Below are 576,716 nucleotides of genomic sequence, written 5' to 3'. Positions count from 1 at the left end.
AAAAACTATTCATTTTTTAATTTGGCTTGTTTTTCTATCTGTAATGATCAATTCCAAATGTGTACTACTGGAATTGTTGGTGCTAATCCTCTCTATGTTGGTGTAGGCAGTGGGTGGGCCTGAGAGTTAGGAGTAGATTGATGTGGGGGGACTTGGGACTTCTTTTCATCTGTTCGGTAGCGTATTAAGTGTGCAACAATTCACATTATCTCCTCAGTTCCAGCCCTCCTCAGTACATGTGCCTTGACCAAACAGTGACAAGAACATGATCCCTCAACCAATTGGGAGATGTTTTGCCTTGTCATTACTCAGGCACCCATTAGAAAACAATCCCTTAAAAAATCCTCACTGTGCAAAGGTGGCCTACATTACAAATAACCATCTATCTCATTTAAATTTCTGGTCTTTAAAAAATATCTTTATCAGTTCTATTCCCCTCTCTCTAAAATTAAAATTCCTAGTTGGATTTCTGTTTGAATTAATGGTACTGCAAAGTAAAGTGCCAGCCATATCAACATAAAGCTGCCCTGTGAAATGTTGCTCCATGGAGATATTATTGTGTGAGCTGTTGTGTGCATGAACTGTCAGTGGCGGGTGTCCTCTGTAGCAGGAAACCCAGACAATATGTTGAGATGGGTGGAAGAGGGGGCACATGTTTACCTTCTCCATCCTCATCTTGTGGCTCGATGGCTTCAATGGCTTCAATGGTGGCTGAAGGGGGAGGAGGGGAGCAGGTTACTCCTGATGAAGCCATGCAAATGTAAAATGCAGCCCCAGCAAAAAGCCGGCTCATGTTAGGCCAGATGACATACAGTATACATGGTCAATGGCAATGCAGCCCAACTCAAGAGCAGTGCCATGCGTTAATACTGAGAGAATTAGTGTCAATATAGAATAGTGTCAAGATAGAGCAATAGAGAGAGAGAGTGAGAGAGTGACAGATATACTGAGATGAAAAAAATGATAGGTTGATATCTTAAAAAGATTTTACAATTTCAAAAATCTTTCGAAAAGTTTTCTGTTAGCTAAATGGTGTTCTTGCTGTCAGCACAACAGCAGTGACACAATCATGGACACGCACAAACACAATGACTTCTGCCTCCTATTACTGATGTGCGGAAGTATCAATATTTCTGATCCCAACGTTTCCTGCTCTAGGATTGATTCTCATATTAAAGGATCAATATCTAAACTCAGTAATTTGGAGCGAGTGTGTATTTTATCATAAGTAACTTACTGTGACCAGGATGGTCTAATTATACCTGGTTGACAGGAACTACTTCTTCTTCCGCCTGTCAAAGTCATGTGTGCACTATGGCTCTGTGACATTGCTTATTTGAAGTGAACCACTACAGCCTTTTACGTAAAAAGTATCTGTATTGGTATCGGCAATACCAGCCTGGGTATTACTTGGTATCGGATTGTGAAGGAGGCAAGTGGTCTCGCACATCACTACCACCTATAGGTAAAAATGGCTTAATGCAAAACTTCAGTCTTTGTCTGGTACTAGGATGGGATCTATGATGCAGCAGCAGTGACAGATTTTAGTAAATATTGTGATGTTACACTGTGTAATGTGTTACAGTAGACAGAAATATTGAAAAACTGTTGGTTGTATCTGAAACATTAAGTTCTTATAATGTGATCAGATCATCGGGAAGGAGAGAGAGAAAGAGAGAGTTAAGACCGACAGCAGGACTGAGAATGGTGATGAAGACGAAGATGGAGTAAAGGCTAGAGAAAAGGCTTATGCTGAGCCTTGTACTCACCACTCTGCAGTGTCTGTCTGCCTCCAGAGAGAACCCCGCTTGGCAGCATGCCAGTGGGCGTCAGGCCCTTAAGCGTCAACACATTTTCACTCTCCTCTCTGCAGGAAAGACAGAGACAGGCAAACAGGTCAGAAAACTTCAGTGAACCCTGATCATAGTAGGGGGAAAAATGTATGCCTCCACATTAACAACAGTGTATACACATACAATGTGACACACACTAACTCTACACACACATACACATGCAAACACCTAATACAGTTTCAAATTTAGAAAATATACACTCACACTTAACATTCACACACACACACAAATAGTCTACCTGAGAACTGAGAACATTTTGGCCATTTTCCCAATAGCACGGATCTTGTTTTTGATCACCTCCTTGCGTGCTGCAGCTGCATTGGCTGCAAAGAAATATATTTGCATACTGTTATTATAGGCTAAACAATAGATGTTGCCATTATAAGCCTGTAGAAACTGTGTGTATGCGAATGCATGTATGTGTTTGTTGATGGCGGATTTAAAATTATAATTTAACACCTGCTTTTCTATTAAACCTGTTGGTGAGAGACAGACACACACTTTTCAAAGAGAGAGAAAGAAACAACTTTCAAACAAATTTAGCCTAAAAGCCCAAAATCCATAGTGTGAATACTTCAGATGTAAACAGCATGTGCAGATCTCATTCCATGAAATATCTAGTTCAGTGTGTGGATATTATTTTCAAAACGTGTTACCATCAAAGATCTCATCTTCATCATTCATGAGTTCATCATCAGAGCAGATGCTCAGCACATTCACCAGCATTTCTGTGACTGGTTGAAGAAACAGAGTGTAGGAAACAGAGCCACAGAGATAACAGATTAGGACGTGGCATTGTATTAAAAAACACCTGACATATATCAGAAGACTTTGCTCTAGAAACACTTAATACCTTTCTCTCCAACAAATGGCAGAGACCAGGTGAAGACATCCATGAAGTTGGGGAGCCAGTAGGGATGGGGTGAGCAGTTGAACTGTCGGATGTTCATGACATTGTTTTCATATTTTAGTACAGCAGCTGTTGGGAAAGCAGAAAAGAGACAGCGTATTATCATTCTTCTCTTAAATCTTGTCGAATCTGATGCATCTTACATACATACAAAAAGTATTTATTAATTATAATTATGTAATGTATAATAAAGTGACCTGCTCAGCAGGCCAAACAATAGTAAGTAATTCTACATTTGTTTATCCAGAGTTTCATTGTTGTCTCTGATAAACTCAAGGAAAGAGTTCTAAAGTGAGTCTGCTCGGCACATGAAAGCATCAGTAAGTATACGATGCAGGTGATAAATGAAGCCTTTCTTTAAGGTAAAGAGAACACTGACATGTTATGAAGTTTTGTATACCGGCAGTACATCATTACAATACGGCAGTATGTACCCTATGCAGAGAGATAGGGTTGCAAAGCGTCAGTCCTTCATGTGCAAAGGCACATGCAAACACTCATACACACCAAGTGTATACAATAACTGAATAATGAAGTACTTGTGATGAGAACAACATATCTTAACTGTACAATTGTAACTGGCCCATTTGATTTGGAGCATGTTTCTCTTTTCAATTGAATTTGTAGCCCTTAGTGACATTTAATATAAATAACCCTCTGTTGCAGCTACATTTACACTAGCTACAAGTAGGTACATTTTTAGTTAATAGCCTGCTCTAAAATGATTATGTTACTGTTAGAAATGTTTAATGAAATCTGATGTTATTGCTTAAAGGAAAAGTTATAATGTAGTATACCAATCTATACTTACGTAACAAAAACATTCAGAGCAATGGCAGACTGCACAGTACACAAACTGTCATTTTGTTTAATAGCGTGCACTGTGCAGGATCTTTCTATTGCATACTGCCAAAACCATATACAGAACATATGCTCTCTTCAAATGTATTCATGTTCAGTGATGTTACCCCCCTGAATATGTTTTCAAACGGCTCCCTCTGTACATCCAGTGTGTGTGACAACAGGGACAGAGCTGCGGAAATGAGACATTCAACCACTAGATGGCCTAGCTGAGGCCAGGGAATGCTGACACTGTTATATCAAGAGGGATAAAGCCACATGGAGATAGTCAGCAATGCCGACAGTCCCTCCCACGCTCCCCATCTCCCATAGCCCATAGCAACCAAGACACAGATCTGAGAACACAAGCAAACGGGGGCTCCCTGATGCATTCTTATGCCTGCTCACAAGCTATATGCAGGTTATTTAACCCATACACTCCAGTTCATGCTGCTAAAACCATCTTAATGGGAACGGCTCAAGGTAGTCATTTTGTCAGAATTGTTTTTCATATAATCTAACCCAGATGCAGTACCACAGCAACACTGGAATTGGGGAACAAATTTAACAGTTAATTAATTTCTCAAGGCCTGCCTGCCTACTTTAGCCATAGAAAAACATGATATATTGGAATAATACATTTGTTTCAAAAGGATGTGTTTATTTTACACATGCCATTTCTGTGATTAAAAAAAAATTATATTCTTGTGCAAAAAATGATACAAGTATAAACAGATTACAGAACTGCAAACAAAACTGTAAACTCACACAAAGATGGGTATAAAGCAAACAAAGAAGGATTTTCTGACCTTTGTTGTTGTAAACATCCAGGTAGTTTGGTGCTGAGAAGATGGTAATGAGGGATGGGAATCCAGTGGTCTGACTTTTACGGTACATCCGGTAGCTTAAGGCGGTCAGGTAGAGGTAAAGAAAAGGCAGAACTTGTTCTTATATATGTAAACATGTATCTATGTTTAGTTTGTGTGGTTATGTGTGTCTTTTATGTGTGTTGTATTGATAACATACCCTGCATCTTGTGCTTCATGCGCTCGGATAATTGATAATAGGTTATTGCTCTGTAGGAACTCACATACAGCTGGATAACTGGAAAAGAGTGAATAAAAAAATTGGGTTTAAAGACATCACTGAAAAGTCTTTTAATGTACTGTAAAATAAAAGAGCAGACCTAGCAACAGAGTTATCATAACAGAATAAAAAAAATCCATCACACAACAGAATTTAAGCTGCAGGTTACTATTTTCACTTACAGATTCATTGACCAGAAAATGAACAAAGATGTATCGCTCATAAATGTATTTATGAAAGCCTTGCTGTGGATGATGCAAGGATGTGAAAAACCAATCCAACAGCTACCTGTTGCAGTAATAAACAAACTAACCCAGTACGCTGCAGTCACAGCTTCCTGCCCCCCAGCTCTAACCTGATAGGAAAATGCCTGAAAGGAAGTGAAGCCTGCGAGCAAGCTCCAGCAGACAACTGAGTGCGCTGCTACACTCACACACGGTATAAAGTAGCTGCTATCATGTATATTCAATGCACCCCAGTGGTCTGTTTAAGTGCTCCCCCCATACTTTTGTTCTGTTACTGCTGAAAAAACACGTGCTGCAAACTTGCTTAAACTGTCTGATTATTTTCCCTCAGGACAACCTTTAGGAGGAATAATTTTGTTCCTGTTTCCCACTGCCCAAATTTGCTAGCTCCAAGGCAGATTTTTGCCTGTGCTGTTGACAATTTTGGGAACACAGCGAGTCTTATCAAAGGGTTTACTGCCCACTAAGATGCTGGCGATCACTGATTATTTTACTACCAAGTATTTGCTGCTGCTGAGTGATGTCTTGGTGGCTGCTAATTTCTCCTCCTATGCTCTAGCCATTACCCATGTCCGGTAACTGCATTTCTATTATAGTATTTTTGAATTAATTTCTTGTAGTGAGTTAACTTATATTTCTTTTGGTTGTTGATACATTGCTGCAATTGTTTTGGGACTTCTTATGATTTAAATCCTTTTGATCTTCTCCGTTTCATAAAATCTTTTATTGTGGAATTTTTTATTGTAATTTTCCACCTCTCATATTGGGGTACATTCATTTGTTTATTTATTCAACTATGAATAAATGAATTTGTGTGTTAATGTCTGTGTCTGAGTTTTACAAATCCAACATGTCTAACCACCATACACACAAACACACTTTTATTACCTACCTGCTTCAAACACTGACTCAATTGTACATCCTCTCTAGTGCTGCGTATAAACGAATCATTTCCAAACACTAATTCAAATTGTGGCATTGTCATCTCTCTACTGGCTGCACGCCGAAGTCATCCTCCATGTTTTTCTGGACAGATGGACAATGAGCTGTCTCACAGAGAAAGATGATAAAAACCACATGACTTCCTTTGTGACAGTTCAGGCTAGAGTTCATGGATCAGATATGGAGCAGGTTTTGGACCAGAACATGAAAACACAAGATTGCAAAGTGCATGGGAAGCATCAGGCCTGTGTCACACAGGAGGGACAAATAATCAGCTGCAGTGTGAATGCAGCCTACCATTTACCAGCTCTCACCACAGTTATGTAATACCTAGAAGGTTGTGTTATGTCATCCAGAAACAGTATCACCCCATCAAACTGTGTCTCATGGGTTAGGAAAAAAGAATAGAGATTACAGCGTGATTAGCTCTTTTAAAATGCAACAATCAATGCCCTCAATTCAGTACAACCTCAATCTGTCACCACCCCACGGGGTCATGAGTTTTGAAAAGTCTTTTGTGATTCCTTTATTTCTTCCACTTCTGTATTCCAAACATATACCTGATACAAAAACCAACCTGAATTTATTTTTTTTCAAAAGTTTGCTTGATGGATATTTAATCTAACTATCGTAGTAATCGTGAGTAATTTCTTCCTTATTGACTTTGATAATTGCAGGCAAAGTCAAATGAACAAGGTATAATATGTCCACAAACGGCTGCGCATCCAATCAAAATAGTGCTGAACAAAGCAGTAATGCAGATGCTCGGGGGGGAAATCATTAGCCAAAAGCACCAACGTCCCTGACTTTACTGCATACACCCGAGATTTTGTTGTTGCAAGCCTTTCGTACACCTCTGTTCACCCAAATGAGTTCAATGGGACACATCTCAACATATTATTGCTCTTTTAGAAGTTTCTACTTTGTTATAGTCTCATTCTGCTAATTACTGATTGCAATGATCCATATTCACTGTATCCAGTTTCAAAGAGTAGAACCTATTAGCACAGACTGCATGAAGCCCAGTAGCAAATGTAAACCTAGATTTTGTTATCAATTAATCCACCAATATTTTTTAATTAATCCATTCTGCTTTTAGCTGATACACTGTTAGATAATAGTGAAAATATCCATCACAATTTCCAAGAGCCCACGGTCACGTCTTTAAATTGTTTGTTTCACCAGATCAACTGCCCGAAAAGGGATAAATTCCATTCAGATCAATTCAATTTTATTTATATAGCACCAATTCATAACAAATGTTTTCTCATTGCACTTTTGATATAGAGCAGGTCTAGCCCATACTCTTTGTAATTTTATTTACAGAGACCCAACATTTCCCACTGTGAGCAAGCACTTGGCGACGTGGTGCTAACTAGAGAAAATCACCAAATTTGAGAAAGGCAGATGAAAGGCTTTTTTCTTGTATAAATTGTCAAAACATTTATTTTTTCCAGACCTACGGTAACATACAGTACATCCTCCCCGGCAACAGTCACTGCCATCCATGAACCCATCAAACTTGCAGAAGTGTTATATAAAATATTTAAGCGCTCAAAGGTTTGCGCCGGAAGAAAAACACAGAGACTACTGGTGCCCTGAGCACCTGGCGAAACTGTGCCATCCTCATATATCTAGGTCACATGGCTAACATTCCCTTGGTGGCCACTATATAAATTACAGGAATAGCTGTGTTACACATTAACATGAAAATGTTGGAACTCTTTCCACTTTGGCAGAGAGTGCTCCCTAATAGAACTGCAAAATGCTGGTCTCAAAAATGGTTATATAACTGATTCTATTAAAAACCTCTACAATGCATTTCTAACTTAGAAATAAGTCACAATTATTAAAGATTGCAGTATGTTTTCATTTCACAATCTGGCTCATGTGTCCTGTAATAACATAAGAAAAAGGATCCAAACGTACACTATGTATTAATTTATTTTTTGTCCACTCCAACGGTATATATTGATTACTGCGAGGGAACACAGTACACACACATTGCTCGCCTCCGGCTCACATTCCTTCTCTCTCCTTTGTGAAAACACACAATTATGTGTCGGTGAGCCTGTGAGTGAGAGAGCGCGAGAAATCTGACAAGTGAGTATGAGCGAAAGAGACAGAGAGAGATGGCAGTGCCGTGTTGTGAGTGTGAAACTGAGAGTTTTTTTTCTTTCCCTTAAGAAAATCCATCTGTCGGGCTGGTGGTCATCCCATTCACTTGCCCCAATATAAAAACTCACGTTTGTAACCGTATTCCTAATCACTGAACAGAATCACATTTTTCTAATTACAATCAGTTGCTGCTTCGATATTATAATAATACAGTACTGACGGTTTAGAGCAAAATGCAACAGAACTTAACATGTAGTGTAAGCAGTATTGAGCTCGTTCTAAGCTGTTTAGATTGTGCATACCGTTATAAATGTAATTTTTGTCAATATGGACATGTTACACATCATTAGATCAGTTAGATTCTCCACAATTTAGTAGTTTAGTCCAGTTTACAGAAACAATGAGCACCAAAGTATTATTCATTCAGATTTCCTGGCATGGTTAAGGAATTAAAGGTCTGTCTCATATAGACACCTGTACCAAATAGGCAGGGTGTTAACTATTAACAAGCTATTAACTGAAGTTTTATGGTATCTCACACAATCAAAATGGATGAGTCTGCAGTTGTGCTGTATATATTATATATAATATATGAAAGCAATATATAAAACCTCTCTAAAATACTGGAGGATTTGTTTAAGATTGTTTAATGGGTAGTAATTTCATACTTTCCTCAAAAGAGGGGGCACGGAAACTTCACCTTCTGACAAAGTCTTCTATTGATTTAATATAAAAGGAGAACCAAGAGCAGGCAAGAGCAGCCACGAGCAGCCACAGCTTGGAGGATCAAGCAATGCATTCATTCATTTCATTTAAAGGAAAAGTTTAAGAGCAACAATTTAGTTACAGTAAACGGACCTGACTCAGTTTAAAAAGCAGATTCTGTTCTGCAGCAACATAGAACAATGAACACAATTTCAACACATTTATACAGGACATTATTATTGACTAGACAGATACAAACAAGTAAAACATTAAATAGGGGGAAACAAGACTAAAAACAAAACATGAACAATCAGTGTGTACAAGTATGACTGTTAAGAAGAAACAGTTTATATGACTTTTTGAAATATGTGATGGATGATAATGTTCGAATGTGATGGGGAATGTCATTCCAAATTTTAGTGTAAAAAAGATTTCTGACCGTAGTTGTTTTTGTATGATGGAACTGGACTGAGTGCCTGTGAGACTGACCTAGTGAAGCGTAGTGGTCTCATATTGTATGTCAGAAGAAGACCTTTAAGTGCCGGTGAAGAGCTATTTTGAATCTGAAAAGTAAAATGCAATAGCATGACTGTTTATGTAGTTATGATAAGTCAAAGCATTTGTGCGTGTGAGCGCACTGCAATGATGAGACCACTTTGGAAGATTACTGTGGATCTTAAGTGCTCGGTAATATAGTTGTGCTATTGGTTCAGTGATGTCCTTAGTGGTAAGAGACCAGATTGGAAGACAGTAGGACATTGTTGAAAACACAATGGCATGTAGATAAGTTTCAGAAACCGAAAAGGAAAGACATGACCTAATCTTGTTATACACATAGAGTTTCTGATTCAACTTTTTTGTTAATCTAGAAATGTTTTCCCGATATGTAAGGTGTGAATCAAGTAGCACACCAAGGTAGTTGTAGGTCTTTGTGACAACAAGTTCTTGGTTTGCAAAAGTAATAAAATTAGTAAAAGAAAGATTTTTTCTGGGTGAATGAAAATACATACACTCAGTTTTCTTTAGATTAATGGTCAGATGGTTCTTTTTCAGCCAATCATGTAGCAAGTGAAGATCAATTGGTAGTTTGGAATTTATGACATTAAGATTGACATTGAATCAGAGAGAAAAATCACGGTATCATCAGCGTACAGTAAGCATTTTGAGTGTTTACACACTCGAGGGAAATCATTGATATATAAAAGAAAAAGTAAGGGTCCAAGAATGCTGCCTTGTGGAACACCCATGTCACAAACTAAAGGTTGAGATATGACATGATTAATTTTGACTGTCTGCAACCTGTTTGTTAAATAAGAAGAGAGCATTTCTATCACAGATGAAGACCTTTCAAATGAGTGAAGTTCATTTAGCAAGATCTGGTGGTTCACTGTATCGAAAGCTTTACGGAAATCAATAAAAATAGCTCCAGTGATGTGACCTTTGTTAAGAGAGTTATGCAATTGCTCAGTAAAGAGTAGTAACGCCGACATGGTTGATCTCTTAGCACGAAAACTGTGTTGACAATCACTGAGCCAGTTATTAGTTTCAAGGTAAGAGCTTAGCTGATTATGCAAGACTTTTTCCAGCAACTTAGACATTTCTGGAAGTATTGCAATAGGTCTGTAATTTGAAAGAAGAGTGTGATCATCAGATTTAAAAATTGGAGTAATTTGTGCTGTTTTCCAGTCAGTAGGAAAAATAGAAAGCCTGATACAAAGATTAGTTAAATGCAGAAAGAGAGGTATGAGGCTATTAAACCATAAATATCATGGACATGAGAACTTTTTAGCAGATGTAATATTTGTATCACCTCTTTCTGTGAAATCTAAGAAAATGAGAACTGATCAGATGTTAAGGGGAGATCAGGTGAGGACAAAAAGGGAATGGCAAAATGCATAGCCAATTCTTTAACAGATGATACAAAATAATCATTGAAAGCATTTGCAATCTTTTCTGAATCTGAGATAAGAGTACCCCGTAGGGAAATTTGAATATTAACATTATTTTTCTTCTCATTTTCATTATCACCGGTGATGGCCTTAAGGGTCTGCCATAGTGTCTTTGGGTTGTTAGCAGATTGGGTAATTTGCTGTTGAAAATAGACCGCCTTAGCCTTACGCAGTTCCAATTACATTTATTTCTAATTTGTATAAAATTATTTTTACTCTCAGATGTTCAATTTAACCTATACAATTTAAGAAGAGAGTCCTTCAATTTAAGGAGTTGAAGTATTTCAGAATTTATCGAAGGTAATTTATTTTTTCTTGGTCGAACCTTGCAGGCAGTAGTATATTTATTTTGTATTTTATGTAGTTCAGTATGAAATTGCGTTAGGATTTGTTCTGGATCTTCTAATGACAGCTCATCACTCCAATCAGTAGCACTAAAATCAGCACTGAATTGTGATAGTTTTGAAATTGGTATTTTTGATACAGAGTGGGGAGAGCATGAGTTTTTTTGGATTTTAAGATTTTTCTAACTGCATAGATGAGTGAATGATCTGAAATAGCCACATCTAAGACACCAGACATTGCATGTTGCATGTTTTGCCAATTCTTGTTGGATCCTTAATTAATTGATACAATCCGAGTTTCAAATTTTGATGAGCTATCATTCCAGTCAAGGTTGATATCACCCTGAATTACAAGCTCCTTTGATGTAACAGATTTAAATTATGTCAGAAAGCTGAGATAGATAAAAAACTTTCACTGACATTAGGAGGCTTGTAGGTGACAATAATAGTAATTGCATGTTGAGGTGAAAATTGTATGATCAATTTCAATGTTTCAGTATCGGTTTCAACTTTTGATATTAAGTGTGCATATTTCCGACTCACATAGAAAGCCACTCTTGTCCATCCAGTCTTGCTAATGCGATCTTTACGATACAATTCATAATTTTCAATTGAAAGAAAAGAATCAGGAATATTGAAAGTTAACCATGATTCTGAGATTGCCATTACATGTGCTTTTGACTGCGCAAGCAAGATAAATTCGTCTAGTTTGGAAACAATGCTTCGGGTGTTTAAATAGCACATTTTAAAGCCTCTGGTGCTACCAAGTTGACTTAGATTAGTTGGACTTTTTCTTAGATGAGGTGTTCTTCTTTGTAATTTAACTGTTTTGACTAAAGGACTAAGAGAAGATAGGCCTACTTCAGAGGGTAAAATGGAGGAGTGAAGGTAATGACTGAAAATCTAGGATGGGGAAAATAATCGCGAGTTATAGGTAAAAACATACGGCTGCGGAACAGCAATAAAAAATATGGTACAGTTTGCATATGCATAGGCCTATAATCCCCACAAATGCAATATGCCTAAAGTTGTCATGAAAGTATCTGAGTCAGGCCCGGGATTAAGCTCAACATTTCCGATAAACAGGAGAATAGTTATTAAAAGTCTTGATGAACTTATATATTTGCACTTATTTTCATTTTCATTTGGATTAACATCAGTTACCCATCGGTGAAAAATAATAGCTCGGATGGAAAAGGACAAAGGCTGATGAGAAACTGGTTGGCCAGAATTTTTAAATACAGACCTCTGGACAGAATGTAATGTTAACCTGTTGTTAATGTTAATCTGGGCCGTGGTGCAGTAAACTCCGTTAGCACAGGAAACTCCGCCGACGACCGGGCACTTGGCAATCGGGCACACCCGCACAGAGCAGCCGCCCCGGGGGGCCAACAACTGTCCATCCTGGAGGGCCCACCGCACCCCGAGGCAGGTCTCAGCATAGCGCAGTTCCAGAAACGTCCGCAGCGCACCGACTGTACTCTACTTGTGAAAAATGCTCAGTATTGATTTGATAGAAAACACGTTTACGGAGTAGAATACCGCTGCTGCCTAATGCATCAATGTGTATCTGCGGATACAGTTCATGTATCGCAACTGTCAGTCATTGTCAGTATGTAAAAGTCAAATAACCGCACTATATTTGATTGAATTGTAATGTAGCCTACCTCTTTTTTCCCCTCAATCTGCCTATACCTACTTATATTTCAGATTGAGATTTTCTTGCATTTTCCATAAATCCCCAGGAGAATGTGGCTCTCTGTGCTGCATACATACTGTATAGCTGGCAAGAGTCATAATGATGGAGAAGTAAGTTTGAGAGTGACAAAGCCATGGGGAGATAGATGATTATTATAGTAGCATCCTCCACACATCTACCGAATAATCCTCACTAAGCTCCTCTCTCACTGTGAATAGATGGTTTCTTAATGATGATGGTTTCTCTGTGACCATTTAAGAGCAGTGAAAGGGGAGGTTAAGACTCATCACCTATTTCCTTTTTCTGTGTCAGATACTCTCCATGGGTCCTGGTAAAGTTTACCAATACACCATTCATCTTTTCATTAGTGTCAATCAGGTGCCACTTGTGGTTTTCACTTGTTTTAAGTCAATACTTCAAAGTACTGCTGACCATTTCCCAAAGAATATGGTATATGTTTCAGGCAATCACTGGTTTCATTTCATTACAGGGTGATATCAGAAACTTAAAGGCAATCCACCATAATGATGTTTGTTGCTTTTATTGTAGGAAAGTTGTATAGATGGTTAAATGGCCTTGAGATGACCAACAAGAAGTTTTCAAAAAGTCCTTGCTCGAGGTGGCATTTATTCCACAAAAATAACAACTTGGATCAAATATAAATACTAAATTAGCTACATTTTCACTGTGTTCTCAAGCAAGCTTCATGTCTTTGTAAGCTGATTTCTGGCGGAGAAACCAATGGCCTTGAAGCACAAAAGATATTTAAAACTAAAAACTTTGGAATCTAAAAACCTGCCATGCTTTGGGAAAAGATCAGCAGCAATGTAAACCATGTGCACAGTGGCAGTTAACAGGCTAAAGCATGCAAAAATGTCCGGTTTTAAGCTTGGGCTTAAAGTAACAAGGTGATCTTGCCTATGTAGACATGTCTGCACTTAACGCTTCAGTGTGAACTATTTCTTCTGACATCGTTTGAAGCAAATGACACCTTTGACACTTCTCCATGTACTTCCCAGATACATGAAAAAGAGAATTACAGTTGGGTTATACTGTGAATCTGAACTGCAATTATGCTGCACGCACTGTCCAGAATGTCATTTCCTCTTCGTTGGAGGAATAAGTCTTCCCTGACTTTACTTTCTGTGATTTGAGCAGAAGTGCAGCTCCCACGCAGGGGTCTGTACTGTTCAGAACCTTCATTAAGAAAACTCTCACCACAACCGCCACCTAATCTCCTCTCCTCATCACCACCTACTTCCACAGCTTTCTTCCATCTCACAACATTATTAGGACAATGCTCACTCCTCCTTTTTTTACATGCTCGGTCGCAGAGGTTGCAACAGTTGCATAACAAACCCATTCTCAATTTGCCTCGCTATTATGTTTTAGATTTGATTCCTCTCCCTCTATTTTTATTTGACTCCAGATTCATTCAGCGAACCCTATGTCTGTAACAATCTGTTCTGTAAGTCAAAAAGACAACCTCTTATCAAAAGCAGTTGTTAACCACAAGGCAGTATGGCCCATTTACTCACAGACATAGACACTATCTCTAGGCTTTAAGGATATGTGTTTACCTACTCACTCATTCTATCATTCATTTGCATTAATCACAGTCTCCTTCCCATGTTATTCCCATTATGGGTCTATGGTTTGTTTGTTCTTTTTGATTTTGCTCAGGTAGCAGTAAATGTTTGATATCTATTAATAATTTATGATCCTATCATCTATTTTTGATATTAAGAGTTCAGTTGCAAGGCTTCCGTGTAGTCAAATACCATCCTCCACTCAAACAATTCCCCTGAAAGATTAAATTAGATCAACCAACACTGGCTAAAAAGAATGTTTTTTGACCCTGTATATATGAGCCAGGATTTAGTGTTGAAGGATTCACAGTGTGAGTCGCAACCTTTTATTCTTTTAAAACTAAAGCGTAATTAGAGACCTTCAACGAGCCACATGGGTGAAGCTAATGGAATCTGTGCAGCACGTGATATGCACTTGATAAAGGTGATTGCTCGCAATGCAGGATGGCACCCACACATAGTTTCAGACTATTGATGCATGAAAGCACCACCGCACCGTATTCTTTATGGATGCACAACAACAGTGTTCAAGTTATGATAACCCAGATGGTCTAGACGGCTGCAGCTGCTGCAGGCAAGACAAAGAAACTCCTCACCTGTAGAAGTAGGAGCAGCCTCGCACTGTGTTGTGGCTGAAATATTCCTGGGTTTTCTCATTGCCAAAATCCTCCAGAGGATCAGCCCACAACAGGTCACACATGGGCCCAAAAGCCGGCGGCTCCTTGAACCGATCCAACTTAACATAAAGAAGCAGAAATTTAGGTTGTAAAAGCTCATATGCACAAACACAAACAACTAAGTAAGACCTGGTAGTGCTGAGGCAGGAGGTTATTACCTTTTTTATGTCTTCTAAGGTGTGAATTTCAGGTGAGAGTCCACCATGGACACACAGAAACTGTTGGTTCATGAGTGCAGCCAGGGGAAGGCAGTCAAATGCATCCATACATGAGTCATACACCTGCTCCGAGTACTTGATTTTACCTGACCGAAGACAGAAATGTAATTAGCTGCATCGTTTGCAAAATTAATATGATGTGTTGGTTTGTTCCTGTGAGTCACCTTTGATAAGTAAACAGATAGAAATAGTGTTTGATTATACAGTGCATACATAGTATGTACCACAATATTAATATTAAAACGAAACTTTTTTTAATTAATCCATGTACACAATTAAGGCTGTACTCATACAGCTATAAATTTTCATTTGTTGACAGACAATTTCATCCCCTTTTTGCGCTGTCATACAGAATTAACAGTCAGGTGCACCAAAAGTGCTACCGGCTACACATGAAATTAGCAACACAAACAGAGGGGGAAGAAAATACAAACAATATGAAATACACTGAGAGGTACTCACATTCTTGTTTGAAGGTGAAATATTCTGTCAAATGTCTACATTCATGATTTCCACGAAGTAAAAATAGTGTCTTTGGATAGAGGATTTTCAGCGACCAGAGGTATAAAACACACTGTCAAAACAAACACATAAACAAAGTGTTATTCCACGCTTTCTGCTGTTTGTTTACCCCATGACATACTTAATGCTATTCCGATGGTTTTACCTCAATACTGAAGTAGCCGCGGTCAACGTAGTCCCCAAGGAACAGGTACCGTGTTGTGGCTGGTGATCCTCCCACTTCAAACAGCTTCATAAGATCAAAGAATTGCCCATGAATGTCGCCACACACTGGAACAGAAAGCAAAGCGCAGCAAACGTTACCAAATGAATGAATCTGACTGAATATCTTTGTCTGCATATTTGTGTTTTTCCTGTATGTGTGCACATCCATATTTTCTTTGCAACAGACAAAAAACACACACTCCTCATGTTCAGCACAGGTCATTTTGGAAAATTCCATTCAGTTTAACAGCTACAGTAGCCTCGCCACTGGTTTACAAAACTCTCAAACCTGTTGTAACTTCTGAAACCCCCTCAAAAATGATTGGATACAGTTGTAAATGTACTGTCACGATGCTAGAAAGATTTTGGAGATCTTTCCAAATGACAGCGATAATGTGTGAGTTTACATGGATGTGTAACGCCGGCATTTGTATTGGTTCTGATTGCCTGAAGAGCTGGTCGAGAATATTCTGGCAGGATATCATGGAAGTACTGAGTAGTGCTCTTTGTGTCAGAGGTGTGTATCTTCGTTTTCTGCTCATAGGTTAACATAAATAGACAGACAGGTGGGCAAGCAGGCAGAGCAACCTCATGGAGGCGCTACAGTTTGTGTTCATATCTGCATCTCAACTGTTTCAATAATTTGATAAATTTAAGATATCAAAGCAATAAACTTACATTGGGCTCCTTGTTAATAATGATGTTTAATGTATGTACAATAAATGTACAACAATTTGACCCCTCTCAAATGTCAGTATTAAAACAGTTGTGACATGCGCCATTAGCTCTTACTCGTATTTATTAGTGCTCTTACTAATATGTATTGTCAGTTGATGATATCTTACTGTATTGATACTTTGTTGATGCTGGTATGTTGTTTCTCAAATGTAAGTCGCTTTGGATAAAAGCGTCTGCCAAATGAGTAAAGGTAAATGTAATTGTAATGATATTGAAAGTACATTTGATAGTAATTTCTCGTCCTTAGGTCGTCATCGTGTTGAGATATTTCTACGGCCTTTGGCTGAAAGGCCTCTGTTATCGGCAGAGAAATAAGAAGCTCTCACCTCAAAAAGGTAGGAAAAGCTCAAGGCCCCAGGGACATACATACTTTTTTTGCAGTGAATGCTATGGCTCTGGAGTGCAACCCTATATCTCATTTCCTCACTGCCTTCAATTTTTCATTATCATCTTCCTCTGTCTCCTCTCCTACTCATCCTCCATCTCCTCTCTCTTTTCTGTCTCCCCTATCAGCTCCACAGTGGCCTTCGCCCACTCAAAGCTTAGAGCAATGTGAGTGGGAGACTGCTTGTGTGACTAAAGCAATCAAACACACACATGCGCACATACATAACACGCGCATACACAAACACCAGAAGAACACATCCATGCAAGTAAAGACTCACAAGTGCCTAACTGCTTCATAATATAAGACTATACACACACACACACACACAGCTGCAGAGACATCCAAACGTAACTCAAGCTCACAAAGATATAAAACAGATCTCCACAGTCACAAATGCCTGTACACAATACTCACTTCATCATCCATATTTCATGCTTAATACATAAAGCCTCCATTTTCCTGATGCCAGTCAAGATGAGGAGCAGGAGACTTCTCCTCAACTCAATGTGCATTTCAGCCATTTGCCACCGTCTTTTCAGCTAAACAATGTCCTTGCTTTCAAGTAAGACAATTAAGACAATTACATGTATATTTAATGTCACGTAATTTTGGGTGATACTGAATGACTATAAATAAACAGAACATAAGAATGTGGCCTTATAATGCACCAAAATCAAATGTCTTTGACCTAGACTGCTCTATAGTTAGTCCACTTGTTTGATGATACTAAGGTGAGCGCCTTTAGGTTTGTCAATTTTCTGAATTCATATGTGTATTAATACATTCATTGGCTAAATGTTGGCTAATATCTCCGTTCAGGTTTTAAAGGTGTAAAGTAAAAAAGCATTTATTTTAGATGCAAAGAACAAAACTTGACGAACAGCTTGAAGAAAAAGTCTTGATTAATTTCTCTTGATGGGAAACTGTAAACACACAAGATAAAAATATTTTTTGTCTGGTTCAGACTAAAAACTATTCACATAACAAAGACACACTGCACGTTGATCAGAAGGAGAGACTAAAAATGAATGTTATCTGCAAACATGTCAGATTCAGATTCACTTTATTAGCCATCTGCAGTATAAAACCACATTGGAAAAGAATATGCAAGAAGCTCAAAGTGCAACAACACAACAGACACGCAAATGCCACATAAAACTCAGTAATAAAACACTGTACAATAAAATCCATACATAAGATGTAAAGTGCCTAATTTAAAGTGCTTTGTTTAAAGTGATCACAGCTTGGGGAAAGAAACTGTTGAAATGGCGATTAGTAGAACATTTGACAGAGCGATACCTTCTCCCTGAGGGAAGCATCTCAAAGAAGGCCCCTGCAGGATGGCCTAAAGCATCATTAGCAAGTTTTAAAGCTCGATTCAAAAGTCTAGCTTTATATGTAACCTCCAGGAGCGGCAAAGTACAGCCAATGATCCTGCTGGCTGAGTGAACCACTTTGTTCAAAGCCACCTTCTTCAAGGTGAGATTACCAAACCACACAGTAATACAACTAGTTAGGACACTCTCAATTACACAATAATAAAAGTTCAAAAGAATCTTAGTATTTTGAGTGAACTCTCGAAGCCTACGTAAAAAGAAGAGGCGCTGTCTCGCTTTCTTAGCAATATTAGTCGTATTAGTGCTCCAGTCCAAATCATGCGAAAGAGTCACACCCAAAAATTTACATTTCTCAGTAATCTGCACAACGGAATCATGGATAGTAATAGGTACTTGATTTCTATTGTGACAAAAATCAATAACAAGTTCACACGTTTTTGAGTGTTCAAAAGCAAGTTATTTTCCTTGCTCCATTGAACAACATTCTCCACCTCCTCGCAATAATGAGATTCATCGTTTGAACTAATCAGCCCAGTGATAGTTGTATCATCGGCATTTTTGATTATCACATTATTAGCATTGGATGCTTCAAGGTCATGAGTATACAATGTGAACAATAGGGGGCAAGATACACCCCTGCGGTGAACCAGTGCTAACATACAACTCATCTTAAATACAACCATTGATTTTGACCCTTTGTGGTCGACAAGTGAGGAAATTAAAAATCCATTTACAAATGGCACCATCGAGTCCAAGACATTTCAATTTGTGAGAGAGCTTTGTTGGGACCATTGAATTAAAAGCCGAACTGTAGTCTATAAATAGCATTCTAGCATATGATTTATGTACATCTAGATGCTTGTAGACAGAGTTCAAAGCAAAAGAAATGGCGTCCTCAACACTTTTCTTTTTCCTATATGCAAATTGTAGTGGGTCCACAGACACAGGGATTTGATCTTTGATAAAGTCCAACACCAACCGCTCAAAGGTTTTCATCAGGACAGATGTGAGGGTCACTGGCCAATAGTCATTCAGACTCGTCACAGGTGTCTTCTTTGGCACTGGAATTATAAATGATCTTGAACTGGAACAGTGCACCTTGCAAGTTACATTTTGAAAAGATCAGTCAGAACAGGACTAAGTTGCTCGGCGCACAATTTAAGGACACGAGGAGGTCCAGGTGCCTTCTTGACCTTTGTCCTGGACAAAATCCTGTGAACGTCCTCCTGAATGATGGTAAAACTCTGCTCATTACAAGCAGGAAAAACAACAGGTTCAACATTTCCAATTTCAAAACAACAATAAAACTCATTTAATTTGTTTGGCAAGGATAGGATAGATCATCTTTAGTAATGGGTCCTCCTTTAGGTTTCCAAGCGGTGATAGAATTTAACCCTTGCCACCTACATCGTGGGTCCGCCTCCATGAAATGTCCCTCTATCTTAGCTCCATAGGCTCGTTTAGCAGCTTTAATTGCCCGCTCCAAAGAATATCTGGACAACTTGTAAGCAGCAGCGTTACCAGATTTAAAAGCCACGGCCCGCTGTTGTATTTTCCTATTCACATCACCATTGTACCACGGGTTCTGACTAGCATACCGTTTTATTACCTTTTTTGGAACACAGCAATCAATGCAAAAGTCAATGTACCCAGTCACTGCATCACAATACTCATCCAAATTATCTGAATGGAACACAGACCAGTCAGTAGCATCAAAGCATCCTTGTAGTTTCACTTCACTCTCCTTCGTCCAGCACTGAACAATACATGACGAAGGTTTTGATTGTTTACTCCTCTGTATATATGCAGGAAGAAGTAATACAGAGTAGTGATCTGATTTTCCAAAGGCTGGTCTGAGACTAGATTGATAAGCAGATTTTACATTACTGTAACAGTGATCCAGGACATGTGCTCTCCTAGTTGGATATATAACATGCTGATAGTAGTTGGGAGAAACATCCAACGAAGGTTAAAATCAAGGGCAACTGGACTTGGTTGAAGATACTGGAAGACGTTTCGTCCCTCATCCAAAGGACTTCTTCAGTTCTGACTGACTGGCAGGGAAACTCAGCTATTTAACCTCAGTGGGGTCGTTGGCCCGGGTCATCGATACCGCTGGTTCGTTAGTGTTCCTTGTTGCTGTGACGACAGTCGTTACAGTCGTTAAGACTACCTGTGGCCAAGACTGAACGACCATCGTTGGTATCTTCACCTGAGGCCTCAGTCAGAACTGAAGAAGTCCTTTGGATGAGGGACGAAACATCTTCCAGTATCTTCAACCAAGTCAAGTTGCCCTTGATTTTAACCTTCGTTGGATAACTATGACCTGGATGACTGAGAATCTTCATAGACATCTTGGGAGAAACAGTTTTAAAATTACTCTGATGAAAATCACCAGTTACTATAACCACAGCATTGACATGGGAGTTCTCAAATTTGTGTATATGTCACTTAATTCCCTAAAGGCAACAGAAATGTCTGCCCGCGGATGTATATAAACACCACACAGGAACATTACCGAAAACTCCCGTGGGAGATAAAAAGGGGCGGCATTTCAAAATAAGACATTCCTAGCGTTGCAAGTTTTGTTCACGATGACACAATCCGTGCACCATAGATCATTAGTTAAAAAACACACACCTCCACCGTTTGTTTTCCCGGTGCGCTCCTTCACCCTGTCCGAGCGGTGGACAGAGAAACCCGGCGGCTGGAAAGAAAAATCCGGCACGCCGCTGTGTAGCCACGTCTCTGTCAGACAAAACACGGAGCAGTCCCGGGCCTCGCGCTGGGACTTAATGCGGCTCAGCAGGTCGTCCGTCTTGTTCGGCAAAGACTGGACATTCGCCAGGTAGATGGACGGCAGCGGGATCCTTGACTGGCGGCTGCAGCTTCACAAGCAACACCCCCCCCTCGCTTCCCTCGGTGTCTGCGCCTCTGCCGCTGATGGCCTGTAGCGTCCACGCTCAGGGGCTTCGATGTACGGCGTATGTAGCGATACCTCCGCCCAGTCCCTTCGCTCTGCTCACGACCTCCGCGACCCAACTCCTGGCCTCGCTTGCCTCGAGTGGGGCACGCATCGAAATCAGCACACTTCAGATCAGTATTGACAAATGATACTCCACAAACTTCCACACGAATCCTCAGAAGTGTCTGGCGGCCATAGCTTAAAGTGGCATGTGCATCAAAGACAAAAACAAACATAAAACAGACAGCACATAAGAGAGCTCTTGCTACGTCGCCCTGCCTCGGCGCCATCTTGCCGACTTTAGGTTGTGATCCATGTGCACATGCTTTGAACTTTTACCAATTCATATTTTTCTTTTTACTTTAATACATTTTACCGTGATGTAGAATAAGATACTTTATTGTCACAGGTTGCAAAATTCAATCTCTGCATTTAACCCATCCCTCAAGGGAGCAGTGGGCAGCTGCAAATCAACAGCAGATAGTCAATAGCACTGACTGGAGAACCTAATATGTTTTTGGTGGTGGAAACCGACGCAGACATGGGGAGAACACACAAACTCCACACAGAAAAGCAGGGGTAACTGGGGTTTGAACCCGCAACCTTCTTGCTGTGAGGCCACAGTACTAGCCTAAATATAAATACTAAATATCTCGCCCATACCAGTGATTTTGTCTTTGAGAGGAGTTGATGAAATACAGTGTTTCTGAAATATATTTGGCCTATTTCACTTATATGACAAGAGAATGATAATTCTACCTGAAAGTGACAGTTCCCTCCTAAGATTTTACATTCATAGTTAGTTAAGTTGTCCGATACTTACAAATACCTGCAAAACTACTTACATCAGCTTCACCTGTACTTTGTCTTTAGCAAATGTTAGCACGCAAAAAGGCTAAACTGAGACAGCTGTCGTAAACAATATGCCTGCTGAACATTGCCACGTATTGTTATTGGGAGCTTGTTACCACGTCTTAGCCTTCTATTATTAACAATCATTCAAAGGATAAATCACACATTGCAATCATATATAGGACTTACGTGATTTTGTTTTCTCAGGGCAGGGTTTTACTATCCCACCATGTCATATGAAAGTAAACATTTTGTAAAAAATATAGAAAATAAACTCACAGATTTAAAGGTTAGTCTAATCGTAGACAACTAAACTATTATTTGAAAGCTATAAAGCTACTAATTTGATTTCTTTCTCCACACCAAGCTGACAAACCCACAGTTTGTCATATTGTCACCATATAAAGTTATGGCTAACATGTTACCTTCTTACACATTGATCAGACATGGAGCAACATTAGCATTCACTTGGAACTGTTTTTCTGAACATCTGATGAATGTAAGTCCAATGTTCACTGACACACCCCTACTCAGCATGATGACAATAAAGTGTAAACTGGTTTGTTGCATGTAATATTTTCAAATGCCAATGTATAACTCAAGTTTGCCTACTGTAAAACATACTTATGTGAAAAATAAAAATCAACACATTTGCAAAGTGAAGCACTGACCATCTCTAATTCAGGACCAGCTAAATATCTCTTATCAGGTTTTATACCTGTGACTGGTGCCTCGATGTCCAGTATAGTTTTCTCCTGACGCAGGATAGCGGCTCCCTCATTGACGATTCGAAGGGCCACAGCTTCCTCTACACGGCCCTCCTTGGTGAGGTGAGCCTTCAGGAGATCCACACGGGGTTTCCCTTCGCAGTCAAACACTTCCTTCAGTGTAAGGCGGTGGCTCAGGGGGAAGGGGACAGCTGAGGACAGAGCACAGTTACATGATGACATTTAAACAGCGGGAACATCACAGTAACTATGGCTACTATTAATGCCATCAAGAATACAACTCGTGAGCACTTCTGTGAGAGAATAGTCATAAACACCACTCAGGAATGACACAAACAACATATCATCAAGCAATTCATGCAGCAATTCTATGTTTCTCCTGCAGGAACTACTGTGCTGCTGCATCGATCCATCATGTATATACAATGTGGCAGGAATACCATCTTTGTCAACATGGCTTTGTTTAATATGCAGAGGCAAGTATGAGAAGCCATTTGCTTATGATCTTGTGTTCCAAAATGTCAGTAATTTTAAAGGAAACAATTAAATACAAAATACTGTATGCATTACTTAAAATATTTATTTAAATTGTTTATATAAATGACTCAGAAAATAGCATTATATTTTGAGCAGTGTGAAATGAGTGCAAAATTCGAAAAAGAAAATAAAAGCCTCTTATATCCATGCTAATATTTTCAAGCCTACTTTCAATATGTGTAAAGGGCAGCAGGCAGGATGGGTCGCTGAAATAGACTAACACACCAAAAACTGTCAGTTAATAACAGATATTCCAGTACAGATGTGTGGTTACTTGTATTTTTTTGTGTGCTGGATAAAACACAGGGAACATCTAAGCACTCTATTCATCCAGCACTCTCCCCGGATTGCTAAAGCCTGTGGCCATTAAAATGCACCAGTCACCTACCCAACAGACTGCCTGTGAAACTGTGAAATCCAACCACAGATCATTACTTCAGTGGCAGCAAAGGTTATTCATTAGATCTGGTGCTGATCTCTGCGCGCTGTGACTTCAAGCTGTCATGGTCCTGTGTATAGACATTAATCTACAGATCATCTGATTTAACACAGAAAACGGAGCTGTAAATAATTCAGATGAAAAGGGGGAAAGAAATCAGATGAAGTCCAGTAGTAAAATGCATTAGAACATCTAGACACTAACAAACTCAAATATGCAGGGGTTTAAGTAACGAATTACACTTACTCTTGTTACTGTAAGAAAGTCATATTTTTGTGCACTCAGCTGCCGGTGTGTCTGTGGGGTGACACGCTGCACTCAGCTGACACTCTAGAAAACATATGTTGAATGTGTATGTTCACTGCCCCGGTGCCCCTAACAGTGCACAAAAATGCAATAAAATGAAGGGTGTCATTGTGCATTATGGTTAAGATAAGCATTATTTATTGTTGGTTTGGACATAACCAACAATAAGCAGACATATTTTTAAATGACCTACATTTTACTTTTATCTGAATACATTTTTACACAAGGAACCGTGCTTTAACTTGAGTAAAATATTCTAGTACTCTTCCCCTCCCTGCATATATGTACACATAACACAAGCCATCAGCACTAGTAAGGGTATGCTTGCCAGATTTGTGCAGTGCATAGCAAACAGAGCAACTCAGCAGTGCCAAATGAAGAGATGACAAAGGAAGAGTCTCAAAGCTCAGGCTTAAACTGAACATGATCAACATGCTCTTTAATAATGAACGCTTGACTAGAGAAATCTCAAAGTCGCTGCTCCTGGCATAATGAGGCAAGCCCCAGCGAGTGTATTTAATGGGACTCAAATTTTCACAGTGTGCAGGGTGTATCTGTGATTGCGATGTGTGCTTTGACACTTCACCAGTTTGTACAAACTTTAGCACAGTCACCACTCAAGTCTTCTCAAGTCTTCTCAAGCTTTTAGTTTATTTAATGTCATTGTGTTGTGATGAATTTGCAATGTTTTTGCTTTGATTCTTGGCATTAACATAAACAGTACAGTGACAGCCTGCCAGCATGACAATACAGCAAATACGTATCCTAAATCAGAACTGGAAGGCATTTGCCAAAATACATCGGTAGGTACTGTAATTTACATTACATAAATGTAAAAACGTAAATGTGACGCAGAAACCCAAATCACCCACAAACTATTCTTTCAGCTTAGACACACACAGCAATCACATTTTCTTCAAACTGCCGCCACGTTTTTAACAGTAAAATGAAATGAAACTGAGCCACATGCGGATGCTTTGAAAAGGACATTATGCTTTGCTTTTTTTTTGGAGCAACAAAGGATTAAGCCCACTAATAACAAAGAAATCCAAAAAAGCAGCCCAGATAATTATCTTGAACAATGCAGTTTACAGACACACACATACAGTATGTGGACGAAGACATATCTGTATGTATGGTAAGCTGACTTCTGCTCAGCACCAGAGCATAGTTGAACTATGAAATACTGTATGTTGCTGGGCAACAGCAGCAGCAGCAGCAGCAGCAGCTGACTGTTGGAGTACAGCCAAAGCCGCCACGGAAAACGGCAATTTGCATACAAGGTTCACATAGATGCTGCTCATGCAATAGAGACGCGTTAAAATTTACTGATCATATAGAGGCGACTCATTATGAGCCCTTACTGTACACCTTTTTATGCCTCAACACACTGTTTTGAGAACAGTTTGTTTGTGTGTGGTAGGTTTGTGTTGCTAATGAGCAACCCTGGATTCAGTAAGGAAACGCTGAATGGCACCATCTGATTGGACAAACTGGACTTGCATTTACAAGAGGTCCAATCAACATGCACTACACAGTGTCAAGCTTTTAACATTATCTCATGAGAGCCTTGTTGCTTTTTTTCACCCATACCCTACAGCTCCACCAGCTATGATCTGCTTTATGTGATGTTTGAAGGGTTATGTACCTCTTTACGACGTGTGGATAAAAGCAGATCTAATCTGCCAAACCCAACTATTGCTCCATCGTTACCATTAATAAATGATTAATGTCAACATAAGTGTTGTTGGAACCAATTTGCATGTTTGCTGAAGTGAATGTTTTAGCCTGTCGCAAGGCCTGTTAAAGCTCACATGCTTCTCATATTGTAGCATACTTATTTATTTAAAGAAACAGTTTTTATCACATCAAACAATGGATAAAACAGTTACAGATTTACGTGCAGCATTTCTTTCAGAATATAGCCACTGTGACATTCTGTGAAATCAGTGCAAATATTCTTAAAGTCAAAAATATGGGAAATTATATTCTAAGATGCAGTAAGATAGGTCACAGGTGTACTACTGGCCTCATCCCTGAAATAACTGACCTGAATATGCCTCTTGATGCCTACAGCACAGTGGTGACAGTGCAGTGGAAAACAAAACTGCACACACCAGCAGTTATTGTATCTCTTAAGATACGTTCTGTCAAATTAAAACATGTAAGAGAAAAGTGGACGGGTGGGAAACTTGCTGAGGTATAATTTAGAGATTCTGCATGTATAAAGAGATAAAAATAACTCATAGTATCTTGAAGTAGCAGTGCTCAGTAGTTTGCAACATGCAATAACTGCAAGAAATGTCTCAACTCATTGACATTGTCTTCCTTTGATCACCTGAAGGATGCATGATTCAGTTTCCTGAACCTTGTTTTGTTTTTTTTCACTTTTCAGCCTTTTGGGGATTGGAAAAAACTAGGCTTTTACAACTTTTTCAAAGAGGAATACAAGAATAGGAGAGTGGATAAATGTGGCAAAATGAATATTCATATATAAGTCAATCAATATCTAACATTTCTAGTGTAAATAAGCGTTGTGGAACAACAAGATGAATGAGGGTTTGGTGAAATGATGATCCATATTTCGACAGTCAAACAGAGCAAGTTAATTGGGATTTGAATTCATAGATGAAGCCATTTAGCCAGGTTTCTACACAGCCTGAGGTGGCGTATATGATTTTACTCAAACAGGAAAAATACTGTGAGTGTTTCAAACCCCATGTGAAAATCCTAAATGTTACATGACCATGTTACAAAAGCAAAAATCTGAGTCATATTTCTTGGCTGTGCTGCATTTGCTGATATAAACCTTTTGTTAGATATATTTTTGAATGCCTGGATGTCAGTAAAACTTTGCCAGAGAACTGACCACAGTAGTGGATCCATGTTTGTGAGGCTCAAACATACAACAAAAACAAACGATGTAATTTTAGACCAACTTCTTTCTCTTATTATGGATGTTGTATTTAGGATGTTGCACTTCAACATTAGTTTGTGAAATTAAACGATGCAGTGATGATGCCTGTTGTTTGTCATGTCACATTAATTAAATGCTCTAAAATAATGATTAGAAAGGTCCCTCTGGCTTATTTTGTGACAATATAGTACTTTTTTATGGGTACTGACCTGTAAGTATTTATCAAATAAAGGTTTATTCAATTGTCACAGCTTATACATAGAGGACATTAGTTGTCATTGTCACGCGCATGTATCTCACAGTGCAGATTACTCCGTGCTTTTACAACTCTGTAGCCTAAAGGACAAAGTTATTAATGTGGACTGAGCTGCTTGGCTATTACAGTAATATAGCCTACTGAATGTGAATATATTCAGGCACTGGCTGTAAACTGATCCATGGTCTGAATGAGCAGGGCTAAATGAGTTATGGCTCAACTGTGACCACTTCTTCGTCCTCCATTGATCCAAGTTGTATCCCCAGTCATTCTCTGATAGAGTAGCTTCTCCACATCTACTGACTCTTTTATAAGACATTATCTTATAAAATGAATACAGGACTCACTCCTTGTGCAATATACCTCATTAAATGTCAATTGTATACCCTCTTCCTCTTCTGCTGGCCCTGTGAAAGCCCATGAAATCCTGCTGCATCACTGCCCCAGCTTCTACCACAAGCTCGGCAATTCAGCTGTTTTTTCCTTCTCTCCTCTCATTGCCCACACCAGCCGATGCCGAGATACAGTCAAATCGTGACAGTAAACATTGAAATTTAAATGCATTTGTGCAACAACAACAACAACAGAAATCCATATTTTCCGGTGCACTGCTGCCCGTTCTTCGTGAGGGCTGTGCAGCAAAGAAACACGGATGGATTGTTTATCAACATCAAAGCTCCAGCAGCCCACTACCATCGGTGAACACAACTTGATGGCCGCGAATAAAACACCGTTAATGCACGACATGAAAATAAAGGCCATATTCTGCCAAAACCCACGAGGATCTGAACACTTGAGATGTTATGTAATATCTACAGCCCCAACCAAACCCAATATGTAGGCGAACTTACATTTCACCATCCGATCGGTGGCGTTTAAGACGATGTCAGCGTTAGACATCTTCATGGGCAGTTGCTGTCTTCGTGGCTGAAGCGTTTTCTCTCCCTTCTTTAGGATCTACTCTCAGTATTTGTTGTCGAAATGCGACTGATGCTGTGGCATCACTTAGATGATGCGCCCCCTCCGTGCGTCGGTGCTGCGCCGGGTAGGACTGCTGCTCCCCAGGCAGGCAGGGATGGATGCTGGATGCTGTAGGAGCTGCTGCTGCTGCTGCTGTGCTAAGCTGTTAATGTGGGGGAGGATGCCAGGAAAGAGAGAGAGAGAGAGAGAGAGAGAGAGAGAGAGAGATGTGCACTATCCCGACATGGCGGTGAAGGGAACTCCCACGCAAATGTTTCACGGGACTGCCTGGTGCTGCCATCAGATGGAGGCTGAGACGGGGTTGCCCCCACGCACGCACGGCGCGCCATGTTTCGGTATTCTCGAAATTTCTGTACGCCTGAAGATGAGAGCGTAGGCCTATGGGCCTTGGTGCAAACCTGTATCTTTCGTCATAACTAGACACGTTCGTTGTGATTGCAGGCAGTCGGGTAATTGCAGTGATAGCAGAGAACTTTCACTTGGGGGCGACAAACCATCAGGGTTTGTGCAAACTAAGCAACTCAAACTGGCAATCTAGCGCACATTCAGGAAACATATTTTAATGTGAGCAGTTTAGAAATGTGAAGATGTGACAGAATTTTGTTGTTGTGCCACATAAAGGTCCACTTAGGGAACATCAAAATACTTGATAGGCTACTTTGTTCAAACTTGAAATTATATGATTTATTATTTTTACAAGAATTTGTTACTGAAATCTATGGACTGAGTCGTGGTTTAGTGTTCAGAAATGTCACTGGATCCATATATATAAGAAATATTAATTTACAAAAATGTATGACTATCTACCGCAAATACTGTGGAAATTCATGTATATTGACTTTTCCTGACTGACGACTGTAGGGCAAATGCCTTTATTTAGCCCAGTGGTTCTCAAACCTTTTCACATTAAGAACCCCTAAACTGACACAAATTAGACCACTGACCCCCATTTGATAAGATTTTGCCCATCTGACAGGATGAAATCCATGAGCACAACAGTCATACATTGTCATTGTGTTATTTATGGATGCAATTATAGTGAAAATCAAATTTTCCCCTTTTGCTGGGGACTTCATGGAGCCCCCTCAAGGAACCCTGGGGGACCCTTTGAGAACCACTGATTTAGCCAACCTTGAGACAGACACAGCTCTGTATCTTGATCATGTATGTCAGCCAGTGATCCCCATCACACATCTAATTTGGAGAACTTCGCAAGCTACAACCATAACCCTTCATTTATTTTATTTTAACAACTTTATAATGTTTTAGAACATCATAATGGGAGGAATCACATTGAAATTTGTATTTAATTTAAACTGGTACAAACAAGTCACAGTTTAAAAGACCTTTATTGAACACATCTCAAAACTTGAAAATATTCAGTCAATAGTCAGTCAAACACTTGCATTTTGAGGGACACTTTTCACTTAGTGAATCAGAGAGCAGAGCCCTGTGTCTGCTGCAGTTCCAACTGACCATCAATAAAGGCAGGTGGCATTTACTCTGTTCTTGACATTTTTACAGAAATAGAACCTTGCTATTATTTTGCAATAGGCCTACACTTATTGCATTTTTAAATAGATTTTAGATCAATTTATTAACATTGATACATACAGGAGTTCATTTTAACCTTTTTTAAGGCACATGCCTATATCTGTTTATCAGTACTAGCATGTAGCAAAAATCTCCTTTTTAAAGTTTTGAACAGCTCAACTTTAGTTTTAAGGCTGACTAAATAGTGTAATGTGGCTGTGGTGTATTTTAGAAAAATAGCTGAAAATGGAAAACAGAACTGTGTACACAAAATTACATTTATTAGAGTAACATAGAAAAGAAATAGTGACAACATATTTTAATTTTAATTCAAAATATAAAAAAAACCTAAAGCCTATTAAGTTTGTGTCACCTGGTCCATCAGGTTACAATCTGGGTGCTCCCTCCATTGAACACCTTTACATCTACAGCAACTATAAACAGTCAGTGTGTGTCAGTTTCATGACTTATAAGTGTTTCATGTTTAGGGAAATGTTTCATTACCTTATTTCCTTAAAGGGATAGTAAGTGATTGTAATCCAATAGACTTTTTGTTAAATTCAGCAAATATTTCCTCACAGTTTGCAAGCTCTCAATTTTCAAAAGCTTCTCTGTTTTCCTACCCTGCCCTGGGTCTGTAAATGGAAATTAAAGAAAGTAGTGCGGACCTTGCCACACAACATTGTTCCAGACAATCAGCAACAGGTGGTGTTAGTGTTCGTGCACAGGAGCAGTGGGAGAGGGAGTTCTATACACCGGCACATCAGAACGTTGGATAGGAAAATGTATGAAGAGCATAAACTGAGAAGAACGTTATATGACCATACAAGGCGTTTCAACGCTGAAATAACCTCCTATATTTGAAATTTGGGAGGTGGAGCTTCTGAGGGAACACTGAAGGGAGGTGTGTATTTTTGTGGCAGTTGAATTCAAATATCAACAATCAGCCTGGTATCATCAAAAGGCGTATGAATAACACGTCAATTTCTTAAGTAATTTCATGTGGTATTCCAACGCAGTCTGTATTCAGTTATATTGTGCAGAAATTGCGCCATTTTACGCCTATTGTCATAGGGTAAAAAAAAAGGCCTGGGATAAATAGCCGTGAAAGTCAGACAATATAATACAATCACTGCTGTGTTCAGATAGCCGCAAAATCCTCCTGAAAGGTACAACATAGCACACTGTGGGAGGAAACATACTGTTAAACCAGAAGAAAAATGCAAACCCACTCCAAATGTTTTCACATTGAATGTACCCCAGGTGATCAGCAATGGAGCAGCAGAATAGTTGGTTTGATTAATTAATAAAACAAATTCTGATTAAATGCTGTAAACAGAACTGAGTTTGACTTTCAGATTCCTTTCAGTGGCCTAAATATTTTTCATATATAATATTTTGTGTAACTAAATACATGTAAATAAATGTGAACCATATCTTGAAGATGTTAAGACTACAAAAATATGTCTTGGATGTATGGATACATAAATGAAAACCAACATTGTTAAATCTATACTGTTTACATACAAGACGTTTGCTCATGATCGCTCATGTTAGCTTTCATTCATTTCAGTAATTAGTGTTGATGTCCATCTCTGGCTGAGACAAACTTTTAGTTGATCAAATGACTTTGCATTAGTTGGATTTATAACCAAGGCTTTTGGTGACTAGGAACTTGTTAGGCCCTTCTTGCCACTAGATGGGGCCCTAACCCTGATTTTAACTGCAACAACAGCTGGCCTGCCGGTACTGCTACAGGAGGGGCGGTGTTTGCTACTTTACATTTAGAGACATGATCATTTGAGAAAGCAATGACAGAACTTATTTAGTGATACAAGCTGAACAGTTGTTGATGTAATTTTGTCCTGCGTTTTAGTCCTCATACTGTCAGTCAAGACAATAGAACCACTTGCTTCCTGACAGATGAGGCTGAGCACGTGATAAGTGGCAGGATGAGTAGTAAATCTCTAGTAATGGAGTTAGGGTTGCTCATAAGGCAGCGGGCCTCTGCAGCAAGACGTGACTGACTTCCTGTTCATTGGGGCAGGAAAACCACACCACAAAATCTCTAGCACTTTAGAGACTCAATTGACAGCAGAGTGTCCAATACCCGTCCTGGGTGCATGTGGTATGTCCTTGAAGTTGCCAATATTGCTGGGAGAGATAAACCAGAGAGTGGTGATGAAAGTAGAAGGAAACTTAGCTGGATTTTGTGCTGGTGCTCTAGTTGTCAGTTCAGTATTACAACCAAAATGAATAGTATTCTTGAGCTGTATTTTATCATGTATAATTCACAAAAATACCAATTGCCAAGTTTGATTTACTGCCTTAAAAAGCCTTGCATTGCTTTGAAATGACAGGTTCTTGGAAGTGACTGTCACATGTACAGAGGAGAAGTGTACAAAAACTAATTATAAACAAGATTTACTCTCAAAATCTTGTTCTCAAGTGTAGAGTATTTCAGTAGTGGCAATGACCGGTTGGCAGCTACATTTGTTGACCCCTCCTTTAAATACTGTTGTTTCTGGCATGCAGTCCTGGCACAACACTAGAAGAGAAATGGCACTAAGAAACGGCCTATTCCAACATTATAAACTGCATTATTATCCAGCTGTATGTTCCCACATAATTAACTCACAGTTACTTTCTTGCAGACACGTCAACAGCACAAGCCATTAATTAAATCACAAGCCCTGTTGTATGTGATTCATGTATGTCACAAGCAAAATTTCTTGGCTCATAATACTAACAAGTATATTGAGCATGAATACATACAGTATAATATTGCTTATGTGTTGTCTAAAGGCAGTTTCACAGCATAGGAATCTTTTTGCTGGTTACACATAAATACAAAAATAATAGCAAGAATGTTTTGTTATGCAATTGCCTTTGGATTTTGTTAAATGAATAGTTGGACTTTTTGGGAAAGTCACTTTTCACTTTCTTGCAGAGAATTAGATGAGAAGATTGATGCTACTGTCTGATTAACTGTGGAGCCACAGCCTGGAGGCATTTAGCTTAGCTTTGCATGAAGACCAGAAGCAGGAAGAAATGAAAAGAGGAAACAGCTAACCTGGCTGGCTCCGAGGCTAAAAAATACACCAAACTGCACCTCTAAAACTCATTAAATAACACATTGTATCTTGTTTGTTTCATCCGTACAGAAACCATAAAATGTCAAAACAACATGCTATGCTATTTTTCCAGGCGCATTGACTTCCTGGAGGTTGGGAGGTTTTGAAAAGAAACAGCAACTGGAACACTTGACAAGGCTGCAAAAGGAATAAATCATAATTCAGGCCAGGTATCTTTCTAGACTGTAAAAGACATTAAATTGCAAATTTACTGTAAATTAGAAACCACTGCTGATTTGTATAAAGCTAAATGTGTGGAAGACTTGAGGATGATTATTGATAAGTTGATGATGTTGATAAGGGTCAGAGGTTAAGGAACGAATGTCTCTGTTTATGCACCTGAACAATGAGAGTAAAAAGATTTCATTGTCAGCTGGGAGACACACTGTGGAAACAAGTAGCAGAGCAAGAAGCCAGTCGCTCCAAAATAAGGGGGATGTTGAAAGTGTGTTACAGTGATCATTTGGAGGTTTTAAAGGGCTTGCAACATCCCTTGGTATTGGAGAAAGCTGATGTTTCTGTCTCACCCTGCTCCCTTCATCCCTTACGTACCTCTTTTTGGGCCATCTTTGGGGGCTTTCCTATGGCGTTGGTCATGTGTGCAGCTGGGGATGGAGGCCATGCAACGCTAATCCTCCTCCCTAGCTCAGGAAAGTACCCTGCCTCCCTGTGCAGAACGAAAACAACAAAGAGCTGAGTGTGGCTGCAGCCTCCGGGGTTCAGTGCACCCACCAGAACATGTCCAAGAGTCACAGCTTGCTGCTCCCTCCTACCCATCTATCCATGCATGACTTTCCTTCTCTCCCGTGCTTTCTCTCTTTGACCCTCTTTTCAACCTGTGAAAGACACGTATGTTTGCAGGCTACAATATAATATTCCTCTGTTTCATACCAGAGACAGAGGACTTTAGAAGGTCAAAAGGGAGGACACATCGCTACAAAAGAGTAAAATAATGTGGTCAGAGTGGGTTTTAAGGAGGTAAAATTATTCCTGTTTGTGTTACATCATTCCATATCCCTATATATTTACAATGAAATAGTCTTAATCTCTGAATGGAAACATACATAATAATGTAGAAATAGAAGTGAAACTCTAATTAAAGGAGATAGTAAGTGATTGTAATCCAGTGCACTTCTTGTTAACTTCAGCTTATTTTTTCTCACAGTTTGCTAGCTCTTGGTTTTTTGTGTGCTCTGAAAAAAAATCTGGTTTTCTTAAACAGCTCTGGCTCTGTAAATGCAAAAACCAAAAAGTGGTGTGGACCTTGCCACACAACACTGTTCCAGCCAATCAGCAACAGGTGGCGATGCACAGGAGCAGTGACAGAGACAGTTCTATGCATTGGCACATTCGAACGTGCTGGACTCAAGGCACTGTGAAGAAGGAGATGGCAGCGAAACAGCCACAGGAGAAAATATCTGAAGAGTATGAACCGTCATATGACCAGGCAAGGGCGAAGACGTTTCAACGCTGGTGAATCCTCAGAGATTTTAATTTGGAATTTGGTACACACATTGATGCTCCCCTCAGTATAAATTGTAACAGCTTTGGTGATCCATCTTACTTTTCATGTAGCGCCATCATCTGGTAAAAATTAAATTTTGGTTTACCAGAACACGGTACGCTGCTTTCAAAAAAGTAAATAACGTTTCTGCAGCATGTTTTGCTTTGCTGGTCTTGCAGTGGTATTGTTGATGTTGCTGCTACTTTCCTCATCTTTAAGGTCAGCCCACTGCTGACCACAACCACAGGTTATCTTGAAATATTCTAGTCACTGAAAAGCCTACATCAAATGGGAATTTACTGACCCTCCTGCCCCAGTGCACATAATTTGGACAAAGCTACTGTTTTATATATCATGTTGATTACGGTGTTTTTCATATTTTATGCCCCACATACTGAACTTGTGACATTTTTAAAGGATCTTTAGCCCTCAAGAAGCTTTTTGAAGAAAGAATCCACTGATGAATTCATTGGACTGATTTGTGTCTACAATGAGATTTAGTGAGTAGGACTAGAGGATTGTGTGTGATGTTTTTGTGCTACTTTTATTAAGGAATTGAAGAATCCATTGTGGATATAATACAACAAAAGTAGAAGGTGTTAAGCAACTTCTATGGTATTTGCTTTACTTCTTGTTTCATTTTCAAACATTTCTGAATTATCTGACCACACTGGAATGCTTGTTTTTGAAACTAACTTTAGCCAGTCAGTAGGTGGTTGTGCTGACGTCAGTGCAGTTGCATGGTGATTCCAGGGAAGACAATACATGTTTAATGGCCTGCAATGCAACAGGTGTTAGAAAACAGAAATGTGTATTATGGTAAGATGAAGCCCCTAAAGAAAACAAAATTCTCCTTTGCTACAGTGGAACGGCTCTGTGGAAGTGTCAACAATGCATAATAACTTAATGCCAAACCATTAATGATGTGTGTTGTACCACATTTTGGCTTAAATGATGCTCTGCCAAATATTTCAGTACAATCATTATGGTGCTTTAAAGCATCACTATGAAATATTTCAACCAGGTTTTTCCAGCTTGAATAGATTCTGATTGATGAGATAATATTCAGAGTCATGTTATTTTGAGAATTTACAAAATAATTCCTGAAACAAGTGCAAAAACTTAGAAACAAGTGAAACGGCCGTGTATCATATTGACAGATTTTATTTTATTATTTTATTTTAAGTCATTATTTTAAATGATTTTACACTCAATAAAACATTAAATAATTTTTCCGGGTGGATGTATGCATTGTTTATGCGTTTTGGAACACAAATCCCGCGCGTATTTACGCATTTGGGGGCTTTTTAACTTGAGTGTGAGTGTCATATTTATGAGAACCAGAGCATATTTGTTTGCAGGGAGCTGGTTTGGCTACTGATAGAGTTTGTAGAACACCCCCTCTCTCTCTCTCTCTCTCTCTCTCTCTCTCTCTCTGTCTCTCTCTTCAGCTGCCGCGATATTTTCCAGCACTGGAGCCTCAACCGCACAGCTCGATCGATTCGCATTGATTGTCCCTGACGAGCTGCTCCACTTTCTAGCCAATGTCAGCCAGTCTGCGATCGGGAAGGAGAGAAATGAAGGAAAATCTCTGCCGCCCTGGCGGTGTCATTTCCACACACTTGGGTTGGCCGCCTGCCAGCAGACAGGCCAGTCGAAAGAGGCGGAGTGGACTCTGGGACTGAGCGAGAGGATGAGGCTGATTTGCCTTGCATGGCATGTGAAAGAAAGAAAGAAAGAAAGAAAGAAAGAAAGAAAGAAAGAAAGAAATTGATGGGTGATCTGAGTTGAGTTCACCCACCGCTATCCTGCATCCCCCCTTATTGCCCCCTTATTAAACATATTGTATTTATGTCTAGTGTATTTTCACACTCAAATTGTAAAACAAAACATTACTGCTTATCCGTGCAGTTTTGTGTCGCTGAAGCAAACCGCAGACCCTAGCCTACAAATAAACGACATTTAGTTAGTTTGAATAAATTACATTATCTACAATGAGCTACACCATCATTAAAGATACATGCAGACAGCAATCACTCGGGCAGAATAGAGTCATTTTCAATCAGTCCAGTTTTATTCTGAAACAACACCTCTCTGCTCAGCTGGCCTGAAGTCACGCTGAACCTCGCGGCCTCTCCCGCTCTATTATTGCTTCAGCAGAAGCGCGCGCGCCGCCGCAGAAAAGTCCAGTTCGGTTTTTCCGCGAAGCTCCAAAAATCTATGAAATGTGTTTGCATGTTCCTCTCTGCAAGCGGGGATGTAGAGGTGGGATTGCAAGGACCGAGAAAGCTGGGGGAACCCACGCGTTCAGCCTCAGAGAAAGTACGCTTTTACAAAATAACTGACGGTGAATATTTTTTTTCTTTTCACATTTGTCATTAACACGCAGGGACTCTGTAGGCTTGTGTTCTCGGAGAATAAGCTTTTTTCCCCCCTACCCTTTTCTTTTTTTTTTTGGTCACCATTCTGCACGGCAGACTGAGAGACGGACCGCTCGGACTGTGGGAGCCCTCCCCTCTGCTCGGATCTGCTTTGGTAGGTGCGAATAAAATGGGCCCGTGTTTGCAAATATGCAGATACATGGAAGAGGAGGGAGGGTGGGTGGAAGGGAGGGGGGGGTCATACTTTGTTGAAGTCTGCTGAAAGTTGGGATGTCATCTTCTTATAGGATCAAGTTATAGCAGGGTGAACCGGGGGCTCTTCTGTATATCCTCAAATGTGCGACTGCAACCATATGCTGGTACCGCGGATAGGCTACGGTGCTCATAGATCACTGAGTCAGACAAAAGCCAGCTATTTTGATCTGCTTGTACTCTTGAAAGAAAAAGAAAATCAAGGTTGTATTAGGCTACCTATCCAGTGATTGGATATGTAATGAGGCAGAAGGGGATATTTTACAAGCCGCTCTCAGTTTTTCCAAGAACAGTCTTCCTGTCTCTTTATTTAGTGAGTCGCCGCAAGCGTTGATTGTGATCGGCACAAAACTGAAGCAAAAGCCCGATGCTTTATTGTGAATCAGCTGTTAATGATGCGCACTAAACTTGACGCTTCCAGTTCGTGAAAGAAATGATCAAGGCGCATTAGAGTCGGATCATGCATACATTTGACAACCGACTCTTCCTGATTGTCTCTCTGTATAGGCTACCTAATTGAAACTTTTAACATAACATAAACTAATACATTTGTATCACAGTTTTCCATTAGCACAAAGAGAGGTGAAGAATTAATTGGCTTTTTTTATTTTTATTCCAAATGCCATATTCTTCTTATTTTTCTTCGTCTGTTTTGTTTCTCCGGGCATCACTGGGAAGTTCCCAGGTACACTAGCTCTCACCGCGCTACCCGCAGATTTAAAGTCATCCCCTTCTGCAATCCGCCACCAGTATCGCATCTCAAAGTGCTCCATGTTGAATAATTCGAAGTCACAGTACGCCGCGGCATGGTTGTTTTTCTCCTCCAACTTTTTGTGTGCATAGCCCTCATTAGGGGGAAGAAGACGCAGCAGGTTATGGACAAAGGATGAAGCCTTGAGTCTAATTATTGTCACCAGGCTTTTTAACTTCCTCCTCGCGTGTGTGCGTGTCCGTGTGTGCGCGCGTCAGTCGACAGGAGGTGGGAGGAATAGAGAATCTGTAGCTCACCAAGTACAGAGTCCGCAGACAGCGCGTCTGGACCCGGCGGGGGGGGGGGGGGGGGGGGGGGGGGGGGGGGGTATGTCAGCTGCCCCTGAGTTCTTGGCGGAGCAAATGCCTCATGACCCTGCAGGAAATTAGACAAAATTTTTCCCATCTCAGTTAAAAAAGCTGACTGCCATTACCTGGCACCTGCGCATGCAGTGACGTCAGTGAGGGAAACTTATTCAATAGTTACTTTAATATGCTCAAAAGGAGGTTAGCTGTCAAGTCAAACTGATCTGTGATTTCAGTTAGCAGGGCAGTTTATTTTTTTAAAAAGCAAATAATTCTGGGTTTATGGCTCACTGAAAGTCATACCTCGAGTTTATCCTTTCAAGGTGAATGCCTACATCACAATCCTGAACTAAATTAATTCATATGTTTCATTAAACTTATTGGGCCTAATTGTTACTAGCTGGTAAAAAAATGCTGCTGTGGGAACCAATTCAATGTGTGATGAGTATTTAAAAAGTCAGCAAGTAGTCTTTGTTCTTAATAAGATTATACAATCCCAAAACATAAACAATACAAATATAAACACACCGGCCCTAAATGCTTTCCTCCATTGCATATTGATTGAATTGGTCAATGAACGAACCCTATAATACCAGGCATTTGAGAATATTTTTTTGAGTGTACAGCAGGCCTAATCTACCAAAGTATTAGGCTACTCAATTCACGAATGATTGCATTTTGAAAGTCTGTAAATGTATCATAACAAAATAAAGACCTCTGGTTGATTTTTTTCAATGATTCTTAAACTGAATCTTTGAAACATGGGCTTTTGAATGATTTTATAAGGTTTTGACAAGCTGTTCAGACATTATTTTGCTTCAGGTATACTGAATATATTCATCATATTTGTGCCAAATGGCTTAAAAGAAAAGTTTTTGGAAATCGCTTGCTTGCCAGAAAATATACTGATTCCACTCATGTGTTCGCTCTCGCTAGCAGCCGACTGAAAAGACATTTAGCCTTTTTACTAAGTGTTAGCCTACTATTTCTTGGCCAGGACCAGTAACTTCCTAGAGTCTCTTGTTGCCCTCTTGTTAACCCCCTGTTAAACAAGAAATAGGTTTTTTTACACTTTGATTTTTATGGATTAAACAAACGGTACATTAGCATAGACTGTATAAAACATGGACGTAATGTCCTTGACACCACGCATAAGTTGCTGAAGAGCCCATGTGGAGCTCAGTGTGAGTGGCTCCCAGCGGCTCCGGCTGTCGCCATCTTGGAAGCTCCTGACTGACTAATCCAGAAATGGGCAAAGAGTGTGCAGACATCGATAATCACATCTAACTCGAGAGCAATTAAACGCATTTCGTAAAATGTGGAACCTTTTCTTTATTTTGAGTTTCGGTCACAGGTCACTGATACTGAACTGCAGGTTTCATGCAAATTATTACATATAAACAAACTAAACAGGCCAGGAGGGCTGTTTTCAGGCAGCATGGTCAAGCAGCAAAAACTAAATTTCTCTGAAAGAATCAATGCAGTATTCCGTAGAGAAGGAATCTCTGGATTAAAACACCACATTTCACACTCACATGATACTTTGTGGAAATAATAGCCTCCTTTAGCCATATGTCGTGTGTCAACCTATGTGGCATTTTGTAAACCACAATCAAGCATTCAGTTCTCAATTAAATTCTCAGGTTCTGCACATCCGCTGCTGTTGACAGTGTCCACAAAGTGACAAAGTTAATGAGCCTGTATCACTCAGCTGATTCAACAAAACAGGCTTGCATTAATGTCCAGATTTTCACTAAGTGCCTGTACTGAATGAACAGCAACATTTATAATCACATTAAGAACAGAGTTATTTCTACTCAGGCTGGTCAATATTTTGATGGCAACACTAAATGATTTATTGACTATTAAAACGAGTGGAAGTGTGAAGCACTCAGATTTAGTTTCCTTATAGCGTAAAAACCTAACACACCTTTGCCTATAATGAAGATCGGGCATTAAAAAAAAAAGTTAATAAGGTCACACTAATAGCAATAGCAGTGACTGTTCCTGCTGCAGTTTTGAATTTATCGAAACAAGATGCCACCAAGTATTTTTGTAGATGCTTCGATTGCAGGTTCACCGCTGAGCTCATTGGTCGATCGGAGAAAGGCTTCACACATGCAGTTGTTGGACCGTATTGATCATGTGGACCATTTATATCCAGATCTTTATCTCAGACGCTAATCCTGTGCAGCACGTTGTGTGCAGATAGATTAACAAAAAACAAGAAATATCAGGGATAGCAGATATTTACACCTCTTTTTATGCTGAGACAGCTTGAGGTGCAAGAAATGTGGCTCTTGTAGGCTTTAATATGTGATTACTAATTACAGAGCTCTTGTCAGGCCAATTCACAGAGGTGTAAGGCTTTAATTTGAACCACAGCATTGAGTCTATAACATCACAGGAAATTGAGTAAACATGCTTAAAGGACAAAACAACCCCAAATATCTGGTGTTAGCATGTGGTGTTGACACTCTCAGTAGCAGAGGCAGTTGTGGTTTAGGAGACAGTTCACATAAGGACATAAACCTCTTCTGTAAATGATGCAGTGAAGGGATCTGAGGAGCCATGGCGCTGGAAGTCGATTAGTCAAAGACTATACGTCATGCTCAGGGTTGATGATGATGGAAACAGTGTGACTGATAGGTCAGTAGAATGGAAGTCAGATGTAGAGGAGGGTGAGCGTGAGGCTAAAATAGGTGCCGCTTCTTTCGTTTGCTACACAATGTGGTAGACCAAAGCAGCAACTGTGGCTTGGTGCACCAGCTTCGGCTACAGTCTGAACATAGCCTGTAAACATGTAACATACAAATCTGATTCCTGTGCATGTGTTTCTCATCCCAGACTGGTTTTGCCAGAAGTTTTAGTATTTTCTTTGTGACCTCAAAGTACAGTACAGTACAATTTTTGTCAGGTAACAAAATGTTGTTGATGTGATTAACATACCAAACATACTTATACAATCACTGTCTGTATATATTTTTACAACAGTGCATTGGAAAATGCTTTAATGATTGAAGCATTCTAGCTCAAACTCATGCTTGTCACACCGATGTGTCCAGCTGCAATACAACATGTGCTAACCTAGTCATTTGTCAAATTATTCATATTTTACAGAAGCAACAAAAAAAACTTGTGCGTGCATTATTGTCACACAGTAGATGTTGCTGGGATTGACGGATGTGTCATATCCATAACTATAAAGATCATTAACACTTTGGAAGAACAGCAATTGAAATATGTGTCATTTTCATTTGAAACACTTTCTTTTTAAAACAGTGGTGTTGTCAGCAGGTGGAAAGGCTGATGAGACAATAGTTTCCCAGTTGAAAAACTGTGTCACAGCTGATCAGTGATATTTTTGATACTGTTTTCATGACCCGTGATTGCCAACTTTTTCACTTTGTAGCCGACTTGAGAACTCATTTATTCTAGTTATTGATAAGGTGCCAGTTCCCTAATTATGTGCAATACTCAAGTCTTTTAGCATATTTACTGTATTTGGAGTATTGATGAAGCAGTTGGATCAGAGCTGGATATTCTCCCAGGCCACGATCAATCAAGAAATAGTGTTGTTATAAAACTCAAGTGAGATAATGTAACAAAATGACCATGAACAACATTAAATTATTCAGTTCTGACCAAACGTAAGTTTCAGGTTCAATATTCCATAAGACCACAAAAAACACCCCATGCACCTCTCTGATGATTTGCTTATGCATTCAACCACAACTGAGCAGAGATGCTGTTAGTTTGCGATGCTTTTGGGAAACCGGACCCTGGTCAGTGCTGTAGTAGGAGAAACTGAAACTATAGGGCTGAGGGGCTGCGGAGCTGGCTCTGGTTCGCTGGCGCCACATCCCCCTGAGCTGGTGAGAATGTGGGGGCTGTGCTCTTGCCTTTGAAGCTTTACCTCCCACTAATTCTGGCCTTCCAATTTCCACACACTGCACAGACACCCCCCCTCCATCCTCTTCCCCTCCCTTCCCTTTGTTTCCCTTATAAGGACTGGCCCAGCCATTTCCTCAGCTTTTCTGTGGGACGTGGTAGGCTTGTTTGTGAACATGGACAGGTCAGGGGGATAGCAGCAGAGTTTTTTCTTTTCATAGATGAGCAGTCACAGGAATCTTACGCTAAAAGCTGGTGGATGCATGCAACACTGTCCAGTGGGGAGTCTCCTATTACTAGTCTAGCTGCCTTCTTCATAAGCCCCACCGCTCCATTCAACCTAATATTTGACCAAATGATATTGCTCTACAGGTTTGGCCTTTAAAAGTAATAGGGCAGAAAATGATTTCTAGACAAGTAGATGACTGACACAATCAAATTATAGCAATGAAAAGAAATCCAAAGAAAAGAAAATCAACCTTCTTTTGTTCTGTCTCTGGGCTCATACGTTTTCAGCAGCTTCCCAGATTGCTGTATGAGAAAGTCTAATATTGATAAAATATATGTATTTTCTCACATATTGTTTCACAAGGTTATACACTCAGATCAATGAGAATGTAAATGTTTGTCAATAAATACAACTTTCTTAAATGACAGGACAATACAATTTATTTATGAAGCATTCACTCCAAATCATGTTAGTGTCAAATAGGGCTTTACCTGTTTAAACAGGACATTATTACAGATAAATACTGATCAATTACATTTTACGAATGACAAACGTCCCTTAAAATAATCTGACAGTTTTGTTATCACTTACCACAAACCAATAAATAATATATATAATTGATAGGTCAAGGGTTCATCTGGGGACCATTTCCAAGCAGTTAATAACGTTAGAGATAAAGATGTAGCTTACACCTCTGTAATTGCAACTAAAACTGTGTCTTTATTTATGAAAATGTTGCTCACAAAATCTTGTGTTTGAATGTTTTAGCATGAGATGTGAAATGTGCATATACCTGTAGCTGGAGTTGGACAAAAGTCCTAACAGAGTAATATATCTGAGAATATAAAACAGTTTAGTTTGCCCTCAATACAACACAATTCATTTGATTTTATTAGACTTAAATAGCAAGATTAGGCTCCCAACCTCGTCATTTCTTTTCTTTGCCAATCTATCAGAGAAGCTCCAGGGAAGCGGGTGTTGCCTCAGTGGTCAGGGCTCAGGAGTTTGATTTGTAGATTGATGTGTGAAGAATTAGATCGAGAATGAACGTTTTTTCTGTGCTTGACTTTTAATTGAATATCATTAAATCTTGGTCAAGGTTTTCAGGTCTATAAATTAAAACGTTAAGTGGTCCATGTCTGTGTTCAATTTTGTAAAACTAATTTTTTTTTATGTATGCTATGAGTGTCACTAACTCCTATTCATTCTTCAGCTGTCCAGCCCACAATTTTATTGTTTTGGTTCACTTTCACTGCTCTCATAGTGTCGTTTTCAGCCACAGCAGGCAGCTGTTTTCAGCGAACAAACGGCTCCAAAAACCCACTGCACACTACCTGCTCAGCACACAGTCTGTTTCAGCTTACCCCAAAATGTTTTAAGATACTATGTTTTAGTTTTCTTGTGTATGCCTAAAACCCAAAACGTTTTCTCTGTTGTTTTGGTGCAGAAATCACTGATGAGTCATTTACCTCTCTTCTCTCCTTGTGTAAAGTTTCCAGATGGCCCATGGAAGAACGTGGATGAGGGCTGAGCTGTAGTGCGGGCAGAAGGCTTCGGGGCCTGCCTGTTGTCGGCTGGCTGATTGGACCCTTGAGGCGAGGCCAACACTCTCACCTGGGCACAGAACGGACCGAGAAAGGGTCTTTGCTCCCCCTCCTTGCTCACCCCTACCCCCTTTCCACCCTCACCCCCAACCCAGGCACGTACGCTCTGGACCATGTCTAGCGGGCTGTCGGAGAAGAGCCGGACAGAGGACCAGGAGCGGAGTAGCTGCAAACAGGACTCTCCTGTTATAGAGCGCAGGAACCGCAGTGGCATCATCAGTGAGCCCCTCAGTAAGAGCCTTAAGAACTCCCGTACTCTCTCCCAGTACACAGCAGTCTCCTCTGCCACCACCAATGGACACACAGGCAATAGAGAGACTAAGAGCGACTCGGCCAAGCCTCAGCTACCCCCACAGCCCCAGCCCACTGTCTCAGCACTGACAGCAGCCAAGTTGGACCGGACCCTAGAACAGGTTCTGGAGGGACAGAATGGCCTGCTGCACTTTGCCCAGGCAGCAGCACTGTTAAAGCGGGCCGGTATGGAGCACATGCTCCTGCCTGGGGGCATGGGAGTGGGAGTTGGCAGTGGAGACGCAGGCTCGGGGGCTAGCGACTTGGAGGGTACGTCTGTCACGGATGCCGTAGGTGGTCCTGTTGACTTCCCATATGGAGTAGGGGGTGGTTTCCCCTTCAACCCGGGGCTTTTCATCATGACTCCGGCTGGAGTGTTTCTGGCGGACAGCGCGCTACACATGGCCGGCCTGGCCGAGTACCCGGCGCAGAGTGAGCTGGCCTCTGCTATCAACTCCGGTAAAAAGAAGCGAAAACGTTGCGGCATGTGCCCACCTTGCAGAAGGCGGATTAACTGTGAGCAATGCAGCAGCTGCCGGAATCGCAAAACAGGCCATCAGATCTGCAAGTTTCGCAAATGTGAGGAACTGAAGAAGAAGCCCTCAGCTGCTCTGGAGGTAAGAAGATGGTGGCAATGATATGTCAGTGCTTTGTGGGTCATTCTTTAGGGTTGCCCAAAAAATAAGCTTAAAAGTTTTTGATCCAAAGAGTTACTACAAAGCTTCAATCCAGTGACAGACACCATCAGTATTTGGGTGCATAAACCATTAAGTGAGAAACCAGAGATATAAGTGCATCTTTGTGGGATCTAAAATTTGGGGTTGGTCCACAGCGAATAACTGGAAAATTGTTGTAAAAAATACTACAGAGATCTACAACTTCAGCTTCACACCTGAAAGCACAAAGAAGATCTTTTGGTTCATACCTGAATGTCATTCCCCTTTATGGGCAATAATCTAGGGTTTTTTTTTTGGTGGGGTGATGGCTCCACAAACAGGGAAATGACAGGTGGTGAGGAGTGCGGTGGGTATGTGCAGGGTAAGCATGCACCATGGGGTCTCTTTAATCTGTCCACCATAATCATGCAATCACCCAGTCTTTGAACTGGAAGGATAATTCACTAGCTAAAACACAACATTGTTTATTGTTTTGGGGGGTTTTGGCATTGAGCTACACAGTGTATTCCCTTCAATGGAGCATTTGCTGTTTAGTCACGTGTACATCCTCCTTGTGCTTGCTTGTGCATATGCTGAAATCGTAAAGTGATGTAAAAAAAATATGTGTGGATGGAGAGTGGCAGTAATTGTGAATATGTGTACAGTATGTGTTTGTGTGTAAGTGTACATGCGTGGGTGTGTTTGTGTATGTGTGTGTATGTAATAAGGTCCATCTGGCCACAGAGTTGTCATCTGGAGCGCCAGGTGTCAGTGTGGCACATGTGAACCTCCCCCCACCTCCCCCCGCCGCTGTCCTTCTCTCCGGTGACACTCCTGCTCATCTAAATGGCCCTCCAAACTTCCTGTCTGTTACCTCCATCACACTCAGTGACCTAACCAACCCCGGCTGTGATGACAGAACGACCAATCATGAAATCAATTTCAGCAGATGTTCCATCTCAAAGGAAATAAACTTTGGTGATCAATGGATAATAGTGTCACTTTGGCATTACATAATAAATTGATAGATATGTAACACAGTGTGAACATGAACCAGTGGAGAGGCCGCTGGTCTAATTGACTGGATGTGTGCTTCAAACTGCTAATGGCTTTACTTCTTTCTCTTTCTGATGGTGATTGAGGGCGACAGCTTGGCCTCTTGTTTGTAGGCTGAACGTTTGGTTGTTCAATCCCCATGTGCTGACTTTGGCCATCCGCACTAAAATGCTCCTTAAAGGGATAGTTTGGCTATTATGAGTGATGCAAACTGAAATCACAGCACAGTGTGATAACATTTTAAATGTAAGATTAGCCTAGCTTAGATCAGTTAATGGATGTTCATGGAGCTTTAAGATTGATTTGACAATGCCGTGTTGCCAAATTATACTTTGTATCTTTGTTTACGGGTTCCTAAATTCAAACCAAAATATCCAGTCAACATGATAAAAAAGACACATTATATATAGATATTTTAAAAGGCAATATTTAAAATAGCAATGTGTTTTATGCATATATTAGCCAATTTTCTGCGAATCATTTGGGAAGTACATATGATTTACTTATTTTTTGCTTGTGGAGACTGTCCTTCCAAGACAGCAAATGCCCCAAAATGAGACATCTTTACATATTCTGTAGGACGTTATTCTAGAGTTCAAGTAGGCAGGAGGTTGGTGTGAATGACTGAGTTAACAAAACATTGGACACGGGATATCCTGCCAACAGTCAACTTGTTCTTTTAACCATGACCGTGATCTTTCCCCGACCTTAACCACATGTTTATTATCATCACCCCGACAGACTTTAATGAAGCAGTGACTTTCCCTCAAACCATGATGTTTCCCTAAACCTAAACAAATTGCTTTTGTGCCTAAACATAAAACATTTGGAATACACAGACAAATAATGTTGTTGAAAGGGTTGTTGCATCAGAAAACGCTTCTGTGTGATTCTAAAGGCCGTTACAAACAACATTATGTTGGCTTGTGTTAGATAATCCATCACAGTGAAGATCACGTCTGGTTTAATTGTTGTCGTTGAATTGTAAGGCAGCAGGTGTACGCACAGATTGGTGTGAAAAATCTGCAAATCATCACACAATAATAATTTCTACTTTGACAGTGTTGTTGGCAGCGACTTTCATTCCATAGATAAGCAAATGGAAACCAATGGCTGCTTCGACCACAATGAAAAACACTTATCATGCTTAAAAATGCATGGTAAAACGAGGAAAATTGTTGGCAATAACCAAAAGCATACATGGTTTGTATTAGAGTAAATAAGTTAAAACATTCAAGATTAAATGGTGCTTTAATAGTGTGAAATTGAAGGATTCTTATGATGGTCATCATGGGCCATTGTGACTGAAATAACCTGACTTTTGAGAATCAGACTAATGTCTCTGAATAAGCATTTTGTTTTTCAGTGCTATATTGTTCAGTTGCAAATTAATGAGAGGCTTCATTTGTCTCTGTTGATGATTCACCCAAATGGAGAAATGTGTCAGCTTGCTATGTAGGTGGTACGACTCAATGGCTGTAACAGAAAGGAATGCAATTTTAATTTATGATCTGCAATTGATGTTGTCATGGCAGTTAGCCTAATGCCAGTCATTCACACCAGTGATGCCAAACCCAAGGGAGCTTGAATATTCATGAGCGTTGATGTTGATATAGGTCATCATGCTGCTCATAACGTCACGGTCTTTCCAGTGGCCACTTCATATGAAAGAAACTCCATGTTGCCATAATCCTGCCAAGCCTCCAAGTACAAAGTATAATAGCAGTCTGATTATTGACTTTAGTAATTGTATGTATTGTAATTACCTTGCACACATGTTTAACTCCCGACAGCTGAAAAGGTGTAATACTTGCTAATCTGTCTTTCAAGCAAGTTCCCCTTTTCAGACCAAAAATAAGAAGGCGAACCTCTGCTTGCAACTTAATTTACTTGTACAGTATAACTTGATTAGACTAGTGAATATTTTTAAAGGACAGTATCATTGTTTATTAAAACTTCTCTATTAACTCATTTCGGAGTGTGTCTGCACAACATCGGTGTAGATGTCAAACAGAGTGGAAAAACAGCTTTTAGGCTTAAATATTGCGTGAACTTGTCCATCAGAGTCAACATGAAGTTTTTATATTTTTCTCTTGGCCAAAATGTGGATTGTGTTACACTAGTTGGCCCATTCATCAAATTGAAATGGATGTGAATGCATTAATGGCCAGGGTCTCATTAATTGCCAAAACAACAGGTGCATTGAAGGTGTGTAACAGATGAAAGTTTCTGCAGTGCCACAGATGTGCTGAAGGTCTTAGGCATGATATTGCCATGGGAAACGCACAGCTACCCACAAAGAAAGCACGAGTCAGACCAAAACCTCAATCAGCTGACAACACACTGCATGAAATAAAATCTTTGTAGGTAGTTCCTCTGATGTCGCCTTATAACCCTAATGGTCTTATTCATGTTGCTTGCAGAATATTTTGCACATCGTTGTTAAATGAATTTGATACAGTTAATTCTGACACTGTATTTTAAGAATGACTTATAGTGACTAAACACGACACACCTGACAAATTTAAAAATACACCTGGATGTGGGACCAGTATTCTCTTTGAATCATGAAACTATCGAAGAGGTCTGCAACCTGTTACGCTTTAGCCTTAAACGTGCTTTGCTGCAGTGTCACGGCATCAGCCCCCCCCCTCCAAACAAAGCTGCGACAGTAGTACAGCATTTGCTTTTTATTTGTCTTCATGCTTTTTATTTGTCCTCATTTCCCATTAGAAGTCTAGGAGTTGTCTCAAATGGGTGTGTTATTAAGTCAACAGCTCTTGTTCAGCAGGTGATAAGATCAGAGAATACAGCCTGGGCCGCACTGTCAGTGAGCGTAATGTCGCCAATGCGAGCTAAATGTCAAAGGATGAGACTCATGGAGGATGTGCTGCGTCAGGACAGGGAGTAGAGAGCGGAGAGGCAGCAGTAAATCCCAAATGTCAGTAATGAGTAGATGTTGTAACACTGTGAATGACTGTTTATATTTTTATTGTCTTTAAACAAGACTTCTGTAAGAGAAATGTCTGCTTCCCTTAAAGCCCTTAATGCATTCTCAGAGCGACTTGGGCAGCACCTGTGCCAGAAGAGAAGCCTCCTCCACAGTGAACTGCAGTGAGCCCCAGCTGTAGCTCAAACAGCCCCTGCGTGTCACATTCCCCTCCAATCAAAGATGGAGTGGCACATCCCCGTCTACTGTGGCAGTGTGCAGTCTCTAAAGGGGCATGACGTCTTATTTAACACGTGTATTGCGGTCAGTTAGCCGGATGGTTTTGACTGCTTTTCAGCACGTCCATGTGTGCGCACACATGAGAGTAAGAAGACTGGATGAAATGTCTCGGCTTTGTTTCACTGCATTTGCATTGGATGTTATGTTTGTAAGAGCCCTGTGAGTGTATACGCGTTGGTACACAAGTGCAGTCCAGCAGTAGTGTGCTTATTTTAAGGGTGTTGACGGTTTCCATTGAAAGCTCATGGCAGCTCAAAGAGGAGCGTAAAATTGGCAAGTGAGGGGGAGTTAGCATGCTGAGGCCTTTGCCACCTCATAGCTCACTGGCTGTAGATGTCTGGATTTATTCTGGGAATGCTACATTTGAGAGAAATAAGTGGGAAGGCAGTTCCTTTCTGCTCTATGTCTGAATACCCTCCAGTGGTGTCAGTCTCAGCAATGCTGTTCAACACCGACAGAAAGAAGGAGAGCTTGTAGTGTATCTTGTTTTTACTCGTATGTCACTGTACGTTCAGGATGTACTGTACAAGTGGGTAATATTTGAAAATAGATAAGACAGGAGCTGAGTTTTTGTCTTTGTCTACTTTTTGAATAAAATATTTTGTAATGAAATTCATTGGTTGTATCAAAGACTGTGCTTCTTTGTCATCAGACACAACTAACACCTAGACATACTAGTGTTGTCCTATAATGGCCACTTTGCCAGTATCAGACGTTGTAATGGGAGTAGCGTATTCCCTCATGGTCTTTCCTGTCTCCCAGACACCGTACACCAGACAGCCGGGACAGAAGAGGCTCATGCAAACTGACAAGCATGCAGACTGACACCGAAACACATGGATGTGTGGGCAAGTTGCTGGGCAGACACAGGGACAAGTTGGAGTGGACAGAGGAGGCTAAGGAAGACCAAAAGAGAGAGAAGGGAGTAAGGCAGCTAAGGTGTCATCCCGTAGACTGACATCTGGATTAAGCAAACAACCCTTTACTCAAAGAGAGACAATGAAAAGACAGGTTTCTAAGATTTTGACATCTGTGTTTCACATTCAATTGTTTTAACAGCATTTTAGTGTCTGCATTTCAACATGTAAAATGACATACAGTCATTCAAATGCTGTTGAAACAACCATTATATGTAACCTTTACACCAAAATGCCCAAATGTATTTTGACCTGATCACTGTCAAATATTTGGATAATTAGCTTCTGTATATATCACCATGCAGATACATAAAGAAAACAATCGTTCGGTGCATCCCTATTTACACCAGTGACCCGGGCGTGCACTCACGGTTTGAACTCATGGCTGTGATTGTGTGTGTTGGCTACGAGATGTATGTATTGGTCCAGGGTTATATCTATATATCTACATATCAACCATATCTGACTTCTGGAAGGGAGAGCAGGCTTAGGAAAATGCTTCACCCCTTCAGCCAGACAAACAGAGTGTTCATGCCAGCTGGAGGTCACTGGCGTTTTGATACAGTTTACTTCTCTGCTCCTTGTGAACAGCAGAAAGTATAACAACCCACATGCACTCCTGCATGTGGAGATGCTTTGCATTCATTGTGTCAGTTTGTGTGTTTTCTTTTCTTTTCTTGTTGTGGATGTCCATAAGGGAATCCTCACAATTGTTGATGATGAAGCCATGAAAACAATAACCAGAATGCTCAGCAGCACCCTGGAGCAAAAGAGGAATTCATGATGGCTCAAACTGGCTTACAGGAATTTGCATCAGTAACACCTAACAACATATACGGCGCTCTGAATGGAAGTTGGCGGATTTAGCTCATTTAGGAAGCAGTTAGCCCTCTACTTTTGTGTTATGTTACATTTAAATGGTTTGCGCTATGCTAAGACAAATGTGCTTGCCTTGTGTGAAAAAACACATCCATTGATTTTAGTGATTGGCCACTTCACACCCACAGATCCCATCTGTTTGAACCCATGCAATCAGTGTTGGTGAAGGAAGGGTTTTTCTATTCCTGAACTGCTGCCATTTTTCCATTGATTGCTCATGTTTGATAATGAGGAAAAACAGCACTTACAGTTCAATCGAAGGATATGTTGTTTTTCTTCCTACACACGACGTCATGGTCAGTCATGCCCTTACCAGGTTTTTGACATCTGTAGCAGCGCCAGATGTTGCTGTCATCTGACTGTCTTCTTAACAGCTGAGGGCTGCTGTGGAAAGGTCATCACAGAGATGGATGACAGGCTAACGATGCTTAACACACAGACCATTAAATAATGTTGGCAATATGTTGGCTGTTAACCTCCAGGTTTGTGGTTCCTATTAATAGTCATTTGAGCCACAAAGAATCTCATAAATATGTATTAGTGTGCATACCAGCTACTGTGTATATTTAGTAAACATTCAGGTGAGGTACAAAAAATTTAGCACCACCAGAAACATATATTCAATCCAAACCTGAATATTTTAGAAACTGATGTTAGGTTGAGAGGCTGATGTGAACTGGCACGATGCATTTGTGGGCTATGAACAGCACTCAGCGTCTCTGCTGTCTGATTATTCCTGATTGAGTCAATTTAACAAATAAAGCACAGTGTGAGCTATATTTGGCTGAGATCACCAGATTAATTACCATGTTTGAAGTCTTTCTACCTGAGCATAAATGTTTCATTTTTGTCAGCAGGAGTTAACTTTCAAAATGCAAGTAAAATTAAACCTGTGGCGCACGAACACCGCAATCACTCAGTTTCATGTCCAGATATGAACAATAGCATTCAAAAGAACTCTGTAAGGCTGATTCAAGGTTAGAGGAATGGTTTAAGTAGGCCTGAAAAGTAATTAGGGCTGGTATTGTTTTTGGTTTCAAACAAAGTTCTCTGAACTAATAGACCATTTGCCTCTGAGTCGCCTTTGTTGAACAACTCTAATTTCACTCATAATTTCGCACAGATGTGCGAGCGAGCTGCGCAACAAGACTCACACAGTTTTAAGTCTGATTATGTTCAAGCTAAACATTATTTTTTAGATTAGAATTTGGACAGAATTTTAAGCTTTTAATGTCTTCAGAGGACAATACGAACATGTGAACTGGTGTATGAATCTTACACGCAGTACATCTACTGCCCCCCCCCCCCCCATTAGATAGGTGCAATGGTGGTACTTTTACGCAACTACTGTACTGCAGTACAACTTTGAGGTGCTTGTGTTTTACTTGGGTATTTCTGTATTCTACTACATTACACTTCTTCTGCACTTTACAATTTTGGAAGCCAGTATTGTACTTTTTACTCCCCTACATTTATCTGACAACATTAGTTACTAGTTACTGTGCAGATTATCAATACAAAATATAAATCAACTAATAAATCATGACAGCTCCACCTTTACCAGCTGCGACAGAACACATTAATTAATTACTAATTATCATCAATAACATAATATATTATAAGATTCTGAGTACTTTTACTTTTGAAACTTTTGATATTATTGGTATATTTTGATGCTGTAGACAAATGCACAAATTTTAATGCAGAACGTTTACTTGTAAAAGAGGATTTTTATATTATGGTATTGCTTCTTTTACTTAGTAAAATCTCAGAGTTCTTCTTTCACAATTGGATAGGTGTGATTGTACGCATGATGGTGTTTGTGTTTGCATTCAGTACTACTGCACAGTATGTATGATTCCTTATTTAAATCTTCTGCTGTCGAATACTGATGGAAAAATAAATCTGAATCCACCGTTTATGAGAATTTTAGTCTCACTGTTTGGTGTGATTTCGGGGGTGTATTGTGAGTGTCGGTTAACGTGCCACTGTGTGTGGAGGTGTGTGACTGTGCTTGAATACATATTGGTTCGGTGTGAGAGTGTGTGTGGGTGCATAAATGTTTGCCGAGCTCCTCCTGCCTCGCTCCAGGCAGAGCTGGCTAACGGAAGAGTCCGTGCTGCAGAATCGAGTTGCACTTTGCAGGATGCCAGCCGTGCTGCAGCTCCGGGGACCCCGAGCGGCTCTCTAGCTCCTGACTGGCAGGCCGCTGCTGAGCCCTGCAGCTGCATGCATGCATGCCACTCCTGCTCAGGGCAATCAGACACACAGATAACCACAGTGAGAGGGTGGGGGGGGTTGTGAAAAGCGGCATAATCATTAATGATGATGTGGGAGAGCAATGCGTGTGGTGGCTAAATAATAAATGTGGCATATCTGGTTTTGTGTGAAGCTAGGACTGAAGCCCATTCCTGTGGTGGTGCTGAGCGGAGAGGGGAGGATGTAGAGATTTCAAACATACTACTCATCCTAGGCCGTTTAATCAATTAATTGTTTGACATTAATCATTTAAGTCATTTGTCAACTAAAAATACAAACATTCACTAGTTCCCCCTCCTTAAATGTAAAGATTTTTGTTGGGTTTTTAATGTATTTTGGTTTTGGACTGTTTTGGACTCCACCTTAGTTTCTCATAGCTTATAATCATAACCATTAACCAGAAAAAAATGATTATTCAAAAAATCATTACTTGCAGCGAAGGTAGGAACAGGAGTGCAACTTTGTGTATGCCTCTCTTTCAAGGTGTGAAGAAGCTTCTTGATGAAGTAGTAGATTTGGAATTATATTTACAAACACTTGTAAAAATGTGCTGCTTTTCATTAACAGCGCCAACCTCTTTTCTCTCCTCTCCTCTCCCTCTCCCCTCCCTCCTTGTCTTCTGTTTCTCCAAGAAGGTGATGCTTCCTACAGGAGCGGCGTTCCGGTGGTTCCAGTAGGACTCCTCCTCCACTCCCTACCCAAAGCTCTGCCATCAAGTGCAATGCCAACTCCTGGATAGCCTCCGGAACAGACACTGGCTGATAAACAAACAAGCAACAAATAAAATTATAGAAAAAAACATCAACAAAAAACAGAACAACAACAACAAAAAACAATCGGGTAATGGATGCACCTACTTATTCCTTGAACCAAAAATGAAGCGTAAAGAAAAGCATCTATGGCAATTTTCATTCCCTTTTCTATGTTTCCATTTTGGTACCTTTTGTCCTTTTTCCAGCAGTTTTTTTTTCTGTCGCTTAAACATGGAACTGTTCATTGCCAGAAACAGAAATGACAGACTGAGTGTGGACAATCAACTAATTTCTGTGTTTGGTGTTAATGTTGTTCATGTGTGGAAAGATACAGTACTTGTGTAGAGAATGTAAATTTACAGCTATATTTCAAAACTAGTGGCTAATGGCAAACATTATTGTAATTCTTCACCTTTATGTTACTTAAACCCTTGTCTATTTTATGATTCTTTTCAATGAAGAGTATAGTTTCCAGACAGATCAGTGGTTGTCTTTGAAAAATTCAAATTGTGACGATATCAATTTCGGATTTAAACAAAACTGAAAAAGTCCTGTTATTGGGCAGCTCTCCAGGGATGCTGTTCGCCAGAGCCGTCACTACTGTAATCTCCTCAATCAGCCCTCCTCTGCACAACTTTTCCTTTAGTCAAACTTGCAGCCTTATGTTACTGTGGCCCTACTGAGCATGTGCCAGTATTGCTCAGGGCAATAGCATTGAGAGACAGCACTTGCTCTGAGTCTACCCTACTGAACGCACTGAGACAAGACTACATTTTTTTTACATTTGTTTTTTTATTTGTTATATTTTCATGATTTTGTTATGTTGCTGGGTAGCTACAGCTTTTCAAAAATAACCAATCTTTGTATTCGTTTAGAAAATTGGACTGGTTTTGTGAATAAAAAGGAATGCATGTATTTGTGTCAAAATTTACAGTTCTGATGTTTGTCTACTTGTCTATTTGCATGTTTTTTTTTAAAAAAAACAGCTGGTTTGACAAAAAGAAACATTAAGTATACATTTTCCATGAATTGAAAAAAATGTTCCCTGTTCTTTTATAATTGGATGGCGTTGGATTCTGACTCGAGCATAACTCATTAAAAGTAAATCAGGCGGTCGCATGGATCACCATGATGTCCTTGGTTTGACTGAGATATTTCTCTCACTGCTTATGTAATATCTTCCTATAGTGGAATGACTGATGGAGCCTTGCTATGCTAAAATGTAACCAAAATGATTTAAAAGATGTTTGAATAAGAAGAATTTTGGTTGCAGTGTTTCTTCAAAATGCATGAAACCTCCTGAAAATCCTCCGAAATGTCATTTTTTTCTTGATGATTTTCACCCTTCTGCACGATCTTCCTGACATTCACCCTACTCCATGACATTTACTGTCAGAAAACACAAACAGATAATCCTTGATAGTTATAGATTACTGATGGGAAGTTTTGTCTTTAGATCTATCAAGGCTATCCTGAAGAAGCCTTGGTAAGGTGTTTGTTTTTAGGGCTGTATTTGTTAGGCGTGCATGGAGGAGAAGGGAGTGAAGTTTGGGCAAAGACATGAATAAGTGAAAGCAGCGCCAATTTAAAAAACCCTTTCCAAAAATATGGTCAATCTCAATGTGTCTTAGTGTAATTACTGATTCTAATGGCTCAGGTCTGTGACACTAGGGTGAATTTCCATTTTCTGTTAAGTGATGATTCCCAGTGATTTCTTTTTTCACAGGTCCATGATCACTGTTTCATATCCAGGTGGAGAAGTAGATGCAGATTTCTGCCGCAGCCGTAGTGCTGAGTGTTTTTAATTAGTGAATATCCACGGTGGAAGGCCCAGTATGGTGGGCTTGTGTACGAGCTCGTGATCAGCTTGGCGAGCGGAGGGTTGGAGAGTGTAGCTATATTCCCAGCTTCCCCCCCGGTGACAGTGCTGGGCTAGTGCCATCGCCATGGCGATGGGGAGGGGGGTGGTGTGTGTGTGTGTGTGTGTGTGTGTGTGCGTGTGTCTGGGGGGTGGAGGGGTGGGCGGCTGAGGCCTTTCATTATTAATGTGCACCGCGGCGTCCTTACCTCCTCTGAGCCCGCACAGCTCACTGCCTGACCTGCCATCCAAGGGAGAGGGAGTGGGGAGGGGAGGGGGGGGGGGGGGTGAGGAGGCAGAGATAAAGAAAGAGAAGTGAGCCAGAGAGAAAGAAAGAGACAGCACGACTAGTGTATAGTGCAGAAGCATACGACTGTAAAGTAGAAATTCATGCGTGTACTTTTATTTTACATCTACACTAGAGATTCGTCAGATTAAGATTTTCTACTTGAGGGAGGAGGTTTTGGGTGCAGCTGTAGGTGACTGTGGCTCCTGCCTGCTGAGGTGTAGCAACCCAGGGGTTGAGGGGGGTCAGGTGGTGGTGGTTGTGGTTGTCTTCTTGCAGAGGGGTGTACGGTTTGGTGAGCAGGCCTGTCACACTGGGAAAATCCTGGAATCTTATCACTGCCTCACAGACACTGAGCAGCACTGATCTACTCACCCTCATTGCCAGCAGACATGCCCTTCCCCCCATCCAAATGCCCCTGCACAGGCTGGCCCTTCTCAGCTCGCTCGCCACCTTCTTCGAACGGGGAGATAGCAGGAACTGATGCAGTCCAATTGTTGAGGAGGGAGGAATGTTGCTCGTTAAATGTGACTAACAGAAAGAAAAACACAAGCTTTACAAGTGAGTACATGGACCAGAGTGCTGAAGAGTGACCCTTGTTTTACTATATGACCATTATATATATACAAGTATATATAAGTATAAGTCAGGTTAACAGAGATTTTTTAAAAGTTGTTTTCAAGCATGATAAAAACACTCACCTCTCTGTGTCATGCAAACTGCCTGGGCAAAGACTGTGTGCTGCTTAATATTAAATAATATGAAACAGTAAGATTTTATGGGAATTTAAAATGGTATTAGTAAATAAACTGCAACTATCTGGGGATATCACATATATTTCTGTTTCCTACATGTTCTACAAAAAGTTACCGCAGCAAAAATAGTGTTTGATGTAACGTGCATATTTTACATCATACATTATAGACTCTTTTTCATTTTGAACTGAATCTGTTTTCTGTTTGAAAGTGCTTACAACTTTACTCAGATTTATCCAAAATGTACTTTTACGTAATTGAACTGCTCAAAGATGAACTCCAGTTTCTCATGAAGAAAATATAGTGGTAGGCTACTGGTTGCTATGCCAAGTGTTGTAGCAACAAAGGCAACCAGATTGTAATCTTTCCTATTTCCTATCACTTTATTGTGAACAAAGTAACATAAATATTATATAATTTAGCATCAACAACCTTTCCATGAAAACCTAAATTACCTTAAAATACACTATGTGATTATTTTTGCACATATACTGTAGATATACTACAGATTACAACAGTATTTAGTAAGAAATAGCTACTATGTGGATATTCTTGATGACACACATTATGCTAATAGGTGTTTTAGTAATACATATTTGTTTATATATGTGTATATGTATATATAATGTTCACGTGTTAACACATGTTGCGTTATGACATCATTATTAGAAAGTCAAATCAATCCACAGATTCTATGTGAGGTCTACTTTCCACAGTACAGATGAGTTAAAATATCTACACTTACAGTAGAATGCAGTTTTCATGTCATTATGAAATACTGATGACTAATCTGCTATCTTAAAGTGATATTGCGGATTTCCAGAACACTTGTGAATGATCTCACAAGCTGAAACACAGAACCACAGAAATCAATATGGTCAATATTCCTGTTGAGCATTGATCGTTTGAAATTGGTGCATTCTCTATCAAAATGATTTGATAACTGAGTATAAATTACATGTAGGAACTCTGATGACCAAGATGTTTTCAGGTTAAAATTCTTTGCACAGTTGTTTATAGTGATAACGGTATTGTAATATTTATCTAGTCATGACACCTTTCAGTTTTGGATACCAGAGCTAACTGTGGATAAATTATACGATAAATCAAGCTGATACTAGGAAGGAGGTTGTCAGCTATGGCATCAATGCTGCTTGGCTAACTTGGATGTCTTTATGTCTCACAAGCTCTTTTGTTGCCGCAGGAATATTTGTTGCAGACAAACAGACTTAATGGATGCTGGGCCACTCAAAGTATTGTGTTATGAGAAAGCTAGCAACTACAGAAACTACAACAGGTATTTTCTTGCTATGTGACAATTAAAACAGATATCTGTCACGTGTGAAACTTGTCATATGCTGTAAAAGACAAACAAAGAATAGGTCTTATTTGTGCATTAAGGCCCACCAACCACTTGTATTTCATTTAATAATGTATACATTACAACTAACTGGAATTTATTGTACAAACTGTACAAATGTGGTTTGTGTTGTTTTCATTTATATGTGTCAAAGCAGGATAGAAGATAAATGTGAACGTGAAAGGAAGGAAAAGCACAACACATTGTTCGTGGTTCATTGAGTAAAATACATCTAGTAAAAAAATATTGATACACTCTTTAAGTGGGCAATTTTTCAACACACTAGACTTATTATACATTTATATTTTTATACTTCAATGAAGTTAAATTTAAAGTAGCCTACATTTTTGAGTGTGGCTTCACTTAATTTACTTTAACAAAATGAAGTAACATATTACACACAATTCTGTACAACGCTGATAGAGAAATATATGACATTTCATTTTACAAGAATGTATATTATTTTCCCTGTGAATAATTTGCCAAAAGACAAATCTCACTTTGGGTATGAATGAATAAAATGTGAACCACCGTCATTATAGCATGCACCTCTCCACACTGTCAGCTGTTAGTAAATAGCTACAAATGTGTTCATTTCAGCTGCGTAAGGCCACTGTGCTCATCATGCTATGTGTTGCACATAGCTGACACATAGGTAACACATGCTTCGCTATCTTTGGCTGTGCTGTTCCTTAATTAACCATCTGTGCCATAGTTAATTATTTTGGTTGTTAGAGAAACTCATTTTTGCCCCAACAGTACAGCCAATGTGTACTTTATGGAAATACTCAATTACATCCAAAAATAGCACAAAGACTAAAGCACTAAGCACTTCCTGCTGTAGGGTAAATGAATACAAGGATGAATGAATAAAAATTAATCTGTATGTCTAAATACTGCCATAATGAATGCATAATATATCTATAACTATATTTGAGTTACAAGTATCTCAATTATCTGAGTCAATCCTTACTGGCAATCCATTATCTGAAAGTTGGTTTTGAGATATTCTGGAAAAGGTACTTTCATGATCAGATTTGTGCTTTTACTCGATTGTGTTACCACAGACAGTTGCACACTGACATTTAATTATTTTCCTAATGCTATTCCTTTGTAACACAACATAACAATGTAATATTCATTGTAAGCAAAACAGTTAAGAACCGGCTGTTAGATCATCTTACATGATAAAAATTCACAAGTGAAATAAAAGTTACATCTGGCAGACTTCCTTCACCCTCAATTTCTAGTATTTGAATATATTATTGATAACCAGCAGTGCTTTAGGGATGTCTAAGGGCATGTTCATCAGACAGAAAATTACAGAGGATCAGCACAATTTACAAGTGACCTTGCTCAGGGGGACCTTTAAGCCATTTTGTACTTTTTTCCCTGTGTCACACATGCAGTAAAACACAATTTAGATTTTATTTAAATTTCTGATGTAATCAAAATGACTCCCAAATTAATGACCAACATTGTTAAAATTATAGTTAACACTGAAACTTAGTAAAAAAAAAAAAGACTAGCATGTGTGAGTTTAATGTGGTCAAAGATCCCTAAATGATCTTACAATTTTTACATGTAAAGTGCTATGAATAACAACCACAGGGATAAGACTTGGTATTGATGTCATAATTGTAGTTAATAAACAACCTGTTACAATTTGTTTCTTTGCTCAGCAATAAAAATGTATTGAAATTACTCAATTCTGAAAATCATGATACTGTATGTGAAACCTGCAAGCAGGTATACTGGGGTCCAAGCAACCGAACCAAAGGCACACCCCTTTGGGGCAACCAGGAGGCCATCACTAGGGCTTAAATAGCAGTTGTTTGTATGCTTGGGCAGACTGAGATGTACTCCTGCAGTGCACACTGCCAAAATCTGTTCCAGCCTTGGGCTGCAAGAGCCATTGAGTCCGAGTTTCTAAAACTTAATACATTTCAATAAATCATTTTCATCCTCAAGAGTGTTGAAGTTAATGTTAGTTTAGAAAATGTTCTCTTTATCTAAACTAGACTTAAAGGCTAAAAGGCAAGAATGAAACGTACCGTAAGGATTACGTTTTTTCCCCCATTCACTGGTTTGTTATTTACCGTGAATAGTGTCTCCTGAACCAACGACGGCATGATATAATATAATATAAAAATATAATACTCATGGTTCAATTATGAAGCATAGATCCACACTAACACACACACACACACACACACAAACAAACACACACATGAATTTGAAATTCACTCATGCACTAAATACACAAACATAAACACACACACACACACACACACACACACACACACACACAAAGCCATGCATACTCTCCCTTTCTGTCTTTCTTATTTCTTCCTCTCTCTCTCTCTTTCTCTCTCTCCCTTTCTCTCTCTCTCTCTCACACACACACACACACACACACGCACGCACGCACACACACACACACACACACACACCCACAAGGACACGTGGGAACAGATTAAGTCCAAATCAATGGCTGTGGCTGGACTGGGAGAGAGATTTCACCCAGGGTTCTCGTTAAGGTCTGACACATGCGGCAAAGGCTGGAGGGAGTGTTATTACCAGGGTGATGGTTGATAAGACACTCGTTTCTCCACGGTGCGTCCCGCGGGAAAATGCATCGTGCAGCCATGGAAACCATAAGGCTAGGTGTTATGCTATAATTGGGCAAGCGTTTTTAACGGTGCAGCTGCACAGCCAGGTATGCCACTGTCTTCAAATGAGAAATTATAGTGGAGCCACAGCAGAGAAGATACAACTGATTTTCAAGAACGATTTTCTTCCTATGTGGTTCCTTTTTGATTTGTCTGATCAAACAGACTCATACGGAGAGAATACCACACAAGATAATTCTCTCAGACATGTTGTATTCAATGAAATGAAGCAGCAAAGCTCCAGAAATATCAACTTATGAAGAACTGTTTGTGTGAGTGCATGAGCAAAGCATAGGCCCTACACACCTGTCACTACATGTTTTGAGGTATTTACATCCCTCAAAGCCTTTGTTTAATTGCCTACTAATATATACATTTTTTGTCTGGATGAAAACTGCATCAGGAAACACAGTATAAGATGGAGGAAGAAGACGAGGGAAAAAAGAAGTGGAGGAGGGAGTAGGAGGAGAAGAGCGGAAAGATAGTCGTTGGCCAATCCCTGCTCACTCTCTGTAACTTGGTTGATTACGATCAATTTCCCTGGTATCGATGGCCTCCCTGGCCCTGAGCTACACTCCCTCCTGCACTTTGCATGATACGTGCTTTGTGTACCATGACATGACTCACACTCCACCACACCATCCCCAACCCCTGGCACTCCCACCTTCAGTTCCGCGGTCCTGGCCTTGAGAAATATCAACAGCTGGGTAAGTGCGTGTTGGAGGAGGGATATAAACAAGCAATTGAAAAACACAAATGTTGCCACTTCCATGTTCTCGGAGTCAGTTTCAAATCTGGGTTAATGCAGTATTTTTAACTGATTGCCTTGTGAGTGTGGTAGGTGTAAAAAGTTTGGGTGGTGTGTTACTGCAGCAGTGCAGATTTTTTTTTCTGTCAGGGCTGCTGAAGGATTGAGCTCTCGCTGAAAAACTCTGAGAGACAAGGTGGAAATGATGAGATGAAGTTTGGTCACGACGTGCTGGACCGAAAGCCCCAAATCTGTATTTGTTCTGGGGAATGCGAAACTGTCCTCCCTCCGGCATGTGCGAGGGTGCATCCCGCTATCTCTGCACACTTGGCACGCTCTATCCGAATTAATTGCATCTCTGCGAGGGAGAGAGCGAGATGGATCGAGAGAGAGGGAGAGAGGTTTAGTCCTTCTGTTGGGCTGGTCTTGCTACAAGGGGAGTCATTTAAAATTCTGCCTCCCATGTGGCTCCTGGTTTTCACTTTAATGACCCCCCTCCTCTCCCCCTGCTTTTTTACCCCATGACTTTCCTGGGTTTGGAGCTGCATGCTCAGTTTCCTATGGCAGCAAGGTGCTGATCTTCTTTATGTATACAAAAAAATAATGCTTGTTTATTGACCGGCATTAAGATAATTAGTGACAGAATATTGTATGCACCTTCTGTCTCCCCCTGCCTTTTCCTTGTTTCCTCTTTGTCAACAGACAACAACACCCCCACCCCCTCCTCCACCTTCACAATCAACCATGCTGCCATCAACAATCCAACTCCCTGCTACCTATGTTTGCTTGCCAATTACTGTATGAGCACCACCTTTTTTCTGGGAAAATGGCCGCTACACCTGTTGTCAAGCTGAGGGATCTTTGAATTAGCCATTGCACTGGTCCATGCTGTTAAAAAAAGCAATACTTTGTTTTGGAAAAGAGGAAAATCCTTAGTTTTTATTGTTTTGTTAGCAGAGTGGAAATATATCTACTTGGCAATAATTCATAAGGTCAGGATGATAACACATATATTGACCTATCCTGATGATTTTAGAGGTCTAGCTCTACATATGGACATGTCTGGCTTGTGTGTGTGTGTGTGTGTGAGTGTGTGTAGCAGAGGCAGCAGAACGCCCTGTGGATGGTTAACTGCTGCAGTGTTTACTTACTTTATAGTGAAGCTTTGCAAGAAGAACGATAGGATATGGCCTCAATAAGATAAAGATGAGAAGATGAGCATTTCTGAATAGTTCTCTGCAGGGGTCTCTGTCTCGCACAGACACACACACACACACACACAAACACACACACACACACACACACACATACACACATCTCTGCATGTGAGGTGGGGGTAGAGTGGTGTGGGTTGTAGGACAGCAATGGCCCACAAGGTCAGAGTAGGCAGTGTATATGGTTGTTTTTCTCTGTTTTTTCTCTCTCTCAGCGGTGGAGCTGTGTGCTGCCTCCCCGGGTCTCTCCTCTATCTGGTCAATACCACCACGCAGCTTCTGACGATCAATGGAGGGTCAATACCTCTCAGACGCCTGCCTCTTTGTGCTCTCACTGATTTAGCTACCACCTACCCAGGCCATCTTTTTTTTTACTTTTTCTTTTTCCCTCCCTGTTTTTTTATGACCCTGGCTCTCACTTAAATACATGAACCTGCTGAAATTAGAGACACAGCAGTAAATCTGAGGGGTAGAGCGCATGTTGCCTGCCAAACGGCATAAACCTTAGCCCCTCATCACGTATTCACATGACTTTGGTGGCCTGTTGTCTGCAGAAATGTCTTTTCACCTTCATTAGCCAAGAGAAAAACTAAAAAGTGCATTAATCTCAGAGAAAAACTATGAATCATGCTGCCATTAAGTACATATCAATTGAACACTAGTTATGCAGGATGCCATAATAATAATAATAATATGATATGATTTTGAATAATAGTTTGCTCAGTCTCATTCACCTGTAGATGGGGCTAGATTAAGTGCAAAACGTCCAAACTGCCATAATGAAGCATGCAGCAGTTCATAAAGGACACTCAGTCATGCATACTATCAGCTGACCCATGAGCACACAACTTACAATCAGACTGACAATAAGTCGCTCTGTTAATGCCGAAGTGGCTCACACTCATTCCTGCAGCACATTCACACTGCTGCTGCTGCTGCTGCTGCTGCTGCTGAAGATGATTGGTGTTTCTGAAGCTTTCCTGCGCCATTCCTCCCTCCATCTGCCCCGGTTCGGGTATTAGAACAGAAACAATCTTTCCTTAACATGCGGTGGTGTAGGTGTCCCGTGGCTACTGGACCAATCATGTTTATTTTATATCCCCAGGTAAGTCTCTGTATATATTCTGTGTAATCTGAAAATTGCAATGCCCTCCCTCAATATTTCAAAATAATAAATTTATTACAAATACAACTAAATAGTGAAAATACAGTCACTCTCCAAATTTGAATAAAGAGCAGCTGCCGTCTTCTGGGATGAAAAAAATTGAAACACCCTTCCCTGCTCTCCCAACAAAAATGAGTAAAACATTTTTTTAATTACACACAACTCTCCATCCTCTAATATTTTTCTAAGTCCCTTAGCACACTTGAGCTTGGCTTCAGTAAAACCTGAGAAGTAGAGCCTTCGATGCCAAATATAACTCTTTTAGCACTTGTTACATTAAATGGGCCAATCTTCATATTAAGAGTTTATTAACCTTTTATCACCCACTGTTCTGCCTGTGGGATGCTTTCACAGACTGATAGACATATGAACATGTACAATATGTCATTGTGGACACTGAAACTTCAAAGATTTGACGCCTTCTTACCTTCAAAGCTGTCCAGCATTGTTACACATCTTTGAAAGCCCTAGCAATCTAAAATTGTTCAACTGGTTTCCTTTGGCAGACCACCCTGACAAAGAGTTAATAAACTGTCATCAAGGAACTGCCGTATGTTACTGTTAAATGTGTCTTCAGTGCAACATAACTAACTATTAAATCATACTGTGTATGAGTACGTGAAGGAGGATTCATTGCACCACACAGGGACCAGTGGGAGAGAATACAAGGTGTTTACTTGACTGGCCTACTAATATCATTGCCATGGTCTTAATACTTTGGTCACGTTATGTAAAGAAATTTGTCAGAGAAATTCTTGAAAGAAATCATTAGCACTAGAGGTGCAGCTGTTATTAAAAACTAAAAATGCTGCGGAATAATTGCAGTGTGACATCTGCTGTTAATCCATTATTACAGTACCAGTTTTCAACAAAACAACTTGTGTTTTTTGCACTCAAAGAAAGAGAAGAGGAGAACGAAGACCAACCGGCTGATCGTCGTTCCGCAGCAACTGCAAGTAAAACATAAAGGCCTGCGGAGACAGTGTCAGATTTAAACTTTGATTCAGAACCCTAATGCTCTTTTTTCATTTCTCATTAAAACAAACTGAATGACCATGATGCATGATAAGGCACATCAGAAAAAAAATTATTTTCCTACAGTAACTGAATAGCAAACACAAGGCAAACACAGTAGGCCATTAAAAACACCCACAGAGCCATTTGGCATTGTTCTACTGGAAACCCAATATTCTTTACTAAAGAAATCAGGTGGGGAATAAATAAACACACAAACTGTATTAAAAACTGTATTTTGACCAAATGTTGGTCTGTCATTGACAATCTTAATGGAAGGTAAATAACTTCAGCTCCAAAATCCATTAATTTGCTTTAATTTAGCAGAACATCATTAAGAGTAATAGAAACAAACAACAGCATGAGAGGAGACGCGACATGACCAACAGAGGTGCCAGGCGGTCAGAAATAATGTGTGAGGTTTGTGAAAATACATTGAAATGATAGATCTTAACTTTCTGATCCATACTGATCCATACAGTTGTACAACACTCACTTCTGGCAAGACACTGGAAACGTAATGATGACCATCACTGTGCATTATATTTTGAACTAGATTATTTGTAGAACTCCATCAGTGTTCTACATATTTAATTTTTTAACCCTGTACCATGACGGTTTATTCCTGATTATTGAGATACAGTAAAATAACATAAAGCAAAATGAGTGAAAGAGGATCTCCGGCAACCAAGTTGTGTTTATGCGTAGGAATATGGAAGTTCTACAGTTAAAAAAATGTAGTTCCAAAGGAAATGGGTGGCTGAAGGCAAGGTAAAGCACTGAAAATATGATTTTTTTTCAGTAGACCTTCTTTTAGGTTGCTAAAAGACATGTTGCTGACGACCCTGTTCACATCAGAACAATGCTTAGTATCGTTGCCGGCAGTGCTTGAAGTGCTTGAATTAGGAGACTAATTCAAAAACAACATTCAAAAGATTCTACAAACAGGAACTAGCTAAAACTAACTAGCAACTTTGAATTTCTGTGACACATGATGTTGATTCCACAGCCATTTATAGAATAATACAGTATATTGGAGGCTAACTTGTATAGTAGCATGACACATAAAAGCTTTTTTCCTATAGTGCAGAGACCAATGGCTATTACATTGTTGTGATGTTACAGTCAGATTTTGTCACACTTAAGGATTTGAACCAGAAGCAGAAATGTATTGGAGGTATCAAATGCAATTCCAAATGTGTCAGTTGGTTTTGGTGCCCCAGTATGTACTTGATGTGTTTCAAGTTGTGAATATAAGCACCTTCAGACTTACTCCTTGATAGTATATTGGACAATTAAGCAGCACGGTGAATTACTTTCAATAAAAATGCTTTTTTTATCCAATGCCAATGTTTTTAAAATTCTGACTTTCTGCGATATCTGTGCATGACAACTATGGTATGGTTAAGGTAAAGCAAGAAAAGTACCCAACCTCCACACCCTAACTTTCTGCTTTGCTACACTACTTCCTATGTTGGTACTGAATGAATGTTGAATGAAACTGGGACACACCCTGAACTTGTTGGACAGCACCAAATTGTTCCAACATGACATTTTTAGATGGCTGCCAAAAGGCATTGTATTCTCATGCTATCCAGAGGACAAATAAGCCAACATAGATAAAAAAACCCACAAAAAAACAGATTGAGTGATTTTGGTTGTTTTGTTTCTTTAGTTTTTTGCATTACAAAGGTTGCAGTTCAGCAGCCAACTCATAACAATATTTTTTAGATATCCAATTATTGTCCTGAATTACTTTTAAAAACAGTTTCCTGTTCGCAACTGACAAAAAGAAATCAAAGGTGACAAAAAGCAGTTTTCTGATCTCTGTTGATTTTCACAGCATACTGATATAAAAGGAAGACAATGGCTGCCTTGAAAGTAGGAAACAAATAAAAAAAAAACATAAAACGCTTAATACAACTTGTAGGACACAGTCAACCACAGGATCCTGCTATCCGCTCTCTCAGCAATGGGCATCTCGAGTAAAGCACTCCTGTGGTTCGAATCCTACCTCTCGGAGCGTTCCTACAATGTTTTGTGGCAAGGACAATTATCCTCCTCCCACTGCCTCTCCACAGGGGTGCCCCAAGGCTCAGTGCTTGGGCCCCTTCTCTTCTCAATTTACACCACCTCACTGGGGCTGATCATTCGCTCGCACGGCTTCTCTTACCACTGCTACGCAGACGACACGCAACTCTACCTATCCTTCCCGCCAGGTGATCCCACTGTCTCGGCGCGGATCACGGACTGTCTATCGGACATATCTGCATGGATGAAGCCTTGCCACCTTCAACTAAACCTCTCTAAGACTGAACTCTTGGTCATTCCAGCCAAGCAATCTATCCACCATAACATCAAACTACAAATTGACTCCGCAACCATCACTCCAACCAAGGTGGTGAGAAACTTGGGTGTCATGATTGATGACCAGCTGTCCTTTTCAGACCATGTTGCTACTGTCATACCGCTTTGCTCTACATCAAATGGAAAATCAGGCCTTACCTCACTCAGTACGCCTCCCAGCTTCTGGTACAGGCCATGGTTATTTCTCGCATCGACTATTGCAATGCCCTCCTAGCAGGTCTTCCAGCTTGTGCGGTGAAACCCTTACAAATGGTTCAGAACGCATCAGCGCGTCTGGTTTTTGATCAGCCCAAAAGGACTCATGTCACTCCATTACTCAGTGACCTCCACTGGCTCCCCGTGGCCTCCAGAATCAAATTCAAGTCACTAATGCTTGCATACAGAATGACTACTGGTTCTGCACCCATCTACCTAAACTCCATAATACAAACTTACGTTCCTTCTCGGCTGCTACGATCCTCCAACGAACGCCGCCTGGCTCTGCCATCCCTTCACACAAAGCAATCCCAGTCCCGGCTATTCTCATCTGTGACACCACGATGGTGGAACGAGCTACCACACGCCATCAGAGCAGGGGCGTCCCTCTGTAACTTTATGAAGCTCTTGAAAACTCATCTCTTCCGAGAACACTTCCTCTTGTAACACCTCTAACTCCTAACCTCTAACATGCACTTCCTGTGCTCTTCTTCTTCTTCTATCCCCTACAATGATCTTGTATTGATTTTCTTGTATCAAGTTTTTTATATTAAGTTGTTATCCAAAAGATCATAATATAAGGAAGGAAGAGCAAATCCGTTTGGATCTATGTTTGTTAAAGCCACAACGGTTAACAGCACTGTCATGGAAAAATGTAAATATACCAAGTATCGGTAAATGGCTTGAAGAGCTGTCTACATGTGTAAAATACCTATTCTGTTAAAGGAAAACAATATGGTGTCATTTTATTAATTATCTTGAACAAACAGAAAGTAAAGTAGAAAGTGAAAGTAGCCTATACTAGGTCAGCAGAGTGACTTTGGAGATAAATGATACGCTCCTCTGCTAGGAGCAGGAAGCCTTGTATGCCTGGTTTTATGTTGACTGTATGGTGGGAAAAAGTTGGACGTTAAGTGATTACTAGCTGTAGGAAAAACATTAAAATATTAAATGCATTTCTATTATTATTTTTTTTGTATTTTATTTCTCTTGTGCATGTTTGTACATTGATATAGTAATGTATGTTTATCTTTCTTGAAAATCTAATAAAGAAAGTGTAAAAAAAACAAACAAACAGTAAATTGAGTTGGCTTTGGCATTGTGCTTCTCATTTTGATGACTGAGCTTCTATACAGAAATTCTTAGTTGGATTTCTGCATTGATAGTCAGCATTGTTATTAAAATAGGGTTGTTGTGGAAAAATGGAATAGATGTGCTTTACTAATGTGTGCCACAGTATAACATTCAATCTGAACAACAGTCAGCAAGTGAGCAGAGGCAACTCGAAAACCAAACCCAGTAACAAAATGACTTCAAACTGTACCCTGGGTAGATGATATACCTGAAAAAAACCGAAAGGATAAAGGATAAATAACGGAAAGAAACCATAATTAATAATAGAAAATAAAGTGTCAAATAGGATGTTGCACCCTTTGAATCTCTAGCAGCAGTTGACTAACATCCCCTTTTCCAAAGTGACGGATGATTGGAAGGCCCCTGTGGAGCCCAGTGACATTATGGTAATTGTCATTACTGGGGTTGGAGTGCGTGCGTGACTGACGCCATTAGAGAAAGTGCAATTACAGTAGGCTTTGGTGACCTTGCTGACTAGTGGAGGTCAGGGCTTCTCATTAGAGTGTGGTGGAAGGCAGCCCAGTGTCTCCACTGTGCCAATCAATAAGAGCGTAGCTTGGTCGGCGCTAATCATAGCTTTGACGCAGCCTCACGCCCTGCCACCCCCCATCACCACACATCTCCACCAGCCTTCCTCTGTTCCACCTTTTACCTCTCTTATTACCAGAGCAAGAGCACCTTTTTTCACTCCAGCACTGAACTGCAAAATTGCTTTAAAAACACAGATAGTATAGAATAATGTGGCAGTTCATGGGGCTAAGCACAGTTGCTATAATAAACACTGATGGTGCTATGTATATGTGCATGTTCCTTGCAAATACTGTTAATACACATAATTAACTACTTCAGTGACATGTGTGATGTAAAACTGCTAAGACACTGCCTGTGTTATAAAAAACTGAGTAATTGCACAATTTGAGCCTTCAAAGGTGTGGTTGATTGCCACAAGAGTGTTACAAAATCAAAAGGCTGAATACACTGAAGCTCAGGTTTTGTAACTTTAGTGGTTCAGTTCAGGTGCAGCCTGTCATTTCCTTCTGGTCCTCAGGGTTTTATTTGTTGGCCTGGACTCTATAATCTGTGGGTGTTTTTTTAAAACTTCCATTCAGATCTCAGTGTGCGGCGCCGTTGTGAATGATGTCTGATGTATCAACTGTTTTGAACACAAGCTGCATTGATACTCAAAAAAAAAACTGACAGTGAAGTATAAGATTTTGGAGAACGTCTTCCTCTGTTGTAGATGGTGAGGTGATGCAATCCATTGACATTCATTCATAACCCCCTAGATGCTGCCTAGACTTATTTCCAATGATACCTTTTACATAGCATTCTTTATATATATATATATATATATATATATATATATATATATATATATACACATCAGGTGAGAAGACATCTGTTTATTTATAAATCTCTTCAACAACAGTTATCTGTTGAATGTTTTAATAAATAGTATAAATGTTATGAATGTGTCAAACAACTAATTAGCTCAAGATATCAAACTGTATCAAACAAAAATGTACCCTTTGATAGCACTGCCACAGTTTTAGACCAGTGCATAGTAAGTGATCTGGCAGTATTGTGCTTCAATTATAAAACCTACAATAACCGGGTTTACAAATGTTTTCATTCACCATATGACACAAGCGTCTGTGGGAGGGTCTTGTTTTGTTAATGAGCATGAGACTGTTCCATTCTGTTGCTATATTTTACGTTCTTTAAGATGGTAGAGAGCTGCCACTGTGGTGAGCAGGTCTGCAGATGAGATGGCTTTGTTATATGTGTGTTACTGAGAAAGAGACAATCACTGAGCCTTTCTTCAACTTCCTCAGTGTTGTTTTCATTGTCAACAACCTCCACCAGCTTCATAAGGACAAAACACAAGCAGCCCAAAGCTGACCAGTCAGAGTTCTCTTCTCCAAGGAGCAATTCTCCATAGCTGCTGACCTGTAGCTAAATCCTTAAGCAGGTGTGCATTGGACAAAGCATAGCCTATAGCAGCTACATGTTCAGAATACGGCGTTAACGCCTAAAAACACACATTTAGATCCAGTTGTAGCCTCCTTCAGCATATCAAGTAGATTATATATTCCCTGCAAAGGTGTGTAGGTGCTTTTATAGGGAACGGCCATAAGGCTGTGTGGTGCCCCGCCCACACATAGTATATAGCTGATCTGTGCTGTGCTAAACCTGGTGTAAGGTGGTGTACGCTTGTGTGGATTTACAAAGTCAGAGCAGAGACCAATTTATGCTGTACTTTCACAAAGTAAGGCCATACTACAGTATGTGAGTTGGCTCACTGAATTGGAGCAGTGCAACACGAATCCAACAGACAGGACGTCTATTTAAGGCGCCAGCGCTATTTTGCTCTGCACGCTGCTGCTGCTGTATTCAACAACTGTTAGTGTTGCTGTAACACTGCTGCAAACCTTGCTTATAGTATTTACCTGTTGGATCTGTGTCTAAAGTAAGTCAGTCAGACCTAAGTGCCAAATTTCAAACCTGTACACCTTAGTCAGAACACAATATTTAACAGTGTGAACTGGCAGCAGCTAACTGGTTAAAATCAAGCTATAAACTATAGTCTGGATCCACAAAATAAATTCATGGCATAGACTTTCTGAGACATCCCAGGACATGTGTCGCTAAAAATGCCAGACAAACTTTTATTCAGCAGTTTTCCCACCTGTCATCAGACGAGATGAACTCTTAATATGCTGAGGAACTGATAATGCCTCTGCATTGTGGGTGTGCGTAGCAGTGTGCTCTGTCCATGGTGGTGTGAGGTATGCAGTGTGGCTTGGGGGCAAGCAGTCAGGCAAACAGGCTGTGAGCCAGTTGTCTACAGAGACACAGGGGGGAGAGGTGGCCAACCAGAAGACTCCACACAGCTCTTTCCTTATTGTTTACACTCCAGTGGTTTAGTCACGAGACCCACCTATTAAACCAAAGGCCCCTTTGACAAATACTGCCAATTATGTCCAGTTGAGATGCCCCCCTTTTGTGTCCCCAACCGGGTTTTGTCATTCTCTAGTTCAGTTTTTATTTTGCTTCCACTCTTTTCTCTCTTACTCCGTCTGACTTATTTTTCCAGGTCTTGGTCAAATGGGAAAACACTTTGATGCATCTCTGACCTTCTCTTGGTTTCTGTGCAATTCTCACTCGGCCCCTCTGAAGAATGAAGAAAGGCCTATAAAGGTTTTTTATGTTTGGCGATGGTAACTGTAATTGCAGCTGAGGTGTAAAACTAGCATCCCATGGCTATTGTGGCTTTTTGTGTCTTCTTTGTGAAGAACCAGGTTGTGTGATTTGGATAACAAGAACAGGATCAGGAGGGACAGCAAGATCACCATTTTAGCCATGCTAGTGGCGTGGCTCTAGGGATGGCAAAGGCAGTCCACCACTTTGATCCAGACAGAAATATCTCAACGACTATTGGATGGATTGCCATGAAATTTTTCACAGACATCCATGGTCCCCAGAAGATGACTCCTAGCGATTTTGTTGATTGCTTGCACTTTGCCAACATCATGCCAGACTCCTCAGCTTTACTTTGTGTTTAGTGCTAATAAGAAAATGTTAGCTTGAAGACACACTTAACTAAGATGTTGAACATGGTAAACATTATACCTGATAAACATCAGTATGTAAGCATTGTCAGTGCGAGCATGCTGACATTAATATTTGCCATGAGCATTGGTGTGCCTAATACAGCTTAGTTGCAGACATCTTACAAAATTCAGTTCATTTCAGTTGTTAAATATTTAAATATCTGTAATGTTGTTCTTTCTCTGCAAATAGTTGTATCATAACTTGCACTGTCGATTCCATATTTATATATTTCTACATTTATTTATGTCAGCTGTTTGTCTACGTGTAGCACCTTATCACCAAAGCAATCCTCATGTGTGTAAAACACTACTTGGCATTAAAGCTCCTTCTGATTCTGATTCTTGCATTTTTAAAAGCCAACAAACAGCATCACTGTAACCATGATTTTTCCATCTATGATATAAAATTCGAAATGCTTCCACACATTACTTCCAAGATGGTTTGATTATCCATTCTGCATGGCTCGCTTCCATTTTCTCCATTTTGCATTGAGAAATAAAGCAACATTGCCTAGTTTACGGACACTGACATGGTCTGCGCCCCCGTTGTTGTACATGGCACTACCTACTGAAGTTATACAGTGTGAATGATGTAAAATCATTACAGGAGAAACACTATTTTTACCTCCACGTTAGAATGGTAATTTGAATTTTTTAATAAAAAGAGACAGCCCTACTGTAGACAGGATTATGTTGGTGTGTGCGGTGGTGGTTCCAGCTGGCAGAGTTGTTTTCCAAACAACTTTTTTTTAAAGATAGCACCTTGAGATTGCCCGAAGCTTTTCTAACCTAACCCTCTCTGCTGTCACACACACACACACACACACACACAACCTCAAAAAAGCAGTGTCTACCCATCGGGACCTAAATTTTTGTCCCCACTATAAAACAAGTCCCCATCGGTTAGTGGGCATTCAGGTTAAAGTCCCCAGCTGGGATATAAAAACATGAAACACACACGTCACGCACGCACGCATGCACTGACACACACACACACACACACACACACACACACACACACACACACACACACACACACTAATCATGATTATCAAAAGTGGTTTTTACTCACTACTTACTTACTTCCAGGCAAGGTTCTGTGATAGTCTTAAAGGATAAGTAATTCCTAAAACAGCTGGACACTGGAGTGAATAGTGTGTTTGTAGGGGTATAGTTTCTGCCACAGCTTTGGCGCTTGAGTGAATACTTATGACACAAGCAACAATAGTAGGATGCACGCATTTGTTGTTTTAGTCTTAGTATTACTGCTGTTTTGAATCCCGCCGCATTATTTTAGTGTATCAGATGAGGAAAATATTAATTTGCCAAAAACAAATCACAGATGCTCTCAGAGAAGAACATACAGATAAAAATGCTTTATAGTTTCTATTACTTGCTGCACTGAAACTGTTGCTCAAAAGTGACTTGCATGAATATTTGAATGCAAAGTCAGACTAAGGCTGACAATCTTGTCAGTGACGCAACATTCATTATTACATAATGATATAAACATAATGAACCCACCTCATGATATAAATGGTGAGATTTCTGGTTTAGTTTAGTGTCTGTCTCATTTTGAGCCCTCAAACATGCAGCATCTTACTGTTTCTGCTGAACTGTCAAAGACAGAGAAGATGTATCATTGCTGACAATTGTACTAAATGATTTGGAGTACACAGAGAGAGAAAAAGAACCTTGAACAAAAATCTGTATTATACAGTAACAGCATACAAATCTTCAAATAATTTACCCATCCTTTCATTTGTGAAACAATTTTAACAAACTTTCTCATAAATGAAATCGTCTACGTTTATATGTTGGCAAAACAAAATACAGTTCGGATAAAGGTTTTGGTCCCTAGAATGGAGATCCTATTTTACCAGACTATTTATCCATCCTTATGTGAATGCTGAAGGGGTCATGGAATTTCAGAAATTTTCTAATTGATTAAATTTTATGTTCAAAAGCGCGTTCGTCTGCGCCAGTCAGTTCCTCTCAAAATCACATATTTCTTGCTGTCATATTCATTAGACAGTGGTGTGCTGCTGAAAAAAAAAGACAGCAAGAAGAGTGTGATGTTGTGAGTAGTGGGCCTCATGCAGGTGTTTATTTATAAAATGCACTCAACAGAAGCACAAAACAAAGGCTATCACATTTATTCATAAAGATGACATTTTGTGAAAAGATAAAAGAGTCGAGTGGCTCAGGGCCTATCTGTTTGGTGACACCTGAAGTTGCTCAACGTCTTCCCGGTTCCATTCCTCATTTATGTTACAATCTATTCATAACTGTGCCACCATGAATGTCAATACTATATTGTTTAACTACAATGTCGGTCTATTCTATCTGTCCATGCTGGGAGAGGGATCCCTCATCTGTTGTTCTTACTGAAGTTTCTTCCATTTTTTCCTTGTTAAAAGCTTTTTTGGGAGGGGGATTTAATCCAAATCAAGGGTCTAATGGTGCTTTCCATTTGACATGGGAAGTCAGAATTTCCGAGTTAAATGTTGAAAATTTCAAAGGGAACCTTCACTTTAGTCGGATTTCCAACTTGGAAAGTCGGGAGAGCTGCACTACTCCAACTTTGGGATCCAAGATGGTCGTACACAAAATGCTGTCCAACTGCTGTCTGTGGTTGTGTTGCTATACTGTGTTTAGTATGCATAAATTCCGTAACAATGGCATCAACAATGCCTAACCTTGCTAGTTGTAAACAATGGCTGTCCGAGTGAGGTTTTCCCACTTGTATCTGGAACACCGTCAACTCGGGTGTGACATCATTCCCAGCTACAACCTCCGATTTCCGAGGTAAATAGAAGTCACCATAAGGATAGAGGGTGTCATAAACTTTACAGATTGTAAAGTCCCTTAAGGCAAATTTGTTATACTTACCTATATAAAAAATGGACTTGACTTGACTAGAAAAAAATCTGTGTGATATTTGCCTCTATTGCCAAATAATGTTGCATGTTAAGAGGCCATCACATTCCTGACTTACACCCAGTAATGATCTAACCAGCAAAGGCATAACCACATTTTGGTTAAAACATAGACCCACAGACTTTGCTGCCTGCTGTGTTGTCAATGTCTGTGCATCGCTCCATCCACTGGCTGCCTGTGGTTGTTCGTAATGGATTGTAAACCCTGGCACAGGCATACAGCGCTGCCGAGCGAGCCGCACCCCCACATACCTCCAGGCGATGCTCCAGCTCTGCACGCCGCTCGTACTCTACGCTCTGCTTCCCTCTCTTGCTTGGCCCTTCCTTCTCTGGTTAGCACTCCACCCAGCCCCAACTTCGCTTCTATACCTCCTAAATGCTGCAGTGGCCTTCTCTCTACAGCCTGAACCCCCCGCAAAGCCTTAGTTTTTAGATTTTCTACTTTACACTTGTATAAAGTGTTTTTTTAATGTCTCCTAAGCTCTTATACAGTCTCATCAATATGTCATTACACATAGAGCACTCCTGACCTGTACTAAACTGATAAAATTCATTCTTAAATGCAGTGTTGGACAGTACTGTCGCTACAAGTAGCACCGTTACTAGTTAAACTACATTTCTCAGTAGCTTGGTGGCAGTGTCGCTATTTTCTGAATCAAATAGCTTTTCAGTAACGAAGCTCTTTTATTGACAGAGTAGCGCGGTAGCTTCCACACACGCTACATTTTCTCAAGCATTTCTGAAGGATCAGTAAGTGAGGCCACCGCGACACACGGACCTGTACGTGCAGCCGGCAGAAGCGCTTCCGCGTGACGGTGACATCACGTACCCATCACTGGGCTGATGTCCGCGACTTTGCTGCAGGGGAATAAAGACACGCGCGATTGAGTTTACTTTCTACTGTGATAGTTATTGTAACACCTCTTGTGAGAAGGATCAGGGTCCAGCCTGGCCACCTCATCTTCTAGTAAGGAGGAAACTTTGACATGTAGTGGCAGAAACGCAGATCTCTCTCTCTCTATCTCGCCCATTGCCATGAATGTTTAGGTTGCAATGTTGCCAGAGCACAAATTCACATATAAACAATAAAAAAAATTTAATTCTGTGCAATTTAATTAGTTAGTTAGTTACTTTATACAAACAATAATGGTTCTCTGTTTGTTGCATGAGAAAATACATTTAGCTGCAATGATATGCCAATAAGTAAGAGAGTTTCTGTGTGTCTGTTTTAGCTCACATATATATAATAACTTAACTACAAAATTAAAAGTAGCTTAGATGTAACTAAGCTACTTTTGCCACATTGCTGTAGCTTAACTTGCTACATTTCACTGGTGGGTAGCTTCTGTGAGGTGAAGCTTCATTTAATGTAGAGTAGTTAGTAACTTAGCTCACTACATTTTCGAAGTAGCTTGCCCAACACTGCTTAAATGTATTTACATATGTGTCAAATTTGCAAGTATTTAATAAATACCTTAAATATATAATGTGTCATCGTGGATATCCAGAACTACCATGGCCTACAGACATCCAGTTCTTAACTAAAGGAGTGCTTTGGTTGAGTGATTAAATGATTTCAAGACAAACAAATACTGTCAATCTGGCGAGACAAACATTTTTTTTTATTCATGATATTTAATACCAATTGATATATTCTAAAGATGTCAAATGTGACTTTCACCACTGCTGCATCAAGGATTAGTCGGGAGCTCAGAAACCTCATGAATATCATGGAGCAGGCGCTCAGGAGAGGATATAGACCAAACGCCACCAAGCCAAAAGCCAGCTCAACAAGGTAATCAGACTGGAGAGTCAGGTTGCCAACAGTGACTCATGCTACAGGAAAAGACTCAACAATTCTCCTTCCCCTCACTCACCAACAACCTCATCCCTCTTTATTGTCTTCTGGAGCAATATATCTCCCCAGTTCAGATTCCCCCCCTTACAGAAAGCAAAACTCCTCTATTTTACTGCAAAAGATGTAATTTGTGCCATTAGTGGCAACATTCATTTATATATGTGTATCTTAAGATGCAGTGTCACCTTCTTTCAGGATCACATGTCAAAGTTTTAAAATATTAGTTCCCATACCCACCACTGATTCACTTCTGCTGAGAAGGGTGGTGTCACTGTGATACAAAGGCACCCAGGTGCAACGAAAATGATCATTTAAAAGAAAATCAAACAGCTGTGCAGTTTGCACTGTGGGATGCTTCCTTTGACATTGACAATATAGGTGTGTATACAACACACTGTTATATATATATTCCTCTGTTTTTCTTTTTCAATTGTTAGACATATATAGGCCAATGCAAACTGTGATGTATCAAGTAATGCGGCATTAAAGGAAGGTATGGTCACAGTGTTGTTGAGATATGAATTTAAGAGACAAAAGTGTGATGGTCTTTGGTGAGCCTCTTTGACTCTTAATGAGGTTCAAAAATAGTCATGATAATTATGAACCTGACAGTGTGTTCACTAACACAATAAACAGATACTGTAATCTTAATGAGAAGTTGGTATTAAAAAGGCAATCCAGCTGGCTCACTGAATCAATATGCATATAAACAAACACAAACCCATAATAAATGGAAACTACATTATATCTATATGACAATAACAGTACATCAAAAGACTTGGTTGGTCACTTCATGCACAGGTTGTTACTTTGCTTTGTGATCATCAAACCCAGTCTTATCACAAATTATTCATCCATAATGCATTTTTTCCACTCATGGGTGTCCAATATGATTCTAGTTTTGGCACATGTAGTACTTGAGGCTGGTGAATATAAGAACATAATCTACTGGGATCTCAGCGGCTCTGTCAGCCTGGAAGGATGAGAGTTGTTGGATATTTGTGTTTATTTTATAGATTGTCTTCAAACTTAGCAGAAAGTTTCTGTTCAACAACTGATTGCCGACTTGACTAACTTGCTGTTACCACCTGGAAGGCAATGCTACATGGTAGATCCCAGGTGGAAATAAACTAAACATTATTGTATGCATATCTGTACTGAAAAAGCTCCTCTTTGTATAAGTGGTTATAAAGGAAGAGAGAGAAGTGCAAATACTGTTCCATTATGTACATGGTCTTATAGGAGTTGCTTTATTTTTATGGTCACCGATTTGACCATTTGCAGCATCCCAGCTTACGCTGACAATGAGGGAGAAAGGAAAAGAAATGACCTGGTCTGAGATGGTTCGCTTTTCAGTGGGGGAGACAGATGCTTGTTTACTGGCCTCATTATGTCAGCAGCTGTCCAGAGCAGGTCACACCATGGTCCTGTCCACCTACTGAGACCCATAAGTCCAGCACCTGGCAGTGGACACACTGTAAAGGGTTTCGAGAAAAGCTTTAGAGGTTTTCATTTAAATTGCTGTCACTTGACCTACATGTATCCAAGCATAATTGCAGTCAGTCATTTAATCATCATTTTTTGACAATATATATTACAGGCTGTGTTGGGCAAGTTACTCAGAAATTGTGATATATTACTAGTTACTTATTACTCCTTAAAAAAGTAATAATATTACTTTACTTATTACTGGGTGATAAAAGTAAGGCGTTACTGCCCAAAACTGATAACAGCAATGTTCATTGTTCACATATAATTGAATAGTTTGGCTTCTGCTGTAGATGGAAACATTTTTCTTTTGTATTTATAAACTGATTGAGAACAATAATTGAAAATAATTGAACACTCACAAAATACAGCCCTGTTCAACTCTTGTGTGTACAAAAAATTTACTAGGTTAAACAAACATTTTTGTTTTACATTTAGATCACATTCCACCTGCCTCTTAATTGATTCTTCCAGTGCTAGCTCTTAAATTTTCCACAATGTCAATTTTGTATGTGTCTACTGTATATTCACAGGCATGCTTCTGCCCTAAATGCGTACACGAATGTGTTGTTTTTCCTCTCTGCAGTCCCCACATCTATAATCCCTTTTATTGAAATCCGTGTCACCTGCCGCCTGCGCAGTCCAGCACCCTGAAGCATTAGACGGCTGGCATAGTGACGGGCACTGCAGTGAGAGGAAAGAGAAGGAGAGACATGACCATAATGTCTTTCATTTACTTGTGTTAGTAGGCTTTTAAATTTTAGAAAAATTAGCAGTTTATGTCATGCGGAAACTTACCTGGAAGGCAACAAGCAGCTCATCAGCAGGGTCTGCAACATGGATATTTGAGCCAGTGAAAGCACCTAAATTCTCACTGACAGTGGTACCAAAATTTCACTGTGAGCTTGACATCTCCCTGTTGTTATGGCAGCACACTGTCACCAGGACTGCCCACACTGTTGGTCAGGAAGATGGAGTCATGGTGGGCATCATGGCTGGACGCTTGTTGCCTGCTTCTCCATGAGTATATTAGCATTTCTTCTTCCCATAAAGCGCACAGCAACACCAGACTGAGCATTGTGTTTGGGGAAAGATTGAGATGGAGAGGGTGAGGTAGCCCACGCCACATGGGAGGTGGAGAGAAAACAGAGTGAACAAGAGAAAGGAAAGCTAGAGGGGAAGAGGAAGAAGGGAGGATTGAGCAGAGGGAGCGTGAGGCAATTTTGCAAACCTGTGACACATTAATTATTAACAAACTCGGGCTAAATGCGTAAACTCTCCCTCCTTGTTCATTCTGTCTTCTCCTTTCTTCACCTCCTGCGCAAAACAGCAGTCACGTGCACTCTATACACACATATAAACACACACACACACACACACTCTCAGGCAACTCAGCGAGGCGGCATGTGATGCTCGTAACATGAAGTGGAGCATGTCAAAGGGCTGGGGAAGGTGTCAGGCACAAGGCCCGCAAAGAGTAGGAGACCGGAGGGAAGAAGCCAGTGAGGATGACATGAGGCAGAGAAGGGAGGAGGTATAGAGCTATAATATAAAAAAGAAGCAAGAGGCAGAGGAAAGAGAGAGAAGAACTACAAAGTGAGAGTAAGACAAATATGTAAACAGACGGGCAATGAGAGAGATTGTGCATGTACTCTTTAAGGAGGTGTGGATTTTTGTTTTTAAGAGCAAATGAGGCTGCCAGCTCTGTTCAAGAAAAAAATATAGACAGCAGGAACATGTGGTCTGATTTTGAATTGGACAAATGGTTGAATAAGGCTATTGTCTTAAGTGTGATCATTTACAACAGTTGGGCTAAATTCCCCCTTTGTTTGGAGAGCAGTGTATCTTTCACGCAGCTTGGTTAGCTGCTAATCATTAATAGGTGGTCAGTCCATTTGGCAGTCAGTATTCTCCAATCAATGGGCTCAAATGTTGCTACGGCATAACATGAACGTGCTTCAGTGTTAGTGTGTGTTGAGGGAGGCACTGCTTGAGCGGTCACTCTGCCCCTCAGGCGATGGTGTGTGTTTGGAAGGGAATGGATCCTCCCCCAGGAGTGCAGGGAGGAAATGTGTGTCAGTATCCCTACAATACTTTTGCAGCAGTCGGTCCTCTCACACAACAGTCGGGTATCCGTGAGCGTACGCATACAGACACAGCATCCAAAAACAGGCCAAGATAATTTTGGAATATATAAACATTGTCAACCGGCAGGTGTGATTATCTTTATATGCTTGAACTTGTCAGTGACAGTCATGTAAAATGTCTTCATAATGTAATGTGACATGATCCATAAACCAATTTAGCATTGCACACCTAAAAAAATTGTCAGACAGTTTTTTTTTACAAAACCCCAGCAAAACCACAGTTATTTTTATTCAACACATTCTTCCTCCTTACCTGGCACCTATGTTACCCACAATGCAACGCGATTGGTGACAATTCTGTAGGAGATTCAGGTGTGTTATGCTATTAGCAGCTGGTCTTGAGCCGGTAGCCTCAAGCAGAGATGAGGAGCGGGCTCCTTTTTTCTTTTTAAAACGCGTAGTTTTCACCAACACCAACTCAAGTGATATCACTTATGTATCAGATTTTGCACAGCTCCCCCAGGAGGAAAGGCTTTATACAACTGTTTTCATATATGAAATAGGGCCCCCCAAGATTTGTAAATTGACACTGATGGGTAAAACCAGTGGAGTTCCCCTTTAAATTTTGATGCATCATTCATCAAGTATTAGAAATATCCATGGCAATTTTTAGCATTCATTTTTTTATGTTTGGATAAACCTAAATTCATAAGCCAATGATATATAATTTTTTTTTCAAAATGTGAGACTTGTGAATATGCAGTATATACCTCCTCTCTTTTCCCCATGAAAGTATTGATGAACACATGAACAGCAGAAACGTGTCTGAATGTTGTAAACTGTTTTCATAGCCCATCTGTGTCGTACCACATTTTCCATCCAAATGTAGTGTAGTAGAAGTTTAACGTAGCACAAAATGGAAATATTCAAGTGAAGAACAGGTAGGCCTACCTCAAAATTAAGTACAGTACTTGAGAAAGTACTTTAAACCACATGTCTTGATAAAACTTCCATCATGCCTCTATGAAAATGGCAACTGAATTAAATGGAGACATTTAGAAAATGAAACGTTCAATCAGTAACTTCAACCCACCACTGAGTTGAAGTGAATAAAAAGGCTTCCTTAGCATGATGAAAAAAATCTTTGTTGAAGTAAGTATTTTTGCAGAATTGATTAATATTTTTTTGTTTGTATTGTTCTTTTGTGCTCATAATGGCTATATTTCATTGCAAATACAAAAACAAAGAAATGTACTTATTCTTATAAAATATCCGATATGCTAATGCTCAAACAAATGGCCATTCATCATAGTATGCACCTTTATATCACAATGGGCAACTTTACATCACAATTGACACCATTAAGCTAGAATGGCTACCTTGATGCTTGCAGCAGGGTGTTTGACATTTCTGTGATTTCAAGGGGGACAAATCTCTTCTTTGTTTCCAATTCAGATTAGCATAAAAACTCTCCTGTGATGCTGAATTACTGCTGGGCCTCATGGTGTGCAATACATTTTTTGAATCTTGGCGACATGCTGAGGTTTGTGGAGTCTGCTTCCTGTTTCACACATGTCATCATTTCTGATAAATCAAACGTCTCTGATCATCCTACACAATGATATATGATATGAGCAGTTCCAGTAAAATTTTTGTGTTGCGGGTATCAAGTGTTTAGTAAGTGCGTAACACATCTTGGCATCTTAAAAGTCTCTGCAAAATTGAAAAACAACAAAATGATAACACAAGACAGTGGGATGACAGAAAATATCTACTTTGCTTTTGAGAGCTTTGGCGTGTGAAAGGTTGATCCACGTATCTTCACAAATGGGCCATCAGTTTGACCATGATCATACACCATAACAGGAGTTCCTCAAGACAGCATTAATTTCAGAAAATGTCTCATTTGGCATGTCTTAAACCTACATTTTTAAAAAATAAAACAAAAACTGCCTGATCCTTATATTGGCCTTTTCTGTTCTGTGGCCATCTGAGGTGTCCCATCCGTGAAAAAGAGCCTTCAGCCATTACCTGCTCCTGTCAAACTGCACCGTACTGTGCAATTGTGCAAATGGTAGCAGTAATGCTATGTTGACCTTTACGCATGAGAAAACTTCAGACTTGGGTGCTATCCAGCTGATCGGGCTCTTCCATCACCTCAGAGCTTCACATCCTTTCATGTTTCACGGCTCTAGATCCAGAGATAGAGCATCCTGAGTGGACAGTTGTCACATACAGGACAGTGATCAGCAAAAATTTCACTGTGGGGAGATTTATGTCATTTCAGAGCAATAAGGTATAACCTGCCAAATCAAGTAGCAAGAATTTCACATAGTTCTGTCCACATAGTCATAATGGATTACTGTGAATTTTGTGTGGACAGAAAAGTGTGTGTGGAGCCATACAAATATACAAGATCCATGCTCTGTTTTTTTCCTGTCTCTGCATGCTCCCTGCTGTCACTCAGGACCACGTCACTGCATGTGGGTCCGCTCTCCATCATTAACTCTGGTTTATATGTATGTCTTGCGAATTAATTTAGCACATTTTTTTGTCATGTCCTATGAAGTTACTCATCTACAATTAAAATTTTAATTTGACACGACGCACATATATTCAAGGATTAGGCAATCTTAAAATACTCCAGTTCTGCGAGAATCCACTTACTTTAACTTTAAATCGAGTTCACACATTCTGTAATTATCCGCAGTGATAAAAAGATGGCATTTATTGTCACACGTGTTAATTTCTCTTGAAATCAGGCCTGCTGTGTACAAATCATCTCTTTAGTAGGATTGGCAGTCCATAACCCTTAAGCCAGAGCTAAAAGATTTGATTACTGGAGCTTCATTTGGATTGTACACAGACTTAGAGGGATAAAAACGCCTGAGAAATGAAATTAAAGGACCAAATTCCCCTGACTTGAAGTGAAGTCTGGTGTTCCTGGAATTAAATAACTGGAACCGGGGCAGTTAACAGACTAAATGAAAAAAATAATATGACAATCAAGTAATGTTTTCCAATAAAATCCTATTTTAGGGCATTGATTATCCTTAGCATGTAGCTGCTTACAGAGAATACAGTGACTTTGGGAAGAGATTAAGCAACTTCAATTCATGACAAATCTGCCAAAGTACATAACAAAAAAGTATAATAAACTTCGATGGATGACAATGTTGACATGTCTGTAGATGTCTGCAGTACATGGGCCTGAAACCTCTGCAGACAATGACTGAATAAAGAGGCAAAAGAATGAGTCAGCATGAGTAATGCTTTGAAATCTTGCCAGGGTGGCCAAATCTCACCTGAAATTATAATAATGTCATGAACTGTGCGCTCAGAATCTTTGTCATACCATGTCTGAGTCTGACACACAGGCTATCATGGCTGTTCACTGGCACTCAGGGTCTGATTTAACAAACCCTCATGCTGTTGAACTAAGGGGGGCGCCTGATTGAAATCCAGGTTGAACGATAGAGAAAGGCTGGGTGATGGGACCGTCAGTATGCTGTCACACATTGACACTAAACCTACACTTTCTCTTACATTCAGACTGTAAGATCTCCAATAATTTCTACACTCAACATCAATCTTAATAACATTCAAGGACAAAAGGTCATCTGTCACTGCTGACAAGAAACAATCCACAATTCAGTTCAGAAATATGTGGAGGTGACAACTCCATCTGCTGATAAAGGCCATGTGGTTGAAAGCTTTGGAAAAAGTGCACCTCGAGTTAAGATTATTTTATTAAAGTACTTACTAATACTTTTTGTCCCATTTACTGCATATGCTACCATTTTATTTATTTTTGATACTGATACTGTCTTTATGGAAGATTTAAAATGCCTAAATATGAACAAATCAAATCATCAAATCAGCACATAGGAATAAACGGAAACAGAAAACAGATTTTTCAGTGTATTTCCTTTTTATGCATGCATTAACTCATAATGAAATGAAAACACATGTTAAAAGGACAATTATTTAGCTTAATTGTTGTTCATTGTAAAATAACTTTTTGATAAAATCCAATCACAATAATCAAAATAATTGTCCTATTATTGTATGTTTTTCATTTAATATGAAACTGTAAATATACATTACGACATGCATGTACACACTTAGACATCCAAAAGGGGCTCAAGCACCTGCCCTTTTTCATCCTCAAGGGAAAATGCCCTTTTTCTGGGGTACTTTTTAAAAAAAATGAATTTATATATACAGTATGTATTCCTGTTTGCGCACAGCTTTCCTGTCAAACAAATATATTTTTTGAATAAAAAATCTAAACATCAGGTTGGGAGATCAGACTTTGTTGTCCCTCTCTCCCTCTCGCTCATTCCGTGTCTCCCTGCAGCAGCCAGCACACACACAGGCAGCAGCCCCTCCCAGTTGTGTTTTTCTTTGCATGTGTGGAGGTGAGTGGTGATGAACAAAAGACTAAGCTATCAGTGCCTCGAGTTTACAGCTTATTTGCCAAAAGAGAAAAGGCAAATATAAGTATTGCTAACATCATGACTCATGAGCTGAGCTAATGTAACAATTTAGCTTAAGTTTAGCTAAGGCAATTTATCATGGCCATACAGGCTAATGTTACTGTAGCCAACTTAATGGAGAAAATACAGGTGAATACAGTAAAGTTTGTGTCTAAAAATGTAATCACGATTGCCACACTGATATGCAAATGAGGCATTACCTAATGAAAATACGCTAATTTGCAGACATTTGCCAAGAAAATGCAAGTGAATAGGATAAAGAAAATAACTAAAGAATATCACCACAGAACATCCTCAGTACATCAAGACTCTTTCCCCCTGAAATGTTATGTTTAAATATGCAGATTAGATTGTTTTAGTTAATTTAGCAGCAATCTACAGATGCAAACCGATGAAGGGTAGAAGGCCTTTATTAATTTTAGAAGTTTTCTTTCCATTAGAGTAAAAGAAGACTTGGAAGCAAAATAGACCAAAATCTCAAAATTGACCACTATATGAAAAAGTGTCCTGCTTTAAACTGTGACTTTATATTTCTGATCGTAGGCTCCTCATCTATTAGCTATCCATTTTATTAGTTTGTTGTGTGCTGATAGATCTTTGCATGATACAGACAGCCCTTTCACAAATGTGAAACTAAGTCCTGACAAAACTAAGTGTTATGTAATTCCAATAACACCAAAACAATTAGAAATATTTATTGCCTTGAGAAAAATAAACAAAGTATTACTGAAACTATGTCCCTCTCCTTGGTGCAGTCATTTATTCTAAACGTATACTAGTAGCATAGAAAACTTGTTGTTTCCTTTGCTGTTGCTGCCCCTGTGATAAACCTAGTGAAGACTAAAGAAACCATGGTCTCTCTGTGAACTGATTATTTTTTAGAAACATGTTAAGTATTGAACAATTGAGTGTTATTAAAATTTTAATAAATAATTATGAGGAGTGCCCTTTTTTCCACTTGAGCCCCTGCCCACCAAAATGTCTGTGCACGTCCCAGCATTACGATGTGTATTGTATTTCACTTTATTTCTTTTGTTTGAATTGTTTTTATTTAGCCTTTTTAAGTCTTCCATACTACTTGGCCTGATTGAATGTCAAATCCATAACTCACAGAGGAAACAATTAGTGGCTTACAAAATCTTCATCACTGAACTTCCACAGGGACAATCTGGGTGGTTGAGAGCAGCCAGACTTGTTTACTCTGATATTCTGTATTTCGTCCTATGCTACAACGTAACAGAAAGTAATCAGTGTGCAGAGAAACACAGCTAACACATATAGGGTTTTCAAAAAGCAACATGTTCGACGAGCATCTTATGTCAGATATACAGCAGTCTCCGCCTTCTCCCGAACAACTTCGTCTGGAATGTCGGCTGCATTCCTCTACTCTTATTCCCCGGTGATCTCAGCCTCCGATCTCCGACAGTTCAAATATTGTCGGGCCTTCGTCTGCCAGCAGCTCCAGGGGGAGATCCCGGCGTCGGCGCTCCGAGCACACAGCCTCGACTAGCCACCGTCCACTAGCCCGCTCAAGGTCCAGGTGCCCAAGCGACCTCCGAGCCAGCACCCCGACCGTCCCCCCACTCCAAACATTTCTGAATGGACAGTCATCCGGCTCCAACAAGAACTAAATTGGAGAAACATCTCCTTCCAGCACTCTGACAACAAAGCGAAACATTTTCAACCGTACAAGAATTCGCACACAACTCTCCAACGCCGGGGTTCCCCAGCTCTTCCGGGTCACCAGCGCTACTTCCAGGGCAACGCCAACGACTCCGCGGTGCATCCCACAGCAACAGAAGCAATACAACCCCACATCAGGCCTCACAGGGCCAGGTCGTATCAAATCCAGTTGCACCCCAACCTCTTTCTCATCGGTATTCTACTACTCAAGAGTAACCATCAACCCGAGCACATGCATCCCTCCATCCCCGCATCCTTTCTTCTTCCCTTATTTCTACTTTCCCTATCCCATCTCCTCTGGCTCCATAGGTCCTTCCTACCCCGATAATGGCGGCAACCTCAGCCGCCCAGGCTACATCTACACATGAGACCCCCAATACCAGCTACCGCAACCGCCCAGACCACACCTACACATGAGATCCATGAAAACGCCATCGACCAGACTATTCCTCCTGTCTATACTTTTCTCTGAATCTTACACCTTCCCCAATCTTAGACCTGGCCTCGCGGTTCGGTGGCAGCGGTTTCCACATCTAACACGTCCTCTTTTCGTCCCAAGCTGCGGCCGTGTGCAGCAGTCCATCCAAGGGACATACTGGGGCACCCTAGACCCCAAGCTTATTGCTGCATCTTCGCAGCACGACCCTATTTGAACTGCAACCTTTGCGGTGCGCCATTAGATCCAGTCTCAGCATGCACCCTTGCAGTCTCTCTGCCTCCCGCCCCAGCTCCACACTTCCAAACCCAATCCTGCACACAGCCTCTCATAGCACCCCCACCATCAATCACTCCCCAACCAGTAGGGATGGATATTGCTACTCTGTACCTACCTGGCATCGAGTAGAATCGAAACTCCAGTCAATACAGTACTTCAGTCGAGATACGTATGCCTACTAGATTGCAAAAAATGAAAAATATAATAAAATAAAATACAATGGTTTGCTTGCAGCCAAACACGGAAGCAACACACCGAAAGAAAGAGAAGAGCACGCCTTTTCCTCCTCATGTGCCTTCACCCCGACTACAGGCAGCTTTCGCCGTTCTTGCTCAGGGACACAAGGGGTCACAGTGGGGGATTGAACCCGGATCTCTCACACCAAAGGCGTGTTATCCATTGCGTAATCACCACCCCGGTCTAACCTGCGGGCGAAAGAGCAGTCCAAAAAATAAAATAAAATAAATAAATATAATAAAATATAAAAATTCAATTCAATTCAATTAATTAATAGTTAAAATATATCGAATAATATTGAACATATATTAACATCATAGATGACTTCCTCACCTTTTGCCACCCTCTATGCCGCCATCTTATGGCCTCATCATCTCGACTTCCCTCTCTCTTTCACTGACTCTCTTTCTCACTCAGATCAGGTTATCTGACTCCATACGTTGACAGAGTCCTAGAATCCATGTTCCTACTGGCATTTTCGGCTTCTCGCTTCTCAGAGTTCATCACCTCCAGCTTCCATTAACATCCGAGTCTACACGCCACCATGGCCCGACATCCCCATACAATCCGCAGACATACTCATTTATCACCTCAATCGCAGCGAAACCAACCAATCCATTCTACCGCAACCCATCTACCTCTTCCGACATGATTCTTGCCACAGTACGTACGAACTAATACGACTCTACGTAGACTCAAGAATAGCCAGACACTCTTCCCCGCTGTTTGTCACAGAGACAGGGAAATAGCCACACTCCTCTGGTTTCACCAACACCTCCGCCAAATTCTATCCAAATCCGGCATATCCCCCAAACTCTACTTTGGGCATCTGTTCCACATCAGAGCTGCCTCCACTGTCTCCAGGCAGGGAATCCCAGACAACATAATCAAATCCTTGGCCACTGGTCCTCACCAGCGTACCTCACTTACATCCGCAATGACCTAAACAATATCAGAAACGCTCACGCACACCTTTCCATCTGAAGTTCTTTTGGGGGTTTCTGCATGTCCGCGGACTAAGAGACGGCTCCCCCACCCAGAGTCTCGACTCCACCGGTTCCCGCACATCTTCTCGCCAGCAGACAGCTGTCTTCCCTTCAACCCTTCATCCATCACACCTCGACCCCTACCCCTCATCCCTCGACCTTCTCCCTCATCCCTACATCCCTCAGCCTACCCTCTGGGCACTCAATCCGTTCTTCTCGTACAATCTATCTCGGCTCCATTGCAAGCAATAAACCATTTTAAATCTTCTATGTTCATAGGCGTGGTCTTTGTTAGTGAAATTAAGTTTTATAAACTAGATTCGGGAACTAAGGCCACGCCTCAAACTCATCCAATTTCCGCACACCAAATACTTAAGCAAAACTTTTCCGTTCACCTCCCCTTGACTCAGTTTTCTCATCCCTCCCACTCAATCCATTTATTTTTCTCTCTCTCTTGCTCTGCTCTCTTCTCTCTCTTCACCTGCATACAGGAACCGGGGGGTTTCCGCATGTCCGCGGACTAAGAGACGGCTCCCCCACCCAGAGTCTCGACTCCACCGGTTCCCGCACATCTTCTCGCCAGCAGACACCAGTCTGCTCTTCACTCACGCATCCATTGGTGTGGATCCGACTCCTCCCCTTCATCCCTCACCTGTCTTCCCCTCAACCCTTCATCCATCACACCTCGACACCTTCCCCTCATCCCTCGACCTTCTCCCCGATCCCTACTTCCTTCAGCCCACCCTCTGGGCACTTGATCCGTTCTTTTTGTAGAATCTATCTTGGCTCCGTGTTCGTAGGCATGGTCTTTGTTAGTGAAATAAAGTGCTACTGAAAAGTAATTAAATTTTCCATTTGTTTTATCAGAAAACAATGTTTTGCTTTGTTGGTGCTTGGTATTGTATAAGTACAATTTCAAATAGTTGTCTCCAAATATATATTTTCACATAATTACATGGTGACAGAATAATCTTACGACATGTGAAGTGTGGTTTTCTTCTAGCTGAGAAATTGCTAAATTTAGGAATATTGTGTCTCAAGCTAATGATGCATGCTTTTATTTTATCCCATACATACTATTCTTGCTCCCTTTTCTCTTAGCAAGACATCCCTGGATCATTTACAAGTGGTCCAAAATGCTGCCTCAAAGCTTTTGACCATGAAAGGGTCTCATGCAACTTCAGTCCTGAAGTTTTTTCACTGCTTCCTCAACAAATTAGGAATCCTATTAAACATTCTTGAATTGGAGTAAAGACCCACCTATTCAGACTTGTCATTGCTTACTTTTATTTATTTTTATTTTGTGTTCTGCTCTACTTTATGTCGTGCTTTTGTAGTTTATTGTCAAGCAGTTTGTGGCGTCTAATTTTGAAAGGCGATAGTTTACTTACTTACTTAATGTTGAAAGAGTATTCTATGGAATATTATTGTCTTTAGCTCCTTAAAACCACCCTTCAACTATTGAAGGGGTAATTCTACATTTTGGCAAATTTTCAAGTTAGTGTTAGATGAGAATATTGATACCACTCTCATATCTATATGGAAATTAAGCTACAACCAGCAGCTGGTTTGCTTAGCTTAGCACAAAGACTGGGGAGAAAAGACTCTGTCCTGACTCTGTCCAAACAAAACAAAGCCTACCTACCAGCACCGGGTTTTCATATTGAACAAACTAGATGGAACATGTTACATGTAGTGAGCTTTAGAGGTGCTGGTAGTGGATTTTTTTGACATTTGGACAGGGCCAGGCTAGCTGTTCCTCTCAGTTTCCAGTCGTTATGCTAAGCTAAGCTAACCGCTGGCTTCAGCTACATGGTGGAAGAGTGGTATTAATCTCATCTAACTCTCTAAAAGACGGCGAATAAGCATATTTCCTAAAATGTCCAAATATTGCTTTACGTATTTACCAGGCACCCTACCTTCTTTGACGCCCCTTTGAGAAACAAAAACCTCATAAGATCCCTCTGCCTTAGCTCGTCACACATGGATGACTATAACAGACACATTGTACTTGGACAGTGTCACTGTGGCACTCTGTGGGCTCTGCCTCTGTGCCACTGGTCTCAATGGACATGATCTCTGAGGACTTCTTACTCTGTCAGCTGCTGTGTCTGAGGAAAGTGGGAAGGAGGAAGCACAGTTTGAGGTAGCCATTGGGTTTGTGCATCACTGCTACAGCTGTTACTCTGTTGTAAGAATTGAAACAACAGTTCTGTTATTTTTTATTGCTTTATAGTTACTATTAGTACATGCACACAATGATGCGCTAACACATCAGTAGTGCAAAAACAGCTGCAAAGACCACGTGGACTGTGAGTATGGACTCTCTGGCAACACTTCCCACTGTGCAGGCCCTGCAGCTGCATTAGTCTTCTGAGCACCACATGCAAACCAGGCCTTCAGCATCCCAAACACATACACACCCCCTAAAGAGTACACTTACACCTACAAACACATCCCTTCACAGGCATCTATGCACATACACCAAACAGCTGTTTGCTAAAACTTTCCGTTCTCGTAAAGAAGAAAACTCCATGCTTATCACTACTCAGGAGGTGGTTATTTCTGTGGTGTCACTTCATAGTGTGAAGAAGATAAAAAACAAAACAATCAGCATCAGACAACAGCATTTGAAGGTGTTTAGGTTTTTAGGTGTTTCGATCTTCTTTTTGAATTTATTTTATCAAAGATGAAGGATAAAGAGTTGAATCAATGCTTTGTACTTTGTTCAAAGTACTTGGGGGGCTTTAGTTGGTGACACTGAGCAAGCAGCTGCCTACAAGCATAGCTACTGCCTCCGCAGCTCAGAGCAGAGGAGCCACCTGCTGCTATCTGGATAGTCTACTCTTCTATCAACATGATGAGCAGCATGGGCGCCCCTTAGGTACTTGACTACACTTGTCATCATGACATGCTATACTATGTCACTATGCTAAAGATCATAATTTACCCAGATCAAATATGTCTATCTTCTGTGGCTATAGATCTGTGTGTGCAGTAGGTCTTCATACTTGTCCTCTCTTATCTCACCATGCAAAGTAATTATTGTGTGTTGTTGCTGGATTGTGTCTAGGTTACAGAATTCATTCACATTGCAGATTGGACCACTTCCACTTGGATGAGAACATTTGACAGCAACATCTGCAAATGCACCTTTTTTTCCTATCAAGAAAAGATATTTGACATGGAATGAAATACTGGAAAGTGCACCTTTTGTTTTCTCCTGTTGTAGGATACTGGAGGGATGAAAATGAATGTCTTGACACCCCACACTACTGCTTTCAAATATATTAGACATGACAACACTCAGAAAAACGAAACACTGAAATTGGAACATTCTTGAAAAGATCGTCCACTATATTCATGATGTTAAACTGCAGAACCTCTTGATAGATCAGGCAGGTCATGTACCTCAAACAAAATACCAAACACGTTTAAACACCTCAGATGGGTGGACTATTTAAGTTGTCATCTCCTCAGTCATTCTTCCTGCCCTACGTGCTACAAATGGCTGTTAATGGTTGTGCTCTTTACACTCTCCGCCAACTCGTTATTCTTCCTTATGATAAATCAATAATGTGATTGCACGAGTATGTTTGTGGGCTTGTTAGCTGAACTTCAAAATCTTGATGAGAAATGTTTATCAGGCTTTGTTTTCTAAATGTTTGGGGTGATGAAGGCTCTCCCACAGACTTTTAACACACTGTTCAGATTCATATGGAGATCATTCTGGAGAGCACAGCACATTGCACCCAAATGTAACCTGTATAACCTTATGTGTAGCAAATGGAACACAATGTGTGTTCCTGACTGAAAGGTTAATAAAGGTTTTTCCAAGTGAAACACATTAGTTACTAAAGTTAATAATCACTATATACAGTATGCTCCATGCTGAAAGTATAATATAGTATACAAATGTGAGGAAAAATCACATTTTATATGTTTATATAAATATTTATTATGTCTACTCAGAGTGGAGTAGAGTTTTAGCTTAACTGAACACACTATAATGTGTTGTAATATGTCAAGTACATTTATAAAAAGATGTATGAAAACATTACGATTGCCAATGTTAGTAGCTGGTCATTTTTTGAACTATATCAGTCAAAAGCCAAAATTGCAATCTCTGCCTGGTGCTTTGATCAATGTGTCAATTCAAGTGGTTGAATAGTAATTTAAAATAGATGTTTCTATATTTCACTTTACATTATATACATTTGCAAATTGTATCTCAGTTATTATGAATTATACAATATAGAGGACAGTGAATTGCAAGCAAAAAAACAATGCAGTCCATTTGTTAATACTTACTGAATGCATTAAATAGTATATGATGCTGCATACATAAGGTAATGCAAGGATTACCAACAAGAACCACTGCTGTATGGACCAAATATTAACACTGCTGGTGTACTATCTGGTTAACAGACTACACATCAAGCCATGCTGTATTTTTTATGTAATTTCAAAGAAGGTACGATCTAACGTCAATGTTTTACTTTGAGTCAGTTTATGGGCGAGTACCATGAGGACGCGTGTATTTGATTTTTTTGAGAAGATTGAATTAAGTTGATATTATATATAATGTTTTAAAACCAGCTTTAATGGAGAGAAGATAGATACAATCATGATCACTAAACAGCACAGCTCATCTGGTCTCAACTTCCAATTTTGAACAAACTCAACACTCCTCCAATGAAATGAACTGGTCGTTTTCTTTCTAATTAATATCTTATTGTTTTACACTTGAATGATAATTTCCTATATCTCACCTAAAATTACTAAATCAACTAAGCATGTAGTATATTGTACATTCACATCCCAAGGAAGAAAAACACTGAAAATAACAGCTCTGTCTCAATGCCACAGTATGTAATAATACAAGGCAATATAAACTGGATAGTGTACTATTTCAGGAGTCAAACATGTAGTAAAAAATCTAAATACTTTTCCATTTTGTAGATAAAAGATGTACACCAATGGACGTCAGATTAAACTGTCTCTTTTGCAGGTTCATTTTAAAAACAAGGATTCAGGGATTTATACTTTAAATTTGTGTTGGCCAGGTCGACCCAAGAATCTGTTGTTCCTATACACTCAGAGTACTACTAACGGCACAGCATGGAGTGCATTGCTTGCCTGACTGGTTGGACTAATATACAGTATACTGCTCTGTGTGTGTGCATCAGACCTAAATGCATACATACATGACCAACTGCTAAGGTCCTCTTAAAGTAGATCACACACACACGCGCACGCACACACACACACACACACACACACACACACACACACACACACACACACACACACACACACACACACACACACACAGTGAGCCCCTGGTTTGTCCCCCTGCCCACTTCCTCTGCAGCCTATGGTGTTTCCGCTGGGGTGAGACAGTGCCAGCTCCCTCCCTCTGCTTCCCAGTGGGGTCCTGCCTCCCGGCATCTGTCAGGGCAGCTGTCTCTCCTCTCCACTCTGCACTGCACCACACTACGCCAGGCCTCCACACAGGATCGTGAGCTACGCACACACGCGTGCATTAATACACACCAAGACGTGATAGGACATGTCCGCATAGTTTTATTGTGTGAAGTCAAATTATTTTCTCAGATTGAAAAGACAGATTTAATAAATTACTTTAGAGCACTGGGTTACCCAAACTGCAGACACGATCCCACAAAAGACTGCAGTCAAATGAAATACACTTATTAACAGCTTATTAAATCCAGCTCATGTATGTTTGGTATTCCTCAAAAAAACAGTCCTCAATGACAGCAATATGTGCTCTTACCTCCATCCTCTTAAACTGAAAGTCATGCCTTTTTCAAGCCCTCTCACACTGTATTGGACTAAATAAATCTTAAACTATTCAGAAGGTGAGAGATGTTAGGACAAAGAGGGTTGACAAGTTTTACATTGTTAAAATAATGATGTAATAGAATAAGTGAAACCAGCAGAAGCTGCTGTTTCCTCTGTGGAAATGTTCACCCTGACTGGCCTCATATTATTCAATTTCATTTGTTATTTATATGAATAGACCTGGAAAGAGACTGGAGACATAACAGCCAAACAGGGGAGAAGGGGAAAAAAAGAGCGGAGATGAAAGAAGGAGGGGTAGCTCAGGTCCAGGTGTGCCAGAAGCTTCAGGAAGTAAACATACAGGCGCAGAGCTGTACACAGGTGCTGAAAAATGATCCTTTCTAGCGAGGCCCAGCAAAGCAGAGAGGGATGTGTGTATGTGTGCCTCTGTTAGGGGGATGGGGGGTAGCTGACACTGAAACCAGGAGAATAATATGGACAAGGAGGGGGACAGTGGACCAGAGAAGGCTGTCAATGCCTGTAGTTTTGACTGCTTGGCTGGAATAAGCCCAGCATCAACAACCTCCTCCCATCTTTGCTGGAAAATACTCACAAAACACACAAAACCCCCTTCACTCCCTCCACTACCATCGTACATGCACACAGGTAGCATGCGCACATACAAATGCTCATGCGAAATGTGCGTGTGAATACAGACAAATACACAAACGTCTCTGCTCCACCCCCTCCCCTTGGGGTAGAGGTCCATCCAACACAGATGTAGCCCTGATTAATTGGGCGCAACACAGGGAAGTGGGTCTGGAAACTACCTGGCAATTTCCTGCAACCTATTCTCTCCCTCACTACCTTCTCTCCACCTACCCCCCCCACCCCCCCTACATTTGGATCACGTAAGTCAGCAGGTGGGCTGCTGGAAGGAGTGTCTGCCGTGTGGCGTTGATATTCTGCCTGCGTCCAGCTTGCTGGGCGCCCTACATTGCAGGCACTCCCTCTGGCAATGCTTGCCTTGGCTCTGGGCTGAGTGCTGGAAACGCTGAGAGTCTGACAGACTCTATGGGCGCACGTACAGGTACACACACACACATGCACACACAAACACACACACACACACACGCAAACACACATGCAGGGAATGGACTGCTCTCCACTGCCCAGCAGAGCACATCATAGAAAGAGTGAAAGAGGGAGCAATGAAGGGAAAGAGATGGCAAAACAAAGATGGTAGAGGCAGAGAAATGGATAGACATACTGTATTTACCTCACACTTTTTCAGTAAAGCATGTGGATTACCCAGCGGAGCACAGGGAGGCTTTTTAATGAAAGCACAGGAAGGGGGCAGCAGCTGGTGGCATGTGTTTGAGCCAGGAGGATAAGACCCCTTGCGCTCGGCTCGCCAGCCCCCCTCCCTCTCTCGCTTTCCTCATCTCCTAGCTCACCCTTCATCCTACCATCCCCCCCATAGAGAATGAAGTCCTTTGTCCGTTCCACTACTGCCCGTCCTGGAGTTGGGCCTGAGCCGCGGGGGCCTTCTGGTCAGCCAGCACCAGAACCAGAGCAGAACCAAGTTGAGCCCCTCACAGCCCTGGCTACAGCCTGCCTCCACAGACCAACACAAGTCCCCAATCACCCTGTGCTGGGATGGGAAAAAGAAAAATGAGCAAAACAGAGAGAGACATCAACAGAATGGTTGGACAATACCAATGAGAGAGATGGACAGAAGGAAAAACACAGAGGAGTGTGGCCAAAACTACAACAGAAAAAGGAGACATTTCACTCTAAAGCCGGGCAGCCACAAGATGTCTTATTTTGGATGAAAAAAAATTTGCCCATCTGAACAAAGAAGTAAATGATTTTGCTGAAGACATACCAACACATTTTCCTATATTATCAAATCAATAGATTAACGTGCTAAGGAGCAGCACAGCCAATGCAGACAGTTTCCATGCTTCCGTAGAGTTATGTGTGTTTAGTGTGTGTTTAGTAAGCGTAGATATAAGGGTCTTCACTTATCAGAGAGGCTTGGTGCACAAAAGATCTTGTGTGTGTGTTCAGTAATTGGCTCGGCATCGCCTTCTTGCTTCTCAAACCCTAAACCACTGCTTCATCCCCACTATGCTTCTGAGCATTCACACATATAAGTGCCGTTATTCTGTCCTGTCACTTTAACAATACTTCTGAGCTTTTATGGATCAGCAGAGTAGAAACACTTGATAAAAGTCTGGAAAAATAAGACATCTCTGTGACCTTGTTCTTTGTCCTCCACAACGCTTTCAATGTTCTTGCTGCTGATTGGCTTTTGGAAGAATATCTGAGAACTCTTTTTGTGGATGAAATTTAAGTTTCTGCAGGTAACAAGTCTGTTCATCTGTTCAGCGAATGTGGCTGTGAGTGCTCATGCTAACTGCTGAGGACTTTTTGTATTGATTTCAAACAAACTGCTGCTGTTGCTTCTGGTAACGTATCAGTTCCTGTGTTCAGAGAAGATTATTCCCAGGAATAAACATCTACTGTAAACCCACAACCAGCTGTTCACAGCAGCAAAAGCAACTATGTTAAACATTCCTTGAGCTGGCTGTTATTGTGGTCAAAGTGAGTCTCTGAAAAACGACAAAACGGAAATGTATGTCTGAGTATTACATGTACGTGTACAGGTATTTAGAAGTTTTATATGCCAATTCCTTTTCTACATCACCATCTTAAATAAATAAATGGATGTAGAGGATTTTAGAGTAAAATTCTCCTCCACAGGGAGGTCTACAGGGTCCGCTACAGAATAGCAGCCCGGAGCAGGTGGGCAGTGAGTCAATGGAGGGGCTTGAACCTGATTGCTCGGGTTGGAGGACTTGTCTCACTACTAACAAGCAGACTCCCCAGAAAACCTATTTGCAGTAATGTGCAATATAATTAATTCCTGTGAACCTGGGAGTGTGTAAATATCATTACAGCCTATAGTATTTAATGATCGTGTTGCTCAGAGAGACATAATGTTGTATCTGCATTGCTACAGTATGGTGCAGAGACAGATGAGTATACATCCAGGCTGCCTCACGCTGCAGAAATAAGATGACCACAACTTCACACCTTATAGAAGCGTTACTGTATCAATATACTGGGCACTGTAGTAATTATGTTGCTACCTCAATGTCATTTCATATAAAGCAGGGCTTTTCAAAGTCTGAGACTGCGGGCATTTCCTTAGACAAAGCTTGGGAAACGGTGCATGCCATCATTGGTAATTCCCAAACACAAATAGGGGGTGATAGTGATTTCTTTCAGTCCAAAAAGTATTTAAACATTCATCATCCCCTCCCCTCATGTGTTAGTTCCCCTATTTCAAACCTCTCGTTTAAGAAATCCCCACCCAGTTTCCACTAAAGCTAAAGTTTAGGTTATTATACTGTAAAAGGTTGGGTTTTTAATGCCTTGAAATGCAAGTAAAAAGAAAGCCAAATCGAAGGAAACGCAGACATGCAAACTTGCACACTCTGATATGATTAAGGAAAAAAACGATTCACCACTCATTTTCATTTGAGTTACAGAAACATGATGGACCATAAAATATAATTGAATTGTGTTACAGGAGGGCAATTTCCTTGATCCATGGATTTAACAACTCAAACCTCAGAATTCATAAATTGACAATAAAAATGAGTTCAACATGTCAGTTCATCTTCAAATGGCAGACAAAAACTGTACAAATTTAAAGTGGTTCAGATTGACATATCCAGGTGTCCGTTCACCTTATTCTATTGAGTGAACAACCCCTTATCTGTCACTCTGTTATCTCTCACTCTGTGTGTACATGTGTGCACAGATATGTATGGGAGAATTATTCTGTAATCTAGTGCGATCAGTGTTGCCTGATCTCTGAAGTGTTGATATTCCTACTTTGTCTCTCTACTTTGATAAATTAAATCCAAAATGTACGTCATCTAAACCAGCACTACTGATGACTGGTGCTGCACAAACTTTTCCTCTGTCATGCATCAATATCCCACTCTCTAGCAACCGAGCCCATAGCCATTAACTAATTTTCAAACCACTTGAATGCCTTGCTTTCTCTGCACTTCAAAACTCTTTCCTCCATTCACCTCATAAGTCAGCTCTGAGGAGGACACCCTGACCACCTACAATGCAACTACAATGGTCATGTGTCTGTGACATCTATTCCTGGCAAACACAAAGGCTGAATTGGTCACAGTCCCAATGAGGAAAAGCTGGCTCTGTTCGTCCTGTGACTCAAGGTGCTGAGAGTGCCCCCTAGAGACGGGGGAAGTCATTAATAGTCCCTGATGATGACCATGACCGACCACAGTTTTTTCCATGGCTCTTCCATGGTCCTTTCACACATGCTCCCTGACAGAGCATTGAATCCTTGTCCTTCTGCACATCAGCGCACAGCAGGCAACAGCATCTACGCATGGCAACACCAGCCCAACAACCATCTCCTAGCAACGCGCGTCCTCTGCCCCAGGAGGAATCTGGAGGTCTCTGCTGTAGTCACACACTTCCTGGAGGGCAATCAGCTTTTTCCTCATCTCTTCTCTAACTCCAAGAGCCCTACCTCTCTCTCTGCTTCTCCCATCCCAATACGTCCTTCCAACTGGCTGAGCTGTTTTGAGAGTCTTTCTTGGGGTGAAAATAAAAAGCCCACAACATTTAAAAAAAGAGAGGGTTAAAGTAAATTAGCACCAATTCATGGAAACTGCTTGGTAAACTGAAAGTATTAGTGAGAACAGGGCAAAGAGCATTTTATATGCAGAAATCCAAATTGTATAAATTCTTCCCAGAAGTTGCAGATATTTCATTATTCTCTCAGTTTCATTCACTTGTACTTACCATGAATATTAATTTAATGTATAATTGTATATATACATGTTTATAGTTTAATTTACCTTGCCAAAAGAGAATGTTTCCCATGACCTTGCATGACCTTTTTAAAATTTTTCTATGAGAAAAAAGCAAAAAAAAAGAAAAAGGATGAACCTGCTTCCTGTGACAGAAGGCACCTAATCAAAACAGCCACTGCATGCAACTGCTAACGTGCATGTGCGTTTCCCCTCCGTGCTAGTCCCCTTCCTCCCAGCCCCATCACCACAAACCACCGTTCCCACAGTATTCCCATGACTCTCTGCTGCTCCCCCTCTCTTCCCTCGAAGGGCCCAGACTTCACCAAAAGACAGGAGGGCTGCGTTGGCGAGCAGCGAGCTGCTCTAGCCCACCTTCCTCACATCTGAGAACCTCTGTGAAATCCTAATCCCCAGAGCAGGGTGAAGCGCAGGCCCAGCTTGCCTGACCTCTCTGGTTGCCATGGATACAGTGCACTATAAATAAAACAGAGGGGGCTTTTTTTCAAGCAGTTTGGCAGGGCTGTGTGGCCTGCTCACTGGTGGGGCTTATTTTTCTCTCCCTCCCTCGCTCTGTCTCTCCTCACTCTCATTCCACTCCCCTTTTCACTTATTCTCTCAATCATTGAGTGTCCGTCCTCTTTCTCTGTCTTGTGTTTCCACCCTCTCCTTGTCTCTGTTGCTCATTCAGTACTTCATTCAACCTCTTCAAACCAGACCACCTGTATTAGCAGTAGCACTATACCTGTAATTAGATATATTCATTTAACTCTAGCAAAAAATGCCACTTTAACAAGTCACTGTTCAAAGTGAGATACTCAGAAAGGCGACTTGTTTGGCTGGTAGCAATTTACATCTGTCAAGTAAGCACACAAAGAGCCATCTCAACAGGGGCCAAGTTGGTAGAAAAGAAGACCTATTTTCTTGGTGGTGGCAGAAAGGCATCGAGAGACGAGGGAGGCTGAGTGTGCTCCCGCTCAGAATCAGGACTGCGCTGCAGATTTTTGTCTGGCAAGGCAAATCTCGGGAGGCTGGAAAATAATTTGGTCATGGCTGTGGGAGGTTGTTGGGAGTGGGAGGTGTGTGGGTGATGTGGGGGGAGAAGGTTTGAGGGGTGACTGGTTGGTGGGAGGAGGAGGGGGTTTTGACCGTCTCGCTGTGGTAAAAACATGCTTGACACTTCATTCCTTTCCAGTTAATGTGGTGCGGACTGCAGGATGTTAACCCTCTGCCTGCCTTTTGATGCTTGGTCTCCACTGTTGCACAATACCCAGTCCTCGCAACACTTCCTGCTTTACAGTGGTTCAAGGCTAAAACATTCCAGGACAGTCTATGGAAGAAATCAGTCCTGCCAGCTGTGGGAGGGACACTTACAGTATACATTATTTTCCAGTATCACATCTACATTAGCTGAGTGTAATGCTGTGAGACAATATGACAGGCCTGCTGCGCAATCCTCAGAAGCTGTCACAGTGATTTGAAAATTTGACCATCACATGCCAAATACTCTTTGTCTGGAAGAATTTTGAAGAGTAAGCCACATTTCCTGGACCATCTGTCTCATATGAATTACACAAAAGACAAGACCGGCACCAGCAAACATCCACAATGTTGCCTGGGAGACAGAGGTCACATGAGAGGATGACTCACAGAAACCCAGAAATACCTAGAAACCAATGCTATTGAATGGCCTCACATCATGGTCTTTACAGTTTGGCGACATGCAGAAGGATTAACGTCGTGTCCGTGCGTAAACGACGGTGAGACAGTGTCCTTGGCAAAAGACAAGTATACAGTTAAACTCAATGGGGCCAGAATCTGATACCTCAATAGGAATCCACTTCAGTGCCAGTCGTTATTCTCTACTAGCTACACACAGCACTATGTGTATATCAACCTGTGTTTGACCATGGGTCTGCTGCAGCTGGTGTGTGAGTTAGTGTGTATGTTCATGTGGACCTGGAGAGTAGGGAGTTAATGCAGGCAGGGCTGTGGCAGTCCTCCTGCCCCTCAGCCAGATTAATCATGCAGGAGAGACACAGCAGGCCCCCGTTCATTCTGCCTGGGGGTGAAGCTGTGCCCGCATGCTCTGCGTATCACATGGCTCCGGCCCCCCTCTCTTCTCTCCTCTTTCGCTCTTTCTCTCTCTACTGGGGGTGCTGTGGATGGGGCTGGTGGTGGCGGTGTGTATGTGTGTGTGTGTGGGGGGGTTATTGGTCGTGTGGTGGAACGCCACAGCACGGAGTTTAGCTTTCTTTCTTTGCTCCACACTGTTGTTGTTTTTTTCTCTCTTCTCCCTTCACTTCCCCTTCTGTGGGTGTGAAGTGAGTGAGGCAGAGGGTGGGGGGTGGGGTTGGGGGGAGAAAAGAGAGAAACATTCGTCCATCTCTCCTGCAAGGAGACAACAACAGCCTCTTTTTTATCTCCCGTCGGAGGGCCCTGACGACAGCAGTGGCCAGGCTCGGTGGATGAAGAGGAGAAGTGTGTGGAGAGGAGGAGGGGATGGGGGGCATACCAAGGGACTCGCCACAGATATCTCCTGGAAACTGCTCGACGATGTCTCTGCGCATCAGAGAACAGCCACAGCCATTGTTGAGCTCATTGAGAAACAGCATCGCACAGTTGCGTGCTTCAGCATTTCGCAGTGTGTTACACAGGCATCTACAGTGTTTACAGTTGAACCTTAAATGTTTCATGATATGTTATGTTGTAAGTCTTCAAGATGACCATCCTGCTGTAAATGTATAAAAAATGTATATGTGTGCATCGCTTCCTTGAGGACTGTTTGTCAAACAACTAAAACATAAAGAACATAAAAGTGACCCCGGTGCCTACCTCTGTCGGCCTACAAAGATACAAGATGCACGAGTATTTGTTGGACAGCAGGGCATTATTTACAATGCATGCTCTGCAGAGTCTTTACACACTGGCTGTGAAATGACACAGAGATGAGGTCAAAGGTAGCTTTGCTGGGCTTTTTTCAACTATTTCAAAAGAGCCCTTGACATACTTTTTGAAAGAATTAAGAATTGTCTTAGCATATGGAAATGTATGGGTGTGTTATTTAAAAAAATGTACAGCAAGGATAAGTGAGGTTTTTAGCTCAACTCAGGAGACAGGTAAAGTTCAGCTAAAACCTTGAGTGGCTGAGGTTATATACCAGCCTGACTTTGAAATATGCTGGGAACTGCGCACTAGGAGAGGTGAACAAGACACACTTTCACCCACTGTAACAATTACAATCGACTTGTTTTAGATAAAGCATTTAAAGAATATTCAATATAATTTAGTTTAACTTTAATGTCAATAGAATTGTCTGCACACACCAAGCTATTGACCTGTACTGCAGGTTTCCCAATATGAGTTTGGCTTGAATATATTTCTATTAGCTACTATCCTTACCATTCCATCATGACTATGTTGAACACGAGTGACATTTTCCTATGTTCAATGTAGGCTAAAACTAATTATAACCTAATTATTACATTCAATGGCTCTCTTTCCATTTTTTTCTCTTCTCTATTTTCTGCAAGCACGAATGTTCAAAACAAACCTGTGATGTTCTAAATAGAAAGCTACAATACACATGCTATTTAAAACAATAGTTACATTCATCAAGGCAGCAGTTTGTCTCTGTGAGGTGTTGTCAGTGTCTTCTTGGAAACAGCCTTAGCCTTAGGATCTGACCTGAGGGTTGAGTGGAGACACATCTGGTTCCAGATGCAGAATACTTCACCATTCAGCTTGAATAAAACAATAACAGGTAATGGTAATTGTGTAAATACAGCGATGATGATAGTGCAGTAGTTCCATAACACACCCTCACACACACATACTTACATAGAGCACCTTGAGGAGAACACAGCGACAGCTGCGGCCTACTGTTCTCTATCAGTGTATTGCTTTACAGGCCTACATTTGCCATTGTAGTCCAATCAATCACCACCATACACTATTCGTGTGCATGCACGTGTGTTTGTGTTTGTATTTGAATCTCGCTTTCCATCTTATCTCCTTTAAAAATCCAACTTTTTATTTTATTTTTTTTATTTTTATTTTTTTATTTTTTATTATTTTTTTATTTGATTTATTCTTTTTCTTTCTTCCACCCCTATTGGCTACTGGGGTTCTTGCCTGCCTGTTACAGTCGTGGCGTCCCACTCTCACTAACAACTACATTCTTTAACAGGCTTATGCGCATACACATGTACACACACACACATACAGACACATTCACCCACACGCACACAGACACACACAGACACAAACAAACTTAGGTTGTCCCTGGTAGAATTATTCCTGATGCCTTTCTTTCAGTTACTTATTTAAATTAATTATTATTCCAGCTCTCGTGGCTGTGTTGTGTTGCTTAATTAGTGTGTGTGACTGTTTCTTGTTTTCATTGTTCTCTTAGTTGTCTTAATATGTCATTAATATGTCAGCTGTTTATTGCTGCTGTTCGGCTGGTTGTCTTTTACTATTATTATTATTTTTATTGTTTTTTTGTTTGTGTTTGTTTGTTGTTGTTGTTGTTTTTCTCCTCCCCAAGCCCCCTCTCTGTTCTATTGCAGGTTTCGTTGCTTTCTGCAATTGGTGTTTCCCACAGCTTTTCCCTGTTGTCCCCACCCTCCATCCCCCTTTCCCCCTTCTCTTACAGGTGTTGTCCTTTCTCTGTGCTGTCTGTTTGTGCGCCCCCATCCCCGTGTCTGCCCCCCTGTCCGGCCCGGTGACAAATCAATACATAATTAAATAAATAATAAAACAGACAAAGGAGTATTTTAATACTCTCTTGTTAAAGTAAAATCTGTCTGGCACAATATGGTATCCAGGTCATTATACTCTATACCTGGCCGCTGGGCAGGACAGGTTTAAAAAAAAGAAAAAGAAAAAAGAAAAAGAAAAAGAAAAAGAAAAAAAAAATCCAACTGCAGGTAGGAAACATATCATTTCGCAATTATATAAACTATCTCATCTTAAAATACCATGGTGTCTTACATTATAAACATAAATCTTATCTTCAACACCCATAACCAGATTCGTGAAATGGACTTTATTCTACCAGATAAATCACAGGCAAACACTACTTGCTGTCTACATTTTATTAATGAAGATACTGTACAGCAGCACAGGGCATTTCTCATTTCATAATTAATCACTGAGAGGTGCGTCAATTATATAATGTTGGAGTGTTGCTTTTATTCACCCCAGTAAGCTGATTTGTTACAGTGGAGATTTTCTTTAAACAGATTAACCAGCTGCTAAACATTAGCCGACGTATCTGCGATCTGAAATAGAAATGTAAGATAAAATTGTGACAATATGCCTTATAGTTTTAGCATTGGCAATCATTGCAATTGCATTTGCAAGCTTAGGTAACATTACTGGAAATAAAGCAAGAAATGTGTGAGCACAGTAATAAACAAGTAAAGGGTGGATGTGTGCAGCCCTGCTGAAAATAAAATTAGAATTTTACACAGGTCCTGGGGTGAAGCATGAGGTTTATTTGCTGAGGTTGGACATCGCAGTTAAAAGAATTTTAACATTATTATAGATTTGACTATAACAAATGTCTAACAGATTTGACTCTAAAATGTTTGCTACAAGACATGAACAAAAAATAATATAATGTTTTATTTCATTTATTGAAATGAACAAATGAAGACTTTTAAGACAAAAGGTGTACAAGTTACACAATTTTATTGTTTCTTTGATTGCACCATACAAGCTTGACTTTAAAGATAAAAATGGCTCTCATTTTACAAGTGAGCATTGTAGTAATGTTAAATTTCCCATTACAAAACGTCTTTCTCCCTATAGAAAATATTTAAGAAAAACAAAAAAGTAAAACCATGCATCTCTAAATTATTAAAATTGATGAAGAGTAACAAAGAGCTGAATTATTTGGCAGCGACTGACGAGGCATTTGGCACTGTCATTGGTCCACAACAGGTCGCAGTGAGGATCCTGCCACATGCATACGTTGCAATGTCACAAATCAACAACCCTTCACTGGTCCCAGGGAGGAGACAGCAATATGAAGGAGGACCCTACCGTGATTTATTTCACCCCGTTATGCCCTCTCAAACCCATCCCTTTGTCGTGAACCACAAATACTGAACCACACTGTTTCATAAGTGAAGAATATAATATCATTGGTAAGTAAACAATATTGTGTTAGGAGGGTTTGTGAATTAGACAAAAAATGAGGATGTATTTTTCCACATGTTACACGTGAAAAAAGCATCAACAACAAGTGAATACATGTGATAGTCATCAATTCCCTGGCAAATACATATACTGTACATAGCAACTGCTTTGAAATTTCTTTCCCACGAAGAGTGTTTACAGTACAGCAGCATCCAAAAATAAAAGAAAACCATTACATTCAAGCGTTTCCATTGCTGTGCTTTGGGAGTGATTGCAAGATTGTGAACATTACCATTTTTGAGAGCCACCTTTGGAGTTCTCCATTCCACTAGCCCACTGGCAGGGCCTCCACATTAGGTGTCCAGCATTGTCTACTGTGGCTTTATTTGAATCACGGGGTTGCGTAAAGCTGGGTGGTTGTTTGTGCATCAGTGCATAAGCATTACCTGACAGTGGGTGTGGTCGTTAGACGCAAGTGACCAGGCTTGGTGGGGAGAGGAGGCTTGATGCCGCGAGCGGGGGTTGTAGTGCTTTCAGTGCTGAAGGTTTTCATCAGCTGAGCCACCCGGCCACGCCCTGCACAGGTCGGTGTGCTCACTGTTGACCCGGCCTCCAGCGAGGTAGCCCTCCGAGACGTTTCTGATGCATCAATATCTGAAAACAGAGAGGGTCAGATTTCCTTAAGAGCTCTAACATATGGGTGACAACCTGCCATTTACAGGGGATTAATCAATATTGATTCTTCATTTTTAGGTTCGAATTTAAAAAAATCTAACAAATCAAAAACATAATTGTGATAAGGAGTGTATACTGTGATTATATCTGTGATTAACAGACAGTTGGACTTAAAAGCAACAATACAAAACTGCTAAATATACTTGCAGAAAATTCATACCTTATATAAATAAATAGATTTTAGGTTCATTATATGTAGTTTCTTGTTTTAAGTGCTCCACATTGCTACGCAGCTGCTGTATAAACTGTATTAAGTTTTTTTTCACTTCATAGTAGGATATCCTAACATAATTTGCATATCCACTCTTTTTTTCTTTTCACTATGTATTATAAGACAAGGCTGTGCTTGTCACAAGGGGACCTTGTTTATTGTAAACTACAGTGGCTAGTGTGTTATTGCAGCAGGAAACACAACACTTTTTTGGAGCATGAGGACATAAAATCCAGATGAAAATTGGTTTAAACGGAAGTACTTGGTGTACATCTGTGAAAATCATTTAAAACCATAAACTATTAGAGTTACACGTTCAACAAATGTATGCTATTGTTGTAAAAGAAATCCAGTCTTCCCAAACCACTCAATCATTTCACCTCTCCAAATACCATGCCTACACTTTCCTACACTCTTTTCTACCTTTTTTCTCTCCTTTTCATTCGCCTCCCTTTAGCCTACTCTGGCTGAGCAGAGGTCATCCTCAGTGGAAGTGTAGTAGGGACACAGCTGGGTGTAGTTTGTGAGTTGGTGTGTGTGTGTGTGTGCGCTTACTGAAGTACTGTGTTTGGAAGAGGGTGTAATTGAGGGAGGAATGGAGGGAACAGGAGTAACGGAGGGGAGGGAGGGCCACAGGGACAGCATTGGAGAGCAGACAGACGCTGCTCAGACACCAGAAGGCTTGAGGAGCCACATATTTTTAGCGTCATCCCCGGGGGACAAAGATATGTGAGAGCGCCCGCGTGCGCGGCTTCAGACTTACACAAGAACACACACACACACACACACACACACACACACACACACACACACACACACACACACACAAAATAAAGTGAAAACATGCACAAGCGTACACAAAGTTTCTAGCAGTTGAATTTCAAAAGACACATGCACGGTCTCATGTTACATTCAGGTCTGTGCGTGCTCACACACATAAACACAAACATGTACCTTCACACAGCCCTCATGCTCATGGACTCAGTCACGCATGCAGCCATCTCTCACTAATACCACGGCATTGCACAGAGTCATCCACACACAGACACACACGCAGAGGTGGGGTACAGCCAAAACCACACAGGCACTCCTGGGGCCAGGAAACCTTTAAAGCTCTTGATGTCTTGCAGGCATGAAAGGGAGAGACCTAAAGTAGCCTTTAAGGTTGTGTTATTGTTTATTGTTGTTTACTCTCCTGTCGCTCCTCTGCCCGTGGCTCTAACACCTCCCTCCACCTTCCCTGTTCATCTTCCTCTCCCCCTGTCTTGCCCTGCCTTCCTCTGCCCCCTGACCCGCGGTTCCTGCGTTAATGTCCTCTCGCCGCGCTGCGTGGGCTTGCCTCTGATTGTCTCGTTGTGTTGTGTGTGGTCACCACGGAAACCTTGGGTAGGCTCCAGCAATTGAGCCTGACACACATTCAGGCACGCACTGAGCACACACACACACACACACAAACACACATATACACACACACACACTCACACACACGCACGCACACACAGATACGCACAGACACAGGCACACACACACACACTCATGGTCAGAGATTTTTTTGAGCTCAGAGCCTCAGTGCAGGTCTGAGTAGAATGCTTAATAGAGAAACAGAGACATAGAAAGAGAAGGAAAATTGGTGTTATGGGCATGGACTGTTGGACTACCAAGAATTAATAGAAGTATATATACAGATAAACAGGATGTATATACTATATACATACTGTATAAATAGTATGTCTTAAAGCAAAACCTAAATGTGCTCCCACAGGTAACCTGACAAACCTGTCTTAACACACCCAAAAAAATTCTGTAACCCCACGCCTTCCTGCCTGAAACTCTCCTCAGCAGCTGCACTCTTAGCTCCGTCAGCAGAAGCAGTCATTAAAGCAACCTGCGAGAAAAAACACCTATTAAAACGAAAGAGAATCTCCGCATTAAATCACTCGTCAAGATTGATTCATCTCCCATTTGAGCCTTCGTACGCCACTCCTCACATCTCAGTCCAGCTCATAAATGTACAGGGAGGACAAAGAGGAGGGGGCGGGAAGCAGTGTCACTGACCAGGCTAGCACAAAAATTAAAGACCAATCTATCTCTTTAAAGACCTCCACGACTCAGGCAGAAAGAGAGGAGAGGACAGGGGTGCGGGGGGGTAGAAGTGGGGCAGAGGGCAGAATTCCCGAGCAGCATGTCTGTGGACTGAAGGGCAGAGAGGAGGTGTGTGTGTGTGTGTGTGTGTGTGTAAGCAAGTGTGGGGGGGTTGCTCCTGTGTGGGGGCTGGGGCCCCTGTCACTTATCAGCTCTAGCTGAGCGTCGCCCAGGGCTAGAGTTGGGAAGCAGCACTGGAATGTGTGTCCTTTCCTCTGAAGGTGAAGAGAGAGGAGAGGAAAGCCGACCGACAGACAGAGAAGGGTTTCTAAAGAACGCGGGCATACACATATGAACACATACCGCCAGCTGCTGGAGATTGATACACTTTCAAGCTCACATGTGCTGAAGTCATGTGACACATACACACAGCTCTAGGCTCAGTTCCAGACTCAAACTAACGCTGAGTCTACACACTCCACCTATTATTTTAAATATTACCCATATAATGTCCCTCACTTTCGTTTTTATGCAGATGACACATAACTTAAACATAGCATCAAGTTATACCGCATGATGACTGATATATCAAAAAAGAGGACACTGATCATTGCACTTTGCAGTAAATAAGGTCCTCTTGTGACAATGCCGACACAGGAAATGCTTCAGGTAATAAAAACTGATGAACTGGAAAAAATGGTGAGAAAGAGGGAGTAGTTATTAGCAAGTAATTTGCACAAAGCGAGTAAATAAACTGGTTAAAATAGTAAATGATTTGACACTGATATCTTATACAATTAATTTTTTTAAATCAGATTTTTACCTGACTGTAATCAAAACGTCTTATCATAATAATTGTTTTAAATGAAAAGAAAACCTTACTACAGGTAAGATACTGTATCCTGAATCCTGTATTTCAGACAGAAGAAGATTACTTAAAATAAAATTATTATTTTGTCCCCAAACCCTCACTCACATTGCTTTCCTGACATTTGACAACTGCACTTTGAAAATATACAGGCCGCAATACTTTCACTTTTGTGATACATGTGATCTGGTCATCATTCATTTTTGGCATGGCATCCAATCTTATATACAACTTCTTCAATTCTCAGGTGTTATACTGAGGTCAGAACAAGTTTAGTCCGGCTCCAATGGGTGCTTGTAAACACTCGTGAATGTCAGTAAAGCAGATTATTAAATTCATCTTCTGCAACTGTTGTGTGGGCCACAGTCTCTCCTCACAGGATGCAGGAATCCTTGTCATTACCCACATTCAAAAGAAAACAGCTGAGGCATGAGCCTCAGTCGGCCTCCTCCTCCCCTTGGAACAAGCTTCCTGCCATTGTCAAGGACAGACTCTCTGTCAGTATTTTTTGTCCAGAGTCAAGACACATTTATTCAGCACTGTGTTCAGCCCACCTCAACTCCCACCACACCAGCTGTTCCTTTCCCTTTCTTTTCATTTTCCCTACATTCATCTTTTATTCGCTGCCCTAGCACTGCCCACTGATGTCATATCCAGCCACTAATATGGGTCTAGGCACACACACACATACACACGCCTGCGCAACCACGATTTACTGGAATTGTATCTTTTAGTTTCTTCTTTCTATCCAGATTTTAGTCATGTGTATTCAGTGAGACTGTTCCTGATCCAACTGATAAATCGCCTTAAAAGCTCTGAGCTCACAGCACATGCCTCCACAAACAGATCTCTTACAGTAGCAGCGCAGAAAACGCTATTTGATCACGATATTCAGATATGTTCAGTCCAGTCTAGATCTTTCAGTATCTGCAAACATGATTTCACAAATATTTCCAGGATTTTGCCTCTTGATGGCATTATTAAGAGTTTGTAAGCTCTCTCGTGTCTGGCTTTTGAAGAGATTTCCCCAGCCTCCAAAATCTACAATGAACTGCCAGGAATGTTCAGAATGAACCAGACACTAAAGAGAGGGAGGGGGGAAAAACTGAAATAGTTTTAGGATTGAGTTTTTTCCTCCATTCAGCTGTCTTTAACAAGTGGTAGAAACATACAGGCTAAAGAATACACACTCATCCTTGAGGGACTATCTGTTATTGTGTCATTATTGTGGGAGATTTGGTGAAGGAAATTATTTACTTTGTGTGGCAGTGACCCAGCCAAAAACAAACAAAAAAAGGAATCTGAAAAACAAATCAGCTGGACCAGTGATACCATGTTCTATGTATGTTTCATTCTTTGTTTGTCTCAAAAGACAATGACAGGTTTGACTTTTAATCTGACTGATGCCATTTAACTCTCCCAGAAATCTTACCTTGTATCTAAGCTTCCCTGCTGATTCCTATCTAAATAAATTTAACATCCAGGAAGTGCTGCCGTGTGTCTGCAGTGTGAATATGCTGTAGGATTAGCATTTTTCCAGCAGAGGGACCTTATGGAGATGAGGTTTTCTCTCTAACTGGACTTTTCTACAGTATCCTTGTTTTCCACTGGATGGTGCTAATTTCACCCTTGCATTTCCCATTTTTCTGCATAACTGGGTCACTGTATGGTGAATGAGTGTCAATTCACGATATTGGATGCGTTGTTCACACAGGATGTCTAGGAATCACAATGATAAGTCAAACAAGATTCAAAGAAGAAGCAATCTGCACAACACACTGTACAGCCTAGTGACCATAATAACAGTGAAACTTCTGAAGGTGAACATTTGCATGGACAAAGGCAGAGGTATACAAGCAGCACAGACCACATAACAGACATGAGAGAAACACAAAGACAGATATAGCAACCCACTGGTTTGTGAAAACTCACATGTGATGTGAATAAAAATTAAATGTAAGAGGTGCAGTTATCTGGCTAGTTTCGCCACCATTCTCCCCTCGTGTCTTTGTGCAATACAAAGCTACCTGTTCTTGCTGGTTTAATGACGGCGAAGGCTGCCAAATTACACAGACAACACTGTGTAAGGCCAAAAAATGTGTGCAGATTTACGGATACTCGTATGTTACTAAACTAAATTGGGGGTAAAATAAGAAGTAGTGTTTTTAAGATGTTTAAATTCTGTAAAATGACCTGATCACCAACCACTTAATATAAAGAGAATACAGGACTCTATTAAACTATGATTTTGGAATAGGGAATGCATATTCATTATGCCAATGACTGAATAACAGTAAATTAGAAGATTTTAATTGTGTTAAATATTCCCATTCACTAAAAAACATGACTGAAAAATCATGTACTGTTGCTCTGAAGGACCAGTGTTCTATCTTGCATCCATCTGTCCTTTAGCATCAGACTTGATCTGGTAAAATAACCATGCACCTCAATCAATCTACGGTGCATATTGACCATTTCATTGCCTTTGTGCACCCATGACAAAAGAGAAGCTACCAAACAAGCAGGTGTGCGGGGGCAGATGTGGTACTATGACACAAATCCCAGTCACATAAGCTTTTTTTCCCCCTCTAGGCTGGCCTCTTTTTTCTCTGCCAGTCCATAAAGATTCCAGTGGGCTGAGGCACTATTTGGCGAGCACATTAGGTTTGGGGAAATAAATCTTTCTTCCTTGCTGCAGCACTGAGAAACCTATCTAGTATGAACTTTGCTCAGAGTGGTTCGGCTCAGCTCTCCACGGCTAATAATGGCTGGCTCTCAGAGAAGAAGCAGTGGGAAAGGGCTCTCTTGTCGGCTCAGTTGCTCGCGGCGATTGTCATGTAAAGCTAGTTGCAATATTGTGGACTCAGTTTTCAACCCACATCTGTATCCAGTCTTTCTCCAATAGGTAACATCTAGCTAAAAAAAAAGACAGAAGGGATGTCTATATTTCGCTGTGTTTGTGTACGATGACACCAGCCATCATTTATATGTTCTGTTTGTGTATTTCTATTAATCAGACTGCAGACCTGAAAAAATATTTGCCCATTTAATGGATATAGAGGAACACTTTTCAAACAAATCTAAAATAACACATTTTTAATTTATTTTGAAATCAGACCCATCATGTACCCTTACCCATAATGCTATGCTCACCTTTCCCAACTTGTGATGCCTGGGGCTTCTGAGGTTCCTGTGAGCACAAGCCTACTCTGGTGGGTGACGCTGTTCCAGAGTCTGGTTTGTCAGTGCTGCTGGAGGAAGCTGATGGTGTGGCGGTGGCCAACCTCAGATTTGCGAGGCCGAGTCTCGTGTTGACAGAGCCTGGTGCTGCATTTGCCGAAGCTGGTCTCACGTTGACAGGGCTGGCTCTCATGGGAGGCCTGGAGCAGATGGAGGGCTGGGGAAGTGACTTTTCCTCAGTGGCACTGGCTGACTTCAACTCGAGCTGCAGAGGAAAGAGTGACAAAAGACGGCAGAGGAGTGCGATCAGCGTTGACAGCTAATTCACATACAGTGGAATTACTGTCATGTTTGATTAAATCATTGGATAAATGATTCACCAAATTACAGTTCTCCAATGACTACTCTGCGCCATAATGAAACACACAGAACTATGACCGCTGATTAGGATTTAAGGATGTGTGGAGAGAAAATTATAAGGTGACTTGGAAATCAAGCTGCCTCGCTAATCTTCCTCCCTGATCTCACGCCTTCTTAATCAACAATCTCACTCTCTCAGGCTGACTTCTTTCCTCTTTAAATCAAATGGATAAAACCTGCAGCAAAGCTAGCAACAGCCACTGCTACATCTGCAGCACTGAAACCAGCCTCTTCCTGTGCCCACACACAAATCTATCTACAAATAAGACATTCAACAAATTAATGAATCTTGTAAGGAGAGACTTGCTTAGGATGTGATTTCTTGTTAGACTGGCCAAACCTACTAAGGTGTGTGTTCATTGCTACATCAGTATGGGTTGGCCAAATATATGTGTTGGGGCCTGTAATATAGAGTTTAGTATAGATATAAGAAGTGAGGGAGAGACACTTCCTCCCGTGGCAAAGGGGAGGGAAAAACAGAGAACAGAGGAGAGCTCACGCGCCCAAACCTCAGGAGACTATCCCACAATCCCATCCATCTGCGACTGACGCATTCTCTATCTCTGGCGTTTTAATTCCCCGATCAAGTTCATCAACCATCTGTTCTAGGGCAGTCCAGAAATCCTGCCTTGCCTCTGTGATTCAGCTGTTCTGGCAGCGCGTGTCACCTGCACACACACACATACACACACACACACACACACACACACACACACACACACACATTTACACGCGCATAAGCAACACATCAAGAGAAAGAAAGCAAGGGGAGACGGAGAGAGAGCACACACTCCCCAGACAACACCAAGGCTGGAGCGATGATGGAGCCAGTGGGAGGACAGTTCAGTTCAGCTGTTCCCCTGAGAGAGCTACGAGGGGTGCGGCAGCTCAGGCGAGCGGGAGCACAGAGAGGGAGAATGCTGGGAGAAAGATGATCTGCAGAGAGGCTAGGAGTGAGGGGACAGCTGGCCCACCATTTCCTGTTACTCACAGACGATGGAACTGCCATGGAAAGACACGCAGGCACTCTGAAGCAACATTTGAAAGAGCCGAAGAGTGGACTGCAATACTGTTAATCACACCTTGCTGGGATATGTGAGGCTGTGTTTTAAAAATGTGTTTTTCAGTGCAGATGGGACACTGCTCAAACTGCTTTATAAACCATCTAGATTGTTTTGAGCAGTAAAATATCTTTAAAGCTAAACCTTGATTGCAGCAACAACAAATAAAAGCATACAATTACTTTCTTACATTCACAAGTACCTTTTCTGCTGCTGGAGGTGATGAATGCTCGCTCACTGACACCTGTGGGTTTAACAAAGACATTACACGAGTGTTTCAGGCCATGATACAACCCGACAGCACGGAGCTCAATTCTTACAGAAGGCAGTTGCTTCAACTCACCGGCAGAGGGGGTGAAGTGCTCGTGTCCTCACATTTCCCCTGTTTGGAGAGACAGTGCCATGTTAGATGATACTTAGAGGCGACACGTCACCTTCCTTTACTGTGAGTCAGTTCCGTACTTGCAATGAGCGGGGGAAAACAGAGCAGGAGTTTAAGAGTTGAAAGAGATATCTTAATCATATATATATATATATATATATATATATATATATATATATATATATATATATATATATAAAATTGCAGATGATCATTTAAAACATATCTGCGACGTGGGTGCGGTATTGTGACTGCAGTGGCAGGCAAGGGGATGCTCGTGTTTCCACTGAGTGTGCAGCGTGCAGCTTCAGCTCGTGGTCAGACCAGATGAGACCGTCCACCCTAAGTGCGGGCATGGTTGCCATGACAACGCAGCAAATTTCTTTTTATATACCCCCCCCCCACACACACACACACACACTCACACACACACTTACGCACACCCTGGAAATTATCCAAAGTCAGTGTTTATTTTGACACAAACTAGAGGCTCAGATTAATAGTTGGGTTAAAGTCTATATTTAATAGCGAGAATTGACTTTCACCATCCATGCTCAATAGCCTAAATGGTAGTTTTCACAAGCTGCACTGCAGGCAAGAGAAGTGAAAATGAAGTGATGGAAGTGTCATGTTTGAGGAGGAAGTGTTGAATTGAGGGGATGAGACAAAGAATCAGTTAAAAAGCAAAAGGGTCTTCTGGGACTTCAGTATAAATTGGTTTGACGGTTCAGCGATTCTCAATCTCAATCTATTTTTATTCCTATTTTTATTTCTTTTTATGTTTACGCTCATATTGGCTACAGAATGGTAAATAGTTTGACCAAGTAGTGCTTTTCCTGTATCAGTTTGTTTTGTATGATGAAATTTCACAGGAAAACAAACTGAAACAAGAGTATGAAACCAGTTTTTTTTTATTTATCATGCTCTAAATCATCTTTGTTCTCTGCAAGGTTGAGAATCACTATGACAGATCTCTTAGGGCCACAGACAAACAGCTACACACCTTTAAACTGAGTGAGATTCCAGGTTGTGTTTTAGGAGGGAGGTTCTCTCTCTCACTTCTGACAGGTTCTGTGGCTTTTCTGCTCTTCAAGATAGTTTGATGGCTGAAACATATCATCAGAGCACGTCAAATATATATATACATATATGTATGTATGCATGTGGTATACATATTCTCTTGCATAATAATAATAATATAATATATAAAATAATGTGTACAACAGAAACCTCTGACAACTCCTTCAATAGCAGTCTGTAAATAACACTAACACACTGAAACATTGATAGATTTTTTCACATATTGTTCACTGCCTGTAGTTAAATCTCAAAATTGTATTACTTTGCATTGTTCTGAAGACTCTGCGCCTTCTTTTCTCCAATTCCTGAGCAGATGAATTTGGAGCTTAGCTCGTCCACCTCTCCGATCACAAGGACCGCCACATCTCCATCCCGGCCGAGCAGCCAGCTCACATTCTTACTGTTGGCTGGAGGAAACACACACACACACACACACACACACACACAAAATATGAGTTAATTGTCTTTTGAAACAAGCAAGTTAAAATATGTCTATATGTAAAATATATATGTAAAGTGACACCAGAATATGATAAGACATCAATATCACACTTAATAATAGAATTAGAATAGATTGTATGAATATGTTTTATTTGGAAATATTGTGTTGATATATTGAAGTATTTCAGATCTCTCAGATAATCAGTTGTCACTCCAGTCGTTCTGAAATAAAACTGACAACTGACAACGAGTGTTTCTGATAACCTGAGGCTGCTGTTTTGATTTATAGACAGACAGGTGCAACAGCTGGTGAGCTCCAAGCAGCCGACCACAAATGTATGAGACAGGACCTTCAAATAGATGATATAAACAGAGTTGAAAAAGAAAACACCTGTCCTCGTTTTGTAAACTTGTAAAAACCTGCCACTGACTGTTGTCATTCTTAATCTGAACCAATTCTGACATGAAACCATCCTTTAATTTGCACCTTATTAAATGCAACCCCAGTCCCTAACCCAAAAATATAAATAATGATATATTAATAAATGAGATCTGGGGTAACACTCTGGGTTAGCTTCTCCTAAATGTTAATCTTTTCTGAGGACATTGAGTCCTCTTAAGCATATGAGCACAACATGGCACAAAGGCTTTCGCAAAACCAGCGTCACTGCCTTGTGACTATATTTGGGAGCATGCATAAGTTACTTTATAGAGATAAACCAGCTCACGTGGGCTCAGAGGGTAAGAGCTTGTTGGATTGAAAACAGGATAACATATTTTCATACTGAACGGGTTTTGCCAGCCTGCCCTGTGGGTCGCGTTCTACCAGGGCATACCAGGAAGACTACAAAAGCACAGCAGTCAACATACCTTTAAACAAGCTACTAGCCCAAACTGACAGCTATAAGCCATGACACCATTGTCATGAGGGGGTGAGATGAATCCTGTCAGCTGATTAAATGGGCATGTAGACACAATGTAGAAGACACCACATTTATTTGTTGGCATTTGTCATAGGCCCTCCTTTCATAGGCAGTGTTAAATCAATACAATAATATATTTTATGTTGTATAATGTTTCTAAAATGTGAGAAGATAGTTCTCCATATCTGAAGAAGGAGACAAATGTTACCAATCTGATCAACTTGTAGTCCCAGAAACTTTACGCTGAGCCGTGTAGTTTGTCTCTGCCTCATGTGACGCGCACAAACATGCCAGCGTATAGTCATTTAGCGCTAATTATCACAAAGCCAGCCTAACCACAGAAAAAGTCCCATGATCAGTAAAGGCTTAAGGCTGAGATTGCACTGTTAACAGCAGCAGAGAGAGAGAGAGAGAGAGAGAGAGAGAGAAAGACCCTTCATGCTGTGCAAAAAAAACAACGAACTTAACATGTTAGCTCTCCCACAAGGCCAGCCAGATAAAATCAAACTCTCTTTTTGCTTCTCAAACGCATACATTTCCTGCATACTTCCTGTTTCACCCCCTGCTAATTGTTTGAAGGATTGTGGGTCTTGACTCACTTCCTATTTTTACACAGAAACACGAACCATCCACTACTTGCTCTGCATAGGCGAGGAGCCTGTGTGTAGAAGAGCTGTGACCATGTGACGGCACAGCCTGCCGTCTTCATCCAGCCTCCTAAGAACAGCTGCATCGGTCATTAAGAGATAGAAAGAGCACTGTCCTCTCACTCTGCACCACAGTTGATAGAAACTGCTTTGTTATTAGCCAAGACAAGACAGATCACATTACTAAGTCAATCAGACTTAAAGCGCCAACTGCAGTGTGCTGTTAATTGGCTTTAAGTCATATTCGAGTGGGTTTTCAGCAACTGCTGTATCCTTCCAAGCCTCGACAGTTTGTTGTGTCATCTAGGAGTCCTTCTTTGGGATATAAAAATAGAGCAACTTGTTATGTCAGAGTCCTTACAAGACGCATTTCTCATACTAGGCCTTGCTGCCACCAAAGAGAGAATGCAGACAGGCAAGATTCTTTAGAATGCGTCAAACCAGTTTCAGGAAACACAGCATGTATTCTGTTGGCTCCAAATGTCCCTTCTCTCTGTCACTCGTAGGCTCATGTTGCGTGGTGTGACTGGGAACAATATGATCTAAATGAGAGCCTGACAGCAAAATATGTGCGTGTGAACACATTCACACACTGCCACATTTCCATTATGGAAATACCACACGATAATAGCACTTTTAAGGGGTGAATAATATTTTACCATGACATCTACTTTACTTTACTTGTGTAAATGTTAACATCATCTGTAAGTGTGCTGTTAACATTAATTCACCAGCATCATCAATCTGCTGTAATTGTTTAGGACTTCAGATATAAATAGTACTTGTGTTAGTGGAGTACAAATCATCTTAGGTTTCTGTCTGTATATCCTCTTCCAACTTTTAATTTCCACAATATTACAGACACATTAATGTGGAGCAGCTGGTGTTTCTTAGCCCAAGTTATTTTAGGTAACTTTAAATTTGCCAAATGGACTTCAGGTAAACGCTGTGCCTGTTTGGCAAACAGCTGCTGAGATGACTGGGAACATGAGCTGCAGCAGCGTCAGGGTATGCAGCAGCACAACCAGTGCACACATGCTTCTGCAGTGCACTTTTGTTCCAAGCTTTGTAACTCTCTGTCAACAGCAAACATCTTGACTAAAAGGATTCAGAAAGCAATCCTCAAAAGGAGAGCAGATGGTTTTCTGTCAAAAGCTTTGTTTAATAAAAGTGCAATGGTCAGTTTGCTTGAAAAACCTGAAGCTGCTCCCCGTCGCGCTAGATAAACAGGAAGAAGATAAGTTAACAAAGGTGAGGTGGCTCTGATGTTCTCTGTTGCAGTTACCTTTTTTTGGTTTTGTTCGCTTAGCGTCCCCCCCTTCTCTCTCTAGTTTCTCCTCCTGCTCTTCCCAGCGCCGCACCTGCTCTTGGCGCATTTTCAGGAACAGAGTCTTTTTCTGGTCCTCGTTAAGAGCATCCAGCACATCTGGGTCGATGTACATGTCCTTTAAAATCTGCTGCAGCATGTTGCCGGTTGAATGGTGGGTTAACTTGGTACCTCCTGGCCAAGCTGTCAGAGGGAGGAGGCGCTGTCAGCTGTCTTTGGCCAGCAGCTTCTCGAGGTGGACAGTGTTGGTTTATAGTATCATGATGTTAGAAGAAGGCTTTCACAGCTTCTTTATCCTACAATCATTCTTATTCACACACAAACTCTTCTTCACGAATCAGGGCGCATGCTCACCCTCACACACTTTTGTACATACTGTACAGTCACATACATACATAACAGTTACACTAACACACACACACACACACACACACACACACACACACACACACACAAAATCCTGTTTCCTTTCCGTGTTGTGGTGACAGTTTCACCACCCTACTCAGATGTCAGTTTCCTCTGACTTTTGACGTCATCACTGGGACAATCTACATGAAAAAAAAAAGAAAACTTTTGAAACAAACATTTGGAAGATCATGCTGTGCCTTATAGATTCAACATTTTTGTGAAAGATGCAATGTCCTATATGATTCCACCTTTGCGACATTCAGAAACCTTTTTCTTCTAGTCTGTTTCAGTCAGGTTATCTTTTCCCTCCCTTCATGAATACGGAAGAGCCCAAACCCTGTTTCTTAACTGACAGAAAAGCTGTAGCCCAAAATGGGAGGAGATTCCAAAGGAATGGGGCTGTTTCTGTCATCAATGGCCCACCTCCCTCCTCCCCCTCCTTACCACACATCCCTTCCCAAACCCATGTTCCTTTCTCTCACCCAAACTCCCAGGAAATAGCGGCTCCATTTTAACATGCTCAGTTTCTGTTTGCAAGAGAAACAAAAAAACAAAAAACAGGGTCACAGCCCAGGACTGCATGAGCCGGTTTCTGTAACAAGGGGATAGAAATAGACTCCTCCAATCACAGTGGGTAGTTAAACAATGGCTACCACATTAGCAGCACTTGGAGGGAAACAACGCTTGTCTCAGACTGAGAACTATCACTGGTGGAATACAGATTTGTGTCTACTAAACACGTTGTAGGGTGCAGAGATGGAAAACCCAGGGAAAAGGGGGGAAGTGAAAAGAGACAGTAAGTGATACAAAACCAAAGGGAGTTATAAGAGAAGGGTAGAATAGCTCAAGTACTCACAGTGGGATGTAGACAGCCGCTCCACAGCAGAGTATGCTAACTAAGCTGAGAGAGTCTGAGCGCCTGTGGGTCCTCCTCGTCTTTGTGTGTATGACTGGGCTGATGACATCACAGCATTCCATAATCTCTCTCTCCCCTCTCCCACTCTCTCTCTCTCTCTCTCTCTCTGTCTGTCTCTCTGTCTCTCTGACACTCACACACTTTATTTGAAAAGGGGAAGAGAGAGCAATTCAGGAAGTTTACCTCACACAGAGCGGAAAATCCTAAACCTAAAGATTCAAGCTCCTTTTTTTCACCACTGCTCTCCCACCAAGGAAAAACATTAAATACTTATTTTTTCAACCGTGAATGTAATAATAAAATTGGCACACAAATGGGACAGTGCTAACTCTTAAAATTGACACAGTTGTTTTATATTTCTTCCAAAATACCATATGTTATGCAGTTATAGGCCTATGTATTTAAGTGAACTATTGCTTAAATATGAAAAAGTAATGAGAATGTCATTAGTCAGTTGATATATGGCACATTATTACACATTAAGCAATTAAACAATGACTTTTTGCTGAAAAATATGTGAATGGCGGATGTCTTGATATAATGCGTGGCACTGTGGCATCTATTTATGTAGCTGTTAACTTTTCCCTGTCTGTTTTTAATTCTACCACATTGAAGCACAAAAGGCAGATTTCTCCTCTGAGACGCCTCTCCTCTCCCTTTTCATTTATAGGTGAAGACCACCATCTAGTGGCTGAAGCAGGCGATGCCTGCCATGGATTACGTCACCACCAAAGCCAGTGCTTAACTGCTTCAGAATATAGCGTTACAAGTTGAATTAAATTAAAAGCAATGCTAAAGTGAGGGCTGCCTTTCCAGACATATGCTGTAAAGCTCAGCAACACCACACCACAAATATGCATACGTGCAGTCGCTTGCATGCAAAAGGTAAAAAGTGGCAGGATGTTGCACATTGCAGCATTCATAATACTCAGTGCAGTCAGGGAGTGCTCAGGTGATGGTGGCCATATTGCACCAGCAATAAAATGCAATTTTGATTGAGTAATTCTGTGGCAGTGTGGCAGCTGGACCAGACTAAACCTGCTGTTAATTTTCCCTAGCAGCATTCCTGTGAGCAACTATTGCCATTGTGCTTCTGAGCAGCATGACTGACACACTATGGTGATCGAGTTCTACAGCCTTTCATCAATACAAGACACTGTGCTTTCACAAACATAGTCAGACTAAATAAAATGTATCACCAGTTGTGTGTTGCACTAGTGCTTCCAAAGCTGTGATGACCTTAACCAATCCTCTATGTGTGTTCTTGGATGAAGAGCAAACTCAAGAGTCTGAGTTGGCATCTGGGCTGGAGTCCATCTCAATTTAGCACATCCCCTTCGGGTTTTTTTTACCCATCCTCCTGGCCAGCAGGGGGGCCAAGAGGCTGAGGGACCATCAACTTCACAAGCAAGACAAAGCATACATATGTCCTGCAGAAATGCCTTTGAGCATGTCCGGACTGCACTCTGACATTTCTGGAGTGTTTGTGGTGGTGGGAACACAAACTTAACTCATCCTTAAACTGATGTTTTTCAAATATGGTTTCTTTTGGTAGGGGATTGAGAAGAAGGTACAGGACTGTTTAAAGTAACAAAAATTCTCTCAACATTGAGGGCCCAGGCAACATGCCCCTGTCATAGCAACTCAGCCATGTTTTTAGAGGCAGAAACAACACTGAGCCTGGGGATGATGTGGTGAAGGATGATGCCTGGCCTACTGTCAATTCAACAATTCTTCAACATCATATCTTTTTATTAACATGCATTAAATCAGAAATCTAACTTGTAAATAAATATAAATAAAATAAATGGTATATATATATATCTTTTTATATAATAAAAGTATCAACAAGTAACTTAAAAACTTTGCGACATGCTTTTCTTTAACTTTGGCTTGTTTGTGTTTATCACTGTAGCAATACGACAAACCCCAAAACTCATATCAGGAAAAAAAAAAAAGGTTATTTGCAAACAGTTACAAAACTTAAAAATAAATGCATGTTCTGTTGGTTCGTGATCAATAAGCTCTCATTTCTTTAGTGTTATATGAGCAGTAAAGCTCACAGAAGAGCAACCGTTGCATACAGATGGTCACAAATTGCATAGTCAGGATGATTAGAGAACAAATTAATGCTTTATTTTACAGCCTGGTATTATACATACAGTACTAATGTAGAAATCGCTAAGAAGACATGAGTCATCAGTTACTTGTCATTGCAAAGTTTGCATTTTAAAGGCTGTAAAATTAAGCTTTAGTAATTAGTATCATTGCAAATGTAGAGTCAGACATTGTGGACAACACTACATCACAATTGAACATACTTTTCATCAGTGAATTTAGACATTTGTGGAATCTTTTTTTTCCAACAAGAAATGAAACATAAAAAACACATTTTGAATGTAGATTTTTCCCTCATGGGTAAATTATATTTATTTTTAAAATTTGTCAAATGTACATAAATTATATTTAATGCATTAAAACCAAATGAGCAAATCAAATACCCTCTTTAAAAAAAAGAACCAACATATGAGAGAACGACATTCTTTGTTGAGATTATTTTAAACAAGTATTGGTCAGGCATTTCATTAACCTGGGAAAGCAAAGTGCTACACACAACAACCACTGAAGACAGTTCACCATACACCTTAATGAGGATTGGACTGAAGCACCTTTTCTTAGCTTAAAGCTAAAATGGAGATTTCACTGTTTTTTTTAAGTTTTCCTTTTCACAAAAACTCCATTGTGTGTTTATAGTCGACCTTCAACAACCCATACGCAAAGTTTACCCTTTTCCTAAAGAGAGGCGTACTTGCAGTGACATTGTTCTACTTCAAGTTAAAGTATGTGAACTGCTTGAGCCAATAGTCTGCTAAGACCTTGGTTTACTATATTTTCCTCTAGGATGGAGCTTTGAGTGCAAATAAAGGCATACAACTCCTTCATGAGAAATAAACATGGAATTCAGCCACATGCTTTCAAATAGTAATCATATATTTAATTGATATACATATATTGCCACCATTGGCACATACGATATTGCACACAGTGATGAAATGTTGCACAGAAAAAATAGATATATTTTTTGTGGGCGAAAACATTCCAAAATTACAAATAATGTGGAATAACGCTGAAAAGGTAAAACTACGTAAAACAAAACAAGACATGCTTGCTGCTCCCCATTAATTGAGCGACTTACACATAACTACCCAAGCCAAAGAACGAGCATTTGAAAGGGGGCTTGCCAATAATTTATATCATTTCACGCTACTACCGATATTCCCAATCAGCCCCTGCTCTCCCTGCTTATGCGCTTGGCTAGTGAAGAGCCAACTCTTCTGCATCATCTTGCATCTAGGTGACCACCCCCTTCCATGTTTACATGTAGGCCGATACCTGGATGGCTGGGGAACGGGGATGGCAATGAAGTTAGGGAAGAAGGAAGGTAGCAGAAAAAAGTTACGAATTCTGCTCCAAATTTTTTCTTTTTAAGAGTTTGTAACAAACCCTTTTAGCACCACGAGTCGTGCACTAGCACACAAGGGGGCTGAGACACAAAAATTGAAGAAAGAAAGAGGAAACAATAACATAGAGAAGCCAAACTGCGATCCAAAGCACCAGGCCAGCGTGTAAGCATGCGGAGTGTGTAAGGCACCAGGTTGTTTATATGCTGAAGAGGATGCTCCCAATCAGGTATTGTTTAGGCTATACCAGAGGCTCCAAAAATAGGTGGTCAAGGACAGTCTAGTTTGCTGGTTTCCAGTCAATCTAAACATGGGAGCAATCATTTAATTCAATGCTGAGGTAAATCTGACATTATCTGATTGTTGCCAGTTTCTCTGGAGTTTACTGACAGAGTTTATAAAACTGCTATCACACATCTATGAGATGCGACTGAACTGGATTAGAACCAGTTGTTTTCCGTGTGGCAGCCCAAATATTTACAATTAGACCAAAACAGAATCTCATCACCCCCGGGTAGATATTTGGGCTTACAAATCTAAAAGTGGAGCTAAGGGTATGTATTCAAAGTAGCCCCACTGAACTTCACACCTTCAGATCTTAAACTTGTAGGGATGGGCACATCCAGTGACACACTACTGGAGGTTAACCAACAGGTGAACTGGACCCTCTTCACCATGGCTTATCCAGGCGTGCTCCTCAGTAGCCCTCCTCATAGTGTGATGGTGACATTTTGATTACAGTTCACAAGGTCGCTCCTTTTACAATCACGCTTTGAAACAACTTCCACTACAACTACACCAAGCCTTTGGATGGAAATCGCTCGGTACTCAAACTTGAGATTCGTACACTATAGGCAGATAAAGATACATATGGAAGGGTCCTTGAGCCAATATTTTGGGAGACCAACGAAATCTATTTTAGTGCAGATTAACATGCAGCAACAGCACTCCTTGGCACCATTTGGACTGTTATGACTGAACAAGATCACAAAATGTTTCTGATGTAATAACCAATAATGCTTTGCTGAATTTCGCCTCTTTTTTCAGACCACTAAGCCAATCAGCACTGTATGTGTAGGGTGGTTGTCTTGTTTAGTAATCTGCAATTCAGGCCATTTGCTACATGTTATCACTGCATTTCCTCTATCAAATACACATTTAGTACCTTTAAAATGAACACATTGCATTAACAACGAGACACAAAGGTAGTCTATAATATATCCATCTGCATGGCAACAATTTCAAATGAAACAAAATTACAATATTAATATTTCTTTGAATGCCTCTGGCAAATGTCATCATGTCAAGATCCATTGGCCATTTCAATATATTTGATTTTTATGCAATGCATATTGCACAACAAATAGAGCACTTATTTCATTTCATGAAAATGCCTATATGTTCCTTTTATACTGCATGACATCTAACCAGTTTCCGAAGCAGGCCTAGCCCTCATAATGATTTATGTGTAAACACATCTCTACTCACAGGTAAAGGTAAATAGGATGGCAAGTACATGTGACAACCTTTTACAAAGTTTTTGAATTTTGGTTTAAAAATTAAAATATCGGATTTGTGCTGAAGTCATTAGGTCACATGAAAAGGAAAGGCTTTTTCCTCGGAACTCGGCAATAATTCCATTTGAACATTGCAAACACTTTTTTTTTCTTCTTTTTTTACAATAGCTTTAACTGGTACAAAAGTTTTCTGTTAATAAGGGAAATAAACACTCAGTTCAATATTGTTTGTCAAGTAGGAAACAATGTTCAAATATAATGTTATTACTTTGTTTAGCAGCCTGTTACTGTATTAATGGTGGATAAGTGGGGTAACATCCAGCGATGAGTGACAACATGTCATAACTGTCAGGTTGTGGAGGTTTCTTATATTGTGGGTGATGCTCCCTTGGAGTTAAACCATTACAGTTAAATCTTTAGATTTCTTTCTTTATACAGTAGAGTTTTTAATTATATTTCTGTTGTTATTTTCATTACTCTTGCATCTTTTTTGCTCTCTATATCAATCCTCGTCTCCATCGTCCGCCTGCATCTCTTCTTGTTGCTGCAGCTCGCATGCCCTTTTCTCCCGCTGTTTCTCCTGGATCTTCTTCATCTCCTCGGCATATTTACTGAAAGTATTCCCAAATTTGGACCACACTTTGTAGGGCACCGTAATTGAATTGCGGTACGTAGGCTTCACCTCGCTTACCCTCATGAACACACCATACTTATTGGATCCGACGTCGAAGAAAAACCGTTTGTTGTCCACAGTCAATGATGACCCTTCGGGCAACTCTGCAGGTTCGTCCTCTACACCGTAATCGTCAATAAGTTTAGCCAAAGCGTCACGAAACTCAATAAGTCCCTGGGCAGGCAGAGCAATCGTCTGGCCTTGCGTGGATCCCAAACCGGGCCCCCGGTTAACGGTCTGTCGAATCCTCAGAAACCGTCCCCTCTGGTTCTCTTTCAGATCCATATAGTATTTCCGATTTTCTCGGACCAAGAACTCGCTTTTGAGTGCTCGCCTGGGCTCGTCTTGTACCAGTCCCGGATTGCTCGGACCCAGCTGGGCATAATGTTCGATGAAGTCCCCCAGGTAGTCACGGAACTCGACCGCCACGGACATGGAGAGAGTGAGGCGGCTCTTGTTTCCACCGGCCCCGACTTCTGCTATCTTTAAGAAGCGGCCTTTCGCGTTTTGCTTAACGTCCAAATAGAAGCGTTTGTTTTGGATGTCAACCCGCTTCGACGCCAGCTCTTGCGTCTCATGCTGGAGTCCGGAAGCCGAGCCCGCCCCTCCTGTCGCTAGGTGCATGGGACCGAAGCCTGGGCCCGTTGCTGCTCCTCCCTGCTCGCTTCCACTGTCTCTGTCCGCCATGATGCTGCCTGCCTGCCTTCTCCCTCTGTCTGCTGCAAAGCCACCGCCAGCCACAGCGAATGCCTGAGCTCTCGCGAGATCTACACAAAGAGGCATAAAAAAGCGAGGGGGGAGACGTTAATGCAGACTGCAGAGCGAGGATGGTGTGCAATCTCCCGCAAGGTGTAATGTCAGAAGCTGTCACTTATATTGAAAACGAAACCAACGAGTGTTCTGAAGAAATGCCTCTCCCGCGGTCTGGTTAAGTTTCAATTTGTCGATACAGCCTCTGAAAATGATGGTTTCTGCTACGTGGGAAGACCCCAGTGTGCCCCCTGTTTTAAAGTGCGAGGAGAAAATAGACTCCTTCCAAAGAGGCTACATCAGAAGTGCCGCTGTGCACGTTTAATATGCTAATGATTTTTACAAACGATTAATTAGTTGTGGCAACCTTACATCAAATGTACAGCTTATTTTAAGTGCTTTTATTTTAAGTGTAAGAGTGTTGTTTACGGATCCAAAATTGGGCCAAACTCATTGATTTCTAATGACTCGAGTTAGGCTAAGAAAATTGTGCTGTCATGGAAATCAAGTCCCTCAAGTCTAATATCTAAACTGTGCGTTTCGCGTTCTAGGCAGGCCATTTTAGGCCTCATGACCAAATGTATATATTTTTAATTTAACGACATTGTAGGCTTTCTAGTAATAAAATAATATTAACAATACAACTTCTAACCATGACTCAATCATTATTTGCCCACAACCAACCCTGTAGGCTAGGCCTACAGTTAATGGCACTGGATCCATAATAGATCCTGTTTAATCTAGTCCACCATAACCATATCACGTTTTGAAATAAATTATAACTTCAAAACCATAGCCTACTTCTGGCATGAATAACAGCTCTTTTTTATTTTATTTTAATTTTTACATTAGACCTAGAATAGCATTTGTTCTCTCGCAACTCAAATCCAAATATGGTTTCCTGGCATGGCACAGCATGGCAAGTGTAGCAGTAGGAAAAAGACATTCATTAACTTATGGTTTTAGGAGCAATAGGCTTATTCAGAGGTGCAAATATTACCCCCTCTCACCACACTGTGTCAACTAGATGATGTGTGATAGGAAAGTCTGCATATATTTAGGCTACGGATGGTAGGATTAAAAGCGATACAAATAGGCTATCCATCTTTTTATAGGCTATTGTTAGGCTACTCACCATGGAAGGTCTGAAAAGTGAAAACCTGGTTTCTTCCTTCAGTGAACCGTGGCTGCGGTCAGCGTGAAGACATTTGAGAGGCAACATTTTCAGGGAGGAAAATTTGGATCAAAACGTCCATAAGTTACTTTTACAACAACTTAAACTTGTAGGCCCAGGAGGCCTTCAGTGGGTCCTTGAGGGCCTAAAATTGTGTTGCGACTGGAGCCCGCCACAAGCGCGCTCAGGAGGGCCACAAATGGAGCAACATACCGCTATTTCTAAGCTTTGGCCTTGGTGTGACAATCAAGCAGCAGCAAGTTATTTTTGACTAAAGTCATCAGATTTATTACTTGAGTCCACAACTTGCTCAGGATAGTCACCACGCTGTTTTCAAATGTGTCATTATAACGGTCTTCACTCAGGTGTTCAAGCTTGGTCTGAACGTTGCGTTGCAGTGTGGAGTGCTGCCCAGGCCGCACATCGCAGGCCAACTGACTGCACGCTGCCGTCGCATTGAACAAGTGATGTTATTTATGTCAGAGGTGCTTTCTTTCTATAAGCGTAGTATATCATAATGTAGCCGATTTTTTAAAATAAATATATGTCCATCTAGGCTACGTCGGATAGGACTATGCCTGAAAATAATAGGCTACCCATAAAATAATTAAGTCTTTTGGCTAAATACGCGAAATAAGAGAGACTAAAGACTGCATATAGGCCTATTGTCATTGTGTGAAAAGACCAAAGCATTTAGTAGGCCTACATGTAAGCCCGCACAGTCTATTACCTATTAGACCGAAGGCCTATTAGAGGCCAAAACGATGATGTGGTGTAGTTGTTCACTTCCAAGGCAACTACTAAGCTACAAGTAGGTATATGGCTATCTGTTAAAATTCAAAATGTAATAATGGTGTTCTAGTTTTGCATTTGTTTCTAAATTTTCAAAAAGTAGGCTACTCAATCAACACATTTTAACAGTCTATACATAACATTTACCTGTTATTGGTCACTGCTCTCATGCTGGCGACACTTTCACATAGCAGCACTTTCTCCACAGTAATTCATCTTCCTTCATGTCCACCTGGAAACAAATTTGACTGCGCAGACCTGAAGAATTTATTGTCTACATACAGGCTATAGATTTGTTTTTAATTTAGCCTACATTCGTTTGTGCCAATTTGCTATTGTTATAAATCCCAGAACATATTTTTGAGCGTTTTAATATTTCTCTCAAACAACTTTTGGATTAAATCACATGCTATAATAAAAGGAGACATAAGGCTATTGTTCTATTTTGAAAATTGGTTAAAAGATTAAAAGTTAAAAATAAAAATAAAATGAAGTTTTAAATCATCCACTAAAAGTAATTTGTTTGCATGCGAAATCAATACAATGAAATGTCAATATAAGAATATGTTAATATATAAGAATTTCACAGACAGTTTTAGCCAAGCATTGTAAAACAGTTATGCTAAATTTAGGCCACACCTATATGACTATCCTACATGATGAATTTCAAACCACGCACGCCTTCTTCCTTTTTAGGTCGACATCTCTTGAGGACTATTTGTGTGCGTAAAAGCCTTCCATGTTGATGAGCGTTGGACTCCTCGAAGTCTAAATAAAAAGGATGGCCAGCAGCTTAACTCTGCTTAAATTGGACGCTCATCCAGAACATCTTGCAGTCAATATTCGTTATTCTCTTTACAAATATTCATCTTAAACGGGTGAGCATTGATCCTTATAATTTTATTTAGCTTAAAACAAGTCGGTTATTCTAGTAATGATAGATGGGTCAATTATGTAATTTGATCTGTGATTCAGTTTATTTGAGGGTTTGTGATCTTATTGTATCAAATGCATATTATTTTACTTTTCTTTGTAAGAATAAATAAATAAATAAATGCATTGACAGAATTGTTAAGAATAAACAGAGTTACTTTTCAACGTGGACATTTCTTCAGTGTTGGCGTCCTAAAGGTCTGAAGGCCTGAGTGGAGTTCAGTAATACAAATAAAGGTAGTCTAACCCAGAAACTAAACACTTCAAATATGTTTACACATGCCTTTTTATTTATAGATACTCATAACTCTTGATTATTACCCCACAGTGAAATATTAAGACAATCATATTATTTCAAATGTTTTTATAAGTCAAATGTTGCTTTGTACTTGTAAATAAATAAATTCAAAATAAACCTTTTAATAAATCGCTCCACAATTCGTTGAGAGCAACACTGAAATAGACCTAAAGTTAATGAGCATATAGCATAAAATAATATTCAATGGACGAATATGGATTGTGATATTGAGTCAGAATGCTGAAGAAAGGCAAATGTGAAGTAATTATTTCCATTTTATGGTCGTAATTATTACGCCAAAGCAATAAAAAATAAAATAAAACAATTATCGAGAAGTAAACTATTTTAATTAATTATTGACAATATAACAACATCACATTTGCATTTAAACGCTGTAATAGACTAAGAAATAAATCACGTTCCTTTAATGAAAATCAGCACCCCAAAATAACGTTTGTGCCAAAGCATAAAGGCTACTCTTCCAACTTATTAAGTTCAAATTTCAGCTGCAGTCTCTCCATGTGAAGCGAGGTGAACATGCCGGCCCACAGGGCGTACCATAGCCGATTTTCTCAGTTTCAACTTTTTATTATTTAACCTTTATCTATTTAATCTCCGACTGGATGTGCTATATAAACTCATAAATATAACCCTGATCTCATTGCCTCTAAGGTCGCCCGGCCTCCTGATCAGTCATCATCTTCTTGTCAAAAACAAAATCCAGTCATGTTTGGGAAAGTAAGTAAAGACCAGGAGTAAATTACTAGTGATCTTAGTAAGACATCCCAACATTCACGGATTGCAAAAATAATTTAAAACTAAATAATAAAATATGGACATTTGTATAACTTGTCTCATTCTGATGTTCAGTATGATGTAGGCCTACAGAGGCTATTTATGTGCCACCCGCTTGGTTGGTTCATCCTCAACTTTCTTTCCTGTTCCATTATTTTTTTTGTCAGTCTCGTTGGATTTATTTGATTATTTTATATTGATTTATTTATGTTGCTATTGTTAATGCAAAGCTGCCGCAAATCTCAGTGTGCCACTGTTTTCTGAAGGGGCCTTTTTTTGTTTTCTTCAACCAGTTAGATAGGTTGTGATAAAGCCTGGATGCAAAATATAAAAGTAATGTCTGTGTGTTTTGGTTTCACCCTGTGTGAGATGCAATATCTCCTTTCCTCTAGGGGCCCATAAAAAAAATACCCATTTTGAACTTCACTTTCGAATCCAAAATCTCACAATGGGGCGTGTTACATTTCGTTCTAATTTAAGATAAAGGTTATATACCCTGTCTCTGCAGTCGTGGTTCGTCCGCTGCTCCGAAGGACCACAAACAACCTGTGAATTGAATAAATCCATCATCAATCAGTTACTTTGACCTATTTTTCAGACAATTTTTTAACCATGAATTTAAATCAGTAAGAGCAGTTCTGTTTGGGTTGCCGAGACCACCTCCAAACGCAGATTTCAGCCTCAAAAAGCTTTCATCGCAGTTAGTAAAAGGCAGCCGCCGTGATCACCTCACGAAGTTTTGCCCTACATCCCGACACAGGAATGCTGTGGCGCTGCTCCAAACGCAGCTCCATTATTATTTCAGACAAGACGCACGGTAGTATGGTGTATGTTATGCTTCTGTAAACTCTGCGAAGCAATGACACATGCTTGGCTGCACGTTAGGACACTTAAATGCTGCTGGACAGTAGCCTAACCATCCGAATGACATGTAAATAAAACGTCATTCCACCAAGCGAGATCCCATAACCTACCTTACAACGCACAGTCTGCAGCAGGGGCGCCTTAAAGCCTCGACGGCGTGCCGCAGGAGACGAGACAAGGCAAAAGACACATGTGAATACGCTCGGAGGCCTTTATGACAGCACAGCGGACCTCTTCTGCTTGCTTCACAAGATGGACAAGAAACTGCGAGTCGTGGCACGGAGAGCGACACACGCACAAGTTCAACGCCGCACGCTTCACCTCTGATGTCAACACGCATTGTGGGAACTCAGTGAAGCTGCGCCACCCCCTGGTGCAACTGAGAAACTGCAGCTTTGCCTTCTGATGGTAACAGGTAGGGCAACAGTTTTTGCCACTGTAATGGAGGGCAGTGTCATTGCTACCATCGACACATTATTACAAGCGCAATTCGGGGTCGATTTAATGAGCTTTGATTTTCTCCCATTACAGCATGGCTGAATCTTTCAGGGAATTAATGCTCTCGTGCACATGCCCTGCGCGTCTATTCTGTGTTTGTGTTAAGAGTGTTGTTTGAAAAGCACATTGGCTGTTCTTGTTACAGGAAAGAGGAGTTCAGTTCAGTTCACACAGTTATAAATGGTGTTATGCCTGTGTCTTACATCAGCGCTCCATATGCCTAATTTAAAGGCCTACAGTTTCAGCACCACGGAGAGCAGCCACGGCTGTGTCAGAGCTGCAGGGAATGCGCAGAGATGAAAACATAAGTAAATGTGGAGGTGGAGGTGTGTATTTTATAGATTTACAATGCAAATGTGTTTGTTCTGAGACTTATGTTCTCCCCGTTTTTGCCCTATTCAATATAAACATTTATAGCCTAAACTGTAGGCGAAATAGGCCACAGATAACGCGATTATTTCAGTCCACAACAAGCGTGTTTTATTTTACAAAATTCAGATTTGGCACCCTGCTTTTCCTAAGTTAATGCCTTTGCTATGTGATTTAGAGCAAGTATGTAAAATTGCTCATAAGCACACTGTGGTCAGCAGATGTCGCTCTTTGTGAATAGGCTACAACATCCTGCATCCGCATTCTACCTGGCATTTAGGCTCAAGAAAACAAGACCATTTCAATCATAACTTGACCTAAACATTGCCATTGACGTCAAACGTATTAATATTACTATGTATATAACTTATGCTTCTTAATGAGGTGTAACGCTTTGTCAGAGTGCTCTACGTTATAGTGAGCAAATCAAATTATAATTGCAAAAACGCATGCAGTGTACTTTCACTGAACATTCTCCTTCTAAGGTGAATAAAATAGTTTTTCCTCTGCTTTGGACCCCAATATTGCAGCTGTTTTAGCTGTATGGATTGAATGCGGCGCTTCAACATCAGTTTTTTTAGAGGCTGAGCAGCGAATGTGACTTGAATGCAGGGCATGACTTAATGGGATGAGACGCAAAACTCATTCAAAACATTCTCTTGAAGAATCTGAAATGCTTTCGCAGCCTTAGTCATCGCAGCCATATGATTTTTCTAGGCCCACCGGACTGTATGAGGCTGAATTTTTAATGTGAATCTATTTTTTTTTCTTTTTTTTCTTTTTTTTTGGAGTAATGCCTTGGTTACAGTAAGATGCGATTTGAGGAGCGACAGTCATGGATTTAGGATTCCGTTTGTTTCATTATAGCGTGAGATCACCGCTGATAAAACACCATGGAGTGATTGACATACAGTAACTGGGTTTTGGGAGTGAGGAGATCGACCCTTTGGTCCATCGGTTGCCTATATCTCAGTGCTCCAGTCCTGCGTTTTTGTTGACGGAGCCCCTTGGCAATCGGCATTATATTCTCTCCGTCTGTGGCTAGTGGGGGAGGCGGAGAGAGAGCCGCGGTGGAAGGCTCCGTATTAGCGTTAGAGCTGCCGACCAGAAATATTGCTTTATTTTTTGGAATGAAACGCGGCTTATGTTTTGCGACCGGACTACCAAACTTGTGGTTCACTGCAGCATTTTGCGTCTTTTCCCTCCGCTGCAGATGATACAGAAAACCATCATAGCGGCACCCCATCACTGCAATTTTGGGCAAAGATAAGAGTGGCGTCGTCTTGCAGTTAAGGCTACTATGGCAGCATAGGGGGCATCTTCTGGAGGGGAGAATCCGCCAATTCCTTGCTTAGCCTATCTACAATGCCTTATTATTAGCAGAAAGCAGTGACTGTGTTTGAAACCCAGCACAATCCCGCGGTTTCCTCGTTTCAAAGCTGCTGTTTACCCATTGAAAATCACTCGAAAAAGCAGCGGATCCCGATGGCATGGACACTTATGCAAGGTCTGCCGCGCTGCCGTGCTACTGGAGCCTACTTGCTGTCTCTTCATTCAACCCAGCTCCATCGCCATCGCCCCGCAGCCGAGAGAGCCCTGCCGCAACGCGACCAGCGACCACCGAGCCAAAGCAGGCGGCATGAGGCTTGATTCAGTACATTTATCCATGCTGGTCATCGGGGTCTCATTCGCCTGCTACTCCCCGAGTTTGAATTCCCTGCAGGACCAGGCTTACAAATCCGCCGTGGTGATCGAGGGCAAGGTGCAGTCTACGCCTGTGAACGTCTCTGCGGAGCCATACCGTGTGAATGTCAAAGTGCTGGATGTTTGGCCCCTAAACAGCGGGGGTCTGGAGCGAGAACAGCTCGTCACTGTGGGGGAATTTGGATCTGAGGCTCCGTGCACCAAAGTGAAGAAGAACCACAAGTACATTTTTTTCATGGACCCCACTGACGAGCCCTTGGTTTTCAAGGCATCGTTTGCGCCTCTAGACACGAGTGCAAAGAACCTAAAAAAGGATGTTGGGAAGATCTTGTGTGAGGACTGCGGTAAGTTAATGTATTGTGGATTACCGGTGAAGTCCAACCCGGAAGAATGAGCGGTCTGTTAACAGCCCCTGGTTTAGGGCATTTGGTAACACGCACGCTTGTGAATTCTGGTTATTTTGGCCACAGCATGGTTTGGAGTCAGTGGGTACCAGATAGGTGCCTAAGGGGCGTCTATGCAGCAATTTTCGACAACTCTCGCAGGCTCCCATAGCCCACATGATCAATCAAACTCTCTTTCTCTCTCCCATTCTCTTTCCCCTGAACTGCATCAGACATGCGCCTCGCACTGTTGCTTATAGGAATTGCAGTTTTTGTGTATCGAACTATCTGCATCCTGCAAACCCGCATTATTATTTAAACGTTGTAGGCACCTTCTAATCCAACTTTACTCCCCAAGCGTCACATGCAGATTTCTCTTTTTTCAAATTGTCGTTTCTTATGTGAACATAGAGCACATGCATTGCTTGGACCCGGCACAGTTTCAGGACCAGGGACAGCGGCCTGTATCACCGGTATGGCATCACGTGTGGAAAATCATGCTGCCCTAGGCAAATTGGTTCCTAGGCTATATTTAGGCTCACGCCCTGCTTTAATGCTTTAATACCCCACACTTTGACATAGCTTATCGTTAGTCCAAGTCCCGTATGCACATGCAGCTTAAATGCAGGCAGAGAGCTAGCAGTGTGTTTTGTGTTTCCATCTGGATTGATGTTGAAACGATTAAATTATCTATAATTCCAACTATAATTATAACTTTACCACGCAACACTTAGGCTTTTTCTCTTTTTTAGATTGTTGTAGTAGCACTACTAGTAGTAGTATTTTAGATAACATGTAGTTCAGGAAGGGACTTTGGTCAGTAGATGTCGCCCTTAGGGAGTGATTTAAAAATCACATCAGGCACATTTTATTTGTAATAAGGAGTTATTTATTTATTTTATAGTATATGTATAATGCCAGTATAGTATATGGCACTGATGATAGTCATGTGTATTTATGTTGTTTCAACTGATAATAGTTTCTCTCTCTCTTTCTCCCTCACTGTCTCTCTCTCCCCCACATGGCTTAATTCAGGATGAAAATTAAGGCTGATCATTTTGTTTAGGCTGTGGATGTTACTGATTAAGAACAATGCAGCATACTGTTGCACCGGTGTTGATGCAGCAGACTGAACACAAGTATATTCATTAATCTGCATGTGTACGTGGATGCACAGACACACATTTCTGTTGTTTAGTGAAAGACTTCATGGGGCGTTCTGTTCTCACTAGATTTGCTAGTTCCACTTGTCAACACAGAGAGTGTCTTTCTTGGTCTTGGTAAAATGAGTCTCTGCTACTTTAATTACAAAGTTGTGTCAGCGTGTGTAACTAGATCTTAAAAACCTCTTGGTGCTTGTCACCGAGCTACTCCTTACTTGTGTCTACAACTAATGTCCCATGTTGGTCAGCCTGCAATACAAATTCAAAATGTGAGGGAGCTAGTCTTTCATACTTTGAAGGTTTTGAGCCAATCTGATCATATGTCTCACATATGATAAAAAATCTCTACTACCTTTGCATGGGACATACATTTACTTCCACTGAAGTGTTGTGGCCTGGAACGTGATGTGTGCCCTGTACTGCCACCTTCTTAAATCCTCTTAGCCTGTGCTCATGAGACACAAATGCTCCAGTCTCTTCTTGATTTTTCCACACTCACTCTGGCTTTTAAACTCATCATCCCATTAGAGAGGTAACACAAAATGGACCTTATTACCTCATGAGTACTTTGAACAGCCTAAACATCCCCCGTCAATTCTTCTGCCACTTAAATCGTCAGTGACGTGATCAAACTGGCACAGCCACCTCGCTGTATTACCTGAGAGATTTGCCACGCCCGCTTGCAGGGCCTCTGTAGATCTCTTTTATTTAGTTCAAAGTACCCAACATAGCTAATGTTGCTCTGGTGGGCCATTGATGTTGAGAGGCTTCCAAACAAAAAGTGTAATTGATCTCATCACTGTTTCTTTTCTGATCCTGCCTCCTCCCCCATCATGCCGTTTTCAACATAGCCTTTCATAGACACATCAACAGTTGACTGCCTCTTTCCCTTTACTTAAGTTCCCTAACACCCTATCAGGGCATCTATATTATGGGCCACTGTGTCTTGGGCTTGAACCTTGAACTGCTGCATAAGCAGCTTTGTCTGATCACAAACATTGATTCCAGGCCCAATTAGCACACATCCCAAAGTTGCCTTGAATCCCTCCCGTGTGAAGGTACACAAGCTCCCATGTGTGTGAACCGAGGGACCGAACGTACACTGTGTACAGCTCTCTCAGTGATGCAGTTGTTGTCTTCAGGTTCCTAAGGGCTGCCTGAAAAACAGGCTACCCACAGCGCTTACCACCTGCACCCCTTCCTCAGGACTGAGTCAGCTGGGAGCACTGGGTTCCTGCCAAAGAAGAAGAGAACAGCAAGAAATACTGTTCTTCTGATTCTTCAAACATATGTAAACACAGGTTCATGTTAAGCTATCAAATCTGTCCCTCAAGCAGATCATGTTGTATCTGACTGGAACGGCAACATCTGACATTATTGTGCTGTAAAGAAAAGAAAGAGTAGGCTCAGTCAAGTACTGTGTCTTAGTGTAAACACAACAGAAAGTATTTCCTGGCAGTCCAGTGCTTCTTTGTGAGAAGTCACCGATGAAGACACATCACCACTGCCTTTAAAAGGAAGTTTGCCTAACTTTCAATACAGGCACATGCATATTTTACATATTTGTTTGACAGAATAAGACAATTCACAGTGGACCACATGCAGTATAATTGCAGCCACCTGAAATGAATCCCATCTGACTTATTCCTCAGTGCACACTTTGTATTTACTCCTCTTTTAAGCTTGTTGAATATATGTCAGTAGGCTTGGTATGGAAGTAACCAGGAGGGCGACGTCTCTACAGACACATTTTTGTCTATTTGTCCAAGTAAAATCTACTCCATTCAGACAATGAGTCCTCCTCTGTCACAGAAGACTGTTAGCAGTTAGCATATCATGATCATCTTCTGTCACCAAACTGTGTGTGTGCTGTGTTATATTTACTGTTTTCTTTTAACCAAGGGTATGAGATGAGATGACAAAAAAAGAAAAGGACACCTACCTTTATGTCATATCTGCCGTTTAGCCCTTAATATTTAATAATGTTTTTGCCCTCCATGGCTCAATCTCAATCAAAAGTCTGTATAATGAAACAAATGTGGTAAGTGAGGCCCTGAGGTTATTGTCGATCCATAGACCCCATGAAGGAGACCTACATAATTGCATTTTGTGTGTGCATGTGTGTGGGTGTATGCAGACGGGTGGGAGCATTGTATCAGTAAAAGAAATCAGTGCAACACACAATACTGGCAGTCCAGTATTGTCCAGTGCAGCACACAAAAACACATCACCCTATAACCGCCTTCATACTCATAATTAACAAACATGCAAATCATTCTCATTCCTGTGAGTATTTATTTATTGCACATTAAGGCCATATATATCTCTAAAGTAAATTAATGTGACAATGTTGTTGTGAATGCACACTCTGTCACTAATCTGTCACTGTGAAGTCCCACTAAATACAGGTCGCAGCTGCTGCATTGAGGTGGTAGACAGGCAGAATTGTGCCCCGAGCTATGCATCTTTCTGTGAATTGGGAGAGTTCCTTAGAAGAGCTAGACATAGAACATGAATGACAGCTGCTGATGGCTACTGGGTTCTGCTCTTACCCCACAAGTTTGTCTGGCGGCAGTATGAATCAACAAGCATCTACAGGTTGGTCATTATACCCTAATAGCACATTCAAGGACAATTTCACAAACAGTTGATTGTGACAAAGCTGCTAATTTACTGTATTTCACCACAGAGATTCTTATCGTGTACAGGATGTGTGTTTGTTCAGATAAGAATGATTGAAGTGTTTTCAACTGTCAATGCTGTAGTGTCTCTAGCCCAGGGTAGAGGTACAGGCTAATGAGATTGACCAGCTGGAAGCATGGATTTGTTTCGACTAAGGTTATGCTGTGTGTGTGTGTGTGTGTGTGTGTGTGTGTGTGTGTGTGTGTGGGGGGGGGGGGGGGGGGGGGGGGGGGGGCTGTTTGCCTTGTTCACTGGGTCATTTATGTAGACTTTCTGCCCTGCTGAATCTCCGCTCGTCTACTCTACTCTGACAAGATAGGTTGATGTATATTTATAAGATATATAAAAAAAAGCCCATGGCCATTTTCAGTAATTGTCCCCTCATTTTCCTCTCCTATTAGACACTTTCTCACAATCACTCAGATTTGTACTCCACATTTATAAAGACATACCTCTACAAGCTATTATTATAGGCATGAGTGAGCATATTTGGTCTCTGTCTTTTGTGTCTACAGAAGTAACAATTCTGCAGCGACAGACCAGTTTTCATGGCAGAGTTGAGGTTTGCTGATTCAGGTTATGGTTGATACCTGTTTGCAGAGCACAGCTGTTACAAAGCACATGTGTGAAGAGTGGTGTGGTGTGACAGGAGAGCCTTTCAGTCACTGGGCTCTAATAAACATATCAAATGAGGGGGGTTTCATCAGATGGTGGTTGTGATTGTTGCTGCCCAGTGTTTCGCTACAGTGTGTGTAGGAAAAAAGCAGCCTCTGTCTATATTTTCCTTGTACAGCAGAAATAACAGAGATTCATAGCTAAATTAATTCCTTCTTTGCAGAGACATGATTCCCACAGACTTGTTTGGTAATAGTATTGTGTAAGCCAATATTTTGTCTAGTTCACTACAGTGTCAGTTGATTCATTTAATCTGTAAAACACTGCAGCTTGAAAGAATGATGCATGTTTGTTGAGGTTAGATGACTAATACAGGAGTGATGATTTTAAAATCCTGTTCTACTTCTTTGGTCTTCTCAGCATTTACATTCAGCAGTCCTTTCAAATTTCATCAGTCCAGACTTCATACATATTATCCATCTAACAATTCAGACATTTTTCAGATCATTTTCTAACTGGACTTAAAGCTCATACAGTATAATTATTTGTCTCATTACTTATCATTACTAATTTTCATTTGGTATAATTGCTGTGGCGTGTTTATTGAATGTGATTTTCTTCCATGTTTGTATGTAAATCAATACATTGACAAGACTGCTATACAATCCCATTGTGCTAAGTATGCAGCATCTACTGCTGCTGTATAGTTAATACAGCCCTGCAATAATCAGGGTAAAGCCACGATGTGTATTAAGAGGATCTAGGTTACTGTAGAGCTATGTTGGTTTGCTGGCATTGCTCAACATTAATACATTTCTGGGCTTTCATGCGAACACAGCATTGGTAGCTCAGTGTAGTTCTTACTGAAATGTTTGCTAAAAAAATCCTTTTTTGTTAGTGAAGCACAGCCACTTCACTTACAACCATATATTATACCAAGAGAGAAATTTTTGATTTGCTAATTATTGACATGCATGTTCCTTTTTTCAAGAAATGACTAACTAATAACAATATTATTAACTTAATTGCTTCATTTGATTTCATTTGATTTTTGAATGTGGTTAAACACAAGCTTTGGTATATAAAAGTCTCCACAAATGAGGCAATTTAACACTTATTTTAAACCATAGACACAATCTATGTACATATATATACATATCAATATACATTACTAAAGAGCGTCGGCCTAGGCTAACCTGTGTTTCTTCAGTTACAGGCTAACTTAAACTTGTGCTAGCTAATATAAAAGCTAGCATACCAAAGCAAAATCCCACTCTTGATTTACAAATAAAACATATATCACTATTTTGAGAAGGGCACAATTTAACCTAATTCTAAAGGTTTTAAATTGACTTTAATTAGTTTATTAGATTTTTTGTCTACTTTGGTGCAGAGGAACCTCACAACAAGTTGACAAACAGATAAAGTTGACTTATCTGCTTAAATTATTTATATAGCTTGTGTTGTGTTAGCAAAGAGTATATGTGTGAAGTTTCTCAGTCATCTAGGTCAACAGTTAGTCAGATCAAAAGGGGCATTTCTGGATAATAAAAAATCCTTAAGAATCTTAAGCAAGTTTAGTTGCCTTTGATCAGCTCTTTTAGATATGTGTTAGCAAGCTGTTGCCTTATACATCCAGCTATGATGTGTTTCTGGCCACCTTATGGGTGTAAGTCCAATATTCATTCTCCTTCGTTTTGGTCTCTACCAAGTGCTGCAAAAAACAGTATTTTGGTTTTTAGTTTGCAAGGTGGTTCTTCAGTAGCTAGCTAGTTGCTAACTTTGTCTGCTCTTTGATGCTGGGCAAGTATTCAGTTTATCGAACCTTTTTTGGGTAAGAAGAGTTGCCTGGTGTTACTGGAGCAGTAAAGTGGAACAGTGATGTGAATTTTGCATCACACCCTCTGTAGTTAAAAGATCGTTAAGCATTATACTTAAGGGCAGACAAGTCAACTTTATGACAGCTATCATCATTTGGCCAGACCTCTGTCTTGTTCACAGTGGTTTAGAGAGTTGAAGGCACATTAGTAATTTAGAAAATGACTTGGAAAGTGGAATGTAGTTCTACCTGACGCTAATAAAACAATGCAAGAGAGAACTAGTTTGTACTATCTTTGATGTCTAGCATTAACTATGTGTTGCAATGGACTCAATGGCATCTCACATTACCTGATGTAAAATCCATCTTGATTTTGGCCAGAGTGACAGCAGACCTTTCACAACGTGTACCGTATGACTCGTCATACCAGGCAGAGGTGTAACTGTTACCAGTGGTTGCTCTGGTGTTTCAGTAAGCTATAAACCAACATGTGCAATATCAGGGGACGTAGCCTACTCATCCAAATGGAATGCAGCCATTATTAAGGTTATTAGTTACACAAAATGTCTGCCTCGAGAGAGGTCTAAGCAGCTTGTCTGGCATTTCACACTAGCAGACCTCTGACGAATATATCCAGAATGTGATAACGTCACAGATGAGACCACGGGAGGGTGACAAGGTCCCATAATAATCCTGAAATTTGATAACATTTGTGTATTTTTCCTTAAGTTTAATTTTAATTTCAGTAATATCCCTCCAAAGTTCATATTGAGCTAAAGGAATTCCAACAACAGGAAATGTGTGCATGGAGATTTTCAGGATTACAGTCCTTAATTACTTGAGATACTAAATCAGAGAGTGAAAAAAAGTTGTGTTTTGATGGACTACAGTAAGCCAAAAACCTTGGATTATACTGTGCATACTACTATACTCTTATCACAACAAAAAGACCTACTTGTGATGACAAGTGTCTCCCTTTGATGAGCGACAGCACTGTTTGTTTGTGAAAGCTCACACTGACACAAAACTAAATTGTTATCACTTCCTAATTCTGCTATAATGTGCACCAGCCATTATGAGTGGTTTAACATGAGTTTAGTTTTACATGAGTGGGTTAACCACTCTACTGTGACAGATATTTTTCACAGTTTTGAATGTCTGTTCAACATGCCCTTTGATTTCACACACACCAAAGCAATGCTTTTGGATCATTATAAATTTCCATGCTGTAATGCAGAATTATGTCTGGGAGAATAATGGGCTTACTCTAAGTTCAGCTGGATAAGAACTATGAAAACAAGTCCGCAATGCCATGCAGTTTAAGGCTTGTAATTATATATCAAATTAATCATATGCTCCACATAACTGCAAACTTCTTCAGTGAGATTTTCAAATTATTTAAAACATTTGTTACATGTTGAGACTGGGAAGGTTGGGGAAGTAAGACCCAGCAAAATGGCAAGTTGGCAGAGGTCATATAAAAAAGAGGGCATATAGTTTGTTTGGATTCTCAGTTAAAACCTGATGAGGGAAAATCTGCATGTGTACTTCAATGGCAGAAAATGCACTATGCATTTAAAATGTGTTTATCTCCTTAAAGGATTGTCATTGTATTAATAATCAATAATAATCATTTTTATATATACAGTATAAATATTTAGTTTTCTATTTTTAAGGTCATTTTGAAGGGAGAGAGGGTGGACCGACACAATTATGAATATGCAGGTGCTGTATATTTTGTTGGTTCATCCGCGAGTTCTGCTGCATAAGAACCAGGTTACATATTTTATCAACCAAGGCCATGTGCATTTGAATTATGTGTAACTTGACATATTGTGAATGTATGATTACAGAAACATCGATGTTTTATATATATTGCTTACCTAATTTCTAAAATTATTGGTACGTGTTTCACCTAGGTTACAGTACTGCAGGTTACAAACAGCTGGCTGGAATCAGCCATCAGACAGAGGAGCAGGATTAGGTCGGCTGCTGGTGGTGTGAATGCAGATTAGTCTTACAGTTAGTACATAATGTCACAACCAATAATCTCCATTAATCTCTGGCTTGAATTCATAAAATGGGATGAAAGCTGCTTTCGGAACAGCAAAACTATTTAGAACTGAATTTTACTATTTTAAATGAGGACACACATTTATGTCTAATGGGTTTGGTGGTAGAATTGCATTTTCATTTGTTTTGTGCTATCAGTATTAAGCCATGAGATCAAACATTTATATTATGTGTGTTTGTATTCCACATCTATATTCGCTAGGTCTGAAAGAAGAATATGTTTTATATCAAAGTAATGAATAGCAGGGCTATACGTGGAGAGCAGTTGGCGGCTATTTACAGTACATGCAGACTTTAAGGGATGACCTTGACATGATTATAACAGCGCTTTGATGAAGACATGCGTCACGTAAACATCTTAAAGTAATTATATTACTGTGTTTTTAAGGTCTTATGTATTTGTGAAATTATAATTGTGGTGTTTAATTTCATTGTTGGATGGTTGTGTGGGCATTTGATTGCTGCATTTCCATCACACATTGCAACATTACCTGTTCAACTTAAGGTGCATGATATTAAGAGAATATGTAGGGCATCAAACTTTGTTTACGTCATGCATTCATTCCTTAAATCTCAACATCAGATCAACGGCAGTAAATTGAACAGGAAACACAAAGTCACAGTTTCAATTGTCTTAAAGTTGCAATCGCAATGAAATAACACTGCAATGATTTTGCTAGTTGCAGAACTGATATAAGTCTTAATCCCTTATGTTGTTTAGTATTTTGACTATGTCTGTTAATTTACAGTAAATGTTCTACTGAACATAACCGCAGTCTAACAAAAAACCTAGTAGTATTTTGGCTTTAACCTTTGTGATCACAGTTTACATCCTGCCTCTCTGCTTTTCCAACAATTAGGAATGAATCTCTTAACCCACTGAAGAATATTGCCTTCACCACAATGAGGCAGTATATGATCAGGATCAGGAAGCAGGAGAAACACCGAAAAGTTGAAAGGGATGAGTCCGTTGGGAATGTCACAGCAGTTGTTAGGCTCCCTGCCCCTGTGGCTGGAACGGTGTCAAAAACACTCAAAAGCCCACAGTCACTGCATAGTCCGGGAGATATGTACTGGATAACAACTGTGAAAGTCACTGCCATTTGATATTACTTTGTTCACAAAAGGACGCCATCTTTTTAGTGTTGGACCTATGCTGTTCATACTGAAGTCTGCTACAAGCAGATGTGTTCTTTCGACTAAACTAACCGTAATGGTGTCCCTCAGGGAGAAGTAATCATGTACAGTGTTGGACTGAGGTCAAGAAGATGCCCAGTGATAACTCTGTGCAGTTGTGTAGATGAAAACATCCGTGGATGCCTCCAGTGCTGGATATTCCCAAAAAACTAAAGAAACAGGAACAGTTAAACATAGCAGTATGACATAAGACTGATACCTTACAAACATGGTGTCATGAATACAGCTTTAGTTCTTATTTGCATCACAATTCATCAATATAAGGCACATGCCAACATTAAAATATCCCTAGACAAATCATGAAAAACACAAAATCTTCAATGAAATGAAAAACACAATAAACTCAGGACACAATCCTGGTTTTTTTTTATTGGCCTACTCTTGGTAATTTGTATCTTACTGCTTTGTAAAGGCAGTTTAAGTTTACCCTGCCTTTTGAATCATTCAGTAATTTGCAGCTATCTTGGGCTGCAATACTCTTCCTTCACAGGCTGCAGCCAGTGCATGTAATTAAATATTTAAAATGTTGTTTTTTTTTCTGTGCACAGCATGAAAGGTTGTTGACAAAATTAACCCGTTATTGTCACAAATAGTATCAGCGTTAAACAAGAAATCAGGGACCAGATAAAAAAATAAAATAATACTGCGCATCAACAACAGGCAAACATGAAATCTAAACATACACTATGTACATTCAAACACGTGTAGATGTACAGCACTATATTTCAGCATGAATAAGGCCACACCATGACAACAACAGAACAGAAAACAAATCATTCGTACCATTAATAAAACATTATTGTCCGTGTGTTTTGGCATGGAGTCTGGAATGTTGTATACTCAGAAAATGATATAGTTTTATGCCGTACATTTGTACTACATATATGTGGCCAACAGATTGACTAATACTTTGGAGAGAACAGCTGCCAATAAATTGTTTCAGGGCTGTTAACCTCATTTCATATGCATTTGGCTTTATTTACACCTCTCGACAGCTCCATTATTAACCCCGTTTATTCCAGTAATCCAGCTCTGGATCAATGCATGTAAATGGCATAACCCAGGTAAGCTCATTTTTCAATGATCTGAAATCTGATTAAGCTGCTTGGTTCCCTCCAATATTAAACTGGTTACTGTGGCATGGAAAATGTTTTTCTACCCACCTACTTGTTGTCTCTCTCTAAACTCATACTGACACAGGGTTGGATTCACAGATGATGGATACTTTTTCTGAACAGTATAATTGCCTTTAACACCGGGCTTGTTGTCATGAATGTGAAGATGATACACACTTCTGTTAAGATCAACATTGTTTTGGCATGTTGTGGAAGTAACCTACTTTTGCTCCGTCCAAAGAGGGAAAGTGAAGCTGGCGGGCACAAATTTCCATGTACTTTCGCTTGTATATCTTTCTAGCTGTGGGCGTAGTACGACTGAAAACACATTCCATAATATTCCATAAACTGGTTTCTAGATGACAACAGGGATCCTCAATCACAGCGTATCAAAGATTTGTGTAAAAAGCTTAAGCTCTTCAATGACAACCTCGGCTTCACTTCTTTTATAGTGCAATGTCACAATTTACAAAACAAACCCAAATAGGTGCATTAACTTGATACCAATGTCAATGAAGGACATGAGTTCAGACTTGAGCAGTGTCGCAATTTCATCAGTTCAGGTGTAATACAATGTCCTGCTCATGGCCTTGAAAAAAAACCGCACAAAAACAACATGTATCGCTTTTCTCTGGGAATTGTGAATTTACGATGATGTTCCAGAAAATAAGGCAATGTGTTTTAGCTGGGAGGTGAAAGGAGAAATTCTAATCAATTGTAAATGCAAAATGCCAACAAAGGGTGTCAAAGATGCTGAATAAGTAAAGCAAATTATTTCTCATTTACTAGAGTAAAAGGCAGGGTGTACTGAGTAGTATTGTAGTGTATGCTGCATGTCTACATGTGTGATTAAAAGTGCATGTAAGTTAGTATATGCACTTTTAAACAGACGCTGCTTGGAGAATTGAGTTATTACAGCAGTTTGTGCATGAAATCTGTTCATCAGTAATTCCTTTGTAGCTCTGGGTGCTCCATTGCACCGTCTCCTCACCAAGGTGTCAGGTAGATTCACAGGATGCAGCATGACACTGAAGGACAGTGCAGGAGATAACCTTTCACTGCGGACTCACTCTGTGACATTCATTTACTGTAGGCCCCAGGCCACTGCTTCAGTCTCATCACCAGTTTCTAGTCCTTGCCTTAGTTCATCTGTAGATTTGAGCATGTTGTCTTACTTAACCACCTTTTCAAAAAAGACTCTTCCAACTCCTATTTGTCTGCATCAAGTCGACTGAGTTCACCTGAGAGTTTTGTAAGTAATGGAAACAGTTTAAGTCAGTGTGTTCCCAGGTCTGTGTAGAAGCTTGCCAGTGGGGTGCTCGGGAGTGTTCTTCCTAGGGTAATTGTCTGAATATCTGTAAAGTACATTTGCTATAATTCTGTTTCGGCAAGCATATGCATGTTTTCCTGCGTCAGTTATAAAATGTCTAATTTCAGAAGCTTGTCTGCAATTGCGCAGCGATTCAAGCATAAGTAGTGTCACGTAGTCCCCCCCAAAAATGAGTATCATTCACAGAAGTGCATGTTTGTCCAAAAGTATAGTATAACTGTCAGTTATAAATGTCCAGAGTAGGCTGACAGTGACCATGACAGGAACTTCAACAAAACGATAGGGAACAAAAGGACCATGGGAAGGGCAACTGTGTTTGTGTGCAGCGCGCCGAAGTGTTGAAAAGAGGGGCTGCCGGCACTCCCGCTGGGCGCCTCCCGGTGTGTTTAAAGGACGTGTCCGGCCATGTTCACCCCACACACACAGTACATATCCTGAGAGAAGGTTTGTTTCCTCAGGTATGTTGTAGGTGTGGATTGATGTGTGTCTTAACATGAAAAGACTTTAAACAGAATGGAATGGCTTGTTGGCAGTGGTTCGAGGTGGACCAAGAGAAAACAGTGACGGGTCCTCCTTCAGAGGTTCGTTTCAGAAGGGTTAGTGCAAAAACATGCATTCATAGCAGAGTGAAGATTAATTGCCTAATTCTGTGGTCTGAGATTGAATGTTACCATCCTGAACAGAGGAGGAGCTGATAAAAGGTTATGAAACTGTTGACTCACAGAAGAAAACTTGTAAACAACTTGACTTCCTCAATATTTTCAGTATGTATGTGGTTATTTGGATGCATTTGAACTCGCCATCATCCCACTATAAGATGACCAGATACTTGACACACACCCACAGTGACTCTTGAGTGTGTTTTTAAAAACTGTGACACCATCAAGTTGTAAATCCTTGAGCTTTTCCAGAGAGAATGATTTGGGAAAGATAGCATAAAATAGAAAATCCCCACAGGGATTTCAATCATATTCAGAAGGGACATACTTTAACTTCACAAATACACACAACTGAATGGTTAAGTCTTTATTAAAAACACAGTACAGGGGGAAAAAAATATTGTTGCTAATTTAGACATTGATTGAATGTTAAGTTCTGACAATTGAAGATGAAAGCATGCGTGTCAGTCTGTGATTACTCCTGCATGTATGTGTGCGGGGGGGATGTTTTGGTAGTAAGCTGTTACTCTATCCTTTACCCTTGCTTTCTTCTGACCTTCCACCAGCGCCCCTGCTCATTATTGTGTTGCTCTAATCTGGAGGGGACAGGACTGGGTGCAGAAGTGTATTTATCTTCCTGCACAAATAGGACCTCTTTCCGTCTGGTCCCTGCTCAGCTTGTTGTTGAAAGATAGCGCGCAGGGTAGAGCAAGCTTCAGTGTGTATGTGTGTTTGTGGGTGCGTGTGTGCATGGGTGAACTGAGATGTGTCCCAGCTGGCCCACAGACCAGCACACTAACCATCACCTCACTGCAGCAAAGGCAGACAAAAGAGGAATATATCTCCCTTGTGATATTGATACCCCTTAACTCCAGGGGTGTTTTACCCTAAATGAGAAAGCAACATTCCTCACAGAGGTCTGTTGTTCTTGTAAAAGCCAGTAAGATCAGTGTTACAGAAAGTCCCTGTAGTGTAAGCCCTGTAGTGTGAGCCCTGTTGCCCTGTTTCCACTTTTTCTCCATCACATCTGTTGGGATGTGTGTACTTTTTCTACACATTGTCTAGGCATGTTTCTTTTCATTCCCTTGTTGTCTCCACGACATTAGGTTTTCAAGCAGGCATTTATCATACTTCAAATGGCCATGGGCCAGGAAACCACTGTAGGCAAGCCAGCATTACAAAACAACACAAAATGTACCATGAAAAATAACACAAAGGACGGCTTTTCTTTTCATCCTGTCAAAACTCTTCATTGCCATTCTGATAAAAATGTTGGTCAATGTCGGTTTTTTACTCTGGTCAGCATGTTGACACTTACCTGAGCCCCCTGTCTTAGCACTTTATCTTTAGCCACACAAACATGGTTTACTATGTTATTATTACTGAATGGCTTTTTGAGCAACAATTAATACTATGTTGGCTAAAACTCAACTATTAGATTTTAGGTTAAAGCTTTGGTCCATCACTAAGCTGCTCATTCTGGTGGTTGGCTTGCCGATTTAGAACGGTTACATCTTCTGCTAGCTTTTAACTCCTTCTTAGTTCTGGGCTTGTCAGTCACTGGTGCGCTTGGCGATGGACTTAACTGCTTCTAGAGGGGTGGAGAGGGTTTTGTGGGCCTGTGCAGTGATCTTGTCGCTTGGAGATGACCCAACCACAGTCCTGGCTTCATGTCAGCCATGTCTGGCTTGCCAGAGCACAGTGTGTGGCCATCCTGGCACCGTCAATTGGGGCCACTTTTTTGCCCACTTATCAAGCATCACTCAATTTAAGACTGCCTTGATGTGCGCTTACGCCGCAAAAGCATGATCTAAGCTTACACATGCGTAGTAGCCTGTTTTCCAGGAAAAGCCTACATTTGTGAAAAACAAACAAAGAGATAAGACAGACTCTTGATAAGCCCATGCTCAGCCACGAGAGGCAGAAAATGATTTGACCAAGAATCTGGTTTGACCAAGAATCTGGTTTCACTCTGTGTAAAACTCCTCACAGTGTCCTCATTGTGACATGTTTGTGCTGCTTTAAAAGCACATTCTGGAGATAAAGGACAAGTGCAGAGCACAAAAGGAATTTGATTTGATGAGAAGAATGCAAAAGCAGAGAGCGGATGCACGCATGTTTTTGAAGGGGGACAGTTGCTGATAAGAGCATAACCTTCCCGTGTTTTCCCTTGTGTATATTTACATTTCTGCAGTCGATTTTAACCACGTCTGTAAAGTGATTTGATATTCATTTACAGGGAAGTTTATTTAAGAACACAATTTATATGTTTATTTAATATTGCATTCTTGGGTTTGCTCCAGAAAAGGTTGGGAAATAATTTTCAACATTTCCTGAGACTGTGAGTATTAATTGCACAAGTGTGCCTGGACAGGCTTTGAACATTAATTTAATGGATTTTTATTAACATGCAGTCAGAGTGATATATTGCAATAATGGCATGTAAGATGTTTAAGAAGTTTAGTCACTTGGTGCTAAAATGTGTGCGCAATGGAAAACCCCCCACAAGTCTGGTGTTATGCTGTGATTCAGATGTGGTGTCTTAAGAGGCCATTTCGTAAATGAAGTATGCTTTTATACGGGTAAATGGTTTGTATTATATACACTATGAGTGGAAAACAGGACCATTTTGAACACATCAATGACCCATGAGCTTCTTCTATTTACATGTGGATGCACCTGTGTGTTTGTATGCGTATGCGTATGTGCGTGTTTGAGGGGGTATGTTTGTATCTGAGTGTGACAGTGTATACTTTATTGGCCTGAGGACACTTAGATTGAGTGTGTGTTGTTCTCTCTGGTGAGAGCACACATATGTGTTTGCATGAAGACCTGGCTCTATGTGGGTGTGTGTTTGATAAACTGTGAGAGCATGTGGGAGATTGTTTGTCTATTCATCTGGGTGAGAGCAAGAGAGAAAGAGCAGAATGAGGAGGTGGAAGAGATCTGCTTCCAGCCTCTATCTTCAAGTCAATCTGCTCATAGTCACACAAACCTCTTTATCTTTCCCTTAGACAGAAGGGAGGGAGACAGGCAGAGAGAGACAGACACGGAAAAATAAATACGTTTAAAATGAGCAAGAGAGAGAGGTTCAATCAGGCAGCCTTAAGAAGATAGAGCGGATTGTTGTTTAAGAGGATCATCAAAGTCATGCTCAGACAGCATCTGTCATTAAAAATATTTGTGCTAGTTCAGTGTCACTGCAATAAGCTATTATTGTCCTATTGAGAGGCCCTTTGTTATTTAGGAAAAAAGATATATAGACAGTGAGGATGTAGTACATCAACCTTTATTGAAAGTTTTATCACCAGTGTTATCAGCAAGCAGACAATTATTTTACAGTGTTTGGTACTTTAGCCACACTAGAGTGGCAATTGACATCCTCTGCAGCTTCTTTTTCAACTATGCTGTGTCCTGACACACACACACACACACACACACACACACACACACACACACACACACACATACATACACCATGCATACAGTGCACTCGCAAACTTTGTCTCTCTCACACGCATTACCGCATCACATATCTGTGACTGATGGCAAAGAGAAAAAAAGAGACGTCAATTTTCAGTTATGACACTGAAAAACACACAATTGTGTCTCAGCGTGGCTGTGTCTGTCTGACTGCCTGCAGAACAAGCGTGAAGAGCAAAAAATAAATAAATCAGCCTCAGCCTAATTGCAGGTCTGACACAAATGTATGGCTGTCATTTACAGCGCAGCTCTGGCAGCCGTCCAGATAATGAAGGTGATCAGTGAGAGTTCAGAGGCACAGAGATCACATCTGGCAACAGGACTGTGTGTGTGCGTGTGTGTGTGTGTGTGCGCGTGCAAGGCTGGTGTGGTGCTGGCCTGTTATTGCAGTATCATGCCCTATTGGCTGATGAGTTGCTATGCTCATCTCTTGTTCCTCTCAGCCCCAATCAAACCTGTCACAATATGAGTCACCGTGGCCGTAAGTGGGAAAGACCCCGCTTACCATTAGATCAATCAGTTACCACACATATCAGTCAGATTTTATCCAGTGTGGATACACATCCGAAGCAGAGAGATGCACTGGTGGTGGCACGATGTGCTCATGAATGCTGCATGGTGACAGATGGAGGCTGGAATAGAGCCGGCGAACTGAATAAACTGAGAGGCTAAAGAGCTAAAATCTCATTTTCTCTGTGGCCTTGAGAGTGGAGCATGCTCAGTGCTGATGTTTGTCATCTCTCGCTCTCTGAGATGCTACTGCAGTGCTTCACAGCAGGCTTGGCACAGGCTTACTCATGGACATCTCTCTTATGGAGTGGTACAGTGGCCAGGCTGCAGCTGCTCAGTGGATACCTCTGTCTGTGTGTCTTTGTTTCGCTCAGTTTTGCTCTGCCTCTCTTCATTGCTCCCCTGTCTTACCTTTCTTTTATTCCTGCCTCACTCACTCTGCCTCCCATTGTATTTCTTCCACATTATCTCCTACTTTCTCGCTTGCACCCTTTCTAGATTCTCTCTCCCTGTCTCTCATCCTCACTCCGCCCTTCCACATCTCTCTCACATACTCTAGTTGCTACCCTTAAGACTGTGGTTACCATGGTGACAGCTATGTGCTGCGGAAACGTCAAAGAGCTGAATCCACCCAGGATCACTTCCTTGTTTAACACTTAAATTCGTTCTCGCTTTTTCTCTTTGATTTCTCGCAGCTCTCCGTAAATACAGCCATGTTTGATATGAATCCGTCCATTCATTTGCTGTGTTGTAAATGAGGAAGTGAATGTGATTTCGGGTCTCTTTCTGTGATCCTTTTCTCAGCTGTTGCTCAGATTTGAAATTTCAGTTGACCTTGACACAGCTGACCTTGAGAAAATAGCCCCTTCCTCAGGCCTGCAGATGTCACTGACATTGATTTGTGTCGTGTCTCGCTTCAATGGGGCTTTGCCAGCCCGCCCAGTGACATAAGCCTTCATTGTGTCATCACATGCTTCTCATCTTTTGCTCGACACTTACAGTACATACATGTAAACACACATGGACAAAGCAACAAGACTGGCAGCATCAACCAGATTATATTTATGCTCAGACATGTGTTTTACACAGTCTCCTTGGTCTGTACTTACAACAAATACTACTACTAGATGAACAGGTTTTTATTTCGGTAATCAGGCAGCCTGCCTGTGTTGTTCCAACAAGACACCTCAATGCATGGTCAGCTGAGGAAACAGATGCCTTGTTAAAAGGTGAATACTAGCAGGTGGGGTTATTTTCTGTCATCTAATAAAGAGGACATTATTTTCACTCCCCAACCTCCCTTTCCTCTCTTTTTTTCATCCTTTCCATTTATCCTCTTTTGTTCCTTTTTTTTCTTAGAGTTTGTGTCTCCCACTCACCCAACCCCCACCCTGCCTCACCTCTGAGAATCAAGACTACAGACATGTGTTAAAAGCAGGCACTAACCTTACTTTAAGGCCTCCATACCCACACACACTTTGTTGCCAAAAAAGCAGACAGATGTAAACAACATAACCTAATGGCTGTTTAAAGCCATTATGTCTAAAAAGATAAACTCTTGGGCCTGTGAGAGGGCAGGAGTGCTGTTGAGCGGTATCAATGTGATGATGTGCAGGTATGCTGTTACGAGGGAGGTGCTCAGCTCCATCATACAGGAAAGCTGTCTCCCCTTTCCCGGGGGCAGTGAGGAGGGAATAGGAGGCAGGCAGAGATGGGTCCTGTGAAGCATTTATGAGTAGGATCCATGTCAGAACTTTTAGGGGCTGGCTCCATTATTATTATTTTCTTTTTTTGGGACGTGCTTCAAGTCATGCTCCTCCCACACTAGCCCACTGTGCCCCTCCACCTCCAGACCCTAATCCAAGAACAACCCACGGCTGTTTGAAAAGCAGACGCTTTCGAGTAGACTGAAAAAATAGAGAAAGAGATTTAGATGCATTGATAAATGAGTTTATTTCAGACTCTTGTACTCCACAACCTCATATACAAAATCTCACACTTGTTCCGAGCTCATCACACAGTCTTTGTTATGAATTGTCATGTGTTGTAATGATGGAACAGGTTGAGAACCCAAACGCAGGACACCTAGAGCTGAGCAGATATAGTTTAATGATTTATTAACAAAAGGAGAGTACACTTACAAACTGTAGCTGAGTCCAAATACAATCCTGAGAACGTAAGATAACAAACGACAACGGACCATACGAATAAAACAGAACATAAAGTCCAAATAGGAAAGTAACTAGTAAACAGATCTAAGAACTTAAGCACAGAAGTAAGACTACACACTAAGACGCTGAACTAAGACAATGAACTAAGACACTGGACTAACACACTGGACTGGACTGGTAAAAGTAAACTAAGATGAACATGCCAATGAAGGTTAAACAGAGGAAACACCAGACCTGGACCCATCAACCCCCAAATAATACCTGAAAACCCCAAACCCTGACAATCTTGTGGACAAAAAATCAAACCTATTAGGGTATTGTGACTACATTTCCTTCCATGCACAATTTGGCATATACCTGTTATATGTAACTCTGCCAAGTGAGACACAGTTGTGGCAAGTAACAATCCAAAAACTCTCTATGCTGCAAATTTTAGAATTTGTTCATCAGTTCAGCAGCGGTTCAGCAAGTTTGCAAAAACTTTGAGACAAGGGCTACATATTGATGTCCACACTATTCCCAAGGCTATTCCCAATGCTCTTTCACTTATGTGCAGTGCACCCTCATAACTCATGTCAACTAATAAATTGCACTAATTTGCATCTTGTGTGGCTTTGCTTGAAGACAGCCGTGGGATCATGAAGAAGCTGGGTGAGAAATCTTGTTTTAAAGCTACTTGCCATCACCCGAAACTCGCATCTTTTTTTTTATCCTGACGTCACAAATACATAAACTACATGCCCACCCACAGACACACAGGCTTGGGAACGAGTCTCATCTTGTTGGACTGTAGTGGAGGAAGTGAGTGTTGAGATTGGGGGGGGGGGGGGGGGTGATGGGGCAGCAAGGGCAGCTCTCTGACACTAACCCCTGCCAGTCCTCAGTTACCTCTGCTGACAGATTAGATCATTGGGAACAACCACTGCGAGGAGAAGAGAGGAGAGGGGAAAGAGCAAATCATTTTTGAAGTAGGAAAAGCACTACATTGGGGCTGATTGGCCTGTCAAACCTTGGCCTCGATTTGACCTCTTCTTACCCACAGATGAGGCTTATACTATTGAGTGTGCTGACCTGTTAAGACATGACCCTTCTGCTGCCCGTTTGAAATCCCTGCTGCTGCCACCGCCTCCTCCCAAGATACGTCAAGAATCCTCTGAGGGCTCGACTGAGACAAACCCCGGGAGGGCCCCGCAGATGACTCATCTCCAGATTTTTAACACACGAGTTTCATTGAGAGTCAATCTTCTGTTATTGCAACAAATTTTATTTTCTAGCCACTTAGGAGGACAGTGGAGTTCAGTCAGCATGAAATTAGAAAACCTTACTTTGAAATAGCAGCTTAAGATAATACTGTGATCAACATGTAGTCATGGTCCAGGCTTTGTCAAATGAAGATAAACAGATTAGCCGCAGCGTTGTTGTTGAAGTTATGTTTGCATTATATTACTTAGGTTTGTTTTACACAAACCTAAGTAAAATATCCTCTTGTCGGGTCCATTTGTTCTGTACTGTTTTGCACTTCTGGAACCACATGTGTGCCCCTGCTGGCCTTCAACTCAGTCCTGTCCAAACTCTCTACTGAACAGATAGAAAATTCCAAAGGTGAGATGCCCACTCACCTTACAGAAAAAAATGGATTTGAGCTGATTTTTTCCCCACTTGTTATAATGGTTCTAAATCCTTATTGCTGAATGGACATTGATGACACCTGGCTAACATCGACAGTGAAAGAGAGACATACAACTGCAGACATGCTGGAACTCGCATGTAGTACTGAAAGGGCAACTGACAGACAAGAGAGGTGAGGAAGGGGAGCAGCGAGGGAAGCCAGAGATGATTTTGTCATTTTCTCTGTCTGTTTCGGCACCTCATGCATCGCTCTCGTACACGTATCCGCTGAATATGTGTTCAGCAAATCTGAACCAGATGTGAAGTGTTTTGGGACTCCAACATCAACCTGGCAAGGGCAGGTCTCTGAATTATCTGGGTGGGGTCAGCGGTGCAAAGGGGACAACTTAAGTGGTCTCACTCCACTTTTGCATGCATCATTACTAATGGGAAGATGTTCCTGAGGTAGGGGGAACAGAGTTGGCTTCGAAGCTTGGCCATGGAGCTTCAATCGGCCAACTTCAGACTTTTGTGTGGACTCCTTAGGACTGGTCCCTCTCCATCGTGGCTGCAGGGCCTGGAAGAGTCACTGCTTATCTGATAAATCCAGTAAGGGAACAGTTGATTGCCTTATAGCAATGGGAAATGCCTTCATTCCTCCCACCCTCTTTCTTCCCTCCCTCCTTCTGTATTCTCTCACTTTTATCCTCTTCGTTTCTCTACCTTTCTCTCCCTGTTTCTGCCTGTTCCCTCCCTCTCTCTCCCTCCCTTCCTCTCCCTCTCTCTCCCTCTGCCCTGTGAGTAGGTGGTTACTTGCTTGTACTTGATTGGTGTGAGTCTATATAGCAGGAGAGACAGACGCTCTAACAGGCTCAGTCTCGTGGTGCCCACTTGCCACACTTTCCCAATAGGACTACCTGTTTTTTCCCCGTGTCTACTCCTGAGAGGATTTACTTTCTTCTGACAGCATGACGGAGACCAAGAGGAAAGATAAGAAAGGGAGAAAAAAGGGGGTTAAGAAAGGACAAAAGGAGAAAGAGGGTGATCCCACTCAAGGTAAAAGGAAATTAAAGGTGGTTTCTGTCTAACATTTTAGGTATATACATATGTATTAATCTGTGTGTGTGTGTGTAAGGGAGAGAGACTTTGGAGAGAAAAAGAGTGAGATTGAGTTTGAGTTCACGGAAGTGTGCGACAAAGTTAAGTAAGTATCCCCTTGGCTTGTCAAAGCTTGCCGCTACCTTGTCACATGGATTGGTGTGGACCGCATGTAGAGGCACATCTGGTTTTGGCAGAGCTTTGAAATTGTAGGGAAGTCAAATGATATGTCTTGTGTACAACATCAACTAAAACTTAAGTTTTAACTGAACAAGCTCTGGACCTCACAGAGCCAAAGTACCTCTGTATTAAGAGCTCTCTGAAAACCATTGACTGGCAATATCTGTGCTTTAAAGGATTTTGTTAAATAACCACATGATCACGTTTTCGTAGATGCTTTGCCACACATCACAGATTTGAAAAAAAATCTGCCCGTTTAACAATTTTAACATAAAAGTTATGTTTGTATCACATAATACATTGTTTCACTGCGCACTTTTTGACGTACGTGCTATTTTGGGGTAATAATTCAACAGTTGCTAGTTAATTCTAAGTGTGTGGTGAGTCATTCAATATAAAAGTCTGCCTATGTTTTAGCTGGAAGCTACTTTGACATTGGAATAGTATTGGAGCTGCTTGTCTTTCAGAGCCATAAACATAGCAATGTGCTTGCTCAGTGGTGGATCCTACAAGCTGCAGCATGTCACTGTTTGACCTCAGGTCATGGGTAAGCCCAACCCCCATTTTAGTGACACTTTAAGGACAATACCATGATTACCCCCGTAGCTCCCACAGAATGTGTCATTCTTTGTTTGATCAGATACTGTGAACATCTCTTGATGGTGGTAGCCATTTTGTACCTGCTGATGTCAGTCCTGTCAGCTTCCACCAGATAATCCTCTGGGTTTAGCATTTTCAAGATTTTTTGGTAGAAGATTTTTTTTGTAGGCCTCCTAGGTATCCAAATTGCGCCTTTTTTCAGCCAAAAACAACTGCTTCTGCAGTCTGTCGTTAATTTTCTCATTTATGACCCATAAAAAGTTCAATATATAAATAATTAATGGTCTTCATTCCAAGTTTGTTTGTGATCTATAAACATGTAAGATAACATCTCCCCAAACTACACTGGACACAGAGTGCAGGCCGAATATGTTTTGGCATCTTTGTTAATGAAAGAGCACAGCTGCCTTTCACATAGAGCTGCATGTGATGAACATATTCTGGTTTATTTACTCTCCTTTTCACAAAATGACACAAATGAAAATAAACTGTGCTTGCCTACTGTTGAATTTGATCAATTTACATTTAACGTTGTAACTGTAAGCGTATTTGCTGCCATAGTTCACTGAGACATGTAGCTGTGTCATGTCAGTTTTAAATGCATCCAGACCATGATAATCTGATCTTGAATCATCATTTTCCTAATGAAAAATAAAATCTGTTGATTTATCACAAAACTGGGTAAATGAGTAATGGGAAACTATACGCTTACCCATTGTAAAAAGTAGGTCAAAATGAAGATGGGTGATGCTTGTTGTATCTGTGTGGTTCTTCACACACACTCAGGTGTTTTCTAGGCCTGAGGCTCCAAAATGGGTCATCCCAGATAAAAAGAGAGAAACTAAACAACACTTTAGAGATGGATCCTCTACCCACTACTTTAATAAATGCTGCCAACTTGTAATTATCCATGACTAACATCACTTTGTTGGGGATGCAGTTTATCAATAAATCATGTTTAAAAGACAGAAATCTGGGAACAAGTCTGCACAACCAGAAGTGCAACTTTATTGTCTGACATTTTCCTTTATACACATTTAAACACACAGACACACACACATACACACACACCCAATATGAAATTGCAACTGTTGAAACTACAACTGAAAAGAACACTGCATACAGCATAAGATCACAGACAACTATATTAAATATACAGTTGACGGTGCCATGTCTGTGTTTTTAAAGACCTTTCAGTTAGCTAACTTGCTTTGCTGTGTGCTAACTAAGCAGCATTGATGTGCTCAAACAGACAAATATAGAGTAGCGTCTGTCTTGCATGGGAGCATACGTCCACTAACATTAGGATATATGATAATATATGATAATTTAGACAGATACATTTTCAAGGTCAATGGAAAGGAAAAAGAAATTACAAAGAATTTGAAGTTTACGCAACTAAAAAATCCTATTATCTATGTAACACCTATGTTTGTTGGTGATCCACGTTGGTCTCACAGCTTCCATAGACATGAGCTTGCTGGTTCTTTGCTGATGTTTCATTACAGCCACTGGTAAACCCACATGTGAAAATGCTCAACTTTACAGCAGAAATAAACATGTTTACATGTTTTAGCCAGATTCACGCAATGGCAAGATGGTGATGGATGGAGCCGCCGGGAGCTGCCCATATTGAGCTTCACAATGGATCTTCAGAAACCAGTGGGTGACAACAGCCATGTTTTATGGTCAAAATCTTATAGTCAACAATCACTGAGATCTCAGGAATAAGACAGTATTGTACCTTACCTTACTGGGAACTTAGTTTTCCACATTTATTGAAGGAGATTACCTCACAGCAGGTATTTCTCAGCTATAATTGCCCGTTCACTGGCTATGACATCTCCAGCATTTGGACCAGAAAGTGTTGATTTAGGACATTCTGCTGCTGCAATGTTACATGATGATTTCCTTTCAGGTCTCTTTGTTGAAAGTCTTGTGGCTGAAAATTGACACTCTTTAAAGAATGTTGCATGGCTTTTCTAATGAAACTCACTGGAAAAGAAAAAATTGTGCAACTTTGTTGTCTTTTGTATAGACTGGACAAGGAGAGCAAAATGCCACAGGCATTTAATGAAATCTATCATCAGTACAGTGCGACATGAATTTATGTCTCTCTTTTTTTCAAGTAGTAGTTTGAAATCCCTGTACAGTCTGCCTGACCTACATAAATATGCTTTTGCTGATGACATTATAATTCTAGACAAACCCAAGTAGTTTCTTTCTGTGTGACTGGGTTTTCATATGAGGGTGAGGGTGGTAATAGTTAGTTATGGAAGTGATAAGGTGGCTCCTTCATTTTGATCCAGATGCTTTTTAACACCTACCACACCTTTGCAAACAGAGCTACTTAAACTTATTCAACAGCAAAATAGGGACCAGTAGTCAGAGGAGGTGCTGGTGAAGCCGGGTGTGATCTTGCTTCATATAATTGCTCTTACAAAATGGCTTTTTGATGTGCTATTACAAACGACTGGAAACAAGAAAACTAATCAGAAAGCCAGCTAATACAACTTCACTCTTCATTCAACTGACCTATACGTACAGCATTATAGTGCTTATACACTGCGTGAAATGTGTGCATAGAGAAAGCCTAATTTTTGTCTCAAAACGGAGCTAATCAAAACCACAAATTGGTATGCAAACAGAAGTCTTTTGAAGGATGACTCTCAAAGAAAACGTCTAGAGACAAATTATGACAAACATTTAATCTGAAAGCAATCTGCAGATGAAATTGCTGGTTTACCAGAAAGTTTCCATGTAATATTGTGAGTGCATGTTATGCACTTTAGTTTGTTTTTAGTTACTGTTATAGTTAACCATTTTTGGCAAATACTTTACAAGTGCCCATCTTGCTTTCACATTTGCTATACCAACAGGAAATAAATATGCATATTTAGGAAGAAATTACATCAACATCAACGTAACGTGTAGTCTTTGGTGTGCCCACTTGATTTGACATATGTTTTTTCTTTTTCTCTATCTTTCTCCCTCTCTCTCTTTCTGTTGCTTTCTTTCTAAATGAGTCGGCTAGTGAATGAAGAACAGCAGTATTAAGCAGAATTCTTATGAAACATAACTTGCTCAATGTTCAACTTTCTTCGCCAGCCTGTATTTAAAGTTGATTCCTCACTATTTTAGGCATGGGCAGACAGTGAACATCCAGTGTGTGTCAGTTTGTGTGTTGGGAGTGTCTGCTCACAGTGTTATATAGGGGAGTCGTTGAGAGCCAGAAGGACTCATCCAGGTAGAGCGATAAATGGTTGAGTCAAAGCTTGTTAGGGGTGGTGATGGGTTAGGGTTAGGTATCTGAGTTGGGCTCAGTGTATGAATGGGTTAATGTAATGTAGTGTAAAAGTGCTTTGAGTGTTTGGAAGAAGGCGCTATACAAGAAAAGCTTATTTACCATTTATAAAAGTCATGTAGTAAGCAAGTTTTTTTTCAGCTTTACATAAAAGTAATAATAATCAACTTTTATTGTAACATACAATTGTATACAATACAACGCAGCGAAAATGATTCTCTGCATTTAATCCATCCTAATTAGTAGCAGTGAGCAGCCACTGTGCAATTAGGGTTCAGGGCCTTGCTCACCTTTGGCAGTGCCAAGGAGGTGAACTGGTATTCCACGCTCCGTATGATTGGTCCGTGCTGGACTCGAACCGATGACTCTCCTGTTCCCAACCCAAATCCCCACGAAACGATCTACTGCTGTATTAAAATGGAATTTATTTGATAATTAAATGAAAAATAACTATCCAGTTACAACTAGTTAAAGAACAGTAAAACACTGTTATTCATAAGAAGAAGAAGGGGAAGAACACAGAGACCATTAAAGCATTCTTGCCAGGACTTGAGTTTCTATTATGTAGGTAGTGCAAAAGTGATCTGATTTTATTTAATTTTGTCTCTATCAGTATGACATTTTGTTTTATATGGTGGGATGGAATAATTATAACAATGGAATAATCAATAAGGTGATTAAAGCCTGGAAACATGTGAACATATGACTCTGGACTTCCATGTTGTTTTTTTTTAGAACTATAAGACATGGTGATCACAGCTGGCTGTGCAAGCAAAGATGTTCACACTTTGTTTATTATAGCAACTTTTTGTCATCCAGTTGATATTGAGTGCCATTTGTACAATTTACTGTACTGTTTCAACCCAAAATCAAGTTAATTAGCAGCATGTCCTATTGCAGTATACTGTATGCTGTATATACATGTTGACAGGTAATCCAGTTATCATATGCATGAACAGTAGAGATTTATGTGAATGCACCATTTTGAATATTCTAATGTCTTGAGTGTTCCAGAGCCATTGCTAACAGTTAAAACTGCAATTTTCGATTGCTTAACCAGTGAAACAAACATAAACACAGTTTTGCAATCATTCACAATAGAGGAACACCTATTCTCTGGCAGGAGCGGAAAAAAACACACTGACTGTGGCAGACTGGTAAAACTTTCCAATATGTTCAGGGCACTGAAACTGTAAATGGACAGTTCTGCTGCTTGTAAGCAAATACGAATGATTTGGTGCTCTTTTGGTCCTAATTCACCCAAAGTAGTAACATGTATGATTGCTTTTTGGCTCTTTGCGTTGAGTTTTGGGTCCTACGGGGGTTGAAAACTGGCTTTTTCTGGAGACAAAAATTGTTTACATTCCATCTTCACCTCCGTGTCCTTTAAGCTTTTATAGCAAATGACATTAGTTTTGTTCAAATTTCTTGCAAGCATACATAATTTAAACTAATGAAAATGTAGCAAAACGTGGTGTGCTGATTTTGTTCTTTTTAATGTGCAATCAAACAAAGCAACTCAAAAATTAATGGAGTTAGCTAACATCTTTCCCTTTGCATCTGGAGAAAACAAGGAGTCCATGCATTGTGTTTACATCATATACTCTACTTTTGTGCCTGCTTTCAATGCTTAATGTGTGCAGAAATCTTACACTTCTAGATTTCAAGTGTGAGAGATGAATTGTTAGTAAAAAGCCAATAGTTAGAAATTAAAAGTAATTTAAAAATGTCATTCACTAAAATTGAAGTAGTGAATGCCATTTCTGTGAGATTCTACTTATAAAATCACTTTTCATTAATGTCACTACAATGATTGTTTTATTGAACAATACTGGATGGTAGGTAAAAAGTTGACCAAATCAGAATAGTAGTGTTTGACAAGCAGTGTTGGACTTCTTCATATGTTTTCCTGTCTCGGAGAAACATAAAACGTTTAATTGTTTTGAAAAGTAACACTATTAGTTTAGAGAGAGAAGTAGAGTGTTTGGAGTCATATATAAACAATGTACCAGATAATTATTTGGTGAAAGTGTATTGGCTGTGGCGGGAGGCTGTTGAAATGATCGCTTTGAACAGATGTGTTACAGTGACTAGTGTGCAGTGTCTGAAGACCATTCCCACATGCAAAACCCATTTCTCTAGCTGTCTTACCATGTAATTTGTCTTTGGACAACGTGCGGTGAAGTGACATAACGCCGGAGTAATCAGGGATACTTTGTCTAGGGGGGAAATACAAAGGCATGCCTCAGATTCCATTTCTAAGCTCCTGGAAGTAAAACAGAAATGTTAACTCAATAATACGTGCAATGCATTGTTAATTCATCAAGTGACTGTGTTTTTTAACCTCTTTCTGGGCTGAGGTTTCCAACCGTTACCCAAGGCATGAGCTGTTGACACGGTGGTCAGGCTTCTATTCTCAAATTTGTTTTTTATAGTCCATGTCTGCAGCTGCCCCTCTGCTTCAAAAAGAGAGAATCAGGCTGTTGTTAAGGCAAGGGTTTATCACTGCTGCCGGACACTTTTTCCACTGGTGTAACGGAAAATGAGATAACCATTTGTCTCCAAGAAATTATTTTATTTCCAATGATAATGCCTTTTTATTTTCTTGTTGGAAAACATTAATCACAATTGATAAATTTAACATGCTTTATGTCAAGTACGGTTGACTTGATTGTATTCTGTACTAAAGTGTCCATCAAACTATTTACTTTATGTTGCTCTGTTTTTTACATCTTTCATTCCAAACATGAGCAAATGCTGTACATCACTGACCAAGCTGTCAGAGTATGTTCTCTTCTCGTTTTTTTTTTTTGATTTCTGGAAGTTTTTGAGTTTAGAGTCAATTGTTTTGTTAATATATTTTGTGTTACGCAGATAAAAGAGCTGGAGAGACTTAACATGAATGTGAAGGCTAATCTCTATGCAGTACAACGTTAAACATCTGTATCTCAGAGGTAGAGTGTCTGATGGACTGTGTCTTCATTAGAGATGTATGCTGTAGATGGAGCAGACCCTCTTACACATCTGGCTCGCTGGCTTGATGAGAAGTGCAGTCCTGTGTTTCTTTAACTTTTCCAGGCAAGGACAAAGCTTGTTTAATTTGCTTGGCAAGGACAAACCATGTGTCCAGCTGAAGTACTAAACATTTTTCTTTATGGTGCAGCCTCATTCCTGCTGTTCTCTAACTATGACTGACAAGCTTTCCGCAGGCAGTGTGCTGGGCTGAGTCTGGCACAGTTGAGTGTGTATGGAAATTATGTACAGATGCAGGCTTTTGTAAGTTCTATTCTGTAAGGTTTTGTAGGTGATTAGATACAGCAGTATACAAATTATGTTGATAATTAGATTAAAATTAGTTTCTTGCCAAATTCCCTTTGTAACCTAAGAACAGCTCATGGAAAAGTGTGATGAAGCTGCTCATCAAACATCACACATGTGCATATGTGCCATGTGTGATGTAGTAGTAACAAAACTCTGTGTCATGTTATATACAGTACAACTGTGTTGGCCAGCGTAATGTGAAAATTTGGGGGATCAGTAGACCATAGGGCATTGTGCAGTCTGATCTTTATTTAACATCAAATCCCATATAGTATGTTACATGTGTTAAATAACAGAAAATGTTTAATGAAGAACATCTGGAGCATCAAGAGTCTCATGTTCAGTATATATCCTCGCTGGAGGCTATCGATAAATCCACACCACTTGCAGAGCTGATTTTTGGCGACTTACAGTAAATGTTCAGTCTATATAATGTTATGACTTTCAGCAGAACCTTGCTGCATAAATGAGGGTTTTATTGTCCCAAACCCTTTTGGGACAGTAAAAATCTTGAACTAACTGCCCGAACAATTGCAGCACAAAGATCCATCCTGAGAATAAGCTCATTAAGGTTACTAAGTACCCCGGTACAAAGGCACATCTGCCTTGTGTTAGAATCTTTTATTTTCCAAATGCCATGAATATCATCGCTCAAATTTTCCAACAGGAAGCTGTTCACAGATAAAAGTCCACTGTCTTACCAGCTACAGAGTAATTTTAGTAACAAATAGCTGCTATTGAACTAAGAATAGCTGCTTTTCCATTGATCAGTGTTGTTTGTGAGCTATTTTTAATTTGACATTTCACTATCTGTGATTCCAGTGGAAATGAGCACAAACTGTGTGTCAGACAGACAACTCTCCTAGTGTGTCTGGTAGTCAGTATCGTGGTCTGATCATTGGTGCCCCTTAAATTGGGAAAATGTCAAAGGTCTTAAGTGCTATCAGTGATCCCTCTAGGATTACTGTACAAATTAAGCTAATTACATTACACAACATGTTTTCAAAATAATCTAAACAATCAACATCTATGGGCCTCAGACCCATAAGTGAGACACGAAATGGATAAACAAGAATGGATGACAGTAGGCTTTATCTATGCTGCGTAATGCAACATCTATGCTTGATGCAACATCAACTGAGAAGTTGCTCAGCACCTGGTACAAAAGAGATCCATGGCTGGAACTGAGAACTGTGACCTCTGGCTCCTATCAGAATTATTAGTGCCAAGTGACCAGAGGTGGCAGAGCACACAGGACATACTCACAAGGTGCTTGGTTTGCTGTGGACAGAGCTCTTTAAATATCCACATCTGTCAGGCTTACAAAGCTTAAAAAAGCACTGCTCTTTGTGGATGAACATGTGGCTGATACAGGGAGCTGAGTTAGGATGAGTAATAAACAACACTGACCTCCGCAGAATTGACATGGGACGAATCCCTCAAAACACTGATGATGGGATTAACGTGTTTTAAAAATGCTTTAAAATTGCCGGCACACATCACGTTGTCATTGGCAGTGGCAAATTTGACATGTGTCAATGCTGTTTCAGACCTAACTGTACCCCAAATCAACAAAGAAAATGAAAAATGCAGCATCATTAAGGTTTTTCTTTCTGTGCAGACGTGTCGCCTTTACCAGGTCAGTGAAGTAGGACAGTCTCTCAAAAAAGAGGACGACAGGGGATAATTTTGGTGCACCTCTATTTCAGCGTTTATAATAGAGTCATGTATACTTCACTTTGCTTGTCATGCTTTGTTTGTCTTCATTCTACTGTCACCCTTTAGAGGTGATGCACAGCAAACAGCTGTAATTTGTAGGACTACTCAGTTTAGCATATTATGCATGCAATCGTAAATGTTACACATGGAGACGGTTTGTGTGTAAGGGTGGGGGGGGGGTGCCCCTGGTTGACCCTTGTTCACCCCTTCTCTCTTGCTCCGCCCTGGATGAGTCTTCTCCTAAATATGTGTGCAGCTGTCAGCTGGCAAGTGTTTGTCTGTGTGTGTGTGTGTGTGCATTTGAACAGAGATCATTTTTCATATTTCAATCCATGTTGTTTTCTTTGCAAGAAATTACAGAATATACCAAGACAATGATTATTTTCACATATTAACACTGTATAACTGAATGACCATGCAGCAGATGAAAGTTATGATAAAGTTATGATCGAGGAATCTTTGATATTGTCATCACAACAAACAGTTACCATAGTTTCAAATGTTCTTTTCTTGTTAACCAATTGCCTCTAATTGTGCATGGGTTTGTAGTTGCAGATTCTCTTCATCAGCTGGTGGATGTTTCCTAATTATTGCTTCAGGTGTTTTTATAGCAGCAAAGCCAGAGTGAAATTCAGCCTGTTTATTAGTCTGAGGCAAAGTTGATAATGACTTTAATGACAACATCTGGTGGTCACACGAGAGAGTTGTTCAGTCCATAGAGATGATGATTGGCTCCATTGCTGTCTCTCTGTCCTTCTTTGTCTCGCTGTTTCAATCATAACAGAACTGTGCAAACCAAACTATTTTCAAGTTTGTGGTATATATGGTTAATAACACTAAATTTTCTCTTTCTGCCTTTTTAGCTTCGGCTCCAAAGTTAAAACCGATGAGGAATCCAATAATAGTGGACGAGGGAAGCAAGCTCACAGTGAAGTGTGAGGCTACAGGGAACCCTCTCCCTACCTACAGATGGTTCAAAGATGGCAACGAGCTGAAGAAAAACAAAAAAGTCAGAATAAAGAACAGCCAGTGAGTACAAGTCACCCATGTCCTGTAAACCTAACACCAACAGCACATGATGAAAAGAGACAGAGGCACTCCAAAGTCAAAGCAAGGTTGCTATTATCAGCAGGCTGTGCTAATGCAGTTTTTCAGGAAACAGCATTTTGAAACTCATTTAAAAATCAATATCAATACAGGAATTGAATAAAAACATTTATTTAATATTTGGTAGAGTAAAGGGTAATTTCTTCATTGAAATGTAATGTAATGATTTATACTAAATCAAGTCAATTTATCATCCCTCCTTATGTAACTTTCTCATATAAATAAAAAGTTACATTTAGAGACAATAAAACACATCTGTTGTTTCGTATTTGGTTCCATGGATGTATAAGAAGAACAGGATACAAGAGTCCATAATGGTTCACATTTGTGTGAATAAAAATTGCTCAACCAAGCAATACATCCGTGGTCCTTTACAGCTCTCTCTCAGGCAGGTCAGCTAATGATGACATAATTATGGCAACTAACTGACAAAGAATATCTGCAAAATGTTGTAAATATTGTATCTTAGTAGGAGTAGCTCTTAGTTATGTAAGGATATTAAAACCAAGAACTCCTTTTATAATACAGTATGCTTGGTAGACAACACTTGGTCCTAAGCTTTGTAAGCATTTTCTTCCCCTGAAATTTGGCCTCAGAGAAAGTGAAGCAGACTTGTTGCCATGCTGCTGCTTGCCCTGTTGTCTGCCTCTCTGTCCCCCATGTTTCCACTTGTTGTGCTTCCATGCTATTTCCTCCCTGCCCCGATTCCCCTGACTCAGCTGTGCAAGTGTTGTCTCCCATAGGAAAAACTCCAGAGTCCAGATCAGCAGAGCAAAACTGGAGGATTCTGGGAATTACACATGTGTGGTGGAGAACCCACTGGGAAAGGACAACTCCACTGGCACTGTTAACGTCCAAAGCAGTGAGTACTGACTCAACAAGTGAAATGCCACACATGTACACTGTTGTTGATGTTGTTATGACTGTTCTCTTGCCAGATGAGAGATCAGAAGGACCCATCACAAACAGGCATGTAACAATGGTAACATGTATGAAGAACAACTGTCCACATGTGGCTGCGGGCCACTAATCAGTGGAGCAGTACATGGTAGTTGGAGGTAAATGGAACATCGAAGCAATGTATGGTGTGATCTCTCCGTTTTTTGTTTTTTTTCATTCACTGTAGTCTGCCGGCACAGTGCCTTTGACCCTCACTAGCACACAATAAAAGCAGCAGACTATGGATTATAAGACCTAAAACAAAGCTCCACAGAATAAGGAAGTTGTAAAAAAGTGTCTAAATCTTCAGAGCGCATGATAGGATCTAACAGGCGTGTTCAGTAGTGGCGTCTATGCATTGCTGAGTTTTGCAAAGTACTGCAGCAGATGAAAGAGTTTTGATAACAGCTGCTTCCATTTGGTGGGGTGGTGAGTTTGTGTTTGTTCCAAGCAGTGCGGGTAGTGGTTGCTGTGGGTTGCTTGTTGTCTGAGTGGATAGAAGAAATATAAGGACCTTACGCAGCAGATACAATTCATGTACCTGTGATTCTGCCACGATCAAGGAAGGACTTGATGTATCTGGTTCTGGACTGTTAGAGAACTACACGGCAGGTTGTCTGGCACACATGAGTCAGAAACTTGACTCAAACTGCTTGATGTGCATGAACTTCCTACTGGCACGTTGAGTTCACCTGGCCATCTGTATATACTATGCAGACAAAGGACTGTGATGTTGAACAGGGTCAGTGCACAGAGGGTTTTTTTAACTTAACATGCATGACGACATATTCATATTCATGCTACTGCAGGAGGGCATGAGAGGTGTAATTGGGGTAAGAAAAGGCAGGGCTGGAGTTTAGCCATCACTCAGTGTCCTTGTATTCACTTTCAGGCACAATAATCACTCCCCCTTCCCTCTCTTTATATTTTTCAAGGCCACCTTTTAGAGCTATTGTTTATGGTTAGCAGATTTAAACTGAGCTGCATTATTAGAGTAGCAGCTCTTTTCAGATAAAGAAAGGGCCCATTGTGTTTGAAAACACAGAGATTCTCAGTGGTTCCAATATGCAAGTTTCATTTCCAGCAAACAATTGTGCAGAAAAGAAGTCATCCATCATGTATTTAAATGGGGCTGCACATTGCCTCTTTTTATTTTTTGACGTCTAAAAAGCTTCAGTTGAGTTTTATAGCCAGATCGTGTGACTTATACTGTTCGCCTGTTATGACACTTGGCTTTATTCCATTCTTACTGCTGAGCATGCAGTATTAAAAGGGTCAGGGACACAAGATTCCAAGCGCCAGACATACTGTGCTAACATTTATGAAAAATTAATTTGATAAACAGTAATCACTGTAACAATCATGCTTAACGGCAATTAAATAAAATAGGTTAAATCGTGCTCTACACCCTGAAAGGTCAAGGGAGTCCCTTGTGGTAGCACCTGTTTGCCTGAGTGTTTAATGAAAGCTTATGAACATGTGACTGGTGGCCCATGAAACTCTATATGATGATCTTAGCAGGCAAAAGTGCTTATAATGCAGCAATATCAAGGGAAATCTAGTATTACAAAGCAATGAACAAGTGAGACATACAGTAGCCACAATGGATAAAACATGACTGAGCAGTGATATGGTACACTAGCCAGTGTTTTCACTTATAGCACTTACACTGTTTAAAACAAGTAAAACATGATATCCCTGCATCTGGTGCAGTATGGGCTATCTTTGATATACAGGGTGCTAATAGTCAAAGTTGATGTTAAAACACATTTGAGCATATTTTTGCCCATTGCCTTGAATCTAATACACTTTTGCACATTCTTTGTGCATGCGAGTGTGTAAATGCTTCCCTGCATTTTCCTTGCGAGGCTGTCTGTCAGCACTGGCGTCTCCTTAAATCACTCCTGGATATTCGCACAATGGCATCACTGTATGTCCTATCATGTGCCGCGATTATCAGATGTCAGTCACCGTGTGTTTTTGTTTGTGTATGTGCGAATGTGCTTCTTCCCCATTCAATAAAAAAAGTCCCATTGTGCTACAGCAGCACGCCTAGTTCCGTCATGCTTCAGGGGAGAAGGCAAGATGGGGCGAATCAGGGGTGGTATGTCTATAGGCAGGGGAAGGCGTTCGCTGAAACTACATACGTCAATAAAAGGAAATGGCAGCAAACAGTGCATGTTGCTGTGATCATCATATGCTGATGAGAAGCTGAAATCAGCAGACGCTGGGGAAAAAAGACATACTGCATTTGCAGAGAATGTTTGTGGCAATAATGGGCTTTCTTTGCCTATGAAACAGGTTGGATTTAAAAACATCTGTTTGAGACAAATGTGCTATTTGCCTGATTTTGATGCAGAGGACAAATTTGTTTAGACCAAGCTCTGCTTTTCATCCTAAGGTCAGAGAAATGGCTATTGTGTTAAAGGGCTGCAGTGGAGTACGCTTGCCTGCTGCAGTATGTTGCCGAAGCAGCATGTAGCCGCAGTATTATCTGTGTATGTGTGCCTTCTAGGGAGGGAGAGCAAGGGGAGGGGTGCAGATGTAGATGGACAGAGAGAGCAAAAGAAGAAGAGAGCGTGAATGGTGGTGGTGGTGGGGGGGGGTTACAAAATGAGGGAATGCATGACAGGAAGCAGACAAAGACATTAGGGGAGAGAGCGAAAAGGGGACACAGCTACAGGAAAGATAGACAGACAGTGAGAGAGAGAGAGAAAAGTATGAAGAGGAGGAAGACAGGAACCCGCTGTGTTGCAGAGGAGACTTTCACACCCATTTTAGAATGCAGTTAGTGCTTGCTAGCTTTGTCCGAAGCACCTTCCTACTGTATCCGATGTCTACAGTCAGGTGCTGGAGGTGCCAGCATGCCAACACAGCTGGAACCTGCTTTATCAATGTGAAGGGAAATGCAATCAGTAGAAATATCTGCCGTCATAGCAACTTGCACAGACAGAAAGGGTAAGCTAACGATCGTAGATGATCAAGTAGCTCGGCACTGGAGCATCACTCTAACCCTCACAGTGAGAGAGGATGTAGCACATGGCTGTGCGTGCTTGCTGTCTGTTCTGGTAAGGCAGACTTTGGGAAACCATCACTCAGCTCCACCACATGGTGAATACAGGCCACCACAAGCTCAGCAGCTCACACAGACTCCTGCACTGTGCCAGCCATTGATTTGACTCATTGTTTGTGTGAGGTTTAGGGCGGAAGTAATTTTTGATAACGTTATTTTTAAGTTATTTATTTGTTTATTTTTTCCTTAATTTTGTGGGGATCTTTCTGCATTGCTATTTTTTTAAATGCAGAAAACTCATTCTCCTTTGCATTTGTTTTTTTTGAAAACAAGAAGTGCCAGACAAACCTGACACATAGGCCTTATGTATGCTTTTACAGGAGTTGCCTAAACATTCCTTAACTAAAAGCGATGGCTCGATGTATTGTAAAGGAGTATCTAGAAATGAAGAATCATTGCCACTTGCCATTAAAAGCAAAAACATGGAAACCCTTATTATATTATTGATACTACTCAGCCCAGCCAATCCACATCAATATTTGTGTAGACAAATGCGACACCCTTGTAACTTGAGATTGTGGATCATGGTGTGTAAATTGCCATGGGCGGGAAAAAAGAACCAGTGTGTTCGAAGCTGAACTTGAAGTCAAATTGAATCCCTCATGCATTTTAAAGCACGCAGCACATTGTGGCTTCGCACCAGCAATGCAGTTTGCAAATAACATTGAATGATTGGACCTGTATGCGGATTTTACTCATGTCTCTTTGTTTGACCACTGGAAGAGAAACACACACTGTCAGCCGATTAAGTGCCCATTACTGTATAATTATTCAGCACAGATGGTAGGATGTTCTAGCTGTTGAGTTGAATGTTTAAGTTGCTTGTTATCAATGTTTCCGCCTTAAGGCTCATTTGAAACTCTCTCCTTCTCTGCAGCTGCAGTTTCGCTGAAACATGAGATCAATCAGTGGAAGAATTTTGACATTCTTTTCTAAATCCACAATATTTCCCTCTGTCCCTCTGTGTTTTATTGTTTATATTTTGCCAATGCTGGCATTGCACCAGAATGCATAACAGTACACAGCGTGTGTGTGTGTGTGTGTGTGTGTGTGTGTTTCTCTGAAATATACATGTCCTTTTAGCAGTTTCTGTAACAATTGCTGCCTTTTCCAAAGTGGTGTTTTCAGCCTTATGCCCATCCCCCTATGTGTAGAGGACCAGGGACCATTTGTTGTCCATGTGGTCTGACCTCTACCCTGTAATCAGTCTGGCATGGTAAGACCTACTGGCCTTCTGCAAAACGGTGTAGTATATCATTGACTGTTTTCCATAAGGCCAGTGTGAAGGAGCAACACTCGTCCAAGTTTGCTTGGCTCCACGTGGCTTCAGATTAAGGCCTTCCATTATCCTACAGGCTGCTGTGTTGTGATAAGCGCTTGTGAGGCAGCCATGTGTCTGCAGGCTGCAGGTCACATCCTTGGGGGGTGCTGTGCACAGCTCCACTGAGAGAGTGTGTGAGCGTCCAGGAATGCGTTGATGGAAATCACAGCTGAAAATATGATTGCTCCAACCTCAGCAGTCATGCTGGGGCCCACCAGCAACAGTTTCGCGCATGCATGCACGCAAGTAAGCCCACACATACATGCATACATACACGTACACATGTGCACACACCCGTACATGTTTTCACTCCCCTCACAAAACTAATGCTGAACTAACCAAAAATTGCCTCATAATGTTTACAACACAGTGGACAAAACAACACTTTAGCATCTGTGAAACACCATGGCGCACTCAATTAGTTGAGATATGTTTCTGGATTGAGTCTTTGCTTTAAGTAGTATATTCTATCACATCCCTCAAATGCTGGATCTGACATGAGGCCACTGCAGGAAGCTGAATTCATGTTCAATGCATTGCATGTCATTCAGCTTAGGAAAGCCTATTAATTTTATAATATGTGTTGATGCAAACTATTAACCCATAAAAGGATGGTTCTGATTAGTAGTGATTTGGCACTTAAGTGTCTCTCTATTGAGAAACCTAATGAATGGCAGAAAACCAGAACAACATTTTGCATTTGTGCTGCACAAACTGCATTTGCCTTTGCAGCTAAAAAGAGTCTATAACCATGCATTTCATTCTTTGAAACCCAGCTCAGCTCTAAAAGCAGATGTGTTACACTGCAAGCATCCTGGGCCTAAATTTTAAGTAAAAACAAAATATTTTATTGTTATGATACATTAAACCAGTTACATTCTAATGTAATAAATTTTAGTAGTTTTGGATAGTAAAAAAAGGCTTTTAGAGACAATAATTGTCACTTGTCATTTTAGTCTATAGACAGGTGAAATCATGTTTAATGTCCAATAGTCGGGCTCATTCCTCATACTTGCTGAAGATAGTTGGGGACACAAGAGACACAAGAGAAAAAGTATCACCAGATGTTATATAACACGTTGACTCATGTTTTGTGCAGTATGATTCAGTAATATTTTAGCCTGGGAATGGAAGGCAATTATTTTAATGTTTTTTTAGTTCACGTTAAATGTTACCGAGAACATGACTTAACACAAATAAACATACACTTGAAAAATATCTCCCACATCTTTATTAGTTTTCTTCCAGTAAGCTTTCATATCTATCCTACGTAAGTGAAACATTACAGTAAATGCTACTAGATAAACAACAACTTCCTTCACTCCTTCTATGTCGCTGTCTAGTAAAAACAAAACTTACTCACTCTCACTACGTAAGCAACAAGATAAACTCATCTCTAATGACGCTAAAGGATGTTAGTTGTGGTCTTTGCTGAATGTGGAGTATCTGTACAATAGTCAATTCTATTGATTTGTGTGGGTAAACAACAGCAGCAGCCATGTCTGAGAAGAACCGGCCTCCACATCTGTCAAGCATTCTGTATTTACTGGTCACTGGAGAACAGCCTGTCAGGTTCTGCGAATCAAGCCACTGTGCTATTAGTCATGCCCACTTTTTCAAAATTATCCTCAGTCCTGGGGTCTAGACAGGCATTCCTCCAAGGTGGGTGTCTCATTGCACCAGAATCTCAGGTTTTGACAGTTGGAAGGTTTGACCGCAAAATCAGGATCCAATTTTTGCTCTGTGGTGCTAATAGGATGTTGTAATCTGAAAGACACACAAAGCACAAAAACAAATTGTTGTCAGCACAGACACTGAGGTTTTGAAATGTGTGTGCCATTTAAAATGAACAATGATGCAAGAAATTGATCCTGATCTTAGTCCGTGTGGTATTCATAACAGCCTACAAGCCAGTTTACAAAAGAATTCCAGAGATGTAGAAACAAATCAAAATCTAATCTGTTTTTGAAAAAATATGTTCATGTGTACATCACCTTCCCACAGCACTGACAAGAAAATGATGTTGAAAATAACCTCAATAAGTAAAAGGTCTAAATGCCAAAACAATAATATCTAAAAAAAAAATAAAAAAATAAATCCAATCCTGACCATAGAAAATCAGCAGTTTAAATTTTATTCAATTATTTTCATAGTCCGTGCTAAAATGTTATCAACTGAAACAAGAGCGTTTGTTATTCTGACCGACCTCACGTCTTACGTCATGACAGCTGGAGCATGTCAGAGTTTAGACCTTGTTTTGAAGTTCACCCACAATAATGTTTAGTTCCAGAGGCAGCCGCAAAATCGTCACTTAACCCACACTGCTTGTTGTTTTTGTTTACTGTTAGGGTCTTTCTGTATTAGTGGGCAGCATCCGGTACAGTGAGAAAGATCCAGGGTAAATAGAAGAGTTTATGTCATGAGCGGATGAACACCCACAGCATTGTAAGCACACATCATGCGGTTGTACAGAATCACTGAGCCAACAGGGCACGGCATGTGATGTTACAAATGGGTTTCATGTATACATACAGTACAGGACTGAGGGAGAATTGAACCCTATGATTTATCATCCAAAGGAATAATAAATCAAAGGAACATACTAATTTATAATGAATACCAGGCAACTTCTATGAGGCTCAGAAATTCCCACATGATATAGCAATTAGGTTGTTGCATGCTTGTAATGCCTGTAAGGAAAGAGACACCACCGTGTTTTGGCTGCTCTTTTGGCATCTAGGTGTACATATTTTCATAAACACTTATGTCTGGGCATGTGTGTTTTGATTATGCGTGTATTATTGTGTAATTATATTTGGTAACACTTCATATGTATAACCTACAAGGCACGTTGGTAAGGTTTGTATCAGTTACAGATCCTGACGTAGCAACGGGAGCACAGTTTATTGAGCAGTCCTTCAACTCCAACAACCTCAAGTTAATGTGATAGAAGATAAGTAATGTTAGGTGGCTGACACATAAAACACAAATCAGCTCCCTAATATGTCAGTAATTCATCGCTTTTTGACAAGGGCTATGCATGGTATGAGTTACTGGCTTTGACATGCACTGTATGTGCTAATGTGTAAGAGAAGAGGCAGCTGTTGAATCCTGTCCTTATCAGAATCAGAGAAAAATAAGTAAAAATATATCAAATAAAATACTTTTTCTCAGAGTGTCATTATGTTTTGCTTGCTCGCTTCATTCAAATAATCCCGTCGATCCAATGTGATAAGTGGGCGCCCTCAATGAAATCTTTGCAAAAACAACTAAGTTATTGAAAATCAAAACACTTCTCATTTCTTAGGATATCCCATAATCTCACTGTGTTATGTGGGACAGTTAAGCCCTCAGTGTGAATGAGTGAGGATATTGCTATGTGTGTGGAAGGAAGCAGCTGTTACACTTGAAGAGCTGAGTGATGTGAGCAGGAGGTGACATGAGTTGTTTTTTTTTTTTTTTGCTGTATGCAGAGCTTTGTTAACTCTTCCACGGCCCGGGACCAAACTTAACTGAGACTTCATTTAACAGCATAATAAAAGATTCCCTTTCAGGCCCCCTCAGCTGTCCTGGTGGTCTTTCCCTGATGGTGACCCCCAATTGTGGGTGACTGTACAGGACTCTGTTTTAACTTGCCAAATAACTAACAGGCACTGTGGTGTTTGTTAATACTTTCAAAGAGGAAAAAATAGTGGCTAAAAATGATTCATTGCGTCATAAACACTTGCTTGTACTGAGTCAGTTATAACTTGCGGTTGCTCGGGAGTCCAGTGAACAGAGCCAGCACACTGAAAACTGGTCTCTGAGTAAACTATTGTTCACTCACATCAAACAAAACCCCTGTTCCTCCTGTTGTTTAGCATTTTTCAGAATTGGACATGAGCAATCCTGGGTGTTAAAGTTTTCTTTGAGCACAAGAGGAACATATACTTACCATTCCATTGCTTAAAGCTCAGGGGCGGAGTACTATAGTTTGGTTGCCACAGCTGTCTCTCATCCTAAACCTCCCATTACTCCATCACACTCCTTCCTTTTGTTGGTGATTTTGCAACTGTATTCATCACGTCATGTTCGTCCTCCGTCAGCACCGTGGAAGCCATTTCCTTTTTAGTGTGTAGGTGGGAACTGTGGATGGAATAGGCCTCACTTTAAACACTTATACACTCACAGTGAACTCATCCTTTCGTATACAGATGGCCTGCATCCTAACAAAACAGCAGTGCTCCATTGCCCATTTTCAGGACGTAGAGCCAGTGTGGGTGGTGTGTGTGTATATGAGTGAAGGAGGCCTGCATACAAGCAGGCTGTGTGTTTTCAGCTTTCGGGGAATAGCAGAGGGGAAACCTTTAGTCCTAGCAGCTGGCCACTACTGTAGCTGTGAGCATAAGACCCAAATATGGAGCTGTGGTATATGTCCTCTGTATCTGGTACACAGTTGCAAAGTCTGCCTTTCCTCAGAAATGAGGGCCAGCTATTGAAGATGAAGGGCAATGGAGAGAGGTGGATGCGGCTGATTTGGTCCTTTTAAAGTGATAATTATCTAGAACAATTTTGTTACACTAATACATGATAATATGTTGAAAAAAACTTTGCAATATATAGTTGTTAATGAAGTTTGTCTTTCTTGCCCTAGTGGCTCTTACTGCTCATTAAAACAAAGAAAGAGTTTTTCTTCTTTCTTTTTCCAGCTGCTTTTGCTGCTTCTAGTGCTAACTTTTATATCCTGTTGACGAATCCAAGTTGTAGTTGGAAGTAGACAAGCTGCCATTACTGCTGTGATATAAACTGGCTTAATCTCCTGAGTGTTATGTCATCTAAGTTACTGGACCCAAACGCAAGACTCAACACAGTAATAACAGTAAAACACAATTTATTGTGAACAGTGTGAAGGAAGTTACTTGATGAGAGAAGCTGTATGGCTGAGAGCAAGGCACGCTAAGTGGAATGATCCTGGTGCTGGTAGTGCGAAGGCATGGGGAAAGATAGGAGAGGAAATAAACATGAACCAACAGGCTCAAGAACAGCAACACAAAGAAACTAAGTAAACTGAAAACTTGGCTGTAGCATAGTTACCGCACTGGTGAATGAAACGATCTGGCAAAACTGGAGTGGAGAGCTGGGGGAAGATGTGTTGCAGAGTCTGATTAGTGGAATAAGTCTCAGGTGTGCAGGAGGCGGGTAACCACCGAGCAGCCAAGGAGAACCAATCCCAGAGGGACACACACATGAACAAACAAAAAACTTGGGGGGGATAACGACAGGAAAACACAGGGAAAGAAAAAGAGGTAGGGCCGAACCATGATAGTACCTCCCACTAAATGGGAGCCTGCTGGCAACCTACAAGGCTTCTCCGGGTAGGCTTGATGAAAGTCCCTCAATGCTGGGGTTCCATAATAAAAGAGTGAGGGAACTCCTGTCCTCCAGGCCATGTCCATCCCAATCTACCAAGTACTGGAGTCCTCTTCCCCAGCAGTACACATCCAGAAGCCGCTGGACAGTGTAGATCTTGATGATCTGGGCAGGTTCAGGGGAGTCGGAAGGAGGGCACAAATAGCAGAAACACACTGGCTTAAGCTGTGGAAAGTGGGATGAATTTTTATTGACTGTGGTAGCTTTAGCCTGACTGCTGTTGGATTGATGACCTGTTCCTCTACTTATGTTCCAATATACTGAGGGGACAACTTTTGTCAATCAGTCTAGAGTGGAATATTTCTGAAGATAACCAAACTTTCCGACCTGTTGGATGACAGTAGCAATCCACCAGTTGTGATCGATGGAACGGAACCCAAGGGATGCCTCAAAAGGAGTCAATCCACTACGATGAGTATTACTGTGTTACCACAAAATCCAGAGATGTATGAGACCAGGGACATCTTGGAACAGTGAGAGGATGGAGTAGTCCAGCAGGTGGACAATGCAAAGGCTTTGCATGGGTACCAGCCTCCACAGAAGGCCCTCTGAGGAGACAGAGTTCGACCTATACCTGGATCACAGGAAAACCGGAAAGACTGCACCCACTGACGGACCAAAGCACATCAGATACAAAGGGATAGTTGGGAGGTCTATTGCCAGGATCTGGCTCAGTCTGCTGAGCCTCCCTCACTTCGGACTCGATTTCCCAGGTCACTGCAGCCACCACGCACGTGGATGGTAGAATGGTGTCTGGAGTAGCTGGAGGACAGGGCATTGTGATTAATGTTCTTTGAACCAGGACGCTAAGTGAGGGTAAAATTAAAGGTAGGGAGTCTGGCTCGTGCTGGTAGTGGATATGGCATGGGGGATAGTGGAGCAGGCAGCTGATCAGATCCATGTGTCTGCCATGTTGGATAGCAAGATAGTTCTAAAGTGAAGCAGGAGATTTTCTTAGCACAAGGAAACAAACATGAATTAACAGGTTCAAGGTCTAACACAAAGAAACTGAGCAAACTGAGAACTTAACCATAGTGTAGTTACCGCACTAGTGAACGGAACGATGTGGGGAACACTGGAGTGTATACTGCTGTCTGATTAGTGGAATGAGTCTCAGGTGTGCAGGAGGTGTGTAACCTCCGAGCTGCCAAGGAGCGCCACGCCCAGACAGACACACGCACAGGAGCAACGGAGAGAAACAAACCAGGAAAACAAACAAGAAAGTAGAGATACAGCCGAGCCATGACTATAAGCCCCAGAAGAAAAAAGGTTTTAATATTTAGATTTAGAGGATATAAGAAACGTATCACAAAGATTTTTTCTCAAAATTTTTATTTTAATTTTTTTTAATGACATTTTGTATTGGACATTGGGTCAGTCTTTTCCACAAAAAGCACATTATAAGGCATGATTTGGTAATGATAAAATAATACAATTACTTTTTAATTCTCTCTCATTTGATAACACATTTTAAAACCCGATCGACTGCCTGGCTATCTTCCTCCTCATCTGCTGACAGCTTAATGTCTGAATCTCCCTCAATATTTTATAACAAATCTGTCCTGCCTCACACAGTGCTCTGATTCCTTTCATATGAAACACTGTTGTCCCACTGTCCCCCACAAAAGACATGGATTAAAAGGTGTATTTTAAGGCTTTAAATTAACATACACCTTTAAAATCTTAGCCGTGTAACCCCATAATAATAGAACACTCATAAATAAAAAAACATCATTATGAAGAACAGAAACAATACATCTTTATAAATTTGATCACTTAACCCCCTTACTGCTTACTCTTGAAAAGAAAAAAAATGTGCTTTGTTGGCAGCACCCCCATGAGTGTTAATCACAAGAAAGCCCAGGATGTGCTTTTCACAGTTCATTAGGACTCAAATAAACTGCATGCATAATGTAAATATGGGCCTCAGTGTCATGTCTCATACAGAGGACAAATATGAATTGCTGTGTCTATATATAACACTGTAACGGTTTCTCCTGTTAGTACATGTTGACAATATAGTCATTAAATGCCATTAAAATAAATGTTGTAATCCAGAAAACCTAAACTTTTCAATGAAATGTTGGCCGCTACCCTGCCTATGTCTTGCTAGCTTAGTGCGACATTTCCTGACCGAAATTCTACTTTTACAATGTCATGTGTTATACAATGCATTTCTTAATTAGATACTCCTCACAGCTCCTTTACATCCAGACTGTGGAGGTCGGATACCCAATATCAGACTTGCGCAGAGAGAGTGAATAACTTTCCCAGACTACCTTCATCTGTCGGAGGGGACAACCTCAGATTGTTCTTAACCCAAACATCTCTGCTTTCACTGTAAATGTGTTCAGTTGACACAAAAGGACAAATCTATATGATTCATCCACATGAATCCGGCAACTGCTTTGAGCACAGCCATCATCTATTCAGTCAGACTATGCATTTTGTGAATTTCATATCAGCAACAATAAATCCTTAACCATCATCTGAGCTGCATCAGCTGAGCAATGGTGTTTAAAACATCTTGCTAGGGGCACTTTAGAAACAGATGCTGAAGGAACAGAAGAGTGTGTTTTCATAGATTATTCCTCCTGGTCCTCAGGTTCAATTGTGTCACCTTCAAGTCACAAAACTCCAACCTTTACCACTGGTGTTTCTGTCTGTCAGGTGAGTTTAGAGAAGTCAGGTTGAGTGGCTCTAAATTGGAACATATGTCCCAGAAACATGTGGTGGATTTCCCTTTTACTAGACTGATTCAGATATTTGAATCTTTGGCAGATGAGTGTTATTTATTTCAGAGCATATGTCTCTGCAGGCGTAAATTGACACACCATGTACCAAGTGTCATTGAAGGTTTTCTGCGGAGGCGTCCCCTTGCTCCTCCCTACACTGTGACTGTAGTGGCCATACCTCCCAGTTTGGAAAGACACAAGCACGAGGATGCAGTAAACAACAGTTTCTCAGGTCAGAGCGGGAAAATGAAAGCAACAGGCGTCCTCACACTCAAAACAAGGAAGCAACGGCTGTGGGATCGGCCCGCTGAGCCTAGGGCGCTTTTGAAAGGACAGAGCAGGGAGCAGCCCTGTGTCACCATATGTCACTGGATTGCCAACTGCACACATTCTGGTGCCGGCCAGCAGCCATACCAGCGCCCGTTTATGCACACGCACCATACCCTGCCCTTCCTAAGTGCACTTCGCTTCTTTGCAGTGCATGAGCAGCTGTTGTGCAATCACATACTGGGCTGCTCTTTGATTTCACTTCAGTGCTGAGACTATTGAGTCAGGCAAGACCAGGCATATCAGCTATGTGACTGGAAAATGGTAATAGGAGACAAGAATATAAAAGAAGACACACTGGTTGTGGCAGTGGCAATCTTGCTGAAGAGTGGGTGGTAGATTAATGCCCCTGGCAGGCTCCATTTTGTTCATTTCTAAACATTCCTGCCTTCATACTGAAGGTGTTTGAATTGTGGATATTTTTCTATTGAAAAAAAGCTTTAAGTGCACTTTAATTCATAATGGGCCCTTTCGTGCGTCCTACCTACAGTAAATAGTAATTTAATTCCTCTTTGGGTATTTGACATGAAATCTCTTGCTCATTTTGAACTCTGTACAAAATACTGGAAGACACAGATGCTGGATATTGCCACCGATTGGGTGTGCCTATACTTTATGTGTGGAAGAAGGTTCGTGCTTGTTTTTTGTTGGCTTTGGCAAGCTGAAATATTTTCCAACTTAAGATCCTGTCAACAAACCTTCTTTTCTCCCTCCTCTTCCCTGAATTACTCCTGTAACCATCTCTCTCTCTTTTTTGCCTTTCTTCTTATTTGTTTCTGTTCTTTTTTTTTCTTTCTGTCTTTCATTGCTGCTTAATTTGTCCGGACTTGAGCTCATGTCAAAATATGTTGTGGTTCTAGATCTTAAAATGCAAAATTCAAATAACAAAGGATCAATCTTTCATAAATGCAAATTTGTTCATGTAGCAGGTTCTCTTGTTGTGAATGCATTGTCTGCAAGCAAGTTCCTGACATCTATCTCTATCATTATTGGTGTAATTAATCTCTGGCTCCGCTCCCTATAGAACTATAATACCACTATTCAATACCACTACTCCTACAATATGAATTCCTAAATAAAGGTATTTTTTATTTGCTTTTATGCAGGCATCTTCTTTACCCTCACTACACATCCTCTTCACCACATCACACCCTTCTGTCAACAACTTCATATTGAACTGAAACCACATTTCCCAATTAGGTCTTTTGTACTTTTCCCATATCTGTTGATCTTATTCATTCCTTATTAATTCTAGACAGTCCATCCAGGATTACAGAAGGGGACATAATGCACGCCATACAAGTGTAGCAAGAATGCATGCAATATGAATTGGCCCCTAGAATGGAGATAAAAGATCTTGGTCCCAGCTGTAACAGGAGACATGTCAGACATTCCCTGCCAAGAGTCGGGAGGTGATGAGCGGGCGGGGCTGGGGGGAGGGGGGGAGGGGGGGAGGCACTCAGAGCTTTTTTCTGGTACATAAAACTGACTTGTGGAAAAGCATGTCTGGGTGGCAGAGCTATTACAGATACCATCCTCTTTATGTGTCTGCTGAAGGTTCTGTACTTAAGACATTTATCACTTTCCAAACCTATTTTTATGGACTGAGTAAAGTTGATGAGTGATGATTTACATTATCTTATAAAATAGTTAAAGGCCCTGTATGATATTGCAGTATGATGCCACCTGTTGACAAACTACTGCCAAGCCAGCACTTTATTTACTATTTACTTCATATTCATTAATTTATTATTTTTTTGTCAAGTACATGTGTGACTAAAATAGTTTTGCATGTATCTGAACCCATGAAAAGCTAGTTTACATTTGTAACATATTTAAACATTTACTTGACTGAAAATTCAAAGATTGTATCATAATGTCAGATATGAATTTTAGTTTTTGGACCTTCACATCGCTTTTTCTACTCAAGTACTGCCAGAGACACTGTTCTCGCACACTGACATACTCCCAAATAGGCTACATAATTTATGCTTTTTATCCTGATAACATTGCTTTTAAGAGTAAAAACACAAAGCCATAACAAAGTCCAGATGGAACCAATCCACCACTGGTTGAATAACTGCCTTGGCTTTCTCCCTGCACAGAATCAGATTCTGACTTTTGAGATGGCTTTCTGTTCAATTGCAGTGCAGAAGTGAAAAGGATTAAGCCAAGCTGCAGTAAATTATCAACATTTATCATAAATTAGAGGGGCATGTGCATAACTCTGCACCATAGACAGGCCGATTGAAAATGTATTTCATTACACAATTTGGGCTGGGTTGTGAGGCTTTCTGTTTGCTGCATATGCACAGGGTGCCTCAAGAGGAAAAAAAAACTGTGCAATAGGGACTTCTCTTTTCATTTTACGATTTTCCTAGAATCCTTTGGAGAGCGTGGAAAGACAGACATGTTTATGAAGGTTTCCAGATGGTCCCGCTTGCACCCCCAGCTTTTCTTTTCAGTTCTTGGGCCATGAAGGATTAATCAAAGTCAGTGGCAATGGCTGATGGCTAAACACTGTGGCCCTCACTAACCTAAAGGAAACCCCTCTTCAACTCCAACTTAGATTCAGCCCCTGGGCTACAGGGCCGGGGGAAAGTTGAAACCTGAGGTTAAAAATCCAAGCAAACCTAACTAAACCCTGGCCACATAACTGCAGATAAACGAACTCTGTTTAGCAGAGTGGCTGATCTCCTCCTCGGGTTATAGGAATTTGTCTCTAATATCCAGCCAGGAAAGCAGAGTCAACCTTGAGAAATACACCTGAACTCTGGTCCCCTTTGTGAGGTTGGGGATTGTGTTGCGTGATGTTTATGGTTTCTCTTTTACAAGTAAAGATTTCAATAAATGGAGTTTGATGTCATTCTGGCCATGGCTCAAATCCATTCCCAGTGATGTAATGCATTCTCACTGTACTGAGTACAAAACATCCAGATTTCTGTGATCAGGCTATGGTCTCTCTTTAATCAGCCATTTTTAGCCTTCGCCATTACAGTCTTGCCTCTTGGGGATAGATGCGGATAAAAGTGCCTTCTCCAGAAAGAGGATGACAACCAATAAAAAACAAAACTGTTAATTTCCAGATAAAACAAAGCTATTCTTGTTAATAGTGCTGCCCACTGTTGTCCTTCATTATCACTTCAAACACTATATAGAGAAAACAATTCTGCAGATGACAGGACTAACTGGAGCAGGTGGAACAGAGGAGCTATTAAGTCTCTTGATTGGATTGTATTTTACACGCACAAAAACACACACACACACACACACATATATATATACATATCTCCGGAACATTACATGCATTGTACTGCAATGTACTTTGTTAGTTTTTTATTTACACTGCCACTCCAACCCAGCTGAACACATCCTCTATATAGAACACGTTCACCATTCACTACACATGTTATTATATATATTTATATTATGTCAACAGAAATAGCTGTGGTCTGTTTAGCCTCACTGGATGTTTACAAATAAGTCCACCTCAGATCAGCCATTCAGATTCAACACTGTGAAACTCCTGTCATCACATCAATTATCTCCCTTTGCTGTATAGGTTTGCATAATGCTGGTGTTTTGTCCTCCTCAAACTGAAACTAATGCAACTTTAAAAGATTTAAAACAAATGCAAAGAAGTCCATAGACAAAAAAAAACATTATTCGCTGAGCAATGTAAATCCGCTCAATTAACACATACCACACACAGTCAAATGCAGATTGAGAAAAGACATATAGTGAATGACTCTTTCAAAGATCGCAACCAGTGGGAATGTATGTAACCCAGGTTCGCTCAGAAACTAAATACAAATCAAATATAAAAATTAAACGTTGTACAGTTGGTCCAACCAGTGCAATATGTTGAAAACAAAAGGCAAGCTATTGTCCTTGATAACACCACAGGTCTTCAGGCAATTATAGAGGAAACGTTTTACCACAGAGTGTTGTCAGAAGTAATCTTGTAAGCTCCAGTACAACCACACTAGTACAATAATTTGAATTTATTTTTCTGTCCACGTCATGCACCCCTAAATGAGTTGCTCCTCTGTTGTTTGTATATGTATCTCTAACCATGTCAATAAATTTTTAGACCATGTCATTAGTTTTAATCTCAAGTAAACATGTGGTGCAGCCTGAGTAAACACTGTATTGGCTGAACCAGATCACCTCTGAAAGAATACACTGTTCTTGTTTCATCACTGGGACAGCCTGTGCCTCTCCTTGTATGGGTTTTCCAATAAATGATAGAACTACTAGCAATGTCTGTGGTGGTGTGGTCTGCCTTTCTTCTAATTTTGTGGTTTGTTATGGTAAAGTGCCGTCAGACTCATGTCAAGGGGCCAATAGAAGCAACTGCTAGTCCTTCATTAGATTGCGATATTGGCGAGCCATGAAAATATCAAGCCCTTCAGCCTGACCCTACCGCTGGCTGCAGGTGAAGATGGTAAACAGTAACATACAGAAAGTACCTGGCATCTTACGGCCCTGCCCAGATATTTTATTGCTGCTCAGCAGGGTTTTACATACTTTTGCCAAGTTTTACAAGTTTATTCTAAAACCGTAAGAGGGTGCACATGTGATTTATAGATGCTTGTCACTGGGCTTAGTTGCAGTTTCCTCACTTTGGCCTCAAGCTGTTTGAATCAAGGTGACCAGTGTGTTTTAAACTTTAAACTCGATGTAATAATTGGAATCGTTGAATCTGTACATATTGAGAGTTACTGGTGCCTTCAGGTTTTCAGTGTGTATCCAATATGTATGAAAGATCTGATAGATGTGATCAGTATTTTATATAGATGTTTTTTAATTGTGTTTACTTTACAGATGACAGTTTTATTGTGTCTAGGTCCTGCATGCTGTCATGTCCGTTATATGTTTTTGTTGTCACTGTATATATGCTTTATAGTCAAGTTTCTAAGCCTGAGACAAGGACTGACGCTACTTTTATACAAGGCGTACTAAACCCAGAACTCTTTCTCACTCTGGGGGAGTAATTGGAGGACACAAAGGAAAGAACGGAGGACTGCAGAGAAAAGCAGGAAGGAGAAGAAAATTGGGACACTTACTGTGCTGTATCATAAATTGGATGTCAGTTGATGAGTGCAGGCCAATAACTGTTCTCAAATGAATTGTTTTTGTTAGTATTGGGAAACACCATTTTGAAAGCAAAGTTGCCGCAAAAAAAGAAAGGTTTACAAAATTATCTTGCGTTTTGAAAGGATTGGGTTTACTCCATGTCGTATACACTGCCTTGACCATTTTAGTTATAATAAATGTTGGCTTTGACATATGATATATATAAACTCAGGGTGTACATTACTGGCAGAGATTTTTCTGCAAGACCCTTCAGGGAGCTCTTCACCAGTCTGACTCATGCAATGCTTTCATTGTTTTGATATGGTTTACATTGCTACTCTGTAACATGCCAGTTGAGAAGATTTACAAATGAGTGGGTACATATTTACATTATATCCTGTCTTTAAAAGAGAGATACTGTCAGAGTGTGACGCTTCCCTCAGAAGACTCACTTTTTAAACTTCCTTTTCTGCATTGAGGGGAAACTAATGCGTTTCTGCTCCTCCTAGAAGCTTTTGAATACAGGCAGGTGATGTTGGCAAATTAACTTTTGTCTGCTGAGCAGGGGATGTGTGGGCTCTCCACCAAACAAGACTGGTGATACAGCTGCTTGGGTCTAAAACCAAGTGTGTAGCTCTGAAGTTCTTCTCAGACTGTAGATACAGGCATGTCATCATCATAAAACGTCTTTCTTTACAGTGATGGAGAGGGATATGATTAATTTGCCCTCCTACCAGTTAGCCTAAATTGGTCTGATCATTAATCAAAAATACCACAAATACACTTTAAAATCTCTTATCAGTGAGCTATACCATAGTTACAAGCTCATGTAGGCTCATAGGCCAGTTATATCTCTCAATGAAAGTATTGTACCATAATGTGGCTTCTGGATCATTTGATACCCACATTTCATGCAAATCTGATTTAGGATGTGCAGTTGGTGACCTGCTGAATATTTAATGACTCACAGAAATGTTAATATAGAGATCAATGTCCACAGAGACATCTTCTAAAAAGGAATCTGTGACCTTAAAATAGACAAAAGCAGGTCGTTGTCAATTAAAATATATTTGGAGTTCAAAGAGCATTAGCATTAGGTCATGTAGTCTTCAGGTGACAACAAAGCACAGAGAATCATTATGAGGTTCCGCGATGAGCTAATTTGGGGCAGTTATCACCTAAACTAAGCTGCATTCTCAAAAAGTACCAGCTTTTAGAAGAACCTTATTTTTTTTAAAGTGAGTACAGTGACCAGTAGCCAACTAAACTTTAACAGCAGAATACGTGTGAAGTTTACATGTTCTGCACCTCCCTGTGTGGGTTTTCTCCGGGTGTCTGTTTTCCACCCACAGTCCACCCACATGTAAACCAGGTGGACTGGAGATTATGTGTGAATATGACTGTCTGCGTGTTAGTCTGCCCTGCAGAGGACTGATGATCTGTCCAGGGCATTCCCCCTCGCTCCCACTAGTGCATTCTGGGATAGGCCACTGCCCCAGAAAGAGATTTGTGCAGCCTGTTTTTACCGCCTTTTGTTTTGCATGTTTTACAGTGGAAGACTGAACAAGGTTTCTATTTTGAGCGCGGGGTTTTTCTTTTACAATGTTTTGAGGTTCCTTCTTCCTGACAGCTTTGTCTGATCTTTTTTTACTGGGTGTTTTACACACCAGCTCTCCAGAGTGAGAGGTAGTTCTGATTAACTGGTAAATCTGGAAATGCTTTTTGTAAAATATTCAGGTTATAGTGGATGAATGCTGTTTTTATTAATTATTTTATTATTTAAGGTTAATTATTTATTGTTGTATTTTAGGGAACTTTGGCAGAACAGTAACATGACAGCTTGTGACTTAAGGCTAAATTTGATACTGATGAAAGAATGAAAGAATTAGTTATCAGCACGTGTGACCAGATAAAAACAGCTGCAGATTTATGACTTGGTTTGTTGTTTGGTTTGGATAGATGTTCGAAATAGTAAACCTTTATGTCTGCCAGAGCATGGAAACCCCCCAATTACATGTCTACAGTAACATTGAAATGAAGATTTTGGAAAGATTTTGATATCCTGGACAGTATGTTTAAAGTCGGAAAGTGAGGCAGTAGTTTTTTGAGGAGCAATGACATCCTATTTTGGTAATTTTGGTAAAAAAGGACACAACATGTGTAGTTTTAGTTATAATATTGTGCTTGGAATTTGCAAAGTGCTGACTTATTCTTTCACAGTTCTCTTTCTCATACTCGTTCTTCACAGCCTCGTACTGGCAAGTGAAACATAGACTGATGTCATCCTTTTGCTTTGTTATTCTAACTAGCATGGGAATTAACCTCTGTTGTTTTAGTTAAAACCAGAAGTGTGCTTCTGAACAAGACAGACCATACTTCTCCAACCAGCAGAGAGAGTCAAACAGACTCCTTCAACTGTGTAACAAATGGGAGTTGTGAAATTTACTCCTGGTGGCAAACAGCCTACTATATGTCAGAGCCAGACCCAGCTGAATAAAATCCTAGTGCGATTTCTTGTCACAACATTCTGCATGGCATGACTGCTGAAGCTGATGGATTGTAGTTCTTCCAATCGGAAACTTCTGTATCCCTACCAACAAACTGTCACACTCTGTTAAGGCGCTAATAGTGTCTGACAGCAGGTACACAGTTGCAATCACGTTTCAGGATCTGCCATGCGAAGCACACTCCTCCCTTCTCAAGCCCAATCCTGCCACTGTGCACCTCTCTCAGCACTCCCATTCCTTCAAAGGTCCCTGCCTTCGCCCCATAAGCAGACTTCATCCCAAACATATTATATCTATTCAGTGGGGGGGATTAAGTGCAGATACATGACATTTTGGGCCATTCCAAGAACCCGAGTCAAAGCATAAACAACTCCTACGCTATGTTGGAGAAATATTTATCTTTGCTCATAGAACTTCTTGAGATCGTGTCAACACTGCTTAGAGACACAATCACATTTGTGGATGGAAAACTAAGAGATCTCGTGGAGTGCAAGTGTATAATGTGAGCAAAGCTGAGAATACTTGTAGTGATCATACTGATAAAAATAACAGCCAAGTTCATATCAAATGAAAAGCCTGTGAGTGACCATGTATCATGATGCCTCTTTATTTTGACTCCAAATTTTATTTTTAAATCATCATTTTAAGCTATTGAGGGAGTAAAGTTGCACACACAAAAAAGATTGAGATGATTACAGCTGATGGTAATGTGTTTTTTTGTGTATGTGTGTGTGTCTTTGTTTTTCTTCTCAGTAACCACAACGCTATCTCCAGGCTCAGGCCATGCCAGAAGATGCAACGACACAGAGAAGGCCTACTGTGTGAATGGCGGCGACTGTTACTTCATACATGGTATAAATCAGCTCTCCTGCAAGTGAGTTATCTCTTTGTTTTAAATTTTTTTTTATTGTCAGCCTTCTCTGTCCCTTTATGAAAATCCTTTCATGATGTTCTTTACTCTAGCAATATTCCTCGACATCCTAACTACAAATTTTGATCCTGCTGTTTATTTTCCTGAAAGCACTTGATCTGTTCTTCTTTCCTTCAGCAGCAGCAGCAACACATCACAGGAAAATACTGCCAGTCTGCCTAACTACCCACCTGTTGTGTATTTTAACACTAATAATGGGGGGAGGTGGTGGTGTGCTCATCCTTTTAAGTCATGTTTAGTGTACAGGAGGGCTGCATGTTAAAAGCCTTTTCAAAATGTCATGAGTCACTGGTTTAGTAGTGAGCAAATATTTATGCCTGTTAGAGGCCCCCAGTGATGTAAATAGAATCATTGCTTACATTTGAGGTCCTTGGCAAAGGGGATCAAGGCTCATGTGTAAAGTGCACTGGAGGAACCATATATCTCAGCTTTTCAGGAAGAAAACAGGTTGACATTATCACAGAAACAACCTTTTTTTTTCTTTGACATTTACATTTTAGTTTTTATTAGACTCAAGGTCAAGGAACATTATTTGGCAGGATGTTCAGGAGGAGTTATCATTTTAAATAAACAGGTTTCTTTCATGTTTTTTCCCGTCTTTCAGAAAACTGACACGTTTTATTGTGTAAAGATGAAATGATGACAATTGTCAGGAAATTCATACGTAACTATTATGATAATTAATTATTAATTAATCCTTTGAGTAATTTTTTAAGCAAGAATGTCAAACATTTACTGATTCCAGCTTCTCTAATGTGAACATATTGGCTGGTTTTCTTAGTCTAAGATATCACAAATATTTTGTGACTAAAATTCCAACAGATTTGCCAGTAAATAGAGAAATCAATCGTCAGATTAATTGATAATGAAAATAGTTGTTTGTTGCAGCCCTAATAGTGTTCTATTCATTGGGGCACCACTGTAAGAGGCCGTAACAGTAACTGTTAAAACCTAATAGTATACACATTGTCTCTTGTCATGGTTGTCAAATATTATGTTGCAGGTTCTGTTCGCACCATGTGTCATGATAGCATAAGTCCTTTGGCTGGTTTGATATAGAGCTGAAACACTGACGAGGCTTCTGTGCCCAGTTGACCTAAAGAAGAATGCTCGACAAGCAATGAGGACGTGGCTGCAACAGCCGTTCAATAGCTGTGTACAAATTGGAGGCAGCAATAACTCAATTGCTGCAGCTAATTCACTCACGGCTGGGGCATGGGTCCAGAAAAGTTGGATAATGCAGTGAAGGCCTGCAGGGATTTGTTGCCCCACAGCCATCTCATTCAATATATGCCAGGCTTCACTGGGCATTACTCACTGGCTAAACAAGTCCTGCAGACAGCTAGCCCTACTTGTATGCCCGGCTCCTTTACTTGGAGGTATAAACTTATAAATGACCCAAAGTAAGTAACTCAAGTAAGTAAGTCATTTTCAGCCAAATCTAAAATAATATAATCTTTATAATAATCTATATTATAATAATAATCTATATAATAATGCATTTAAGTTTAATATTTAGTTTGCTGGTGCTTTTGGTTGGATGACACTTAAGTGTTACATATAATCTACATGTGTCTCCAAGGTGTGACAGTAGTGAGGAGAGTCATTATTAATTTCATTATTTAATTAAGTGTATATTTTCCAATTTAATAAATATTCTTTAATTGTTTTAACCTATGAAATAGTAGGAATTATTATTAAACCTTGGTTGATGTTGTAAAATCAACTTATTTGTCTGACCAATATTTCTTCAGAAAAACATAACAATTATCAACAAGTCACAACTTTTACCAAATCACCTCTCAGTGGGACTTGGGAAATGAAGTGGTTGCGTAGGTCTACTGTATACACATGTAAAATATTTTTACAGTACAGGTCCTGCTTCATGTCTCCTAACACACGGTAAAACATTCATTTTTCCAAATGTTTCTCCTTTTTTAAACTAAAAATAAAAGAGTGATAATAGAGTTTGCAGCTGCAACACGGTGGATATTTGCACTCTCATCTGATTTTTAAATTATGTAGTGACAGTTTATTTATTTCATCTTCCAGCTATGTTTCTTTGGTCTAGGTGGTGCTATCCCCCAGTTAAACACCATCACTCAGGATGAGTAATTTAATGCTGAATGTTATGGTGCTCCTGGGAGGCGTTGTGTGAAACCAGTAAATCATGAGCAATGACCTTTGTCGGATTGGTGGTCTAGTTGTGTCTGTGAGTGGAATGTTGGTGCCCCTTAAAAGACCAAACGCTCATCCTAATGGGATCATAATGAAGAACTATGGTTTGGCACAACACAATTGATGGTGATGATACAGTAGTTTGTCTTCAGGTACAAAAATATAAAGCTACGTGTTGCGTCTTACTTATGTTTCAAAACCACAAGTGAAGAGAGTTGCCCAGTCATGCTTTCCATTGAGACAAGTGAAGAGCGTTGCCCAGTCATGTTCAGATCTCCATATTCAAATCATTCTTTTAGAAAGTACAAATTTTCATTTCCTCTTGATTTGACTACTTCATGACTCACTGTTCTGCGGTACCGGTTATAAAACTGTCACATTTTTAGGTTATGAACACGCTCCTAACAGACACCAAGAGGAGAAACAACATCACTACAATTTCAGCTTAGCTGCACAGGCTTTCTAGAATTGATTTATTGATCGCCTACAAAACATTGTGCGGTTCATCCCCAGATACATTAAATTTTTTGTCCATATACTCATGAACGCTCTTCTCTCAAAGGTCAAAAAGAGAGTGGGGTTTGGCTGAAGCCTGTTTATTACCTTTTATTTATTTCATTATTTGAAACCTAATTTTATAAACTCGTCTTTTTTTATTATTATATACATATATATTTTATATTTAAATATTTTGTAGCATACTGTGGGTATTGTTGTTTCTGTCGATAAACACATTATCATGTAGGTCACCTTTTGTTCTATGACTTTTCCTGTGTTTTTTCTTTTTTTTCTTTTACTTTATCCATGGCTTCACTGTGACCTTTAACAACATGTTGTTTTACAGTGCACCTCACTTCCTGTATTTTCCTTTTCATAACACTTGTCTGCTCCTTCCCAGATGTCCGGATGGATACTTCGGCCCTCGATGCTTACAGACTGAGCCGCTGCGGTTGTACATGCCCAATCCTTACAAAAGTATGTTTACTTGATATGAGAGGCTGAGAGACACAGTAGTCACTGGATTACCTCTGTGGACTCCTGCTGCTGCACCCCCCTCCCCTCCCCCCCAGTTTTCTTCCTCTTTCTCCTCCTCTTTCTCCTTCTCAGGTCAACACGCAATGAGCTGTGCACTACACCATGTACACGGTGGTGTCATCCAGGGGAACACTCTGCTTCTGCTGTCTGTATATGTGCTGTTGTTCTAATTCTGTGTCTCTCTGCCTCTCTCCCTCCCTCTCTCCCTCCCTCTCTCCCTCTTCACTTTCTCTTACGCATACTCTCCTTTTCACTCCACCCTTGCCCTCTCTCTCTTTCTATTTTTCTTTCTCTTTCCCACTCATCCACCACCCTTCTCCTCCCCTCTCTTTTTGTGGCTTTGTTTCTTTCCATCAGGTGTCCAAATGACTTTACTGGTGATCGCTGTCAAACCTACGTTATGGCCAGTTTCTACCGTATGTCAATTTCCTCTTCTGTCACTGTCAGACTGTCCTCGTGTCATGCGTGCATGCTGAGTGTAGAGAGATTGCATTAATTTCCTGTTATTACCTAATTGTTGTGTCTGATCCTCCTCCGATGACTCATTCACAAGCTGGCATAGATTAGTAGAGTCTGTTGTTGTGTTTGGTCTGCATGTGATATTATTTGCCCTTTAAATCGGAGTGTATTGCATGTGCACTCTCAGGACACAAGTTGATAGTTACTTTGATAGCAACAAGTACTTGGCTGGATTTAGATGCTTTGTGGTAGTTGATTTGCACAAAGTCAGCTGCATGTAACAACACAGTCTAATGGCAAAACCATTACTAAAACCCTACCTTTAGCTCACTCTCTAATCATGCTTGTTTATGCAATCAGCTGCAAACACAAGCATGTATGATCCTATTGAAGAGCTGATGGATGGAAACAGGCCTGAACAATAAGCATTAACTCATAGGCATGACAAGTAATTGAATGTGTAATGAAGTGGGTTAAGCGTTAAAGAAAGCCATCACATGGAGGGATCTGATCTCAAAATGTAGTATTGTTTCTAATGTAGTCCATTTATTACACATTCCACACAAACAAGATGCGACATGTAGGATTTCTTCATACATATATTAGCATCTATCAGTATGTAGGTTATACATCAGTCAACATTACATAATTCCAGTTAGCTTGACTAGATTGATTTGATTTTAAAGATACTTGCGGATCTTCCGAGTATTTACAGAAAACTCTTACTCCGTGGTTCACAGTTGCTTTAGAATACACATGCACATGCAGGCTGGACACATTATTTATATGTTTTTCACTTTCAAATCAGCCAGTAACTTGGTTAAGACCAGTTTCTAGTAAACACTGAACATTGTTAAGTCCAGAGAGAAGATTCAGCAAATAGCATTTGTTGCTAGCAAACATTGCTTCAGAGCAATAGAATGGTGCTCTTACAGCAGATGTCCTCAGCATAGAGTTCGTGCTCTCACTGTACTAGAGTGCTGTGTTAAACAGCTTTGCTAGCCTGGGGTAAGAGAAGTCAACCTTGCACTACATCACACGCCAATATCAGCACATATCCATCAAGTGCAGAATTATACCAAGATTAGATGTGGTTTGTGGAGAACTACGGCTTGATGGCGCTTGCCCATAAAATGTTTTCAATTTGAAAAACACCCACTGGAATCGTGCTTAAGATTATAACAGTCCTCACTGTTTTACACCTCAACATTACCTGCTGGTTGATTACCCGCATAAAGTATCTCAAGTGATATTGAAAGGAGTGAGTGGCCTGATATTAATGAAACAGTATAGCTTGGACTTGGTTCTGTGAAGAGAGCATGCACAAGGTTAAAGATAGTGTGTAACAATTAATTAAATGCAAAGCCTGTAATTCATGTCAGATGCTATCTCACTGCATATTTGTCAGTGCCATGTCTTTGCAAGCCCATGTGGTTGCAATTCAATGTAACATTACAGTTAACATTATAGAAAATAACTAACTGCATCTGCTTTTGGAGTTGCCTGATGCTGCCTAGTCTCATCCCTGTAGCCTGACTTATAGAGCTTACACATACTGTTTGTTGTATGTTGGCTCGGAGTACAATGCGAAAACACCCTTCTTAACTACAAGTAATTTCATCTCACATTAAGTCGTAATGCACTGAGCTGAAATTGCTTGGGTTTTTTGGCAGAGTTAAACAGTGGTGCGTGGGAGCTCTTTTTCCTACACTCACTCACTTTTTCGGCATTCTGTTATACTTCGATGCAGCTGTGCGCCTGCATCAAGGAAGGCATTTACTTCCAGTTCTCATCCAGCCACATTAACACAGAGCAGGCTTTGATTACTTGTTTTACGTGCGTATACGTTCAAATCAATGTCCTGTGTATTTGTAGGCCTAAAAGATGATATGTTTAAAAGAAATGGGTAAAAACAATCACATTTAATGAAACCCAAGTTGAGAGTAGATGCATTCATACCTGTTACATTCACATCAGAAAAAAATAGGATTTCTCTGTCCATGCTGACGCTATCATGGGAAGAACTTGCATGTACACTTGCATTTCAACTAGAATTTAGCTTTAATGGCCTCTCACATATTTCACATTTACTACTCTCAATTAAGTAGAATAAATAAAAATGTTCTCTCAAAGAGCAGACACGTGCACACACGCACACATACATCCATTGCATACTACATACGACCCGCCTCCTGGAGGGGGCGCCTCCCATCCCCATGAGATACCAAAAACAAGGAGGATGGCTTCTGCTCCTCAGCCATAAGGGCTTGGCTTAACAAAAGCATGTTGTCATAAGAACAGCTGGGACTCGCTTCAAACCAAGTAAAGCAAGTGAGCTGCCAGAGATATGGACTCAGCTGGTTGGTGCAGCCTCCCTATGGCCTCACTATGCCATATAACATAAAGTCCAACTACAGTTCTTCTTATTCAGTGAGATTATTCCGATACTGTACAGATACATTCCTTTTAACTTGCCTGTTCATGTGATGGGTGTGTTCAGGAACTGACAGTGTAGCATTTTTAGAAAGCAGAAAACAGGTAATCTCAGCAGATGACGCATATTTTCCCCACACAGCAGTAATGAGAGCGTCTATGCGTCCACTATGTCCTATTCCCATTACGAGATTTTGTTTGGGTATGTAATGAAATAGCGCTTTCTGCAACTTGGAATCAGAAATTACTTGTAAAATGTAAAACTGAGTGGCCAACAGTAACATGGGACTGTGTTGAGACATACGGTAGAGAGAAATTGCACACAAGAGGAACAGCCAGAGCCAGTTTGATTATAATATATTATTCATAAAATCAAAACATTTCAGTATTAAAACTGTAGTTGTGTAGTCCCATAGTTTTGTGTAGTGTGGTTTGAATTGTGTGTTGCATGCTGTAAGTGTGTTCTGGTGTCCTCGTGCCGTGTTTAGTGTTTGTTGTCTCAGTTGCTGTTATACCTTTATTTGTTTGGTCCACTATATGTGAGAAGGTGCCACTCTCTTAATCTGGTCTTTTGTTTCTTTTTGTTGTTGTTTTTTCTTCCAACTGTCAACCCTCTGCAATGGCAGAGCATCTTGGGATTGAATTTATGGGTATGGAACAATCCATTTTGATTCTCAGTCCTAGCATAGATACTAAATAGATGTCCTTTGTTTTGACTTGCTCTGGCTCCGTCTGTGGTGTGAACTGTAAATCATATTGTCCCTCGATTAACCAATCAATCTCCCAATCAGTCCTACCATAACTCATTATAATGACAAACCCTTAGTCAATGTAACTGATCCTACATTAAATGTCATTAACATGGATGTCTTCACCTGCACCTTTGATACATGTGCAATAAAAAAATTTAACTATTAACTGTTTCACTCACAATAGCATATTTTCCTTTTTGGACTGATTTTTGGTTCTTCATCCCATCTGTAACAAGCACGATGTACCATGTTTGTAGTTACCATATATCTTTCATCAGTCTTCAACTCAATCTATCCAACCATCTTAGACTCCTCCCTTTAGTATCTGTCTTCTTCTTTGACATGCCATCTCTTTTCTTTTTATTTATGTGTGATCTTGTCCATGTTTCTTGCATCACCCCGTCTTTAGTAGCCTATAGCTGAAATGTAACTTTGAAGTATGAAATATAATACCTGTGTTACTGGTTTGAATTATCCCTTTAAGGAGTAGATGCTGTGATGTGAGCATGCAATGCTATATTTAGAACATACAGTCATGTTTTTCTTCTATCTGACACTATTTTCATCCTCCTTCATTGTTAGCTCTTGTTTTTCTGCTACCTTTTCCAGAAAAGTGCTTGAGGGGTTGAGAGTGTAGAACAAATGCTAGAGGTTTTCTTTCAGAGATAATTTAATTATACAAGTACATAAGGTACTAGACCAGGAAGACATTGTGTTATTATACCAACACTAATTTAATTAACATTATATAATATACAATTTATGTGTTTTATTTATGGTGTCAGAAACTTTGGAACGTCAATGTAAAATGTAAAATACGTATTACATTGTCTATCATTGATCATGCTACCTCTTAGCTCCGTCATTTCCCCCCGGGAACACAAAGAGACTACCTCAACCTCTCAAAATCTCTTCTCTGGAAAAGCAAAAATCATCAGTCAAGATTTCTCCAGATTCATATTTATTGATATTTAATATTTATTGATATTTAATCTTAAAATTAACTTCATAAACTTTCATAAATTACTGTAAAATAAGATCTCATCATTGTGCTTACTGAATACCTGAGTAGATGAAGACTAAGTGAATGATTGCTGATCACGCAGGCATCATGATTGACTCATTAGTAGAACTTTAGACAAACATTACAGGTTCTACCGGTCATCAATTAAAGGCCCGAACCATTATAGTATCATATTTAATTTGAAATTACTTCGATTTTTAGAGAAAAGATTAGTCTAACTATTGCTGAGGCCCTGTCCCCCACCCACGCCTCCTTACTGCAGCACAGGCAGCAACAGCATCTGTTGTATTTGTGATTATGTGAGAGGAGAGGTTTGACTGTGAAGTGAGTTGTCAGGGAAGGGAGGATGAAGCTTCATACTGCTCAGGATTTAGTAAAAAATAAAATAAAAAGTGGGAACCTGCACCTTCGAGACACTAATTTTTTTCCCTTTTATTTCTCTCACTGTGTGCATGTGGTGTGTGTGTGTGGGTGCGTCTGTGAATTTGTGGGTGTGATGTTGACAGAGGCAGAGGAACTCTACCAGAAAAGAGTCCTGACAATCACGGGTATTTGTGTGGCTCTGTTGGTGGTGGGCATCGTGTGTGTGGTTGCCTACTGTAAAACCAAGTAAGTCTTACTGATAATTGGATACCACCTGTATTTTATTGAAAAACAACTGTTTACTGTATACTGTTTTCTGTTGGCAGTGCCTGTAATATGCTGCATAGTGGGAACAATAGGTTGCTGTGTTTGCTATCTTAAAATGTAGACTTTTTATATTATTAGACACGTTTACAGGTTAGAAAGTTAATCTTGTTCTCACATCGAGTTTAAAAGCAGAATGTTAAATCATTAATTAGGGCATCTTAACCAAAAGAAAGAGAGAGAGAATGACAGAGATTTGCTCAACAGGAAACAAAGAAAGAAGATGCACAATCATCTGAGACAAAACATGTGTCCAGAACATCCTAATCGTAACCTAGCTAACGGACCCAATCACCCAGGCCCAGGCCCGGAGGAAATCCCTATGGTAGATGTGAGTTTCTGAAAGGATTCCTAATGTTATTAAAGTACACACGTACAGATGTACACCAAATGGTTTTATGCTCAGTTATATAATCAAAGCTTGTCTTTTTTGACATTTTTCCATTTGCCAAATCCATTTTCTTCCCATCACAGTACATATCAAAGAATGTCCCTGCAACTGAACGAGTCATACGGCCTGCAACAGAGGGATCGTTCCCTGCCAGCCATGCCTCTTCCAGATCTCACAACTCTTCCACACGAGCCCATTCATCAACTCACAGGTAAGCATGCGCCATGCAGTACGTATGTTTGCCCTCATGCCTTCCTTAAATTAAGCACCACATTTTACATAAATTCAGAATCTCACGTGAAGGGACTGATTAATTTGTCCTGCCTCTAGAAACAAGTGAATTGGTTGTCAATCTTCTTTTTCAAAAAACTTCTTACTTACTTCTTTTTGGAAAAAAAAAAAAGAATCACACTGGGACATGCTGGGGTGTGTGCGTGTTAACATCTTTTTTTATTTGTCAGACATGAGGAACGGACATGGAGCCTGGAACATTCTGACAGCATCCTCTCTGACTCGCCGGGAATTATGTCATCATCCGTGGGGACCAGTAAATGCAGCAGTCCTGCGTGCATGGAGGCACGGGCCCGGCGCGCTGCACACTGTGGTTACTCTGACCCCCATCGGCCGGGCCTACAGTACGGAGACTCCTTCGACTCTCTGGGAGACTCTCCGCACAGTGACAGGTGAGAAACAGGCCTGTGTGGCTGATATGGCACTGGGTTTGTCGTGAACATTTTGAGAAGTTTCCTCTCTCTGCTGGTTCTCTCTCAGCCTCGAGAGGCCAGTCAGGGCACTCAGAGAGACTCAGTGGAAACTGACACACAGCAGGCATGATGATGAAATTCGCTAAGGTAGGCAAGAGTGAAAAAACAGTGCTTATTTCAATGGGAACTCTATGCACATAGCTACTGTAACATAACTCCCTGGACAGTATGTAATTCTGACTGGCTAAAGTGTTCCGACAAAAATTGTATTTAAGGAACAATGTGACATTTTGGGAAATACACTGGTTTGCCATCTTTTCCAGAGACATATTTGCGTCACAGAGATAGGTCCAGGATAGGTTTAGCCTAGCTTAGCACAAAGAGTAGAAGCTGCAGGACACAGCTAGCTCTTTAAGTCAGAAGCGAGGAAATATGCCCCTCAATTTATCCTGCACCTATTTCTGTACGGAAGGCACAGATATATCAATTAGCAAGATGGCAAACACGTATATTTCAGAAAATGTCGGACTGTCCCATTAACATGAACTAGAACATGACAGCTCAAGCACAATTGAATCACTATATAATTCCATATGCTCTGTATTTCAGTAGTGCTCAGTGTCACCCATGGCCTGAATTTGAACTTGCATTTTAAGTGCCTAAGATACACTCCCTGATTTTGCGATAGGGCCCAATAGTGACCCCCCAAATGCTCTCCTTACTCACTGCTTATGTTTTGAATTCCAACACATTTCCCAGTTTAGCACTCATCGCTCAACACGCACGAATGGTCCCCTACTAAAATTATGGAGTGTTTATTTAACCATCAACACAACACCTATAAAAACAGTTGGTTCTAATAGCACACACATTTTTTTGCAGGAAGGGAACGGTGGCCCAGTTAGAGAGCAAGGCTGTCTTTGTTGATTGTAATTGAAGACCCTGTGCTAAAAATTGCTATACATGTGGACGCCCTGCCCTTTTCTTTCGAATAGCTTAATCACAGGCATTCATTGACCTTTGTTTAAAGTCTTGAGAATCACTATTACCACAAATGTATTCATTCGTGGAGCCTCATGGAACCTCACCATTAGAAAAGTTACTGTACAATGATAACTTGATGAACAGTGTGCTCGACAAAAAAGTGCCCAGTGAAACAACACAAGATCCAGTGGCTAGGACAGTATGATATTCAGATGGCAAAATCTCACAGAATCTCAGAGGGAGCGAAAGTGGCCCCAATGCAGACATCTTTCACTGAGATTACTTTTTAGAAAACTCCCAAGTCGTCACATTCTCAGATGAGTGGCACATTTTATCTAATAAAACCTTTACGGAGCAAACATTTAATTGTGTGAGTGCAAAGCCCAAGTATCCTCTATTTAAACGTGTACAATGTATGAAGCAGCCTTTCACTTTCACAAACACAAAGTGGAAATGAAAACAAATGAATATGCAAATCAGTGCTTGTCCAACTTCAGTCATGTTTTCACTGAGCCAAAATGAAAGTAATGGAGTAAGGTAGTTCCTAAAGTGTTGAGAGCTGCATTTCACTGTAATGTATTTTAAAATTTCTAGAACTGACTATATGACTGACAGAGTGTCCTACACCAGCTGCTGGGTGCAGCAAAAACTTCAATATGATATTAATCACAAGAACTTGAAAAAGAAATCGGACTATGACCAGTGCCGTGTAAATTGTCTAAAAACTAACCAGACGAGATGTGTCTTGCCTTTTATGTGCTCGCGCTCTAAGGTATCAGCAATGCCAACATACAGCAAGCATGTGTGTGCAAATAGGGTCCTGATCATTGAGTTGTTATACAGAGCAACACTGGATAACCATCATCCCTCAGAGTCATTCCAGGTAACAAGCGCTTCCATCAGGGCGACAGCTTCTGTACCAGCTGAATCAGCGGTGTTGTGGGAATATCTCAGGCTTGTGTCTAACACGGCCTGTTGCAGCTGCCTCAAGGCGATAAACAGACATTCCAAACACCACAATCCTCAATGCTTCACCATCAGTGATAATCAATGTAAATTCTGAGTTTCTTTTTAAATGTATTGACATGAATGTTTAGTTGGCTGTGATTATGGTATTAACTGACTGTAAGACTGCATGGGTGACACCCATTAGTTTCTGGTGTTTTGACAATCCAAACAATCCAAATGTGGTTACTAGGGTTTAATCCTATCAGGACAAGGGATGAAAAAGTGTGAGGTATTTAAAACTTAATATTGACTTTCTTCTTGGAGAGACATGTTGGCCAAGTCATTATTGGTTCTGCATCTTCAAGAATCTCTATGTTGTATTCAGCATTTTGCCATAGCGCCCACATGGCCATGTTTGAACAAAGCTTCCTAAGATGACAACCACAGTAGCTATCATTTGTGTAGATATAAGTTCATTTAAAAATAATATAGGGGGAAGAAGGTTTGGGAGGTTGCACCATAACATTACTCAATACCTGACAGCTTATTGTACAGAGATTTGGAATGTTAGCAATAAGCAACTGAAAATCAAGACAAAGACAAAGACAAATCTACATATGTAAAAATATTCCTTACAATATTTAGGAGTCCATTTACAGTGTGCTAATAACTCACAGTGCACTTTTTGTAAACTCGTTCTCTTTATCGCTTCTGTCCTTTGCTCTTCTCTACTTAACTATTGACTCTCCTCTGTATTTACTACAGATATGTGTCAGCCCTGACGACACCAGCCCGCCTCTCGCCAGTGGATTTCCATTACTCATTGCCCTCGCAGGTGCCTACCTTCCAGATCACATCCCCCAATGCCAGCCATGCCATGTCTCTCCCTCCTGCTGTCCACAACCCCTATCCTCTAGCGGATGACCAGCCTCTATTGCGCCGCTACCAGGTGCCCCTACATGACGCCCAGTGCCAGGAGCCCTACCGGCAGCAGCGTCGTACCTATCTAAATGATAGCAGGGGCAGCTTGCCCTCTAGCCCCTACCGGCTGGCTGAGGAGGAAGACTATGAGACCACACAGGAGTATCTCTCCTCTCGGGAGCAACCAAAGAGAAGTGGGTCCAGTGGAACTGGTAGCCGTCGCTGGCGGAGATCCAGACTGAATGGCCATGTGGCCCCACGTGGATATGAGGCATCTCGGGACTATGGGTCTCGAAGCTGCCTAACAGATAGTGAGTCAGAGGAGGACGGCGAGAGCACGCCCTTCCTCAGTATGCAGAACATGAATGCCGAGCCCTCCACCATCTACAGGCCGGTGGACAGTCGGACTTCTCACTCATCGGGGCGGCACAGTGGGCATGGGAACATGCATACAAGACTTACACACTCACGCTCCAAACCGGACAATACACCCCATTAAAGAGTGAAAATGAACCAACAAAAATCAATATAGTATAGACCTGCATCTATAAGAAATATTTTTATTTTATATAACTGACAGATATTCTAAACAAATGAAATATTTATTTTCATTTTAGCAAAAGTTGTCTACTAGTTAACAGTAAAGACTTTTTATAGGGAAAACTCTATTTATATGTACATTTTGATTTACAGCATAAAAAGATGTGCCAGTTTTTTCACAACGTAAAAAATAGAGTAATATTGTGGTGCCTTTTGCTGTATGCCGATGCCAGAGGGCCAGTGGAGGTTTTTGTAGCCTTTCTTATATGGACGCCTCATTTTTTATACACGTTATGTTTTTTTTTCCCTCACTGGTTTCCTGTTTTACTTTCTTTCCAAGTTGCATTCTTTGAGGAGTCTAGCCCCACTGGAACATAACCCCTTCAATGTCACGCAATATAAACCACTTCAACATAAAGTGTATGTTTACATTAATATGATTCGCCTGTAGGGTTTTTGATTTGGGATCTAATAGAACGCCTGATAAGTACAGTGTAGATCCTTTTTGCCCTCTGACTAATGTCTACCAAGAGACAGAGAGTGAGATGTTGTGTTGTTGTGTGTGTGCGTAAAAGGCGTGTGTGTGTGTGTGAGAGAGAGAGAGAGAGAGAGAACGCATGTCAGTTTGCTTGCATGTATTTGTGATTGTTAGATTAATTTCATTGTTTGTTGTGGTAACATCAAATGTGTGGGTCTACTGGTGTCTTAGCAGAGCTGACAGAAGAGTGTGTCAGAGGTCCACAGAATAGTGCTTTATCAGAACAGTGACCCCCAGTCTAGATGGACAGGTAAGGCTGCTGTAGGGTCGTGTGTTATGCAGGTCATTGCTTGATGTGTTTACAGCTATTCTGCCCCTTTCCCAGCCTGCCCCAGTTAAGTCCTTTTTATTCCCCAGCAGGTTTTCCTTATGTCGGTCTGTTAAGAGGCCAACAAACACTGAGCCGCTTGGCACAGGGTGACCTCCTGGCCCCTGCCATCAGAGGTGATGGCAAAACAAAAAGATTGCATCTGTTTTCACTCAACTCAGCCCCTAATCCTATGCCTCATCATCCTTCTGTGTCCATTCTGTTTTTGTGGCTCATGTTAAAGGCCACACAGTGTCTCAGGATTTCCACATGCCCCCACCCCCTCTCCCCTCCCTCCACCTTAAACCCTGTTCACCTTCCTCAACTTAATGTCTACCTAAGACTAAGGTTCTCAGATAATGAAGGCCTAAATGTTAACAGTCTACCAGTTCCCTGAACACTCCCATACAGAAAGAAGGAAAGCCAAGTGGAAGCAGCTTAGTGGAGAACAGTACAGAACATAATAGACAATATAAATGGCTGTGAAACTTTGGAGGATCATTCAATGCAAAAATATGCAAACTTTCTATTTTGCTGTTTGATTACATCATTTTCTAAGAGGTGACTGTAGTGTGTTGTGTGTAAAAAAAACTATGTGATGCCTGTAGTGTAGAATGAAATAACATGATATAAATGCATATTTACATGAGTTAGTTTTTAAAGCCATTATGCAGCCATCTATCAAGTCGTCAGCCTTTCTTGTTCACATACTCCATTGAATGACTGTGTCCATGGATTATGTTATCACTTGGTTTAGACCGCCCCTACTTATGTGCACACTTCCAAGTAATGTCAGAGAGCATCCAAATAGGTTGTCCTCCAGTAGTACTGTGTACTGCTTTGTCTTGTTGACGGATGTAGTTATTTCCAAATTTAGTGCGCAATGTTAATGATGTTAAAAGCAAACAAAATCTTTTGAATCCCCCCTGTACTCCACTGAAGGAAAAGTATATATTAAAAAGGTAATTCAAGAAATGTTAAACCCATTAATAGTTACTCAGTGAGAGAGAACAGTTGATGACGTTTCATCACTGTTGGTATGTTTTGTACTCCTTGTTAACAAAAACTCTTAAAATGATTGATCTGCAATTCAAACTGCTATATGGTAAATGCACAGTGGTGTTATAGAGAAAGGTCTTTGGTCACACCTCACATGCAGATATTTCATTGAGTTTCTCACCTCTGGGTCTAATTTTTATATGTCTGAAAAATGCAAAAGAAGACAGTGCTCCGCTGGTTTAAATGTGATACTCCTTTCACTTTGCCAGTCCTCTCACCCAATCAAGATGCTACCAGGCACTGTCCTGCAAGTCTCTACTGTTTCATTTTATGACCCCCCCACACCCCACCTGACCCCACCCTCGCTTGAAATGTTTGAACACCTCTCTTCTGCATGTCCTTGTGGTCACGGTTAGATGGGTGCATGGTAAAAAAGCAGCAGACAATTCTTTTCCAGTCAGTGAAAGTGTATTTTCATTTAACATTCAGCAATAAAAAATAACCTTTCCCCATGTCATTCCTGAAATATGCTAGAAAAAAAGAAAAAAAATGCGAGATTGTCATAGATTGTAAAATAAAATGATAATTCCACCTGTTCATATGAGAAAATAAATCTTTATTCATATCATTTTATGACGTAGTTATTTCTGTAGAAAGCTTTGCTTTGGTTTTGAGTCATCTTTTACCTTGACTTACTTGACATACACAGTTTACAATCGTGATATTTGTTTAAAGGGGCTATATGTAGTTTTTGAATGAAATCACTTATCAATAAATCACTTTTTTACTGCCTATTTGTCCAAGGCCCTGCAACGTCACTTAGAAATGAACCACACGGTGGGTGTTGTTGCTGCATGCGCGCTCCCAAGCCTCTTGCTGACTACAGCAACAACACCTCACCTAACGAAATGTACCACAAAACGTCCAACTACAAGCACAACACAGACTCCAACGCAAACTTCAAGATAAACTCCATGTAAGGATAAAAACCAACAACAAAGTTTTATGTGCTGATGCCCATCAGGCCAAATCAGAGAATCAAATTGATGTAGAGTGAAAATGCAATCAACAGTAGAAAGGCTTATCGGGGCTTTCACACCTATCTCGTAGGGTTGGGACATTTGGACTTTTCAGTTTGATCCGAACACAATTATACTTCTACTACCATGAAAGCAAACTGCAACTCATGTCTTTAGTCTTTCCTCAATTGGAGGTGCAGGAGGATTGCTTGCTGTCTTCTCCTCCTTTCCTGCTGACGACGAGATGTTTGCAGAACAAGGACATTTATTTAGTGAATTTGAACAAGCTTTGAGTATAATTGTTGCTGCAGGTAATAATGCCATAATAATAACAATATAGTGGCAATGATATGCATCTTTTCATCCCTCATTCATTCATTCTTGTCAAAGCTAAACCAATCAATGTCAAGAATAGGGAGACACAGCCCACATAAATGATAACAACAGGACGCAAGTCCATCATGTAAAGTTCTTTAGTGCACTCGCAGAATTGCAGTCTGAAACCAAAACTAACCGAATATATCAAAATGTATCAAAACATGAACTAAACTGACATTACCGCAAAGCATATGAAATATATTGTGATTTTGTACTTTAGTTAGCTCAAGTTAAGATAACATTAGCTCGTCAGCTAACGCCTAGCAGTTGCTAACATTATCCGGTGCAGTTGTTTGGCGCTCCACGTTACTTCACCAGCTAATGCGACCCATATTACTATCCCGTCCACCAGTATTATGCCAAAGTGTTGATTTTAGCCTGCAAGAAATGATGTGAAGCGATTTGTTTAACGATATACTAACCTATAGCAATGCAAGGCAGGGGCAGCCAGCTGTTTGCTTCGTAATGTTCAATTTAGATTTATTGTTGTTTTACTGAAACTCAGGTACACAGCTTCTCCTACGGTCTCAGTCGCTGTAACTTACGTGACCTACAAAATATATAATAATGCAACATAATCGTGCAGGAAAACAACACAATGGAAGACCAGTTCACTCTCCAGTGATCAATGTAACGTTATCATTTAACGAGCATGGATTAGTTCAGGCTGACAAAAATATCACTGTAATTAATTGCAGTGGGAGTTTACCTGAGTTACCAGCATGTTGGGTGAAGCTGTCTCCCAGTGAGCCGGATTGTGCTTGCTCATGAGTTTGACACCTCCTTGCAGTTTAAAAACCACACCACTAGTGGCCACTGAAAACTACATGGGGTTTAACATGGGGTTTACAGATTATAACGAAACTATTTTGTATGGTTGTTCTGCTCTCTGATTTGAGAGCTTATACAAACACGCACACACATCCTGCGTAACAGCTGAACATTGTAAAATGATATGTATTAGCATCTTAGCTGACTGTCACAGGATTTATTTTACTAATTAATTTTAATCTTGATTATTTCTCTAGCATTATTGTCCCTCCTTGGATGAATACAATTGTGCAGAAGGATCTCTTAACAAACAGTGCCAAAGCATATTTGTAAAATTTGTAAAAGATTCCCTACTGCATATTTTAAAAGATCTTGAATGACAAATTGAAAACTGGTCAGCTGATCGAGCCCAAATGCATTCATGAAATGCAACCCAGTTCATCCAGCAGATTGAAACCTTCAAGACAAAGACCATCAGAAGTAAGAATTACCGGTCGAGATTTCATGTTACCTTATAGTTTTTAAGCTGTTCCCTTTTTGTCATGCAGATTTGCAGATATTCCAAGGACTGTGTTGTTTAGTTGCATTAGCATCAATAAACCACTAGATGGTGGCACACCAGCAAAAGTCACACACCAGAGGAGTTCACCTTTTGCATGGTTTTAGTGGTACTTTGTATTGTATCCAGTTATATTTCCTCATTCTGTAGAAACAGGCCTTATAGATATAAACAGTGGTGTTTATGGAATGAATTGGCAGTGCAACTTAACTGCAGGACTGACTGAACATTTACTTTACATCTGAATGCAGTTTAAGATCCAAACATACATCAAAGCAAATTTGGAACAGAAAAACATCATTAAAATAAAATAAATAAATAAATAATTATTTTTGTGTCAAAAGAATGTGACACTGAAATACAGCAACAACTTAATGTTTTCATGTTAAATATCACATTAATCATTAGGTGTTCATTTGTTTATTTATTTTCATCATTTGAAGTCAAGGCACTGACCACCAGCAGCTCATGCTCTATATTCCAGCACAAATCTATCAAACACAAGTTTTGTTAAATGAAACATTTGTCTTGGCTGAAAGGCTCACATCTGGACAGCAACTGTCCCTAGAGAGAGCCATGTTAACAAAACATAAATGAAGAAAATAACAATGGACTGAATCTGTCACACAGAATCTGGCACAGAATGAAGTCTTCCTCACAGTAAATATCATAGGAAGAACAATTTCCAAAAGCAAGTCTAATTTAGTGTCATCCATGATATCCAAATATATCCATGATTCAGTTTGTCCATTAAAAGTCCTGGAGGCTTTACCTAGACTGCCAAAGTTTAATATTTAAAGAGTGAGGTAAATTTTGACCAACTTTAATGGGAAACCAGAGGTTCTCATGTGAACACAAAGTTAAAAAGTAAAATAAATTAAAACTGAGTAATACTTTGGGATGTTTGAGGATGTTTGTGTGAAGTAATATTTGATCCTGAATGTGATTGCTTGTGTTTATTCATTGATATATGATATAAATCATTGATTTATTATCCTGGTCAAACAGGTTCTTCATCTGATTTGTTTCAGTTCAGCTGTTCAGCAGTTGAGCAGTAGCTGACAATGACCCATTTAGATAACAAATCATAGTGAGTATTTGGGTTCCACAGATGGTAAGAAAGGAGAGAAACACAAGATATGAATGAAGAGGTGTTGATTTTAAAGAAAGTACTTTTTTTTTTTTTTTACAAACACAGGGTTATTTATAAAGTAAGAGAAGTTATAAAAACTCCAGTAAAGCACAGCATAACCATTAACTGTAGAATTTATATGAAATTAATATTTAACACAGACAAGTAAAATATAAAACATAATTGGTACAAAGTCAGACTAAAGTCCTTAAAGCTACTGGATAACAAATAAACATGGGTCTGATTGTTTGCAGATATATTAATTTCACTGTATTGACCTGTCCAAAAAACCTTTCCAGCTCCATTTTCCAGCATTCATAACCCACAATGAACTCTTTGCGGAAATCAAACAAGTAAACAGGCCAGAGAAAAAGCAGCACCGACTTTCATTAACATGTCAGCAAAAACATCAGAAGAACAATACAGATGCCCTCAGACAGCCGGCTTTAGGAGCGTCGACTGCGTGTCTTGCAAGACTATTGCTTCCTTTGGTGGCATTTTGGAGCTTCTACCAGGTCCCCTGTGCAAAACATAAAAAATGCTAACATGGATAAATCAGTTTTTCTCTCTCTCTCTCTTCAGCTGTATATGCTGATTTTTCTTCAATAAACCATGATGATAGACCCTTTTCATTACTAAAATGTGGTTTTAAATTTTGGGACATCCAAAGATATAAGAAAAGAAACAAATCCTTTCTCCTGGAGCTCGATCTTACCTGTCCTCCACATCTTGTATTGTGTCAGGAAGGGGTGAGCCAAGCGTTTCAGGAAGGAATATTACAGCCACTCCTGTGAGAATTGGAGCTCCTCCATAGATTAAACCTGGTAGCCAAGGTAAATACTCCCCCGTGAGAAGCACCATGGGGGCCACCATGGATCCTATACGAGCCATCATGGATACCCAGCCCATGCCATTCTGACTGTGAAAGAAAAAGTACAACTATTAAATGACAAAGACAGCCATAAAGACATACATGCTTTAAATCAGTGGTTGTGGTGATGGTGATAAAGTGTCAATGCATATGTGAACTGAGGGGGTTAATTCATGGTGGCTCCGCTATAATCTTGAGAAGCTGCAGAGCTGCAGTCTCTATTTATTCAACTTACACTGTAAATTTCCAGCTAAACTGTGATTTATTGTCTCTCTCTCTCTCTCTCTCTCTCTCTCTCTCTCCCTCTCTCTCCCTCTCTCTCTCTCTCTCTCTCTCGCCTGCCATTCTTGTGCATAGTTTTGCGTGCATGCCGTGCTGCCGACAACAGCATGCACGTCGTGGTTCCTCGCAGCTCTATTTCAAGTAGCCGGCTGTTCAAAAATGATAAAATATTCTTTGTGTGGTTAATCAACAGTGATAAATTATCCGAAAGTCCCGCGAGGTGCAGACAACTCGGCAAAACACTAGCGAAGCTGGGGCTCGGTCTCTTCAGCAAATGTTCCTCTTCTGCCACTACACACATACACGCTACGCCAACACGTTGACAACCCAGGGTTAGGGTTACAATTTTGGATTTATTCACGCACTTTAAAAACATTTATTGAAAGAAAATTGTATTCTTTTTACATGTTTATTTTTGGATATTGTAATAGGCTGTATGTTAACTTATTGGGAGAAAACTGGTAGTTCTATGTAAAATCAGACGTTGAGCACCCCCATATAGCCAAAATGGTATGATCCTTGTTTCTCTGCGAAGCTTCGACTGTGAGATTGACAGTGGAATCAGCCTCCGCCCATCGAAGCATTGAATCTTCAACTATTCAGGGTCAGCCCTAGTTTGTTGGTGTCACACTGCCTTCTCTGTATTCCCCACTGTGCTTTGGGTCCAGAGAATGGTGTGAAAGGACATGCATTCAGCAGCACTTCTTCCAGGACATATTTTGTCAATAAAAGAAGACAGCAAATAATGGACCAGTGCGAGGTGGGAGCACTTGATTACTATCATGGCTTAAGTTGGTGTTGCAGCGGCTGGCATTGATTTGACAAGTCTGTCACAGGTTTGGGTTGGTGGGGTGTATTTTGGGTTTGTTTTCTGTGTTCATTTCCTGCCTTTGTGTTTACTCTTCTCTCTAGTGTGTATATGTGTTACTTTAGTCATCTGTTTATTTGTCATGTTTCCTTGTTATGAGTTAGTGTTTCTAGTGTTGTTTTACTGTCTCTGTGGTCTTTGCTTTTGTTGGTTTTTGTCATCAAGTCATTTATGTTGTCTGTGTTATGTTTCATTTTGTGACAATGTTCCTTGTGTGTTTCAGTTAGCCTTACATCCTGTTTTAGTTTGTAGTAAGTCTGCCCTAGTGACTCTTGTCATGTTTTACTTCCTGTGCTTGTCTCTGATTGTCTGAGTACTGTCACCTGTGTGTAATTAGTTTCTCCCCCCACCTCTGTATTTAAGTGGTTGTCTGTCTTTTAGCCAGTTCATTGTTTGTATGCGTGGTTGTTTCCACAGGAGTTTGTGTGTGTGTGTCAGATTTAGACTACTGTTTAGTTTCTTGTTTCCTGTCACCTTGTGGATTGTACACTCACGTTTTGGATTTATGGACATTCTTGTTTTACTTGTTCTGTAAGTCCATTGTTGTTTGGAATAAACTCCAACTTACCTGCTCCATCTCAGTGTCGGCATCTTGGGTCCAAAAACCTCTGTTTCCGGTGTTCAGCCAGGTGGCTGATCGTAACAAAGTCAAGTTTGTTGAAACAAGTCCTTTGTCTTGTGGGAACAAGTTATGTTAAGTTGTGTAAATGTAAATGCTCTGTATAGCGCCTTTCTAGTCTTTTTGACCACTCAAAGCACTTTTACACTACGTCATACACAGAGCCTAAGTGCTCAAACGGAAACTAACATTCACACTCATTCATACACTGGTGGAATATCAGGGACAGGGGCAAATCAGGGTTCAGTATCTTGCCCAAGGACACTTCGACACACAACCAGGGGGAGCCAGGGATTGAACCGCCAACCTTCCGATTAACAGCCAACCCGCTCTACCACCTGAGCCACAGCCGCCCCAAGGTGAGGTGGGTGTTTTTTTTTTGTTTTTTTTAATCACCTTTCAGAACCTTAGGGGCTCTCTAGATCTCAACACAAAGAAGCTCCAACCCCTAGTATGTATTTATTTAAACAATAAACTGCAATTCTGTAGGCTCATTGTGAGACCTATTTCTTGAATAAAACATAGATATGAGTAGCCTGGCTCTAGACTTTGCCCATATTTCTAAGTTGTTGAGCAAAATAGCAATTTGGTCGGTTTATCAAGCTAATGTCCCTCCAGTAGATAAACTGTCATCTGGCGCTTTCACACTGTACATAGAGATGAGTTCTGATTTCTCCAAAAAAATAAATAAACTGAACTAAATTCCTAAATAAATTAGATTACATTATATAAAGAACATACGTTTGTTGTTAAATAAGACTTACCGGATAATAGTTGGGTACAGTTCTCCAGAGTAAAGGAAACAGCAGTTGAAGGAGGCAGCGAGGCAACCTTTACCCAATACAGCCAAACAGGTGCGCAAAGTCTGTTTATCTGCACAGAGGTGAAACATGCATCAGGTCACTGAGCAGGTTGTTTCTGTAGTATAATATCCAATATTTACTTGTATGCATGTGTTTTAACACACCATAAGGTACCAGCAGGTTGATCAAAATGGTGACTCCAGCGACAATAAGAGCACCGCATTGTGATGGACGGCGCCCAAGAAAACTCATAGACACAGTTATGACAACTTTAGCAGGGATGTCAACAGCTCCAAAGATCACTTGCATTAAGTAGATGTCCACCCCAAACTTTTGCAGATCCATAGCGAGACCATAGTAAGCGAAGCTTGTTGATAACCTAAGTTAGTATTCCAACAAAAATGCATTGTGTCATTGTAATTTCAAAGAAGGTGCTTAAAAGCGTGACTGAGTTTTTCTACGATAAGAGCAGGACATGTACCAAATAGCACTGAGGCAGACTGTCATTGTCCTCATTGTAGGTGTGCGGAACAGATCCAGGGCAGAGTAGGAGCCCTGTGAACAGGACACCTCTTTCTTCATGGACTCCTGCAGCATCTAAGCATAAAGACAGTTCTGTTAATACAAATGTATTTGAAACACAATTCTAAACACAGATATATGGTGCAATAACAGAAACACATGCGTTCCCTTACTTTAATGTTAATTTTTTCTCCCTCTTCGTGGCGTCCGTTAAATTTGGCCACACTTTTAAGATTCTTGATGGCTTTCTCAGACTGATTACTCAGGACTAACCATCTTGGAGATTCATGAAACCACCTGTATGAGATATTTGTTTAGTTGTTTATAGTGAAACAACTGTATCTTTGAAAACTAACTCTTTGCAACCCTAACTTTTACTTGTCTACAATAATTGGCATCTCACCATGAGGTGAGAAAGAAGACATAGAAGGGCAAAGACACAGCCAGGGTTAGCCACCTCCAGTCACGGATGAAGTAGGCTATGACTGCCAGGAGCAATTGTCCCATTGTGTAACAATAACCTGTTATTGTTCCCACCACTGTTCGCACACGAGTGGGGATCCACTCCACAACTTGAAAAGAAAGAATACATAGAAAAAGAGATACTTTATAATTCTTACATGCCTGTTGACTGTATCCAATAATTTCCTTTTAATAGAGTACACCCAATTGTTCTCTATCCGGCTAAACATCTTACTGAGTGAGAAGGTGTTGAGCCCTAGGCCAGACAGAGCCATGCCGCAACCAAACCGAAACAGGCAGAAGAGGGGGAAGGAGGTAGAGAAAGCGGCACATGTTCCTGCCACTGCCATCAGCAGGTTAGAGATGAGCAGGAGGATGCGTCGACCATATCTAAGAGCCAGGTGGATTTGCAAAGAGTGATGTAAGACTATATTATATTATTTGACTTGAATAAGTTAGTTTTTGAATAAAAAGATGCAGCAGACAAGTTATATATATATGATTAATTGTAACAGATAAGAAACGCATACAATATCTGTGATATCAGTAGGGATAAGATCGATGTTACCTGTCTGAAAGGCCTCCAAAGATGAGCGCTCCCACAAGCACACCTCCCATGTAGACTGTCTGTCCCATTTGCTTCCAAGAGCGCATATCACATACCAAATGCCACTGACAAAAATGAAAAACAGTTTAACACACATGACATGACAACATATAGGCAAAATAAATCTGAGTGACTAAAGATATGCAGTCCTACATCCGATATGATTGTGGAGCTCATCTCAGTCATGTTATAGGACCATCCATCTGCACATTCCTGCAGGTCAGCATCCACACCATCCTTAGTGTCTCCTTGCTCCCCTGAGCTGAAGGTCCCATTCTTAGCCAGGAGGTGCCACTGTGGAACAACATAACGCTTGCACCTCTGTGGCTTCCCTGTCGGGTCTAGCGGCACTGTGATCAGCAGGGTTTCCTCTGGGCTCAGCTGGGACTGAGAGAGGTTCGTGTGTGCACTGCAGTAGTGACGAGGCACCGCAGCAACAAAGTTCTGCAACAGGTTGTGACTGGCCATCATCAGGACAGGTATGCAGAGGAGTATCACATGCAGGATCTGAAAGCGTCCTGTGCTGCCCACCAGCTCTAGGAGGTCCCCAAATGCCATAGTTTTGTACAATAGAACTCCACAACGTGGCTTAATGTTAATGGCACTGGATAATGTTGCTGGTGGGTTCCTTTAGAATATTTGTATGTGTACAAAGGAGTGTGTGGTTCTAGCACCTGTAAAAGTAATGAAGAAAACATCAGCTCCAAGAACTAACCCTAACCCTAACCAGGTGTATTTTCTTATGCCATTAATACCAAATTAGTTTGACTTACCAGCTGAATTAGTTTTCTGTCATTACATAAAATATGTAATCATGACAATCCTGGCTCATAAAGTGTAGCACCTTCATTAACACAAGAATGCGTCAATTCAAATAAAATCTTGGCAAAGTGTTTCCAGAAAGAGTCCTTGAAAAAAGCCAAAAAATCAAAAAGAAAGTTAATGTCGTCTTGTTGCTGCTGTGTGTCAAAGTGAGTAATCGGCTCTCAAATTCCTACGGCTTTTCTGAACTTTGGATTATTTGAAGTGCAATTTAACCTCTTAAAGGTATTAGCATTGCATTCACTAAACGCTGAGGTAGAATGCAGAGTCCTTGTTGTGCAGGAATAATGCCTGGTTGAAGTGTTTCATAGAGCTCCAGCATCAAGAGTGGGCGCATAACTATGTTAGCTCTTTTCCCTCTTTGCACTGAGATACACTCCCTGCCCTTTATTGGTTACTCAATGTGAAGAACAGGGTGATCGAGTGTCTGCGTGTGTTTGTCACATGTGAGGTCAACCAAACTAATTTGGTTTTCTTTAAAGTTTCTTGAATGTTTTCTGTGATAGTTTCCTTTTTTGTTTGTTCATAAGCATGGATTGATTTTCTAGATTGAAGTTATCTGCAGCAGCCGATTAGTAAAAGAAAATCAGTAAGTTTGTGTTGTGTTTTGTTTTGACAAATTGTAAAACAAGCAGATAAATATTCAACTATTCAAAATCACTGTAACACCATGACCTTTTCTCATCCTTTGTCACTTTGCAGGTTACAATTTGTAGTCAATAAGTGACTATGTGATGTGACGATTCAATCAGCAGCAGTTGCAGGTGTTCTGATTCATGTTGTGTCACGTTATTCTGACTGAGTTATGAGACAGAGCCAAGAATAAAAAGAAAAATAACTCCATTCATTTGTATTTCTATGTAATTATTTGTATTTCACATTTGTATTGCCTTTACAGAGTACATGTAGCCAAAATCTGAGACATTTCTGCCTGGTTTGTGTCCTGATGATTAGTTTTGAGGAATGTGTGCACTTGTGTAATTATCAGCATGAGATGTCAGGCTGAATGAACCTGCAGGTGCCCCAAAGCAAAACAATAAACTCTCAGTTTTTTCAGCTGCAAGACTCTGATCGGGGAAAGATTTGTCCTTTTAAATTACTCCTTCTTCAGGATATTTTGTAGTTTGAGCCCTAAAAATACAGGTATTTGACAGAATATGAAAAACTTTAGAAAAATGAAAAAAAAAGACAAACAAAGTCGCAGGCAGGCTTCCCTTGGGGCTCTGGGCTTTTTGTGAAATGTGGACAGCAAAGAAACTGTGAAATGGAGGGTAAGGGTTGAAACGGACACAAATGTTGAATCAGCCCCTTAGTCTGCAGAGCATGAAATGCATGGGAACTTTAATGAATTAAGATCTACAGCACCTAGGCTGTAGGGCTGCCTGATTGAATCTAAATGTATTGTGTTAATAATACCTTCATTCTAACCATGAGGAAGCACAGGTGGCAACAATTCAGGATTAAATATAAATATATTCTGTCAAGAGGTGTAGATGATTAATAATTCTCATCATTAACACTGAGTAGCCTACAGATGTGGTGTGTACACTTATTGTATCCTGTCATTTATATAGGGTAACATTGGGTCAACCACGAAGACAACCTGCTTGGAGCAGTTTAGAAATACATGAAAGCAAACCTTGGGTAAAATGAATCCATCTTACGTAGTATGGGTTAATCAGTACCCTAAGTTACACCCGACATCACAAAGTTACCGTACCTGTATAATAGCGTGACCATATTTTGGTTTTCAGAAAAGAGGACAGTGGGGGCAGGAGGCAGATGGACACCCGCAGTGGGTGGAAGGTTGGGGCTGGGGAGGTTCAAGTAATTGGTGGCACTGTGGCAATGTGTACTGCAGAGGTTCCACTATCCACCTGGAGTAGTAACTAGTATAATTAGTGTATTAGTACAATATTATAACATTAAATATATTGTTTAATGTTAGTATAATACCAAAATACGTATAGGTTACACTTTATTTGCTAATGGCTGCCTACAGATTGTTTGTAGTAGAAACTGGAGTACCATGCGTGGCCGCCTAAGGCAGAGGAGCCGTGAGAAAATTTTCCTGTCTAGATTGTCTTGAAGGGCATTTTGGAATGAAGGCTGCCGGACAGGTTTTTCATTCTCACACTCCATAAAGTTGATATATTGTTAAAAATAATACTGCAAGAAGCATATTGTTATCTTTTTGTTTTTCGAGACTCAATTAAGTCTCGCAGGGGGAAATATGTAGTATCCAATATGCTATTTTGAACTGTTATGAGTCAAATACATAAGTATTGGATACTACAACCTTTTGTAACATTTCAACAGCTTATTGCTTGAGATTCCACAATTCAACTGATTCACAAATAAAACTGCTTTCTGTTTTGTTAAGGTTTGATTAGATACTATTATCTGATAATTTCAGATAATAGTATCCTATCGGCTAAATCTTACCACTGGTAGCCTGTAATAATATATATTATAAATATTAATTCCAGTTACAGCAGTGTCATTATGGTACATTGTTCTCATTCACTAAATCATTGTGCTAGAAAAAATGCTCTACATGGTGGTTATTCTCTAATTTGTTGACGCTAAGTGCTAACTTGTCAATAATCATAACCATTCATGCGGGACGAGTTCAACATTTTACTTCTTCATCTCCATCTTTACTTTTACATTTATCTAAAGCTGTTAGACAGTACAGTAATGGGAAGATGAAGACGGGGTTTTTGGATTAAAGAGCAGCAGACTACGATCTACCCGGCCCAAACAACCGGACCAGGCGCCACGACGGGTGGGTGATTGCTCAGAGGAGAGGAGAGGAGAGAGAGCCAGGATGTTAGCTCAGTTTAATTTTGTTCCTAAAGCTCTGGATAAAATGGGACTCGAACAGACAATGGAATTCAGAGACTGTTGTGCCAACATCGTTACAGAGACCTGCCCCATCAACATCCTGGATCAAGCACTCGGCAAGTGGTCCATGTTCTGAGCTGTCAGCGCAAGACTCTGGCAAGATGAGAGGAAGTGGACTCAGAGTTTTACATCAATGATGCTTGCTGCTCAAACACAGTCAAGATGGACTCTGTTTTCCAAATGTCAGACTGTTTATTGTGAAGATGAAACTTATATACATATATACATATTATCACCTTGTTGCTGCCGTTTACATTCACCTCAGATGCAAATTCAAAAAGTGGAATGTTAGGGGTGTATACGTGTCTGTATATATGTATTTAAATTACTGTATACATTGTTTTATTTTATTTTATATGTTACCATATTTTAATATAGGCCTACACTTAATTATATGTTGTTTGTGTTTCCTTATGCAGCCTTGTGCTGTATAATGACTAATAAACAGCCTTGTACCTTGTAGATGTTTGATGCAAGTTTGGACTTTGATCTTGTTAAACTCAGAGACAGACCCTGAAGAGTTATCTTACTATATATTGCACCAGTTAAGCGCTGCAAACACATTGACAACAGAGACAAATGACATACATACATCTTCTGTTAATAGTTGCAAACACAGGTGGAGACATAACACTTTGACCTTTTGTCTCTGTGCAAAGCAAAGAAAAATACAAAGTCAGTTAGCAGTGCTGGTTCAAATGTCTGATTCCAATATCAATAACTGCTTATTCAAAAGTTATATTTTTTATATTTACTTTTTGAGAAATACACAGTTTACTACTCAAGTGCTATAAAAAATCCCTAATTTATTTATTTGCAATAATTTAATGTAATTGTAATGTAATGTAATTTTTCATTACAAGTTTTATTTGATGAAGCATAGTATTATTTAGTTCAGGCCAAGAGTTCATATTGGCTGAGTGGCATCAGCCATTTCATATATGCTTTACAATCATTGGTTCATTCACAGCTGTCCTTAGAAACAGATTGTAATCTCGACACATTGTGCTGTTGATTTAACAAAGATTTACATTAATGTGTGTTTATAAGGGGAAGTAGCTCTCTCAGCAGAATCCTCATTGTTGTTTGGATTATTTGAGAGCACTCTCAAAGCGCATAGCATTTTCCACCAAACCTAACTGTATAACCATTTGCTATAAATGGTCATGTCCTTGGCACATGACCCCAGTAAACTTCAATACAGTGGTTTTTATTTGCTCTATATCTGTGATTGGTGTTGACTGTACTTCACACAGTGTACACAGCTTTACCCCTCCCAGATAAATAGAGCAGGATTAATATTAAAGGAGTATTATAACAGTTTGTTCATAAAAGGGAGTTGCTGACCCCAAGCATACCTTAAGTAACATCAGTATGTAACATCACTTTCTTTTTTTTGTCTGTAAAGGACCTTTTATCAAAGAAAAATAATTTTTCTGTTAATGTATAGTCAATACATAAAACAATGTTTCTGTATCTAGTTTATACCTCATGGTAATTTCTGTATTTTGTCACCTTTATCAAATTTCAAGTGCAGCTGGCTCCCTTCCAGAGTCTGGGGGCGGCCCAAGGCAATGATTATTTATTTATTTAATTCAATAATCAACAATATTATTATACATTTTCTCTGAGTCATAGCCTGCTCATTTCTCTTGTGTGAATGTATTTTTTGTTACTCTGTTGTCTGTCCAACTTCACCTCTTTGTACTATATGTCATATTGATGAAACAAAAGGGGGGGAAAAGCAATTTCAAGAAATAAATACTTGATTCTGCAGTTATTAGTATCATTTTTACACATACAGCAGTGGAGTATGTGAGAGCCCAAACATAAAGGAAGTAAAGTCAACTTTCAAATTACGAGGGTTAAGAATCCACATTATTCCAGTAGTTCATTGTCAGTATTTTTTGGATGTTGCTAAATGTTATCTAATTTTTACCATTAAAAAAGTGAACGTTAAACAGCTTGTGTCCTTGTTGACTTTTGACTTCACTTTTCCTCACCGGCGGAGGGGAGTGTTTGTTCCACTATTTCTGTGTTTTGAATGCAGAAGCTGTTCTGTTGTATTCTTGGTATACTGTGTCACATAAAGTGCAGCCTCTTTACATCTGCGTTGGCTTGAAAACATGTGTGAGCTTAATAAGTACCTCTTTCCTAGGGTTTTGGTCATTATTAACAAGGCAACATCACAGAGTACTATCCCTCACCAGGTCCCGTTGGCTTTTTTCCTGCCAGCAAGAGCTCCTCCAACAGGCAACTCAAAGAATTTCATGTTTCACTCAATTAGTCCACTCAATGGCAAAAATTTTAGGATCCCACTCTAGATATGTTATTAAATGTTAAATTTAAATAATAATAAAAATAAACAGTAATAGTATTTTAAGTGACATCCCAAAATGTATTTTTTGTCAACCATGATTAACCAACTATGCATGCTTGGACTAATATGCAGTGTAACTAAAGGATTTGGGGATAATAACCTTGTTAAACATCTGTGCCAACAAAATCGACACGAGTAGGCTGTAACATAAGTGCTGCAAGGATTCCTGAAAAGAAGACAAATGTTTGTCAGGCACAGTAAACTATATCATTTTGAAACCGTTGCCAGTCTTTGTGGTGATGTCCTGGTTCATTGTTTTGGAGTCCCTGGGTTGATGTAGTGTGGTGTAACAAAACACTGGTGTGTTATCAGGAACAGCTCACGATAACACCCTGGCATTCAGACTTATTTCAGTGTCTTCGACTGCATCCCATCCCCAGCATGGTGGATAAGAGTGCTGCCATTATTGACACAGTGTCAAAGTCCTGTCTGGAGCACTGAACTAAACTGGGTCTCATGCTAGTGTTAATAGTCAGGGGACTGATGGGCCCCAGCCTTATCAAACAACTGTTTTTGTTTGAGTGGCCCTACTGACTTCTGCTCTACATTGTCTGATTATTTGCTTTATATAAAGCTTCCCATTTGGTACCTTGTAGACTACATGAACCACCAAAGAAACTGCATGATGTCAGAATCTGTAACTGACACACAGATAATGAAACAGGTTAATGTCTTACTTAACATAAACCTGTTTTTAGATTGATCTGTATCTGAGGTCTATAGAGATACAGAAGGAATGCTGACTTAAGACTTAGCTCAGGCAGCCTGTCGCTTGGTCTCTGCTATCTCTGATTTTACCAACGACTTTCTATCGATTTTCATGATTACAAATAATCACTCATGATTATGATGATGTGTAAGATCATGACCAACAGTGAATCTTGCTTCACCTCTCATCATCTGAAAGCAGTGTTACTGAGATGGTAACAGCAATAATGGGTTCTTCTCTTGCTGTCTCTACAGTGAAGCTGTTATCAGTAAGTGCTTATAATATTCATTTTAAGGGTTAGGGTTTTCTGCTGTATTTTCTGTAACAGGTTTATAATTTGCAGCTGTTTCACTGTTTCTTAATATTCCTGATTCTAGGATCTCATCCGCTGCATTAACTGTCCTCCCAGTATGACGTTACGACTCCAGCTGAGGGTGTCCCTTCTGTGTTTGTTTGCAACATTGGCAAAATCAATCATTAACACCAAATAAAATTTACTCTTGATTATCATAATACAGTGGAAGGGTTTGTAAGCTATAATTCAAATGGCCATTGCTTGAGTAAAGATCCCAATAATTATTACCCAATAATAATTGTCTGTGCAAGGAAGTGCTTTATGTGCATATTTATTCTACCCTTCACAGTACTTGATAAAAATAATCTGGAAAAAATCCCCCAGGCTTTCATGATATTTCAGATATTTTATTCAGAATGGGTCTGAGTGGAAATACAAGAGTTGTATTATATTATATATTTTTGAATAAAAAATTATCACCAATAAATTGACAAAGCCCACCACAAAGCTATTTAATCCACTTTACAGCAACCACTGTAAAACAGCCATTTCTGCATCCCGAATGTGAACTACAACAGTTTTATTACACTAGTCTGTAACCTGGATACTGTGAATTTGCAGATATGAAAAATGTAAACTTAGCCAGTCCAAGAGTTTGTGTTAATGCAGGAAGGATTTGATGCCAATCTCTGTGGACACAGGTTTGTGAGGGTTTTCACCAGACGCACGGTATCCACCATGTAGGTATTTAAGGCGTTTGTGTAGAGATGCAAGTGGGAGAAGTTGGGATGTCAGTTGTTGTGTGGACAGTTTATTCCTTGTCATCAGGGGCAGGGAGCTTCTCAAGCGTGGGCTCCATGCCCCAGATCTCACGAGCATACTGGGCAATAGTGCGATCGCTGGAGAACTTGCCAGATCCGGCAATGTTGTAGATCACCCTCTTGGTCCATTCCTTGGGGTTCTGAAGTGAGTAATAAAATAAGATAATTAGCCACATTCCATAGTGGTGAAGCTCATAATATACCCATACTTACTAAAATCATACTACAAAGCATAAGATACCTTGATGAACAATTGATTTTAATAAACATACCTTGTAAAGAGCATTGACTTTCTCCTGGCATTTAATATAGTCTTCATAGTCAGCAAAGACCTTGAATCTGTGCAGACAATAATGCAATTACCTCAGTGATAAGGATGTATACAACAGATAGCACAATGTGAAAGTGTATGGTGTGTATGTGTGTGTGTGTCTGTGTGTGTGTTTTCAATACTAAAGGTTGGTGTGCATGCTAATGATTGTTTAGTTTTCTCTATTTACTGTTTTTTTGCACCAACATTCAAGTTTATACACGTTCTTATTTGTATGTGCGCATGCATGCGTGCGCCCCAGGCTGCGAGTGTTAGTTGTGTATTTACCTGTCATGATGCATCAGCATGTTGACGATTTCTTTAAACAGGTCCGGCTGCTTTGGGCTAAAGAAGCCTCCAGCAATCTGGTCAATAGCCTGTTTCAGCTCAGGGAGGCGGTTGTAGAACTCTTCAGCGTGGTATCTAAGCAGGACCGAAAAAAAAAAAACAATATGCACATTCAGAAAAACAGAAACATGCGCTTGTTGCTGCAGGAACTGGCCTATTATTGAAGGAGTAGTAGTCCCTGCCTATAAAGGAGTAAAAAAAACTCAGCTGGTGAGGAAATATGATGAAGGTGAACAATTCAATTTTTTCTACACAGAACTGATGCCCTCTTTAACAGCCTTCATGTGACCTCAGACTCTCCCATCATCCTGTCTTCACTTTCCTCTGATCATAAACAAACCATGTCAGGACTCAAGGGATGACATTAAGGGAAGTTAAGTGACCATTGTTTTTCAGCTGACCTGAACCCTACAGGTCTGATAACCAAAGCCAGGACAGAGAGGACGCCAATAAAATTTAAGTGACAATGGGCCAATTTATGACTCTCACTAATCCATCCTCATGAGGTTGTCTGGACTTCATCAGTAACCCATAAAGGGAACAAGGAACAAAATAAACCAGCTATGCAATTCCGAGTCAAATGTGCGTTAATTGATATACCAAGTTTAATTAAGGCCACAGAGAAACAGCACTACCCCTCCTCCCCTCCAGCGCAACTTCACCAGCGATATTAACCCCCAGGTGAAAAAAATACTTGGGCGTGGTTGATCCTACAAGAGGCTACTAAAGATAATTTAGCATCAGATCAGGGAGGCGTTCCCTTCACTAACCTGCTCATGATGTGGAATTATAAATATTTCACTCATGCTTTGCCAAATCCCCTCTCAACTGCTGAAAGGTGTACAAAGGTAATTTCACTGGTCAATGCTAAAGTTATCCACTTATCTGAATAGACTGGTCCTCAGTTATTCATCGCTGTATTTACATTCATGACTGCATTTATCCATTCATTTGTGTGTCTAGTAGTTATTAGTTGTGTGTGAAATAAATGTTTGTGTATAAAGTCGTTGCTCTTTGTTTTCTGTAACTGTAAATTACCTCTGTGAAGTGATTTTATTGGCTGCAGAACAAAATATGTTTTTGGTAGAGATTTCATGTGGAAATACATGTTTGGACAGATCGGGGTTCATTCTTTACCCTTTCTTGTCTAGCGCATCAACATCATCCACCCTCATGCCGAAGATGAAAAAGTTTTCCTCGCCGGCCTCCTCGGCCATCTCAACGTTAGCTCCGTCCATCGTACCGATGGTTAGAGCGCCGTTCAGCATGAACTTCATGTTGCCGGTGCCGGAGGCCTCGGTGCCAGCTGTGGAGATCTGCTCTGACAGGTCCGCTGCGGGGATGGCTGAAAGATGACAGAAGTAGAGGTTTGATGGCTCTAATAAGCATTTTGTGTCTGTGTTTTATGCGGTGGATCAAACAAATCCCGACTGGGGACATCTGTAGAGGAGGAAATGACCAGGATGACGAGCATGAGAACAGATAGAAAGACTGAGAATGGGGCAGTGATTTAGTAAGTACCTCTCTCTGCCAGTGTGACTCGGTAGTTCTCCAAAAAGATGACTTTGAGACGGTCTCCAACCACCGGATCGTTGTTGACCACCTCGCCAATAGCTGTGATCAGACGGATTATCATCTTGGCTGTGTGGTATCCAGGGGCAGCCTGCATGAAAGGAACAGTTAGAGAAATCGTGTGTGATGAATATAACCTGAGTTGTGAGGGCGAGTTTGCTTTTAAAGCCCAGTTTTATGCGGTTAAACGACAAACCTTTCCTCCAATCATGACAGTTCTTGGAGTCCACTGCTTGTTAGGCTCCTTTTTGATGCCTGATGCAAACAAATGAAGAGATTACAGGACTGTCTCTGTTTGCATTCAGCCAAATGATTTAAGCTCTGACGCACACAGAACTCATCTTAAAAATATTTGAATATGAGAAAATGGGTGGGTCAGAAGATTTTAAACATGTGCTTACGGTTGTAGTAGGTGATGATGTGCAGACAGTTGAGAAGCTGTCTCTTGTATTCGTGGATTCTCTTGACTTGAATGTCAAACATGGAGTTGGGGTTGATCTTCACCTTGTAGTGCTCCTCCAAGTGCACAGCAAACTTTAACTTGTTTTCCTGCGTTATCAAAACATCGACTTTACATATAGAACAAGTTCCACTTCCAGTTGTATGGTTATTTGTACATGCTATATAAAGACACATATAATACATAATAGCACAAACGGTTACAACAGAAAAAGACACAACAATATTAAGAATGAAAACGCATGTCAAGTGTCACTGGAAACACACACTTTCAAATAAATTTTGCTTATGTTGAATATGCGCCACTTCTCTCAGCATTTGTAATGTAATGTAATATTTGTCAGCTATAATAAAGCACTGTTCCCAACTATCCGTGTATCTTCCTCAACATAATAGTGCTGATTCCAAATTCACACAATAACTGCGAAGTTGAGGTGAAATAATACATTCATCACTTCACCTGCTTCACTTTTGCAACATCACGAATGAAAGCCTCGTCGTTCACAAACTTGCGGAGAGCCTGCAGCTGATCGAGGTCACGGATGAAGTCCTCACCAATTCTCTGTTAACAAAAAAGTGAAAAAGAGTCAATGAACGGTATTTCTGTTTCCAATGTGGTTTGTGTGATATATGTGTGTTAAAACAAAACCAACCTCAGCGATGACCTCAGCCAGCCCCGGGTTGCACATAACCAGCCAGCGGCGAGGAGTGATGCCGTTGGTCTTGTTTTGGAACTTATGTGGCTCCATTTCATAGAAGTCCTTGAAACTGTGGGCAGAGCGAAGCATCACACTGATCAGAACAGATGATGCAGCAATCCATGAAATCAAAAAGGCTGGGGATTTGTTAACAGGTAGGCCTACTACATATACTACACACACTACGTACTATGAAGTTACCTATGGTTTACCACTATGAAGTATTACAGGAAGTTAGTGTTTATTTAAGGGACATACACAGTAGCTTTGAGGATGTCAGAGTGTATCTGGGCCACACCGTTGACAGCATGGGAACCCACAATGCACAAATGGGCCATGTTGATTCTTTTCTGTCCACCTTCCTCAATGAGGGACATACGGCACAGACGACCATTATCACCAGGATACCTAGCAGCAACTCTCTACAAAGTTAAAAAGAACATGGGACAAAAAATAACTTGTAGGTCATATATGTATTACTAATATTCTATCATCACGCATATAAAGTAGGTCAACATAGCTATTCTAAAATAACAACAATTTTCCAGCGAAGGACCATTTCAATCAGTATGTAAGTAGATAAATAAAATATTCCTCCTACCATTCAGCAACTAGGTGAGCCATGTAACATGGTTCTTAATTCATGATTGACTGAGCTTTGACATTACTTTCACTAACTTGTACCCAGTGTCCAACCAGTTAGATAAAGGTACAGAGAGAAATTCTATTGCAAGACTTTATAACTGTATTGGTACCATGCACGTGCAGAGGGAGGTGCAATGGGTGCTTGAGCACCTGCCCTTTTGCCCTTTGATGCCCAAGTGCCCTTTTGTCAATAACAAATGTAATTAATTAATTAATTTTAAAATTTGTAAAGGTCCTTTTGTGAAGGCCTGCCGAATCAAACTATTAGTAAAATTAATTAATAATAATTTCGCAGTAAATAAAATGACCCACATTATGACCTTTCACCTGATGACCTCATCCGTGACGAGCCCTCCCGTTCAGACACCGTTAGTGATTCAGCAGCTCTGACTACCCTGCGATTCCGCCGGTAAGAGGGGTGTGCCTAAATGTGCTTGTTGTGGGTTGTTGGATGTATTTTACAAGAAAGACGCAAAGAGAGCAGCAGAATAGTTTTATATTGCTGTGTGTCGCCTGTAGAAGTAACTTTAGCTGCCGACTAACACTGTGCCGACAGCTAACGTTGCTTCTGCACACAGATAAACAAAGGTGCTCTGTTCACTTCGTTCTTGCTGTTTGAGGCAGAAAAGTTTCACGGGCATCGCAAGGTATTGTATTTTTTATGTAATTTGACTAAAAACCTTTCACTTGAACTAGGATTATTACAGTAGCTTAATAAAAAACGTAGTGTACCTTAAAGTAATTATCACATTGGTAAAACAGGTTTATTACTTATTCCTGTGAATTATAGCTTACTTATCAGCCCTTTTTAAAACGATCATTTAAATCAGAACAGTATTTGAACAGATTTAATAGCAAACCTATTATATGATCAAATAACTGGAAATACATGTAATAATGTCAGTGTCAATATAAAATAAATAATATTCCTGACATCAAGGTAAAGAGTGAAGATAAAATGGCCCTATATAGATTTCAGACAACGGTATGAAATGTTAATGTGAAAGGTAAATGCTGCTCTGTCATGGTTATTATGGGCCAACAGAATCAACACACACACATCTTTTTAGATTTAGAAGCTAGATCTGGGTATTCAGTGTGTTTCTTTTTCAAAACTGTCACAGCATTTGTTGATGTATCGATACAGAAGCATCTGTATACGCATATAATCAAGGAATACATAACAATATATTTCTGTATTGATATTTTGAGAACAACCCTATTTAAATCCTTGTTCCATGTGCCCCTTTTATGCTTTGAGCACCTGCCCTTCCAAAGGTCTCTGCACAGCCCTGATTGGTACTTTACCACAGGGAACTTTAACAGTGTGTACGTCCTCTGTTACATAAAGTAAGAGGAGCAATAGGTCCATTGTGTGTGCAACATACATGTAAATGAAAATGATAACATGTTGCAATGAGCAGTAATCACCTCCAGGTGGCGACGGTTGATCTCATAGATAATTTCTAGGTGACGAGGCAGCAGATAAGCAAAGAGGTCGACCGGCCAGCGCTCCAGAGCTTCAGGCAGGACGGTGTGATTGGTGTAGGCACAGGTGCGCACACAGATGTCCCAGGCCTAGGGCCATAAGACAGAAAAAAATAAGGGACTTGAGAAACATTGTAAATAATCACTTTATGCCAGATTATTTCTGTGGTTTATTACCTACACTAGAATGGTGATGTCCCGATTCTTAAACACTACAATAGGTTCTTAATTTGAAAAATAAAACTTTGAAAGCTATGAAAAGTTAAATTCTGCTGTTATGTCAGGTTTGCTCTTCCTCACCTTTTCCCAGCCAAGTTTCTCTTCATCAACCAGAACCCTCATCAGCTCAGGAATTGCCATGGCTGGGTGAGTGTCATTCAGCTGGATGGCAACCTGAATATGCAGAACATTATTAAATGTCAATACAGAATTAGAATATGCCACAAAGTCCTTTGTAGATACTGTTCATTTCAACTATTCTCACAAGATACAATAAAACCCACCTACAACCTGTTCAACACACTGACAGGCAATTTAATGAAAGCACAGAGAGCACATCAGGGGGAAATCTTTTCATTTTTGACAGAAACTATTTTGTTGAGTTTTTTGCTTCACCTTGTCAGGCAGTTTGCTGAAGTCTGTGCGAGCAATCTCCCTGGAGCCAAACTTAGAGACCTTGAAACGACGGATGATGTCTTGCAGGGTGGCAGATACCACAAAGTATTCCTGTTTCAGACGGAGCTCCTTTCCTTCAAAGAACTGAGGATAAAGACACATATTTGTCTGTTTCTGTTCTGCAGGCAAACATGAATGGCTTTTTTTCTTTCTTTTCACATAGCCTTTTGCATATTAGTGATTGGTATTCAATCATGGACAGCTAAAATACTTTCACTTCAATAAAAGAATTACCCAAACCTCAGAGAGAAAGTGGTAGCATAGCTGCAGTTACTCTATATCTAAAATCTGCAGTGTAATTATAATGCAATTACAGTCATTTTACCGTGACATCCAACACCAATATATAATATACGGTTGTATGCTAATGTAAGTGTATTACATCTGTGCATACATTGTGTAAATATAGTAAATATACAGGTTTGGTTAATTATCTGGGATATTTATGGAAGCTGAATTCAGTGGTCAGTGTTTGAACCAGAGCATTGTTAAGAATTCAGATGTTTTCTAATTTTTTCTTCTTCTGAAAAGTAATTTATGTTTAATTTCACATTTATTAAGCCACAAAAAATCAAAGTATGCACCAGTGTTTTGTTATCAGTTGTAACAAAGTGGCCTTTAAAAAGATCCCCTTAATAGAAAAAAGATGAGGAAATATCTTTGTCTATTTGCAGTTATGGCATAGTTGCAGTTATTGCAAAGAAACTCTAAAGCTGATTATTTTCATAATGCATTTACCTCAGCGGTCATTGTTTTATAGGTAATAGCAAATACATATATTTCATTTATAACTATTTTTAGTTGCTCGGTGTGTGAGTGTCAGGATTGCTACTCAGTTCGTTTGTTGTAATTCTATTCTGTTCTATTCTATTCATCTATTACTTGTTCCAGTGCTTCTATTTTGTTAATAGAAACACATAACATGATAGAGCAGCAGTGTAACACTAACTTAACTAATTCAAACAAAGCTGGAATGTCAGGTCCACCACCATTTCTGCTCTCACTTGCACAGATATAAATTATCAGACCTGACATGAGTTATAGCTTGGGCTAGATGGTTATCTCCCAAATCCTCCTTCTTGAACCTTCAGGGAGTCCGCACATGGTGGTCAGCTCTTCCGTCAGCTATAAAAGACAGCTTCAGAGGAAGCTCAAAGACCGCACAGTGGCTCTAGTCTAGCTGAAGACAAAGGACACCAGTTGGGGTCCAAATTATGGAAATTCATCTCTTAGCTGAGTTAGATAAGCCCTCCAGTCACGCAAGAGCCATACAGTCCCCAGCTCCTATAACATTCAACATTCGGCTATGTCCTCTAATCCAGGTTAACGTGTGCATGGGCTCAGCCATCTTATGAGCAAAGTCCTGCAGGATTAAAAGGTAATATAGTTATATTTTCTTACATTGTCGTTAGGATACAGCACACGGGAGATGTTCTCAGCCAAGTTTCTGTCCAAAACCGCCTGAATGTAGCCACCAACATTGACTATAAGGGAAAAAAAGATTTCATTCATTCTCTCACAGCTGTTGCATGCTTTGAATCTTTGATCTCTGCCAGATACGTACAGTCTTTAAGGTTAAACTCGCAGGGTGCCTTCGCAGACCACAGCCTCATGGTGTTGACAATGTTGTTTCTGTAGCCAGGGACAGGGGTGTCATATGGCAGAGCCAGCACGACCTGCCAATACCATCGCAGGAAGAGACAGACATTTGAAATAGATAAAGTCTCAGAAAACATCTTTCTTTTATTATTCATGTTCATTAACTTTAAATCATTTCCTCACCTGAGTGTCTACCCATTTGACGCCATCGGGGTGATGCTCGGTCTTGCCATAGAAGTGCACTGGACGCATGTACTCAGGACGCGCCTTCTCCCAGGGGTTGCCATAGCGCAGCCAATCGTCAGCCTCCTCAACCTGGATAATGACATACATTTATATTGAGGGAAAAAACACACATTACAGTAGCTGAGTGGCGTCTGAGCTGATCCAGACACAGAAACTTAACATCAGGTCATGATAATGATAAATGAAACTTATCCACCCGGTGATTTAAGAAGAAACACTCGCAGCTAATCTTGATCACCAAAACAAGAATATCAACTTTTTTTACTCATAAAGCTCATCTTTACATATCAATTAAGATGAAAGTCGATCATTTCTAACCTGCCAGCCATTGACAATTTTCTGATTGAAGATACCAAATTCATAGCGAATACCGTAACCATAGGCAGCCAGACCCAGTGAAGCCATGGAGTCCAGGAAACAGGCTGAAAACCAGAGAAAGCACATGAAAAAACATCAATGTTTGGCTGGCACTTTTGCTTTGTTTAAGTATGTCAACATGGGTAAAAACTCTTTGAATTGATCGAATCTGAAGGGTGACAAGATGCTCACCGGCAAGGCGACCCAGGCCACCATTTCCCAAACCAGCATCTTCCTCCATGTCCTCCAGTTCCTCCATGTCAAGACCCAACTACAGTGGATAACAGAGCACAGCATGGACTGTCATTTTGAGATGCTGACCCTTTTTCTTTTTCACAATAGTTAGAAAAGGACAATACACACTTCTAAAATGAATAAATGAAGCATCTTTTTCACACCTGGTACGTGGCCTCATCACAGGCATTCTCCAGAGCGAGGTTCACCATGGTGTTTTGGAGGGTGCGGCCCATGTAGAACTCAAGGGAGATGTAGTACACACGCTACAATTTGGCAAGAAGGGGAGTAATAATCAACTGAATGAATATCCATTCTTATGACCACTAACAGTGATATTTTAGTGTCATATGTTTAGGGTTACAGAAAGGTCTCCACAGAAGCATAATGGGTTCTTACAACAACAACAAAAAAAACATAAATTATATGCTAAATAATGTCACAATGACATCAACCCCAAGCTGTCAAAGAAATCTTAACGTTTCATTATTTAGTTTCATGGTTGGGGGTGCATAAAAATGTGCCACCTGAGCCTGTGTTTAGCCTTTGCCATTTAGGTGTTTTTTTTCTCCTCTGGCATGGGAGGAGCGGACACAGGCTGAGGAGGAAAGGCAGAGGGGAGGAGACAGGACAAGGGACTGGGGAACAGATTGCTTTGGGTGTTACATAACACCAACATTTTGGCCCTGGCAAAAATAGCTCCTGTAGAGGTCACGGTAAAGGTCAGCCTGAGCCTGATACCCTTTCATTGTGGAGTGTCTGGAGTGATCACATGGATGCGTAAATATCTATATCACTGTGTAGCTAACAGATTCTCTTGAATTATATATGACTGCATCTTCCAAATCTTATCTGACTTCAAGCCTTGTTTCATCTTGTGCTGATTAGCTATGTTTTTTCCCCCAATCATGCATATGAGCAATGTGAAAAATGAATCTTGTTGGAGAAGTTGATTTTACATGCAGCACAAAACTCTAGACTGAGCTTGAATGTCCTCCCTCCTTCTGGTTTCTGTTTAGACCTTTAAAGGATTCACCTTTGACCTTTTTGTCTAGAACACAGGAACAGGGTGCCACAGTTGGGAGGTCAGATGGTTTCTGAGTTAGAGGTTGCAGTTTAAAACTAGTTTAATGTGAAAAGTAAATGTCTCCCTATACTCAAATTATTATGTAAGGGCTTTGACACTTACGTTACAGAACAATAACTCTGCAGAATTAGCCAAGGTGTGCAGGGAAAATGTCTTCCCATGTCAAGAAAAGAAAAATAATCCCCTGTATTGAGTAGAGTTAATAATGATTTTGTGAGGGTCATTTTTCCCCGCAGAGTAAATGGAATTGTGGCCGATCTTCCACTCTGCTTCTGAACCCTCCATTGTAATTACATGCAATTTTGTGTGACATTTTTAAGGAATAGTGTGGAGTTGTTTGCAATTTTGCTGCTTCATTCGAGTGACGCCAGCATCCTATTGTTCTTTTAAGGTTCTTTCTGTATTTGTTAGTTAAAAACACTGCAATTACTGAGATGTAGCTTTTCGGATGATGCTTATATATGAACTCTGATGCCCTCGGAGGCATGTGCTCACATGACACAAGGCTATGTGCATTATGGTCAGACAGGAAGGGAAGAGAAGGTCATGGAGAGGTTTAGTGTTTCAACACACTATAAGAAGAATACCAGCAGAGTGCTAAGTTGCCCCGGTGAAGTTTAAATGTCATGACTTGACATTACACTGACACCAGGCTTTTGAACATACAGTTGAAGAATATAAAGCCCCTGCTGTAATGAAAATAAGTCATGGCTTTTGTTATTGCATGAAACAGTGTAAGATTTGGGTTATGGCACAGAATGTTAATGAAAATACTGACCACTGTGTACCGGACAGGCAGTTAGCTCACAATGCAACAGACTTTTATAAATATCCTGAAGATGGGAACCAGTTGTTAGATCAAATATAGCTGCCAGTATACCCCTTGTGCATGCAGTAAACTATGATAGAGTCCTAGATGTATAATTATAATTTTCTTTATCGCAAATACAAGATGCTGTTCATGCCATTATCATCAGTAAATATAGCAAGAAATTTATTTGTCAGTTAATTAATAAATGTCTATATTCAAGGACATTCACATGTAAGTCTTGTGGCTTTGGTGTTGTTATGACTTGAACTTACTTTGGGGTCTTTCTCATAGTAGTGCTGCTGGGTTCTGATCCACCTGCCAATCAAGTGGTCCCGCACAGTGTGGGCAAGAGCAAAGTAGTAATCCCTTCTGGTCGCCACATTTCTGTCTTTGACCAGCGTAAAGTGGAGATGTCTGTTGAAATTTTGCTTCAGTTCTGCAACGTTTTCAATGCCGGCGAGGCCTCGCACTGAAATCTGTTTCCTTCTATCATGGTCAGACAAGGGTTTAGACATGGCGGCAAAGAAAGCAGCACCTCAGGGCTCTGAATCTGGAAGAATGTAAACAGTAAGACAGCAGCAGGTGCACACCACCAGGCCCAGAGACACAGCAAGAGAGGCACCCACCCCACAGGCTCAGGTTCAGCATTTTAAAGGCACAACTATGAATATTAAGTAGAGGGTGGAGCAGATTGTATATATTATGTAAAGGGTGGGGCGTAATGTTGAGAATTGAGGTTGTAACTTAATTATGTGACACAAGAATATCTAAATGACCCATTGGCTCAAAGACAAGATTGGCAGAGGATAACAACTTAATTTGCAGTATAACAAGGTTGAATAAGGGTCCATCTACTTTTCAGTTCTCTTAATAGATTTACACTAGTCAAAACCAATAACTCACTGATCATTTCCAGTCAAGAATCTGAATCTTCCTATTTTAAAAAGTGGGAAAATATATTTTCTGTTTGAATTCCCTGTCATGATTGTATCGTAATGTTTTATACAGGATGAATGTGACATTCACAGTGCTGACAACCTACAATGATTTTAGCGATCCAGAATTATGAAATAAGGATATTCTCTTATATTTCACAACACATTAGAACTCCAGTGCCCAGTGTAAAGCATTGTCTGATATTGTCGAAGAGACAAATGCTGGTGATAATTTCTGGCAGCTACAATGGCTAACTTTTTTTTCTCCCCACAGTTGGCAGGAGTGCCTTGGCCAGCAGATGCTAACAGCATATCACATTTTTTGAAAATATCTTATGTATAAGAAATATTTAACACTTTTGGGCACAGTAACCTCAACAACACCACTACTATAATGTACTGTATTGTAATGTACCAAGTTCACTCCAATGAGTCTTAATAATTTCATATTTTTCTCTGAAATTCGGTTAGTTTATAAAAAACATCCACAGCTTGGTCCTGCCCTCTTTTAAGCACTTCATTAAGCTCTACTCTGAGAACAACAGCAGAATTACAAGGACCTCAACTGAGGGCGACTGTGTCTTCCCCTAAACATCTACAGACTTTGCACTGTGTATGGATAACAGAGAATAGGGAATGTAATCATCAATTCTAATCTCATGAATAGTCATTAACTAATCAAACAACCAGAAATGTTTTGTAAATACCATGTGCATCCTGTGACAATGTACATAGTGCACAGTATTTTGTAATGTTTGTATGTAATCTGAATGTTGTCTGTATTTTCCCATGGACTGGGAATAAAAATAAGATTTTTGTTATATCTCTGTATAATGCATCCGATTTCAAGAACTGAAAATTATGTTTATTAGCCTATACATGGTCCCTTTCAAATAAACTTTTTTAAAGCACTGCAAAGTGTGCTAATTGTCACATTGTAGGGTGTTACTATAATTTTTCGTCATTAGAGGGAACTTACAGGACATACTTTATTTTAGCAATCCACTCTGCAGACACTGGATCAGAACTCATTTGTACCTTGGCCTGCTCTTAAACTCAAATAGCAGTACTGCAATATATAACATTTTCATGTTACTGTATTACTTCACACGTACTGTAAGCAGTGAGACTGTACAGTAAGTAAACCAGTGATCCAGATCCTGTGTAGATCACATCTGTTCAAGAGCCTGGAGCAGTAACAGTCACAAAATCAGCTGCACCAGAGCTACTACAACTATTTTCAGTTATCACTGTAGCGAGCCAAACTATCATGAAGTCTTGCCCTCCTATAAATAGTAACTCTGACCCAGTCCCAAAGGCCATGATATTTGAAAGGCATATCTTGTTAATGTCAGCAAGAGCCGGCAGACAGGACTAGTATATTAGTATGAGTTGGACCACAGTAAAAAGGGGAACGAAGTGTTTGCTGTGCTGTTCTCAGGCAGTACTGCATGCTTATCATTATCTTGCTAAGGGAGGTTTCTCTCTTTGGACTGAAATTGGTTAAAAGCTCGATGAAAGAGTGACTTTAGCGTCAAGATGTACTGGATTGAGCTGCACTTTGATTAAATGTTGAGAGGAAAAGTACTGGTAGTAAAATTCAAAATCACTTTCTAACCATTTGCCACTCTGTTGCATGACTGGACAAGATGCAAAACCATAAAATAAAAAAAAACTGTCAAACACCACAACAGTAGAACAGCTGCTAAATGGAAACTAAATTGCAGGTGGTAGTTGAAGTAGTTGGCAGCGCTTCATGACCATTTCTGCATCATTTGAAGAACTTACACAGTATATGAATGCTTTCTTCACCATTTCCTGTTATGTTCCTTTTAATGTTCCTGCATGCCAAATGACCCCCAGAACAGAGGAAGCATCACACAACAGATGACAGAGATTGAAGCTGGCGTGCCCCCGATTTGTCCATTATGATGAGCAAATTATGTTCTTACATGTCTACTGGCTGTTCTGTCAAATGGTATATCAAGCACATCAAGACCACGCAGAATGCAGTCACTGCCTAGAAACTGTAAACAACAACAACAACAACAACAATATTCTTGATGTGAAGGCAAATTTTCAACAATGAATGGATTGTTAAGACAGTCTTGCTGCTAAACTAGGTCCATGTGCCGGCATAGCGTGACATGGATTTTTTTAAAGTAATCTCTTTATCAACACATCTGCCAGTTTTTCTGTCTGTCTGTCTTTTCAGCTCACGGTTATTTACAATCTCTCCATCATTTAATCATGAATGTTTAATTAATTTCAACTTTAATTTTACGCCCTAGAGAATATTAAGTCAATTAACTGTGATGTTAATAAATGCTCTGATTGGCCAAAAGTAACCACTGTTACTTATTAAGGTGCCTGTGTTAAGGGTGTAAAAGGCAAGAAAGATCAATGTAGGCTCCTGAAAACTGTGATTTATGTGGCAATTTATGGGTTCTTGCTTTTTCCTTGTCTTTATAGGGCCTGCTGTCTTTTTCAGACCACAAACAATAGATACACAATATGTGGGGAAAAAAGAGAGACTTGATCTACACTATGTGTGCAGGCGTAGCAGGGAGTAAAATAGAAAAAGAGCCTTTATGTTGATAACTCTGTGTTGACATTTCAGATTTGGTGTGGAATTTAACACGAGTTTCCAAATATTTAATCATTTTCATAGCAAGCAGGGAGGGTTTTTTAGCTCTGATTGTCTGCTGCCATCAGCACTAGTTCGAGTTTGGTGGGCATGTATGTGAGTTTTTAAAACAAATTTAAAATATGTATTGGGTACATTATCTATTAGTCAGATCTGTTTTTTGGTTTTGCTCAGCCACAGCTCTGGCACTGGACAACAAAAGCTAGGGAGAGTTCTGTTTTTTTCAATGCTTTACTCTTCAAAATATGAGGCTGACATTACAGCATTCACACAGTCGAAAAATGCATTTGAAAGCTGTCACACAGAATAATGTGTTACATTTGCAGGTGCAATCTATGTCTCATACCTCCATGTCCTAAACATCATGTTGCACTGCATCCCTTTCATAAGCATTCGATTTTTCACTGATGCTTTCTTCTTCTTTTTTTTCTCTCTCTGGTATTCTTGCATTTGGCTTGCTGGTGAATGCAGCTATTTCCAGGTGAAAGAAAGGAATTCATTTTTTATTTCCACAACATCAGGATTCAGGAGTCATAGGATTGACTCCAGAGGAAGCAAGCATGAAACAAATAGAAATGAGACTTGTCAGAATCTTTTGCAACAAAAGAAGTTGTTAAGGATGAGTTCAACTGAGGTTTCATCAGTTCAACACAGTAACAAACTAATAGGTAGAACAGGGCATGTGGTTCAGGGTAAACTTGCCAACACACTTTGAATACAGTCAGAAGGATATTCAGACTGCGTGACAGTGCCAGTTAATTGTTTTTCACTTGTCTATTCAACATAAACACACTGCTGCAGCCCACACATACATATACAGTACAGCAGCTAAGCAACCAAATAATTACATCTCAAGTTAATCTGGCTCTCTTTTAGTCTCTCTATTGCCTCATTCACACATTGACTCCCAGACATCCACATTTTTACACATAGTATGTGGTTGGGATATCAGTTTGTTCTCCCTTGGCTGACGAGAATGAGCATCTTTGTTTATATCTCACCAAAAGTTATGGCTTAAGGTATCACACCTACTACCTGGCACACAGTCGTTTTTGCACGATGCTGCAGCAAGCAATTGTTACCAGGCCTCTGTGTTTTCTCATTATAATGTATTGCATTTAATTAAGTCACATAGTTAAAAATGTGTTGTACATAACTGTAAAATCTGAACTTGTTCAATTAATTTTCATACACCGTGAAATCAAGCATCTCCAGTTTCCTTGCAATGATTTCTAACACTGACAGACAAGATAAGTATTATTGAGGGTTTTTGTGTGTGTGTGTTTGTGTGTAATACAATTGTATCTCTGATAGTGGAAAAGGGCATTTAATTGCATCCACACTGAACATTTCAGTTGTGTGGAGTTAAAAGGGTGTTGCAGAATACTAATCATCTGATTTGCATTGCATTTCCTGCTGGCAATGAATCACGGCGGGTGGGTTCATGGGGACACTGTTAAGTTGCAGTGTTTTACTCAGGTCAAATGCTTCATTTTGTCTGTCTGTGAACCTGTCAACATGAGGCCAACACAGGAGGAATGCTGTCACCTGGTGGTACATCTGGTGATGTCACACTTAAAAACGACCAGCGCTGCTGTGCGGTAAGCAGACTGGAGAGGAACAAACAGCACTAGCAACTGCACCCATGAGGAGTGAGCACTCAACCGATTTTACACATTAAGTTCAGTTTTCTCATCACAACAAGTTCTACTTAGCCTGTGAAAACAAATGTCTAATTTCTTTTGTGGCTCTGGAGGAGCTTAAATTTGAAGAACTGGAGATGTGTAATGAAAGACTCTACTGAATTGCATTATAGGAAGTGCAGGATACTGTGTTTTTTTTATCTTAACTCATCCTAGAGACTAAAATCATCCAGAATATCTGCTAACACCTGTGTGGGTGTGCAGGGCCATTAGTGCATCACCGACATAGTCCACCAGTAGCAGACGGTACCAAAACATTTAAAATATAAGCTACAACACTGGGGCTGGTTCTAACACATTTTATTTGATATTGTTTATTTATTCAACTATTTTCAAATCTTGTAATACATATTTTGTTCTGCTCAATAGGCCCTTTTCACAGCAGACATTTTGACTAGTCATAGAAGGAATGACGCACGTGTTATTAAAAACATTAATAATGGCTCTGTTCTTTTCAAGTGTCTCTGTAAACCCTGACAGTGTGACAGTGAGCCAGCATGCACAATTCTAGGACCTTGAAATTGAAGCAGCTACTGTTTATTTTTATTATTTGCAATTGTGCTTTTCCTACTGGGAAATGTCAAATTGTTTTCAGTGAAAAAAGGCATTTTGATTTTCTGTGTTTATTTGTCTTTGATGAAGTCATATCACATAACATCACACTATATATTTCCAATGCAATGAGATGACTCTGTTCTATTACTGTTATGACTTTTCAACAAACATGGAAACAAAGGTTCGGACATAAAATAATTTATGATTACTATGCCATATTTTTTTAGATAGTAACATTATAGTTATAGTATAAATGTTGTACATTAGCATTCAAATTTCACCTACTCTACAAATCCAACACAAACATAAATTACAGATTCCTCATCAATATTCTTTCCGTGTTTGCCCATTAAACATATTACACACTACTGCAAAACATTTTATAAAAACACAGTTTAGCTTTTAGTCAGGGTACTCTCAGACCTTGTTTACTTACACCAAACTTCTGCTGACTGTATGCTGTCTGATTTGTTTTGAATATGAACTGCTTGATTGCACTGAGCAAACTGCTTGAACGACACAGCAGAAGGTATCAGAGGAACTGCACAAGCCACAGGAATGTTTTGAGCTGGTGGACAAGTGTTCTTCAGATCAAAAGAATAACTTGCAGTTTGGTGCTGAATCCCAGAGAGCACATTCAATAACACGAGTGCTTTACAAAAGTCCTGAGGGTTTTCTCATAATACAGATGTTGCTCGATATTTTATTGCAATTGTGGATGTATCTCTCTGCACAGATGGGCACCTCTATTTCCTCATGGAAGTCGCAGAGCTTCACTCTGCCTTAGACCAGATCAAAAATCAATAATTGCCTTAGACAGGTCTCTAAAACACGCATGCAACTGCAAAAATACCACTGATGTTCACAATAAAAGTTTGTATTACACAAAGGGGAAGGGCAAAATTATAACAGCTGGGTGAATAAACATGATTGTGATTTAGTGAATTAAAGTAAAGCACACTTTTCTGCCCAATTTGTATTATCTTTGTATTTGTTGATGTTTTATTACACACTAGTTCTACTTTGCAGGTTCTGTTTGAAAAAACAACACATCACCTACTGCAAAAGGCCTCATATTAAACTAAAACTACATGAATGCAGCTCTGTGTAGCTTACATGCAAACATCAGCATGCTAACATGCTGACATTTTGGAGGTAGAATTTTTAATGTTCAACACCTTAGCATAGCATGTTAGCATGCTAGCATTTGCTAATTAGCACTAAAAGCCATATACGGCAGAGGCTGATAGGAATGTTTGGAAGTTGAAATTTTGACCTCCAAAAGGAGAAAAGTGAGGTGATCAACAAAGTTATCAATGTAATTATAGGAAACATAAATACGTGTAGCAAATCTAAGCCACCCAATAGTTGTTGAGACATTTCAGTCTGGACCAAAGTGGTGGGCAGCCCAACAGACCAAAAGACTCTCTCACTGACATAGCCATCCATAGTTCACATTGCTAGTGTGGCGAAAAATGGGGTGACAGATGGCCAGAAATGACGGAAACTGCCTCACTTTTACATAAAGATAAGAGACAAAAACATAAGAGTATAATTCATGCAAAGTCACATGTGCTTCTGAATACATCCACATTAACACACACTCTAAAAAATAAAACATTGGGTCAACAAAAAAAAATATGTTAACGTTTTCCACTAGAATTTTTAAGTTAAGACTGCTGGCAGAATTACATTAATTCAAAGCAATGTTTTGAGTATGGTGAATTACCTTTTAGGCCACAATAAAACACATTTCTAAGTAACATGAACTTAACAACTGTCAACATGAATCCAAGTATTTAAGTTGATCCAACATATTGTTTTAAGTTAGGTCAAGAAGCTTTTTTTGGCCACAATAAAACACATTTCTAAGTAACATGAACTTAATAATTAAGTTGATCTCTGCAAGAGTTAAGTTGTGTGTTAGCGAGTGATCTTTAGTATTTCTTCTCATCTGACTCATAGTCTAATCATGTCTAGCTACTTGTAGTTTATAAACGTAGCTAGCCTACGTGCTAACCGGAGCGGTGGCTAATGGATAATCCCATATTAAGTTAGCTTGCCAAGATGTTTTCCCTGGCTGCCTGGCCACCTATTACTCCCGAATTTAAGCATACTCAATCAGTGACAGGCTACTAGCTAACTTTACCTCAGCACACAGACTGTACTATCAACACTGCTCAAATTTCAGAGTAAGGACTTCCAGATTTTGATATTCGGTTAGGCTATTACCAACAGAATCCTGAGCGAATGCAAATATGTGTAATTAAGCATAAAATTACTTACCATTCAACAAATTACGCTTCAATGAGGTCCAGCTGTAGCCCTGTGGTCACTCATCTGCCTTGAACATGCCCGCACATGCAAGAGAGGGAAACTGTGGGCCGTTTAAACGTCAACAAATTGTATTTTATGTTAACAGAACTTAAAATTCAATTATTTTTTGATTAACTGAAAATTTTAAACTCTGATAAGTCATGATAGTATATTGAATCAATAGGCAAATTTGTGTGTCATCCAAGCTCAATAAAATAACAATTACAAGTAAAAAGTATCTCAGAACTTGATTTTTTATTTCACAACAATATATATATATTTAAGTAATGACTAAAGGTCCCCTGAATTAGTTTTTAGAGTGCAGGATGTCACCTATTTGCTCAGTGTGTTTGCAACATTTGTACGTGCATCATGCTATATGTGTGATGATTAAAATGTAGTTACGACAAAGTTGTTTACAGCTTAACACTGTGAAGAAGCTTAAGCATCAAAAGTGTGGAACTGATTCTATTTCTCTTTTAGACTCTATTAACAATTAGCTGAGAGAGAAAACATTTGAAATGGTAACAGACCTCAAACCTCTACTACAAAACATGTACTGCATAACACGTTTTAGTCAAACAATGTACTCTGCACTACAGAGCCAATAGTCACAACTAAATATTGTACAGATACCGAAATGCATGATGCCTGAGAAGAGGAGCTGAAGGAAAGATAAGGTGACAACAGGACAGGAAATTCTTAACCACTCGACCTCTTTACTAAGTAGCAGCAGCAAACTATACATTGACATTTAACCTCTAAAATGTGTATGTACTTTATTCTTCAAAGGAGGGTTTGAAACAACCAGCCCTCTGATGAGGACATTGTTTGGATTTCAGTGCACCATCTCTGCTATGTGACTGGCAGACAGATGTGTTGTGGTGATTTGTGGACATGTTTTCACTTCAGGAATTGCCTTCGGGTTGGTTTCTTATATTTCTTGATTTACAGATTTTTGTTTTTTATATAATATTTAGATTTTTGTCTTTAATACCAGTATAAGAAAATACACATTTACTGTTTATTACAATACTTGGTACATAAATTATGCAGGTTTTTGAACACATGCCATTCAAAAATCAAGACAAAGCATTATTTTCTATTATATTTGAATGAACATACATTACTAAATTCCCATGAGTGTTAAATTATAAACACTGGTAGTGTTGATTTTTAGTAGCCGTAAAACTCCATTTACACAATGAGGCTGAATTGTTTTGCAGGCAAAAACATTTCAGAACATACATTATTGATACGTCATCCTCAGATTAAAGATTGCTTTGATTTGATCTCCCTTGCAAGTAAGGCTTAGACCCACACCGGTTCACCGTAACAGGCTTTTAGGGGTTTGTGAGTCAACGGTCACTGTTAAGTTTGAAATGTTTCTCTGACTGTCTTTTACCACAACTACCAGTCATTTTACAGTTCTGAGTCCAAACTAAACATAGAAAAACCCTTGGTTATTAAGCTAGAACTATCTTCCAAAGCATATATTCCACGCCATGACCAGGTTAAAAGCTGTGTGTTCTCAGCACCAGACTTTTATCCATTCTGTCTTTACATCCTGAAATCTTTCCTATTTATTTCTGCATTTTCATCCAGAACATCTTGTCATTTCATCTTTTTAAAATTTGTTTCTATTCTTCCTTTTGTGTTTTAAATGTTTTACTTGCATGCGTTACATAAACCCCTGTGACTATTTTTTGTGAATGAAATGTACTAGATACAGTAAAAAAATTTCACTTGCTTCATAAATAATTTAAGGTTTAATTGTAATAAGAAATGTTAGGGGATGTTTTGGACAGCCTTTACACAATTTTTCTGGTCCTAATTGTTTTTTACATCCTAACTCCACTACTTTTTGTTTCATTTCAACCAAAAATACAAAACTTTTATTAATGTTTTCACTTACAGTTCCTCCTTGCTTTTATTGCGATGGGGGAGCCCCAGGGGTGGCTGGAGCACTTAAAGTTTCTGTTTTTGTATCACTGTGTAACTAGGGGCCACAACAAACAGCAGAAATTTCAATTAGGCTACAATTAATTCACTTAGGCCACTGTACCTACCTGCTGCTGGGATGATGGCAGCTAGAGACATGTAACTCCTTTGTTATTATTTTGGAGAATATTCTATTAAACTCATCCCAAAAAAAATCTCAATTAGACCAGCTGAATGTGGCAGGCTACCATAGGGAATGACATGTGGGTTTGTTGTGTTAGGCTACATGATGAAACAAAGATGGCAACCAGGTGAGTAAGCTGCGGAGAGACACCTTGTGAAACAGGTTGAAATTTCAATTCACTGCACAACGGGCAATACGAGTCATTAAAGATTAATGAATTTGTCTTCAAAAGCGTGGAGAGGTCGTCGTTTTTTTAACAGCATCTGCAGCTGCTGCTAAAGCCTGCATAGTGCACTGCTCAAGGACACTTCGGCAGCATGAAGAGGAGTGTAGGGTGGGGTTGATGATGGGGGCTTGAACCTCTGTCTCCCTGTTATTCCGCTTTAGGTCGCCAGGCTCACTAGCATTTAAATAGGATGCCACTCCTTTGTTGAGATCTAATATGATAGCCTACTTGGGGGTGGCAAATAAAAATGCACCTGCTTTACTACCACAGGTTATGAGTCTGTGGTTAACGGGCGTTTAATACTCCATGGCAACGCTGCTGTTAGTTTGATGGGGAGCAGGATTGGTCAACAGCAGCTGACCGCGCCCTCAACCCATATAAGCTACCTACCAAACTATTACCATCAAGTGTCGGGGGAATGACGGCTCTGCTGCTGCTGCCGCTGCTGCTGCTGCTCTTGGTGCGGCGGAGGAGAGAAAGCATCTTTGTCTGTACGGAGGAGCTCCGGGCTTCCCTGCCTGCTTGCCTTCATCGACACAGCAGCATCTAAAGATAAGAATCCTTTCTGAAGACAGAGGTCGTACATTCATCTGCCGCATCCATCTCTGCTCAATTTTGGATTTGTCTTCTTTTTCCCCCCTTTCCTCCGCCGCTCTTTTGTGCCTGGCTGGAATAATCAAACCCCCTTCTGCTGTCTCCATGTGTCGAATCGCTGGGTGATGCACAGGTAAATGACACCGCACACCTCCTACACAGAAACGACCTTAGGCACGGCGGTAATTAGCTTTTAAAGCGTGCTGCAGTAGAGAGCCACAAGATAAGCCTTGGCGTAGCCTATGTGTGTGTTTTTCAATGTCAGTGGTGCCCGAATTGTTTGTATTTCCAATTCGGGGATGTTGTGCTGCTGCTCGCCACTTATTGACACTTCTGCTGGGGTGTCTTTTGGAGATTCCACTCAGTGTAGCCAGAGATCATCAGCTTTCAAACCAACCATCTTTATTATCAGTGTTCGCAGTCAGTTGAGAGGGCTGGAGGAGAGGTATGGTGTCTAAATTCAACACGGTTGCGGATGAGGTCGCTTAATTGCGTGCCGGAAGACATGTCCTGTGGTTGGGCTACAGCACATGCAGAGGCTTTTCCTTTGACTAAAGGTCGCAGCCCCAGCACAAACATAGAAACGAGCTACATAACCTATTGTTTGATTTTGCCACATGCTTGGCTTGGTACTTATTTTCATGTACATAAAAGTGAAGTTAAGGTGGTCTTTGTTATGCAGCATGCAGGGCCCTTGTCTCTGAAATGCTTGAGGTAGCCTATTTATTATTGAGAGGGATTTCATGTTCTGTGGCAAAGGATTGGTCCAGTTTAAAGATAGGATGGAGAGAGACAGACAGGGAGGGAAACAGTAGTTGAGTCAAGCAGCTGCCACATCATCAGCAAAAGAGGAAGCTTCACCTGTATTATGCTTTAACATGGGGGAAGTTGAGGGCTGGAAAGGGTTCTTACCTGTGTGATAAGATATTGTTTTTTAAAACCTGCAGCCCTTGTTTCCACACCTCCATAGGAAGCTGCTGCCTCCATACTGCAGATTATGTGGCATCAGTTCAGCAGGGTTCACCACACAGGAGCAGGTGCAATTCAAATTAAAAAATTTCATTTTAAAAATTCAATCCTCCACACTAATTTACAACACTGCATATTATAAGTGGACAAACAGAGAGAGACAGTTATTTTAATTGTCTGTTGCTCTTGGATTGAAAAAATGTATGCTTTTTGAATATTATACTTTTAATTAAGGATGGGTTTGTTGTCTTCTGTGCTGATGCTGGACATGGCAATGATTGAAGGTGCCCATATCCTGATATTCCCCAGGATAATTACATTATTTTCTTCAAAAGAAAAGAGGGGAGGTGCCCCCGATTCTGAGCTACACCACATCTCACATACTGCTGCCCTTCCTGCACCTTCTGTAAACCTATTTGCTTTGCAAATCCTACTCCAACCGTAACACGATACGTTTTGTTACTGAGTTCTCTGAGGAGGGAAACTGAATTCTGTGTATTCAGAGAACAGGCTATAGCACTACTAGCTCAGGTTTCCTGTTCACCTGAATTAGGTGACCACCTCTGCCTGGCTGCTGTTGCACGCTATCTTTCAGCACCTCACTTGTGGACAGCACACAAGTGTTGCGTCTCAGATCTGTCGCACGTTTTCTCATGACCACATGCTGTTTGGCTGCACTCTTAAATCCCTGCCGGTTGAGCAGACAGACTAATTTAAATGCTATTGCATTCTTTAGTAAGCCACTTCCTTCCTGAATGAGAGCCACACTGACAACAAGGAAGTAATGGTTTGCAATCGCTCAAAACATGAACAATGAACTTATGCAATGCTGAGGATGACTTTTGGTACATATAGTGTTGTTATGGTGATATTTTTAGGCAGCAATACAATGGCGGGGTGTGTCACAGTCCGGACTTTTGGTTTTCTTTCTGTTATACTGCATTTTATTTATCCCTCGGTCATGCTGCATTTATATCTGCGGCTCAGTACAATGTCACATGTTTATTTTTATTTCTGATCAGCTCTATTTTGACACAGGCTATGCCGTTGCCAAGATTTTACTCACCACTCAGTATTTCTGGTGCCTTCAGTGCCATCTTCACCAAACTCGTGTTGCTATGGTCTGAGTCACAGGACATCTGTCTCCATCGCTGCTTCCAATTAAGGGTTTGGGAAGAGTCAGCATTTAAAAAAGTGGAAATTAACATACTAACATAATAATTAACATAATACTACTGGTAATAATATTAAACAATAATATTATAAATCAATTATTGCTCTTAATAGAATTAAGCTGCATGGTACATCATGTTACTTCATATTAAGCTTAATAACTGAAATTCTTTAAGCCATTATCTCATAAAGCTGCACTTATGTGAGTTCTACATTAGCATGACAGCTGCTGAGTATGAAAAGGAAATAATATTTGGAATAAAGACATCTCGCACAAAGCACCAGCCAATATGCTGAGAGAGAGATGGATGATTGGATGACATGAAGGAGGAGACTGCTTGAAATAACGACAGGGCAGAGTTGACATGGTGTGTGTGTGTGCATGTGTGTGTGTGTCACAGCTCAGTAGCTTCAGCATGCATACTGGGGAAGTGGAAGGTTACAGATATTGTGTGGCATTGTGAATCGTGTCGCTTCCTCTCTATCATACCACATCAAGGTCATATCCACAGACTGAAAGTGGTGGCCCTGGCCTTTTCCACTCCTGGCTCTGGCAGAGGAATGGGGCCCGCGGACCACTGCTGCTTCTAATCAGGGCTGACGCGTGACTCAGTTGCATGCCAGCTGCACAGCCAAACAGGGATTGTGTCCCTGGATGGTGAAGACAAAAAAAAAGGTCATTGTTGGGATCTTTATCTCTCCACACCTTTGGCGAGTTTGGGTTATTTAATTATTTGTGAGTTATTTCTAATGACAATGAAGTACTTAACTGAAATCCTGCACACGATACGAGGCATATAGCCGGGAGTCTTTTAGTCACAGTAGTGACACCAGCAGCACAATGTTGTTTAGGTTACAACAATCTGGGTCATTTTGCTACTTGTTTTAAAGAGTAGCTAGAAGGTAACAGTATTAGAGTCCAGATGTGGATATTTCTGAAAAAATAAATACATAAAAAGCTGCATATACAGTGGCAACTGATTTGGAAAGCTTGATTGATATTGTTATATATCTGTGAAACAACAGTAGAGAGGTAGGTAGGTATTTTCACCACAGGTGGTACAGTAGGTGGAATGAAATGAGCAATGGTCTATAATTTTCTGTAAGCAGAGTGCTACTTGCGATTCAGCAAAGGTTGCTACATTGGAGCCTGTCATAGTGGGAGATGCTCTGACAAAAATGTTTTTTTTAAAGCTCTGCTGTAATTCATTAAATATGTTCATGTGCCAGATCAAAATTTTACTTGAGACAATGCAGCCAGTATGAAAAAGTGAATGAAGTTGTGAAGTTTCTTGTGTGTTCCTTTCCAACGTATTTTACATTGGCTTTAAATATCCTTAATGTTATTTCAGTCGACCAAGACAGTGCAGGAAGTAGAATGAGGGAAACTAAAACATGTGAACGTGATAATTCAATGAGCAGCACATCCAGGGTTTTTTCTTTAAGTAATATTGCAGCATTTTCTGCTGCTTATCATGGCATTGTTACTGTAAATAAAAGCCCATTTGGGTATAGCAGAAGCATGTTTTTTGTCCCACCATGTAGAGCAGACACAGCTTTTGTAACTGATGGCCTCCTATGGTCTGAAATTAGCCTCTGGCCTTGATTAAGAGGCTGCTGTGCCAGTAATAACAAAGAAAAACCGAAATGAAGTAATGTAAGTGTTCATAATCACCCATATTGCGCAGTTCTGTTGTAATTCGACCAAAATAGCATACAGAAAAATGAGTTCTTAGAGTGCAGATAAAACTAAACGTAAAAACTATTAAACGTAAGATACGTGACCCAGGAGTTAAAGAAAGTAGGTTTGTCTTTCTGCTCCATTCAGGTGTCTTGTGCACATTCTGAAGTGTTGCATTACATTGCAAATGTAAGTATTTCAGCTCATCCATTGTTGTTACTGTGTGACAGCATGAGAAAAGGAAGCTGAAACTGCACTGTTAACCAAAATGTGCCCAGGCAGCATAATCAGTGCCCTTAGAGATATAAAACACAATATCACCCTGTCAGGATATACATTATGCAGTTACAGTGCTCAGAAGACGGCAGCACAACAAGGCCTAAATCTACTACACAGCGCTGATAGGGAAAATCTAAGGAGGAAAATCTAGACGTGGTAAAGAATATCAACTACTCTGCATGCTCTAGTTACTGTATCATATCAATAGAGCTGGGGCAATGGGATGTAGGACTACATATTGTCTGGGATGTTGTTAGTCATGCTGTACAGTAAAATCATTTTATGCTTTGAGTGTTTTCCTCTTCCCAAAGGCTAAATTACAGTTAAGTGGCCCAAATTAAGCTTAATTGACTGTGAAAGAACTGGTCTTTCCTAAAATATCATCCCATTACTGTATATTGATGTACAACAATATTAAGGTATTTGAAGAAGAATATAGTGATATTTGGGTTTGTCAAGTTATATATTTAGTTTTGTAGTCCCTAAATGCTCCCTAAATAATGTTTTAGTTATGAATGTCAACAGGAAGAAAAATCATAAGTCTGACAACAGACTGAGCTCTATTCATGATAGCACTTCAGTTAGCGTTATAGTTTGCACTATGTTTATTACTGAAAAATGTTTAAAATGTTAAAAACAAATCCCTTCAACAAAATTATAATTTATTTAAACTCACTACTAATTTAAATATATTCTTCATGTATTCATTTGTTTTTAATAATGATCCTTTACATAGTGTGTAGGCTGACAATGTAAAGAAATTAACCCCTTGGTAGGACATGTAGGAAAATGAACATTTGAATTTTTTTTAAAAAGGTCAACAACAATGGAGAACACAAAGTCAAGACGAAATCTTTGAATCTAACCACTTTAAATGAGGGCCAGCCCACAGAGGTTGAGCAATCTGGCAGATAAAGATGCTGCCATTTTGACCTGGGGACTAAGGATAGGATGCCGGTGTATCCTAAAACTGCTTTCAGCAAACAGACTGAAGCTTTTAGCTGAGTCAAAAGCTCCCTGTTGAATAAGGTTCAGTTGTATTTTAGCAAGCTGAAGACCCCCCAAATTTAGCTGCCCCATGCCCTAGCACTGATGGTTAGCTTCCTTTACACATCAGTGTCATCTTTAAAGAAACATGTGCATAAGCCAGTTTCTTCTGCTAAAATACAGGCGACACAAGGAAGGTCAAACATTCATCTTGGCTGACTGATAATGTGCTTTATCTACATCATCTCAACAGCCGCCAGCTTAAAAAAATCCAGACTACAGTTTGGCCATTTGAAACATTTTGATTGAACTTGCATCAGATCTGTTGCCAGAGACTTCTGACGGGGCTGCTGAGGCCTTACACTATCTTAGTTGCAGATCGTTCAATGAATCTTTCTCTTTCATTCCAGACGTTACTCTCACCGGTACAGGCATTCATCTTTTCAAGGTAATATCCAAAGGACTCTCGCATGGGAGGCATGTGAGAGTTGAAAGGTAGCTTGTGTGTGGGGGGAAAAATAAGAGCAGAAAACCTGGTCAGCCATTGAAAAGTAAGAGTACTGTAAGAGTTGAGGTTAAAGGAGCACAGCACTGTCAGCTTTCTTTTCTCTTTCCTTATCATGTCACATTAAGGCTGATGACAGATTTACGTGGATGCAATTGATCAGTGAGTGGCCTATCAGGCTGGGCGTGAATCAAGAGATTTTTATCAGCTGCCTGGCTGTCCATCCATCACGCTGATCTCTGTTGTGCCTGAACCGGGGCTGTCACACATAGATGGCCAACTGATGGCAGCATGGGGGATGGCGTGGTAAACACTGGGACAGTCATTTATTTCAATTGACTCTGTGTCTGCAGGCGTCTCTCATGGGGAACAGATTCATGCTAATTCGTTATAGTATGCATCGGAAATATCATCTAATACCGCGTTGCAAAATCAATTTTATACTTGCCCGAGGCTGCTTCATCTATAAAGGCGTTTGTCTCATGTGTCCTACCTGTATGAGGAGGCTCCACGCTGTATCAATGTCAGCATTCATTGGGTCTTAGTGGAGCTCTCTGATCCTGGCCAAGAAGCTGTTGCCCAAGATTAACCCAGGCTGTTCTGTTGCAAAGCTGCTGAAGAGGAGATGTGTGGGAGTGTGTGTGTGTGTGTGTGTGTGTGTCTGTGAAAAGGGAAACAGATAGTAGGATGCTTGCTTGCTCCCACTCTCCATTTTGTCTGGTGGCATCCTCCTCAGTATGAGATGTGACAGCACTAGATGATCTAATCATGGATGTCATAGCATAGCTGCTTATTAACTGAGATTTCAAGGGCAAACATTTCCATCATTAGTAGTATACTGTATAAATGGGTACGCATTGCTGAATGATGTATGTAATGTCACATAAGCACAGGAGGGACTACAGGTGCTGGTCATATAATTAGAATATCATCAAAAAGTTGATTTATTTCAGTAATTCCAACTTGGATATTGTATTCATTATATACACAGACTGATGTATTTCAAATGTTTATTTCCTTTAATTGTGATGAATAAAACTGACAACTAATGAAAATCCCAAATTCAGTATCTCCAAAAATTAGAATATTACTTAAGACCAATACAAAAAAAGGATTTTTAGAAATGTTGGCCAACTGAAAAGTATGAACATGAAAAGTATGAGCATGTACAGCACTCAGTACTTAGTTGGGGCTCCTTTTGCCTGAATTTCTGCAGCAATGCGGCGTGGCATGGAGTCGATCAGTCTGTGGCACTGCTCAGGTGTTCTGATAGTGGCCTTCAGCTCTTCTGCATTGTTGGGTGTGGCGTATCGCATCTTACTCTTCAAAATACCCCATAGATTTTCTATAGGGTTAAGGTCAGGCGAGTTTGCTGGCCAGTTAAGAACAGGGATACCATGGTCCTTAAACCAGGTACTGGTAGCTTTGGCACTGTGTGCAGGTGCCAAGTCCTGTTGGAAAATGAAATCTGCATCTCCATAAAGTCGGTTAGCAGCAGGAAGCATGAAGTGCTCTAAAACTTCCTGGTAGACGGCTGCGTTGACCTTGGACCTCAGAAAACACAGTGGACCAACACCAGCAGATGACATGGCACACCAAACCATCACTGACTGTGGAAACTTTACACTGGACTTCAAGCAACGTGGATTCTGTGCCTCTCCTCTCTTCCTCCAGACTCTGGGACCTTGATTTCCAAAGGAAATGCAAAATTTACTTTCATCAGAGAACATAACTTTGGACCACTCAGCAGCAGTCCAGTCCTTTTCGTCTTTAGCCCAGGCGAGACGCTTCTGACGCTGTGTCTTGTTCAAGAGTGGCTTGACACAAGGAATGCGACAGCTGAAACCCGTGTCTTGCATACGTCTGTGCGTGGTGGTTCTTGAAGCACTGACTCCAGCTGCAGTCCACTCTTTGTGAATCTCCCCCACATTTTTGAATGGGTTTTGTTTCACAATCCTCTCCAGGTTGCAGTTATCCCTATTGCTTGTACACTTTTTTCTACCACATCTTTTCCTTCCCTTCGCCTCTCTATTAATGTGCTTGGACACAGAGCTCTGTGAACAGCCAGCCTCTTTAGCAATGACCTTTTCTGTCTTGCCCTCCTTGTGCAAGGTGTCAATGGTCGTCTTTTGGACAGCTGTCAAGTCAGCAGTCTTCCCCATGATTGTGTAGCCTACAGAACTAGACTGAGAGACCATTTAAAGGCCTTTGCAGGTGTTTTGAGTTAATTAGCTGATTAGAGTGCGGCACCAGGTGTCTTCAATATTGAACCTTTTCACAATATTCTAATTTTCTGAGATACTGACTTTCGGGTTTTCATTAATTGTCAGTTATAATCATCAACATTAAAAGGAATGAACAATGAACATGAAATATATCAGTCTGTGTGGAATGAATGTATACATTATACAAGTTTCATTTTTTGAATGGAATTACTGAAGTAAATCAACTTTTTGATGATATTCTAATTATATGACCAGCACCTGTAGTTGTCCCATTAAAATGTTTGTGCATACATTTCAGGAAGTGTCTTTATGAGGAGCTAATGTATAGAAACACGAATAGATAAGTGGTGTTCGAAATCTCAGCGGCAATTGAAGTCTTCTTTGAGAGTTGAGGGGGAAGGAACTGTCATTTTTAGTAAAAGTCACTTGAGTTGCTTTCATGATGGAGTATTTGCATAATCAGAGTCTTGAAGAGGCAGTCTGAAAGATGTGCAGATTTATGAAGTTTCACAGTTACAGAAGGGCATCATTGATCTTAGATATCTTTACTGTAAATGTTAAATCCCTGAGTGTATTTTCTCTTTATTGCTTTTGGATCAGTGTATGTTTTGACAGTTTAAATTAAATAAACGGGTCTTAATTGACTTAATAAATGCTGTCAATAAATATTTTGACTTTTCTTTTTCAAGTAGCTTTTGTTTTAGCATCATATGCTAACCTCTGCAACATCTTAACCTTTACAATATACAGTATTTTGCAATTATAAGCTGCAACAGTTGATTCTTTGATTAGTTGATTGACAGAGAAATAATGGGCAACAATTTAAATTATCTTAAATAATTAGTCATTTAAAGGTCACATATTCTGATCATTTTCAGGTTCATACTTTTATTTTGATTGTCTACTAGAAAATGTTTACATGCTTTAATGTAAAAAAACACATTCTTTTTCTCATACTGCCCATTGCTTCAGCACCTCTATTTACTCATTCACTTGCCAAACAACAAATCCGACAAGAATTAGGTTGTAAAAACAATAAGACACTGATGGAGCAGAGTGTTCTTTTAGCGGCCAGGCCTCACTAATTACAGTACAAAAAAACATCTTTATTCACTGATTTTGGTGAAAATGGATAATATTTTATGGAGAAAATACTTTCTGATGGCCTCCGGCTGCTCTGCTTCAACTTTCGGTGATTTACAGAGTGCCAAAGATTTGGTAGATGCAGGTTCTCAGATTTTCATGGTTTTATTCAGTAGTTAATATTGTGTATTGGACTTTTCCAGTCTGGTCAGGAAAAGCAGTTACATTCACTCATGTACGCTTTTATCCAAAGTGACGTATAATTGCTATATACAGTCACCACTTTATTAGGTACACCTTGTTTCATTCATGGATATTTTCTCTTTTTCAGACCATTCTCTGTAAACCCTAGAGATGGTTATGTGTGAAAATCCCAGTAGATCAGCAGTTTTCAAAGTTACTTAAATCCCCTTTCTTCCCCATTCTGATGCTCGTTTTGAACTTTTGTTAAGTTGTCTTGAGTTGCTGCCATGTTATTGTGTAAGCTATTTGTGTAAACAAGCAATTGAACAGGTGTACCTAATAAAGTGGCCGGTGAGTGTATGTCAGAGGTTGCAAGCAATCTCCACCTCTCGAAAAAACAGACATTTGGTGAGGTCCCTGGATTTAGGATACTGTGATGGCATTTGTCACCGTTTTCTTTCTTTTATAGACAAAACAATCGATTAATTGAAAAAATAATCAGCAGATTAATCAATAAAGAAAATTATCGTTAGTTGCAGCAGTTTCACTAGACTGACTGATCAGTTGCCACAGAATGTGATACAGAATTTCTGTGTATACTATAAGGGAAGAAAAATGGATACGTTAGGATACAAGTTTCACAAATAGTATAAGATGATGATGATCATCAACATTAGGCCGTGTTCAGACTGACTTTAGCAATGCATGAAAAAAACATAGCCTTATCATTCATTTGAAATAGGCTAGTCAGTGCCACAGGGGTACCAACACAGAAGTGTCCCAGGGTCGTCCGGGAAGAAAGTTCAACCTGGTTTGACTTTTGCCGCAAAGCATCACCATCAGGCAAGGTACTGCATTGGCTATCACATACATATGTACCTAGTACCTGAAGCAGCACGCCCCCACCAATGCAGCCCCTTGCTTTGACCTAGGTCTGATTCTGGTCTGAACACCCACTTAGAAAGGAAGCATTTTGCTAAAATATCAACGCAGTAAGAGAGTACACTATATCATCAGAATATGAAATGCATTTATGAGGCTAAAAGATTTTCCCACTTATTCCTACTTACTGTGTATAATTGACAGCGTCTGACTAAATGGCGCTCCACGCCATCCTTTGCTCGTCCACACACATCACTCATGCCATTATATGCTGAAACAGAGTAGAGTGGGTGGCAAGCGAACAATGTCAGTCTTTTCAAAAAATATAGCTAAGACAAATACTTCTGTTCACTGATGATCATGTTCTGTATGTAATCCCTTTTTTTTCTCCAAACACTGTAGTATGAGTGACTAGATTTAATGTTGACAGTAGATATTCCAGGGGCCAAGTCTCACCTCAGTCTAATGATGTTTGGGAGCCTTTGTGCCTCAGCTGAGCCAAAACTGACCTCCACCTCTGAGTATGATAACGGTGCTCTGATCCTGCTGGATTGGACTGAAACGGTATTATAGCAGGTTAATTTTGCAGCATGCAAATATGTAAGCTCGATGCTGCCTGCTTTCTTGTTATTTAAATCACATTTTTTGCTGTGGGAACCCAACCAAATTTTGTCTCTGAGCAAAGCATTTCAAATAGTATTACAGTTATAGCTATGTAGCAAGCAGATGTGCATGCATTTAATCCTTTACTGCGCCTACAGTACATTTACATTTACTTAATGAGGGTATTGTGCACAGTACCATGTTTATGCTTGTAGCTGGTGTTACATAGTTAGGCACCTAATTACCTGGCCTGCTGGTTTGTGAAAATGTCAGCTCTTTCAATGCCCTGTGCCACTGAGAAAATGGAATCCCCTGTTCTGTTGAAAAGCACTCACTAAATGGCTACATAATGTTCTAGCAAGTAGATACATACTTAAAGAGGCGGTATTATGCTCATTATACCAGGTTCAAAATCTTAATAAAGGGTTGTACCAGAACAGGTTTACATGGTTTAATTTTCAAAAAACACCATATTTTTCTCATACTGCACATTGCTGCAGCTCCTCTTTTCACCCTAAGTGTTGCATGCTCCACTCTTGAGCTACAGAGTGATGCATCTTACTTGTACAAAATCTTTGTTGGGAGTTGCACATGTGCAGTTCCCAGGTAAGTACTACTAGCCAATCAGAAGCAGAGAAGGGCAGGTCGTAAGAAACAAGGTAGTGTGATCCAAATCAAAGCCACTTCAGACTGCGACCGTAACCTAGCAGATGGTATAAGTTACTCAGAAGTCTACAACCACACAACGGCCTTGTTCCACATCTTACCATAAACCACTACAAAAATCACCATATTTCAATTCAATTTTACATAAAAATTGGCCAAACAATTTGAACGTATGCTCAGTAGCTTTCACATGTAACATTAGCATTATAGTTATAACTTTAGCTGTGTTAGCCAACGTTTACAACAACTCCGCACTTGAACAGTCTGTGAAGTTACATTGCCGTGTTTATTTGAAATATAATTCACAACCAATAAAGCATACTTACAGGTTGTGATTGTGAATTTCCAGGCCCAAACAGAGTCAGAGTTGCGTCGTCTTTTAGGACTAAACGTTGAACTGTTGCCGCCGTTCTGACGATCTATGCTGCCTTGCCGAAAAATGCTACCATAGCGCAAATCGACAGACTCGACTCTACTTGGCCCTGCTTCGTTTTCCATTGCAGATAGTAGCCAGAGATAGTACGTAGCTTGTCGTCATAGCGACACCACACACAACTGCCGCGACGTAATGTTCAATGCAACACACACACCAGCGATCCACACAGCTTTCTTTCTTTCTTTTTTAAGTTAAAACATTTCAACATTACTCAGAATGTAAAGACAGATAAGCGGTATGAAAACCTTCCAGCTGTGTTTTCCTCTGCCGTTGTTGCTGCAGCGGTCTGTGTGACGGCGGGAGCAGAGGGCTCTGTGAGCAGGCGGCTGGCTGGCCTCACACGCTCCTCCCGCGGGTTGGCACAGGCATCACCCGCAGCCACTTGCGGAGCTCCTCAACTCCGAAAATATTCCTGCACATTTTTGTTCCACCATCACTTCTCGTAAAACTGTCAATATTCGAAATCTACACAGCTGATTTCTCACCTCAAAAATTCTCAGAAGTGGATTTAGTGATGAAATTCCATACGAAAACTGTAAAATATAAAACTTTCTGTTGCTGGCCTCTGTCTGGCACATGCAATGATGATGCAGTGAACAGTGAATATTCTCTCTGACCAATCAGCAATCTGTCATGTTTTCATGTTCCATTTTAGTATCCCTCAGCTCGCTTAGAACCTCGAGGGAGGTGAGGTGATACGAAAAAAAGGTACAGGTACAACATTTCTACAATGGAAAACCAAACAAAGGCGAGTTGAGCCGAGTCGAGCTGGTACTGTGCAGTGGACTCAGATTAGCTTGGTGTGAGGGCGTGCCTGACCCCACTAGCTGCTTGGCAAGCTTTATGACGTGTTTTCATTGTGACATGAAGGAAGTGAAGCGCTGGACTACAAACGAGCTGTTTTCGAGCAGTTCAGAGCAGAGCTTTCTGTGGGAGATGGGAACTCCCTTTGGTCTGGACTTTGGGCTTTTTCACTTTGCAAACCTATTGCATGCACAAAAAAGAGAGATAACTCAGTAAAGGACAGGGGAAAAGCCAAAAAGCATAATACCACCTCTTTAAAAATTGGTCTAAAATTGGAGTGCGGTTTAAGCCAACATACAATATCTATATCTATATCTATTACACTTAAAGCTGGGGTAGGTAATGTTGGAGAAACCAGCAAGAGACTGCTAGAAAAATCCCACCCCTCCCTTCAGGCCTCCCTCCAAAGCCACTCCCTCAAAACACATGTTCATGCACAGTGAGTGCATGGAAAGAGTGCGCACATGTAGGCAGGTAGACAGGTACACAGGCATTCAGAACAAATTAAATGACAGTCCCGCGACAGCCACAGATGTTTTTCATTTTTTGTGTCAGTGCATTTGATTTTTTGATTACTGTTGGGATGTAAAGAGATTTTGAAAGTAACAGTATAACAAAAATGCTTCTTACATAAATTGCCTACTCTAGCTTTAAATCTACCGGTGTAGTACAAACACTGTTCACTGTATCACGGTATCTGTAAGAGCTCCCCCAGCAAGACAAATTTGCAGTCTGTGAAGAAAAGTAACACACACACACACACACACACACACACACACCAACAATGCAACCATGACGACAAAAAGGTTTATATGTGTATAGTGAAGAGAGTGCAGGTACAAACATCTCATTTTCAGCACTACAGATATTGGAAGGGTTATACATCTCTCTGTGAATTATGCAACATATAAATCATCAGGATAACAGCTGATTCAGAGGTACGAGTTAAAGGTCAAGAAGAGGATCAAGTGGATGATGAAAATGAAGATAATGATGGCTGTGCTGTTGGTGAAGACTGTATGCCTGATGGGGTGATGATGCTGCTGATGCAGATGTTGATGAGGGCGGTGATTATATCTGTTAAGCTTGCAGTTGAAGTGAAAAGCACTCTACAAATGCAAATCATCTGTGAAAATAAAATGCAGAGTAAATCACAACTAAAAGCAAATGTTTAAAGCTCTGTATGATTTGAAATCTTTCATTACTGGTCATATGATACCTTCGTTTAGTACCAATACTAAAATGGCATATTTTTCAATATTTTCATTTGGGGATTATTTAACAAAATACAAAAATATTTTATTTAACAACAGTCCCAATGCATCAGTATTAAAGGAAAAGTATGCTTATTAGCTGTCTTTCAAAAGAGTAAGAGATTGATACCACTCTCATGTGTGTCCAGTGATGCAATTGCCAGGATCCAGCTAATTTAGCTTAACACAAAGTCTGGAAATAAAGAAAAATAGTTAGCCTGGCTTTGTACAGGGGAAACAAAATTTGCCCACCAGCACCTCTGAAGTTCACTAATTGACACAGAGTATTTAATCTGCACAAAAAACAAAGTGGAAAAAAAATGACAAATGAGCATTTTACAGGGAATTATGTGCCAGAAACAGTGGAGACTCAAGGAAGTCTGGTTCCCCCATTCCCGGTCTTTGTGCCAAGCTAAGTTAGCCGGCTGCTGGCTGTTGCTTCATACTTTCCAAACAGATTTGAGAGTGCTATCAATCTTCTCATCTGACTCTGAGCAAGAAAGTGAATAAGCTTTTTTCCACAATGTCTGCTTTTTTAACAAAAACAGCTATTCAAGCGCTTTCCTTCAGTAAAATACTCTAAGTTAGTAATAGATCAACAGAACACATTTCAGTCAGAAGTATTGAAGTTCAGTATCAAACCTTAAAATTCTTAATATCCCTAAACTATTAGACAAGATGGTTCATTTGAGAACAATGGTTAATATTTTATAAACTCATGCAGAAACACCAGCCACTGACCATGGGGCAAGATCCCACTAGAGTAGTCAACTGCAAAAACCCATGCTGTAATATTGAAACCACTTAAGAGTAACACACAAAATGTCAAATCCATCATCACTGATGGAACAACCTCACCACACCCGCCAAAGAAGACACATTCTCAGCAAAAAATAAATACTAAATGTCATCTATAAGTAATTAAACTTTCAAGTCTCACACCAGCCACCAAAGATGAGTGCATGCCCATCATAAAAGATTGATTTATTCCAATGAAGTAGCCTCCAAAAAAAGAGGGAAACTTAGGAATAAGGAAAAGGAATAAAATGTAAGATTCATAAAGCCACGAGAGAACAGAGTGTTGTTTGCAACATGACATACATTTGAAGTCGGGACAGTGTCATGCACTGCAGAGTCTGGAACGGCAAAGCAAGTGCCCACGGGAATCATGAAAAAACATTATATGTTCCAGTTACCACTTTTGCCAAATAATCACGCTTTCCTATATCTCAGGTTTACTAAGTGAATCACAGGATACAATAGAAATTACAAGACAAAAGTCAAGGTGAGAGGTAGAGATGGGTATCACCACTCAATACCTTTATGGTATCGACTGAAACAGCCCAGTATCGAGTAGAATCGAAACGTCTCCAGTCATACCAGTACTTCCATCGATACTTTTTGTAACCAGATTGCAGCAAAACATTACTATTTATATGGCTTTGCTTGAACGGAGCCTCCAGCTGCGGCTGCTTCAGGTGTAGTTGGGGTGATTGTCTGAATGTGCCTTTGTTTGTGTCTTTAGTGTAGTTAAGTGAGTTGTTTAAACAGACTCGTTTCTACTTGTGACTGTCATTTTTGGAGAAGGTTCGCTACTCACCAATAAAGAAAAAAGCTCTCGCTGAGATCTTTCAATTCAGTTTATTGATCGAAAGTTTACAAAATAATTTTACGTTGTTTACTTTCAACACACAACTCATGTGGTCACTGAACTATTTCACTCCTCCTCTCTCATTCAAATATAAAAAAAATAAAAGATAAGTGCGAGGATATGGAAGGAAGAATGAATAGATGTAACATAGGAATCCTCTGTGTTAACGAAACACCCGGTTCCAGGTGCAGACACATGCACATTTGTGGCCTGCTGGAGGTCATTTTGCAGGGCTCTGGCAGTGCTCCTCCTGCTCCTCCTTGCACAAAGGCGGAGGTAGCGGTCCTGCTGCTGGCTTGTTGCCCTCCTACGGCCTCCTCCACGTTTCCTGATGTACTCACCTGTCTCCATGCTCTGGACACTACGCTGACAGACACAGCAAACCTTCTTGCCACAGCTCGAATTGATGTGCCATCCTGGAGGAGCTGCACTACCTGAGCAACTTGTGTGGGTTGTAGACTCCGTCTCATGCTACCACTAGAGTGAAAGCACCGCCAGCATTCAAAAGTGACCAAAACATCAGCCAGGAAGCATAGGAACTGAGAAGTGGTCTGTGGTCACCACCTGCAGAACCACTCCTTTATTGAGGGTGTCTCGCTAATTGCCTATAATTTCCACCTGTTGTCTATTCCATTTGCACAACAGCATGTGAAATTGATGACTTGGACATTAAATTGTGTTGTTTAAGTGTTCCCCTTATTTTTTTGAGCAGTGTATGTTTGCCCCATTGGTAATGGATGAAGCTTTTGATGCTTGGTCAAGAAATGGATCTCTGCGATGAAAATGTGTTTACCTCTTTTGAACAATTATCACAGAAATATAAGATTCATGCTACAAAGGTATTTACATTTCAGAGGTTTTAACATCTAATTCAGAGTGCGTCCCATTACGTCTTCCTGTATCTCTCCTGGACTACTTTTTTAAATGTAAAGCTGACATGTTATGACCTGGCTCAAAAGGCCACAACAAAAGGGAGACACACCATGGTAGACGGTTAACCCAATGGTACCGGACCACCCCGATACCGGGGAGGTAATCGCTGTTCGCTGTTCTAGCTGTTCTAGCTGTTTTCCGTCCAAAAACAGCTGTCCTTTGTGTCAACAGAGACCGTCTGGCGGGCCGCCATCTTGGTGAGGTCAGCTTAGCCGATAAGTTTAGTTTCTGTTGTCAGATTGAAGTAGAGAAGAAGAGTTTGCTTTGGAGGAGGCGGTCTTTATAGGCCTCTGCTGGCGATCCGTAGGAATTACACAGACATGCAGGATAGCAATCGATTTGTCTCTTCAATACAAAGAGAAAGAGCCCACTTGCAGCCCTGTAGGATGTTCTTTTCTCAAGCTGTGGCCTGTAAAGCATGGGAGTGGTCATATATATTGACTGTTTTTAACAATATTTCAATGTTTTGGAAGCATTATGTTATTTGGAACATGGTTGTATAGAGAGAACTAATGTTTTGAAGATGAATGAAATGAGGATGAAAATATCTTATTTTTTCTGTATTGAATCTCCATGTAGTCTGTAATGGTAAAATAAATATGTTAATGTACAATGGATTTATAATCCTTAGCTTCTGACCTTTCAAAGGAGACCAGAATTATGCATCTAGGCCTAATGGTTGAGGAGATATTACTGATTTATTTTGGGTATGTTATTTTAGGCTTTTTTCCTGGAAATAGGTGCCAGGGACAATGTTTAATAACATGTGTTTATTTAACAAAAATAAGCCAAATTAAGTCATTTCGAATTAACATAATTAAAGTATGAGGTATGTAGTCTGTGGTTTCAGTAGTGCTGCGCAGGATGATGGTTGCATGAATGTATGTGTGAAGGTGTTGTAGTATGCAAAAACAAGATAAATACCACAAAGCAATAGTACAACCAAAGAAAACCAATCTAAAGGGGAAACCGGGGAACCGGCCTGCAGGGAGGTCTGACCTGGCCTCGACAGCAGCCCCTTGCAGAATGAGAAGACAGTTACAAATACTCTACAGGGCAATTAGCCCAGGTGCCCAGATTTACTGCAATCAGCTCTTCCTCTACAAGGAAGAGAGAGAGAGATAGGCCACACCCACACATGACCCCACATGGCATCACAGACACAAAACCAATTATAAAGAGAATTTATAACTGATTCTGGTTCTGATTCTGATTATACATTGCTGAACACACATAATCTGCCCTGTTTGGACCCTTAAAAAGAAATGGGAAACAGACGTAGGCTAAATAATACCAACAAAAAAATATAAAGTGAATATACTCCTCTACAATATGTCTTAGGCACACTGTAGTTCAGTTTAAAATTGTACACTGTCTTCATTGGTCCACGTGCACACTGCTGGGAGGACAGCTGTATCTGATAATTGGGCTGTTAATTGGACGACACCTAATTAAAAGCTGCAGGGTTTACACTTGTGTTACACCTAATATGTAAGAAATGAGTTTCCCTTGAGCATGTTACCATCAAAAACATGTATTAATATGCTTATTAGCTTTCTCGTTGATAGTTAGATGAGAGTAGAGATGAAATGGTATGAACATTACATCACGATTGTACTGATATCGAGTTAACATACCTCGCATTCGTTATAAAGTAGTCGGTGGGGGTTGCTGAGATGACTCATACGATTTTAATGAATTAATTGAATAAGAAATTTGAAGTGTTGCTCCCTTTTGCATTTTCTTTGATGAAATTTCCTTCAGCACTCTTATAAAAACCAAAGTACGACCACACTTCCTCTTCTGAGGACTTTTGGGCTGAAAAATCCCCAGAGTGCCTTCCGCCAGGTTGCCATTAATCCCCAAAAAAACATGTTGCATGCTACACCTGCGTACCTGCGTCTGGAAGACTAGACAGTATTTACCATGAGATTTTCAAATCACAGCCATAAAGCATGGTTTTCAGTGACAAGAAAAATTTGATTGGTTGGGAAATTTACCATGGTTTATCATGAAACCGCTAACCATTTCATCCCTAGATGAGAATATCATAACTTTCAACATTGGGATTTGAAAATAAGAGAACTATTCAGCACCCCTGTGCACGTGAATACATTTTCTGGTTCGCATGTATCTATTTTTAGGGGCATGTGCGAGTGATATACTCTGTAGAGCGCTGCATCATCCATCCTTCCCTTCTCGCGCTGCTGTTCTTCTTCTTCTTCTTCTTCTTCCTCTATTGGTGGGTGCCATTAGGTGCATTTGACTTCATGCGGCGCTTCGCAGCACTGACTTAACATGATGCATGCTGGACTTTAAATAAGGCATGCTGCCGAGTTCAGTGGCAGCAGTTGCTTTTCTCCGGCTACACAAAGTTGGAAGCACCTTTTGCTTGATCTCGCAGAATTTTTCTTTCCAAATGCCGCGAGATCAAGCAAAAGGTGGTTGATTGATCTCAGCCCACAGTAAGCTCACACAGGTAGAATGTCTCCAGCTTGACGGCGCTGTTTTTATTCCTCGACCCTGCAGTCACCTGCAGCTCACGTTAGACTATCATGTCGCCGAAAGTCAGCGAAAGTCAGCCACAGTCATCTCGAAAGCACTGAGTCTATTGACTTACTGTCGCTGTGATAGCAGCTACATCCTGGAGATTACAGTTACAGCACAGCTAGCTTATCAGCAAGCCTTTCTCTGTCCAAAGGTTTAAGAAGAATCTTCCATAGTCTGTAATGTCTTCTAATTCAGGACGCAGGAAGTGGTAAAGACGAAAGACAAAGACGTCCTCAAATGTAAACCACAAAACTAAAATAAAGTGACTAGATAAATATGTTTTTAGTCAAAATAATCTTATCTTTATCTGACAATGCAACACATTATTGTCATTTCAAATTACATTTAATTGCACTTTTTAATTAAATTATTGTCATGCTCTTCTTAACCATAAAACATCAACTTCGTGTTTAGGATTTAAGCTGTGCTTCAAACTAACTACCAAATGATCATACAAATGCATTCAGATAGCTGGACATTTATTGTTTGGACTTTTCCACAGAACTCCTAACCTGTAGATGTAAGAGAAAGAATAGAAGAGAAATGGGTCAACAAACAACATCCTTGTCAAATTACTGCTTGGCACAAAACACAAATAACGTGGACTGACTGATGTAAACAAATATTGCAGATTACTTTAAACTGACCTTTGAAAGGAAACACACCTGCTTTTTACTGTGAAATCAAGGGTGGTTCCAGTCAAACACAGTAATGTTTTAACACAGCTGAAATTCATGAGACATTTGCTTTGCTTTTTACAACTGAAGAGCTGCAATGAAACCCATAATATAAAAGTGCAGATAAATTGTGTGATGTCTCATAAAATGTCTCAAACTTGATAGTAGCATTATTCATAGCCACGCTAGCAGCATGGTTGTAGGTATGGCAGGTCAGTCTGTTTGGTTGGTTGGTCCATCTACCACTTTGGTCCAGACTGAAATATCTCAACAATTATTGGATGGATTGCCACAAAAGTTTGTTGCAACCATGAGGTTGACATTAATATTGACAATACCTAACATAATGCCATATTGTGTATTATATGTACATTTTTAGGTTTGTGAGCAATGCATAAAAATGATGCTATGGTGTCTTTTTGGCACAATCTCTGCCTTTTAGGCTGTAGTCATGTACATGCAGTGATGAAATGTAACTTAGTAGGTTACTCAAATGTTGTACTTCAATACAAATTTGAGGTACTTTATAGTATTTTCTTTCCATGCTCCCGTGCCTCACAATTCAAGTCAAAGATGGAATCAAGTTAAAGAAATCTCCTCTTCCAAGCTTGTTAGGATTCACTAAGGAGTCGCTGGCATGGAGAACACAGACAGAATTGATTTGAGCCTAAAACCCAGCAACAACAGCTCACTGAGGCCGCTTTTATAGGCGCCTAGTAAACACTGTAAGAAGCTTCAGCTGGGCAAGACTGAGGTAGCAGCTTGTTAGAGTGATCCCACACAGCTGAGCAGCCTTCTGTAGCTCCGTCCTGGGTGCTGCAGGGTGGGGGGCGGGTGCTGTCCTTGTAACTGTGCTGTAGGTCCCTAGGCAGTACAAGTCCCTGAGTGACAACCCCCTGCTGCCTTTTGTTCGGTTATATTTGCATGCATATCCTATTTATATACTCTACTTTTAATGCAGCAGAATTCATGTTTTTTTTCCACTGACCAAAACCTCATTGAACTTCTATAACAAAAAAACAACATGGACATCTTTATATTGTTATATATTATATATGCTCTCAGTCAACTTTTTTATGTTCATTGTACGGTATATGTTATTGTTAAATGTTTTTCGGCTAATCGACTTATTGTTGGAACTTCAGTGTATTTAGTGTGTAGTAGGCAATCTGATACTCCTTCATACATTATCATAAAGTCATATGCAAACTCCTGCTGGTTGTGACGAGATGTGATGACTGAATATGGTGGTGTAGGAGGAACAAGAAGGTGGAAAAGAGTGCAGCACCCAAGGAAAACATGTTGGGATGAGGCACAGAAACCTGGCCAAACCTAATGATTCCGATCACTTTTGTGGCATAGTGTGTATGTGTGTGTGTGTGTGATTCAGATCACATTTGTGGCATAATGTGTGTGTGTGTGTGTGTGTGTGTGTGTGTGTGTGTACTACTGTACATTTGTACATGTTTATCTACTCTGGGTACAATGCAATAATACAATACACATACATGGTGAAAAAAGGATACTCAGGTGGTTGGAAAGATTATTAGCATCCTCGCTGTACTTCATTGCAATTTCTGCAAAGTCTAAACTATGCAAATATGATCTAATAAAATTGACTGTTTTTCTTTTGGAAGCCAAAGTGCTGACATGCTGTGGACTTCAGGTTTGGTTGAGCATTGAAAATCCCCCGGTCACTCTCTTTGTCTGTTATGCATCAGTAGTTCCTGGTATGCTGACCCAGGGTCTCCTGTGGTCTCTCTGGAGGAGAACAAGCTGAAACAACCCCAAGTGATTACAGAGTTACTTTCATGGTGACTGTCATTAGGTGTGTTATTTGAAATATTCATGACTAACTATCTTTGTATTCTGTGTTTGTCCATAGAGGAGAAAAACGTGGATGCAATTAAGGGAACTGTGATGTACCTATGTGTACTGTCTCATGGGGAACACAGATTAAAAATGAAGAAGTAAATAAATAATGAACTGATTTGGAGGCAGGATAATAACCCAACCAACCTCTATTCTGAATTATCAGCAGCATTCCTACACGCCCCTATACTTTGTCCTCTGAAAATAGAAAAAAACATGCATGAGTCTGTGTCTCTGGGTTATTTAAAGAAATCAATTCCCAGTTACATTCTGTAATTATTTAAACATGCAACTAGACAGATGCATAAATGATTCATTATGCAACCGCAAACAAAGCAAATAATGTGTTTATATCTTTCATTAGCTCTGCCATTAATGAAATCATAAACTAAAAAATGTTAAATAATTAAAACATTTAATTTAATAAAAAAAACATTACAAAAACAGTTGAATTTGGAGACAAAGTTCCAAGGCAGAAGCTCTAACAAATGATGTGTCTAATCCAAAATTTCCCTTAAAGAAAACTTCCCTTTGTGTAAACCCGGCCAAATTAGATTACATTTTTAAATTGGTTGATCATTATTGAAGTCATTTCCAGCTTCTCTCTATGATTAAAAGCAATAATTCTTACAGCTCTTTTCTTGTTTGACATGAACTGCTTCACAATGATTTAACACACTGTTCCATTTGTCTGTGATGTCTAATCAGAAGATTCTTCCGTTCTGTAAATCGTTCAAAGGGCAGTGAACTTGAGAAGCGTAGAACAGACACAGAGTTATATGACAGCAAGTATTTCTCCACTTTATAAGCACATAGAGACAAGAGACTAACAGTCTGTTGAAAGTTTACTGAGTGGCCGTGTTTGTCATGTTCATGTTTGTCCAACTAAACTCAAAAATAAGGTTTACCATAAATGGTATTGATTACTGCCAAACCCTATTGAAATAATTCCCAACTGCATTTTGCTCAAGTCAGACAATTTAGCATAAAGTAAGTAAGTAAAATAAACTGTACACTGAAACATTACTAATTTTTTGTTTGTTTGTCTTCAAACATAATTGTTCTTCATTGGGCAAGTTTATTGTAAAATCTCTGCAGATTTAAGGTACAGTAACAGCAAATGTAGTCGCTTGAGAGTTAATCAAGAGTGGCGTCTCTGCCCATCAGAGAATGGTTATTTCTGTAACATTCACTTTTAGGGAAGCTGCTTTGACGCAGTCAGAGAAAATCTTGCTCACATAAATACAGTGCCCAAATGCTACAGATACCACATTAGATACGTGTACATCACCCTGGCAACTAACAACCCAAGAACACATCCTGTTGTGTTTCGAGCATCACTCAGACTATGTGCACTAAGGTTGTGGGGCTAAAAGATTACAGACGTGGGGTTAGAAGTCGTTACTTTCAGCACAACCTTTACTCAATGCACAGACCTGTGATAGACCCATGTATCTAGTAGATTGGACAAGCATATTGAGCTTGGTTTTCCTTACTTTCGCTCCCATAGACCTATTGGAATTGCTTTCATACACTTGCGGGCTCCATTTAGAGAAAGACGGGGTGTTCAACCTCCACAGGCCCTCTAATAGGAAAATTGATGGGTGAAAAGAATGGAGCTAAACAGCTGTGGAACAATAGCCTTGCGGTAGATTGGGTACAAATTTTGCACTCTTCTACAATGTGAGCCTAAAACCTGTTTGGGTAAACTGTAGATAAGAAGGATGATGCAGTTAATTGAAGCATTAAACATAAACCAATGCATGCAACAGTGGCATGCTGCATGATAAGAAGACCTCGAGCCGCCTCCTCTACAGCATACTGTAAAATGCCTCTGCAACAATGAGTAATTAAATATCTCATATGTGGTTAAATAAAACATACCCAAGCATTTTAAACAGTGTTATAACATAAAATACATACAGTTACTCCCACAGAAACAATCCTATTAAACCTGGCTGTGAAAAAATAAGTGACTGTGTCAAAGCAAAGTGCATACTACAGCACAGACATGCACAATTTATTACAACAGTTCATTATGGCCAGTACTGCCAGATATGTCAAGCATTGCAGAGTGAGTTTGTCATTTGTTCACAGTCCACCTCCTGTTTTGCTCTTTCACTGGTTTATCCACTTGGTTCCACAGAGTAATACTAAGATCACCACTGTGTTCACTGAAATGTTACACAGTAGCACACTATGATCCCCTGTTGTTTGATGCCAGCCGTGAGTTCAAAAAAAGACTGTTCACTCCCTTTCGCTGCAGCGTTGAGTCTGTGTGATATCTGCACATGCACAATTAGTAACTGTTGGACCTCCAGCCCATCTGCCTGCCTCTTTTCCTTCCCCAGGGTAGCAGGTTGACTCTTAGTAATAGTATCAGCATCTCATTCATGCTGAATCTCTTCAGCAATGTTATGCCGCTCCTGAACAGACTAATTCTGAATAGTTCCATTTAAGAGAATATATTGATTGAGAGGAAAAAGTTGGATATTTGACATTATATTAGGTGGCGAGCCCTACACTCTCAATTTTTCAACCCCTTGACAGTGAGGGCTATGTTTCCCTTTTGGCACAGCACTTACAAGGAGACATTGTTCCTTGTACCTGCAGAAGAGCCTGGAGCCGTGGCGTCCCACTCACCTCTAGTATCTCCTCAGTAATTTTCATTCCTGTCCCCAGCTGTATAGTAGGGATGCCAGTGAACATTTTTGGTGTGCACACGTTAAGTGATTTCTCCCACTACGCTATGGCCGTGTCACATGTGCATCAGTACAAACTTGCATAGCTTCATAGATTAATGCATGATATCTGATCAACCTCCGCCTGTTCTGTAATTACATTTGTGCCCATGAAGCACAGTTACCTAGCATCTACAGTAGCGTTTTGTAACATGGCCCGTGTAGATTGTACTGTATGTCTAACCATCCTTTCTGTTGCATTGTTTGTACTGTTCAGGGTATATAAGACAGTGCTGTGATCACAGATATGGATGATATAATCAGAATTACCATAGTGTGTTTAATTTTATAGTTCAAATAATGTATCTTGTACATGATATAAAGATTACCTTTCATATATTTGTACATAGTATAAAGAATATATTATGGCACTGGCTGTAGTATACTATGTTATGAAAAATGTACTACGGTACACAGCAGCGATATAGCCCTACCATATGTGTCCTTTTGCAGGTGTACTGGTAATTATATAAATGGTGTATGGTGTCATTGTACTTAAATAGTACCAAAGCATTGGACTATGGGACAGTTATGTTAGATATATGTCCATGTGTGTCATTGTTTACAGGCCTGAATTCCTACAGTGTCAGATCTTACACCAGTAGGCCAACAAATTGCTGTACTAGGTCATAGTGTCATTTGTTATGGTATTACAGTGTTGTGTTTTTGTATACTAAAGGGGCAGGCTGAACTATAACATTACAATAAGCAAATACAGTTAATTTTGTATTAAAGTATTATTAGCGGAACTACAGCAGATCAAAATGGTATGTAAAAATATAATGCAGGGGGAAAATAAGCCACTGTATTCTGCAGAGTTAACCAACCTGCCTAAATTCTTAATTTCAGGTAACAATGTTTTTCAGTGGTGGAGGATACATAAAGTGTGTATCTGGTTGACACAGACCCCCACTGAAATTAGATTAATGGGCCTGACCATGATGGATAATTGTTTTAAATGAAGAAAGAGCACGTTACCCAGTGAGAAAAGCCATTAAATGTAGAGAAGGCAATGTTACAGCCAGCTTAACTGTAAACCTTACTAACAAGATGATACTTCTTATTGTGTGATCAGTATTGGGTAATATGTGGACAGGGGAAAAGGTGACCCCGGGTCCATACACACAGAGGGCTCCAATATGAGCTCTCTACGATATACTTGATTGGACTGTTATTACCAGTACTAAACCTCTGTTATCAATTCAGTGAGCCAAACAGTCCTGTTAAAGCCAGATAACACTAAAAAGGTTGTGGACAACCTTTTCTGTTCCCTTCTACCTTGGTGCATTTTTGGGAGGTTTTGTTAAGCTACTTAAATAGAATTTTAACAAAATTAAGAGAGATTTTGTTTTAAGTTAGATTTCCTTTACAAAAATAAGGATGTTAGTAAGGGTTTAAAATAAACATTTCATCCCAAAATATCAAGATAAGGCCTACTTTAGCTCAAGCTGAATCAGCTTAAAAGTGCAGAGAAACATTGCCAGACTACCATCAGAAAGCCCCATTGGGAAATACTGTAGGCCTTTGTATGTTTCATCTGCCCTGTGTGTGTTAGCCTAATAGTCCCTGAGATATTTTGAGTGCTGGTGAAATTGATGCAAGATGCCCCCCCCCCCCCCCCCCCCCCCCAACCCCCCAAAAAAACTGGAGTTGATGTGGAGTGATGACTGGAAACCTGGGGGATTTCAAAGATAAAAACTGAACAGAAGAATAAAGGATACTGAACAAACAAAACACTTCAGTCTTTAGTGGAGATATTCAGTTAGTGAGGCTCTCAGTCATACAGACATTAGACCTTATTTATGTCAGCTTTTAAGCAACGTCTTCCCTCAAGTAAATGAATGTTGAAGGTGACAGGCAATGCTAGGTCATGCATACATTGTTGAGATATGTGGTTCATTCCAAATTAGCTCAAATTTAGGTTTGTTGACTCTGCTATGCAATTCAAGTATCTACATAAACATTAATGCATATAATATTTCACAGTTTATAATGGGCCCTATTTTATCTCAGTATCTGGCTGCCAGCTCACTGCAACTGGAAATAAACATATCTTTAAGCTTTTCCTAGCAATGTAATTCCACTCAAAGTGGAAATATAGATAAATACAGTTGGCCACATAGCAGATGTTATAATATAATAATATATTAAAGTATTCTTTACAGAGGATGTGTTATTATTTATAATATTAGATGTCTCACAATGACATCTTGGAGCACAAGAAGTGTGTTGCTGCAAAACAGTTATCATGTGGCGAGGCCATGACGCTGAACGCACCATATGCCTCATATGCCACATTGTCTTTTTAAATACAATAAAACTAATGTGGTGTTTGTCTATATAAAAACAAGTTGAAGTCAACCACATATATACATTTGCATCTGCATCTGAAAAGCATTTCAAACCATACCTGACCTTGGAAAATTGCAGTTCATCCTTTGAGGAGTTTAATGACCTTCCACGATACAGCTATTCCCATGATAAACCCGTCCATCAGAAGGGTTTTCTCCCAGCCTGGAGCTTTCTGATACTTTGGGGAGAAACCTTGATTTATTTGCTGTGATGCGCTCCTTCTTGCGACATCTACCTTTAGCGAATAAACCCAAGTGAGGCAGTCCCTCATCAGCAGGAAACCCAACAGAGGCTGTAATTCCCTGCAGACTCAAACACATATTATATTTCTCTCTGTGGCAGAGATGAAATTGGGCCAAACTTGCATGAAATGCCTCTGCTCCTAGTTGAGAAATGCCTATAAAAGAGAAATAACTCTGTTTAACATGACATAAACATTATTTCTTGCTTTCAGAAATATTTGCTCTTCTTTAGTTTATTGCAAACCCTGAAACTTTAACTTGACAAATTAGTAACAGTAGTATTTATTGTAGACTGATGATTGAGGCTGTGGATCAATACCTTGTATGTAAACTGCTCTGTATTCCTTTCTCTTTCTGTGGAGACAGGGTGACTTTGGTACATTTTGTGAATGTTAAGCATAGAAAGCTCAACATTTATTGTACACCATGCTTTCTAAATCATACATATTTTGATCAGATATATGATGTACAGTATGATATGCAGTACATAGGCATCTTTTAGATCTAAAGCATTGTTCCACTATTTTGTTGAAATTGGATGTCATTTGTTATAGCTGCTGATTTAATTTTTTTGATGACTTATAATTGGATCACACAATAATATTGCTCTTTTATGTGTTTTAATAGGTTTTGGACAGCAGTGGAGTTTTTTGGCACAGCGGCATAACCTATAACAGGCTGTGACTATACAGTGCACAGTCTCTAGAATAAATTCATTATTGGCTTTGTTCTCTGTAGGGAAATTGTTGTTAATAATGAAAAGATAAATAAACGCCACAGTCATCACTTAAATACAAATTGTGTCTCTTATAATGTAGTTTCCCCTGGATATCATCCAGAGGATGACTGGTCACAAGCTGTAGTTTTTAGCTTTTCTGAATGGTAATAATGAGCCAGGGCAGGTTCCCATTTCAGCCAGAGTCTGGTGCATAACTTTGCCTGTGTCCTCAGGCCTAGGAGGCGCACCCTCTTTTGTTAACACAACATATTGAATTTTTTGTTTGTTTGTTTCTAACACAGACCTCTTCCTTTTCATCACTCCCAGCCTCTGGCCTGCATGTGTTGTTTAGCTGTAATGTCTTAGCTTGAGCCCAGGGAGCACAGAGGGCTGAGGGGCTCAACATCACTGAAGTTAGTGAGGCCATGGATTGTACCAAAACATCAGTGGGGGTGCTTATGAAACATAATATTTTTTTCCACCACATTCTGGAAATGAGGCATTGGTTTCAGCAAACTAGTGAGACGCTATGTTTCCCTTTCTGCTTGACTGCTGAGACATGAGGATTGAGATGCTACTTGGCCCGAGCATCTTGTAGAGGGCCTGTTGCTGTTATCTCTAGGCTTGATGATAACCAGCAGTAAACAACAAGTTGTTGGATATGACCTATAAAAATGTGAACGACTGCTGAATTCTGAATTCTTCATAACAATTAAACCTCTCTATCACTCTCGTCTCCATATTTCCCTGTCTGCCATTATAATGATTTGTAAGATTTTCTAATTAATTTACCATGTTAGTCATAATAATTGTAGATTATATACATTGTACAATCAATTGTTTGTAATCTTTCCAGCTATTCATTACACATTCTTCTTTGATGTTTTAGGATGTTGGTAGTCTGAGAAGAATGGAGGCAGTACCTAAGCTGTGTGCCTAACTAACTCATGGGGAACTGACAGGAGCAGTGCTGGATGGAGGCCAAGACACTGGATGGCGAAGACGAGGAAGCACACAGTATTGTGGATCTCTTGTGTTGTTTGTTCTCTTTCTCAGCCGATCCAAAGTAGATGCAAAATATTCTGCAATGTGCTTCATTTGTTCACTCTGTCACGTGTCCCTCATGGAGAGATAGCAAAAAGAACAGAAAGGATAGGCAGTCAAGGCTAAAGAAACTCTTTTACTGCATGTGTAAGTTGCAGTCTTATTTCTGCAAATTTTAGGGTGATAACTAAAGAAGTGTACGCACTTGTTACCATTGCCTCCTCACAGCTCTGTTTGATTCATATGAATTAGAGACCACAGCGGAGCCAATAGTTGTAGATAGTAACCATAATGGGCAGGTGTGAAGGCAAGGCTTCCTGGTTACTTTTGTTAGCTGGGTTGGTGCTAACAGGAATAGCTTTGGAATATGAGGGGGTTCCTGGTCAGTGGACACGCTATGGCCAGTGGGATGCCAAAGCAACAGGTGAGCTCAGCTTTATTCTGAAAACCAACATCAGCAAAGCCCTTGTTCTCTATCTGGACGACGGCGGGAACTGTGACTTCCTGGAGCTTCTAATTGCAGATGGGAGGCTCCAGATGCGCTTCACCATCCATTGTGCTGAACCGGCCTCGCTGCACACAGAAACGCGCATCAACGACCAGCGTTGGCACAGAGTCCTTGTCTCGCGCGATTACAGAGAGACCAGGCTGGTGGTGGACAATGAGGAGAAAGTGGCGGAGGTGAAGTCCAAGAGAAAAGAAATGGTTGTGGCCAGTGACCTCTACGTAGGAGGAATATCACCTGATGTGCGGCTCTCCGCCCTGACGTCCAGCACTGTTAAATATGAGCCGCCATTCCAAGGCCTCATAGCCAATTTGAAACTGGGGGAGGCACCACCAGTACTGTTGGATGGTCAAGCAGTTCATAGTGATTTGGAGTACATATGTGAAACACACTCTCCGTGTAGCAACCAAGGCCTGTGCTCCGTCAGCCAAGGAGAGGTCTTCTGTGACTGCATCAACTCCAGCTACAGGGGGAGGTACTGCCATGAAGGTGAGAAAAATACCATATTTCTGTTTGTAGCTAAATGTGTTTTTAGTATTAGTAATTTTGGTGATTTTAGAACAGACACACTTTATTTTAATAATTAAATGTGTTGCTTTCTATTGAATATTAGGGTTTTTTTGTATTGTTACTCACAATTAAATATGCCCTATATGCATGATTTGATTCTTGTAGATATACAATTTTGATTATGCAATTTTCTAATCTCAACTCGTTTGTTGTACTTTGGCTACTGAAAATGTATGCTGTTCCTTTGATTAGCGTTAGCTTATCAATGGTTAAAATCTCTTATTAATATCCCATTCTATGTTTATGGTATTAAACCCTCATTGAGATCCAGAGAATAATCAATAAAGCCCACTTAGAAGCAATCTCGGAGAAAGTATAGCTACTACAGTAATACATAAAGGTTGCTTGGGTGTAGGAGTTCAGCTCTCTCAGCAATTATCTTCACAAATCACAGAGGATAAGAGTTTCCTAATGTAAGAGATGTCTACATGTTTTCAACACAGGGACCTTTATTTAGGCCATCAAATGGATGTCGTTTTTATGTTTTGGAAAGTCTACAAAACAATCAAGACAGAACATGGCATTTTAAAGTGAGCTTTTAAACTTCTTGTTACTTATAGAAAAGAAAATCAACTGATTAATTAGAGATGTTTTCCACTTTGCCTAAATACTTTAGGTTTCCCTCTTATAATAATGCATGTTTGGCTTTGACACTCTGCAGCCTTCTTCCACAAGGCCGGGGGTCATGGGACACCTGACCACCCTCCTGGCTAAAAAGACAAAAGTGGGTCTTGGCAGGGGCTCCTTTATTTAAACCTGCAAGCCAAACGTTCTTGACATTGCATGCATTGTAACAGCTTATTGCTGATATGTACACCATTAAATGACCCACTAGTATTTAATCACAATCTGTGCTTTATTGCAAATATTTGAGTCAATATAAGTGAATATGGCTTTTGAATATCAAAATACCTGAAATAGTTTTTCTGTCTGGTTCTTTTGTTTGATAAAGATAGCAACACTCACTAACAAACCGTTGAAAGGCATCAAATTCGCACTGGACTGAGACTCTTATCTGTGATTTTATGTCACAGATAAACTTTTTATGTGATAATGTAATGCTGCAACTAAACTAACTGACCAAACAGCAAATATCTAGCATCTGTGCTGGTTTGGATGTAGATAGTGGACTGCAAGCAATTTAATACTTAATATCCTGCAATATTAAACATGTCTGTTTTTCTTAATTCTCCTGCAGCTGTCCAGAAAGAAGTGGAAGGTAAGACAATGCATTATATAATGAACATAATGATGAGCGTAATTTGTTTTTTGTGATGCTCTTATTTGCAAAGGCTATTACCACAGCATCAGTGTGTCAGTGTGTTCGCTTGTTATCAGGTTGTTATTGTCAGTTTGGACTGCAGTTCTGACATCCAACAAATTAAGCTGAAAGGAGATTTACTATCACTGGTCACAAGGTCACTAAGGAAAAAGCGCTTATGTGCTGAATGCTCATTGTATATATAATCAGTGTGCTCAAGGTGACTGAGAGATCTGCAGAGTATGTGGGTGTCGCACATTATGGGGAGCATTCATATACTGCATCACAGAGAAAATGACTGTACAAAGATGCTTCGTTTTATTATTCATAATGTCTGTATTTTTCCTCTCTCTTCAGAGCATATTGTACTCATCTAAACGACTGTTTAACGTTAAGGTTTGCTAAGTCATTATATGCCATTATGCTCAAAGGCCAATATGTGGATTAAACTCAAAAATTATGGCATAAATCCTTTGGCATAACCCGGCTGATTACTGGGACCTTGACATTCATCAAATTGTAATATTACTTGAACAATTAGGATTTTTCATAGGTGCATTTACACTTATTTTCTTAGGAGGAACAAAGGTCTGGAAAAGAGACCTTTCGTTTGTTATTGACAACGTGTTAACTGACCGCTATTAAGCAGGATTGGTTTCTAGTGAGGTGCACATGCTGAAAGTGAAATGAAGATTGAAAGTGTGGAGGAAGATTTGTTTAGTCGGCATCAAAGTGAGACATCCATCTCTCCAGTAAGGACTGCTGGATCTGGTGAATAGGGCAGCCAACAGGCTCAGGAGACCAGCACAAGGTGCACTGAACCACTGCACATTATAAATCACTGTAACTGACTCAAGAGGCACCAACCCATGCACACCTGCTCTCCGAAATCCTGCATCTGACACTTATGTTTGGCGTATGACGGCAAAATAGACTGACGATTGCAAAATGTTATTGTCTTTATGTATAGTGACATGGGTGAAAAGGGTGTAGAACAGCTTTTATGACAGAAAACATAATCAATAACACTGGTATACGTAATACTAAATGTAATATTTCCTTAAAGATGATAAATGTTTTGGTATAGATTCTCGATGCTGTGTTTGTAACAGCACATAAATCAGAATTAGTAAATGTGGTATATGGTTGTATGCTCTGGTAATAGTTAATAGGTTTCATCTCTGCACTATTTCCTAAAACAGGCATAAATCATTCCTAATAAGAGCAAAGATGGCATGGCTGTGCTCACTGAAAAAAAAAGGCAGGCATTATTAAATGACATGCTGCAAAGAGAGCACATCAGAATGTTTATTGGATTAAAGCTTGACATGGAGACAATCCCCAATGCAGAATGCATGAAAACAAGAATGACAACAGTAAAATCTCACTAACCAGATGCCTTTTTTCTATCCTTCAAACAACTCCATGTGCTACACGGCAGCAAGTCTTTGTTGTGCTTGCATCAACGGAAATAGTTAAATCTATGTGTTAGCTAAATCACCTTTTCCTCCCCTCCCCCTCACCCCCGAGATGGCAAAGATGGTAACCCATATGCTATATTTGGTTTTGGCTGTGTGTTTTAAGTGGTGCAGGTATTATCTTTATTTGTCTGAGGAACTGTTTTAAGGCAGTAAAAACCTTTTTCACAGCAGGTGAGTCTTCTGAGTTGTTCATCTACAGTATGCAGCACGTGGGCTTCAGTTGAACTGTGCGGACAAAGGCCATGGTGGGGCATGCTCTAATGCCAAAAGGGTGCAGTATCCTCAGATGTTTTGTGAGCAAAAAGAAAAAAAACAGGTCTGTGGACGAGAGATAAGGACAGCCACCTCACAAGGCAGATGCAGAACAGAGAGAAACCTCTCAAACATATAGGAAAAACCTTACACAGCACACACAAGTGCAAACACATTGTCATTGTTTTGGGTTTCTTTCTTCACATTTTCATGTGTAAGCACACGGTTATGACACACTATAAACTACAGGGTCCATAAAGCAAGCATAGAAATCTTCTAATGAAAGGACACAGCTGGTCCTGGTGGGCTTGCATTTTCAGAAGCAGTGACCTTGGTCTAATCCCTCATTACAACAGGCTCCATAATACTGTACTTTTCATGGGAAAAGGAAAATCCTAATCCTCACGCAATGGCTCTTTTTTCTTAGATGCTCACTAATTAGTGTCACAATAATGATTGAGAGGTCCTTCAGCATCTGCATTCGTCTTTTCACCATATTTGTTAAATTAGTTATCTTAGATGGTAGTGTTTGTCTTGTAAGAGGTATTTCCAAAAGTTCACACTGTCATAAGCAATTACAGAAAAATGAAATCAAGATGTATTCTGTTTTTTTAGTAGCCCTGATGAGATAAGTTCTCTTCCTCGTTTTATTTATTGAAAATGTCCCGTTTCCTCAAATCTATTAAAGCATGCAAGTTTCTTTTAGTGACTATACTATGAAAAAATTCTAGAAATTTGCAATAAGATTATATACTATATACAAACAATGATAAAATCAGTGAAAAGAAAAGGGCAGAAGATGAAGGCTAAGAGGTTTTAGAGAGGTCAACAACATATTAGGAAATAGTGTTTTACATTTTTATTGTGTACTTAATACATAGTATGCTTTGTTTCTAAAGCAATGTTTGTTCACAATAAAAACAAATATCAGTTATAGCAATAGTAATTTATTTTGTGCTGGCACGGCAGCACTCATCATGGTACTCAGTGTATCTGTCATAATTTCTCCTTGCTAACTTTTACTGGGTAAAACCACACTGAACCACATAGGACTATGGGATTTAAACCTCCATTATTCGGGTTTCAAACCAGCGCTATCATCACTAATTGGGGTGAGGCCAGTAGTGCAACATACTTGAAGGTTTGAAAACACAAATGGTCGTTTCAGTATGGATTTACTACTGGTAAAGGTCAGTAGATGTAGATGAGTAAAGGTACGTGCAAGCACAGCAAATAACATTACTAATAACCATTTGCTCTTCACAATCCCTTTTTGAGCATCGTGATGAAGTGATTATTAACATCACATTCATAAGGTAAATCAGCCAATATACAGATTCCAAACAGCCCTGACTACACCAGTTGATGTTGAGTGATTGTTTTATTTATTACAAAAAATACTAAAATATTGTTAAATAACAAGGCCAAGTCAAACGGATCCTAAAAGCAACATGCTCACATCTGAAAAAAGTAATTAGCTTCCATCGCCTAGTGATAAATTTTTGTTTTCCCATAAGGTTGCCTCTTATTTAAAAATAGAAAATATTACTAAATTACTTGAAGAATGGCTGTTTATTTTCATATAGGATTCCCATCTAATAGGTCTCTACAGGTTGTAGCCAGTTATCTCTGCATTTCCACACACTGAAATGTGGATGTAAGGCTCAGCCGAGTAGGATGAGCATACTCAGTGGGTGTCTGCCCCTATACAAGGGCAGCAACAACACCACTCCTCATCCACTTCTTCAACTCCTTGAATGTCAACTACATAATCAGAGATTACTTTTCTGCCCTGGCCTGTTTTGGTCACCAGCATCAGTCTCCATTAGTCAGGGATGCATTAGTCAGGCATACAGGTCAGTTTTCCTCACCCCAGTGCTCTGAAAAAAAATCTGAAGTGTGCAGAGTCATCATAGCTGTGAATTCTTTGTGTCAAAGTTCCTTTCTCCAGCTCCACAGAAATCGCCAGGGTTAGACTGGGCATTCCCCATTTGATGAAGCGATGGCCTCTGGCTCTGTGACTGCTTCTTGTTATTAGTTGGATAATAGAAAACCTATCCCTCCACCTCCACACATGGACAAAACACAAAGAAATGGAAAGCGATTTTACCAGACATTCCTCCTGCTGTCTCAGTTGGTGGTGTACACCGTGGCACTGCTGGGTGTGTCTTTGTCACTGTTAATGATAAACAAGCCTCCCTTTTAGCCCCTTTTTGCTTCTGTCACAGTTGAGAGTGATGTGCTTTCTCTTTCATAGCAGAAGAATGGGCAGAAGGTACAGACATCAAAGGAAGATAAAGGGGAGATAATGCTAGCGGTTAATGGTAGTGCCTGTGCCCTCCATATACATATATTGGCTTGTTTTGTGGAATGCACAGCCACAGTGTGGGTGCACACAGCTCTTTGTCTGCTATGTAGACAGTGTTGTGCTTAAACCCTGTTTAAGCAGAGGCTCAATCACTGGCTTTGCAAAGAATGAAAGCATACGTGTTGGCAGGAAGGGACCCTCCCAGGGGTAATCATGTGTGTTGTATATGTGGCCTATTTGTAGGCTAAATGGTACAATGTCCATTCCACACCAAGAGTTGCAGCATGAAGAGTGTTGTTCAGTGGGGCGTGTGGAGGAGATTTGTGCCAGCTTGCCCCTTCATGAGGTTTTGCCAAATGCCTGAACTGGGACTTCAACTGTGAGAATATGACTTGCTATATGACTCTTAGAGTGCGGATGCATTGATGAGAGCTGTTTGTGTTGGCTTGCACATTGTGGCTCATGTGCTCTGCAGAAGTGTTTGCATTGTGTCATCCCCATCTCCTTTTTGGCAAGAGGAGCAGATGAGGTATGCCATATAATTTCTGGCTGACCTATTGAGATGTTTGTGTTTCTCTGTTTATGTGCTTAGCACAGGACATAAGAGTGAGAGGCTTAAGCTGGTGGTGTACAAAAAACAAAATCAAATTTGGCTTTGATTGCCGCAGTGTGCGCAGGCTGACCAGCTGGACTTTTACACACCATCACCTGCAACTGCTCAGCACTATCAAGTGATTGATAGGTTGCAGTGTGCTTTCAGTTCGCTCCCATAGATTTGTGGTAGATTTACCATAGCTTTCCTTTTTGTTATATCCTATATATATGATGGCCAATGCACTCAGCCTATATGTTAACACAGCAACCATTGTATTGGGCTAACCCTCTGCCTTCTACAGGACAGAAAACGGAGGTGGGATGTGGCTTTTTTTTCTTGGCCGGCCTGCTTTATGATAGTTTATAGTCAGTAAGCCTTTAAGGCAGTGCAGCATCGGGTCTCAGCACCATTCTGCTTTTTTATTGAGAATTAAAAGGTTAGACGTGGCAGATCATTAGTGGCTGACATGTTACATGATGGTTGTTACGTCATTGTATCAGTGTTCAACTAAACCTATCGAGCTCCATTAGATGATAAATCCTCTGTGAAATGGTGTGGATAAGGAACGGTGCCCTTTTATAAAACGCTGCAATATAGAAGGTTAAAAAGGCTCATCTGGATTGGCTGATCACTTACATGCAAATATCAGTGCATAGAGATGAGTGGCTAAGCCTACAGAGCCCTGTCAGAGATTACAGAACTAGTGTTACCACGTGAAACATTTTACATTAGGTGCAATATAAAGCAGGATTAATGCATATCTGATACATCACAAACGCTGTTTGCATCAAGTGAACATACAGTATGTGTTCCATTTAGAAAAAAGCATCTGTGTGAGCAACTACCTATGAGGGTTGCACCAATCAAGATGCTTTTTTCTTTCCTTGCCTTCCCTCTCCTCCCTTGAGATGTTTGTCTGTTTTTAGTTTGATTTCCCCTTTATATTTTAGTTTGAACTTTGACATCCGTACCTACCCCAGGATGTCTGTCACAAACTGCAGTCCAACATTGTGACAATGTTTTTGTTCTCCCAAACCTCTTTATGAACTTCCTGTTTTCGTATCCTTTTTTCTGTTCTTTCCCTCAAGGTCTGGCGCACCTGATGTTAAACCGCCAAGGTATGGGGTCTATTGGTTTGCTTTCTCCTTTCCCAGCCACCTGATCACAACATTTCCCTTCCCCTGAAATCATTTTAGTTAACTGTGCTGCACTAATATTTCCTCTCTTCTTTTTTCATATACTTGCCTATTCGTTTTTGCTTCCTGTCATGTTATGCTCACTACTCACTCAATTTTTGTCCGTCAAACCCTTGTCCTGACCACTGACTGAGCTACTGGAACATCACCTTTGACCTCTGCAGTTTTTCACCAAGGTAATGCATCTATGCTCATAGCATCTCTTCAGTTTGGTTTCATGGTGTTTTCAAAGAAAATAAACAGGTATCAGGAATAAAGAATAAAGGAATCTCATGCCAAAGATCGGCAGGTCTGCATAGAAAGCGGTTTATTGACTCTTCCTGTTCAAATACACAAAAATAACATCGGAGTCATTTTCGTTGCATTTTTTGTCTTATCGAGGTTGTTGCATACAGAATTTAGATTTTCATAAAATTACAAGATGGTGCTGATTTATTGAATGTGTGATCATTGGGTTGTTTATGATCACTGATCAGTGGGTTGCAAAAACCCCTTCAAATGATTTCTATGTTTCAGTAGTGCCTAATGTGTTAATGTGAATATTCATATATTATAATTATGTTTCTTCAGCACAGATTTAAGGAAATGGATTTCAAACTGCTGATGGGAGATACAGTTTTACATAACCCTAACCTTTTTGCCAGTAAACAATTAAGAGACAGGGAGACACAACTGTGTCCTGTTCTTGTTCAGAAAAAAATGCAATGCACACAAGGCTAGGATACATAATTTTGCACATTCTCTAAACTGATTTGAAGTATTGAATAACTTATTATAGTTAAGCAACAGTACTGGGATGTACTACCTTTGAATATTAAGAAAAAATCAAGGCAAACATTCGGAATTAGATTACATTACAGAAAAAGAGCATATTGATTCAACAGTATGGGTGGCACTGACCAACATGAAGTCTGCTGTATTATTTATTTATTTTTTCATCCATGTGTTGCGAGATTCAGATAAAAGTCACCATCCTGTCTCCATGGCAATCAGTGTTTTCTATAAACATAGAGACATGGCTTTGATGACCCACTTTGACAGTATAATAGACCTTACTATGTTTCGTCATCGGCAAAAATGTTCTATAGACTATTATCCAGAGATAAAATATTATCTTGATTGAATTTTTACATGGTTACTGATCTGAAATAAAAAGCATGTTCATTTGGTTATCGTTACAGCTCCTGTATTGGTGACTATCTTCAATCGTTAGCAGTTACTGTTTTCAACCCCGTCAGTGCTGAAAAGTATGTATATGTTATTTTGTGATCAGTATCTCTATAAATACCCTACGGATTTAAACTGAAATAGCTTTGTATTTCATATTTGAGTTTTTAGTCATTCCCGCTCCAATGGAACACAAATTGATGAAGATAAAAAAAGAGTGTGTGGCAGTACCCTGGGTGTTCTCTGGTGTCGAACTGATAACGCTAATATTGAGGTCATTTACAGTAGATGAAAAGACTTATGCGAATACTTCACAGTATGATAACACCAGTTTTTTATACACTATAAATGGAGCAGCTTGAGGCTGTACATGACTGTGACATTATAGATTAAGGTCTGGATTCTTTGATTGCTCGCTTTGGGACAAACGTGTTCATGTACAGAAGTAGTAATAAGTCTTTTCAAGGCCAAAAGATAATGTTCAATTTAAGCTCCAACTTTAATGGATGCGTATGCTGACAGAACAATGCGGTTGGATATGCTGAATGCATCTACTGCCTCAACAATGATTAACACTGTTTGCTGTATTAGAATAGCCATAGTCATACAGTCAAGTGTATCCTAAAGGCCAAGCAAAATGTGTCTGTCATGATATGAGGCCTAAATGTAATTGTTATGCTTCATGCATCAATAAAAAGGAGAAGCTTGTATTTGATTGTGGAATGAAGATTTACAGACATAAGCCTCCAAGCAATTATCAATTAGTAAGTACTGTACATCTGACTTCATGGGATATACAGGAGGCATCAAAGTTTTATTCAGCGATTAAATGTTATGACAAATATTTGTTATTAACGTTGACAGTGATCCTGCTTTAGCCTGAGGGGATGCTCAAGAGAGGAGTCTGATTTGATCAGTATTTGTTTGGCCACAAATAATTTCAAATCAAATATACTCTTGTGGAAGAGTCCCTGAGTTTATAAATGAATTAAAGGCTTTTGGCACACTTCAGGAAACTCTGGAGTGGCTGCTTGTGTGTGTGTGCTACAGTACCAGAATGCCATGCTTGTGCGTACACACATATATGTATGCTGTAAACGGTGAGATTATTCAGGCACAGGTGGAGCTCACAGACCACGGAGAGTGCTTATACACGTCCCTGCCTCCAGACCAGTGGTAAAATGCTGTCCCGCCAGGCACATGCCCACACAACCTGACTCAGGGTTGGGTGCAACCAGCCGACAACTAATTCCTCCGCCCCTGAGCAGGAGAAGAAGTCAGTAACTGTCATCTGTGCCCCAGGCTTTTGGACCGGTTTGAAATCAGCTGTAATGCTTAATATTAATGAGCAATCCTCATGTTGGTGCAGGTAGGCTGATAGGGAGTAGTAGCAGATAATGTGGTGCCACCTGATGGCAAGACCCCCTTCCTCTACAGCATTTGATGTGCAGCTAATGTATAGCTATGGGCAGTGTTTTTACAGATAATCCTTTTTGGACATGGGCATAGGGCTGCTATCAGCTATTTTAAAGTTAACTTGTCCAATGTTCAGGTGGCACCCAGGATGCTGTTGCTCCCTTCATATTTTCTAGCTGCACACTTCATTGGATTGGCCATGAGCAGCTCCCAATGGACTGACAAGAATTCATATCCTGAATTTAGACAGATCTTTTTATGGTTTTAAACCATGGGTGCAAGGAGATTGGGTGATATATAGTAACAGAGGGTGGGGGGTTACACAAAGCAACAAGATGTGACAATAAAAAAGAGAAGCAGGAGAGACATGTAGAGATCGCTGCTACTGCCATTAAATTCTCCGGATCTTCCCCTGCTTATATGGACATTTTGTGAAATTGTCTTATAGGTGCAGCCAAGGTATTAGGTTGATGTCTCTTCCCCCAGTCAGCTGCAACATGCATAAAGTCCTGAACTGCTCCAGCAGCATCTCTTAGCTGGTGTCTCTGATGGCATTTCCTCTGAGTTAGTGCCAAAGTCAATCTGGTGTCAGAGCAAACATAGCCTTTATTTCCTTTTTTTCCCCACAAGCTGGTAAACATTGTTGCTGCAGACAATGGGCCACCTCCTTGATAAGCAGGAAAGCACAGATATGTCCCACTGCCTTTCTAGACACCCACACACTTCCACTGATCCCTCAAAGACCTTCAATGGGGCTTCAGGGTTGTCTGCTAGTGACGTCTTCATTATAGAAAGCTGGTAATGACAGAAAGATGATTGCACAGGATATGATGCAAATCCTTTTGTTACATGGACTGATGTCCCATGAGAAAATCTTTGGATATTAGATTAAATGGTAGCTGTGCCAGTGGGGTTATCAACTGGACATGTAAGCACGATCATGTTTTGCTAAATTAGGCCACAACACTTCTGAGGTCCCATAATCATTTTTTCTCAGCCACTTTAAGTTGCCTTCAGTGTTCACTATCTTAACTCTGCACCTGCACCTAGGTTTGTATTTCACCTACAACATCAGTCACTTGCATAACTTCCCATTTAGGCTCACAAACACTAGCTTAACAAGCAGTACTTGAGTAACTACACTGCTCAAACAATAGAGTCTAATGGGACCACTGATCTTGTTGGCTTGAAGTGGCCCCGGAGTTCAGAAGCTGACATTTACTGTACAAACAAACATAGGCTTAAGGGACAGCTTATCCATCTAGCTTGCAACAGCTTACTCAGTAGTTTTGAGGCTGTATCTTACAAACAAGCAAAGGAAGGACTGTCTATACTGGTTTGAAATGGCCCATTAATAACTATATCCATGTCATTTTGCCAGTGTGGTGTCAAGTTCAGTTTTCAAGAGTTTGCTGCTGTTTCCGTTCAGGTAGTTGCCTGTCTTCACAGTCTCAAGGTTTATAACTTGGTCCTTAATAGTTTTGATTTCCCAAATTCATATTGTAATTTGAATTTTACACGTTTGTGAGTAAGGTTTTTGTGTGTAAATGTATCTATCTGCTGTATCTATCCATCTATCGACCTACAAGGTATTGCTTTTTTATTAATTTATCCAAAACATTCTTATTTGTAAGTTATCATTCAGCATACATTGGCAATTGTTGATTGAAATGTAATTGAAATAATCAGAATTATTTTGTGTCATTTGTAGAGATCACCAAAGGGGCCCACTAATGCATTTGTGCAGCTTGTGAGAAAAGTTACGTTGCTAATGCAGAATTCCAGAAAACAATGACGCAGACAAAAAACAGCATCTTCCTTTTGCTTAAACCTGAAAACTGCTTTCATTGGAACAGCTGGGGAAACTGATTGAGCCATCAGATTTTACTGTACATTTAACATGCTCACTGGAAATTCCTTTGACTGCTGGTGTGAATTAGAGGTTTTACCAAGCCTGACACATTTATAATGCCATTTTGAAACTGTCACTGTTGAATAAATTGTTGTATACTTTTCTTATTGCCACAAATATTATTAAAACACCAAAACCAACAATGTGTAAGTATCTCAGTACGTCATGACTGCCCTACCCAGTTTGTGGTAATCAGCTCCAAGACCATGTTTTCCTACTGAATATGTAAATCTTTAAAAACTGTTCATGAATATGTATTTTCATTTTTTTAAAGGACAAATAAACAGCTGGGCACTGAAGTTTTTAATTTTAATTGGGCATTTGTATTTTTGGCTGCAGATTTGGTGTGCTAGTTAGTATTTACAGCTGCAGAGTGTATGCGGGATAGACTCAAAGTTAAGTATAGCGCCCATGTTCATCGTAATAAAGGAAAAGTTTAACACTGTGGCTCTCCGATGTGTTTTTTATGGTCTGTGGTACAGAGAAATAAATTTTTTTAGGCTTTGGCTACACACAGTACTTGTTAGAAGGATCAGTTAATTGCTGGTTTTGGTCTTTTCTTGGGGTTTTTTGACAATAAGAAAAATTCAGAATATCACCTGATTTATCCTTAAATGTGCAAACAACTGACAGAATCATGTGATTCCCACTTATAGTACATTTGTCCTTCAGAATGTACAGTGATTTTGTAGCATAAGTGACACAAATATATACATGGCTGTTCAAGTTAGTTTTGGTGATAGTGAAATATTTGTTGAATGATGTACTGTATATTGTCTACAAATTTTAGTCTTGTTTCTTCCATCAAAGCTGTACCTATCTCAACATGTCACTGAAGTAGTAAATTGAAAGTAGAAATATACCGTGCAGTAGATGTATCAAACTTAAGCATGATGACTGAAACAAATAAACAAGATGCTTCTCCTCCCCTCTTAGGGCAGGAGGAGTCAGTGGCCACCTTCAAAGGCAATGAGTTCTTCAGCTACAACCTGTCCCAGACTCCCATTCAGAGCAGTTTGGATGAGATCACGCTGTCCTTCCGTACTCTGCAGAGGAACGGCCTGCTGCTTCACACAGGGAGGTCAGCTGACTATGTCAACTTGTCTCTGAGGAATGGAGCTCTCTGGCTGGTCATCAACTTGGGCTCTGGCGCTTTCGAGGCCCTTGTGGAACCTGCCAGTGGGAAATTCAATGACTATGTCTGGCATGATGTTCGAGTGACACGCAACCGCCGCCAGGTGTGTATACATCCACTGCCTGTGACTTCCACACATGCTGCTCACGGGAAAAAGAAACTCCAACTTTTTGTAAAAAATGTAGATGTTGAGCCTGTCATCATGGATGCCACTGGCAGAAAGGGTCTAAAATCGTAAAATGTATGTTGAAGAGAAACCAATCACTGTATACAGTATTGTCATCTTAATCTGTAATTTAAATTGTATCAGGTACACTTAAATATGTAATACATTTTAACATTTGAATCAGATTCTTATGAGGTCCAGGTAATACCAGTCCAACGTAAACCCTAACAAACACTGTACTTTCCACGTTCTGAAAATACAAGCTCATATTAGGTGGGTAGTGATGGTGCATTGGATAACCTGACACATCCACCAATGTGTCCCTGAGCAATACATTTAACCGCTAGTTGCTCCAGAGGCGTGTGACCTCTGACACGTATAGTAATTATAAGTCGCTTTGGATAAAAACGTCAGCTAAATGAATAAATATAAATGTTAAATGTATGGGTGGCAATGGCGCAGAGTATATGACAAATGCCTCGGTGAGAGAGACGCAGGTTCAATTCCCACTGTGACACATTGACCAAAGTGTCCCTGAGCAAGACACTTAACCCCTAGTTGCACTGTACTCCAGCCAAGTACAGCTCAGCCCTAAGGTTTTATATTCATTAATGTTGTCTACCGGACAAAGCACAGTGTTGAATTCCCAAACTAATTTACATGCCAGGATGTGTCTTTTACAGTAAATGTTACCCTGCTTATTTGACTGCAGTCATTCTACATACAGTCATTAGTCCTATCATACATACCTCAAAGCTCCACTGATAAATTTGTAAAGTAAGATGTGTATTGTGAAAGGTGTTGCTTTCTGCTATAAACCTACAGATTATTATCCATTTCTGAAGGTCTATGGAGTGTTTTAAAAGCTCGCAAATTTTGTCAGGTGACCAACTAACAAATGTGTCACACACAACTGCGTATGCTAATGTTTCTGGTGTGTATACAAATGTTGAAGCTGAAGCTAAAACAACTTGTCTGCCAGCATTTAGTATTTTTTTCATGCAACTTTAAACATGCAGTAACTTGGTTTTGTGGTCACTTGGTGGTAGCTGAGGCAAGATGTTAACACAACACTGACATATCTGTTAAGATGATATGGCGACGTTGTTAGAAAATAGTTTCTGTCTGTGTCTGTCAGCTGTTTGGTAATGAACCAGTGTACAATGGGTTTTTAGAGCTTTTTCATTTGGCCACTGATACCACTGTTGTTAAACACAGCTAAAATGTTCCGACTTGTGCTTTTGACTTCTTGATCAGGGACACCTGATGATGCCATAGTTAAAATGTCAGAGCTGTGCTCATTAAATATTTTTTGAGGATTAACTCAGTGTGTCGCCACAGTTTTTTGAATAGCTTTTGTATTTTGTGCTGCAGCCTACAACATGTTGAGGCACAAAAATTGTATCGACTGAAGCAGAGATCTATAAACTGAGGCACAATGTAATATTCTTACCTTAGAAGTGCATTTTTAAAAATCCAGCAACAAGAGCCCTGCGGATGATTTCTAGCACAATATTGCAACCTTAAGGAAATATGGATTCTGAAGTCAAACGGAGTCCACCATTTTTATGCCAAATAAAGTGATCACTACCTGAACTATAACTATGCTTCTCTACAATGAGCTTTCTATGTGCACTGCACTTAAATGTTTGATTTCTTTGCTAAAGTAGAACTCATTTTGTATCTAGCCATCATCACCAATATATTCTGAATCTGTCACATTAACCTGCATATAAAGTTGCCTCCTCCTCCACATCTTCCTTACCCTTGCTTCCAGAAGAGCGGCAATTCAATGCTTGCAACGTCACTTATGCTTTCAGCCATGCATTTGATCCCTGTGTAAATTGCTCTCCCCTCAGCTAAGTTACCTCACTGACATGTAGATAGGGAGAACTGTATCTCCCGAGAGAGTGCTGGTGGAAACATTTTATTAGATCCGGTGGTACTTTTCAGGCTATAATTCCTCTCCAACTGTCTGTTTTTACTGTTGTGGGCAAACTGATTGGTGCTCATTCTCTCTACTTTTCTGACCCTTATTAACGATGCATCCACCTCTTTCTGGGCCTGTACAAACCATACTCACAAACAACACGCGCACACATTATCTGTTGTTGTTGCTCCTAAACACAGAACTCAATTCTTGGTGTAACTCTTGAGCTCCACTAACACATGTACATGTTTCCCTTTCATCCGCTCTGTGTAATACCAGCTGTGTAGAAATCCTGAAGAAATTATGATGAAAGAGCAGACTGGATACTGAATGTTACCCCGCTGTGTGCTTGTAATTAATGATGTTTTTGCTTAATTCAGTAATTATCTTTGAAAGCATTCATCCCTCACCTCTGATTTTGAAAGTAGTAAAAGTAAAAGAAAGCAGTAAAGTAACTATCTGGGTTATAATACCCATTATTAGAAATTGGTCATGCTTTTCCAGACGTTGTGGAGTGAAAGAGAGAGCAGCATCAATCAGTTTCCAGACATGAAAGCACTTCGGTTTTCTGAAGTTTCTTGATGTGCAGTATCATCAACCCACAGTCAAGCCCTGCCATTGTCCACTGTCTAAGCCAAAGATACTGAAGGCCTCACCACTAGACAGATGGAAATCAATATCTGCCAGAAGCAGAAAATGGTGAGGCAGAACGTTGTTTTAGAGACCTGACACCTAACACACCATGTCAGGTCATTTTTTTGTCTCTTATCCTCTCTTGCTTTCAACATACCAGTAATTTTACAAAATAGACACCACGGATTTCACAAAGGTAAATGCTCAAGATACAATTGGAAGACCTTTTAAAACCTGATAGCTTGATCACAGGTCCCACTTTTTAAATGATTTGTTTTGTGTGTGCTTACTGAGACCTGTCTGGGTGATTATGATTAATTTGTTCCGAATGAGGCCACGCCACTTTGCTACTCTTATCTATTTAAGCCACGGTCTGTCGGGTCTGGTTGTGGTAGTAGAGTTGTTATCTATACTTGTGTCCAGAAATGCAGCTGAGCGTCTCCATCATCTTTGTCATCCTTCTCTTTTAATAGAAACCATCCCATTATTATCTGTAATGTCTAAATATATACATATTGCAAATGCCTAAATGCACAATTAAATAACTATTAGCCTTTCACAGTAGATTTTCCTGAAAATTTTACATTTTTCACCCCCCCCAAGAAATCATAATTGTTTTCACTTCCCCTAAGTGGGAGCTGTTAACTGTAGGCTTATTGTCATGGCAACAGGCATATCATTATTTTTTCTCCTATAGCCCTTTTCAGTAATTCATTCCCTTTGTCTCTGTGTACTGATGAGACTGAGATGGGAATAATCTTATTTTGCTGCTGCCACTGTACGAGTAACATAGCTACTATCTTGATATCTTTAATCTCAAATTAATTGAGTAGCATTCATATTGCTTTGGAGCCAAAATATCAGTCGAAGGAATATTTATGGTATATTGACGCCACTGCAATCCTGCTAATATATCAGAAACAGGGATCAGCTGGGATTAGTGAACCCTTCAAATCTGTTCTTGTAATTGCCTTCAATATCCAACATTAAGACAAGCTCAACTAGAATCAAGAAATGAAGCATGAAATAATTAGGCTAGTTCTTTCTGTCTGACATAAAATCTCTCCATGTCTTTTACTTCCCTCCACCCCCAACGGCTCCTCTAGGTGACGATCTTGGTGGACGGCATTCTCACCACCACCGGATACACTCAGGAGGACTACACCATGCTGGGCTCTGATGATCTCTTTTACATAGGGGGCAGTCTCAACACAGCTGACCTGCCAGGCTCCCCGGTCAGCAACAACTTCATGGGCTGTCTGAAAGATGTGAGTACAGTTTGACCTCGGTCCCAGCAGAGGACTGGAAATACTATCCTACCCTCCTTAGATAGCACTACCCCTTCCTATAAGCAGAGCATGTTCTGCGTATAGAAAATCACCCCTCACATTCGTATTGATTCTCCTGTTGTAGGGTGTTTGAAGGAGAAACATGTAGCTGAGAGGCTGCGCTGAGCGGAGTTATGCATTTATAGATTCCCGCAGGAATCCCTTTGAGAACATAGCACTAACATGCAGAAGAACCAGATGCATCTTCTCCTGTTTGAAACACAGTCTGAACTCAGTTTTCATCAGTACTTCAACATTTTTAAAGCTTTTTAACTCAGGCCTGTACCTGTCACATTGATTATCTCGAGCAAGCAAGTTAAAATCGTGCATTAGATTTAGTATAGACAAAGCAGTGAATTATGGGTAAAAGCCCAATTTCAGCTCTTACATATTTTTAATGAAGTGAGCAATCTCATAAAAAGAAAATGATGTGCTATGTGCATTATAAGTTGGAGAAATGCTCTCTCTTCCCAAGGAAGGATTAGGAGGAGACATGACTAAAACAGACAGTTGTTTGAATAGTCATGTGGAAAGTAGCATAAGCACCAATGTGGCAGATGGGTGTAAAATAAATATTTTCTTGGGGTCAATTCCCAGCTCAAACATGAGTTTTCTTCTGTCAGAGACACTTACCTCAAAGGATATAAGATCATTTATTCCACAAATGCTTATAAACTGTTATTAGGCTCTGCTCTTGATCCCCATTAAATCCAGCTGCATGGGATTCAGCTGGCAGTACAATGCATCACCAAGGCAGGGCTGGACTGGGACAAAAAATCAGCCCTGGCATTTTTGGCCAAGGCAGCCCACCAAAATCGGTCAGACACCCCTCACCAATACACCATTGATCTTTTTAGGGGGTCAGATTAGGGGTGTGATGAAACACTGACGTTGCACAAGATTGGTGTCCATGTCTAAAAGACAAGAATATATTTTAATAGAGCTACTATTTCTAAAAAATATTTATAAATGAAATATTTTATAGGGGAGTGTGGGGGTCCTCCCCCAGAATATTTTAGCATTCTAGAGACATTTTCTGCACCAATTATGGAGGAATTATGGTGGAAATGTCTTTATCTTTATAAAGGGAAGCAAAAAATTCAGGTGGCAGGTGACAATTCAGAATATAAAAATATAACAAAATATAATGCAGTAATCAGTAGCTTATTATTATTTTTTGCTAAAGTTACTTTTTCGGACAACGCAGAGGTTTCTTCTATATTTACATGGCATTGCAGGTTTTCTTATTGTGCAAATAAACCTCTCTTTTTTTTGTTAATTAACATTGCTTGGTGCAAGCCATTTTTCAGAAAATTTTTAACAAATGCTTCCAAAAAGTGGTGGCTACATGTCCCCAGCTTCCCAGTGTAAATGACCCCTTCCCTGCTCCCTCCCTACAGGTTGAGCTACTCCATGCTTCACTTTGTCCCTCTGTTTCGCTAACACACGACTCCTCCTCTGCCTGTCAGTGGCCACCACAGCTCTTTTACTCCTTCAAGTGCCTGTGCCTGCACTACGTAGGGTACTGCAGCTGATGTTGAAGCTACTGCAGCCCCGGTAGGAAACATATCGGTCATTTGGTGGGAGCCGTCTGAAGAATGTTTTTTTTGTTGGGCCGTGACGCCAGAAACAGAGAGCAGAGGGGGTGGTGACTAGTAAGAGATGTGATTGGGCCGGCCCAATGTCAGTATAGAAAATCACCCAACAGGCCGCTGTCCGTGCTTTATGGGCCGATCGTTGGCCCATTTTTTAAAAACATTTATATAAATAAAACATTTACATTACACCGGCTCCAAAGGTGCGTCGGCCCACTGGGCATTTGCCCGGTATGCCAGATTACCAGCCCAGCCCTGCACCAAGGACAGAACAGGCACGTCATTTTTAGATATGGGATACACAAAAGCACAAGGCAAATAGAGTAGAAATAACCTGCAAGTAACAGCTGCGGCAAGTTGGAGCAAAAGCATAACAAGCACCAGCTTCCTTATGCGTGAGAGTGGGAGCATGGTAGATTATAAAGATTGTCTTGTTAAAAGTCAATTGATGACTTGTTGGCGACTGTGTGCTTGGCTTCAGTGGTCTGCCTAACTAACCTGAAAATATGTCTTTTCTGTTTAATTTTTTTTTTTTTAGAACCCAACTGGAAAAGATGTTTCATCTGTCTTAGGCCACAGAGCATCCAGTTTGTGCAAATGTATTTATGATGGAGAGCTGAAATCTTCATGCTGATGTTTTCGTGTCCACAACAAGTAATCTTTGTTTCAAAGATCAGTCCCATGACACAAATTACAGACAAATTCTTTATATGAGTTTTAGCTACTCTGGACTCACTATGGATGGCAATGTCAGTTGGTCGCTCTGTTGTCCACCACTTTGGTCCAAACTTATCATTTAAATGATAACAACTATTGGATGGATTCAGCAACACAGAGTTGAACACAGTGTAGGACCAAACAAAATCTGAAGATTGTCTGTTGGTCCACAATGCATCCACATTTCCTTTGCTGTGCCATAAAAGGTCATTCTTTGCTGGTCTAAATATGTGTAGCCATCCTACTTGAATCTAGACTCACAGTCACGTTGGGATCTGGAGTTCACATGTATCGCATTCTAAGCTACTTCTGGATCTGTCATTGACCCCGAGTGTGACATGTACATTACCCCTTCCTCACATTTACCCAAATTGAGCCCCCAAAGTAAAGTTCCCTCACAATTTTGGAGGGATTATTGGGTCAGAATCAAAACTAAAAGTCTAAATCGAAAACTAAAAGTCTAAATCAAAAATGCATTTGATATTAGGATAGGGCATTTAGTCTTTAGAATTGGGCACTTGGTATTTAGGATGTAGGATTGAGGGCTTTATGCAAATAAGGGGGCGTGGCCCAAATACTGGAGGCTGGGTTTGAAACGGCTGGTGCAAAAAGGCACATTATGGTCAGCAGGGGGAGCTCTGAGCACTAAAGAGCACACTGCAATGAAACCAAACAGAGCGAGTGAGCTGGGCTAGAGGGAAGACTATCCTTTATAATGTGATAACTTCAACTTCATGAAAGCATAACATTTCTGTGGCCTCAAAGTCACCAGTGAATTTTTGGTTTAGTTTTCAAATTAGACTTTTAGTTTTAGACTTAGTTTTAATTCTGACCTAATAATCCCTCCATACACAATGGCCAAATATCTGCGCAACTAATGACATTCCCATTAGCCACAGCTGTACTTTTGTGTTTAGGGCTAATAACACACCAAGATAATGAATCTGGCAAATATTACCTGCTAAACATGAGCATGTGAGCATTGCCATTGTGAGCTTGTTAGCATTTTACTCAAAGCACTGCTGTGCCTAAATATGTTTTAGGCTATTCCTTTTGAATCTCATAGTCCACACAGTCTACACATATGTAATTGTCCATATGAGTTAAACTCTGCAGTACAGACACATTTAAAGTGAATTTGTATTTGTTATAGTATTGGCAGTATTCGTTAATAAAGTACATATCGTCAAAATTTTACAGCACTCAAGCATTAACTGGATTATTTTTAAATGGAGTGTCTACATAACTAATCTGCAATGTGCATACACTGAAATGAAAATGAGATGTTATTTATGGACAGGTTATTGTCCCGGCATCGCTGCCAATGCTGCAACCTCCGCTCTGTGGGCGGTGTGGCTGTTGGTGGTGTTTAGACCTACTACTGCTGTGCGTAGTCACACAGATGTACCATAGGCATGGAGGGAGAATATGATGGGATAAAGTGTTAAGATGAGATGACAAACTCGAAAAGTCCAGGTAATGAGGGTGAGCGGTGACAGAGCTGATCAAATGGGATCATCCAGGAGCCAGGTTCAGAGACAGGTCAGTCCAAGACAGAAGCTTGAGTTTGGTGATGAGCTAGAGGAATAAAGCTCTGTGGTGAATTGGAAGGATTCATCCATAAATATTCATCTTAATCCATGTGGGAAAGAAAAGTGAGCAGTGACTAAAATATTTATTGTATAAGCAGAGGGTCTATTTAGGGGGATATCTGTCTTTCTTTCTTTATTGAATGAAGAAGGTCTGGGGCCATGACTAATCTCTCAAGAGGTTACATGATAACAGATGTGAGTGCTGTATAGAGGCCATCAGGTTCATCAGGCGCAGGAAAAATAATGGCCACTTTCAGACGAATGTTACGACTACAACAACTAGCTGGGAGAGATGGGTTTCTCTTTGAAATCACCAGCTTATTGGTCTGTAGTATGTGTGCCTACAGGATATTCCACACCGCATCATTAGGTTCCTCTCCTTAAATGCTTCAAAGATTGTACCCAATTTGATTGTGAAGAATGTTCTTACATAGCTGGTATGTAAGAGCTGGTATGTTCTTACACAGAAGGTCTCAGGCTGCTGTTATTCTTCATCACTTGAGCATAAAAGACACGAGGGCTTTGTCAGTCAACACCTAGAAGAGCTTTATTCTTGTGTTTTGGGAAAGTATGTAATCCTTGTCACAAACAGGCGTCTGAATTGGTGAAATAGGATTCCACTTCCTGTATTGTCCTTTGGCTTAGATAATACCCCAGCAGAGGTCACAGTGTAGCCATCTACGCATTTCTTTTAGATGTGGTTTTCACATAATTGATGTCTGTATATATATATATATATATAAATAAGTGACTGTCTGGATTGACCATCTTCCCATTTAAAAATTGCCTGTTACACTGATTTCTCAATGGTCAGTTTCGCCATCTGATTTTCTTGCTTAATTAGTCACACTGAGGCAGTGTGAAGTGTGATATTGGCTCAAATTGCCTCTCAGCTTGGCTGTTGGTCCTCTGTGCAGTGTGGTGTGTCACCTCAGGCAGTGGCTGGTTGCAGAATGATGTTGCAGATAACAGTGAGCTCCAGGTGACTTACAACTGGTACAAAACGAGACATGGATTGTTGTTTCCTGCTGTGCATATTGATGAACTCAGGATGAAGTAGAACATAATCCAATAACAGCACAAAGAAGCCTGCACAGGCATTCTATGGTGCATTGTATACTTTCAGTTTGAACAGGTATTGTTTATTTTGTATTTTGTATGAGCAAATATCTTTTAAAACGGGTTTTATATTTCTCTCTGTTTCCTGTGGTTGATCTAAAATATCAAATCAATAGCCAGACATTCCTCAAACACAGAGGGAGGTCTGTTGTACTGTACATTCACTGCAGCCGGAGTGCTGTTTAGCAGCTTCTGCATCATGAGCTCAGCAATGAAAGTGAGCACTCACAAGTTTATGACCTCTTACATTTACTAAAATTACTTCTTTATATAATAAATTGTGTGTTGTGCTTGAGAAGGATGGAGTCCACATCTCTCCCACCCACCCTCTCTGCTTGGACTTGCTGTTTTTCAATTTACTTAGTATAAACACACACAATTGTTTGTCATTGTGTAGGTGCTATGTCTGTGATTCCTCTGCTCCGAATTTAAGATTATTCTACCGTCAGACCCATTGTACCTTCCTGAGTGAGTCAGCTAAATGTCTGAAATGTAAATTTTTGCATTTGCATTGAAATCTAAATGCGTTTCTCTGTTTTCTCTTGACAATTTCCACAAAATTGTCATGAGAAAACCAGAAAACATCCTGATCAAAAACCAGCCAGATTCTTGGTGTGGTGAGGAACTGATTCTCTGTTCTCACGAATCAAACAGTACCAGTAAAACACAACGTGCACAGTTCCACATGCGTCCTCTATCTCTGCATGGATACCCAGCACGAGTCAGGAATTAATGCGTCAAGTGCTTCCACATCTTATTAAAGATGCCAGTTTATTTGACACAACTCTGGAAATGAAATGAAATCTGAGCTCTGAGTTCAGGGATGATTCAACGTGTATTCTGCCACATGTCCTTGTGCATGCTGCTGTGTCACATCAGTTCTTGTATTGATGAGGAATATTCAACCTTTGCACTGAATTTATTGCTCTCTCCAACTGTCATATCACCACAACATCTCTCTCATTTATTAGGTGGTCTACAAGAATAATGAGTTTAGACTGGAACTGTCACGGCTAGCTGAACAGCAAGACCCTAAGATCAGTATCCATGGTGACCTGATATTCAGCTGTGAGAATGTGGAAGCATTGGAGCCGGTCACCTTCGACACGCCGTCTGCATACTTGACATTGCCCAGGTGGAATACGAAGAAGACAGGCGCCATAACTTTTGACTTCCGCACCACAGAGCCCAGCGGCCTGCTGCTGTTCAGCCACGGTAGTCTTCAGGGTACACAGCCTGACAGGAAGCCCAGGGCCGACTTCTTCGCCATAGAGCTGCTGGATGGATTACTCTACCTGGTCATGGATATGGGCTCTGGCAGCATCAAGATAAAAGCCAGTAACAAGAGGCTCGATGATGGCGAGTGGTGCCACGTGGACTTCCAGAGGAATGGGCGCAACGGTAAGATAATTATGTGCATTTGTGAAGGCAAGGGAAGCATTCTGTCTGCTTCTGTTACTGTGTTTCTCCAGTTTTAGCTGTGGAGTAGAAACGGTTCCAAGCTGTGAAATCGCCATATGCCAGCATGGATACAGTCACATCAGCATGCTCTTGCTTTTCATTCACTGCAGCGAAACATGCCAGCATATTAGGTTTTAATTACCATGATATTTTTAGTTTGTTATATTCTATGTATGACATTTTGAAATCTGTGTTAACCTATTTCGCAAGTGGCCAATTATACAGTCACCCATCTGAAATTGGGCCTTATTAGTACAATCCAAATGTCTGCCTTATTAGTAGAAGTCAGAAAAATACACACAGTTCCTCCTCTGTTTCCTCCTTCACATTTCTATAAATACATTTCCTTCCTTCTCAAGCAGAGTTAGATTTGTCATTTGTAATTCCTCACTTTTCCAGAGCAAGTTTTAGTTTTAGCTTCTGCTTTTTGCTCACAAGGACTGGAAAGACAGTTTCTTAATCCACATTTTTTTTAAGACAAGCAAAGACTAGTGCCCACTTCCTCAGCCTCACAGTTTGTTCTCACTTAGCACACCCACACACACCTGTCTTCATTTTCTCCAACAAAACATTGTATAAGTACATGTTGACTCACTGTCTGCCCTACAGGCTTTATCTCCGTGAACAGCCTGAGCATCCCCTTTTCCGCTAATGAAGGCAGTGAGATCCTTGACCTAGATGGGGACATGTATCTTGGAGGTTTACCTGAGGATCGCCAAGCCCTCATGCTCCCACCTGAGGTATGGACGGCCTCCCTAAGCGTTGGCTACGTGGGCTGTGTGAGGGACCTCTTCATTGATGGACAGAGCCGTAACCTGTGGAGACTGGCAGAGGTTCAGAGCGCCACAGGTGTCAGCAGCTTCTGTACCAGAGAGACTCACATCAGGTGTGCCAGAGACACATGTGCCAACGGTGGACACTGCAAAGAAGGCTGGAACCGCCACATTTGTGACTGCAATGGTACTGGCTACCTAGGTCCCAGCTGTGAGAAAGGTAAGAGTTTCTGAGAAGGATGGGGAGGATGAGTGATTTTTAAAATGCTGCTGCAAAGCTTTTAACACACTTTGGCCGGTATTTTATTTATTATCTTAGCTGTGTAGTGGCTGGAAAGTGCTTGCACAGATTGAAAAAAAAATGTGGATACAAAGATAATTCATTATCAGGCCTTAATGCTCAGGCCTTCTAAACAATAATAATTTAAATGCAATTGCAGTATTCACAATGTTCATACTGTATAATGTCATATCTATTCAAATGAGAGCTGTGCTCACAGAATAACCCTCTACGTCCACGAAGCAGTTTTGGTGAGAATGAAAGGACCAAACAAAATGTTGTTATTTAAGCCGTTCAAAAGTAAATTACAGTTTTTCTACAGTATAGTGATTCATTAATGAATTGTCAGTATCATAAGGTTGCCAGTGCTATGAGTGTTTCATTAGAAATGCAGTGCTGCTTTGGTAGAGTGATTCAGCCTGAATCACTCTGCATTTACCATGCAGATGGTTTTCTCACAGAGAGGCCAAATTACGCAGATCCATTGGCAGCTAATAGTATGAGGGATATATGAAAATCCCCCTTGTGATGATGGCTATAAATCCTCCAGAAATTTGATTGCTGCTGCAATCTCTCTTTCTTCGTATGCTCCAGGCTTTTTCTGCCATCTGGTGCGACTGATGAAAACTGCAATCTAAAATTATATCATGCAGTACCTGAGATAAGCTCAAATTGAATTCAGGTTTCATTCCATAAATGCCACATTGTGTTTTAAGTTTGGTGTTGCGATTCCCTCTGGGGTTCAGCGTCTAGCTAATGCTTCCTCTTTCTGAAATCTGTAGAGGCCACCATGGTGAGCTATGACGGCAGCATGTATCTGAAGGTGGTGCTGCCAAGGACGATACACACAGAGGCTGAGGATGTGTCCCTCCGCTTCATGTCCCAGAGGGCCTTTGGTCTGCTGATGGCCACTACCTCTCAGCAGTCTGCGGACACCCTGCGTCTGGAGCTGGACGGAGGCAGAGTGAAACTCACTGTGAATCTGGGTAATGCTGCTGCGGCAAATGCGAGCAGATAATACCAATCGACCTTTCAGGACGTATCACCTAACTAGAGTTCTCATGATATTAGTTTTGTCTCAGACTCTCCCATACCCATCTTCATACACACTAACTACAGTTGCTTAAGAAAAGATGAGTGTATCCCTTGATTCTTTTGCATGTTGCTTGACTGTATTTTCAGAGTCCTATTTATGCAGTATAGTTCGATTTAACTGGAAATTCATGAATTAAATTATGAATGGACAGTTTCAAATCAAAGTGATAACATAATGAAATGCAAATTTAATTTTTTTGTTGGATTTTTAGAAAAAGATCATTTGGAGTTTAAAAATGGTTCATCTATGGATGGGACTTAAAGGAATAGTTCAACCGTTTGGGAAATATACTTATTCACTCACTGGCAAAAAGTTAGAGAGTTAGAGAAGATCGATACCATTCTCATATCTGTTCATGTATGTGTCCAAATATAATGCTATAGCCAGCAACCGGTCAGCTTAGCTTAGCACAGAGACCGGAATTCGAGGGGGAACAGCTAACATGGCTCTGTCAGATGGTGATAAAATCCACTTATCAGCAACTCTAAAGCTCACAAACTAATGCTTTATATCTTGTTAGTTTAATCCGTACAAAACTAAAGTGTAAAAACAACAATTCACAGTTGTATGGTGGTTATGTGTCGGACTATTTCTTGGTCATACGCACAGTTCCTGTAGTCTTGGCTGGTTCCCTGGCAAACGCTCAGCCAAGAAATAGTCCATTACATAACTCCCTGTAAAACGGAAAAATTGATTTTTTTGTGAGCCAGCTGCTGGCTGTAGCTTCATATTTGCCGTAAAGATATGACAGTGGTATTGATTTTCTAACTCTTCACCAGAAAGAGAATAAGCCCATTTCTCAAAACGTTTGCTTTATGGCATCCAGGGTTTACCATGGCGATTGTTTTTAAAAAGGTAGCCTATGCCTCTTAACCACTACCACCAGTTTCACATTTTTGCCTCAATTGGAAAGCTTGCAGTATAGAGGCATCCATTCCATGGATAAAGCTTACAATATAATAAAAAAGTGGACAATTGTAACGTTTCAAGAATGCCATGTCTAAAACTAAAATCTTAAAAAGAAGAAGTAAAGCTATGAAAAAGCTCAAGGGGTTTAATGCCTTTTAAGCAACTGTTGGTGTGTATGTATATTCTCTCTTTCTCTCTCTCTCTCTCTCTCTCTCTCTCTCTCCTCAGTTCATCCAGTGGTCAGGTCCCATCTGACCGTCTCGGCTCTTTCAGCCCTTCAATGGCTTGTCTGCAGTTCAAGGAGAAGGCAGTCAGAGACCAGTTCCGTCATTACGCTGAGATATTACCACTTAGACGATAGATATGACCGTTGTAGTTCCCTCCCCTCACATTTACTGGCCTGTCCAGTTTAGAGACGCTTCACTGAACAGAGGGTGATGGACACACACCCACACACAGTCACACACACACACACACACACACACACACACACCTGCATCAGATAGTCACCCTGGTCTCTGGCTGTCTGTATCCACTGCTCTGTGATGGTTGACAGCTTGAGAGCACACCTCAGCCACATGACTTAAATTTTACATATTTATCCTGTTGGATTCATTATTCAGAACATGCAAATGATGAGTGAGTGAATCCCATTTTGAGGCCAAAAATGTGAAAGATGGACTTTAGAAGAAGAAATTAGCTGTTACTCATTTGTACACTTTTCATTCATTTCATGGTGTAATGATGGTCATGGTTCATTGTGGCTGCAGGTTGTGCAAATCGCCCTTTCCCTCTGTATTTAACTTGGAAAATAAATTACCACCAGGCCTGCAGAACAAGTAGGATACTGGATTATTTCATTTAACAGCAGTTTGAGTTCAAGAGTGAGGGCGGATCAAGGTTTGGGATTTTTAGTAGAGCATGACCTCAGTTATATTGCATGAAATTAATCGATAGCATTAATGTCTGCATCACTTATGAATGCATGCAGGACATCCTAAACAAAACATTGCAATAATCAACACTCACAGAATAGAATATACAGAAAACTAGTCATTTATTGCAAATTCTGCATAACTTAAGTAATTGCTATAACTTCAGTGCTACTGTTCAGTAGCCACTCTTACCTGGTCTTCTGAAGTAAATTCACTTTGCTCCTTTGAGTGAAAGGCTTTAAGATGGTTTATGCACTTTCATGTGTTCAAATCTTCAACCAAATCTAGCATGCAGGTCCCATTTTTGTTATCTGCTTAAGACAATTTTCCTCACCATGGTGCATGTTTGCTGTATTACCCCAAAGCATAAGTCACAGTCTCTGAAAGAGTCAAATTCATTTGTCGACTTAACGTAAGCAACCACATCAGAGCTGATACCGATGCTAAAAATAATACTGCCGCACCTCTACTTTTATGGTCAATAAAGCCCTTATTGATCCCAACTTTGATCTGGTCCATTGTGCTTCCAGCAGTGCCAGACACATGCTGAGGTTCTCCTTTCACTCACTGTTCCTAATTCTAATGTTATTATGGACACTACAGGGAGGAAAGTGGCGGTTTAGACTCTCGAGGCTGTCCCCGGATGGTGGGCTCTGAAAAGCACTGAACTTTCTGCAGAATTTACCTTTGAAGGATGTGAAATATTCTCCTCTTTTGTGCTGTTCTTTTTTCTTTTAATCTCACCATCTCACTCTCTCTCTCACCAGATTGTATCAGGATAGACTGTAATCTCAGTAAGTGTCTCCTATGATTTTCTTTTACTTTACCGTGATTTAGAGAACATGCACTGTGGTATAATGATATGCCTCTTGCTCTATCCCCTTATGAAACAGAAGAGAATTCATGTATTCTGCCCCCAAAATCCTCTCTGTTTACTGTTGATCCTAATCACAAGCATCTTTAAAAAAATAAGATCAAGAATGAGACTTCACTGTGGCAAACAGTACTGTTGAATATAATTGGACCTTTTTGCTCAACACTCCACAATCCACATTTTACAAACAAATTCAAATTGAACATTTTTCCTTATTGCAATGTAATAATGTTGTAATCAAATGTAGCTAAATTTGACATACGGTAGTCTGCTGTTGTGCCGCCAATGGGTTTGCCATTCATGTGGCTGTGACTAATTTGCTCACATAGCTGATAACTGAGCACAGTTCAAGTACAATCAGCAATTATCTGTGGCAAGAAAAGCAGTACTCAGTTTAGAGAAAAATGTTTTTTGTTTTTTTTACCAGGCAATCACACTACAGTGGCAGACCTGAGATTAATTTATAGGTTACCCTGATATCTGATCAAAAGATGATTATGAGACGAGACTGTCATCTGTCAAAAAGCATTTTGCTGAAATGTTGAAACATGTTTTAGAGATTACAGTTTGTTGCAGCCAGTTCTTCAGTCATGTAGTGGATCATATTCTTTTTAAGTAAGTGGAATCATCAATGTCAGCTTTTCATGACACATTCTTTGAATACAAGTGTCTGAATCTAACTACGCGTCATACATCAACAGACACTTGTTATCCTGCTTTGTGATACCTTAAAAGTTTAATTGTAAGAGGTATTCTGAACCAGATGTGCTGTAAAAATGCACAGTGAATAGACTGGGTAAAGACAAGACAAGAGCATCCATCAAATACATTTTTCCTGAATCATGGGGTAGTTAAATGAGCGAACATGTTTCCATTGATTAAAAGACAGAAGAATGCCAAAGGCAGATCTTCCTCTGTATCAACAGAATTGATTTTCTGGTATTCTATACTCCTGTGAAATGGAGTGGTTGTACAGCAATGATGTTAGAATTTATGATGCAGATTGTTGCTCTCACTTGATGGTGAGAGTCAGGCAATTTAAGTTTTGGTTCAGACTATAGCGGAGTGAGAAATAGATAAAAGCTATTGCCAGTGAAGAGGTGAACAGCTCTTTGATATAGACCATCCAATACAGAGGAGGCTTATGAATCCTTAAAAAAGTAATCACTATAATCAAGTGCTGGCTGAAAGCTTGTTTCCACCCTCCACATAGGCTACTATATGAATAATTCCTGGATTATCTAAAATTAATGTTCAATTTATCAATGATTTGCAGAGCAGCCTGAATATTAGTCATTATTATTGTTTTTATGTTCATGTGAGATGAAGGGAACGGATTGCAACAACTGCTTTTGTACTCTCAAACATATTTTAACATGTAAGCATGCAGGATAGAAAAATCAATAACCTGCAGTCTGTACTGTAATTTTGTCTCATGTTAATCTATTGATCTGAGATGGAGATTTATGGCTATGCAGCAAAAAGGGACACATTTACTGTTGCTACAGATTTACAACACATGTACCAGCCTAAGCAACAGTTCATTATCTTGTATGGATCACATTGTTTTTCTCTGATCAAGGTGAGTAGTGTGTGTTTGCGTTCATGGGTGTGTGGACGGCTGGACAGAAGTGTGCATGTACTGTCTATCTAAACCATTTCAGTGACCCACCTGCAGGAGAGCAATGTATAGACATTTTAAATAGTTCATTCCAATCAGCTGAAAGTAAAATATTTAGATAAATAATTACACAAATAGCAAAGAAAAACATATTTAAAATGGTGTTTTAAAAGGGCTGTGTATCCTTTATTACCTCAGATATCTGGCAAAGAAATTGCTCTCTTTACCAGCAGATGGCATGGTACCATCATGCACTGTCCACAGACAATATGTAGTCCTGCTGTATGTAGGCTTCTCTGCAAAATGAATCGTCTTCCTTATCAATTATACTGAATGTATGCTACACCAGTGACCTCTGTAGAGCTAATAGGGCAGATGCAATGATGGATGGCTTGTTAGTGGATTTTATGGTGGATAACAGAAAATTGAGCCACATTTTAAATTGCACACCATCATTTAGTGCACACTATCTTTGGGGAGGATTGCAGTTTGCACCACAGAGTCATTGTGAATTTTAAACAATCTTTTTTTGATAACCCTAAAGGATTTCCTTACAGCTTGATTGCAGGAGGAAGACTTCAGATTTCTCAGGTGAGGTGTCTCGCGAGTGTAGCTCCTTGCTGATGGAATCAAAGAGGCAGCCCATCTGCAGCAGCTGCTTGGAAGCCGTCAGTGGTGGGGTTATGTAGTTGTAAGAACAAATGTTGCTGCAATGATGTTAATAAATTTTCTGGAATCTGGGGAATAATGGTACACCACGCACTTTTTGAAATGATGCATTTGTTCTCCAAAATTACCATAACATGCTTTGATTAACACGCGCATCCTGCCTTCAAAGTCTCATCTGCTCACTCATAATAATGCTGACCTGTTTAACCGCACCGTGCCTTTGAAGTTATCCTTGTTTGAAAATATTAATCAAATTCAATTTTAACTGAGGATCAAACTGGACAAAATAGACCCCTTTACATGTGCGGCTTGCTCTGGAGCCTCTGGAAGATAAGCTTGTGAAGCAAAGGCACTTTTAGAGGAGCCCACATTTCAAAGGGTTTACAGTCAGATGTCTGTGTGAATACATATTATATTCCACCATTTTACTACCCATTGCTGCGCTAGAGATAAATCACTACCGCTGATATGAAACGCACGTCGGTGCAGGTAGTTTTACTAGGTGTCCTTCATTTATAAACACTGAGACAATATTCATTATGAAAAATCACAACAAATAGCCTATTAGCTGTAAAATAAGAGGCTATTAAATGTAAATGGAAAAGAGTTCGCCGATTTAGCATTGCACCCCTATAATATTGAAGAAGTCAAGATGTGGACAGTTTTTAAAAAGAACCAGCTATATTGGTGGGGGAACTCCACACATCCTTCTTCCTTGCTAAATCTAGAGCCTACATTACCCATAATGCAACCCAACTGCTGATATTTCAGACGGAGATTCAAGTGTGTTATGCTAGTAGCGGCTAATACTTTTTATATACAGTCTATGGGCTAATATAGTATCCATCCGTTAGCCTTAAGCAGAGATGAGGAGCTGGCTACAGAGGTCTGGAAAGCTCATTTGTTTCTAACTCCACAACCCAATTTTTTTTCACTTACAAACTTGTAGTCTTCAGCCCCAACCGACACTGACTCAAGTGACATCACTTGAGGCAATATATCAGACGTCACGCAGCATCCTCTTTAGCCACAAAGGCTACAACTTTGTTCACGTATGTAATGTTAGGGCTCCCCCAAGACTTGTAAACAGACTTTAATGTGTGAAATAGTTGCAGTTGCCATTTAATGATTATCTTAACAAAATTGATGTCTAGTTAATATAGACCCTAATACAACAAAACACAAGACAATACTTAACAAGAACAAGAATTACTCTATTTTTCTATAAGGGCGTCTGGGTTTAGACGCTGACATGAGATAGCAGTGATGCTCCCATCTGAGAAGCACAGATAAGATGAATAATCCGCGCTGTCCTATCTTCATTAAAGCAAATCTTGTCTGTAGCCTACCTCTGTTTTCGAGAGATTTACAAGGTAAACATTTCTATTTTTTTGTGTTGGACATGATTCCAGCGACTGGTTTGTTTTTCACTATCTAAGCAAATCCATCAAACACAGAGGGAGCAGGATGTGAATTGATTGATCTCTCTTCTGTGCTGTAGTCGATATTCAGCAGGTGGATGGTGGTATCATGCGGTGCGCTGTAAAGACACGTGATATGCAGTCCTGGACAAAGTCTCCAGTCGCAGCTTTTATTTCCCCTGGGGATGAAACAGTGAAGTGTTCGGAAACCAGTTGATGTTTTCCATTTATTGCCCTCTGTACGTCTCCTGTAATTCTCCCGCACCCTGAGCTCAATTAGACAGACAAACCCCTAAAGGCGCAGTCAGCTTAGGCATGGCCAATTAGTTTCCCAAGCGATGTCAGAACTCCTTTGAACTGCCATGTCGGCCTGTTGCATAGGCACTGATTCGGGATGACGGTGCTGCAGTGGCAGGCTTCTGCACTGTGACCCATTTTAAAACCAGCAAAAGAGGCAGAGGATAGTGCAGACATTCTGAAACTTAAAGCTGCATGTTTGAGCCAAGCCTCTAGATAATACCTGCATGTTTCCCCAGTTGACGTCAACTAAAAGACCTAAAAAGAGAAAGCATGCTTTGTGCCGCTCCAGTAAAGAAACCATTTTACACAGGTTGGCCATTCTACCTCCAGAATAGGAGCTGTTTCATTGTTTCATTCCCCCTTTAACTGTATACTGAGTGACTGTAAATGACGGGTTTTCCGGTACATCTTGATGGGCGTGCGTGATTCTGTAAGTGAATGGATGTATGCACCCTGAGTAGAGAGTGCTTGTCAGGTTGAGAGCTTCATGTGGAAAGAGTGAATAGCTACTCAGCCGATGTGGCATGATTGTCACTTGACGCTTTCCTCCTCTTAGGCAAGGGACCAGAGATACTCCTGGTAGGCGAGAAGCTGAATGACAATGAGTGGCACACAGTGAAGGTGGTGCGGCGTGGGAAGAATTTGCAGCTCTCTGTGGACAATGTGACAGTGGAAGGTATAGTAGGGACGTAGGAGCTGTGTTTACAAAGGTACAGATCCTGAAAGGTATTTGCAATTTAAGCTGCGTGTTGTGCTCCTTTAGGCCAGATGACCGGCGCCCACACCCGCCTGGAGTTCAACAACATTGAGACGGGGATCATGACAGAGCGGCGTTTTATCTCTGTGATGCCTTCCAATTTCATCGGCCACCTGCAAGCTCTCTCCATGAATGGGATGCTCTATCTGGACCAGTGCAAGAACGGAGATATCTCCTACTGCGAGCTGAATGCTCGATTCGGCATGAGGCACATTGTGGCCAATCCTGTAACTTTCCAGACCCAAGCCAGCTACTTGGCCTTCTCCACCTTGCAGGCGTATGCCTCAATGCACCTTTTCTTCCAGTTCAAGACCACGAGTCCCGACGGCCTGATACTTTACAACTCTGGAGATGGCAGTGACTTCATTGTGGTGGAGCTGGTGAAAGGGTAAGCGCTGGGGTGGGGCTATACTGTACAGACAGGCCTGGGCTGGGGAAAGAAAGAAGGGACAGGTATTTGGGACAGGAACAAGCTATTTATATTTCTAATTTTGTATTTAATTTTTTTTATTGAACTGAGTGCATGTGAATACTGCTTTTCTATTTTTTTCCTTTGTTTGGCTCAAAATGACCTAATAATGAATCCTGCAGCCCCGTTGAGAGACACACGATAGCTTTAAAATCATTTGTTCAGTATAAATAATTTTTGTTTAAGGGAGAGAAGCAGAGAGAGGGGAAGCATGTGCGTTAAAACAGTAACTGCGCTTACCACAGCACTAGTTTCATTTTTTCACACTCAGACCTACTCAAGCACATTTGGCAGCAAATGTGTTCCAAGTGTTTGATTCATGGTAAATAATTTTTGTTACAGAGAGAATAGCACATAGAGGTAGTCTAAGAAACAGAGCTAGCAAATCAACAATTGTAGCTTCCCACTGTCAAACCTTGCACAGACTAAGCAATTAGTCAGCAGGAGGCCTCGTTCAGCTCTGGAGCCTGCAGCAGAAGCTTGCACAGACAACACAAGCGAAAAATGGCTTCCAACACTTCTGTCATAGTTTTCCTGCTGCTCAGTGTTACGTGTGAAGTGTAGCAGCTTTGTCGTGGATCTTGCTTAACTTTGATTCAAACAAGATTTAGTTTCTGACAGTGCGCTGTCTGCTGATTAAATTAAATAGCAACATGATGGTACGCCTTGGGCCTTACTGTGAGTGTTTACATGCATTCACTCTTATTTATTTGAACATCAACAAAACTCTCGAACATTTCTGCCTTGGAGCCCCCCCCGTGGTAGCATCACAAAACAGACTGGTGGACAGCAGTGCACCTGGACGTGTATGCCATCAGAATAACTTGAATCATGCTATAATTGTGGAAACAGTCCCACACATAATAGAGTTTAATTATTTAATCACCTATAACAGGTAATGCTAGTATGTAAATGGCATACGGTATGTTGACAAATTATACTAAAAAATGCATACTGAATGTAAACATCTGTATTGTCTTGTAGGTACATTCATTATGTTTTTGACTTGGGAAATGGGCCGTCACTAATGAAGGGAAACTCTGACAAGCCGCTGAGTGACAACCAGTGGCACAATGTGGTGATCTCCCGAGACAACAACAACGTGCACATCCTCAAGATTGATTCCCGCACTGTCACCCAACACGCCAACGGAGCCCGCAACCTGGATTTAAAAGGTAACTTATCTGAACACTCAAAAGTGTTTTATTAGAAGACGCAGTGAATGCTTTCTGCAGGTACAGACACAGAGCGTTCAGTGTACGTTCTGTCAGATTTCACTGCATTGTATTGCACAGTTTTGTGTAAAACATGTTATTTTTTTATTTTTGGGAGGGGGTCATGACAATATTTAATGACGAAATATGAATCTTTATGGCTGTAAAGTGAATCTCAATATTCTTTTATGTACTTCCTGTACATGAGGGGGTCCGAATATTAGAAACATGTCTTATCATAATGCGATCGAGTGCAACACCACCACTATGACCTTAATGCTGAAACACTCAATTGAAATAACACCGTTGTGACAGTGTCAATAAAAACGGAGAAGGCATCATCAAAGTAAACCTTATGAAAGTTGTATTGGATTGCATGACATTGTACAGGTATACATAAAAAGTGGCCACTGAGTTGATATGCTCATTATTGCACTATACCCTCATGCATCTCAAATTAAGTGACCTTTGCCAGAGAGAATTTATTTTGACCTTTCGTATCTCACAGGGGAGCTGTACATTGGTGGTGTTGGGAAGAGCACGTACAGCAGCCTGCCCAGGTTAATAGCATCCCGGGAAGGATACAAAGGCTGCTTGGCATCTGTCGACTTGAACGGAAGACTCCCTGACCTGCTGGCCGACGCCCTCCACAAGGTCGGAGAGGTGGAGCGCGGCTGTGGAGGTGAGGCTGGGAACACACCGGGAAGTATGAAACACCTGTGAATCATTCTGAGAATCTTATTTTCTAGTATTTCTAAGCTGAGGAACTGAGAGGGACTGCTTGCTGAAAACTAATTACTCTACATTTGTGATGGTATTATATCCGCTAACATGTAATAATATCACTCTGCAGTCACCTGCTTTTTTTGACTTCTAAACAAACAAGAAAGCACTCAGGAGAGCACAGAGCTCCGCCAAGACTTAACAATCTCAAGTAATCTCCCCAGGTAGCCCTTACTTTTACAGGAACCATTGCTCTGGTTATGACAGAATAGTTATATAAGCATACTCAAAGTTTGGCTCGAGGGCGACACTTGGATAAAGGTCACGGAGTCTCCAAATTCAAGAGACATCTTCCTCTTTGGAGCATGAATGAGCAAAGTCAATTTTATGTCAGTATGAGTTATCAGTGAGGAGATTTAATGATTAAAAAATTATTGTGGCCTGATAGTGGTTGTAGGTTCTCCAAAATGAATGAAAAAAATTTGAATCCACCTCTTGAGCGTGTGATTGTGCACAGCAAATTCCTAACCAATCTGACTATTTGGAGAATTCTGGGTCATAGAAGGTCTGGCTTGGTGGAGTGCAAGAGAAAAGGTCAACTTATTTATTTATTTGTTGTTGGTCACAGTGACACAAACATAGACAGACAGACAGAGTCGATCACATTACCTCTGATCTGTGGCGGAGGTAACCAGTAATCAGTTGCACGATACAATAGCTGGTTAAAGGCTAAACAGCAGCCTTATTTACCTTATTTAAATTGCTATGGTTGTCTTGCTAAACCTTCTTTCATTGGAAGCTTGTATTATACATGTACATGTAATAAAATCTTTAAAATCTTTTATCTAACTTTACATTAATATTATCTGCCAAAAGATTAATATCTTAAGTCTTATTTTGCAGTAATGACTGGCTCACCATTATATATGTATTGCCTTTGGAAAGAAGAGATGCATAAATAACATGGAGAGAAGGCACCTGGTAAATCTGCTGTCAACACCCTGCAGGTCCCAGCACCACCTGCACAGAGGACTCCTGCCACCACCAGGGAGTGTGTCTGCAGCTGTGGGAGGGCTTCTCTTGTGACTGCACCATGACCACATACGGGGGGCCATTCTGCAATGACCGTAAGTGCAGGTGTATTACACCTGAATGGGTAGAATGGGGAAAGTCTACTGTAGTTTAAATATAAATACCGGTCACTACAGGGCAAACTGTGATAATGATCAGATCACACAATTGAGTAATTGGTCAACAACTGTAAAATATCTGTAAAATATGAGTTCCCTTATAAAGAATATTCAGTCAGACCTTTAAAGGCTGTGACAATGAACCATACAGATGCCATTCAAGATAAATCTGTGCCCTCTCAGAGCCACTCACAGTGGGTGACAGGGCAACTTGGTGGAAGTCTGTTGGAAGTGTTGGGGAAAACACTTCATTTCCAAAACTTAGAAATAAGAAGTCATGTTTTATCTTCAGAGAAATGCCTTTTTCAATTTATCTAACTCACTGATTCCCAACCTTTTTGGCTTGTAGACCCCTAAAATTAAACAGTGTCTACTTGTACTACTACTTGTGGCCTCTCTAGGCAAGAATAATAATTTTCTTCTTTTTTAGAGTCTTGAAGAGGTGAAATTATGTAGTAATTCACAAAAATAAAATGATCAATTAGGGGGGAAAGGGAGTCAGAAAAGCGTAAATATAATTTTGTGTAACTGAAATATTTCTTTCTTTCTTATTCCTTTAATCATCTGGTCAACCCTCTTTTTTTTAAATCTAACTTGTTGTGATTAAACCAAGGTTTTTGGTTTAATGAACTGCAGACTCCTCAAATTAATCTGCCCTTATAAATACAAAACCACACAAATGCGACATAATTTTGAGAATAGTAGGAGCACACGTGATGTTGACTGTGACTGATTGCCCATTGTAAGCTTATTTCCAGGATCTGCAATAATGTGAATTTCTTTCTGTGTGGTAATGAATTGAACCCAGTTGCTGCCTCAAAGGTAGGAAATCACTGTAAAGACTCGGATGGTTTATTCTAGTTTCTCAGCACTGACATTGTGTAGTTTGAATGTTATCTTGATAAGCTCAAAAAGAAAGACTGAATGCGATCAGAAACATGTCTAAGCCCTATATTTTCAATCACTGGTGTAAACTATTTACTGTAATAAGAACATCTGATTATATTGTGCAGACATTTGAATACATGATGACTTGTCTAACTTGAGGAATTGGTTGCACGCTAATTGCTCAGGACACATTGATTGCACTACATGTCAAAAACCTCAAGTCTGATTGCTGCTTCCAATATAAAAAGCCCTCTATGTTAGAATAATAGACCCGACTTTTACCAGAAGCTTTTCATACTTATAATAGCAAGAGATTAACATTAAGCTTACTGGTCCAGTGGTCAAGGCGAGTTAAGCTTCATTTGCTGCAGTCATTTAGAATATCTGCAAGACTTGTGCGTTTGTGGTAATCATTATTGAAATGTGCTGTTATGCGGTATTGTTTTAAGAGAGAAAAATACATTACACTTTGGTACTCTGTAGGCAGGCTATTTGAGGATAATTTGATGGCAATGGTGAGTTTAAGATGGCCATGTTTGCAGGAATAAGACATTTACTGTACAGTATATGTATCTTCATATGTACGGAAAATCTAAATATTTTAAGAAAATACACCCCATCATTCCTCATTATGAGCTCATTGATTTGATTGTTTACACTGATTACAGTTTTGGGTAACAGTGTAATTAGAGAATTCAGGAAGAAACTAGATGTACAGTACTTACTTTAGCTGCTTTCCTAAGTTGTCTCATTAATCTGCTGGCTTCCAGTGTTACAAACTTAAACACACAGCCAAATGTGCCTGCTGCTGCAATCTATTGATCTAACCCGAAAATCGATAGTTTGTCCTCTGTAGTCTTTATCTATTACATCCTTTACAGTCCTAAGACCGTGCACCTGGATAAAATGTATATTATAGTGTTCAAGCTGCGTTTTGCTTTCTGCATGACTAAGAGGGCAGTATATCAGAGAAAACAGGAGAGCTGCCCTAGTTTACAGTTCTATTTGTTCGTGTTTTACCACTTTAACATTACATTCTGGTAATAACTACACACCTGCTTATCAACAAGGGAAGAATACAATATAATCTGTAAAAACAAAAAATGTAATTGCTACAGCAAAACGTTGTTTTGATGCTGACTATAAAATTACAGTTTCAGAAAACTTTCCACAGCAGGTAAAACACTGATAAACCCTGCCTGTGGCTGTAACATATTGCTCGTTAGTATTGTTCCAATAGAAACTAGACACATCATTTAAACAGATTTTATTTCCTTTTTGGCAACATTCCTATGTCTTGGATTGTTTCAATGCATTGCATTTAAATTCAGTAAATTCTTTTAATCACTAAGATTTGTATACAGTGAGCTTTTTTTGATCCTGTTAATATCTATTTCCACACAGATAATAGTTTTTGTCAGCTGTGGTTTGTAAAAGGAAAGCAAGAAACAAAATACATGTTGTTGATCTTGATTAAAGTTGATAAAGATTCCCACTGAGACAGAATACATGTTGGTCTACAGTTAGTTCAACCCCAATCATACATTCAAAGGCCACACCATAAACTCTGTTCCTGACATCTTATAAAAAACATCTTGGAATTTCTATATTGGCTGTAATTGCAGCTAGTTCGATGCACATCACATAATCTAAGCCAGAATTGCAAATGGCCGCCTAAGGCTAAACCTTCACAGCACTCTTTCTAACAAGTATTGCAGACATGATTGTATGTACAGAAATATTTTGGGTGGAAGATCTGGCTTTTTGAAGGATATTGAATACAGAACTTGTCGATTCAACTGATGTATGATGTGAGTTTTAAATACCAAACTTTTACAGAAGCTGCCAACAGCAAGTGTAAAGATTTTGTTACCAATTCCTGTTGAAATGTATTTTTATAAGTGTAAAAGCACTGAAAGAGACACTTCTACTGTACGGCTACAGTGCTTTTGCAATTATAGGGTGAATTCTGGAATATATTCCTAGATTTACAATTTACATTAAAAAAAACAAAACAAAAACAATGTTTTCAAGAAAAATATAATTTCATTGCAGCATTTTTGGCGCATCAGTGTTCAGGGAGGACTCTCAATCATGCGGGTGGTAAATGGCATGGCTGGCCGACATCAAAGGTCAAAGCAATATATCAGTCTAAAGCAGAGGAAATAACAAGCCTCACGCTTCACATTGCACCATCATCAAAGGCATTAAAACAAATGGATAATGTGACAATAATGTGAAAACAAACAGATATGATGGTTTTGCAACCCTTAGTATTAGTTGGAAAAGTCTGTCCTATCCATGCACAATCTGCTGCTCTGTTTATCTCGCCAACATTAAAGCTTAACAAATAATCCTCCCACCTTTGTCTTCTCCTATGTCTGAGTGCCAGTCCAGAAGGTCAGACACATTCCAACAAACCAGCATTAAACAGGAAGGAGAGTGGTGTACTTTACTGATTTTTGACTTCGTGACTATCATTAAAAAATATAACCTCACAAGAAACAAAGTAGAAGTGTAGAAGCTTGTAATCAGTACATTTAGATTCATATGCAGAAAACAATTTACCAAGTATGCCACAAATATCTGTGTTAATTACCTCTAGGTCAGAGTTTCACCACCAAAATCACCTAGATGGATATTGATGTTCTGTGCTCCATTTTTCTATTAACATATGGAGAGTGTAATTATTGGTTAACCTCTACAGTTACAGATGGTTGTTTTGGCATATTCATTACATGCTTGTGCGTGGCCTTATCTTTGTGACTATGTATGTATTTCTAGCTAAAGCAGATACCAATACTATTCCTGTCATAACATGCATACACAATACAACAACACAATGTACAAGACAGAAAGGCATTTTTACTTAATGTCCATTTATCCTATAAAAGAGGCACAATGAGCAACCACTGATTTTAACTGTTCCTGCATCTTTTTCTCCAGTCATCTTCTATGTCTGACCATTCCATCCCATCCATGCGAGTCCACATATGCTTTTACTTTACTTAACCACAGTGCGAGCACATAAGCTATCCGCAGAGTGGAACCCACTTTCGCCTGTAATTTGTAAGTCAACATTTCCTTTGAATTGTTTAATTCCCATGAAAGGAAGGCAGACTGTAAATTGAGTCTGTAGCCTCGAGGCATGCAGACAAGGTACAGTAGCACAGCACTTGACAGCAGCTGTCTTCCTTTCCTCTTTCATATGGCAGTTACCAAGCACTGTATCTAGAGTTCATTTTATTTGGGCCAAAACTACAATGGCTTTTCATTTCTTCTAAAGAGCAGGATGAAGTTTGTATTATCCAGCAGACATTATGATTATCAAAGGATTCTAAACTGTGTGACCAATGCAGAGGCTCTTTGTAAACCTGTATGCACACTATATGTACAATTATAAGATGATGCAAACTGTAGTATAGATTTCGTCTCAGTTACAAATATGAGAAACATTTTAAAGGCAATTTGATTATTGTACATTTTGGAAATTATTAATGGTGCTTTCTGTAGATCTTGAACTAAAATAATAGAAAGTAGAAAAATAACACTGTTGTAAATGTACTATAAAGTCTGACAAAACTGGAAGTGTAAGTGCTCAATCAAATCCCATTTTTCCTTTGACCTTCACTTCAGGTGGAGTCATTCTCGATTATGAGAGTGTCCCAAAGGCCACAAGGATAATCCAGGATAGAGGTTCAGACTTAATCTCGCGCCCTGGGACTGAGGCTCAAGAAAACACAGTGCTGTTCATAACGTGGTGACCTACCCGAAATAGACTTGTGAGACACCTCTGAGTCTGGCCCATATAAAGTCTGTCGTCTGGACCGTATTTGGGTTCAAGCAGACATGTCATAAAGAAACATGCATGATGTATGGCAACATCAATTTTCTTCTTTTCAAAAATAAACAGGAAGTCTTTGCCTGTGTGTGCACTCTGTGAGAAGCATGCTCATTTTAAGACTGACATATTCAAGAGATTGGAATATGAAAAGCCACAGCTCTTTTACTCTAATTGTAATGTAAGTTGTGCCTTTGAAGTGGTGGCGACACACTCTTCCTGTAGACCAGTGGTTCTTAAACTGGGGGGCTGCAGGTGGGGCATAGATGACCAGAGAAAACTGTGTGGAACTATGTTGAATAAACATGATTTACGTAGAGAAAACAAGTGTTTGAGGATGCTGTCCTGCTGACCTAAATCATTTATTTAATTTAAATTGAATTCAACTTGTCTCCTTTTTTAAATGTTGCCCCCAGTTGTCATTAATGGCTGATAAGACTTCAATCCATTTACATGGGGTGGGGGAACATTTTTTCAGCTTCTGAAGGGGGGCATGACAGAAAAAGTTTGAGAACCACTGCTGTAGAAATTCTGTAGACATTCTGTGGTCTCTTTAAAAGACAGCTGAAGACTAATTTAGTAAAACTGTTGTTGTTTATGTTTTATTGTTGTTTCTTTACTGTTTTCATGGTCTTATTTATAAAAGTTTTACTCTTGTGAAGCACTTTTTGACCTTGTTCTGTGAATGGTGCTATACTAAATAAACTGTATGTAATTACTTACTCCTAGCAGTATTCATTTAACTCACTTTAACTTGAAATAATTGAGCCTTTGAAAACCTGGACACCATCTATATTTGACTGCAGTCCAGGCATGCAGAACTTAATCATGAGAGCTTTTGACCCTCCATTGATTCTCTTCAATTAACCTCAGGGGGTCAAGTCAAAGTCCGGCCTCCTGCTTGCTTAATATCACATAATGATATCCCACTTACTGTTACACAACATCCTACACTTTACCTGCTGGATTTAGAAATGATTAATACTTTCATTATACCAGTATACCTTTTCAGACTGATTACAGTAGTGGACCACATCAAAGTCAACATGGCCACATGTAAACCAGTATTCTGTAATCATCCAGTAAATGAATGTATTCTATTTTGAGCCAGTATAGCCAGGTTTTATTGGAGTGAATCTCGAGTGATAATGTTTGAAGCGGGTACATTTCCAGACATCGTATAAAGTTAGATATTTTCCTATTAGTTACCATTGCAATCATCTTTGCCACCTGGCTTTGTCAGCTTTGTTCAACATAGAGACAGTGTATCCCATAAATGCTCGTGTCTGCCAAGTCTCTGCTCTGTGTGAGTCGTGGATAGACTGAGCCCAAGACTGCTGGCGCAGCTCCCCACAGCTACATTACAGAGGTAGAAAAGCTTGAGCCTTGTTCATTTCACTGGCAGAGTTTATGTGACATAAACTGAGTAAACCTCTGACTTACACGACGCACCGCTTTAATTTTTGTAATTTGCCAAAATTTAAAAATCCCGCAGACTTATCCTCCAGTGAAATACACCACAGGTCAATGTCTGACCACTCACAGCATTTGCAGCTTATTAGCCTTTTAGGCATGAGTGGAAATCTTTTGACATTTACATAGATGTGAAAAGAAGTGAAGCACCTGAGGGAATAATACCCGCTTTGACTTATTTTGGCCTCTCTGTCCTTGCAGTTTCTCACATTAAAAAACATCTTTGTTGTCTCTAGTTGTATTTTAAGGGCTATTCTGTAAAGGCCAGTATTGTTTCATAGGAATCACTATGCAGACACATTTTTCAAGATATTACCAGTTTTCAGAGATGGACTATCAGTAATCAGACCAGATTCATTTTTCAGCAATGTTTGATAGGACATTATGTTGAGAGACTCACAGTGACACTGACTCATTGTTTATTAAGCTGTTAAGGAATTAATGTAGTTGCATGTGTAAAGAAAAACTGATGATTCTACCAACTGTGCAAATAAGAATTTCAAACAGATTTGAGTTCATATGACCCAATTATTTTTGATAAATAGCAATGGCAAAAATAGAGGAGGGGATTACTGAAATAGCTTTGCTTCCACCAATTTACTAGACTGAAGCCATCAAATTTACTGCCATTTGTGGTTGGTATTTAACAGAGCATAGATGTGCTAACTGTTCAAACACACAACAGGCAGAGGACAACAAATAAGAATTCCTCTTCTTCAAATGTCAGAGGATGGCATTAAAAAAAATGAAAAATGAGTTAAATAATCATTATTGGATTAAATAAAATATGTGTAACCTCAGACCAAGTAAAGTCATGGGACAAAACAGGTGTTGCATTTAGACTGGTTGATGGTAATTAATTAATGGTATTATAGGTTAATCACAGCCATTCAGCGTTTCATAGTTTGAGAATAAACAAACTTATTTTCTAATATTCAGTTCGCCTTACAGTATACATTGCATTATCAATGTGGAGATCAAAACAAAATGAAATTTTCTACTTTTTTTCCCCCATAAACTTGAACATAAACTTTCTCAAACAAATCTCGTTGTCCCAGTGGTGTCACAGTTGAGTAGTGGTACTTGTTCTTTTGTAAGATGTGGTATCGTGACATGTGAAAGCTTTGTTAAAACATGTACTTATGCTGGGCAGAGTTTTCCTGACCCAGTAGTGGCATTTGAAATGTTCTCTTTCTGCACATAGTTAGTAGCCTACTCTCTGCAGAGCGTTGGAGCAGTTGTGGTGAGATTTGAAACACTGCCACTAACTCAATGAGATGTGAAAGACATCAAGTTTCATTTTCTACTTTTGGCTCCACTGACATAACAAAGTGTTACAGCTGTTAACATCAGGACAGAGGAAATACATGATTTGCTTTTTCAAAACCTGCGTGAGACTACCGGGATACAATTAGAGCCTTTCACACCACCACGTATTACTAATCAAACACTCACAAAGTCCTTCACAGTATGAGCACCACTGTGTGATCGCAGTCTCTTCTATCCTTCTATCCTCACTGTTGTCTGTTGTTTAAATAGCAATTTTTTTTCTGCCCTCAGGTATTCAGGTAAACAGAAAACTGTGACTGAATGGATTTCTGTTAAGCTGGAAATGGTTGAAGTGCTCATGTTATGTACACTTTAGTATATTATTGTTCATCATCATTAATACAATATTCAAAAAAATGTTTCACATATTAGTTGAACACACTTACCACCATACTTTTATGTCTAAAATGCATTGTTACACTGGGTTTAAATTATATTTACTTTTTTGACCTCACTTTTGATCTCACTCAAAAGTGGTAGGAAGGCACATGAGTAAGATGTTGATATCTCTTCTACTGTGCAGAAAGGTAAACAATTTCTAGATCACAGCAAAGGCAAGATCTCCAGGCTCTATAGTCTTATTATTGTAACTGAATGTTTTTTTTACTTCCCTGGGGTTAAAGCTGTGTGAAGTGACTTCAACACTCTTGAACTGCTAAAAGCAGGTGATAGCTGCATAAAGTTGCAAACGGAGGTGTTGATTCACATGGGGAATAGGACTAGTAACCCTTTCACATAACAGTAAGTCATTTGATTCATTTTTATATACAAAAATATTTTATGATGGTGCTTTAAATACCACAGAAACACTATTCCTCCATACATTTGAAATCACTTTTATAAACATAAAATGCCCAGATTTAGGCCACAAATACATAATACATTTGTTCAGTACAGTTGAAAATGTCCACCTGTCATTTTTCCACTTTCTAAAAATTACTGATCAAAATATGATTGGAACTACAATATTTATATTAAATGCTCCAAATAATCTGTCAAAAATATGTGAATCAACAACACATTTTTAGAGATCAAACTGAAGTTAATAAAGAGAGTAAATAAAGAGATTTATGTTTATTTACATCTTTTGTCCTATTATGAATCTTCTTGTTCTTGTTGCATTGTATAGAAAGGTCAGTTATTACATTATTAGTATCAATTACTTCTTTTACATCAGAGGTTATTTAAACAGTAAAATAATGTAATGTGTTGTTCCTTAGCCATGCTAGGTGGTGCCCTCTATGGGTGGTAATTTTGGTTGGGTCCACCACTGTTGTCAAGTCTGAAATTTAAAAAACTATTGTACTGGATTTCTCTGGGAACTTTGGTGATCTCCTGACTTTCATCTAGTATCATCATCAGGCCAAAATTTCTATCTGTACGTCACAGAGCAGCTGGCATGGCTGTTGAGTCTTAGTCTCTTAGTTATTTTCAGGGTTAAGACTTAAGTTGTATTTTTCACTGTGTGTAAGTACAGAGTGCTCTCATTAGCCTCAACAGTTTACATCATCAGCAGTCATTTGTTCTTCACGACTAAACCTGCTCACTATTAAAAGTCACTAGACGTTGCTTCCCTGACCTCCTGCAACCTTTGGGTGAAGTGTCAAGGATCAGGATCATTTAATGCAAGCTGATTGTTCATTAGAACGCAAACAGACACACACTGTGCAAAGCTATGTTTAACAGATTGGAAAATACAAGCCACACTGCCAGTTTCACTCAGATATGCGACAGGTTATTTTATGATTAGGTATGGTCTCTTATGACTCACTCTGCAAACACTGACTGCGGGAGAGGGAGTTCAATCTTCTACCAATGTCACACTGACTGACAGTTAGAGAGAAATATCCAAACCTTTATAAAACACACTTCACTCACTCTTTCCGCTATAGAAGCCCAATTCTGCCTATGTGATGATAAACTATCTCAAAATAGTGACTTAGTATTTCAAAGTAATGACTTAATATCACAAAATTAGGGCTGGGCACGTTAACTCGTTATTATTGCATTAATTAATAGTGATTATTTTATCACACGTTAATGCAGTTTTTTATTATTATTATTATTATTATTATTATTATTATTATTATAAAAGTCCGCTGCTCACTGGCTCTGGGGGGTGGGATCAGCCTGCAAATCACCCACCTAAACAAGCAGTGGAGGGAGGCTTCGACAGACTATGCTGGACGAGTGTGGGAGAAGTAGATAAAAGCAAGACAAGCGATCAAATGTCATAGCGAAGTGGATAGCTACACATTGCATGGCGATTAATATTGGGGAATATGTCTGTCTTAGGAACGTTCTTAAAAACACAAAATAGTCACTTGGCCCCAAGGGTTTTCTTAGGTGAACAGAAAGGGAGACAAGCAGTGCTGTTTCTCAATACCGAGTTCACCAAGTTCGGACTTCTGTACTTTAAAGCTCGGACTTGGCAAGTTCGGCTCGGGAGTAAAAACTCCCAGGAACGGCAGCACGCAGTCAGCCATTCGGCAATTGGAACAGCAGCGGACTTGATGACAGCCGGACCGTTAGCGGGCGGGACCTCACATCTCCAAAAACGTCATAGCAATTTTTAAAATCAGCTCTGTCTTGAGAAATCAACCACATATTTGTAGTTTAAACAACTATATTCCCGCATAAAAAACTCTTAAAACTCCTATATGTGACACAAGAACAGCAGTATTATAAGTTACAGTTCTGAGTTTTCTCGTCCAACATTTCAGCTTTTTGGCTGCGAAATGCATTCTGGGATATCTGGCGATCCAGACAGACACAAGTCACCACCGATGCAGTCTCAGTAAAACGTCCGGAGCGAGAACACATCCGGGTATTTGAACAGTACTTTGGCTGCGACTTATGACGTTTCACAAGTCCACAAGAACACAAGTACAGACAAGAACGCAGATTGAGAAACAGCCAAGCACTCCGCGAGTAAATGGCAGGCACTCTATGGAGAGTAACCATGGCCAGTTTTAACTGCCATTTTTGGTTAACGTTCTTTCTCAAACAGAGAATGGGGGTGTGATTAATAGTCGGACGTAATACTTTACCATGACAACCAAAAACTGACCGACTGGAGTGTTCACTAACGATATGCTGTGTTAACATCACCACACTGTACAGTTTAGTACACTTTGCTGTCTGGCAGGAGTAGCTATTACTTACCCATGATAGCAACTAATGTGCGCGTATCAGCTGTTATCAATCATACAGTCGATGGTCCTGTCACGCACTGCACACGATAACGTTAACTCCCACTACGTTTTACGGTGCGCTTACTTTCCCGCGGCGGAGGGGGGTCTATTACTCTGTTGAACTGTATGTAAAGTCTTCTGATACTATTGCCTACGCCGATGCATCGGTAAAACGGCCGTCAGTAAAATGTATGTTGCAGACTGTATACAGTATAAGACAGTGGCAGGTGAAAGTGCGACGCGTTTTCTGTCATCTGTCCTCCAACACCGCACGCACAAATGCCATAATGAAATTGAACAGCACACTAAACCAAAACGAGGAAACTAAAAAATAAAATGAAGACCCTCTGCTAACTTTCTGCAATAACTATGCTAGCTAACTACACCTGGCTAATTACAACTTAGTTAACTTAGCTCACTAAACTAGAAAGACAAACCAACAATCAGACACAGAGAGACATACCTACTGTAAGTTCTAAGTAAATTACATGATAAATTGGTTAGCTAGCTCACAACAATGTTTGTTGGTTTGACGCTCTGACTTAACGACAGTGACTGCGTGACAGTTTTTTAAGGAGGCATGACAGTGCGCCTACGCAAACTTGGAGAATGACGTATGACTTATGGAATTACTATAGTCATACGTCACCACCCCGTTTTTACAACTAAGCAACTTTTGCAACTTTGAGCACAAAATTAAGCTATTTGTCAAAAAATATTTGGCGAACTATGTGGGTAATCAACATTGTAAGGAAATGACTCAGAAATGTTAAAATATACTGGAGGGAGGCCCTACTCCTATAGCCTTAATAAGTGGGCATATTTAAGCAGTACTGTAGAAGGTGTGACAAAAAGCCTGTCAATAATTAAATATGTATTGAAGCAAAATACTTTTCAAAGCCTAAATCTAAGACACAGAGTCTAGTTTATTTATTGGTAGGATTATCGAGAGGAACTTCAATAGTTACAATTAATGAACAAACATCATCAAACAAACAATATGCACACAAACGCAGCATACAAAACCCAACAGAGTAAAAAACTAGCAAGTTATTTGAAATAGTTTGTACAAAAATACAGTGACTGATAAGAGTTGGGAAGCACTGGAGGGACTGTTTATCTCCAGGGCCGAAGTCAGTGCTAACTTGGGGCTAACCGCCTTCACTTTATTCAACAGTTGGCAGCAACACATGGGAGCTCCTCTTTAGTCCTGAGAAGCTGCAGTCTTTATTCACCAGCCACTGTAACATCTACTGTATATTTACTGCTGAACAAGCCTTACTGCTGACCCGTTACTATCTATTCACCGGGGCTCCGTTCACACGCGCTCCATCTGTTTCTCCTCTACCACACACATACTGACTGCTGCGACAGCTAACAAAGCTAACCAGCTGGGATCATCACAAACATGACAACAGACAGACAAGACAGTAATACTGAACCTGTCATTTATGTAGAACAGCAAAGCTAACGTTAGCTTACTCACCTGTCCAGCAGAAACAGAGCAACCTCAGCATCGGTTTTCATCCCTTTCAAATCTCGTAGATTTATCTATGTCCTATTTAGTAAACAGTAATTGATTCTGGAAACTCAGAAACAGTGAGGATCAGTCTCTGTTCCAATGATTTGTGCTCTGTGTCACGTACAAAAACTTCAAGACAATTCAACTTCGGCAGCGTATGCAGCGTGTGCGTGTCCACTTCACCACACTCTAACAGGGAAACTTGCTACTGAACATAGACTAGATGTCTATGAAGATTCTCAGTCATCCAGGTCATAGTTATCCAACGAAGGTTAAAATCAAGGGCAACTGGACTTGGTTGAAGATACTGGAAGACGTTTAGTCCCTCATCCAAAGGACTTCTTCAGTTCTGACTGACTGGCAGGGAAACTCAGCTATTTAACCTCAGTGGGGTCGTTATCCCGGGTCATCGATACCACTGGTTCGTTAGTGTTCCTTGTTGCTGTGACGACAGTCGTTACAGTCGTTAAGACTACCTGTGGCCATAGACTGTTTATGCTGCTCCCTGATAAAAGAAAAATGTTTCTGCTGATACCTGTTCAAAAAAACAAAACAAGAAAACAGATTTATATATGTTAACCTGTTGCTCAGAAGGTGCCTGTTATGATGTTATGCTCGTGGCTCTGCTCTAACTTGTTTTAACAAGCTATAAAAGGTAATGCCCTGGCAGTGACAAATAGCTTTGGTTTTATATTTTATTTGATTAAATTAATGTTTAAGTTGAGATTTACAAGACATATTTTATTGCTACTGTGTAAAGGGAATACTGCAGGTAAAAAGCACCTTGTTTAAAGTGTTTGCAAACCACATACATTTAAATTAAAAGTGCACAATACACTACTTTAGAATCCGTTATTTAGTTTTGCGCATAACAATGCAAATATCGCGATTAATCGCAATGAATCGCAATCGAAATGACTTATCACAGGAGTACAACGCTTCCCACAGCTCTTTGTCAAGACAGCAGCAAGACATCACCGCAAATCCTGTTTACTTTGTGTCCTCGCCCAAGCACCATATATTAGGATTATCAAAATGACGAACGTCTTTCTGGTCTTGTGATGGATTGGCGACCTGTCCAGGGTGTACCCCGCCTTTCGCCCGATGTGACCTGGGATTGGCTCCAGCCCCCCGCGACCCTGTACGCAGGATAAGCGGCTGACGATGGATGGATGGAACATCTTTGTGTTAGTTGTAGTTGCTTAAAATAGATTTTCAAAATTTTTATCATTGCCCCATGTTAAAAGTAATTCCTGCATCGCTGCTGTCATGATAACATAAATTACGTCCTCTAATGTTCTGCCATTATATATTATTTAAAGGGGCTATCTGTAAGTTTTTGATCTTAATATATCAAATTTTCATTGCCTTATTGTTAATGGGCTCAAAACTCACTTAGAAATGAAGCACACGCCTGTTTTCTCCGTTTCTTGCATCAGCCGCTATTCTGCTTTTAATGTGAGGTCTCCGGGTCGGATTCAGCCCTGTGCGCGCTCCCGAGCCTCTCTCAGACTACAGCGACAACACGGCAGCTAACGACTTGCAGTCCACTAACACCATAAAACAACCAGCTCACAGCAAAACACAGGCTACAGGTAACAATACAAAATAACAATAAAGGTGCATGTGCTGAAGCCCATCAGACCAAACAGGTTCAGATGATGTCGAGTAAGAACAAAGTGAGCATTAGTAAAGCTGGAGAAACACGGAGAAAGTCACGTTAGCTCGCCGGCTAACACCGAGGAGTTGCTAATGTTATCTGGTGCAAAGTTATATCGCTTTCCACATTAATTCACCAACTAACGTGACCCATATTACTATCCTGTGTACCACAGATATTATGTCAAAGTGTCAAAGCCTGCAAGAAATAATGTAACGGTAAAAAGCAAATGTGGAATGATTTGTTTACTATCATATAGTGATGCAGCCAGCTAACGCTACATTAGCTCGGACCTGCCGCTGTCTGCTTCATTATGTTCAATTTAGATTTATTGCCTTTTACCAATACTCAGGTACACAGTTTCTCCACTTCTCAGTAGCTGTAACTAACATGACCCACATAATATACAACCCAAAGGAAGAGCCATCCACTGACACTACAGTAAATTTACTTACTGCAGTGTAACTGTTATGAAGTGTGACACAATCTCGTTATAATATTCAGTCCAGCTCACTACCCATTTCGTTATCATCCAATACATTTAGCTGTGCTAACATTGCTGAGCCTCCGGTGAAAGATACACAGATAATAAAAATAGTAACTGAAAGGAGGCGAGCTAACGATGTAGCACGTGGGCTAAATGCAGTAAATGTACAGTGATCATGTAACGAGCATGGATTAGTTCAACCTGCAGCTGATAAAACTATTACTGTAACATTGCAGTAGGGGTTTCGCTGAATTTCCAGCATGTTGTGTGAAGCTGTATCCCTGTCTGTCTATAGCCACTGTCACTCTGCCTTTTTTCCGGGAGGATTATGCCGATATGCAGCTGGCTGTGCTGAATGAAGTAACGTTACGGAGCCGGTGTTGAGTTGCCTCTAAGACGGGAACGTTGAAGTAACAGAGCCTTAACATGTCTTTGTGAAAAGCCACAGCCTGCATGCTGGTGTTTCTGCGTTTATTGCAGGATTTCTGTATGAAAGTGGTTGTATTTTGGATTATGCTCGATCGTGAGTTCAAGCGAGCACGCGTACGAGCACATGCCAGGTTGCAATCTTAAAACCGCACCGCTAGTGGCCACTGGAAACTCCATAATGCCCCTTTAAAATAATAATAGTATTGCTGAGCCTACAGCACATAGCAATTACAGTACATTAAATACATCTTCCGCATAGCCATTCCATTACTAAAATATACAATCTCAGAGTTTTAATCTGTCAGCAAGATTAATGCTTTGTTTCACTTTACCAAATCCATAACAACAATAATTTCTTTACTTTCTGTGACGCACGTGATAAGCTTGTTTTTTTGGATTTGGTTAGAAGTCTTTCTGTAGTTACAGTTCAGTTTATCATAAGTGTTTATCAGTGTCATTGTGTTTATCTAATATATTCTGTCACTAGCATGTGAAGTCCATCCATAAACAATTATTGTTTTTATTACTATTATTATAGGCATCCTTATAATCTATGCAATTGTTATTGTACAACAGCATCAGTATCCTTGCCGGCTATATCAAATACACTTGTTGATTGTTCAGGTAAATCAATCCTCTCCACAGTCTAATTTTGCCTCATGTAAGGTTTATTCAATAATACAAAAATGCTTCTTCTAGGAGAATTTTTCTCTGCGGAGAAGATGTTTTATTATCACGAAAATGACACATATTGAGTAAGCACAGTCATTAAAGACTCACCAAACTCATTGTCGACATCCTCGACAGCTCCTCCAAGCAGAAAAGACGTATTTTATGATAGAGCTGTGCCAATTAGAATACCTGGTAGTGTTTGGCATTTAAACACAGGGTTCTACTCCCTCACTCCCCATCCCCCTAAATGGATTGAGACATGTAAAACCGCTGGTATTGTGCTTCACATGGGTTGCAGGGAGTAGAGTTCTGTAAGTGAAAACAATAATCAGAATCAAATTTTAATATAAAACTATACTTGCCCCTCTCCTCCTTCTCTAAGGAGCTCTAGAGTATGTGTGAGTCAAATAAAGAGAAACAATATTAAGTTTGCAGAGGAGTGCAACAACAGGTGTGCAATTCCTATTTTAAAAATGAAGAAGCACTCCATCTCTCAAATTAATTTTACAATTTATAAAAAAGAAAATATATGCAAGCAACAGCAAGTTCATAACAAGACTTGGCAATTTAGGCTACCGGCTCAGAGATGCCCCAGAAAAGATGTGCTTCTGGTTGGAAAGCAATTTTCACTGTTTCCTAGCTGAGATTATGTGAATTAATAATGTACAACATGATTACTGGTTTATGACACAGTTAGAATAAGTCTTGGTTAACCTACATGGTTTGTATATACTGTTTTCAGCATTGTTCATTAGTGTTTGCAGTTATCTGTCTATCTATCCATCTATATATCCCTCTAGCTCTCTGTCCATTAATCCAATGCATTCATGGATAAGGGTATGGCTGAGTCAAAAAGTGCTACAAAGAAAATGTGTGAGCACAAATCCCAAAAAAACAAACAAAAATGGTTTGAAATACAGATATAAGAATATTCTCCCAGCTTCATCCAGCTTTGTGTGTCAGAGGTAGACTGAGGGAACACATCTATTGCAGCATCATAAGCAAACAATAAAACTGAAAGATTCCTTTAAAAGTGCTGGAAGGCCTAAAATAGCCGTGGTGCGATGACCGATTTAAACAGCCATAGGCAGTTTCAGACTTCATAATAACAAAGATAAGAGCTGGTCAGAAGGCTGCATCTGCAGCTAGAACAGAGTGTCATATCCACAGAGAGTCCATTTGCATAAGAGAGGAGAGTTTCTTTTTATAATAACAGGGAATTTGTTAAAGAGGATATTTAGAAATAATAGTCATATAAAGGCTATTTATTGGAAGAATGCTTTTTCTAAATTGCTTTGTCACTAACCAAAGAAGTAACAGCAATCATTATATGCCTGCAGGTGAAGTAACCAAGAGCACATATAATTATGGCAATAAATGGTGTAAAAGTGAGGTCAGAGGCTCGCCAAGAGGCTCAGTGCTTCTGCACACAGTGAGTTCTGTGGGTGTGTAGAGATGCAAGATAAAGTAGAAATTGTCCCGCATTGGCATGTATTGCCTCTGTTCATTTTCTCATTTCCAGGATGATATTCCCCAAAGTGTCTCTAGGGCACTGTGCAGTTTTGGGACTAACAATATGCAAGGCTTGATTACCAAGTGGACAGCTCCCATCTCGCTCTGACTGTCCCTCTGTGCCCTACTCTGCATGGGAACATGGTGGGTTTCACTTGACACCCAGACCACGCACCAGCTGAGCCTCAGATGAATGCTAGTCTATGCCAGCTCCCAGGGGGAGTGGGGGGCGGGGCTTCCCGGTCCCTACTGCAGGGGCTGTGTGAGAGGAGAAAGGTTACATTCAGTTTACATCATAAAGGCTAGACGCACACACAGAGGCCTTCAGATGCAGAAACTGCCTCTCTCTGGCTTTGCTTCTGTTTTTCTGTCACTCACACTCACTGACACAGTGACACTCACGTATACATCATTCACTTGCTGTTCCTCTCACAAAGTCATAGCTTTCACTCTGTTTGGTTTGCAATAAATTATAACCCACTATAATGAAGAATTTAGTGAGAGAGTGCATGCAATACGGCTATGTCATTGTGGTTGTCTGCACTTCAATTTGGCAAGCCTGTGTCTGCACTTTGAGTTGAGGATACACAACATCACATCAATTCAAACTCATAGATAACACCAGCGATGACTGGTAGCATATATGTAAGTCCATTATCAGCTTTATAACCACCTCTAACATAATTTAACATGCACTGCTCCAGAGGTGGGTCACATCAAATTCTTTGCTAATCTGTCAGCTAAAAAATAGGTCTGACATTCAACTTTGCATTATTTTAAAGCAACATGAAAGGGTTTTTTTTAGCCAGAACATATCTGCTTTGATAACAGATATATTGGAATGGCAAAATTATGTTAATACATCAACAGGAAGAAGTCAATATACGCCAAACTGCAACACTAACAAGGATCAAGTTGAATCTAAGAAATATGTGATACACAGAGAATAGGTTAATGGAAATCAGCCAATTGTAGCTCACCTTTGTAGCTTTGTAGTGGTGAAATAGTTACTTTAGAATTAATGTCCTTCTTCTCCATTGTCATGTAATTAAGGTCAGGCACCTATAGTAAGTCATTTATATAAATAAAATGTAATTTCAATTGCATAGTATATTATAATGGTACACTACCATACTTTTTTTCCCAGGTGTGCCTGGTGCAAAGAGATGTCACCTTGGATAATGGCTGTGCATACTGACTCACATGGTACAAGAGGATTAAAAAAAAGCTTCACATGCAGTCAATACAAAAGGACTGTGCTTGGGGTACTATAAACCGCAGACTATACATCATTCCTGATATATTTCAACCTAAGATGGATTTCTATACTTAAGATCAAAACTGTTGTCTTTTCCCTTCAACCAGAGCAACTGGCTGCTGTCTTCAGCTGCTGGAGCTGCTTCTGTGGCCTGATAAAAGGCCATGTACTAATCCTTCACTTTTCCCAGCCCACTTCTGTAACCTATTAAAACTCACAATCCACATAAAATTGGTATTCAGCAGATACATGGCATAACGAGGTACTCAGACGGCTGCAATGTTCTGAGTAGCAGTAATTGTCAAAGCCATTGTAACTAAGCCATGTAATTAGTTGACTTGAAGATAAAATAAAGGGTTTCACATGCATCTCAAATTTTGTGGTGCCACTTAAGCCTGCATTGACTAACTAGGAGAGCTTCTAATGTATGTGGCATGGACCTCGTCACACTAATCTTCGACAAGATTCCTTCAGATTGCTGTTGTTGCAAATGTTACACAGTTTGAGGATCAAAAAGGCCTTTATGGACTATTTACTTATGCATAAATAGATTTTTAAAATGTATGATATGACTTCAAAATAATTATATTTATGCAAATTTCAGCATATTCAAGGTAAGGCAAGTTTGTTTATATAAGTGAACTAAATGTGCTTCACTTTAATATGCTTATGAAGAAGAAGAAATGAGGCAATTTGGCATAATGTTACCACTTATTTACTATGATTAATTATCATTATTGCAACAAAAATACTAAATAATACAAAGTTGTACATTTTGATCCCCCTTTGTGGGTCAGTAGAGTTAGCATGTCTTGTCAGTTAGTCCATTTGTCTGCAATCTGTATGTACTGCAGCGTGCAGTCTGTAATAGTGCCCCCTAATCTATGACTTGCAACCCCCTCTAACTGCATCTGCGCAAGCTAGAGTTAATTTATAACAGGGAAATAGTGTATGTGGGCTGGAATTTTTTTTTTCTCCAGTGAAAGCGGGCTTTGCATTTGATGTATATGCTTTGCAAATGCACTGGTGATCTCTCTGCTCCTATATCTCTCTGGCACACACAAACAACCTCTCCATTCCCGGCCTTTTTATTTCTCTCTGTCTTCTCTTTGTCACCTCCTCTCTATTCCTGGCTCACTCTCTGGTTATTGTACAACAAAGCCAGAGTGTCTGCATGCTCAGCAGAAGAAAACCTTTACATTTTCTTCTTTGCTCCCAATTCATTTTGATAGATTGTTCACTCACTACACTCTGTGTTCAATGAATAATAAAAAGATCTGTTAAGCTTCCTTCCTATTGTGAAGTAAAATGCCGTCCCTTTTTTCCTCAGATGCAGCTGCAATGCAGATAATAATATATTAATGAAACATGTATGTATGCGTGTCTCATTTGACAGTGACAAAATACTTCATGATAGAGTTAATATAGACTATCCCAAAGCCACTTGGGTTAATAAACAGTATTGACAGTAGTGGCAGTGTCTTCAGCCACATCCAGTAAATACTTTACAGTAAGATATAAATTTCTTTTTACATTTTCACCCAGTGTGAAGAGCATAACTAGGAAATCAATTCAATAAATATACTTGATGCACAGATTGATGCCTGAGGGATTGTCATGCATCATTCACATACCTAACGGAGAGGAGTATAAAAGAATGCTGATTTGTCCTGATTGTAATGGGAGTCAGTTCACAGCAGGGTGTCTCATGTTTCATGTTTACAAAGTAAAATTAGATACATATGTGTCCCTTGTCAAATGTGTATCTAATTTTATTTTGCTACAGGATATCACATTATAAATTCAGTATATAACCATGCTAGATGCAATGGCACTCCCAAAAATATATTACGTGAAACGTTTTGTAGAATGCTCTTACATATGTTTGGCTTCTCTATTGTATGTTTGAAAAACAAGCGAAACTGTGGGTATGACATAAAATAGACTGAAAGACTTCACAACCCAACTTGACGACTTGTTCGAAGACTTTGTTTGCCATGGAGCTCGATTAGCTCTCTAAACCTGCCCCCCCCCCCCCCCCCCCCCCCCCCCCACACACACACACACACACACACACACCCTAAATAAACAGACACTGTGATACAGACAGTAAATGAACAAGGCAGACAGTAAAAACAGGTTAAAGGTGCAGTACACGATTCCGTCAAGGCTGCACAATCCTCTAAATCTGTTATTAAAATAAAACATTTGAAATTTTCACTCTGCATCTGAATCTAAATCTCCGTTAAAGGTTTTTGCTCGGTGGCTGCACTGGTATTGTGGGTGTTTGGCAGTGTACGGCTAGATGGTCGCTAACCTGTCTTTAGCATGGTTTTTAAGGGTAAATCCAGATTGTTTTTATGTGGTTGCTGTGATAATATGTGTGGTTGTTAGAGTAAGTAGTTGTGTTTACATGTTTCTCTCTGTGTTCCTTCAGTTGCCAAATGCAGTAATGGCAGAAATAACCACCCAAGGCAACATTATTCAAATATATTTGTCTCCTAGTTTAAATATTCCCCAAAAATACAAGGAATGTCATGTACAGATCTGCACGAAATGCATATAATTTGTTTCTTCATCCACAGGCCTATATTTTCAAAAACTTTTAGTGAAATCCTTTTAATAGTTTTTAAGACATTATTTTGGAGCCATAGCTACAAAGACCAGTTTTCAGTTTGTATGCTCGGGCACTGTATGCAGTCCCTTGCAAGTGAATAAAAAAATCCAAAACATACTGCAAGTATAAGGAGGCTCAAAGCATATGATGTGGTCTTTATTAAAATCCATGCATTTTGAACAAGTTAATCATTAGTTTATTAAATGTATTTACATTTTTGTTTAACTTTACTTGGCAGTTACTCACAGTAAGGGCCTGGCTTTGATACAAACATGATAGCACAGCTTTTCATAGTGATGTCTGACCTACTGATTTCTGAAATCTCTAGTCAAGTGATATCACACATAATCATTAATGAAGGGAATCATTTATGTATGAAGTATGATTGAGTAGTAACTTCCTGAGAGAGTAAATGCTAGAAAGATATCAAAAAGGCAAGAAGTCCCAGTTTTCCACCAAATGAAAATGAAGCCAAGGTTCTGGATGAAGTGGATTTACAGTAAAAGGCAAACTAAATCCCTATAGAAAATCCACAGTGTGCAAAACAAATAGACAATTTTTAAACTGGTATGCATTATTTTACCTAAGGCCTAAATGTATAATGTAATTATAAATATAAAGAGGCTGTTTTTTTTCCTGGTGTTAATGAGCAAGACAAGTAGTAGCAGGCCAGCTATCCTGCCGATGCTTTTTCATGCTCATCATCAAAATTAGACTCCAGACTGAATAGGGAAAACACCTCAGCCAAGCAAAAATTGAATCGTTCTCTGTAGTGACGTCCCACTGACTTCGCAGGTTCTGGCTCAGGTTTTTAATTTTGAAAGCCACAGCTAAAACATGGGTGCAGGGGGGTTGTTAGGCAGTTTAAGTACCTATTGACCGATCATCTTTTGCATCAGTTCATAGCACAGCATTTAAGAACTGTGGTTCAAATTCAAGAGACCGTTGCTCTTTTCCTCTTCCTCTTGGGGGGCTTTCTCCGTATTATAAGCATCGCTGCTGCTATTCCTTTCCAGGAGACATGCTGAGGCTAGTAAGCTCAGCTAAACAAGCAAATGGAATCTATTTTTGCCTGCGCCATGTGCAGCCAACAATGTGAAACCTACTGTCACATGCAGTGTCTTTTCAGTGGAGAATGCACATAGTCTGCCAAGACACCAATGTAGCTAAAAAAAACAGGGGGGAAATCATATTTAATCAAGGTGTGAATCTGGAGGAGAAAATGCTGTGTGAGTAAAGCTGTGCGTCCAGAGGTGCCCTCCTTAAACAACTGAACTCTGGACTTTTTGTGTAGCTGGATGTACCTGACCTCCTTCAGCATTCGTGCCTCTGTTTTTTTCTTAAACTCAACTCAAATCTCTATGAGCTTACAACAGTTGTCAGCTTATAACATAATGGGGAAAAAATTAAATTAGTGAGCAGTTCTGTTTCTTCATTTGCTGATGATTCTGCTAGCTATACTGTTTCCACATACACTTCCATCTGTTGGTGGAAATGTGCATTTCAGTGCCCTCATATTTTTCACTCTCGCTCCTTTTCTTGCACCCTCTAAGCCAGGCTTATTTTAGGTGTTGTCGTTTGTAGCCTAATGAAATCAACCAAACATCACAACTGCAGGCCATGCCTTTCCGAGGATGCTCACATTATGAGTAATTAATCTGAAAGTGCTATGATTAATCCTGCTACTTTACCCCCTGGGGCGACACTCGATGTCTGTGAAAAATCTTCTCTCACAAAGTCTTTAAAATGCTGTGGATGTCTTCTCACATCATGTCATTTGCAAGTTTACAGGCCCCTTGACTTTTTTTTGCTACAAAGAAATTTTTATATTTTCATGGTTTATAAACTGTATATTATTCCATACATGCGAAAATAATTTGATTATGTAAATGCGTAGAGGTCTTCCAAACTGCTCTATAAGTTGGGGGAAAAGGTTCAAAATAGCCTGTAGGAAGATATAAAAATGGTTTATTGGACTGGAACTGCAGAAGGAGCAGATATAGGACAGTAATTACATTTTCAAAATCCAAGAGAAGTCAATTGGAATTCATTTCAGAATAAAGTTAATCATCAAATACATCATCAAACATCAAATGTGTATCTGATGTATATCCTGTGAGGTGTGTCTAGATGTGAGTTAATTGGAAGAACTGTGTGGGATGTCCATCTTATTGGATAACCAAGGACAAAACAAGGTTACAATCGCCCAGCTTGCCCCCTTCTTGTTGTCCAGATAGCATGGCTTTCATAATGTTTAGCAACCCTCAAGCATGTCAATTGATTAATGCAAGCCTCTCATTCTAGACAGCTCTCACCAAGATATCATCGCTGCCTAGAAAGATGCTCACATGCGGGTGAGCCTGACAGTTCAAGTCACTGGCTATAAATCATCCCAACACCATGGTGTTGAGTAGTTACAACTACTCATGCTTTACTGGAAATGAAATACTGTTTTTATTTGGACATGATTGTGTGTGAAATTATTTTATCTGCCCTGATGTTAGTTTCTAAAACTGTGACTGAAGCTTTAACAGTAAAAATAAAACATGCTTTTTGTTGACATCTTCAGAGGGTTATTCTCGATGTGTTGCCTCGCCATATAACCATTACTATGAATGTGTCCACATGTTATAGCCAGGCAGTGCTCTGCATCGTTGCTATTGTCTGTTTAACTGAGCTGGCGTGCACTTCCCCACATTAAGATTAACTGAGAAACATATAGAAGAGAATACACATACATGGTTTAAACCTCCCCGTGAGTCAGATTGAAAGAGAGGATGTAGGGGGGAAAATCCACAGCTTCTTTCACTTTATTATGTCCATATTACCAGCAGATGAACATCTACATGTTGTTAGGGCACTTGCCATTCCAGAGTGTTATGCACTCACCCCTCCTCTGTTCTTTTTGTTCAATCAGCCTCGCTCCCCCACACGCCCCACCCCCAGCCCTGCTTGAGTAATGGCCTGCGTCGACTTCTTGTCACTATGAGAGGTAGTGCTGCATGGCTTGCCTCTGTCCCCCTGTTTCCATGCATGTCCTTTCAGCCAACTAGGCAATCCCAGCTGATATCTCTATCGACCGTGATTTAGCTGATGTCGCTGCAGTCTCTCTTTACTTCTCCCCTGCAATTTCTCTCTCTCTCTCTCTGTTTCTTCTCCTGTTTAGCTTCATCTCCTCTACCTCTAGTCCCTCCCCACTTTGTCTCTCCATTTCTGATAATGTGTTCGTCTCAAGTGTCAATATATTCCAATTCATCTTACCATTTCCCCCCACCCCAAAAAGCTCTGAAACTGTCAGAAAACCTCTGAATTCAGATCAGTCATAGCTAGGAATAAGTTCTGCATGGTTAAGCAGCATGCAAGCAGAGAGCTACTGAGCTCTCTTAACAGAGGGGTGACTTGTATACAGATATGAAGTGAACACAGCAGGCAGGGGGATTGGAGCAAATTGATCTGGAGTGTTAAAACAGCAAAGGTATGGCAGTGTAATGCTGGGGAAAGAGGGGCTTGAGACATTACATGGCCTATAGCTTCCTTCAGCCTAATGCAGTCAGCTGTACTATATCATTTTGACAGGTATTTGTGTTTCTATCATTCATGCCTATGATAGCTCTCAAGTCTTTATGTTAGGAGCACGTCCATACCAATACCCTTGTGTTCATTCTGTAACAGCTCTGTCAGCTCACCTAAATCAAGCTCCTCCTCTGCAGTATGATTCCTACGTGTTACTGCCAGGACCTGCAAGCCAGTGCGCTATGAGTCTGTAGCATGTATTTATTCACACAACCCATTTTCTTGCCTCACTATTTCCCTGTGTGTTTGCGCCGTAGCTGCCTGTTTTCTCTTTCGCTGTCTTTTCCTGTCTCTCCCTCCTGCTATCGCTCACACACCCTTCCACCCGCCCCTCACCCCTCCACCCCCGCCTCACTCATTTGCTCACAGACTCTCTTTCTCAGACGCGCACACACACAAACACATACAGAGGCACATGCTGTGTCTCGCTGGATCAGAGCCTCTGACTACAGTATGCCGTCAGAAGAGCTCCTTTATCTTGCGTTCATTACAACTCCAAGACAAGGTTATTTTTTGCTGGGGTCCAGGCTGTCCTGGAATTTCACCCATCCCGGATTTATTGTGATATGTCGGTGCTTTTTTTAATTAGCATAATCTCCGCTGCAGCAATCCAAGGCAACATCTCAGTCTCTGCTGTGCAAGCCTCGTCAGAGGAGAATCACCTGCACTCCTCCAGAGACGGACACACGCAGCTGTCACGTTAACCGTCCTCAGTCAGAGGCAGTACAGCAGATCTGGACGAGGTAATGAGAGAGGATAAAGGAATAAGGAGAAGCAGTATGGGGAATGCAGCAGTAGCCCTTACTGCGTGAGACTGAGCAGGTGGAGCGGGAGAGAAGGACCATACGTTCATTTGAAATAGAAACACTTGTGCTGCGGCTGCATCCTGGTGGATCTCTGCCACACCAGAGGTTACCGTTCGCCGGATTTGCCGTTTCTGTGAGAGAGTGAATGAGGAGCTGCTGAGAAATTATTTATTTATTTTCTGGATTTGCTCCTTTACCGTGCTGCTGCAGATACTGCCACCCCCCCTCCTCTCTCTCTCCCCCTCCCTATCTGTTCTCTTCCCTTTCCCTGGCTAAAGGGGAACAAAAGCGCTGGTTCCTGCATCACCCTACATCGCTGCATCTTTACTTGCACATATTTTTATTTCCTTGTCCTTTTTGCTTAATGAAATGATCCAGTTTCCCACGGAAGAGTGTTATGTTTTCTACTGCGGTGGAGGGGCACTCTTCTTAGTGGGCAGGCTCAGCTGCCCTCAAGCTCTACCTGTGGGCGATGGAGACTCTTATCAGAATTCTTGTCACATGAAGCTCTGTCCTGCCACTTTTCATGCCTAAATATCATGGTTGAGCAACATGGCTGTTTGAAATTACGGGTGGATTCATCTCCATTCTTTCTTTGGATGTGTATCTTTTTTTGCATTTTGGATACACTCTGCTCACTTTCTAAAGAATGTGCTGTGGGATGGTTTTCAGTTCTGTGCAGTAGACATCTTGTCATGGCAAAATGTTAACCAAAAATAGATAAGTTGGTTGCTTCTTCAGTTTTTTTTCACAAGAACATTAATTGGATTTTGACTGCTTTCCTGAAATCCATTTTTTTGTTATTTACTCACAAATTCAAAGGATATTTTTCCGTACTAACTCCCTAACCAAACCAAGGGATTGTAAAAGAAATGGACCCAGATTGTCACTGAGATGCCCTGTGGTTTTCAAATTGAAGCGTCAGAGGCCAAAGCTAGGCCAGGTTGTTTGTACTGGGCCCATGAGGATCTAATATACATGGGGAGACTCTTTTCAGCCACCCCTGTGCTCGGGCAGAGGAACAGCTGGTTAGGCTTTAGCCTAGGCATGGGCCTAAGTTATTGTTCAAGACTAGCCTTCTGGTTCACATTGCTTACTGTGCTCCCCATCCAGACTGGAACAGCACGTGTGTCTTCTAGTCTCAGTACCACGCACCATGTCCACCATTTTCATAATAAGCATGGTACCGTTCCTATTGCCATCAACAGGATGCCTTTTCTTACCAGAGGGGGCCATGGTAAGACATTTTACTCCAACATTCTCAACTTGCTGTTTGCTGCTTCACTAATGTATAACTTTGCTCTGATTGCACCGAGTGTCAATGGTCAGGATAATATAAGAATTGGATTTGAGCGTGATTTTGCTATCCTTATCGGTAGCTTTGGCATTTTAGAGGTAAAAAGGGGTTTAGTTGTTCCAATATATTGGTGGCACCATTGGTGGCTCTCTTGTGGCGTACAGTGGATAATAATAATGGATCCCTTACTATGGATTTGCTGCAGCCTCTGTGCATCATTAAATGCCTTTATCTTACCATCAGTATCAGTAGCGGTTGCCCTTTCCCCATATTGTTTTTCAAGATGCTACAGCACTCGTAGAGCTTTGTTTGTTATACTGCAAATGCACATCAATGGCATAATGAATCATCATTGCAAATCTTTTTATCGTTTTCTATGAGGTTTTTGTTTGTTTTAAGCAGCATAATGCACTCCCTGTAACAGAGCCAGTTTTGTGTCAAAGGTGATTGCCACAGTCACTGTAATTAGTGACGCATCACAACAGACGTAAAGTGATTATATGTACATAGATAGAGTGACAAATGAAATAGAGACAATATCTTTGGTTTTCCCTGGTGCATATAATATAGAACAATTATCACAGGATGTATGGCAACACATTTTCCAACTTCATGTAAAATCTGTCTTACTAATCTTTTCTACATTGTGCAGTTTTATACGATAGAGAATAACATGTTCAACTGAGGGATCCAAAGTAGTGACCTATCCTCAATAGTCTACATCAAATTGGCTACGCTACTTAAATTGGCTCCTTCAAAGCACTGACACCAGAGTCACTGCTCCCTTTTATATTGCACTTTGAAATTTCTATCCTAAGACATACTTTTTATGTCCTATAAAAGAGGCCCGATGGATTTGTAGTGTCTTTTTCACTGCAGCAGTTTTGTCAGTTACAAAAGGGCTAAAAATGTGATGAATTACATCTCCGCTATTATAGCCATATCATTGTGGACCATACTTTTACAGGCACGGCACAGCATGTGATCAAACAGGCCTATTAAAAAAAAACACTTCAAAGAACTCACTGATAAATTTTCAATTACCTCTATTGTAGATTTTGTACTGTAGGTTGTTCTGAAGTATGTGCTTCAGAGCAAGAAATTCAATTTACTGCAACATAAATGATACAGACAGTGATGATGATTTACAAGTCATGTCCACCGTGCCATAATGCACAGCGTAGAATGCATTTGCAGATATTGGTTAACACTGATTGGTATAATGTTCACTTTAGTACGAGGTTATGTATCCATTATCACAGAAGCATACACCATTTAACAAATAAAACCAACATTGACTTTATTAACTGTCACAAATGCCAAAATTATGTCAACTATAGTATCATTTTTTGGACACTTTCTTTAATATAACAGACGAGTGTGTGTGTGTGTCGAGGCTAGCCAAAGACTTCTGGAGGCCCCTGGGCTATGGCTATTTATAGGCCACCTACCCTGCTGCATTGCCTCACACTCCTTATCCTATACACGGGTTATTGTATGTATTGTTACACTTTACTGTTTACAGTATGTGACACGCTCTTAGACAGGTTCAAATAATGAGCACAAAGACTAGTCCTGATCACAGAATAGCAAGAAGCACCAAGCAAAATAGCAGGGTCAGTTGCCAGTGAATTAGTACTCAATCAGAGGTACTCAAGTTGTGAAAGAATGCCGGTGCTTTAGAGCTACTGCAGTGATTGGTCGATTAGCTGATTAGTCGAACTAATCGGTACTTGATTAGTCGTTGAAGTGATTTTAAAGTAATTTTAAACAAAAATGCCAAACGTTCTCTGGTTCCAGCTTCCCTAATTTGAACATTTGCTGATTTTCTCTGTTTTACATCATTGAAAGCATAATCTCTTTGTGGCTTGACTATCATTTGACAAATCAAGCAATTTGAAGACATTGCCTTGGATTCTGGGAAATTGAGATGAACATTTTTTTTTTCTATTTTCTGACATTTAGAATATACGATTGATTGAAAGAGAAAACAATCTGCAGATTAATTGATAATGAAAATTGTTGTAGCCTTACATTTTAAATTGAAATGCAAATGGCTTTGCTCAGTAATTCTGATTCCCCTTTACAATGTCCTCTTTAACCCCTCCAGAAAATGTCAGAAATACTCCAAGTATAAGACACTTCTTATGGCTCAGTGGCCATGAGCTTGAGAGTTCAGAGAAGTATATATGTTTAGTTTTTTTATTCTTCATCATAATAACATATGACACCATTACATTATTAATGATAATAATCACTTAATAAGATTTTCATCATTTTAAGACATTCGTTGTAGCTCAAGATTTGTGCGACAGTTTGATGGAGAAATGGTTATAATAGCAACATACATCAAGATAATTACTGCAAAATTCTACATTGATGTAATTTCCATCTGGGCATTTCATTTTCTACTCTTTCTTCTTTTTTTCAACTAAACCTCAAATGAAGCTTTGAACTGCCCAGTTAAACTCTATATCATATTTTCTACATCAGCAGTACATTGATCACAAAAACCTGCAGCATGTTTTCAGTTAATGTTGGTCTATATAATTTGGGCATTGTATCTGGGTTGTTATAAATAATAAATGATGTTTCTATGTGCCAAACAAAATACCCTACATGAGTGCACCAAATATTAAAAAGACATTATTCAGAATGTTAACACATCGACTGAAGGATTTCTCATATCATGGGAAGCCAAATCCCAACTTGAAATATATTATGTAACATGTTCCTTCCTCAGTTCATATTCCGACCCTGCAGAGTCATGATAACTAAGAGGGGTTTTAGATTTTGTGCAACCATCCTCATCTAGTTGTGGACAGGCTTCTTGAAAACAATGTTGTTTTAAAGCAGGTTTTATGCAGTGTTTTGTTGAATTTAACACTGCAAGAGAGTTAGCCAATAATATGACCCTCAGTGCCAAAGACCTTGTATCCTCTCAAGAGGAATGCAAGAAAGATTGCACTGTAGCTGACCCCTCACCATGCTCCCGACACACCCGCATGTTCAACACGCTCAGTGAAAATCTGCTGCACTTCATTCTCCAAGGCCCCTATGTTGGTGTAAGAACCGTCTGGCTGTGGCAAGGCAAAGAGCAGCTAATGCTTCCTGAGATGCCTCAAGTGGAGGAAATAGCTTCTTTCAATGATGATATCTTTAAGCAAGATTCGATATTCAAAGACTGAATTTAACAGATAGATTGTAATCTTAGATCAGTGCGTACAATATGCTGATCTAGTGTCTCACTGCAGTCAGACATAACGCTATGTTTATTTTCTGCTACAATAGCGGCAGAAAGGAAAAGCAAAGGGACAGGGGCATCAAGAGGTCTATCAGAGAGGGTTCACTTTCCTCCAGTTCACATATTACATTACCCTCAAGGATGATAGCGAGGCAAGCCTGCCTACACATACACTCATACAGTCATACACACACACTAGCAATAAAAACGTCAGATGCTAGGGGATTTTATAACTGATATCCTAAAATCATCATCATCATCATCATTGCTGTTCTGTAACTGAATACAAATATGTTTTCATTTTGAGTTTTTGCCAAGACACTGAGGCTGAAACCAGTGGACAAAGGCAAAGGACAGCACGTAAGAGCAGAAATCAGACACCAAGGTAACCACTGCTCTGCTCTAGATCTGCAGCAAAGCAGAACAAACAGGAGAATGAAAATGTGAACTCAAGAGAGGAAAGCATTTGCTGTAATGGATAAAAGATTAACTGAGACACAAAAGAAATGCGGGAGCTGCATTCTTTGCGAAATAACCAGTGTTGGGAGAAGTACTCTGATCCTTTACTCCAGTAAAAGTACCAATACCACATTACACAAATACTTCCTAAAAAAATCCTAAAACCCCACTTAAGTAAAAGTACACAAATATTATCAGCAAAATGTACTTAAAGTACCTGTTTTCCCGAAAAATGTTCCCTTGACTGAAAAAAAACAAAACAAGGTCACGTACTGTATGTGCTCATCACTAGTTTAATTATGAAGGTCACTGTTTTGCATGTGTTATTTTTTTCACATGGACACATGGACATGAACACTTTAAACAGCACGTTAAGTAGCACTGCCTTCAGTATGGTTGCAGATGGAAATGGGGGATGGTAAGAGACCAGCATTGTTTTGTAAACCTGGTCATATGCATCATTTGGAGGCAACAGGGTTTGAAAGCAATCTTCAAATACAGTGGAAATGAACAGTAAAGGACGAACTTGAGGTATTGCATGAAGAATACATGGACACCAGCACAGTAAGGACATTCATGGTGGTCTATTTAAAGAACTACGGACATGTTACAGAAAGTCATGCTTTTTTCAGTAGTAGAGTGTACATTAAAGGTTGCCCTGCTCTACCACTATATTGTATTGTAAATCTCTGCTTCTGTGTCAGACATCTTGATATTAAGATTTTTCCATTATTGTGAAGGAACTCAGTAATCTCATTGTTCCCTATTTTATGAAAATATATCAAAGCTACTGTACCGGGAAGATCTTTTATGTAAAATTGCACACATCTCACTAGATGAAGTCATGATGTGGGGCTGCAACAGAGAACTTCCTACTATAGGTGTAACCTCATATGGTTAATCAAATTGTTGGTATTAGGTCTTGTTACATGCTGAAAATCTTACCTTCTCTGAGTAGAAAAGCGATCAGCCAAGAAGCGAATATATTAAACTGGCTTGTAAACAGTACAGCAGAGGTGCTCCAACAACACCAACAATGTGTACCTGCTGCAAAATGACTTCTAGGAAACCACTATAGCCAATGCGAATACACTAGTGAGGTCAAATCACTTGTATTTGAGGGTAGTGAAGTCCTCAGGGTTTTCATGAAAACAATCTCTTGTAATTTGGTTTTGCCAAGGTGCAAAACAGTGACATTTGTTTCCTGTATATAAGCAACATAGAGGTGCCTGTCACTGCACAGTGTCTCGTGTATATTTCTGATCCCAAAAATTTAATTTGTTCTCATTAATATTAAGGTAGTTGTCCTTGATTTGGCGGCACCAAATCTGTGATACTTTTGTGTGATACTGTGAGTGATACTAAAGCAAGCACTCCTTCATCAGCTACTTTGTCAGAAATACAACAGAAGAACAACTGGTGTATCTGTGTGTGTAGTTTGTTTGACTGGGTTATAAACAGATACACCAGTTTATCTGATTATAACCCAGTCAGACCAACTAACTTGGTTTATTTTTATCAATGCTGATTGCGTGACAATAAAACCACCCTGCATTTTGCCATTTCAATGCTTTTAATGTGAAGCAGCAGTAGTAGGAAATGTTCTGTTTGCATAAGCAGTAAGAGTACTCCATTTAACACCATTTTAACAAACAATCTATAGCGCATGGTCTAAAGTGCATGGCGCAAGTGCATTAGGTTGTGTCCAACTCCACCTTTGGTATTGTAAAAGTGCATAATCTGGGTGCAAAGTAAGGCACAAAGGGGTTGTGTTTAGTCTTTTAATTAATCATAGGTGTGTTTTGCGCCTAACATGAATTAAACTAATCAGTGTCATTTTCTATTCCCTTTAAAAGTATATGCTGACACGCAGCAGAGAGAGAGAGAGAGACTCATGTGGACGAGCGAGAAAGAGTGAGTGTGCGAGTATGACAGAAGTGTCGACGTGATATAAACACTTTCTTTGATCATAAAGCCTAATGTTACTGTACAGTTCTGTGGTTTATCAGTGAAGTGTATGAACTACACTGCAGACTGGAGTTTCTGTTAACAGTGACAGACAGACAGATCCTCGTTATTCACTCGTTTTCACGTCTGTATCCTCACTGAGCTTCATTATTATAAACCATGATTAACTGATCATGGGTCACATCTCGATTTTCCAGGTGTTTTCTGTATTGAGTGTTGTATTGATGTATTGTATAGATATTGAGTTTTTTCTTTAACAATTTACTTAAATGATTAGAGAGGCCGCTGTCAGTGCATCCTGACCAATTTTTTTCGGAGTATCGGGAGATTTAAAGGCAATTTGAATTCAGCGCAGGGATGGCGAACTCCGCCACTAACAATAAATTCCACTATGTATTGATAAAGTAACTTTTGACTGTAAAAATGCCAACCATAAATAGCATCAAAAATTGGGTTTGATTTCATGAAAATCTTAGGATTATAACTTTAAATGCAACACATTTTCAATATACAACTTTTTTGTGCTAATACAATTACAGACCACATATGGGAATATAGAAAAACACCAACTGATTTTAACAATGACAACCTTACAAATGCTCCAGTAATAATGCTGTAAAAACTGAAAAACATCTGAAACATTGTTAAAAAGAAGGCCAAAGGAAATCTTGGCCATTGTATTCTTGTCATAAAAGGTATTCTGGTGTATTCAAGTGTCTTTGTCAGTGTCAAGTGTCTTTGTGACTTTTGCAAAAGAAGGTGGCATTAATGCAGTATTACAGTATTGCATTTGGGTCGAAACAGTTTCACTATGACCCAAAATCATCTGAAAGTCGAGTGGCAGAAAATCTTAACATTATTAGAGAAGAAGGGGGTCGTTGGAGGCACTCTGTGCTGCAGACATTCAATTTGAGAACTGACAGTCTGGATACATCTTGCTGATGGGAGCAGAAACAGCAACCATCAACCATAATATAGCTGAATTCTGCATATGCATTTATGTAAGATTTGCAGAATTTTTAGTGTATCTTTTTAATTGATGAAATTCAGTCGATTTGATTCTCAAAGTCTGGGTTTGCTGTGCTGAGTATATGATGCCACTTTCTAACTTGAACACCACATTTTAACTTGAAACCCCTAAGTCCTCTCCGTCAGGCTTTATACTGCACTATTCATTTTCATCATTTCACTGAGCTGTATTTAATAGACCATGCAAGGAGTGTGCCTCAGATGCCATAAGTCAGACGACAAATTCAGACGTAATATCTCTCCATAACTCTCCATTTCTGCAAAACTGCTCATAGTTTAGAGATCTATATGAGTTTATATTCTTAATCAATCAGCTTAGTTTTTCCAGTAAAGTGCCTTTATTTTCCTATACAAGTGTTTCTATGCATACAGCATGCAGCATACTGTACTGCACTATTGTCATTTTGCCCTACTGGGGGCTGGCAGGCCAATCAGAAATGTTTATTGGCTGTGAAAAGCCTCATCCATATACAACCAGAGGTGCACTCAAGTATAAATATACATATATTCTGCCAGTGGGATTCACAATCACAAAAAGAATATAATTGGATAGGATTAAAGGATATAACAGTATGAGTAATTTCCTGTTTGGTCCACTGGTTTGTGTTTATAATGTTACAACTGATACTTGTTTCCAGTTTTTGTTTCATGATCATTTTTCAGCCTCTTAAAAGTCATGATTAGTAACATTATGAGAGCTAATACACACTCACTCAGGCCATAGGAATTCTCCACAACAGCACATTTAAACCTTTTCACATCTGAAGTGTTAAGTGTCTCAATGTATTTTGCAACTCCTTCTCTCATCTCTTGCATATTCAGCTATCTGAGAGCACGAATGCAAAGGACAGGAAGTTTGAGTGGGTAGCATGCATCTTGGCACAACAAACGATCCATAATGTTACATTTATTGTGTAGAGATCCATTCAGACACGACGGCCAATCGTGGTTGCTTTATAGAAATTTTGGAGCTTCATTGACACCATTATGATGTATCTATGATATCCATCTGATTCTGCTTTGTAATGGTCAAACCAACAAAAGGGCTTTAATAAGCTTACAGTTGTACGGTGCTATCACACCATCTATATAATATCCATGAATAACACGGTAGGCGCCAGGAGTGTTACAATGCCTGTTTGCACTATCATTAATCATCAAGGTTCCCAGCTAATAATGATGTGATATACAGCACACATTTTGCAGTTGAGAATCTCCAAGGGAGCCCTATCATTTGAGCGCAGATGCATTGCATGGCCATGAGAGAAGAGCAGAGCGTTCCCGTGAGATAGTCGGCAGAGAGAAAGGAGAGCTGCTTCAAGGGCGAGGACTGGGATGTTTATAGTAATAATCTTAACAAGACTGATTTACTGCCTGCTTTTTTGATGCACAGAGAGAAAGTAAGAGGTAGGAGGAGACAGAACAGGGAGGCAGAAAGGTGTAATGGAAAGCTTTAAGGTTATGACTAATGCAGGAGTTACTGCTGTCCATAGACAAATGCTTCCATGTTTTCCTGCCGGTGCATTAGTAGTCCGTATTTCATGATGCACATTACCCTTTACACACCCTTTGACTTTCTCTTTGTCTGCTCATGTTCCCACAGCACTACACAAAACAGTACAGTTCCCATAATCATTAGCTTTGTAGTGAGGTGTTTCCTTGACATGAGACAACATTTTTCTTTACATTGGAATCACATACAATGTCATATCGCAGTTTATCGCAATTTAATGGATATGATGTTATATTATCAGTATACAGTATTTTAATCCTCAAACAACCAACTCTGTAATATAACAACCGTCTTGATGACATAAGCGCTCGCAAGTCATTTACATGGGAATCTTTGCCATCTCTACCGTCCATCCCATGTGATGTGAACGCATAAAATGTGTTTTACATTTGAGACAAGTGTCTGACATTTCACATGTGCAAAATCTGAAAATGTGTCTGTAAATGTGTCTGTGTGATATTTTTCATATGTGCATCAGTTTGCATGCGTTTTTGTAAGCTGTTCCTCATTAGTTTATTTACGAGCAAAATAATCCAGTTTTTCTAATAGTGACATTTTTACTCACTACATTGTAATGTGTGTAATGATCTGGCAAGACCAGTTTTTAGGCATCCAAAATTGGGTACAAAAAGGTTCACGAGGTTTGAGTCTCCAGAGTATCCTTTTAAATTGGTGTTCGAGGCTATATTGTCCAGTGAAATTTGAAATGAGACCTGATGTGAAATTGGGTCTTACAATGTGGTGATTGGCTGCATCATGGCTTGCCTGCTTGTCTGCTTGGTTTCACAAGAACAAACAAAGCTAGAAATAATGAAGGGTTGTATAATGAAATGCAGTACAGCATATGCCATCTGTGTGAAGCTTAATGTTTGATTTCTGTAAAGATTTTTAGTGGTGTAGTGCTGTTTTGGTCCTTACAACATGTATTATCAACAAAATCAGTAGTATTTGAAGCATTGCTGTTTTATTAGAATGTATTAGATTGTACATGGGTTCTTGCTGTCATGTCTATCCTCTGTATCATGTTTAAGATGCGGAAGTACAACAGTAGTAAGTAGCCTAAGTTATTCAAATAAATCCAAAAATCAAAGAGGTCCGTACTCTCTCAAACAGAAATAGATTTGTTGCGCAGAAATGACGGCAGACTAAGAGGCCAGACGCAGATAACATTCACTGAAAGGAAGAAACCAATAAAACCTTGAAACTCCTTGATGTAACTAATGTCATCGACTCACTTTCTAGTGCAAATCCCAGACATTAATTAAGATCACCTCAGTAAGAAATAATTTGGTTTGAAACAAGCACCGTCAAAGAACCTATCCTTTTAATTAAATCATTAAAGTCAATACAGGGTGTTTTCAAGTCTTTGGAGTAAGTGTTTAATGTTAAGAAAGCATCCAACCAGCAGTTAGTTCCTGTCTATAAGAAACATCTGAGGTGAGTTCCCGTTACAGTGAGCAGAAGACTACTCAAGTCTCCGTGCACGGTTTAAAGTGAGGCTACAATTTTATCTCAAGTGTTTCGCTGTGCTTCACTTAAGAGGTTCGGATATGGAAAAATGGCAGTTGAAAAAACAGAACTTAGGTTTCCGCTGTTGAAACAAGCACAGATAAGCATGTATTTGTGGTGTACTATCAAAGGTAATGGCATACCCTGTATCATAATGACTATGTATCTTGTTTTCAATGTTTTCATCTGTGGACAGCAGTTTCTCTCTCCATTTGCAGTGAGCACCTGCAATCCTAACTCTTCTAAAAGAAGAAAGCTAATTTAGATTTGATTCAACTTGAGTATGAGTATATAAAATGGATTATAGCTCAGATTTTTTCTGCTCTCACACAAATGAAATAATTGCAGATTTATATTTAATCAACAACCTGAAGGTGTCTGGGAGGTTAGAAATAAATCATATCATGAGGAGCTTTCTGATTTACAAGCTGATCTGCAAATGGATTTTTGCACAAGCCTGGATGGATTTTCTTAGGTATCTCAGTAATTCCAGCAAGACTCGTAAATGATGAATTAATATCTATGTATGCATCATTCATCTCAAAGAGGCAGGAGTATTTTTGAGTGCAGATGAATAACTTGATGATAAAAGTTTAAGCAGACACTACTGCTTTGCCATGCACATGCACCAGGTGGATGAATTTTCACCTTTCAGGTTTAAAGCTATGCTTTTTTAAACCATCCCTTCTCATTAATCACTTACTTTTTCATATTTTATATTAAAATGAATTGGACAGTAAAAACTAACATTAGTATGTGTCCATATATCTGGATATATGGATAAATCAGAAGGTCTGTAAAAATGCAAAACATATTGATCTAAAAAATCGCAAATGGAATACCTAGACAAGCATCGGTATGTATAGGTAACGAAGGTACAGGGTCAAACATGTAAACAAGTCTGGGAAACCTCATAAAATATAGAGCTCATTCAAAATGGCTTGATAAGTGCTGTAATTACTGTAGATGATCATTGACTTGCCGTCAGTAAGTCAGATGAAGAGACCAAGCGAATGATGATTACACTAAATGATACATTTTTCATGTTAGGAAAAAACTCAAGTGCCTTGTCTTGATTGTGGAGGACATGTGACCCTCAAAGAGGCATACATTATATGCCCATGGACCAGACAAGAAAAGCATTGGTAATGGAAAATGTGAAATCCTGTGAAAAAAATAAAACACAATACCACACATATGCAAAGCTATGTGTCCTATCCTGGAGGATGTGCTGTTCTGCTAAATTCTTTAAATTTATTGCATGCCATCATTTTCGGATGTCCAGAGTGTTGGAACGAGCCTCAGTATTTCCAGCGAGAGCCATGTGGAATTGTGAAAATAAAAGATGCGACTGTGCAACTGTTGCCATTAGTTTACATCTGTGAATGTAAAGCTTCATCATGCTTTGTAAATTAGGCTGCTTAGCTGTGACTTATGAGTAAAGCTGACCTCTATCATAAATCTTTCCCCCTTCCTTCTTGGTTAGAGCTTCTGCATTATGTTGAAAAATGAAAGATAGTGTGTGTGCAGAGCAGTGGGGAGGGGGCAGGGGGCTGGCTGTGGGTTGGTGAGAGGAGGAATCGAAATCTTATCTTCATGCTGTGGGGATGGTACTTTAAATACTAAAAGTTACTCTTCAGTGTCTCTGACTAATGTCTGTCTCCTGCTGTTTCTCTTTCTGTCTCTGTTCCCAGCTGGGACCACATATATCTTTGGGAAAGGGGGGGCTCTCATCACATTCACCTGGGCCCCCAATGAGCGGCCGAGCACCCGAGCCGACCGGTTAGCCGTGGGCTTCAGCACTCAGCAGAAGGATGCCATCTTGGTGCGAGTGGAGAGCACCCATGGACTCGGAGACTATCTCCAGCTGCACATAGTAAGGATGGGAAGCAGAGTTTTAACGTAAATGTCACAATGAAATAAAGCGCCATAAGATTGATGGGGTGTCACACCGCTGTGGCAGATATAAGATAACATTTAAAGGAGTTTAAACATCAAATGTTTATACATCTAAGACAATCCTATGAATATTTGTGCACATTCCTTCTCTACACAGAGAGATTGTCCGATATGTTTTGCCATATATTTTAGTTTCTTTCAGATTTATCAACAAGATAATGGACTCATACCAACTGCATCCCACGTCCGCAAGCTAAAAATCATGCTTTGAGTATTTGAGAGCAAACGTCGTTCTCTGTAGAATAAGGCACAAATTACTCTTAATAGCACTTAAAGTCCTTTGCTATTTAGTGCATTTTTCTGTAAATATGAACCTAAAGAAGATTTATATTTGTGATTATAAATGCAGTGTCATAAAAAAAAACACAAAACCCTTAGATCTCATAAAAATCAGGACATTGGGAAGTGGGCAGCTAACTGGAACAGTCGAAATTAGTCCACTATGTCTGCAAACACAAGATAACAAACTTTTAGATTATTTTCCAACATTATCTACATGATGCCTCAGGAAACTGCAACATTAATGAATAATATTTTTCAGTGTTTGGAAGCAAGCATCTGGTGACAAACATTCCAACTCTGTATTTAAGTTGGTGGAGAAAAGAGCATTTCCAGCAGCAATCATGTAAATGTTACATCCCTGAAAAGAGGCAGAAAAGAACATTTTGTACAAATTGTTTAATCCAAACTGAGAAAAAAATACCACCTCTCATATGTCATGAATCTCATATTAGCACCAAAAGGCTTGCTGGTACAGTACCAACTCTATAATCTTGATTAAAGGAAAAATGAATATAGATAAACCTCTTATGGTCTATTTTTAAATTTAAGTTGTGTTTTTGTAATGTGACCATTATTCTAACTTGGCACAAAAACTTCATGCAGTTTGTCATAGCTTGTATGATTCACTCATTAATGGCATCAGAATATTGAGATAAAGAAGGAACAAATAAATTACAACCACAAGAAGGAGATACAATAGAGCACAAGTCAGTAGACTAAGAGATGTCTACTGGTGATAAACACATGTGTCTGATGGTGGAACCAGGTGACGCCTCAGCAGCTGCCAGCAACTGTGCCGTTTTCTGCAGGGAAATCAGCCTTCTTAGCATGTAACCACAGGACAGATGTGCCATGATGAAGACCTGAGGGGAGATCTGTCAAATGTCAGCGAGTGGTGTAATAATTAAAATCACACCTGCACATTTTTTCACATTCTTCATCGTTGATTCTTCTGATTTCATCAGGCCCAATCTAGATTTTTCTTCATATAATATTCATAAATTATTGCTAAATACTGAGTGCATTTAAGGTTTATATATATATATATATACACAAAATTTAAAAGAAAAAAATAAACCATCTCCCTACAGTATTTTCCACAGCTCATTGCCAGTTGCTGTTCTTGATGTGATTCCGATTGTTATGCAGATGTGCGTAGACATGAGGTCAAATGAATCAAAGGTGAAATCCCACTCATTCCAGTTATCATTTAAAGTGTCTTCCAGTCCAGTACTGTCCATACTGTAATTTTAACTAATATTTGGTCCATTACATTCACTATTTCAAGCCGTTTTATTATTGTGGCCTTCAAACGAGGGAAGCTATGGTTGTTTAATAATATGGACAGTGCTATCTCAAAAGGGTATAAAAACTAAAAGCTCAAACATACATGTTTTGTAACACATTTAACTAAAATGTTGCCTGTTTTAAGGGTTTGATTGCTGTAATTATCAGTTACTGGTCATGTTTGGTACAAAAAGTTTTTTAAACTGTCTCATTTAAATTGTATTTCCAGTTTTAAAGGTGTGAAACTGACCTAGCCAGCCTTAAACTGTTGCTAGTAAATGCAAAGACTGTTGCCTGCGTGCAAAGCCAGCTAAAAAGATTTCTTTTTTCCATCTGCCAAGTCCTTGCACCCTGACAGATTGCTTACTTTGACACCCTATTACTGCTCAGCAGAGGGGAATACAAAAGAGTTCAGAGGCTGTTGAGGTTGTCTTTTTTTGGTTTCTCCAACTAAGCTTCATAATATCACACCTTCCTTTTCTGCAGAGACCTTGAAGTTGTCATTTCTTTCAAATTTATTTATGTGTATTATTAATTCCACATGTTGTGACAGTCTTTTACCTTCCTCTGCTTGCCCATTGCAGAAGCGGAAGAAAACTAGGTGAAGAGAGAAGCAGTACATTGGTCAAAATAACACTAGCCACAAGGGAGAGTTGAAAATAGTAAAAGAAACAAATGATATATGAGTTTTATGTGCTATAGGGATTTGGGGTTTTGAGAATTCACTACTTATCTCCCTTGGAGTTTTTTCTTCAAAACTACAAAATGATAAATATTTACAGTGAAACGGTATAAATAATGCAATGAAGGGGTCAAAACTTAAACAGTATCTTACGTTTTTGTTAACCTGGACCCTATTTTCCCGTATTTTTGTGTCTAAGTGACTAATGTGGACAACATTTTTTAAATTGGTCCTGCATTGAGCAAAACAGGGCTTTAATATAATCCCTGTGGATATGTGCACTGTCAAATCCTTTCAGAAACAGACCTTTTTAAAGAGAAAGATCCTTTTTAGTTTAACCAGAAACAGTCACTATATCACCCTGTTGAAAGCAACCACTTCATTGACAAAAACATTAAAATACCTCTCTTAGTTTCTTTCTGTAATTGCATGACTTGGAGTTTTAACCTATTAAAACACAAAAGTCACACAATAACACAAACCAACAAAAGTCTTCTATGAAGTAAAATGTTTTTGTCAATGGAATCTGGTGGCTTTGAACAAACATAGTGAGTGCCATATCCTTTCCATAATGTTGTCAGACACAATCACAACCTGAACCTGAGTGGCAAAAACAAGCACTTCAGTGCAGAGGTTTTCAAAGTCTGAGACTGTGGGCCTCCCCTTCCATTCGCTGAGCCTCCCCTGAAACAGTTTGGAGCCTCCCCTGGGGACGCCCGTCTCCCACTTTGAAATCCTCTACTTTAGTGGATATACTTTGACAGGGCACCATTGGCCACAAGGATTATGTTGCAGCCCTGTTGCGCTGCTGCCGACTACAATGTGCTTGCTCAATACTGTACCAGTTTCAAAAAATGTTGTCCCCATTAGTCATTTAGACAAAAACACATGGGAAAATAGGTTCCAGGTTGAAAAATACAGAAGTTACCCTTTAAAAATTACCTTAGAGGTCATAATAAATGTGAGTGCCTTGTATGAACAGAGCACTTTTGTTGTGTTTTTAAATACTCTTGGTTAACAAATATGACTATTAAAGCAATGAAGATGAAACGTGACATTAGTCTACCACTAGGTTTCCACCCAGTGATAAAAAATCTTTTACAACTTAGCATCTGATGTAGCATCTGATTGTCAGTTCTTAAAATGCTTCATTAGCACAGTGCTTCTGAATCACAGAGGACTCCATACACAACAAAATAAACATTACTTACTTGTACTGAAGATTGCTACATTAAAATGGTCACTTGGTTAACTGAAAGTGTAATTTTGAGGATGGTAAATACACAAGCTTCAAAGACCAATTACTCTGTACAAAAGAATATATATTATATTTTATATATATTTTCTTAATAAATATTCTGACTCCTTCACACAAAACACACTAATGTTTATATGTTAGGAGGACACCTGCCTTTTATGTGCTCCACACGCGTGTTCAGATTCTTCATTTCAAATTTATGATCAATAGTTTAGGTACAAATTTGATGCTGAGTTTTTCTCCCAGCTGAAATCAAAGTTGTAAACACTGACACCCACTTTGACACGAGGGGGAGGCAGGACCTTTGCGTAACATGCAGTGCTCTAAGCAACTTGCTAGTGAGTGCCCAGCTCACCAATTGGCAGCTTGTGAGATATGCCTGTGTGCAAGAAAAAGTCACAGTATGCCAAAGAGTACAATGTAATGCATGCTGGTGAGTACCGGCCCACTTCAAGCACTGAATACAGAGAAAGACAGTTGGCTGGTAAGAAAATGAGACAGACAGACGTGCTTGTCTTCTTAAAAGAATTATGATCTCTCCACTCTCTGCTCTGTGTTTAAAAATGGCAGTGGTGTCTCATCATATCAAAGATAAATCCTTATAATATGATGTCCTTATGCTAATCAATCATTCTCCTCTAATATGCCTCTAATATGCATTAGAGGAGGCTGCAGCAGAGATGAGAATAGAGATCCTGCACTGAAAGCTCTGGTGGGAACAAGCCATACATTCTCCATCAGAGCTGATTTCAAAACAGCTAGCTGGGAAACTGTGTGGCATTTCATGAGCATATGCCCGACCAGCTTTATATGCAAACACATGAACATGAAGTGGCCTCTTACAAAGACGCATTTGTTTATTAAAACTGGGGTGCAGTGATATTGCTTTTGCAGCTGTCAAAAGGTGCAGTTGGGCTGTTTTGTAATCGTGCTCTTAAGAGTGAGGTAGCAAAATCCTTTAAGGCTCCTGGCAGACTGCTCTGGCCCTGGAGATGTTAATTGTGGACATGGGCTGAATTTAACCTGAGGCCACACTACCCTGTAGTTGCCTAATGAATACTCATCGGTTTGCTTCTTGGGAAGAGTGGTTAAACCATGAATAGCTCTGCATGTACAAAAAATAAGTGAACAAGGAACATAAGTGATATTTGTTACAGACACTTATTTTACAGCAAGGTCTAACACCATGCTGATTCCAGTAACATTGACTTTAATTAACTCACAGTTTCATAGTTCAACTCTGAATGGGTGAAAGGGTTTCATCTTCTTTTTGACTTGTGTGAATTTGATTATCCAGCTGAGGTTCATTTGTCATAAATCAGCCACAAATAGTTGCCTCCTCTTGGGTTTATGACAACTTTCAAGTGATTACAGAATTCAGAAAGATAAGAATCTAAAGAGCCATAGACCTGCTGCTGACCTTTAATATAGTCACTCTGTTTGGAGATAGAGCTCCTTTAGATAACGTAAGTTGAAAGTTGATTTCTCAAGCTTAAAATTATATTATTAATGAGATGTTCAAGGACTCTGAGGACTACTGTACTTAACACCAACTGTGTAATAGCGTGAATAATTATTTCAAATTCAAAAGGTTTCTAGAAGGATTTTACATATGATTAGGGGGTGAGAGCAAAGCTCTGAGACTTAGTTTTACATCATACAATACCAGCCACCATCAAGGCAAGAAAATAAGGATTTCTGTTTGAATATTATACATTCATATTTGAATTTCTGGTGTTTCCGTGAGTAATGCAATATTGGAAGTATGACAGGAAGGGAACAATCAGTTATATTAAATCGCCTGTGTCAAGGAATGAGCTGTGGATATCAGTGCTGACAATAAAGCAACGCAAGAACCACTGTGGAAGATATTTACATTACGTCTATAGGTCCAGTAAATATTGTCCACATTGTGTGCCACCCAGGACCAGCAGTCTGCAGGATTTCATTTCAATAAAACACTACACCGGCCAATTTCACAGTTTACTTCCTCTTACTGGTTGAAGGTGTGATGTAGTGCAACCAGCTGCTAGAGAGGAGGTTGTTTGGATAAACACTTGCACACTCTTGGTCCTTGATAGTACACAGCTTAGAGACAAATGATATAGGGGAAGCTACACAGCCTGAAAATCCCTTAGTATTAATATTATGTAATGGTAATGAGGTTTTACCTATGTGCACAGCATGCTATCGTACATGTGAAACATACTGTACAACAGGCACTTGTGCATAATCACTTGACTGCCTGTTGAATGAGTACTAAGAAATTACATCGTATTTTTGCAACCTTTTCTGCTACGCCTAACCTTCGCGTAAAAAATATGTTTTATGTGTCTTAGTGGAATGACGGATGCCTTCCCACATTGTAGGATTGTTTTTATGTTATTTGTATTTTCATCATAGTTACAAAGGTTATTGCAATCTAACAGTCTGTTGATCGTCATCAGAGTTAAAGGGCACTGTTCGTGTACTCCTGCAGATTTGTGTGCAGTTTCTCACAATGTCTTCTATAACCACATTAGCGCTTTGACCTTGTATTGCACTTAGAAAGATTGCAAGGCAACAAATGTACAAAGGCCAGACACAGAGACCACACAGTTTGTTTTCAGTGTTTCATTTTAGTAGCACCCAAAGGCTGGCTTGAGAAGCACCTTTGATCTTTGAGGAAGGTTGGCAGTAGCAGGGAGAGGCTGACAGGGAGGGAAGTTGGTCAACCAAAAGAGAAGCAGCAGGATTCTGTCAGGAGTGATCCACATCAGGAAACCTGAGCTGTCTGCTGGAGGGAGAATGGTGCAAACCCTAAAGAAAGAACTAAACATACTGTCTGTGTCTCAAAAGATATGCTTTTACTGCTTAAATAAGGTCTCTGGCTCAACAACCCTGAAGAAGAAGTAGTTTTGTCATCCATTTAATGTGTCACATTCATTCTTTGTTTTTCACCTGCAGGATCAAGGAAAAATTGGTGTCATCTTCAATGTGGGGACGGATGACATCACCATCGATGAGCCAGCTGTCATAGTAAATGACGGCAAGTACCATGTTGTACGCTTCACACGCAGCGGTGGCAATGCCACTCTCCAGGTGGACAACCATCCAGTCATTGAGCGTTATCCGCCAGGTAAGACTGATGGGACAAACTATGGGGTTATATGATACATAGAGAGATGGCATGGAACATTTGGATCAGCGAGAGAGGATTGCATGTCTTGTATCACAGAGTTGTGAATTACACAGTTGCAAAAAACTGATTGGCTATTTGCCCAGTGGCTTATTTTAATTCAGCTTTCTCTGAAATTGATTAATTTGCCTCAGCCTGCTTTGCTGAGCATATCTAGCAATGAAGGAATTTTCATCAGCCATTTATTGAGACACAGATTTTCACAAAACTGTTTACACACATACTTAATATACACATAGACCAAAGAAAAACATACATAATGTGATCACGACTGCCTGTGCTTTAACCTGTTCTGTACCAACCAACCAATATACCTTACTTAAAACAGGTACACCAGCTGGCGTAGCAGGAAGAAACCAAGTCCCCTCTCTGCTTCCAGCTCGAGCATACACACAGTTACATAAATTTAAATTGTGTAATGGTGTTGGCCGTGTGTATTATGTGTACACTCTATGGCAGATCCCAGTCAGTAGTCTGTGGTTTTTGAAACATTTCTAATGTTAAGCCACTAAAGTGCATTGCAGCAGTCATAACATCGAACAACATGAAATGAGGCATAATATACGATGTGCACTTATTTTAACACCTGCTGTATATTAAAGATTACAGTAAAAACACAGTCTAGGTAAGCTTCATGCTCTGTCATGTTTTGTGCCTCCTTTTCCATGTTCTGCTGTAATCCTAATCCTTTTTTATCCATTCAATACTATCCCATGTCTGACATGGCTGACTTTAAACTGTTATTTAGTTCTTTAGTCATTTCTATCTATTTAGTTACATAATATGTGGGTTAAATATGTTTTCAGATAACATAATCTTAATAAATAATTGTCAACAAGAATGTACCACCATGAAACCATGTGGCTGATGACTGATAGAAACTCTTCAGTGCTAGATCGGTACAAGACTGAATGAAAAGTACTAATATAAACTGGGCTCTCCTATTGTCCAGAAACTGGCACCTCATACAGTATATTTCCTGTAGTAGTTTTCAGTTGATTAATTGCTCTTCTGTGTTTGCATGTGTTAAATAAAGAGCTGCAGTCCTGCCTCACAGCTCTTGTCCTATTAGCCCTGATTCCACAATGCAGTTTTGCAACAAAAAAAAAAGTTTTTTGTGTTTATTTTTTCTTCCCAAAAACTGAGGTATTGGTGTTATAGCTAAATGTTTATCCACTAATGGGTGACTTTTTTGTATGAAGACATAACAGCTGCAGCTCCCATGAGATTTTGATACAGACATGCTGTCTCTCCTATCTCATGGGAGCTGCAGTAAAAACACATTGTATATCATGCAACATATTATAAAAATACATTGTGGAACAGAAGTGGGGTGAGACTTTCAATAATGAATCCAGTCATATTCAAATGCTAATATCTGTTTCTGCTGTAACAGAATGTGTATCACTCTCTAAATGCATTAACTGTTTTCCTGATTGTCTTTGTTGAAGTGGTTTTAATGCTTTTCTTATGTTTAACTGAATTAACCTCTTTTTTTTAATACAGTACATAAAATGATTTGACATTTTACTGTAATTGGTATTTACTGAAGATTATGCCTTGCTTTAAAAATTAGCTAAATAACACTAACTAGCGTAGCATACTATAAATAGCCTAAACAGTACTCTAATTAGCATCAACACTGTTACTCGTAATAACTAGATAACACTAAGTAAAGCACAAGTTTCTTTTAACTCACAGCTGGGTTAAAATTGATAACTTGTTAAACCTGTTAGCCATTATAACTCTGTTTCTAACCATGTGATCTTTCAGCTTGCAGACTTTAACCTTTAATCTGTCTCTCCAAATTCTTTGAAGGACACTATGATAATGAACGACTGGCTATTGCTAGACAAAGAATCCCATACAGACTTGGTCGGGTAGTTGACGAGTGGCTACTCGATAAAGGTAAAAATTAATTGATTAATTAATTAATCCTTGAAATAACTAGTAAATAACCTTTCCCCATGAGGGGTGCAGTGCCAGAAGACAAGGGTGACAAGGATCAAGTTACCCAGATGTATACCTCCATTTCAATTGGAATTCCTATTGGCTATGAATTTTGATGACCACAATAGAGCGTCAAGTGGAATTCAAAATAAGTGTCAAAGCAATGAGGCATAGCATACTTGCCATTAATTCTTTGTCATCCTTAAACCTTGTGGAAAATCTGCACCTTAACAACGATTTTAAATAAATTAAATAAAAACACATAACCCTTGTCTAACCCTCTATCGTCCCTCTTAACCACTGTGTGTAATTAGATACTGTGTGTAATTACTCTACGTAAAAGTAATTAAAATGCTGTGTAACATTTACATTAACACCAGTGAAAGTAACATGTGACATACGTTGACATGGTCTCGTTCCTCCTAAACTGAAAATTGTAAAATATAACTGCTGGTTGTGATCACACCAAATCAACTTCCCTTTCTTGTTCCCTGCAACCTTGTGTTGCTTTACCTTGTGTATCATGTCAGATTCACAAGCTGAAGTATTTTTGCTGCGACAAAACAGCCCAGACGGGCTGTTGGAGTAGATCGCTCTTTGCAGCCATTAACTTTGCTAATAAGTATTCTCCGGAGATGGGCCCATTACTGCAGTCCTCCTCCTCTGATGTAACGCTGCTTATCAGTGAAGCTGCTGACAATGGTGCTGTTAGATATCGTTGCCCCTTTCAGGAGGTGAAACGGCTGGACTAAAGGGAACTCAGAGCAGAGCATGTTTCAGTGGCCTATTGGTGTTTAGCTTTTATTGTCATTTTGCTTACACAGTCTGAAGTGTAGTAAGACTGCCATGTTAATAATCCTCCTATCTCTGACAAAAAAAAGCCATAAGATACGCATTTTTGCACCATCTGTTCTGAACTTAAGAGATAAATATATATCCTGGAAAAACATCTGTCATTGTTTCCCTACAGAGAGTGAAAATTCAAAATGACTATCTCTGTCCAATCAAAACACTTAAATAGGAACCTAAATATAGGCTTTAAGTTTCCTCTGATGGTTGTAACCTGCATGTGCCAAGTCTAAATTATAAACTTGTTGCCTAATAACCTTCCCTTTAACATCTAAATCAATTCAGTTTTAATTAAATTAGTAACTATTAATGTTATAATCACTAAAGCCCACCTGGTTCAAGTGATGTTCCTGTGCAAGCTCTCCCATATGACTTTTCTTTGTCTGCTCTACCATTCTCTTCCTTTTTCCACCTCTTTCTTTCTTAATGTCTCTGTCTAACTTTAGGGAGACAGTTGACCATCTTTAACAGCCAGGCAGCCATTAAAATTGGCGGTCACGACAAGGGTCGGCCCTTCCAGGGTCAGATTTCAGGGCTCTACTACAATGGTCTCCAGGTCCTCAAACTGGCAGCAGAAAACGATCCCAGCGTACAGGCGGAGGGGAACCTGCGTCTGGTCGGTGACTCTCTCTCCGTGTTGACCACCGACACGACCTCCGCCACCCCTCTGGCTGTGTCTGACATGTCTACCACAATCATGGAAACCACCACAACTATGGCTACCACCACCACCCGCAGGCCTCGGTCACCCAGCTTGAGGGAGAGCATCTCAAAGGTCAGGAATATAAAGGAATACTTCAAGAGAACTGGATGCTAATTTATTTACCGTTTTTTAAAATACTTTTTGTTGTTACACATTTCTTTAAATTTACAGGTTTTTTTCTTTAAGTATTGAAAATGTCTGTAATACAAGCTTTATTTGTATAGCACTTTTCAGGTAACAAAGTGCTTTACAGCAATCAACGCAAAACGGTCGAACAGAAATCAATATCACACAGAGAATATAAGTCAATATACAATTAAGGGTAAAATAAATTTAGCATTACATTTATAATCAGTAATTAAAACATAAACATGTCAATAGTGGAACATTTTTAAAGTTATAGTAATTATGAGTTTAAATAAGTGATAGTTCTAGGAAGTAGAACTTTTTCCGTACAAAACACCTATCCCCTTACATTATGTGTAAGTAGTGCTACGATTAAAATTTTTAATCGGGATTAATCACATGATTATTTGCGAATAATCGCAGGCAAAATAATAATGAATTCTAAAGTTGTGTATTGTGCACTTTTAATTTAAATATAGTGCTATATACACAAAAGTGCAATAACGTGCTTTGCAAACACTTTAAACAAATAAGGTGAATTTTACCAGCAGTATTCCCTTTAAACAGTAGCAATACAATATTTATTGTAAATTTCAACCTAAACATTAATGTAATCAAATCAAATATTAAACCAAAGTTATTACCTTTTGTCTAGTTTGTTGGGGCAGCTGTGACTCAGGAGGTAGAGCGGGTTGGCCATTAATCGGAAGGTCAGCAGTTCAATCCCTGACTCCCCCTGGTTGCGTGTCGAAGTGTCCTTGGGCAAGATACTGAACCCCGATTTGCCCCTGGCGGCTGTTCTGCCAGTGTATGAATGAGTGTGAATGTTAGTTTCCATTTGAGCACTTAGGCTCAGTGTATGAATGTGTGTGACTGGTGAATGCAGATGTTGTGTAAAAGCGCTTTGAGTGGTCGAAAAGACTAGAAAGGCGCTATACAAGTACGGAGCATTTACATTTAAAACAAGAGTCCAGAGCCACGGTCATAATATCATACAACATCGATTCTGAGCAACAGGTTAATATATATAACATTTTACTTTTATCAGGGAGCAGCATAAACAGTCTATGTTCAGTTGCAAGTATCCCTGTTAGAGTGAGGTGAAGTGCTCGCCTCACGCACCCACCCTACCCTCACGCACACACCCTACCCTCACGCACACACCCTACCGCTGCCGAAGTTGAATTGTCTTTAACTTTATGTACGCGTTATGTGCCCAGCCCAATGTGTAAGTTATTCACCTTTTATTTATCAATTCACTAGTCATTCTCCTCAAAGGTACAAAATTGTGATTTCTTTATATGTACATTACCTAAATATTTTTAACCTCAGAACTGACCAAAGCTTAGAGCTAAAAGTAGTATAAGTTTCTTCCTGTACAGATATAAAATAACCCATGTGGATCCTCCAGTATTTTTCTATCCCAATGACACTTTTTACATTCTATTCATAGCTGGAGTTTTTCCATTCATGTTGTGTTATTATGAAGTTTAGCATCCTACTGTGTAACACAATCAGTAACCAAGGACAATCAGATAATACATCTGATTCCTCGGGTCCTCTCTACACTTGCATTGGCCATGGCACTGAACAAGTCCTTGATTAAAATTAAAACTTAGACTCGGAGGAAGATAAATTGTGTATTGTGCAGGGGGTTGAATTGAATATGAACACAAGTTATTCTGTGAGTTTCTATTGATGATCAGGCAGAACTTGCTTTTATGGTATGCAACACAAGTTTGTATGACATACTGACTGTAAATATTTGAAACAGCCTCCATCATCGCTGGAGACTCAAAGAATTCTAATAAAATCCACTCAAGATTCCCTTATGGTGTAAAATGCTACATAAACCCACAAATAACTCTGTGGGTGTCAGGTTTGGTCTCATGTATCTCGTTTTAAATTCACCACATAATTCACTTCAAGTGTGCGGAGACAATAATAACGTTCATGCTTCAATATCTTTTTGAACTGGTATAGCTATGCAAAGAAGGTGTTTTATTGAATACATTTGAAAAACAGATTTTCATACATTGAGCAGTCACAATACTGCATCCAGACTGGTGAACATTACCAACCACCATTTCAAACGAGATGATTTTAATCCAAATCCTGCAAACCTGCCAAATTGGACGGATTTCAGCAGTTGTACTTGGAGTCCTGAGATTTTAAAGAAAAATCCCTCTGTGTCATCTCTTAAAAATACAGAGTGCATTTTTCATTACAATTCTCTTGTCCACTTTCTGTAATATTGCCTTCTCTGTATTCTCAATTTTTCCAAGTAATCCATTAGCAAACCATCTATTCCCCGCTCTGCTCAAGTCCACTCTGCACCCCTGATTTAGCTTGTGAGCATTTGTTTTTGCAATAATAATGTGCAAAAAGAAATATATAAAAAGCAAATGACATAGAGTTAAATGAAAACAAAATTCAGCCCACTGAGAATTTTCTCTCCAATTTACTGCATTATGTTGTTTGTAAACACACAAACACAGTGAGCCACACGGATGAAGGATAAAAAAGCAGCTGCATATGGGCACATTTTGGATATGTGATCTTGCGAGTGTTGCTCCGAGCAAAAACACTGAAGTGGCACAGTGCTGCACACTGCAGTTTCTCCTCAAATAGGACAGTCAGCCACTCACTAAAGAAAAGAAGGCACAAATCTAGATGATGGGAGTGTGTTGACTGTGTATTTGTTCAAAACAACACGTTTTCTCCAATTTCCTTTCAGCCGCAGAACTCTGATGATATTTTGGTGGCATCAGCCGAGTGTCCAAGTGATGATGAGGACCTGGAAGAGTGTGAACCGGGAACAGGTGGGTCAGCCATGGCGATAAAAAAGATGGGTGTACAGTGCTTATCCAACTACTAGTAATGTTACTTTTACCCAAGATTGTAGATAACGCGAACTGACTTCAGGCAGCCATCATTATTTTCAATTTTTCAAGTGTCCCTTTCCAGCTTCATGTTTCTGCAGCTATCTTACACTCATCTATTCAAGCGCCCTGTTAAACAGCTGCCCTCATTTGGATAGTTGTTCCAGACTCAACTAGCATCAATTCATCCTGTATATTAGATTTTAAGTCGTGTATGTAAGTCACTAAATTGCACGGAAGAAAGTCTTCATGAAGTGTACTGTAGCTCATTAAGAGTGCAGGACAGCAGACGGTAGATGAGGTTTGAGAGAGAAACAAGCTGTGGAACTTAAGAAGGAGTCTGCCCTTATTATGGCTGTCTCAGTTATTAATATGACCTTATCAGAATTGTTTGTTGTTGACTGGCCGTGCAAAGTGTGACTCAAATAATGATAAAAGGCCAACCTCAACCAGACCTCAGAGTCAGACCAAAGTGAAATGTCAGTGCATGATGTGATAGCTCATACAGTATGAAGAGGAGAAGATAACATATATACAATATTGGGAGTTTATTTGGTGAGGAATATATATAAAAATAGTGATTAAAGATATACAGGACACACTGGCCACGATATTTCACGTGTGATTCCTACATAAAATAACCTGTCTGTGATTTCTCTTGTAACCCCTTTAACCCCTGCCTACAGATGTGCATACAGCCGCATGGCAATTGAATTCACTGTTCTTTTGTTTGTTTATGTGCTCTGTTTGTTATATGCTCTTCGTTCAGCTGCCGCCTTTCACGGGTCATCTTGTATGTTTGTGTCTACATGTGAGCTCTTTAATGTTCTTGCTGTATTGTATTATATTTCCATTTCCATATTAAACATCCTTCAGCTGCACATCTACACATTGACTCCATGTAAGAATCAAGCACCGCATGACATCGTTCAAGAACAATGTCATGGTGCTTTACATTTGTTTTTCTCTTCATGGGCCAAATCTTGACATCGTATTTTAGAAGACGGTAACATGTGTGATCACTGTAAATAATATCACTGTGATAAGCCAGCTAATATTACATTAGTAATTCCTCTGTAATATTCTACATAATGAGCAGACTGCGCCTCTGTTTTAATGAGCGCAACTTTTCAGTCAGAATTTAAATTTAAATGTTCTAATTTAGGATCCCCTACCTTTTCTGTTTCCTTTCTAGGAGGTGAATTAGTGTTGCCTATTATAACAGTGGATTCCCTTGAGCCCCCATCCATCGCCACCCGTTACCCCGTCCTCCCTCCTCCCCCAACCCTCCTATCCCCACTTGAAACCACCAAAGAGTCCCTGATACTCCCTCCTCACCCTTCCTGCCCCCCGGACCAGGAGGACTGTGGTGACCCTGTGGAGGTCTCGGCCTTCGGCTCTGGGGAGATGACGGAATCGGATGACGAGGACTTTTACAATAATAACTCTCCCATGGTCACTGACAGGACAGTCCTTCCGCCACCTCCCACTGCTGGTGAGGGTGGAGTCCAGAAACCCCACCCCTTACCTCCTTATGTTCCCACCACCAACCCTGACCAGCTCCACATCCCTGCAGGCAAAATGAACACCCGTGACCAGGTGCTTCTGCCCCCTGCTCCTCCATCCTCCCGAAACACACCAGGACTAACTTACCCCCCCAATTTTCCCCATGTGCCCACAGCCAACCCCACAGCCTCTGATGAAAAGAGCCAACCCGGAGCCGTGGAGGTGATAAGGGAGTCCAGTAGCACCACGGGCATGGTGGTTGGTATCGTGGCTGCTGCTGCTCTCTGCATTCTTATCCTCCTCTATGCCATGTACAAGTACCGCAACCGGGACGAGGGCTCCTACCAGTCAGACCAGAGCCACAATTTTACCAACAATTCCACTGTGGAGGGCAACGGAGCAGTGGTCAAAGACAAAAGCACAGCAACGGCCTCTGTGGCCAAGGCAATCACAAAAGGGAAAAAGAACAAAGACAAAGAATATTACGTCTGAGATCGGAGAAGGAGAGAGTAGGCAAGTGTGGACGGAGACAAAAGGATGTTTTCGTTTCGCTTTGTCGGGTCGACCATCAGAGAAATTTCACAGGCCACAAAAAACGACTGCACAAAGCAAGTAGCAGTGTATCTTGCTTTTAACATTTTTTCTCAAAAGTCAAGGTTGCCCAGCTCCTATTATTAGTGATTAAATCCTCATCTATAGCACAAGATCTGACTCATCCTGTGTCACAATGTGCACTCAGTCTGCGTTCACCAATTCTTTGTTAGTATATATATTTTTTTTATGTTTCTAACAAGCTAGAAAGAGGTGAATCCACTTAGGCTTTGTATATAGCATGGTACAGTGAAGAAAGTGCTGAGAACATCCGGACAGATTTGCCTAAATGTTTTCTTTGTACTTCTTTGTAATGCTCTATCTCAAGTCTCAATGTCCCCATTATGATATATGAGGCAGAACAGGCCAGTTATTGAAATTTTTATGGCAGATGAGCAGAGAGCACCCTAGTAATTCAGACTACACGGAAAACGAAAGCCTTTATTTGGATAAGACATCATCCCTGCAGCCTCCATGTTATGTTATGTGGTTTTAAAACTCCCCAGTCACTCTGCCTCTTTCCACAAGAGATGATATTATGTTGCTGGTGCAGTATCATAAATGAAGCATGATATTTAGCTCTCCTGGTGGAAAATACAGCATTATAAATGGATATTAAAACACTTAACGTACTCTGGCCAATGAGCCTTATGGTATAATGGATCAGAAACATAATTTGTGTGAGATATCAGTCAGTTTGCCAATTGTGAACAAGTCAGTCTACACCAGTGAAGGTATTTCTCTGTAAACATTGCTTGTATGTACATATAGAGGTTAGCAGATTGAAAAAGCATTGTGTACGCAGGGGAAGAGGTATGAAGAAGAAGAAACATCCAGATGCTCTACCTACCCACACACACACACACACACACACACACACAACTTTCACAACGACGTCAAAGCTGCCGCAGCCCGTAACTTCACAGGAATTTGGGGGAACACAGAATCACACGAGGAAGTTTTTCTTCTTGGAAAGGGAGAACCAACCCACCTCACCAGAGGCTGGCTCCCTCTTGATCTTTCCCGTTCTCAAAACTGTCATGGGATAATTCAAAAGCACACAGAAAATGTAAACATATCTTTGAGACATAGATATTCCTTGTAAAGCAGCCAAACATGTATTGTTTTTTTCTATCAGTTACTAAAAGACTATTCTATGAGATGAATAATTGAAGGTTTGTGAATTGTATTGATATTTCTCTGATATTTCGATGTATCTTGTTACCACTCCTCTTAACACGTTACATTTTAGATTGCCTTTTACTTAAATCCAGACAAAAGCACACTTTCCTCTGATAGCTGCAAACATCTTTTTGTTTTTGCATTATTTACGGTTCAAGAATATGCAGAGAAAACACAAGGATGGAACAAACAAATGTTTTGTTTTGTTGCATTGTGCATTTTATATGTGCTGAATCTGTTACTCAATGGATCTGATAATATAAAGCCATTTTCTGTGTTGAGTTATGTCTACATTTACTTATTAATGCTCTGTGATTTCTTGTTCTTTTTTATGAAAGTGCCATTCAACATGAGCTGCTCAACGCTCAGTAAATATTCCATTCCTCACTCATTGCTATTGTATAGTGTTCATGTGAAATGGATCTTAATATGTGTACAGAACATGGATAAAGATGAAAATACACTTGATTATATACTTTGTACACACCTGTGTTGTGTGTTGAACTTTGTCTTTTATTATGACACAGACATTGTAGTTTCTAGGTCAGGGGAATTCAGAGGGAACTGACACAAATAAGATTTGCAGGTAACAATTGTGTATAAATCAGGGTTTATGTGATCACAAGTGACCCTCTCCTAACCACAGAATTTCAAATATTAGTGTAATTGGTAAGCTTTGGGAGTTGTGAATCTTTTGGGATTAAACAAACACAATGAATTCACAATGGTGTAATTTTACAAAAGTCACACTTTGCTAACAAGATAAGTTAACATGAAGAAACGGCATTTCACACAAATTGCAGGTCATGATGTGTTTTAAAAATGCGTCTTACACTTGAGTTACATCATCACCTACTCTCGCTCACTCTTGCTCACTCTGTCTTTCTCTTCCAGCGCTGCAAGTGTTCTGGTGTGTTAGTAGCGCCTATATGTCCATTATTTATTAATGAATAAGCTAGGTGAATGTTAGTTGTTATAATTAACAAAATGAAATGTCTGTGTTTTTTCTGCACGATACACTTATGCTGCCATCTAGTTCAGGTCTAGCTCCATAAAAAATTGATTTCAGGGAGTCTGACTTGAACACAAGGAGCTTAGAAAAGACTAAATATGACATCACTTGAGTGACTCAGCCTGGGCTTGGAAACTACAACAAACAGAAACAGAAAGCATGCGTTAAAAACCGGTGGTGCAGTTTGAAAGAGGTGGGCGTCTTACAGCCAGGAAATGCCTTAACAAAAGACGCTATCACATTGCATTATGGGAAGTGACGGAGCCAATGTTCTGCAGGGGTGGAATGTGATTAAGTACATTTACTTAAATACAATTCTGAATTACTTGTACTTTACTTAACTATTCCCATTTTATACTACTTTATACTCCTACTCCACTACATTTAAGTAGTATACTGTATAGTAGTATACTGTTATACTAGCCCACTACTACTACATGCTATTAACTTTGTAGACTTTGATCATTAATACAAAATATAAATCAACTAATAAATTATGATGTTTTTATGGATGAAGACAAAACTTTATTGATCCTTTGGTAAAATTCAAGTCCCACCTTTACCAGCTGCAACATTAAAGTGATCCTTACACATTAATGCGTCAGTAATTACACTAATAATGTATGATTCAAAATGTTTTGTAGGTAGGTCTAAGTACTAGGATATTTTGTTGCTAATACTTTTAATTGTAACAGAGTATTTCTACACTGTGGCAGTGCTGCTTTTACTTAAGCAAAAGATCAGATTACTTCTTCCACCACTGGCGTTTTGAGAGCTTCACCCATGTTAGGTGACTAAATGTCAGGATGTCGGCCTCTGCTGCACTGCTTTTGGTCTTTCTTTCTTTTCCATCTGTCTCTTGCAAGTTCTCCAATACTTCTTGCAATACTAAATGCCTGGAGTACTCATTTAATGTGTAGAGGAAGTCTAGAATCTGTAACCATATTGAACATCCGCCATCACAGAGTGACATACCATATATAATGCTGACAGGATTTTATAACATCAGTCTGTAGCACATTAATCAGTTTATCATAAGTGCTTGTTGTCCAGTATATGTTACAATATTAATATACCGGAACGTTTTCTTGACAGCAGAAATTGTGTCAAATGCACAATATCTAATTATCCAAAAGTATTGACATAATTGTATTAGTCCTTGTCCTATGCATTGCTTTGTCTCCTGACCTGCTGATTATTTTGAGTAAAAATGAAGCCCTCTCCTTCAACATCTTGGATAAGAACAATAACCTTCTGTATGTTTGTCAGCAGTAACATGTTTTGTGCTGTTTGACTACCCCCTGCTGAGAACATAAGGAACTGTTAGATGGAGAGAAAGGTTAACTTGAGATCCGCATCACTGAACACCACAATGTTATGTTGTATAGGTTACAGTGGCTCTCACTTAAGCAGCCATACATTTTTCTATGCACGCAGATGAGGTTTATCACAAAAGACAAGAAACTGGAGAGATAAAGAGATTGCATTTCAAGCCAGCAGGGTCATCTGTCCCATTAGCCTGTTTTTGCTGAGACTGATGGGGAATAATCCTGTGGGCTAAGTGAGGTGTGGTGTCATTACAGGTCTAGTACATTCGAGGTCTGATCTGTGCTGACATTGGGTATCAAGGAGGGTGGTTACAGGATACGATGAGCCACTATTGAGCATCGCTGAGATGTCACAAGCCTAATTCAACAAAACAGCTATGACAAGAGAAGCCAAAATGACAACTGCTATGTCACATCCACTCTGGCTCTATTAGAGTTTTTTAAGGACTTGCCCTATAGTTTAACCTTATTTCTGAGCTTATTTATTGCAAAACACCACTTTTGTTTTATTTGTTTTAAAATACATTGCTGGATGTAAGCTAAAAATGTGTGAATGTGTCAATAATGTCAAAGCCTGTACAGTTTACTTAAAATTTTTATACTTTTTAGGTTTCCCATAAATTCAACCTCCCACAATCATGAAACATAAATTTTATATGTAAGTGTTTCTTGTCAAATCCATTAGAACAGCATCTTTTTAATGTGTTTCGTGGCTTCTGCTCAGATGCTGACTCTTGATCTTTACCCCTGGCTGCCTGCAGCAATGTCAATTTCCCACAGCTGTTATGTTAGCTCACATACTACTTTCCTTCATTGACCATACAGCTCTGTAGAATGAAGTGTTTTCCACAAATATAAGAGAAATTGTAATATATCAATTTAGAATATATGCACCAGGCTGGAGAACTTGAACAGAAATGTTTTTCTGTTTGTCTCTGGTTTGCAGTTGGCAAAGCTCAGTGAGGAAATTTGGCCTTGTTTGCACAAGACATGGCAAGTGTGTCAGATGTTTGGGTTTTTTTTTTTTGAGTGATAACAAGCAGAGCACAGCAACAACAAATAAGTAAGTTGGCTTTAATCTGGCTCATGTGGACATCTTACTGCTATCTCATGTTGGTTACATTAGTTTTGGGGATTCCCAAAACCTCCCATGACTGTCCAAGAAACAGAAGAGCAGCAGAGTAAGTTGTATTATGACGGCAGGATGCAAAGCGACAATTAAAAGGCAACAACAACAACAAAAAAAATAACAAAAAAGATATCCAGAAATCCAACAGTGGGACACAACAAGCACAGCAGAGCAAATTATCTAAGAGGCTTAAAACAGACTTCAACCTTCTTTGGTAAATACATTTACCACCCCTCCCCTCCCATTTGTGAAAAAATTAATTAATTAATTAAATCACTGGTTTTTGTTGCTGAATGATGCCTCATACAAACATACACATGCCTTCATAAAACCAGCCCCCCTGCTGGTACTGGGCAGTGTATTTGGGTGCAATATCAGAATCAAAATCAGAATCAGAATCAGAAAGAGCTTTATTGCCAAGCAGTATTTTACACATAGGAGTAATTTTCTATGGTGATAAGGTGCTACGCATAGACAAATATACAGTTGACCTAAATAAATGTAAAAAATATATAAATATGGAATAAACAGATGCAAAGTTATGAGAGAATAAAAGAACTATGTGTAGAGATAAACAATGTGGCAGATATTTACATGTGCATTACTCTGGGTCTGTGCTGTGCAGACATATTGCGGGGAAGAGGATTTGTATTTATATAAATATATATGTATGTATATGTGTATGTATTTATTTGTTGATTTATTTATTTTGTGTATTCAACAGCGTTAAAATCGCTGATGTTATTTATGTTACATTTTCTATGAAAATATATATATATGATTATGATATGATGATAATTTCGAAATGAAAAAGAAAAAAAATATCCCCATGACGTCAGTGCCTACGGCCAATCAGCGTCATGGGAATCTCTCGCTTGATCGCTCTCTGTGCGTGCGTGCGCGTGTGTGTCAACTAGTTGTTAGCTAGCGCTAGCTCCCCAGTTAGCTAGCTTGTTGAAACATTTTAACATAGGCACCGTGTTTGCCAAGAAACTGCTGTTGTTCATCACGAGAGAGGACCTCCGCTCCCGCTGCACGTCATTGAACATTTAATGCCAAAGAGGACGAGGGGCTTTCAGAGAACAATGACAAGTTAGCCAACAGAAAGTGAAGCTACAGTTTTTGGATTGCCTTGCTCGCTAGCATCCTGAGAAGGAAAGCTCTGAGATTTTGCAAGGACTGGATGCGGAAGGAGGATATGAGGCAAGCTGGGCTGCTAATGCTAATTCTGAGCTATGCTGGGATCCAAATGTGGAAAACATTTCACTGTGAGCACAGTTAACAAATATATCAAGCTAACCTAAGCTAATAACTAACAACTAACCTTCACCTAGCTATCAGCGGTTAAGCTAACTTGTTGTAGACTGGCGTTATATTTACCCAGTTCACGATAGGGAAAGTACCCAGGCTGAAATGGTGATATATGAGGCCTAGCAGTAGCCGGTAACTAGCATCTAGTAATGAAAAAATTGGTGTTTGTCAGCCAGTTTGCTGTAACGTTAGTGTAACGTTAACGTTACTGATGCTATCGATTATGTTTTCACATTCACCGAGATGATGAAGGCGTTGGTGGTTGAACGGGGCGAATTGTACCTATCAGACATGCATAGATATATTTGTAAGCTAGGCTAAATTGTCTATTAGCTTGCTAATGTCAATCAGAAAACTTAATCTAGCGGGCACAGCATTGGCCTGGACATGAAAATGATGAGTTTTACGATTTGTCATCGTTTCTGATATCTGAAAAATATTCCAACGATGTCATGTAGCTTCCCTGTTTCGTTTGGTTAGAAGACATCTGCTGATGTTGCACTCATTTAAATTATTTTAGTGCGTGTCAGCTAGAGTCATTTTCACCTTTTTGCTTTTAGTGATCAGTTAAACATATGCTACAACTCTACCGTAGTGGTTGGTTAAATGGTTATTACTAGGATCTAATGTGGAAGTTATGAATGAAAAATGATCAAGTTTAATGTCTGACTCAACATAAACGTAGGCCCGTTTATCCTGTGAACCTTTGCTAAATTATTTGAAGACCAGACAGAATTCAAGAGGAAACTATATATCATCATAATCATAATGTGGGGTTTAAGGAAGCACTTCAATTAAAAACAAACAAGGAAAACACAACTGATCTGTGCATGTGGACCACTGACAGATTTCTACAAAAACATTTAAACTTATATTGTAATTTTCAGTGTAACTTCAAGACTGGGTTGCTGCCTAGCATTCATTTTCTTCCCACTGAATGCAATGTTTAAAATGTAGCTTCATGCAAGGAAACAAACCAGCTTTGATCTTTCTTACAGATGAATGTTTTTTCATACATTCAGTGGGTTACCAATGTGCCAAAAAGTCCCTCTCCTGATTACCCAACAAGGATTAGGCTAGAGTGTGGCAACATCGGTGCAGGGCGAGAGCACATACTGGCACAAGAATATGCAACGACTCTTGACCTCAACTGAAGTATACATATCCAAGACGCAGAACTATTGTCCTTGATGAAACAGTCTTGGTTAACCTGCCATGCCCAATGGAAGTGCCATCATAGACACATGATACTGTGGCTCGAACTGCTGCACAGTATTTTGAGCTACAAGCTTGGAGGAAGCATTTCAGCTTTTGGTTGAACCTGAAGGTGGAGATGGGTTCCCAAGCTCTTCAGATATTGCGGCAGGGTGTGTGGGCTTCTCTCACAGGAGGCTGGTATGTGGACCCCCATCAGAGCACGTTCTCCAACTGCTTCCACCTCTACCTTTGGATATTTCTCCTGGCCTTCCCCTTTCTGCTGTACATGGTAAGCACATTTTTACAGAAGGTTGGCCACCAATTTATCCAAATAAAGTAAGGAACCACTAACTTGAGGCAATATTTCCAATGTTATCCAGCAGCATTGCTCTTATTTGGCAGATGTGACGTGTGGGCAATAACATTAACATTTGCCTTCTAGTTCAGGACCAGAAAACTGGGTTTATTTAAAATCTACCTGAACATATGTGGTTGCCTTGTGCGCTCCATTGTGTTGCATAGTGGCCAATAGAATTAGCTAAATTGACCCTTGTTTAAAAAAACAATAATAATCTAAAGTAGCCTTGTAAATTATCTTGGTTGATTCATAGTCTAATGTTGAAATGTAATGCCTCATTTCTACCATCTAGTAAGAAATTATTTTATAATACATTTGTCTATACAGCAGTCAACAAGTTATCTTGTTTGAATTGGGAAATGGGAATTTACTTTCATTATTATAAGTACATAGCACTTTGTTTAGTTTGATTTAATTTGATTTTCAGTTTGCCTGCCATTATCAAATAAATTCCTGGCACTCATTCCTTGCAGTGGACTGCATTGTCTCATTTTTGTATTTAGTCTCCGTTGCGGTCATTGTCTGTTCACTCCCTCTCAGGCTCTTCCTCCTAGCTTGGTGGTAGCAGGTGTCTACTCTGCTGTGGTAGCCATATTTTTCACAGCCATTAAGGTTGTGAACTACCGGCTTCATGCTATGTTTGACCTTGGGGAGATTGTTGAGAAGAAGCAGGCCTCACTCACAGCTGACGCTGCAAAGACCGAGGAAGGAGATGAAGGTTCCAGTGCCCATGATGGGAACCAGCGCAGGTAAGAAGATGTTTTCTGACAGATGTTGGAGAAAAGTTGTGCAATCACAATGCCTTTTCTCAATGTGTAACTTTTTCTCAGGGATAGTCATGTTGGTGTAGAGATGACTGTGTTTCGGAAGGTCAACTCAACACCCCCGGTGCGCTGTAGCTCCCAGCACTCTTTGTTTGGATTGAACCAGGTGTCGGTGAGGATTACCATATTTAATACCAGCATGAAGTCTTCATTCTTCTCCCTCCGTTTCTCCGATTGTACTTTGTTTAATTTTTTTATTTCCAATGTCAACTATGCCTCAGACAGTCATTTAGAACCATTTTTGAGTTCCCTTGCCAGTCTGCTGTGCAAAGGTTTTCATTGGATCCAATGATGTCATTGGATTGTTAATATATATTGCTACGAGTTAATCATTTTAACTGTATATTTTGTTTGTTTACTTCAGGAGTTCTTGCCCCAACTGGAGGATGCAGGGGGCACTAAGGGTAAGTATCTGAATTCTGAAAACAGTGGTTTATAGTGTATAATCTGAAGTCTTTTTTTTTTTTCCCCGTGCACTGTCCTTGCACAATTACATTTATTCTTCAGATCACTGCTAGTGTTGAAAATGCACACTTGTATTTTGAGTCACTTCTTTCCTTTTATCTCAGATATTAGAGAGCTAATGCGGGAACAAGGAAGCAATAATGTGATTGTGACGTCAGCTCACCGTGATATCCTACGCCAGCGTTCCCAAGACACCATTAGTAAGTCTGCTACTATTCAGTGACCAGGAACACCCATCATACACACTGAACCCCGTCTTATCCTAGTCCCAAATCATGTTCAGGAACCTGGCCTATAAGCATACTACAGTGGAAACCACTTAAAGTGATCACAAATACAGTGATCAACCGCTTTAACCTCATCATAAAACTTGGGACAGAATAATTTACTTACAAGTGCTGTTGAAGTAATTTTAAGTTTAAGCTCTCTTGTACGAGATTTGGGGACTGCCACAATACATAACTACCGTCCCTAACTGCTCTCCCAATATAAGTTCACTGTGTGTGTGTGTGTGTGTGTGTATGTGTGTGTATGTGTGCCTGTTCCTGCTTGGAATTTTTACAGTGCATTATTATTGTTCCCACTCTCTCATAGCAGCAGGTATGTTATGTAAGTGGAGTGAAATGTTTTCCCTTAATGTTTCTAACTTATTTGAACGAGGTTTTGACAAGGCTCAGCGCTTGACTGTGCCACGTTTAAATCATTAAATAGCAGAGCTGTCCATTTCATTACTTAAAAATGTCAATTAAAAGGTAATCTGCATGAGAAATAAAGAAAAGGACAAATTCACTTATAATAATCAACTGCTTATAATTTGACCCAAACTCGATCACTACAAGCAGTTTCCATTGTAATACTGTATGCATCCCTTTGTAGACATGGTTGTTACATCTGTCCATCAGGAAGAAATGTAGTGCATGCATCTAAATTTATAACAAAATTACTTAAAAAAAACAGTTCTGGGTTAAAGTAGAATTCAAAACCTTTGTGTTAAAGCCTTCCAAAGTGCATTTCAATCTGATTTTGGTCTGTCTTGCTGTACAGGGGCTCCCAGTGTTGTCCAGTCCTGCATTGCTGCTGCTCTGGGAGGGGATTTCCCTGGTCTCATGGGAGTATCAGCTGGATTTGGAGAACCTGGAGTCTGCTTGTCTATCCCTCCTTCACCCTCCAGTCAAGAAGATGGAGGTGAGAAAGAACAGTTGCAGGAAGTAGAGGAGTTACCAGAACAACTGTCTCAACAGAGTCCTGAGGACAATGGGTTGGGGGCTTATTCTCCCCTCGGCCCCTCTGCTGAATCTGAGAGTCTGGGGGAAACTCCCCTTAGCCCTCTTATAAAAAGCAGCTTAAGCGAGGAGCTGAGTGAAAATCTCCTAGGTTTGGGCCTTGACCCTGTGGCGTTTGCACCTGGGACTGAGCACCCAGGCAGTCGCAGTGGGGTAGCACTAGCTGCCGGATCCACGGACAGCTGTTTTAGTGCAGGTGGAGCCACCACGGACCGTGAGACACTAAGCACTGTTAGCAGTTACCGCAGTGAAAAAACTGATTCCACTCAGTTGGAAAGTCCTTCATTTAGCCAGCCACGGCCTGCAGATGGACAGGCTTCTGCCTCAGCACCAGCGATAGGCTCCAACATCCCCAGGCCCACAGAGGATCCAGTAGGACAGGGTGGCAGTGATACTGACAACCTGTCAGACAGTGTGCTGCTGCGCTCCCCTTCCAGAGAATTCTCTCTCAGCCAGGGGCTTGACAGGACACTTGTTGAAGGAGAGGATTTGCCCCCTGTACCCTGTGCTCATATTGCACAGCCCCCTCCACTCCAAAACTCTTCTCCCTCAAGTAGTGGCCACTCAGAAGTGTGTGATTTAGACAGAAATGTCCCAGTCCCTCCTCTACCCCCACCTCGGCAGGCCAATTCAGTGCCCTCAGGGCTGGCCCTGGGTCTAGTGTGTTCTGAGCCTGCGTTGCCCATATCTTCTACCCCCTTTTTACTGTCTGACCAGCCTGCTCTGCAAGCCCAGCAGGTTGTGCGCCCTAAAGACTTGAAGCTACTGCGGGCCAGTGGCAGTAGTGTGGGGCACAGGCCAGGCCGAAGGAAAGCTCCACGAAGGCGAGCTGGAGCAGGAAGCAGTAGTTTTGACTGTGGCTCTTATAGGCGTCATCACAATCATAGACAACACAGAGATTACGTCCCAGTGCGCAACCGACTCGGCGCTAAGGCTTACAGTGAAAGTTTGTTTGAGGATTCCAGCGACGAGGACGATGGCAGTGACATGAGCGCTGGTTCTAGTCTGGGCTCTCAGCACCGATACAGCTCAGATGATGATGACGATGACGACTCAAGTTCCTCTACCTCCTGTTACTCCCCGGACCTCGCTAACACTGGCATTACATCCCCGCTCCCCACTGCTGCTCAGCTGCCCACTCCAAGGGAGGGGGATTTACCTGAAACTGCTGGCCCCTCACATTCTCGTGCTGCTCAGCGCTCTTCTAGCACAGCAAGTGCTAAGACTCATGCAAGGGTGCTAAGTATGGATGGAGCGGGTGGAGGCCAGAACAACACAGCGACTCTGCCTTCTACCCTGCTTACAATGCCCTCCACCTCCACCCCTGCACCTCGCACTCTTACCATCTCCAAGTCTGACCTGGAAGCCCGCACTATCCATACTGATGGCTTCCCTGGAACTCATCATCATCGGCTGGATTCTCTTGGAGGCTCTTGGACTGGCAATCAGATGGGCTGGAGGGCTGAAGAGCTGGTTGAAGAGGGAGCTGTGGGAGGAGGTGAGTTGGTGTAACCTTGTAATCAGTGTCCACAGTATTTGTTCTTGTTATATCACCTCCTAGTTTTTGGTGCAGAACCCTTTGAATGCGAGTTTTCAATATGTTTTTGGAATATCCAGCTAATTAAGAAAAGTAACCCGCCATGGTAGTCCCAAGTATGAATCCAAGTAGTAAGGCATCCACTGATAAAAGTCTGGCTGACGTTGTTGACTGTTAATCGTTTATAAACCATTATTTCCTGGTATACTATTTCATCTACAATCAAGTTGATATCAAAGAAAGTACACCCTTAAACTTTCAGATATCAAATTTACTGAAGGTATTAACAGTGCCGCTGACATAATCATTGTATGGAGTTTGCTGCCTTGACCCTAAAACAGTTTAGTTTTTTTAAAGACACTGATTTACTGTCTGTCCTTTCAACTTTAATTTTGAATATTAAAGTAAACATTCATTGACGTACCTAAAATCAGTGCTAACTTCCATATTTATGACTCATGCTTGTAATTTACAAACCATTAAATTAATGGGAAGCAGATTCTAAGATGAAGGAGTTGTTTGGCATCTTCTGCTATTATCATATTGTCATATTTTTGTAATATGTCGGCAGAGACAAACATTTCCTGTAACATCAGGACGTCACGCCTTTTTGTGTGGCGTGGTAGAGACCTGTGAACAGTGACCTGGAGATTTTTGTCATTACCAGTCAATTTAAGGCAAGATGCCAGAAGGACCGTGACTTTACCAGAAGCTTGCATTGCTCTGGGCAGCGTTGCCTTTGATATAATTGGAATACATCAATTGTTGAACCGCAACAAAGTAGTGATCCAGGGAAAGCATCATAAATGAAGTTGTTTCATGGGCAGTAGGGATGGGCGATCTTCTCAATTTTCATATCGTCTGATCATGGCTACTTGAGATCACCGATTGCCGATCTGATCGTTATGTTGCAGCAGGTCAGTGAAATGCCAGCATGGAAGAAACAGGCTTTTTAGCTTTAAGAGAAACCACCAGAAACATCTGTAAAAGTACAGTGTTTCCCACAGAATTACCGTGTAACTGGCACCGAGCACTTGCAGCAGGTAGAAAGAGGGTGCAATCGATAGCATGTCAACCTCGACAACCTAGCTGTATTCTAACATATCCGTCTCCAACATTGACAGCGTTGTGTTAAGAAAATAGACACACTAACTTCTCATAGTTAACTTCAATGCATTAGATTTTCTATAAACACACAGCTCCATTACGATGGGTTTGAGAGTGAGAGAGAGGGAGGGAGGGAGCGAGCAAGTGGAGGTGCTGAGTGAATCTATGCACTGCGCGCAGCTCCACAATAATTTATAATGTTACTCATATTAAATAGTATATAGTATGTGGCGGTCAGCATTGATATTGTAGCGTGGTGTGTCGCCACAAACAAATTAGTGGCTGGGAAACACTGCAGTGTGGTACAGATTCTAGAGACTGTTTTTTCGCCTTAATATCAGCGCATGTAAAACCAATTGCTGATTTTTCCACTCAATCGTCGATAGGTGATCGAAACAACCCTAGTAAGTTTGTGTCTAAGTGAGTAAATGGGACATTCATTTTTGAAATTGGTTTAGCATTGAGCGACCACGTTACAGCTGGCAGAGTTGAAACCTGGCTGCAACATCCTTCCAGGCAGTTGCGCACCGTCAGAGTATGTCCACTAAAGTGCTTGTTTTTGCCCCTGACAGGCTCAGGTTGTGTCTGACAACATTATGGAAAGGATCCCTACAGAGAGAGGCCTTTTTAAAGAGTAAGATCCTTTTTTGCCTCTATTGCCGCGTTTCGACCAAAAGAGAGATCCGGGGACTAAAAACTTTAAAAAGGTTCCTTCAGTCCATTGTTGTGTGCGTTTCCACCGTAGTCTAAAGACCTGCAAATTAACCAGCTGAAGTATACGCAGTACAAAGCGATGCACATGCGTCATTATTTAGTAACCACTATCCATGAACAAAATTTATAAGTGAACATCAGATTTGATTGGAATATAATGGAAAAACTATAAGTTATGCTTAACCGTTATACAGCTTTTTTTTGTGTGGGAGTATAATGAAGAGACGCACGATAGTTTGTTACAAATTTAATAACAAACTAGATAAAGCCATCAAGTTCATAAAATAACTCCAGCACAAAGAAAGCCGACAAGAGCTGCAGATCAGCTAGCCAGACTCATGTCTGTGTCCACCTGAGCATCGGAGGAACGTGATTTTTAACGAGCTCTATTACCTGCTGTAATCAGCTGTTCCGCTTGTTTTGGAGAGGGGGAGACCGACTTCGGCCCCATGTAGAAACCTCCTGACCAATGAAAACTTAAAAACAACAACTTCGTACCCAGTATTTAGTGCAACTCCATCAGCTGTTAGCTATAAACACACCGCTGCACGCTGGCTGCTGTTTCCGAGCAGTAACCTACATTTAATGCCGCTGTTCGATCTCGGGCAGGTATCGGCGAGACTTGTGTGGCTATTTGACTTTTGAATGTGATTTATTGGTTTGCAAACAACCATGGAAAAGAGGAGCAGTGGTAAAAAAACAGCCAGTATGCTCGATATAAAGCCAGTAGTCTCTACTCGTCCATTCAGAAATTCACTGAAAGGCAAGCCCCTTTCCCTTCAAAGTACCGGTACTTTTGGAAAGTACTACCCCCCCCCTGAGCAGGGGTTAAAATAAAGACCCTAGAACTTCAATTTAGACCCTGGTCCCTGCAGTGGAAACGCAGTGAGTTCCTCCAAAGGTTCCTAGTTCCGGGGAATAGTTCCTTTGGTGGAAACGCGGCTTATATCGCTCTGTTCAAAGCCACCATACTCTGACAGTAAGCAGTAATTTTATATCTCTGGACTACCGCTGCCTTGATTGGTTAGTTTGTATTATTGTGTGGCTGTTTTTAACCCTTTAAAACACCATAGTCACACAATAACGCAAACAAACTAACTGATCGAAGCAACAGAAGAGTATTTCGTTGCAGCCTGGTTTCTGCTGGCTATAGCACTGTCACTCAATACTGGACCAATTAAAAAATTATTGTCCCAATGCCTACCCTCCAAACTTGGGTGCGGAACATTGAGAAAATACACATAAGAGAAAGTAAATAATAAAATAAAAAGAAGACCAAAAAAATTATTATTCTATATCTATGTAGGAATATCAACACTGATCTAATTTGATTTCGATTCACAAAGTCCGGTATCAATTTGGTTCTTAAAGATTTATCAGATAAATACCAATTCTCAGATATTATCCTGGAAACTTAAATTTCTTTTACATTGAGCAAGTTGGCTACATTGTTGTTTACATGAATATAAAAGTGTGGAAAGGAGGCTAAATTGCACACACATTTCTCTTTTATGAAACTGTGGACAAAGGATGTATTTACTTTAGCAAATGCAGAAGGACTAAATCATGGCATGTAAAAAAGAAATGAAATAAAATAAAATTTAGGGTTACAACAACTGAACAAGAATAATCATCATTATGTGCATTTAAAAAAAAAAAAGTACATTCTATCCCATACAGTCATGCATGGACTGTCAGTAAAAGATGCTTCAACGAAGTACAGTGCATAAATAGAGACAGACAGTTCAGTCCTTCCACGGCTTCACAACTTACAGCCAGAGATATTATCTCTTCAACAAACACAAACCGAGAGGTCAGATGAGTGTACATGTTTACTCAGAAAAGGTACAAATGCAAAGATCGATCTCTAGTTTAAAAAACAAAATCTATACTGAATTATTCAGAAAAGAATAGTAATTCATTTGAAAATCTATTTTTTCTATTTAAGTTACAGATGTAACAAGCTGTTAAACGTTACGCTTTTTTCTCCAATAGCTCTAAAAGTAAAATGTGTAGTTAACACACAAACTCAGAGTTGCCAGTTTATTAGGTACACCAAGTTAAAACTAATGCAGTCTAGCAGACAATCGTAACTTTTTGTGTCCAGTTCTGCTTGGAATTTGTGCTGCACAATAATAGTCTTTTTCTTTGTCACTTAAAATTGGCAAGGCATCAAAGGAAGGTGGAGCAGTGTTTCCTGTTGGACCTGTTTTTCTCAGTGAGGAAACAGGGCCGTCTGAACCAGGAAAGGAACATGATAAAATTTAGGTGAAGAAACAGCATATAAAGATTTACAGCAATTAGTGACATTTCTTGTCTAAGAGCATTTGGCAAGACAACATACATTTCACAATTTCAAAAGGCAGCCAGTAAAAAGTTAAAATTGTAGCTTTCCTCCAAAGCCAGAATGCAGGAAGACACCCAAAGACAATAAAGGAAAAAACAGGGCCATTTAGGGACCGGATCCAGGATGTGTTTCACTGTTAGAAACAAGAATAAACAACACTCACGACTTATTTCTCCAATTTCATCTTTGGTTAATGTACTTCAACCTCTAATTATTGTTTGAGATAATTATTATTTTATATTACAGTTGACCATCAACATTAATGTGTCATTAAGCCATATTCTACCTTTTTATATGGAGTGGGGTTTGCCCTGCCTGGATAAATGTAGAGGAAACAGAGTTGTCTTATCAGTGTGTAATTAAGGATATTTGTTTGTTAAAGTCTGGTTTGCATGGCAACATTGTAAATGCAGATGTAACAATGGCAACCACTAATGGATATTGGTGTCCATTTTTTATGCAAATGGTGCCTTGTATGGTGTACATTGAGACTGTAATGTAAACCGTTGCATTGCTGTAACTGATGACCCTTCTCCAGCCATGGCTCCAGAGGATGGTGGCAAACACGACTCAGTCAGCAGTGTTAAGAGGACCCAGGCCATCCGCAGGAGACATAATGCTGGGAGCAACCCTACACCGCCCCCGTCCACCATGGGATCCCCTCCCAGGTTAGTTGACTAAGCAGAGCAGAGTGAGGATTGCAGCTGATGCCTGGCTTCGACTGTGCCTTTTATTTGCTTCATTCTCCGCCAAGTATGCATTAGTCAAAGCTATGAGCAAGTTTACACTATGATGGGTGTAAGAATTAGCAAGTGCTGCTGTGTGTTAAGGGAAATATTTCTGGGGATTTGCCATCAAATTAATATTCTCAGCAACTTTCAGAGAAATTAATAATAAAGCTAAACTCATTAATTGAAAGTACCACTCAGGGAACATGCCAGATTCAGCAGGACTGGTGCACTGCCAAAATTACATTTTAAAGCCAATATTACAGTATTATTCCGCATGTTTTCTGTTTTTGTTCCTGTAGCCTTCAGGACCTCCAGCGGGCTCGGACCTCCTCTCATTCGCGGACCCGCACACTTCCCTCAGCCTTGCAATTTGCCTCCTCACTCCTACTGCCCCGCAGTGGCATCCATGAGGCCTCCACCTTCGACGACACCTCAGAGGGGGCAGTGCACTATTTCTTTGACGAGAGTGGTGAGTCAGTGGCGATAAAGAAATGGTTCAACAATTTGGGAAATGTGCTAATTTATTTTCATGTTGAGAGTTAAATGAGATTAATACCACTCTCATGTCTTACTTTTAAATACAAAGCTAGTTAGCTTAGCTTAAAGGCTGGACACTGGAAAATCAGGCTAGCTGCAGGTGCTTTACATCCACACTCACTGGCCACTTTATTAGATACACCTCGCTAGCTCCGGGTAGGACCCCTTTTGCTTCAGAACCGCCATAATTCTTCGTGGCATACTTTGAAAAAGATGTTGGTCCATATTGACATGATAGCATCATGTAGTTGCTGCAGGTTTGTCAGCTGCACATCCGTGAAGCGAATCTCCCCTTCTACCACATACCAAAGGTGCTTGTGGAGGCCATTGGAGTACAGTGAACTCATTTTCATGTTCAAGAAACCAGTTTGAGATGATTTGAGCTTTGTGACATGGTGCATTATCCTGCTGGAAGTAGCCATCAGAAGATAGGTACACTGTGGTCATAAAGGGATGGACATGGTCGGCAACAATACTCCGTTTGGCTGTCGCGTTTAAACGATGCTCAGCTGGTACTAAGGGGCCCAAAGAAAATATCCCCCATACAATTACACCACCAGCAGCCTGAACCGTTGATACAAGTCAGAATGGATCCATGTTTTCATGTTGTTCATGCCAAATTCTGACCCTACCATCTGAATGTCACAGCTTAAATCCAATTTTGGATTTAAGTTGTGCAATTGTTGCCTTAGTTTCCTGTTCTTAGCTGTCAGGAGTGGCACCCGGTGTGGTCTTCTGCTACTGTAGCCCATCTGGTTCATCATGTTGTACATTCAGAGATGGTATTCTGCATACCTTGGTTGTAACGAGTGGTTATTTATTTTTTTGTGAGTTTTCTGGCTATAAGGATTAAGTTGTGTTCAGAAGACCTGTGACCATGTTGAAGGATTTGGTTACTTTCTCAGGTTTGTTACTAAATATCAGATCAATTTGGTTCCTAGATGAGGAAGTTATCCTAGTAGGTCCTTTAACTAACTGTGTCAGATAAATTTATTTGTGATTTGTTTCAGTTCCTTTTTTTTTTTTTTTTTTTTTACATGATTTGTCTTCCCAGTTAATATTAAAATCACCCATCATAATTACTTCCTTCTCTGAGCTGCATTCCCTAAGGCTAGCATATAATTTCTCAAGAAGATTTTGCAGAGGGTGGTCTATAGACTCCAGTGACAATGAAAGACATTTGTGGTGACAGTGTGTCTAGGCAGATACTTTCTAGGTCATTCTCAAGTATTGAGTATTGAATCTCTTCACACAATATGTGATCTTTAATATAAAATGGCAACCCCCCCACCTCTACCCTCAGCTCTATCTTTCCTGAAGGCATTATAGCCAGAATATGTAGAGCAGCAGAAGGGGAGTTTTTATGGAGCCATGTCTCTGACAAGCATAAAAGGTCTAAGTTAGAATCAGCAAGAAGAAGATGATTATTGTTATTTGAGTTACTGCCTTTCTGTCATCTTGAACCAGTCTGCCCATTCTCCTCTGACATCAACAAGGCATTTCCGTCCACACAACTGCTTCTTACTAGATATTTTCTCTTTTTCGGACCAATCTCTGTAAACACTAGAGATGGTTGTGCATGAAAATTCCAGTAAATCAGCAATTTCTGAAATACTCAGACCAGCCCTTCTGGCACCAACAACCATGCCACGTTCAAAGTCACTTAAATCCCCTTTTTTTCTCCACCCCATTCTGATGCTCGTTTTGAATTTCAGCAAGTTGTCTTGACCATGTCTACATGCCGAAATGCATTGAGTTGCTGCCATGTGATTGGCTGGTTAGCTATTTGTGTTAACAAGCAATTGAACAGGTGTACCTAACAAAGGTGCCGGTGAATGTCCTTTATGAAAATAGGCTTTCAGAATAGTAAAGGTTCCAACATCTGTAAAGGGCAGAAGCCACCAAGTGCCTCACAATATGTAGATAAAATGCACAAAATGTTTGTTTTTGTTGTTTTTTTAAATTGCAGAAATAACAACCTCAAATTACAGACACAATAAAAGAACGGAAATTGAAACAAATATACCTCTTGCACACACTATGCCAGACATGCATATCTAAAATTAAAAGCGGAGTGTATGTTCTGGTTGTCTGTACTACTACAATTGTTTCTATTCTCCATCGAGATTGCCTGTACTTCCTGCAATTGTAGGTTGTTATGTGTTGAGTTTATGGAATAAAAATAAAGTTGAAAAATTGAGGGAGGTGGGAGAAAAACACAAAAATATTGCATCTGTTAGCTGTAGAAATGTGTCTGTGGATTATTCCCTGTTGAATGTATTCTGTTTCAGTTTTCTTTCTGTTGTGTAACAGGAGTGAAGAGGTCCTACACATTTGGACCCGCTGGAGGCGGTTATGAGGACCCAGTTCAGTAAGTTATAAAGTTTTTATTAACAGTTTGCCTTTTTTCAAGACTATAAGAGTTAATTTGATGTTAGAAAGCCATGACTAAAAGCTTCAATTAATGCCATAAAATGTCACACTTGCAGGGAAAGGGAAAGACAGTCCCAGTCCTCAAGCTTCACCTCCGAGCCCCCGGAAGGGCCCCAAGTCCTGTCCATCCTCCAGCCCAGACCTGTGGTTTTACAGGGCATGCAGGTGCGCAGGGTGCCTCTGGAAATGCCTGAGGTTAGCAGTCTTTGATGTTTGATGTGGTAGATTATTATATTAAATAAGTCAGGACTCTCTCTCTACCTCAGAGGAAACTACCTTCTGAATGCATCATTCATTTCTCACGTCATCTCTAGTTTGATCTGGATCACGAATCTCTACAAGAGTCCCAGGAAAACACTCTGATGATTGAGGAGAAAGCTAAACCCAAACAGTACTATCGCTTTTGGGTGCTGCCTGGGAAGTGGCTAAGGGTTCGTTATGATCGATTAGCTCTTCTGGCCTTATTGGACAGGTAAGCCAGACTGGGGGGACTCTGTTTGGTCCCTTCATGTTAATTTATTTTATCAAATAACATGATATTTATATAGAAAGCAGTGGGATCAAAACAGCCGGAGTTATCCAAATATCAATTTCTCTGCTTGCTGTTGGCAGGAACCGCCGTGTGGGAGAGAACGTGTTTGCTGTGGTGCTGGCCAGTCTGGTGGCCTTCTTGGGGTTCCTACTACTGCTACAGGGCTTTTTCAGGGACATCTGGGTCTTTCAGTTCTGCCTGGTCATTGCTAGCTGCCAGTACTCTTTACTGAAGGTATATTACCTCTAAATTTCATTAGCAAACTGGATCTCATCATAATATTTATTTATTATTGAAAAATCTGCTTTGAATGGCTGTGAAGATGTTAGAAGACAATGTCTATTTCGCTATAAAGACTACATAACCATAACATGTAAAATATTGATCCAAGAATATTTAATCCAGCTCACTTCGGTGTATAACAGATATTTTCACAACAGCCATATGGAATCTGCTCAAACTGCAATAAAGCCAAAATCCATCGACTGTCCAACAGCCAGATTGTTGATTGTTGGGCCATTAATCAGGCATTGTGGAGGAAATTCTGCTCAATTTTAATAAATTAGTTGGGGGCAATTCTGGGTTAAACATTAGGAAAACAAGATAATTGAGATTCCATTTCACAAATGTGATCTTGTTTTGTCTTGTGTTGTGAACGCAGCGCACCCCTTTCCTTTACCGCCCCTCCCTGAAGGCCCAGTCTCACTCTTAGCCAGGCTGTGGCATGTTTGGTTCAGCTTGAGCCAAGATGATGGAGTTATAACTGCTATCACTTGTTAGTAAACATTATTAGCTTAAGCCTGCAGCATTTTACATTTCATAAATTAACCTAGCATATCTTAATAAATTATGTATTATTTAGACTTATTCATACTTTCCTTACTCACTGTTTAAGTCACTGCTTCTCTAGACAGAAAACCACGGTTGAATTTCAGTGTTATGTAACGGGTTGTCATCATCTCAGTAGTTCACCTGTCTCTGTCCATCCGCCCCCTATAAGCAGTCAAACCGTGAAAACAATGCATTGTTGTCATCCGCTCTAAGATGCGGTTTGAAGTAAATAATGTTGGATTACTATTTCTTTTTTTAATGAGCTATTTGGAATTTTTGGTGTAATGCATATGTATTAAAAAATTAAGCATTTAATATTAAAAGTTCAATAAATGCATGATGATTCCTGAGTCAATTAAGTAATTGTGTGAAATAATCCTGATCTCAATATTTATCAAATAAATCATGATTATGATGTTTGCCATAATCGAGCAGCCCTAGAGTTTTCCCAGCTTTAAAGACTTACATGTGTCTGTTCCATATAGTGTTTAAGCCACACTTTTTATGTATGGAAAACATGAATCTTTACAATATACAATACAGTATAAGCATCAAATTGTCTGTGATATCTTCGGGAATTCCTCCTTTCATTCTTTCATTATGTCTTGTTATGAAACCTATGAAGCTTAATTTCTTCACCTTTTTGTTTTAGAGTGTACAACCAGATGCAGCTTCTCCCATGCACGTGAGTACTTGTTTCACCTTTTTTTTTATTTGTTAAATATATATACAGTGTTGGGAGTAGCGTGTTACAAAATTTAACATAATTACAGTAATGTATTGCTTTTGCTGTAACACAGTAATATAATGCATTATTTAAAAAAAAAAAACGGTAATATTATACTCATTACAATCTCAGTAACGCTCATTACAATGCATTTTAACCCGAAATGAGGTGGTGTTTCTGTTTTTTTTTAATTATTCACCAACACCCAGAAACCTTTGGGCACCAGCAAAAAACACATCCATGAGTAAAAGAGTAACGTTATTTCCTGTTGCGGGAATCCGATCATTGAGATTGTAGGCAGGGTGAAAACTCTAGGGGAGCTTGGCTCCAACTAACAAGATGGTCGCTCCCCTGATGGATCACATGATTACAGCGGCTGCTATCAGTTCATCCTGACCGATCCTGTCAGAATGTCCGGAGATTCAAATAATCAATGACGTTATACTGCTGTACCTCGTGCCTAAATGCGCACAGCGTCTTTCTTAATTGGGAGACTATTCATCTTATTTCACACCCCCAACACCACCGCCACCCCGGCTATTAATCAGAAGGAAAATTTTTATGATAAAGACCCACAAGATCCGCAGATATAACTGTGGATCTCACTGGAAACCACTTATGCAGACACTTCTTAATATCAGAATAATGCACACATTAAATAGCAGTGAAATTAACTAAAAAGTAACGAAAAGTAGTGTAAAGCATTAGAGTTCAGAGACAGTAATATTGTAATATAACTAATTACTGTCAAATGTGCATGTTAACGTGTTGTTATCGCGTTAACACATGAATTGATTAATGCCGACAATTATTTTATCGCACGTTAACGCAGTTTTTTATTATTATTTTGAAAGTCTGTTGCTCACTGGCTCTGAATACACATACAGTCAAACCATGGGTCACAGGAGGGGTGGGATGTTGATCAGCCTGAGAATCATTCACCCAAACCAGCAGTGGAGGGAGGCTTCGGCAGGATGGATGGTGTGTGGGGGAAGACAGCGTTCCGATAGGAAACTCACAAACAGCAAGGATCAGTTTCTCTTCCAATGATTTGTGCTGCACGATCGCGTACAAAAAGTTCAAGACGATTCAACTTCGGCGGCAGGCGTGTGCATGAGGCGAGTGCCACCGCGACAGTTTCAGAGAAACGCACCCACTTGTCGTCACACCTTGTGCTCGACCACTTCACCTCACTGTAACAGGGACATTTGCTACTGAACATAGACTGTTTCTGCTGCTCCCTGATGATACCTGTTCCGAACCACATGTTTGCGAACCACATGTTATTGCACTTTGTGTACATAGCAGTACATTGAAATTAAAAGTGCGCAATACACAATTCATTATTCAATTTTGCATATAACAATGCAATAAAAATTTTATTTTTAGATTAAAAATATATGTATATAAAAAATACACACACACACCTTGTTATTGTCTTGTAATCATGCCTTGTCTTATGTGTCTGTAATTTAACAGGGCCATAACTGGGTCATTGTGTACAGTCGGCCAGTCTACTTCTGCTTGTGTTGTATGATGATCTGGATCTTTGACCTATCTGGGCGCTCTGGCAGCCTGCATCCCGTCTCTCTCTATGGTGTCACCTTCTTCTCTGCACACTTCCTGCTCTGTGTCAGGGATATGCTCGTTGGTTAGTTTTGATACAAGACTCTTTACATTATCATTGTACTAGCTGTCCAGAACACCTCAACAATTTATGTATTTGATATTTGAGTGGCAGTTTAACAAGAGATCAGCCATAAATAGTAATACATGTGGATTAGTAGTTATAAAGTGGTTATTTTCTGCTAATCTTCTGCTCTATATTTGTTATATATTCATTTTTTAGGCCTTTAAAAACTTTTATCTCTTTTGTCCAACAGTGTTTGCCTTGTGTTTCCCGGTCATTTTCCTGTTTGGGTTGCTACCTCAGGTCAACACGTTTGTGATGTGTCTGCTGGAGCAGATCGACATGCACATTTTTGGTGGAACTGGTGAGAGCATGTCTTCACAGACAGCAATATGTTTCCTTTCCAGGAAATTGGCAAAGTGTGATAGCGTCTTCAATCTGTCAGTTTAGAAACTGCACGTGATCGTTTGTGTTTAGGTTCTTCCTGATCTTCTATCTGTCTCTTTCCTCAGCCACTACCAGCCCCCTCTCATCTCTGTTCAGCCTCATACGCAGCATATTGGTTGCTGCTCTCCTTTATGGATTTTGCCTCGGTGCTATCAATGTAAGTGGAACAGAGACACTCTACATGAAAGTAGAGGCGTTTTGGTGTGGTATTTCTGTATCAAATATTCTGATCAGAATCGCTGTGGATAGGCTTTAATTTAATGTATTGTTTTTATTTGTTGTTTTTTCCACATTAGGCACCGTGGGGGGATGCCCATGTGCCAGTACTGTTCTCTGTGTTTTGTGGCCTACTCCTGGCCTTATCCTACCACCTCAGCCGCCAAAGCAGCGATCCTACCATCCTGTGGTCAGTATTTTGTGTTTCATATTGTCCATACTGGCCTTAGACATCATTGAAAATCCTGTTTTTATATCTATGATAGAATGACCGTAAACATTTACAGGTAGCCGCACACCTGAAGAAGCTACAAGGCTCAACATAAAACAGCTGTCTATATAAGCCACATAACAGGCTGCGTTTAGTCACACTATATTTGTGTCACTGCAACCTGAAGCGAAATTTTAGGCTTCATGTCAGTTTTATTTCATTTTACAACCATAACTACAAATTGTAGTCTAGTCTTCCAACCATTCAAAGCACTTTACACCCAGTTCACACATTCATAAACTGGTGGCAGTGCAGTTGGCCATGCAAGGTGCCAACTGAACATCTCCATGGAACTAACATTCACACACTGATGGCACAGCCATTGGGAGCAATTTGAGGTTCAGTATCTTGCTCAAGGACACTTCGACATGCAGACTGGAGGAGACGGGGATCGAACCAGCCACATGTGCTGCCAAAATGCAAACTAAACACAGACGTTTGCCTAAACGCATCCTGTGTAGACACAGACTGACACTGCTGACAAACTGCTTTCATTATGCAGCCTGTGTTGACTTTGACCTCAGCTTTTTGATGTAGCTCTCACTTTTCCTTTTTGTATGTTTTTACCACTTACGTCAGGTCACTGGTCCGGTCTAAATTATTCCCAGAGTTGGAGAACCGAATACCAGAAGAACCCCCTGTGGAGATCAAGGACCCTCTTCCTGAGAAGCTGCATAACTCTGTGGTAAAGATCACCACTTGCTTGCCTGCCCAGACTGCAGTGGGACAGTTTCACTTTTGACTTCATGGAGTCATTAATTTTAAAATCTTTTCACTGTCTCTTTGTAGAAAGAGATTCTTCATTCAGACCTCGTCATGTGTCCCCTAATGGCTGTGATTACCTTCGCCATCAGTGCCAGCACAGTTTTCATCGCTCTTCAAGTTAGTCTGAGCAGGGTTTCTCATCTTGTTCTTCCAACACATTTCTCAGAGGATTTTAGTGAAAAGATGTCCACAGATTTTTTTTTTTTTATTCTAAATTTCCTCTTTTTGCTCTTGATCCGCAGCCTGCTCTTAGCTTTGTCTTGTATATCCTGGCCGGAGTTGTAGGGTTCATTACACACTATCTCCTGCCTCAGCTCCGCAAGCAGCTGCCATGGTTCTGCCTGGCTCACCCTGTGCTCCGCTCCAGAGAGTACAGTCAGTTTGAGGTCCGAGGTGAGTGTCTGATTAATCTTGTATCTTTGTTCACATACACAGAAACATGCATGTGGAAGTATCTTAAAAGTGTGAGAAGAAAACCTCATATATCAACCATTGGAGCGTTCTACAGTCCCCTCAAAGTATTGGAACAGTAAGGCAAATTCCTTTGTTTTTGTTGTTCACTGAAGACATTTGGGTTTAAGATCAAAAGATGAGTATGAGACAAGAGTTCAGAATTTCAGCTTTCATTTCCTGGTATTCACATCTAGATGTGTTAAACAACTTAGGACATACCACCCTTTGTTTGAACCCACCCATTTTTCAAGTGAGCAAAAGTAATGGAACAAATAATCTTAAAGTAAATAACATTTAATATTTGGTGGCATAACCCTTGCTTGCAATAACTGCCTGCGACCCATCGACTTCACCACACTGTTGCATTCTTCATTTGTGATGCTATTACCCAATTAGTTTCAAAGCATTTCTCCGTAAATTGCCAGACAAAATGTTTCTGAACACTTCTGAATTCATTCTGCTGCTACCATCATCAGTTACATCATCAATAAATATTACTGAGCCTGTTCAGAAGCAGCCATGCTCGCCCAAGCCATGACATTACCTCCACCATGCTTCACAGATGAGCTTGTATGCTTCGGATCATAAGCAGTTCCTTTCTTTCTCCACACTTTGGCCTTTCCATCACTTTGGTACAGATTAATCTCGGTCTCATCAGTCCATAAGATTGTGTTCTAGAACTTTTGCGGCTCATCTCTGAACTTCTTTGGCTTTCCATGGCGTTGGAAAGCTTTAGGGGCAGAAAGCGAGAGTTTGGACATGCAGCTCTCCTCAACAAGTGTGTGTATAAGATTGTTTTGCTTTCTGTGTGCCCCAGATGCTGCTCAGTTGATGTGGTTTGAGAAGCTGTATGCGTGGCTTCAGTGTGTGGAGAAATATTTCATCTACCCGGCTGTGGTTCTTAACTCCCTAACAACAGAAGCTCGAACTGTGGGCCAGAACCATAAAGAGCTGGACATCTAGTAAGCTTCTCCTCATTATGTCTCCATACTATGTCACATCCATACTTTATACTGTTCTCCATCTCTGCTCCCCGGGGAAATGTACTGTTAGCAGTGTGTGTTGGAACCCGTAGAACATAAAATTAGTAGACACGCTGAACCCTCCCCAAGTGTATTGCTTTCTCTCTCCAACCCATAGACCAGCCAGTCTGTATAGTAGTCTGCGTAAAGGTGAATATATTCTCAGTTCAACTGTAGCACAGCTGCTTGCATCTGGGTTTGGAGATCTCATGTCATTCCTTACACTATGTATATATGTGACTGATTTCCTCTCCGTCTCTTTCTCGACCCTTTCAGCAGCCGAGCTCTCTTCATCTCAGTAGCAGGCATGAAGTTGCTGCGTTCGTCCTTCTGCGCTCCGTCGCAGCAGTACGTCACGCTGTGCTTCACCACGCTCTTCTTCCACTTTGACTATCCGCACTTCTCTGAGACCTTCCTGATCGACTACTACTTCATGTCCATTCTCTTCAGCAAGGTTAGGCCGCACATCCTGTTGGCTCAGAAATGGTTGCAAATGTTATTAAATAAGAATATAATATAATAATATAAATAGCCATTTATTGCACATTTTGACTGTGTAATGTTAAAGAGGAACTTAACACCTGGCTGAAAACACAGAATTTTACTGCCCCCTCCGGTTAAAAGACCATACCCAGCCACACTGATGGACGTGGTTAGGTGTGGCAATGTGCTACAGTGTTGTAACACTCAACAGTGATGTCACAGGGTCCATTGGAGGTTGGCAAAGACAAGATATTCAGGGGGTGTTAGGTTGCTCTTTAATCTCTCTCTCTATCCAACACTACGTTGTCTATGCAGTCGTATGAATACAGGTGGCAATGCGTTTTTTTGGGCGGGGGGTTTATGTATTTGTTCTGTGAATTGTCAGATGTGGGACCTGCTGTACAAGCTGCGCTTCGTGTTGACTTACATCGCCCCCTGGCAGATCACCTGGGGCTCAGCCTTCCACGCCTTCGCTCAACCCTTTGCCGTGCCCCGTATCCTTCAGTTTTTGATTTTTCTGTCAAATGTTGCAATTTACTGTATAATACAGTCTGATACAACAACAGCACAAACCATAGCATCAAAATACAACACAGACTCTACATACACTGAACATTATAAACCAGTATTTGTTTCAGGGTTGTTGTATTAAGTTGCATTATTGTACGAGTGTTGCCGTTATTGTGTCTGTGCTCCTTTACCTGGTATGTATATTTCCACAATAAGTCACCAGGACTCTGCATGTTACAAGTACTAAAGACCTATAACTGTAATAATTGTTTTTTTGTTTTTTGTCAATGCGATATCCTTAACTCATGTTACTTCAGACTCTGCTGTACTTTTTGTCCAGGCCATCTTCTCCGCCATCTTCTCCACCCCTCTCAATCCTGTCCTAGGCAGTGCTGTGTTCGTCACCTCTTACACCAGACCTGTAAAATTCTGGGAGCGAGACTACAAGTATGTTTTTGGAAGAAAAAAAATCTGTGCAAATGTAAATTAACGTTTCCTAAAGTTCAAATCCAAAGTATTTCCAGCCAGTTCTGATACTAGTTTGTCGTGTTTGCAGCACCAAACGCGTCGATCATTCCAACACCAGACTTGCCACTCAGTTAGACCGCAACCCAGGTATGCCATAATAGTCTCTCACCATCTAATTATCAATTTTTGACTTGCATTTTTTTTGTTCTGTAGCTATGGTGATGCCCTTCTCTTTTCTTAAGGTGCCGATGACAACAACCTGAACTCTATTTTCTACGAGCACCTGACGCGCTCTCTGCAGCACAGCCTGTGCGGAGACCTGCTCCTCGGCCGCTGGGGCAATTACACCACCGGCGACTGCTTCATCCTCGCATCAGACTACCTCAATGCTCTGGTGCACATCATTGAGATCGGCAACGGCCTGGTCACCTTCCAGCTGAGGGGTCTTGAGTTTAGAGGTCAGCAGCAGAGGAAGATGGGGGCTGACAGTGTTTGGAGCTTGTAGCTCAGTTTCAGTTTTTTACCTGTGTTCTCACAGAATAGCATTTATTTATAGAGATCAGGCCCCTGTAGCTCAGCCAGTCGTGTTTGTGTAAAAAGTGGCAGCTGACAAGGTCAAGCTACTGTGCACTTAAAAATATTGCTTCAAAATCTGCCTCTGTACCCATATTTGTTTTGTATTTTTATTGAATATTACTTTTTGTGCCATTTCTTCAAGTATATTTTTACTTTTAACAGTTTCGTGGCTGCAGGTTTATTTTAACGTTGTTCAGGACTAAAAAATATAGATGTTGTGCGTCACTCTCTAAAGAGGTTGTCACTAAAGCCAATAAGCAGCTTTATTTGAATTTGTATGCCCTCACAAAGTATGTCAATTCTTAAAGTCTTGTATTAAGTCCAGTAAAATGATGGAACATTATTTTACTGTCCCTAATATGTCACAGATTGACACTTTATAGCTATATGATTCTCACCGGCTTCACACAGGTACCTACTGTCAGCAGAGGGAGGTAGAGGCCATCACCGAGGGAGTAGAGGAGGACGAGGGCTGCTGCTGCTGCGAACCTGGTCACTTTCCCCACATGCTGTCATTCAATGCTGCCTTTGGACAGCGCTGGCTGGCTTGGGAGGTGGCCGCCACCAAGTACGTACTAGAAGGCTACAGCATCAGCGACAACAACGCAGCCTCCATGCTGCAAGTATTCGACCTCCGTAAGATCCTCATCACATACTATGTCAAGGTAAGATGTTGATCATTGTTCTTACATCGTGCCTCTTTTTTTAGACTCTCAATAATATTTTATAAGCTGACTGTTCTGTATGTCTACACTTGGTCTAGAAATGTTTGTTTACATGTCCCGTTGTTGTTATTGCCTGTTCACATTGCCTTTACATAATACTGTAGCCTGGTAGAGTTCAGGGCAGGGTGTGAGCAATCACAGTAGGACTGGACAAGAAGAAAATCCAATAGCAATGTGAAATGTGCATACACACTTTGATTCCCACCCTGTCATGCACTCAGGACTGAAATGACTGAAATTGTGGCCTGAGATCTTGATGTTAAATGCTTGATATTTGAATCATTTGGATCCGGTGTTTGTCCCCTTAAACAGAGCATCATCTACTATGTGAGTCGATCTTCGAAGCTGGAAGAGTGGCTAACCAATGATACGATTCAGGATGCTCTACGGCCTTGTCTTGGGCCCAACTATGTAGACAGTGACCCTACCTTCAACCTGAACATCGATGAGGACTATGACCACAGGGCCTCCGGCATCACCACCTCCTCATTCTGCATGGTTTACCTGGACTGGATTCAGTATTGCAACAGCAGGCGTCAAACGGTGAGACTCTCCACAGCATTTGCACTAGAATCCCACATGGATCGGGGGTGTTTTTGTTATGTTCATTCAGTATTGTTCACTCAATCAGCACAGGTTGAGCTCAGTTAACACACAACTACCCAGGTGGAAACACACCAATCAGAAGCTTCAATAGATAGATAAAAGGTCAAGAGACAGTTCATTCAGGTTTGGGACAGTGGATCTAGCGAAATTTGAAGGAAGTGGTAGAGGACACTGAAGAGGAGAAGGAGGAAACACAGTATGGAGAGGAGTAAGAGGTGAAGGAAGAGGAACAGAAGTAGTTGGAGGAGGAGATGGGATAGGAGGAAGATAAGGTGGAGGAGGTAGAGGGAGGAGGAGTAGATGCAGAAGGAGGTGGAGAACGATAATCTCTGGCCGGTCCCAGACCAAAGACAGGACACTAGGGCAGAAAATTTGTTGTTTGGTGTGTTGTACTGTACAGTACACTAAGGAATAAAAAGTGTGTGCAAATGTACATTTATTTCTTTTGTGTTCATCGTGTAAAAAAGTTTTTGAGTGAGAGAACCACAAGCAACATAACTAATAACCTATTTTTGTAATATTGTTTTATATTTATCTTACGTGTGTGTGTGTGTGTTTTGAGGCAAAGTTTGGTTTTTCAGCAACATTGAATGGTTTTGAGTAGCTTAATTTTGACCTGGAAAATAGGATGTTTGAGGTATTGGGTGAGAAGTTGTGGATTTGTGTTTAGAGTTTCAATAAAAAGAGGCCTCATTTCAATAAATGTGTTTAAGAAATTGACAACAAAAAGTCAAGTTAAAGTCAAAGTTACAATATTTTATTATTCATCCCAACTACTCTTTTGTGTTGTAGCCGGTGACTTGTGAAAGAGATTCTCCACTTGTCAACCTCTGTTTTGGGCTCTGTATCCTGGGAAGAAGAGCTCTGGGCACAGCCTCCCACAGCATGTCTGCAAGGTAGGAATCCCCGGCCACATTACCATGTCTGTCACTGTGGCTGATGCCACCTGTCACTACCCATTTATATGCCAGTAATATGCAAGAGTTATTTTTGTTTTTCTGTTTGGCAGCTTAGAGCCGTTTCTCTATGGCCTCCATGCTCTCTTCAAGGGAGACTTTCGCATCACATCTCCCAGGGATGAATGGGTGTTTGCAGATATGGACCTGCTTAATCGAGTTGTGGCACCAGGAGTGCGGATGTCCCTCAAATTGCATCAGGTAGCATTTCTCACAGAAGAATAAAAGCTAGCCTCTAGTCTCTTTTGTCTCTGAACTGAGACCAACCGTACTGAAATCTGCGTTTCTTCCAGGACCACTTTACATCTCCAGATGAGTATGAGGATCCTACAGTTCTGTACGACGCCATCACTGCCAACGAGGAGAAGATGTTGATATCTCACGAGGGTGACCCTGTGTGGCGCAGCGCTATTCTAGCAAACATGCCTTCACTGCTGGCACTGCGCCACATCATGGATGACGGCAGCGACGAGTACAAGATCATCATGCTTAATAAGAGGTTCCTCAGCTTCAGAGTCATCAAGGTCACTTCCTGTTTATCACTTGGTCTTGTTATCTCTGGCTTATTAAGTTGATTTTTGTTGCATTAGTTTGTTGCTTATTTTTCTCTGAAATTCAGTTCATGTACAGGATGATTTGCCCAGAACCCTTGAACCAGCTGTTAATATTCCTGCTTCCCCCAACAGGTGAACAGAGAGTGTGTGCGTGGGCTGTGGGCGGGGCAACAGCAGGAGCTGGTTTTCCTGCGCAATCGTAACCCAGAGCGTGGCAGCATTCAAAATGCCAAACAGGCCCTGAGGAATATGATTAACTCCTCGTGCGACCAGCCCATCGGCTACCCCATCTACGTGTCCCCTCTCACCACCTCATACGCTGGGGGGCACAGCCAGCTCCGGTCTGTGTGGGGAGGACCTGTCAGCCCACACAACATTTACACCTGGCTCATCAGCAGCTGGGACAGGTACATGGTCTAAACTTAATGTGATAGATGTCCACAAAAGTCTTTTAGCAACAGAGAAGTTAGTGTGAACACCTTAATACATGTCTGTCTGCAGGTTACAGAAGGGGTGTGGCGCTGGCTGTAACAGCGGAGGAAACATTGAGGACTCAGACTGTGGAGGTGGCTCCACCTCCATCTCCACCAACCCAGCCGTTCACACCACCCAGAGTACACCAGCCTCCAGCCTTCCCCAGCCGCACATCACCACTGTGCAGCCCTCGATGGGTACGACCTGAAACTGTTGTAGTACAGGCAGATCACTGTGGTACTGTTTAGAAAGTTGACCAAAAAAACCGAGATGGTGTAAATTTGTTAGAAACAGTTCATGCCTTGCCTTACTGCAAGCCTTTTAGACATTTTTAATAAAGTAAAACTGACTAAATGAAATGGCCTTTCTTGCATTTCAGGTACAGACAACCCTGTAGGTCCAACCCAGAGCTGGCCTCACCACCCCCAACCTCTCCCATTAGCCCTGCTCAGCCAATCTGAGGGCAGGATGGAGGCGGGACTGTTCACATCCCTACAGCGCACTTCCTCCATCCAGGGCCTCCTGGGTCAACAACTGTCCAGCTCCCAGCTGTCCTTCAGTAGCTCTGTTGTTCCACCTCCTCTGCCAGGCCCAGAGCGCTTCTGCCCGGCGAGTCTTCTGGAGAACTCGGGGCACAGGTCAGGCCAGCGGGCTGGCCTCGGGCAGGGCAGCGGACTACACTATGAGAGCCACTTTGGCAAGTGGAGTTTTTCAGGCAGAAAGGGCTTTAACGGACCAGCTGCAGTGGAGGGAGAAGGAGTTACAGTACAGACCATACGCACACAGGTGAGGAAGTGTCTTTTACTATTCAGTCATTTGTAACTTTAGGCAGGGAAATGTCCAGCCCATAGAACACAACAGAAAAGGTCCATCCAGATAACAATTTTGCCCTCAACTATACCTAAGAGCACCATTAATCCAAGTTCAGCTCACATTTTGGCCTGTATCTTAACACCTTTCACATATCATCTCAATCCCCTGAGTTCCAACAAGAAAAATCCAACAATTATAGTTCATTCAGAGACGGTTTTTGTCAAAACCCTGTTTTTGCTTCTTGTCCAACAAAGAAAATCTAGCTTCACAGTATACAAAAGGAAGCGTCTCAGAGATGTGGAGTTACAGCGATTAGTCAGTCAACCATTTTTATAATCTATTAATTCTTAATCTAAACATCATAAATCTCAGGTTCTAGCTTCTTAAATTTGAATTTCGATGTTGACGGTAGCTGAGTATATTTTTATTTCTAGTAGCTTAAGTTATTTCTTCTTTAACCATTTTAATTCTACTTCATTTACCACCTTTATTTTATTAAAGTACAACACAAGTTACTACTACTAATGAACATTAATGGAAATAGTGTATGTAACCTACTGTGTTCAACACTAATGTACTAGTACTAACAATAATACCATATATTACTCATCATTATAATTATTACATTTTAATGATAATCAGGGCTCTCCTACATAGGCAATATATTTTTGTCATGCAGAAGTTATGAACTTGTGTATATAATCTGCCAAAATGACTATTTTCAATATTGCATATTAACATTAGTTTATCCCTTTACCAGCACACTTTCATTGTAGCCAAAGCTACAAGAATATTTCAACCACCATCTATGATATAGTGACCTAGAGGAAATGCTCCCCTTGAATGCATCTAATACTACATGACTGTCTACAAGGAGTAACTGCAACTCAGATTTCACAGTAATAACTACAGTAACTAACAACAGACAAGCTGCATGCAGATATATTTAGAATACATTAAACACTATAGTTTAACCACTCATTAATGTTAGCGCCCTTCTGCTGATAAACATGGCATTAGCTAGCTTTCTGGGAAATCTAATTTAGCAATGGGCAGCTTTAGGCTAGCTACTATAAGTGATGTTAGAAAATATTTAGAAGTGATGAACTAGTGAGAACTGAGAGGACAGTTCACTAGAACTGCCCCACTGTTTCAGAAATAAATCTACAATCAACTTTGTCGACAGCGTAGCCTCCACCACTCACCTACTGTAAAATTAAACATACTGCTGTGACCCGGGAGGAAGCCAGGAGAGGGCAATGAAAAACAGGCGGGTTAGCAAGTCATGAATGTGACAAATGACCAACTCACTGGTAACGCCCGTTCCTGTTTCTGCATGCTCTGGTAGACTTCGGTCAGCTGATAGTTTTGTTTAGTGTTGCCACAGTCTTTTTAACAGAGGAGCAGCAGAGTGCCCTCTCATGGGCAAACTATGCTAACAATAGTGACCTGAGTGAAGGATTCGACTCCCCATTTCTTTTTTAATAGTCATAGATACTGTTACAAACACCGATACTGATTTATTTGCAATTAGCTCATATCGGCTGATAATATCTGCACAACAATAAATCTGTTGGGCTTAAAGACAATCTTACCCTTTATTGTTGCTAAGCCACATTAGGGGGGCTTTTTGCCTGTTTGGTCAGTGGTGACATGTTGATGATAAATAGATACCCAGATCTACTTAATTGTTTTTTTATGGTTCTGACAAATAGTTGTGTTTTTCAATGGAAGTGCAGATTTTTAGATTTCTTTTATAAATCTGTCTTTTACAGCCTACTCCTCCTGCACCCCTGCAAGAGGCCAGTCTGACGCACACCCTGGATCCTCTGGGAGCCACTCAGACGATGGATCCACTCCTGCTGACTGCAGGGGACCCCCCCACCCCCCGGGAGGAATCCACAGAGCTGCCTTTACTTGAGCACCTGCGCTGAGTCTGCACTGGGAGAAACCCCAAGTGACATTCTCTGCAGTGAAAGCACACCGCGGTCTGATCTGGGCCGGGTCGGACTAGACTCATTCCAGCCTTCGGGACTCATTCCATCAATCCTCCTTTGTCTAACTCAGTGCAACCATGATTTGTGAATCCTCTAATGGCCCGCTGCAATACCGGGTAGATTTGGTTATACACACACCACCCCTCTCCTTCTCAGCCAAAAGAGTTAAACATCTGATAGCATGCTGAGCTGATTCACGTCAGATCATGAAATGATTTCCGCAAACCGGTTTATTCCAAAGTCAGTTTTCATCATTAGTCATAAGGCCTGATGATGTATTTTTCTTTCTGACAAAGGCACTCGGTGTCTCTATGGACGACCTTTTGGTTGGAACAGTAGTGACAGGCCAGAAAGGCCAGTGCAATTATAAGGGATGTTTTGCTTGAGGATTGGTTATTTTTCTATACTGGATAATAGAGGATTGCCTCTGACTTTGTCTCACTTGACATCTGTAGCAGCAGGGGGTTTTTTTGTTTTGGTTTTTGCATAACCAATTAAAAAAAGATCCTATAGTATGTTGCTGTATGTGCAGGTGAAGGATATGTGGAAACCATTATAAGCCTTGTTTTGTTTTTCCCCATTTTACAGTCTTCAGTGGACCTACCGTTAAGTGTCAGACAATATTGACAAATTTCAGGAGCCTCCACTTCTTCATCTTCCCTGAACATTATACATATTCAACAAGAAAAGAAAAAAACACATCCCACAAAAATTGTCATCTTCGTCCTCTGGCCTATTTTCTACAGAGGTGCCTGACAACATCAACACTCAACAGTTCTGTTTTTGAGCACGTTTCGGGGGAGGGCGGGGGGAACTCCCTTCTATCCCAGCCAACATGTGGTGCTTTTACCGCAAGTTTACAGTCTATTTAGGCCTGGACACAAGTCCTGAATCTGACTAGCAACACAGAGATGTGGGATGACTTCGGACAGATCTGGTGCCCGTAGATCAGCATCAAGCGGAGGGTGAATCCAATCTGAAAATTGTGTTGATCACAAACCTGCAAACCTGGAGTGTCAGAAACTTAAAGCCTTTTTTGGGTAAGTGGAATGTCCTTTTTTTGTTTTTACTTTACTTGAAGAATCACAAATTCCTCAGTGTTGTGCTGCACTGAGTTTGTTTTCTTTGGATGACCGATCAACGACGCCCTCTCTGATCAGATCCACTCAGCTCATGACTTTCTCAATAGCAGGGACCCAGGCTGCTTTGTGTGGGGAGCTCTTGTTTTCTTTGCCTGCAGTTTGGCCCCTCCTGTTACTATACTACTGCTCCTGCATCTCCTGCTACTACTAATATACCCACTACTACTGCTGTTTCTACACCAGTTAAATCCAGCGTTTTAGTTGGAAAAATAACAAAGTTGAATACATACTGAAAGCAAAGGTGGAATATTTATTTGATTATTATTGTCTTACAGATATCTTTAACAGGGTTTGTCAATATGGTGTGCTGATGTATGAAATTGGAAATCTGCCTTCTGTCAACTGTACCCACCCCTCCCTCAACTTATTTGATGTTATCACATTTGTATCATCTCACCAATGGCTGTTTTTCTTTCTTTTTTTTGAAGTGAACATAACTGGAAGTATTCCTGAGAAGTCACTTTAAGTTGGTTTCTTTCCCGCTCTTGCACTCTTCGTGTTCCACCAGTATGAAACACCGATAGAGGGTTAATGTAGATCCTGTAACACAAAAAAAAGAAGCTGGCAGTCGGAGCAAATTCGGCCCCAAATGTTTCCCCCAGGTCCAGCAGTTTTGTCCCTATGTTCCCATTTGTCTGCTGTGGTTGAACGATTCTGAAATAATTATCGCATTAACAGATAGTTTTCTCACCAAATAATCTCTCAGAAGCTGCATTCCCCTGTAGGAAACTTGAAAGGAGGCCAGTGTTCTCAGGGTCTATATAAGGGAAAGAAATGAGGCCTCTGGGATGACTTTTTGTCCAAAGGGAGAAAACTGAAGGGTCATGGTTATGAGGCAGGTGGAATAGTGGGTCACACTGATGTTACAAATGCCCCCTTTTTTACAACATTTTACTTTCTCTGGGTTAAAATATTTTGTGCATGCTGTTAAAACCACATCTGTTGAATCACTCTGGCGCTTGTTTTTTTTTTCCTACTTTCAGATCCTTACAGCATCTGAACAAGGGGGACACACTCCATACAAAGCTTATCTTTTTGTTTTTCCTGTGAATGAAAAAAAAAATCTTTAGCAGCTCAGATTTGTTTCAGTCTAAGCTGTGAAGAAGCTAACACAGGTGAAAAGTGCTTCAGTATCCCTCAAAACACGTCAGTAACTCCCTCGACTCAGGAAAAACAGAGACTTTCTGATCAGTGCTGTTTTCTGTTTTTCTTTTCTCCTCATTCATCTTGTTTCCAAAGCAACAGGGAGTAATATTGTATTTTTTTTTTGTTGGGGTTTTTTCTTTGCTGGGAGTGAGGAAAGCACAAGCTCACGGACAGACCTGGGTGTCAATTTAAAAAGGGATTTCTTAATCTCTGAAATTATGTACAGCATGTTTCGTATATAAATATATATTTAAAATATAAATCTATTTTATTATTATTGGATTTTGGGTTCTTGTACATTTAAGACACTATGTTGAGGGGAGGGACTCTTGTGTTTACCCATCAGAGGGGTGAGCTGAGTGGAGAGAGGCACTCTTCACATTGAAATGTGCAGTTTGGGAAGAATGAATTAATACTTCTTTTGCACAAAATGTATCATACACCATCCCACTTTATCGTTTTTATTGTTTTAGTTATTTTGGGAGAGGGGTCTTTTATTTAAGAACTTTAAGTCAATGTTAAATGTTCTGTACAGTTTTTTTTTTTTTTTTATGTGATTGCTTTTTTTTTTTCTTCTTTTTTTTTTCCTCCTATTTAAATTAAAGATTTTTGTGTCTTTGTTTGCAAATACACTGCTGTGAGTGATTTTATTTTCCTTTTACTTTGTCCTGTTGTGGGTGTTTTTTGTCCGAGGAATCTTGAGACTTTGCCTTAATTTGTACTTCTTTTGAAACCTTTAAATGATCATGTTTAACACCCTACAGTAGTGCAATAGTGCTGTATACTTATTCAGTAGTTTTATGCTGTGGATCTGCTAAACAGGAGGGATAAAAGCTGGTTAAAAGCCAGAGTCATAGTGAACTTGTGAATTGCATTTAACAAGCTTGCAGACATCCAAACTTAGTAGTACTGGGGAAAGCAATGCCGTGATGGCAGAAATGTACAGATAAACTGTAACTATTCATATCTGTAGAGGTCAGATGAAACAAACTGTACCTGTTGGCCGCTGCAGCAGTCAATGTTTTTTCCTCTCCCAAGGCAGAGTGATGTCTCTCCTCTTTTCAGTCTTGACACTGAGCTCTTATTATGCACCGCTGCACATCAGGCTGATTCTTTGGGTCATCATCCTAATGCTTCAGCTTACCAGCCTCAAGCGCCTTCCTGGTCTGCGGCGTCTTTTTCTCTCTGGTCTGTATGTGTCAAGTGGGCTGCATTACTTGTGATGAACACCGTTGACATCCAGAGTAAGCTTGTCTGAATAGGTATTTTATTACAGATCTGATATGTAAAAGCAACACTAGTGAAGATGATTAGTTTTTTGTTGTAAGACTTGATGAATTCAAAGTTGAGGATCAGGTTTTAGGGTTTAATGTGAAGGCTTTAGTACTGACATTTGGTATCCGGATACTGAAAGGAACGATGGAGGGAAAGATTGTCTTTAAGTGCATTTCTGATCATTAAAGTCAGGGGATCCTGGGTGCCCTTTAATCATGTAGGTTTAATGTGGAAAAGATTGACACTAGATTGTTGTAAATAAAATACCACACCTACTGAAAACATGGGCATTTATTTCAAAACGTATGATGCTGTACAGAGATACAGTAGTATACAGGGAGGCTGTCTAGACATAAAAATCCAGTCTTTTGTTTGATACCGGGGTTGGAGCTTTTCTTTTTTTTTTTCTTTTCCTGTGGATGTTGAAAAATCAAACAAAGGAGCGCTTCATCAGAGACGGAGTATACCGGATCTCATTGTAACACTCCTCCTCCTCTTTCCCCTCCCTCCACCTCCCATCCTGTCCCGTGCGATGGAGCCACAGCACGAGTGCCAGCAGTGCCAGCAGCACCAGACTCATGGACAAGGTCAGCAGCACACCCTGCAGTATGCCCGAGGACCTGTCTGGGGCTGCGGAGGAAGACAAAAACATTAAAATCATGCTGGTGGCTGTAGTGAAAAGTGGCAGAGAGGATTATGGGTGGACAAAGCGCTCACCGCTGTAGATGGACAGGTTGACATAGCAGTTCTCTTTTCCTAGGAGGTTAGCGGCAGAGCAGCGATACAGGCCAGATGTCTGAGATGACACATTGACAATTTGGACGGAGCCTGACAGATGCCCTGAGCGTGTGAGAGAGAGAGAGAGAGCGAGAGGGGGGGGGGGGCAAAGTATGAGCATAATGATTTATTTCAAATGCTTAAAGGAGCACTCAACTGATTTTACACATGAAGTTTGGTTTTACCCTTGACGAGGAGTCCTACGCAACCTGTGACAACCGTAGTTTAAAGTATTTTGTGGCTCTGGAGAAGCTTTGCAAAGGAACAGCCTGACATAGTGATGTCATCAGGGTTAGCTTGACTTTGGGCTTGAGACTAAAACTTTTTTTATTTAACTGAATACAATGTAAGGTGGGGTTTGAAAGATGTGGGCAATTAAGAGGCAGGAATGAGGGGTCAGATGAAAGATGCTGTGCAGTTGCATTATGGGAAGTGTAGGATAGCCTACAGCTTTTTTTTGTAATGTAAGGGTTCAGAGTGTAAGATTTAGTGGCATCTAGCGGTGAGGTTGCAAATTGCAACCAACTGTCCAGTCTACCACTGCCCCCTACCCTTTCAAAGAGTGTAGGACAGCTACGGTGGCTGACACAGCACAAAAGGTGTCTCTTCTGAGACAGCAGAGAGTAGCCAGTCAAGAAATTAGGTTTCTTTAGGTATATAAGAAATTATTATAATATAATATATAATATTATTGTGACTTGGCCACTGACAGATAACATGGAAAATGTAAGCCAAGAGTGTGAAACACTGTCACTGTTTCTGCACCACAAACCACATAATACATAGACGGTTTATACAAACATAACTGTTTATTATGTAAGGTCTTTATACACCACTGAAAACATAGTTATGGAACTTGTATTGCATTTCTGTCAATAGAGCCTCAGAAATATTACACACTGGACCTTTAATCCATACTAGAGACTAAAAGTCAGGGTATCTCGGATTCTGCTGCTTCGATTATAACAATGTTTTTTCTTTTTAAATGGAGTCTCTTATGAGTCCCCCAACTTTATGGGAGTGATGAAGAACCGCTTTTGCAGTCTTCTGGACACACACTTTAAAATACTTACATTCCCAATATCGCCCATGAATTTTTCCTCAAGTAGCTCCAGTTTTGATTGTCACTAAATCAGCTTCACCACACTAAAATTTAGTAAGACTATACAATGCAACAAAATTTCCCCTGCACTATTGAATTCAATATGTCTTACATAATAACTGATGATAATGATTCTGCCAAAGAATTGTTTGGTTTGATTACAAACACGTTATTTAATGTACAGGAGCCCTGTGTGTGAGTGAGTGAGTGGGCAGTATTACTAATGTCCCCATAACATAAATCATTACATTTTAGAGTGTAAGTGAAATTAATGTCCTGGAAGTGATGAAAACACAACTTTGTGTGTGTGTGTGTGCGCGCGTGACACTGACCCTCCATGTTGATGGGAAGTGCAATTTCCTCTGGATTCAGTTTATCCCAACGGATCTCCGGAGTGGGGACACCCTCCGCTACTGAGCAAGACAGCGTGACACTTCCTCCCATATCAATATCTCCATCCCACTGGCACACAGGCAGCGAGGGTGGTGCTGCAAAAAAAAAATCTGATTAATTTTTAAAAGGATGGAGTGCAGTGGAACTCTTAGAAATAGATGTAAGCATTTAATTGTGTGTCGAGACAGCTTGTTTTGCGTATTTCTTCAGGAAATGTCTTGTTAAATGTTCCACTGCACATCAGACTTGGAACTGGCATTTCAGTTAGCTCATTACAAATGTAAACACAACATAACAAGTTGAGAGGTTGAGGTTGATGGAAATGTCATTAGTGTTTTTGAGTATTCAAGCATTGCTAAAATAAAAATCATTTGCAGTAGAGAAAAGGTTAAGGGATAACCAAAGTATTTACAATTTATCTTGAGAGGAACATGAACGCGTGTACCAAATTTTACAGAGAAAACTGTTGTTGAGGCAGTTCGCTCAGAACCACAAATATCAAACTCATCGTGGCACCACGAATGTCTGTACAGAATTTCAATCCATCAAATAGTTGTTGAGATTTTTCCGTCTGGACCAACATTATCGTGATTAGAGCTACGCTGCTAGCATGGCTAAAACCAACTTGTTTGGCCCCTCTATTTGTCCTACAAAAAATGCACACCAGTAATGGCAAATATGGTTGGGATTACACCAAATATCAGTATCAGACTGGAAAAATACATAGCTGCATCCCTAACTCACAGCATATTAAATGATGATTTCTTCAAGCATGTACGTGCCATTGAACTTGTTTACTCTAGTAGAACTGGACAATGTGTGATACGCTTACCCAGGACACTGAGCTCCAGTTCTCCAATGCCAGGATCTGCCGTCTCTGGTGGGTTATTAACCATGCAGCGGTAAATACCAGCATCTGACACACGTGTGTCATTCAGGACGATGTCTGCACTCCATGGAATACCTGCAGTTGGTTTACATTAAATAATGTTTTTGTCCCGTCTTCACTTATATATTTATCCTTAAGGACGTTTTGAATAAACAACAGATTTATTTGTATAGCTAAAAAGGTAAAGTATTAAATATCATTTTAAAGAACTGTCATTGAGAAGCAAATAAAAAAACACCACAATTCAGATAAAAAGGGTTTCACTGGTCATACCTGTAAAACCCACCCTGCCAATGAGAGCTGGGTCTTCAATCACCTGTCCATGGTCATACACAATCACCTGGAAATGACATCATCCATTAATAAGTTGTTTCAGACCATAAAAATACGGACAGACTTGTGTTTTATTGAAGGGATTCTTAACTCTGTGTGTGTGTGTGTGTGTGTATAAATAAACTTTCTCATTATTCACATTGCAGCAGATTCAGACTTTCAGCTCAAACACCCATAGAAGTTCAAATGAAATACCTGATATACTCTGATATATCTGATCACTTTGCCTGCAGCTTGTTGTTGAGAGACCTTCTTAGGGGCGTCTGTGTGTGTTTGTGTTGGGATTCAGACCTGTATTGGGATTTCTGGACTTGAGAAGGGAGCCAGAGTCCAGATGACGTTGAGTCTGGAGAGGGGGCTGGAGGTGAAGAAGGAGCAGGGCAGGATGACAAAATCCCCTTGAACCACGTTGAGGTTGGATTCCCTCATGGTTACCCGGAGTGCAGCTGTGTCGGAAAACAAGGCAGGTTGGGATAAACAAAAATGAGACACATGATACAAGAGGCCTTTCAGTTTGGAGGAGGTATTTCTTAATTTCCTTCATGTTTTATTGTTGCTTTTAACCTCCCTTGTTTTCCTGTTCACATGCAGACTACCGCTCTCCTCCCTCTCCTGCTTCATTACTGAAATAATGACACCCCCTCCCACACACACACTCTCCTCATCCCCAGGCCTTTTGTGTGTGGGAGGGGGGGGGGGGGGGGATTCAGCGTGCATATTAGTTGTTAATTACACTTGACAGCTTTGAGGGTGAGCCAAACTGAACTGAGTGGAACAACAGCCCACTTCACTGGGATGTGTTCATGAAAAAATAGTTCACGACATTGTCTCCATGTGTAGCTCACCAGTTTCTAAAATGTCTCTCTTTGTAGAGTCTTTCAAATTAAGACACTCAATATGACAAACATAGGCTTTGTTAAAAAAGTGTTGCTTTTCTTATACAATTGAAACCCTTTGTGTGCACAATCTTTCATTTCTAGTTGGAAATTGTTTTTGACAAAGTTTTAAAATTATAATTTACAACAAACACTTTTAATATGTTTTGTGAAACCTCACAGTCAAACATATCTTTCAGAATATTCAAGGGTTCAAACTCAGGTACAAACTTAGTTAGTCCATTTTTAACGCTACATTCTCAGTACTGTGGAACTACACGCCACCCTCAAGTCTACACTAGATTATTAGGGTCTGTTAAACCTATAATATTTACAACAGAAAAACAAAAATAACAAACACACGATTAATTTTCCAACCACCAAAATCCCTGTAAAGAGGTATAGAAAAGAAGATCCCTTTAAAACACTTGGAGCTAATAGCAGTGTGTTCAAAGTGACCAATATTTCTCATCCTGTCTTACCAAATTTGTGTCAAAGCTTAAAGACAGTAGACGGGCCCACTCACCATTCTCCAGAGCGGTGAGACACACACACAGGGTCAAGAGCATCCGTCTCCCAGAAGAACCCATAGCTGAGAGGAAACACAGAGAGGCAGCCCTCTCTTCCCCCTGTATACAAGCTGGTGGCCAAATAATCAGGCATGCATGATTAATCTATTGAGTGATACAACCAACCCCACCCTCCTTTATTTTCACTCTCAGTCACTTTAATTTTCACCTCTCATCATCTGTTTGTTCAACTAAAGTGACTGCAGGAAGATTTTTTTATGAAGTCCTATTAATTGTCCAAACCCACTAGCTATTTAAGTATGTAATTTAATTTTCTCCAGTATGGAAAGTGTATGGGTATACGGGTCAGCTTGTAGTCTAATTAGTCAGTATAATGTAAAAAAAACTGCAGCTCCTCCATATAAAACATTACCTATTAGGCACAAGACAACATCCCATGATGCTGCAGGGTAACATATAGCATGTGGTGCAAAGCAGCTAGCTTATGTTGCCATGGATGAAGGAAGCCGTTCTGCGGATTTTCTCTCCAGATAATCAGCTGAAAAACACTTTCATGCCGCTGAGATGCGATAACGTTATTGATAGGAGAAACACACTTTTAATTTCTAATTTAAAACTTTTAACTTTTGCTTCACAGCGGCCACTGTGGCCACAAGTGGCAGTGAGAGGATGACAATGATGTCAGTAGATGGAGTACTGTGCTTAAGTACAGTTTCGAGGTACTTTGTATTTTTTGATGCTACACAATACTTTTACTCCATCACACTTCAGAGGGTAATATTGTACTTTATACTCCACTACATTTATCTGACCGCTGTAGTTACTGGTTACTTTGCAGATTATTTTTACAAAATCAGTTTATAACATTGTTAAAGATTAAACCAGTGTTTCCAAACCTTTTGGGCGTGTGGCCCCTTACTAAAAAAGCAGTGTCTAGTTGGGGCCCTTTTTCATGTGTCAGATGTCTATGAGTAGTATAACTGTTTGAGGCCTGCAGAGGACAGGTGTATTTATATGAGCTACAGCAGTAAAATGCAACATACATACTGCTGCATTATTATAAACAATCTAATGGCATCCAGTACATCATATTACATGAGGGCCTTTTTTTCTGTGGAAAGAATATTTTTACTTTTGATACTTTAAGTGCATTTTGTTGATACTACTTCTGTACTTTTACTTAAGTAAAGGATTTAAGTACTTCTTCCAGCAGTTGGACTTTTCTTTTTCAAAAAGGAGGACTATGTTATTTCCTTTATTTTTCAAAAACGTGTCTCGCTTTCGGGATGAAAGTTATTTTTCAGAATTGCTGGAATAGCCTAATTAATGGACCAATCTTTAACTGAATGATAATCAAGCAAAGCATTTTTTGATTCCGACCTCTCAAAAATAAGGATTTGATGGTTTTATATCGCTATAAATGGAATATATTTTGTTGTGGCAGTGTTGGTTAAAGAAAACACCCAAACTTAGACATTAGGAAATTGTGACAGACATTTTTCTATTTTTAGGCATTTAACTAAACACCTAATCAATTGATACAAAAACATTGACAGATTGATCGCTAACAAATTATATGATGAGTGATGATAATGAATTGAGATTTGCGGCACAACTTTTCATCTCAACTACTTGAGGTTTGAGGTCTGTTACAGTTTTGTGGATAACAAGCCCTGTCATCTCCCATTTCTCATTTCTCTTCCGTTTGTAGCTTGTGTCACTGAACAAAAAGAGCTTCCACTTGTTATTTTTCAACAGTGTGAACTAACAGCTAACTTATTATTTGTACTCCAAGGGATGCTAAAATAAGACACATCTGAGGAAGTGATGAGCTAAAATCAGCTGCTAACACCACTCTGCCTTTCTGAGTTAGTACTACTAACTACACATAATTTGAGTAATAATTGACATCATGTACAGATGTAAAAATCTGAAAAAATAAAAATTCCTCCTAAAGCCTGTCCATCCTGGTGGAGTCCAAGAAGAGCTTTCTTTCTTGGGAAAAAAAAATTGGTGGTTTTCCACTTATCAGTACAGTGATTCATGGATTCAGGGCAGTCAAAGATCTAAGGCTGTCACTGGTGTGAAGAAATGTTCAAAGATCAGAGTCTGACATTTGCAGCGAGTCGTCTGGTGATAAGAACATCATCCACTTATGACCTATGGGCTAAACAAAAATGCTGTCATTGCCTCTTTTTTGATGGATTTACATAAAGTGTGTGACTCGCAGAAGTCCATCTGCCTGCCAAGTTCTCCAGTGATCAACCAAATATGTTCCAGTTCAGTGCTCTTCACCAGTCAACACACATGTAAGATTTAATGAATCCCATATAGGAACACAAGGAAATTGTTTTACACATGAGCATTTTAATGATTCTGGTAGTTTCTTGAGATTCTCTTAAAAAATCCAAATGAAACAAAAATCCAGTAGCTAAAGATTTGAGTCAGACTGGACCTGCCAAAAAAACTAAAGGTTTTTGAGGTGAGAGCAGCAAAGCAATATGTGACCTTTTCAAGTTTTCAAATTTGACCTTTTATTATGATCACCTCAATGAGGTCAGTATCTTCCTGTTACTGATAAAAGCTGGTTTGCTTCTCCACCTGCAGTTTGTTTGGACTCCAGCCATCTTTATCTTTTCCGTCTTTCATTTAAATACTATGGTGATTTTCTATGTTTCTGATATTTAACACAAAAAAGGTTTAAAAACATTAAGGCAGCACTTGCATGTGGCAGTTTGGCAGATCAAATTCCAAACAAGAAAATGGTGAATAAGGAGGCAGTCGGAGCCTGTTCTCAGGAGTTTTTATTGTGCGTGGGGGGACTGCACGAATCCGCAGTGATCACTGACCCAGATACGTATATGGGAAAACATACAGACAGGGAGGATGACTGCAGCCTGAGTTCTTTACTTTATCCATTTGGTATGCAACACTAATACAACAGAGTGAAGCAGGTCAAGAGTGTCCTTGACTCGTGATTCCTTACAAAAAAAAAAAACTATATATACATATCTATCTATCTATCTATATTTATCTATATAGATAGACATAGATATAGAGATATATATATCTATATCTCTCTCTCTCTCTATATATATATATATATTTTTCACAAATATCCAAAATTGTTTAGATGTTTTGTGATCACAAAGTACCGTTTTCTATTCCTGTTTAATTTGGGCTCTTACAATAAGCCTAATCATAAAACCCCAAACCAAAGAAACTATGGCACAAGGTTGACCTCTTCCAATTTATTCAAACAACAAATAACTTCCAGCTCCAGCTTTGTGCGTTCTAGACTAGAAAATAAAACATCCCCACTGAAGAGAGAGAATTGGCAAAACTGTTCTGTACTTCTTTTAAGATGATAGTGGGTTACAGTATCATTCAGGTCTGTACAGATATTTCATCATATGGTGGGGCCTTATCAGAGCTCACAATCATTCATACACACACACACACAGCACTGTTTATCCCACAGTGAATATATATATATATATATATACACACACTGTAGCATCAACACACAGAAAACACACTAAATACTGTGTGTGTGTGTGTGTGTGTGTGTGTGTGTACACCAGGGAACAGGGACAGGTTTATGTGAGTGTACATCTGAACTCTGTGAAAAACGTTTTTTCCAAAAGACCCACATTTGCTGTACTTCCCTTTGTCTTTATCACATTCACACAAAATCAAAGATGAAAGTGTGTAAAAAAAGACACACGCATACGTTTTGGGATAAATATTCTCACTGGTTGGACATGTAACACTTCCCTTTGGAAAACATCAGTGTTGTAGCGACACTTGGCCAGTATTTATTCTAGGTTAAATTATACCTAATTCTGGTCGAGATGGGGCCTCAATAAATAGAACATGAGAGAGAGAGCAAGAGAAGAAAGAGACAGACAGGAGAGACAGACAGGTAAGCGGAGTGAGTTCTGCCTCCCTTCAGGGTAACTGGGAGTGACCTGGTGGCAGGCCGGCCAATCACAGGAGGATCCAGACCGGTTTAGAGCGATCAGATGTCTTCAGTGAGAGGCCTGTTGCTGCAGTTTAACGGCAGTACAGTCCAATTACAACAGCATGGTGACGGGTTTCTCCAGAAACTTGCGGAACTCAGCGAGCCACTGTGCGCCGACCGCCCCGTCCACCACCCGGTGGTCGCAGCTCAACGTCACCGACATCATGCTAGCTACGTCGAACCTGCAAAAACCCCCAAAACACGCGCTGCATCAGCTTTGATTTTTATTGAAATGAAGTATGTATAACATGTTATAGGGCTGTAGTCATGACACCGACCCTTTCTCATTATCAGCAGGCATCAGCCGTTTCTCTGAGCCCCCGACGGCGAGGATGCAGGACTGGGGAGGGTTGATTATCGCTGAGAAGTTCTTGATACCAAACATCCCCAAATTAGAGATTGTGAATGTACCTCCCTGGGGAAAAAATAAATACACACACATTAAAGAGGGCTATTTTAATTTTCTGGTTCACTAGATAGATGAAACCTGCATAAAACTAAACAAACCCACATGTTCCCACAGAGTCAGATAATGTGTTGTACCTGGAACTCATGTGGCTGCAGTTTGCCTTCCCTCGCTTTAGCTGCAAGAGCAGACACATCTGAGCTGATGGCAACCAGTCCTTTGGTGTGGGCGTTAAACACTATGGGCGTGATGAGGCCGCTGGCTGTGCTTACTGCTACACTCAGGTCCACCACATGATTCCTGGAAAAAAAGTTGAAATAAGTCAATAGTGATGACAGCACAGAAATGTGGTCAACATGACTGAGAAGTAAAAAAATGCCTGGGATTTGTGCGCCCTCTACTGGCACAACAGTGCAGCTACACTTTCAGAGACCAATGTGTCAGGTCACAGTTTTATTCTAATCCAACAAGACTGTTGTTTTTCCCTTATATACATCTTATGGCTGCACCTAATGATCCTTTTTCACACCAATTACTCTTATTTATTTATGATAATTCTAAAGATAATTATTTTATTCGACTGCAAAATAAATATGAAAAACTTTCTCATTAATATTTCAACATTTTATTTAATCATCCTGAAAATGAGACACATAAAGTGCATTACAATAAGCATATTTCAAAATTAGTCTATTTTCATAGTTAGTGCTGATATTAATAATAATAACAACAGACCCTATTTGTCAGACCAGAAAAATAGCAGACCTCAAATTCAAGAGGACTGCTGTGACAGATAAATTTAAACATTGTACGTCAACCCTTTCCTGAACTGGAGAATCAGTATATTTATTTAAGTACTTGACTTAAAACTTAAAATGGTTATGGCAGGATTTAAATACATCACTGGAGTAATATGTTGTAAGATTACCGCAGTGGGGTAACGAGTGCGGTGCAAAAATGAATAATACAGACTGTGCAGAAAGTCACAGATTGTAACAACAGTCTGTAACGTTAGTTTAAGCCATGTTCTCACTCATACGTGGCTGTTAATACATTTAAAATGTTAGCTGTAAGATGGTTTAACGTTACATTACCATGAAAACAATGGTGCAGAAATTTCTTTCAACATAGAGAAAATTTAGAAAATCAATTTTAAGTGACTACTATAAAACCAAACACATTCCTCGTGTTGATAATCCTAATATATCGAGCTTGTGTGGAGACAAAAAGTAAACAGGATTAGTGATGCTGACTTACTACCAAATCCTGCTCAGACCAGGCGCAGCGACATGTCAAAGCACGTTATGCAAATCACCGTATTTTTGTAATCGACTATGTCAATGAATCGCCCCACACCTAGCACCACCTCCTTTGTTGCGCTTCTCTCTTTAAATGACAGAGTGAACTGTGGAACAATCCCAGTGTGCTTGTAAACTAAAGTCACTTGAACACTGACGCATCCATTTGTCTTAGATGTTACAGTGAAAGTGAAGAGGCAAACAAAAACAGGGACAGAAAAAACTACAGGGACAGGTCGACTAGATTAGAAGACTTTGGGTGATGAAGAATGGATGGTTGGTAAGTTCAAGTTTGGGTACTGTGACCAGGTCATATCTGTAAGCGAAAAGATTAGCAGATCTCCAAACCAAGAGAAGATCTTTCTTGTTTCCTGTATACTGGAACCAAACAACATTTGCATGTGTGTGCATGTTTATGTGTGTTTACTCACTGGCGAATGACCGTGTCCATCCAGGAGGAGTTGCACTCGGGAACCTTGAGGCAGGCCAGAGCGCTGGCTTTGATGATGAAGTCATTCACACTAAGCTTGATATTCTGGGCTTTCACTTCCTGCAGAGGGGAGGCGAGGTCGTTTAAAAGACACACAAATAATTATCTTTTTGTTACCCGTCTATTTACAGGAAAAGACTTACAGCATTGAGTTCTGTCCGAAGCTCGAGCACTTGGTCCATGTTGACATCTACAGACAGATAATAGTGGGGGATGGTTTGCTTGGACTGCATCAACCTCTGAGCGATTACCTGCAGGAGAGAAGCATATATTGACTTCAGCTTTGATCCATAATTCATCACGGACAGGAATGAGGAGTGTTAGTGGAGTCTGTGTTGATAAATGTGTTAGTGCCTGTCTTCAGGGCAAAATGTGGAAGCACAGGTTAGAGATAACAGAGCTACGCTGTGAAAACCCCCTCAAGAGGTTTGCCTCACAGCATTCAATACACCAGTGCTCAATCACTGCACAGAAGCAGTGTGTCATGCATTATACCGACCGCTTTCAGAGGACTTTGAGCAGGAGAGGAAGTCATCATTGAACACAATGGACCACCAAAAGTCAGGTGTGATTTGGCTCTTACCTTGCGGATGTTGCTGATAGGGATGTCTGTGAAGGTCCCAGCAGCAGGAGCTGCAGCAGGTGCAGGAGCAGCTGGAGCTGCGGCTGGAGTGGGAGCAGCAGCTACGACCTGTCAGCGGAAATTAGTTATGTAAAACAAATTAACAAAACCTTGAGGCACACACAGTATGACTCCAAAGTGGTGAGTGTTCAAAAGTACAGTCTGCCCACACAAAAAACCCACATCCCAAATAAAATTAAATATTTCAATAATAAATGTTCTTCGCAATTTCACACAGCTCAAGGTCTTCAGATTGTTATTCAGATTTTGTCCAACCAACAGTCCAAAACCCAAAGAAATTCAATGATGTACAGGGGGGAAAGAACGAGAACGCGGAAAATTCTTGCATTTTAGAAGCTGAAACAGAATGTTTGTCAATTGTTTCATTAAATTCTTATTCAAACACTCAGATAAAACCTCAATTATGGAAAAGTAACTTTTTGCATATGATCACATGGGATTAAACAGTGTGCGCCACTTACAGGTGCAGACTTTGGTGGAATGAAGCTGTCAATATCTTTCCTGGTGATGCGTCCATCAGGTCCAGAGCCTGAACAGAAAACAGCTCAATGTACAGTATGCAACACACATTTCAGGAGAAATACTAATTATGTTCTACCAATATATATCTTAGTGACTACCTGCGTCTTGGTTACTTACCGCTGACCTGGGCCAGGTCGATTCCTTTCTCAGCAGCAAGTTTCTTGGCGAGGGGGCTGGCAAACATTCGACCTTTCCTGGGTGCCGCTGGGGCGGCAGCTGCGGGAGTCGGAGCAGGAGCTGCAGCCTGGAACATAAACACAAACGCTCACACATCACCTGTGCAAGCTATCTTAAATTCAATACGTTTTGGTGAGTATTTGGCTACAATGTTCACTTACCGGTGCTGGAGCTGGAGGTGGTGTGGAAACCTCTGCCACTCCAGTCTCGACATAATCTTTGAAGGCGGCGATGTCACTTTCTCTCTCTACAATGATGCAGAGTGGCGTTCCCAGGGGGACATCCCGAGTTCCCTCGGCCACCATGATTTTGGCCAAATATCCCTCCTCCTGCACCTCAAAGCCTACACACAAACACATGACAGCGGCATGTTGAGCCAGGTGTTAAATAACACTGCAATGCTCTGTAGCACATAGAGCATTATGTCAGGACTGAGGTGTCCGTGTGGGTTTACCAATGGTCGCCTTGTCAGTCTCGATCTCAGCCAGCAGATCTCCTTCGCTCAGCTTCTCTCCCAGCTTCTTCTCCCAGCGCTGCACTGTTCCCATCGTCATGGTGGGAGAGAGGGCGGGAAGTGTGATCTGTAGCACACACAAACGTGAACAACAGCAAATAAGGCAGCAGCAATAGCAACCTGGACAGCTGCATGTGAGCCCTCAGGTCGGCACTGCAAATACAGCTAGAAAAAAAAAAAAGGTCTTCCAAACAGAAGCGACCACAAACAATCACAGATGTTTCCACTTTTTGCAAGCAAGGAGCTACAAATTCTCTTTTTGCTGCTGAAATCACTGACTCACCAGAAGAACTGCTACTACTCACATTACCACATTATTATAAATTACCATGACAGCATAAGTTCGACTAGAAGAAATATGGAATAATATGGAATATGGATTTTTTTTTAAATGTTTTATTTACTTACTGACAAAAACTACAGGCACGAACGTTCAACCTACTTTCTGAATTATTCCACAGCACTAATAGCTTAATACCACCAAATGTCACCAAATAACTCCATTCTGCTGCTCTGATACGAAGCTGACACACAACGAACCTTGTCATTTACATTTAGTCATTTACCTGACTCTTTTATCCAAAGCGACTTACAATTGCTATGTACAGTATGTCAGAGGTCGCACGCCTCTGGAGCAACTAGGGGTTGAGTGTCTTACTCAGGGACACAATGGCGGATGTGTCGCAGTGGGTCTTTAACACCATAGACATGTGTCTTATCCACTGCCACCCCACAGACTGAACAGCCCCGATGAAACTACAAAAGTGGCTACAGAAAGCTGTGGCCATAAACATCCTCTACTGGATTCGGCTACGACTCCGCACAGGACTGCACTTATGGGAAAAGACCCTTACCTTCATGTGTGTGGGGTAAGAGCTGCCCGGGGCTGCAAGAGGTGCTGCAGCAGCAGGAGAAGGAGGAGGTGGTGGAGGAGGAGAAGGGGAGGCAACTGGTGAAGGACCGGCTGCTTTAATTGACTCCAACGTTACGTCCTTAAAGGCAGGGATGAGATCAGGGCTGCAGGGGAACACACACACACACACTTCAACATTGGAGGGGACACACATTAAGCATTAAACACTTTATTTCCTGCATTCTGGTGAATTTTGAATTCTGAACCAATTTCTCCTCCTGGTGGGAACGTCTTCATTTATGTAAAGGGAAACACAATTCAGACAGCAGGTGACAATTCAAAATATAAGTGGCCCTAATACTCCATTGTACTCACAAACTACAATTCTACCTTTCGGTTTGTATTATCTTCTCGCTAATTTGCAGCTGACTGTTAACCGTTTGTGACCAAATACACTGAGTGACGCTGACGGACAACAGTGGTTATTTTAAATTTTTTTAAATCAAAACAGTTGCTAGGGACAACTCAGTAGTCGCTGGATATTGGTAGGGACACGTCATTACCTACTGACATGTCCCTGTATACACACAGTTATTAGACGTATATTTACACAAAGCAGACCCACAGAACCTCTAGACTAAAGGACCAGAAATTGTGACATGTTTGGTTCTGAAACAATACTGGTAAGTGTCAAACTTCCGATTCCAGCTGACAATTGTCCAAACTACAGTTCCTTGACAAAGACATGTGGGAATAACACTTGGTGCAGAATAACCAGCTGTTATGTTTAAACTAAATGAATAAACATTATTTGAGTGTGTGATGTACTACTTATCCTGTATTCATCATTGTAAAAGTAACAAAGTGTAAAAACATTTCCAGAATCTGAGAAATAAGGAAGTGATAGGTGAGTAGTGATCCAGTGGTTTTAAATTTAGGAGAGGACTGTAGTAGATTTATTTGAATCAGATGCCTTTTTCACTCTGTAAACTCCTTCCTACAGATGCTTACCTGTCAACAGTGATGCAGATTACTGATCCGATGGAGACATCTCTGGTCCCTTCAGGAACCAAGATCTTTGCAAGATAGCACTCGTCCATCATCTCAAAACCCACAGTGGCCTTGTCGGTCTCCACCTACAAAGATAGAAACTGTTTTACAAAATGTATAGTGATGATTTCCTTCAATAATATGGGAACACATACATGGCTCCTAACCTCAGCTATAAGTTCACCCTCGCTGATTTTTTCTCCCTCCTTCTTCTCCCAGCGAGCGATCGTTCCTGTCTGCATGGTGGGGGACAGGGCGGGAAGCTCCACCTGATGAACAGAAAACAAATTTCAGGAGTTCAAGAATGAAGGAGTCATATTAACCTGGTGGCTAATCAAACACCAAAGATCTCAATTGTCACTTTACAGTATCCTTACCGGGGCTTCATGAGGGACCATTGCAAATATTGTCAACTGTCAGATGTTGCTACATCATCACCTCATTCCCTTGTCCAATAAATGACTCACATACAGCTGCATTTCACCACATCTGTCATGCTTCCAAGGTCATTTACCATCTGATAGCAGATATGCACAAATGCTACCAGTGCAGAGACAGATATAATAGACTGGAAGAGGGGTTCTCAAACAGACCTACATTAAATAAAATTTGTTTCATTTCTTTTTTTTAGCTGCAAGCAGCTACTCCAATTCATTTGTGCACTGCATTGTGGGACAATGGTGTACATCAAATGCAAACTCAAAGTGGGTTTTTTTGATTGTGCATATTGACTTTATTGGAATACTTAATTTTGTCACATTCCCAAGGTGACCACACTACATACTCTGAACTCATAACCTGCTTAAAATTAGCACAAGTCACTCCTGGAAAAACATCTGAGGCAAGACATAAATATGAAAAAAATAAATTTGTCTGGAATGTCTCCATGAACAGAAAAGTATCAGCATCATTTCTATTCACTGACAACAGTCCAGTTTGAGCATGCTGTGACATAAAACCATCGGGATGTGGGTCCAGTTTAGTGAAACTGATGTGTGAAATACATCCAGCTGAGTTTTTAAAATAGACTTTTCTGTTTGGCTGCCACAAACAAAATACATTGTAAAAGACTTATATGACAGCACCCATACTGATTTTGCTGGGATATGAGGACCCTTAATAGTAACTCATAACATACCTTTAATTCATATCAAATTGATTTAATTAGATGTAACTCAAATGCCAATGGGTCAGCTTCCAGTGGGATGACCTGATGTCATAAAATGAATGTGTTGGTGCTCTGAATGATAGCTAAGAAACATGGTGTTTGCTCAATTGACTAAGTTTAAACAGTTGTCTAACAGTGCACCATTTAAAGGACTGACGGGATCTGATTGGTACATCACAGCTCTGGCTAATAGCTCCGGAGGTCATGCTAGCAGTACCGCCGGTGGTTTAACCGGACACCCGGTAAAGTTACCTTGTGATGCGGCGGCAGGCTGTAGAAGCGCTTGCTCTGAACGCTGCCTGTCAGCTGGGGACACCGCAGCAGAATCCCTCTGTGGCTGAAGCCGGAGCCCAGACACACGGTCCGGGACGCCGCTCCACAGTGAAGCCGCCTCAGACAGCCGGTCCCGGGCAGAGAGCGGGAGCCGAACGCAGCAGGCCCGGCTGGGAGGGCACGGGGACGCCGGAGCCCGGCGGACGGCCTGAGCCGCAAGATCAGACGAAGCATTTGGCTGCGGTTGAAACACTACACAGAGCTGCTGAATGATGTGTTAGTCTTACACCGGCATCAGAGATCCGCTGGTACTTAAAGTCTCTGAGCCTCGAGAACCGGCCCGTGCTCAGTCCTCACTTTCTAATGACCTCCTCTCCAGTCTAAAACACAATGCTTTACGGCTCCCCTCCTTCGCCTGTCGTCACTTCGAAAGAGGTGTCGTAAACGGTGGCCGTTCAAATTTCAATCACCATATAATCACCACCACTCTGAATAAAACATAATCAAATACAATTATAAATAAAAAATAGAATTAGACACTTACCCAAAGCCTGGTGGTTTAAACTACAAACTCTTTCAAGAGCTGCAGTTATATTTTACTGCAATTATATCAGCGACCACACAGTGGCAGTAAATTATTTGTACAGTGAATGTATAGCACACTAAACTAACTATCCACTGCTGCCCTTTAATAACCTGACCTGTTCTTCCCTTTGATTTCAACTTAAGAAATAATCTTAGCCCATGTGATTGATAAATACAGTATACTATAAATCTGCAACAATTACTCCATTCATCAATTAGTTAATCAACAGAAAACTAATCAACCACAATTTTGATAATTGAAACATTCTTTTGACTTATTTTTCAAGACAAACGTCACTCTGTTCTGGTTCTAGTGTCTTAAATGTGAATATTTGCTGGTTTCCTTCCTCTTCTTCAATTATTAACTGGATATTTTTGAAACTTTTAGTTTGTTGACAAAACAAGACATTTGAAAACATCACCTTGGGCTTTAAAACTGTTTTATAGACATGTATGCGACTGAATGATTAATTGAGAAAATAATCAACAGATGAATTGTTAGTTGCAGCCCACATACATTCTGCGTCATCTTGTTCCAGCTGTTCATTGAGACTGTATGATGTGTACACTGAGTGAAATATTTAAACCCAGGTGTGAATGTTTTTATTAATGCACCATTTCAACAAATGGAAATATTCTAGACACCTTGTGCATCATTGCACATTTCCCCAAATTCAGCTTGACATATCTGGAATCTTTCGAAACTAAGCTAGAATTTCAAACAGTTAATTGGAGCTGGTTAACTGGAACAATAACCACAACTGAAGAAGCCTCGTGGAACGTCTTTGAGTATCTTTAACCAAGTCCAGTTGCCCTTGATTTTAACCTTCCTTGGATAACAATGACCTGGATGGCCGAGAATCTTCACAGACATCTGGAACAATTACATTAAAAAAACAATTTTTTTGAAAAATTTTATTTCAAAATATGTCTTTCTGACATTCAACAAAGTCAACAGACATTTTTATTTTCTTAAACAGACAGTATCCATATTTTGTAGAGCTTTCAGTAAACAAAACAAATTCTAAATAACCATCTCACCAGCAAATTGTACATTATACAGTACAGGCAGTTATGGCATTCAAATGGGCCGCAGTTAAAGTTAAAAGTAGACTCATGACTGTTGGCTTGTTAGTGAAGGCAAACACATTGATCCCAAATGGGAATATAGAAGCAGAGTGAAGCAAAACGTGTGTGATCGCCAGAACAGTGCAGACCTCAGGAGTCTGAAGAGCGTTTTACTGCATCAAGTAGACCAACCCTAACTGTTGTTCTTCTGGCATTTACAACGTCCATCCTGATGACACACACACACACACACACACACACACACACACACACACACACACACACACACACCATAAATAGTGGGATGGTCCATTGTTCCAGGACAAAAAGAGTCTATAAATCTCTGACGTCAAATTTACATCCACATCATCTTTTTTAACAGGAGCAGAGAAATAAGACACAGAATAAGACACAGAAATTCAAAAATACAGTGAACATCGTTTACACAAATATACAAAACAATTTCATAAAAGCAAACAAAACAACAGTGCTCTTCATCTGCATTTCCACATGAACGTCAAAGAGTCAGTGCCACCTCTACATGCATGCTGGTGTGCTACCGACTGACGCTTAACCCCACATCTGATTTGGGTCCACTTTAGTGAAACTGATTGATCTGATATACATTCAGCCGATACTTTTTTCTTTTTGCAATAGATTGACATCTGTTATATGTAAATAATATAAAACATAGTAACAGCTATGGAAACTGGTATCTGCTCAGTATATTTGTCAGCAGTAGGTCAGAATGTAGACAAACCTAAAACAAAATCAATCTTGTACAATGTTTGCTGACTTTTTCTGTCTTTTGTTTGACAATTGTATTATAAATTTTTTTTCCTATTACTTGCTATGGTAGATAACACTGTATATGTACTTTACATTCACAAATGAATTAAGACCTGTGCTAAAGAACAAAAGGCAATGCACATTTCTAACATGTAATCTGGTGGTATTTGTTTTAAAGACAACATCGCTGCACAAGGAATGAAATGTGATACTGAACACTGACAAAAAATGCATTTTTCCAGTACTTCTATACACACCGCTGACCTCAACTACAAGTGAAACAACAACACTACTGTGGTTTTAGAAACAGTTCACTCAAAACAATGTTTCTGTCTACTTTTGAGTCAAGTTTTGATCCTACAGTTTCAGCATGACAATATAAACCATGTGATGGAAACAGCTTTCCTTTGTAAGGCACTCTAGACGTCACATCCACTGTTTCCAGAGCGAGTAGGTGATTTAATACCAGCTGATCAACCCAAATCTCCTGCTGACAAGTCTTACAGTATTTCACTAATAGTTTGAATCTCACAAAGTGTCCACATGTGCCTCTGTTCTGAACAGTTGTCTTGATGCGCCTCTGGGATCAGAGTGACCAGGAGCCAAAAAAAGTGTCATGTCCCCTCAGCTTGAACCTACAATGGCCTAAGACACAAAAGAGAATGCATTGCTTACCACTGAGAGTCAGGGGGAAAAAAAGAAAGAGATTCAGAATTGACATGTTGTTACCTTTCCTCACCACGGTCCTCTTCTACCCAGGCCACTATTTTTCCTTCCCAGCCTGGAATGATTGCTCCATCCAGGAACACCTGCACACAGACATTAAGGACACATTATCGGAAGTAACAGTAACTACTACTCCAAAACAGTTTTCCTTGTGAATAGCACCAAGTTTACTATCACTATACTATTATCTATGTATCACCTTTTCCCCAGCCTTCTCTTACCTCTTCTTTCACGGTGCCAAACTCAGGGTCCAGGGCCTTGAAGTGGTACCTGTAATTTCCCTCTCTATCCACAGCTGCCTTGACATCCTTGAGAGTCACCTCACCCAACCTGTGTACAACGTGTACAAAAAGACTCACTCATCTGGAGATCTTGTGACATTCTAAATGTATGTGTTAGGATTGTCAGCGTCACTGCTGGCTGGCAACCAACACAGTCTGTGACCATATTTATTTTTTCAGCTGAATTAAGCAAAAAAATGGCAACATACTTAAATGTCTCAGAAAGAAAACACTTCAATACACACACACACACACACACTCTAACCTCTTCGGTATATTAATCATGGAAGGTGTTGGGGATTTTCCAGTAAAGTAAAGGATTTTAGTGGAGGCAGAAGAACCACTGTGCGACTGAATAACCTCTGTAATTAACAACAGAAACATAGTTAGTAAAAGCTTATATATTCTGTGTATGCATGTATGTGTATTTCTTTTGGGGGGAGGGGTTTGGAACAACTTACTTGTGCTAGGCCAGGAGTCAGAGTCTGTGTGTTGACCTTTGCGTATTGGAGATTTTCCCCTTCCCTGTAGCATTTACAGAAATGTTGACCCACCTCATGATTTTAAATCTCTACATTTAGTCAAAAATAATCTATTGAGTAAGATTTTACAATATATATAGTACCTTGTGTGTATGCAGAGCATGCAGCCTGTCTATGAGCGATGCTATGCCCTGCTCCAGGGTGTCCAGCGTATGGTGCTGCGGGTCATGGTCTCTGAAGTTGTTCCTCAAACTCCTAAGTGCATCTCTGAGCAGCTGTACCTCTTCTGCCTGCTAACAGAACACAAAAACACTGTCAAACACAAAAAGCTCCTTTTATCGAGAACAGTTGTGTGCTTGTTTAAAGTATTAAAGTGCTATTTTTTTGAGTATGTCAAGGATGTTCTGTCCTCTGTTAGTTCTTTAACTTAGTATTTAGAATGGGGTTTCTAGTGTTTCATGTTGGTCAGATTATAGTACGTGGCCTAAATACTACGAGAGAATGTGAGAGTATAACTGTGTGATGCTTTGTGATCCCCTTGACACGTAGAACAAGCCCCACTGACTGAACAATAGAAACAATACTTACGCCGGACATAGAGGGAGCTGGATTTCCAGAGTAAGAATATCCATTGTTTTCTGTGCTGGCGGGGATCTGAAAAAAAATGTGTCAGCTGTGTAATGTATATCTAAATTCTGGAGCAGCCTGAATATAAAACCTAAAACTGTTTTTAGTGCACGAAGAGTCAGTACTACCTGCATGTTGTTTTTATGCTCCAATTCTCTTTGCAATTCACTCTGCCAAAGAGACACACAATCAGACATCCAGACACATTAATATAAACCTGCTAGATCCTAAAACTTAAATTATATCTAGTCCATGCCTTAGATTATTAAAGTTTATTGAACAAGTGAAGGAGGAAAAGGGTAAAGGTACATACTATATAGCATAACATATAGCATGCATCAATATGTAATATTTTAGTAGTTAGTATTAAGTATTAATTTGCTAATAAAAGTTTAAGTAAAAAAACCTGCAAAGCAAGACTATAAATGATTAACTAACTAACTGTAATTTCCAGTCATAGCATTAAGCTGGAGAGAACATTTTGAGCCTACTGTAGCTTGTTTAACTCCTGTTTAAAATCCTGAAACCGGCTAACAGACCTGCTTTTTTTGGCTTTCTTCGAGCTTGTGTTTGAGTTGCTGCACTAGTCTGTCCTTCTGTCCGATCTCCTTCTGCAACCAACCAACCAGCCAAACATAGAGAAAAGGGGCGGGTTCGTTATTTAGCACAAACTCAATAAACAGCTGCTGTGTGACATAGAGCAGGGGCAATTAAATTAAGTTACAGCAAAACATTAAAACAGAGGGATTGGAGTGTGTCACCTTGCATTCGCCCCACATCCTGTTAGATTCCTCCAGCTTCCACTGTAGCTCAGCCTGTAACACATTTTCATAGAGGAGGGGAGTTTGCAAAGCACACTTAAAATATACAGCAATTAATGTATACTGTTTTGCAAACATTGTTTAAAGGAGTGTATTGAAGATTCTGTGTTCACTTTAATAAAAACAGACTTGTATATGTATATGGAGACTATTTCGTACATTCTGGTTGTTGACTTCGTCCTTCGTCATGCTGGCTCTGAGGAGCTCTTGCTTCATCTGCAGTATTGATGCCTCCTGAGTGCATAGCCTCTGCTGCTGGGCGTCCTGCACATTTACAAACCAACAGAAAGTCAATACCTTAGTCAGCAACCTCTTTACAATACAACTATAGTAATATTCTACTGAGTAATAAGAGCATAAAGTGCAGATCTAGCTTTGTTTTACCTTGACTGCCTGCAGGTTTCTCATCTCCTGCTTACAGCGCAACAGTTCCCTCTGAAGCAAACAGCAAAGAAGTCACACTCTTCCACACAGTTTATTCTCTCGGTGATAAGACAAGTGTTTCTTTGCCCAAACAAAATTTAGAAAACAATATATTGGCAATTTAAAAAGAAAACAAATGATTTACCTTAAGCTCCTGAGCCTCCTCCATACTCTGATCCAAACGACTGCGAATAACTACCTAGAGAGAAAAAACAGGGATGTGTGTGAGAACCACAAAGGACTGAGTAAGAAGGAAAACTGATACCCGTGTCACTCCTCTGACTCACACACACACACACACACACAGTTAAGAAAAAAGAAATGTGATCTGCGCTAAAGAGCTGATGAAACAGAGCAAAGAGGAGTGTGACACAGAAAAGAAGAGAGAGAGAGCAGACAGAGAAGGATAGAAAAATGAAAAACAAAAAAAAATTAACTACCAGTTGCTGTTCAGCGCTGCCTTGGTCCAAACTCAAAGACAAATCCTGCTCATCCTCAGGCAGCGAACCATGCAGTAGCAGGGCCTTAAAAACACAAAGTGTACAACATGTGACACCAGTTTGTACTTTGGTGTGAAGTCACAGTGTTGTCTGTGTTTTGTGACCAGCTAAAGCAGTGTGACGTGTGTTCATAATGTATAACTAGCACACTACTACTCAAATAGCTTAAAAATGGGACCTAAGTCACGGTGTAAGAAAATAAAGAATAAAATAAGGACAATAATGCCTTTTCTATTTATATATTGATGGTTACCAGAACCCAACTCAAACCATAACATGCTTATAATTACCTGTAAGGCAGACACCATTTTACGTGTCTCCTGCACCTCCGTCTCCAAAGTTTCACTGAGAGAATCCTCCCACGCCGTCTCCACTACAACACGACATGACTCAGCTACATGCACGCAGATGTACGCACACATAAAACACAGTTTTACACACGTCCAGCGATAAATCATGAGCTTTAATAATCAAATGATATGCCGGTGTGCGAGCGGGGCAGAACTCACCGCTGATCTCCTGTTGTTGGTCTGAGAGGCTGCTGGGTGGCGGTCTTGGAGATGACAGCGGACTGGTGGAGCTGAGGCTCGAGGAGGACAAAACACTGATTAATCAATGTATTCCAGAGTAACAAGGGGGTGTACCATGCAAGCAAAAACACATACAAACAGACAGTGTGAGTACAGAATGCTATGTGCTACTACATTTTACTTGGACCTGGCTGGGTGACATCTCAATTTGTTGTAATATACTTGTAGTAACACTCTCACGCAAATCAAACCAAACACATAAAGAAACTGTACAGAATAATGGGGGCGCTATCGTTCATTGATTTCCTTTATTAAATCATTATAGTTTCAGTGAATTTAGAACGCTTATATACATTTGTAAGCAAGCAATAAACAAAAGTAAATCTGTCACTCTGAATAAATGCCCCCATGAAGTCAGTGCTCTCAGTAGCTACAGAAAACAAAGACATTTACCAAAATCAAAGCGGCTGACTGTTTTCATAAACATCTAACTAACGGCAGCTGTTAAACACACAGCATCTCTTGCAACAAATGCTCTTTTTGTTAAAAATCAGACTCACATTCGGACAGAGGGCTTGTAAGAGAGGAAAGAGAGGACAAGCACCACATGACACTGACACATATTTGCTTGAATACACTAACTTGCAAACAGAATCTTAATCCTTGCATGCCTTTGCCAATCAAAACCTATACAGGCGCTACACTTAAATTACACTCTCTTTTCACGTTGCATTACTACACTGTAAAATTGTTCTAGTTGTGGTAAAAGAAGACTTTAAACTCACACACTCTTGCACAGGAATCCACACACGCCTCACAGTGTCTGGTCTTACCATTTTATCTGCGTCCCCCCCATAGTGGGCTACAGGTGGTTTAAAGTGTGCATAATACTCCCAGTGAGTCTCAACTTCCACCCTGCATGTGGGTCTATGGCTTCAGCATCTCGACAAACTCATGGCAGTGTGTGATTCTCCTCACTCTGACACACCCCGCCCCACGCCCTCTAGCTATTCTAGCATGGCAACCAACGCAGCAGACATGGTTTAGCATCTCTCACCACATACAAGTGTTGAGGGTGGGGGGACAAATTTAAAGGAAAAACTTGAATTAAAGAGTGGAAAAACACATCAAATGCAAATGCTTCCGTGCACCAGGGCTCACTGAATGGTTTGGTGAGTGTGAAAATGATGTGAATAAAATCCAGCAGTTTTTACAGTCACCAGATCGCAACCCAGTTTCATACCTATGGAAGATTTTGGGCCAACATGTAAGATAATAATCTCGACCACCTTCACCAAAACCAAATTATATAAACTTAAATTCTCAAATCTATTTAGTGATGTCTGTGACAGTCTCAGATACTATGTCCTTTTGTTATATCTGGCTATGTGTGTTTATCTTTCTATCTGCTGCACTCAGGTCTCTCTTTCAAAAGAGATCTTGATCTCAATGAGATTATAATTAAATAAATGAGGGAATATCATGCGGAGGAACGGTGTTCATCCTTCCAGTAGAGTTCCATAGACTTGGCAAAGAGCACTGAATCTGTTGGATGCTCGTCGTGGCCTGACTTCATACTACGACACTTTATGTCGGTTTTTCCTTTGTTTTTTCCTGTGTGATAGCAGCATTAAATTGTTATGGTCTGTCGAATTGCTGTCTCTCCAAACACAACCATCATCATCATCATTCTATAAATAATCAATGCAGGCACTTCTCTTTCTATCACTATAAACAGATACACACTCTTGTATGCATTCAAACACACACAAACAATGATGCTAAAACAGAACACCACAGAGCATAACTTCAGTCCAGACATGTGATTAGAGAGGATAAAGACTTTCTTCTTTCTATCGTGTTCTTTTTCTCCGCCAGATGTCTATGAACTACCACACACACACACACACACACACACACACACACACACACACACACACACGACAGAGTGAGGTTTGGAATAGTAAAACCGAAGTCAGATGCTTTGTCAGGCAGTACGCCACGCACACATACACACAAATAAACCACAAAATGTAGTCGATTTTTTCCAAAGCTGGTTAAAGCTGGAACTGCCTGCAAAACAGTATAAACAGCCACAAAGTGGAGTTTGTTTTCTCCCAAACACCAAACAACATGCATAATTACATAATTATACCGCTTGTCCCTTAGGCCACTAAACTGCGGCAACCCCCTTCATGAATTTAGGCCAGCAAAGCCATCATGGGTAATCAATGTTTCAGTTTTAGAATTTATTTAGCCTATTATGACAGCCCTTTGTTAATTTAAATGGCACAACATGTTCCAGCCTATACTGAGTATTTGAAGTTTGGCAGTGCCTGTGAGTGTTACAGTTGATTTTACAAAGGTTTTTTTTATGATCTTGTAAATCTGAAAATGAGCACTATCCCTGTCCTTCCTGTTCTGAACCAAAAGGTTAGTTATCTACTGTTCCTCTGAATATATGTCTAAATCTGTCTCTTACATTACATTTAGAATTATGTATACTGTTTAATCTCAGGCAATGTACAGTAAGTGCATTTTATTCCAACTTCAATCCAATTCCAACTAACAATGATTCACTGAATGATACTTTATTTATTATGAGAAACTTGAGTTTATGTAAAGTCGAATACCTGCTAGGCTGAGGATTGCCCTGCTCATCCGGAGATCCTCTTTCATACTGCTCAACCAGCGCACGAACACACACACTCTTTTCCACATCCAGCCCCCAGCCACTAAAAGTTGACAGACAAAAAAATTTTTGTTTTTTTCATAAGTAAGAACTGACATGCAGTTTTCATAACAAATATATAGAGCCTTATACTGTATATCAGCAGTTGTGAGGATGGATTTGGCGATCTGTGTTTGTCCACCAGAGGACAGCAAAGACCACACAGGTATCTAACAAATGAGTGCTGTGGCAGAGAACATACGGCTGTGAAAGAAAGACCTTGGCAGGGGTTTATGGGGTGAAAGAGGTGGAGTATGATTACTGAGGCCAGCGTACCTGTGGAGATGTGGGGCACGTGCAGGCTGTGAGGCATCAAGTCGTGCTGATGCCAGTGTGTCAGCGGCACCTTGTGCTAGTGCAACTGTGGAGAGAGGATTGTGGCTGACGGAGCCTCTTGTCAAACCCCTCCCACTTCCAGAGGCAGCCCTGTTACTGGCTGAGGGTTTGAAGTGGGCAGCCAGTGCCAGAATTATCCTCATTACAGCCTTCAGATTACCATCGACAATGTCTGCAGACAGAAAAGGAACATATGTCCCTCAATATGACACCAAACAGTATTTTACACATATGGTATTGACATGGGATATCAGCCTTATAACAGAAACCATGACATGAGGATTTTTTTATATTGCAAAGAATTTGGTATGAAAATAACTTGTCATGGACATGTTGCTGTTTCCCTGATAAGACATGGCTCGTGCACATGGAAAAATATGGATTTTTTATAATGTTAACACGTGTTTAGTAACACTTTACAATATGGTACACTAAGGAACAAGTGAGGAGCAAATCAGGAACACCCAGATAATTAATGAATTGTTAATAAGTAGTTAGCCAATAACTCTGAATGGAGGGTTATGTAGCAGATAATGAAGATTTACAGGAGAACTGACTGGGAGATACTATGTTAATGAATCATCAGGTAAACAACAAAGAACCAGCTGCTGAGTGGCATAAAACTATTAACAACTAATTACTTAATAATTAGATTAGATAGATAAGATTACTTTTTTCGTGCCCGCCTATAGTGAAGTGATACATCATACTAAGTAGTTACTATGTAATCACTCTTGGTATCTACAGAGTTGTTAAATTCACCAGCAAAAAGAAACAACTCATAAAGAAAGTTGTCAGTATGTCAATTATGTTGTTCCTGATTCGTTCCTCACTCGTTCCTTAACTCACACTTTTGTGTGGTGTAAAGTGCTACCTGTCATTTTTATGTGCTTATTGCTTTGGGGCAGTGCAATACAATAATGACTACAGTATAGGGTCAGCAGGTAGAAAAGGTTAGGAAAACCAATTCTCAAAATGAGGAGAAAGAGAGCAAGAAAACACAGCATTTTCTGTGATTTACCTCTTGCAGATATGTGTGTCATGCGTATGTGTCTGGAGGAAATGAACTGTAAGACTTGCTCCACATTCCTCCGGCTTTCTTCTTTGTTTTGTGGCGCACCACACACTCCCTCTAACACTTCCCCGGCTGTGAACAAAATTTGAGACAGAAAAAAAGATAAATTTACATTTAAACATTTTTGCAACAGTGCTGTGTCATTTCCCAAATGTCAGTCTCTGTGTGAAACGTGTTATAGACATCATTTCATTGGTACCGCTGCTTTTGATAAACCTAACTTTCCACCAATAATGGTGAAACAATAATGATCTGCTCCCAAACCACTTAATTTCCTGTAAAGTTAACAACTAATACTGCAGCACTGCGCGTAATGACTTACAATGCATTCACACACCTGAGATCATTTTTTGCCAAAGCTTTAAAAAACGTTGTGAAGCCAAAAGATAATTTTCCTTTTTTCATTAGAGAAGTATCTTTGAAGGAAAAGCATCCAAGGTAGCCCTCGCTGAAAGGAGAAACATTATTAAGCATATAAATAAGGGCTTATTGGTCAGCCAGTTGTGTAAGTGCAAACTGGTGAAAAATTTGTGTGGGTAAATGTGTACTTACCAACTATCTCTATTAGTTGTGTGAGCACCACCCCATCCTGCAGATCATGTCTGAGGTCTGTGATTGGCTTCAGGCCTGGTTTCCTCTTCAGCTGAGAGTTCACCCAGGAAACATATGCAGCCAGCTGCTGCTGCAATCCATCAATCAGATGCACACAAATCCAATAAACCACAGAAGAACACACAGCTTAGAGTGGGGGCCAAATAAGGCTGAGACCATGGCATAACAAATGAGATCCTTTGTTGATTATGTTGGAGAGGGAGCGAGGGGGGCAGGGGCAGTCTGTTGTCCCACTGCCTTTTAAATTTTACTTTTGTTATGAAGGTCAATTATATAATGTCGTATTCAACATTCTTCCCTTGTGTTTCACACGGTCACCCCACCTTTACCGATCCCGTTCAGTCACGTGACAGCCCGTAGTCCGGGATACGTTACAAAGAACACACCAAAGAACATTTCGCTTAAAGCTCAGTTACGTGATAATGATGTTTGGTTTGTTAACAGCGTTTTAAAAGTCATACTAAAGCTACCGTTACCGGGTTATCTTATTCCTGACAAAGCATTACACTTAACGTTATGGCTAGCGTTAACGCCAACTAACGTTACCTAACGTTAAATTTATAGCCAGAATGCATGTTTTTCCTGCTCGTAAGTTAATTATATATCACCATCAGCATTAACGTAGTTGGACGAATTGCGGAAATTCGTTAGTTCTAACGTTACCCAAAGTTATGGCACTTAATTCATTGCAAGTCTGTTAGGTGTTTAACGTTAGCAAATGTAACTGGTTTCTGTTCGCTAAATTATAGCTAACCCAACTTAACAAACATTAACGATAGTAACGCTTAATCAACGTTACCTCATTAAAGCCTCCATGAAGAACCTCATCCAGCAAACTTCCTCTAGAAAGTGAGGCGATCATCTTTTAACTCGAAAACCCATTTAAGCTAGCTAGCTCGCTAGCTTCACACGACTCGCCTGAAACCACAGACAGACCCCTGTTTCTGGTTACTAGCTACTGCTGTACTCCTGCAAACGTCAACAAACCGAGACAATTGATGGACCGGAGGAGACGGCTGCCCGTTACTCTGGCTGGGACACCGGCGTCAAGTCACAGAAACACAAGGACAAATATTATTTCCGGTTGCATGTTTCAGAATAAAATATTTGACAAACACTTCCGGAGTTCACAGAGTTTGTCAGAGTTTAGATAAGTTTCTCTTTGCCTAAAACATTATGTTAGCAATAAGCAAGCCTATGTCACACAACAGGATTTAGACTTTTAATTTTATAAAGGTATACAAAAGCCACCATTTACAATTTATTTGTTTTCTATAACTAACATAGCATATCAAATTTTTGTAATTAAAAAGGAAATATTATATAGGCCCCGCAGCCATATACGCAGGATAAGCAGTTGACGATGGATGGATGGATGGATGGATAGATGGATGGATATTATATAGGCTTCAGCTACAATTTGGTATTATTAACAAAAATCTAGCCCCAACACCAAAATTAATATATATATATATATATATATATACCATATAATGCAAATTGTTACACTAGCCAAAGATATCAATGATGCCTGTACACATTAGTGAAAGAAGGGCTATATTGTATATCATTATGCACAACAGAAGAGTGGGATAGTGTCATTGAGATAATATGAAGGTGTATCATGTGACATTTAAAACTACCCACAAACAGTGCATTACAAAAGGGGTAATATGATTTTCAGTAGCATAACTGTATGTTTCCCAATCCCTGAAACTTCTGGTATTTACTGTAAAATGTCAGTGTCCACAGTATCTGTTTTAATTTGTGCAGGATTCCATGTCCGACAGGATTACATTGGGTACCTCAATACTTTCATTAGAAGTCACTGTATTATGAGTACCATGAAAATAGTATTACCATCCCATTTACATTTTTGTGTCTTTTCAGAGTTGTTTGACTCCAGTGAAGCAGATTGAATCTAACGACTCTCATCCTGAGGCAACACTCGCAATAAAGTGTTTTCCTTGTTGCCCTTTTATTCAAGATGTAAACAGACATTTGTTTTTTTCAGTTTGTCATGTAGTTGAGATTATTTAATGTTGCTGATCAGATTGGATTTAATTTGACCCAAAAGCATACATATTATAGACGACAGATAGTGTTTAATGGGTCAGTATGACCTGCAGTCCAAAAGGTATCTAAAGAACTGTTAATTCCAAACTCACGGTTTTCTTTCTTTGTCTTCATTTACAGCCAACTTGCAGGTAAATATACCGTGAAATTGGAGAATACAGAATATTAAGAGGAGAAAAACAGCATACATATATTCACATTATCATTTTCAATTCTAGATAATACAGTAACTGAAAATATCCATAACATAAGATATGCATTCTTTAAATTAACATTGTTCAGCTTATCAAACTGTAACCAGAGTTTCTAGGTCCAGTTATTGTTTGTATGTAATTGCATTTATTATGAACAGCAATTGCATTAGCTTATTAACAAATACAGTACTTCAGTTCTTAATTACTAAGTTTATTACATAATGTGTCATTACACCAGGTTGACCAAAATTCTATGGCTCTCTTTTACAAAAAAAGAGCACCAGGAACCCTATGTCTCTCAACAGGTGCAGGACCAGGAGTACACATAATGGGTATCATTAAATGCTTTTTATCTGGCTAAGGGGGTGCTTGTAGGACTGGAGGTTCTTGGGTTGCTCAGAGATGGAACTGGTGCTTGAGAGTCTCTCTCACTCTGGCTGGAATGCTGCCTGGAAGCAGATTGTGATGGCTGGGCAGAGGCTGGCATTTCCATGGTGCTGGGATCCAGGATGTGACCTGCTGAAACGATTCAAGTTAGAGTAGTGTAACAAGAACGTCTCGGGTTATGTATGTAACCCTGGTTCCCCGAGAAGGGGAATGAGAAACTGCGTCGGTTACGACACTATGGGAACGCCTCTAGGCGTAGCAGGTCTGAATGTGAATGAAATCACTCTAATCCTATTGGTTTGTTGCTAGAATGGTAAGGTGTGACGGAGGAGTATAAAGCACACCTGTACACACTCATCATTAGCTTAAACTATGAAGCAGGCGCTTCAGGCGGGGAGAAAGGTGCGGCGGGCCGACGCAGTGTCTCGTTCCCCTTCTCGGGGAACAAGGGTTACATACGTAACCCGAGACGTTCCCCTTCGAGGGAACTCGAACTGCGTCGGTTACGACACTATGGGAACGAGATACCCACTAAAACGTGCCGAAAACCCCGCCTGCCCCAGTGTGCAATAAAGTGGCACAACTAAGAGGAGAGCGCACGAGTGCCAGGTGCCGAAGGAAGGTCAAGACTGTAAAACCGAATGAATGTGTGTGGAGTGGCCCAGCCAGCCGCTACACAAACATCCTGCAAAGAGGCCCCGGAAAGGAGGGCTCGAGAGGCCACCATGCCTCTGGTAGAATGAGCCCTCACAGCCACAGGTGAAGGCAAACCGCGCACCTGATAGGCCAGGGAAATAGTCTGAACAATCCAGTTGCTAATAGTATGTTTGGATGCAGGGAGCCCAGCCCTGGGGGACCCAAAACACTCTAGCAGCTGGTCAGCCTTCCTCCAACGGCAGGACTTCAGAGTGTAAATACTCAGTGATCTGACAGGGCAGAGCAGATGAAGTCTCCCGTCCTCCGCCGTCACATGAGGTGGAGGATTAAATGCCTGCAGCACTGTGGACCCCGCTGCACAAGAAGGCACTTTAGGGATGTATCCTGGACGAGGGTGCAGGATAGCCCTAATATTCCACGGGGCAAACTCCAGGCTTTGCGGGGAAACCGAAAGCGCTTGGAGATCCCCCACCCTCCTCAGAGAGGTGATAGCAAGGAGAAAGGCCATCTTGAGCCTCAGCTGACTCCAGGTGTTCGAAGGGGGCCTCAGCCAACGCCCCAAGAACCACCGCCAGATCCCAAGTGGGAACCTTGGACCGAGTCGCAGGTCTCATCCTCCGGGCACCACGGAGGAAACGTACAACTAAGGGAAGTTTCCCCAAAGACCCCTCCCTCAGAGGGGCATGGAAAGATGAAATAGCTGCCACGAACACCTTGAGGGTGGAAGGGGAAAGACCAGCAGAGAAACTGGAGGAACTCAAGTACCTGAACCACTGGGCAGGTAACAGGGTCCACCGACCGCTCCCTACACCAAGTGGAGAAAACACTCCACTTCAGGCCGTACATCCTCCGTGTGGACCAGGCCCTGGAGCTGAGGAGGGTCTGCTCCGGCTGTTAGACCCGCCTCTAGGTACTGTGCCCCCTCAGGGGCCAGACCCACAGTCGCCATACGGCGGGGCAAGGGTGAAGAACCCAGCCCTGCGCCTGGGACAGCAGGTCTCTCCTCAGAGGGACCTGCCATGGCGGGCCGTCCAGGAGCGACATGATGTCCGAGAACCACACCCGGGTTGGCCAGAACGGGGCTACGAGCAGTAGGCCGACATTGCCGGACCCGCTCCAGAACCCCCGGGAGCAGAGTGACTGGGGGAAAAGTGTACAGATGTAGCCTCGGCCACGAATGTACCATGGCGTCCAGACCCAACGGGGCTGGAGGAACGAGAGAAAACCATAGCAGGCAGTGTGTAGTCTCTTGAGACGCAAACAGATCCCCGTCTATGGGGCCGAACTCTCCGCACAAGAGCTCCACCACTTCAGGGTGAAGTCTCCATTCCCCGGGCCTCAGCCCCTGCCTCGACAGCAGGTCTGCTCCCTGATTCTGTGTCCCCGAGAGATACATCGCCCTGAGCGATAGTAACCTCTGCTGGGACCACAGGAGGATCTGACGCGCCAGTCTGTACAGAGGGCGGGAGCGCAGACCGCCCTGGTGGGCCTAACTTCACCCCTTTCACGGCAGCCAATATGGTGTCGACACATGCCGGAGACAATTGTGCCCGCATCGTTGTCGAATCCCATACTACCCCTAGGAACGTAGTCCGTTGGGTGGGCGCCAGCACGCTCTTCTTTGCGTTGAGCCTCAGCCCTAAACGCAGCAGATGAGCCAGAACGACATCTCGATGCCGAACCGCCAACTCTCGAGACTGGGCTAGGATGAGCCAGATGTTGATGTAGTTGAAAATCTGGATGCCCTGGAGCCTCAGCGGGGCCAGTGCTGCATCCATACACTTGGTGAATGTGCGAGGGGAAAGTGCCAGATCGAATGGAAGAACCCGATACTGGTAAGCCACACCCCCGAATGCGAACCTCAGGAACTTCCTGTGAGAAGGACGGATGGAGACGTGGAAATAGGCGTCCTTTAGATCTATCGTGACGAACCAATCCTCGGATTGGATGTGCGTCACGATGGTGGGGATGGTGAGCATCTTGAACCTGAATCTCCTCAGAGACCGGTTTAGAAATCCGTCCCGAAATCCTCCGACAGATCATGCTGTGAACCCCATGAGTGAAGCCGCCGGGCCGCCTCAGCGGCCGCAGGGCCCACGTCAACAGGGAGAACACCTCCGGCCATCCTCGGAAAAGAGAGCAAAGGGCTTCGCAAGAAAAAAGCTAATGATGAGTGTGTACAGGTGTGCTTTATACTCCTCCGGTTATTCCGTCACCTTACCGTTCTAGCAACAAACCAATAGGATTGGAGTGATTTCATTAACATTCAGACCTGCTATGCCTAGAGGCGTTCCCATAGTGTCGTAACCCGACGCAGTTCGAGTTCCCTCGAAGGGGAACTGGGTGTTGAGTTTGCACGCATGCACTGCAAATAATTTATAGCTGAGAAGAAGCTTTTCTGACGAAAGAGTAGAGCTGAAGCAATTAGTCAACAAATTGAAAAGACAATTGATTGAAATTAATCTGCAACTATTCAGATAATTGATTAATAATATTAAGTAGTTTTAAAAGCAAAATGCCCCAAAAGTCACTAGTTTCATCTTCTCAATTGTGAATATGTGCTGGTTTATGTAATCTTCCATGCCTGGTTTTGGTTTTGGACTGTCAGTCAAAATAAGCAATTTGATGTTGAACAATGAGAAAAAAAGCATTTGATAATATTTTCTGACATTTTATAGGCCAAACAATGATTCACTTAATTGAAATAAATTAGTAGGATTAGCTGGTGTAAAAAAGTTTCATGTTCTTTATTTACCAATTCGCAAAGTGATCTGATCCAGTACACTGAGGTACGGGAGGTAGATGTTGCTGGGTCCAGGAGGAGAGAAACATAGTTTTCCATCATCAAACACTACACTCTCACCATAAACACACAGCTGACAGAGAGGGAGAAAAGAGCACTATTGTTAATGATTTAAATTTCGCCTTCAATTTGAATTCCGATTGGTACCAGTAGGTATATGTAGGTGTGTATGGATATGTTTGTGTTTGTGTACCTGTTGTTTCAGTAATTTCTGTGTCAATTTCAAAAGTGTGGTGCTCTGCACTCCTCTCAGGTCACTGAGCAACAAAGTGGCCTGAGCCAGAGTCACACTGGACCTTGGAGGCATGCATGTTCGCTGTGACAGCAGGCTCACAGCTTCCTGTGCAGCATGAATACATAAAAAGCAAATATCAGCACAGAGATTATTTAACATCAGTAAACTTATAACCGATAAATGATATTAGTGAAGTTATTGGTCATAATACAACTTTATTGTGTGAGACCCACCCCTCGACCCTGTAACCCTGTAGGCAGGATAAGCAGTTGAAGATGGATGGAAGGATGGATGGATGTGAGAGACCCATATCCACCACCTATAGGGCCTGTGTCCACCAAAGCGATTTTTGCCGCTGAAAACGCCACCTGCTGTTCTGAAAACGCCTAGCTGGGAGCGCTAAGGTGCGTTTTGGAGGCGCAGTGTTTTCTTTTTTGCTATGATAGATAATTTCCGTGGAGGTGATTGCTGCAAGTACAGCTGCAAAAACGCCAGCAGAGTGACGAGGCGCTGGTCGTATTTTCTGCGCTGGGGGGCTTAGCGCTGAGCGAGTTGAAAAATGTTCAACTTTGGGAAAAAACTCCTGCGCTCGTCAATGTCACTTTTTACCCAGCCGTCCAATCATAGTGCAGGAGGGGCGGGACAAATGCCACACCGAGCACATCCGATCTTGAACGAAACGATGTGCCTGCTCGCCGAAGTGTTTCCTCGCCCGCAAAATCTCATGAATCCACGTATTCACGTCTGTGCTCATGTTTCAGCCTTCTCTTCATGCAGAGCAAAGGACAGGGCAAGTAGGCCTATATTCTTTGTGGTGACATTACATTCACTAAAATTAAGTAGCCTAGCCTACTTGCAGCCATCACCTACACGGACATTGCGTATCATAGCAACCACAGAAACACTGCACCTTCAAAACGCACCCTAGCGATCCCAGCTAGGCGTAAAAACGCTTTGGTGGACGTGGGCCCTGAGACTGATTAAATGGTATTCTCCTCTGAGAACTAAACCATGAGTTATATAATAAATCCTGTGTTCACATCAGAAGATTCTAGGTTGAACTCCTGGCTAGCTCACTGTGACCTTTAGCTTGTAAATCACTCAATCTTCAACTTTAAAAAACAACCCACAAAAATGAAAGAGCTATAACTGGCTTCAATACTCAGCAAGTGGTAAAAAAGTATACTAATATATGAAATTATAATGAATGTAGTATTTAATATATTACTGTTATACTAACAGTAAACTATTAACTAAACATTATACTCTTTATTTAAGACGATCATGTACAGTTCCGCTTCCAGGTTGTGGATAGGGACTATATTATACTATATTAGAGAGATGTACATTGAACCTGTGCCAGTGTGCCAATATTTGCTGCTTTTAGCCACCTCCTCTGAAGAGCAACATGCTCCCCTTGTTCTGTTTTACTTGTTAGTGTTACAAATATTGTTTGTTGTTTAACTTTGTCCAAGCTGAGAAATACACATTTCTATATGTCAAATATTTCATGCAAACTTTGATAACTAAGCAAGTAGACTCATAGTACCATTTGTTCCATTATAATCGCAATTGCAAATGGCAATAATGTCCGCAATAATTGCAATATGAATTTTTCTCCAAATCGTGCAGATCTACTCTATATACTGTCTATCAAAGTATATTTACATGTGAATGGAGCCTAATTATACACAATTGGACCATCAACATGTGGTTAAAGATGTCTGAGCCCTTCACATCACTCCCTCACAGAAATAAAGAGCCTAATGTTGTATTTAGTGTTACTTGCTTATCATATTTCTTTGAATGACAAAATTTGTCCATAAGGACATAAAAAGCAGTGTTACGTAAACAATCCATGGAAACTGACTGTCTGTTGTCACACATCATTCAGGAGACAAATAGTAGAATATTTGCTATTCAGAGGTGAAACTATCCTCTCACAACAAGAAGGGCCTCGGCCTTTCAAGTGGCTGTGATCGTATAGTGGTTAGTACTCTGCGTTGTGGCCGCAGCAACCCCGGTTCAAATCCGGGTCACAGCAGCAGATGAAAGCTGGCTTTTGCTTATTCGGTTGCTTTACTGTACTCCAAAATCGATTTCATTTTACATAGCTTTAAACTGGATAGCTCAAGTAAGATTTCGTGTGTGAGGCACCGTCCTTTCCAACTGACCTATCATTTGACCGGCGTCCCCCACACATGTCTATGCAGAACAAGACCACTACCGTTTGATTAAGTGAGTGAGAACCAAGCTGGTCTCACAGGCTCTACAGGGCAGGGCTAGTGGCGCAATGGATAACGCGTCTGACTACGGATCAGAAGATTCTAGGTTCGACTCCTGGCTAGCTTGTTCTCACCTTTAGCTTGTAAATCACTCAAGCTTCAACTGCAATATTCTGTCTCTATATACGGTCTATCAAAGTATGTTTACATGTGAATGGAGCCTAATTATACACAATTGGACCATCAACATGTGGTTAAAGATGTCTGAGCCCTTCACATCACTCCCTCACAGAAATAAAGAGCCTAATGTTGTATTTAGTGTTACTTGCTTATCATATTTCTTTGAATGACAAAATTTGTCCATAAGGACATAAAAAGCAGTGTCTGTTGTCACACATCATTCAGGAGACAAATAGTAGAATATTTGCTATTCAGAGGTGAAACTATCCTCTCACAACAAGAAGGCGCTCGGCCTTTCAAGTGGCTGTGATCGTATAGTGGTTTTTACTCTTCTCTGGTTAGTAGTCACGCTTGACTGTCTTTTGTTGTATGCTTGACAGTTAGAGCTCAAAATATGTTAGAACAACAATACGGTTTTCGATCATTGGATCGACGTTCTCCAGATTTGTCACAATTACAGATCAGGAGGTTTCTCATATAACTGCTGGTCAATTTGACTCGCTTCTAGTGAAATTTAAATATTCCATTTGTTAAAAAAGTCTGAATGGTAAATCTAAGCATTCATATAGCTCTTTTATTCTTAGAGCTTTATAATTTGCCACTCATTCAGCAATCCAAACACCAACCATTACAGTTCAAGTACAAGATCAAACCACCAATCCTGACAATCCGCTCTACCTCCTGAGCTATAGCAACCTTTGATGCAAACAGCAAGGATGCTGTCATATCTGTCCAATGACAACATGAACACAAGTTCAGTAGACCAAGAAAGGTTTTACCGACTTGGTTTTTATGGTTTGTTTTTTCCCTCTTTCTCTATCTCTCCCTCTGTATTTTGTAAAATTTACATTTAAAAAAACACAAAAAAACTGACTAAACAAAGGTGTCTGTGTGTGTGTTGGTACCTGAATCATTGCCATGCTGTCATCAGTCTTGCCTCGTTGTGCTTCCAATTTCGCACATTCGACCATTAAAAGGGCTTGAATATCGACGTCTCCCCATAGCGCACATTCATCAAGACCCTCCTGTAACATCCGAGCTAACTCCTCATTAATGTTCTTACCTTAAAAAGACAAATTCCCCCATACACATATTTATATGTACACACACACACACACACACAGATTCAATATCTAATATTCATCATCAGAAATCTATTATTCATTGGTAAACAAACTGAAGGTGCTGAAAATACTCTACCTTTTCTGGGCACAATATACGAAGCCTTGTTATGAGAAACAATATAAAGGGGCAAGGTAAATTAGCGTAAAACTTGATTAATAGCCTGGGCTTTTATTTGCTAAAATCGGAATTGACCCTACCTATATTTAGGACAGGCGTCCTCTTGCACAAAACTGAAATAGGCTACTATAAAAAATGTATTTATTTCAAACACAATATTATTTGTATAAAAATTATCCAATAATACGAAATACACGTCATTCATTTGATCTAGCTCCGACAGACAGCTTACGCGCTTTTATTTTGAAGGATGCAGGATGAGAGAAGTGTGGCAGAGAGCGATGGACTTCACATGACAGGATTCATAACTTGGATTCATTTTTATGAAAAGCTGTTCTGATTCTTTTGATCGGTGGACCCTTACAGACAAAAGGAAGATAAATAATCAAGAAACGGACACATCAGGACTTAACGAGCGCTTCAAAGGTAACAGAATTCGGCACCTTTCTCTTTCTTTTAATCTCTTGTACCATGCCGGTTACGCCGGTAAATGTGTAACAATTAGACTTTGGGCTTTATTGTTTCTGTTAAATGAATCTAACGATGTGTAGTATGTCCATACTGACATATTGATCGTATGTTTAAACATTAATATTTGTATTAACAATCTAAGCAGCTTAGAAGCAGCTAAAGCGGGCGACCCCAGCAGGGTTTAAGAGGTTTAACACAACCAAAGAAGTTACATAAAAACCAGACCACGTGTTTAATGAAGACCTGCGTTTATTTGTCAAAATGTGTTCCCACACCAGGCCAGTAAACGGGTAGGCGGCTATTTGGGATATTAATTGAAGTTTTACGGTAGTCCTCTATGTGGGAATATCTACTCAGTTTTTGCAGTCCTTGTAGTATTAGACAGTATGTTTTTGCCACCAGCACAACAGATGAACAGACCTGGGAAAAGGGCAGCAGCGCCAGGGACGTGTGCAGCCAGGCTGCGGACCAGAGCCAGGCGGCAATGTAGCCACAGAGAAACTTCAATTCTCTCACTGGCCTCAACTGCTCTGGGACAGTCTCCATGCAGGGGGTTTGACACACTGCAACCTTTAGTACCCTATAGACAGGATATAACACATATAAAGACATGCATACACATACCATATACAGTCAATCGGCATCCTACTGCCCCAGTGTAGTTATGTGCATAATTTGTTTTACAATCAGTAACACACATTTCTCAATACTGAGCCCACCTTTTCTTCACACATTCAGCACAACAAAAGTTAATGTGGACTTAAGTGTGGATCACTTTTCATTGCCTTTACACAAAATGCAACTCTTCCATCACCAAAACCCTTTGTATTTAGACTCCAGTTTGCACATTTACATTAGTAATTTAAAAACTGTTACAGTTTTTCTCGATTGCGAGCACACAAAAAACAGTAGCGTAAGTCATCCTAAGCCATCGTGAATAAATAACCCTTACCCTTAAGGAAGGGGGGGTCAGTGCGCATGTGTAGGCGTAGTGAATGTGTGTGTGGTCAGACAGAAAGACATCAGCTGTGCTGGTGTTGTGCTGTTGTCATTTATCACCTTTGATGAACCACACAAAGAATATTATATAGTTTTTAAATTGTTACTTGAAATAGACCCGCGAGGAACCATGACATGCACACGCAAACTCCGCACAAGACCAATGAATGGCAGGCCAGCAGAGAGAAAAGGCCTCTGTTTATCTGTAAATGTACAGCGTTTAGTTACAGAAGTGAGATTGCAGCTCTGCAGCTTCGCAAGATAACCCCCCCCACACACACACACACACACACACATATGATTCGACTAACAGTCAACTTTAGGTAAAACTTGACAATTCTTATTTGACTATGTAAATCCTTAGTCGGGGACAGCCCTAATGTCTTGTTTTCTTAGGCTTCTTTGTTTTCTGGAAATTCCATTTTGGTGTGATTGAATCGCACCGAAACATGATGAATCACATCGTTTAAAACTCATTGACCCCGAGGTACTTGAACTCCTTCACTTGGGATAAGGACTAATTCAAATTTCGAACAGGGGAACCACCACCGGTTTGCCACTCCATGGGCACTGTCCCAGACTTCCACGCAATGTTGAAAAGGTGTGTCATTCAAGACATCCCCTCCACATCCAAAGCTTTCAACATTTCTGGACAGATCTCATCAACTCCAGGGCTTTGCCACTCTGGACTGGTTTGACAACCTCAGTGACTTTCTCCAGGGAAATTGACAATGATCCCCATTCATTCTCCAGCTTTGCCTCTACCATAGAGGTTATGTTAGTTTGATTTAGGAGTTCCTCAAAGTGTTCCTTCCATCGCCTAGTTATCTCCGCAGTGAAGTCAACAGTGTCCAATCCTTACTGCACACAGCTTGCAGTGTTTTCCCAACCATTGTTTTAGTGGGCGGCCCCCCTAAACCACCCCACTCCCCAAAAGGTGCAGAAGTTGCGGACAGAATCGCAGAATTTGACAATAAAAATGGAATCAAAATGTAGGCTTCAACATGGAATATCATGGAATCTGTCAAATGTTGAAGCATTTTATAAAAATAGGGATGTTCCCTAGCATTATAAGTAGGGCTGGGTGATATGGACCAAAAAGTCATATCCCAGTACTGTTAGGCAGAACTCCTGTATAAAATATATATCGGTATTGTCTGCTAGCTTGGCTGTGTGTGAGTGTGTGGGTGTGTGGGTGTGTGTGTGTGTGAGTGTGTGAGTGTGTGGGTGTGTGTGTGTGTGAGTGTGTGAGTGTGTGGGTGTGTGTGTGTGTGAGTGTGTGTGGGGTGGTCAGTTTTAGGGGCATGTTTTTACTGTTGGTAGGAACTTAGCTTGTTTGTTATTTCACCGTTTTAATTATACATCATTCTCCACCTTATTTAAATGTCACTCACTTATTGAATCTGCCTCCTTCAGTTCTCTTCACACTCACAGACCTAACGTACCTCTGTCTCTCCCAGGTAACTTTCTCCATCAGTAGTAGACTACGTTGTATGAAGTCAACGAAATAAAACTTGTCTTCTGGACATTTCCTCCTGCCATTCTGTTTACAGCAGCAGCTGCGCCGCATGTTAGCCAAACCAACGTGGTAGCTAACAAATTGCATCTGCACTATTGTGTTCACTGTCGCTTTACCTGGTCTGTGCTTCTAAAATATCCACCTCTAGTTTTATTCATCCACCTAATGATTACACACTCTTTATGATGGAAAAATGTGCTGAAATTGTAATTCAGAAAAATTACAATTAAAAACACAGAATTAGAATTAAAACAGAATTCTTAGGGCCCTATCCACGGTCTTGTTGCCCAATATCTAAATGTAGCAGTGACGAGCCTAAACCAGCAAAAATTTGTGTGCCGGTTTATGACACCATGTATCCGTAACATGTCTGCTCCGCAACACTAGTAGTATCGAAGGGTGCACCCCTTCATTATATGTGAGGTGTATTGCAATAGAGGGCAAAAGGTGTGATGTGGATGATGCAGAAGGCACTGGTGACCAGCAATGTTGTATTTGTAAATCTGTAGCTGTCCTATTAGTATGTATAGTGAATATGCATAGTTTTGAATTGCATTACTGGAATTTCTTTTTATATTTCATTTTCTACACTTGGAATAACTAATGAAAAAATATCAAAATATTAAAGCATTCTAATTACTTTCTGTGACAAACTGTAAGGTAACACAATCCATGCAATAAAGAAGTGTTGTAATGGAATCTGTGTGTTAAATAAATGAAAGTTACTTCAAAGACAATAGTGATACATATTGAATGCAACCTGTTGTTAGTGCTTTTAGCTCACTGTGTAATGAGAAACAAAGTGTTACTGTTTTGGTACAAGAGTTGATCCTGAGATGTGTATGAAGTGCTTTATTTCCATTACTACATTCTGGATATAAGGTTACCTGTTGTGCTGAGCTGCATGTTAGTACAGAGTATTGCCTGAACAATATTTTAAAAGTGATCTGAGTTTAGAGTAATGTGTGTTACCAATTACAACATTTTAGCTGCAAACACACTCAGAGGTAAAACTTCTTTGTTGTTGTTGTCGGCAGTTTCATTGCAGGTGGTTCTGTTGGTTTGTAATGATGTTATTTTCTGTAATGTTTACAACACAGTACACAGATATATGCTTGAGTTTTGTTCAAAAATCTACTTATTTCATTCCACAACCAATTTATATAAAAATGATACCTGTTCACTTCCAGTCTTGGCATGTGGCTCAGACACAAGTTTCTGAGAGTCATATATGGATCCTCTCATGATTACAGGAGACGTCTGCAGCAGCATCAAAGATGAAACTGCCATCTCAGAACTGAAGATATCAAAATGATCAGGATAGTAGGATGAAACATATTAGGATAGGAAATAAAACATAAGCTTGTAAATTCACACACAGTATACATGCTTAAGGCTGACGTACCTAAGTGCAGCATGTCCTTGCTGCAGGTATAGGTTGGCCTTTAAAAGATTGATCTCAATTGCCAGTTCCAGGTTCTCCATTTCGCTACAGGACAGAGACGTGAGCCGCTGCAAGTGCAACAAGGAGGAGGCTACTTCTAACAAAAGGAACTACAGCAGAGGAGATGTCAGATGTGGGTAAGTTAGGAAAAAAGAAATTCAAGCAGAAATTACACTAAGTGGCAACTACCTGAAGTAAAGATCTATTGAAAAATCCCCAAGAAGTCTCACCTTAATTCTTTCTGGAGTAAGATTCTCTGTATTAAGAGTCAGCACTTTTGGTTCTTCCTTCTTTACATTGGAGCCCTCAGTGCCTAGTGCGTCCTGTTCATGGTGTTTTGATTTCACTGAACAACTTGTTATGCTGACACAAGCTTCTCCTTCAACAAAATCTGAAAGACATACCCACTTTGTGCATAAAAAGCAGTTTGATCCGCAGTGACTCTTTCAGAATGAAATCAAATGAGTTGTATTTAAAGTGAATGTGAACATGTAATATATAATATTATGGAATTGGATTAGTATTACAGGCCAGTGTAAGTGCAGATGCATCAGTCGCACACGGCTATGTGAGATTAAATCTCACAAAGTCGTATGCGACTAAAGGTACTCATATCCAAAATTTGTAAAATGACATTCTACTTTGTTTTTGGTCTTTGACCCACTAAATAACAAATCCTGAAGATAAATTGGTTCTAAGGCATGTTTATCTCATATAGACACACAGACCTATTTTAAGGTGGATATCTGGAATAATTGTGAACACAAAAAGGGCATGGTCCTATGTAAATTAAATGTAAGTCATTTAAATAGTAACACATTTCACATGATCCAAACAATACACCCGTCATAAACATAGGTCGCTTACAGACCTGGCACAGGAGGGCTATGTACAGTGTTACTGAGTGCAAGGACTAGTTGAACACGAGCAAGGTTGATTCGGAGGCACAATGTTGATCCATACAGCGTGCAGACCTCTGGAGCAAAGTCACAGTTCACAAGTTCTTCCAAAGCCTAACCACAAACAAAATATACATATATTACATTTAGTAAGAAAGTTTAGTGACAAGCTTTTTGGAAAATGTGTTAATTTGTCGAATAGTAGCTGAAACAGCAGCACATAGACGGGTCAGCTGGAAGGGTAAGTATTTGTGTGTATAAGTGTGTGTATATTTTTGTCAGTGAATTCATATGAGTGTTTGGCTGATTTGAACTGATGTTTTTAAATGTCTCAGAAAGGCTGATGGGTTGAAGATATTAGGTAAAAGCAAAGAAAACTGCACAAGCACCATACAAGCTCTGGTAGTATGGTTAGTCCTTTAATGATTTCTTATATAATTACACTGATGAAATGCCCCCAGAAATTGTTAAGAAAGTTGAAGAAATCCTACATAGAAAGTACCTCTGCATTGTCCAGGAGAGACTTGTTGCTGTAGAATGTCTTCACAGGCTGCACAATAAGCACATTTTATGATATTTATTCAAATGTATGAACAATTCTTTCAATACTGAGCAGACAGTCCGTCTGCCACTAATATTTAAATTAGATCAGAAGGAACCAGTCCATAGATCTCTCCAAGAGGGTGGTAGGCAAACAGCCCATGTGTTCACATATTCCATTAAAATTCAGATTTACAGTATAATAAACACAAGGTTAAAATTCTAAGTAGAAGTCTACATAGAATATGTCAACAATAGCGACCTTTTAACATTATCAGTTTAAACAAGGTAAGCGAGAAAAAGGCAAAGAGAGAACGTATGTGTGTGTTCATACTTGAAGACTGTCTTTGGCGATGAAGTGTCCATAAGGCAGAAGGACCCCTTTTCCCTGTGTGAGCTGAACAGATTCCTTTACAGCTTCAGTGAACAGACACAGTTCAGTAAGGGCACGTACCTGCAGAAAACACCCACCCAGATGAAAAATTCCACTAGAACCATGAAAGGAAAAACATTGACATGTATGTATAGAAGAGAACAAGACAACACAAATGCTGACCTTAAGTATTTTGCCCTCAACAGCGCGTTGCAAATCTCTGCACCTGGTTCCCACAATATGTAGGTAAAGGGCTAGTATGGGCAGTAGCTAAAATTACAAACGTGAGTTAACACTGAGTTAATTATTTATCTTGAGTAATGCAGTTCAAAATGAGGATAGACAAGCAGCGTTTGTGTGTGTACCGTGATGTGGTAGCCTGTGGTGAAAAGCCAGTGGCAGATAAAGTTAAGGCAGGTTACAATGGTGCCAAGGTGAACCCTGTGGGGTTCAGAGAAAAGGTCGACTCCAGGGAGCAGTTCATCTCCGATGCTGTGAAAGGCGTACTGGAGGTCGGCCTGGGGCTGACCAGGGGAGCAACACAGCACACACTACGGAAGTGGGTCACACACAAGCATGTCAGAAAGAAAGCACACAAACCCACAATAAAACAAGTGTACAGTCATAAGAGCAAAAAACTCTTCTGTCATCATTTCCTCCATAGTGCTTTCAGCAGCAAGTAAAAACCATGCTTATGATGAGAGAGATTAACATCCCCTGGAAGTATTACCTTAAAGAGATGAGCAGACAGGAGACAGCAATTGGTCCGCTGGGTGATATCAGAAGTTAAGATATATCTGTAGATCAAAACACATCCCTCAGGAGCAGGTAGGTTTTAAATGCATATGCTCATAACACATGAACAAGCACATCAAATTAATGACAAACCTCACAGAAACCTACTGTGCAATCTTAGCAGTGAGCTCTGCAGCCTGTAGACATCCCCAAATGCCAGCCTGTTTCAGAGTTTGTTGCAGGGAGCCACCCCCAAAGGACACGCCATCCCATTTGTCTAAAGTGCCTGAGCTCTGTAAGGCACAATCTACAGCTGTACTCCAGTACGAGTGTGCTGCCCTAGAGATAAAACAGAAGCAGGAATGAAATTATTAAAGAATGTAAGGAAAATCCTTAAAAGCTCAACTTACAGAGGGTTGCTGTATAATTACAGGTAAATGGATATAAATAAAAGTCTGTAGGCTTGCTTTAACACGCACACACATACACACTTAGCCAATAGATCCTAACCGTGTGTTTTCATTGTAGAACTGTAGGTTTCCCATTTCATGCAGTGCCAGAACTCTGAGGGAGTCATGACCGTTGGCCTGAAGATACTCTGAAGAAAGGTTGGGCGGAGATGGGAAGGGAAGTAAGACATTTATGACAGGCTGACACATACTTCATCCAGATATTCTGTGCAATTATCTTGTCATTTAGTCTTTCTATAACACATTTCACTCAGTGTCCCACCTATTGACCACTTCACAATACTTACCGCGTTTATATAAAGTGTGCTATAGAAGTATTTCTGTGAATTTTAAGTATATTGTGTTCTTACTAATGGAGGTGGAGTACGCAGCTGTGACAGTTGGCATGTGGTCAGGACTGACAGGGAGGCTGTAAAGAGCATTTGGATTACTGTAGTCCTCCTCTGTCAGGTCGCAAGGTTGGATGTTTGGATTGGGCATAACGATGGGACTGAAATCAACCCGGCTTGCGCAGTGGCTGAGATTTCTGCTCTGACAGGGTTGTAACTGTGCTGCAAAGCCTGGAGAGAGAGACACAAGCAGTGCAAACAGTGAGAGTTTCAAACAGTCGTATTCTGAGTGAGTATGTGTGTGTGTCCACTCAATCGGCACTCAACTCACAGGGCTGTGTGTATGCCAGAAGCAGCTGCAGCAATGAGCGACTATGCTGGAAGACCTGAAGAGAATATGGTCTTCTCTCAAGAGCTTGACGGTAACAGCTCAGTGTGTCTTCTACATCCAGAGGAACGCACACAAGGGACATGGATTGCTGTATTTCCGCACCTTAGACACAGAACATACATGAAAGAAACATTATATATGTTAACACAACCTGTCAAAACATGTTGTGAGATTGAAATATTTTGACATGAGGCTGGCTGCAAACCTTTAAGATCAACTACGTCTCCAGGAGTGGAGTTTGTGAGTGCTGTTTTTCTACGAATGTGTGGTTGCTGTGCAGGGTAAGGCGTCCACCCACTGAGCAGCTGGGAGCCTGCATAGCTCCTGTAAGTTACCTGAAATATAGAAAAGAGAAGCACCACATATATACACATTCAGTACAATATATACTGTACAATGCATAAGTGTACGCAAAACAGATTCAACAGGACAGAAAACACATGATTCTGTGATGCTGAATGATAACCATACAACCTCTCAAGACATTATCATCAGATTTCATACTTTTCATTTCGTTAATTTATTATATGGCATCATAAACAAAAGCCGAAAAATAAAACAAAGAAAAGCCTGAAAACAATATTTCTTGAAAATAAACACATACGCCACAGTGTTTCTGTAAAACTGGTTTTTGGCTTGGTTTTCCTCGTTACACTTTGATTACAATGCTTGAACATGTTTCTGTGTGTTGGTATGTGCTACCTGCTTGCCAGTGGCCTTCTGTGTCTTGACATGGTGTGGTTGTGGAACTGCAGGTCCTCCAAAATAACTAACCCTTTCAAGCAGCCTCCTCTGAGCATGGACTAGTAGAGGAGTTACGATCAAGGCATAACGTTCCCTGCAATAGACATATAGATGCAGGCGCATGCATACACACACACACACACACACACACACACACACACACACACACACACAAACACACACATTCCTGTTACTGAACAAAAATATGGCAATGTTAAAAAAGAGCAGTGCTTAGTGTAAATGTATCTTATGCACCGTGTGTATGAGTTGAAAACTAAGGCAAAGTGAGCTAGGCTTTCCCATTTGCCACTGTCATGGAGACGCTCCAGAGTGTGCAACACCAAGGTGCGGACGAAACGCAGGTCCACCTGAGTGCTGTCATCTAGTGGGGCTGAGAAGTGGAGACTGGATTCAAGCTCCTCCTCAGTCAAGTCGCTGTCATACAAACTCCACAGCTAGTTTGGACAAAGATAAAGATGAAAGTCACAAACAGGACCGTGCCATCCTCCCTTTGTAGCTGTAAATGTGTTTTTGTTCAGATGACAAGATGCACCTGTGTGCACCTCCGTGCTGTAGTGACCATAACAATCACTGGCAGCCTATGGACAATCTTTGCAATCTAGTTTTTTTTTTTATATATAATATATTAGGAAGGAATAATTATGTGTATGATGTTTACAGTTTTTTCTGAATGCTTACAGTTTTTTCTGAATGCTTAAGCGCTAATCGTGATTCTTGTAGCACAATTTCTAAAACTATTAATACGTATAGCAAAACCACTCACAGAGTTTGCAAAACTAAAAGCACAAACACTGCTTTGCACTCAGTTTGCAATTTTGTAACACACACTTAGCAAAACTGTAGGCACAATTCACTGCACAACACTCTTTTTGCAGAACTTTAAACACAACTCACACTCAATTACCAAATTTCCAACACACTCCTAGCAAAATTATACACATGTATGGCTATCATTAACACTATTTTGCCAACTGTCTGGCACACTTTCACATGTGAAAACTGTTAGATAATTAGTTCACTTTGCAATCAGCCTAAGCACTATAAATAAGCCACAGGTAAGCTGTCTGTGTGGAGTACAATGGAACGAGCAGTAAGAGTGAGAAGAGTGAGAATCAGAGGAGGCCGAGGAGGCCGAGGAGGCCGAGGAGGCCGAGGAGGCCGAGGGAGAGGACGTGGAGTTGAAGAAGCGAGAGGGTTAGAGGAAGTTAGAGGAAGAGGACAAGGAGGAGCAAGAAGAGGACGAGGAGGGGAAAGAGGAAGGGTAAGAAGAGTAAGAAATAGAATAACTGATGACATCAGAGCTACAATAGTGGACCATGTCATCAACCATGGGATGACCCTGAGGGAAGCTGGCCAACGGGTTCAGCCTAATTTGAGCCGCTACACTGTGGCAAGCATCATTAGGACATTTCGAAATGAGAATCGGTAAGTACTTTGTAGCACTGCCATACTCTAATGAGAAACACAACAGTACCATATATGCTAAAAATACTGAAATTGTTACTTTACAGAATTGCTAGACGTCCACATGTTGGGGGCAGAGGAAGAATGTTCACTCCAGAGCAAGAGACCCATATAGTGAACATGGGGATTGCCAATAATGCAATAAGACTGCGTGAAATACCGCAGCGCATAATTGATAATGATACCATCTTTCAAAATATACACAGTGTAAGCATTTCTGCACTAAGTCGTGTACTTGCTACTTTTTGTAGATGAGGCTGGTTTTAACCTCAGTAAAACCAGGAGACGTGGCAGGAACATTATTGGACACCGTGCTATCATCAACGTCCCAGGACAACGTGGTGGTAACATAACCATGTGTGCAGCTATAAGCCAAAATGGTGTTGTTCACCATCATGCAACCATAGGCCCATACAACACTGCACACATTATTGCATTCCTGGACACCTTACATGACATGCTCACTGTTCAGAGACCAGAGCAGACCAGATATGTCATCATATGGGACAATGTTAGTTTCCATAGGGCTGCTTTGGTCCGCAACTGGTTTACAGACCACCCATTCTTCATGGCACTCAACCTCCCTCCATACTCTCCATTCTTAAATCCCATCGAGGAGTTCTTTTCTGCCTGGCGCTGGAAAGTGTACGACCGTCCTCCTCATCAACAGGTAGCCCTTTTACAGGCAATGGAGGAGGCATGTGGAGATATTGACCAGGCATCATGTCAGGACTGGATACGGCATTCAAGGAGATATTTTCCCCGGTGCCTTGGACTGGAGGATATCGCATGCGATGTGGACGAAATTTTGTGGCCAGACCCAGAAAGACGATATGATGTAGGCTGATTGTTTTTTTTTTGTTTTTTTGTGAAATTACTATTTTGTGTTCTGACTTTGTCTTGGTTTTGATGAGTGTGAATAAACACCAATACTTGAAGTTTGGATCCTTGTATATTTACATGACACTATGACAAAAGTATGACCTCAAATTGACATCTGTACACAGAGAAAGCAAAAGCCAGATGTGTTTTGTATTCATACATCAGTGTGTAGTTGGCACATTGTGTGCTTAGTAGATGATGGCTTGTGTTTACTGTTTGATACGAAAACACCATTTTTACGAAGGTGTGAAGAGTTAATCTAGCTGTGTTCGCTTTTGCAAGAGAACTACAATGTTTTAATAATTGGGTGAAAAAAAATAGCCAATAGTTACAAAAAATGTGCTTAAGCAATCAGAAAAAACTGTAAACAAGCAGTTAAGTGTGTGTATATGGCTGTAAGCAACACTTACTCCTAGTCTGTTCAGCATGTCCATGATTAGGTCGGCAGCCAGCACCAGTAGCGGGGTGAAGGTGGTGTGCAGCTGGTCTGCTGTGATGGGAGAGGGAGGTTCAAGCTGAGCAGCTCTCTGTACTAGGATAGAGATTCTGCAGCTTTGCTCCCACACAGTCTGACACACACAGAGCAGAGTGGTCCAGTGGCTTCCACGATGGGCCAACACCTGGAAAATATTAATTTTAACAGATACATGAAATACTTTTTTATTATTATAATTATTAGTAATATCAATAGCACATACAGATAAAATGTAAAAATGTATATGACAAAAAAGTTAACAATGCCTGGATTTACACTGTATGGTCACATGTAATGTCAGCAGTTCTATACTTGTGTGGGAGTGTAAGCCCATGTATGTGTATACAATACCATGGCCCTTTGGAGATGTAAAGCAGCTTTATTAAGTGAGTCAAGCAGCAAGACATCAGTACGTCTATGCATCTTTATTTCTGGTTCCACAGTTTGAGAGGAGTCCTCTCCCTCCTCACAACTCTCCTCTGTGACAGAGTCATCAACTCTGACTGCTGGAAGAAAAGGTTGAAACAAGTGAGGAAACATAGACCAGGTGATATTTTTTCCTTTTAATTCTTCAGTGTGGCATTTTTCTCACCCTCCTTTTCGCTCCTGTCTTTGTGTGCAGCCACGTAATCCCTAAGACGGGAGTGAGGGAAGTCTCTCTTTGAGACAATCTTATATTCAGAAGACTGCTGTTGCTGTGAGTTCCTCCGCAATAGGACACCAGAGTAGGCCAGAGAGATACACAAGGGATCTAATTGGCTGTACCTGAAACACAGCACATACAGTTCATAATATTATAGGAATACACTCATGAATATACAGTCATTCAAATCAATAATGACTACACATACTACTATGTCTGACCTCAGATATCAAAAGCAACATTAAATATCTCAAAAAACACAGAAAAGTAAAGTAGCTGGTGTTCTGTTAGTGAACCTGTGCTGCAGGGTTCCTCCATGCAGCTGGTCTAGGTCCTGGTAAAGGAGTGCTAAATGGGCTTGAGCCAAGCTGTAGTTAAGGTGAGACTTCCACACCCTCTCCTCACAGCACATTTTCCTCAGCTGAGACTGCTTCTTGTGGCGTTGCACCATAGATGACATTAAGGTTAGCAGGTTCTCCACAGCCTGCATATCCCTACACACACATATAGAAGTAAATAGAAGTCCCAACGCACATTTAGTTATTGTGAAATCACACATATAATTACACAAAAACACAGACATCACCAACACACAGATGAACACACACAGAGATATGTACCTGTTAGTTCTCACTCTCTGAAGCATGCTGTGTGGCTTTTTCTGCTTTAGTTTCTTTCTTGTATCATCGTGAGAAGCTGCATTCTTGTTCTGATTCAAAAAGCAGAGAATGGTATTTATATTTGTATTTTATTTTAAGACAAAATTTTAAAATATTATTTCAGCAAAATCCTAGTCATTTATCATTAAAAAGTACATTACAAAGACACATCAGGATATTTTATGTCCTTCTATACATGTATGTGTGTGTATTTTTGCGCATAATTTGTATTTTCACCTGGAGTGGTTCATTTCCTTTTGGAGCCTGACCAATACTTCTTCTTTTACTCTGACTGTTTCCCTCAAGACATTTTGTGGACAGTCCCATCACCTCGTCACGTCTGACAAAGAGAGAACCACTCACATGCTGTAGTCTTTACCAGCGTAGGCAAAACCGCTACCATCAATAATACATTGCAGTATGCTGTATAAGTAAGTGGACAGTAATCTGTTGTTTGACATTTTGAATAAAACAGTATACATTCCTAAAGGCACACCTGGAAAGAAATTCAAATGTGCATTGCCCCCACTTTAACACAAGGTCTGGGTGGCCTTCTTCCATGGTTCTCTGGAGAAGTAGTGCTGCAAACTCAATAAAATATTCCTTGCGTCTGTGCTTCATCACTAGAACACATACACAAAAACACAGGAGCGAATGAACAAGAATACTTATTCATTTATTCAAAAGTATGTGTGTGCTACTTACCATCACGATAGGCATCCTTTAATGTGCTTTTGGAGATCAGCTCATATAATATGGTGGGATCTTCACAGCCAGTCAGCGGGCGTGAAATCTCTACTAAAAAAAAGACAGTTGTATACTATGTGGAGCTTAGGAAAAAATACTATTTGGAGCTATGTGTAACTGTGATATGATCTATTATGCTTGACATAGTGTATAAAATTGTTCACAAAACAAATAAGATCCTTAAACGTAAATGAAAATGTAATGAAAAACTTGAATCTGTCTTACTAAAGAGATATGTTACATAAGTAGTGATTGTTTTGGTGAATAAGGTTAGAAAGTAACAGCAGACTCAAAAGTGTATTATAAAAGATATATATTTGTTAATACTACTGTATTTCTTTTCTTACTGTCAACTTTCATCTGGTGTGTATTATTTGTTGCCAAAATGTTGACATAAAAGCTATCCTGGCATATTTTAACAAACATGGCTTTAAGTACTATTAACAAGGCAGATGCCACCTTGTTTTTTTAACTTATGTACAGTACTTTCAAAATAAAATCAATTAGACAGGTGTATGTGTGTGTAACACTGTGTGTTACCATTGTCTGCTGTGAGAGCTGCTTCAGGTGTGATAATTTTCTTGTCCTTCCAGTGCAGTGCCTTCAACTGAAAACTTGCCTTCATTTCACCCTTGATTGCAGCATGATCTGTCTTAGACTATGCACACACACCCATGCATGCACACGCACACACACACACACACACACACACACACACACACACACAGGAGTCATTTGTAGAAATCTGGAAATACACTGGGAATAGTTTTAATTAAACTTCATTATCTAAAATCATTCTAAGTTTGAGGATAAATCATGAAATAAAGCTACACTTTCCCACTGTTCATTTCACCCACAGTTTCATTGGCAAGTCTGCTGATCTGCAGCTGGGCATCATAGACTTCTTGGAGCAGCCTGCGACCACAGTCCATCACCACAGATGCCATCTGATGCTCCCTGAGCACACGTAATGCCTGGTCATGAAGGATGAAGGATGAGAAATTATTTTCTGGTTGGTTATCATTTGGGATATCTGAGAAGTGTAAGTCACTGTGGATGAGTGCATCTACTAAATACTGAATGTCTATGAATGGCGAATCAAAGTACCTCTACACTTGGTGACACAGTTCTTTAATACAGGCTGGGTGTCACCTTGATGGAATTATACCTATAAAGTCACAGTATTCTTTGGAGGCATATTTTTGTCAATATGAAGGCAAGTTAAGAGCTAATGGTAATTTCTAGCATGCAGTACTCACACACCACCTTTTTAAGACCACATAAACTGTCCTTATACACATGCAGACACACCTTCGACAGGTAGTAGGTGATGCAGGCAATCATGTGCATAAATGACCCTGAAGTGTTTCCAGTCCATTTTTTTTTGAGAAGACCTGAATTCTCCTCCAGAACTATCAAGCATTTCTTTAGCACCTGAAAATCAGAACACAGACAAAAGTATAGCAACACATAGTTGTGAATTATTTTCAGCTTGTATTATGTTCCATTGTTAACAAACTAAAGTTGAACAGAAGTTTTTGCATACCTGTACCACAGGGGTGCAAGTGATCTGATGGAAGATTACAGGGGCCAAGAGACTATAACAGCTTACAACAGCTTGCACAGCAGCACTATCATCATTCAACCACAGCGCCAGGTCCATGGCCACCAGCATTCGCTCACACTCCGCTAGTCTGGCTTCCTACATACACACAGGTGCACATCTCATTTATTTATGTTCATGTTAATTCAAAATATATTTTGTTTACATCAATACAAGCAAAAACTGGGCATACAATTTCACACTATGATGAACAACAATAACTATACAACATATTTTTTATGTTACATTCCTTTTGGAAAATACAGATTTGCTGTAGATGCACACAGCTCTATCCAGTTAAAAATGTTTACCTGTTCCCAGATAAAAGGTCCACTGTCACTAAAAGAGCCACAGTAGAGCGATCCTTGAAGAATGTTTATCTCTGTCTCAACAAATATAGAAGTGAGGAACAACTGACAGAGGTGAGGAGATGAGTGTTGCAGGGTCTGGACACGCAGCCTTCAGGTTGGTGAATAGGGATAGAGTAAAAGGAGATTAGCATACGCAAAGTAATTCAAATACCATGACTGTGTGGATATGTTTCCCTCCTCACCCTGTGGTAGCGAGTCTATCCTGTGTGATGTGGGACCCAGTGTCGGGATACGTATAGTGGCTCCACAGTTCCCTGCAGGCTCTCTTTGCTATGGCATACTGCTCTGTTTGATATGCCACCTGAAGGAGAAGTCAAAAACCATACAACCATCATCCTGCTTTTTCTCTTGCTCTGTTGGCATCAGTATGAAGGTGTCCATCAGTTTGACATGGGCCAAAAATCCCTATGTGTGAGTGTTTCTCCTCGTATGGTCATTACACCTTACCCTACACCCAAATAAAGCGATCTGACCATATGTGTTAGCACGTGTACCCAGCAAGTGACAAGTGTGGTGTGGCGACAAACTAGTGTTTACTTGGTTGTAGTTTTCACTAGAGTGTAGTGTACCTGAGCCAAGTGAACCCACGTCGAGAGCAGTGGTACTGGCATTGATGCTAGCAGTGGGAATGTTGTCACCCCTGTGGTGTTGCCCAGTAGCTTGCCCTGGCTATTGTAGGCTGCAACAGCAAACACATATTTCTGGTTGGGCACCAGCCCCTCCACCCTCAGCATGCACTCACCAGAGAGTGCTGGTACCTTTAAACATACAAAGTCAGACCTAATTTTAGGGGCACATACAAGGCCATACAAGATGACACAAATGTGTCCCACTAGACCCTTCTGTGAAGGAGATAAAATGTACCATATTTCCAGTTCCTGGCAGGCTGCAGTCTCCAAGGCGGACTTTTCGGTTAATGCCCTCAGCTGCACGGCCACAGAGCTGGTACCAGCACACCTGCAAAGAAACAAAAGCACAAAGAGAAAGATATGCAAAGATATGAAAAGTATAGAAATTGTGTTGGATTGTTAGATTAGTAAACAGACATATAATTAAAAGCAAATCTCACTTGTCCCTCCAAGGTATAAGGTGCCGGGGCAAAGGTAAATGAGTGGTCAGTGCGTGAGAGTAGAATTGGAGGAGGTGGAGGGTTTTCTTCTTCCTCCTTAATCCCTTTCTCTTGATTTTGGACAAGAGTCTTTGGGATAGTGGAGATATACAGTTTTCTCTCTTCCACGCCTGCTTTCTCTATCAGGGTGGAGGCCTCCTGGCAAGAGCACACGGACGAACCAGTTGAACATTCATTACATTTCATAGACTCACCTCAATCATCTGCCATCAGTAAAAGTGGCTACATCTGAGGTCTTTCATTTATACAGTATGTAGAGAAATGAATTATGCCATTGAGGCCTTAAGTAAAAGGTTTAAATTCAAACAATTGACTACACTAGTTGATTTCACTGCCTTAAGTTAGAGAAATAAGAGTTTATTACAGTTAAGCCGTATTAACAGGGTATTGTGTAGGTTATATAGTATTTTTAATTTAAAGATCATATTTTAAGCAAGCATATTTTGCATCTCTTTTCACATAAATATACATGTACACATTTACAAACAAAGGTGCATATTACTGTAGTGCATGTGGAAAGTGCGTAGTTGTGACTGTGTCTAAGAAAGTGCGCATGTTTGTGTTTTACCTCTAGCAGACTCTTGATTTTGTTGCTGTTATTTGGCTCCATGCTGTTGTACACCAGCAAGGCTTTCTGGATCAGGAAAAGGGCCTTGGACACCTTGTTCTTTTTGATCCGATCCAACAGTTTCGACTCTGTGACTATACATAAACGATAAACCACCATATTTAGACCCATTATTTGCGTCTACAAGTAACCATGATTTATTGTTTGAGATTTCAACTTCGTAAATCAGAAAGTGCAAGATCACTCATAAAATTTAAATTGCAAAATTGAGTACAAACTCAGTGTAGGCAAAACGTTACTTCATTCTCACACCACGCATAAGTAAATTTGCCAGTGCGGCAGTGAGTCTGACCTGCATTTAACTGCAGTAACTTGAGGGATGCCCTGTGGTGGATGATGTCTAGCTCGAGATGAAGGTCGGTGGCAAGAAGGTACACACGTGTGGAACCTTTAATATCTGATTCTGTCTTAGATTCCAATTCTTCTTTTTCTGTCATACTTATTTCATCTTCTTCATTTCCCACTTCTGATGATGTCGGAGAAGATAGGGAGGGAGTCGATGGAGGGAGGAGACTAAATTTCTATCAGAACAAGAAGAAAACAAGTTGGAACAACACTGACCTACTGTATTTTCTGAATCTACACTTATTTCCTGTAGATTTTACACACGTTTTGCATCTGTCCCATTCTATTTATCTAGAATGAATAGACAGACTTTTTACCAACCTCTTTTACATACGTGTGACAGGATAACTGCCTACCTGCATGAAGGCAGAGTCAGTGATTGCTGAGCAATCTTTGGGCAGCAGCAGGGCTACACCCTTTGACAGAGCTTCAAGACCCCTCTCCACCACCTCACACACCTTCTGAAGCAGCTCTGTACTTGAACTCTACAAGCCACATAAACATACAGATTGGACAACAGTTTTGTTTGCAATATGTTTTTTGTATTTTACTTTGACTGAGTACTGCACATTGGCATTATATGTGACATTTGTCTTCTTATCATATCCATACGCTCGAATATACAGAACTATCATTAGATGCTATACACAGACATTCAATCCACATACCCCAAGAAGAAATAAAGCACTTGGCTTCACACCATCACTGCCTGCTTCACCAGCAGCTAGATACAAGACATGAGAATAATAATATTGTCACAGCTTTGGGTTGTGAAAAATGACATGTCTATGTGTGTGTATGTGACTGCGGTGGGAGTTTATCCTATATCGAGTGATATTCTATAAAACAACACAAGATCGAGTACAGAAGAAGAAACCTAATTTCTCACCTGGACAATGTGTTTGATTACTGCGTTCAGCTGCACTCTCTAGCAGTATGGCTACTGTGTGGATCATCTCTGCCATCAGTATGCAGTCAACAGCTGCCAGGTCACAGGCAAAGGCCACTTCACACAGCATAGACAGACACCACAGCCACTGCAAATATGTCCACAAATAATATCACATACAGATGAACAGAAATAAGTAGGATGTGTACATTAAACACACTGTGAAGTACATATACTAAGTTGAAGTATGTGTTTTATCCTGTCCAAATGAATGTTCCAGTCCATTTCACAAATCTCACTGTGGAGGATAAAGATAGCAGTTTTATATGTATATATATATATATTTATATGATAATAATGTGCTCCTATTTCAACAACTGTTGAACAGTTCCAGTAATGCTTACCTTTTTAAATACATACCATGTCATAATTATCTAGCTTCTCGAGGTACTGTGTAAACTCTAGGTTTTGCAGCTGATCCCTCTGCATCACCACCTTCACTTTACACCACAGAAATAACAAAACATCCAAAACCAGGTCCACATCTGGCTGCAACTCCTACACAAACACACACAGAATATACAGTCCCCCTCTGAGCTCTAAACTTTAATCTGGACCCTAATACTAGGCAGATCAAAATAAACATTCAAACAACATGGAAACTTACAGGAGTAGAGCTGCAAACAGACTTGTGCAGGGTGTCCACAAGGTTGATGAACTCATCACTCATTGAGAATGAAGATTTGTGTCTTTCTGTTGGAAATATCAAACAACACGACTGAATATAATTCAGAGATACCTGAAATCACTTTGAGATATTTGGATAACGGAGGCCTAATTCTAGGTTATGAACATAATAACCCTTTTTTAAAAACACACTAATCAGCTAATATTTAACATGAAGTAACTTGCTTATGATACTCAAAAGATTTGACAACAGCACGGCAAATAAGTGAAATAATAACCAGTGGTCCTGATAATTTTGTTCATTTTAAGTATTTTGTTTTAAAGCAACCTCAAGGAATAAGGAAAAGAAGCCAGGAGGCTGTTCAAGGATTAGCAATAAATACTGTAGTTTACAAGACTCCTTTTTAGAAAAATCACAGTATCAATATCCATTTCTCTACATAAAGTTTAAGAGGCTTGAAGATCTAAAATTGGTCCATATGTGTTTCCAAAGTTTCATTATTACTACCATCAATCATGTTCTCTCTAGGACGGCTCCTCTGGGAAGACAGCAGACTATTGAAACTGTCAAGTAAAGCAAGCTCCAGCTCTGCCCTCCTGAATGACTGACCTTCCACACCCTGACATGGAGACACAAAGAGACGCTCAAGATCATTAAGAGACACAGCACACATTGACATGAAAAATGAGAAATGCAGCAGATGCTTGTGTGCTACTCACAGACAAAACCCGCAGCATCTCTCTGGCAAGTTCAGTAAATGCATCTGGCTGCTTGTACTGAAACAACAGCTTAATGAACCTCATCGCAGACATGATGGGTACTTTGTTTTCTCCTAGCAACACAACACATCACATTACTTTTGACTGATTTCAAACTATTGCACAAAGCAAACACCTTGCAGCACATGATAAAGTGCTGTACATGTTGAGTATAATGTGAGATAAAAAGGAGATTGAAAACAGTGACTAACCTGTAATGGCTACATCCATTAGAGTGGATGTTGGTGTCAGTGCACTCAGAGGCTCACTAGTAGTTGCGAGTCCTTCACACATAGGAACATGCAAGTACATTACTCAATACTCACCTTAACTAAACAATTACATTTGAAAAATTCTAAAGCATTTGCAGCAGTGTCATGTTTCTTCTTAACTGTGCACTTACTATAATCACTGCAGAGTGTTTTTCTGTTATGTCCAAGCTTTACTAACCTGATAATATACTGACGCCAGCAGACAGGAGTTCAAGGATCACCTCCTGCAGCTCTGGGTCATCTGGCATCCTTGTCTTCAGTGGCCGTCTGGTGCTATCCCATAGTGCTTCCAAGATTCCCAAGAATTGTGCTGCGCTGCTGTCAAACAGGCCCATTAGCATGCGCTCTGTTGTAGTACGAGGCCATGGTGCCTACAGTAGATAGAAACAGGCATACCATTTAGGTAGGTAAGAAAAACATTAACTCACAAAATGAGTTGACCACCCAAGCAAACAGCCTGCCACAATTAATACTGATATACAATTAAAATAGAGCTCTCTTGGAGATACCTCTTTAGTTGGGATAAGCCACATGTGGGAAATAGCAATCACAAGAATAAACAAAAGTTGTAACAATTAAATTAATTATACAAAATCCAACAAGAATATATAAAAATAGAATATCACTTTTTCAAAAGGTTTCAAAAGAAGTAGACAGTAATAGAGAGTATGCAGTTATTCACAGCAAACTTAACAAACATACATTTTATTTACCACTTTAACAGGTGTTAGCGTGTGTTTAGCAGTTCTACAACACTGACAAATGTTTTTAAAGTGACAATGAGTACTTCAAGATGACAGGTAACACTGAATATGATGACACAGCAGTAAGGTGGATCTTATTACATTGGGTATGTCCTTCAGGGTGCTTCTGCTTTTGATTCTGAGCATGTTTTTGGGCCTCCTTCTGGCCTCAAACACTACACGCTTGAACATCATGGCAGCCAGCTGAAAAGAAAGTGGATGAATTTGATAAAACAAATAGAGCCACTGTTTGCTCTATTCTAGCACAAGTTATTAAAAAAGAAATGTGGCATCTCATGCTTGGTCTGTGTAGACTTCACTTCAAATGGCACTTTAATTGATTAGATACTGTATGATTAGATATATGATTAGATTGGCCTAGTTTTACATTTGCATGTACGATATGTTCCTTGCATGCTTTTGAAATGTGGGAATGATCACCACTATATACCACCATCATATATTTTGATGAGAGGAGTCTCCTGCCTTGATAGAGGCTTCTTTGAAAGCTCTCTGAGTCTCTCTGGTGGTAGGAACTTCATTCTGCTCCTCCATCTTTGCCAGTTCATTGATTTTTCCAAGGGCTCTCCTGGCAAATTCCTGAAAACGTTTTAAGACACACAAACAGCACCACAAATGGGTTATAGGACTTTCAGAATAAATCAGGAATTCAGTTTAAGAACCTTTTCTATGTGACTTCAATATGTGAATTATATTTAATATATCATTTCAATTTATGTCCATACATTATAAACATGTCACCCGTATTTTATTTTAACACATTGAAACCTTGAAAGCTAAGCATAAGAAATACATTATTTAGCATGTGTTTCGAACAGTAATATCTTCATACAGCAGATAGATTGCATTATATGGTTCAACGGAATCTGCAGACAGATCAACACCAGGTGACGGTTGGTATTAACAGTATAACTTATTATCAGCCTGTGAATATTCTGTTGAGTGTGTGTTTGTAGGTGTCTGGATTCAGATGACGTGCCACTCTCACCTCCGCCTGCACCGCAGCCTGGTTGTCATAGTAACAGTGGCAGACGGCACAGTAGAGTGTGACGATCCATGGCAGATAGTTAACAGTCATCAGAGGGATGGAGATCTCTAAACTAATGCTTGCCCATAGAAGGTACTCCAGAGCCTGGACAGGATCATAAAGGTGGTATAAAGAAAGGATCATGACACACACACACACAATTTTATCTACATTATAAATCACACAAATTTCTGGTTATATCACATCATTCAATTGGTAAAAGTACCACTCAATTATAGGAGTTGCATGTTGTCGTTCTCAGTCACAACACACCAGAAGGAGGATAAGGACTCCAACCAATGTGCATAATAGAATGCATAACTGAAAGCTCACTTTTGAAACCTCAAATACCTTTTCAGTCAAAATTAGCGCAAACCAAACCAACCAGTAAGAAAAATCTCCCAGTGGCTCATCATTAAACACTTGACACAACACAATTGATTCACAACTTCTGTCACGTATCATTCTTATAATTTTATCTTTCCATTTAGAGTGTACCAGACATGGCAAAAACTATCTAGATATATCAGTAGTGTCACTTAAGTAACATCTACCATCTATCTCTAAGTACCTGCGCACTACAATTCATGGTCATCAGGTAACGGCAGATGGTGTAGATGTGTAACGAACCTGGAAAAGATAAGTAATATGGAAAATAGGAGTTTAGATTTTGCAATTTAACATCAAATACAGTACAATCTTATAACTTCTCTTTAAGCAACAGATAAATCATGACTCAACTCATTCTTCCTTAATTTTCTTTTCAGACAAAAAGCAAATACAGGACAAAATTATATAAGTTGTGCTAACCATTATATATCTGCCAGCAGAGGTGCTCATGTTGCTGAAAAGCCTGCATCATGATCCTGATGAAGTTCAAAACATGCAGCAGTTTAGAGAGTCCCTTCTGGCTGAGGACACTGTGCCTTTTCACCTGCTCAAATATACACAAGGCACAGCCCTGCATTGCACGGATCTACACACACACACACACACACACACACACACACACAATTTACATACTGAGATATATCAGATACAGATATCTCAAAATGTCAATGACCTTTCTCCACATGACAAAAACGTCTGTGAACAGTTAAACATTTCACAAACAGAGACATACTGCACACATGCTCACATAGTACAGTGTACCTTCATGGTAAAGATATCTTGGTCTGTATCAAAACCTTCAGGGAAGAAGCAAGCCATGAAGTGGTCCACATCTGTGATGTCAGTTATTTTCACTGAATTGAACTGCAGGAGGTGGAGACTGTAGCCATGCCAAAGAGCCAGTTGGTACAACTACAGATGAAGAGGAGAAGGTCGAAAAATGGAATGTCAGCTGTCAATATGTTTTGCGCAAAAGACATCTTGGCCAACTAAACTGACAAATTATAGGGCCAACTGATGAATAATAAGGACAGGAAAGAGGCAAGGAGTGTGATACAACATTAAAGGACAAGAGGTTGTCAATGTAGAATAAACCATGCAAATTGTATAGGCTCAACAAGTAACAGAACTATTTCTCTTTTTCATCTCAAAGATGGCTTATATTTATGGCATTATGACAGACATTACTAAAATAAATATATTAAATAAATTTCAACTTATTATGATTATGAATTATGAACCTGAAGCATTTGGCATCAGGTTATTTATTTGAATGGCTGATATCCTAGTAAGCATACTATGCACAGCACCCAAAACACTGACTATGGTTCCTCTCACCACCCTCATTATACTGATAAAAAATTATGAATCATGGATTTAATTAGTTTTGGATGAAATGCAGTTGGAAAAAGCAGAGGACAGCTATTACTATTAGTAGGTATTATCTAGGCTACAGTGAATTACCTTTATCCCAAATAGAAAATCTGCAATCTGCAGCATGCGCTCCTGGTACAACTTCGAAGGCAGTCGATGTTTGTACTTCTTCCATATCTCCACGAGGATTTTAATCCTTCAAAATAAAAAATAACAAAAAATGTTAATGTTAAAATTTACAATGTAACCAGACTGACACAAGGACATTTTACATTTATCTCACAATGTTAATAATCCTAAATCGGAGCACCTGTTTCATTGACTGTTTATCTAATTTACATAAACAAATACTCTAATATACTGATAATAATTCAGAAAACAAAAATTAAACATTTTGCTTTCACATTCAGCCAAAAATGAGCGCCCCTATTGGTGTAGAACCACTAACAAACTTGTGAGTTGGTCATTGCTTCTAAAGGAAAGGTGAGGTTGACATAATGTGGGCCCCCAGTTTCAAATTTCAAAAGAGAAACCTTTCCTGCCTGTTTGCTACAACTAATAAGTGTTAAACGCCATAACATAAACAAATTGATTATAGTAGTTAGCTAGATAAATATTAACGTTAACGTTTTTCTTCTGACATAACGTTACAGCTGTCATTGGGGCAGCTACCAGGTAACTGTTTAGCTGACTGCAAAGTTTAGTTAAAGCTAACCACCTCACGTTAACTTCAATTAACGTTAGTATCTCACCCTTTAGCATAAGACACGTTGTTGTCTTGGCTCGACTGAGAAGCGAATCGTCTCATCAGTGTTATAAACGAGTTAACGTCCCGTTCAAAGGCTGAAATAACTGGGTTTCTTTTATCAAGTCTGCCGTAATATGAAGCCGGTAAGTCCATTCCTCTGGCCACAGCGGCAATTTTAATAAACTAAGGTCTGTTAGCTAACATTAAGTAGCTCCAACAACAAACTGCTCAAAGCGTCTGGGTAAGGCACATCACCGTGGTAACGAAGGTAAACAGACAGGAAGCAAATGATCCAACAGGACCATAAGGTTACCCACCACATGCAAAAACAACCAGCAAAAGTTACACAACATTATAACGTTATAGATACCCAAATTATTTAGATACCTCACCACCATCCACAAAAACTGTAACATAAGTTTTACTACACATGGATTGCCAGTTATGCAAAAATCAGGTCAGACAAAAACAAATAAATAAATATAAGCCATATAAGTTTTGAAAGAAGAAATAACACAATAACACTGCATATATAATCAATAAAACACACAGTTGCTCAATTCAGTATTGTTAGATATTATCATACTGTTACCGCTACAGCCTGACTCTTCTCTCCTTGTGCTACTGCTACACTATGTTTTAGCATTTACCATTATCCTGTAAGTTGTCAGATACCTAGTTGCTAGGTCTGGCTTTAAACTAGCTTTTGTGGGTTATCTGTTCATCCTGCTAGCTAGCTCACCTGGTAGAGCACCACATGTACAGTGGCTTGGGATTCCATTTGCTGCATTTCATCCTCTCTCCCACATTGTCTCTCCAGCTGTTCCTATCAAAGAAAAGGCCCCCAAAAATTCACCAAACTCATCTTGGCCTGTCCAAATGATAGCCCAGTATCTTTAATTTAATCTGGGACAACTATGCAGGACATAATTTTTTGGTGATAAAAAAGGTAGTAGGCCTAATTGTCATCAGTGATTCTCAGGTTCAGTAAAAATGGCAAATGGTAAAGTCTGGCACAATGCCAGGGCTTGGTGATGGGTTGAAGGCAGACTTATGGTGGCTGTATGAAGTTTCTTTAGAAACTCAGTGCTTGCAGATAACACACATGCAATATGTACAGTACTCCGACATTGGAGACAACACAACTGGCAGGATGAAGCACAGACTGATAGAAATTTGGTTGGCACAACTGTTGCACAGTTGGAAAGGACTTCATATTTTACATCTGAGCTCATAGCAAAATGATACACGCTTAGAATGTCACCTAATGCTGCCCCCTACAAACTCATCAATTCCCATTCATGCTCACATCCATTCTGCACACAAACCTAAAGCTTCTGGCACCCAGAGCACAGCAAGCTAATGCTCTGGCAGCTGTTCCTCAAACACACACACACACAATCACACGCAGACACACACACAGATCCAGACGGGGGCATTTCCTGGGGAATGAGTATGGGGGCATCAGCAGTACTCCGAGCCAATGTCACCTCATGACTGTGAGAAGGGAGCGACAGAGACACAGAGTTTTACAGAGACGTAGAGAGAGAGAGAGCGAGAGAGAGAGACAACCAGTCACAGTCAGACATGAAACAATGAGGGTGATGGAGGGATAAACAGTTGACATCATTGTTCCAGAAAGATCAGCCTGTTGGCAAAGTCACTATGCAAGTGTGCATGGGAGGTTACAGAGGGGAGGGGATGCAGAGGACGTGATCAGAGACAGGGCCCGGGTGGGATAGGAGGGAAAGGCCTATAAATGCGCCACAGGAGAGCACAGCAGCACCCATCCCAGTCCAGGTCCTCCTGCTTACCCATCGTTTTTACATCCCCTCTGGAATCACATCATGGATATCCCCATCCAATATCCCTGGTACCGTCGGGCTTTCCCACGTCGACTCTCTGACCTCGCCTTGACAGAACCTCTTACTGATTGGCCACTACTCTGGCCCTTGCCCTGGTCCTTCTCCTGGCTGCGTCCTTCGTTCATGCGTTGGTTCAATTGGTCCGACAATGGACACAGTGAGGTAAAGTAAAATTCAACTGTATCTTTAAAATAATCAAATTGTCTAAAATACCTACAAGTTGACTATTGACCTATTACCAGTATCTCTTCTAATACTACTTATAATAAAAACAGTATTAATAACTAATGTACTGTAGTGTGTAGAATCATGTGACAGGCCATTAGATGCATAGACATTTTTAATATGTGATGTATTTGTAAGATTTTACATTAATGAGTGAAAAATGCCACTGAAGAATATCTTTTTCCACTGATGCCACTCCCTGTTTAATTTAGAAGTATGAGTCTTGCACTGAGATTACAATAACAAGCGATTGTGTGTTTTTGTGACCAGTGGACTCCAGACTACAAGCTTGCAAAAAAAGTTGTGAGTACTGTTCCTAACAGTTGTATTGTTTGTGTAGATGCGCATCGAGAAGGATCGTTACATCATTTATCTGGATGTGAAGCATTTCTCACCTGAGGAGCTGTCTGTCTGTGTCAGTGACGAGTTCATCACAATACACGGCAAGCATGAAGACAGACAGGTTAGAGGGACTATAGAGATCTGCACATAAATAGTCAAACAACGATTGACTTTGGTGACACTTTACTGACACACTAATTCTGTTTCCAGGATGACCATGGCTTTGTGTCAAGAGAGTTTGTGCGAAAGTACAGGCTTCCTGCTGGCGTGACAGGTGCTGATATCACCTCCTGTCTGTCATATGATGGGGTGCTTACAATCACTGCGCCTCGGTCATTTCCTGGTCCCGAGCGCAGTATTCCTATTTCCTGCGAAGATGGAACACAGAAACAGAAAATGTAGATCTGACGCTTCTAACACTGTTTCACAACTAACCCAAAGTGCTGCCTGTTTTTATATTTAACCTCTTACAGTTTTGATGGCAGTTCAGTACACGTATACAGTAGGCAAGGCATACAAGTCTAGATATTTTTAAGTGCAAGTGCCTTCTAATAAACCAGTATCTCATTCCTAACTCACTGTTATTCCGATGTTTCTGCAAGACAATGATGCTTTAAAACCAAAGGCTAATATGTTGAACCCATGAACTGGAGTGAGGTAGAGGATAAAAAAACTCCTGAGAGTTATTTTCCCTATCACAAGCCTAAAGAATCACTCTTAAAACCATACCTCTCTGCCAGAAATATTCACACTACTGTGTATGTAAATGACCGATTACACCTAATCGTATTTTGAAAGGCATTTCCTTTCCTGCATCAGGCATTTGAATGTTATATCATGTCTGTACTGGCCCTGCAGTTTAGTGGCAGAATTGTAAGCGTTTGTTAACTGAACCCAAACTAGCTTGCAGCGCCTATTCATTTTGCAGGAAATATACATTTAAGTGAGTGGAAATGCAAATAATTCTTCTCAAAATTGCCCACAGAAGATAATACCAAACTGAACTTGTTAAATGTATATGTATCTACAGGACACAGTGCTCTGCTTTGTTTGTGTATGTGTGAGGAGGAGGTAGTTCTCTGGAGGCATGTACAGTCATTTTTAGTTTGTTCACTAAAAAAGGAAGCCACCATTGGACTTGGGACCAGGTGTGTACTCGTTGAGAGGAAGAAAGAGGGTGAATGAGCACGAGGGAAGGTTGTGGACGTGGGAGGAACTGATGTTTGGAGAGAGACAGCTTTCATCACGGGGCTCCTTTTCTGCTGGGGAGCATGGCCTCTGAGCTGCTAAGTAAAGTGTGTGTGCGTGCGTGTGTGTGCGTGTGTGTGTGTGTGTGTGTGGTGTGTGTGTGTGTGTGTGTGTGTGTGTGTGTGTGTGTGTGTGTGTGTGTGTGTGTGTGTGTGTGTGTGAGTGAGAGAGCAAATGTGCTTGTAGATGCAAGAATTACAGCTTTATCATTCCTTCATACTGGCAACAACCCTCTGGCATATTAACACAGAAAACAACAAAGAGAATAAATGTTGAAACTCAAACTCATAGCTGTGTGTTGTTTTTATGTGTGAAGCTTCACATAACTTCATACACATGGGGAGAAGAAATTACTTTCTTACCTGATTTAAAACAAGAACTCACATATTTGTTTTTGTCAAGTCGGTGTAGATTTATATGATAATCATGATAATCATTCTGTCAAAAATAGGTCTTATTTCAGTGTCATACAAAGGATTAACATAAAAGCAGCAATTACAAGTTTTGTGGATTTTTAAAGGAATGTCAGATAAAAATATGTTATTTTCAACACTAATTTCTTTATTTTGCCATTATCAAACATGCAAACAACGTTTTAACACAAATACTACTGCTTCCATTTACTTTAATCCACTCTGCACTCTTGCATGTGCATTAGACATACATCAGCTTCCTTTTATTCTAATTACTCAATATGATAGTAGGCCAGAAAACCTTTTCTGAAAAAACCTTTGTTCAGAAAAAATTAAATTGGAAAAAAAGAAAGTATATGTAGTATATTGCATAAGTAACCTGTATGATAATTACATTTTTCTGCTTAATTGCTGTACCTTTTAGTTAAATTATTGTTATATTTTACACCCAAAATTAAAAGAGCAGCTGACATTGCTCATAGACATTTCTTGTGTATTCTTTTGTGATACACAATCATGAAGAAAGAGTAGTTGTTTAACATATTGTGTAAATAAAAGATATGCATAATTTATAATTGTGAAACCTTTTTAAAACACATTATTTCACTTTTACACTTACACTTAATACTTGTCATACCTGCAAAATATATATAATTGGTATGATGGAGAAGAAAAGAGACACAATAAGTCAAATCTGGAGCGTTAAGCAACAATGGTTCTTTCTTCAGTGCTTTGAACTGTTTCTGTATAGAGCTATTATCCTCATTTTCTAAAGTGCAGATTATGAATGCTGTGGATACCTACGTACTGTCATATATTATGTAAGATCATATGATACCAAATAAAGTGGAAGGGAAGTTGTCAACAAGAAGGTTGTTCTCCTTATCAGTAACAGTAGAAGTCCCATTCCTGGAAATAAGAAGAAAGGTAAAGAATTATGAGAAAGCATCATAATGCATACGTGTGTGTGTGTGTGTGTGTGTGTGTGTGTTCACTTACAGTAGTCTTGACTTCGGTGCTGGCTGGCATGAGAGGGTGTGTCTCCTCCACTATGCTGCTGGGGAAGTGGCCAATGCGAGCCTCCTGCTGCCCATAATAAGAGTCTTGTACCTGCAAACAGGTGGCGTAGATAAATGTTATTGACAACATCACTTCTTCAGGTCTCTTTGGCTAAAAGCTATGCCAAAGTAAAAGTTATTATTTACTTACACTGCCAGCCCAGAAAAGGTTCCCTCTGTCCTTTAGCATTGCATAGACATAGATGAGTTGCCCCTGTCTGATGGGGATGAACCTGCAATCTCCAGGGTAGTAATCCTGCAGTGCACGAGCTATCAAGATAGGATCTGTGCACGAGATAAGGAGAGTGACGTGAGTTGGGGAAGAAGGGCATCATAGGATTTTTGCAGTTTATAATCTTTGTCATAGTTTTATGCAAATTTCACACATGCTCTGTGATCATTTCGATTCTACCTACATGTGATCACAACATAGTTTAGCAGCAAAAAGAAGTTGTTGGGTGTGCTACTTACAGCTGCATTCAGAGTCAGCGCAGAGTTTCTTGTCAGCAAGTTTAGGCATCTGCCTTCCGGCGTTGGAAGTTGGCAGCAAAAGCCACAGTGAAACAGCAAGCCAGAGTTTGCAAAACATGTCTGTATGAGAACGCACTAAATGATCCAATGGCAGTTTTTGTTCTCTTGGTGAAGGTTTTTTGTTCCCTTCTGCCGTCTCTGAGAAGGAGGTGTAGTGATGGCCGTCCCTTTTTCCACTCTCCCTACCCCCTACCTTATACATGAGCACACACAGGGCTCCATTCAAATCCTTCAAGCAGGTAAACAGGATGGGGGACGAGGAGGAGGAGGGCCAGATTAGACAGACCCCTGCTTGTGTCCTGACCTTCCCCTCTCTCCATTTCTCACCCTGTGTAACCCCCACTCAAACAGCCGAGTGTTAAACCTTTTTGACAACGCATTCCTCAGAGTTAATCAGTGTTTTCCCCTACCTTGTCCAGCTGCTATCTCCGCAAACACGCCACTGACAGTTACCATCTTTCCTGTTCTACCTCTCAGTGTATTCCTCCCTTTTTAATTCAGGAGGTGGAGCCACTGGCTATATTTACATACTGTATGTTTCCACTGCCAAGGAAACCAGCTGAGCCTCTCTTGTGCAAACACTCCCAAATACACACATACACACTGACACACATACACTTGCACACTCACCAAACAGGAAGACTATACCTGTTTGGAGTGAGTTGGCTGGGAACTGTCAGGTAAGACAGACTTATTTTTTGTTTCCTTCGAAGTCAGGGCAGACATGGGTTAGCACAGGTTCCAGCAGTTCTTGTAGGAAGTAGGGATTCATTTATTACATTGCTTTTAAATGATTCTACATCGGATGACAGCATGATTCCATGGTTTCATGGAAGTGAGACAGGTGAGATGGCAGATGGTGACGTCAAATTCAAATACAGAAATGTCACGGGAGAATGGGGTGATTCAGACTTAAGAGGTCAACTATATTGTCATCAAACTTTAGTGTATATAGACAGAATTCATCTAGACATGATCCTGTCGTGACTGGAAATAACAGTGTGCAGAAGAAACTTCTTATTAAGCCTTATTTTAGGCAAAAAACATTTTTAAGACAAGCGTAGGGGAGATTGTTTCTTAATGATTTGGCCTAAATCTATTACTTTAGAGACTGTTCTATGAACATTCAAGACTGTTGTTTTTGTAGGTAATCGTAGAGCACAATGCCTTTGGAATTTAGGGAGGGGAGCAGAACAGAAGAGATGGTATTTCGGTTTGAGTAACAAAAGCACCGGTCAGACAAAAGACCTCCTTAAAGGCTATGTGAGATTATATTGCTAGAAAACAACTAGTGTGACACACACACACAAGACGTCATAGTATATGTTCTGAATTTCAGTTACAGTTAATAAATCTGCTCATAGTCTTTTCTCACCCACAGAGTTATCTGTGACAAGGAGAAGAGATGATTTGAATGATACCAGCATCAGAATCACTGGCACCGCAGTGAAGAACAAGTTTGGCAGATACTCTGGATTACAACATTGGAAAAAGTAATCACATCAAAGCACGCCAGACCAGACTGCCAACAAACAAGGATTCCTGATTTTACAAAAGTTCATGGCTGTCCACCTGCCACCTGTGTGAGTGTGGATTACAAGTCCAAGGACCTGGGATGATGTTTTCTAAGTGACTCCTACAAGCCGGCAACTGTCAACAATGTTCACTCCTAGGAAAAGCAGTCTTCCCTCCCCAAGCCTGGAGGACTCCTTTTTCCCTCTCTCCTCATCCTCCTTTGCTCTCCCCTCCTCCACATCCTCTCCTGGCAGCAGTGACAACGGAGGAGGGATAGAGACGGATCTGATACTAGCTGCAGAGCTGGGACAAGCTTTACTAGAGAAGAATGAGGAGCTGGCAACCTCTCTGGAGCAGAGGGAGAGGGAGTTGGAGGTAAGGATAAAGCTGCTGTAGACACTGTTTTTTGTAAATATGCAAACTTAAACAATATAGTGAGGTAAGAACAAAGAAGAGAATCGTGCAGAAAGAAGTTACACATATTTATATATTATTTTTATTGTTAAAAGTATCAGCATTGGTAGTATTGTTATTGTTGTTTTGAACACTGCTTTCTAAGTAATTTACTTGCATGCATTTATTACACTGCAGGTATCTGTCCCTGATAGAGAGTAAAAATGAACAGGAAAGGCCTTTTTTTAATTTTTCAGTTTTGACATGTTGCAGTAGGAAAAGCACAAGTGTAAATAATAAAATGTCGGATGTGAAATCGACTTTTGTGGCCTTGAAACTGACACATTTCACTTCACATTCAAAGTAACAAGAATACAGACATAAAATTATGTATTTCAGTATCTGACATTTTAAATGTTGCCCTGAAGCCACTTAATGTCGTGTTTAATGTCTCAGGCTTTACAGCAGGAGAGGCATATTCTTCAGAGGAAGCTGGAGATGAATGAACTGACGTCTGGGCAGAGAGAGGCAGAGCTAACTGCAGATTTAGCTGCCTTGAGGGCTGAGCTGGAGCGACATCACAGCCACGGGCGCGACCGGCGAAGGGATGAGAGTGAACAGCTGACTCAGTTAGCCAATCATAACCAGCGCTTGGTGGAGCAGCTAGCAGAGGTTAGTTTGAACCCTGCCTTAATGAGCTGCTAACCCACCAAAGAAAACATTGCAATTATACTTTTAAAATAAACAGAATCTAGGTGAGTGTGTGTTTGTTTTTGTGTGGAAATGTGAATGTGTGTGTGTGGTGTCACAGTCACAAAGACAGTAAAAATGCAGGCTAGCAGGTTTTGGTAGTCTCACCTTTGTTACTCATTGAACAGATGTCTCAACTGTTCATCACCCATCTAGGCTGTAACACTGGAACACACCTTGAGGACTGAGCTTCGTTGCCTCAGAGAAGAGATGGAAGAATCATCTTTCAGCCGAAATATCAACTTCACACAATTAGAGAACGTACAAGCAGAGGTATCCTTACCAGTCACTTCTTAATGTTCTGCAGAAGTAGTCCAAGTAGGCCAAAGTTTTAGTGTGACAGTCTTGAACATATTGTGCTGTCTTGAATACTGCAGGATAGTAGGTCACACACAAAAGGCGTTACATTTCCAACATGGCCAAATTGTATGAAATGATAATACAATGTGAAAGTAAGGAGAGCTGGTTTCAAATTCAAGTCAAGTCTCAAGTAATTCTATGCTGATCATCAAAGTTAAATATTCAAGGCGTGCTATCCAAGGCCAGCCTGTGGCTGTCTTAAATGTTTTAATTTGGGGATTTTACCAAGCTGAAACTAGAGACTTAAACTTTTTTGTTTCAAAGTCTCAGTTTAGGTCAAGTCTTTAGGAAGTCAAGTCTGAATTCAATCTAAATCCTAGTCCCGTTTTGGTGGCTTGAGTCTGAATCTAAGTCTCGAGTCTATGGAAATACTGGCAGAATATTAAGTAAACCCATAAAGATTTAACAGATTTCTGCACATAAGCATCCGTATAAAGCATCAACATCCAGTTATAAATGTATTTGACACAATCTAAAAGAAATGCTCAGCAAAGCATAATCCAACAGCCAAAGTGCTCATGGCAGTAATTTCGTTTAGTCCTCTTTCATTGTATATCATTATTCAGTATTTCATGGTCATCCATCTTTTGCTTTTTTACCATACAGAACAGAGTTTTGCTGGAGCGGCTGTCGCACATGGAGGCACAACTAAAAGCTTCACAGGAGCAGAGCGACAGACTTCGCGTGGAGAGAGAGCAACTGAGAGATAGACTGTCAGAACTACAAACGACCCTCAGAGAAAAAGAGGCAGAGGTGAGGATCAGAGGCCAGCTGGTATTTAAGATGAACTGTAGCGCTGAATGATAATGCCTGATGGAGAATCATTAGCTGCAGGAGAAATTACTCATCACTAACATGACTACTTTGAAGCTCTTGATCAGGGTGTGTGCCTGTGTCTCACTCTGTGTGTGTGTGTGTGTGTGTGTGTGTGTGCGTGTGTGCATATGTAGATAGAGCAGGAGCAGGGAGTGGTGTTTGAGTTGAGAACTGTGAATCGCTCTCTACAGCAGAAAGCTCTGAACCTGGGAGAAGATGGCATTCTGGACAGTACACACACACAACCATTGTCTCTGCTTAGTGAAATTCAGCAATCACAGGTACACACACACACACAATGAATAACTGCACTGACAACTTTAACATTTGCTAGTGTGTACTAATTCTGACCCTGTACTGACATCCTTTTATTTATTTTTTGATAGTTTGAGACTGAACCCGTCTTCTAAATCACCATCCTCTTTGTAGTCAAATTTGCATTGAAAGCACAAACACCCAGTAAAAAGTACTTCAGTTGATACTGACCTTCCTATCTGCGGTGTTGTTGTTTATATCTCTCCTGCTAACCAGGCTAAAGAGGCTCTTCTGGCTCACTCCACAGTCCTGCAGGCAAGAGACAAAGAGATACAAACGCTCACAGAGAAGGTCTGTTGAACTGTATACAACCACACATACCTTTTTCACACACTTCAACTTGTTGATTTACATGAGTAGGGCACATACTGCGATTTGTTGCTGGTTTTCATTTCAGTGGGTTAAGGTTACTTAGAATGGGTGAAAATTGTTGCTGCTAGAGAAATATATGCATTTGCTGATTTGTCTCTAGAATATACAGGCCTGGCTAATTGTTTAAATAAATAACAAAGATATACTGAGCTTTAAGAGGAAAGAGTGTAGCCTAACACCAGAAAGTTAATATTTGAATCAATGAAATCAGACCACTTGCATCTTGCTACAATTATTCACTGTGCAATATGATGTGTGGGCAGAGTTTGATAGGAGACTGTTTCATCTGTTGAAGAGAGGAGGTTTCTCTATGCTCGCCTTAAATTTGAGTATAAGTGCACATATGAGATTATTTTTGAACATCACAACTAGAGCCATTCATGGTCTAGTTTCCAACTTACACAAGTGTGATGTGCCTCCACATTGCATACACTGACATTTCAGTGAAGTAGGAGAAGTAATTTTAAGAACTTAACTTATCATACACAAATAATTAAGTAGGCCTTAAAACATCACCGGAGGGGATCTTCAAATTGTATAGACATGATGGAATCTGAGTATTTTTAGGAAAAAATATAGTTAATTATAAATATAATTAAATTAAATTAAATTAAAATAAAAGTTACAATTATGCCTTTCAATTGTAGTTGAAGTCTCAACAAGAAGAGCTGGAGTCTTTGAGGGAGGAAATCAAGCCATTTAGAAGCAGACCTGGAATGCCAAGCTACAGGTAAAGTTACACAAGACATATGTTGATTTGATTTGAAATAATCTCATTTAATTTGAGCCCACAGCGATATATGTTTTGCTAATCTTCACATCAATGTCCAGTTCTTTAGAGGTTGAACTGGACACAGTGCGTCAGGAGAAAGATACACTAACTCAGCAGCTTCTCAACACCATCAAACACAAGGTGTTGCTGTCTCAAGAGCTAGATGCCTGGCAGGTGAGTCTGTGCAGGGATGTAAAATTCCAAATGTTGACTTTTGGCTACACATTTAAAGTAGTTCAGTGTACAAGCTGACTTTTTCCATATGAACCTTTTACCTTTTTGCAGGAGGACATGCGGTTGGTGATAAATCAACAAGTGCAGCAAAGGGAGGAGAGACAGAAAGAAAAGCACAAAGAGAAAGAGAACACTGTGGGACTCCAAAGAAGCAAGTCTTTGAGAGTGAAGGGAGAAGGAGGGAAAGGATTCTTCTCTTCCTTTTTCAAAGAAAAATGACAGAGAGAAGTGGCAGCAGTTTACACTGACAGAGTATCAGCCTTTGTCTTCGTCACTGTGAGCTTATGCTACCAAATAATGTGTTATCAGCGTCAACAAGGAAAATGTTTACAGACCTCATATTTGAATATATTTGTATTTATGTATGTACAGTATATCTGTAAATTCAGTTTTTAGGACTTTGTATTAAACATGTAACGCCACAAATGAGTCTCTATTTGTTGGTTCATCATTTGTTTCACCACAGTATCTTAAGGCTGCATTTATTTATTTTGGTCACAAAAGGAGAGAGACTGCAGGAAAATGACAGAAACACACTGGCACACTCCCACAGACACAGTCTGACATGGTCCATTGCTAGCTAGCTTACAGCTAACATCTGTTGGTTGTTTGTGCCAAAAAAAACAACCCACAACAGTCCAAAGGCTGACTTGGCTTCTGTCTGAACACACCTTGAGGCAGGACAAGCTGAATTGAACACGAAACAGACATCTTATATTCTTATAAAGCTGTTTATGTTATCAACAACTATTAAAACATCCCGCAGCCATGGAGCAACACTGACATTAATTTAGAATCTGGCCACCTGATAAATGTCCAACAGTCACTCTCCCTTTAGCTTTGTTTTGGTCCCTTATAATCCCTGAGAAAAATATGTGTTTAGCTTGCTAGATGCTAAACTATGTATGTAGAACCAAAACAATGAGCTAAAGGAGGCTAAAAACACCTTGGTGCTGGGGGTAAGCTTAGCTAGGTGGTAATTTTCTATTGGTTTGTCACAACAGGTGATTAGTGGTGCTTTAAATCACAATGAACACTGTCATATCTACAGAACTGCTATGTAGTATGATGAATATTAATGTGGAAGAAAAAATAAAACAGTAACTATGATAGAAATAACATTTTTAATAAATTAAGTCCAAAAAGACGGTGACTCCCTTCCACTTCTCTCTATGTTTATATTACATTAATGTATAAATAAATTCATAATTATGCAACATTTCTTACGTTAAACAGGACTGGAAATGCCCAGAAGCAGCATGGTTAGTGCAGGTTGCATACAGGTCAGTGTTTCCATCTACATACATACATACATACAGTACAGGCCTGGCTCAGTAGTGTCAGTGCATAGCCGCTCTCATGTCCCTCAGCTGGAGGTTAGTATATGTGGAGCAGCATCTTTTCCCTTAGAGTCAACAGGCTGTTCATGTGTGGAATCTCACACACTTTTACATGCTGGCCAAAAAAATAAATATGTGCACAGAATCAAACACTCAATCACTTACTCATACACACAGTTTTAAGAATCATACTGGTGTTTTAGCTCGATTTCATCCATTTTACATTTCTGCCGACCACTTTTTAGATTGCTCCTCTCTCGCATTTGTATGAAGTTCAGCTCACAGAGACTGGCCTGAGATAAGTGACAATTTAACCTATGTTTTTTCTGGTATCATGAGGTAATGCAAGAGGGCAGCAATCTTTTCAAACCTCATCCATGTTAGAGCATTCAAGCAATCAGGAGCCCCCACATTCAAGATTTAGGAGACAGATACATTGGTGAGCTATGCTAAATAAAACCCACAAGAATAACAGTGAGCCAATGTGGACAGAATAACGTGAATTTGACTGGCATGACAATTTACAGAAGCCCTGAGAGGCAAGTAAGACTTTTTTGTTTCTCTCCTTTGTTTATGACTTAAGAACTGACGAAAAGGGGGTTAGCCCTGATAATCTTTCTAAGTTTGCTAATTTCTTTTTAAATTAAGGTGGGAAAGTATCCTTTGGGCTCTGCGTAGGCACCTCACCTCACCAATATCACTAATGCTCAGGAGATGAGTGCCTATGATCTTCTGAGAAGTTTTAATCACCCACTGCAGAAATAAATAGGACTACAGCATTTTGAACCTGTCAAAGCAAATATTTTTCACCAACTAAACAAACTTAGAAAGATTATCTGGACAAAACCTTTTTTATACCTGCTCTTAAGTCATAAACACAGAAGAGAAAACAATTTAGATCAGAAAAAATGGCTCACCATTAATGTTTTACTCACTTGCTCAGAGCTTCCATACAAATGGCTGCCTGGAAGATGGGAAAAATCATGTATTAGTTTTACAAATAATGGTGTGCTTTAGAAAATGGTCGGCAGAACGGTCAGGTAAACAAGAATTATAGTTATAGATAACAAACATTAGTATCTTTCCATATACTCTACTGAATATACATTAAGTTTCCTTATGGTAAAAACTTTTTTTATTTTCAGTACAGTTTGCATCTTATCCATTCTGTTTCCATTGTCCAGCAGGTGATGAGCAGTCTGGTTTCTGGGGGACAGTAACATTTCTCCACTCACAGTTGTTGAGCCCCTCATCCATTTTTCCTGTTCAATCCTATTGTCCCAATCAGAAAACATCACCTCAGTTTTGAGAGGTAGGTTTCAAGATGAGATGCAATCAGTTTAAGGAAACATTTTGGGATTCAACCTCCGAAACAATCCACAATACTCAGGTGGTTCGTAGGAAGCGTTTGAGTGAGGCTGATAAACCTTGGAAGATCAGGTCATCATGAAGCCTCTGAAACAGCTCTCTGGAAGGATGTCCTGATGGGAGATGTAATTCCAGCAGGGATTAGTGGAGGATTATCCCACGTTGACGCCTAGGCCCACTTGCAGCTTGTCACCTCTGTGATTTACAAAGGCACCCATGATCAGGGTTGCAGGGAGCGGGGTCAGACGCTTCTCCAACACGCCTCCTATTATGCACCGACTGTTAATCATACCTGGATACACACAAAAAAAAGGTCTCATTCAATTCAATTTTATTTAAATAGCGCCAAATCACAACAACAGTTATCTCATTGCGCTTTTCATAAAAGAACAGGTCTAGACCGTACTATGTGATATTATTCACAGAAACCCAATAATTCCCACCAAGAGCAAGCACTAGGCGACAGAGGCAAGGCAATCTTCCTTTTAAGAGGCAGAAACCTTGAGCAGAAACATGGCTCAGGGTGGGTGGCCATCTGCCTCGACCAGATCTCAGTCTCATATCTTGCATGTTTTCTTGATAGTTTTCATTAAGCATGACATTTGACTCAAAGTTGCAGAAAGAAATTTACCTCGAAAGACCATGTTGGCCTCTGGGAGTTCCATCTGGTACCCAAATGAGGTTGTGGTCTCCTGGGTCCTGGTGCTGGCTTCAAACTCCACTCCAACTTGGATCTGGTGAACACAAACACATTTCCAAAGCACATTTTCAATATGCACCAAGAGTAACTGATGTGTTTATAAAGCCCAGTGGTATTTGCTATACCTGTTTGTTGGCTCTGTGATAGTAACTAGCATGGGCACCTCCTTTCCCAGCATTCAACGTCGCCACCCAGTTTGGTCCTGCATGGAGACATGGAAAAAAGGTTAAAACACTGCTGCTAAATCAGGTTCAAACAGATCAAGAAAGATGCCAGCTCAATTCAGTCAGAGGTGTGAAGCAGATTCACAGTTAAGCCCAAAATCTCACTTGAGTACTGTCCAGCCAAAGTTAGAATTCCACCTTCCTCAGCTCGGCCCCGATGGTAGACCAGCTCCCCTCCTAACACAAGCCCAGAAGACACACTCTGCAGGAAGTGTGCTACGAGGATAACTGTCCAAGAGAAACACACAGAGATACACTGATTTGCTGACTGCATTTGTACTTTTTTCTAATATTGGTGGAAACTGATAGCATGCCAATATTTTGATCTTCATCACGAACTACAGATGATAAAACTGAGTGATGCTCAAGGAAGGCTTTTATTGTTCCACCTGTCATGTCTCACCTGACTCTCTAAGGACGTCTGGGTTGGCTACTGTCACGGCTGCAGTGAAGTCGCTCCCTCTGTACTCAGTTTCAAACTGCCACGTTACAAACTGGGACTGCTGGGTCTAAAACACAATCAACTCAACCGTTAAGTTGTTTGCAGCAAACAGCATTCATTTTGTGCAAAGCTAGGGACTTGTGACCATGTCTGAACATGGGATGGGATAGATGGGTTTAAGGAAAGAGACAGACATTAGGATCTTACCTGGAACACTGTTCTGGCTCGTACGCGCTCAGTGAGATGCAGCAGAGCGTGAGCATTCAGACTTCCCGAAGAGTCCATCTCACCGATCAATGCCGGGGCATCCTAAAATGTGAAGAAGCATAAAGATGCAACCTGTCAACTCAAAAAAGCAGCTTAGAGCTAAGCAGCTATACAGCTGAACACATAAGCGATAAAGTAATGGTAAAATATTTCTTATGTGATGAGTCGTGCTTTACCTTGTCCTTGCTGTAATCATCAGACTGCAGATGCTCAACGTGGAATCGATAGTACGAAGGACTGACAGCACTAAGGTGGAGAGCATGACTGACCTGGAAGGAAACACATGGCTCATGTAAAAGATTAGATTAATACATTTACAGATGTAAGAGATTTACACCCTAATTATATTTATATGCCACAAATTGACTGAATGTAAATGAATGTGGGTGGAAGAGACACCTTGAAGAAGCTGCTCAGAGTTTTATTGAGGATCATCTTGACTCCCTCAATCTGTTGAGGAAAAACATCTGGGGAGACAGAGACAAAAACAGACAGCTCATGTAACATTATCATCACATTTGGTGCGTTCACATACACTGTTATCATCTGATTATTCCCCATTTCTGATAGTGAGATTGATTTCAGATCAATTAGTTTCCTTTTTCAGATTAAGGGATTATGTGTAATTAATGTTTTCTTGAGATATGATTATCGAGTCACAAAAAAAACATTATTTTCAAAGCTAAAATAGTAAAAATAGACTTTTACACATTATTTTGGGAGAGCTAACTACATTTGAACTTTGGGGTTGGAAAAAAATGTTCCACGAGTACGATGTTGGCATTGTTTTACAATGAGATTTTTCACCACATACAAAATGCTTTTTGCGTCAAGCATTCAATTGCCTGACTACTTTTCTCCATGTATTGTCTGCCCCGTCCTCCGTGGTGTATACTCCACTGGTCTGGCTTTTTTAGCCAGACATACCTTTGCAGCTCCTGTGGAGAGAGTGAAAGCTGCCTGGGTTGGGTAGGCGGCCATCTCTCCTCTCCCAGCGTGGCGGGCTGTCCCAGTGAGCAGGATGTGTGTTCCACCGAGAAGGAGCGGGGTTCGTGGAGAAAGGCCAGTTCTGATGGCCCGGACCGGAAGACAAGGCCAGAACGCTGCCCATGTGGGCGCAACACTTCCTACAAGACACAAAGGAAAGATTTACCATGATGCTATGACCCATTTACTTAAATAGTGCAGGTGCAGCATGCAAAGCCAGACTCACAGAGGCAGAGCATAAAAAATACCCTGAAATGTAATTTACAGAAGAAAAAAAAAACATTTTCCTTAGCCAAACAGAGCATAGACAGATGCTTTGACTATGAATAATATAAACGAACAACACCTTCACTCAGAGGTAATGACATCAAGTATGAACAAAACTGAATGAATGAATACAAATTTATATTTAACATTCATTTTGCTGGTGCTTTAAAATGGCTTATATTGTATTTAAAACTTGAGTTGCACGAATGATTATACGACTATGTGCATCGTTCAAGGCTGTCCTTATTTTCAAGTGCAGGTGCAGCAATTCCGTTAGCTAGCATGACCTTAGCTTCAGCAAAAACAGACATATATGTGCGCTAGTTGTTTCACTACCTACTTCCGTTGTTGATAAGAGACCTTAAAATTCCGAGCGGAACTGAGGATCGCACATCAGAAAACCTGTCAGGTTATTTTTTTTTTAGAGATAAACTACTGATAAGCGAAGGCAATCGATGCTGGGAACTGATGCAGCATTTAGCTCCCTCCTCCAGATGTGATGCGCCACCCTGCAAATGTGTCCCTCTGAAAACATGACGACAACCCTGTGGTCTGAAAAAAATACGACTTTACATTTGCATGTTTACCACCCAATGGTAACATTAGTAAAATTATACCTTTACATTTCCACCTCCTTAAGTTTAAACACATTAGTTTTGTTGTTTCGCGGCTTCGAAAGCTCGGGGCAATAACGTACTGTTCATTATGTTTCTTATCGGACTACTGTATCTGCGACACAGCGCTGAACGCAGTCTGCTACAGGTGAGATAATATTATTCGACTTTCATGTGCCGCATCGCCGGGGAGCGAGAGAAGGTCAACGCCATTATTCAACATTAAAGTCAATATATTTTCTGTTATTTTGCCGAGACATTCTTTGACACAAGATACTGACGTTTCCTACTAAAATGTGCGATCATAGTAGCCCGTGAAGAAGACGATCATTGTCGCTCCTACGCGTCTCTTCCTTTTCCACTCGAGCAATAAATGAGGGAGCAGATTTTGGGGTAACGTTAATCATTCAGGGGATTGAGTTTCTCTGTGCCCCCCTTCATTTCCAGTTGGCGTGGACATGTCTCCTTCACGGTCCATATTGCTGGTGGGAGAAGGGAACTTCTCATTTTCTGCCTCTGTGAGCCAGTTACACTCTGAAACCGAGACCAGCATAACGGCCACTTGCCTGCAGCGTCAGGAGGAGGCACTGCGGCATGAAGGTGCAGCCAGTAACATTCAGATCATCAAGGACTCAGGTACGACTTTGTGGGGGCTTTTTATATTGGTGCTGACTTGTATTTTATGGGAGTGCACTTTTTTGTACACTTTCTTTGTTCTTATGCGTTCATCAGGTGGAGAGGTGGTTTTCGGGGTGGACTGCAGGAAGCTGGGGGAGTGTGCCTCTCTCCAGGGCCGTGCGTTTGACCGTGTGGTGTTTAACTTTCCTCACTGCGGGAGAAAGAGTGGGGTTAAAAAGAACAGAGAACTTCTTAAAAACTTCTTCCTCAGGTACAGCAGCACCGTGCAGTACAGTTAGATCCACTCAGAGCATGTTCTGTAGTCAGAGATCTCTCTTTAGCGTCCATCATGTAAATCCTTTTATATTATGTCAGCTGGTGTAAATTGAATTATAACATTATTCATTAAAGTTCATTTTGGACTTTGAAATTGTTTGACCAAAGAAACAAATCTCAGCTGGACTCACTATCACTTTATTCTGAGTTTTCAACAGCATCTCACTCTCTTAAGCAGTGGATGCAGTTTTGTAAGGAAGATTATTTTTCCTTTTAACACAAATCACAGTGGTGTGGGCATTATTCCTTTTCTTCACTCAGATTTATAACACTTAATAGCACTGTTTTTGCAATGTATAGCCCAAAAAACAAATGATGAATAGAACAAGGTATCATTCCTGTGTTTTCTTTCTTGTACTGACCAAAATGTGTGTGTAGTAGTAAGTATTGACTAAAAGCTGGCGTCGAATGCTTGTTCTTTGATCAGACAGTTCCCAATTGAAATCAGAATTATCAGTTTTTTCAAAGATTTATGTAATAAAGTTCTCGTATGGCCGCTTGTGTTTAGATATCATTTAACATTTGAGGGCTTTGGCTTCTTCTTGTGTTAAATGAAGACAAAAATGTTTTATAGAAAAGTATGTTTATGTTTCTCAAAGTCAAGTATTAGGGGAAAAAAGTTTGGTATCATTACCGAAACTCTGATTATCATTAGTTCTGTTGTCTACATACCTTTTTATGAACTGAAAAGGTTTCCAACTTCCGTTTTCCTTTAAAATATACTGAATACTTTTATCTGGGCTTCCAGTTGTGTTCAGGTGTTGGCTGAAGACGGGGAGGTTCACGTTTCCTTGTGCAACGGACAGGGTGGAACACCAGTGGACCGCCCGAAGCGAGAGTGGCACAACAGCTGGCAGGTGGCCGCCATGGCAGCAGAGGCAAACCTCATCCTTACCGATGTCCATCCTTTTGAAAGTGAGAAATACCAGGGCTACAAGTGCACTGGATACAGGTAAGGGGTAAAGGTGAGTGTTACAGTGAATAGAAACGGCCCTTCGTGTCCATGTGCATACTGACACTGTCTAACAATGGTGTTGCTATTGTACAGGAGCCAAGATAAGGGCTTTCATGTGGAGAGAGCCTTGCTCCATGTGTTTACTCGCAGCCTGCCCTACACCTCTGCTCAGATACTAAAAGTGGAGGAGGCTGTTGAAGGGGAGAATGTCCAGTACTACGTACCAGCCGAGCTCAGTGATTACATATTCAGGTGCAGTAACTCAGGGACTCGCATGCTGTTTGAGTAATAGGCCACCAACGCAAAAACACAAAGTTACATAACCGAGTGCTTACTGTCTCTTCTCTTTCATCAGGGGATTTCTCTGCTCAGGCTCTGTCCACCCTGTCAGATTGGTGCAAGATTTTATTCTCCAAGGACTGGCGGAGAAGTGTCCAGTCTCCATGACAACAGAGACCATTCCCTTCCTACTTATGGCCAAACAGCTGGAGAAGTGCTGTGGTGACGTCGACAGCAAACGCTGCTACTGGATCCACCTGCTTCAGAAAGACCTCAACTGTGATGTTCACACCTCCACGGACAAAGCAAAAGCTCCGTTGGTGCGTACAGACACTCGAGACTCTCTGTCAGCCAGATGTGTCACCTCAGAGAAAGTGGACACGGCGAGGAGCAAAGGAGCTGAGAGCTTAAGGTCGGCATGCTCTCTAGATGTTGATCCTGAAGGGGAAAGTGGTCTTTATATGCTGCGTCCATCACTGCTCCCTCATATTGAAGAGCTTTTAACTAAAAAAGAAGAGTTGATTAACGATGCAGAGAGTAATGGGGAGAATGAGGGGAATAGTAAGCTTGTTGAAGTTGAAGGACACAAGAAGGAGGAGTCCTGCGGGGGCTCGAATGGTGTTACCAGCTTGTTATTTGGCATTAGTGGCCTGGTGTTCAGGAATGTGCCTATCAACCTTTGGGCTCTGCCTTCCTTTCATGAGCTTCTCCTCAGAGGTGTTTTCCCTTTAGAATGTAAGCCAATCAGATTGCTTGGACAAAGGCTGGAAAAGCTGCTCGCTCCTTACGGGGTCTCCTTAATCACACAGCAGGGTTGTCTGCGTCTGATGGCACAGCCAATGGGTTTGGTTGGAAGAGTGTATGCAAGCAATGCAAGAGACAGCATTCGCCATGTGAGTGTGACTGTGTCCCTAAATCTAGACCTCCTCGCCGTGCTCCTGTTCTCACTGCCCGACTGGCGGCTGCTGTGGTCACACGAACCACGCTTTTTACAACAGTTTGCATCCCGCCCATCGCCAGGGACGCCTTTCCACCCATTCTCCCTGTTCCCCGAGCAGTTCAGCTTCGACATCAGCTTCTGGACAGGGCCGACGTGGGAGGAGAGGAAGTTCCACGCTGTGGTCCGAGAGGCCAGTCATGGGACAGTGGAGCAAGTTAAACTCATTGACACGTTCTCACACCCTGACCTAAGCCAGACCAGTTACTGCTACAGACTCATCTACCGCTCACACACACATGCTCTGTCACACACACGAGCCCTCGAGTTTCATCAACACCTACAGTCCTTTCTTACCTCTCGGTTGCAAGTCACCATCAGGTAGCTACATTTAAATGTCAAGGAGAAACAAGGATAACCTCTTACATAGGTCACAGGTCTGTTTGTAACTGCTAATTATATGTGTATTTTATGAAAACCTACAGTTGAACAGTGTTTACAGTAGTTGAGGTATTGCTTGTTGTAGTCTTTGAAAAGTGACTGGAATTATGTGTATCATGTGTGTTTTAATTATCATACAATAAAGCTGTCATTTAACATAAATTTCAGAGTGTCACTGTAAAATAGTTTGTCACATTTAATACATGCTGCAATAAAGCATAAAGCAAGTATTTTGTAAACAGCTCAATTCATCAGATCAATAATCTCTGTCTGAATAGTATTCATAAACAAAGACAGTTTATTCCTCTGATGGTAATGCAGGAAATATTTGTGGAACAATAGAGACATAGGAAAAATAGAGACAAAGTTTTGAGCTGGGAGTTAGTTGTGTAAGCAGTAGTTGATTTCCAGAGATTTTTTGGAAAAACTGCTCCACTTAAAACCAAATATGAATTAATTATTAATTTATGAATTTACTCTTCATATGTTGAATTGTATGCTTGCCTGAAGACAAAGACATGTTTAGCATGTTCAGATGATCTTCTTTCCACTGAAATACTCTAGGTTATGTTATCAAGTCAAAAACAATTATGAATTGTTAATGTGCCACTTGAACACAGTTCACTGTATTTTACCCATAATTACTTCGTTTAGGAATTATTTAGTTCTTTCCAAGACACAGTAGTGACTGTTAAGAAGCCCGCATGCTTATAATCAAACAACTGATTGCTCCTTGTTCAGCTAAAGAAAATTTTGATTTATTCAATTTATTGTAGGCCTTCTGTGCAACGAGTGATTTCTTTTTATTTAAAAAGACAACCCATCTTCTTCTTTTTTTTTTTTTTACATATTGTAAAAAAATAAGGACAATACATATATATATATATATATATATATATATATATATATATATATATATATATATATATATATATATATATATATATATATAACGTTAGACAGCGAAGTTAAAAGGAAGCTGGATGTAGTTGACTGAGAGGATCAATCCCAATACCGTTTTTCGCGACTCAGAGCCATCCATAATCTCTATGATGAGAGCTGTCAATAACCGGACAGCGGCGGAAATGAACGAAGTCGCACTCGGGAGCAGCATCGGAAAACATGGCGGCCAAGGCGCTCCGGCAGCGAAACAGGCGAGGCAGCAGACAAGATGCAAACAACGTGAACATCCCCTCCGAAGCTCGGCAACCGAAAGAGGAGAAAGGCAGCGATGACAGCAGTATCACAGAGACTCGGCAAGAGTGAGTATGAGCCGGGAGAAGGGACGTTAGACCCACCGGTGCGGGAAGCTCCATCCCCGGTGTGGCTGACAGCCTGAGCAGTGGAAGCTAGCTAGCTAACAAGCTACTTTGATACGTTAAGCAAGTTTTGATCACTACAACACGATAACAACGATTGATAACAACCTAAATAAATGTGTTTGCAGTACTTTGAAATATAATGACTGTTTAGTTTCCGTCCAAATAACAAGTTAGTTGCCTCGTTTCTGTTTTAATAGAGAAACGTAACGCAGTTCATTCATTCTTCCCAACTGTCACCAGATTTACTACAGCTGACCAGTTTAGCTGTCAGGAGGGGGTCAACTCATGCTCAGCACGGACATGAAGGTTCATTTTAAATGAGCGACTGGAGTTGTTGATAGTTTTCTGAAGTCCTCTAAAAGACTTTGTTGACAGGTTGTATTAAGATGACGTGTCATATTAAGTTAAAAACGTAGGGAGGATTTATGCTGAACTGCAATTGAACCGACTAATCTGATGATGGGTGTGAACAAGAGTAAAAAGTAAATATTATAATAATAAAAGATAATAAATATCTTCAGCCATGCTTATTGTAAACACAATATTAGAAACTACACCTGATACAGCTATGGATTTAGGATTAAAGGATATGAAAGTTTATTTGTCACAGACAGTACACAAACAGTATATGTAAGGAGATACAATATGGTGTGCTCTTATAGTGCCAAAAGACTAGTGTGAAAACTAACAATTAGGAGAAAAAAACCCCAAAGGTAATGGATTAAAATTCATGATCAAAATATATAAATGTATGTAAAATGCACACGTCACAATTTTAAGGCGACCCATGCGATGTTTGTACACGCTGGAGATAATGGTGTGATGTAATCAGAAACCTCAGTAACTCTGAGGTCATCTGTAGACAGCATGCTGTGTGTCTTGAAGCGAGCACTGTCTACATGTGATGGTAATATAATTTACCAATACAGCACTTTTCAGGCAGGATGCAGAGGTAGTAAAATAAACAGAATGACAGTTAAAAAGAAAAGAAAACAAATTATGTAAAATGTAAATTATATAATAGTAATAATAAAGCTTGGATCAATAAAATTATGCTACTAATGATAATAGTAACAATGATAGTCACAGTTAATTATAATCAAGGCTGGTAGGACAAAGATAAAATTGAAATAACGTTTAGATAAAATATTTAGGTTTCATCCACCAGCTGAAAACGGACAACAAACAGACCGGTAATTGTGAAAACTGGAACCGGAAGAGTACTAGTGGAGGAGAACTGTGTAATCAGTTTTAATTAACCTTTTTTTTAATACACTAAGTGATGGTGCTCCGACATAGTTCAACTGTGTTTTCTATGTAATATTGTATATACTATATACTTAACTTTTCTCTGTTGAAAGCTGACTTAGCTTGTGTTCCACCAAACACTTCTGTAATAAAGGGCATATTAATTAGCCAGTGTTTTATTAAAAGCAGCTAAGCCTGTATGTTAAAACACATAGGCAGCATCAGTTAAAGGCGAGAATACAGGTTCATTAGATTGTGTGCTTCAGATGGCTAATTAGACTTATTAAAATGTAGGTAATTTCCTATTAAATATCCCCAAACAGATATGATGTGTTACTATTTAATTACAATGAGGTACAATGTAAAAACCCAGCATTTTGTTGCTGAAATGGATCTTAATGATAATGCATTATATTACTGTAGGGTATTTAGCAATTGTGCATCTGTGATTTTTTTTTAATAGTTCTGTAAGTCGTGGAGGGCAGGTATGGGCTCCAGAAGCTTCAACTGCATTTAAATGCCTACTCTCCGCACGTTTCTGTGCAGCTTTGCTCAGCAACATCTCAGACTGTGATGAGACCTTCAACTACTGGGAGCCTGTGAGTGCAACTCACTACTGTCAGAAATGCTAAAGTGCAATATGCTATCTATTGATCGACTGATATGCGTTTTTCAATAATTGGTGCCGAGATTTAGAGAGCAGGACGGCCGATGTCAGAACAAAGAAAAGTCATGTATAACTTGATTATTCCATGCCAAGAACAATCTCATATACATGGTTATCTTATCTAGTAATGTGTTGTTTTAGATAAAATTTTTATGAATGAATTAAAGGAAAAAATACATTGTGTTATGCTGTAGATTTCTCAACGTGACTGGTGTTTGAGAGAGACTGTTTGTCAGAAGTGACGTCATTCAGCTGTATTATTCTCTGCAGTAACAATATACATTTAATGTTGGTTTTAGATTAGATTAGCTGTCATTTAGGATGGGAGAAACGTGTTAACATTTAGAAAAGATGATGGCCATTTAGGGCTTGAAACTAACTTTTCACCACCTTCTTAAAACTCACAAGAGGGAGCACTAATATCGTTCCACAGCAGCCACACTGACAAGTGAGTGCAGGTATTGGCCAGTGCCGATTATTTCAAATGCCTTATATTGGCCTGATTAATTCGTCGATTGATTAGTGCTGTCATAAATGCTGTAATTTGTGACCCTCTACAGGGATTTTTTATGCCTTTTTATTTTATTGTACCAGAAAGTTACTGCTATTCTGCCATGTACGTAATTGTTGTGATGACTGTTTTGACAGATGCACTACCTGCTATACGGCACGGGGATGCAAACATGGGAATATTCTCCATTGTACGCCATTAGGTCGTACGCTTACTTATGGCTACATGCTCTTCCTGCTTGTGTCCATGCCCACGTTCTCCAGACAAATAAGGTAACTGTTCCAGACTTGCTGTCATTTTTAACATTTGTTTTTATTGTTTAACTGACCTACAGGATAAGCAGCAGCTCTTTTGTGTTCCCCATTTTCTCTTCTTTTAAACTGCAGTACAGCAATTATTTTTGTGTAGGAACATAAAATATGTGGGAATTAAGTTACAGATCCGCTCCTTTTCAATATGTATTTTTCTGTAAAAATCTGTAAAAACTGATGTAGCTATATGTTCCTACATGGGGCCACCCAAAACCGTACATGAATTCACACATGCACACATACTGAGGTACGTGTGTATATCATTATACTGTGAATATTTGCAGACGTTTCAGGAATGATTGTGTTGCAGGTGTTGGTGTTCTACTTTGTACGGTGTGTCTTAGCGTTCTCCTGCTGTGCCTGTGAGCTCTATTTCTACAAGTGAGTTAACACTCCTCTTAAATGCAAGTGGGCATCCTAAGTGCTTTAGCTTGCACATTTTGTGCTGATTATATAGATATCTGTATATAAAGTGTGTGTGTATATATGGTATGATATGAAAGTTAACTGTTTGGTTTGTTTATGTGTGACACAGGGCAGTTTGTAAGAAGTTTGGTTTGCATGTGGGTCGTCTGATGTTAGCATTCCTCGTCCTGAGCACGGGAATGTTCTGCTCGTCTGCAGGTTGGTCAGATTTACTGAGTTAATCCATTTTTGTACTTAGTTAATTTTCGCCCATTCTGTCAATTTTTATCATCTATTCAGTTTGGTATTTGATTCAGATACTACCTTTCTAATACTGTCTTTAGTGTTTACCACCCAGCCTTTAGAACGTATTACAGATCAGATCCAAAATATAGAGCAGATCTGCCATTTAGACATTGTGCTGGAACATTTCATATTTATGATACCTTTTGTGATCTGCTTGTTCACTTTATTCCCGTGTTAATACGAAGGTTGAATGAAAAAGGCTTTGCAGAGGGAACATATTGTGACTGTGACTTTTGTATAAAAATTCATCCTCGTCTTTTGTTCTTCTCCTCAGCATTCTTACCTTCCTCTTTCTGTATGTATACGACGATGGTTGCCATGACGGGATGGTTTCAGGACTCAACACCGTTAGCCATTATGGGCGTGGCTGCCGGTGCCATTGTTGGATGGCCATTCTCTGCTCTGATTGGGTAAGGTCATAAACTGAAATGCCTTTTTATTGGCAATACTTTTCCCAGACCGACCTGTCAAATTCAATGACTCTTAATGCAGGTTTGGTATATTTTCTCTGCAGGATTCCGATTGCCTTCGACCTGCTGGTGTTAAAGAGGGAGTGGAAAAGTTTTCTCACCTGGTCAGCTGTTGCTGTGCTTCTGCTGCTGGTGAGAATATAAAAAAATACATTTAAATGAACAAGGCTTTAAATTTACATATTACAGGACAGCAGTGCATGTAGATGAGTTTCTTTACAGTTTCAAAGCTGCAGTGTGTACACAGAGTTAATCATTAATAATAATTAGGTGACAGTAATAGTAAATGTTTACGAGCAATGGGTCCATTCACTCTCCGCTCTGTTTATCCTGTGTGTCTTTCTCAGGTACCCCTAGTGGCAGTGGACTCTTTCTTTTATGGCAAACTGGTCATTGCTCCACTCAATATTCTACTGTATAATGTCTTCACACCACATGGACCCGATCTGTACGGTAATATACGTACATGTTTGGGGAATTTATCATAGTGATTGTTAGACTGATTGTCTATTATTTTAAAGACAGAATGGAGCAAATAGATCTTGAATGAAAACATGAACATTTTAATAAAGCTGCACTATTTTTATTGGACACTAGAGGGCACACCATCATTAACATCATCATATCAAACCCTCTAAAAGTGGTGCCAATAGATTGTATTTGTCTCCATTACTTTGGCAGAAATAGGCTTTACCCACAGTAAAACAATATATGTAAGACCTTTGGGCTTGAGTATCCACCATCATCTGGTATTCCAATTTATTTGACATCTGTGGATTTTCAACCTTTAGAGTTATGTTTTTATTGTGATGGTCTGTACATGAGCTGTTTTGTGTTGTTTGATTTTCAGGTACAGAGCCGTGGTATTTCTACTTTGTAAATGGAATCCTGAACTTCAACCTGGTGTTTGCTCTGGCACTGTTTTCTCTGCCATTGACTACTCTCATGGAGACACTGTTACACAGGTTCAATGGTGAGGACTGACCATGTTTTTCCGATTCCGTCTGATTCCGATCGATTGGCTAGCGACCGGAATCAGACGGTTTCGGCTTAATCAGCTGTGATCTGTGACCGGGGCATATCGGTGTCACATATATGATCCTGTACCAGTCACATTTACACCCGTGCTGCGCTGCACACTATTTCACGTCGGTAAACAACTATTATCACAGCCACACAAGCAGAGTACCATGTGCTAAAACATGTCGTTAGGGTAGAAGTTCTTCACCATGAGTTAAGAAGAAACAACATTCGTCAAAATAGGCCAAAATAAGCCTTGTTTCCCACACAGACTTTACTTGGGACGAACCGCCCAGGTTTATTGATGGTCGCCAAAGTATATTTGGCAGAGAGAGAGAGAGAGAGACGTTATCTGGTATTACGTAAGAGGACGCGGCCACAGTGGATATTTTGCAAGCAGGGACCAGGTAAAGCAACCGTGAACATACCTGTTGGTGCTAAGGTCATTCGGTACCACACAGTCTCAATTGTTTAAATAGGCTACACCATTAACACCAGCCTCCCACACGGCTCAACTGCTGCTGTGAAAATCCACAACGCTTCCACAACTTTATAAAACATTCTGCTGACGAATAAAGTCAACAGAGCAGATGCAAACAGAGAGAGAGAGACAGGTGTAGATGAAGGGAAAAACAAGGTGAGCAGTTTAAAGCAGTTTGTGGGTAAACACTGAAATAAGGTGGAAAATTAAGTAGAAATAAAATTTTTAAATGAGAAATAACCTACCTGAAAGTGGGCAATGTATTAGTTCAAATATTTTTAAATTAAAATATAAATATATCCCCCACCACTACAGTTACATTGTCATTATGGACCCCAGGAAGAATAGTCGGTGCTTATGTTGGTGTTAATGGGGATCCTAATAAAGCAAGAAAGTGAGAATTTTCCATTAAAGAAAATTTACGGGTCAGGCCATTAAAAAAAGTCAGAATCAAGAAAATTGCAGTTGATGCATCTCTACAAAATGACTAAATGTTGTCATTGCTTGCAGTTTTTGAGGGAAGGAAAGAGTGTTTGTCGTATAGTGGCGGTAATGTCTCACTCTTTCACCTCATTGACGTGCTCTCCTGTTTTTTAGGACAGACTGAATGCTGATATGTAATGTATGTAATGAAATCATTTTTGCTGCGATGTTAACTTCTAAAGCAGCTACTCTTGTGGTTTCATATGCTTGTGCACACGTGTTTTCTGCAGTGCAGAACCTGGGCCGTCCATACTGGCTGACTCTGTCTCCCATGTATCTGTGGATGTTGGTTTTCTTCACCAGACCCCATAAAGAAGAGCGTTTTCTCTTTCCCATCTACCCTCTTATCTGCCTCAGTGGAGCTGTAGCCCTCTCTTCTCTACAGGTGTGTGTTGCCATTTTCAAGTTTTGGCTTTGTTAGCAAAACTGTACTCTGTGTTAGTTTTTTTACCCTTTTTAAGGGTTCTTTCACACCTGCCTCATTTAGTTTGGTTGAATTGCACTAGAGTTTGTTTTCCCCCTTGGTGTAGTTTGTTTGGGCAGGTGTGAATGCAGCAATCGCACTCTTGTGTGCACCAAAAGCGGACCAAACAAACAAACTCTGCGGGGTTTGCTTGTGGTATGAAAGCAAACGGGCCAACCACAGCAGAGATGTGATCTGAGCATTATTTCCAAAGCTGAACCACTAATAAATCCATCTGCTGGCCAAGACATGTGTTCAGCAATCTTATAACTGATCTGTATAAGCCATGTGTAGGCTATGTTTATGAAAATCATTTGGTAGCGTATACGTGTCAGCACAGGTAGGTATTTTCCTTTATTGATGGGTAAAAGCTGTTAAAAAAGAAGGGCCAGTAGTAGGCCTACTCTGTTTACCCTGTTAGTTCATAAAACATTTGAGACAGCGATACCACAGTATACTATTGGCTAATAAGCCCCAAATTATTACTGTATTACATGTCCTGTTTTTACGTTATTATTCATACCGCAGATCGACCACATAGATGGGCAATGCGGTCTAAAATTACTAATCATGTTTATAATAAATTATTACTTTGTGAGCTCTGTGAACTACCAATGTTATCATTTTTTTCACTTGGACTGGACCAAATGAACCAAACTACAGGTGTGAAAGCACCCTAAGTCACGAAATATGCATGTGAAATTAGTTTTTACAGATTGATTTTATTTCTTGCAGAAATGCTACCACTTCCTGTTCCAGCGCTACAGACTGGAGCACTACACTATCTCCTCCAACTGGTTGGCTCTGAGCGGAGTAGTGGTCTTCGCAGTGCTGTCACTGTCACGCTCTGTCGCCCTCTTCAGGGGTGTGTGTACACAGAAACACTGATCTCCTAAGCCCCAGACAACAAAAAACAACAGTTCAAGATGGATGAAATGAGATTTATTTCTCTGTCTACAGGCTACCACGCCCCTCTGGACCTGTACCCAGAGTTCCATCGCATCGCCAAGGATCCAACTCTCCACTCAGTCCCTGAAGGCAGACTTGTGAGTGTGTGTGTGGGCAAAGAGTGGTACCGCTTCCCAAGCAGCTTCCTTCTACCGCACAAGTCAGTATCCAGGAGTCCAACACAGGTCTTCAATGTCTAGTTTGGAAAGTGCATTTTCCAGGTGTGACTGTGTGCTGATTCAGTTTCTCTTCCTAATCTCCAGCTGGCAACTGCACTTCATTCAGTCTGAATTTAAAGGGCAGCTGCCTCAGCCATACGCCTCTGATCCTCTGGCCACACAGATCATCCCTGCTAACATGAACGACCAGAACCTGGAGGAGCCAACCAGATATGTGAGTGCCTCAGACACAGGTGCATGTTTGCTGGCACATGGACACGTGTAGCTATAGTAGTGGCATTTTAATTTTAAAATTTCTTCTCTGGGCAGGTGGATTTACGGTACTGCCACTACGTAGTAGACCTGGACACAGATGAAGAGACGCCACTTGAGCCACGTTATTCAGCCAGCAAAGAAGAGTGGAACGTCATCGCCTATAAGCCTTTCCTTCAAGCATCAAGGTGTTTTCCCAAGTGCAATTTACACAGATAAATAAATGGCTTCCAACTCTTCTGATGATCATAAAATTTTAAATCTTAAAAAAATCTTAAAAACCTAATGTATTGTAGCTTAAAAAATACTTAATTAATTTTTCCTGCATACAAAGACTGATAGACTGATGCAGATTTGTAATTAAACATCTTTCTCTTTCAGGTCATCTCCTCTCTTCAGAGCGTTCTACATCCCGTTTATATCAGACCATCACACCATCTACAGCCGCTACGTCATCTTGAAACCACGGCGGCAAAAGCAGCCTCGAAAGCGGACCCATGGTTGATCTTGAACATTAACCCCAAGCACAAAATCCTAACATCAGAAATCAGTCACTTCCCCTCAGAACAACTGGCATTTGTGACTTTGTGTGTGTGGTCGTGATTGTTGGACATGTGTGCATGCGTGAAGTATTTGTGCCATGAAGCATTTGAAGAAATCAGACCCTTTAAGGACATTATGTCTGCAGGCGTGCTTGGCAGGTATCAGCTGGACCTGTATATCAAACATTTTATCCCAGTTTGTGTTTGTGTGTAAATGAATGTCCTACAATGGATGCACACTACAAGATTTTACATGTATTTAGCCCAGAACAGGCCATTACACACAAATGTATGTGTTTCTTTTCATAAATTCAGAAAATGTGTGAACATGTGGCCTGTAGGGAAGATTATTTTCAGAATAATTAATGTAATAAATCTTGTAGTGTTTGCTTGTCTGCTCTTGGAACAGTATCCTATTGTGTGCGCTGTTGGGTGTGAGTGGTGGAGATGAATGAAAGCGATGGTGCGTTATTAATTTAACTTTGAATGTTAATAAAAACATGATTTACTGCGAATACAACCTTCCTGGGTTTTTTTATTGGGACAGTAAAATCACTGCACCGCAAGCAGACAGATTCAATTCTAATCTCATTTTATTTGAAGATTTCCTTAAGTAACAAACATACAAACCGTTCTCACTTACAGGAGAGCAGGAGTCAAGGCATTATACATTCTGAATAAATAATAATGATGCTATATTTTATCATTCTCTTCGATATCATGCCATTGCTGTGGTCAGGCTGCAGGCACTCGAGCTGAATTCAAGATATGAGCTACCTTTTCACTCGCTAGCATTGGCTGTCTTTGATTTACTCAGTAGGAGATGGAAAGCCATTAATAAATAAGGGGGAAAGTGTGTCAATGAAATTCTATTCAAGTTATGGACATCTCACAATTTAAGGCCACGTCACACACACTTGCAGTACACAAAATATCCAGCCTTGGCTCCCTCAAGCAGTATTAGTTTATTGTCTTAATCTGTTTGAGGTAGCCTGTTTATATCAGGTAGCCCTGGGTGTGATTAAACAATATTTACAGGCACACCAAGACCTAACTAGTTATCCTACCAAGCAAGGGCAGCATGACAGGGACATGCAAACAGGCTGCTACACACAGACCTTTACTGTGAGTCGCTGTCACTCAGTCGCATCTGAGGCACTTCATGCATTTCTGGGAGGTTATTATTGTTTGGAGTCTGTCAATTTTGATGATATCGCACTGTGTGGAGGAAAAGTGGACGTGGACGTGACAAAAACAATCTGGCCCACCTCATGGTGAGTTCCTGTTATATGTCAGTTTGAGCTTTAACTTGGCTTTTTGACTGGGCGTCTTCTACCCAAAGATGGAGTATCCTCTGCCTCTGAAGGCCCCCAGGTTTCCTGTGTTTGTTTGTGGTAATTGTCTAAAAGAAAACATGGTTAAAATAGATTAAGCATCAACTGAAATGACTGGGGAATAGAAAGGTCCAGAGAAATGATCTAGTCTTGGGGCCTGGTAATGTAGAGTGGCCTTGTGTTAAAAGAAGACTCCACAGATTTAGCTTTGCACACTAACATGGTCAGACTCTCGATGGAGTTTAAAAAAAAGGATCAGAAGAAGATATCTTTTTTTTATTCCATTTGTTCTTCTTTCTTGTCAAAAACTGGTCTGTGATTCGGGTGTGTCATGCTAATAGCGCTAATGTAGCCTCCAGGAGCGGGTTACAGAGGTTTGGTAAGCTCACTTCTGTCTAACTCCACATCCATGTTTATTTTTTCCATTTTCAAACTTGTAGTCTTTGACCCAAAACAACGCTGACTCAAGTGACATCACTTGAGCCAATGTATCAGATTTCACACAGCTCCCTCTGGAGCCACAAAAGGCTTTATGTAACTATTATTCACAAATGCAGGTGTACTCCCAAGACCTGTAAACAGGGGTGGAGTTCCCCTTTAATATTTAATCTCAAAACTCCTTAAAAGTGTCCGTTCACCCAGATTATAAAAATATTTTTTCCTCACTTGCCTGCAGTGTCTATGCAAACTGGATTTTATTTGTCCCAGTTTAGAAATTTCTACCATAATACCAATATAATTAAGGTGAATGGACTTTGATTTGGTGAATAAATATGTTTAAAAAAACAGTAGTGTGGCCAGTGTTATTTAAATGTAAGTTTCCAATGCTGTGAGCACAAGAAAGTGAGATTTTTTTTTTAAATTGTAATTTGGGTAAACTGATTCTTTAATTCTAAATCCATATTCCTAAACAAATTCTTTTGAATTGTGGGGTAATTGACCAAATATATTTTGGCTTTGTCCTCATGTCCTCATCTGATTTTAGTCCCCTAATAGTCTTCAAAAACATACTGTACAAACATGCCATTCTCTCGTCCACAATCGCACGTATACTGCTGTACACACAATAAACGAGCTGTTTAGGGGATCAGTAGTTTTCTCTGTTTATCCATTCTTGTTCATTGAAGTATCTCCTTCCGCCATCAAGATTCAGGCCATTTCGGTAGCAATCCAGATTTGCTTGGTAGGATTTCCGGTTTCCATAGGTTCCGAGGCTGGTTTGGTAAGTGTCCTCCTTGCCGTTGGTGATGTATGTCTGATAGAGGTCAGCCTTTACTGTGTGACCTCCAGGCCTCAGTTTGGGATCATAGAGGTCACTCCCTCCTCTGATACTACCATCATACAATCCGTGGTCTCCGTACAAACTGCTGCCGTAATGCTCACTCTTTGTTGTACGACGACCTAGACTCCTGTCATTAAACTCTCTATGCCCAGTGCAACCCAGACTACTGTCGTTCAAGTCCCTCTTTCCTGAGCGGCCCAAGCTGGTGTCATAGAAGTCTCGGGTGCCACGACGCCCAAGGCTGAGGTCATTGAGGTCAAAGTTGAGGAAGCCGCTCTCCGTGCTGGCAAGTGTGACAAAGCCGCTTTCGGTGTCCCGACCCCCCAGGTTGTCATAGTCCCCTGTCGGTGTGTCAGGAGAGGAGCATAAAAAGGAGGTGATTTTGGTGTGCGGGCGAGTTGAAACCAGGTCATCATCCTTCTGGGAGCGAATAACGTTGTATACATCAGTTGGAGTGCTGGAGCTGACGCCCGGGTCTGTCTGGCATACTTCTGATTTCTGCTGTTTCCTCCTTCTGTCTCGCACACAGAGAAGCATAAATAACAACCACCTCAAACATTAACATAGAACAAAACCTGCACCAGACTTCACTGTACAACAGTTTTCCTGGACTGAATGCCAAAATTCTTTAATGAAACAGAGGTGTTAATTGAACTTGAACTTGAACTAAAAAATATCAGTGTCTTAGTGAACTGATCCTACTAACAAGTATTGCCAAAGCAGTGAAACCCTAGTAAGGTTTATTCCTCTGAGCCATAGACCTTTATTGTTATCCAAAAACACATTGAGGACCCACAGCATTGCACTGGGTGAGATGTTCCTTCATTAATATGAACGTGGGCGCTGTAGTTTATTGTAAAACAAATCCACAAACTGTAAAACTTAAGTTAATAGCCTGGGCTTTTATTTGCTTAAATCACTGACCTCACCCTACCTATATTTACGACAGGCGTCTTTATGGGACAGGCCTTTTATTCCTTTACCATGCCGGCAAATCTGAATGATTAACACTTTGGTGCTCATTGTTTCCATAAAATGAACTAAATGATTGAACTGTGGAGAATCTAACCAATCTAATAGTGTGTAACATGTTAATACTGACAAAAGCTGAAGCATTTGTATGCACGATCTAAGCAGCTTAAAACTAGCTTAAGCAGGTGACCTGGTGGGCTACAAGGGATTTTATATATCCAAAGATCTGCTGTAAAAAAACACACCAGGCATCTAATTGAGATCATGCTTTTAATTGAACTTTTATGGTACACTGTCCTTCTGACTATCATGTTTTAATCCATAGTTGAAAATAGTCCCCAGCAAATGCACTTTTCCTCCTGTCATGGGATTTGTTGGCATATAGAATAAAAACAAATGGATCCTTTAAGTTTACCAATTAAAGACACACTATGTGTTATATTATGGTTTTGTATGGAATGAAAATAATGCCAAAAAGCTAATAGATAGTCCTGGGTTTTTATATCAACCCTCATCACAAGAAAACAAAAGGTTGTTTCCATGCCCGAAAGTTCTATATACCATCACGAAAAGCAAACAGTAAACAGCAAACCGACCTAAGTGACATGTTCTGTCTGTTGATCTCCTCCGCTGCGTTTAGTCATACAAACCCAGCCTGTTAAACCTGCCCAGCTTGTGCTGCATCCATAGTGCCAACAGGAAATGAAAGCTTGCTTAGCTATGTGTTCATAGCCTAGCCAATTAGATGAGCTTGACCTCTGCATGCACTGCAGCTTTGCTTCAGAATGGATGTTTCAAGTGCTGCTTCATTTGCTCAGCACAAGTGAGTAAATTAAATCATTCAAAACTCTTTGTTGCTTAATGCCACGCTAATTACTTCCATGGTGTCCCCTAATACTACTTAGCTAGATGTTTGACTGACTGAACAGGAGGAAACTATTCATAAAGTTAGTCTTAACATTTGATTCTGTGGTCAGGTATAGTTGACTAATATATGTAAACTTGCTACATGAGAACGTGGTTACATAACCTTCAAAACAAGCCACAATTTAACTGTGCACATCATAGGCGCACACCAGTACTTAATAGCCAGTGTAATATTACTTTTCCCAGTAACTAGTAGTGTAAGAGATTACTTTATCCGAAACAGTAATATTATTACTTACTAATCCAAGTAACGCTGCATTACTGTATTACAGCGTTACTGAACACACCATCTTTGACGTAAATGCGTGACCGTGCTGCAGGTCAGCGGCACCGGACCTTATGTTGATTAAGTCAGCTGTTAGTCAAAAGCTAAAGGAAGAATGGAGAACGAGGGAGAGAGGCGTTCTTTCCACAGCTGTAAGTAGCTACTGCCACTATTGTGTCAAAGTCTAAGATTCAAAGAACATTGTCGTCTGTTATAAACTTTGTGCGACCAGCAAAAAGCTTTCAACCGCAAACAATTCTACATTTAATTTGTTGAAGCATCTGCTAAAGCAGCACAGCAACGTGAAACTTACAGAAAGAATCTCCTGCCACTACTGCAAGTGATGCTCGGACTGGAGAGAATGGCGTTAAGCAATATAACTTCTGTAAAAGTACTGAATACTGCTCTTATAATTCATGTGCAGAAAAACAATAGTTAAAATGTACTTGCTTTATTTTTTTTATTTCATCTGGTGGCATTAAGAAACGTTATCTGTTTTGTAAAAACCATACTCCTTGCTGCTGTTATGAATAAGATATTTGTTAAAAAGTCGGGACAGACTGCTTTGTTTTGGGGAGGGGGTGGGTGGTAGTAAAAGTAATATAGTAAAGTAACGAGTACATAACTAGTTACTTTTATCACCTAGTAATAAGAAAAGTAATATTATTACTTTTTTCAGTAGTAACTTATTACAATTTCTGAGTAACTTGCCCAACACTGTTAATTGCACTAGAGATCTGTAATAATGCTGTTATCTGGAGAAATCAGCCTTTTGTTTTCTCGACATAATGAGATAACCCGTCATCACAAGAAAACAAGCTTTGTTATCTCGAGATAACAACAAATAATTGCAAGCACAGCGGTTCTCAGCGTCCGTAGTTTTGGACCCTCACCGTCTGGTAAGCAGTTTGAAGCAGCAAACTCCGGTCACTGTCAGTAACAGCAGTATCAGGGGAATGGTGGGAATGATGATGTAAACCAAATTCAGAGCTAAAAGAGACAGAGAGTGGCAGATTTAGTGACTGTCAAAATGTCTGCTAAATCATATGCTGTGATGTCATCTATGAGCACATTTTACTTGTTGCTGTAGTGGGGTGTGGAGAAGGGGAAGGGTCCAGTGGCTCCTCTGTGGAGAAAAATAATCACGGTCAACAATGTTAAAAGTATTTTCAAAGTTAAAGAATGTTGAAATACTGTGTCAGCTGGACCTGCAGTGTATTTGCAGATGAAATTGTTTTTGGTTTCGCAATTATCGTCATTCCACTTGAACATGTAGAGCCCCCCCTGACCAGGAGGAGCGGACGGTTGGTGATACATCACCACACACACCTCGTAGCCGCATGATGGCTCATCCCAGTGCCAGTTTCTACAACAAACACACACAAAGCATGTGTACAAAATCAAATACATGCTTTAACAAAAATCTTTATAAAACTTAAAATCCCTATATGAAAAAGTAACAAAAAACAATACTTTTTTTGGTACATCTGAAAAGTGTCTTTAGCACTGTGTATCGAAAGCAGTTTCTGCATCTGCATTTGTTGGCCGATTAGTAATGAGAAATTGCAGTTCAGAGAGTTCATTAAGAAACAGTGTATCCATTACTATTATTTTTGACAAAAAAATTAAGGGATCCTTTTAAAAATATATCTTAAGTTTGAAAAATATTTTAAAAACATTTTCAAAATCAATATCAGTAAATGCCTAAAAAGTTCAGGATTGATAGTGCCAAAGACAACATTTATAATTTGAAAACTTTTTCTTGACAAAAAGGTTTTATAGATTAAAAAAAAATATTTGGCACTGAAACTCAAAGAATTTTAAACAATATCCAGCTTTCGATGGGGTGCACAAACGAGGAAACATCTGTCTTCAGCACACATGCCTCATCCAACATTTGATATTGCCCTCCATTGCTCTTTTGACCCTTTCACCCTCTAGATAGCCACCCACCTAAATGTAGACTTGCTGCCGTCCAGCCAGTAGTACTGCGAGGAGCAGTCTGAGCTGCTGTTCTCGTCGCCATGGTTACGGCGGAGACCTATCCAGAAGTCTCCATCAGTTGGACGGAGGTCTGTGATGAGCTGCTCTATGACCTTCTGCTCGGACGCCGACTCCACGCTCAGAAGTTGCCCTCCGTCCCGTCTACAGGCGAGTTCTGCCTCTACGAAGTTCAGCCTCCGCCGGAGCTCGGAGAAATAGGCCAGCTTGTAACACGGCTTCCCTTTCCCTGCCTTGCACACACGTTGACCTGCACCCATGCATACATACATAATTACACATGCCAGATATCACAACCCTGACATATCACAAGCATCGGCTAAATACTCTCCCATAGTAGTCTCAACCCACAAATACAGAAACAGAGTTAGCTGTAGAAGCCTTAAAAAGAAGGAGCGTGATTGCTTACCTCTGGCTTCAAATATATCCGCTTCAAGAGCCAAACATCCAGCATAGTGTCAGGAAGGCAGGCCATGTGGAAACCAAAGACAGATCCACAACTGAATCATGAGTTTATGTCTTTGTGCTTTGTTGTGTTTTTGGGTGCAGCTTACCTGTAATGAGGCTTGTGGCTGCAGACGGATCGAAACATAAAACCAGGAGGTGACAGAAGATTGTTAGCAGGTCCATCTTTGTCGGTTGTAGTCTGTTCACCACCCCCTCTTATATTTTTGTTTAGTCTTTATCATTCTACTGTCTGCTCGTCAGTAGATCTAAGGTGAAACCAGATCAACTCTACTTGAACCGTAAGAGGTGAGCTGAAGCGTCAGGTGGAAGAAAATGCTCTGTCAAGGTTGAAATTCAAAGAGAGAGCTAAAGAAGTGCTTTAGAGGCAAATCTCCTGTCCTTTCTGCTGATAGAGGGAGTGTGTGAGACAGAAGGAGGGGCAGGAAGAGGAGGAGAAAAGACTGTGCGTGTTTGGGAGGGGTCTGTAATCTGTTAAGAGCAGTCTTAATGATTGGGAAGAGGCTGCATCGATCGCAAGACATCTAATCATGCAAGTGCTTCTCATCGTAAACGCTGACAAGAGGCAGATTTCACTCCTTCCTTTATTACTTAAGCTTTAGGTATTATCATTACAAAAGTGTTACATGAAAATTTTCTCCTCTAACTCAATCAGGGATATTTTAAAATATTTCTCTCAGGGCCATCTTCAAGGTGTATTGTGTGTTCTTCCTTTATTGCGTTTCAGTACAAAGCAAGACAGATATCCAACACACCTGACATCTCCATGAGGCAGCACACAGTGTATACTTTTTCTTTCCTGTATTATTAGAGCCTCTGAAAACCTGGTTCCAAATCTGAAATAGTACTCTGCAACATACAATATTTAAGACAATTAAAGTTCAGAAATAAACATTCTCATCAGTCACAGCAGACACAACACAGCTAATCTGATTCATCAGGACTGTCTGGGTTAGGGTTTGATCACATTTGACTGACAGTGGCCTGGCAAAACAAAGCAAACAACCTCACAACTGCCATCACTTTTGGATTCAAATGTTGTAAATCTTAATTGGTGCATGGAAATACATGACCTCAAAGTTTTCCAATCGAACTCTGCCCACTTCATTCCAGTGAAAAGAGCGAAGACAAGAACACAAATATCTGTCTTGTAAATTAACCAAAATCGTTGCATTTCTGACAAATACATTTTGTGTTCATGTACGACTCCATCACTCTGAATAATAGGATGATGATAAAAAAGGTTTTCAGGGCCTTTAAACATCAATAGGTCTGAAATTAATTTGTACAGTTGCATAGATTAATGTGTCAAATGAGTCAACATGTTGATGATGAACCATTTCAAACAGGGTGCAAATTGATAAATATTTCACATGCATTTTTGTACTGAGGAAACTGTAAGATACTGTAATGTTAGTAATTAAAGTAGATGTGTGATGTGTCTGATGTATATATGTGCGCGTAAAAGTAGGACCTACTTGCTGCCCCAGCATAAGTCAGTGAAAAAAAGTCTGAACATGCCAATGCTTTGGACAGAATATGGCTAGCTGTTTCTTGCTAATCCCAATCATTGAACTAAAATAATCTGTGTTTATGGAAGCACCTTCCATAAAGAACACGAGAGTTAATGTACCTTTCATCTAGCCCAACTGCAAGAAAGCAATGAATTTCCCAAAATGTATAACTATTCCTTTAACTTAAACATTTATAATAACTCTATTGTAAACCGTCCACATTATCATTAAAGGAAGGCAAACAGCGGAGACTCCCGGATGTTCGCTAGCAAGAAACAGCTAGCCTGGCTCTGTCCAAAGTTAACAAAATCTACATACCAGCACTTCTAAATCTCACTAATTTAGGTTTGATCTAAAAGCAAAAAAAACAAAACAAAGGACATTCAACATGTTTATTAGTGAGCATCATAAATACTGGTAGGTGGATTTTTTTTACTTTGGACAGAGCCAGGCAATCTGTTTCCATCTGTTTCCAGTCCTTGTGCTAAGCTAAGCTAACTGGCTGCTCATAGTAGCTTCATATTCACCATACAGATATGACATGACTAACGCCACTAAGTCTTCTCATCAACTCTCAGTAAAAAAAGCGGATAAGCCTATTTGCCAAAATTTGTCGTTTTATATTGGTAAATACCAATACACATAGAAAATAGACTTTGTTGACAGGTTTAATTTAATTTTAGAAACTCAGCTCACACATTACGATGAATATTTGGTGTTACTGTTTAGTAACAAGGGAGATTTCAATCTATATAATATCATATTAAAGCGTCAGATCAGCAGAAGCCATGGATGCATGTGAGCATGACCCGCTTTTCTGAGGACAAATGGGGGGAAAGTGTATGTATGCAGTTCTTAATGGTAGTAATTTCTAAAATGGCCCATAAGGTTGATTTAGGGCTCACAGAGAGACAGATCAGCCAGAGTTTAAACAGCAGGATGCTTCATCAGGAATATGCTGTGTGTGCTAGCATTGAATAGGGAGTGAGGGTGGGGGGTGAGGCTTCCCTGAATACACTGTCTGCATACATGCTGCTCTTTCGAAACACTGCTAATCAGTTTAGCTGTAACAGATTGATTTCAGTCAAAGGGTTTCAGCTTTGTTTAAATTGAAGGTGGGGTAGGGGATGTTGGTGTTAGCAGGTGATGCTCTGAAAAATAAAAGAGAGAGAGGTAATCGAGTCCTCTAGAGGGATTCAATAAGGAATGGTCCTCGTTTTAAATTTCCTCCTTGTTTATGGCATCTGAAACCCAGAGAGGGTTTCATTCAATTAAGCCTCTTCCATTCGTCCCGCCTCTCACACAGTCTGTCTTCCTCCGACTCTGCCTCCACCTTTCATCCCTCTCTCCCAATTAGTTAAAGGGAAACCAGATGAATGTTCCCATGGGAAACCAGTACATCACTGACCCAACACACCACACAAGGTAGGCGTTTCACCATGTTAGAGAAACCTAACATTGATGTTGAAAATTCACTACAGTTCTTTGATGTTTGGCCATCTAACCAGTATGCATTAGTGATGAGAATTGTTAAATGTAAATTTACACTAAAGCGGTGCCTGACAGCATAATGGTCAACAGATCATAGTTAGACCGTAAAAAAATAACATGAATTGAAGCCATAAACTTGCTCTGACCACAACAAATCATTTGTAATGCAATGGTCTGGTTTGTTTGTGGGATGTAAAGACACAACAATGAATAACAAACTCAGTTCATTTCCATGTCAAAGCCAGAAAGAGAAAGGAAAAAGGTAATTACTTACCGAAAAGAAAAGAACTTAACTTTCTATTAAATTCAATTTGAATGATCTGAGTTGGCACGCTACCAGACTCAGTGCCCGCATTGCGCTGGCCTGCACAGAGAGCTGGAAATGGGCCCTGAGTCACTGACCTGAGGGGGAGCTGGACGGCTCCATCAGCAGCGCTGATCCATAAAAGAGTTTTGATGAAACCTTTTAAGTGCTGTAGTAATTCTTTTAGTCATTCCTTTTTTAAGCGCTGTTGGAAGAGGCCTGAGAGAAGTAACTTGCATAACCTGCAATTGTGAATGTTTTAACAGTGTGTCATGTAAAGCATTACAACACTTTATTTTCTAAATAAAGGGTCCTTATTTCATTCCTGCAGAGATACAATGAGCAATTGCAACTTGCAGGATAGCTATGTCTGCATTATTGTATTAATATAATAAACAAACTTTATAGATGTTAGTCCTTACCTCACACATTCAGAGTTGTATGGAAATATCTTCACTTGTATATAAATAAAGCCAGCAGTGGACACCACACTGCACTCACCACTCAGGACTGCAGATTTTCTCATTGACTTCTCCATACTTGTAACAATTCATGTGAGAATTGAGACGTAGCTGGTTGTCATTTACAGGAGCTGATGTCTTGTTTTTTTTTGTTTGGTTAAGTTGTGACCTGTGAGTGACTTGTTCAGTATGAAACCCTAAATCTGTTACAAAGCAGTAACAGTTGTTTGGTTTGCTATGATAGTCCAAGATAGGGGCAATATGGATAAAATCAATATCACAGTATGGACAATTTCATATTACATTATTTATATACTGTATATCATAATATAGCATTATTTTGTTTTTGGAAAATCTATGAAGGGACTGTTTATCGATAAAACAGAATGATATGAATGGCTGTTTTGATTGAACCAGTGAATTTATTACCTGACAAATACCACCAGTGGTGAAACGTAACTACGTACACTAAAGTGTTGTACTTAAGCAGAAATTAGTGATACTTGTAGTTTAGTTGAGTATTTTATGCAGCTTTGTTACTAGTTATTTTTGAGATTTCAATTTTCCATACCCTTCCTATCCAGTGAAAACTATGTATCTCCAAATAGCCTATTGTGATTTGGAAATAGAATTGTGTCTGATAAACAGGAAACAACACATTCTTCTTAAGCTACGTAAAATATTTTAAAATGCTCCTTAGATTAGCTGGAAAATGCTTCATCATGAAGCTGAAAACAGGTCTGTTTATAAAGTCTAAAGCTGATGATACACAGGCCAACTTTTTGAGCTATGTTGCTGGGCAATCTTGCTAGTGGCAAGTCCAACTATGTTTTGAACGGATAGCGGCGGGGGGCTCGGGTGGCGAAGTGGTGGGGGAAGGGGATTACGGTAGTAATCTTTACTCATTACCATTGACGCCAACGTTGCCCTGCACGATTGCTCTAAAAGTTGCTCTGTGTATCATCAGTTTTAGTCTTTTTAGAGATACGTGGTTCTCAGAAGACTGCAATGCTATAAACATATGATGATCGTATAGAACAGGGGTTTTCAAAGTGTGAGGTGGACCTCCCCATGGGGGCTCAAAACAGTTTCAGGGTAGGCTCAGTGAATGGAAGTGAAACAATATTACATTAGTTATTACATTAGTTATCAAAAGGAGATCACATAGAATAGCCTAAATGTGTGAGAGTTCAGAGATACAGTAGTTTTTAGAAACTGTTAATTACTAATGAATGCCTTTTTTAAACTATTTGGTATAGTCAGAAGTTATGTCAAACAGCAATATTACACTATTTTGGCTCAAATGTCAAGTGTCTATGGGATAAAATAATATAATCGTGATCCCACAGGCATCCTGGAATTGAGCAAAACTTTCCAAGTAAATTAAAGATGTAGTGGGGGGTCCCGTTTCCCAAGCTTTGTCTGAGGGGAGGCCCGCAGTCTTAGACTATATCCCATTTTAACAGCTGTAGATTAAACTACCAAACAGTAGATAAAGTAGTTAAAACTAGCTCAACCTTAAACAACTACAGCAGTAAAATGCAACACATTAATGCATCAGTATTGATAAAGCAACCACGGTGAAGTATTTTCACAGTGTGGCATTGATACCTTTACTGTAGTAAAGATCTGAATGCTTCTTCCACCACTAATTATCACAATGATTAAAACAATTATTTAAATTCTCAATATTACCATTAAGCCGTTTTAATTGTTTAGAAACAGTTGCCACAATGGCGTAACAGTCAGCAAGCACATATACTACTGTCATGTTGCTAACCCTGATTCAGAGTGTATACGATTTGGATTAGCTTCTCTTCAAAAACATTAAGACACAGGTTACTGCTGAATAAATGAAGAATAAATGTATGTGCATTAGATAAAGTATAGACTAGCATGACTGTAATTGCACATTTTGAGAATGGTTGATACAGATGAGCTTATTATGCAAAATTATACTATTTTTCTGTGAACATGTGTATGTACAGTATGTATGCTTTTGATGAGAACATGCCATCTGAAAATTGCATCTTTGTCATTATGAACTTATAGTCTGACAAAAACTGAACGAGTGATTGAATTAATTAAATCATCAGTGCATCAAATGCTTTTAAACATACGGTATACACAGTCATATAATTGAAACAGCAAAACAAATTACGGTATGTAAATGCATTCAACTCTCCAAAAATGGAAGTGGTTCATAATCAAGGGTGCCATTTCCAAGGTAACGTTTGAGAAAAGGGACAACTCTGAAAAGATTAATATGGAAATCTCTGGAGGTGTCATCTGACTCCGCCATATTACCACGAGTCTTGCACAGATCCTTGGTTCCCCAGCTGACCAATGCAACCTGTGAAAGGAATTGGTAGTTACTTTACACATTCAACAAGAACTTACCGTGATAAAATTACATCACATTTATTTCACTTGAGTTTTATTTTCCATTACATTTGCCACCAGGTGACACACATGGGTGATATAAGACACAGAAAAGAACAGCTATTTACCTGAATTGTGCGTTGCTCATAGTTCCTGTACACTGCACCTCCAGAGTCACCTGTCCCAACAAATACACACACACACACACACACACACACACACACACACACACACGGTCACACCCAAAATAATGGGCCTCAGCTACTGATCTGCACCATTGTGCTCATGTTTTAGTATATAAAATGCATTTAAAATGACCACACCCACTATTCATCACACATCAAGATCAGAAAAACAAACAAAACAACAAGAGCTTTGGTGTCTTACTTGATGACTGACACTCAAAAGGCTAAAGACATTGGAAATTAAAAGCCTGTTTTTTGCCCATTTAAAGAGATATTCTTTGGTGTTTTCCTCACTTAGTGTAAATCAGACAAACACATGGATGCCACTCTGCACTGCAGTTTGAAGTTACTGTGTGTTGGTGAAATAACCTTGTTTATGGGAAAACTAGCAGCTCTTCTCAAAGCAGGAAAATAACTTAGGTATATAATAAAGGGAACATACCTGGACATGCTACATGATCTCGTTGGGGGCTCTGACCACCTGTGCACAGGAAGATATCAGTCACAGCATCCTTTGGATTCTTTGTTGTTATGCCAGGGGCCTCTAGTGCATGTTTGATGCATCCATCTCTCTGTATTGGTGAGTTTGGAGATGAAACATTGCTCAAGGTGACTTTTAGGTGTTGAGTGAAAGAAGAAAAGCAGGCTCTCACATGCAAGGCACAACTCAGTTCAGTAATTTGAAACTCACATTGTCGCCAAGCTTAGCGTGAGCATCTTTTTCCTTTACCCACTTGTCCGTCCTTGTCAGGAAACTGAGTCTTTCAAGGTGACTCTTTAACAGCAGCTGCTCTGTATTTCAGGAACACAAAAATACAGTGAGACTCTACAGATATTTTATCTTAACTGCATGGCCACTCAATTGACTGAAGAGATTCAGGTAACCTCTGCCCTCTTTAGCATTTATAAGCGGTGTAAATTAATTAGCCAACCCTTTCACACTCCGAAGTCGTCCCATATGGACGCATGGTCCAGTCCCCATTGATGTCATTTGCGAGGCAGTGGTCATAGTTGAACATACTGGGAAGCCCTGTAGTATCATTAATGAATTCTAAAAACAGCTGTTCATTATAAATATCAGAAAAATCAAAGTAAGGTGGTAGTTGCAGTGAACAGGTGGGCCAGAAACCGGACTTTTACCTGGGACACTGTAGTTTGTTTCCCGTGTGAAGCAAAAAGACAACATTGTTTTTGTTAAGCTACATAAGTTAACATTAGCCATTAGTTGTATTTTGAAATTACGTTCTTTGCATATTTAGTGTCGCTAACTTGACTGTGGAGCCATACAAATACAAAAAATTATGCTAAAGGTGAAGTGTACCCAGGCGTTCAAAAAGCATAGGCCAGAGGGTCTTGACCAAGCGTCCATGTGACAAGTTAGGAGAAGGTCTTGAATAAGCAGCACACTGTAATGTACACGTAAATATAAGGACATTTTAAGTGTTTATTGTTGAGAATATTTCTTAGGTGTATATCATTTCAACATTTATTAATATATAATAACATTACAGTATGAACAGTATAGTAGAAGTATGAAGTATTGTTTTTTTATTAATTATATATTAACAAAATTTAACAAAATAATATTGAATGTATTAAATAACTACTTAATTTACTTTTTTATGAAATCTGTATTTGTTTACTTATTCATTCTTCACTCTCATGACACAAACCCTGCTGATACCAAAAGGTATGATTTGTTCCCATGTTATGATATTTCATGTCATAAAATTACAGCTGTATTATACCATGTTTTCAATGTCTGATTAACTTTTGTGTACAGCAGTAATGGATGTTTCATAGGAAAAGTAATAATTGTTGATTAATACATAATTAAGCACTTAAAACATACCTACAGTATGTATGTATCATCAACAATTTATTAAGTGTTTATATAGTGCTTATAAATGCTAAATCTCTCATAATCTGACAATATCATTACTGGGAATATCAGAAGATATTTACACGAGAAATTATTCAATAAAAAGAACAAACAGATGAGACAATGGTTTGCTAAACCTGAACACCAATTGTCTAACCATAGCTCAGCAACCGTAACTACACATGTGAAGTGGTGTGCATGGGGCTTTAGTAAGAGCAATCTTTCGCATTTAAATTGTTTGAAAGATTTTTCTGAACCAAAAACTTAAGAATTAATGTGTATGGAATTGATTAAACAGTGTGTTTATCTGCTCTATACCTTGGTCCTTGCAGGTGGAATCGACACCCAGTTTTAGAGCTTCATTGGTCTGCTTGGTGCAAGGTATACAAATAGGTCTGAACAAGATACCAAAAACAATACAACATGGTGAGGGTGATGTTCCAAGTGGATCATTTTGAACACTGAATAATTATTTTTGTAATTAGTATTGCAAATGTAACATTTTCTCAAGGACATTCACAAGGACACTGAATTAATCTGTCTGCAGGTGTGTGTGTGTGTTTGTATAAGAAGAAGAGAGTGTCTTCATAGCAAGAACTGTTTTATCAGTGAATCCCCAGGACAGGAAATCTAACATTAAATTAAGGGACCAAAAACAGTTTCTCACCTGACGTTAATGGAGATTTCAACGTATTCTGTCAGTTGGATGAGAGCCACATCATAGTCATAGAACTCCTTCACGCCTTCATTTGCTTTACCATTAATATTGTATTTTGGGTGTACTATGAAATTTCGAACTTTTTTCACTGTCAAAGACACAGCTGAGTGTTAGTATTATTGTTGCTGCCATCAGGACTAGTGTATAGCACAAAAATGTAGTCACACATTTTTTAAATCAAAATACATGTTGAAATATATAACAATACATAATAGAAATATCCATTGCCAAAGCCAATAACTTCACCAGATTAAATGCAACACCTCCTTATTATCAAACAATAGAATTAACATTTATTATTACCTTTGCCCCGTCCATCATCAATGTCAACTGTGACGTGCTCAGGTAAATTTCCAAAAGTGAAGCAGTGAGCAGCAGTCAAGACAAACTGAGGGGTCACCAGAGAGCCGATGCATTTCTTTTGTGACTTTCCTTCCGCCTTAAGTTTTAAATGATAAATAGATATTAAATATAGTTTAGTAGTTATTTAACATGCAGAAGCAAGAAGCAATTTGCATTTACTCAACATAACATCTGGCACCGCTGTAAAAAAAAACAACAACATTATGGTAAATAATTAGTTTAGTAAGTAGTAATTAGTAAACAGTTTACATCATGAAATTCCACATGAAGGTCTGACTGCCCTGTGTTCTTACAAAGTCCAATACTTCAGAATAACAAACTTATTTTCCTTAGGGGGAAAATAATTTCCTCAGATTTTACTGATGCATAAGCAGTTATGATTTTTGGCCATTGTGAGATCCATATAGTCAGCCTTGCAAGTTAAATTGAATACTGAAACATTCACCTGGACATTAATGAATGCCACCCATGGATGCATTGCCCTTTCGTTGCTTTTGGCTGTGTGTCCGTCATAGTCCCTGTGAAGACCACACAGACCCATAACTTGTTCTTCATCTGCATAAAAAAACAAATTGTATGTTACTCATGTTTATGAATGCAAATACATTTGTGGTTATATCAGTATAGCATAATAATTTGGGGTGTAGGTTTTCTTGGACCCATCACATTTATCCAAAGGAACATACAATAGGGGCATTAAACCTCTATAGCAAAATGTTTCAGCAAAACATTTTGACATCTTTATGTCATAATGAAATAAATGAGCTAACATGCTCACAGTGACAATGCTAACATACTGATGTTCAGCAAGTATAACGTTTACAATGTAGTAAAACGTTTCCATCTTATTTAGTGTGTAAGCATGCTAACATTTCCTTATCAGCACTAAAAATAAAGTAAAGAGCTGAGACTGCTGGGAATTAGTTTTACTGGTATTTGGTCATAAACCAAAACACTGGACAAATAAAAATTTTTACCTGATGATGCAGCAAAAAACGTTAAGGGAATAAAGTAATTACAATTCAACCTGAGGTGAACATGAATGTGTGAATCAAATATCATGGCAACACATCCAGTAGTTTTCAAGAAATTCACTCTGAACCACAAATGTCAACCTGCTGGTGGCACTGAAGTTAAGTCAGGTGCTCATCAAAGTCAGTATGATTCATCCTCTGTGGACCATGAATATCTGTGCAAAGTTGAATGGCAGTAGAATTTTTATTTTGTTGATTTTTCAGTCTACACCAAAGACATTTTATAATGTGATGTTGTGAAAATTGTGGTGACTCTTAAATTGTGTTGTATCATATATCTAACTTAATGTTTACCTTGTACTTTGACGACTTTCAGTTCTGCCTGCTCTTACACTAAGTACTTTAGGAAATACACGAATCATGTTCTGGCCTGTAGTTATGGTCATATGTCTCCTTTAGGTCAAACTGGAGAGTGGAGATGAATGCTAAGGTAGAAATTAACACAAATGCAAAGATGACTTACCAATTATGTCATCAAAGGTCTGTTGTAAATTTTGAATGTCCTTCATTCTGAAATAATGCTTGCCACCGACCCCTACTGTGAGGGGCTGCAGGTCGTCATCAAAGATTTCAGCTCCAATAGCAAAAACATAAATATCTGTAACAGAATGCAAGATAACATTATAAATTAAAACACATTCTTACTGCATAACAATAAAATGTAACTGACAATATAGGGTGTGCCTGTTAGGAAGAATCCTAGTGACAGCAACAAGTCTGAATGATGAAAATCAGTAGCGCAACAGACATCTGCACAGCAAATAAAAAATGAAACTCACCAAGATATTCTTCTCTTGATTGAGTCTCCCCTTCAACAGTGTGGTTCATGTATACCATGTTCTTTATTTTTTCCACAGTTGGTGCAGGTGAACCGCCCATATTGTAAGCACCTGCAATGGAAGAAACCAATGTGTTGAAATGATGTACAACACAATCAAAACAAAAGCAAACAACTTAAGCTTCAGTCAGAACAGATCATTTGATATCTAAGCATTTGCTTTCAGCTCTTACATAAACATATTTTCTATATTAATGATACTTTATACAAGCTAAATATTTACATACTATCATCTTAAATTAGTGCTGATTTAAAAGCGCAGACATTATAAATCAAGAAATCAAGAAAGAACACAGTTTAATGACATTTTAGGAAATATGTTTATTTACTTTCTTGCTGAGAGTTAGATGAGAAGATCTTATCAGTATAGTAAATATGAAGCAAGCCTACCACCATCTTGAAGCTCACAAATTAAGACATCTCTTGTTTGTTTGATCACCACTCATAACTTTTTTACCTTTAGAAAGCAAATAAGTGTTCCAAACAATTCCTTCAAATAGTTGCAGCATGATAAGGTCCATCCATAATTTTCCAACAGTGAAAACATGCTGAAGAAAGTCCATTAATTATACCAAGAGGCTGAAATTACCATCTGTAAAAACGATGATGACGTGACGATGTTCCTTAAATTGCTTGTCTCCAGCTAGTTGCTTTATGACAGCCATTCGCTCTAAGAAGGTCCTAAAGACGAGGTTCAGATCTGTTCCAGCATTTCTGTCTTTGAGTCAAAACAGACACACTCAGTAAAACTATTACTACTATACTAGTATTATAACTGTATTTGTAACAATATCTCTGATCTGTTTGACTCACCGCTCACTTTAAATTTGTTAATTTCATCCTTTATGGTGTTTAGTACTACTTTGCCATTCAAAAAATCAAGAATTTTGACAACTTCAAACACTTCAGAGGAGAAAAAGATGACACCATAGTTTGGAGTCACGCTAAAAGATGAAATCTGTGGAGACATGAAATCAGTTAATTACAAGGTGGATGATCTTTAGCACTGTATGAAGTTTTTAGACAACTTTGCAGACATGCATATTTGTAGAACTGTTGGGATCGTTAATGCAACACCTCCTTATGTATCAAACTGCTTATAGTTGTTGTTTTGTTGAGTAATAGATTCATTTATCAGCAGAAAGAGAATCCCGTAGTGTGCATTGACAACAAGCCAAGGGACTCGCGCCAAGAAGCATCAGTCATGATTATGATGGGTAATTCATAATGAAATTAACTTCTAATGGGCAGTTGTGCTGGCAGCCAAATGGGATGAGAATATGTTTGCACATGTTATGTGTACAATGTGTCAAATGTGCTTCTAGAAGTGTGTCAGACATCTTAAAAGGTTAATATGTCAGCTCACACCAAAAATACGATAAAGTGTATGATTTACAATAATGAAATCCACTACTCCAAAAGGGATTTGTAATATAACATATATAGCTAATCCCTCTGTAGACCCATAAAAATTATTATAAATTATTATATAATGGATAGCAAGATGGCGAAGTGGCTAAATGGCTTCTTGTCATGCAGTAAAAAAAGTATTTATATGCTTAAAAAAACAAACAAAAAAACAAATAACATTAATAATAATGATAAAATTTCAGACAAAATATATGAACCATCATCACCATTTTAGTTTAAAACTCAGCTCATTATGATTTTATTTCAAAATAAAATGTGCTGCTTTTTCTACTAAATACAATTTCATTTGTTTTTGTCTATAAATGAAGACAGTGATTTGATCTGAATGAGCGGGCACTGAGCTATGAGCATTTGGGGAGAAAATGTTTTAGTACTTGAAGTTTCTCAATATCTCCAAGATATTTCTGATGCACAAGTATTACTTTATCTTCCTCTGCCATGCCCAATACAAACTTTAACATGTAATTTTATTCCTTATAAAATAAATTAATTGATAAAATGTCCAGACTAGTCACACTAACTCATAAATATATAAAGATTTTAAACAACTCAGCATATTTATTGCCAGCATCCATCAAGCGCAGTCCCTTCACCCCATGTTCATCCTTTAAACTGAGCTCACAATCAGCAAAAACAATCTTACATCTCCAGTCCCAGCACAATGTTGCTGACTGTTTGCAAATTCAGCATATTGTAAGGGAGGCAATTCTGTGGGGATCGCCCTCTCCATTAAAAAAGCACCATTAAACTTCGACCACATATATTTAGGATAAAATTCCCTTTGTCTTATTTTTAATAAAGAGGAAAACAGTTTATTACTTACCTTGTCAATAAGTGTTATGACAGCTTTCTTTGCACTATTGACTTGGTCCTCTTCGATGCTCTCAGAAATATCTACTGCGATATAGATGTTAAGTGTCTCATTTTTTAATATCCTGATAGTTCTCCCCTCCTGTGTGTCATCTAAACAATCCACAACAATAACCATACATACATTATACACCATTTGCATATATAACTTTTTCTGTAGAGAAAGCAGTATGAGGAAGGAAAAGACAGTGAATTGTGAATTTGTTACAGGGCAGAAACATTCATACCACATTTTTCTTTTTAAAATTATACATGCTGATGGGGTTAACAAAAAGACAAATATGCTGCTAGGGACTTACCGATGGGCTCTAAAGTGGTGAGGCTGTCTTTGATTGCACTGCCAAATGCCTGTGAAACCTCCAGTGGAGTGTCAAAGGTGTGTCTGTCTGCAAGAAGCAAAAACAACATACTGACGATCAACACTGTTAATAAAAAGCATGTCATTTAATTGGGTCAGTACGTCCCATGACTGAGCAGAAAATAGTTGCTACCCCACCAATCAGAGATTACTACTATTTGAGAACTATACTCAAAATAAATGTCATGTAAATACTGGACTGTTAAACATTGTTTTTGAACATTAAGATGACCACATTTTATAATGTTTACTGAAGGGACTTTAACATGTAATGCTATCAAATTATCTTTTTCATGACATGGGCAACGCCTGAAATCTCATTGGCCATCCCGGTTGCCACTCCATTATCTGCAGCTATGATTGGTCTTCTGCTTGGTTAGATGGGGGATCCTAGTTTGAACTGTTTATGAGTAGTGACTTTCATTTATAGGTGCCATTCAGTCTTAAACCTGAGAAGCAGCGATGTATTCCACACCTGTATAGGTTCGTGCTCTAACTGGGCCACCCCAGTCAAAAAGGTCTGAACACACCACTGACTGGACTGTTTAGCCTAGAAACTGACTCAGCTATTTCAGTGACTGAGACTTACTGACTGTCACATAAAAACTGATGGATTTATAGATAAAAAGAAAAATCAAACATTATTGCACATTAGTTTTAACCTTTGTAATTTTTTGTTCAGGTGACATTAACTCTCTAAATTAACTTCACAACCTAAGTCATTACTTTTGAATGTTGCAGCTTCCCTTTTGCAGGTGTAAATATTGAGCATTGTTTCAATTACAACTGCCAGCAGACCTTTTCAGGGCAAAGCTTTGATCAAATACAATAGAATATCAACAGCTGTAGGTATCATTCTTACAGTAGCATGCTGGCTCTTTGCCAGTCCACTGGCCGTTCTCCTGACACACTCTTTCACTCGACCCCACCAAAAACAGGTTGCCATTGCATGTGTATTTCACTGTGTCGTCAATTCCAAATGTGTTCCCTGTTCTTGAGGCGCCAGCTGGGATACCAGGATCAGGACAATTATTCTCTGCTGTGGAAACAGAAAAGACAAAAGATATATCGCAAAACAGTCATTATTTGAGAATGTTTCCCAAATCCCTGAAAAAGAAAGCAGAGGGAGAAAGAAGATTGCTATTCAGGGCTTACAGTCACGGCTACAGATGGGAGTAGCGCCGCTCCACTTCCCATTTGGTAAGCAAACACGACTGGATGAGCCTCGCATTGTGTATCCAGAGTAGCACTCATACGTGGTCTCATTGTTCACAAAATACTTCTCCTGAGGAGGGGAGACGTTACCGTACTCCAGCACGTTGGGGTCTGGACATTCAACAACTGCAAAGCAAAACAAAAGGATCTGAGTTATCATGAAGAACAGGCAGCCCGAGGCCAAGTGAGAAAGATCTTCACTCACTCCTGCATTTCTGAGGTAAAAATCTTTTGGGTGGTGGTCGCCAGGTGCCATTTAGCTGGCACACGCGGGTCAGAGTCGGGTGTGGATAGTAGCCCTCCGGACAGGAGTAGATCAACAGGCTGCCACTCACCAGCTGCTTGGTCAATGTGTACTGACCTCCTTCAATTTGAATATTCTCCTCTGTGCAATCACACCGAACTTCATCTCCTGAGTAATAAAAGAGCGTATTGGGTGTTAGAGGTTTAGTTATGCATGCAGACTTCAGAAAGATCCCTCCAGAGCCATGCAAGACATCATAATATTGAATTCACAAGCTGAGTAGTACTACTAGGCCTACATAATGACTAAACTCATCTTCATGTGTACAACTCACAGAATGACACTTTAATACATAGGTGTCTTTAGCTTTTAAGATTGTTGTTTAGAAGTCAGTATATATGTTGGCTTAAGATACAAGTTGTATATTTATATTTGACTGTACTAGCCTATTTATATTCAAGGGGGAAAAAAATATTGTTTCGACTTGACACAATAAAAAACACATACAATTCCATCTTACATCCAGAAAATAAGCTGGCAGCAAAGTCTTGTCTCACATTAGTCTATGTCAAGTAATTTCAGAAAACAAACATTCAGACCGGAGATAAAATATTGGATAGTATTTTTGCACTTGAATTGTTCTTTTAATGTTCAAACAAACAGATGTTAATAACTATCTATTTACCAATTACACATAATTGTTTTGAAAAAGTGTAATGTGAATTTTGTTTAAAACATTTAGAAAAAAGCATTTACAAGTCTATTTTGTCTGACTGTGTTACAAAACCTCAGCTTGACTTATACAGTAAATATAAATACATGGACATTTTGGACATTTGGAAATTCCAAATTAAATATAAAGTGAATTTTAAAATATATGTTTTAATTTAAAGTAAAAGTAGCTCACCCATATAGAGGAGACATGAAAGTACAGCAAGCCAACTCCAGTGGACAGAAAATCCCATGTTGAACCTTAAACAGGGGAACAATATAAAAATAAAATGACAGGAGCTGTACGTACATTTATTTCAAAAGGGACAGTGATGTTCAGAAAGAGGGACTGGATTAACATAGACCATCCTGGTACTTATTAACTTCAATGCAAATAAAAGGAAATCAATAGTGTGTGTCACAGAAAAAAACCCAAACTTTTTCAGTCTTTCATAGCAGGGAGATCAAAATAATTCAATTTCAATCAACTTGACCAATGCAGAAATAAGGAACTTTTAATTAACTATATGTTTACTTCATGAAAATCAAAAAATTAATTTAAAAAGAAATCTTGAGTTCCTACTCCCAATGCTTGTCCCTTTTCATGAAAGATTTGGAGCATTTTATTAAAATCAGTGCAGTTCAGGTTACCTGTTCATTTTGATTGTTGTAGTCCAAATTACTCTGTTTTGTGTGTACCACCCTTAAGTAGGCCATAGCCTGTCCTTTCTTGATCCTGGATTTCCCGGCATGTGTACACACAGTCACATGTTGTATGAAAAAACAAGGTAATTGTGAAACTAAGACAAAGTGCAGACATTTGCTTCATCATTTCCCAAAACCTGCTTATTGACAAGTTGATTCAGGTATTGATTGAACATTGCCATACCAGACTGATTTAACTGGAGCTCTCCCTGACCCTTACAGTCCTTTGATTAACTCCTTTTTCCTTACTTTGTGTGACAGACTCACTAACCACTGTGAGGAGTTAGTGAAAAACAAATAAATTAAAATATTGAAACGTCAGCAGAGGACAACATGATCTTTGTTTATGTTCCCTCTCCTCTCCTTGTTATCATTTTCGTGTCTCTGCAGTCATTTTGCGTCTCAGTAAAGTTGTAGGCAATGTGTCTCTTTTTGTGTCTCTTTATAGTTGTTTTGTGTCTTAGTGTAGTCATTTGATTGACCTGTTGGAAATGCTATGCCACTTAAAACAGAGGCTCTGGCCCAAGGCTCCGCTGACTCCCCGGGCCCCCACCTGGGCCTGGACCAGGTGTGTTCACGTTACTTGAAAAATAAACCTTCCTTCAAAGTTTCCAAGCAATGCAACTTATAATTGCACAGCATTCACAAGTTTGTTTGAGGTGTGCCTCCAGCTTCTCAGAGGGATGATATCTCAACTGATCAAGGCCAGATTAGGATTTGTCACTGTATTGATGCTGAGATGGTATGCAGCCACACAGTAGTGTTTACTTTAATAAGCTTCGTGAAACGTATGCTTTCCATATAAGAAACTGAGGATGGGTCAGTGACAATTATGCCTGTTCCCATTCTAATACAGATTGATTCGTTTGTTAAATTTTGAGTTGTGTATTTAAATTGATTTGATCAAAGCATGTTCATGCTTTCAAGAGCATAAACCCTTTCACACAATTGCCTCTCCTCTAGCGCCACCGTCTGGACAAAACACACTATTGGCATGTAGGTCTAGGCACTAAAGGACTGTTTAAACAGTGCAGCCTTTCTTATAAACTTGTCACAGACTTCAGTAAATAGTAGAGAGTCCATCAAGGGCAGATATTTTTTATTTTATGTCACTGTGGGGACAATAAAAATATCTCAGAGTGAGAGATTTTTAGAAAAATTCTCACTGATGGTCTGATAAAGGCAGACCAAACCACTGTGAGACATATGAAGGGGAGGACAAAATCTTTCTAAACTTAAGGTCAAGTTTTACTATTAAGAAATCAATTTAAAATTTTGCAAACGATTGTTTTGTCCCGGTCCTTTTTATATTTATTGGTATTAATGAGTAATTCTTAGCCTACATTTTGATTTTAGGCTATTGTGCTTAGTTATATAACAGATGTATAATGCGGGTTAGCAGATATGGTCAACATATAGCCTACATGGGCCCACATTGTGATTATAATTTGATGAGCATCGGTAAATAGCTACAACATGGAGGGAAACAAAAATTTACGAATGACAGGCTAAGTAAAAAATAATAATAATATTTTTTTTTTATGTTTAACAAAAAATAAGTAAGGCTATGTTGTTGAAGTTCGCATGACATAGGCATGACATGAGAAAAAACAAGATACACAGAAATAAAATAAAGAAAAGAGTTCCAGCATTATTTACGGATTTATAAAATTAATTATTTTTATTTATTAAATTATAGTGGAAAGGCGATAATCATGAAGGTCCATGAGGAAAACGCACACGAAGAAGAAGAAGCGGAAATGACGACCGTAACGGAAGTTATCGACAGGAAAACAACAACGCGCCAAATTTGTGTCACATTCACTCCAGTAACTCTCTGAGACACAAAAGTCCAATCTTTGTGAAGACATTTGGAAAACGCTGCTGGCGGCGGTCGGCTGTGCGGGTAAGATCATTATTTCAGTACGAGTCAGGGACATCTTGCTTTTCAACTTGTTTATTGTGTTTCGTTTAGCTTAGTTCGGCATGTAAAGTTAATGACATTTAACAGCGCCGTTTCATCTTCCAAGATAAACGTTACAGAACAAGACCGTATGTGTCTGAAGTAAAAAAAATTATATGGTAAATTTTAGCCTGGAAAATGTGAGTGTGTGTTTTCTATGACAGCCTGACAAGGAATGTGTGTTTCTGTTTATAGCATGGCTGTGCCTTTTGTGCAAGACTGGGACCTTGTTCAGACACTGGGAGAAGGAGCCTATGGAGAGTATGAATCCACCTTCATCATCATCATCATTAATAATTTTTATTAATTTGCCATATTTCAAAGCAATGCATCTCCAGCTGCTTTCACACAGACACGCACGTGCACAAATTTATGCACCTGAAATCTGAACTGAAAACCAGCAAAGCAATATTTCTGTTTGACTACATCAAGGGCAAAATCAAACAAAAGGAGAAACTATTCACCTACAGTTTTTCTAACACAACTGACACTATTTATTTATTTGATCAGTGCTCTTGTGATGCTTCGCATTAAATTTTACTGGAAGAGTTAACAGCAGTTGCGGACTGCTGACACTGTTGTTTTTGTACATTTTGTACTGTTGATTTTGTAAATATGTACTTACTTACCCAGTTAACACAGGAATACTATTTTAACAGAGCTTGAAATGGACCACCGATACACTTTGGTGACTTTTTCTCTGGCACAGTACTGTACTGGCACTTAAGTCCAATAAGCAACAAATGTTTTTCCCATGTTTGAAAGACCATCTTCCTCACAGCCTCGATTTGTCCTTTCACTTTCCTTCACCTCTCTCTTGTCTTTTGTGCTCTAATCCATCTTTGCTCTTTGTGTTCATGGTTGCAGAGTGAGGCTGCTGGTGAACAGACAGACAGAGGAGGCTGTGGCAGTGAAGGTGATCGATACCTCTCAGGCTAAAGAGTGTGCTGAAAATGTCAAGAAGGAGGTCTGCGTCCATAAGGTAGGTCACCTTCAGTGTCTTGAGTGTGACCTAAAGTGTGAAAGGATAATGAAGGAGGTATGAACGCTGGGTTTAATGGCACAGTAGCAGAAACAAAATATTTTAATGTTAAGTTGTAGTAAAGTTGTCAATTTGTTGCCTTAAATATGACTTTGTAATACTTTTTTAGTTTTAACGTACATAACAATCCCTCAATGCAAGTATAAGTAAAATATGATTCATGTATTTACATGTTACATGTACACATTGTTCAGCTGCTGCAACTGTTGGAAATTCATTAACGTGGACTGGAACCACAGTTCTGATTAGTGGTTTGAAATTAATTATTTTACCAGAAATGTTAAAATTGAATTTACATGACATTTGCTACTGTTTGGTAGACGCTCAACCACCCCAACATCGTACGATTTTTTGGCCATCGGAAGGAAGGTCAGACTATGTACCTCTTCTTGGAGTACTGCACCGGAGGAGAGCTTTTCGACCGAATCGGTGAGGCAGACGATCATCAATATATGGATTCAATGTTTTGGACAATGAAATAAAACTTAAACACTCCAGCAATACCACACATTTTCTTTAGTGGGTTTTACAGCATAGTGAGCAATGCAAGAATAGCAATGTTTCTACCCAGTTTATATTTATATTCATTATAAAGTATGGGATAAGAAAATGTGCAAAAATAATTAAATAAAGGGTCTTTGCTTTCTTAAGGGTGTAGACTTGCTTTTAAGAAAAGGATTGTGATACAGCAACAATTTTTATTTTTAACCCAACAATTCAGTCTTCAGCTACTTAGTAGTTTTTAAAAATTTATTTAATTTAAAATTCGCTTGACAGTTTGATGAATATGATCATCAGTTTGATATATGTGCCCTCTTGTGTTTTGCTCTTCAAATTAAAATGGATCGTGCAGATTATTAAAAGGTTCTTTTATTTCAGAGCCTGATGTGGGGATGGCGGAGAAAGATGCTCATAGATTTTTCCAGCAGCTAATAGCGGCTGTGGTGAGTGAAGTAAATCTATGTGTTGATTTGGCCCATCACACCTTTCTGCTGTTCTTAAATTCTCAGTTGCACTTCTGCAGGAATACCTCCACGTTACTGGCATCACCCACAGAGACATAAAGCCAGAGAACATTTTGCTGGATGACAAAGGTGAGGAAATACAATGTGCATGCAGGTGTTGAAGAAATAACTTTGGTTTGCAAATATTATAAGCATCATCTGCTGATTTCTTTTACCTTTCAGATAACCTGAAGCTGACAGATTTTGGTCTGGCCACCATGTTTCGTTTCAAAGGACGAGAGCGTCTTCTGAGTCGACTCTGTGGGACGCTTCCATACGTGGCTCCGGAGCTTCTCAGCCAGAAAGAGTTCAAAGCTCAACCTGCAGATATCTGGGCTTGTGGGATAGTCCTCACTGCCATGCTGGCTGGAGGTAAGCTCACAAAGTCTGGGTTTAGGCTACAGGGGGTGATATCATATTATATCCACTTTTCTCATCTCCGATGTCAATTAACATGCACAAAAATCCTTATAGAAATCATGGGAAATAAACTCCAGAACTCTCCTGAGAATCATTGCGTTAAGTTTTCCTCAGTATCAAAGTAATCCAGCGATAGTTGTCAGTACATCCATGGGTACACTGCAAAAAGAAACTACAAATAGCTAATTTGGTGTACTTCAGTGGTGCATATTTGACAACATTTCAACAAATATATATATATATAAAAAAAAACAGGACTGAAGTTGTAGCCCACAGGTAACTAAGGCACAACATTATGACAAACCCCTGAACTACTGATTTCCATAAACCATCCCAAAGACAACCTGAGTATAAGCATATCAAACGATTTTGTGACAATCAATAGATGTTTTGAGTGGCGGCAGTGACTGTTTCACAAGATCTTACTACAGAGCTGATTTGATCCAGATCCAGGGTCTCTTTTTCATTATAAATGATATAGTTAAGGTACAGAAAAACACTCAGGCTGGTTCCAAATCATCTCCCTAAAAAAAAAAAAATATATATATATATATATATATATATATATATATATAAATAAATAAAATAAGGAAATATGACACTATAAAATATTTATGTGTATATATATATATATATAAATAAAATAAGGAAATATGACACTATAAAATATTTATGTATTTTTTTAAATATGTATTTTTAGAATTGTATTGTAATTGGATGTTCATTGTATAAAGGGCTGAATTATTACAACAGTTGCGGTGACCTCAACAACACTGACCATTTCCACGAATTCATACATTAGCTGAGCTTTCTACATATATAGATGTATAGAAGGCAACTGGCCTGGGCTATTTCTTCTCTTTGAGCCTTCAGGTTTTGCAGCAGCATTGTCTGTATGCAGTAGATGTGGGAAAACATTTTGTGTCCGTCTTTGTGTTGCTTCTTTTTTAGAGTTGCCATGGGACCAGCCCACTGAGAGCTGTCAAGAGTATTCAGATTGGCTTCAAAAGAAAACGTATCTACCTCCTTGGAAGAAAATACAACCAATGCCTCTCAGTAAGTCCCAAATAAGTGTATATGTTTTTTAAGTATATAAGTTTAAATACTTAGTTCCAAATAGTCGTGGAGATTTATTTAATTCACATTCAACCTCTCTCTTCAGGTTTGCTGTCCAAATTACTGCTGGCCAGTCCAGATGCACGGATCACCATCGCAGACATAAAGAAAGACCGCTGGTTTACTCAAGGCAAGTATTAATATTTGTTTAGTAATAAAATCAGTTCAACTCAAAGTTTATTGTTCACTGGACGGATGTCTGTGTGTGTCTTCCTGCAGGTGTAAAGCAGCCGCCTCTGTGCTCAGGAGGAAAAAAACTTCGATCAGATGCGGGACTTGTATCACGGGCCAACAGGTCAGAGCTCTCTTTCTTATTCTAACTCAATGGTGTATTTCTTTTTGTGCCTATAATCTTAAAACATTCCTCCCTCCTCCAGTGATGACAGGATGCTGTTTTCCAGCTCTCAGCCTGATTTTGCAGCAGGTGGCTGGGAAGCCATGTTGTTAATCAGCCAAACCGAAGGTCAGGTCAGCTTCTCTCAGCCGACCAAGCCAGAGCACATGTTGCTGGGTAGTCAGCTTCTGGGCACACCAGGGGCCAGTCAGGTAATTCACATATTCAGTGCTTCATCAGTTTGTAATTTCTTTATAGAAGATATCTGACAAATTTCCCGCAACACAGGCACAGGGTCCTGTTTTCCTATACAAAAGCAGTTTTACGTTGAAATCCTACCTTAAAATGCTGCATTGATGCGTTAATGCTGTCTTTAACTTCTGCTTACTTTCTGTGCGTAGTCACCGTGGCAAAGATTAGTGCGGAGAATGACGCGTTTCTTCACCACTGTGAATGCCGACGCCTCCTTATCGGCCCTGAAAGATGCCTGTGACGGCCTGGCACTTGGCTTCAAACTCAGCTGCACCAAACAGGTACATCTGTACTCAAGTATACAGGGTTCAAAATTATAAAGAGGTGAAATACATTCTTTGACACCTGACCAGGTTAACATCCTGAACCTTTTTCAGCTTCTATAGACCATAATACAGTTTAGTATAATTAACCTCTCTGCCCTGTAGGTGACAGTGAGCACACTGGACAAACGCAACAACAAACTCATCTTCAAAGTCCATTTACTAGAGCTGAATCAGATAGTGCTGCTGGATTTCAGACTGTCTAAGGTGGGTATAGTCAACTGTGGTATAACCCTAGGACAAATCTAGTTAGAACATGTGTTACATCTTTCAGCCGTATTTATCTTTAAAGAGGGGTTTTCAAACTTTGGTTGTGACACACAGCTCATGGAGGCAATCAAGGTATTTTAAAACCCCTTAGGGCCATTTGCTGCAATTTGTGTCAAACACCACAGATTTCCTTTGCAAATAAATGTCCACAAATCTGCTTATAAATCATAGAAAAAAGATGCTCCTTATAAATCCAGAACTTGCCTGAGAATCATCACATTATTAAGTGTTCTTTAGCAGTATTAATTAAACTTAATAAAAGGATTAAGAAATCACCTAATGGGTCTGCCTAAGAGTGCATTTATCTCAGTGCAAGTTTCCTTCATCAAGATGTTGACGTGTATCTGTGTGTTACCAGGGTGACGGTCTGGAGTTCAAGCGTCTCTTTGTGAAAATAAAACAGAAGCTCGGTGAAATCATCAGCACTCAGAAGATCACATGAGCTGCCTCTGCAAATAAATGCACAGTACTATGGACCTGTATATATTTAGCTGTTCCGCTGATGTATTGTAATGTATTCTGCTCTTCTGTGTCTTTTTGTTTTCTTGTTTGCTCCTATCCCTGTGAGAAGCAGTTAAATGTTAGATTTCAGGAGGGTAGATACTTTTTTAAGGGGGTTTGTTATTAGGTTTAGATTAATGTTAGAATGTAATTATTGTTGAAGGTAGATACACAAAGGGATAGATGTGTGTGTGTGTGTGTGTGTGTGTGTGTGTGTGTCTGTCTATGTTCTGCATTTTAAAAAGACTGATGTTGACTTGTTTTGATGTCTGACATGATATAGTCCAAAGTCTTGAATAAATTATTAAAAGACCAACGTTGTAAGTCAAATGTTCTGCGAGACATGATTCATATAATCAACATGACCTCTGACTCAGAAAAGGATAATGTTATCCTCTGTGTGTGAAATTGTTAGATAAGGAAACAGTAGGTAGGTAGCCTGCTAAAACAGTTTTCTTTGTTTAAAACCCCCCGCAAAGGAGTATACATACATATAATTTAATGTAGAAATCAATGAATCACTTATTTTTATGCTTCAAATTACAGTATGACAATGTTTTTTTAGCGAAAGATATACTGCATGAGGAGAGTTTGTAATGACTATTGTAGTTGAATCAAAGTCACTGTAATGCTTGTGCAAACTATCTACTGTCTACAAAAACAACAATTCCAGGTTACATTATAACTGAATGAGTCTGATGACTATGGGTCTGTAACGTTGACGGTGATTGTGACGCTGACGGGTTCATTGTCATCTCCAGGGGGAGGGGCTTGGCTGATAGTGGGAATGGCACTCCCAGGTGAGGTGGTGAGGGGTGAAGATGCCCGGGGTATAGCCATGGTCGGACCTGTAAAAGACCAACGTCAAGGGTCAGCATCAGGTAGACCAATGATAATGTTTGAAAACATCACGTTTGGAGTGCAGGGCCTTTCAACACTTAAATACATCACTAGCTTGCAAAAAAGCCAGATGCAATTTTTTAAATTCACATTTAGTCATTAATGCACTCAGTAAACATGTCAGTGTTATTTTAAATGTATTGTTAATATTGTTTGCTATTAAAAAGAAGAAAAAAGGGTTAAGTAACTGCTGCAACGGAAAAAGGGCTTGGACGGAAAAAAAGAATAGAGCTATGGAAACACACAATACACTAGTAATGGGAGATAGATGCCATGTAGCTTAAATAGATAGGAAGAATACAATCAACCTGAGGAGACACTTGAAGGCTTACCACCCTGCTATCTATGCCAAGTTAAATGAGCTAACTGTAAGTCTTAATGGTAACTTAGCACATACTTTTGATAACATTAAGTCAATATTACTGGGAAGTCGTCTATGTTAACTTGCCAACTGCCTTTTGTCTGTTAAAAAAAAAGCTTTTTCTCTTACTGTAATAGTTTTTGTTTTGCTGAATCAAATGAACAGATGACCCTGGCTTCCAAGCTAACATTGGTTGCACAATGTGTTTGCTTGCTTCATAACTTGTGAGTGAAACATGCAGGGCTTGACAATTAACTTTATAACTTGTCTGGGACAAGTGACGTTTTTGGTAAAATGCTTTATAATGTATTGTGCTATCGTTTGAGTGAAACATTGGTACAAATGTTGTCTTTTCAGACCTGTTCTCCATTGTGTCTAAATGCACATCACGTGTTGCTGCTATAACGTTTATAGAGTGCAAGCTTATTTATTTATATATTTGGACAAGCAACTTGTAATTATGCTCAATCCGTTTTTACTTACTTGTCCTTACCAGAAAATGCTTGATTGCGTGCCCTGAACATGCATGGCTTATCCCTGTATTCCCAGGGTCGTATTGTCAAAGGGCTTGAAGTAAGGGCTATATTTGCAATTGAAATTGAACTTGAGAAACAACGAAGGGAGATGGACATTTTAAATTTTGATTGAATGGTAAAAATCTGTTCAGTCTCTGTAGAGATATCGATGTCTAAAGACAAGAAACCTGTCATGCCCACAAATCTGAGGATGTAGATTTAAAGGAGTATAACGTCAGTAGGCTATAAGCTATAGGTGGGTGATTTCAACATATTGACCCAAGGAAACATATATTGAACATGGCATTGACCTAGGGAAAAAAGAAGATTGCTGAGAGCATAAGACCCTAGTTTCCAATTTACAATACCTGTATTGGCCTAATTAAATTAGTTTAAAGAGAAAAAACATTTGAACTAAAATGTAATGACTTTTCGTTGACTAAAACTGGTCTAAAACCATTAAAGATAAAAATGTCATTGAAACAAATAAGAATTTTCATTCAGAGATTAAGACTAACAAAATAGCTGCTAAGATTGACAATGAGTGAAGACAACAAGACAATTTAACCAAAGTGACATTTCTTAAATATTGACGTCCAAATAAGTGTCGTAACCCACAGACTGTGTAAAAGAAGTGGATTTAGCCACCGTGACACCCATTGGTTTTTGGATTACACCTTTGAAGCCTTGAGTTTAGCATTTTGGCCATCGCCATCTTGTTTTTTTGGAACCAGAAGTGACCATATTTGGAGGTGCTGATATGCATTGCTACGCGTGACAGGTCACCATGGTAGTGACTTGTTAATCACAGTGTAGCCACTCCCTAAAGCGTACCCTGCTTTATTGTCTATTTTACTCTTTATTGGAGCGTAATTTACTAAGTGAACACCATGTTGTGTTGAAGAAGAGTTGAAACTAGCAACTGAGACCATAAACTCATTAGGAAAGTGTTTACTGAGGTAATAAATCATGTTAATTTTCTCATAGACTTCTATACAATCTGGGTTTTTTTTTGCAACAGGTGTAGTCGCCCACTGTTGTTATTGCTATTAGAAAGAATGCAGGTTTAAGACCCAGAGGTTCCTGCTTGGTAACCCTGAAGCATACAGTTCATCTTTAGATTTTCACGAAACTGCGTTTAATTTGTGTTCATCTTGCCTGGACTGGATAATCCACCAATCTCCTCTACTCCTCCCTCTGAGCCGCCTACTACTTCATCCTCTGGGATGTTGATGTTTTCCCTCGACTGGCTGTGCTGCCTGGATTATACCAAAAGAAGAAACCGTTTTAATAGCATGTCTGTAGACCACATTGGCTGTCAACATTATGACAAACTGCACATTTTTATAGTATATAGTATATAGACAGTAATACAGATACTCACAAACCAAACAGCATGTCATGTAGTCCTGGAGGAAGAAACACAGAACATTTATGTAACATATCGGGACAATGGCTTTATTGCTCAAGTCATTATGATGTCGGTGCTTGTGTGTGGGACTCACGAGGATTGTTGTTGCGATTGCGAATTATGAACACAAACAGCAGCGCTGTGAGGATGGCTGCAAAGAGCATCCCGCCTATAACTGCTCCAATCACAGCAGGGTACAAATTGTAGCGTGGTTCCGCTGCAACACATCAGAGTTACACATTGCAAAATAGTACACCTCTGACCAAACACAGACAGTTGCTGCACTTAATAAATGTCTCATGTTGTTTTTTCACCTTCCTTTAGTGGTTCTCAACCCATGTTCGAAATGTTAGCTTCACTGTAAATTACTAAAATAATTTGGGAAAATGTGTTTGTTCTTAGGTTTGGTTGACAAAGTAATTAGGTTTGAGCAAGACTGTGTAACCTTTGAAAGAGGAAACAACACATTCTTCCTCTTACAATTAAAAAGTTTAATTCATAAGCAATAAAACACCATTGCTCAGTTTAGTACACTCCATGGTGGCTAATTTAGCAAACTTTATGAAGATATTGCTTTTTAACTGACATTCCCGAGTCAGGTTGCTGACTAGTGGCTTTTCTTTGCTTGTGGTACTGATAAACTTTCTTTTAGCATTTACCATTATCCTTATGATTGTCACTTCTGGCCACTATGGCCGCTGTGCTGTATGCACATGTATGCTGAACTGAGCATAGGTGTGGACTGAACTGACTGATTGACAGTACAGGGGTTGAAAACCACTGGCCTTTCCTACCCTGACAACTGACCTACAAGCCTTTCTAGACCCAAAACAATCACCTGGCTTGGTTAGAGCAATCAATTAACACAAATAATTTACAAAACGTAGCACACAGGGCCAGTTTGAGGGTAGGTAAGGAACAGGTCAGAGAAGGAGGTAAAGAGGAAGTGAGTGGAAGTTGTGAAGCTGTGAGGTGTGTGTAACTGTTTGTATGTGTTTTTAGTTTGTGTGAGTCTTTCACCTAAGTGGATAACAAAAAAAGAAAAACAAATAAGTTAGACTGTCATCAAAACAGCAATCACAGCAAGACACTGACATTGAATGTTTGAATATTACCTAACTCACATGTCACATCTTTAAAAGTTTCTCCTGCCTTTGCCCATTTTTAACCATCTCTTTGTTAAGACATCCCTGACTCAAGCCTGTGTCTTTGCTCAGTTCTCTGCCAAAAGTTCTGTATCTGACCACATTTCCTCATTCTGTTCACTTACTATACCTGGAGTCTTTGCTGCAGAGGGGTGTCCGATGGTGCGGTGGTTCACAGGTGTGATGCGGAACCGGTAGGTAGCAGTCGGTATCAGACTCCCTACTGTATGACTCCTGATGTCTGGGTCCTTGATGATGTTACTGTACCAGACTGGTGGGCTGATCGTCACCTTTGAATCATTGCTGCTGCCTCTCCTTCCTGGTCGCTCTGACACCCATATGTGCTCCAGGATGAAACCTGTCCAACCTCCATCTGTCTCGTTCTGTACCTGCCACTCCAGGTCCACCTCGTTACGCTGTCGGCTGTTGTACTTTGTCTTGACCAGGGTTGCATTGGGTGGCATTGGGTACCCTGAAAAAAAGACAAAACACAAACAGTCAGATATGCACTTCACCTGACTGAAATATTTCAACAACTAGTGGATGGATTGCCATAAAATGTGGTTCAGACATTCATGTCCCTCCTGATGGATTGTAATTACTCCGGTGACTCCCTCACTTTCAGTCTAGCACCACCATCAGGTCATACTGTAATTTGTCCAGTATTTTGTTTCGTCACCAAATATCCAAAATATATCCAAAACATTCCCTTCAGCTTCAGTTGTACAATTTGTTTAGTGCTATGTATTTTTAGCATTTTTATATGGTGAACATTATACCTCCTTACCATGAGCATGTTAGCATTCAGCTAAAAACCCAAATGAAGCTGTATACTCTTAGTCTTACTGGGAAATATGCTTATTCACTTTTTTCCTAAGAGTTGAGAAGATTGATACCACCCCAATGTCAGTGCAGTGAATATGAAGTTACAGCCAGTGGCTAGTTAGCTTAGTTTAGCATAAAGACTTGAAACTGGGGGAAACTGCAAGCCTGGCTCTTTCCAAAAGTAACAAACTCCTTCTACTACCAGCACATCTAAAGCTCACCAATTAATACATTACTTCTTCTTTATTTAAATTTGTGCTAAAGTGTAACAATGATAATTGGTTTTATTTTTTTTTACAAGTGGTTATTTGTTGGACTATTTCTTGTTTGGGTGCCATGACTTCCTTGAGTCTCTGTTTGTTGCCTGACAAGACCTGAGGAAGTCTGCCAAAAGTCCCGTATCTGACCACATTTTCCTCACTCTGTTCACTGGCCAGGTAAAGTCTGATACGTATCCCTGTGAAAGCTCTGACAGGAAGACAACAAATACAGGTGAAAAATAAAACTCTTACTCTTGACCACTAAAGTGACATTGATTTCAGTTCCTCCCACTGCGTTGGAAGTGGAGCACCTGTACTCGCCGCTGTCTTGAGTCTCACGTGTGTCTCTCACAGTCAGATTGGCCCATGCAGATGTTCGCAGCAGTGTGTACTTCGAGGTGCCTTGGACATCCACTCCCCGATTATTAAACCAGCTGATTTCACTGACAGGAAGGTAGTTGGTTCTCAGGTTGCAGGTGAGCTGGACATCACTCCCCTCGTATACAGACACAACTCTGCGCTGTGTCAGCAATACAGGAGCCTCTACAGGTGACAAGGTATAAATTCATTAACAAACCATATCTGCTATTTGTTGTAAGGTGTTTCTGGCAATGTAAACTGACCCAGTGTGAGCCTGCAGGTCTTGGTTTGGCCCAGAAGTGGATGCTTAGCATAGCAGGTGTAGGGTTTCCCGCTGGGGGCGGTGCCAGAGCGAATGATCAGGATGTTGGAGTTTTCTTCCCCACCTTTGCCTTGGCCTCCCGGGCCTTCCCACCACACCAAGGCTTTCGGGGCCCCTCCATCCCAGGAGCAGGACAGCATCAGATACTGGTTGTTGTTAGTCACATAGGCAAAACACACTGGCTCTGCAAGGGGAATATCTGATGGAGGAGAAGACGTTTTAATGAGATGCGAGAAGTTTTGTAATCAGTGAGCAAAACTTTCTCTTTCTGTTGCTTACATGTGCGTGTGCTGCACTCTGTCGATTGTTTGAGTGCCACGTGGGAGCCCGTGCATGTAAACAAGCTGTTGTTGATAGTCACGCCTTCAGATGGCAACACAATGGCAGTGTTAGTCAGTGGATTTGTTTGTTGCCCTGCGCCTGCCTCGTCTTGTCCCACTCCTTTCAGGTCTCCGGTCCATTTAAGGGAGGGTGAAGGGAATCCACCGGACCAGGAGCAGAGCAATCTCAGAGAGGTGTAATTCAGAGCAGGCTCCACAGAACAGGAGGGGGAGCCATCGGGCGGGTCTGTGGGGATAAGATACAGCGTAACGAGGCAGTGATGTGCATAGTGGGGGCTACATGAGGTCATCAGGGCCAGAGAAAGTCCCTGTGGGGCTACAGTATTCCAGGATGACAAGTATGAATCATCTTACAAAATGGATCGAAGAAATATGCTTTTCATTGGATGTCTTTTCACTTGAAACCTTTTCTTGTGATAGAGCTAGATTACACAGATGAATGTGTAGTCAGTAATACAAAGCCTGTCTTTTCTAATGTGAAAGGTGTGCATAAAAAGGGAATGCTATCTATCTCTCTTGGGCGATGTATCCTTTTAGATCAGACACATGATCTGAGTGACTACCAGAAATGCAGAAACTCAGCAAAACCAAACAGGAGAGCAGAATGACAAGCACCGGCCTTCTAGCCAACCAACACTTGCCATGGCTGTGACATCACAGCATGATACCTGCCAGAGAGTCCCATCAACTTCCCAGATGGCCTGAACAGGAGAATAGGTCTGCAGCACTTCCACACTCTGCTGTTTGTGTGTGTCTTGGCGTGTAAGTGAGTGCATGTGCATTTGCAACCTTTTGGGTCTGTTTTGAAGTCTTAGTGAGTATACAGAGCTTGAAATATGAGAGGTGATGGACTGAATGGAGTAATGTTTAAAGCAGAAGAATCGAAGGAGGTTGAAAACAGTTGGAAGTGAAATGATCAGTGAGTTGTATTCAAGGAGGAGATTCAAGATGAAAGGAGGTGATTACGATCCTGGATTTTTGTTCTCTTAGCCTTGTACCATAAATGTCAAGTCTGAATCTCAGTCTTTGCCATTTGCAGCACAAAGACAAAAGAACACAGGCTGGGACTGACTAGACAGGAGCAGGAGGACTGATGTACGACAGCATATTAGGGCCATTGTAGATTTTTTTTTTACAGAGCTGGGGAAGTGGTAATTTACGAGAAAAGGTTTTTTCTTCAGTCATTAATAACACAAGACAAGAGTCAGTGCAAATATAAAAGGTGATGCTTTCAGACAGTTAGGCAGATATGAGCGATTCTAACAAAGCCATTTGAAAGCATGTGTCACATCTTAGTCATTTATTAATATCTGCAGTTCTTCTGCAGTTGTTCATGCTTTTGGCCTTTCAAAAGAAGGAAATATCTCAAAATACTGGTCGGTGAAAGTAGCTTAGATGTGACAGCTGTTGTTATTAACATCTGCATACCACCTTTTCAGTAGACTACAGACAAAATCACATCTAAAAAGTAGTATTAAATAATTTTTCTTGCAAATTTATGATGTATAATCTTGAATATTCTAGTTTTTTTCTTGTAAATTTGTATGTTTTTTCTCATAAATGTATGACTTTAATCTTGAAATATTACCCCCCTCACCTGGCTCCGTAGTTATTATTGTTTCACCAAGAATCGCCCTAATATGATGTCATACCGGTGGCATGGTCCAAGGTCAGAGATCACACTCACAGTAGACAGTCAGGCTGATGGTTTTTTTGGAGCGGGTGTTGAGGTAGGTGTTCTGTGCCAAGCAAGTGTAGTCGCCGGTGTGCATGCGGAGGATCTTGATGATGGTGAACTGCGGCCCGGTGAAGACCTGGGAGTTATTGTAGAACCAGACGTACTGACTGACCGGGTTGGACTGGGCCTGACACATTAAAGAAACAGTCTCTCTCTCCAGGGCCGAGTATCCCCGCTCTGTCAGACTGTACGGAGTCACGTCTATCTGAGGAATGTCCGGGCCAACTGAGGAGAAAGAACATGAACACACTCCAGATGTGAAAGATGCAGACATGTTACGTACACACAGCTGAGTAACCTGATGTTTAGAACTGACGTTTTATAGTGAGACACATCCTACACTGCAACACTCTTATTGTCAGTACGTCCTCAATATCATTAGCACCCCCTTCCATCTGTTAAATCCTCCAAACCTGAGTGAATGTGCACCTGTGATTGTGATGTTTTGTTGGATATTTGAATGTGAATTGTGTCCATGTGCATGTGTGTGTTCACTGATGTTGATGGGATGGTGCTGTTATACACTGTGTCCATAACAAGGTCCACCACCATACCTGTGTGGTCATTAAACCTGCAATGACTGATATTTTTGGCCCCTCAGGGTCAGCGGAAACAAGTTCTGTGTATTGATTTGCAGTGACCCTTTCGACAAATGCACAAGTGAACCCAAACCAAATCTACAAAACAGTCGGATTTAAATATACTGTACAAAATATCCAGCATATGTAAATTTTATACAGGTTGTTAAAAAATCCTGGAGTGTAAGTACTTACATATACAGTACACAGATTTTGAAAATACGAGCCAAAGCAGAAAGAATACAACACTGTGTTTTAAATGCCAAGAGAACAAAAGAGAATGAATTTAAATAAATGGAAACTTGAAGTATAGAGTTGTCCACAAAAGCTGACATATGACTAAAACATGAAACAGTGTGAGTAATGATTTATTAAACTCGTCATTCAAGACATGTCACATGGTGACATTTTCTCTGAGTGTGACAAATGCTGAAGATGCATGTCTTCGCAATTTATTGATTACCACTCACACATCAAATGCCAAAGAAAAGAAAGCTCCGCATTAGATGGAAAAGCCATCAAAGCATAACAATTCATGTCTGCCTCATCTCCAATTCCTGCTGGTGCCATGGTTTTAATGAGCATTAGAGGGCTTATATTTTGAAATTTGACAAAAACCTTTGAACAACTTGTGAAAAGGGAAACAAATATGCACAATAATCTATTAATGTTATAAATACATGTAGTCTCTTTAAAAAGGTTAACCTTGTACAAAAAGTTAGAAAACCCAAGCGCAAAAATACTCACAGATGATGTCCAGCCATAACCGGTTGGAGGTCTCGCTGTTGACGGCGTTGCTGGCCACACAGCGGTACCAGCCTGTGTGGTCACGGTTGATGTCGGTTATGTTCACAACGCTGGTGTTGCCCTGTGCAAAGGTTGAGATGTTGCCACTGCGTGTTTCATGCTGCCACACATACTGGATCGGTCCAGTCCCATTGTCCAGATTGCAGCGCATCCACATTGTAGATCCTTCCACTGGTGATGCGTCACTGATCAAGAGGTAAGGTTTACTGACGGGAACTGTATTCAAGACAAAGTCACACGCTTAGGTATGTTTACTGTCTCTAAAGCAGGTTAAGAACACATATGGTCAGAAAATATATGTATGTCATTTTACCTTTTAAGTGTTTATTCTAAAGTGTTGAACTATTCCATTAAGAAAACCATTCAGCAGAGTCACAGCCGAGCTACACCAAGGCCTGAACTGACTACTCCACCCATTGTTTGGAAGTGATACATATTTAGCCCAGATACCAAAGCCATCAACAGTGATTGCATCTGCATCAACTTGGTGGTGACTGTGTTGCAATGGAATGATTTTATTTTTGCTCATCGGATGTGTGTCAGACTGTTTCTTCTGCTTCTTCTGTTGTACATGAGACCAAAAGTTTTCATTAGACGGTAACGCACTTGAGTTAAACGTCAGTTGGCTGTTCTGATTTAAGTAATTTAAAGACGATATGGTAGGAAAAAATTACAGACACTAGGGGAAATACAGAGGGAGAAATAAAAGATGGTTTTGTGAGATTTGGTTTTGTTTCCACGCTGTGTGCGGGTACCAGTCTCTTCAGCAAAGTGTCAATAAACAGTGATGTGTAAGTCATTGTGAGTATCAGGGAACTTCTTCATCACACCTGGATCCTTATCAAAAAAGTTTGTTTATGTCATGCATTTAAGTAGGAAAAAATAATATTGATATATTGTTCTCAGGTTTTTGAATATGGATGGGTGTTGGCCTTAGTTGAGCTCTAGCGTCCAGGTGTGTTTAAGTAGTGTTTGGAAACATGCAGATTTTGTTTATCAAAGATGGAATAACAGGGTGGTTTCAGACAAAGTGTTCCACAGTGTAGGGATTCTTACCTCGGACAGTGAGGTGCACGTAGTAGTAGTAGACTTTGGGCTCCACTTCTATGTCATAGAAGGCCTGGCAGGTGAAGAGGCCATGAGCAGCCAGAGGCAGTTTCTCAATGCTCACAGCTGCACTGTTTGAGATGACTGTCAGCTGTCCGAGTGTCTCGGCCAGCTTCTGGAGCTTCGGCCCATACCCCAAATCATACACCACAGCTTTTATAGCTTCAGTACCGGGCTTGGTGAAGCTCCATATGTACATGTCAGGTAAGGTGGTACCGCACTCAAGGATTACCGCTTTTCCCACCACCCCATACACACTGGTGTCCTGGTACACCACCTCCCCTTTGTTGTTATCGATCTGCACCGCTGGAGGAGGGAGAGGATACACAGACATGCAGGGAAAATTATGTGTGCGAAGGAAAAGGAGATGGTGGTGTCGTGTGCCCTGCTAGTGTTCAGTTACGGGATTGATTACACTATAAGTTTCAGACACTGTGTAATAGTTTAACAAGGGATTCCAAAACAGATAACTGGATTAGTCAAATTATATTTCCTGGAATATTCAATTTATCAACCATCTTTTGCTTCCTTAGCTGTTCTTTTTTTCTTCTCACAGACCTTTTAGGCGATACGATTCAAATAAATATCGCAATATTGGTATAAATATTTTTAAGTGAGATACTGTATCCTAGTGTGGCAGAAGGTGTGCAAATATCGCATATCACATAATCAAATTGACTTTCAGTGCGATTAACTGTTTTCCAATGTTACACATTATTAAACAAAATCAAACGATAAATTGGTCAGGACAATATATATATCCATATACTTGCTCATCTCAGATATATATTTATGTATGTATTGTTATGTAACTTCAGTATTAAATATTAATATCAGCGTCCATTATCAAGTTTCTGCAATAGTTCAAATCTGAAATTTGTAAAAGAAAATTACAACAGATTCCACTAAAAGTCGATGATAAATCATTTTCACCCAGCCCTATCAGCAGTTCTATTAGTTTGTCTTAATATGTTCATCAACTATTGAAATCATGTTATATAGAAAGCCAATTTTTAACTGCAACTCAGATAAGTGTAAATGAATCCAAAGACATTGGAAAACCCTTACCATATGTAGTAAAGGTGACCAGGTTGGTAGGTAGAAATAGAAAGGCCAGCCCTAGTAATTGGGCCACCATGGTATCATGATGATGAGTCCAACTAGCTCTTTACTCCAAAAAATGTCATAGAGATAATCAAAAGGTAAAGCTTTTGGAAGAATGTATTGGTTTCCCTCAGATGCCCAAGGTTGCGTCTTTTCTTCTCTCCGATCCAGAAGTTTCTTGGAGAATCCAGTTGCGGGCACTGACTTCATTACACTGAGAGTAGGAAGGGACTGAGGGCCACTAAACTGATTTGGGCTCAATTATTCATATGTTTTTCCTTTCTCTCTATTCCTCTCTCCATCTTTCTTTCTCCTGCAGGGTTAGAATAACACGGCAATACTGAGCTCATCTATTATACAAGACAGACGCATGGGTGGACAGGTAGCCTTACACACACACACACAGACACACACCTGCACATTAATTAATAGCTGACATCTATCTAAACATTCCTCCACACAGGCCTTTCATGTAAATCTGCACTTAATTTTAGCATTCAACACTGAAAATAATGTGGATAGAAAATGTTTTCATATTCATGGGGTTCAAACTGTGGTGTTGTGGTGTTCAGCCAGCATTACAGTGGATGCGCACAAAAATGAGGAATGGAAAACTGATTTAAAAGGCTTCATATCTTCTTAGATTTTCATTGGCCTTTGTTTGTTACAGTACAAGCTTAAGGACAAAATGATCTTGTGGACAAGTTTCAAATCAATTTAGGAGACGATGAGCTGAGCTAAAACAATCATTTATACAGTTATAGTATGATCAGACCCTTAGTAGTCATCTTGGGTGAGTTGTGAAATTCAAGGCTTGATATTTTAAATTCAGAGGTCACATGAGAACCAGAAATCGGGCATTTTGCAGACATGGTCTGTGTTGTCCCTAACAACATGCTGTGACCATTTAAAGATGTAAAGCCGGAATGTTCAGTTAATGAGCTGCTGATCCTGCACATACACACAATCTCATCCCTGGAACAATTGTGGGTTTTTTTCTCCAGTGTTTTTAAAGACTCCTAATTTGAGTTTATGTGTTAATAAAGAGAGAGAGAGAGAGAGAGCGCAACTGTTAAGTGGAAGCCTGTAATATGAGAAGTGTGTCATGAATGATTGCAGGACAGAGATCGGTTTTCCTCACTTGGCAGAGACTAGGACTGAAATGCATCAGACTCTGAGGAAGCCACGATGCGAGAAGGGTTTAGTTCCTCAGTCATAACCATATAAAAATAACACCAGAGACACAGCCATCAAGAGAACTTACTTAAAAAAAGTATAATAATCGCCCGAAACAGGAAGATGTAGTCAGAAGTTTTTCTCTTCTGTGGTTTTAACACACTGCGATGCAGCGTCCTTTTTATTCTGATTTAATTCACTTCTTTAAAACAATTACATGCTTTTTATATAACCAACCGCTTTACATGAATGTACTGAATTTTATACGAATGTCACTTTTTGTGACAGTAGATATCTTCTGTATATATACCTTATAATGGAGCACCAGAAAATTTGACAAAATATGTGTGACCTTCAAAACACATGCACATTAAAAAATCATCAATGACTGTATAGGTTTCCTTCCTTGAAAGCAGGACTGTGTGAGTGATGCACTGTATTTCAGTCTCTGAACATCAGGTGGTGAGTCTTTTCTGATCCTGTAGAAGTAAAATGTCACTAGTTGGAGTTGTCATGGCCACATTATCAGACACGCATTTACATTCTGTTTGGTGGAGAGCTCTGTAGTAAATCTAAATGGTTTCATGCAAAAACAGGCACCCAGTTTGTGAAGACAAAAGGAGAAAAGAGCAGAAGACATTAACCAGCCACTCTCTGGTCCACCACAGGCAGCACCAGCCATCCAATAGTGATCTGATATTCTCCAAGACTTTGAATATAAAGTTCAGATGCAGTGAATGAAAAGAAAAGGATGTGAAAAAAGGAAAGTCGGGACTGCTGAGCTGGCCGCCGAACCTAAAGCTGAAAATGAAGGCTGAAAAGTCTGTGAACGCCCCATGAAAGCTGGACGCTGTAGCTCTGTAGCTACATGTTTGCTTGGGATGTATGGGAATATTGTTTGGGTGGGATTTCATCTTTACACAAAGTGCATTATCATGTTTATTTAAATAATGTGCATAATTTAATCAATGGTAACTACATATATGCCATTTGTATTCTCTTTATTAATTTAGATACGGGACTATATAATATGGTGCACCTTGCCTGTTAGGTTAGTAATTGTTGAAATTGGCAGTGATGTAAGACAGTGAGGTGATGTATCACGTTGGTTATCAGTGTTCAGTTTAGTTGTCCTGCTGGTGATGTGGACATTAAGGTGGACCGTTCTAAAGGCAGTTTTAATTCATGCAATAACCAATTTTGTTTTACCACTTGGGTGCAGCAGAAACAAGCTGTAAACACAAGACTGACATGTTAGTGTGGAAGGCTAACATACTCACAGTGACTATGCTAACATGCTGATATTTAGCAGGTATAATGTTTACTATGTTCACTGTGTTACTTCAGCGTTTTAGCTATTGAGCACTGGATAAATGAAAACTTGCCACAAACATCATTATAAAAGTTCATGGCAATCCTTCCGATAGTTGAGATATTTCAGTCTGGACCAAAATGTTGGACAGAGCAACACTGCCATCGAGCCATGCTGCTTGCGTAATTAAAAACTCACCTACCAAAAAATACCAACAGAATTACTCTAAAGCATTGTTGAGGAACGAGTGTACAGTCAACATTTAATTGTTAGTGCATATTGTATAGTGAATGTTAATGCTGGCCCTGAATGAAGTAACTTCCAGTAAGTGTAGAAGAGTTTGTATGGTTTTGTGGTTTTCAGTCACTGTTGATACAAGTTTACATAATCATTTTTATTTAATGCTAAAAAGTCAAGGCTCATGCAACAACCAGTGTCAATGAATACTAAAACCCACAGATACCACAAATAAAAACATCGATTTCATAAATGTCTTTAGTAAATAAAAATGTTTCTTTTTCCTTTGCAAAGAAAAACATAAATGATACAAAACACAAGCACAGAAAAAGTATTACATCAGATTAGGAGGTAAAACCAAAAGGTGAGGTCTGCTGGTCCTCACTGAAGGGATTGTCAGTGTATACTACACAGGATAAAGAGAGTGGGTATTCGAGATTAAGTAGGAAATAATAATCTGTTTTTTTGTTTCTTTTTCATTTTTTTTTTTTACAAAATGATTCCAGAGAGGACAAAATAAGGGGTCCACCATTGGACATCAAAAGATAATCCCATCTAGTCAGTTCGAAGTATTTTCCAATCAAATGTTATATAACCATTTAATATGTTTCCCCAGTCTTCTTTAACTTGACCGTCCTCTATCCTAAAACTTTGTGGCATTTGCAACATGGTTCAACAATCTTCCCTTTTCAAATAATAAACAACAGAATAAAAGAACAGTCAAAAGAGACAAAATTGTTTCAAAATTGGAATCAATTCCAAGTCCAAAAACAAAAGCTGCATTGTTGACTTCCAGAGCCATCCACAGTGGTGCAGACAGTGCAGAGACACTACCTGATAGTCCAGGGTTACACAACAACCTCCTCTTAGGAAAGAATTGGATTTAAATCAGGTAGTTTCATCTAAGCTCGCTGGAGGGATTTCAGTTTGTGATGAAGTGTCTGTTCAGACGTACTGCTCTTTGGGAAAAGTGTACGCCGCTACTCCTGGGGGAGGAGAAGACAGGCCCGGTACCGAGGGGTATTTAAAGATGGCCATGGTATGTGAAGGAGGAGAGAAGGTGTTCTTTGACGTGGTGGTGCTGCTGCTGCTGCTGCTGCAGGTTGCAGTGGTTGGTTGGGATGAGTGGTAGGGTTGTTGGGGCAGAAATGAGAGAGGAGGGTTAATGGGAGGGGAGTAGGGCTCTGGGTAGTCCTCCTTGTTACAGGCCAGTCTGTAGCTCACATAGTCCGCTGTGTTTGGAAGCTCTTCATAAAACCGTCCTGAATGCTGTAGAGAAATGAGAGACATGTTAAAGACATATCCAAATTAGAAACAATACAAACACTCTTCAACTGGCATGTGCTGGATATAATGTGCATGCATGCATACTGTATGTATAGTAGATACCCTGTGAAGTTTCTGACCTTCTAGTATTGCTATGGAGCAATGTTTTTCTTTAGTTTGTTCTTGTGCACATGCACAAGCTCAGAGGCCATGTAATGATGCAGTCCTGCCAATGGTTTCACACTAATCCATCTACAGGTGGCAGTAACGTGCCAAGAAACATAGCATTGCCCCAACAAAGACAAGAAAAAGAAGACGAGCGCTTGTAAGTAAACAAGGATGTAAACAATGTCGGTTCCAAAAATTTCCAAAAAAATCCGCTTTGCAAATGTTTTGTTAGGAAGGAAATTAATTCAACACATTTGTTTGTTGGATACACACAATGTGATTTGGTGAGTTATTGTAAACTGAAACACCAGTGGCACAGTGAAATACATCATGTTTCATGAGTAAATTTCCATACACAGAATACACAGGAGCATGAGGAACAAATTAAATGCACTTTGGATAGATAGATAGATAGATAGATAGATGGATAGATAGATAGATAAGTCTGACAGATGGCTGATGCCAAGTTCATCCACGCTGAAAACTGTCATCTCCGGTGTTACTGGATTGTTTCCATTTGGTGAGCCGATTCGTTATTCCTTATTAAATGGATGCCAAAATATGGATTAAAAGTTCAATTTCATTCTATTTTATGAGCTAATTTTAGAGCTAAAATGATTTGAGTATTTTGCTCTTCAAAAACATCCTACAGTTAGGACTGATACATCCGCTTATTTTTAGGAGTTTCTCCAGACTGGGCCAGATAGCCTATGGCTGTTTTGTGATACGGCTCTTGTGTTATAGCAGTTTTTGTTTTCATTAAATTTTGAACATTAGATATGTAAATTAAAACGCTACACATAGGTTACCTGGATATCATCTCCTGGTCTTTTCCTTATCGGCTGGGACAGTTTTCTGGACGGAGAGTCATTTCTGATCAATGAGAAAAAGAACATGAAAGATAGGTGATGAGGACGGTAATAGAGACATGTTAGGACAAACAAGCGTGTGAAACAAAGGACGACAACCAACAATTAAATGGACTGATTACGTACGAGGAGTTGTCTTTTCTACTTTTTATTTTGAGCACCAGGACTGTGATAGTAATGCCCATGAGCACTCCAGCAGCCAGTAATAAGGCGATTACGCTGATGACATCACCTGTTGCGATCTGTGGTAATGGCTTTTCTACAAAGAAAACACACACAGACACACACACATTAATAAACATTCAAACAATCACATTCCTTGAAATTTGCTCTCATCATCAGATCAAATGACCCCAGACTTCAGGTAAACGTACCTATAATGCTGACCTCCACAGAGGCTGATCGTGTCCCGATGCTGTTGGTTGCATCACACACATAGGTACCTTGCACGTCATATGTGATTGGCCCTTTAAAGGTCAGGACGTTGTCTCGGATCTCAGCATTGCTCGGTATGGAGCCATTAACCCTGCAGAATGTAATAGAATATAAAACTTAAAATAAGTTGTCTCTTCAATCACCATTTTGTCCATGTGAATAACTTTCATTTAAAGATGCATTGCCCTCCACTTCGTGACCTTGATGTGCACTTGACTTGTTTGTTTTTTGTGAAGTACTCAAACAAAGAAAATGCACAATTTTCACATAAAAAGGAAAAATACAGAGTATTTTTGGGGGACATTCTGTCAATTTCCTTTTTAGGGTGAATTCAGCTTCTTGAATATTTCCGGCGCGGCACAGTAGCTGCCCATGGCTTCTTTCAAATGGGTTAAATGCAGAGAATAAATCTTTCATAGGTTGTACTGTGTATGATTGTATATGTGACAATAAAAGTATATTATTTGAACACTTAATTTATATATTTATCCAGTTTCAACCTACGACAATACAAACAATTTACACTGAACAAAATTATAAACACTTTTGTTTTTGCCCCCATTCATCATGAGCTGAGCTCAAAGATCTAAGACTTTCTCTATGTACACAAAAGGCCTATTTATCTCAAATATTTTTACAAATCTGTCAAGATCTGTGTTAGTGAGCACTTCTCCTTTGCTGAGATAATCCATCCACCTCACAGGTGTGCCTTAGGCTGACCACAATAAAAGGCCACTCGAAAATGTGCCGTTTCACTGTATTGGTGGGTCTGGGGGGGGTCCGGAAACCAGTCAGTATCTGATGTGACCACCATTTGCCTGACGCAGTGCAACACATCTCCTTTGCATAGAGTTGATCAGGTTGTTGATTTTGGCCTGTGGAATGTTGGTCCAATCCTCTTCAATGGCTGTGTGAAGTTGTAGTCAGGTCAAGACCCCGATGAGGACGACAAGCATACAGATGAGCTTCCCTGAGATGGTTACTGACATTTTGTGCAGAAATTCTTTGGTTATGCAAACTGATTGTTGCAGCAGCTGTCCGGGTAGCTGTTCTTAGACGATCTTGGTGGTGAAGATGCTGGATGTGGAGGTCGTGAGCTGATGTGGTTATATGTGGTCTGCGGTTGTGAGGCCGGTTGGATGCCAAATTGAATGCCAAATTCTCTGAAACGCCTTTGGAGACGGCTTATGGTAGAGAAATGAACATTCAATTTACGGGCAAAAGCTCCGGTGGACATTCCTGCAGTCAGCATGCCAATTGCATGCTCCCTCAAAACTTGCGACATCTGTGGCATTATGCTGTGTGATGGAACTAAACATTTTCGAGTGGCCTTTTATTGTGGCCAGCCTAAGGCACATATGTGCAATAACCATGCTGTCTGATCAGCATCTTGATATGCCACACCTGTGAGGTGGATGAATTATCTCGGCATAGTAGAAGTGCACACTGACAGATATTTTGACAGATTTGTGAACAATATTTGAAAGAAATAGGCCTTTTGTGTACACAGAGAAAGTCTTAGTTATTTGAGTTCAGCTCATGATGAATGGGGGCAAAAACAAAAGTGTTGCGTTTATAACTAAAAGGAAGCAGAGAATGTGTTTTTAAGTGACCCATTTTAAGAGAATCTCAGTTTCTCAACTTAAAGATGCATCACACCCTCCTTGATGGATTGTAATTGGGCGTTCTCACTTTGACAGTAAATTTGAGTGAAACACAAACAAATGGAGTCGTACTCACAGTCTCCACTGATACAGAGAGACGGCTGGGTTGGCGTCAGCTTGGCAGCTCAGCTGGACGTTCTCTCGGCTCAGATACCAGTTTCCATCAAACCCATCCACTGAAACATCTGGCTCATCTGGTACACAGACAAACAGCTTGTTATTTAGCCTGTGTACTTTATTTTACCTGTATAGTTATATACTTGTTACGTGTCAGAAAGATTTACACTGAATATCGAGGGTGACGCTGTCAGTGAAGACCTCCTCGTTGTAGGTGGTGACACAGGTGAGCGTCTCCTTGTGTGTTTCTTTGCTGGGCACCAAAATGTAGTCACTTTGAACGGTGAATGTCCCGTCTGAGTTTCTGTACTCTCGGGAGGTCGCCTCTCCCGGCACCCTTGTCTCCCACCTGCTCTCATCAACAAGGAAACAGTTTCACGACAAAGAGATGCATCAGTGTGAGCTGATTTGTGGGATTTCAACAACTAGAGTAGTGTTGACACCAAACAAATCACAAAACATGCTGCGGTAAAACTCAGCTAGAATGAAATCAAGGGAGAATACACTCCTTGGCTTTCAATAAAGCAGACACACACACCTGATGGTACCAGGTGGTTTTCCATTGGCAGAGACACATGTGGCCACGGGTGTTTTCAGATTGGATGAACGAGCCACCAGCGTCGGCGTGGACAGACTCATTTGAGTTGTCGGGCGAACTAAGGGAATTTTAAAAAAGCATTGAGTTGATCTAATGCTATAATGTTTTTAAAGCATGATAATATAGTATAATGTTATATAACGTAAATAACTTATGACAGCCTGTTCAAGAACAGGGTAAAGCTATAACTTTGACTCAGCTGTCAAGATGAACAGCAGCCCCTTCATCAGCTCCTAGACTCCATTTAACAAAATCCATTTGCACATCATTACGCCATTTTCTAAAAAAGCTGGTTATAAAGTCAAAATTTGGCCTTCATTATCTATTATCTACAGGTAGTGTTCATCCCACCGTGCAGTTATGACTCAAAGTCTAAAATTAAAAGGTGAAATAACAATTAAAATTACATTTTCACATTATTGGTTGTTTTCTATATGATTTTCCCAAAAAATCTCTATATTTCTGGATTCAGAAAACAGTTTTCAGTATTTTTATGTGTGTGAAAGTGAAGTCTTGACCTTGGAAACAGTAGTTTGACAAAAAAAATGAATCCTTAATTAGTCCTTCAAAATAGAACATTGCTAAATCAGTGAAGACTTGCATATGTGGCATTCAACACATTAAAGCAATACTTTTGGGAAACAAGCTTATTTTGCTTTAAGCTGAGAGGTAAAAGAGATAGAACCAGGAGACGGTTAGCTTAGCTTAGCACAAAGACTGAAAACGGAGGGAAACTGCTGCTAACCTACATCACAACAACACTTTATACTTCATTTGTTTAATTTGTCCAAAAACTGAAATGTAAAAACAACAAGTTGTGGTTTTGTGGAGGGGGGGTTATGTACAGCTTACCGAAGACAGTGAGGTTTACGGTATTTTCTCGGTTCCCTGCGGGGAACGTGGTGTATTCACAGATGTAGGTTGCCTCGTCAGAGAGGCGGAGCATAGAGAAGGTGATTGTAGTGTCTTCAAGAGTCGGAGTTCGTCGCCTCACCGCCGCGTTCTTGAAAGTGACACGGTCCCTGTAGGGCGGGGCCACGGACACACCCAGGGAGGGATTGGCGATCGCCACATTCTGCTTAGTGCCATTAACCAGTTTCTGCCATGTTACCTTGAGAAAGAAGGATGGATGAAGAGTAGAGGAGCTCTGATATGAACCACAGACATCTGACACAATTATATTAGTGATATAATATTGAGTAGGCCAACAGTAAACAAACAAGATTAATGTGAAATATATTAGCTTCTGTATATTTGATCAAATGTCCTCAGTCTTACGTGCAGTCACACAATTATACCAAACCCATTGTATAGGCTACTCTATATTTATATTTATATCTTACATTAAAAATGGTCGAAGGCAAACTTCAAGTTTTAAGATTGATTTCCTATAAAAATTATGGGATGAAAATCAGCTCACAAAGACAATCAATAGTCAGAGTCTGCCTTTTTTCTGCCCAAGTTACATCATCGTTAAGTGGTAATGCAGTTCAAAGCAGGGACATTTCTTGATTTCTTGTCTTACTGAAATGAAAGTTACTTCCTAGATGGTGAAGAAGTTGTAATTGATTTAGAAATTGTTGCCAGTTAATTGGCTTAAACAGGTTGGACAAACTGCTGGAATGGTCCCTAAAGTGGATTTAAAAATAAAAATGTCACTGGTTGTTTTAGAATATCTGTGCATACTTGGGTCAAATCTCAAATTTTGACATTATGTTTTTATGTGTCCTTAAAAGCAAGAATACAAGAATACAATTCATGTGTAGGCTAATCCAGCCTCTACTTCTCTTTCCTGTGACACATCTGATGCTTTTGAATGTGGCCTCTGTCAACAGAAACTGGCTAATGGTTCTCTAATAACGAGATCTGGTAGATAACATACATGCACTGACATAACCTGGTGAAATTAAAACTATTAAGTCAGTTTTCTCCCCTACCACATCTTTGAACCAAAGCTTGCATATTTTAATTGCATTAATGATGACATGCAGCCTAAATAATTTGGGAGCAGCGGAAACAAGTTGTGAATGCAACACTAATTAATATCACAAACTACTTAGCAACATTATCTAGTTGTGTTTCTGGCCACCTGATGAATGTAAGTCCGATATTCACTCTCTATTTGCGCTGTTTTTGGTCTCTACCCACTCCTGAGGGAAATATCTGTCTCTTTAGCTGCCCAATGCTCCACTATGTTCACCAGCTACTTCCTAACTTTATCTGCAGATTCATTACTAGAGGTGACATTGTCACATTGTTTTCACATTGACATTTAATACATAGTTATTATAAAAAAAATATAAATAACTGTTTCAACCGGATTCATCACAGGATGCTTAAGAAATCAAGTCCTTCAGAAAGATGAAAATAACCAGGTTACTTAAATGCAATAAACGCAGTGGCAGTGTTTCTGCTGATTTATGTGGAATATGGAAGGCATGTCTTGTGGGTATTGCTTTTGTGATTGTTATGTATTGTTTGTTTTAATCTGCATACACTTGGGTGTAATCCATGTGTTCAGGTGGATGACTGAATACCTGGGAGATTTTGACCGGCGGGGAGCTGTTGATGAACCGACAGCGGAGATCGGCCTTTGAGCCAACATACCCCCACTTCCCGTCATCCATTTCCACAGTCTGGCCATTTATTCCTGGAGGAGAAACACACAACAGTTAAAGGCGTAAACATGCTTTCACCTACGCTGGGCGCACACACACAAATACGCACATGTTGGCAGCATCAGATAGGCAAACTCTAAGTGGTTCACAGTCAGCATTGCATGTTGAGCTGATAAAGTGAGCTGAGCTGTCAAAGGTGATACATTTCAGCAGGGCGAGGGGTGAGCTCAGGGCAAAGGTTTTGGATTAGAGTGAGGTATAAATAAGCACGATTTGTTTGGTTACTGATCCCACTGACTTACTGATCCCCTTCAACAAATCCACAGCAGAGTCACTTCCTGAGTGTACGTGAGTGACGTGTGTTTACTTGGGTGTTTTCAGATACACTATAACTAACGTCATATTTAATCTATATATTTAATTCATAGAGAATAAATTGCAGGATAAAGAACAAGGATGGTACACTGAACAGAACATCGGCTGCTCTCATTCTCTGCAAACTTTTCTTCAGCTGTTTACTTTCTCAAACATTTAATGTCACAAACCAAATGACTGGAAACTTTATTATAAGATGACGACAGTGTGAATGTAACCCATACCCAGGGGTGATTTCCATGTTTGGCATATTGTATTTTTTAAAAACAGATATAATGAGGTGCCATGGTTCATGGGCCATCATGCAGTCCAATATTTCCATGTTATTAATGGAGGAATATTGATCGGTCCATCAGCATTCTAGTCCAGTCTCTATCAAAGGGGTAACCACTCAAAAACACAGCAGGCTGACAGCGCAGCCTTCATAACTAAAGCTGTTCCCTCTGACAATTATTCAGGAAGGATATTTTATAAATACTAAAATGTATTGTCATATGTTGTCTTGCGATGCATTGTGGATGCACTGGCACCAGTATTAAGAGGCATTATAAGGCAAAATAATAAATAATGTTTTTGAGGTTTTTTTGTGGTAATTTTAAGTTTGTTAAATTTCAGTTGCACAAAATCTAGCAGAAGTGGAGTCAATGCTCCTTTTCTTCTAAAATTTTAATTACAGGTGTTTCATACTTATTAGAGTCATGGTCAATGCACCGACAATGTGTAACCAGCTTGCAGCCTTTTTACCATTTTGCTCTCAGTCTGTGGCCTTCACTTTTTTGCAATACAATGTTGCAGGTAGGCTGCTGCTCTTACAAGTTAGGTGAAGGTCAGCATTCGATACGACACACGAACATGATGCACTTGACTGACTTGTGCATATGGAATACTTTCCTTTCACCAAAATGATGTTTATTGATATATGTTGCATTTCAGTCTTTATTTTTATTTAGAATTGTCATAGGGCAAGTTGTTTTAATATTGATGTGAAGGGGAGAAGGTGGGTCTTAACTTAAGATCCACAAGAGGAGGAGCAAGAAGGAGTTTGATGTGTTTGCTCCCTGGAACTAGCTCAGATACACGTGTATTAGTATTTGCACTTATTTGAAATTATCACTAAACTTGTGTTGATTTGAACTTTGTTCAATTCCATGTCTCACTGGAAGGAATACAATTCACATTGAAAAGACAACAGTTTACATTGATTGGGTTATAAGATTCATTCAAGAACTACTAAGTATGAGCGTGGAGACCTCAAGGCCCCTGGCCCGGTCTGAGGGTTTTCCTCCTGTAACTACAAATTTGAAAAAACATTTATCTGTAGGTGTGGATTTAGAAAGAAGTGAAGCTGAAGTGAGCTCTGTAGCTCACTCATCATCTCTGCCAGCGACTCAAGGCTATGTTAGCTGGTGCTTGTAACACACCTGAATCTCCGACTAAACTGTCTGTGGTCAAGTTGCATTGTAGGTAATGTAGGTGCCAGGTTTAAACTGTCCATCATGAGTCCACCAATGTCATAGGAGTGCAATGCTAAATTGGTGGAATACACTTTTTACCACATAGGTGTCTGATCAGAAAACTTTTTTGCAACAGAGGGGACTGTCAAATGATAAAAAGGCTTATATGTTTTGTTCTGGGGGCAATTACAAATGATATATTTTGTCATTTCATTTGATTGACTTGGTGCACCCCAGGGGTGTATCCTGGGTCCAATCCTGTTCTCTACATACCCACAAGCCCTCGGCCACATTGTTTATTTATATCAATTCTTTATGTTAAAGAAAGCAACACACAAGCCAAGCAGCTCTGAAATACAGTAAAGAGTCATGGTATTGGCACATTCTCAAATCTCTCTAAACACAGAGCAAGCAGATTCATATATTTCAGCTTCCCATAAACCAGGGGAGGTGAGGTCAAACACCAAGTCAGAAGTCTGTGAAGCATGCCGCTCTGTGCCCTCAAAACAGCAACAAGTTTGCTTTACCGCCTCCTAAGACCTGCAAAATGTTTCACTGAGCTATAAAATCACCTGAAAGACCAAAACACACACAAAGCCTCATTTAGATAATGGTGATTACAGAATACATTTATTTAATAGATTTGTTTGGTCTCATCTTTTGTAAAGATGTAAAACTACGGGATAAAGCATTTAATATGCAAAAATGTATTTGGTATATGGTACATTCGTGCATGTTTTATGCATGCAAACAGACACAAAAGCAGATAGACCTCTTAGGAGCCATCTGCTCTGCTGACATCGAACATCAAAAATATGTCCAACATCATCACATGAAGTCAAACACAACCTGAGCCATATGTGTTTTGTTATTCCAATATGTTTAGTAGTTTTGTATTAGAGGACTGTGACTTATGTGCCCACTTTTATAAACCATTCTGCGTGTTATTGCGGGGCATTGGGGGAGAAGAACGCCAGCAGTGTGAGTAGATTACAGCATTTTGGATATTAAAGTGCATCTGTATCAGATAATGTATTGTCCATTTGCTGCTGTACATATGGACAGCTCACAATTACTGCTGAAATATTGTGGATTGTGCAATTGTGTTCTGCCTCCATGCCTGTAAGAAACAACTTTAGTAGTTAGTAGTAGCTTTATAATCAGTATTAGATTAGTAGATTTGTAATACTTACTAAATGCATCATAGGAGTCTATTGTTTATGTAAGAGTCACTTTCATCGGTTTCAGCCTTTTATTAAAATAGTTAATCTGCAACATTCTTCCGATTCTCAATTTTCTTCGGTGAGGTAAAATACCTTTCACTTGCTTCTGACTTCTTTGTCTGAACTCTATCCATCACGCACAAACACACACACACAGACACAGACACGTATCCCACTGAGAGTCCCCCCTACTGAGCTTTTGTTGCTGAGCTGATTAGGGGCTTTAGGTGAGGGCAGAACAGACAGAGCCTACGTCTCTGACACACACACACACACACACACACACACACACATCCGTATCTCATTGACCCGTCATCTCTCCCACCATGTTTCCATTCACATTCTTCTATTGTTTAGACTATGGGAAATGACCTCACCAGTCCTCATGACAATAATCCATAAAAGGCAATGCACAGGCACGAGAAGACCATGGGAACGTAACAAAACAATAGCAATATTGTTTCACACTTGAATGTGCAACATGCAAGGACAGCGGGCGCGTCGCAGTGTGGTGCTGGGCTTTTTATTTTTATCCTGAATGCATATCCTCCATCTTTCAGCATCTTACTCATTATGTGACAAGCCATTTTAACCTTTTCCCGTGTGTTTGAGAGTCCACCAGAGAGGAAGTGGAGGAAGTGGCAGGTTTTGCTGTAGGCTGTTAGGAAAAAGATGGTAAAAGGTACCTTGAAGCTTCATTATCAAAGCTATTTCTTTTTGCTATAGAGTTTACAGATTTGGGCATACACCAATACAAATTTCAGATATGATACAAATGTAACCTTTAATTAAATGTGAAAGTTTCTTTGTGATAAAAAATAAGAATGTTCTAAAATATAAGATATATAATTTGTATAATCATCATCAAATATTTAACCCGAGAAATAACTTAAATGACACCTTTAAACAACCCAAGAGCTGTGTAAAACAATAACAGTCTACAGCAAGCCACCTCTGTGAGGCTGTACTTAGACACAGGTGTGCTTTTATGCTAACATTGGCTTGCTAACATGCTTATGTTAAGCAGGTGTAGCTACAGTTTACCATGTTTACTATCTTAGTTTAGTGTGTTAGCATGCTAACATTTGCCTATTGGCACCAAACACAATGTACATCTGAGGCTGATGGGAATGTTATTAGTTTTGCAGATATCTGGTGATGAACCAAATGGACAAATTAAAATTATTGACTTGATGCCACTTGATGAAACGTTAAAGGGTCACCAAAGTTGAGTTCATCCTGAGGGGGGACATTAATGTCTGTACCAAATTTCACAGAAATCCATCAAATAGTTGTCAAGACCTTTCACTTAAACACAAAATGTCGACCTCATTGTGGCGCTAGATGAAAAGTCAGGGGATCACCAAAGTCATTAGGATTCATTCTATGGGGACCATTACTGTCTTTACAAAAAACTTACAAAATCTCAATAAAATCTATCAAAACATTGAGATATTTCAGTCCAGATGGACAGACAGACATTGCAATGTCACTTGTCTGGCTAAAAATATTTAAGAACTAATAACTAAATGAGACTAACATATAACAACTCAAAAACACTAAACAACCAACAGCTATAAATTGATAGTTATTTGGGCAGATTTAAGTTTGAGTCTTAAATCTGAAAATGTTGCACACACACTATTTATTTAAAAAAAGTTATTTGAATCAAAATCCACATCAGTTTATTTGTACAGACTAGGGTTTGGCAACATTTGATTGAAAATTGGACAACAAAGATGAGAGAAAATCACAGAACTGTTCTGTCAAATTGGCACCAAATCAGTACTTCAAGAATTTATTCTTCAAGTATGTGTCTGAGACTGAAAATATTTAATATTTAAACTTATCTGCAGTGGTGCTGTCAGTAAAAATCATCACATTAAGCTGCGACGTTTCAAGGCTGAACAAAATACATCTACATTCAGCCTCGCTCATTTGGCTACCAGAAGGGCGCAGATACAAATGAACTGACTTCATGCAACCGACGAGGAAATGAAAAGCACAGAGAGAGAAAGAGCAGAGGACAGATTAACTGTTTAATCTTTAGGCCATCAAATCTGTGATTGATCGGGGATTACACACTGTGTTTGTGTCTTTGGCCTTTGGACTTGTGACTTGTGACACATGCACAAAAACACACACACAATGCTCAAACTAAAACCTTCACGATGCATCTGCTTTGTGATCCGACTATATACCTGTGACTAGTTATTGTACTTTGCATCTGTCTTTATTGCTCTTTACCAGAAGATTGCACAGTGGGACAGCAAAGAACAACGGAAACTGACTTTTGGATATCCACTTTGCAAAATTATGTCGGCTCTTCTCTGCTTTTGCCTGATTGAAATGGAGAAAACACTTGTTCTCCTCACATTTCCATAAATCAATGATAATCTCTCATTGTTTTTGATTGGGGTTTCTGCATGTGCAAACACGTGTATATGAGTGCGTGTTTGTGTGGGTGTGTAATCTCAGTGGCACTGCAGGAACGTGGAGTGTGCACTTGGCCTGTGTTCAGCAGGCAGCTCACAGGATTATGATGACTGTTGCTGCTGCGTCTGTGTTGTGGGACATGAGAGGAGCATAAAAAGAGGGAGAGGAGATGAAGAGAAATAAATAAAAAGGCTTTGGAAGAAGATCAACTGACTGACAGACAATGAGAGGGGGAAAAGACAGGTGTCAAATGGGCCAACTTTGGAGAGGGCGGTGCAGAAAGAAGAGACAAACAAAAGAGGATGAGGAACAGAAGGGCTGTGTGTTTGTGCTGGATTATTTCTGTGGGGTAGCGTCTGTGTGTTCCAGCTGTGGACAGTGGATTATGCAAAAATGTATGAGGATGTCTGTCTGTTAGTCTCAGTCAGCCTTTTCTGTGTCTTTCTGCAGTGGATGATTGCAAACTTTTATGTGAAGTGGAAAAACGCTGGGACAGTCTACAGAGGCTGACACCAGCCAGTAGAAGACAGACACTCAGCAACAATCAGCAGGCTGGGACTTGGCAGCTAACATGTTGTTACACCCTTCCTGCTCCCTGTGCAACTCTAATCCACTGCTCTATCCTTCAACATGACAATCCTACACACATGGTGCGGCCTCACACTTAGTAATAACATATAAACGCATGTATGCACACCAGAAAATTACTTCTGGCGGGTAATCAACACTGACTGAGTGAAAAAAGCAATTACAGCAGCTCAACGCATCCGTATGCTGCCACAATCACTTTTGTCAATACGTACACCACCGCCTCTTTTTTATTACACAGCCATGACTCTGATGCCAGCTGTATGTTTGGCCCCAGCTTAGTGTGGTCACACAGCTGCACCTGTTACAATGAGGCAAGAGTTAGTCCATTAATTCAAACACACACGCTGTAAGATGTGGGGATGCCATCTGCACCTGCTGAAACCAGACGACGTTTACTTTGACATTGTCGTCTGATTTGGCTTCTGCACTGATCAAGAGTAAAGTCGTGTAGTGTCAGAGATTAAAACATTTGGCTATGAAGATGAGAGGAGGTTGATAATCTGAAAGTGTCAGAGTTGCACTGAATCTAAAACAAACATGAGTGAAAGCAGCTAGAAAATGAATGAACCTATACCCTACAGTATACTGAGAATTCACTTTTTAGAATAAAAATGAAAAAATCACCAAACATCTACTATAAAGGGTTTATAAGTTGTAACTAATGGATTTAGTAATAGTCAATAAATCATGATGCTTTATAGATTAGTTGCAAGTCAATAATAAGAACTTTAAGGTTGCCAGATTGTGAAAGATATCACTAATATTTATACCTGCAGGCATCACAACCATCCAAAGGGATTTTTACAGCTTATAACAGGTCTAACCAATCATAGTGAATTATTTATTAATCATTATTAATGAATTACAACACAAAAACCCTTAATTATGGGTGACTTATCAGAAACTTCTACTTACATGACAATGATGTGTGCTACATGTGATACTAAGTCTTTAAATTCAAAATTGGCAAAAGACATTATTACCACTGTTTATTAATATAGTCTGCATATAAAAAAAAATGATACCAAAATAAAAGCCTAAAACTAAAAACAGTATGCTCATAAAAATTCATGATACAAAAGGGAATGAACAGGTGATACAGTTGGTAAATACAAAAGATGATTAGGTGATTAACTATGATTTCTACTTCGAACTGACCTGTTGTTTGTCAGACAAAGTTGAGATGGGTATACTCTCTGTACACTGAATGTACAAATAGTTACATGACATTGAATCGTTCTCTGCACAATCTTTCTATAGTCTACTTTGCCACCTCTTCCCTCTGTCTGTATCTCCTCCTTTGTGATTGGTAGCCTACAGATTTGATACAGAGAAATCACCTTTCACAAGCCTTTCACCTGGATTCACATCACTATTACTGAACAGGTGCTGAGAAAAGCAGAACAGCCTACCTGGAATAACACAAGTTGTCATCAGGAATATCCAAAATCCAGTGTTGTCCATGCCCAAACCACCGGTGCCAGCTTCTCTCTGTGGTTAAATTCCCAGTGTGCACTTTGTTTTATGTCTCCTGCCTCCCAGACTTAACGCACGGCAGCCGGTTCAGCTTCAGGTCTGTCGGTCCGGGTCCAGTCAGGTCTCCATGTATGCTGCAAACCGAGCGCACACTTGACTCTGATTGTGTCACCCTGAAAATATTTTTTCAAACTTGTCTCCGCAGCCTGTGTCACTTTTTCTTTCTCCCACTCTAATTCCGACTTCCCTCTGGCTGGTAACGGAGCTGCAGCCGTCTCTGTCCGGCTGAGGCTTGCCGGGGATAAAGCAGCTTAACGCGTGGGCAGATTATTTCCGAGATAGCCTACCCCCAGTCCCGACCTACAACTATCTGCCACTGTGAGAGGGCTGAGCTGAGCAAACCGCCCGCAGTCTGTAGTGCACAATTAGAAAAAGGCGCAGTCAGGCTATTTTAAATGAGCAGACTCAATAGACGTAATTGGGGGCCCAGACAGGGGCGAAGCTACAGGAATTAGCTCCCAGTGGCCCCCTCCACACTGTTTGTTGTCCTGATGCTACCACCCGCTAATGAAACTGAGTGTTGAGCCCTGACCTGATCTGTTTTGCTGGCTGACTTAAATGAATGGATGATTAGCCTAGGTCGTGTTATGGATATGCACAATTAAAAAATTTGTGCTAATTAGTGCATTTGATTTAATATCACATTTCACATTTTGCCTCCTCCACACTTGGAGAGGGCAGCAAACGCTTTTCAGAAAGCATAGGTAGTTTATCCATTTTCCCGTACCAGCCCAGCGACAGGGGACCGAATGTTAACTACGTTATGGCAAGTCACATAACACACTTGGTTAATGTTGTTAAATTGTTGCAATTTGGTTAGACAACAAAACTACTTGGTTAGGTTTAGGAAAACATTGTGGTTTGGGTTAAAATAAGTACATCAGTCACATGATTTAACATACGATGGAACTCACGTAGCTCACGTGATAGAATTCAGTAATGCAACTTAACCTAAAAATCAAAATAACTCACCATTTACTGAGTTTCACATGGGACTCAAACGCCACTCTCCTGCATGAAAGTCCTGGGTTGGTTTGACACAACCATCCATCCCATCATCTACCCCATCCACGTTGTTATGTGGACTATCTTGCTACTGTCTACTATCTTGCACTAGAAATCATTGCCTCAATAAACGTAAATATGGGTTGTTAATATGGGTCGTAATAATGTGCTGCACAAACACCCTGTTAGGCTGTTTTTCTGGGGGACAGGCTGGTGTTAAGATAATGCGTGACCCTCAAACAGGATAAAGACGCACTGCCTGCATCTCTTAATCATTCCAAACGTTCATGTACTCTGATGTATGTGAGTTGCTGCTGAGTACATTTTTTGATGACTGAATAAACTTACAAAAATACAACTCTTTGTGTTGGCTGTTTATTCCAACAGAATTTCCACAAGCACTACGTGGACTAATGGGCGTTGTATAGCATGAGATTGGCTAGAACATGTTGAAATATCCAGCCCTGTGGTATACAAAACTGGCACACATTGAACAGTTTACATACAGCTCATGGCAACATAAGAGTTTGATGTTCACGTGCACAGAAAACTGCTGGAGAAAGGACATATAATTGCAAAATGATACGTCCAAAGGTGAGGACATCTGATGAGGAGAGAAGATCTGTCGAGACTGTAGGTGGGTGAGAAATGACAGAAGCTGAAACTTGATAATTGCTGAACACACTGAAAGTAAGAAGAAAGAGTTTGAGGCCAGATGATGAAAGAGAAAAAAATGATGTAGGAGGCACTGTGACACATCTGTCTTATAAGCTGAAGAGAAATGTGTCCCAGGTTGCATTCATTTTCCACAAAAAGATGTTATAGGAACCTCATTCATATATAGTTTGGTTGCAATATCACTGGAAGATCAGGGTATCCATGTTATTATGAGAAGTAACACAATATTTCTTATGAAAATCAATGATTTTAAAAATAATTGAGCTATATTTTGTTTGCACTTCATTGTCAAGAAGAATGGGTTATGGCTTTCTAAGAGAATTTACTGGTCAGTAGGTGGTCCTTTTATACCGTTCATCTTTTATTGCAAGCATAAGCATAAGTGTTCAGCATAAGTTACCATAGTGATGTACCCTGGTAAGAAGTGAACCACTGTGCTAGGACTGAAAACCCAGGGTCAATCCAGAAGCCACCTTGTTAACCTCAAATCCTGCTCCATATCCTTTATTCAGTCTTCAATAAGGCAAGCCCACTTTTTTTTTTTTTTTACAGCTTCTTATGTTTGTAGATTTGTCTCAGACAAAATCAAAACTCTTCAGATGTTACTGTGTAATATTTATTTTTAATTTATTAATTCGACATCAATCTTCCTGTTTTATGAACAAGACCAGATGTTTTCCTGCCTTCTGCACCGAGTATGCTGGGAACAGCAAAGTCATCTCTGATCATTAAGTGTTTTTTTTCCATCTGCATTTTAGCATTTTGCTCTGTCACTCTCACAAAGTTAAACTGTGGATGATACAGATGGCTTCCATGTTGTGAACCCTTACTTCCACAGTAGTTTCTGTACTGTGCTTCATATCCATCAATATACAGCAACCACTAAGCTTTGTAATCACTGATGAACACTGGCACCTTGTGATGCCATGAATCTGCATCCAACTTATATTGTGAAATTGCTTTTATTGGTCTTAAGGTGGTGACACTGAGCCACTGTACATGAGTCATTTGGTATTTGGTATGTGCTAGAAATTTCTAGGGGGTTGCACATCCACCACGTGGTGGTATGCATTTATACTGTGCACACAGGATGTCAACATAATGACATATTTCTTTATATTCTTTTAAATAATAATCTAAGGTAGACAATCTTTTCACCACAATAAGCATACAGGCATATGCAGAGTACATTACAAGAACTCTGTGGAAGTAATTTATAATGTATGAGAGCACCTTTGAAAGTGTAAATCAGAGGGAGGCTACCATATACACAAACATGAAGGGCAAATCAGGACACGAGACAAAGAGGCAAGGACCAGCGAGGAAAGGAAACAAGGTCATAAAACAATGATGCTGACCGAGTTTTGCCTCAGAGTCCCTGCCCGCCCCCTGTCCTCTACCAGGCACTGCAGAGAAGAAAGACGAATCAGCACTCTCTGGTCCACCCTCATCCCTCCCACTCTCAATCCACCTCTCTGTATCGCCCCTACCTTGAGTCAGATGTGTGATGCTCTGCAGTGCTAAACACCGAGACAAATACGACCAGCTCTTTATTCCCCAGCACAAAAACAGCACGCAGGCAGGAACTGCTACATCATCCAGCCCTCATTGAAGGTAAGACTCCTTAAAGCTGTTCAGCTGCAGCTCGGGGGAACAGATATGAGGACTAAAGTCATATTAGGGAGTCGTGGAATATGCTAGAATTGTAGGTGTGCAGAAAATACCTACATGTACAGATATGTAAACGTCAGCCTATGACTTAACATCAAAAACTGACTTAATATTAGGCTTGAGACAGTGATAAATACAAAACTGTGTCAAGGGCATTGGAGAAATGTGAGAAATAATATAATAAGCAGGCAGTAAAATAGAGAAGAAAAAGAACTGTGTCATCTTTCACTCTAAATTATGTACAGTCATTAGATTACAGGTGGACTGTGCTTCAGTCTTTTAAGTTTGTTTACTGCGGTAGCTTTTCAGTGTTTTCTTGTCTTTGTACTTTAATGTAACTCAATGTAAATCATGACCTCACCAAAATGACCTCACAACAGCCTGGGGAGCAGATCATAACTAAATTTGGCGTTTGTTTACATTTTATTCTCGTTGATCCTCCTCTCTGTAATTTTCTTTTCTTTCTCACATTTCCCCTCTTTTTTCTTTAAAGGTGGATGGGTGCTTTGACATCATGCTCAAGGCTCTGTTTTTGTATGGAGTGCTGGGAGGTGAGAATTATTTGTGAGGAATATTTCTGTAGACTTCTACTATTGTGAAAAGGCATACAAAAGGGTTTTGAATGAAATATATGTCTACATATTCGTCCCTTCGTCCCTTCCGTGTTTTTCATATGTCCTCCTGTGTTTTTTTCCCCCACAGTGTTGCTGATCCCAGCAAAGTGTGGTCTAATCTCTGTGTGTGTTGAAGATGACAGAGACCTGAGAGTGGACTGTCAGATCGAGCCCAAGCCCAACACGATCAACAGCTATGAGTTCTCTTGGTCCACTGGAACCAAAGAGTCCCTCATTCACACCAATGTGTCTGGTTCATCCCCAGATAGCCAGTTTAGTGGCAAAAGCCAAGTGGAGGAGCTAGAGCCACACGGCTACAGAATGACCCTGACCGGCTTCACAGACACACTCCCACACAACACCACCTACATGTGCAAAATATCTGGGGTGCCTGCCATAGTCACAGTGGAGAAACGTAGGTGGATCCACTGTGTTGTGTGTATGTGTGGACCTGGGGGAGTGAGCATGAGATTAAGTGAGTGGGAGACATATACGACATAACTGTTTGCATCTCACTTTTCTTCTTCTGCAGAGCAACTTGTTCCGTGTTCAGCTGTGAGCGTGTTCCTGAAGAGCTCCTGCTCCTGGATCGTTTGTTTGCTGTTCTTCTTCTGTCAAACACGCAGCTAAAAAGAACAAAACAACCATGCAGGCTTGTCACACATCTAACCATGCATACACATCTATCCGCATCTACAAACATCCCCACAATAACACCCACATGTTGATGCTGTCAGTAGCTTGCAACTGTCCCTCCTTTTCTTGTCTGCCTCCCAAAAGCACTGAAATGGTATTAGTGTTTTCATAACTCTTTTTGACGAGAAAGAATAAAGATGACTCAAAGATGATTCAAAGGAAATGTTTATAGATGTACTTTTTGCTGTAGAGGCACGCCTAGTTGTATGCGTATGAATACACTGAGTAACTTGGCTTGTAAATATTACTTTGGAAGCTGCAGCATTTGTTTTCAATAAAGGGATGCAGTTTAAAGTCAGACATGGTCTTCTTGTGAATTCATTGTTCATAATAGTTGGACAGAAGTGCGACACAGATGGAAATATCATTGTTTAAAGCAACAGCATGCACAATAGCTCCAACATGTTGGAGAAAAGGGCTACTAATGTTAATGATGACAGTAAATGTTTTACATCATTAGAAAGACAACATATGTGAATTTTTCGTGTAGGGTGGTTAACAGTATAATTCAAAGAGCTCTCCAGTTGATCTACAGTGCATATAAAGTAAAGTACATATACCCTTTACGCATTCACCACCTTTAGTAGGAAATGCCTACCAGGAGAATGAATGAATCTGCATCTTCACATAATTAGTTAAATGGAGATGAAGAGTGTGTAGGCAGGGAGTTTAATTGATTGCAGTTTAGACCCATAAGTGAGTCATCATTGTGGCAAAATCTCCACCATAAAGGCAAAGGAACACTCGAAGAAACTCTGTGAAAAGGTGATTGAAGAGCACAAGTCAGGGGATGAATAAAGGAGCATTTCCATCATTAAAGTAATCATTAAGACATGAAAGGAGTATGACACAGCAGGAAGCTGAGTGAGTGTGCATGGAGACTCGGGAGGGATGACGACAAGACACCTGTAACAACTGCTGAGGAGAGATTGATGACTGTGCATAACAATATTTGGCAGGGTCTTCACCAGCCACAGCTTTGCCTCCCAAGCATAAAGCTAAACTTAAAAATGACAACAACGCGGAGTGGAGTGGACGAGTCAATAAAGAAATTGTGGCTGGAAATGAAAAGGCTGTTCAGTCACTCAAAGACATTTAATAATCCCTGTCCTCTAATCTAATTAATTTATGTGATTAATGCCGGACTTTACAGAGCCCCAAAGTGTTCAATATTAGATATAGATATGCCAATATGAAATAAATAATCCTATGAAGAGAGTAAAATATATAAATGAATCAATTTAATCAATCATTAAAACTCAAAATGAGAGTCGGTTTATTTATTATCATAATGGCATTTTTACCAGTTACACTTTAGTTTCATAATTTCACTACAGGGGAGCTGACACTAATCAACGCCCATTTTGTTACATAAATCAGGCCAACATCTTCTATTTAAAATTCCAAAAATGATTAATTTAACGCCTAATGTTTCTAATTCTCCACGAACATCTCTATGTTGTCATATAAAAAGCCCATACCCCATTGTTGTCTTTAAAGTGAGAGTGGCAGAGTTTGCCGAAATGGGCATTTTTGACCCTCGGTGCCATCCGTAGTGTCTGACAACATAACGATGGCTGCTTCAACTGGTAGCGTTAGCAGTAAAGGACCAGAACTATCTAAAGCCGAGTACCTAAAACGTTACTTATCCGCGGATAAAGATGCCAAGAAGTCAAAGGGGAAGCTTAAAAAGAAACGGCGAAAGGTTCCTGAGAAAGGGTGAGTCGGCGGGTCCTTTTTAATAAAGTTATTGCCGGGCATGTAGTGCATGTGTGTTAGCTGTTAAGCTAGCTGGGGTCGCTGGTACTGTTTAGCGCCACTCGGTGCCTTAAAGTCCTTGTTTACGAGTGAAAAGTGTATATACTAACTCACTTTTACTTCTGACATTCAAGACTTAAAATAGTAGACGATGACATAGACTGGAAACAGCTGGCCAAAGAGGAGGAGGAGATTGAAGAGGATGAAGAGGAAGCGCCAGTGGTAAGAACTTGGCTAAGGTTATGCAGCTGGCTAGCCTGTGTTCATTTATTTACTTAGTGATCAGCCCGCTAACTTCTCCGTGTACACCTTAAAAAACATGCCGTGTACATGTTTTTCTGTAATTTTCATCCATTCAATGAAGCTGTGTTATGGTTGGTTTATCTTGGTTTAAATGAAGAGAAATGTACTAATGTCAAAACCGCATTGCTTTTGTAAAATACAAGTATATCTTAAGATAGTGGGCGATATGGATAAAAAATTGTCACGGCATATGTCATTTTCCAAAAAGGTATCGATATATATTATGATTAGGGCTGCAAACAATGATTTTAGCCTATAAAATGATAGAAAATGGTGCAATTTACTCAAGCCTAAAGTTAAATCAATTGTTTTGTCTGGCAGTCCAGAATAGCAAAATATTCAATTTAGGATAAGATCATTAAAAACAGCAAATCCTATCAATTTAAAAGCTGCATTTAGCTTATGTTTGGCCTTTTGCTTGAAAAATGACTAATCATTTCAGCGCAAAATGTGATATTGTTAATTGTCTGGAAAATCAAGGTACATCATCACAATGATGCAATAGTCATACAAATATTGCCATAATAGAGTCCTACTAATTGCAACATTGATTATAATGCTGAAATACAAGCAGAGGTATTAAGGAGATAGCTTCTGTTGTTTAGGTAGCTTGGCAAAATATATGATGATTGTCAAATATTTTGTCATATTGCCCAACCTAGGGCTGGGCGGTATATCAGTATATAATGTATACTGTTATAATTTCAAAAGAGAGATGAAATTAGACGATACTGTTTATACCGATATAGTTTGATGTTGAGTTAATTATTATGTTTGTTCTGTGAGTGTGAAGAGAACTGAAGGAGACAAATTCAACGAGTGACACTTAAGATGTAGAATGAAATATAATTAAAACGGTGAAATAAGAAACAAGCTAAGTTACTAAAAGTAGTAAAAACATACCCCCTAAAACCGCCACCCCCCCTCCCCAGCCCGCTTAGCAGAAAATACCAATATATATTTCATACCGGAATTCTGCCCAACCCTCTCTTGAAACGTCAACTCTTGCATTTGTCTAATAAGGTTGCTGAGATGATTGACGAGAGACCAGAGGAAGTGAAACAGATGGAAGCCTTCAGAACCAGCAATAGATGGAAGGTGATTGGAGGTAATTGGTGTTTGTGAATGAAGTCAAGAGAATATTTATCTTTGCTGTGAACACTTTTCTTTAATCTGACTCTACTCTCCCAATAGCCGATGAAATTAAAGACACAGAAGATGGGGAAGGAGGGCATCTGTATTCAGAGCCTTCGGAATTGAGCAGGAGTCGCCACGATTCGCCTGAGTTGTCATCAAAGAGGAGGAGACATGATTCTCCTGTCAGAAAGAACCGCCATGACTCTCCAGACGTATCTCCCCCAAGAAGAGGACGCCATGACTCTCCAGACGTATCTCCCCCAAGAAGAGGACGCCATGACTCACCAGACTTGTCACCTCCTAGACAACGGTCAGGGAGAACAGGGAAGGCTCAAAGTAAAGGTGAGTGGTGAGAAGTTATTTTTGAGAGCGAACCTGGTCACTTTCTACATTGGGCAGGGCACTATTAATGGAAGACCAATCAAACTAAAACGTAATTTTTATTTTGCTGGAACTCTATTATTATAAGTATTTCAGAAGTCATTTAGGAAGACTATAAATTAGTAATAGCTTACGGTGGAAAATAATATTGTGTATCATGATTCATAGTATGAAAAATCCAATATCATTACAGTAAAATGTGATAAACGATGAATCCGTATGTATCCATATATTGGTAAACTTTATCCCTTCAGGTTTTTTAATGTCTTCCCCTCTCAATCAAACTGGCCTAATGACTTCTTGCACATAAGGAAAGTATGTTTGATTCAATTGTTTAGTTATATGAACACTTTTAAAATAAAAAATTATTTGTTTGTCAGATTCATCACCCACCAGAAAAAAGCCCAGCTCATCATCAAGTAAAAAACGTTCCCCTGATGCTCATCGATCACCATTGGCAAAGAGAGCTCAAAATAGGCATGATTCAGACTCGGACCAGTCACCTCCACGAAGAAAACCACTAAAGGGAGAAGCTTCAGACTCAGACCAGTCTCCTCCTCGGAAGCACTCAAAAAAACGAGGCTCAGACTCTGACCAGTCGCCACCCAGGAGGCGGCCACAGAGTGGAAAGGACTCGGATGAAGATCTGTCGCCACCTCGTAGACCTGGTCAGTCACAGGTAAGAAAATTGTGTTTTGTTTCACATTGCTGTGTGTATGGTTTTTCCAGTGTATCAAAGCCATGTTGTTTTTGCTTTTCTTTGAGGGTCCGCGGATGCTTTCTGGTGGGAAGGCAGGTCTGGTTTCTGTAGATGTTTTAAGAAAGGAGCAGGAGGAGAACCGACGCAGAGAAAAAAACAACCAGCCACTAGAAGGTTGGTTCGGCTTTTCTTTTTTTAGGAAACTTTTCCTTCACAGGACTTTCCATCTCATATCCTCTACATGACCCATACATGCACTTCAAATGCTTACATATATATTTGGTCAAAGTTGTAATTAGTTCTTGTGAAGTTGAAAGATTTTATACTTTTTTTCCTGCTATGACTTAGATGAATCCCGCAATGCTCAGACGGTGTTCCGAGACAAGAGCGGTAAAAGGAGGGATTTAGATACAGAGAGAGAAGAACAGAAGAGGAAAGCTGGAATCAAAGCAGCAAAGGATGAGAAATATGCACAGTGGGGGAAAGGGTAAGTCTGCATAACATGTTTCACACATTAGCGAACGCTTCAAGTGTGACCACAGAAAGACTTCAAATGGGTTTTTGTGCCGATTTGTTTCCATGATGAAAGTCACCTCATGTTTATAGGTTGGCCCAGAGCCAGATGCATCAACAGAAACTTGAGGATGCCCTGCATGAAGCCCAGAAGCCGCTGGCACGTCACTGCGATGATGAGGATCTTGACCGCATGTTGAGAGAGCAGGAAAGGGAGGGAGACCCAATGGCTGCAATGCTCAGACGGAAAAAGGAACGCAACACGAACACACAAGGTTTTAAGACTTACATATGTGGACCTTGTTCCCTGAGTTGACTGATACCATATTTAAAAATATGTCATATGTAAACCAATGTATTTTTGTTTTGCAGACAAACCTCGATATAAAGGCCCAGCACCACCTCCAAACCGCTTCAATATGCAACCAGGCTATCGATGGGATGGAGTTGACAGGTACAGTGCGTGGGAAAGGGTGACTAAATGGGATGCATTTGTACTGCGATGTGACTGTATGTCCTTTTTAATACATATAGCTCATCTAGGGCTGGGCCATAAAACGATAATGACAATTATTGCAATATAATTTTCCTCAATAACAATTTAACAATTGTTCAATAAATGTTTGAATTAATTAATTTAAATCACAAATGAATTAGCACTTAATTTTTTTATTAAGATATTTATTTTGTTGAGGAAAAGATTTTACTTATTTTATTTCTTGCAAGAAGATTTCACCATAATTGTTTTGAATGTTCTACTTGATATGTTAAGAGAGTGTTTGTCATGTTCTCACCATAAAGAATAGTTTAAAACCACAATTAACCTTTTGGTTTCTTCAACTTTCACTCAGGAAGAAATTTATTGTGATAATTACTGATATCGAATGATTATATTTATTTTTATCGTAACATTTTTGGCCACATCGCGCAGCCCTAAGCTCATCTGTACTTTATACTAATGTCTTAAATGTCAAATTTGGGTACAGTAATAACAATAAAAACAATATTGGCGTCTACATTAGATTGAAGCTGATAGGGTTCAGTATTCAACTCAAAGATGGAGTTGAAGGTGTGATTGCAGAATTAATAGTTGACTTTAATTTTTTTGTGTGTCTCGCAGGTCAAATGGTTTTGAACAGAAACGCTACACACGGATGGCAGATAAAAAAGCCGTCCAGGACGCAGCCTATAAATGGAGTGTTGAGGACATGTAATGGCAGTCGGACACTGATGGATCAGGGAGCTGAAGAGCAGAAAGCAGAATATCGAATCCATGCTGTTGAAACAACTGCAGATTAGACATCTGCTCAAAAGACCTGACATTTTGAAAAAGAAAAATGTTGTTCACCTTTCCAAAGCAGTTTTATATCAGCTACAAACATAACTGTAAATAGCAGTGAATTGACAGCATCTTTATGATTTTGTAATAATTGACTCAATCAGGACCAGCAGAACAGATGTGTTTTTCATTGTTTTATTAAATAATGTTTTTGTAAAGTGTTGTCATGAGTGTTCACATACAGAAAAGAAATGTATATTATTTGGACATTTTTAACAGCTTCTGGCCCAAGATAAATATCCTGGTTCCAGATTTAAGAATCAGAGGTCTGAAATGTGGAGTAATTCAAAAGTGTTAGGCCAGTATTTTCATTGCCCTCTTCTGGATTTGTCCCTGGGTCACAATTATCCCGTATTTTTCTGGATTTAAATACAAACGTTAACAAGTCTTTGTCATTTTCATTACCACAACTGGCATTGCACAGCACTTACCATCTATTAGTCTTTGCCAGAGGTTTTCAAAGTGGGAGGTGGGCCAACTAATATTAATGAGTAGTACATTAGTTATTAGTTATAGAGAGTTCAGAGATCTCTAGTTATCAGGTTTAAACTATATGAAACACAGTAATCAGATTACTCTGTAGTTATCAAGTTACATTGTGTTAAACGCAGTAATCAGATTACTCTAGTTATCAGGTTTAATTGTATGAAACAGTAATCAGATTACTCTCTAGTTATTATGTTTAACTGTGTCAAATACAAGACATAAGGGATACAGACACACTTTTGTTTTTGCCCCCATTCATCATGAGCTGAACTCAAAGATCTAAGACTTTCTCTATGTACACTAAAGGCCTTTTTCTCTGAAATATTGTTCCCAAATCTGTAAAAATCTGTGTTAGAGAGTATCTTCTTTGCCGAGATAATCTATCCACCTCACATATGGCATATCAAGATGCTGAGCAGACAGCATGGGTATTGCACAGGTGTGCCATAGACTGGCCAGCCTAAGACACACCTGTGCAATACCCATGCTGTCTGATCATCATTTGACATGCCACACCTGTGATTTTGACGGATTTGGAAACAAAATTGAGAGAAATAGGCCATTTGTGTACATAGAGAAAAGTCTTAGATATTTGAGTTCAGCTTATGATGAATGGGGGCAGATACAAAAATGTTGTGTTTATATTTTTGTTCAGTGTACATAGCTAGGGGGTATAATAACATAACAAAACGGCAAAAAAGAGAAAAATAAGGATATCACAGAAAGATCTTCAAGTGAGTACAGGCATTAAGTATCTTCAGTACGAACCCCCTCTTTGGTCTCAACCATGGACTGTTTATATAAGGTCTCAACCGGTCTAGCGAGTAAGTAGGAACCTTTAAAACGCCATAGGCTAGTACTCGTTTCAGTACGGAGTGTTTTTCTTGATGCACGCGGGACTGCTGGCTACCTTCAGCTGGTGTAATTTTTAGTAGTAAAACATTCAGCGTGACGTGGTGTTTTGTAGATAAGTATCGATTCATGTTGCGAGATAACTGTCGCCAATACTCGTATATTGAAGAAGGAGAACTTTGTAGCTTAATTTTGAGTAAAAATGGTGGACTGGAGTCCGATAGCGAAGGTGTACGACCCGCTGAAAGCTGGCAGTATCGACGGCACGGACGTGGACCCCCATGACCGGGCGGTGTGGAGGGCTATGGGTGCCCGCTATAAACCCAACAAAGGCGTTGTTGGAGACCCACTGCTCACTCTGTTTGTGGCTCGTCTGAACCCCCAGACAACAGAGGACAAACTGCACCAAGTATTCTCCAAGTACGGAGACATCCAGCGGCTCCGGCTGGTCCGGGACATTGTCACAGGCTTCTCCAAAGGATACGCCTTCATTGAGTACAAGGAGGAGAGATCTGTTGTCCGGGCCCGCAGAGACGCCAACAAGCTGGTGGTAGACCAGCACGAACTGTTTGTGGATTTTGAACAGGAGAGGACCCTCAAAGGGTGGGTCCCCCGGCGGCTCGGCGGCGGGCAGGGGGGGAAGAAAGAGTCCGGACAGCTGCGGTTTGGCGGCAGAGACCGGCCTTTCCGTAAACCCATTAACCTCGGAGTCGGTCCGGTGCAGGAATGGGGAGGTGGAGGGAAGGAGTGGGACAGACCGGGGACGAGAGACAGGGAGGTTCGGGACCGGGACCGACACAGAGAGCCCGAGTGGGGCAGCCGAGGGAGGAGAGATGACCGGGACAGAGGCAGAGATCGGGAGGACCGCAGACACGGAGACAGGAGCAGGCACCGGGACAGGAGATGAAACTGGAGATCTGATCTCACCCATTCAAAGGAAGTCCGTCACAGATCCACAGTCCAGCTGCCTGCCTCAATTTGAGCCAGTTTAAGCCAAGTGGCCAGTGAAGGAGAGTGTGACTGCTGGGGGTTTGCTGTCAGGGAACTGGAAAGAATAAACAATTAAAATTGCAGATGCCCTTCTTAAGGTATCATGGTAGCCTATCGGATTGGGAAGGAAATTTCCTGGTTGATGTTCATCAGATTCTACTGTGTGGTAATGTCGTCCTGGAGTCAGTATTTCTCAGGAACATCTGGTTTATACAGGCTTTTGTAGTATAAAAAAGGCAGTAAATCTCCACTAATTCGCCATGTAAAAATTTAGTTTTTTTGTTTTACAAATTGATGTTGTCCAGCCAAGTGAAGCCTTAAAATCAGTAAATCACACAAGCTTTAAAGGCTGAATCAAATGGACAAAATGCCATTATTTTTATGATACACCTGTAAAGTTCATTTAAATCAGATTGAACGTGTTACACATGTTCTCCCTTTGTAAGTAAGACCAATCTGTTTCTGTTTTTTATTTGAGGCAGGAATAATACAGTGTTGAAACAAGATTTTCTAAGGTGGGCATTTTAACAACATAACCTCTCTATGTCATACATGTTTTTACTGATGAAGAGGGCTTGTGCAACATTGACTCACCAGAGTGAAGAAAACCAAATAAAACAAGAATTATTTTAACAAAAGTGTGTCACATTTCTTGTTCCCTCTCCATAAGTTACTAATATTATCCTGTATTGTTATTGCATTTTGCTTGGTGAAAAAGGATTATTTTGATTTATTTTATTTTTCTATTTTATGTACAGTTTTTTGAGCATTAAACACTTAAATTTCTTGACTTCTGGAGAAATATTCTGAAACAATTTATGATGGAAATGTCTTTATTTATATAAAAGGAAACACAAAATACAGCTGGCAGGTGACAATTTAAAATATAAAAATATAATGCAGTAATCAGTAGCTTGTTCTTTTAGCTTAAATTACTTTTTTGGTCAATGTACATTTGTTTCTGCTATGATTGCATTGCATGTTTTCTTCCTTCCTTTCTTAAAGCATTTTAAAAGCATTTTCAGTTATTTAACATAGAACAATATATGGTGCTCATAGAAAATACTGTATCATATTTGTAACTTGACCCTGAGGCTGTAGTCCTACAGTATGACAGACCGTCTGGCAATGTAGTAAGTATAACATGAAGGACTGTTCACCTGTGGATACAGGTGAACAGTTCCTGCTGTGCTAATTGATATGTGTTTTACAAACTGTCAGATGTCTGAACTGCACATACTTGAAAAAATTAACAAAATAAAATATCACCAAAAACCTCAGCAGGACTTGGACCTAGACATGGAGATAAAAATAGATTCTGAGTAAATTGACTTGGAAATCCAGAAACTAGAAAGAGAAATTATCATTTCAATGCACACTGTAAGCATGACTGTAATACAATGTATTAATCATTGTTTTCTTTCCCAAGCTCGCAGCAGATGAGTGATCCCAGGGAGAAAAAAGATCAAAACACATTGTTGTGTCGTTTCCCTTTTGTTTCATGAATGAACAGGGCACAAATAATATATATATATATATATATATATATATATATATATATATATATATATATATATATATATATATATATATACACACACACACACACACACACACACACATATACATACACACACACACACACAGCTCAAAAAAATAAAGGGAACACTAAAATAACACATCCTAGATCTGAATGAATGAAATAATCTCATTAAATACTCCTTTCTTTACATAGTTGAATGTGCTGACAACAAAATCACACAAAAATTATCAATGGAAATCAAATTTATCAACCCATGGAGGTCTGGATTTGGAGACACACTCAAAATCAAAGTGGAAAACCACACTACAGGCCGATCCAACTTTGATGTAATGTCCTTAAAAGTCAAAATGAGGCTCAGTAGTGTTTGTGGCCTCCACGTGCCTGTATGACCTCCCTACAATGCCTGGGCATGCTCCTGATGAGGTGGCAGATGGTCTCCTGAGGGATCTCCTCCCAGACCTGGACTAAAGCATCCGCCAACTCCTGGACAGTCTGTGGTGCAACGTGGCGTTGGTGGATGGAGCGAGACATGATGTCCCAGATGTGCTCAATTGGATTCAGGTCTGGGGAACAGGCGGGCCAGTCCATAGCATCAATGCCTTCCTCTTGCAGGAACTGCTGACACACTCCAGCCACATGAGGTCTAGCATTGTCTTGCATTAGGAGGAACCCAGGGCCAACCGCACCAGCATATGGTCTCACAAGGGGTCTGAGGATCTCATCTCAGTACCTAATGGCAGTCAGGCTACCGCTGGCGAGCACATGGAGGGCTGTGCGGCCCCCCAAAGAAATGCCACCCCACACCATTACTGACCCACCGCCAAACGGGTCATGCTGGAGGATGTTGCAGGCAGCAGAACGTTCTCCACGGCGTCTCCAGACTCTGTCACGTCTGTCACATGTGCTCAGTGTGAACCTGCTTTCTTCTGTGAAGAGCACAGGGCGCCAGTGGCGAATTTGCCAATCTTGGTGTTCTCTGGCAAATGCCAAACGTCCTGCACGGTGTTGGGCTGTAAGTACAACCCCCACCTGTGGACGTCGGGCCCTCATACCACCCTCATGGAGTCTGTTTCTGACCGTTTGAGCAGACACATGCACATTTGTGGCCTGCTGGAGGTCATTTTGCAGGGCTCTGGCAGTGCTCCTCCTGCTCCTTCTTGCACAAAGGCGGAGATAGCGGTCCTGCTGCTGGGTTGTTGCCCTCCTACGGTCTCCTGATGTACAGCAGGCTAGCTGCACAGAATAAATCACCATGGTAACTTATGTGCTACTGCTTTCGTGAAATCGAGGCAAGGCTAAATTCAGCCAGGTGTATCTGGAAAAAACCCAGCTTTATCCGCTATCTTAGTTTTGTGAAACAGCCCTCTGCTCATGTGAACTTGTTTCACTTATGAGTCACTGGGTGGATTGTTTTCTGTCAAACTGACCGCAAGTATGTCTGAAGTCATCATTTTGAAACGTTAAACATCTGGTGTTATCATTAGTTCATTAGGTCTCATCCAGTGACTCCATGCACCTCATGGCCTGGTGTGTGTAGGCTACACGTCATCAGTCCATCAGCTCATCAGACTGACCTGCTGCTAAGAAATTCATCACCTGGTACCTGGATAAACAAAAGTGTTTGTGCTGGAAAGAACTGAACCCTTTGTGACACTGATGTAACAGTAAACAAAAGCAATTAAATAATGTGATTACACTTAAATTCCAGACTTTAATAAATTATAGGCCTATATTTCCAGACACACACACACACACACACACACACACACACACACACACACACACACACACACACTACTGGATGCGATTAAGGATGGAGAACTCATCAACATTTCTGTTTCAAACCTCTTAACATCTATTTCACTCCAGTTATGTATGAACTGAAGAGTAAGTTTAAAAATCCCACATTATAGTGCTATTTTTGAGTTAAGACACACTGTTGTTCACTGGTTTATAAAATGTTTATTACTGTGCACTGTGTTGTATGATTATAACAAGCAAGGGTTGATGTGATTGAATTAGAAAGTCTGTAAAAGTAAGAGACATTATTTTGACATTTATTAATTTATACTGTAATTAAATTTTCATTTTTTACAGCCAAAGATGAGCAGGGTGGCATGTCACAGCAGTCTGAGGTGAGGAGGTGTGACAAACACTTGTGTGCACGTGTAAGCTGATGAAGGCTATCACTCAGAAGCCAGGTTTGGTTGTCCGGACGAGGCCGCTGCCAGCCTGCCAGCACACCTGGGGTTTCTGATGGGCCAGCCCGGGTAAGTCTCTTTTTGGACCGTGCTAAAATCGATCCTGTGAGCCAAAACACACACAGACACTGGTGAGCTGCTCTCTACATTAAGCTATTGCAGGCTGTGATACTGACAAACTCGCTCTCACCTGAAGGCGGGGTTGATGCCGATGTTGTCCGGTTGTGGGAAGGCAGGTGTTCGCCTCCTGCGGCAGGAGGACGGAGGAGGGAAATCCTTCTGATACTGAGACTGCATCCCTGTTGTATCTTGTTCATTTTTCACTGCAGTCGTCTGACGACAGATTCCTCCTTGTTCGTCCTCCCCTGGTCCCCCGTCCCTGCTGCTGTTTCCTCCTCCTGTTTGTCTCGAGGACGTGGGAGGAGAACGATGGGACTCCTGCTTTGTGTTCTGGGTGACACGGTCTCCTGAGAGGTAATCATAACATTTGGATGGGTTTAATTTCATACACAGTAATGAAGTATGCCATGAAACATCCCTTCTTTCTGTCTAAAACATAAAATATGTTCTATAAGTGTCTGCTGTCCTAAATATGAGAGAACCATCTTACACTGTGATACTAGTATTTTTTATTCAGATAAATGTTCTGTTTTGAATTAATATTATTATTATTATTATTATATTATATTATACATTGTAATTATGACCTAAATGCCACATCTTAATAACAATTTCAGACTTTATAATAAGACAGCTGCTACAGCATCATTAGTTCCAGCCAGTACTTTGCTAGCAATGTTTAGCAAATAATTAAAATGTATTTGGGTCAGTAAAATCCAAATTAGCTTTCCTTCTTGATGTACAAGAAACAGCATCTTTACATTTAACCGTATTTGGAAGTTTTACTTTATTACTGTATTATTATTATTTCAGTGTAATGACAGTGTAGTAATTATATTGCAGTATGAATGATTAAACCTTTAAATGAAATAAAAAACTCATAAATCACTTTCCGAATCTCCACCCTCGCACACACACAGCCCAAACCTTTTCCAAAACAAATAAAAACACATATCTACGAACCGCAACACACTGAAACATTGAGTTTACTCCCAAGGTTGAGAAAAACTGCAGACCTTTGCCTCTGTCTTGTTGTGGGACGGGTCTAAAGCAGAAAGCTTCTCGCGATGTGGTCTCCATTTTAGCAGGAGTGTCTGGGTAGAGGAGAAATCCTGGGGAAGTCAGGACCATAACAGAGAGGGTAAAAAGTGGACTTTAAAAGTGCCTGATTATAGGAAAACAACAGTTTTCTAGTTTTAAATGTATATACTCAAAGTACTGTGCATGGTTAAAATTTGTTTTGTGAAATTTAGTTATTGTTGTTCTCATAATACTTTCTGTTTTAGCAAACTACTTTGGAGTAATTCCAGTTAACACATCACAGCTGGACTAACTCCACTTAACATTTGCTCAAATACTTCCAATCAGGAATTTTTTATTATAGTGTTTGAGTTGGAAATCTCCCCAAGTCAAAAGGCTATCCTTGTTTAAATCATAAGGGTCAGTGGGGTCAATCTTGGCTCATTTAGGTCCCTTTACTTTAAATGCAGCAAAAAAAATAATAGTAATGAAGCACATAATAATTAAACAACTACATTTCATGAAAACAGAATCATTTGGCTCCATTAAAGTTGACAGTGATTAATCTCAGAACATCAGGAACACTATCTGATGGGACAGACGAGCAGCAAACCTTCACCTGCCACCGTCGGTGGTTCCCCTCTGTAGGGTCGACTAGGCAGAAATAATTCATGGTAGCGACTGGGGTGTCGTAGGTTGGCATTTCTGATGAACATTTTGTCTGTTGCCTCCTGACTGTGCCGTTGGCTCACTGGCATCACCAGCAGCTCTGTCTCTTTTGGTTTCTGGCACAACAAATGCTGTAAAAGTGACCAGAGGTTTAGTGTATTCACTAGCAGTAGAACGTAGAAACAGTTGCACAGCATGGATTAAAACATCACAATGTGTATGCATTTCAAATAACAACCAGTATAAAGCCTTAAAACAGACATGCAGAAATTATATATATTTTTAGATTAGATATTATTTACTGTGTTGCTTACCTTACATGTAGAAAAAAACACAGGTTGTGGTATTTCTGCAGTTTTCCCCTATACTGTCTTCATTTCTATGGCTGTGTACAGTGCTACTTAAAGCTTGTTTACTGCAGTAGTCATGGTGTTCCATTATTCTCCAGTGAGTGACAGACATAGTAGTTACCAACTGAGACAATACAGCAGATGGGCCACCAACAGAGAGTGGAAACTTTACAGTGGCTGCTTGGACAGAGGGTTTTAAAGGGGGACATGGTCCAGTATGAAAGCTTCTGAAATATGGCACTAAGAAACTTCAGAAAGCTAGAACTGTTGACCTGGGCCTTTTCCAGAAGTCTAAACTGTTATGTCTTGCATCAGTGAGATTGCATGACTAAGCTAAGCATAATGATGATAAAATACATTTGACTGAAGTTGTGTTTAGTCAAAAAAAGAAAAAGAAGAGAAGAGAAGAAACCATGTTGTCTTTTCAGTGGTTGCCCCAGAGCATTTGGCCTGCACTCAGCAATGCACTGTGCCTCCCAGTGCTCAGCGGGCATAAATCCCAACTGTATTTTTTCACATTACAGGGCCTGTTTTGGCCTGTAATCTTTCAGTAGGGAACCTTATACTTGTACATAAATCATTTCACTTAATGCGTTTTAAGGTATTCTGTGTGTGGAGAACGCTCCTGCAAATGTGCAAGTCTTCTATTGATAATACTGTAGTTTATGTTAGTTGTGGGCTGTAGGAGGTACTGTAAGAAATCATTTAAAGCTCATTTGTCACATACTTTTAGATTTGTGTGTGCATATTTTCACCAGAGTATGTGATTTGAATAATTTGAATTATGTCCTACTGTGTGCAGCTACAGATCATAACAAGATATCTTTTGAAAAGCAAATCTCATTCACAATTTAGGTATCCACTGAATCTCACTGCACAAGATAAATAAAACCTACATAACAATCTAAACTTGCATTTGAGAGCTACATGTTTTCTTTGACAGTTATTTATATAAAAGTGTATACTGTTATCACTTCAGGGAAACACACTGTTGAACTCCTATTTATATCTTTATTATTTTTTATAATTGTCCTGGACATTTTTTCCACCCTCTCCAACTTACACTTTGTAAAAGAAACCTAATTCAAAGTTCAACACGTTCAGCTTATTTGGGTGATGTGTGCTTCTATTCAAAACTTTGATATCTTTTACACTTTTTATAAAACGTTCTTAACATAGAAATGAATCAGGAGTCATAATTCATGGGATGCCTCAATTGTTTTTGTAGTGCTTAAACTTAAGTTGTACTCTTAACTCACAGATGAACTGACTGACTTGGATTTGCTTTTCATCTGACCCATCCTTCTTATATCACCCAGCATTCAACTGACATTTCACTTATTTTTAGCTCTTACACTGCGACTGACTCTTCATTTCCAATAATAAGCACTTTCACTTTAGCTGGCACTGACACTTGCACTTTCAAGCTCTTTGAGACCTTACAGTGCCTCAACTTAATTGCTTTAATATCTTCAACTTCAACTATTACTGCAACACAAAGATAGATTAGATTTAGATCAAACTGTTGATCTTAGCAGCTTTAAAATAGCATATATAAATAAATTAGCAATAAAAGGATTGCATAAAATAATAAAATGAAGCACTAAAACATACATTCAAATGAAAGACAATAATAGCATTAAAACTAACTGGTCCTGCAGCTTAGATAAAGTGCCTTCAGTGTGTATTTACAGTTTGGCATTGCTTGGCATTGGCATGTGAGTAATCACATGATAGCTGCATGTCCACAGCTCTTGAGAATGTTCTTTAGACGATGTATCCTTTTCCTAATGACACTGAGCCTGCCTGAGGGAAGTTAAACATATTAAAATAGGCGTTCATGTGAAAGACATAAAAATTTCTAAAAACATAATATTTTAATAATGGATTATTATTTAATTATTTTTTATTAATACTGTTGTTGATGCAGTCCCGATTATTATTATTATTATTATGAAGACTTTGGCAAACTTTGCACTGATTACAGCAGCGCCAGCAGGAGTCTCCCGTTCCCATAGTAACAAGCCTTCACTGAGAGCCGTACGTAGACAGAGTTAGCAACACAAGTTTTTGCAGTACTCTTTGATTCGTCCAAAATTAAGCTCAGTTTCTCTCTTTCCGTGTTTTCTGTATCGATCAAGAAGTTTTCAAGAAGTCAAAGAGACGTTATTATTTCTAAAAAGTCAGAGAAGCAGCGTAATGTTCGTCGTGTGGCCTAGTCTAACTCTCTCTGTCAGAGGCTCTGCTGTCTTTTAGTGTCCGGAAGTTCTGAGGGAAGAATCTGAGAAAGGCATGAAAAAAAGCGAACTGTAGTACACTTCTGACCAGTTTTCTCCGAGCACACTGAAACAGCGTTTTCTCTTGTAAATCTCACCGAGCGGGCAGAGAACGCGTCTTACTTTTAGCCGTCTTATAAACTATCCGTGCTCATACATTTATCGATGGGTCTGCCGACGTTGGAGTTTAGCGACTCTTTCCTGGACAGTCCAGAGTTCAGAGACCGGCTGCAGTGTCATGAGATAGAGCTGGAGCGCACCAACAGGTTTATAAAAGACCTGATCAAAGATGGAAACATGCTCGTATCTGCACTCAAAAGTAAGCACACGCTAATTAATAACTTATTTTCGGGGGGGAAAGTGCGTAAATTACTGCACCGCTTGCACAGTCTGCTGCCTGATAACAGAGGTACAAAGCAAGGCCATCAACTCAAACAGAGCCAGCGTTGTTTAGCCCAGATTAGACTAGTCAATAGTTTATTACACTGAATGGAAGTTTTTGTATGGGCTATAGTGTAGATAACGTGACATCACTTATCTTACCATGTCTTAGTCTGCTTTTAGATGTTATTTTGCACTATAGAGAAGAGTTGTGTAAGCTAGAGATCAGTGTAATAAATTTCATTTGCTATTAATAATTGCATGTCCTCCTGATGCCACTTAAGTAGGTGTAACATAAAGAGGACACAAGATCAAATGTGTCCATTTTCAATCAAAACTGAGATATTTCATTAAAACCATTGTGATTTGAGTCAGCTTTACACTGAGGTATCTGTCACATAATGGTTCTGGTATAACACAAAGCAAGCCTGGATGACCAAGGGGGCAAACTTGTTTGTGCTAGTATCCACTAGGGCTGCATCTGCCATTTTTTTTCATTATCAGTTAATCTGTAGGTTATTGTTATGAGTAATCCAAAAAGATTCAGAAAGCACGCTGTTTGTCAGAGGCCAAGGTGATCTCTTAAGATTGCTTTTTTTGTCTGACTAATTGTACAAACCCCAGAAATAGTCAATTTACAATAATCTAAAACAGACAAAAGTGGCAAATCCTTACATTTTGAGAGGCACGAAACAGCAAATGCAGGCCAAAAGCATTTATAATTAACTTGAATGATTAATCAATCATAAAAATTGCTGACTTGGCTATAGTTTCAGCTATATTGTCAGCTGACATGATAATGTCCTTTTAGAGGTTGCTGCTTTATGACCTGATCCACGTCTTAAGAAGGGTCCTTGTGTCAAAATGTACTTTTAAGACTGTTATTATTATTACTGCATGTAGCATAATCCTGAATTAATGAAATAAGGTTGTAATAGCGTTGTAATCACCATATATTAATATTCTGATTTGCTTTTTCTTGCCGTTCTAAAAAGTCTCATTATGTTGTA

The 576,716-nt window shown here is 40.1% G+C and overlaps 28 protein-coding genes, 4 long non-coding RNA genes and 2 other non-coding genes across 60 annotated transcripts in view; 15 read left to right on the top strand and 19 right to left on the bottom strand.

The window, feature by feature from the left end:
• The window catches only part of ppp3ca (protein phosphatase 3, catalytic subunit, alpha isozyme), a 32,331-nt gene extending 3,808 nt beyond the window's left edge, over positions 1 to 28,523 (bottom strand). Inside the window, exons 1-13 of one of the 3 annotated variants that reach the window (XM_038707707.1) lie at positions 28,216 to 28,521; positions 22,900 to 23,100; positions 15,843 to 15,967; positions 15,638 to 15,749; positions 15,116 to 15,261; positions 14,877 to 15,016; positions 4,630 to 4,707; positions 4,413 to 4,507; positions 2,707 to 2,832; positions 2,510 to 2,587; positions 2,092 to 2,176; positions 1,770 to 1,867; positions 661 to 711 (exon numbers count right to left, since the gene is read on the bottom strand). In XM_038707707.1, coding sequence (XP_038563635.1) covers positions 661 to 711; positions 1,770 to 1,867; positions 2,092 to 2,176; positions 2,510 to 2,587; positions 2,707 to 2,832; positions 4,413 to 4,507; positions 4,630 to 4,707; positions 14,877 to 15,016; positions 15,116 to 15,261; positions 15,638 to 15,749; positions 15,843 to 15,967; positions 22,900 to 23,100; positions 28,216 to 28,270 — 1,390 coding nt within the window. In that variant the 5' untranslated portion in view covers positions 28,271 to 28,521. Of the gene's footprint in view, positions 1 to 660; positions 712 to 1,769; positions 1,868 to 2,091; positions 2,177 to 2,509; positions 2,588 to 2,706; positions 2,833 to 4,412; positions 4,508 to 4,629; positions 4,708 to 14,876; positions 15,017 to 15,115; positions 15,262 to 15,637; positions 15,750 to 15,842; positions 15,968 to 21,004; positions 21,641 to 22,899; positions 23,101 to 28,215 lie in introns of those variants that run through there. The other 2 variants (XM_038707708.1, XM_038707709.1) reach the window with 2 other exon arrangements.
• An 8,223-nt stretch (positions 28,524 to 36,746) lies between these two features.
• Positions 36,747 to 55,226, top strand: cxxc5a (CXXC finger protein 5a). Of its 2 annotated transcripts, XM_038709067.1 has the most exons (4): positions 36,747 to 36,863; positions 36,994 to 37,051; positions 43,818 to 44,837; positions 53,849 to 55,226. In XM_038709067.1, exons 3-4 carry the CDS (start codon positions 44,043 to 44,045, stop codon positions 53,891 to 53,893), a joined length of 840 nt encoding a protein of 279 aa, XP_038564995.1. In that variant the 5' UTR covers positions 36,747 to 36,863; positions 36,994 to 37,051; positions 43,818 to 44,042; the 3' UTR covers positions 53,894 to 55,226. The 2 variants fall into 2 exon arrangements, with proteins under 2 accessions (XP_038564995.1, XP_038564996.1); XM_038709068.1 differs by having other exon boundaries at positions 36,768 to 37,051; positions 53,852 to 55,226.
• A 23,791-nt stretch (positions 55,227 to 79,017) lies between these two features.
• On the bottom strand, positions 79,018 to 79,803 carry LOC119896178. The gene is made up of 2 exons (XR_005443178.1): positions 79,434 to 79,803; positions 79,018 to 79,319 (listed from the first exon to the last, which is right to left on the bottom strand). It is a non-coding gene; the product is annotated as an uncharacterized LOC119896178 (long non-coding RNA).
• A 25,335-nt stretch (positions 79,804 to 105,138) lies between these two features.
• Positions 105,139 to 120,438, bottom strand: zgc:100829 (uncharacterized protein LOC445149 homolog). 3 transcript variants are annotated; one of them, XM_038709468.1, is made up of 8 exons: positions 120,284 to 120,438; positions 118,978 to 119,567; positions 115,944 to 116,088; positions 115,605 to 115,707; positions 114,563 to 114,601; positions 114,410 to 114,463; positions 112,712 to 113,003; positions 105,139 to 106,316 (listed from the first exon to the last, which is right to left on the bottom strand). In XM_038709468.1, the coding sequence occupies exons 2-8, from the start codon at positions 119,156 to 119,158 to the stop codon at positions 106,105 to 106,107; spliced, it is 1,026 nt and encodes a 341-aa protein (XP_038565396.1). In that variant the 5' UTR covers positions 119,159 to 119,567; positions 120,284 to 120,438; the 3' UTR covers positions 105,139 to 106,104. The 3 variants fall into 3 exon arrangements, with proteins under 3 accessions (XP_038565396.1, XP_038565398.1, XP_038565397.1); XM_038709470.1 differs by having other exon boundaries at positions 114,422 to 114,463; XM_038709469.1 differs by lacking the exon at positions 120,284 to 120,438 and adding an exon at positions 119,676 to 119,797.
• A 2,019-nt stretch (positions 120,439 to 122,457) lies between these two features.
• On the bottom strand, positions 122,458 to 126,755 carry puraa (purine-rich element binding protein Aa). Its single transcript, XM_038709467.1, has one exon. The coding sequence runs from the start codon at positions 126,679 to 126,681 to the stop codon at positions 125,824 to 125,826; it is 858 nt and encodes a 285-aa protein (XP_038565395.1). The 5' UTR covers positions 126,682 to 126,755; the 3' UTR covers positions 122,458 to 125,823.
• Positions 126,756 to 134,091: 7,336 nt separating this feature from the next.
• Positions 134,092 to 204,157, top strand: nrg2a (neuregulin 2a). 4 transcript variants are annotated; one of them, XM_038709462.1, is made up of 11 exons: positions 134,092 to 134,515; positions 166,065 to 166,230; positions 167,052 to 167,170; positions 188,452 to 188,572; positions 192,200 to 192,258; positions 195,361 to 195,384; positions 197,017 to 197,119; positions 197,405 to 197,528; positions 197,672 to 197,799; positions 198,050 to 198,271; positions 200,990 to 204,157. In XM_038709462.1, exons 1-11 carry the CDS (start codon positions 134,107 to 134,109, stop codon positions 201,642 to 201,644), a joined length of 2,130 nt encoding a protein of 709 aa, XP_038565390.1. In that variant the 5' UTR covers positions 134,092 to 134,106; the 3' UTR covers positions 201,645 to 204,157. The 4 variants fall into 4 exon arrangements, with proteins under 4 accessions (XP_038565390.1, XP_038565393.1, XP_038565391.1 ...); XM_038709466.1 differs by lacking the exon at positions 134,092 to 134,515 and adding an exon at positions 155,757 to 156,035; XM_038709465.1 differs by lacking the exon at positions 195,361 to 195,384.
• LOC119896005 lies at positions 173,307 to 177,231 on the bottom strand. 2 transcript variants are annotated; one of them, XR_005443149.1, is made up of 4 exons: positions 176,715 to 177,231; positions 176,540 to 176,597; positions 175,576 to 175,766; positions 173,307 to 173,408 (listed from the first exon to the last, which is right to left on the bottom strand). It is a non-coding gene; the product is annotated as an uncharacterized LOC119896005 (long non-coding RNA). The 2 variants fall into 2 exon arrangements; XR_005443148.1 differs by lacking the exon at positions 176,715 to 177,231 and having other exon boundaries at positions 176,540 to 176,677.
• A 2,503-nt stretch (positions 204,158 to 206,660) lies between the features above and the next one.
• Positions 206,661 to 213,621, bottom strand: slc22a6l (solute carrier family 22 member 6, like). Its single transcript, XM_038709461.1, has 11 exons — positions 213,196 to 213,621; positions 212,576 to 213,096; positions 212,384 to 212,487; positions 212,051 to 212,205; positions 211,757 to 211,925; positions 211,527 to 211,650; positions 211,313 to 211,428; positions 210,996 to 211,210; positions 210,793 to 210,901; positions 208,104 to 208,307; positions 206,661 to 207,908 (listed from the first exon to the last, which is right to left on the bottom strand). The coding sequence occupies exons 2-11, from the start codon at positions 212,978 to 212,980 to the stop codon at positions 207,821 to 207,823; spliced, it is 1,689 nt and encodes a 562-aa protein (XP_038565389.1). The 5' UTR covers positions 212,981 to 213,096; positions 213,196 to 213,621; the 3' UTR covers positions 206,661 to 207,820.
• A 6,397-nt stretch (positions 213,622 to 220,018) lies between these two features.
• pygma (phosphorylase, glycogen, muscle A) lies at positions 220,019 to 231,400 on the bottom strand. Its single transcript, XM_038709400.1, has 20 exons — positions 231,158 to 231,400; positions 229,152 to 229,253; positions 228,946 to 229,024; positions 228,715 to 228,818; positions 228,334 to 228,465; positions 228,116 to 228,227; positions 227,953 to 228,035; positions 226,492 to 226,635; positions 226,177 to 226,269; positions 225,820 to 225,966; positions 224,002 to 224,165; positions 223,699 to 223,813; positions 223,506 to 223,607; positions 222,988 to 223,135; positions 222,783 to 222,841; positions 222,536 to 222,677; positions 222,152 to 222,359; positions 220,955 to 221,089; positions 220,629 to 220,695; positions 220,019 to 220,496 (listed from the first exon to the last, which is right to left on the bottom strand). The coding sequence occupies exons 1-20, from the start codon at positions 231,398 to 231,400 to the stop codon at positions 220,347 to 220,349; spliced, it is 2,529 nt and encodes an 842-aa protein (XP_038565328.1). The 3' UTR covers positions 220,019 to 220,346.
• Positions 231,401 to 241,782: 10,382 nt separating this feature from the next.
• On the top strand, positions 241,783 to 363,266 carry nrxn2a (neurexin 2a). Of its 4 annotated transcripts, XM_038709034.1 has the most exons (22): positions 241,789 to 242,119; positions 270,341 to 271,489; positions 272,769 to 272,789; positions 278,556 to 278,585; positions 278,828 to 278,839; positions 284,095 to 284,396; positions 288,129 to 288,290; positions 294,345 to 294,774; positions 295,444 to 295,827; positions 296,670 to 296,873; positions 299,595 to 299,621; positions 304,269 to 304,388; positions 304,476 to 304,857; positions 305,923 to 306,113; positions 306,661 to 306,834; positions 307,883 to 308,002; positions 346,040 to 346,221; positions 352,760 to 352,931; positions 354,810 to 354,899; positions 356,237 to 356,565; positions 359,357 to 359,441; positions 360,697 to 363,266. In XM_038709034.1, exons 2-22 carry the CDS (start codon positions 270,787 to 270,789, stop codon positions 361,497 to 361,499), a joined length of 4,923 nt encoding a protein of 1,640 aa, XP_038564962.1. In that variant the 5' UTR covers positions 241,789 to 242,119; positions 270,341 to 270,786; the 3' UTR covers positions 361,500 to 363,266. The 4 variants fall into 4 exon arrangements, with proteins under 4 accessions (XP_038564964.1, XP_038564962.1, XP_038564963.1 ...); XM_038709036.1 differs by lacking the exon at positions 354,810 to 354,899 and having other exon boundaries at positions 241,783 to 242,119; XM_038709035.1 differs by lacking the exons at positions 278,556 to 278,585; positions 278,828 to 278,839.
• A 3,869-nt stretch (positions 363,267 to 367,135) lies between these two features.
• Positions 367,136 to 398,334, top strand: LOC119896089 (pecanex-like protein 1). 2 transcript variants are annotated; one of them, XM_038709563.1, is made up of 36 exons: positions 367,136 to 367,517; positions 368,559 to 369,046; positions 369,656 to 369,864; positions 369,946 to 370,051; positions 370,304 to 370,343; positions 370,509 to 370,604; positions 371,449 to 373,185; positions 377,931 to 378,060; positions 378,423 to 378,592; positions 380,974 to 381,031; positions 381,150 to 381,258; positions 381,408 to 381,565; positions 381,706 to 381,859; positions 383,109 to 383,141; positions 384,663 to 384,834; positions 385,067 to 385,177; positions 385,326 to 385,417; positions 385,557 to 385,666; positions 386,327 to 386,432; positions 386,537 to 386,629; positions 386,755 to 386,905; positions 387,783 to 387,927; positions 388,264 to 388,441; positions 388,856 to 388,964; positions 389,298 to 389,427; positions 389,537 to 389,595; positions 389,691 to 389,906; positions 390,436 to 390,689; positions 391,062 to 391,292; positions 392,148 to 392,251; positions 392,365 to 392,512; positions 392,605 to 392,835; positions 392,998 to 393,272; positions 393,367 to 393,536; positions 393,719 to 394,125; positions 395,928 to 398,334. In XM_038709563.1, the coding sequence occupies exons 2-36, from the start codon at positions 368,894 to 368,896 to the stop codon at positions 396,084 to 396,086; spliced, it is 6,804 nt and encodes a 2,267-aa protein (XP_038565491.1). In that variant the 5' UTR covers positions 367,136 to 367,517; positions 368,559 to 368,893; the 3' UTR covers positions 396,087 to 398,334. The 2 variants fall into 2 exon arrangements, with proteins under 2 accessions (XP_038565491.1, XP_038565490.1); XM_038709562.1 differs by having other exon boundaries at positions 381,150 to 381,288.
• Positions 398,335 to 399,985: 1,651 nt separating this feature from the next.
• Positions 399,986 to 405,217, bottom strand: zgc:165604 (uncharacterized protein LOC792578 homolog). The gene is made up of 7 exons (XM_038709564.1): positions 404,608 to 405,217; positions 403,498 to 403,652; positions 403,147 to 403,213; positions 402,817 to 402,948; positions 401,924 to 402,079; positions 400,430 to 400,552; positions 399,986 to 400,342 (listed from the first exon to the last, which is right to left on the bottom strand). Exons 1-7 carry the CDS (start codon positions 404,669 to 404,671, stop codon positions 400,143 to 400,145), a joined length of 897 nt encoding a protein of 298 aa, XP_038565492.1. The 5' UTR covers positions 404,672 to 405,217; the 3' UTR covers positions 399,986 to 400,142.
• A 2,180-nt stretch (positions 405,218 to 407,397) lies between these two features.
• dlat (dihydrolipoamide S-acetyltransferase (E2 component of pyruvate dehydrogenase complex)) lies at positions 407,398 to 416,422 on the bottom strand. The gene is made up of 14 exons (XM_038709561.1): positions 416,009 to 416,422; positions 414,756 to 414,857; positions 414,550 to 414,674; positions 413,540 to 413,702; positions 412,626 to 412,752; positions 412,333 to 412,514; positions 412,112 to 412,238; positions 411,934 to 412,001; positions 411,413 to 411,520; positions 410,973 to 411,080; positions 410,771 to 410,889; positions 409,179 to 409,341; positions 408,914 to 409,050; positions 407,398 to 408,817 (listed from the first exon to the last, which is right to left on the bottom strand). The coding sequence occupies exons 1-14, from the start codon at positions 416,261 to 416,263 to the stop codon at positions 408,688 to 408,690; spliced, it is 1,914 nt and encodes a 637-aa protein (XP_038565489.1). The 5' UTR covers positions 416,264 to 416,422; the 3' UTR covers positions 407,398 to 408,687.
• Positions 416,423 to 417,523: 1,101 nt separating this feature from the next.
• LOC119895425 (dixin-A-like) lies at positions 417,524 to 428,672 on the bottom strand. 7 transcript variants are annotated; one of them, XM_038708557.1, is made up of 21 exons: positions 428,415 to 428,672; positions 427,556 to 427,685; positions 426,950 to 427,075; positions 425,869 to 426,100; positions 425,495 to 425,596; positions 422,841 to 422,917; positions 422,622 to 422,704; positions 422,272 to 422,355; positions 421,977 to 422,030; positions 421,793 to 421,843; positions 421,568 to 421,672; positions 421,349 to 421,402; positions 421,127 to 421,198; positions 420,716 to 420,757; positions 420,549 to 420,614; positions 420,104 to 420,253; positions 419,940 to 420,003; positions 419,744 to 419,840; positions 419,419 to 419,527; positions 419,201 to 419,280; positions 417,524 to 419,116 (listed from the first exon to the last, which is right to left on the bottom strand). In XM_038708557.1, exons 1-21 carry the CDS (start codon positions 428,475 to 428,477, stop codon positions 419,107 to 419,109), a joined length of 1,851 nt encoding a protein of 616 aa, XP_038564485.1. In that variant the 5' UTR covers positions 428,478 to 428,672; the 3' UTR covers positions 417,524 to 419,106. The 7 variants fall into 7 exon arrangements, with proteins under 7 accessions (XP_038564485.1, XP_038564486.1, XP_038564481.1 ...); XM_038708558.1 differs by having other exon boundaries at positions 422,841 to 422,911; XM_038708553.1 differs by having other exon boundaries at positions 422,622 to 422,725; positions 428,415 to 428,671.
• Positions 428,673 to 429,576: 904 nt separating this feature from the next.
• Positions 429,577 to 462,682, bottom strand: LOC119895424 (cilia- and flagella-associated protein 54-like). Of its 4 annotated transcripts, none has more exons than XM_038708551.1 (57): positions 462,410 to 462,682; positions 461,748 to 461,853; positions 461,046 to 461,195; positions 460,704 to 460,869; positions 460,465 to 460,523; positions 459,855 to 459,998; positions 459,332 to 459,445; positions 458,948 to 459,049; positions 458,281 to 458,473; positions 458,043 to 458,114; positions 457,792 to 457,904; positions 457,580 to 457,691; positions 457,052 to 457,137; positions 456,805 to 456,942; positions 456,385 to 456,532; positions 456,164 to 456,219; positions 455,852 to 455,980; positions 455,443 to 455,671; positions 455,091 to 455,224; positions 454,463 to 454,660; positions 454,258 to 454,350; positions 453,963 to 454,151; positions 453,576 to 453,694; positions 453,334 to 453,481; positions 452,966 to 453,121; positions 452,731 to 452,853; positions 452,277 to 452,393; positions 451,960 to 452,077; positions 451,378 to 451,470; positions 451,169 to 451,295; positions 450,910 to 451,012; positions 450,634 to 450,722; positions 450,310 to 450,507; positions 449,963 to 450,135; positions 449,722 to 449,873; positions 449,306 to 449,515; positions 446,784 to 446,983; positions 446,487 to 446,622; positions 445,990 to 446,119; positions 445,725 to 445,886; positions 445,415 to 445,624; positions 445,105 to 445,192; positions 444,763 to 444,933; positions 444,590 to 444,656; positions 444,225 to 444,410; positions 444,043 to 444,129; positions 443,821 to 443,940; positions 443,449 to 443,496; positions 442,919 to 443,060; positions 442,278 to 442,438; positions 442,009 to 442,157; positions 441,780 to 441,900; positions 438,506 to 438,665; positions 437,278 to 437,435; positions 433,926 to 434,072; positions 433,685 to 433,805; positions 429,577 to 430,404 (listed from the first exon to the last, which is right to left on the bottom strand). In XM_038708551.1, exons 1-57 carry the CDS (start codon positions 462,556 to 462,558, stop codon positions 430,235 to 430,237), a joined length of 7,740 nt encoding a protein of 2,579 aa, XP_038564479.1. In that variant the 5' UTR covers positions 462,559 to 462,682; the 3' UTR covers positions 429,577 to 430,234. The 4 variants fall into 4 exon arrangements, with proteins under 4 accessions (XP_038564479.1, XP_038564478.1, XP_038564476.1 ...); XM_038708550.1 differs by having other exon boundaries at positions 449,722 to 449,876; positions 451,378 to 451,467; XM_038708548.1 differs by having other exon boundaries at positions 449,722 to 449,876; positions 462,410 to 462,681.
• Positions 435,940 to 436,011, top strand: trnah-gug. Its single transcript has one exon. It is a non-coding gene; the product is annotated as a tRNA-His (tRNA).
• On the top strand, positions 436,247 to 436,319 carry trnar-acg. Its single transcript has one exon. It is a non-coding gene; the product is annotated as a tRNA-Arg (tRNA).
• Positions 462,683 to 464,107: 1,425 nt separating the features above from the next.
• On the top strand, positions 464,108 to 466,765 carry LOC119895135 (alpha-crystallin B chain-like). Its single transcript, XM_038708018.1, has 3 exons — positions 464,108 to 464,432; positions 464,836 to 464,958; positions 465,048 to 466,765. The coding sequence occupies exons 1-3, from the start codon at positions 464,253 to 464,255 to the stop codon at positions 465,237 to 465,239; spliced, it is 495 nt and encodes a 164-aa protein (XP_038563946.1). The 5' UTR covers positions 464,108 to 464,252; the 3' UTR covers positions 465,240 to 466,765.
• On the bottom strand, positions 466,626 to 468,523 carry mia (MIA SH3 domain containing). Its single transcript, XM_038708017.1, has 4 exons — positions 468,028 to 468,523; positions 467,708 to 467,841; positions 467,498 to 467,608; positions 466,626 to 467,407 (listed from the first exon to the last, which is right to left on the bottom strand). Exons 1-4 carry the CDS (start codon positions 468,287 to 468,289, stop codon positions 467,384 to 467,386), a joined length of 531 nt encoding a protein of 176 aa, XP_038563945.1. The 5' UTR covers positions 468,290 to 468,523; the 3' UTR covers positions 466,626 to 467,383.
• A 94-nt stretch (positions 468,524 to 468,617) lies between these two features.
• On the top strand, positions 468,618 to 474,044 carry bicdl2 (BICD family like cargo adaptor 2). Of its 3 annotated transcripts, none has more exons than XM_038708015.1 (10): positions 468,618 to 468,767; positions 469,469 to 469,977; positions 470,452 to 470,667; positions 470,902 to 471,018; positions 471,712 to 471,858; positions 472,113 to 472,202; positions 472,453 to 472,527; positions 473,256 to 473,338; positions 473,440 to 473,554; positions 473,666 to 474,044. In XM_038708015.1, exons 2-10 carry the CDS (start codon positions 469,747 to 469,749, stop codon positions 473,831 to 473,833), a joined length of 1,242 nt encoding a protein of 413 aa, XP_038563943.1. In that variant the 5' UTR covers positions 468,618 to 468,767; positions 469,469 to 469,746; the 3' UTR covers positions 473,834 to 474,044. The 3 variants fall into 3 exon arrangements, with proteins under 3 accessions (XP_038563943.1, XP_038563941.1, XP_038563942.1); XM_038708013.1 differs by having other exon boundaries at positions 468,619 to 468,767; positions 472,056 to 472,202; XM_038708014.1 differs by lacking the exon at positions 468,618 to 468,767 and adding an exon at positions 468,802 to 468,931 and having other exon boundaries at positions 472,056 to 472,202.
• A 675-nt stretch (positions 474,045 to 474,719) lies between these two features.
• Positions 474,720 to 479,697, bottom strand: si:dkey-71l1.1 (uncharacterized protein LOC569883 homolog). Its single transcript, XM_038708016.1, has 10 exons — positions 479,550 to 479,697; positions 478,883 to 479,082; positions 478,355 to 478,422; positions 478,132 to 478,224; positions 477,896 to 477,997; positions 477,650 to 477,755; positions 477,352 to 477,474; positions 477,148 to 477,224; positions 476,954 to 477,056; positions 474,720 to 476,614 (listed from the first exon to the last, which is right to left on the bottom strand). The coding sequence occupies exons 2-10, from the start codon at positions 479,064 to 479,066 to the stop codon at positions 476,475 to 476,477; spliced, it is 996 nt and encodes a 331-aa protein (XP_038563944.1). The 5' UTR covers positions 479,067 to 479,082; positions 479,550 to 479,697; the 3' UTR covers positions 474,720 to 476,474.
• A 151-nt stretch (positions 479,698 to 479,848) lies between these two features.
• fdxacb1 (ferredoxin-fold anticodon binding domain containing 1) lies at positions 479,849 to 483,551 on the top strand. The gene is made up of 6 exons (XM_038708012.1): positions 479,849 to 479,971; positions 480,271 to 480,459; positions 480,556 to 480,712; positions 481,526 to 481,729; positions 481,826 to 481,984; positions 482,088 to 483,551. The coding sequence occupies exons 2-6, from the start codon at positions 480,282 to 480,284 to the stop codon at positions 483,331 to 483,333; spliced, it is 1,944 nt and encodes a 647-aa protein (XP_038563940.1). The 5' UTR covers positions 479,849 to 479,971; positions 480,271 to 480,281; the 3' UTR covers positions 483,334 to 483,551.
• A 934-nt stretch (positions 483,552 to 484,485) lies between these two features.
• On the top strand, positions 484,486 to 493,512 carry alg9 (ALG9 alpha-1,2-mannosyltransferase). Its single transcript, XM_038707950.1, has 15 exons — positions 484,486 to 484,651; positions 486,423 to 486,558; positions 487,275 to 487,409; positions 487,759 to 487,829; positions 487,984 to 488,072; positions 488,434 to 488,569; positions 488,674 to 488,761; positions 488,977 to 489,082; positions 489,480 to 489,602; positions 490,844 to 490,998; positions 491,812 to 491,941; positions 492,037 to 492,184; positions 492,288 to 492,417; positions 492,513 to 492,643; positions 492,837 to 493,512. Exons 1-15 carry the CDS (start codon positions 484,512 to 484,514, stop codon positions 492,958 to 492,960), a joined length of 1,842 nt encoding a protein of 613 aa, XP_038563878.1. The 5' UTR covers positions 484,486 to 484,511; the 3' UTR covers positions 492,961 to 493,512.
• Positions 493,513 to 493,514: 2 nt separating this feature from the next.
• Positions 493,515 to 500,470, bottom strand: layna (layilin a). Its single transcript, XM_038707951.1, has 7 exons — positions 500,333 to 500,470; positions 500,188 to 500,208; positions 499,731 to 500,028; positions 498,986 to 499,143; positions 498,856 to 498,903; positions 498,671 to 498,767; positions 493,515 to 496,127 (listed from the first exon to the last, which is right to left on the bottom strand). Exons 1-7 carry the CDS (start codon positions 500,406 to 500,408, stop codon positions 495,419 to 495,421), a joined length of 1,407 nt encoding a protein of 468 aa, XP_038563879.1. The 5' UTR covers positions 500,409 to 500,470; the 3' UTR covers positions 493,515 to 495,418.
• LOC119895105 lies at positions 497,503 to 505,900 on the top strand. The gene is made up of 2 exons (XR_005443029.1): positions 497,503 to 497,929; positions 499,719 to 505,900. It is a non-coding gene; the product is annotated as an uncharacterized LOC119895105 (long non-coding RNA).
• LOC119895101 (complement factor B-like) lies at positions 505,705 to 516,960 on the bottom strand. Its single transcript, XM_038707949.1, has 19 exons — positions 516,896 to 516,960; positions 516,441 to 516,505; positions 515,495 to 515,701; positions 515,230 to 515,415; positions 514,937 to 515,113; positions 514,016 to 514,102; positions 513,670 to 513,809; positions 512,229 to 512,373; positions 512,005 to 512,133; positions 511,357 to 511,467; positions 511,041 to 511,175; positions 509,989 to 510,098; positions 509,484 to 509,619; positions 509,130 to 509,268; positions 508,781 to 508,857; positions 507,272 to 507,372; positions 507,023 to 507,152; positions 506,524 to 506,573; positions 505,705 to 506,366 (listed from the first exon to the last, which is right to left on the bottom strand). Exons 1-19 carry the CDS (start codon positions 516,901 to 516,903, stop codon positions 506,190 to 506,192), a joined length of 2,310 nt encoding a protein of 769 aa, XP_038563877.1. The 5' UTR covers positions 516,904 to 516,960; the 3' UTR covers positions 505,705 to 506,189.
• On the bottom strand, positions 510,170 to 511,034 carry LOC119895104. Its single transcript, XR_005443028.1, has 2 exons — positions 510,872 to 511,034; positions 510,170 to 510,732 (listed from the first exon to the last, which is right to left on the bottom strand). It is a non-coding gene; the product is annotated as an uncharacterized LOC119895104 (long non-coding RNA).
• A 1,737-nt stretch (positions 516,961 to 518,697) lies between the features above and the next one.
• Positions 518,698 to 524,487, top strand: chek1 (checkpoint kinase 1). The gene is made up of 14 exons (XM_038707947.1): positions 518,698 to 518,855; positions 519,108 to 519,173; positions 519,780 to 519,894; positions 520,275 to 520,383; positions 520,834 to 520,898; positions 520,979 to 521,048; positions 521,142 to 521,330; positions 522,330 to 522,434; positions 522,541 to 522,624; positions 522,714 to 522,789; positions 522,872 to 523,040; positions 523,230 to 523,361; positions 523,509 to 523,610; positions 524,032 to 524,487. The coding sequence occupies exons 2-14, from the start codon at positions 519,109 to 519,111 to the stop codon at positions 524,113 to 524,115; spliced, it is 1,365 nt and encodes a 454-aa protein (XP_038563875.1). The 5' UTR covers positions 518,698 to 518,855; position 519,108; the 3' UTR covers positions 524,116 to 524,487.
• LOC119896157 (V-set and immunoglobulin domain-containing protein 10-like 2) lies at positions 524,342 to 535,178 on the bottom strand. Its single transcript, XM_038709648.1, has 11 exons — positions 534,794 to 535,178; positions 533,678 to 533,953; positions 532,302 to 532,577; positions 530,553 to 530,840; positions 530,215 to 530,472; positions 529,844 to 530,134; positions 528,637 to 528,978; positions 527,456 to 527,578; positions 527,335 to 527,359; positions 527,109 to 527,209; positions 524,342 to 525,022 (listed from the first exon to the last, which is right to left on the bottom strand). Exons 1-11 carry the CDS (start codon positions 535,176 to 535,178, stop codon positions 524,877 to 524,879), a joined length of 2,511 nt encoding a protein of 836 aa, XP_038565576.1. The 3' UTR covers positions 524,342 to 524,876.
• A 3,637-nt stretch (positions 535,179 to 538,815) lies between these two features.
• On the bottom strand, positions 538,816 to 554,366 carry LOC119896043 (nectin-1-like). The gene is made up of 10 exons (XM_038709517.1): positions 553,900 to 554,366; positions 546,328 to 546,440; positions 544,643 to 544,901; positions 543,731 to 543,848; positions 543,360 to 543,541; positions 543,152 to 543,269; positions 541,351 to 541,502; positions 541,103 to 541,235; positions 540,917 to 540,980; positions 538,816 to 539,942 (listed from the first exon to the last, which is right to left on the bottom strand). Exons 1-10 carry the CDS (start codon positions 553,949 to 553,951, stop codon positions 539,619 to 539,621), a joined length of 1,515 nt encoding a protein of 504 aa, XP_038565445.1. The 5' UTR covers positions 553,952 to 554,366; the 3' UTR covers positions 538,816 to 539,618.
• Positions 554,367 to 560,239: 5,873 nt separating this feature from the next.
• On the top strand, positions 560,240 to 564,976 carry bud13 (BUD13 homolog). The gene is made up of 10 exons (XM_038709290.1): positions 560,240 to 560,406; positions 560,580 to 560,667; positions 561,772 to 561,856; positions 561,943 to 562,227; positions 562,647 to 562,945; positions 563,032 to 563,140; positions 563,315 to 563,453; positions 563,573 to 563,754; positions 563,852 to 563,933; positions 564,600 to 564,976. Exons 1-10 carry the CDS (start codon positions 560,261 to 560,263, stop codon positions 564,691 to 564,693), a joined length of 1,509 nt encoding a protein of 502 aa, XP_038565218.1. The 5' UTR covers positions 560,240 to 560,260; the 3' UTR covers positions 564,694 to 564,976.
• Positions 564,977 to 566,177: 1,201 nt separating this feature from the next.
• On the top strand, positions 566,178 to 567,888 carry snrnp35 (small nuclear ribonucleoprotein 35 (U11/U12)). The gene has a single exon (XM_038709390.1). It carries the CDS (start codon positions 566,359 to 566,361, stop codon positions 567,061 to 567,063), a length of 705 nt encoding a protein of 234 aa, XP_038565318.1. The 5' UTR covers positions 566,178 to 566,358; the 3' UTR covers positions 567,064 to 567,888.
• A 2,743-nt stretch (positions 567,889 to 570,631) lies between these two features.
• Positions 570,632 to 576,716, bottom strand: part of si:dkeyp-69c1.9 — a 6,226-nt gene continuing 141 nt past the window's right edge. The window contains exons 1-5 of one of the 2 annotated variants that reach the window (XM_038708134.1): positions 573,014 to 575,176; positions 572,650 to 572,830; positions 572,027 to 572,122; positions 571,081 to 571,357; positions 570,632 to 570,993 (exon numbers count right to left, since the gene is read on the bottom strand). In XM_038708134.1, coding sequence (XP_038564062.1) covers positions 570,876 to 570,993; positions 571,081 to 571,357; positions 572,027 to 572,122; positions 572,650 to 572,788 — 630 coding nt within the window. In that variant the 5' untranslated portion in view covers positions 572,789 to 572,830; positions 573,014 to 575,176 and the 3' untranslated portion in view covers positions 570,632 to 570,875. Of the gene's footprint in view, positions 570,994 to 571,080; positions 571,358 to 572,026; positions 572,123 to 572,649; positions 572,831 to 573,013; positions 575,177 to 576,716 lie in introns of those variants that run through there. The other variant, XM_038708133.1, reaches the window with a different exon arrangement.
• The window catches only part of LOC119895195 (rho GTPase-activating protein 42-like), an 18,447-nt gene continuing 17,071 nt past the window's right edge, over positions 575,341 to 576,716 (top strand). The window contains exon 1 of one of the 2 annotated variants that reach the window (XM_038708126.1): positions 575,341 to 575,644. In XM_038708126.1, coding sequence (XP_038564054.1) covers positions 575,491 to 575,644 — 154 coding nt within the window. In that variant the 5' untranslated portion in view covers positions 575,341 to 575,490. The remainder of the gene's footprint in view (positions 575,645 to 576,716) is intronic. The other variant, XM_038708127.1, reaches the window with a different exon arrangement.

The sequence above is a fragment of the Micropterus salmoides genome, unplaced genomic scaffold (assembly GCF_014851395.1).
Source record: "Micropterus salmoides isolate LMB-PRFRI ecotype aquatic unplaced genomic scaffold, ASM1485139v1 Ms_hic_scaffold_9, whole genome shotgun sequence".
NCBI lineage: Eukaryota > Metazoa > Chordata > Actinopteri > Centrarchiformes > Centrarchidae > Micropterus > Micropterus salmoides.
Note: the sequence above shows the minus strand (reverse complement) of the source record. Positions and strands in the feature narration are given on the sequence as shown.

What these genes read in the sequence shown, in the direction of transcription:
- nrg2a (XM_038709462.1), top strand. Translation starts at nt 134,107, where the DNA reads ATGAGGCTTGATTCAGTACATTTATCCATGCTGGTCATCGGGGTCTCA. An exon ending in CACTGTTAACGTCCAAAGCA is followed by an intron (nt 167,171 to 188,451) that starts GTGAGTACTGAC and finishes TTTTCTTCTCAG; the next exon opens with TAACCACAACGCTATCTCCA. An exon ending in AGGAAATCCCTATGGTAGAT is followed by an intron (nt 197,529 to 197,671) that starts GTGAGTTTCTGA and finishes TTCCCATCACAG; the next exon opens with TACATATCAAAGAATGTCCC.
- LOC119896089 (XM_038709562.1), top strand. Translation starts at nt 368,894, where the DNA reads ATGGGTTCCCAAGCTCTTCAGATATTGCGGCAGGGTGTGTGGGCTTCT. An exon ending in TGTCAGGGATATGCTCGTTG is followed by an intron (nt 384,835 to 385,066) that starts GTTAGTTTTGAT and finishes TTTGTCCAACAG; the next exon opens with TGTTTGCCTTGTGTTTCCCG. An exon ending in GCAACAGCAGGCGTCAAACG is followed by an intron (nt 391,293 to 392,147) that starts GTGAGACTCTCC and finishes TTTGTGTTGTAG; the next exon opens with CCGGTGACTTGTGAAAGAGA.
- pygma (XM_038709400.1), bottom strand. Translation starts at nt 231,400, where the DNA reads ATGTCTAAACCCTTGTCTGACCATGATAGAAGGAAACAGATTTCAGTG. An exon ending in TGCTGTATCCTAACGACAAT is followed by an intron (nt 226,636 to 227,952) that starts GTAAGAAAATAT and finishes CTTTATCCTCAG; the next exon opens with TTCTTTGAAGGAAAGGAGCT. An exon ending in GATGCGCTAGACAAGAAAGG is followed by an intron (nt 221,090 to 222,151) that starts GTAAAGAATGAA and finishes GGTCCTGCTTAG; the next exon opens with ATACCACGCTGAAGAGTTCT.
- si:dkey-71l1.1 (XM_038708016.1), bottom strand. Translation starts at nt 479,066, where the DNA reads ATGGGCAGCGTTCTGGCCTTGTCTTCCGGTCCGGGCCATCAGAACTGG. An exon ending in TCTCCACAGGAGCTGCAAAG is followed by an intron (nt 478,423 to 478,882) that starts GTATGTCTGGCT and finishes CTGTCTCCCCAG; the next exon opens with ATGTTTTTCCTCAACAGATT. An exon ending in AGACGTCCTTAGAGAGTCAG is followed by an intron (nt 477,475 to 477,649) that starts GTGAGACATGAC and finishes TCTCTTGGACAG; the next exon opens with TTATCCTCGTAGCACACTTC.
- bicdl2 (XM_038708013.1), top strand. Translation starts at nt 469,747, where the DNA reads ATGTTCACTCCTAGGAAAAGCAGTCTTCCCTCCCCAAGCCTGGAGGAC. An exon ending in GTGAAATTCAGCAATCACAG is followed by an intron (nt 472,203 to 472,452) that starts GTACACACACAC and finishes CCTGCTAACCAG; the next exon opens with GCTAAAGAGGCTCTTCTGGC. An exon ending in TACAAACGCTCACAGAGAAG is followed by an intron (nt 472,528 to 473,255) that starts GTCTGTTGAACT and finishes TTTCAATTGTAG; the next exon opens with TTGAAGTCTCAACAAGAAGA.
- snrnp35 (XM_038709390.1), top strand. Translation starts at nt 566,359, where the DNA reads ATGGTGGACTGGAGTCCGATAGCGAAGGTGTACGACCCGCTGAAAGCT.
- zgc:100829 (XM_038709468.1), bottom strand. Translation starts at nt 119,158, where the DNA reads ATGCTGCAGCAGATTTTAAAGGACATGTACATCGACCCAGATGTGCTG. An exon ending in AGTCTTCAGAACAATGCAAA is followed by an intron (nt 115,708 to 115,943) that starts GTAATACAATTT and finishes GATATGTTTCAG; the next exon opens with CCATCAAACTATCTTGAAGA. An exon ending in GGCATCACAAGTTGGGAAAG is followed by an intron (nt 106,317 to 112,711) that starts GTGAGCATAGCA and finishes CTCTGTTTTCAG; the next exon opens with ATATTGATGCATCAGAAACG.
- cxxc5a (XM_038709067.1), top strand. Translation starts at nt 44,043, where the DNA reads ATGTCTAGCGGGCTGTCGGAGAAGAGCCGGACAGAGGACCAGGAGCGG. An exon ending in AGCCCTCAGCTGCTCTGGAG is followed by an intron (nt 44,838 to 53,848) that starts GTAAGAAGATGG and finishes TGTTTCTCCAAG; the next exon opens with AAGGTGATGCTTCCTACAGG.
- dlat (XM_038709561.1), bottom strand. Translation starts at nt 416,263, where the DNA reads ATGCTTCGTCTGATCTTGCGGCTCAGGCCGTCCGCCGGGCTCCGGCGT. An exon ending in GACTGACAAGGCGACCATTG is followed by an intron (nt 412,515 to 412,625) that starts GTAAACCCACAC and finishes GTTTGTGTGTAG; the next exon opens with GCTTTGAGGTGCAGGAGGAG. An exon ending in ATGGACACGGTCATTCGCCA is followed by an intron (nt 409,342 to 410,770) that starts GTGAGTAAACAC and finishes CTTTTTTTCCAG; the next exon opens with GAATCATGTGGTGGACCTGA.
- LOC119896157 (XM_038709648.1), bottom strand. Translation starts at nt 535,178, where the DNA reads ATGTCTGTGTATCCTCTCCCTCCTCCAGCGGTGCAGATCGATAACAAC. An exon ending in CAATCGCAACAACAATCCTC is followed by an intron (nt 527,360 to 527,455) that starts GTGAGTCCCACA and finishes TTCTTCCTCCAG; the next exon opens with GACTACATGACATGCTGTTT. An exon ending in TGGTGGATTATCCAGTCCAG is followed by an intron (nt 525,023 to 527,108) that starts GCAAGATGAACA and finishes GGTCTTTTACAG; the next exon opens with GTCCGACCATGGCTATACCC.
- bud13 (XM_038709290.1), top strand. Translation starts at nt 560,261, where the DNA reads ATGGCTGCTTCAACTGGTAGCGTTAGCAGTAAAGGACCAGAACTATCT. An exon ending in TAGATGGAAGGTGATTGGAG is followed by an intron (nt 561,857 to 561,942) that starts GTAATTGGTGTT and finishes CTCTCCCAATAG; the next exon opens with CCGATGAAATTAAAGACACA. An exon ending in GTAGACCTGGTCAGTCACAG is followed by an intron (nt 562,946 to 563,031) that starts GTAAGAAAATTG and finishes CTTTTCTTTGAG; the next exon opens with GGTCCGCGGATGCTTTCTGG.
- LOC119895135 (XM_038708018.1), top strand. Translation starts at nt 464,253, where the DNA reads ATGGATATCCCCATCCAATATCCCTGGTACCGTCGGGCTTTCCCACGT. An exon ending in CCGACAATGGACACAGTGAG is followed by an intron (nt 464,433 to 464,835) that starts GTAAAGTAAAAT and finishes TTGTTTGTGTAG; the next exon opens with ATGCGCATCGAGAAGGATCG. An exon ending in GCAAGCATGAAGACAGACAG is followed by an intron (nt 464,959 to 465,047) that starts GTTAGAGGGACT and finishes TTCTGTTTCCAG; the next exon opens with GATGACCATGGCTTTGTGTC.
- slc22a6l (XM_038709461.1), bottom strand. Translation starts at nt 212,980, where the DNA reads ATGGCATTTGGGGACCTCCTAGAGCTGGTGGGCAGCACAGGACGCTTT. An exon ending in GCTCCACAATCATATCGGAT is followed by an intron (nt 212,488 to 212,575) that starts GTAGGACTGCAT and finishes CATTTTTGTCAG; the next exon opens with TGGCATTTGGTATGTGATAT. An exon ending in TTTGGAGGCCTTTCAGACAG is followed by an intron (nt 212,206 to 212,383) that starts GTAACATCGATC and finishes CCTGGCTCTTAG; the next exon opens with ATATGGTCGACGCATCCTCC.
- chek1 (XM_038707947.1), top strand. Translation starts at nt 519,109, where the DNA reads ATGGCTGTGCCTTTTGTGCAAGACTGGGACCTTGTTCAGACACTGGGA. An exon ending in CATTTTGCTGGATGACAAAG is followed by an intron (nt 521,049 to 521,141) that starts GTGAGGAAATAC and finishes TTTACCTTTCAG; the next exon opens with ATAACCTGAAGCTGACAGAT. An exon ending in AATACAACCAATGCCTCTCA is followed by an intron (nt 522,435 to 522,540) that starts GTAAGTCCCAAA and finishes CTCTCTCTTCAG; the next exon opens with GTTTGCTGTCCAAATTACTG.
- LOC119895425 (XM_038708553.1), bottom strand. Translation starts at nt 428,477, where the DNA reads ATGATCGCCTCACTTTCTAGAGGAAGTTTGCTGGATGAGGTTCTTCAT. An exon ending in GCAGCGCTGAACAGCAACTG is followed by an intron (nt 422,031 to 422,271) that starts GTAGTTAATTTT and finishes TTTTCTCTCTAG; the next exon opens with GTAGTTATTCGCAGTCGTTT. An exon ending in AAGAAAGCCAAAAAAAGCAG is followed by an intron (nt 420,758 to 421,126) that starts GTCTGTTAGCCG and finishes TCTCTTTGGCAG; the next exon opens with AGTGAATTGCAAAGAGAATT.
- zgc:165604 (XM_038709564.1), bottom strand. Translation starts at nt 404,671, where the DNA reads ATGGGTTCTTCTGGGAGACGGATGCTCTTGACCCTGTGTGTGTGTCTC. An exon ending in GTCCAGAAATCCCAATACAG is followed by an intron (nt 403,214 to 403,497) that starts GTCTGAATCCCA and finishes TGTCATTTCCAG; the next exon opens with GTGATTGTGTATGACCATGG. An exon ending in ACTTCCCATCAACATGGAGG is followed by an intron (nt 400,553 to 401,923) that starts GTCAGTGTCACG and finishes TCACACGCTCAG; the next exon opens with GGCATCTGTCAGGCTCCGTC.
- nrxn2a (XM_038709034.1), top strand. Translation starts at nt 270,787, where the DNA reads ATGGGCAGGTGTGAAGGCAAGGCTTCCTGGTTACTTTTGTTAGCTGGG. An exon ending in TGTCCAGAAAGAAGTGGAAG is followed by an intron (nt 272,790 to 278,555) that starts GTAAGACAATGC and finishes CTTTCCCTCAAG; the next exon opens with GTCTGGCGCACCTGATGTTA. An exon ending in CCAGAGGAATGGGCGCAACG is followed by an intron (nt 294,775 to 295,443) that starts GTAAGATAATTA and finishes TCTGCCCTACAG; the next exon opens with GCTTTATCTCCGTGAACAGC.
- puraa (XM_038709467.1), bottom strand. Translation starts at nt 126,681, where the DNA reads ATGGCGGACAGAGACAGTGGAAGCGAGCAGGGAGGAGCAGCAACGGGC.
- LOC119895101 (XM_038707949.1), bottom strand. An exon ending in TCCCATCTGTAGCCGTGACT is followed by an intron (nt 515,114 to 515,229) that starts GTAAGCCCTGAA and finishes CTGTTTCCACAG; the next exon opens with CAGAGAATAATTGTCCTGAT. An exon ending in TGATGATGGACGGGGCAAAG is followed by an intron (nt 509,269 to 509,483) that starts GTAATAATAAAT and finishes TGTCTTTGACAG; the next exon opens with TGAAAAAAGTTCGAAATTTC.
- alg9 (XM_038707950.1), top strand. Translation starts at nt 484,512, where the DNA reads ATGGCGGCCAAGGCGCTCCGGCAGCGAAACAGGCGAGGCAGCAGACAA. An exon ending in ATCACAGAGACTCGGCAAGA is followed by an intron (nt 484,652 to 486,422) that starts GTGAGTATGAGC and finishes TTTTTTTAATAG; the next exon opens with TTCTGTAAGTCGTGGAGGGC. An exon ending in ACTGTTACACAGGTTCAATG is followed by an intron (nt 489,603 to 490,843) that starts GTGAGGACTGAC and finishes TGTTTTCTGCAG; the next exon opens with TGCAGAACCTGGGCCGTCCA.
- LOC119895424 (XM_038708548.1), bottom strand. Translation starts at nt 462,558, where the DNA reads ATGGACTTACCGGCTTCATATTACGGCAGACTTGATAAAAGAAACCCA. An exon ending in AGAAGGCCACTGGCAAGCAG is followed by an intron (nt 446,120 to 446,486) that starts GTAGCACATACC and finishes TCTATATTTCAG; the next exon opens with GTAACTTACAGGAGCTATGC. An exon ending in TCGCCAAAGACAGTCTTCAA is followed by an intron (nt 443,497 to 443,820) that starts GTATGAACACAC and finishes CTTATTGTGCAG; the next exon opens with CCTGTGAAGACATTCTACAG.
- mia (XM_038708017.1), bottom strand. Translation starts at nt 468,289, where the DNA reads ATGTATAAGGTAGGGGGTAGGGAGAGTGGAAAAAGGGACGGCCATCAC. An exon ending in CGCTGACTCTGAATGCAGCT is followed by an intron (nt 467,842 to 468,027) that starts GTAAGTAGCACA and finishes TCTCGTGCACAG; the next exon opens with ATCCTATCTTGATAGCTCGT. An exon ending in GCACCGAAGTCAAGACTACT is followed by an intron (nt 467,408 to 467,497) that starts GTAAGTGAACAC and finishes TCTTATTTCCAG; the next exon opens with GAATGGGACTTCTACTGTTA.
- fdxacb1 (XM_038708012.1), top strand. Translation starts at nt 480,282, where the DNA reads ATGTCTCCTTCACGGTCCATATTGCTGGTGGGAGAAGGGAACTTCTCA. An exon ending in TCAGATCATCAAGGACTCAG is followed by an intron (nt 480,460 to 480,555) that starts GTACGACTTTGT and finishes TGCGTTCATCAG; the next exon opens with GTGGAGAGGTGGTTTTCGGG. An exon ending in CTTAAAAACTTCTTCCTCAG is followed by an intron (nt 480,713 to 481,525) that starts GTACAGCAGCAC and finishes CTGGGCTTCCAG; the next exon opens with TTGTGTTCAGGTGTTGGCTG.
- LOC119896043 (XM_038709517.1), bottom strand. Translation starts at nt 553,951, where the DNA reads ATGGACAACACTGGATTTTGGATATTCCTGATGACAACTTGTGTTATT. An exon ending in CGCCGGTCAAAATCTCCCAG is followed by an intron (nt 544,902 to 546,327) that starts GTATTCAGTCAT and finishes TTCTTTCTCAAG; the next exon opens with GTAACATGGCAGAAACTGGT. An exon ending in CGTCACCCTCGATATTCAGT is followed by an intron (nt 543,270 to 543,359) that starts GTAAATCTTTCT and finishes TCTGTGTACCAG; the next exon opens with ATGAGCCAGATGTTTCAGTG.
- layna (XM_038707951.1), bottom strand. Translation starts at nt 500,408, where the DNA reads ATGGACCTGCTAACAATCTTCTGTCACCTCCTGGTTTTATGTTTCGAT. An exon ending in AGCCACAAGCCTCATTACAG is followed by an intron (nt 500,209 to 500,332) that starts GTAAGCTGCACC and finishes TGGCTCTTGAAG; the next exon opens with CGGATATATTTGAAGCCAGA. An exon ending in GGCAGCAAGTCTACATTTAG is followed by an intron (nt 499,144 to 499,730) that starts GTGGGTGGCTAT and finishes TGTTTGTTGTAG; the next exon opens with AAACTGGCACTGGGATGAGC.